At 34.1% G+C, this 567491-nt stretch overlaps 5 protein-coding genes and 2 non-coding genes across 15 annotated transcripts; 2 read left to right on the top strand and 5 right to left on the bottom strand.

The window, feature by feature from the left end:
- Positions 1 to 25379: 25379 nt before the first annotated feature.
- LOC124353951 (transmembrane protein 178B) lies at positions 25380 to 101971 on the bottom strand. 2 transcript variants are annotated; one of them, XM_046804036.1, is made up of 7 exons: positions 101704 to 101971; positions 59319 to 59442; positions 41624 to 41734; positions 36696 to 36833; positions 36061 to 36158; positions 34325 to 34490; positions 25380 to 26704 (listed from the first exon to the last, which is right to left on the bottom strand). In XM_046804036.1, exons 1-7 carry the CDS (start codon positions 101827 to 101829, stop codon positions 26601 to 26603), a joined length of 867 nt encoding a protein of 288 aa, XP_046659992.1. In that variant the 5' UTR covers positions 101830 to 101971; the 3' UTR covers positions 25380 to 26600. The 2 variants fall into 2 exon arrangements, with proteins under 2 accessions (XP_046659992.1, XP_046659991.1); XM_046804035.1 differs by lacking the exon at positions 34325 to 34490 and adding an exon at positions 32518 to 32683 and having other exon boundaries at positions 101704 to 101970.
- A 4618-nt stretch (positions 101972 to 106589) lies between these two features.
- LOC124353950 (peptidyl-tRNA hydrolase ICT1, mitochondrial) lies at positions 106590 to 129461 on the bottom strand. Its single transcript, XM_046804033.1, has 6 exons — positions 129331 to 129461; positions 119459 to 119756; positions 112073 to 112118; positions 109493 to 109635; positions 107321 to 107490; positions 106590 to 106750 (listed from the first exon to the last, which is right to left on the bottom strand). Exons 2-6 carry the CDS (start codon positions 119633 to 119635, stop codon positions 106666 to 106668), a joined length of 621 nt encoding a protein of 206 aa, XP_046659989.1. The 5' UTR covers positions 119636 to 119756; positions 129331 to 129461; the 3' UTR covers positions 106590 to 106665.
- Positions 129462 to 131764: 2303 nt separating this feature from the next.
- LOC124353949 (tetratricopeptide repeat protein 39C-like) lies at positions 131765 to 166533 on the top strand. The gene is made up of 13 exons (XM_046804032.1): positions 131765 to 131840; positions 132545 to 132738; positions 136855 to 136986; positions 141632 to 141845; positions 142787 to 142973; positions 143914 to 144117; positions 146355 to 146523; positions 148652 to 148738; positions 150880 to 150991; positions 152395 to 152652; positions 155295 to 155512; positions 157424 to 157545; positions 165684 to 166533. Exons 2-12 carry the CDS (start codon positions 132565 to 132567, stop codon positions 157538 to 157540), a joined length of 1872 nt encoding a protein of 623 aa, XP_046659988.1. The 5' UTR covers positions 131765 to 131840; positions 132545 to 132564; the 3' UTR covers positions 157541 to 157545; positions 165684 to 166533.
- Positions 166534 to 176958: 10425 nt separating this feature from the next.
- On the bottom strand, positions 176959 to 482557 carry LOC124353947 (caskin-1-like). Of its 6 annotated transcripts, none has more exons than XM_046804029.1 (14): positions 366270 to 366389; positions 364841 to 365063; positions 214317 to 214481; positions 206305 to 206396; positions 201830 to 201919; positions 199620 to 199811; positions 195962 to 196174; positions 191407 to 191649; positions 183732 to 183857; positions 181202 to 181461; positions 180270 to 180453; positions 179968 to 180055; positions 179754 to 179814; positions 176959 to 178459 (listed from the first exon to the last, which is right to left on the bottom strand). In XM_046804029.1, exons 2-14 carry the CDS (start codon positions 364929 to 364931, stop codon positions 178339 to 178341), a joined length of 1926 nt encoding a protein of 641 aa, XP_046659985.1. In that variant the 5' UTR covers positions 364932 to 365063; positions 366270 to 366389; the 3' UTR covers positions 176959 to 178338. The 6 variants fall into 6 exon arrangements, with proteins under 6 accessions (XP_046659985.1, XP_046659986.1, XP_046659982.1 ...); XM_046804030.1 differs by having other exon boundaries at positions 366265 to 366380; XM_046804026.1 differs by lacking the exons at positions 364841 to 365063; positions 366270 to 366389 and adding exons at positions 278279 to 278777; positions 284607 to 284884.
- Positions 424098 to 424168, bottom strand: Trnag-ccc. The gene has a single exon. It is a non-coding gene; the product is annotated as a tRNA-Gly (tRNA).
- A 2352-nt stretch (positions 482558 to 484909) lies between the features above and the next one.
- On the bottom strand, positions 484910 to 484981 carry Trnad-guc. Its single transcript has one exon. It is a non-coding gene; the product is annotated as a tRNA-Asp (tRNA).
- Positions 484982 to 537832: 52851 nt separating this feature from the next.
- Positions 537833 to 562358, top strand: LOC124353946 (RNA-binding protein lark-like). Of its 3 annotated transcripts, none has more exons than XM_046804023.1 (8): positions 537833 to 537970; positions 544560 to 544956; positions 546697 to 546836; positions 548641 to 548685; positions 550634 to 550739; positions 553515 to 553762; positions 554593 to 554637; positions 561728 to 562357. In XM_046804023.1, the coding sequence occupies exons 2-8, from the start codon at positions 544576 to 544578 to the stop codon at positions 561864 to 561866; spliced, it is 1104 nt and encodes a 367-aa protein (XP_046659979.1). In that variant the 5' UTR covers positions 537833 to 537970; positions 544560 to 544575; the 3' UTR covers positions 561867 to 562357. The 3 variants fall into 3 exon arrangements, with proteins under 3 accessions (XP_046659979.1, XP_046659981.1, XP_046659980.1); XM_046804025.1 differs by lacking the exon at positions 561728 to 562357 and adding an exon at positions 559564 to 559963; XM_046804024.1 differs by lacking the exon at positions 548641 to 548685 and having other exon boundaries at positions 561728 to 562358.
- Positions 562359 to 567491: the final 5133 nt, after the last annotated feature.

Genomic DNA, 567491 nt, shown 5'->3' with positions numbered 1-567491 from the left:
TTATAAATTGTTACTGGCAAGTTAAAGCCACAGCCAAAGACCAACTGTATGATCTATGATGCTGTGACGTCATATGGGGTGATTAGTTTGAATAAATGCCATTGGCTGTTCTCATCACGCCACCAGATCACACCACCTACCACTTCCAGTGTCCTGCTCTTCTCTCTCGCTCTGTTACCCTCCAACCTTAACCGAGCACAGTCGATGATGTAAACTAATTCAGTCTTTTATTCCGATTCCCCGTAACCCGTACACAACAATTGGCGACGAGGTATTAATGCGATCCCGCGAGTGCAATGCAACCTGTTCGATTGTGCGTAAATAATTTCTCCGAAAATTATAGTGGGAGGAAGTGTGTCTGTAGTTTGGCGTCACGTGGACTCAAAATCGGTACATTTTGATGTTGGAAGACAAGGTCGTAAATTAGAACATTTCGTCTTTATTTAGTGAAACAGTAAAAATGGCGGGAATTATTGGCGGAATCGGTGACTTCGACAACAGTGCAGAAACTTGGAATTCGTATGTTGAACGATTTGAATTATTCGTTGACTGTAACAGTATTAGTGACGACAAAAAGGTTAGTACGTTACTAACAGTCGTGGGTGTGAAAACGTACAGTTTGTTACGAGATTTATGTACGCCGGAAAAACCTTCAGTGAAAAAGTTTGATGAATTAGTGAAGTTAATTCAGGACCATTTGTACCCGAAGCCATCATTCATAGCTGAAAGGTACAAATTCAGCAAAAGGAATCAACAGGAAGGAGAATCAGTCGCAGAGTACATCGCCAGCCTCAAGAAATTGTCTGCATACTGCGAGTTTGGCGCATCCCTCAACGACTATCTCAGAGACAGACTGGTGAGCGGCATCAGGAGTGAGTCGACCAAGCAGAGGCTGTTGGGAGAGACCACCCTAACCTTCGACCAGGCTGTGAAAATCGTCTGCTCAGTGGAAGCGGCGGAGAAGAATGCGGCGGCATTGACAGTGAACGGCGGCAGCCGGGTCCAACGGATGGCAGCGCATCACCACCCACATGTGAGAGTCGGCGGCAGCGGTGGCAGCGCGAGCTACAACGCAAGGCACGAAGTCAAGGTGCAGTGTACGTGCTGTGGGCAGTGTGGTCACTATAGGAAGCAGTGCAAATTGTTTGGTGTTGTGTGTCACAAATGTGGTAAAAGAAATCACATATCTAAGGTATGTCGATCTACTGAAATTAGTAAGTTACCAGACAATCAGCTTTCGAAAGTTAAGAAAGGTATATCTTATCAGTCTAATTTTTAAAACAAGAAAAACAAAGATTATAAGAAACATAATTTTGTAAATGATAGTTCAGAACTGTCGGATTCAAATAATTCTAAGAATTATGTTCAGAGTGATGAAAATCTTGAGAGTTATGTCGAGGACATACAGAATTTATTTAAAGTAAATGAAACTCACCGTAAAAGAATTAGAGTTGACCCAATTAAGATTAAAGTCCTAGTGCAAGGTCGAGAAACCATATTTGAAGTTGATACTGGAGCTAGTGTCACAGTGTGTAGTGAGGATTTTTATGAAAATAATTTTAGTTCTTGTAAATTGTTAGAAAACGACCTAACTTTGAGTTCGTACACTAATGAACCTATTATACCTGTGGGCAAAGTTAATGTTGATGTTTGCTATGAGAAAATACATAAATGCTTAGATTTGTATGTGATTAGAGGAGGTTCACATCCTTTAATGGGTCTTGATTGGCTTAAAGTACTGGGAGTTGACATTTCGTTTAAAAATAACTTGTGTGTTATAAACAGACCTATAGATAACAAGGCTAATTTCGAGACAATGACGTCCGAGCTAACTAATCAATTTCCAGAAGTGTTCACTGAGAAACTAGGTCAGTATACAGGCGAACCAGTAAAACTAAATCTAAAAGAAAATGCTAGACCTAGGTATTTTAAGCCAAGACCGATACCATTCTCATTGAAAAGTAAGGTAGAAAAAGAACTACAACGCTTAGTTGACGAACAAGTGTTAATTCCAGTAAGCAGCTCGGAATGGGGAACGCCCATTGTACCAGAGTAGATATGAATATGCCGGTTCTAGACCACTTTTGGGACAGACAGAAAATCAATGTAAAATACTGTCCATTGAACCATAAACAAATCTAATAAAATCTAACAGGAAAGCACGAATGTTAAATAACCGAATCTTTAGCTGTTTTACTGTTCAATGTTTGCTTCTACATTTATAAGCTGTTTTAATGAAAAAATCAAAAAATCTTAATAAAAAATCTTTATTCTACAAAGTTAATTGTAACACAGTCTTTATCTTTAATAGTCTTCTTTCCAGTAACAACCAAGTGTAATTTTTCATTTTTGTTTAATTCTTTAATCTTTTTCTCATCCAAAACAGTCAAAAATCTGTTCGGCAAGTGTACTTTACAATCTTCCAACTCGGCAATTATTGTAAACCCGAATTTATCTTTCATTTTCTCCAAATTCAAGATTCTATATCTCTTTTTTTCTTCCAATTCCACTAATTTCTTATATTCTTTGAATCTTAGTTCACCAACCTTATTCAACTCTTGTAACAGCGCTGCCATTTGTTATAGAAAAATCTTTTAACTAAATTTAGTTAAAAGATTTTTCTATAACAAATAGAACAATCTGAAAACATTTGACCAGAAATTGTGCTGATTTGTGTCAAAAATCACTACTTCTCAAAATTTAATTTTACAAATTTTTGCTCTTTAAATAGAACAATCTGAAAACATTTGACCAGAAATTGTGCTGATTTGTGTCAAAAATCACTACTTCTCAAAATTTTAGTTTACAAATTTTTGCTCTTTAAATATGGAGCGGAAAAAGATAGAGTGCCCATACTGCAAAAAAGACATTTTTGAACATCACTATACTCGTCATTACAATTCGAAAAATCATTTGAAGAACAAAGAAATTTATAATAAAGAACTAAATTATTTGAGGACTTGGGCTAAAGAGAATCAAATCGATGGTCACGAAAAGATGTACAATATAGAAAAATTGCGTGAATTAAAGAAAAGCTTTAAGGAAGATAAAAAAGATCTCAATCTATTTAATGATGAAAAAATTCAATCAATCGCTGAAAAATTGTCCTTAGAAACAAACGATAAAACTAAGTCTGAAATGATCGAAGAAATTGATAAAACTCTTAAAGTAAAATCCGAAAATATCATTGATGTAGAAGTTTTATCCTCAATACACGGTCTTTTCAAGCAATACATTTTAACAAACTTGAACGACAATTCCATGTCAATTTACAAATATCTTTCAATTATGCGGTCAGAAATTAAAAGTTTAATCGAGAAATTTCAAGAAAATGTTAAAAATATGAAGGGCTATCTCTCTTTGGAATGTGAATACGAACGAACTTTAGTGAATGGTGAACCGCAAACATGTCTAATGTATTTTACTATCAAAGCAGACGAAATCTTTGACGTAAACGACTTTATTACTAAGCAATTTAATAAATTAACACATCGAGAACAAACGAATAATCCAAATAAAGGTTCCGGATGGACATTTAAAAGTTGTAAACAACTAGTTTTGAGCCTTAATAAACATGAATTTATGAACGCAGGATCATATATCGATTTACCAAAGGAAATCAAAGATAAAAAAGCTTGTGTAAATATCAAAAATAAAGATGATTATTGCTTTATTTACTCTATCCGATGCGCTATTGAAAAACCCGAGACTCATGTTGACAGAGCAAAACAATACGAAAAATTCGTGAACGATGAGATATTTTCTGGATTCGACTATCCTATGTCTTTAAAAGATATACAATTATTTGAAAAACGAAGCAGCAAAGCAAAGTACAAGTATCCGAAAATGTCTGTAAATGTCTATACTTTTGATGAAAAACTACACATAGTACCGTTGCAAATTTCAGAAGTTTATGACGCCAAGTTAGAAGTTGATTTATTGTATGTTAAACAAGATGATAAATCCCATTATGTTTTGATAACAGATTTAAGTAGATTAGCGAGTTCACAGATATCAAAAAATGCTCACAAGACGTTCTTGTGTCGAAGATGTTTAAGCCATTTCTACAAATATAGTGCTTTATCAGATCATTTAGAAATTTGTAAGCAACATGAAGTTTGCAAGCCAATTATGCCGTTTCCGGGTCAAACAACTAAATTTACCAATTACCAAAAGAAATTTAGCCATCCGTACGTTATTTATATGGATTTTGAAAGCATATTAGAGAAGATTCCCACATGCAAAAACAATCCGCAAAAATCGACTACAACCAAGATTCAGAAGCATATTCCTTATGGTTTTACTCTATATTTAGTGTCTAATGTGACCAATCGTATGTACAAGCCGATATGTTATCGAGCAAAAAATGAAGAAGAGTTGCCGAACGTTCCTACAAAATTGTTTGAAGAGCTCAATAAATTATCGAAGTACATAGCTAAAAAATATAATTCAAAGAACATGAAGCCCATGAAATTGACTGACGAAGAAGAAATTTCGTATCAAAATTCAAATCTTTGCCACATTTGTGAAGAAATATCGTATCAAGACACTGAAAAAACTTTAGGGTTTTTACCAGATAATTGGAGTTCTGCTTATGATGCATTCAAAAAATGCAGAGATCACTGTCATTTGACTGGAAAATTTCGAGGTGCAGCTCATAGAATTTGTAATCTGAATTTGAAATTTCCTCAGAATATTCCCGTTTTCTGTCACAATATGTCTAATTACGATACGCATTTGTACATAAAAGAATTGGCAAAACAATACGGTAATGTTGATTTGATTGCAAACACCGATGAACGATATATAAATTACTCTGTAAATTCTGGATACGGGTATGAATTTGATGGTGACAAACCTAGAAAGTTCATAAAATTCTCTTTCGTAGACACGTTTAGATTCATGGCCTCGTCTATAGAAAAGTTAGCTAAAAATCTAAAGAGAGAAGACTTCAAACATACAAATCATTTTATACAAGATGGAAGAATATTGAATGAGATAATAGAAAGACAACCAAATGACGACGACGAGATTTTTAAAATTCTATCTGGGAAAGGTATATTTCCTTACGAATTTATCGATAGTATTGAAAAACTTGATTACACAGAAGAGCTGAAAATTCAAGATTTCTATTCACTTTTGACAGATGAGAGCATATCTGAGAAAGATTTTCAACACTACTTAAATGTTTGGAACAAATTAAAAGAGAAAAATCTTGGAAATTACTCTGATTTGTACAATATCCAAGATGTTTTATTGCTTGCTGATATATTCGAAAATTTCAGAAACATTTGCCTTAATTGTTATAAACTCGATCCGGCACACTATCTAACAGCTCCCAGTCTCGCATGGGACGCAATGTTAAAATTAACGAAAATTGAGCTTCAGCTAATTAACGATTATAATATGTATTTGATGATTGAAAAAGGCATTCGCGGGGGCATTTCTCAGTGTATTAAACGATATGTGAAAGCAAATAACAAATATTTAAAAGATTTTTGATAAGACAAAGCCCGAAAACTATTTACTCTATCTCGATGCAAACAACCTTTATGGGTATGGTCTTATGCAAAATTTACCATATGGCGATATCAAGTGGATGGATCCTAAAACGTATACAACAGCAGAATGGCAAGAAACAATTTTGGAACTCACTGGCGACGAAGATTATGGCTATATTCTCGAAGTTGATCTTGGATATCCAACAAATTTACACGAACATCACAAGGATTTACCTCTTGCTCCAGAACATTTTAAAAACAAACTTTGCACAACTCTACTGGATAAAACTGAATACGTTGTTCATTCGAGAAATTTGAAGTTCTATTTGGAACAAGGTATGATTTTGAAACATGTGAATAGAGTTATTGCATTCGATCAGAAGCCTTTTATGAAAGAGTACATTGATTTTAATACTAATATGAGGACCAAAGCTACAAGTGACTTTGAGAAGGATTTTTATAAGCTGATGAACAACTCAGTTTTTGGAAAAAGTATGGAAAATGTGCGAAATAGATGCGATATTAGACTAGGAAATGAAGAATTTTCAATGAAACAGGCCAAGAAAACGAACTTCAAAAGCTTCACTATCTTTGACGACAACTGTATAGCGAGTCACATGTACAAACAAAAGGTTAAATTTAACAAACCGATTTACATAGGATTTTCAGTTCTTGACCTCTCAAAATTGCTAATGTACGAGTTTTATTACAACAAATTAAAGAAGTTTGATCCAGATTTGAATCTGTGTTACATGGATACAGACAGTTATTTTCTAGAATTGAAACGAGATCCTTTTAAAATTATTAAAGAAAATATAGATGACTTTGATACGAGCGATTATCCAAAAGATCATGAATGTTTCACTACTAAAAATAAGAAGGTAATAGGGAAATTCAAAGACGAATTGAACGGCGAGATATTAGAAGAATTTTGTGGTTTAAGATCAAAGATGTACTCGTACAAATATCTAGACAAAAATCCAGTTAGGTGTAAAGGAATTAAGAGAAGCGTTGTAAATAAAACAATAAATATCGAAAACTTGAAGAGATGTTTGTTCGAAGATAAAGAAGAATTTAGGGAGATGACTGTAATAAAAAGCTATAAACATGAATTGTACACAGTTACCATAAACAAGCTGGCACTGAACGCTAAAGATGATAAGAGAATCGTTCTAGAAAATAAGATCGATACAGTACCTTATGGCTATAAAAATGAAGCAAAATCTGATATATTAGATGAGTTAAATAAACTTGGAAACTTTGACATGTAAATGGAAGATGATTTGATTCACTGCCACAAATGCAAGAAAAAAACGAAAAATATAGATTCTAAAATCGTTCAAACTCAAAACGGGTTGTATAGAATTGCAGCAAAATGTTCAAAATGTAAGACAAATAAGAGTAAATTTATAAAGAATCCAAATCCAAAACCTGTTAAGCAAGAATTGAAGACTAAAGATGAGATAGAGATTGAAGCTCGAGAAATTCATGCACCGGTACGAAAGAAGTTTAAAAAGAGAAAAATTATAACATTAGGAATTGACGATTTATGGGCAGCAGATTTAGTTATAATGTCTAACTATTCGGATCAAAATGATGGATTTAAGTATATGTTAAATGTTATTGATACTTTCTCAAAATATGCTTGGTCAAGAGCTATCAAAAGAAAAAACGGCAAGGATATTTCAAAAGCTTTCGAAGATATAGTAAAAGATGCCATAAGGATCAATCACAAACCACCAAATCTACTTCATACAGATAAGGGTTTAGAGTTTAAAAATAAAGAATTTAACGAAGTTTTGAGAAAATACAACATTAAGATTTATCATACTGAAAACGAAGAGAAATCAAGTATTGTAGAGAGATATAACAGAACTCAAAATGAGAGAATGAAAGTAATTTTTGAGATTAATAAAAACTTTAAATGGATCGATATTCTTCAAAAAATCGTAAAGAAATATAACGATACTGTTCATAGCACAATCAAAATGAAGCCTAAAGACGTAGATAAAGATGCAGAAAAAGAGTTATTAGAGTCGGTTTTTAAGTATGTTCCACCAGAAATTCACACGAAAACTAAATTTAAAGTCAATGATCATGTAAGAATTGTTAGTAAAAAACAAACATTTTCGAACAAATATAAGAACAATTGGTCAAGAGAAATCTTTGTGATTTATCAAATTAATAACACAGATCCTGTAACTTATAGTATAAAAGATTTAAATAATGAAGAAATAACCGGAAAGTTTTATGAATATGAATTGAGAAAGTCAAAGATTTTTTCTATATAAATGGAGGCCCAAAAGAAATGTTCAATGTGCAAAGAATTAAAAGGTTTTGAAGAATTTTATAAAGATAAGAGTAGAAAAGATGGAATTATTTATAATTGTAAAGATTGTTATAGGAAGTATCATAAAGAGCTGTATGATAAAATAGAAAAATTAACTTTGGAAGAGAAAGAATGTCTTAAATGTAAAGAAACTAAAAAAATTTCAGAGTTTAATAGTGATCACTATAGTAGAGATAAGAAAGACTCATATTGTAAAGATTGTGTAAAGAAGAATCACCATAGATTATATTATGAAGATACTCAATGTGAATGTGGAAGAACTATAAAATGGTTAAATAATTATCAAAAAACATTTACAAACAAAATATCATAATTCAAGAGTTTAACATTTCCATCGTGTAATAATTTGTTCTATATAAATGGAGTCTCAAAAGAAATGTACAAAGTGTCAAGAAGAGAATAGAAAAGACTGTTATTGTAAGGAATTATACGTTAAAATGAACAAATTAACTTTAGAAGAGAAAAAGTGTTACTTTTGTAAAGAAATTAAAAATATTTCTGAATTTAATAACTGGCAGTATAGTAAAGATAGAAAAGATGCTTTTTGCAAAGATTGTGCTAAAAAAATTTTCAGCGAAAGTTATAAAAACGAAATGCCTTGTGAATATGAAAAAAGAATTCTACAATGGTTACCTAGTTATGCTAAACATTTACAGACAAAATATCATAATTCGAGAGTTTAACATTTTCATCGTGTAATTTAGATATTCTATAAATCAGTCGAGATTCTGCCATATTTGTAGTAAAATGATTTCCGTTGTATAAAATATTCAAAGATTCTTTCATTTGGTTGTAGAGATTTATACTATTTGGATCTCCTTGTCTTAATAAAATTTCCATTTCTGGGTAATCAATTTCAAGTTCTTTCAATCTTTTCGGTATTTCTCTCTTTTGAGCTCTGATAACGTAATAAGGATATTCCCACATGTGATTCTTCTTAATTAATACAAAAACATGGTGTTTTTTTCTTAGCAAAATCTTTACAAACAAGGTCTGGTTTCATTAAGTCAATTTTTACACTTTGTTTTGCGATTATTTCCGTTTTTATTTCATCTTTAATTTGCAAGTGCTTAACTTTGTCCTCTAAATATTTAATCTTGTTTTCAAGTTTGTACACACCAAATTTACGAATGCTTGGTAAAACATCTCTCGTAACCCATTGTTGAAAGCTTTTTGCTTCTATTTTATGAGATCTTAAAATTAACGAATAAAGTCCTGATTCATTAATGAAAATAGTATCTTTGTGAATATTTGCGAGGTGGCCCTCGAGGGCTACCTTATCTTTTAGATAAAAGTATTGAGATTTGTCACCTTCATCGACATTATTTCTAATCGCTTTTTCTGTATTGTTATATTCCAATATTTCTGCAACATCTTTAGCCTTAAACCAAAATTCATTATTTTCGTCAACAATTGTTAAAATTTCTTTATTATTGAATTTTAGTTGATTATTTCTTAGATCTATGACTGACTCCATTTAGATAGAAAAAATTTAACAAGCAATTTTTATTTTGAGAGACCTGGTTCATTAATAAAAACAGTACAGGGACGAAGATTGTTAAGGGGCCATTCGAATAGACCCTTGTTTTTTAAGTAAAAATATTGAATTTTGTCATCATCATCAACGTTTAATATGATTGCTTGTCTAGTGTTTTCATATTCTAATATTTCTGCAACATCTTTCGCTTTAAACCAGATCACATTGTTTTCGTCTACAATAGTTAAGATATTCGTGTTATCGAATGTAAGTTGGTTATTGAGCAGATCCACAACTGACTCCATTTAGAAAGAAAAAATTTAACAAGCAATTATTTGAGTGTAAAGTCCAGATTCATTAATAAAAATTGAACTAGGATGTAATGTTTGTAAGAGTCGCGATTCGATACCCTTGTCAGAACGTATGTTTTTGAATATTTTCTCGGGGTCTATGGGATAGACTCCAGTGATTTATACATTTAAGGGCTATTTTCTCGTCATTATCGTCATTTTAATCTAATCGCCTCTCATCAATCTTAAATAAATTGTTGTTTTACTCTCATTATTTAATAAATTTCCCTCAGAGTCTTGTATAGTTAGAACGATTTTTTGAATTCTTTTCATATTTTTTCTAATTGGAATATAATCGATTTCATTCGGTTTTTCACTGATTTTTGATCCATAAGCAACATTTGGGAAAAAAGTGTACAAAATTTCAGATTCTTTGTGTAAATGTTCGGTATGATTTTCAAAACTAGGTTCAACGAGATTGCAGTGCACTTCAATTACATCGAACGGTCTAAATTTTGGCGTTTTATTTCCTAAATATACCTGATTTGGCTCAATAGTTTCTTGAACAAACCCTAACAAATCTACAATAATTGCTGAAAACATTATTCTTACTGGTGATTTTATTTGAATTTTATTAGAGAGATAATTTTTTTGCATTTCAAACTTGTTTTCGTCAAAGTTTAAAGATTTATCTGATTGTTTGAATGTTTTCAGATAATTTTTAAGGGAATTTTTAATTTGATCGAAAGTATAATATCCTTTGTTTAAACCATAATATTTTGTTATGTTCTTCTCACTAAATCCTATACAATAAGGAGAACTTTCACTAATATTTATTACAAAATTGTCAGAATAAAAACCGCTTAAACCGATAAAATAATTTGATTCTTCCTCTAAGTGTATAGGATGTTCCAAGTTTAAAAATAATTGAGAGCTTTCTGAAGTCAACTTGAACAGCTTCATTTTCGCAAGCGTTGCTTCAAGATGAAAATCTTCTATTTAAATGGAGAAATTTTTAAAGCAAAAAGATCAGATAAAACTTCAAACGTTTGAAGAAAATAAGAAAGATCAACCAATCAGATTGTTAATTGTTGGTTCAAGTGGATGTGGAAAAACAACTTTATTATTGAATTTTATCTACAATAGGTTGATTCCTTATTCCAATTTGTATGTTTTTAGTAAATCTTTAGAACAAGACGCATATAAAAAATTACAAGAAAGATTTGAAAATATTGAGAAAAACTTAAACAAAAAAATATCACATTTTTATAATGCTTCTGAGGACATAGTTCCGTTAAGCGAATGTAAACCCAATTCGTTAATCGTTTTTGATGATTGTATTTTGGAAAATCAGGACGTTATTAAGGAATATTTCGTAATGTCCCGTCACAAAAACATATCTTGTATCTATCTTTCCCAATGCTTTTCAAAGGTTGATAAACAAGTTATAAGAAATAACCTGAATATGTTGTGTATTTTTAAGCAAGATGATCACTATTCGAGAAAAATTTATAACAATTATGTGGGATCTGATATGAGTTTTAAACCACTTTATTGAGTTATGTGATAAAATTTGGAAGGAAGACTACGGATTTTTAACTATTAATCTAACTTTGAAGCCTAAAAGTGGTAAATATTTGAATAAATTTTCCAATATAAACGTGTGATAATCTAGTTGTTTTCATGTTTTTACGTTCACGTTTACGTTTCGTGTTCTCGTTTTTACGTTCCACGTTCACGTTCCACGTTCACGTTCATGTTTCACGTTCATGTTTCACGTTCATGTTTCACGTTTTTACGTTCCACGTTCCACGTTCACGTTTTACGTTCCGTGTTCACGTTCCGTGTTCACGTTCACGTTTTACGTTCCGTGTTCACGTTTCGTGTTCACGTTTCCACGTTCCACGTTTCAAAATTTTCCTAAATAAATGGCGAACGTAACTTCTGAAGAAGCGAAAAAACTTGATCAAATCGAAAAGAAATTAATCAAAGAATTTAAAGAACAGATTCGAATTGATGAAAAAGAACAAGAATTTATTCAAAAAATTAATCAACCTGTAACATCTGCAATAAAAAATGTTGAGGGCAAAATTGAAAATGTTTTAAGCGATAATCAAAATTTGATGAATTTGGTTCCAGTTGTACGACAATTTGCTGATATTTCGATACCAGAATCTGAGTTTGAATTGCCAAAATTACCATCTTCAACACCATTTAGACCTCGAATCATTGAAGACTCTACCATAGTTGAACCAATAAGTCCTGGAACAACGGATATAATAATTGGTGAAATTGGTAAAAAATTTCTTCCTAGAGCAAAGGATGATAAATTTGGTTTGTATTGGGACAGAAAAAAGAAAAGTTTTATGATTGGAAATTTGCCCGTGAATTTTGAGCATAATGATATCATTATTAATGAAAAAACATATGAAGGAACTCAAGGTTTATGGAGATTATTAACAGGCACTGATGTTCCAAAAGACGGTTTATATTCTGAAGAAGACTTGAAAAAGTATACTGAAATTTTATGGAAATCTGATTCAATTTACAAAAATAATGATCCATCAACTAAGAAACCAAAGTCAAGTAAAGGTAAAAAATATCTCAATTTGATTAAACCAATTTGGGAAAAAAGAATCGAAGGATCAGGTGTGAGAAAATACAGTGATAATAAGATTGAATACAGATATATCGACGATTTGACAAAACTCGATGGAATTATTAATTATATTTATGCTCAAGAAAAGGCTGGAAACAACAATTTTTTGAACGAAAAGAAAGCGATTAAAGATTTTATTTCGAACAAACTTGATGAAATGATTGAAAAACCTGATGGAATTAAATATTTAAAACGAGTTTTGCCGGCAATAAGTTCATCTATGATTGAGGGTAGCGGACTTTTGAATGATTTTATCAACAATTTACCTTTTGAATTACACGTACCAACTTATCAGTATCTGGGGCCTGGCACAAAACTCGAAAAAAGACTAAAAAGAGGAGGAGATCCTGGTATAAATAAATTAGATCAAGCTGCTATGGAACACGATATTTTTTATGCAAAACATAGAGACACAAATTCCAGACATATCGCAGATAAAGTTTTGCAAGATAAGGCAATGGATAGATTTTTATCAAAAGATGCTAGTTTAGGTGAAAGATTTGTTGCGCTTCCAACAGCTGGAGCAATGTTTTTGAAGAGAAAACTAGGAATGGGAATCGAAGAGAACTTGAAATTTTAACTATATAAATGGAGGTGAACGTAAACTTCAGCAAAAATCAGAAAGAAAAAATAAAATCCGCTTTTAAGAAGAAAATACCCGTTAGTATTCAATTTAAAATAGATCAACTAAAAAATGGCGAAGATAAGATATTTTTAACAAATAGACAATACAATAAACTCGAAAAACATAAGAAAAACAATAAAGGAACCAGAATAGAATTTTCTTATAATCAGTTGAAAGAACTCAAAAATGGTGGACTTTTGAAAGATTTATTAGATTTTGGAGAAAATATTCCAGTTGTTAAAAATGTTGTTCCTTATGTTCGTAAAGCTGCTCCAATCGTTAAAAAGGATGTGATTCCTATTGTTCGAAACATTTTAAATTGGTTAGATAAAGAGTTGGAAGATGTTACAGGATCTGGATTAGATGAAAAAACTTTGAATTACGTGAAATCAAACATTGAAAAAAAAATTTAAACCTTTAACATTCGGGGAATTGGAAGAAATCTGTAAAAATATTAAACATTTTAGAGGAATCTTCATGAGAGATACATTACCTGAAAAAGTTAAGAAATTTGAATGTGGAATTGTGAATTTAGACTCGATTATGGGAAGTGGAACACATTGGATTTGCTATTATAAAAATGATAAGATTGCGTTTTATTTTGATTCGTATGGAAGAATTGAGGACAAACCACCTATAGAATTGATTAAATATTTGAAAAAATCAAGCGTTTACTACAATGATTCTCAGATTCAAGACTATAAAGATCCCCCAATTTGTGGTCATTTATGTGTTTTTGTGTTGAATGAACTGAGTGATGGTAAAGATTTTAAAGAAGTTGTTAACAAATTATTGCTTAATAAATATGGATTCACAAAATATTTTTGACGTGTTTGGAACACAAATTATTCAAAATGTAGATAATAGTTTGAATTTTGATAGTTTGAGAAATGAGTTTGATAACAAGTTAGAAAATGTATTACAAAACCTTCCAGATTCAGATATGTTTGCTGTCGAGATTGAAGATTTTAAAGCAGAATATGATAACAAACTTGCAAATTTCATGAGTTCAAATGAAGTTGCTGATAAAATAAAAACATTGGAAAAAGAAGTTGATGATGGTGTAAAAAAATTATTTACCAATTTAATGTCTCACATCGAAAAAGCTGATGAAATTACTGAAGCAATCAAAGTTGAAAAGAATTATGTTAGTTTGGCTAATAAGAAAAGAATTGTCGGTGTTCGACCTGGTATTGACAAACATGATGTTGTTGTTAAAGAACAAATTTTAAAACCTCTAAAATTATCAGAAAACATCGATATTGTTGATTTACATGATCCGAATGTTAAAAATGCCTTAGATTTTAAAGGAAAAAGAATTAGCGGTGTTAGTAAAGGAATTAATCCATTTGATGTTGTTGTAATGATTCAATTAGAAGATCCTATTAAAATGTTTAATGAACTAAAACAAAATTATGAGAATCATAAACAGCATGTTAAAGATTTTACAACAGAAGTCTATGAAAAACTTGAAGCGAGAAGTAAAAGATCAGTAGACGATGTTGGTGAATTACTTGATAAAGTAAATAAGCTAGAAGAAAACTTTAATACATATAAAAATAGTGTTAATGTATTAGTTGGTGAAGTAATTAACAAAATTCTGGAAGATTTTGATACACATTTCAATGAGAAAATAAACATTTTTGAAAATTTTGGTACACGTTTAAATGAGCAAATAACACATAATAATGAATTACTTAAAAGAATAGAAGATCGATACTCTTTATATCTCGATAAAGTAAATAAACTAGAAGAAAACTTTAATAAATTTAAAGAAGATGTCGATAAAACTTTTGAAAACATCGACAACAGATTTAATGGAGTAGGCGGCTATGATGACTAATTTTCCTTATATAAATGGCGCTCATATACTGTGTGAGGTGCAAAGAGAAAACTGCCACAAACGATATAAAATACTATGCAAACATTAACGGAGTTAAGAGAATTTCTGGAAAATGTGCTGAATGTAACTCAAAAAAGAGCCAATTTATAAAAACTTGATTTGAAATTTTTTCTTAATAAATAGAGATGGCGGGACATTACAGTGCTTTCGATCTTTTTATCATGCAACACGAAAGAGATTTGAAAAAAGAACATTGGGATGACATTTCTCAAAAATATGAATTATCCGAAGATATGATGAGATTATACGTAAACAAATTGAATTGGTATAACATTGCTAAATATCAAACTTTATCATCAGAGTTCATTCAAGAAAATATACATTATCAATTAAAAGATCATATGTCTGTTCTTTGTCTCTATCAACACTTGAGTATAAAGTTTTTGGATGAAAATAAAGATACAGTTGATTGGAACAATATTATAGATAGCGGTTACTATCCTGTGCAAATTTTATTGAAATATGTGACCGAGATCGCAAAATTTAAGGAAGAGAATCCTGAATATGACGAAGTAGATCATTAAAAAATGACTCTAATCTTTTTAATTATTTTACTAAAATTTATATCTTTTCTTATAAAAACGTACATTAGATCGATGAAAAAATGATACATGATGTTTAAAATTTCTAAATTTTCTCTTATTAAATGGCGGACTACAGAAAATATGCTAGTGATATTGAAAGGGCGGAGTTTAAAAATTTCTATCCAATTAGTAAACAACATTTGAATGAACCGAATAAAAGAACTGAGTTTAATATTGATTTTGGAGATAACTTTTGCTCGTCTAACTTCCAGTTTTATATTTCTGGAACTTTAACAAAACAAGATGGTCAAGCGTATCTTGGAACTGATAATGTTAGATTAATCGATAATTTTATACCGTTTTTATTTTCTAAGATTGAAGTAAGAAAACACAATAAATTGATAGAAGAAGTCGAAAACTGTGGCCAATTAAGCACAATTAAAGGAACTATTTCGTATTCAAAAAGTGATGTTATTTCTCAAACTTCTAATGGCTTTGAATCAGATTTTAAATTTGGTGTTTTTGAAGCAGCTGGAAATTTATCTCATTTTGGATTAGGATTTTTTGAAAATGTTACTATTCCGATCTATAAAGGAGGATTTTATCTAAGTTTTATAAGAGCAGAAGACGATGATGCGATTCTGAAGACTGCAACTGGAAATGTTATGCCTGTTGATGGAAAAATAACAATTACAGATTTTTTTATTAGAGTTCCAATGATTGATTATAAAATCACGAGTAAAATAAGGTTGATTGATGAAATTACAAAAAGTCAAAACATTATGTTTAATTTTCTAGATTGGCAGTGTATTGAACAAAAAGGTATTTCCGGAACAACTTATTCGTTCGATATTACAAACATTTATAGAAATATCTTCAATCCCAAGTTCGTTATTATAGGTTTTCAAACAGGTAGACAGAATAATCAAGAAAAAAATCCTTCAAAGTTTGATAGTTTGGATGTAAAAAATATCAGAGTAAAATTGAACGGTTCTTATTATCCAGATGAATTACAAAATTTAAACATTTCAGGAGGTCTTTTCAGAATCATGTATCAGATGTATCAAGATTTTAAGAAAGTTTACTGTAATAATAAGGAAATGTATTACAATCCTAAAGAATTTTTAGCGAATAGACCTATTTATGTCATTGATACAACAAAGAGTTTGACAAATATTTCTGGTTCAAAGAACGATATAATTATCAACATGGATTTTCAAAAAGCTGTTACAAACGCGATTTGTTATGTGGTTGTGGTTTCTGAGAAATTTTTAGCCTATGATGTGATTAAGAACGATATTAGAGAAATTCAGTAGTTAATGATGTTCATATTATTCTCTTTCATTCCCTCTAAAACTTCAAAAATATACTCTTTCGCTGATGAAAAATCTCGATTTCTTCCGGAATAATCTTTGTAATCATAGACAAAATATCCTAAATAGTTGTACAATAGAATGAAATTATTTCTATTTATCTCTGTTGTAGAAATGTAAACACAAACATTTGCGCTGAAAAATTTATATCTCGGCAGACTTAGTTCCATAATCTCCATTTAAACAAAAAATCTTTCTGTTTAAATGGAAGAGTATAATGCCAACTGTTACAAGTGTTCTAATAGAGGAGAAATTATCGATAAAAGATATTTAGTTTGTAGAGGTTGTAATTTAATTTTGTACGAAAGACCTAAACCTAAGAAATTTCGAAATAAACTAACACATTTGAATAATCTGCTTATGAAATTACAATACGGAGACAAGAAGCAAACAAAATTTGTTACAGAATTTAGAAAACAGAATAAAAATTTTTACTTATCTCTTGGAACCATTGACAAAATTATTTTCCTTTTCAAAGAATACATTAGGTTTGTTGGTTTAAATACACACGTTTATTATGAAAAGATATTACCTGTATTTTTTTATTATCTAGATGTAGAATTTGTTTATGATTTTGAACCAGAAATCCTCGATGATTTTATAGTACATTTGGAGAAATTAAACGAAGAACCTCGTGAAAAGAATGCGGTTTTACTCACATTCTCCCCGACTTCTCGAGTGATTGTTAGCAAATTTCATTTTTTCCGTCTTTAAATTTTTTCTATTTAAATGGAGTGCTTGAAAGAGTTAAATGATATTGGAGAATGTAAGTTTAAAGAGTATAAGAAGTTAAATGAATTGGAAGAAAGGAAGAAACATAGAATCTTGAATTTGGAGAAAATGAAAGATAAATTCGGGTTTACAATAATTGCCGAGTTGGAAGATTGTAAAGTACACTTGCCGAACAGATTTTTGACTGTTTTGGATGAGAAAAAGATTAAAGAATTAAACAAAAATGAAAAATTACACTTGATTGTTACTGGAAAGAAGACTATTAAAGATAAAGACTGTGTTACAATTAACTTTGTAGAATAAAGATTTTTTATTAAGATTTTTTTATTTTTTCATTAAAACAGCTTATAAATGTAGAAGCAAACATTGAACAGTAAAACAGCTAAAGATTCGGTTATTTAACATTCGTGCTTTCCTGTTAGATTTTATTAGATTTGTTTATGGTTCAATGGACAGTATTTTACATTGATTTTCTGTCTGTCCCAAAAGTGGTCTAGAACCGGCATATTCATATCTACTTACCAGTATTAAAAAAGAACGGTGAAATTAGGCTATGTGGAGACTTTAAAGTTACTCTAAATCAGTATCTAGAAGTAGACAAGTACCCTATACCTAGAATAGAAGATTTATTTGCAAATTTACAGCATGGAGAACGTTTCTCTAAAATAGATCTTAGTCAAGCCTATATGCAATTAAAGTTAGATAGTGAGTCACAAAAATTATGTACAATTAGCACGCATAAGGGTCTTTTCTCATATTGTAGAATGCCTTATGGAATCTCATCAGCCCCAGGCATATTTCAAAGAGTTATTGAACAATCTTTGCATAATTTAGAAGGCATATCAGTGTTCATGGATGATATTCTTATCACCGCACCTAATAACGAAACTCATGTAAGTAGGTTGCAAGAGGTTTGTAAACGCCTGAGTGAAAAAGGATTTACCGTAAAGAAAGATAAATGTACATTCTTTGTAGACAAAATCGAGTATCTTGGTTTTAGTATCGATAAAGATGGACTGCATACCTCTGAATCTAAAATTAAAGCTATAAATCAAGCACCTGTACCTAAATCTGTCACTCAAGTCAAAGCTTTTATTGGCTTGGTAAATTATTATGGAAAGTTTATCAAAAATTTGTCAACAATCTTGAGTCCGTTGTACAACTTGTTAAAAAAGGACGTGCCATTTGATTTTGATGAAAAATGTCTCAAGTCATTTAGCCATGTCAAGGATGTTTTGACTAAAGCACCAGTTTTGGCGCATTATGATTCAAAGTTGCCTGTAAAACTAGCAGTAGACGCAAGCTCGACAGGGCTGGGCTGCGTACTTAGTATCATAACCCCTGAAGGCGTTGAGAAACCTATTGCATACCACTCTCGTACTTTATCACCAGCAGAATGTCAATATTCACAAATAGATAAGGAAGCTTTAGCAGTAGTATATGGAGTAAGGAAATTTCATCAATATTTGTATGGCCGAAAATTCACATTGTGTACTGATCACAAACCTTTAATTAGCATATTTGGACCGAAAAAGGGTTTACCTGTTTTCGCAGCAAGCCGATTACAAAGATACGCATTATTTTTAAGTGGATACAATTTTGATGTACAGTATGTAAGGTCAGAAAAGCATGGTAACGCAGACGCATTATCACGCTTACCATTAAGCACTAAACACGTTGTAAATAATAACAATGAACCAAGGTGGAAAGGTACCTATTTACACTGTATCGCTGAAAGTTCAGTACCTTTAACTTTTGAAGATGTAAAAGCTGAAACCCAAAATGATCCTATTATAAAACAAATACATAACTATGTGATGTACGGATGGCCAAATTTTTTGTCAGGAGAGAATAGGGAATTGTTACCTTATTTCCAAAGGAAGGACGAGCTAACAGTTGAGCATGGCATTGTTATGTGGGGATATAGAATTGTTGTTCCTAACAAGTTGCGTAGCTACATATTAAATGAGTTACACGCGAGTCACTTGGGAATTGTAAAAATGAAGTCAGTAGCAAGATCCTATATTTGGTGGCCAAATATAGATGAAAACATTGAAAGCCTAGCGAACAATTGCTCTTCCTGTCTTATGGAACGTTCTAGTCCTAGTAAGAGTAATCTACATGTTTGGCACTATCCATCTATGCCATGGGAAAGATTGCATATTGATTACTTGGGTCCTTTCAAAGATAAGACCTACTTGGTAGTAATTGATGCTTTTTTTTTTTTTTTTTTTTTTTTTTTTCCTTTGGGATATTGGGGTGGATTCCTAGATCCTCACACGTCAACCTGAGCTTATTGTGTGCCCCTTTGATGTTAGAGGGGTAAGCCTATCTTCGTGCCCTTAATTAGGCTAAGAAGCTTTTCCCCGATACTAGCATCTGGTTCGTCGCCTGGTTGTTTATCACCGAAAAGAGCCCTTCTCCTTGCTCCCAGTCTCTCACAGTCCAGTATTATGTGTTTTGCAGTCTCTTCAGACTTATTGCAGAGTCTACACTTCGAGTCCTCATTTCGTAAACCTAGAGTGTTTAGGTGTTTCCTGAAGTGGCCGTGTCCAGTGATCAAGGCAATCACTTGCTTAACCCGATCCCTCCCCAGCCCCATCAGCCATCTGGTGAATCCGGAGCTAGAATCGGCAAGCAGTCTTTTGCCGAGTGCTTGTCCTTGGTGACTCTGCCACCGCAAGCGGTGTGTCTTCCTGGACCATTTGTTTATACTTTGATAAGCGGCTGACTTGCTTATACCACAACTCGGTTCTGGACCGGTGTATGGCATGCTTGCTCCGCTTTTGGCAAGCCTGTCGGCGCATTCGTTGCCACCTATGCCTGTGTGGCCCGGTACCCAACCAAGACGCACACAGTTGCGTGATCCAAGCTTGCAGAGAGTGTTAAAGCACTCCCACACAAGCTTGGATGAAATGCTGTTGGAGTCAAGAGCTTTAAGAGCTGCCTGACTGTCTGACATTATACAGATGTTCATTTCCTGGTACCTTCTGGTGAGGCCTAGGTTGGCACAGGCTAGGATACCATAGATTTCGGCTTGAAATATGGAGCAGTTCCGACCCAAACTGCCGCTAAGGGCAGTTCTAGGGGATTGACTAAACACTCCATATCCAGTTCTACCCTTAATAAGCGAGCCATCCGTGTACCAGACAAAGCTCTTTCTTATTGTTGGGATGTTATCTTGCGATTTCCACTCATCTCTGGAGTAGAAGTCAACAGAGAATGGCTTATTGAATACGAACTCCGTTCTCATTGTGTCGGAGACCATTTCGAGAATAGCGCTTGGGTTTACAGCTTCAGTGATGGCGCCATGGCTCGCGTTAGACGCGCCATTCCTCCACAAGCCAGCAACCATCAGCCGATAAGCTGACTTACGCGCTTCAGCTTTTATATGAACATCAAGAGGTAGAAGTCCTAAAGCCACCTCGAGGGTCGCTGAGGGACTGCTCCTGAATGCTCCGGTTACAAAGATTGTGCCAAGCCTTTGTAAGCTTTCAAGCTTGGCTTTGGCAGTTACCTGATTCACCTTTGTCCACCAGACTAATGAACCATAAGTGATTTGAGGCCTTACAACTGCTTTGTAAAGCCATAGTGCTATATGGGGTTTTACGCCCCATGAGATTCCTGCAAGTCTCCTGGACGTCATGAGCGCCCACTTTGCTTTGTGCAGGATATTATTAAGATGATCATTCCACGTAAGCTTATGGTCTAGAGTCAGTCCTAAATATTTGACTGTCTTTGACCACTCCAGCTGAGTGGATGCGAGTTTCAGCCTAGAAAGAGACTCTAGGTTCTTTTTTCTAGTGAATGGTACAACTACTGTCTTAGAGGGATTTACTTTCAGTCCCTCTCCCTGACACCAGTTGTGTACATGTTGAAGGTTGGTATTCATGATATCAACAACAACATTTGTGTACTTTCCCTGTACCATAAGGACTATGTCGTCTGCATATCCTTGGACATAGATTCCGTTGTTAGTAAGGTCCTCAAGTAGACCATCTACTACTAGATTCCACAGTAGAGGTGACAGGATGCCTCCTTGAGGACATCCCCTTGTGGGTGCGATCACAAGCGATACTTCATTGAGATCGGCCCTGATCCGTCTGGAGCACAGCATGGCCCTAAGCCACCGGCACAGATCTGGCTCGAGGCCACGTCGCTGTGCTCCACTTACCATTGCAGTGAATTTGGCATTGTCGAAAGCTCCTTCAATGTCTATGAAGGTGCACAATGCCAATTCCTTGGCGGACAGGCTATCCTCAATCCTACTGACTAATTGGTGCAGTGCTGATTCACAGGATTTGCCTTGCTAGTATGCATGTTGGTTGCGATGAAGGGGAGTGTCTGAGAGAACTCCCTTTCTCAGGTGCCTCTCCACCAGTCTTTCTAATGTTTTTCAGTAGAAACGAAGATAAACTGATGGGACGAAAAGATTTAGGGACAGAGTAGTCCGCTCTCCCTTTTTTAGGGATGAAGACCACCCTGTTGAGACGCCAGACTTGTGGTATGTACCCATAGGCTAGGCTCGCCCTGAATAGTTCACATAGAAGGGTAAGGAGATTCTCCGGCCCTTGTTGAAGCAGGGCCGGAAAGATTCCATCCCCTCCTGCAGATTTGAAAGGGGCAAATTTAGAAATTGCCCATTTGGCTTTAGAGAGAGTGACAATCCTTCTGGCAATGGCCCAGCTACCACGACAAGCTCTTGGCCGTGAGCCTGCCTCGTGATTACCAGACGTTCCAGTGTCGTCATTCTCAAAGATACAATCAGGGAAGTGAGTCTCAAGGAGAAGTTTGAGGCTATCACTAGACCCGGAAGTGTGTTGACCTCCCTGGGACCTTAAAGATCCCAAGTGACCGGTTGGACTTGAGGCTAGCAAGCGTTGCAGTCTAGCTGCCGCGCTTAACTCATTTACCTTCTGTGTAAACTGCCTCCAGGAACTTTGTTTTGCTTTTTTAATTGCTAGGCTGTATTCTGTTAGAGCTCTATGATAGGACTCCCAGATACGGCTCCTTTTGCATTGATTGTACAGCTTCCTGACATTAGCCCTTTTGCGAGCGAGGTCTGCAGTCCACCACTTACTATTGGTTCGACTCTTCCCCCGTCGCAATGGGCAATTGTCATGGAAGCTATTGATTATAGCATTCTGCAGGTCAGAAGCTATCTGATCTATGTCTGTGAAGCATCGCACCCTTCCGCCTACCGATCCCAACTGTGACTGAAGGTCAGACTTATATCCCAACCAGTCAGTCCTCCTGGGATTACGATAGAGGACCTCTGCAGCCTCATCTTGCAAGTTGAAGAGGATATACCTGTGATCCGATAATGAGGCCTCTTCGCTTACGTGCCACTTATCAACCATTCCAAGTATTCCTTGTGTGCAGATTGTTATGTCAATAACTTCTTGTCTAATTCGTGTTGCGAACGTAGGGCGGTTACCTTTATTACATATAAATAGGTCCCTACTTAGAAGAAATTGTAAAAGTGCCTCACCTCTAGGGTTAGTGTTGGTGCTGCCCCATCCAGCAGAGTGATGGGCGTTGGCGTCACAACCTAGAAGAATTGATGCTTACACTAAGTGGTTGGAAGTATTTGAAGTAGGCTCTACTTCAGCTAAGCTAGCTATAGAAAAGTTAAGAGAACTATTTTCTAGATTTGGATTACCTGTCACTATCCATAGTGATAATGGACCACCATTTACCTCAGTTGAATTTAAAAATTTCATGCAACTTAATGGTATAAGACATACATTTTCACCAGCTTATCATCCTCAGTCTAATGGTCAGGCTGAGAACTCAGTTAAGTATGCTAAACGTAAAATAAGATTGGCTTTTCAAGAAAATATTGATACTAAAGTAGCCTTGAATAGGATGTTATTTGATTACAGAAACTCCGTTCATAGCACTACTAACGAGACACCTGCCAAATTAATGTTTAATAGACCACTAAGATGCAGGCTAGATTTACTCAGACCTAATATAGCCAGAACTGTGCAATTAAAACAGGACAAACAAAAAGAATATTTTAGCGGTAGAAAAACGAGAATTCTATTTCCTAATCAATCTGTATTAGTGAGAGATTATCGCTCTAAAGACAAATGGATAGAGGGCATTGTAATAAAACAGTTAAATAATGTAATGTATTCTGTTATGACAAAAACTGGTCTAATTTGGAGTAGACATATTGATCAGCTGATAGGACTACACAGTAGTATTGTTGACAGTGACAGTCAAATTCCACCATCTCAGGACCGTACAGTTGCGGAGCGTGAGACAGGCGCTCAGTGTCCGCCAACTCCAAGCCCAGTCAGAATTAGTAACACTGACCTCACTAGATCAGCTGGTCTCTCCCCCTCCTCACCGCATCATACCTCTCCATGTCACATCACTACCCCTCATTCTAGACCACGTCTTTCTCTACCCTCAGCTGTTCCTTCTCCTGTCACTAGAACAGCTGATCATACAAACAGATACCCAACTCGTATTAGGAAACTTGTAGAGAAATTAAACTTGTAAATAACTTACAGTACTTAAGGATGACATTTAATAATGATATGTGTTATTTATATTTATATGTGTTTATTATATATTTATTATTACACTTGTATTGTTTAATTTATCTATGACTTGTGTGAATTCAATTTATTTTGAAATTTGGAAGGGAGGAAATGTAATGTATTGAATTACAATAATAATTATAATAATAATTATTATACATATTATAAATTGTTACTGGCAAGTTAAAGCCACAGACAAAGACCAACTGTATGATCTATGATGCTGTGACGTCATATGGGGTGATTAGTTTGAATAAATGCCATTGGCTGTTCTCATCACGCCACCAGATCACACCACCTACCACTTCCAGTGTCCTGCCCTTCTCTCTCGCTCTGTTACCCTCCAACCTTAACCGAGCACAGTCGATGATGTAAACTAATTCAGTCTTTTATTCCGATTCCCCGTAACCCGTACACAACATTTATGACAATAAATTTTCACTATTCATTTATCTTTCCCAGCTTGTGAACGTCTTTCCTTAGTAATTTTTTAGGTAATTCAACAAGATGAGGGGACCGTGTAAAAATCCGATTACTTCCAATCAGGTCATACGGTTTCATTTTTGGGTGGTTCATATTGTGTATATAATATGAGTTATCAGTAACATTTGTATAGTATGGACAAAGATCTTTTTGTCCCAGCGGATTGATTTTGCTCAAATGTGTGGAGCCATCATCTGATCAGCACGATCAACCCCACTTATATGAGTGTCAAATTTCATGATTGGGAGAGGGTTTTCTTGGTATAACCTCGTTTGTCAACACATTTGATCAGGTGATTTTCATATTTCATGGACGAGTATGACAGTTCTCTTATCTCTCCATAACCGATCTTGATCTTCTCAGATTATCTTAAAGATTTTCTCACCTTTCAACGTCTGTCGAGATGAAACAAAAACATAAAATCAGCTTTCGCTATTCAGACTAATAACTGTTATTCCTTTTGACCTGTCCCAAGACATATGAAGGTGTAATAGTTAAGTGGTGTATACACTAACTCAGCCATATCATGTGGTGGCTGTTTTTGATGAATGCCAAAAAAAAAGTGTGAAGTAATCGATTTGGATTTGGTGTGCCAAACCCATTAGCAAACAGGAAATGCTTCAGCAATGACCAGGCAGGAGGTTATAACCCTCCGCAGATAGCATAAGCTACTGGTGTTATGCATGTATCAACACAATGCATTTGTTGACATTGGTACAAATCTAATGTTCTTGTACGAGTCCTATGGATACTGAATGAATACATGTCAAGAATCAATCATTTATCTAAGTAGTTAGTCCTAGTCTTACACATTTCATTAATCCTTAGATACATCTAGCCTTAGTCCTAGAGATATACTACTGCAAGGTACTGGTTTGATATTCGTTACTGGAAAAAGTAAAACAACAAAATAAAAAACTAATTTATTTGTATCCAGTTTACAATCGTTGTTTTTAAATATTTTCTGGGTTGAAAATAACAATAATAAAGAATAACAATTAATTCAGATTTTTGTGATGTAAAAGAATTACTTGTTATTATTTGGTCTCTGTACACAATGTTACATATAAAAGCACTTATACTTATAATAAACAGAACAGTAGATAAATAATCTATAGATAAAAATACTGCTTCTTCATGAGTGAGCAAATAGTTTCAAGAGATACTCGTCTGTACACTAGCTAAAAATACACTAAAGTTACTTAACACTAATGTTATAATATGGTACAAAATAAATAGATAGCTGAAAACAACTATTTTCAGAAAATATATCAGCTCAGTTATTTATTTCAGAAGTAAATATCTTTACTCAACATTCAAGGTAATTTGTATCTTTTTTTGTATATTTCTTATTTATATTTCTTTGTATATTAATTTCTTCATCACAGTTATTTAATATCAACATTATTGCTTACTTCAGATTTATTGAAAGAAATACATTTAGTTTTAAATACATTACACTCTTGAAAATTGGTTCAATTATTAGGATGGAATCTAATGAAATTTAAAGTAACAATTTATATTTCATGAATGTTGATAGCTTAAATTAGTACTTCTTTATTTTTGTAATAATTCATAACCACATATAGTTTACATCAAATCTAATAAAACTTACATACTATAGCGTAGTACTTAATTTATACATTATTTAATTTAAAATCTAATTTATGTTTGAAAATTATTCAAATTTTAGTTTGAAGTTACAATATCCGTTATGATTCACAAGTTGTATTTTTGTATGCCTGTTACACACCAAGAAAATATCAATTCTTGAAACTTTATATTAAATTTAAAAAAAGTTTTATATTATTTGATTTTATTAAATAGCAAGTAAACCCATTATTCACAGAATGATGAGTAGTTTTCCTGTTAATACAACATTAAATAAATTAACTATCCAAATTCATTTTTTCCAAAAATGGTTTGCATAGTAATGATACAAAAATCACAATGACAGGATATTATGTCCAAATCAAAAATGTGTTATGTATAATTTTAAATTAACACAAAATGCTTTTCCTAATTAAATATAATATATGATGTGTCCAAAGGCAGCTCTGAGATACAATCAGTTGTTCACATTCAGTAGCTTTGGAGCACAGTTCTCGGAACCCATAAGTGTCTCGTTTTCAGTAGTTGTAGGGGCCATACTGTGAGCCATGGTAGTAAGGTCCTGGGTACGCGGTGGGTGCAGGATAGCCGGCGTATGCGTACTGCTGCTTCTGAGGGTAAACTGGAACATGAAACATTCGTTACACAAGCTTCATAGTAGACAAAGATAATTTTTAGAAGTAATTTGATTAATAAGTCATTGAACTTTAAAGTTCACTGTTTATGATTAATCTGTAAAGTTCATCTCTGTTAAAATTGATCAAAATCTTTCTTTATAAAACTTATTGTTATAATTTTACCTTTACGCACGAACGCACATGTGTGCGTGCAGACACATACACATACACATGGTTTTTTCCAGTATGATGTGAAACATTTGGTTATGTTTGTATGTTAAATAGTATTTTACATATTACCCATTACCCTATCTAATCTAAAGCATTTGTTATAAAAAGGTGTTACATAGGTATGATTTATTGGGTGAATATTATTTTTATTATAATTTATAATAACAAACTTAAAGATTACATTTTAAAATAAAGAAAATGAATTACAAAACATATGATAATCACTCTTTGGAAAATATACTTACAATAAGTATAATCTCATAGCTGAGTCTTAGTTTTGAATGGTACACAACACTTAACATGGGTGGGAAGGGTTGATTCAATACGAATATTGAATTTCAGCCACTGCACTAAGTGAAAGGTGAAATGGAGCTAAACTCAATATTCACTATAATAGCTAGCTCAATATATTGGAGCTAAACATTTGTTAACCCTGCGTTAGTCGCGTTCCGCCTGGAACGTCGTTGCTCGCGCACGGTCTGTGAGACCGTGTTCGAGTAATCCATAGAAAACACTGGTTAAAATTGAAAATAGCTCATAAATTATAAAAACATTTATTTATAATGTACCGTATTTAGAAAACAAATAAGTGAATAATTTATAAGTAGTTTAAATGTTCTTATATAAATGTAATTGAAATTGATGTGTACTTCAACTTACATTACAAAATTAAAATTTCTATATCCTATATACATAAAATACTAAAAAAATATTATTTAAAAATACTAATAGACCTTAATAAATAAAACATAATAATAGAATGTTTAAGAATACTGAGTACAGTAAAAATATTTTTTATAGGCTTAGGTAAGTTCAGTGAAGTAAATATAAAATTTGGAAACTACAAGATTCTGATTTAATCTGATTCGTTAGTGTCCTTGTTTTCTGGTCTATCTAATGGCCGGTTTAGACACAGTCTTAGGTATGTATGCTCGCCGCAGATGTAGATTCTACAACGTGCACTTCTTACTCCTGTTTTCCTATTTTGTTTCCACCTACATAGCGAACATCGTCCATGACTTGTTCCTTCCTCCGGAGCTTCTCCTAGACGAGGAGCTGGCACCCCGGCAAGGGCTTTAACTTGTGTCTGAAGTTGGCAAGAAAGGTTGGTCAATGTCGTTCTGACTTTCAAGACGTCCATACACAACTCCCGGCTGAGAGTTTTGAGATAAGATCTTCTTGTTACTTCATTCCGCGTATTTGATCTCCAAATGATGAAACTATTGACTCCTTCAATGTTCAGCATTGCAAAGAAAACAACGAGAGGCCACCGATTAGTCATTCTACCCACTGAATAAGTTGCTTTCATTTCATAGAGGGTATCTACACCTCCCTTCGTAGTGTTATAGAGCGTCAATATTTCTGGCATTTGGGCATCCCCAGATGATTCATCGATTCTATCATCAAAATGCATGGACAACTGAAGGAAATCATTTCTATTCTTTTTTTGGTACATATGATACAAGTGTCATGTCGTCGCCAAAGGCAAACAGGCTTGTCTGATGAGGCCTTTGCTTAGTTTCTACAAATAAAGATGGTACCTCTCTCTTATTTTTCCTTAAAGCACCGACAAGTGATAATCTATGCTGATTCTTCAGTTTCCTTCCTAAAGGAATGGAAGTGAACCAGTTGTCCACAGTGACATGTCTTTCTGTCCCGAGATAGGTTGAATTAAACGAAGAACCAATTCAGATGGTGAATTGTTAACTTGATATGGCCCTGGAGGCTGTTTGGCCCCATAGATCTCCATATTTAGAGCATAGCAAACTCTAGTGTCTGCCAAGGCAAATATCTTGATACCATATCTGGCTGGCTTCGACTAAAATCGCCACCAATAAAGTCATTTTCACTTGGAACTTCACGCAGAAGTTGGAGAATTCGTTCTTCTTCTTTCGGATCCATTTTCAAAAATTTAGATGCACAAAATATTTGTTTATCCGCAAACAATTACAGTCACGCACTGTCCACAAGTCCGGGAACACACAAACACAAACAGTCGCGCACGGTCTCGAGTACCGGGGTAGCGGCTACACAGATAGGCGCGCCGGAATGGCAGACCAGGACGTAAACAAAACCCCTCTGTTGCCTACAATGTAACACCAAACACTGCTTTTACGGCATGAAGTGGGGGAGGGGATTCTAGAACTCAGCTAGACAAAAGCACGTTGCATGTTACCAACTCCAACAAGAATAGCATAACAAATTCTCGCGTAGCGGAATCTAGGACCGTGCGCGACCAACGCAGGGTTAAATACTTAAACTTTTACCTGTACCAAAATGAAAATACTGAAATACTGTATTAACATAATGGTTAGAACATCTACACATTAACCTATGCAGCATGTTTTATTTCAAGTGACCGGTAAAATTTCTTTGAATTGTAAATACCTTTTTTGATAGTTTAATTCACTATAAATACACAAGTAACATAATTGTCTGTGTTAATATTTAGACTGATTGTTTAATATGTGATAAAAACAAACGTAACACCAGTGATTGTAGTCAGTGGACGGTAGGCAGGTAAAAAAGATATGAATAAATAATTTTAACTCCATATTTATTTAACAGAACCCTTGATGATAGAATTATAGTTAAATACTCTTGATACTGCTTATTATGTACTGTATGTGTATTGTAGTAAGAATAAACAAAAAATTATGAGTTATGAAATTAAAAAAACTCATTACACATAGGTCATTGGAATTAAATCTTGATGTCACGATAGTGATGACTAAAAAAAACATTACGTATTGAAGGATAAGGGCATGAGACACCAATCTTAACAGTCAAGACAAGGGATGCATTCAGATTAGAGGTGGGCCGAAAAAAAAACAATTTAAGTAAACAGTTTAGTTGTACATTATTTTTGAAAAAGAGTTTTTTTAAAGTTTAGGAGAAAACGTTTTAAGACGCTGAAATCAAATCTGTCTGACACAAAACAATTTCCAACTCAACAGTTAAGTACTAAGCAACTTAGCAGACAGCAGCTTATGAGCTAAACTGTTTACTTTTGCCTGCCTGTTTGCAAAACCAGAACTTGAGTTAATTTCAATATTTTGAATTGAGTTACTCATTTAATTTTTTTCAACACTGTGTTTTAGTTTTTGTGTATTTCAGTTCTCTTTTTCTGTTGGTCATTTAATTATGTTTAACCTTATGTTTACCCATCACCTGTTACAATTTTGTTTTAAAAAATCCTCAATGTCATCTAACTTTTTGGAAATCGTCAAATAGCGTTTCATAGTGAAATGTTCTCTTGGAATTTTTCATCAACTGCCCTTACCAGATCATCGGTGATGAGAGAAGGGTGACCGCTCCGATTCTTATCATGCACATTTACTATTTGTTCAACTGCCATTGAACATTCTAACCCACTTTCTCACCATTCCTTCACTCATCACGTCTTCCCCGAAAACATCTCGAAGTTGACAATAAATTTCAGACGGTTTCACATTCCTTGCGTTCAAAAGTCTTATTACAAAATGAATTTCACAATCGCCGGGATCACTAATTATCTTAAACATAAAACTGAAAACACAACGTAGAACAACTAAAATGGCATGAGTCGATAGCCAGTGAACAAGGACAACTAGTGTGCATGCGCAGAACACCGATTGCAGTACTACGGCAGCAGTAGAATGAAAAGGTAATTACTTTCTGAACACGCCTCTTACTAGTAAATAGTTACTTTTGTGTCATCTGGAAGACAAATGATTTCTTGGAGTAAATAAAGAGAATACTTTACATGATACAATGTAATGAAATCTTCTTTTATGTGTCTAAAATGTAATGTAATGTGGATCTTGAAAGATTTTGGAACATGTAACCGTTGCTATAAAGTGGCTGAATGAAATAAAGAAAAATAATATAAAGAGACATTTGTTTATATTTACTACACAACAGTATATCATTTTGTTACTTATAATGGATAAAACAAAACATTTTTTTTGCTCTTTTATTACACTATAACAAAATATTAAATTACAGATTGTTACCACACTACATTTTGAAAGCAAATGCAAAACTGACTTTTTTGCCCTTGACATGACCAGTAAAATCTCTTTATTGCGACCTCTAGGAATGTTTTGAGTCTATTGTTTAAACTAATTATTTAATAATACATTAACATTGTACACAAGAAGCAGAATTATCATTCTTTGGGGATAATCAAATTCAGTACTTTAATTAATCTAAGAAGTAACTAACATTGAAGCAATGCTACATAGAAAAGTAAAAGTGTAATCGTTACCCACTTCCAAATTTTATATAAGTCTAAATCTATATACAGAAGTGAATTTTTTGAGATGAGTCCCCATCTCCCTGATTGACAAATCTTGTGTCTACTTTTGAGTGAAATTTTCAAGTGGAGCAAATCTGGACCCACTTTTTGGGGTTGTACAATTAATAATGACAAAAGATGAACCAGTAGACAATCATGCTCCTCAAGATTCAAGAGAAAAAATGTCACAAACACTTCATCCATTTATATTGTAAAGATAAAAGCACTGGTATTACGTAAACATTTCTGGTAAAAAACTACATCACAATGATAATTGTTTACTGAGTATTGTTAGATTTATCAACACCATTATCATAAAAGGTTATTATTTTATTTTGGTTATTTGATTAGCAGATGTTATTAAAAGTTTAAGTGCTACAAGCACTGTTAATTCAGAATAGTATGTTATTTGTACACATTTTTTATCTTAACACATAAGGTTACCCATCATCGAGCAGCCTTTAAAATCTCCTAATTTTTCGACTCCTTACAAATGAGTCATCAAAATTTGGATTAGTTGGAATACCCCTAGATTACACACTGAGAGGAAATGTTGAAATTTTATGGAACTCACTTCAAGGCCAGTAAAGTTATCTACAGGAATAAATATTCTTGAACATAGTTCTGCATGAATTAATTAATTTATTACTTTGATCTCTATCAAAACTGCCTTACCAAACTTAAACATTCAAATTTCCTATCACACTTGGAGATTGGATATTTAAGGATTGTTTTTTTTGTGTTTTGGATGTTGAAAAGGTGATATTTAGCAATGGAAACTGTATTCCAGCAGCCTACCAAAACAGCGAAAACCGGAATCTTTGGTTCAGATTCCATATAAAACAGAAGAACTTCCTTAAACCACTGGTCATTAGACAGTAATTAATGGCATTTGATATGAAATAGTCAATATAGGCATGTAACAGGGTAAAACCCTATTTATAAATTAGATTCATCATCAGAATGGAAAAATTGAATTTAGCATGCAAATATATATTAGAATGTTGTTATAAACTGGAAACTGACCCTGAGTACCTACCAAATTGAAAATGTAAGACTTGTCTCTTGACTAATTTTTTTTTATATTTTACGTCCTCTTAAAAAATGTCACAACTGAATTAATTATGAAAATTGCTCTTCCCTTCAGTATTGAATATGTAAAAGATAGTTTTCATTATCTAAAAATCTTTTCCAAGATTGAGACATAACCATTATAAAACAGAATAAAGTTGTTTAACTTTACTATAGAAAAGATTTTGATACCGGTACTCATTCTCCACCAGAACCTTGTGGAGCCTATGTGCTTACCAGGCATCAGGTACTGCATGTTGATAGTCTCCTCTTGCTCTTTCTCTCCTCGCAGGCAGATGGCCGCCCCAGAGAACAGTATGGCTGACACTAGCGACAGGCCCACCCCCGTCCAAGCCAGAAAGAAAGACCAGTCGTACCCTTGATATGTCGAGTCTCTAAGCACCTACCCAGACAGAGGGAGAAGATTGTTACCTCCTCGTTGGTGTTACCTCGCACAGCGTTAGGATCCTTACAAGCCACGCCACATCAGGAATGATCTCTCAATTACACTGTGAATCCTTTCTGTTACGTAACATTTGTTATTTCTATCTTCTCTCCCATTCATAGTAAATTACAAGAGAGAGTAGTATAATAGCTCAACACAAAATGTTGGTGTTTTGTAGAAAAATATTTATTTATAAAATATCACTTTAAAAAACATTGTGTGTGTAAGTGTATGTAAAAGTATTACAAGTGATGAAACAGATAGAATTAATTTTTAATCTAATTAACCATGCTTTGATATAAGAAATCAAAACATTTAAAGGATATAAGTGTCTATTAAAACGTTATAATTGTCTACTTTTTACTTTAGAGATTTACACCAGAAAATAGAACTGTAGTAACCAATTTTTATTATGCAATTATAACCAGTTTTACTGATACATAGAATATCACGTTGTGTAATCATTTATTTTGAACCAAATTTTTTTAATTTACAGAGGATTTGATAATTAATTCAATAATTTATTACTTATTAAAAGTTAATAGATTATATATAAGCTTGGAAATATCTGATAATTTAAATATAGCATTATAAATTAATAATTTTAAAATTATATTTATTTTCAATATAATTTAATGCTAATGCAGTTTTGCATCTTTATGGATTTATAATGATAGAAAAATGTCTATTAATCCTTTTATTTCAATTACACATATATTAGTTTTAACCTCAACTTCTGAAAAATCAAAGAGATATGCATAAACGTGTTCACAACATACTGAAAATGGTGGTCCTTACCAAACTGTGTCAATTTTCACCCAAAAATTGAAAAAACTTCATATTTTTCCTGAAAAAACTGTCAAAATGGTTGACAAATACATTCCTTGCCCAACATTTTTGGTGAAATGTAACTTACACTCTTTTTTATAGATACAAATGTACTACCAGTAGCTTACTAAGCACTCCAGTTACATAATCACAATTATGGTTGTGAGCCACTGGTGTATAAATCCTGTTTTTCCGCAGTCTACCGCTAACAAACTAAGTTGTTATCCTTTTATATAATCCTAAAAATGGGTGGGTAAGCGATTTTTAATAACAAAAGCCTTCTGAAATGCCTCAACCAAATTTTGAATCCTCTAACAATAATACCTTTTTACAGAATAAATAGAAATAGCAGTTTTATATGTAATGGCGGTAGTACTCCACACAGTTTAGAAAATGTGAAGTGTACCACCAATGTCTAATTACTGTAATTTTTCCTTGGGTATTAGTTTTAAGAGCATTGTTTTATAGAGTATGGTGAAGTGTAAAAATTATAATGTATGTCTCATATATTATCTAATTTCAAATAAAACTATTTTTCAAACAGAAAGAACTCACAGTGTAGGCCGAAAAATCCTCCCTTGGATTGAAAGAAGGATCTGGTAAGGTCAGAAGCCCTGAGGAGTCCAATTTAAAAATATCAGCAATGTAATTCAGTACTTGGTTTCAAAACATTTACAAGGAGTCTCAGGGCTCCTGAGCTAAGCACAGAAGGGAGGGGAGGAAACAGCAAAGCATTATGTGAACATGCGGCATGACTGTAAGGACGACAACCTGGCATGATATACTGCACGTTCTTGGCAGCCTCCTGCCGGCGCTCTGAGCGCATGCAGTATGCGGCACAGAAGAACATCACTGAGGAGATGAAGGTGAGAGCGACGCTGGTCCAGGCCATCACGTAGGACCAGTCATGGGTTTGTCTGGTCTCGGCACGCAGCACCTGTAGGTCGGCTCAACATACAGCAAGTGGAAGAAGAGGGGAACATTGAGCACTTAGGTATTCACAATACATATTTCTTTCTGACTTTAAGAGAGTAATACAGTTGACAAAGAATTTAATTGCTTTTTCTGTTGTTATTATTAAGGAAATTAACCATATCTAAGAGATGAATTTAAACACATGTACTTTTGACTGTGTTTTTCACTAAAGAGGATCTTGGAATGAAAATGAAACCACCATGAGAATTCATACTCTTTCCATTTTTTACTGGAATTCATAATTGTCTAATAATGTCAGATTTCAGCCAACAATCACCATTGCTGAAATAAAATACAATTTCAATTTTCTGTGGAAGTATTTTTTGTAATATATGATTGTAATAACAAATATTTATAAAATATATAATATTACAGTATATTTCAAGACGAATTAACTTTTGCAATTTCAAGTCCATTATGATACAATCTTAACTTGTATTAGCAAATGAATTACAAATGACATGACAAGCAAACTATCTACAGTCTAGTGGAGAAACTATGTAGTCTTAAGCAGCTAAGAGCCTCTTCGCCTTCAATGTTTTAACCCTTTGAGTGCAGCAACAAAATATTTCTTGTGGAACTTTCCACCACATATGTTATGTTTATTATTGTATGAAATGTCAGACCTGGTAATGTCACTTTTTGTTGGAACTTCTTAAAGATTTTTTATAGATTTATTTAAATAGAAACTTAACATGCTGATTAACAAATATGATTTTTGTTTGAGGTATTATGTTATTATTAAAACTACTCATACTAACAGTGTGTTATATAAATTGGTTTTTTTTTAACAAAAGTACACTTTTTTATGGCCGTATTTATAAATTTAAGAAACATTTTTATCGATGGAATAGCTTTATTTTCATAGGAAACATTACTAATATCAAAATAAAATAAATCACCAAAATTTCCATGTGTTATATTTATAACTAAAGGTACCTAAAAAATATTATGAGCTGAAACCATTAGAAAAAATACACATATACCACTAATATACTTTTATAATGCATAGTTTATATACAAACTTGTTAAATGTACTCACAGTACAGTATTTTGTGAGTCCCAAGAACTAAAAATGAAGCTGCAGTAAAACATTCTCACTAATATACCGTACATATATTATATAAAACTTGTTTGCCTACACTTTATTTGCATTACATTTGTATTTCAGAAAGCAGATCCCATGACAGCTTTCTCCACAGCTGATACTTAACTATACCGTAGCCTACTTATTATTATTATTACCTATTAAAAAAAAATAATCCTAGTAAGAACATTGGACATTTTTTGTTCTTTTATTTTTCCAGATTTAATTATTCCAAACACCATGAATGTTACAGGAAAATTATTAGGAATACAAGTTGTATCGAAACAGCAAGAAATACAAACAAAGGATCCTGATATAGATAGTGTTAAATACTTGTCACTGGCATTTCTTGCATATGCAGTGTTAAAAATTCACCAATGGCACTCAAAGGGTTAAATCTCAGTTATGATACGTAATTCTGTTGGAGTGCCTATACACAACTCACGTTATTCCACTGTTGGTAGAATTCTTCTCCCACTACCCTCTCTCTCTCATAGTATTCCACTCCGTGCCACAACCCCATGGCTCCAGCACTCAGCAAACCTGTAGTTACACAAAGTCTGTTTATATTTTGGGACAACCAAATAAAAGATACAAGTATTTGTAAACTTGATATTCCATTCTGCTTACTCAATGAAATTGATAAGAATTATTTTATAAAAATTTTAAAATATAAAATTGAGTAATTATTACTAAAAAAAGGGCAGGCAAACATTCTGTCTAACAATAAATTTGGTTTCAGATTTCCAAATTCATATTATATTTTGCTTTCAGTTATGTAATTTTTAATCCAAGAGTGCTCCAACACTTCAAAATTTAATTGCTAAGTTGTTTAATATTAATTCTTCGTAACATAAAAATAATTGGTGTTGAATTTATCCTGTTTATAGTAAATTATGGAGTCATGAGTAATCATTGCTTATACTTTATATTTCCCATCATCATACTTCAAGATGCTTTATTAACAGTTTAATTTAATAGTCAATGTGTTCTACTTTCATATAAAATCTACTTGCTGATAGTGCAATTGAGAAATATGAATCTCATGAATTAATATAATCTTGAAATCACAATACTCACATGCCAGCAGGATAAGGATGGCGGTTGCAGTTATGTTGCCTGGACTGCGTCGCCAACATCCCGTGATGCCTGTCCAGAAAGCCACGAAAATTGAAAAGAAGGCCACGATGAAGAGAGCGATTGCTGCTCGCCCCATATCTGTAAAAATAATAGTGTTGATGACAAAGTTACCCAATGGCTTCTTTGAACAAAAAGCTACCAAAACTTCCAGTACCTGAAATGGAACGTAAAACCACTTTAAATTATATTCTAGTTGATGTTTTTGAAGGATGAACTATAATATACATAAATAAACGAATAATGGATGTATAGTGACAAGTTTAAACAAGCAAACAAAAAGTTAAACAACTATATCAGCAAACAAAGATATAAATTAATTTGAATTCCATCAGTTAAAACTACAGGTAAACATGTGATCTAGAATAAATTTAAACATAACTTTCTTATTTTTAACAGAAAATATAACGTGACAATGTTTTCTATTTCTTAATACAATGAACTAATTTTGACTAAATTCTTGTTAATTAATTGTCAGAACTGTATGTTTACTTATATGGTCCAACTACTACTACCAACAAATAAAATTACAAACTGTGTTTTGCAATACAAAATAGGAGTTTCCCAGATCCTTAATCAAATAAAATTAAATATGGATACTTAACATTATTGACTACTAAATTATGGAAAAGTTAAACAGAAATAATTGAAATTGTATATTTAAAAATCTAATATATTTGATCACCCACATAAATACACATTTTCGTGAGTGATTGCTGTATTTAAAAATTAACAGTATGATCAATGTGGGACTTGTAAAATAGTACTGTTGAATAAAATTATAATCTGAACTTACTCATAAGCTGCTAGTCATTTCTAGGGTTTAACAGTTAATTAGTGGTAACATTAATTTCTTGAAATATCAGCAATTACAACACCCAGCTGATGGTATAATTCAACAGCAACCTATCAATATTGTCAAATAATATATTATTAATTTATCCTTAACAATCCAAAAAAGACCACTCAATAAGGAATTGAATAAATCCGTTTGCCAAATTACTATAAGACTCAATAAATTCAACAATTAAAAGTAGCAACAAATAAAGATAAACTTTGCTTGAAATTATTTTAGTATTTTATCATAGTATAACTACTTGTAAATCTATAGTAAGATTGAAGACAAGCATTAAATGCCCTTTTAGATATAAAAGATGAAATATTTTAAATCAATTCAATTAAGAACCAGTGGATTTAAAAGTGAACGTTAAATTTCAACCATCCAAAAATGAAAGTGTGCACTTTCTGAACAACATTCCAGGTTTTCAGAAGACCAGTGACCCAGAGACGGTGACCAATAGGCAGCCTTGTTGAACTCTGACCTCCCAAGTGCGCCAGTAATCCAGGACACCGACATTCTTCCACTTGTTTTCTCTTCAACCTCCTCTCCTCTCTTCTCTTCCTGGCTGGTAATTAATATCTGTCTAGATTTGTCCAACTAATTCCTTAGCAAAATACAGAATACAGAATACAGAAAGCTTTATTCATGATCATCAAGAACAGAATAGTTGTCAATCAATAATAAAAATAATAAGTTATGAAACATAACATTGAAAGGAAAGAACAAAAATTAACAACAAAAACATTACAAGTCAGGAGTTGAGAATATCATAAAACTCATCGAGACTGTAGATAGAGTTCTTCACCAGCCACTTGTGTAGTCTTCTTTTTAGAGTTTTAGCGTTTCCGGTCTTGATGGCATCAGGAAGGGAGTTCAGAAGCTTGATTCCAGCAAATGATGGTTTTTTGGTGAAGAGCGTTGTTCTATGAGCTGGTAGACGGTGAGTTACCGATGCGTATCTCAGTGCTCTCAATAATGCAGGTTGATTTATCAATTTTATTGTTGCGTGTAATCCAAAACTTTTTTTAATAATTGCAAAGGTTTTGTATTTTCTGTCATTTTTAAGAATGTTTTGAAGTTAAAATTACCAGATAGAATAACTCGGTTTGATATAGTTGTCAGATTGTCCAGCCAAACACATAAGTTAAAAAATTGACCTAAATTACTATCATCAGGACAATACACATCTGTCAGTAAAGTAAGACTTTACTTACAATTAAGTGATATTTTAATACACATATTAGAAAATTTGCTTTTCTAATTATTTACTATTATTTTTAATAATTATTATTTATTATTTGTATGTATTTATTTATTTCCTTGGCTGATTAACTCTAAACTGTCTTTACCATGCACCCCAAATGCTCGTACATCATCTACATAACAAACTTCCGCTTTTTCTGTAATCCTTTTAAGTACATCTTTTTCAAAGTTTTTCATATATAACTTTTCCAATACAGGTGACAATGTAATCTTATTGCTTCATCATCAGTTTTCTTGAGAAATAAAAGTTAAAAGAAATAAGTTTACTAAATATATATTCCAGCCAATTCTCTATTCCTTGAACTTTTATTTCTATAATTATATAAACAAAGTGATAAAAATAGTTTTAGAACCATACATTCTTCATTAGTTAGGTTAACTATAATGTTCTCAAATTAGGTTTATCTCTTTATTCTTGTTATACCTTCTTCTATTCTGCTGAAGTTTCTAGAATTGTATTTTATGCTGTCAGCTTGTGAACCAAGTCTCTCCTTTGGTTCAAATTTATTTACAATTTCTGTTTGTAATACCTTGAGACTTTCCACGATGAGGCCAAATAGTTTTATTGAGACACATTAAGATTTTTATGTGTTGGCAATGTTTTCAATCGGTTTGATTTAAAAATATAGAATTGTAATCAAGAAAATGGCCACTTAAGCTCAAGAAATAAGATTTATTTTTCAGGTTTAAAATGTTAAATACTTTCTTTTAAAACCTAATTAAAACTAACTCTTCAGTAATATTGATTCAAATATTTATAACAAATAATGTTATTTAAATTAATAATAACCCATTTATATGTGATATGTAAGCACTATTACAGTAAATAACAAGTATTAAAGTATACAAAAATAATATTCTCCACTTCCTCCCTGTTTCAAAAAAATAATATGTAAGGAAGTGGTATGTGGATGTATAACTTATAGAGAATATAATTTCAAACCTAATGTGTGTGTGTGTATATTTATATGTATATATATACATAAAAGAAACAATGGTATGGTTGATAAGCGTCCAAATTTTCACTATGAGGATGTTGAGGTTATGTTATATAAAGTAGAAGATGGTTCTGGGTAAGAACAGGTGACCTTTACCTGCGACAGCTGGGACTTCGATGGATGAGCTGATGCAACCTACCAGAGAGCGTGATCACAACATAACCTATACAGTTTAGAGAAAGGAAATAGTATTTCAGCCAAAGACAATGCATCTTGCTCTAGGTACAAGACTGCTTCCTATGAAACATTCTTCATTTGTCCTTTTGATAACTGCTTGCATTTTAACCCACGGGCAAGAGAACTTAATATGGCTAGCATCTTTAGTGTTAACAGCATATTCTTAACATTGAAGCTGTTGATAATTTGTGAAAGATCTATAAAATTACTGATATGTTTTTAGTATTTGAAAATGTATTACAATTGTCAAAAATATTTGTTTCATATTTTTTGTATCATTTAAGACAATTTTGTATGAATATAGTGTATGATAACATTCTTTGCCTTAAAATTGAGGTGAAATTTTCGTGCACTTTCCCTTAAATAAAGGGTGTGATGATTGACACTTGAAATTAAGGTTTTGATGGTATGAATCCTTCCCTTTATAAGACTCCAATATCTGACCCCTGATTATGCTTGCTATTTATTTTTTCTATTAAGAAAAGTGGCAACTCTAACTTTATTTATATACTTTATTATGTGACATTGAAATTCAAGTTATTTCAATAGGTGTGACAGAACCATCAAGTACCAAGATTATTTCTGAATTTTAAGGAAAATCATCCAAAATAGTGGCAGAATCTGGGAACTTATTTTTGTATAAATAATGGTTTGAAAACAGTTTACAAATGTCACTCAAGTGAACAGACTAAATTAAATGTATAGATCATTATGCAAGGTCGTGTGACTTAAGTTACAATCTATCTGTTTCAAAAATTGTATACTGAAAATTAAATGAAATTGTCAATATTTAAGCAATTCCCTTTTTTTTGGAGAAAGTTAAAGAAATTGAATGTGCTATTTTCTTTAATTGCTATAGCACAAATTCCTGTACCCATATCAAATTGTTGAATTTTGAATTTAGTCTGGAAATTTTGATGGAGGGTATCAATAAGTGGTATTAAGTAATCAGCAATGAATCGACTAGCAATTCTTATAATTTGGTTGTAATAAGACATCTACACTTGGGCATATAATAATTTTACTTTGTTTCTGATTTGTATTTGTTTAGATCGCCATTTATTTGTGACCTTGGATTTATATTTTCTAGTTTGTAAAATGTAGTATTTTTAGTGGTTAATGTTGTGAATGTTGTTTTAGTGGTTTAAATTTAAAAATGTGAATTAAAAAAGGTTTTTAGTATTATTATTAACCTGAAAGGTAATATGAAAACGACTATAGAAGCCATTAATTACCTTACTGGCAGAGTGGCTATTTATTACTGTATAAGGTGATATAATAAAATGAAAGTTATGGACAGTATTAATGTATAAATTAAGCCGAAATTCAAGAAACACTTATGTTAGTTCAATGCAAAAGGTGTGTGTGCATCCACATTATTTCTATCAAATATGAATCAAACTTTTTATTTTTATTGATTTGACTAGTTTTTTGTGGTAACAAATAATATCTGACTACTGTTGTCTAAAAATAAAATACTTTAACAATTTAACTTAAAAATTAACACTTGTTTCAATGGATTTCTTTAAATCACTCGCAATGTTACCTCTGAAAGTAATAATAGTAATCACTGATAGAACTGAGATACTCACGTAGCCTGGTCATCGCATCCTCGGAGAAGCCTTTGGTTTGGTTGTCTACATCTGCCAGGAAGTACTCTATGTTGATACAGTGTGTCTCCACAGGGCTCAGGTAGGTCTCAACTGTAACATAAGAAGATTCTGTGATTATTGTGACCTCTTGTAGTTATTAATTTTAAAAAAATTTTGTGTATTAGTACTGTAATGGTTCCTGCAGTACTAGGCCTTTAGTATTAAGTATTTTGGTATTAAACCAATGTCTACATGTATAGTACTATCTAATTATAAAGCCTGGTACCAAATCTGTATTATTACATTGGTAGTTTTTTTTATCTTATTTACTATTGCCAATTAATTTTATACTATTTTGACCTTTTTATTTCAGTTTTTGATACTGAAATGAATCCCACTACCAGTCAAATATTGTAAACATAATCAGTGTTTGTTAGTATAAGTTGATCTGTTACTGATAAACACAAATAAAAAAAATTGCAATCTAGTGTAGTACATGATTACGCATAAGTGTTGACTAGTGTATTCTTTTTTACATGAATGTTTATATTGAATTGAACTACCATTTCATTTCTGACAATGACTGAATAATATTACAGCATCTACAACAAGCTGTATTTTGATTTGCCCACACATTTCGGGTCATTATTTCGGCTATTGACCAAATTAAGTTTTGAGCACAACTTTGTACCTTACAGCCAGTGTCTGTTACATGATTAAGAACAACCATTTTGATTGTTGGCAGTTTTTGGCATATTCATTGTTTATTATAGTCTGATCATCCATTGTACTCATTTAAGTAGGCTTTCAGCCTTTCTATGTATGATTGTATATATGGTCAAAACTACACAATATTGAAATTGATAAGCATATAATTTTGATTCTTTTCGTTATTAGTGCCATACAGGACAAACGCATTTGTGGTTTTAATAGAACAATATTTTTTAGTGTATTTTGAAAAAGATGTTATGTGCTTACACTAAAATCTGAAATTCAATAACAATGGCATGACCTGTACAATTTTCAATATAAACAGAACCTGCTAAGATTTCAAACATTCATCGATAACATATCTTAGAAATCTGGCATGAATTCTTATCACTGCAGACTACTACAATCACAAAATAGTGAGTGAGAAGTAGTGTCCATATAATTACACTAGGAACACGATTGTCCGTTGTGGGTTATCCGAAATACATTACAAGAATTAAGTTTTGTGTAATCCATATGTTATTGGTATGAATCCATTTTAAAACATAAAGTTACTAAACTTTTATTGATTGTTTTATATACTACTACAACATAAAAATCACTAACAAACTTCAAAATGTCTCGTGACTGCTACGGTAGTGAACAAGTGACGGTTAGTGACTGTTTACTTGCACACGCCACGCCGGAATATTGTTACGTTTCAACAAGTAAATGTGTGTTCTTGTATATATTTATCTACTTAATAAAATTATATTTAGTGTCGTATATAGTATTATATAAAAATAGTTTCATTTAATTTTGGAACTCATTACACTCTAAGGCTATAATTAACAAAACGACAACTCTCTTTGTAGACACTGTAGTGCATGATGTCGCTTTTCAGTTTTTTTCTTATCAATAACAACAGGAAGCAAGATTCTAATAGCGGCAGGCCCCGATTTCAGGTAGCTGGGCACTCAATATTACACATGTATTAAAATACACTTGCGTAACTAGAGTTTTTTTTTTTTTTTTTACTTTTGTAGCAACTAACCGCCGCCCCATCCGCTATAGCCTTTCAGTTTCCCCCAAATAAAAGAATGTGTTTACAAATTAACATTACATATTCTGGACTATTAGTTTTAAAACAGCATATTATGCAAATAAAGTTAATTCTCTCAGAGAATCATATGATTTGAAATTGTATTTGATAAATACTGGCACCAGTTTGATAGTTTTCTGTATGTATAAATTATTTTAAAAACTTAAAATATAAATAAATTATTTATTATGATTTATTTTTATAAAATTTAAAAATACAAATATTTATGTAGCAATCAAGATTTTGGACATATAGGTAATTAAAGTTATACTTAAGACAGGATTAAAGAATAATGTTATTTGTAAACATAAAAAATCCACTTTTTCATCTTAGCTGTAAATACAAAAATTAATATTGGATTTTGTGAACTAATTTAAATTTTGTAAGAGTTCACAGAAATACAAATATGTGGTACTAAACACTTGTTTCAAAGTTTCTTTATATATGTATTTGCACTAATATTCTCTACACAAAAGATTCTTCCCTTGATTTTTTTATAGTAAACTCTTGTACAATCCCTGAAATGTTAGTTTCCATCTAAAGTTCCATCTTTGTACACATGAGTACTAATGAGTAGGAGTTGCTCTCCTACCAGTTTTTTACTCTATTTAAAACTGAAACATTCCTTTCTGCAGTACAATTGGTTACAGGTAAAGTAGACGTTAATTAGTAAGTTAGAAACGCGGATAAAAAGTGTTCCGATAATCGAGAGTCTACTACCCGGACACGAGAATAAGTGCATGGTTCCAGATCCTGATTGCCTGGTTACCGATGTTTGTCAGGCCAGATTCCTCACCAAGGCCGTCCCGTTGCAAGAGGTGAGGTATGCTAACACAGACAGCATAGACAATAATAGACGACCGTTATGCGGCACTGGAGGTGAAGTGAGAACTCCAGACATTCCAGTGGCACTCAAGGTAACCGTGTGCCTTTCACTGACGGTGGACAGCTGATTGGGAACAATGGCGTTTCAGTAGTGAATGGCTTTATTTTTCCGCCGAGTTTACTACTCTGCACAGGTTACAGTTTTTATGGGGTGTAAATGCTGCCCCCCTTTTGGACGTACTAGAGGAGATGTATTCTGCTCCTTATCCTTCCTTGTTTTATGAAAATCATAAATAGTGTCTTATTAATATCCCAATTAGGATTTAACTAAGTTATCTATGAGTATGTAACATATTTTTGATATGTAAACACCATGAATTTTTAAATATGCGGACAAATTATAAAAATTCTTAGTGGACTATATAAAAGAAATGTTATTTCATCAATATCTTAATGAAGCAAACATTGGACAAAATGGTTACTACATTCTACAATCAAACTATCCGGATACAGAGAAAGAGAAATATAGGCTAATTATATGTAAAAACTCTTACTAGACATTTTATAATTTATAAATGGGATCAAACACGTTACACTCCAATAGGCTTCTATAGTAATGAAAAATAATGGCTTAGAGACAAAATACCCTATTCTGTGGAGCATCTCCAGTATTGTTGGTCATGACATTCTACGTAGGCCTATTTAAGTTAATAAGCAGGGTTGGTAAACTTTAATCACATTATAAAACCCTAAACTACAAAAAATCAGAGGTCTGGATCGACGAGATTTCACATAATAATGACTTTATGTAAAATGCACGAAGAGCAGTAAATAATATGTCCCACAACACTTCTTTGAGACAAATCTAACCTAAGAGATTCGTTCCATCAATCACCTACTGCAGGCTCTCTTGCAGATAAACAGATCTTAGCTGTTGTGTAGAATATGAGCCATGCGACCTCCGGTGTTTGCAATCTTGCCTGACAACTCTAATCTCGTTCTCCCGTGCTAGCTAAAGCTGCAGCAACCGTGTCGTGTTAGTTTACAGACGCGGCAGTTCCTATTACCTAGCAAGAGTATGTGGTTGGGTGCCTAAACGGCTTCACCTTACCGTAGATACTCGTGACGGGTAGAGTCCGGTTCTGTCAAATTCCAAATACGTGTATTTGTATTGTATTTTGTAAAACATTACGAAAATATAGATCGTTAAGAACGTAATTCATGCACCCAAAGACCAACTGAACTGTTGAGAAGAGCTGCGCCTATGGTAGGGTTCACGAGGATCGCAGGTGGAGACGCAGACCAACCCAAGCCTCAGAAGGAATGCCAACGCCGCAGGCGGCTGTTAGTATGCATAGCGGTCTCTCAGGCCCGGTCCCGCCAGTTTTGGACATTGGCAGGCTAACTGTAGACCTTCCGGCGGTGCGATGCTACTGCCGCCTACCTCCCCCCCCCCACAAGGTAGCACAGTAACAAACGGTACCTGACATTGGTGCCTCCCAAGGCTAAGGTTCACAGCCTATCTCAAAGAAATCATTCCAACACGGTAGTAATTATTCTAAGAATGTAAAAAAATACGGCGAACCCTCTCCGCCAAGGGGCTCTTGCATGCGCTCTCACATCGATCACAATCGGGCTGCCCTTTCATTCATCGCTTGTGTTCCCAATATTCATTGACCATTTCTGTTAATTCTGATTTCATTCAGTTAGTTTTAGTACATACAGTATATTATTTTTTTTTAAATCAAAGACGAATCCAAATACATTTTAATTATTGAATAACAAAAAATAAACTTAGCATTTAAATGCATTTGGTTATATTAAAACAACGCAGTAGTACGTAACACCAACGTGTCGCGTAACAGGCTTTGCTCAGGGTTCATGCAAAATTTCAAGTCTTATAGATTATATCTCACTCCATTCTTGAGACGTCCTGCGGACAAATAAAGTTCTCTGTCAAATACAGTAAATTAATTTTTACATCCTCCCGGCAGTCAAAAGAAGATTGAGTCAATGACGTCCAGCCTAATTACATGGTTGAACATGCATCTTTATAGAACTCACGTTTTTCTATCTAGAAGTGAAGTTTCATGTAAAGTTTAACGCCTACGGATGAAATCTTTCTCAATATGTCTCGCCACATGATTTACAATTTTGTTCGTTAAGCTACGTTAAGTGTTTTATAGCTACGTTAAAAGTTTACAATCTTTTATTTTTACTCTATGCTACCACCAAGTTACCTAAGATTGTGTTGTAGTGATGGGAAATTAGGCTACATGTAGCATATATCAAATGTCACATCCAGTTTGTTTATACAAATTTGTTTATTTTTCTATTTTCTCGTTGCTATCATAGTTACCCATAAGATCAATGTAAAATTGTTCGCTAAGCTCAGCCAAATGTCATCGAACTCAGTGTTGCCTATATACTCGTAGAAATGAAGCTTCATGAAAAATTTTAAGTCTTCGGTCAGTTCTTTTTCGATATATCGGCGGACAGAAAGACAAAAATTAAATTCTCCCTCAAGTGATAGGCTTCGTTAACGCTTAGCCACGTAGAATTCTATTATTATAGCATATCACATTTTTATCGTTTTAAACCGAATCTCTTTAATTTTTTCCGTTGAGATAATACATTTCATAAAATTATTTAAATAAACTAGAAAGTTTGTAAAAGTAGGTAGTTTCTGTATTCCTTGTCACCAGTTCATGATTCACAGCAGGCAGGAAGTAAGGTTACAGTGATGGTAGTATGTGTGTACCACCATCACTTACCAGGTCCTTTAAAGGTCGTGGCTTTCAGGAACTCGTCCATGGAGTAAAAAATTCACTAGTTATTAAATGTTATTTCAACAATTTTTTTATTTAAATTAATTGTCAATGGATTTGATTTGTTCTGGATGAATTATAATAAATCTGACACCGAAATGGGATGCGATTTGGCTGTGTTGAAGCAACTCTGTCTCGTTTCTTCGGTTCTTCTATAATACCATGAGCATCTTTGCCTTGCAGAAGCACGCACTGAAACGACAGAACATTGTTGTCTCGAGTACACACAGTGCAAGCAATGTAAATCAGTGCCTTAAAGATTGTATACTCGACTGTTAAGAAGTTAAGTTATTGATGATGTTAATTGAATTCTTTTTTTATAAAGTTCATCTTTGAAAATATGATTTCGCATATCAACCCAAAAGTATAATTTCATGAGATATGTGTGGGGAAATTAGTCCATATTATTTTCAATAAGGGCATAGGACAATGTTTGATCAAGCCGAACGAAACGGTGGAAATGTGTCTTTTAAGGATTGCACTATGTAGTGTGGAACCCACTCACAGCGTGCGACTAAGCGGGCGGACTCCGAACTGCGGGGTTCGAGGCTTGGACGGACAATTCCACGCTAACAATCTATGATGATTTGAACGATGCTTTACGACCTCCACCGTAAGGATTGTAGGGGCATTTGACAAACATCTTACTTGCAAAGGCATGATCTGACGAGGAAGCTACAGAGATAGCAGTAAAAAAATGCTATTGGGATTTTGTCTATTGACAAAGTCCACTCCCAGTATTAAAGTTGAGCATTTAGTAATGTTACTTCCTAATAACGACTGTGTATATCATCCATTTTTTCTAAATTCAAAAAAAAAACAATTCCCGTTCTTGACAAATACAAAATGAAAATGGCATCCGTGCACTATAGCGTTTCATACAATCTATTGATGTATAGGAATAATAGGAAATATTTTTCAAAAACAGATTTAAAGTTAATTTCAACTGTGGTGAATTTTTCTTCCAAACAGTATTGTAATGTAAATAAAAAGACGGAAATTGCTACTGAACTTTGTTTTATAAACCTGTGTCCATTGTATCTTCGTCCAGAGAAAACGAATCAGTCAACTTCTAGGCGGGCCCAAACGTCTTCACCGTCACTGGTGATAGTTCAAGAAGGAGAGGACATCAGCAGGAAACGCCTATCGAGCTGCCAGAAGACAATACAAACCTTCAAGACCGCCTGGGCCGCACCACCTTCCTGACAACTGCTGGAATATTGGGTAACTCCTACAAGGCCGGCCTGGCGGTTGTGTACCGTTGGTCTGCTTGAGCAATCTACTGCTGTTTTGCCTATATTTACTTACTGCTGATGATAGTTCGTGGTGGCAGCTGGAATAAACGCGTAGCAGAGTTAAACTCATCACAAAATTACATCCTAAAACTGCGAATCCGTTATTCCATTCAACAATGGCCCAAAACCAAGAATTACATTAAATATACATTAAATATATTACAAAATTAGACAAGATGAATGAGAACATAAAGTTATAATAAAAAAAAAACAACTTCTATTCCACATTTTAGCGATTCCAAATGCATGGTCATAGCCCAATCAGCAAGCACTGCAAAGTTTTATGGCACAGTGCCGGAATAAAGTAATGTCGAATAGGCCTAATAGTGTTTGTGATAATATTTACACGAGACAGTAGCAGGGCGACACATCTTTTGTATGTTATGTTTTATGGTTAACAAACAAAACTGATCGGGGATGTTAAAATATTTTGACATATAACTTGATTTGCGTCACCATGAAATATTTCGTAGTTAATGTGAACATTCGTGTATGGAATCTTGCACCTTAGGAAAAAAAACATTGTGTGCAAAATATGAAACATAACATAGATACATAACATAACAAAGATATCATTATTTCACAAAATCGCATTATAATGATTTATTCACGAGATGTGCACAAATATTGATATTCTTTGAATTATGTATTTTAAATCATAACAATCCTCCTTTCTAGCTTTTCTATGTAGTCCATTTCCAAAATTAATTGCTCAACTCAGGAATCTGCACTTGTACTTTATTACAATAAATTCCAAAACCTTATGAAAAGGTTTTTTCAATCTGTAAACAGAGATGTGGTTTTAAGATTTAAGATGTGGTCTTTTAGCTTAGATTAGGAGATAAGATGCATATTGCAATAGTCAGATTTAATCAACATAAAATACGCAGCCCTTGATGTACGTGAATTACGAACCGAAACTCGCATTTTAAACAGATACAGCTCACTTATATAAACATGAAACGCAAGCACAAATGAACATGGATAAGGCAAATAATTTTAAATTATAAACCAAGAAATGTGTAAAATTTTCTGAACTAGCTGAATCAATCACATTTAACACTTATTAAACCAAGAATTTCTAAGAACTTCTAAATATGGTGGTTTTTGTTCCTCATACAATTTTTTAATTATTTTAAGAGTCTCATAAAATAGTGTCCAATGAGTTTAATCATTCAATAATAAGTATCAAGTGATTATTCATTAAACACGAATTAAAATATGTATCAATAAATGTCTATATTTTTAAAAATATGCCTGTTACTACGGGGGGGGGATGTCCCAACAAAGCGACTCTTAACAACGTTATAAATCCTCTTTAGTTTTCCACACACAGTGATTGTGATTCAGCGATCGAGATACCTTCTACGTGATATAGACATATTATCCGGTGGTTAGATCTATAAATGTAGTTAATCTATAGAAGTTTATTACCAAAATTTGATTTATTATTAATTTCGATATCGTGTTTGCATCAGCTGCATACACAATTAATCCGCTTCAAGGCTAACCAGCCGACACAGTTCGTGGAACAATAGCGATGACATCATCGACTCGGACAACACTGTTATAAATGGGCAACCTGCCACCGCACACGCCACTGGCGACATGTGCATGTTGCACCACGAGCTGGATTCTGAACTTCACTTTCCGTAGTTAATTTACGATATTTTTGCAGAAAATCATTTGTCATGGAGTTCATATATTTAAAAAAAAATCAAGACGCGCTTTATATACGATTCATTTATACACGAGAGAGTATTTTAAACATGTCTTTGACGGAATCGGATTCCAGAGAAGAATAGTTTCTAAATTCAATTAGATGCTAGAAACATAACTATAGTATCAAGATGATTTTTATAGTACATTTTTTTGAAATTTTAGGTGAAAGTTAACTAACTGACTAATTCATCTACGCCCAGCAAAAACCATGAAGGCTAGACACGAACTTTGATGTATAGGTTATAACTCTGTACATTATTATTTCAGAAGAATCAAACAACCCATATGATTTCTATCACGGATTTCAACTGTATGTATAAAAAATTCAATCCGTTTAAACTTTTAAAACAGGATTTTTTATAGAAATCAAATTGCTACAATTTTAATAAACTTTAACAATTCGGCAGCATCGTTTTTAGTAAGTTTTGTAGAAAAGGTATCTTTCTGTACAGAATTTAATAATGGCAAATAAATACATGAATAAAAATTATGGTATTCACAAACTTATAGCTGCAAGAAAAGTTCGGTAAAAATCGGTTAGTTTGTTTAGCCGGAACGTTTGACGGATACAAATTCATGCTCTGTTAATAAAACGAGCACAAACTCACATACGTAAGAGAGTTAGGTAAAAAAAGTATACATATTTACAATAATAGCCAAAATTATGCGAGACTTAATAAAGTAAAACTGATTGGAAACGCTCAAGGAAAGTCAAAGGCGGAATAAAACAACCGTTCTACGACTTATTCACGCCTTGCGTGGAACGCTTTGCATGGTACCCAGGCGACGACAGGACGGGATTATGTGAGATAGTGAGATTGAGTGAGAGAGTACACTAATTATATGTGTGGCAACCACGGCAGCGGCAGCACCTCCTTTCGCGGTTTACATAACCTCATCTGCCGTAGTAGGCACGACCTCGTGGCTGAACCAGCGCCAACAACCGAAATTCTACCTACAGTTGGTCACTGAATGTCCTCGGTTTCAGTTGGTTTTAACGAATTCCGGCGACATATGTCAAGACTTTTAACGTAGTTGTATAGTGGGAAATCGCCATTTTAACTTCTTTAAGGAAGGCAAGAATAATTGAGTAGCATTTGAATGAGGTCCTAGTTGAATATCCTCCATTGTAGTAAGAATAAGGACAACAAAAATTTAACAGCACTCCATCTATTGCTGGAAGTACAAAATTTAATATAACAGCTTCCATTAATATAAGTTAAGAATTGAATACCGTGGCTTTTGTTGTAGGGAGCTAAGGGTTGAAAACCATATCGGCCTTTGTGGGAAATCGGGGAATTAATTCACAAACTTTCGCTGTGGAAGATATAGTGTACAACCCCGGCTATGTATAAATTTACTACAGAAATAAAACATTATTAAAATTGACAGTCGGAATAGTAGTAATATGCGTCCACTGCAGTCAACGTCTTATAATATAATCCAGAAGAGGTGGGAAATTCTAGGTAGGCACGACCAGTTCAGTTGATCAGAATTTCAAGTAAATTGAATTTTTGAAATTCTCTGAATGATATGGACTTGTTCTTCTTTGCATAAACTTGCAGGTGATTCATTAGTAAATAGAATTTTTATAAAGGTTGGCGATTATTTTGGTGAAACAACAGTTGAAATTTCTTAGAGTACGGTAATTATATTAAGATGTTAAAAGTCAACGACCAGTATATTTTACTGTAAAGGGTAAAATTATACTATCTTAAAACATGTAATTGGTTCATACCTGCGATATACAGGTTCCTACCAGCCTTTATGTAAAACTTTGATTCCGTTGCAAACAATCAAGAATTCAATAAAGTAAATGTCAGTTGAAGTAATTTCAGGATTTAATAGCAACAACGTTGCAAAAATTAAAATTATTTAAAACAGGAGCTGTTTAGAGATCCAACGTAAATGGACTTTTAGAGACTAAAGAAAACAGAAATTCAAATACAACACATTATAACCTCAGGAATTTCGATTAATGAATATCGGGGCTATTTGCAATTTCATCTGGCATTGAGGTGTTGATAACAAAATGTTTTTGCCAAACAATATAGAAATTTAAAAAAATACGAGTTTTAGTAACATTTCATGTGAAAAGGCAAAATATATCAAACTAAAGAATAATTTAATAATAATAATAATTCTTTTATTGCATTTTGGCAATAATACATTGCATTGCAAAAGTCAGGTTTAAGTATTTGTAAAAAACCCTACTATACACATTCATACTTACAATACTCATTCAAACATACATCTCTTGTCCTTTCACGCCAACATTCATTCAACATGAGACTCGGGGCTCTACTAATTAATTTTTATGTAAATTTTGATTCTGTAAATTTTTATTCTAATTCTCCCAGCAGCCAGCCATGAACTCTTCGACAGAATAAAACGCATTCGACACCAGTAGGCGCTTCAGAAGAGCTTTAAACTGGTTTAAATTATCCGATTGTATAAGACCCTCAGGGAGCCGATTGAGAATTTTGATTCCAGCCTGTGACGGCAAGCGTTCGAAAGCCACCGTCCTATGCTGTTCTGCACGGTAACTCTCCCTGCCTCTAGTTTCGTAAGAGTGAATGTCACTACCCCGAATAAGAACACATTTCGATCGACAATACAGGGCAACCTCCAATATATAGAGGCAGGGCAGAGTCAGCAATCCGAGCTCCCTGAAAGCATCCCTGCACGACTCTCTGATGTTTAATTGGAAAATTATTCTGACAGCTTTTTTTGTAGTCTGAATACTCTTACTAGATTGTATTTGGCACAGCTGCCCCAAAGTCTTAAACCATATGTCAGGTATGGATAAACCAGGCCAAAATAAGCCATTCTTAAGACTTTTTGTGAACAATAGTTGGCAAGGTTACGCAGGGCGTAGATACCTGAAGTAACACGAGCATATATACCGGGGAAAATAATGAACTATATTCCATTTTGTTCAGTTATTTTCTGATGGGTTGTTTCTTCGTTTCATGTGTAAGACTTAATTTTTATATGATTACGTTGTTAATGCAGTTTTCAACTAACCAAATTAAGAACTCCGGCAATACAGTCTAACTGAGAGAATGATTTTTAAGGCGATCCAACACGTAACAATTGTCGAGGATTGTCAGAAACCTCAAACTCTTGTGGTTTGGCAAACCCGATGAAAGCGCAAGAGCTGAATGGATCGAACCGAAAAGTTCCCATAGTTTCTACAGAGAGAGCATCACAGTAGGTCACGACTCAGAAGACACACGGGCTGAGCGATTCTCGTGGGCTTTAATGTGCCATTGTCCCTTATCTGGAGCCCGGGTCTGCGGCTGCGGCTGGTGTGGTGTACGGCGTATTGTTCTTCCAAGAGTGACGAACGTTGACAAGTTCATCTTTCCAGAGCCACTTTACAGAAGCTGAATCTTTATATATGTATGCATAAAAACAAGGTTAAAGTCGATGCATACTCGTGTAATAATAGTCTATGTACAGTTGTTACATAGTAGTGTTACAACTTAATTCAGTGGTTTGTAAACTGAACGAATATAAATCATAGCTATGCTTTAAATAACTTTTAAAAATTTTGTGACTCTAATTAGGTATAAATCCTATTTTGGCACCTTCTAAAAATAAATAGCACGGTTATCAATCTACTAATAATAAACTGACTATGGTTTTGTATGAGATTTAAAAATCCTCTACAAGAATTATAAAGAAGATCGCTGTGAGACCAGTTTGTGGAGGTTTTTGTCTAATTATTGCAACCATTCATAAAATCCAAACTGTTGACAGATTTGTGAAATACAAATACAGTACAATCAGGTCCGTACTCAGACCGGGGTTTTCGGTCAATTTTACCAGGAATCCACCACATTTTACGGAGACGGGTGGGGGAACATAACGAGGCTCGGCCGAATATCTTTTCCGGGGTCCGCCAAATCTGAGTACAGCCCTGAGTTAAATAATAGTGGAATTTGGCCAAATTGTTGGAAAAGAAATTTGTTAAAACTTAAGATGAGTGAAACAATCGTACTTCAGTAACTCTCATCTCGTTATTACAATTACTGAGGTACTGAGGCAGCCACATTGTCTATAAACCAGTCGGAACCTCTGACCAGTGGTTGATTATTTTGAAGATCAATGACACTGAAAAAACCTCTCCTAGATCAGGCTGCGAGATGTAGAGCATTTGATAACCTCTGGTGCTATAATACCAACGCCTGCAAGCATTTGCAGATGCAGTAAACGGGAAGAATTATAAAAGTACTTATACTAAAAAATTACCAAAAACATCTCATTATTTTCGTACTATAATAAAGTGCTCCTCGTCATCTCAGTGCGCAATCTGATGGGAGAAAGAATGTTCAACTGTTACAAGCAAAGACATTGAGTAACGCGTTTGTCACGGATGAGACATAACAGACATGTAGTACTGTACTGTCATAATACGTCTCCGCTTGGGACATTTATTCCCGTTCGGATTGCTGTAAAAACTGTAGAATCAATGATCTACCTAGTTAGAATTTCCAAACCCGATCGCTACGTAACGGCTAGCACGGATGTCCGTTATAAACAATGGATAAAATCTGGTACATGTTGTGAGAACATATCTAGGTTTCTCATTGGGTTATACTTGTTCAACTACAACGAAGGCTACAACAATATCAGTCAATAATTGATTGTACGCAACCCATATTAAACATGCCCATAATTCTCATAAATAAATTACCTACAATATGCACTTATTTACTTCATTACATTTATAGTAGTCCTCGGATTTGATAAATTCTCATTTCTTGACAACAAACATGAAGCTAACTTAAATAATCACAGACAGTTATAGACACGGCAGTAAAGGAATTTAAATGAATCTCTGACTGTTAAAAATATCTACATTTTAGTCAGCGTATGTGTGATATCGGTTCCAAAAAATGTTACAGCCCAAAAGGTTCCTATGTTGAAAGCAAGTTGGTGCAATGTATTTTTAAGCTTGAAAATTATTTTTATGTTAAATTCATAGCCCTTTAAATAAACTTTCTTGAGTACACAAAGTACAAATACTACTTTTTAAACACTCCACGTGATATTACAGGCATTTAAAGTAGAATATTTTTTCTTATTTGTAACAGAAGAAATGGTTTAAATATTGTTTCTTAACGATTTTAAAATATAATATAAAAATCGGAGTTTTTTTATTTGTATCAGACAACTGTGTGAATTTCCTATTTTAAATGCCTGTTATTTCATGTATAGTAATCAAAATAGGGGTATTCTATGTTTTATTTATTTCCTTGTAAAATATCTTTTTATGTAACTTTATAGCTCTTTAAAATAAATTCCCTAAGTTATCTTGAAAGGCTATGAATCTAAAATAAAAAAGATATTTCCCAAATCCAAGATCAATCGCGCCACATCAATTCAGCAAAAAGTAAAGTGGAGTCACTAAAGATGGATTTCTAAAAAAGCACCAGTACCATATAAACTAAAAATTATAAATAGTACAACTATTAAGTTGTAGATTCGATAGACTATTCAGGAAAATAATATTTTATGTCCTGTCGATTCACCTTAAGTCCTGTTGAATAAGTCCAGTTGAGGCCTTAAAATAGGCGAAAACAGCGACGGCAGACTGAAAAGTTAGGACTAAAAAGGCGGCTTGGCGTTTTTTTTTCGAGGCGAAGAGAGATTCCTATCAATGGTAGAGAGAGAGGTTCGCTTACTCAACAAAATACTACAGGTAAGGACAGATGGTGAGGTCAGTTATTTAGGTAAAGGCCAAAGCTAGGTGTTAATGGTCATAGACGTAATGAAGACGTGAATGAATAATAAATGGCCCCATCATATGTTGCATCTCTCACTTCAAGTTCAAATCATAACCTTCACTTCTAACTTTCGCTGTGTGTAACCGAAAGTGTTGGGCAACAACAAAAGAAAGGTAACTGTGTGGAACGATGTCACTGGAATAATATTGTGTAATTCCAGTCACGGGGCTGGAGCTGGAGGCGGAGAGAGGTAGCATGATAACTTCCGAGAAGGAACAGCGATGATTACTTCAATATTAGGGATAAGCTATTGACAAAGAGAAACAGGCTTGGCAAAAAATTAACTATTACAAGTAATCCACAAACCTCATCTTTTAACCTCCCCTACTGATAAATTGATGTGTTGTCATTTATATCAACAATGCATATTCACGAAACTGCAACTAACGCATTAACAATAATAAAACGCGATATATTTCAAGAGCCTAAACTTGAATTTTTACTGTTTATATTGATCCTCTGAATATAAAGTCGTTGTCATGTAGGCTAATACGACTACGCTGTGGATCCGTGTGACCTCGAATGGCCATAAGTGCCAAAATACCAAAATCGAGGCTACTTTAGTCATTCTCTCGAATTCGTGACGTGATTGGGCTGATTGGTCTAACCAAACCAACCGCAAATTCGGGTTGAGAAGGTCAAGACTTACAGAAATGTAGTTGCGGTATTCTTTAATTGTACGTATACTGTACTTATTAATTTTACTTTTTTTGTCACTGATAATGGCAAACTGTTGAAACCAATCACAAGATGACGATAGAAAGAATTTCAATATTAAAAACGAAACTGAAAATATATTCAAGAATTAACATATTGGCTTAACCCTTTATGAATAATCTCCGGTAAATCTCACTTCGTTTTGGTCGAACTGGTTTTCATGTTTTAGGGTTCACAATCAAACAAGATTTCTGGCCTATTTTTTGTTATATTATTGTAATTGGTTTTTACATAGTTAAAAACTACTTCGCCATAATATAATGAGTAAAATGAGAAATGTCGTGTGTAACCCATCTAAATAAAATGAAATAAAAAATATATAAATAGCCTTATTGTAAATGTGTCTAGCCTGGCACCGTTTGACAAATTTTATCGGGCTAGGCCCTTTACTGCCAACATATTAGAAGTGCTCCGCCAAGCATTACAGTTTCTGGCTCAAACCACTTCTTCAAAGGCGATTAAGATCGATCCTTATAGCCATAATGATAGACTCTAGCCATAACTGCTTGACTCTAATATGCTACTCGTAACTATGCATTCTTTGAATACGTATCCTTCCATTGATGCATTTTTGCTACTATGATCTCGAAGTAGAGATCAGCGCGTATCCACTTTTTACACGTGAAAAAGTAAGAAGGAAATTTCTTATCTACATAGGAATTACAAACACTAGGCAGATGGCGTCCTTCCGATCTTGTGTAGGTTAGACCGGAAGTACTTGTGGCCACTTAAGAGTTAAGTCACGTAAAACACAACCTCGCCGTGCATCCAATTCAGCCACGGCTCAATGTCTGAGATGAGAGCCGTGATCTATCGGGATCTTGACTCCTCATTCCATAACTCTCTTGGAGGTTCGGAACTTCGCCTACTGGAGGTTCGACTTCCCTATTATTTTAAGAAACATAGATTACCATTTTTTTACCAGGGGACCGATCGTGATGACTCATCAATTACGAAAACTAGCGATGGATCAGCTAGGTGCGGTGGGCAGAAGCACATCTCAATACTCCAAGGTGTGGACTTATGCAAGCTTTTAAAAGCCTTTCTTAAGACACAAGAAAACGTGTCTTAAGAAAGGCTCTTAAGCCACTTCTTTTTGTTAAATAAAAATAAAAAAATAAAGGACTTCGCATTGACACATGAAGAATAACTAATTGAACAGGACACATCAATTCAGTTTACTTCAACAATGATCATCAAAATTAGGTTGGAGCTTTGTTAGTTACTACCTGGAATCTTGGAAATGGTCAATTGTAACAGGGAGTTCTACTTCTACATGGAGTACGGATGCTGTAGTCTTGCTATATTAGTAGGTTGCTGTAACAGTTTATAATATAAATCCCACATGATCAGTACTCAGATGTGAATTGAACATCTTTAAAGGGCCCAGTGTCAATGAACATAAACCTCTAATTAGATGGAGTTACCGTCACACCCCGTACGGCAGACCGTAAATCTGATTCCAAAACGTACTGTCTCCAAACCATCCTTAAATTTCGACCTCCGGATACCTGAATTAACGATCTCTCCACCAAACCCCAGTCTAAGATTCCAGCCGACCAGACCCTTGTCAATGTTACACGAACGACACATGCATCAAGTTGAACTCCATGAGAAATCAATCGTCAGAGGTCAAGTGAAGAGTAAAACGTGTCAGTGTGTCACACTCTAGTGCTTCTCGAGAAGTGGCGGGAGAAAGCGACTGGCCGGAAGTTGGTACAAGTGCACCGGAACTTGACCTTACCTGTGTCAGGCTTCCTGTACTGAGTAGTGATAATTTTGTGTCGTTAAAATGTGTCGAATTCTTACGTTGATTAATAACCATGAAACTTTTCCATTACGCGGGAATTTATATCGAGGACAATCTGCTCCCCAATTAGTAATGATATGTGGGTAATTAGTTTGTCCCTTAAACACCAAGAGGCAAATTGATGAATATTCAATTAAGGCTCATAATTACGCTGTTGTCGGAAGGAAAAAAATCTTAACTATGGTGTTATTTCGTTATTGAAATACCGATTTGCATATTTATCTCAAAATCATCTTGAACTTTTGAGAGCCAAAAGGTTGATAAAAATTTCAAACATTTCCGTCAATCAAAATGTATAAGAATTTGTAAATAGTGTTTTTTATACGATCTTAGTAAAATAAATGGGAATGAAACGGCTTATAGCGATGATTTGTTAAGATAATATTTTCGTACTTTAAATCAATCCTAAAAAAGTTATATTCGAAATTTAAATAAAAAAGCTCATTAACATTATCACTAAAATCAGAAACATCACAATAATAGTTGAAATGTTACTTTTTATTTAATGAACAAGTAAATAATAAAGTCCCAACAAAACTCTAGATCGTAGACATGATTTCGCCTGGGATACATAGAAATCTCATTTTTCAGCCTGCACCAAAATGTGGCCTCAATTTTTGCATCTTACTAAATCCTTTAATCTTCGAGATTTATAATAAAGGAACGAAGGTTTGACATCGATTATATCATGATTAGAATATTTATGTACTAAAAATAAAAGTCTCTTAGACAGGTTACAAACAGTTATGAATAGTTGTTTTGTTTTTGGTGAGCAAATTTTAGTGACATTTTTACATTATGGTTGCAGCGAAACAAACTGGAAAATAAGTATGAGCGTTGTTTATTTTGGTTAAAGTTGCATTCTTGGAAGTTACCAAAGAAGATTTACTTGCTAAAAAAAGATGACTTACTGGTAGCAGGTCGCTCCTTAGGGAAGCATGTCCTGAAGAGTCCTTTGGTCCTGGTGTAGTAGTAGTACTTTGTGTTCATACTTTCTAGCAGCGCCTCCTGCCCTCCCCTCTTGGCCGCATACGCCTGGAACATCAGAATTGTGGTATTAACAAGATTGTCCGATGAGACCACAAGCTTGATGGAATAATTGGAACTTTCCCAAATCAAACTAGATCAGCAGTGAAAGAATGATAAATAAGTCCCAGCTGAACTTTAGCAACAGAGTTCTGTGTCTCGACTCGATGAGATTTGGCACTATAGTGAAGACACTACAGTAACACTACCATTGGCAGGAAATCTCTGACGTACAAAAATTGCTTTAATGGACTAAAATTCTAAAGCTGAAACGTAGTTTGTAGAGTACAAATTAAAACTGCGCATTAAATCCAAACGTATTCTTCCAGTCTCCCCTAATTATTGGGTTCTGGTTCTGCTACTGAATATCACCTTCCATGTCCGGGACCTGGTGCGTCCCGTTACCAGAACTGAGTTGCGTGGATATACCGCTAAACATCCATTAGCCTGTGGTCAGGGTCAGGCACCGTGAAGTCCAAACTGTGAATTATGCATCTGAAGGCAGATGTACATTTGACAACTTGCCGACGTATACAACGTTCTTGAGTTCGTGTAAACTACCTACTCATATCAGTCAGCCTATTCAGGTGCTTAAATATCTTAATAAAATTAACTTTAATGAATAGTAACATGGTAACTGTATATTATTGATTATAAGAATGTCTGATAATTTAGTAACAAAAATGGTCCCAAGACGGGACCTTGAAGGTTGCACACTGAGAAATGCAAATATGGCTGAAAAGTAATAAGAGATTGAAAAAAATCTAGAATTGCGCAACTAGAATTTGAAAGGGTCTTTTCATCAAGAACAGATAAACGAGGTACATATTATATAGGTACACCAGAGATAAACACAAATCAAGGTTCCAAATATTTTTAAAAGTTTTCCCTAGGCTGGGATAAAAATATTTTACAAATACTATGTAAAGACTTTTTCGCTGACATGAAATATTTGTTTATTTTACATCAAATTACATCTGATAATTATTTAGAATTAATTTTTACTGAAAAATATTGGCGAGGAATTAATAAAACTTATTTACAAGAGCAAAGAATTTTAGTACGTTAGTTTTAATTAAGTTATTTTCACGCTCATGTCAAAGTGTAATTTTGAAATAAAATATAAAATATTCAAAATGACGTGACAAAGTAGTGTAACACTTCCCTCATAAACGAATTGTAATCATCAGTTTGATATAAAACGCCAATGGATTATGCAAAATGTCGGGAATCACCAAACTATCATACCGAATTGATAAATCGTTCCGGATCTACAATTATGTTGTGATAATTATTAATTACGAGTGAGTCCATGAGAAGGGAAATGTACTAGCTTATGTCGTCAGCCACATTAACTTACGCCCACATGAGTAAGCGCACTTATCACATGTATGACTTCAAGGTGAATGTCAAGGTTGACGTAAGAATGTATGCGATTTATTATTCTAAATTTAGCAGTGAACTGTTGTGAGCATTTAGAACTTAGAGATGTGTTAATTGCAGTATCTGTCATTCTGGTAAAGTTTTCATATCTGGCGCTTTATGCCATGTTCTTAACCATAATAAACCCTTTAACCGTTTTTAATAAACCCTTCTTTTTTGAGAAATCGGTCTGACATTTTCCAACAATTATAAAACTATAATGAGGGTTAAATCCTCACCTAGAGATGAAATTAAAATTTTGGCCAAACAATAGTGAGTTCTAAGAAAGCCGTTATATACATCAGAGCAAACCTGTTAATAAATAAATGTTTGTAGACATAAACCATATATAACTTCTCAAGAAAGAAAATAAACTAATCCATTTTAAGAGGAACATTGGATGGTTTAAAACAGTTTATATAGTTTCAAAGCAACAGACTTCTCCAGCCTCGGGGTGAAAGACAATTCAAACCTGGATCAGTCTAAATAATTTGCAAGTGGCAGTTTCTACGTATGACCAAAAACCACGAAAAGTTATTCGAAACATAACTTTTGTGAAATCCAAAAGAAAAAGTGCAATAAACAGACACTTTCTAAAATTGTATTGTAACTCAAATAGGTAATGTTTTAGGCCTACTCATAGTAAAGGTATAACGAAGAAGCATCTCTGAAAAATCGTTCACAGCGCGATCCGATTGGTTGACCTAGATACTACTATTAGCGAAACGGCGCATTACTAGCGAATCCTCTAGACACCAGTCTTAATGAGACGTCTGGGTTAGAATTGTCTTTGGCTCAACTTACAAAGTTCCTTTAACTCCAAAAAAACGTTATTTGAAAGCAAATCACTATTTTTTTAACATATAGTTATATTTATAGGTTATTATGGAGATCGAAAGGGATATACTTAATACAGCCAATTAATTATTTTAAAAGTTGTTACTCTATGCTCGTAAAATGTTCAAGAAATTCCCACTATTAAGCTTATTGTAATTTTAAGTTTTGAAAAAGAAAATCCCTAGAAACATTTAAGGAATATTCAATATCCATAACCAATGCAAGCTATAAATCATATATTTAACTGTGTCACTTAGATACACTGGTTCAGTGTCTGACCATCAATTTCTACAGCTTTTCGTGGTATAACTTGTTTAAATGTTTGTTATGAACATATATTTTAATGATAAAATAACTACGTAAACATTTCTTGTGGCCAATGATGGAGTCTAAGGGTACAGCAGTTATCGCTTGTCAAGCAACGCCGGGCGTGAATACAGTGACTGTGACCACTGAACAATCCTGTGCTTTCAAGTAGTCCAGCCATTGGTGGTGGTTCGGAATCACTTTTAAGCTGTTGGTCCCCACGATAAGCGTTAGAGAGTGCTTCGTTAGATAAAATAAGACCCTTTTTAAAGTACTGGTTTCATAAGTAAAACAACGAATATTTTCTTATCGATGCATTTTCCTCTCTAATGCGATTTTAATTCCATCAAAGACCTCTTCACCTTCGCACTGATGGTTCGATACCGGCACGATGCAGTGAGTGGTATTTACCTGAAGATGGCTCAGACCCCTAGCATTATGAGCGAAAAGTCAAGGTTGGCTCAATCACGAATCCTCGCCTTCAGGCGTGTTGGGCGCTTCAATTCCATAGCCATTTTGCCATTTTACTGCTGTCATGCTTTTATCATTTGAATGTAACTTTGTTTGATATTTGAAGTGAAATAATTAATAACGTCAGTTATCCTAAATATAATAATATAGATATTTTTAAATAAGTTATTATCTATAAAGGACAGCTTGCTTGAGGTACGGCGAAGATATTGTCATCAACGTCATCCAAACATTCCAGAGCGTTCCTCGTACAACTCTCTCTAAGTCGCGAAAGTGTGATTCATCGTAGACTCATAGATGACACATCACATGGACAATGTTGAAGCATGCCCAAGAATAATCTCTGGAAGAAGGCTGTGGCTGGGACATTTGAGCTTCTAGAGTTTAAAAGTAACGATCCATGTAAGAAATGAGGCGTGTGTTAATTGGATCATAATATAAAACCTAGTTCAAAATGATCTAAGGCGAAATTTTAAAATTACTCTCTTATGCTTTTGTAAATTTTGTTGTTACATTTTAATTTTTCCAGATACTTAATGTTTTTCTTTCACTAAATGACGAAGATTTTTAGCATACATACACAACTCAGTAGGTGTTGTGAAACATAAACAGTACATGTTTGTTAAGTATCACCTATTAACTTCCATTCCAGAGTATTTGAGTTCCAAGAAAGACCAAATCATCTGATGCCGTTGTTCTGTGACATTAGTGTACCTTAAGAACGGGTGCGAATGTTATTAATTTTAGGGTGAGAAAATTGACGGTTCACACGAGATTTTTATTTAATTTTAAGTTTACAATCAATATTTGTATATTGTTCTATAAGTCTTATTTTTATATTTAAATTTTGTTAGCTAATTATATGCCCAACTTTGCCTCAAACAGGTTTTTTTATTACATTTCATTTTAGAAAGGAAAGCTCTACATAGACGTTCTAGCGTTAGTGCACTAAAACATAGACTTTACCCCCTCCATAAGCGTAACCTCAACGCCTGGTATTACAGGTCGCTCGCTGTCTAACATGTCGACCAGTCTAAAGCATGCTTATTTTGAGTGTCTGTCCTAAAATAAGGAACTCACATTCCTCATACATTATATTGGTTTGTAAAGTATTATTTCACGTAAAACGGTTTAGCAGTAATATTATTATTTGGGGGAATTTATAGTATAATTACTAAACATCCAAACTGTTTTAAAATTATGGTAATGGTAAAATTAGTTATTCAGAAAGCTTAACTGTTTTAATTTCGTTATTTAAAATTTAAAGTTATATAGATAACAAGGCACTCTCAGAAGCATTTGTATAAACATTAATTACTAAATTACTACATTAAATAATACACCCTCCATAATAGCCCAACAATCAAAAGTAGGGCTATTAAAGCGTTGAACCAAAAAGTATTGGATATTTATATGGCAAAAAGTTCTTGCCAAGAAAAAACTCGTCCCTTCAAACAGTCACAATCACTTCGTTTTACGTCAATGTTGTCTCGAGCTTTAAAAAAGGGGGTTTATTACTTATAATCGTCTATACGTCTGTGAATTTCTAAGTTTTTACAATTTTTCTTCTCCTCCTCGGTATAAGTACTATGAATCGCCTGACTAAGTATTGGAAATATACTTACTTTATCTTAGAATAAGTTTTTAATTTTATTCAATAATGTTACAAATAACATATACATTAGACTTTTAAACAAACAAATATTTAATACAATGCGATTCGTACTTTAAATTATATATATAAATCCAATGTCAGATTTTAAGTATGGTTTGAGACTGAGACGCATTGGAATTTGATTATATACGTCATTTACTCTAATCCTTCAACAACATGGAGAATTGTACTGAAATTTGTATCTCAGCCGCGTAACATAATAATAACACAACAGAATCTCTGCGGCTCGAATTTTACATAAACCTATTAAGATTAGTTCAGTTTTTTTATTAATGTGCTATTGATTTAGTGTACTTGCTAAGGATAGGACGATTGTGGCTACTGCAGGAGAGTCACGAGATGACCCGTTGTCTCTTTGCATACCAGCAAATTGAAGGCACTAATACCCTCTCTTGAAGTTCTAACTACAATCGTGTGCACTACAAGTGCCTGCAAAACAAGGTGATACCAATACAATACACTGATGCACCGTGTACAGATGAAATAATTAGTCTGGGCGCGCGGCCGGTCGGTGGTAGGCTATGGCGCGGGGGGAAGAGGGGTGTGTGAATCGGTCATTCCTGAAAACATCACGGTGGCGGACTTCAAGGTCGGGCCAGCCGGAAGGGCTTGGCTGACTTGTGACTCATCTTTCCCTCCTGCAAACCTTCCCTCCAAACAATATAATACCAGTGTGACATCTGCTGTCATAGAGTGAGCATCGTTAAACTTCAGTATTAACAGTGAGTTGTTCTAAGCTGTGTGTATTTACTGTGTGCAGTTAACTGTGAATAATTATTACGTTCAGTGTTTTTGTATTGTGTTATTTTGTTTTAGTAAGAAGCTTATTTCATAAGCAACATGTGTGACCGCGTGAAATTAAAAACGGAAGGGTAGAGTTTTGCACAGTCAAAGTCGTGAAATTGTCAGTAATGTATATACATTCATGAAAAAGGAGGCTGATAAAAAAACTTTAAGTATTCCCTTGGCAAAGGCCCGTGTCCCGAACAGCAGTAGCTACAGGCGTCTCAGAACGTGAAAATCTCAAGAATTAATAAAGAGCTTAAACATTTAACCGTTAATAATGACAATGGTGAAAGTAGCTTTCTCACCCCAAACAAATTGAAAAGGAATCGTAAAAAGCCTATTACAGGATTGGATGACTTTGACAAAGCTCTGATAAGGCGAGTTGTGTACGAGTTCCATCTTCTAAAAAACAAGCTACCAACTGTATCTTTGTTACATGAAGAATTGAAACAACGGATCGACTTTAAAGGATCAAAATCAAGCCTCAACAACATTCTTAAAGAACTTGGTTTTCGATGGAGAAGGACACAAAATAACCGCAAGCTCATGATCGAGACTAATGAAATAAGAGAAAAAAAGAATTGGCTTTCTAAACATCAGATACCTTTTTCGGATGATTTGCTAGTCCCGGAGCTTGTAACAGGGTTATTCTCCTAAATAAACCGAGATTTGTTAGGTATGAGCTTGATGGATCTAGTGACCAGCAGTGGAGGGACATGTTGTGCTTCGGCTCCCACCATAACCACCCGGACTTAAACCCTATTGAACTCATTTGGGCTGAAGTGAAAAACTACGTAGCCAGTAGAAAATATTCAGTGCAGTTTTTCAAGTATTAAGTCTGTAGCGGAAGATAAGTTTTCCACTTATAGGTGCAAAGGAATGGGCCAGAAAGTGCGAACACGTGAAAAAAATTGAAAAAAAATTGGAAGAATGATTATGCTTCAGCTGAGCCCCAAATCGACAATCTCGTGGAATCAATTATCATTTCACTCGGCAGCAGTGACAGTGAAAGCAGTGAAAACGCGCCAAATGATTTGAGCGGCATTGAAGACTTGGGTGATTTGAGCGGCATTGAAGATTTGGATTGAAGCGTATGTATTAACTTTGTACATATTTTATTATTATTTATTAACATGTTTAAAAATTACTTCTGTCATTAAAAAAACTGTGGAGAATGTTGAATACAACACTGTTCTGTTCTATTCTATTATGTAAGGATCTAGCTTTATATTTAAGCCATTTAAAGACAGTTTAAGATTTAAAATGTTAAAACTGAACTTTTATCCTTATTTTATCCTAGAAAATATATTAGGTGAGGTTTATAGGTAAGCCAAAATGTCATTGCTTTCACGCTAAAAGAACTGAAGGACCGTACTGAGACTGGGAGAAGCTCGCGCGCCGAGTGTTTATAAAATATTAAGATAACGCTTAATTTCCCCCGGAATGAGGGGTCGTAGAAAAAAGTTTGTTAGACAAAAAATGCAGTTTAATCGATTTTCTAAAACTTTTCCACGGGAAAGTTTGATACTGACAGAATAATAAAAAACTTCCTCGCAGAGCGAAAATTTCATGTCATAAAAATTAACCAAACTAAAACTGTACTTGGTTTTTACTAATTTAGACATTATTATTTTAGAATTGACATTTTTTATACGTATTGGTTGTGTTCTTTAATTTGATATAACTTTTATTACGATAAAGTAATGGCAAAATGCTCATTTCATGTGTTAAATGGAATGAGTTTTGTGAAACGTTGCGCGTGACAGCGAAATAGAACCTCGAGCGAGCCGAACCTTAGTTGAACGGCTAGTAGTGCCAGAGCCGCGAGCCCAGACTAATTATTTCATCTGTACTAGGCCAGGGGTCGTCTCGTCGCCTACAATAGTAACAAAGCTACACCTCGTCCATGTATACAATAATCTTTTCTTCATATTCGCCTTAAATATTTACTTGGGTATATCACCCGCAAATGATAATATAAATTAGCACACTCATTTATTGCCTATGTTATAAACTCATCAGCCTGTCATTTAAAATGTTCTTACAGTTTTCACTTAAAGGATTGCAACGTTTAAGTGGCGACGTAAAACAGAGATGAAAACGAGGCAACGATTTTCCCACCGATACTTCCCATTGCACAACTAAACTGCACCGGTTTGAACATTCGATCCGGTGTTCTTTTCTCCTCCAGGTTACACCATCCGGTGTCCGGGCGAGACGGATTGTCCGTCCGTCCGTCTGTCCAATAGCCTTTTGTTATCTCATTGTTGCTTTATGTCCCAGAGAAGAAGTGAGGGAAGTGAAGTCCACGTCCTAGCTACACAGCTCACAGTGGCTCAGCCAGGATCCCCAAAAATTGGAGGGGGATGGGTTACTGAGAGTTTATACGCAATGGATTAACGCAATAAAGACCAATGACCAATTTAGTCAATACTGTTTTATTGCTATAATCGTGCGGTTTATTATTTTCAATGTGTTTTTTTTTTTTTTTTTTTTTTTTTTTTTGCAGAATATGATTGAATGTCATATGAGAACTAACGGTTGGAGGGTTTATAACCAACATAACTCCTTCTGGATACTCAATTGACTGATAGTTATCAAGCTACATCCTTTGATATAAATACAATTCGTACTTAAAACTGGTAGAAATGTTAGAAGACATTCATGTTTAAAACAGAATCAATTAATATTTCTTCGAAAGTATTTTATTATTACGAGTACTTCATGTCTAATATTTTCCACATAAGTATTATATCGAACTACATAAATGAGACTCTTATATGGGATTTTATAAGTAGAATATTTTTATTTGTCAAACTTTGTATTGGCACGTTTAACCTGAACTAAAAGTTAAACAAACAGTATGCAGTATGTATACAATAATATTTTAATCCCGAAAATTCGATTTAATTAAATCCGATTTATTTTAATCTGATTATTTATTTTTTATTGTTTACCCATTATCAAACATATATAGGTACTGGAAATGTGTCACACGCCAATTCTCGTGTTACATGTTTTATCTTTCATTTCAAAACAAGCAAGACGTGACAGCGCTCTCGCGACAATTTCCCTAGCTACTGGACTGAAGCGTTACGCATGCTCAGTGTGTGAGAACGGAGTGCGTAGCGCCAGCGCTTTCTACGCGCGATAAGGCAGCAGCCAGACCACGTCCGAGAAAGTGACTCCATTTCCCCAACCTCGGCGTCGCGTTGTAGATAAAACCGGCATCTGTCACCGGACACGAACAGTCAGGAGATAATAAGAACTGCACAGTCGTGTCGCAGAGTCGCAGACCGAGCTATCAGTCTCGTTTGCGTAAAAAAGTTGGCCTCAGGACGTAAGTATTCGTGTTCAGGGGTCTTCAGTTGTAACGGTCTGAAGAAGCTATTGTCAGTTTGGGTTCTCTCAAATCTTTAAAAGTGATAATGTTTTTTTATGGTAAATAAAATTTACAGATAAAACATTGTTTTTATCTAATTATACTGTCGTTTACTGTCAACATTACAATTTGATTCCTCCGCCATGTTCCAGAATCAAAGTTTGAGCTTTTATATTTCATTTGTTACTTAGCTTTGCATTCAGTTGCATTATAATTGTAATATGTACAAATATTGTCCGTAACATACGGTTTTAAACACTGTGACCAATTTTAAAGGTTTTTTTCGTCGAAAAGAATGTTTTGTCTCTGTATAGGATCTTAATCCCCTTAGAGACGCATCAGTTGTTAAGTACAAGTTACTGCCTGTCATCGTCAACAACCTTAGAATACCTGTAGAATTGGATTTTATTAAAGCTACCAACAATCTTGAGGGACGGAGACGATTTTGTTAGCTCTTTCTCAATCATATGTTTATCTGTAAACATCAGCAACATGTTAACGTTATTGTATACATTATTGTATTTGCTCTGTTAAAATAATGTCTATCTCAGATGGAACTGGTGACGTTATATTTTTTGCCGTGCTAGGCCTTTGAAGCGGTCTCTGGTCGTCTTAGAGCGTCTAGTTCTAGGCACCTTCCGATCTCAAGTCTCAGTTGTTAGGGAGCATCATGGACAGGGGTTTACCAAGAACAAAAGTACGTAAAAGTAAATTAATACAGAGATGCAGATGCAAGATTTATCCGTTCGTGTGGGAAAAAAAATAGCATTTTAGTACATGTATCCTCCGTGTGTCTGCTAAAATATTAATCTGGTACTAAAAATGTTTTTGTGTATTAAACAATAAAAAAGTTCATATACAATATCCGAGAGTAATAGCAGAACAAAACCAATGTCGGAGATCTCTTTTTGTATAAGCACACACACATGTCAAAATTATGGTTTATAAGAAACTAAATTTTGTTGGATTCCAAAATGAATTTTAAACCCGACTTGTAAAAAATGTAGTGCACTAAAATAACATTTCCCCTATGCATTGTCTGAAGCACCACGTGCGAGCCAGACTTATTTTTCTGTTATTATAGATTGATGACTTTCTACGACTGCTTTAGATAGCAAAAGAATTTATCATTATTCGGATAATGGAATAATCACATTAAAGTATCCCAATAATGGGAATTGGAAAACCATATTCAATACTCTTATTCCACGTTAAAGCCGTAAAATAAATCCAACGTATACAGGTAACATTTCGTGAATAGCTTTCTCTTCGTTTACTTACCACGAAAATTGACCCAATTATCTGCTTCGTTCTCCCCACCTCTCAGTGACGAATTGTACATCCTGTCGTCCGCGCAGGAGAAACCAACCAGACTTGCAAACAAGGAATGGCTGTAATTAATCAGAGAGAGAGAGGGATGCGAGACGAACGAGCGTAGCGAACAAATCATAGCCTATGGTCGGTTTGGTCGCTTCAACCAAACTATATATTAGCAGAAGTATTGCAGGTTTACGTTCACTAGTGCTTTGCTTTCTTGGTTTAATATAATTCGTATTTTAATGTTAACTTCCATAAAATTAGTACTTTTGAAACGGTGCAGGTAGGTGTTTTGAGTTATAAACTAAAATTTATTTGGTGGAATGTACTTTTGTTTACTCCTTGATACAATTATAATTTTGGATTGGTAAATTCAGCCTAAATTTTAATTACATTTATTCACTTAATTAATATGTTGGTTTGAAAGAGGCTGATTGCTTAGTCGCAATCCATATCTTTAAACAAACATACACATCAGAAGTATCTAAGTAGTTTATAAATACAATTTTTTTATAGTACAAACTCACATTACTTTTGTATGCTTTTGAAAATATATCGCGAAAAAATAACAACATCTAATAGTCCATTTTACGAGCTTATGTAGGTGTAGAACAAGTACAAACTATTGGAATATGTAAGTAATTTTTAACCTGTAGATAAGCTTGTTTTGATCGAATGTTTAGAAAAGAACTTCATAACCAATGTTTATTGGCTGGAATTTAAGTGATAATCAGAGTAACACCACTTCAAGCTCTTTCAATATTCATAATTTACTAAACAAATATTTTTCATAAATAATTACACAATAAATTTATAAAATAAATTAATGCTTTTAATGAATGACTGTTGAAATTGAGAGATAGAATCTTAGTATGAATTGTAGCGTCTATCTTCCCAAATTCCACTTTAGCCACTGGTGCTCATTGGCTATCAAAGATCGGAATCAAGGTCCGGCTAGTTTACGACACACAATAATTATAACATTCCATACTGACACACCCGGTTGGCAACACTGGAAGCGTCTTGGCAACATCGCAGGTCCTTGAACTCGGCGCTCAGCTGGAGCAGTGGCTTTCTTCTTCTTCTCCACTGATCCAGCTGCCTCCAGTGGTGCTGCCACCTCTATCTCTTCTTCTCATAACAGGTTGATGTGTTTGTAGGTCTCCTATTAGAGCTCTAGACTCATGTTTCGACCTTCTTGGGACTATCTGGCACTTGGTGCGGCCGACAGAATGTCCATAGATTTATGACTGGGGCTGATTCAACATTTTCCTGTAATATGTAGCCTTACAAAACTCAATTTCAGAGTACCTAGGTACTTCAGAGTGGGCTTTAAAGAGATTTTAATGCTATCTATGTTATTTTACGTTCACATCATTAAATATTTAGAAGACATTATTTCATATTTAGATTACACAAATATAATAGAAATCAGAAAATCATTTGGTGACAAAGAGATTAATGGAAATTTGGTTTTAATTACACACAAAAGACTTCGAAACGCCCTCGTCCATTATCTAGTAATAAATTGATAGATACCTGTGACATCTACAAATATCACGAAACCAAATAAGCGGTGAAAACCAGGATTACATTAGATACGTGACTTTTGGATGTTCCATGAAATACCATGTCCAGTGTAGGAAGAAGATGGGTCAGCTCGTGCATAGAGAGTGGTTAATGTACTATAATGGATGAGGAAATGCGGCATCAGGAGATAATAACGAACAACCTTTGGCCCATTATACCAACGGGCAGATTATGGTAATGTGCAACCCAAGAGGGTTATCTAATAATACAGGATTCCATCCTTTCCTTCAGGCTCGTTCCTTTCATTCGCAAATCGCAAGATATTCCTGAAATTAGATTCTGCTGAAGAGATGAAGATATACTTCAATAACTCGTATCTACCTTAGAATACTTTATAGGAATACAGTATAATTGGGTGCATATCTGAGACTGTCGCGATTGTAATATGGATGTAGATAGTTTGAAGTCAGAGTGGATTTAGAAATGCATTTAAACCGACATCTATCCGTAATACCTGATTGCCGTAATACCTGATTGAATAAAATAAACACTTTTGAAAATGGTCTATCCACCTTTTGCCTATGAATAAATCAAATTTCGAATTGGAAATGGATGTTGAGAACCTATTAATATACTAAATATACCTCAATGTCCGTGATTCACTGTACAGTTAAAACTGTAGAGTTATCTTGGTTGACTTTGGATATTGAGATATTACAGGAAACTTGATAATAAAATGTTTTTTTATATTATAATGCAAGGCTAGGTTCACAAATTGCATCCATACCTAGTGCATCCATACTTCAAAGCTGTTACCCAAACCAATCTAATCTTATTCAGCCAACAAATATTTTAGAATCCCAAGAACACTGGAGGCCTAGACATAAAAGAGACTGGTTATTTGTGTTGTTTATTCCTATTGTTTAAATTTCACACTCCAGATTTGCCTGGTTGCTGTATTTATATTCAACTGTATTTTAAAAACTGAACTATCTGCAGTCCTCTATCAAATCAGTTTGTCAAATTAATATACAAAATAGGACGATTCTTTTTTAAATGTACTACAGTATATTTCAATCAGAAGAAAATTGTTTATTATTTACTTGAAAATCAAATTGAAAGGTAGAGAATAAAAAGTATCAGATCTTAACAAATTAGATAGCGATATACTGTCGAGATTTATAATGCGATCGAATCAGACCAGAAGTGTGATGGCTTATGTTTGTACAATAGGACAAGAACGATCATAGTAACAATCGAAAGATTGTTGGAATCGATTATGTCAGAGATCTTGCCGGAAACCGTATAATGGCTACGGTTTGTACGACAGGACTAGATCTAACATACCAGTAATCGATAGTCAGTGAGGATCGATTATGTGCCAGAGATCAGGCCAGAGGAGGTGTGATAGCTGCGGTTTGCAAAACTTTCTCGCAAATTGGTCAAGGAAGAAAGCGAAGCGTGCGGTCGCGGCCGCCCGAACTACATTACATTGTCCGGTCACCGCTTATGCTCATTACCGACGTAATCTAACAGCTTCTGATCAGAACAATATTGCTTATTGGATTTTAATTATTCATCTATTTGAAAATCAAACACCCCAATAGTAAAAATGTTTGTGTTAAGCCTTCCGTTTTCCAGGAAAGCATCATCAGATCAACATTAACTAACAGCTATTATAGCTTACAGCAATAATAATGTTTAATCGTATGTGTACTTTAATAAAAACACATGCCATTAAATACAAGGAGGAAATACTTTAAATTTTCAAAATTAAAGTATGTCTAAAGTAGTTAGATTGTTGTGGGAAACATATCCATTTTCATGTTCTTTACATTTGCTTTGACAGAGTTTTTCTAGAATTCCTTCAATAATTTTCTTTTTCTTTTTTATCATATTGTCAATTATTTAAGTTTTATAGCAATTCAATAGTGCAATTCCTTTAAATCTATTGACTTTTTCACAATTTCTGGTTGATAGAGGAGTATGTACGTGATAAGCCTATTGAAACTGTGAAACTCTGCCCATTTTGTTAAGGTGAAAGAAATGAATTAAACGGAATAAATCTGTAATTTTATGTTGATATTCTTTATATATTAAATTCAAAATGGCAAATTGTATTTTTTTATAACTAATGCATCTAGAAATGAGAGTCGATTGTTCTTCTGATATTTTCAATATTTCAAACCCAGTTAAATTAAACCTGTAAATATTGACAAAGTTTTAACTTTAATCGGCTCGAGTTCCGAAAAGTTAAATTTTGAGAATGGGTTTGAGGCCAAGGTTTATTGGGTTCGATATTGTTGTACACTTGGCAACCAAAATAACCACCTGTAACATTGTAAAGGTGTTAGGGATGAAATTCAGTATACAATTCTTACTAAATTTGTTCACGTACTTAAATTGATTGATTAGTAAATTAAGCTAATTGAATTTTTAATTAAGGGATTAGTCATAACGTGTAGACCTTTGATGATGATTAAAGAATTAACGTTAGCTTTAATATTTGTTGTAACTATGCATATTAGCAACGTTTCTCTTTAATTGGTCTAATGTAAATTTGTGGGGTTCCTTGGCTTTGTTGGATTGTGACTTCAGGAATCGTGACTGTGTACAACTACGAACTATCAATGATCCACTATCTGCTCTCCTGTAGATTATCGAATAATCTTATTTGTTTACCCTTGTGATAAAGCGTAAGAGATTGGATAAGAGGGATTTAAAACATTTGCGTTTCTGAACGGATAAGATTTAATTTTGAAACAGCTTTGATAAGAAATTTATAAATGCTAAATGTTGCTTTTGTAACGTACCTTTTACCAAATGTTAAAAATGATCTGTTGACATGTGGCCTTTATGTACACTTTTCTAGCTGATGAGACGAATTGAAGACAGAACGTATAGAGTATTTCGAGAGTTACTGCTGTTACGGTGAGATTGCAACACCAGGTCTGAGTGATCCAAAGACACCTTTGCAACAAAGTTTGCTACGGCTACTCGCTATATCATCCGATTTTCCTTGGGTGAGTAACGTGCAAAATCGGAGAATATCTTACACCCAGTTCGCAAATCTCCAGTTTCGCAGTGCTGAATTCTCATCAGTATGTCATCGTTAGTTGTGGAACGACAAATTTTATATTAAGCAGTACCGCAAGTATTGCCATTAAGAGATGATAAAACATTCTCGGTTTGCTTAAATACACAGTTTAAGGCTTATACGCGCAGTTACATCATGATTTATTATTAGTTATAGACATAACTATATCTGCCTAAAATGAGACATTACGGAGAAATGAGAACTGACGGAGAAACAAAGAATCCAGTAAAAATATAATTAATTATGTATCAACGTTTAATATCTTAGCCGATGGTGGAGAACTCGCTTAGTTCAAAAACACAGTCTCGATGATTCACTGGATAAAAATTATAATGAAAACAAGTCTTCCTCGAGCGCATGAAACAGAGGTTTCCAAAAGCACGCGAATGTCTTAATAAATGCTTCAACTCGTGAAAGAGCAACAAGGAACATCAGAATGAGATAGAAAGACAATTTATGTAGGTGTCTATGATTTCATATGAAGAGAACGACATTCGCTTATGGTAGTGGATGGAAAAACTTCAAATGGTATTGTTATTTAAAATCAAAACTAATTACAGATGAAACTGATTTATTTTATTTACTTATTTATTAAAACCAAGATAAAAACTTATACAAGTGCTGTTCTGGACAAAACACATCGGCATCAAATTACAGGTTCATAGTATATGCTTATAAATGAGTTTTTTCATCGACCACCGATAATACTTGTAACATCATTTTATCTGTCCATTTCAAGAGATTATCTAGAACTGTAAGCTGCGTATACAACAGTGGGGTAACGAGGTTGTATTATCCCGGTTTCTGTATGAAGAAGTAAACCACCTGTATTTTCCGTGTCCCACTTAACTGCTAGACAGCAGTTCATTTCAGATGTAATTACATCCACGGGCATTCTCACAATATCTAGTACAGAAGAGAATGATCCTATATGATTAACTCACGATGTCTCGTAGCCTACTATCGCTGGCTCCCAATCTCAGTACCCTCGTGATGGTAGTGCGATCAAGGATATAGAAATAAGACGCCAATTACTAAGTAATATTGCCAGCAATATCCTGCTGTTTCGATGTTATAGGATATCTTCAGATAACTACAGGAGTCCATTCTATGACAGTGACATATTACAGGCGGACAGATTACGCTTGTTTTGCAACAGTTTTGTAACTCCAATTATTATTGTTCGGTCATAAAAACACTAAAGTTAATTAACTCACATCTCATGTATTCAAACAGCATCTCAGAACGTGGTGTAGGCTTAGGGTTAATTTATTTAACGATTACACTCATCAGTATCTTTGACCTACTTATTGCGTAACAAAGAAGAAACAATAGTTTGTGTGGGCCGAGTGATGAGCATTGTTAGCACATTGCTTAAGTAGGCTTTAAATACCCGTCATTATGAATGAATGGTAAGTGCCGTCTGCCGACATCCAGCCGCTAACCATCAACTCCAACTTGCCATGTTGACGTTTGTAGCGAGGTTATGTTATTTAGCAATAAGGAATGAGGGAGGGGTGTAGGACGCGGCAAGGCTGCGGTGGCAGTAGATAGATAGTGACGTCACAGTCAGCTGGCAACTCGCCCGCCATTGCCCACTATATGTCCTCCGCATTGAACGCTTCACGGACATCATACTGTATGCAGTTACACTATATTATGGCAAGATTGCGACTGGACTCCCACTTACACCCGAGGTGGAGTGTTTTGTTGCGCACGTAACGTAATTTTCGGAATTGCGGAAAGGAAATTGTGCAAATAACAGGTTAGAGAGTAAGTCTTTGAAAATTGTGATTGCATTCTGATATCACCTCAATCCATGCAATAACACTGTTCTTAAACATATAAAGAAAATCAATCTGCTTACAAATATTGTGAAATCGAATTTATTGTACACTGAAATCAACCCAATATTATATTATACAAACATTGTTATTCTATTTCAAGCATTTTCTGGAAATTAAACCTAGAACTAGCATAAACCGCCATTTTCCACCATCTAGCCTTTTAGCTTCGTAATTAGCCTTCGTAAATTTTTGCTCGTCGCCTCCATGATAACTGATGTAAGCCCTGATGAGTGGGATGCAATTTTATGTTGTCTGGTTTATGTGAGATTATTCTTCTTTGCTGGGTACATAACCTACATGTTGTGTTTCTTGACTATCTCTAGTTACAACGGTTTGAAACAATTTGTTTGACCTTTTATGCGATCTTGTTATTCGTTCAACTGAAGAAATAGAGATCGGATTAGAATTCCCAAAACGTGGATAGTGTACTAAACTACTAGACTGGACAACCAGTACCACCTATATCTGAGGTGGAAAGTTTTGTTGCGCACGTAAAAAATTTATGGAACCGTGGGAAGGAAGTTGTGAAAATGACAGGTTGTAGAATAAGACTCTGAAATTGTGGTTGGCATTCAGTTATCATCTCAATCCATCTAAAACACGATTCTTCAAAAATATAAGGAATAGATCAATTCCCTTAAAAATTATTAAAACCGAAATGGAAATCAGTTGCTTGTAAAGTGTAAAAGAGACACGTTGCGTATCGGTATTAATACCTAACATTGGCATTAAAAGATAGCAATCTAAGGATGTGTGAGGACGAAGGAGGTCAAGAGATATTATCTTGCTGTATCAGAAGCCATAAATATCAAAGAGAAAGGATTGAATCGCGAGCTTGCATCACGGACCGTCCGGCAGCCTACAGCACGTTATCTTTAGATCTCGCACATCCTCGAGGTAGGCTAATTAACCAATGTTTTAATTGAAACCAGTGGCGAATATAATTGAGGGGCCCGCTTCTTCCTCCCCACAAAATCTACAATACATACCAACCAATCTTTAATTTGCTCTAAACAAAATATGTTGGCTTTTGTAGAGTAATTGGAAAACTCGTAATCTTAATTCGTTAAGAGCCGGCAATAGTGAAATAACATTACGTTAAATTAAGAATATTGTTAAACATCAAAACCTTTAATGTCCTTACTTTTAGTCAATCAATCGTGTGCGATATATCATTAAAACAAGATTATTATGCATCAAAATGCGTCTGAGTTTTAGTTTAAATGTATTTTTTTTATTTTGTAACTATGAAGATTTGTTCTAAATAACAACATTGAAAAACCTAAAACAGTTGACCATATAGTTTCATAATTAAAATTAGCCATTTTCTACCGAGTTAAAACAGAAAGGCTGTGCTGGTACTGCCGGGTCTTTACATGGCTCACGGAATTTATGTACTGCCCAATAGTAATTATCAATAGACATTTGGGTTTACTTTGAAGTAATTGTAATACAAAAGAAATTGAGGATGGGTACTTCAATATAATTAATTTCTGAACTGTTTAGTTGAGATCCTTATAACCGGACATCAAACATTTCCAGCCAAGCCGAGAGTCCCCACTCCCTCCCACTGACTTGCGAGGCACTCCTAAATCCCATATATTTTGGCCCCCACTCGAAATTTAAAATTGATTGATAAACAACAACCATTTAGTCAGAAAAATTGAGTCACCGTTTTGTACCAGGTGTAGGTTACAACATTTAAATTGATCCTGTCATCATTTTATATTTACCTAAAAAACCTCAAACGTAATAAAATACGTATGTATAAACGTAGTTTTACACAAGAAAACACTACTGGTTCGTACTGAATATTTTACTTACGCCAGGAAACAACCATACCTAAAACAAAATACAGTATTAGCTAAGACAGTATTACTATATCACGAGGACAATAAACGTTACCAATCTAGAAAAACCGACAGACATATACAAATGTTTTAAAGCGAAAACGAATACATGAATTTCACAAAATTTAAACTCATTGAAGATGGTACAAAATAGTTGGGAGGGAGAAGCATTGTTTACAAGACTTATAAATATTAGTAACTTTTTTATATTCACAATTATGCGTTACAATAAATAAAGAATACTCATTTAAAACCTTTACAAATATAATTATAGATGAAGATGCATTTTTAAGCATTTTTATGACGACGCCTTTCAGAATCAAGGATTCCATCGTCAGGCAACTTCACAAATGAGGTCTCGCAAAATTAAATTAATTATTGGAATAGTGTTGTTTTTCACTAGTGGTATTAAATTAAAATATTTCCAACGCTCTAAGAACATTCATTCAACAAAAAGATTATTTTATTTCATAATCTTTCCTTCTTATTAAACACATTCTTTAAACACTTTAACGTAAATTTCATGTGAATTTAAATAAAATTGTGAAAAAGAAACTTGTCAAGTTTATTGCTACGGCTTTTAATAGTCTTAACTCTAAAGTTATAACACGACGTCAATAATTAAATGTACAATTATTATCGCAAGAAGTGTATTATCTTATGAGTTCATTATGTTATACATTACTATTCAATAATAACATAAGCAGTATTTTGCTCATTTCTATAAATATTTAAAATTAAATAAATCAAATACATTGAAAGCAAAGTAGTAGAATTATTTAATAATGAAGGTCTTCGTGTGATTTTATCATATAATTGACTAATTTGTACAATACTTAAAAAAGTACTTTTTTTTAAAGGGGTACACCTTATTATGTTTATGGTGGCACACAGTATTGATGGCGATGGTAATATTTTCGCCATTGGTTTGGATGAGAATGGGTTAGATCTCAAGTCTAATTCTACCGTGTATAATACAGTCGTGACTCAAAAGGAATTTCCCTTCAGTACGCATTGTTTAAATGTAAACAAATTTCACAAGCGGGCCAGAGCTTTAGAATGACGTCACGTTTACTAATGCACACAAGGATTTAGTCTCTCCAAGAAAAGAAAACTCTCAAGGTGATAAACGATTAGCGTTAATGGTGGATAATCACTCCCACCATTTAGGGAATTGTTCACCCCAGGGAGGGTTTGATCACCATAATACAATTGCAAGATGCATCCAGTATAAGAAAATACTGCGACCAAAGGAGACAAGAAGAGAGATCTAACTGGACAGACGACTGACAGATTGAAAACAGTAATGGTAGCCTCAAGAGACTGACTTGTGGATTTAAGATCTGGCTGGCCTTGTTCATCAACCTTGACAACTTCCTAGCGCAGCCAACTACATGAATGCCGTTCCAACTGTATCTAGGGTACAGGCACTTGTTGTGTAGATACGTAACATCACCAACACAGTGGTCTGGTTAGCACTTTTCCACAACATTAAGAATTGTTTTTGGATCAGTGAATAAAAAGGCAATAACTGCTGTCCTGACAGTGTTTCCAAGTAGTGTAGTTACAGTTGGAACGAGTGTACTGTAACAGCAGACTCACGTCTATGGACTCCGATAGAAAGTGATATCTCGTCATGGGAAGGGCGCGAGCGCGGGAAAGCTAAATCGACAGCAGTAAACAAAGGAAGAAAGCCGACTTTATGTATAGGACACAATGGTATAATAGAGTTAGGAACACAATGGTATAGAGGTACAATACGACGAGGCGGGTACAGTTGAGTCTGCGTGGCGAGATGGCCCCTCGCTGTCTTTCGGGATCTATTAGTCATGGGAAATGTGTAAATTGTTATGTGCAACCAGGGATACCAATCTATACAAACTACTATGACGTATTTGTTTAAAGAACCAACTAATTTTGATCTTTCCTATTTCATTCCTATATTTTCTGATAATTTCCTTTACACAAATAAAGGAAAATTATATTTATTGAGTGAGTGTTTGTTATTTATCAATAAATACTTACACAATCACAGTTAGCAGGATAAAGTCCAAAGTTAGTCACTTCTTACTCAGGGTTTGCTCAGGGAACAACCGACTCAAATAATTGTCGAAAGAGTGTTTACTCTTCAAATAAAAATGTGTGGAGTTCCTCAAGGATCTGCGTTTGATCTTTTAATCTTATATATACGAGCTATACAAACTAGTCGAACACAAGTACTTTGCTACGAGATCAAAACATAAACTAGTTTCACTTAGTTTGTTATGTGCCAACTATTACTGTGTATTAAATTTTATGATAAATAAGTCAAATATTAATAGTTGAAATTTTATCGTCTTAAAAATTCCTTATAAACGAAAGTTTTTTGGCAACCCTTGCGTTGTAGAATCACCAGTGTGAAGAGGCCATATAACAGCTGGCCGTGGGTGAAATACAGGCTCTTTAAATCCACTCTAGCTATTTTGAACTACTGCCCTTGAGTTTAGTTCACTGTCATGGAAAAACAGAGCTTGACTGGGAACTACAGCCTTTGTTGGCAGAGCTGAAATGATAATCTGAAGGAATAATGGGCCTGCGGGGCATAAAGATTGTTTTACAGCCAGTGGATCACAGTGAATATGGTCACCTATGATATTATTCGGTGCAAGGTTTGAACTTAAAATCTTGTGTCACAGCATAGTTAGGAGGAATAGGTTTCCGTACCAACATCATTAAAGATCTAGCATTCAAACTCAAGATTGTGAGGAGAAATCCCTGTCGTTGCAGAATCGTTTTTAGAAATACGGATCGCTTATTAAGCCAAGATGTTTCTTTGGAACACCAGCAACATTCATCCCACTAGTCGACTGCGGTTACTATGATCTTATTTTACTTAGGCTTGTGACCAATAAATTAATTAAATATTAGTAACCATTTTCTCAAACGTAATTGTGAGAATGAATACGTTTTTCAGATTAAAGTACACTATTACATATACGCCAAATATAAATATCTACCATTAGGCAACAGGAAACAAATTCTGATGGGAGCTACTGTTCTTGTAAACCCCGCATTTTTCTTTTTTTATTAATTTATTTATTCTTTGAAATGACAACAATTACAAATCATTTTACTCTTAAATGCAAAAACCCTATTGGGTTTGTCTGCATTTCACTAAATATACTAATTACTTATTTTATGTTTTAAATTAATTTGTGGTCAAGTCCATGCAGTTTTATTACTAGAGTAAACACCTCACCAATCTTGGGTCATCGAAGTGAATTATTTACTACACATCTCAAAAAATACAAAAGTAGTATAATTCATAATAAATTTTCAATAAATTAATAGAGGACATTTTTGTAGTGACGAATGAGTTTGCAATTATGACCTTTAAATACTAATTGTAGAAAGTTTCAACATCCTAGGTAGTGCTAGGCTTAGAGATACTGTGAAGAATGCTCGGTAGCTCCTTTGTCGATCCTAAGTAGGCAACATTCACAACATCAACTTAGTTTTTAATATTTTACATACTTACAGGCTGAATTTTCCCAACATTCTTTCTTAGTACATGCCTAGAGGTTATACAGAATATTTGTGATTATTTCATAGTCCAAGCCTTATAGATTTTTAGAAAATGTGATCAGTCAAGTCAATGGTGTTTTGCTTGTATATACATAAACGGGCTGGCATAGTTTTTTGGCCGCATAATCATGTGATTTAATACAGTTTACCTGGGATAATAATTATGATCGCAAGGGCAAAGAGCGATCGAGAGAAAACAAACAGAAGTCAGCAAGCCCCTTCATGAAATTGAGGTAGGCAATACGCACAACATCAACTTAACTTTAAATATTTAAAGTACTTACGGCCTAGATTTACAAAAATCCTTTCTTAGTATCCATCTAAAGCATTTAAAGAATATTTGTACCAGGTTTTATGGCCGAAAGCCTTGTAGTTTTCTGGGAAAATGTGAGTAGTCAGTCAATGGTTTTGGCTTTTGTATGTATACATAACTAAATCAAACTAATCATACTAAATTTAATTAAAATGTATTTTAGATGTTTTTAAAGTCACAATATTTAAAATAACACAACATTTACTTGTTAATTTATCAATACGTCATTAAAGAAAATATAAGTGTAATGTATGGATAATATTCATTATTTCATTTCATTATTCTGATTTATAGCTCAAATAACAGGCCTACATTCCAGAGCTCGTCAAGCTAAAATAGAGGAACAATATAGGAAACAAAGAAAGTATATTATACAACTGCGAGAATCCCGAAAAGTATTATATACGCCTGACTATCGCATTCTCTTGTTAATAAAACTGTTTATTAAGACATGGATGTAAGAAATCTTAGAATATCAATACAGCAATACGGTTTAAAAGACTTATTATTTGGCTGTGTGTATTCGTTAAAAAGGAAATATAATGAAAGTAAAGAAACCCATTGATTTTCGAAGTGGAAGACAAGTGAGTGCAGTAAACAGAATTTAGTACGGCAAATCCTACTGCACCCTCCCACACTTTCCTCCTAGAATGTCATTAAACTTAGATCGTTGTAAGAAAATTCACAGTTGTTCCTTCAGCCTCCACCATTGTGAGACGACATCACGTACTGGCCGTGAAAGAATACAACAATAACTTATATTATCAGTAGCGGAAGACGTCAAAGTGAAAATATAACAGCCTATCGGAAGAAAATTAGAAATTAAGCCTTTGTGCACTAACAAAGGACACCGACGGCGGCTTTTTGGGCACTGCATCGCGCTCTTGTTGTAGAGGAGAATACGAACTAGAGAGAGCTTTATTTGTATTGAAACGATAACCTTTCTAATAAGACACACCTATCACATAAACACAATAAATTTTGATGGATAAATAGTGACATTTGTACATATTTGTATAACTGAAAACTTTTATATAAATTGAAAACCAAAATACAAGTTTTTCTTTAGAAAACTGTACAAGAATAGCCTGATTTAATAAAAAAATATTATACCTTTATATTATTTGTAGCATGTTATGTTAAAAAATATTTTTTATTATAAAACCTCAAACACAGGTAACACATTTATTTTAAACCTATAAACCATTAAACACTAGTACTTGCAAAACCTTCTGACGTTTACAACGGGAGTCTGGAAATTCATAATTTTTTTTAATGTGCAAACTGGATTGAAATTTGTATTTATTTCAGAAATCAATAGAAGATAATGCCCCCAATCTAAATAGAACTTTAGCCTAAATGTTTAAGTAGTCAGAAAATATCAACTCTTAAAAATAAATTACTGTAATATAGAAATGAAATTTCTGTATGTAAAATTATATTAAATTAAAACAAAAAAATTATAGAAAAACAGTTTCCAGTAATAATTATTGTAAGATAAATGCAATAGGATATACAGATCGCCATCCTATCAAACGCGTAACAGTCACTCCCTTATTCTTTACCTGAAGAAATACAGAAGCCTTAGCGTTAGAGGTCTAAACTTGGAAGTAGATTCCAAATTGTACGAAGAGCGAGTCCATGGTATGATTTGGTGGTGAACGCATACAGTGAATAGCTACAGTTAGTCGACAGAAGCTCGTAATCAAGGAAATCGCCACAGATATCAAACTAAAAAAATTTTCGGACGGTTAGCTCGGAGAGTCTTTTTCTCGAAAAATAGTAGTAACTTGATAGTGCATAACGAAAGCACCTAAATGTTTTTTATTAATTGATTACAATAACATTATCTGAGCACAAGGTTTGTTATTTCAAATTGTAAAAATGCAAGACTTGAAAAATCAAACATAGGGATCGAATGACAGCCGAGGACTTTCTAAAGGTCTTTTGTGACCTTAAATTCGTCCGGAAGGCCCAAAACTGCGGTCGGTGCCGGTACAAGGCCGACTACATCTCCATGTGCGTTCACAAGTGGCGACACACGTGGCGGTCCTGGAGACTTGAACTACCGGTTTGACAGAGTTCCATTTGAACACCCGCAACAGGTGGGAGTCAGGGGAATTTAATCATGTTTGAAGTATACGGTCAACAAATTCCCCAAATTTAGAATCTAGGAACCCTGATGATATTCTCAGGGAGCGTCGCGTTTATCCAGAGATAGTAAAATTGGGGTGTTTAATTAAAGTCGTCCATTGATTATCATGTTCTATAAAAAGTGCGTAAGTTATGTAACTAAGCTCGAAAAATTTAAATTAACGGGACAAGAACGTTTATATTTAATTGTAAATACACATTCATGTTTATTGTTCATGTAACGTGTGTAATATTTTTCTGATTCTAAAGCGTGCACACTGTACCAAGGTATTTTTTACTAGAAGCCCAAACTATACCAAATATATCGAAGCTAGGTTATTGGAATAAGTGACAAATACACACCTAACCAAATTGATGCACAATTTGGTGGTTTGGTATGTTTCAACATATATATTATGTACACTGAAATATACAAGAGGGACGTACATATTCTCGCTGAGAAGAAATGGAGCAAAATCGGGCCAAAATATCGACCTCTGTTTTCTCAGTAAGTTATGCCTGTGTGTGTAGGCTACAGCGAAATTTCTCAGATACATTCAACTAGTAATTCAATTTTGTAACCAATACTAGAAGGTGTTGAAGACAATCCACCGGTTGCTCTAAACCAGAAGTTGACAGCTGTGACTACTTCCGCAACCGCAGTAGTCGGGTTACTGTTAGCTTATCTATTCAAATATAGGTCCCGTTGCAAGATAATGGAGCGAGCGAGCGGTTCCGTCTACAGCTACTTTATTCAGTGGTCAGCACCTTGAGTAGCTAGTCGTTCCACCTCATAAAACTCGTGTCAAATGTCTAAACAAGTAAAATGTTGCATACCTCTATACAGGTACATCTGTTGGGTTTTTTTAAATGAAATGAATCCTAATAAAATGAAAATGTATACATTTTTGCAATTACAACTTTAACCATCAATTTTTACATATAAAGAGATGCCATTATTATTATTATGTCCTCATCATTATGTTTTTTTAATTTGTCGTGTATTAGAAAAAACTTTTTAAAATCATTTGTGAAATTGTTATGGTTACGTAACAATAATAACTGTTTTCAACTTATATTTTTGTCTTTAGTTACTTGATTTTTCAATTAGTACCTTGAATTGTTCTAGGTATCCAATTTTACTTGATGCCTAAAGAATTCAAACAGCATTGCTAGTTTGCCAGAAGTTACAATTTCATTTAAAAGCGCCATTATTTAAATTGCAAAGTCTATAGGATATACTACTGATAGTATACGAGTATTTATGTAATAAATGTACTTTATGCCATCGTAGTTCGTAGAACAATTCCTAATATTTTGAATGTAGGATTATTGCCTTATGTTCAGGAAGTGTTCAAACAACAATAGTAAGTTTAGAGAGCTACGTTATTCAGAATTACTGGTCAGGAAGTATAACAGTCTGTGTGGTGCAGTAAATAGATATTTTTGAACGCTATGACATTGGTAAGATTAACTTCGGTATAAAAAGTAATTGAAGAACTCTAGTGGAATGAGAGAAATACATATCAAATAAAGAATATATTTTAATAAGTATATAATTAAAATGAAAGACCTATTTTAAATTAAAAGGTGTTCGCCTGTGGGAGCGGCAGCTGCTGTTATCACTGCCCAGACGGAAGAATGCCACTTGCTAGAAAGCTGTAGAAAGCCAGTTCTGGCCGAGCCACTACATCCACACTTGAGGACATAGTCTGTTATTACTCGGACTGGTCTGGTACAGTTTAATCGCTGACCGTGCTTCCGCGTGGGGAAAGTGTCTTTTGATCAATTTCACACGGAACGAGAGTAAGGCTTTCCAGATTCACAAGTAATGGTTTGGGGAGCAATTGATCGTGGCAGTTGAATAGTTTGGTAACTACTCGCTTAAATTATTTCACCAAAGGAACTGCGACTATTCCAGAGAAAATTACAACTCTCTCCGTCTTATTAGTCCAAGAAGATTTTCGTAGGGAAATGAGTTGTGGTCATCCTCGTAGTAACATAATGGTAACTCGTAACTCCTTGAAGTAGTAACCAAAGAGGAAGTTAGTTGTGTACTGATTATATCTTCTATAACACATTTTGTATACGTAGACTCGCAGTTTATAAAAATATGTTTCTCCTTTATTAAAAAAGTAAAATTTGTTTAGACCTTAAGAGTCTTTCTAACAGTCTAGTAACCGGGAGCTAATTTGCACTGCACAATTGAACAACCTGTTTTTTTTTGTTTGTTTTTTTTTTAATTGACAAAGAAATTTACTCCAAAAGATAAACCGGTAGTGCTAGTTTAGGTGGAGGTTGAAATGGGAAGTACAAGAAGGGTAAAATGTAAGAAATTATATTTTCTCAGATAGTATCCTTATTAGCTTGACACATAAAAACCAACCATTAGGTACATAAAAGGTGAGATCAGCGTCAGGTAACTATTAGAGACACATAAAGTGGCGACTTTCAGTCTTTTTATCTAGTTGTCTGACAGTAATATAACCTGACCATTATTTATGCGTCAGGCGGTAGGTTTTAAGTATCATCAAGTTAGGAATAAGGTAAACTGAGAAAATATAGTTTTATATTTTTCACCCTTTTGATGAACTCCCATTTCAACTTCCACCAAAACTAACTTAGCAAACGATTTATTTCTTTCCTAAGAAACATTTCTTATTCTTATTCCAAGGAAACCAGGTTATGTGTTTACAAAGTGCAAATCGCATATAGGATTCTACACTATAACTTTAATAGTTCTTCAGAAAATTGAAAGTGGGTTAGACTGAATGCCTTGCGGAGTTTCAGTAATTCGATATCAATAAAAATGCATCAACTATTAACAAATAGTTAATTCCATTATAACTCGAAAGGCTGCTCACGATTCACAAATCTGACTATTACAAGGTAACCTTTCTACTCTCCGGCGGTCTCTGCCAAGGCCCAATAGATGATGACATTGATATTGGAGGCTACACACAGGCAGTCCCAAACAAGTTTGCCCTCGTTCGCACTTTTTGTCGCCTTCGAAACCCGGTTATGAGTGTGATTGAGTAACGTAGTGTTCAAGTTCAGGCTTTTGTTTATTAAAAGGGATTACGAATTGTACGTGTTGCAATGACTGATCTGTACAGAATGATGATAGTGAAGTATGTTACTTATGTGCTAGCATTACGTATTAGGATTACGAGTTAGAGTAATTGAGGGACAATAGGATTATTTTATCATATCAATCAAAATGATTATATGGGTAAGGTGATTTGTTGCATTGTTTCCCAACTTTTGTAGAATTTTCATAAATTGTTAAGTACGCAATCGATCTGAAAGAATTTTCAAGACGGAAGCTGTTCGCGTAAGAAGTTGCAGGTTCTCTTTATTACGGCTGTAGATAAAAAATGACCTTGCATGTAATGGACAAAGTTAAATCAATTACTCGTGACTGCCGCTTGCAACAGCATTTATTAATTTAATTCTCAAATGCTTACGGACACATCTCTACAGTATGTTAACACCAGGAAGACTAGCCAACTTTACAGATTAAATGTAATAATGACATAATTCATTATTTAGATTGAAAATTCTAAATGGGAACATAAAAGCTTGATGTAGTACAAGGAAATCTGTTTTACATTATAATACCTGTATTACCTATATCCACTTAAAGTCGGGTAGAATTCTAAGGCATTTAATTCAAATTTAAGACAAATATTATATTACCACATTCATTGAAAAGTCTGTAAAAAAACTTGTATGTTCATTTTTTACCTTTCAATGTACTCTCATATTCTTGATATCATAAAATTCCTTCAGTGTTGCCCCAATTTTCAAACTCTTCTGAGTATAGGGCTGGTTAAGGCCTATAAAGTGAGAATGAATTCGTTTACCCAAACCTGTTTGGCCAAAATTTCTTCCTGCCCTAAATATTTTCATATTTACGGTTAAGTAATTGGTATAGAGAGATAGCCAAATGTGGATGGTAACGGATACTTGAATTGTGTTGAAACATTTTATCTCCCAATTCTTTTGTCGCAATTCTAAAGAAATTAGCTATTTTGTTCTGCGAAGGAAAGGAACTTGGAGACCAGCGGCTGCCTAGGTGAGCCTTTTCCTTCCTACGCTTTTCAAAATTAGCTAATTAATAATGCTTAGTATAATACACCTTAATTGTTTTCTTTCTTAAAACTAGAAGACCGTACTTCATAGAAACTGCCAAAAACAACTACAAAACCTCGGTTGAACCAATAAACTTTAACTTTGTAAGCAATAGTCATTTTCACTTTAACTGCTCTTTGGTTTCATGCGAATAGCAGCACGTTCTTGCAGAGACGAAAGTTCTCTGGGTTCCACTGAAATTCATCATGTTATAAGAAATTCAATCAAAACCTGTTTAATACTTAGAAGTAAATTAAATCACAATTCAGGTGTATCGTCTTCTTTCTTAGTCATAGAAGTGTTGTAGCCTAGAAAACGCATCTTTATTTTTTCTTTCAATACGACAATAGACTCACAGATTTACGCACAGACAGAAAAAAGTGAAAGCAACTATGACTCTACCACAGTCCTTTGAAAAACCGTCGATTTGGCAATAACCAGAGTTACAGCTTCGCGGTCTATTTATTTTACCTATAAACATGTCACAGTCTCTGGCAGCGATAACTAAAATAACCTCACGAGTAACGTTTGTCGCTGGTCAACTACATTTTTGAACTGAATCACTGTATCAGCGAAAGCTCTACGTGTTGATTAGACTTGTAAGGGTATCTTAGATGATAAACCCAGCGCATGACGCTATCTGCAGGCGTATTATAAACGCCACCTGTGATTGTGTAGTTGACATGAACACGATACGACTACAGTAGTACAGGTACTCTCCGTGACGTGTTCTAAGTTTCAATCTTGTAAGTCTATAGCAAAATCCACAGTCAACAAGAACATTTCGCTACTACCTTTAAGGACCCATTTCAACTACACATTTTATAAATGTTCCCAGAAACTCATATCAAAAGTAAATTTTAGTTGCAGTAAAACAAAATGGTTAACTTTAAAATAATAAATAAAACCGTCTTAGTTCATTTATCTTAAAACTCAAAGAATTATAAACTAAACAGAAGCTCCTTCTCGTAATACGCGAGGAGCCTAATTTCAATCAAGTTCCTTAAAAGGTTTTTTAGATTTAATGAGTTTGATGTAATTTTTTAGCATCTACAGTCATTTATTTCTCATAATAGCCTGGACCAGAGATAATCTAAATATGTTTTTACAAACAAGTTTAATATTTGTTTTATATGTAATGCGACTGACATCATGTTGAATCAAAGTGACGTTCCAACTATTGTGGACTGAAAATCTGAAATGTAATGTCTATGTAAAGGAAAAGATTTGACGTATTTTATTACAGTTTATTACTATTTTAGTAATAAATGTTATTGTGATTCACCTCTTCAAAGACAACACTCGCAGCTACATCTTTAGACGGCCGAGTGATCCATAATGTACAGTACTAAGGAAACATGCCAAGGCTGCCAGAGTTGAGTTGGGATAATTGCTGCCATCTTGCTGATAACACCTACTCACTAATCAGGAGAAGAATGGCTGGAAGCACCTCTCCAGATTAGCTTTCGTGTTGGAAGTCTTAGAAAGCGTGAAACCTTGGAAGTGTGAGCGATGCAGAAACGTTGTATCTTGTTTCTGTAAACGATTTTCATATATCGTATAGAATCGTATTTTTCATTTAGCTATCATTAGACTACATTTAACGGGGAGAGAAAAAGATTATTTTGTATTTGAAGGCGAAGATAAAATAATAGAGATACAATCAAGAATAGTATTTTCTTCGGAAGAAAATAATTAATTGACAGTCAATCAAATTAAGACAATCAGCTCATTTTATACGATATACACTTTATCCTGGAGAGCTAAAGAACAACTAACATGTTGCCTTTAGAAATGCTAGATACGATACTGGAGATCTAATTTGCTAAACTCGTGTAAAACGGTTTCATATTTATGATGCTTAAACATTTTTTTAATTTTAAGTGTCGCAGCCCTGTATTTACGCTATTCAGGTGTTGCATATTGAGGTAGTTTGAGGTAGGTATCAACATGAAAGTTAGAGAATAATAGCTACTCTCTTTTTCGGTTAACCTAAAACGTAGGACTGACATGCTAAAATTTTGCTAAATGTTTACAAGTCCCACTTCGCACGATCTGTTGGGTTTTTAAATGGAAAGTACGTAAAACGTGTTAAGGATAGCAGTAAATAAACGTTTAGTATACAGGAATACAAGATATTATACAATCCTGTACAAGAAAATTAAGGATGTGAGCAGAAACTTGGTCTGATGGCGCGACTAACTTGGTTTACTGAATTTTAAACAATAATTAACGAAAACACAGGGACCAGAACGAAAATTGTATCCTGCAGGAAGCAATAATGGTAAAAGTGAAAATAATTACATAACACTTAGTAACCCAGAGAGGATATCCTAATGTTTCACATCCTGCAACATGTAGACAAATACATCGTGACGTGCAGCCTATATTCTGTGATTGCATTTGCAACATTAAAACGTTACAAGGTTAACTATCTTTCTTTGACTCAATGTTTTATGGACTTTGTTTAGTTTAAATATATATACGTATTTGGGATTTGAGGCATAGAGTAGAACTATATTGTTTTAAGGAGTTTCTCATGGTCTATGTATGGGGCAGACCATATGTTATTTTTATAATTGTGTTTAAGCATCAAAGGCTGCTTCAATATTAGGCGAGGCCCTGTTTCTCGTGACAGTTAAAATCTCATAATGACCAGCCGCCTTCGGTGACTGTAGTAACTCTATGATCAGCGAAAATTAAATTAACCTACAGTTTTACCTAGCGTTGTAGTCTCCCAAACTATTACACAGTACATATGTATAAATGAATTACACCACCTAATGACGTTTATTTGTGTAATATGTATCAATATTATTATTACTATGACAAGTAAAATAAAGCTCACACTAACTGTTGTTAAAATACACACTCTAAAAGAAATGTTTATTATGTAAGTCATCAGTCATGTATTAAGGTCACAGGTTTCTAAAGTTTTACCATCCCTGCCATTCCTAAAGGGTCTAAACAGTATAAGAAACCATCCGTTTTTCTACTGTACTTTTTTAACTGTACAGGCTACATAAATCACACAAAATTATGAATTTCACCTGGGTAAAAAGCAATAAACCCCGAGCTTATAGTAAAAGTATAAGTAAAATTATAGTATTTTTAGGAAGAGTATATATAACTATAACATATATGATTAAAATAATTATGTTTTCTAATTAATTGAAATTGGAAAAGATTACCGTGTTTCAAATTTGGGTAACTAAGTATTTAACACAAAACAAAGTATATAAATCCGATATAGTGCCTCATATTAGCATATTCTCTGATGAAAAACAATACTTTATTATTTACAAGGGGCCATAAATACTACCACAAAGTAACCCTGTTAAAGGTGTTATTCTAAATCGGAAAAATATGAATATTAATGTTATTGCTATTGTTAAACCTGATATCTTTAAGTACATAATTATATATTGTTCTTATAAAATTTTTTCACAGCTTCCAGGGTAGTTTAGGTTGTTTCCTGATGTTGTTGCAGCTATCTCTGTTTTCAAGTTTCTAGAATTTAAAATTTTGAAAACAGCAACTTTTATTTAAGACTGTATTAAACTTCCAGGCCAAAGTATTTTATTACTTTTAGCAGACGGTTGGAGACCACTACACTGGTTAGAAGCAAAGACTGCGGAATAACAGTCACATTTGAGGTGTGACAAATCGCATGTCCACGGTGTGCGGCCCAGAGATGTCACCCATTCCTCCGGTTCTGTCGTCGCCGAAAGAATTCACACGCACCAATGGCTTCGACAGTGAACGAGACAGCAGAGTTTTTGTGATATAGTCGTAGCCATCGGTTTACTTTCTCAAGCCCACAGCCGATTCCATTAGCAATATCACTGATGAAAAAACTTTAAGTCGATTTTATATTCATCTTCTTCGCCTTATTTTTCTGCTTTCTCAACGCGTTCTGTGCACAACAGCTACAAATATCAACGACGGATAAGTAGTTAATGTTTTAATATGAAAGGCGCTTGCATTGCGACATTAAAACTTTTAAACTTTTTCCCCACATACTTATGTGGAATATGTTAATCTGAATATTTATTCTAAATCGACTTGGTGGTGTTGTAGCTATTTATTTTTGCAAACAATATCGGTTTATTAGGTTAGTGGTTTGGGTTCCACGTTAATTTATACATTTTATCCACTTTTCCTTTACGTATTTGGTTTTTGGTCTATAACTAAAAAAACTTTTGAGTTATATAACTGACGCTTTTTTTTAATAATCCAAGAGTTTTTAATTTTTAGAGCTGGGAAACCATCTAATATTATTTTAAAATGGTTCAATTGTATTAATACCGGGTATTTTGGTCGAAAAATCCGTAAGAAAACATTAGAAATGTAAAAATGGAATAAATAATGTTATGCTGGTTTTGTTATAACCTATAAAGGTAAATGGTACACAACAGAAAGAACTATTATATCTAACAAGTGATGGATAATATCCTACTATTCCAACACTTTGCTGGTTAGAATGTAAAATTGATTCACTTCTAACTCAAACTCGTATAGCGACAATAATACACCTCCCTTGGGAACAGAGTGTGAATTTCACCAAGATCATAGTTGTCGACCTTTGTGGGTCTACTTCGTCAGGTGAATGTAAGTGCTCCTAAGATGGAACAGACTCATCTACGAGATTCTACAGGCCAAAACTGGCGTATTGGTGCTGCTACAGTATTGTTGATATATCACAATGGGGTATCAAAAAATCTATCATTTCGCACTATGTGAATTAATTTAATTACAAAAAACATAAATTTATATAATGATACAAACATTAAAGAGAAGCAACGAAAATCGTACATTTCACTACTAGTCTCTAAAGTGGCATCACACAATAGAGAGCTTTCGAGACGAGCATTGAGTAATAATTTTCATCGCGATGCAAAAAAGCATACAAAATCTTTTAAAAGATTATATTTTATAGTTTCGCAATTATTCTTCGGCGAAGATACATTAGTTTTAATTGTTTACACCGGGAAAGAGATGTTTGCACAGGGAAATAATTGTTTACAAAGGGAAATTAATGTTTGGAAGAGGGAAAATCCGCTGCTTAGCTGCGAGGGAAACTAAGACTTTCGCAGGTCTCGGCTGTACTGGAAAGTGTATCCCATTATCGTATAGAGTGATGAAAAATAAATTTAGATCTATATATTTGTTATGAATTAGTTTGGAAGAGAAATCGTATATAAAAGTATATACATGTACTGCGTTTTTCAACGTTTATTGTGAAGTGTGAGACTAGTAAGCCATTTTAATAACGAAACAGTGCAATTTGAATATATTTCTCGTTCCTTGTAGAAAGTGAGAAAATCGGTTAATTTCGTAATGATGCGACAAAACCAGCGGCGCCGGAAGGCACACATCAGTTACACGCGGCTCGTGGACATGAGCGCATTTCCATAGAAACGTTTAGCACCCTTGCGAGCTGAGCATGGAGGAATGTGGCACATTCACATTCTTGTACTACACGAGTACCGTTGAGTTGACAAGTACCGGAGGGCTTGCAGTGTTACCACTCTACAATATTTGAAGGTATCTCGTCTCTGAAAGAAATGCCAATTCCACCATATAAACTGACAATATTCGTATTTTTTCACGACTAACTAAGGAACTTTTAGTGTATATGTTGGAAACACAAGTTTATACCACATAAATTATATAAATTATGAAATAATAAGATAATAAGTAGTTTATAAGGTTTATTTAAGAATCAATTTCTTTTGCAATAATTTGTATTACTGTAAAGGGCACTTCGAAATACCGGTAATTATTTAAAACTAAAACCTGTTAATGTTAATCCTTTCCATTAGTATTTTTGCAATAAATGAATAATGGTGATGTTTCTCGCGCTGTATTTTAATTTTTACTTTGTTCTTTTATTTTATATTTCTTTATGATGCATTTGAGTTACTTGGTACAATAATTGCTTGTTTTATTTTATTATATATGAAAGTAGTTATAAACCTTATGAAATCGCATGAAATATCAGAGAGGATGAAATGTCGGCAAAGAAGATTTAACTGCCATTTAATTGAATAGTATTCGAATTAGTTCTCGTGTGTAAAATTGTATCGAGAGAAACAAGAGTCTGGACCTAAATGGCTATGATTTGAACAGATTGAGAAAAACATAGAACCTAACATCAAACTCGAATAAGTACTGCACGTGCTAGCGAGTCCATTTTGCAAATTACCTCGTTTTCAAGAAAGTTAAAAAGGTATAACTAAGTTCTGTCAACCTCGGAACAACATTGAATATATTCAACTGTTTATGTGGTGTTCCATTAAACATTTGCAGGAATGTTATGCATCACTATAAATTACAATAGTGCTTTTAAGCTTTGTTTTTTTTTTGTTGTTGTACAATATTGATCTTCGAAATTCAAAAATTATGTAATGTTATAAAACTTAAAGATAATAGCTATATGGATCCTCTTTCGGTTGAAAGCACAACATGGCAATGCATTTCAGAACTAAACCTTGGAACCCCGTTATTGCCTAGTAATTATATATAAAAAAACTCTTCACCAAGTTTTAATTCTTCATTCTTAGACAATTACCATTACGTATCATATAGCTTTATTCAAACAAACAAATCGGCTTTCGAATACGTGACACTCAAAGACTATAAAAATGAGAATCAAGAAAATGTCACTACTTTCTAAACGACTCGAAAACTGCCGTAAAACTAAACGTGTCCTCTAATGTTGCCAAATTAGACATGGGCTTGGTGCGAGTACGCAATACGCAGATTAATTTGGCGCAGACACCCGAGTATAACGCATGCGTTTCTCCTCGACGTGAAAGTGACCAGAGTTGGTGAAACCGTGATTAAATTTGTATTAATTCCCTCTGACAATCGTTTATATCTGTCCAAGTAGTCGAGTGTCCACCAGTGTTTAGAATTGGTAATTACCTACAAAAAGAGAAATCAAATTGACTACTGTTTTACTGAGCTCGAAACACAAAAATGATTTATTGATTATTTATACACGATTTTAAATTCTAATGAATTCACCCTAAACATGACTTTATAGTCCAAGGATAATGATTCAATTAGTTCAAGAAATGCGAAGGAGGAGAGCGAGACTTAAAAAGATTCCATCAGAGTTATAAAACCTGCAATATATATATATATATATATATATATATATATATATATATATATATATATATATATATATTAAAAGAAACACTAACATACTTCATATTACGTAGTTAGTTGAAGGTCAGTTTTGTTTTAAATTTAAGTCTGTACCGTTCTGCTCTATGACCATCGCTGGAAACAAATGCACTTTCCAACATCAGCGGCGTCTTTGATCACAATCTACAAGTCCACAATACATTCCCTTTCACTCATACTGTTGGTGGAGGCAAGAGGTACATAAGTTTTTTTGTGAGGGTGCGGTGAAGCGAGGACTTGAGAGGCTGTGAAAAGACGAGCAAGAAGGACAAGCGAGAAGATAGAAGAGGGGGAAGGGGGAAGCGGTCGACCAGACAATGGCAAAATGGCGGCCATCTTAAAGCCTCAGGCAGACGTGGACAATTACAGCCAGCCTGGAGCACCTCTTCCTTTGGGGCGAAGACAACTGGAGAATCCTTCAGATTGTCTCTCCGTATTTTGTCCTTGGTCGAACACTCCAGTTTCCCAGGACTTGCCAGTATGAGTCCTTTACCATTAGAAGTCTTGTCGGAGAACTAATCCCACACTGATCAGGAATCGGTTAAGTTTTTGCTTTTGTACCGACAAAACAGAAAATTTGCACCATCGCAATACCTTAGTGGATTTTGATTTGAATTTAGTAAGTGTATTGAGTAGTAAAAAAGCCTTTCTTAAGACTTTGCTATCAAATCTTTATTTCCGACACTAACAAAGCAAGTTTACTATCATATCACATTCTGATAAGTTGCACCACCATCATCACAAATTTCAGTCTGAGAGAAAGAGACGTTTGACGTTTGCCACGTTTCGGTGTAGTTTTTGCTTGGATTTGTTAAATTATTTATTTAAAGTTACATGAACTTTAAGTTAAGCTAGGATGTTAGTGTTTGGATTGTAAAAAGCTTTAAAAGTAGGGTTTACAATAGTTGTCTTGATAGTGCTGTTCTTTCTTTATTGAAAGAATGGTTGGTCCTGTATTCTGTTCTCGAGTCACGTACACTGTTTAACGATGGTTAGTTGAAGTGTAGGTCTATATCAAACCGAAGTACTCTCGAGAGTACATTAGTTTCTCTTGAAGCTATTTCTGTAATTGAGTCTAGGTTACTCAGTTTCAGCTGCTTTGAGTTGTACAAGCTGACCCTAGCATGATGTGGCTTCTTCTCAAAGCATGAAACGATTGGTGTAATGTGAAGAAGAAAAAACTACAGCTTCTCCAGCAGTATTATGGCTGTGAACGGATTGTTCTTTTGCATACATATAGCTTCTTGGATATAGAGAGTGTATTATTGGTTTAATGTTGCTCAGTTTACTTAAACCACAGAAATTTTGCATTCCTATCAAACCTAGTATCATTTGTTTAACAAATGAAGACCGGTAGGTGAAATTAAAGGCACAGAACGTCAGATCTAGCAGACCACGAGCGCGGTGAGACAACCTTGCTATAATGATCGGGAGGATGAGTTCACCATCATATTTGCCATTTAAAACTGCAAGTCACGATTCAACCTCTGTTAATCATTCAGCTCAATGTTGTGTGTTAAGGTGTTGTGACACTAGGAAAAATTGAACTCTAAGAAGAGTTCTAGTAATGTATTGTTTGTAAAATATTAAAAAAAGTAGTATTCCATAGGTACTGATCTTTAACCCTATATTATTTATAATTTATGTTAATTATTTCAGGCTGCCCTTTAGTTTGTTTTTATGTCATTATATAAATGTTGTTAGTTAATGTTAAAATGTAGTTTACGTTGTTTATATAAATAACTGCTTTGTGGGTCCATTAAATTTGTTTTAACGTGAGCTTCCACTAGCCTTTTCTCTGTGAACATATTATAAATAATATTGAACACATTGCCTACTACTACTATTACTGTATTTATCGACTAATATAGTACACAAAAGTCTCATTGGAACATAGTTCACAGCGCGATCTCACGGCCAGGCCTAGAAACTTTCGTTTTCTGAACATTCTGTATACTGGTAATATTACCAATCTCATTGATTGTCATATTTGTATTGTCTTTAAGCAATTGTATGGATAGACAACAAAAATGATGACATCATGAAAAACGAACACCATAGTCTTTTAAATCAAACTTAAATATTGCCATTATAAAAGTTAGAAACGGGATAAATATACATAAGCACATTTGACATGGGCACACTTTTGACACAATTATGTAAACCAAATGAAATACTTCTCAATCAATAATAAAATATTTACAAATGTATCTAAAACCTTCAAATGATATACTATTTATTCGACCTTATTTAAGCTCAATATCGCAACGTGTTTACTTTGATGTTTTGATTATATTTTAGTTCATAAGTAATGCAAGGCCCGTACGTTTGTGCTAGTATATTCATAAAATTTATATATGTTCCAAAGATGTATTTCACACTATTCCTAACTAATGTTTTGAGGATTCTTTCTATAATCTAGAACGTAGTTGTTTATTTTCAGCCTGTTGAAAACTGTTTGCCTCTTTTCAAGAATTTAATAAAAGATTAAGCTTTAATCAAGATGTGATAGTTAAGTCTTTGACATATTGAAACTTCTTTATTGAACATTTTATTGTTAAGCAATTATATTAAGTACTTATGCATAACTTATATTCCTTCATAACAAATACCACAACAACAAAATACAGTGTTACAAAATAAATTGCCATATAATGCATTCTTGTTAGACAAACCATTAATCCTAACCTCGTTGAATAATCCTCTGAAAGGCCAAGTAAATGTTGCTCTCAGATGAGTGTTTTCGAATATAGTGAATTGGGTTTTATCACTTATTAAATTTATTTATGAACTGACAATACTGTTCACAAAAACACAGCCCAGTTTACAACCTTGTTTCTCATTAAAAACTTTTACGAAATCATTAATTTAAGTTTCAACTTTACGTAAACAAATATTTTTATTGAAATATGTAGTATCGGTTAATTTGAATTTATTGAAAACACTTGAATTTTTATTAAAACAACTAACTTTCTGTAAGATTCGACTTCTTAAACGGGAATAATCCATCAAACACTGAATTAAGTCACTGATAGCATCGTAGGTGCTGTAGTAGATGCACTTTCCCGGCTACTGCATATTGACCAACTTTTCAATATTTTAGAAAGTACATCTCTATCTTCTCCGATCATCACTCACCGTTTGCTGTGCACGCCGTTGTCCTCCACTAGTCACTGTGACTAAGCCAAATTTTTTAAGTCCGCCTTTACGACTGCATGCAGAGTCGCTAAATTCCAGTGGGACTTTCCAAAGATTAGTATTCAATTTACTACCCCATAAACGTAATAATTACCTATTGATCATTTAGTCTTTACGAGGGAAAACGGGTTGTATACACGTATAAGTGTCGCTATCATCTCGGTTCAGACCAGCCAACCGCGCCGCACGAACAATCGCAGTCAGCTGTGACCTGGTTCACAACTAGTTAGTGAATTATGTTGCATTGTTGGGTAGGAATTCCTTTGTTGTTGGTTGGCCAACTATACGAGTTCACCCGAACATGTTTATTCGGCATTCTGATACTGATCGTTACAATCACTGAGCGAACCTTTAATAATTGTAACCCTTCATTGGTGATAAATCCATAAATAGTAGAGTTTAGCTAGAATTCACATTCCAATATAGTCCAAATACAATAAATATCATTAAAATCATTTCGATAAAATATATATACAAGGTGTAACATAACTTTCTATAGAAACTTTATGATAATGTTTCACGGACAAAGAGGAGCTAAAAACTAAATACATCCAATTGTATATCTCTTTTCGTTTACCGTCTGCCTATGCATATGTTTGACCAATGTAGGCTGTTCAGATCCACATATATGTAATAATTCACATATGTCATCTCTTCTACGGGAAACTGATGTTTGACTAATGTTGGCTGTTTAGATCCACATATGTGTATTTATTATTGAATAGGACATAAGAGGACTGAACTATCACACCGGAATTATGTTGGAAATGTCCAGGGATGCCAAACTAGAAGTAAACGATTTCTAAGAAAAAACGTTTTCAATGGTTTTATTAATTTCATAAGTGTAACTGTCATCAATTTGGGTTTTAGGAACGTTATAAAATTGAAATTATTACACCTGCTAGATGTCACTGGTATTTTATCTCTATTTCATCATGACCGTCTCTGGCAGTGGTCACCGTCTCAGCTCATCACTTCAAGTATCCGGGTTCGAATTTCGATTAGGGTACATTTTCGCCCTTTAACTAGTCTTAACCTAAGTCTACTCTGAAGTAATGTGATAAACTGTCAATGCTAGAACTTCCAATCATCAATTTAATAAAAGTGTTTAATAATCATTGTAATATAGAATAAAACAAGACATAATTAAAAATTGTCATATTAAAAATAATCAAAACTTCACCGATGCTTTTCTAATACGGTATATATCTAATACATGCTACTATACTATTTAAATCAGACAGGATGTAAATAAATACATGGAAAAGGTCGCCCTTACACGGGAATGTAACTAGGTAGGATAGGACCGGAGCCAGGCACCATCTGCCCTCTGGCCAATACACAAAAAACACATTCCATCCGCCCCTCAGTGACAAGAACCTTTTCCACCTTCTATTTTGTGGTGCCAGCACAATTGCCCTGCCTCTATCTTCAGCCCCAACCTGTCGCAGTCAGCTGATAAATATTTCAAGGTCGTGTCCTCTACGGGAGCCCATACATTGGATTAGAAAGGGAAAAGATACCAAGAAAACAACACGGCAGGTGTCCGCGAAATATAACAAGGCGAAATTGTTTGATCTCTATACGCGTTTACTCCGGAGTTGACAACACTAATGCACGTACTGTAAATGTTCTCGACATTTTGTTGCCAAAAATATTTTCAGGTCCAGTATGAAAACTTACAAGTTATCGTTTTTAATTTTACTTCTAAAATATATAAACTTTGTGGACTCTTAAACAAAATACAGATGCAATAAGGGTTGCTAATCTCTTCAAAGACTATGTTAACAGCGTTACTTTATAATTAATAAATGTACGTAAACCATAAATTTAGATGAGCAGAAAAACTTGTATCTTCTTAAAATATAGCTTGACTGTTCGTTATAAGTATGAAGTAATAGCCTTCTAAATAAAATTCCACATGAAACCCCAAAATTGTGAAGCACATGTTTAAACGCCAACAGAAACCATTACTTTATAATAGTTAAACATTCATCATTGAGAGATTTGATATCATGTAATGGTGGAGATATCATATCTCCATTTTTCACTTCCAAACGAGTTTTCACAGTTGAAAGGGTAATTCTTTGGTGGAAATGAATACGCTTGCTCTAGCTCATGTTCCCCAAAAAGGGTGAATAATTAGTTCATTATTGCAGAAGTTAATGCAGAATTCGAAGATAATTTTCTCATTGAGCTCCTAATAAATTATTACCTAGAGTGGAACGGATACCAAGAGAAACAGCGTTATATAATAACGAGCAAAGTGCATGCCTTGATTATGGATCCTCAGAAGGATACATAGCTTTTTTTTATTATTTCTTATTGTAATTCAAGTAAAAAATTAGTCTGATTACCAAGATTTCAATTATACGAATAACGTAAAATTATCACCACCTTAACCCTGCTGCCAGTGCCACCTGTATTACCCTACACCCCACTGCAGCAGGAAGCGACCGCAGGGCAGTGCCATTGTTATACAGCCCCTCGCCCCCTCTCGCATAGTTTACAATCACCACCTGTTCTACACAGACGAGAGGGCTTCAGAAGCAAGAATGCGCTCAGCTGTTTCCCCAGGAAATCATTGTTTTTGTACACTCATTGTTGAGAGAACTGTGAATGGAATACGGAAGTTGGAACGCAGGTAGTATAATTAAACATAGTATGCGCGTTCTGTCTCTATTGATAACAGTTTGAGAGGTTGCGGAAAATAATTTTTTAGTTGTATCAATTCTCTACAAAATTAAATATCATTCATGTAAGCAAATGCAGGAATATCTGAATACTGTCTTTTCGTCTGGAATGTCAACTAAAACGTTAATCATCAATGAAGTTTACTATAGAGCATATATCATATTGAGTTGTAAAACTACATAAAAGAAATCCCTTCAGAAGTAAAGGCTACTCGTATATTACATCTTTTCAGTGAAGTTTGGCTTTCGTTCAAGAATAGACAACATAATATTTCTTTAATAAACTTGAAGAAGTTCTAGAATGTTTTGAAAAAGAGAACACAGTGGTTGATGGTTTTTTAGGACCAAAAAATCTTCTGGGCATTGTCTCTTATTTCTTCATTAAATCGTAGATTATTATAGCCTTCTATGGAACAACTAAGACGTTATGAAGTTTAACAAGCTCAATCTCACCAATTACAACGTACAGTATACCACAGGGATCAGCTTTAAGACCGTCGCTATTATTATCGACTTACCTTGATATTGGAACGCTTCACATCTATGTGCACCCAGTTGTCGGTGCTGAACGCGATGGCCAGCAAGGCAGTAGCCACTATAGCTGTGATGGTAGCGAGGGACAGGGTAACGGCTGAGCACGGCATCGTGGTAACCGATAACACAGGGGGTGAGGTAAACTACAAGAGAACTACGGCGGATTGAGAAACGTTCACTACACTATCATGGCGTACTTCCTAACAACTCGACACTCACTCACAGACTGGCCGAGGGGAGGAACTCTCTCCTTCTCGTTCCCCCTCCTCCGACTCATTTCTACTGCATACCTGAGCGACGGGACGCGGTGAAGGAGAGGCTACCTGTTGAGGAGAAGGAGGGGAATGCGACTTCAATTTCAGATGCCCCTGAAAATACTAGGCAATAACCGCAAGGCAGCTGATGTACTATATTGCGTTGTAAAAATTAAAGGCGTTTAAGTTTTAATTGCGGCTAACAATACGTTTATATTATTTTCAGTTTACTTTCTTTTCTTCCAAAACAGCAGTTATTTATTTTTAACAACAGCTATGGTAAACAACATTATTATTTAATAGTTTGAGGTTTGAACAAGTGCTTAAAATAATTAACAGATACTTTTACTTAAATACATTTTCAAAACTAACATTTTTTAGATAAATTTCTTTTCCTACAACAGAGAATATATTTTACAGGGGAGAAATCGGTGTTTTCAGATAAAGAATGTGAGCATGTTAGATATAAGATTTACGTCAGATTTTCCTTATTACAAAAAGTATGTGTGAAATAATTATATTTAAACCATTACGTAGGATCGATATTTAGCTTGAATTTTGGTATTTATTCTGGTCTGCTAATATTCCCAAATGTTAGTACATCTATTGGTTTTTATAGATTGTTGAATGATCATGCCAACAAACTATGTATTTGTGTTTTTACTAAATTCAAATGAATCAAGTCTTATACGATTTGGTTGTTTTTAAAATTCCTAATTAGCTAGATAGCAAACAATATAGTGCTGGCTGAAAATCTGTTTTAATCCCTGTATACACAATACACGTTAAAATTTTAACGTTAATTTTGGATGAAATATGAAATTTAAACAATGGAAGAGAAAAACAGATAGTTTGATCATCTTAACTTGACCACTTTAAAACAGGCTTTAAAACTTAACAAGTATATCACATACTACTAAAAAGTTTGTTTGTATAAAATCTAAGGTTTATTAAAACTATACTAACAACTGGTTATGCAATATCAACATTTATAAAATATCAAATGGTTAAAAAGTGACACATAGTGCATTTTCGTTAAAAAAAAAAAAAAAAAAAAAAAAAAAAAAAAAAAAAAAAAAAAACAGCAGCAGTCGTGGGACTGCCGATAGAAGTGAAAACGGAACTATTAAGTTGAGAGTAATTAACAATACGTTATAGTAGCAGTACATCTGTAATTGTAAATGTGACGCGTTTTTAATTTTCCAATTTTAAAATCCACGAAAAAATATTATCAAATAACTAGAAATCTATTTTACCACGCTAGTAAGATAAATCTTATACCGTAATAATACTCATTTCATGATGAAGAGGTTAAATATTAAAAACATAATTAAAATGAATAATGCTAAATTTTAAATACAAATATTCGTACAAATATTAAAAATGTTTAAAAATATATTCGTTGTTTTCATTATTCATTTATCTGTATAAAAATATGTTGTAATTGCTCAATATTAATAGTTAGTTAAACATAGAATACAAGTGAGTAAACACCGAGTGAACAACAGTGAGTTGATCACCGTTGTAAATAATACAGTTATTGCTACGGATAAAGTATATAATTGCAATAACAATTAAAACCACAATATTTTTAAAACTAATAAATTAGTTAAATTAACTTGGTTCTTTCGTAAAGGTATTTTTATTGCACAATAAACTAATTTATTGACTTAATACGGTATCAGTGAGCCAATGCGCCAACTACAGTTCCGGCAGAAACGTTCACTCATCACTTCATACGCTACTACAGGCTAAACTAAACTTCCAATAAAAAAATGATAAATTACAAAAAAAATATTCATCTATTTTCACACAACTTTCTCGCTGACAAATTTTGTCTGACCAAAAAATAAAAAAAATCCTCGCTTACTACTTTTTTCTTGTCATTGTAAACGTTATGTAAAATGTAAACAATAATCAAAATTATTTCGAATTTTTTTTAATATTTAAAAATGTAACCAATAGATTGCCAATATTAAGAGCTTTAATTTGACACATCTTACAGAATTGTACGACATTGGCTTCACTTTTAAAGCCGTAAAGGTCACTGATTTTCGCAGTCTGTTTTCATACTCCGCCGGGACAGTTTTAACACAGCGAGACTGACTTTTTCATGCAGGTTAGTAGTCCGCGGCCAAGTCTACGGTTAAAAAACACAGCGAGACTGACTTTTTCATGCAGGTTAGTATCATTAGCATGTCGGTGACGCGAACCGAGGATTTTACCCTCTACCAAAACGCTCAACGCGCCTAAAGAAGTTTTCACTTCAAAAATTAAATTTTGATTTTATATAACATTGCTATTGAAACGATAACTAAAATATACAGTAGAGGTCGCAAGGCAGATGCGCAGTAGACGTGTGACGTCACTGGACAAAAGCCACGTCTGCCTCGCACTGCCATCACAGTAGTAGAAGATTTATCACATTGTTGCTTAACTTTTAAGTGATTTCTACAGCAATGTAAATAAACAATGCAAATGTCCCCGACCGTGTATTTTAGTAACCGCGATTGAATCCATGGGCATCTGAATGATGAGTTAAATACTACAGACTTTCCAGTAGTTTCTGACTTGTGTGATGACGGGATACAATTTTTATTCCAACTTGGCTAATCTTTTCCGATTTTTTTAAAATCAACGGCAATGTTCAATGTGTATTTAATAATGAATAAGCTTTCAGCTGCCTACTACAGTAGTATGCAAGTGGCACACAATGATTATACTCCATCCTACCAACTCTTTCCATTAATCCTTTATGACATTTCGACAGTTCTTTTTTTAAATCCTGTCTTTGTCTCTCTGTCCGTTTGAGCAATAACGCTTGATATAAAGATCCTAAAATTGTGAAACTTAGTAAATAGAAAGAATTCTATTATTTTTAGATCAAAAGTTACTCAGTTGAATCTTACAATACTCTGTTGTAATGGTAATTCCTATGTAATTAGACAACTATCAGGCTCAGCTTAATTATGGTTTATTACTAAACAATTGGATATCACTCAGCCTAATTATGGTTTATTACTATACAATTGGATATCACTCAGCCTAATTATGGTTTATTACTATACAATTGTATATCACTCAGCCTAATTATGGTTTATTATTATACAATTGGATATCACTCAGCCTAATTATGGTTTATTACTATACAATTGGATATCACTCAGCCAATTATGGTTTATTACTATACAATTGGATATCACTCTCAGCCTAATTATGCTTTATTACTTTGCAAGTGGATATCAGGTCAGCTTAGTTGGCCCTTTGTACCAGAAAAGACACGATGGCTTCTTCTATAGCTCATAAAAAGGTACTATACCTTCATAGTTTGAAGAGCCATCCATTCACAAGGCTTACACTACTTTCGCACCTTGTTTATTGACAAACGCATTTCCAACTCCAGCACTGGTAATTATTGTAACAAAAGAGGTTGAGTTGATACTAATATTTATTAACGCTTAGAGTGCTGGACATAACTTTCTGTACTTTTTCTAGCGTACAGTTAGCTTAAAAAAAGTAATGCTAATTTGATTAAATTAAAACTTATAACAGTTATAGAAAGTACAAAATTTAAACACACATTAAAAAAAAGATTTTTTATATTTTTTTATCAAAAACAAAACATCAAATTTGCCAATTCACTAAAGACAGAAAAAAGCAATTATAATTATGAAGAAACAAAATTAAAATCCCAATTAAAGTGATCCTACAGCTATAAAGAATGTTCAGATGTGACATATCACAAACAATTCTGATATAGGAATAGACCTTGTACGCAGATTTCAAGAATTATAGTGTCATCCTCCTCATATGAGAAAAAGCTGTCTGTCATATGGACAAGTGTACAGTGCAAATTAGCATTTGGTTCCTATGACAACCAGTCTCGGATTGACAACAGGGAGCCGAGAGAAAAATAATAGAACAGCAGTTATTTTACATTCATTTAACATTCTAATGCATTTTATCATGAGTTTTATGAAGTTCATAATGGAGGACAAATCTTTGCTGTGACATTCGCCGTCATACATGTGTGGAATCTTTTTACCACATGGAATTTTCCATAATATACATAAGAAGAGTTAAACATATGCATATACTCGTATAAACTATTACTTATTTTCTCCAAATCATGGTACTCTACGATTTTTAGAATGTCTATTATTTGATCATAGTGTAGACCATCTGGAATATAATATGTTATCTTAACCAGGACAAATTTAATTAATATATACTTGATTAATAAATGCAATTCTGAAATGTGTCTTTAATGCTTCTCTGAATTAGTTTACATATTTGCTTGTGAGAACATTTTTCAGCATATAAGGAGAGAGCACAGATAGGAGATATTTGATAAAGAGACAAACACAGAGTCACTAGAAGAGAGAAGAGGGCAGTCAAGCCTAGAACTGTGATTCTATGATCTGTGTAAAACACAACTAATATTTGTGGCTTGTTGAGATATGCTGACATCTTAACAAGACGCTAAGAGCACAAAATTTAAGACTGCCTTTTCTTTAATTATTGATGCTTATCAGAATCCACATAAAAATGCAATAACAATGAATTTATGGTCCGTATAATTTATTAACTAATGTCACAAGGAAAAATAAGTAAAGTAATGAGTCAACCGTTTATTTCACTACACAGAAATATACAAACATTCAATACTGTATTAAAAAACAAGATATATATCTAAAATGTTGGTGCTTGGCGACTGGCCTTTAATTGAGATCTGCTTCTCTTCTCTATCAACCGTTGCTGATTAGCTTTCTCTTTCCTGGAAAATGTTGACCATTTATTATTATAATAGAAATTTCAATAATCTCCAACATTTCTGCTTGTAACATTGTTTTTATTTCTACCAGATTTAACATGCTACATATTTTACAATAAACTTTTGAGCAATGGCCTTGACAACTAGATGGTATTGAGACTAATTTCATCATGGAACAACTAGAGAGCATAAATATCAACAATAAAACTACAGTAGTATTCAATATAAATCAACAACTTTAAAAAAATCAGCAGTTACTATTCATAGATTCTAGCTCTCATTTTTCATCTGTCAAAAATTAAAGTATCTGACAGTAACCAATGCAGTATAGAATAAAATCGGTTACCTTAAAAATGTGCTTAAAAATATGAGTTTTCTCTTTTAAAGCAAACCAGCTCTTTATAAGCAAACTATTATGCAACAGAAAATTTAGAGTCAGAACTGTTTTAAGGTAACACAATCAATTTTAGGTTGTTTTCTAAAAAGTTTTCTATCTAAGTAAACAGAACAAGTTTGTTAAAACATGCTTTCAGATACCAAGTATTTCAAAAACAACAAAGACAAGCATCAAACCTTCGCCTGATCTGTTCCTGAGTCTCTGGCGAAGGCTCTGGAGGATTGTATTCTGCTTCCCGTATCATAACTCTCAGGATCTCCATACAGTCTGCCAGATTGAGCTGCTGGGATCTAGTCTTGTCCGATCTCACTATCAGGAAACCATCCTTTGAGATCTTTGTCTTGTGCTGTCAAAAATAAGTCCCCTATCAAGAGTTTCAATGTCACTCAATAAAGGTATAGCAATGATTTTGGAAGAACATGAATAAATAAAATTCATACAGAAGAAATTATGCTATTCATTCATAATGTCAACTAAACATTGTTGTAAGTGGTTAGTAGTACATGTAGCATTTTTTGCATTAGAGGTGTTAAACAGAGAACATGAGTTGAGTTGTCATAAACTTCTTTAAATTATTTTACACAATTGTTGTAATAGAAGAATTCTTAATGTAAAAAATGGGACGATGAAGTAGTTATAAATTTAACTAAAATACTCCCCAACCAGTCGTTTTGTAGACACTTGCATTAAAGAATCTAAAACAAGAAATGCCAGATGAACTGATGGTAATTAATAACTGGTTGCTCAGATGTATTTTTACTACACGAAATGAGTGCAAATTCAGTAGCATTGAGAAATTTTACTATATAAAGTCTGGTAAAAAATAACCGGACTGATGTTCTGGGCAGATAACAAATTATATGGAATTTTTTAACATGGGGAGTTCATTACAGTGGCCCATTTTACATAAAAGAATTGCAGAGTGATGAAGGTCTGTCATGTACTCAAATTTTTTAGTAGTTTTAAGTTGTTCAAAGAAGGACGAGAAGAGTTTTAGGATGACTCGCATCCAGAGCAACCCATAATGTCAATAACATACAAATCACATTGAAAGGTTTGAAATATCATAAAAAACTTGTTTCTTGAGAATATCATAATAAGATATTCTCAATTAAGAGCTATAAGATTGTAAGAATGAACAAAGAAACAGTTTGATGGATTTCTATGAACATTTAACATGAGGAAAGTTTGTTCAAAATGGTACCCAAGAATTTCTATAGGATGACACTCCCCGAAACCTATAGAAATAACACTACATTTTTTTAAGCAATAAAATGTGATGAATTGTAGTTTTTTTACTTATGATCAGAAAACTAAGGACTTAATCCATGTGTTGGAAGAGTCCTAGTTTACCAAGAATAAAAAAAGTTTCAACATCAAAATCCAAACTCAAAGCAATTATTGTTTTGTTTTCATATACATTTCATCTTTGCATAATTTTGGACCTGATGGGACAATAAAACTACCACTTCAATTTATGCGTGTCACTGATGTCAAAACAATGTAAAGATTCATTCTGAGTTTCTTTGGATCTCTTCAGACGAATATGACTCCAGATTCAAATCTGAGACAACATCAGATACCAGATGCTGCAATAAAAGGAAGGTGAACTGAAGCTAAATTAACATTAAAATTTCATCTTTTATGTGAATTGGGTGCCTGAAGGTCAAATAGTGAACTAGGACTATTATCATGGTCTTATGTATGCTCTGTGGATGAGTAAAAAGAAAGCAACATCTGCACTTGGTCTGTGGAAAAGTGAGCTATAGTTCCTACAGCACTATACCCCAGCCCATACTGCACTGGTTGTTAGGTCAATTTCTGTTAAGCATGGCATCGCTGTGTTGGAATCCACTCACCTTCCAGACCTTGTTTCCTACGACTTTTCTCTTCCTGAAAGTAACTTCTACATTGAAAGGAACAAACTATGGGACAGTTGAAGTCATGAAAGAAAAAGGGATGGACACCATGAATATGCTTTTAGAAGAAGACTTTGCACGGTTTAAACATTAATTTTTACTAACATTAACTTATTCATGGAAAATCTATATAGAGTAGTATAAGGATCATGGAGGGTGTATATTGAGGGGAATAATTTTAAAAGTTGTGAAGAATAAAAAATAAAAATTGTCTGATCTGATAAAAGTCCTAATCTGATTATTTTTCATCCACACACTACAAAAATATAAATTATAGCGTAAATATAGCTTTAATTTTTTGTGCATAACTACAGTGTAAATTAATAAATATTTAAAAACAAAATTCTAAATAGAAAAAAATTCTATTTTCTTAACTTATCAGTGAATCTTAATTTCATGTTATGAATTGATTCAGGTATATAGACTTACAACATCTGCTATCTTGGCACGAGTGTTGGGGGAGAGCCACTCAGCCTTGTCGACTTGGAAACGAACATCAACCTTGGTGTTGACAGTGTTAACATTCTGGCCTCCTGGCCCTGAGCTGCGACTATACGTGATGGTCAGGGACTCTGTGTAGTAGAACAACCATTAACAACAAACAACTTAGTTGCATAATTTGGTGGAGAAGGTCAAACAATTTTTCATCTAAGGTATAAAGAAATCCTGATGATATATTAAGATGATTTCTTATATTATTACTTCAATCATAGAACCCAACTCCAATACTAACCTCTTTAATTCAGCCTGAATTATGTTTACTGAAATTACAAGATCCAATTGAGTTTAGCTGAATAGCAAGATGTAGTCTTAAAGTGTATGGTGAGAAATGTCTTTCTAAAACGATAATTGGTTTTTTTAATGAATTTAAACATAGGTTTGTTATGGTTCTTTGAGAGTTGTGGGCTTGTGAGGGGAATCTTTCATGTGGAAACTCATCATTATTATAAATAACGATATTAAGAAAAGGAGGGTTAAGAAAGAGAGAGATAAATACTTGAAATGCACTGTCCTAATGAAAAAATCTACATATGGGTGAAATAACTAACTGCTTCTGAGGCCTCTAGAGTCTTAGGAGGCCAAGAACCAACAGTAGCTTCCTCTCTAGCCTTAGTTTCTTTCTAATTTGACTTTTTCTTATGGAACAATCTCACTACTTTCACTAGAAGCGAGAGATACTAATTAATTTTTCTTTAAAGTAGAACATTTATCTTATGATCTTCTGATGATTGGTAGGATATGCCAACTTCTCTGCCTCCTCAGTTCAATGCTGTAATCTAATTAACAATACCACCACCTATGGTGTAATACAGTTGCGAAATCCAACAATCAGCTAAAAAGTTACAGCAATTTGTACCTTACTGGACCCAAAATCTTTCAATTGTACACCATAGAACTACAAAAGACCTCACTGAGAAAAACATAGATGAAATCATGAAAGAGTAATCAAGGAGTTATTCAACTGAGAACAGATACCTGTCCTGAAGCCCTCATCAGAGACAACTGGTGGAGAAATACTACTGAAACCAATATACATCAGAGTAGTATATCTTATGCCAGAACATTCACAATAATTCATGACTTTCTAAGTATCCCTAAAGTTTTTTGCAGGGTAGATTCTTCATAAGCTTTCCAATATTTTGTCCCATTTTATCATCTTCATCTCAGATTCTTTTGCCGTTCTATGAAAATAATAACCATACTTTGTGTTGAAACGAAACATAGCTATACCACTTTGATTTATAAACCAAGCAGAAGTCCATATGTATGACATAAGAATCTTTGCCATCATAACATTTCAGAATGTAAGGACCATTAAAAAGTTATGGTTACAGATTTCTCAACTTGACAAGGAAAAGACAATAACAGAAGATACTGGATGCTGAGTTTCTCTACAAATTAAGGCAGGCCATAATAGAGAAGAGATGAAAAATGATAATTATATGAGACTATCAATCAGTCATTTCTCCATCAGTCTTACACGTGCAGACTGCTCTTCAGAAGTACAGTTTAGAGCAACTACACTACTCTAGCATCTATAGTTCACACCTGGTTCTTATTTTTTGTTCTTGTTTCACAACTGAAAAATTTCTTATAGCCCTTTTAAGAATAAAGAGTACCTTAAAGAATAACTATTCTTCATAGTGTATTCAAATATGTAGAGAAAAAGAATGTCACTCCTGGAATATACGTGTAATGTTCAAATAAAATCTTGCTATAGTTAATGCACTGGTTTAAATTCTGCTTATACAGCATACTGAATTCTTTAGGAACTGGTTGTAATAACAACTAAAAACACATATTTACCAATCTCTCTCTCTCAATCATTAAAATTTTTTTTAATAAAATTGACATTTCTTACATCAGTTAACTTGTTTACCTAATTCTAACAAATCAGGCCTTTAGGATTTTTGAACATTAATAGTTTTTTAACATTTTTATTTTCCGCATATCTTTTATGATATTTAGTCTTCAATTTTAAAACAGCTTCCATTTTGAGGTCAGTGGGTTTATTAGTTTATGAAAAGATACACTTATTGGTTTTAGCCCTATATTAAGTATCAATAAAGCCAAGTAAAATTACGTAAGTAAAAACAACTAAAACCTTCATGATTATGATTGATTTTAAAAATACAAGCGCATACAGACTAACTGAAACTTTTCAGAAAACTGTGTTTATAGCCTGTATGCCTAGTATTTTCACATATCTAGACCTGAGAAAAAATTTTCTACAATATCATAGGCTAACACCTTTTTAATTGACAGATTGTCTCTTCGAGTTTAATTTTATAACAAAAGAGAGTTGAATTGGTTTTCCAGCTAAACTGCAATGTAAATAAGAGCACTGCATAAATTATTTAATAGCTCATTAATATATAAAGTAGCAAATTTCCCATTTAAAATTCTGAACCTAAATCACATCAAATATGTTTCTACACTAATCCGATAGACACATTGTACAGTCCTACTTCAAGTACATAAATTATAATAACTTAAATAATTAATTACCAACAGGAATGTATCCATTGAATTTTCCATCTGGTCTTTCTGGTACCTGAAAAATAAAATGTTATTTTACTTGATTTATAAATGATAATTTAATTGAACCATAGAAATTAAAATATAAATTAAAGAATTTTTAAAATGCTATTTTTTTAACAAGTAACATTTACCAACTTAGAGATTCAAATAAAAAGTGATTATAATTAAGAAGTAACATGTAAGGGGTACTACTAATTAAGTGTGTGTGTAATAGTTCTAAGCAGAATCAAGGTGCAAACATTAAAATTATGTTCTTAAAAGTAAAACAACGTCTAAAACATTAAACATAAAAACAAATTTAATATTAAAGGAATTTAAGTAAGATCATATATACAGGGTGCGGCAGCATAACTTCCTTTTTTCAAAACTCAATAAAAACTATTGCATCAGAAAATATTTATTTATTTTTTATAATGTAGGTACATGTCTAAAGTTTTTATTTACATTGTTTTGAAGATCAAATCTGTTAGGTGACGTCCCCCATTCTCCATACATTGCGTAAGCCGATTTCTGGCGTTTGCCATGACTGTTGTTAGCGTAGCAGGTGTTATGTTGGCAATTTCTTCTTGGATGTTGGTCTTCAAATCTTGTAAAGTTCTTGGACGGTTCACATAAACACAGGATTTCAAAATACCCCATAGAAAAAAATCACAAGGTGACAGATCGGGAGAGCGTGCCGGCCATTCCAAATCGCCTCTAATTGAGATAAGGCGCTTTGGAAAGTTTTCCCTCAAAACAGCCATCGATGCTCTCGAAGTGTGTGCTGTTGCACCGTCTTGTTGGAACCAAGTGTCCCCCAAATCCAAATCTTCTAGCCGTGGGAAAAAAAAATTCTGTAGCATGTTTACATACCGGTCCGAAGTCACTGTCACTGTAACCTGATTTTCCTCAAAAAACCAGGGACCAATAATTCCAGCTGAGGAAATTGCACACCACACTGTGACTTTCAGTGAATGCAAAGGCTTTTGATGCAATTCTCGAGGGTTGGTGTCAGCCCAGTAGCGCATGTTTTGTTTGTTATCCGACCCACACAAATGAAAATGGGCTTCATCGCTAAAAAAAAACAATGGCACCCTCGGGAACGAAATTAAGAAGAAGCTCACACGCGTTCATCCGAGAATTGAAGCCACGTTCTGAAAGTTCCTGCACTATCGCCATCTTATAGGGATGAAAATGAAGATCATCACGAAGAATTCTTCTCACAAAACGATCGGATAGTCCAAGGGCAGATGCGTGTTTGCGCGCAGAACGCCGTGATGATCACAACATTGACGCTCTCACTGCTTCAATGTTCTCAGGTGATCTAACGGGCCGAGGGACTCCAGTTCTTCGTTTTATCGCACTTGCAGTTTGTCTGAATGTAGTGACCCATGTAACAATTGATTTGCAGTCTGGGACGGGAGCCAACGGGGCTAAATTAAAGCGATTCCGAAATGCACGCTGTGTTGTAATAACCGAACATCCGCTTGAAAAGTAGGCCTCAACGGCAAAGGCATGCTCCTCACTATTCCAACGCATGATGGCTACTAGGGATGTTGCGATATTATCGATATCAATATATATCGATATTATCGTTTCGATATTTCCTATATTGATAGGGATATAAGTTATCCGATATTATCGTGATATCGGAAGAAATATACAAATATCGGGGTTTTGATATCATATTTAATGAAAAGTTGTAATTATTTATTATTTTGGCTTTATTAGTTTTACAAAAGCAAAATTCAAACAACTTGCTTTGTTCAATTGTTAAATGCAACGCCAGCAAAGAAATTTACTTTGTAGATTAAGTAAATTAAGTTCAACGCTTGAACCGTTCACTGTCACTACCCAAACCCCTCAGGTAACGTTAGGTTACACCATTCTTTGCGAGAGCATTGCAGTAGGTGTTTCAATATCACTGTGTGTGAAAAGTTGCAGTAGTATTGTGTGTGAACAGTTGCAATATTATTGTGTGTGAACAGTTGCAGTATTATTGTGGTTCTAGTTGTGTGCAGTGAAACGCTCCTAACAGCAAAGAAATGGCTCCACCAGTAAGTAAACTTTGGAACTTCTTTAGAAAAAGAGGTCAGAAAACCGCTACTTGCAAAAATTGTTTTAGAGATGTAAAGTACAGTGGGAATACCACAAATTTAGCGTCACATTTGAAAAAAATCATCCTTCTGTTTATAAAACATTAACAAATGCAAATGTGGAGACACCTATAAGGGTGGTTCCTGATAACCAACCTTCTACTTCTACAGCTACTTGTAGTAGGCCCACCATTGTGAAGCAAGAACAAAATTCGCAAGCCGAGCTTAATTTAGTTTCTCCCATTTCAGAAGCATTTAACAGGGCTAGAGAATACTCTGAAGGCGGTTTACGCCATTCAAGAATTGTAAACTGTTTGTTGTATTTTATTTGCAAAGACAAACACCCCTTCTACGTTACTGAAGGTAAAGGATTTAAACTACTAATGAAGAAATTGGCTCCTACATTTAGAATTCCTTCTATTTCATTTATGAAGAAACAGCTTGATTTAAAGTATGATGCTGTGGCATCCCATATTAAACAAAAATTACAAAAAGTACCCCATGTTTCGTTTACCATGGACGTATGGACTGAAACAATGTCAGAAAAAGCTTTTTTTGGCATACCAGCTCACTTCATTGAAAATACTGACTTTCAGTCAATTGATATAAGGATTGTGCAGCTACAATCTAATCATACAGCTGGGTTGCTTGAAGAAACTATGTTAAAAGTGTTCAAACAATGGAATATTACTAAGGAAAAGATTGTAGGTATTACAACAGACAATGGAGCTAATATGGTTGCTGCAGTGAAGAGGTCTTTTGAGCCACAGCATATTCACTGCTTTGCCCATACTCTAATCCTAGTGAGTGAAGCTGCTCTTTCCAATGAAAACATTGTTCCTATTATTACAAAGGTTCGAGCTATTGTCAAATACATAAAAAATAGTGTTAATATGTCCGACAAACTAAGGAAGGTACAAATAAAGAATAATGTCGCTATAGGAAGTGTAAAGAAGCTGGTATTGTATGTAAAAACAAGGTGGAATTCTACATACTATATGATCGAAAGATTTCTTGAGATTTTAAAAGTAGTAAGTCAAATTTTAATTGATGACGCCTCGAGCCCTGAGATGCCGAGTGCAAGTGAAGTTGAGACATTGAGAAATCTTGAAAGTCTATTAAAACTATTCGAGTTTGCTACTACTGAAATATCAGGGGAGAAATATGTAACTATTTCTAAAATAATTCCAATGGTAAACTGTATAACAAAGAGATTAGAAGATTTCAAATCAAATGATACCAAAATTTTAGCTGTTAAGGAATGATTGTTGTCTGCAGTTAATAAGAGATTTGGATTGGCTGAGCAAAACTCTAAAATAGCCATGTCCACTATACTAGACCCACGTTTTAAAACCCTTCATTTTAAGAATCCAATTGCGTGCTCTAGAGCAATAGCAAAATTAAAAACACTGTGTGCTGCTGAACAATCTTCAGAAGAATCAGAGGAAGATTTGTCCTCATCTGAAACTGACATTTGATTTTTGGCAAACCCACAAGGAATTAGCACATGGAAAAAGGAAGAAGAAACAAGGTTATAGTAGAGATTCTTCGGAAATTACCATGTACTTAGTTAATCCAGTCAGCCCCTTAAAGTCAAATCCGATTGAACAATGGGACGAAATGAAAAATGTTTTCCCTAGCCTCTACAAACAAGCTCAACAGCAATTATTAAACATGGCAACATCTGTACCATGTGAAAGGCTGTTTCCAAAAGCTGATGCTACACAAGACAGAAACCGCCTTTCTGGAAATTATTTGCAAAAACTTGTGTTTTGGGGTAGTGTACCAGATGATGCTTGGTTCAGTTAAGCATATATTATAATATAGTTGCTTTTTAAAATGGAATTGTTCTTAAAAGTCAATTTAGATTTTTATAGATTTATATTGAAATGTAAAATTGTAATTTTTATTCTTACTTTTACAATTGTTTTTTAATAATTGTACTTCAAATAGTTCTTAGTTCAAAAATGTTAAATAGAATAATTTAAAGAATTTCTTTTTATCTTTAAATAATGGTTTATTTTTTAATGTTTTAAGTTGTACTTGTATTAAAAACATTATTTTGGAAATGAACTCGTAAGTTTTATCTTTCATTATTCTAGTTACACACACTCATACAATCAAAGGTCGTATACACCAATTTAATCATTCCCCTTTCTCTTATTTATCGATACCGGTCGATATTAAGGATATCGATATTTGGATTCGATAATATCAGTATATCGATGTCCAAGATCGATATTGATATCGATAACAAATATCGGAACTAGCCTCATATTGCAACAACCCTAATGGCGACTGAACCGTGTCGGGACAAAACTTTACAGTACCCCCTCTTGAATGAGACCACTAGTGCTCCGCTATGACATCAACTAACTGAATGGCGTGCATTTTAAAAAAGGAAGTTATGCGGCCGCACCCAGTAGAACAAACACTATGTTCCATTTCTTGCAAGTTTTTGAACTAAAAATACATGTTATGGCTACTTACACTTATATAACCAGAAAGAAACATGAAGAGGTCTATTTGAAACTAAGAGGTTATATTGACTCAAACTTGTTTATTAATCAGCAAAAATATAGATAGGCTGTAGGTTGAATAAATTAACTGGAAATGTGCTTAGAAGGAGAGAAATGTAGTGCAAGAAAGATTCTGTCTCATGTATTTGTAAGGCATTATCTGTATAGACTCAATATTGCAAATAACATTTTTTTATGTATTTATCCAATGCCACTTAAAATCGTTATACTACATGGCTTAGGGGAGTAAATAAGATCTTCTTGTAGTGGCAGTGAAACATTTTTTGGTCGCACATGTGCATTAGCTCCTTCATATTTCTGTTCATTTAACAGTTTCTTAATTCAACTCAGACTGTGTCTTGTCTTATGAAACCTGGCAATAAACTGGAATGCTTTTTAGTTTTAATTAAGAAATACATTATTCAGGGCTAAACCAATTCCACATTTTAAATTAATTGTTCATATACTTGAGCTTCACCCCAGATCGTCCAAATTTTCCGCTGTCAGATCCTGTTGGCTGATCTGGCACATGATCTAAAGTTGGGAAATTAATAATAAAAAATGCCCCTAGCCATCAATGCAGGCTTTGGTGGCACCTTCCACCCCATACTTATGATGAAAAAAGAAAAACATCCCTCGAGATAGTACCTAAATTCAACCTCAGTTCACGTGAGTGTACATAGCTTGTAAAGGCTATGTTTAACTTTGGTGCTACTAGTAAGATATTTAATGTTAATAAAGTAAACATTAAGTAAAAATTAAGCTATATTCCTCCAGCCATCAGAGCAAATAGCACCAAAGCAATAAATATGGTTTGCAACAGTTTTGCAGATGGAGGGTTAAATATGAAGAGCCCATTAGGAGATAATTTAATATTACAGATCATCTTTAGATAAAATGTTCTTAACCCTTTGGAGACCAGTCTATATTACAAGAAGTAAACCAGAAATACTAGGCTAATTTTTTTGAGAATTGCAGAATTACGGAGAAAGGGCTAGATTTAAGGAACCACAAATCCTTTACCTGATTTTTTTATATTGTATATTATACAATGGGCTACCAGAATATGTGTCATTTACTTGCAAAATTCATATTAGTATGAATTTTTAATACTTATGATAATAGTATTGTTTGAAATTTTAGAAAAAAATAGTTTCAAACCACTCTTTGCCAGTGATAAAAAAATGTTGAGGCATAAAGCCATATGCACTCTAGCAGTGAATAAGTCTATATATATATATAATTACAAAAAGTATTACTCTCAAGAAAATGTTCAGTTAGGAATATTATATATTTATATAAATTTTAAACACAATCCTAAATACTGCTTTTCCAACACTCATGTGAACTAAACCTAATGTTTACCAGAAAGGCATACTCTAATTCAGTACAGTGACTCATTGTTCTTCACGTAAATCACAAGTAAACCATAGAAACAAGTAACACAGTGTAAATAATGCTATTTACAATGTAAACATATCTTAGCAGCTGTCTGGGTACTTTAGTATTATCTGGAGGCCATTTTTTTTGGGCGGATCTTCCTTATCAAGCACCAAAATGAACTTCATTATATGTTACTAGTACTTTCCTTCTTTCATAATGAATGAAGGCCCAAATATTACCCTTTCAACAAATAAACGCTACCTGTGTGGCGGGTTACGTTTACGTGCTATCCGCTGAGATGAAGGCGCAACAATCTCTTTAATGACTTTAAACTCACAATTTCGATTTGCAGATTAGTATTGACAAATATGTTACTTTCAAAAACACAAAAACACGTTAAACAACACTATAACAACAGAAAAACAAGGATAAGTCCTATTATTGCTATTATTTGGTATTCTTGTATTATTTAATTCCACCACAATCAGCACTGTCACAAAACAGACTGATTTTAGCAAGTGTGATGAGTTATTTAGGCCAATACGATTCCTGAAAGGAGGGTTTCACCCACGAGTCACAGGAAATGTTTTCTGGACACTGCGCATAATGCTACCCCGCCACCCCTCCCACCAATCACCACACACTCAAGGTCACACGCACAGCTAAAGTCCTCGAACTGTAGGCCTAGACGAGCAACCCTTCAAGTAGGCCTAGACATATACGAATCACCGGTCACTTTCGAATAAATAATTGTTATTCTTTCAGTTTTTGTTTTCACTGATTGCTTGATTAATTTATGTTGGTGTATCTTCATCTCTGGGATTTACCTCGAACTGAAGAGGAGTGTTTTTATTGGCAACGATGCATTCAACTCAATTCTCGCTGACTTAGCTTTCTTTAGGGAGGCAGAATACAATAAACGTTCATCGTAATGACTTGTACATGCCTGTTCTTTTTAATATTGTAATTATTATGGTCCCTGATAAAGAAAACTCATCCATATATAACTTAGTGGCCTTCGGATGATACCAAAGTACTAGTCTACTGTCGGTTTACTCCTGAGAAGCAGCGACTGGCACGTATTAAAATACTATTTACAAAACCATTATATTTTCTTACTTTGGTTATCTATTTAGGCTTTTTAACAAAATATCAATTGAAATGTGTCACTGAATTATATGAAAAACATTTACTACAAAACTTTCGATATATCAGAAGTTTGTTGTATTCGCTATTACTGAATTCCGATATATCGGAAGTTGATCTTCACAGGGTTAAATCCCTTACTTTCTAGTTCTAATTCTGGTTTGCAGGAATGAAAACAGTGCAATTCAATGATATCCTGTTGTTTTAAATTGAATATTGAACAGACCTACCTGCTTTGGAGTTGTTAAGTGTAGGGAACTTGATGGATATAAACTCTTTAAACTAATAGAACTTTGATAATTTGATTCAGATCTTAGAGTATTAATATTGGAATATAGGCATGATCTGAAATTATTCTGGGAAATGAGAATTGCACTTAATCTTTTCAAACCAATATAAAAACTCATATTACAGGCTATTTGCTGTTTATTCAGCAATATATCGTGAACAATATACACAATGTTATATAAATATGATTTAAAAATACGCCACCATATTAGGTACACGTATAATGCAATACACTCTTAACCTCTTCCCGCATAGCGGCTAGTGATGGGAGAATCGAATACAGAATCGAATAGTATTCGAATACAGCCAGAGTATTCACGTATTCGAATACATCAAAATGGATTCGAATACTTTTGAAATGAATACAATTTCTCTGGAAGAATTGAATTCAAACCTGGAGTATTCGTTTATTCCGACAAATAGTATTCAAATAAAATATCCAAGAGCTGTATTCGTATTCATATGAGGTTTAAAATGAATACATATATGGAGACTTTGAAATGAATAATTTTGGGGAGATTCATAATTTGAAAAAATAATTACAAATTTTAATACTTTAAAAAAAGTATAATTAATTGTATGATTATTAAATTTAAAAATACATATTATATTATATATCATATATATATATATATATATATAATATATATATATATATATATATATATATATATATATATATTATAACTGAGTTACAGTTCTAAGCAATAAAAACAAATATGAATATTTATTTTATATAGTTGTGTAAAAACAAAATATTATTGAGGTTTTCTGGCTTCAGTCTATTTCTACGGTAATTAGTAACAGGACCTGCTGTGGGAAATAGTCTTTCAGACGGAACTGAAGTAGCAGGTAAATAAAGATATTTCTTCTGAAGTTCGTATATCATGGGTATGACTTGTTTATACGAGGCACCAAAAGCCAAAGTATTCGAATACATATTCGAATACAGTGATGAATTCGTGACAAACAAGTAAGACAGGTCCAGACCTGTCTGTTAGAAACGCTCAGCTGAGCAAAAGTATTCGAATACAAGTATTCGAATACATATTCGAATACAGGGGTGAATTCGAATTCATTGTATTCGATTCTTTAAAGTATTCGATTCTCCCATCACTAATAGCGGCACCATACGGTGCCACATGTTTTAGTTATCATTATATCTAGGTTTTACACAAAAAAGTCTCCTTAAATGCATGGTGGCATCAGTTGGTGCCACTAGAACAGTTTACAAACAATCAGCTGACTAAAAGTCTGCTTTTAGATCTTACTTTTTTTTTTGCCTCCATGGAAACACTGTTTACCATATTGTTGGAAGTTGTCAAGTTTTAACTGATGTTTATGACTCTTGGATGGTGTCTATAGGTAAGTAAAAAATACTTTTCTTATGTAATGGAATGTGTAGTTTAAGATTTTATAAGTTACTTGAACTGTTTGAAATTAGTTTGGTATGTATAAGCTAAAATGTAAGTGGCACCATATGGTGCCACTATGCATTAGGGGATGTCTTTTCTTTTGAGGTTATGTTTTAAAACTTTCTCGTTTTTTGTAAAAACACTATTTTTAACTGATTTTTATACTCCTAAATCGTTTATTTTGTTAAAATTAGTGGTTAGTTTATTATAACCATACTAATTGGCTAAAAAAAACTTGGCAACAAAAAATGCCTCCGCTACTTCAACCTGCCTTATAGACTTTTTATTAGCTGATGTGTGAATTGACTATGTATTTTTTAATTTACTCCAATTCATAAAAAATACAGCAAACAATTTGTAAAAAATTCTTATCTTCATTCAAAATCCTAACATTCTAATTAGAAACTTTCATATGCCTAATGTTTCATTGTTCAAAATTTCTGTTTGGTTAAGCCATTGTTTATTTTAACATTTCCTTACTGTGGTTGCATTTTTTTATATTGTTTTATTTTTTATATTTTATTTTATATTTTTTATATTGTTTTATTATATGTTTTATACCAAACCCAAGATGGCTGACTGACTACAGTCAAAGTGAAGTGGCTCCCAGTTAAAAGTGTATTTAAGTGTGTATTTTAACAACAAATATTTACTCACTTGTGCAGCAATTTACCTGGAACTACTGTAAGTCCATTTTCACCATAAAACTTCAAGAAAACTAAACTACTCAAGAATCTAAGACAATTATAACAATCTCACTGTAACACAAGAACTAATCTGTAATCAAATCTCAAGCACTTTTTAAAATAAAACAACTTTATCACTAATGAAATTATAATAACAAGCTTATAAACACTAAAAGTCAAAAATTGTATTTACACAATCAAGAATACTTTACTTAAAATCACCGAATAAACTCAAGCCATATGGTGACAACTGAAAACAGTGCTGACTGTGCTGACAACATCACATTCCACACCTGACCTAGTGACAGCAGCTTATTTGTATACACAGCCGTCAACAATCAACAGACCTGCTTCCCACCTGACCTTGATTTTCTAAACAATCTGCCGCATGAAAAAATTTAACCACGAGGAGGCTGCCAAACCTCGTTATAAAAAACAGTTTTCCATTTTGACATTTAAAAAACATTAACCACGAGGAGTCTGCCAAACCTCGTTATAAAAAACAGTTTTCCATTTTTGACATTCAAAAACATTAACTATGAGGAGTCTGTCAAACCTCGTTATAAAAAACAGTTTTCCATTTTGACATTTAAAAAACATTAACCACGAGGAGTCTGTCAAACCTCGTTATTAAAAACAGTTTTCCATTTTGACATTTAAAAAACATTAACCACGAGGAGTCTGTCAAACCTCATTATAAAAAACAGTTTTTTATTTTTTACATTTAAAACATATATTCATTTTTGAACAATAAAATGGCCACGGACACAAATGCTCTATATGAAGTAGGAGTTATGGTATTTGCAAAGGTAAAAGGCTATCCCTACTGGCCGGCAGTGATAAAAGGGGTTACAAAAACTGACAGAACTACCAAATACAATGTCACATTCTTTGGAGATGAAAACACTGCAAATGTCAAACAAAATGACATGTGTCTGTATTCAGAATACAAATTAATTCATGGAAAACCAAAAACAGACAATTTCAAAAACAAAAAATTTAATGAGGCATTGAAAGAAGCTGAGACATTTTTTAAAAACCCATCTTGTAATAAGTCTCTAACAGAGAGCAACTCCAATAAAACCCTAAAAGGCTATATTAGTCAAGACTCAATATTAGAAAGTACACTACCAGAGCTAGAAGAAAGCTTAATTGAAAGTGAACTGCAAAATGGGGAAGACAGTCTAATCATGGCAGCAAAATTGGGAAAAGCACTGCTTAAAGAAAACGAGGCCCTCAAAGAAGACAATCGAAGGTTAAACTTCTTGCTAAACAGTATGGAGGCTAAAATTGAAAATTACAGCGGAGAGGAAGAAACTTATCTCTCAAGAGTAGAAAATTTTCAACAAAAAATTTCTGATATGGATAGGCAACTTGGAAAAGAAAAGCAACTACTTATTGATACACAACAAATCTTTGAAGACCACGATAGACGACAAGCACAAGTTCTAAATGACTATGAACAAAAGATTAAAGAGCTATCTAAAGAAATATTAATTTTAAAAAAACGTTTAAAAACCCAAGAAAATATGTCCCAAGAAAAGGTTCTTGAAGAAGCTGGTACACAAACAGACTCCCCACAATTTTCAGTAGCTGAATCAACCCCACTGGTAACAGAGATTGTTCAACTAAAAAATAATCACTATCTTCTAGAGCAAAAACTTAACCGTTTAAACCTAGATAGTCAAAACCGTGCAGAAAATCTAACAAATCAAAAGAAAAGGGAAGCTGTAAACCAATCTCATAACTCTTTAAAAAAACAAAAGATTAATGGGAATTCCAAAAATAAATTTAGTATCTCTTTACAAGTACAAAAAATTAAAGAGCAAACAACCTACCCCAAAGAACCTTACAACAACCCAGTCCTAACCATATCAGATAAACAGCGACCAATTCCCACATGCATACCAAGGGACAAAGGAGACTTTGAAGTGATCGAAGTAGAAGCCATGTTTCACAGAGAAAATATTTGTACAATGCCGGAGTCTAAAGATTACAAAAAACCAGCTCAGAAATCTAATAAGTCACCACCTTGTACAGCTAAACTTAAAGCACCCAATGAAACATACCAGGACTTTTTCGACAAGTATATTGAGCACTATAAGGCAACACAAGAACTTACCACTACTAACGAAAAGTCTCTATCACCCCATCTGACGACAGTAACTGAAAATACAAGCCAAAAAAACAACCACCATTTTTTAGACCAAACCCAACAGAAAAAGATCAAATTCAAAAACAGGTATATTATAAACTCAAATCTAAAACAAACCTAAGTAACCTAAAAATACTACACCAAAACATCCGTGGACTAGACAAAAAATTAGACAGACTTAACCACCTTCTTAATGACATTGACCCCAATATACTAGTGCTTACTGAACATGGCCTGAAAAAAATAGAAATAGAGAGTACAAAAATTGAAGGGTACTTTCTCATAGCAGAATACTGCAGAGAAAATCATAAGCTTGGTGGTGTTGCCATATATGCCAAAGAAACCCTCAAAAACTGCACAACAGCAACTGACATATCCCACCTCTGCCAAGAATTTAACTGTGAAGCAGCCATGGCAGTAATTGAATCCATGGGTAAATACATACACATTCTTGGGGTATATCGATCTCCCAAAGAGAATGTACGAGCCGGTGTAAATGCCTTATCCAACATCTTAGAATATACTCAAGCACACAGTAAATCAATCATGCTTGCTGGAGACATAAACATCGACAGGATGAAAACAACCCTAGACAACACTATCCTAGAAGATGAACTACACACCCATAACATCCGAAGACTGCCACTTCCTGCAACACGTATCACACATAGCACTGCCACCTCAATTGACTTCATATGCACAAACATAATCGAGGACAACATTGGCACAGCCATACTTGAAACTGGACTTTCTGACCATACTGCTCAAATTATAAAAATATATGACTGGAGAGTAAACATCCCTCCACAGATCATTCTCAAGAGAAACTTTTGTTATTCTAATACAGACCAGATAAAATCTCTCCTAATGAATAAAAACTGGAATGCTGTCTATATGGCCCCAGATGCAGAGCAAGCATACAACATCTTTCATAGAACTCTCCAAGCAACGCTAGACATTGCCTGTCCTACTAAAAAATGTAGTCAAAAACACAAAAGGAAACATGTGTATTATGACAACGAGGCCAAAGACCTTAAAAATGACTTTCTAAAAGCCCTGCACAAATTTGAGACCACAGGAAATACCCAAGACAAAGAAGATATGGTGGTAAAAAAGAAAAATTATGATAAAAAACTTAGAGAAATAAGAAAAAATGCTAATGCTGACTTCATCAACTCAGCTGACAACAAAAGTAAAGCTCTTTGGAATGTCATAAACAATGAAAGAAGAGGAAAACATCAACTACAGCCAAACATATGTCTCTCAGTGAATGGGAAACATGTGGACAACCCCACACAAACTGCAGACCACTTTAACACCTTCTTCACAGAAGTAGCAGAATTGACGCTGAAACAGAATAACTGCTCCCCAGGGGACGCAGATGATAATGAAAATTACGAAACTCCCCTTAACTATGTTGATAAATCTCTATATCTAACCCCAACATGCATCAATGAAGTACGGAACATCATAAATGCCCTAAAATCAAAATCTTCAAGTGGAGTGGATGAATATTCTTCTAAAATTGTGAAACACTGCTCTGAAGAGCTAATGCCGCCTTTAGTCAGCATAATTAATAAGTCCTTCAGCCTTGGTGAGTTCCCTACAGCCCTTAAGCTCTCTAAAGTATACCCCAAACATAAAAAAGGTTCAACACTGGAAGTCCAAAATTACCGTCCCATCTCTCTAATCTCAACATTCTCAAAAATCATAGAAAAAATAGCTCTACACAGACTCATGGCTCACCTAAAACAAGAAAATCTGATAACCGAAAAGCAACATGGATTTTTGAAAGGAAAATCAACCAGCTCTGCCATCATCAGCCTTGTTGAACATGTTATTGACCAAATAGACAAAGAACAATACGTATCTGCACTCTTTCTTGACTACAGCAAGGCGTTTGATTGCCTGGGCCACGACATCATCTCAAAGAAATTAACATCATTAGGAATCAGAAACACAGCTAACAAATGGTTTGTAAGTTACCTCACAGGCCGATCTCAAATAGTCGAGCTGCAAACTACCATTTATGGTGTAACTACTTCACATCAATCCAATCCACTACCTGTTACCCGTGGAGTACCGCAAGGATCTGTTTTGGGCCCAGTTCTCTTTGTCTTATTTGTGAATGACTTCCCAGCTTATATACGTGATCACAATACCACTTGTGTGATGTATGCAGACGATACAACATTGTTGATTAAGAATGACTCTGCTGAAGGAGTGTACGAAAGTGCCACAAGCTCTCTCAGTAAAGCCCTCAATTACTGCAGAAGGAATGATCTAGCCATGAATCCATCGAAGACAGTTCACATCAACTTCAGCAAGAGGAAGGACCATATCCCTAACCCACTTGATGTATCAAGAAAAGACCATATCAAATTCCTTGGCGTAACTATTGACCACAAACTTACGTGGACTGAGCATGTAAACCAGGTTTGCAAAAAAATCAGCACTGGTATATATGTAGTACGCCGAATAAAATGTATCGGCAACTTGGAGGCAGCAAAAACAGCTTACTATGCTTTGGTGGAAACTCATGTGAGGTATGGACTTGCTGTTTGGGGTGGATCCTCTGCAGGAAACCTGAACAGAGTACTACTCCTGCAGAAAAAAGCTATCCGAACCCTAGCGGAACTCGAACACCAACAAAGCTGCCGACAAGCATTTAAAACCTTGGGAATTATGACAATTACTGCACTCTACATACAAGAAGTAATTTTGCACGTTGACCAACTGCATGTACAAACAGGAAAAACCCTTCATACACATAACACACGCCATGCAGGAAATTACACACTACCACTACATCGGACATCACTTTTCGAGGAAAAACCATCCTACATTGGTAGGAAGCTGAGGAACCTCCTGCCACAAGCTGTGAAAAACCTCAAGGGAGCTGCCTTGAAAAGATGTCTTCACAACTTCCTGGTGGACCACCCAATATACACCATCGAAGAATTCACAGAAGTAAACAAGGAAGATTGGAGGCTCTGACATCTTGTATTGATTATTTATTAATATCAATTATGTAATTTGTTAACATTGTGACTCTATTACTGTTCTTGAAGAATATGTTAATAAAGAAATATGACTATGACTATGACTATGACTATATGACTATGACTATGACTATATCTTATAGCCTTTCTTATATACGATTTGTTTTTCAGTGGTGTTTCAAAATGGATAGAAGAGTGCGAGACGAGGATATTGCTTTATTACTCGAAGCAGCTGCGAGCGAAATTGAAATACCATCTGACTCCGAATTGAGTTATATTGGAAGTGGAGATGAAGATGATGACGGGATGACTGACAAAGAAAGAGTGGAGCTTGCAGAGTTCTTATCTGAGGAAGCAGGTATTCTTGAAAACACTGAAGATGCAGGTAGGCCAGATTACAATGACTTTGATTTGTTTGGAGTAGCAGAGAAGCAACCAGAACCAGAGAGGCCTGATGGTTTTGAAAGTGAAAAAAGTGTAGGCTTACTAATAAATTTAGAGTCAACTACTGGTAGCCCTATACCTAGTACTTCGTCAAGGCTGTCACATTCAACTACCAGTAGGCCTACCCCTAAGTTACAAAGTAATGATCACTTGTACTGTTTGGAAGAAAACAGAATATTAGATAATACCATACAAAAAACTAAGGCAGTGTCAAACAAAGCTTGTGGTCGCTTAGCCAAGGAAAGAGGCCTAAGTAAAAAAGAAAAGGTTAAAACGAATACGTTCAAAAATAAGAAACTTCCATTTTTTGGACCATCCATTGAGTGGGAGGCTGGAAAGGACAATGAGTTCACCTACAAACATCCTCCTTTCAAAGGTCAGGTTTCTGTCAACATTGATGGGGAATCGCCCATTGACTTTTTTAGTAAACTGTTTCCTGACTCATTGTTTGATCTAATTTTAAATGAAACAATTAGATATGCTTTTCAACAAGGAAAGATGAACTTTAAGCTGTCAATGCAAGAACTCAAAACCTTTTTTGGTATCAATATTATGATGACGTATATCCGATATCCAGAAAGCAGGATGTACTGGTCATCCATCTCAGGTCTACGAATGGAGTTTATTGCTAACACAATGTCCTTGTAACCGTTTTGAAGAAATAAAAAGATATCTTCATTTTTCCAACAATGATGATGAAGAAACTTTAAAAAATGACAAATTTTGGAAAATTAGGCCTGTGGTAGAAAAGTTACACACAACGTTCCATAGTGCTAAATCTGTAGATGAAAACCAATCCATTGATGAAATGGTTATTCCTTTTAAGGGGCGCAGCCACTTGAAACAATACATAAAAAACAAGCCCAAAAAATGGGGTTTAAAGTTTGGGTACGTTCCAGTTCCACAGGCTATGTGAATTGTTTTGAGTTGTATTCAGGCAAAGAAAACTTACCAAGAACATATTTAGGCCCAGTTGGAGATATGGTACTGCGTCTTTGTCATGGCATTCAAAACTTAAACATTAAACTTTTTATGGATAATTTTTTTGTTTCAATTCCTCTTGTTAGAGAACTGAAGACACAAGAAATATTTGTTATTGGCACAGTCAGGCTTGACAGGATCCCAAATGAAGCAAAACAGTGCTTAGTAGCTCCAGAACTACTTAGTAGAGGTCAAATGTCGATTGTCACATCATCAGACAATGTTACTCTTTTGAGATGGATGGACACAAAAGCAGTTCACACAATTTCCACATATGCTGGGTCTCAACCAGAAGACACAGTAAGTCGTTGGGATAGGTCGAAGAAAGATACCATTGAAGTAAGTCGTCCTTATGCAATTCAACAATATAATATGTTCATGGGCGGAGTTGATCTTGTAGATCGGATGATTGCACACTACCCCCATGGGTTCAAGAACAAGAAGTGGTATTTAAGAATAGTCTTTCATTTCATAAATATTACAATTGTGAATGCTTGGCTCTTGTTCAAGGTCAGGACCAAACAACCTACTTATCCACTTTTGAAATTTAAAGCTGCCATAGCCACATCCCTAATGGCTCAAGCCTTCGCTTCCAAAAAACGGGGAAGACCTTCAACTGACTGTCAAGAACCGGTGAAGAAGAAACAAGCTCCACCTAAGATGGCTGTTGAGGTTCGGTATGATGGAGTTGGCCACTACCCGAAAAAAATTGATACCGTTCATCCGCCAAGATGTCACGACAGAAGCTGCAAAAGCCGAACACGATTTTTATGTGGAAAATGCGATGAACCAGTGTGTCCCACATGCATGGAAAAATTCCACAGAAAGTGAAGATGATTGAGTATTGCTTGTAATACAAAATAAATGCAATTTAACCTCAAAAATTGTTTAATTAAACTTTTACCTAATTACTTCAATTATTGTTATACTATGTGGCACCGCACGGTGCCAGTTTTCACAGGTCCCACGAGGCATGGTGGCACCATTTGGTGCCAGATAAAAATAATAGTTGTAATGAAATATTTTTTTGAAAAAAATATTTGTTTATAACTAGAAAACATGTAATTAAAAAATTATTACCATAGGATTTTTTTTTGGAGCCCTAGAGAAATTCATGCGTGAAGAGGTTAAGAACTTGAAGGTTATGTACAAGAAACCAAACAACAATAATTCTAACCTAACTAGTAAACCACTAACCAAACAGAGAACATACGATATAAAAAAAATCGTACAGTACACTACATGAACTCGCTCAACTCCACTAAGAAACAGTCTCTCCAGTGGTAACTGAAAAAAAAATTAGTCTCCAATTTTATACAGAATGTCTAGAATAAACACCTTCATTTACGTATATTGTTTGATATTTATATTTATAATTTAAGTAGATAAAGCATTTTAGGAAAATTAAATATCTTTTAAACTAATCCTATTGAATTACAGACCTATCTTTATCCTACCTGTAATCGCTAAGATCTACGAAAGCATTGACCTGGACCACTCATTTTAATTTTACGTAAGTACATATATACACAGCTACTTAATGAGTTGTAATTTATCAGAAACACGGCTCTGATCCATATGTATTATTACACCTTGGATGACTGTGTATAGTCCCGGATCGATAAGGTGAAGGAAGATCCCTCTATTAGCCCTCTGGAGCACATCATACTATGAGAGCCTTCACACTAATTTTATTGAATTTATATGCAGATGCTCTAGGAACTCATCTCATCCCTTAACTTTGTTGCTCTTTATAAGTCCTCTGTACGCCCCTTGCTGAAGTACGGGTCAATTGTATAGTCATTCTATCACCGCAACCACATTACCCTTTTGCAACAGACTCAGAACTTCTTCGGGTCAGAATTCTGGGCCCTAGACTTGGTTTTACTTACCGTGATGTTCCTGTTGGTGGTGTGACGTATTTCCTTAATATGCCTCCTCTACATCCGAGGTGCCAACGTGCTGTTCCTATTCAATTTAGTGAATGGCTGCATCAATTGTCCAGAGCTCCAAGATTCCATTTAATTCTCCATCCCGCGAGGAACTAGATCCAGAACAATCTTCCGGAGGCTGTATTCAGGTTGGGTTCAGTTGGTCACAGAGTATTTTTATTCGTATTTACTGCTACACATTTAAGTCATCACTGTTATTATATTTTATTTATTTTTATTTTAAGTATTTGTAGGTAATCCTACCATTTTGTGATTGTTTCTTTTGTAATGACAAATTATTGTGAAAAGGTGTAATCCCTAAAGAATAAACAGATTCCGTAAAGACAAACTGTATGTATAAATTCTCTTTAAATTGTGTTTAAAAGTGTTTACTGCCTGATACACAAATAAGTGAATTCATAGCTCAGTAGATCTGTTTGTATGCTCTAACAGTTCTCACAAAATTTTATCCTGACATAAGTTATGGTATTAATATGTTTCAAATTGGTTTTACTTGGCAAATAAACACAAAGAAGAAGTACACCAAATTAAATAACCACTAGTTTTTAAATTTGCAATAATGCAATAAAATTAGTAAGTATAACAAAGTAATAGTCCTCCTCCGTAGAATAATGGTTATAGTCTCGGCTCTCTAACCGAGAGATCACGGGTTCAAATCCCGGGGAGGTCCAATCAGGCATAGACACGATTCATAGTGTACTTTGTAAATAAATACTTAGACACGATTGATAGTGTACTTTGTAAATAAAAAATACCAGTGTAATAAAATATCAGTGTACATCGAAGCCAGCATAGCTTAAAGCTGAGGCTTAAAAAAGAATAAAGAAAAAAATAAATAACAAAGTAATAAAATTTGTAATCAAAATTTGTATTACAAAGATTCACAATATTATTAAAAGCAATTCTAATCACATTTTTATTGTATTTTCTGAATTCAGACAGCTTTCATAATTTCAGTTCAGACTAAGCAATTACATTCTTATTTTGTGATCTAAGAGCAGACTAAGGAGGATGTATCTCTGCGACCTGAAGACTCCGCTCATAGACTACGGTTTTGTAGTCTATGGCTCCGCCACACTAGCCTCCGAAATTGCGGAAATTTGCGGTTATTAATTGAAAGACCCTGTTAATGTAACCAAGTTCTATGTGAACATGGTAATATTATGACACCACAACTACGTGTATTATAATTCAACTACCAATTAAAATTTGTTTGCTTTATGATAGTCTTGAAGGTATATATAGCTATATATATATATATAGCTATTTCTCAGCACCAATAGTCAATGGTAATAAATATCTTAATTTTAAAACTGGTATCAAATGTATCTTAAATTGTATACTTCGTGTATTAGTACTCTGAAATATGAAGTTATCGGGTTTATTAATTCAAAGTTAAAGTTGCTGTTGATATCCTTTAATTTAACGAGAATTAGGTCAGTTATCTTCTTATTTATTATGCTTAACTAATTTCAACTAAGTATTTACTGGATTAAAGAAAACTAATTTCCTTTTCGTCTTTTGTTATATAGCCACTACTAATGAATATCATATTTTCATCAAGTGTTGTTGGTCATCCTGATATTTAAAATTTGTTTATATTTGAATTCAGAGAGAACGTGATGTCGTCTGCCAAGACTGGAGATCGAACGTCAGCTGTCAGACGAGACCTATGAGTGTGTTAATTTGGTAAGGGCAATTAGTTCAGGATTTAGTGTCTCATTAGTATTACAAGCTTCACTAACGTTTAGTATACAATATTTTTCCATTTGTATTAATTTTACAATCAAATTATATTAAATCAATTTATTTTGCCGTCGTTGGAATCACACCCATTTTGCAATTGACAACCCTATAATAATAACCTTAATCTTATTAGTGAATATAGTAATAAATTATAAAACTAAGACCCCTTTGACAGTCGTTATTGGATGAATATTAAATCTACAGTGTATAAAACCATTCATCATACATACAATTTGACTAGTGTATACTTAATATTTAACCTGCTCAAAACATTACATTTTAACTCAATGAAATCATTAGTCTATTCACAACTTTATGATGAGATTTTAATAAATGGAATAAAAACAATTATATTGTATACTAAAATTATTAACTTTTGTAAAGTTAGAGTTGTGTGTTCAAGCTTTTGTAATTTTGAGTTAGTATTATATCAAAATAACTGTTTTTTTTATCAAAGTAAAACCTATTAGCATATTACAATAAAACAGCACTAAAGACTTAATGAAGTCACAATTGAATTCTGTTTAATGATTTTAGATATGTATGTCTTATATGAAAATTTCTACTTATAATTCAATAAAAATGTATAGTTCATGTGTATTAAAAGATAAATAATGTGATGTGATTAAGCTTGCTGACACTTTCAGAGGATGCCACATTAGTGAAGATGCTTGAAGAGGAAGAATTTCACGATGCTAGGAGTGAGGAGGAGGAATGGGTGCTTGCCAGGAGGGGCATCACACTGGTGTTAAACAATCAGTATGATGAGGCGCAAAAACTGTTCACTGACCGTAAAGATTCCATCCAACTTGCTGCCGGCCATTGCTTTATTGTTTTCATGGTAAACTTGTAGAGCATATTTTCCAACTCTACAGATTGGTCATAATTAAGGGTAGGGTACGATAAGCGGACCCGGTTTTTTATATCGAAATAGGCAAACGATAGTACTTGATCATAACCATCAATATAATCAATCGATAATGATTGAACAATTAACTTAAACAACAGCTGTAAACACTTTCAAATAATACACGTAGGGTAATATTTCAATTTTAGATAAGTAATATTTGATTATTAAAAATGACAGTCAATTAAAAAAAACTACACGGCATTGCTTTGAAAGATGATAAGACATGTTTTTCGTGGCTTCAACATGTTGGACTCGTACCAAAAAACCCATTATGTGAAATTTGTGGGAAAGAAACAACTGTAACTGAGAGAGGAGCAAGTATGGTCGTCTTCAGTTTTCTTAATTTTGGTTATAATACTTTGTTTGATCACTGTAAATATTAAATTTATATTTTAATTTAAAACATACAATTGTTATTGAAGACTATAGAGACTTTTATATCGATTGATAGTCTAGGATTTAAGATGTGAATATTAGGTATCGATGATTACATTCTTCGATATAAAAAACCGGGTCCGCTTATCGTACCCTACCCATAATTAATACAATGCAATCTATGCTTAATAATATTTAGATTTAAATGTTGTGACTATTTAGACACAACTCTGCAATATGTGTGTGAAAATCCTTCTCAAAATTAGTTTTAAAATTGCAGATTAAAAAACAGACATAGTACGATAAATGAACTATGTTTTTTTAATGCTTAGCTTTAATCATCAATACTTAATATATTGAATAACAGAATTATCAATAAATATCAACAAATATAAACAATTAAATAAAAATAATGTGTTTTCAAATTAAAATTAATTTATAATATAACATAATCCTACAAGTATTAACGAAAACATAAACATTAAACAAACAACTAGAATAAGAAATAGGAAAAATTTCACAATATATTAATTATTTAAAAAAACTAGAATAGGAAATAGGAAAGATTTATGGAACCATTTATATATTACAGGATCCTATTTAGCATCATGCCGCCTAAGATTTGCCACCCTCCCTTCCATCTCACGCACATACAGTTAGGCCTATTTATAAACGTAGCAAAAACAATGTTATTTCATAAAATGATCACAATTTAAGGAAAGAAATGAATTCAATCGCTTTTCCTATTTTGGTGAATTGATTTTATGTGAAGTTAGAGGCATCTTTGATTATTATTATATCATTTACATAAATGTAAAACAAAAGCTAAGAAGGGCTAAAGAAATTATTCTACTAGTTTTTGGCTTATTTTGGTTAGTTGGTGCTACTAGCTATCAATCAGTGCCCACTCTTTCTTTAATATTTCAAATACATGAATGTCAAACAAACTTTAAAAATAGTGAAACAAAAGTTAAACAAATGATTCCCCTAATTTTAGGCATATTTTGGGGAAGCAAATTGCATGTGAAGTTAAAGGCTCCCCCTTGTTTTTATTATATCTCAATGGATTACAAAGAAATGCTAAAAATAGCTAAACTAACGAGTCCAGTAATTTCTGGTGAATGGGCGTCCAATTACTATCTAGCAGCATCCTTTTTTGTATATTTTGCACATTATGAGTGCCAAACATATACTAAAAATATCCAAAAAAAATTGCAGTTTGTTTCAAAGTAATTTTTTATTAAATAGGGTGCTTGCAGCACAATATAACTAGATGAGTGTCAGATGCACGTACTGTAAGCACCAAGTATTGGAACAATGGGTATGCACATGTGTAGTACAGACTCAGAGTTTATGTATTTGCAGACACTGCCGAGCCTTTTACTACCATGTTGTTGTGTCCTGCTTAGGCCCTGCTGTAGTACTTTAGCAGATAACGAATGAAGGTTTGCTATGCTCAATAAGACGGTCACCACTAATACAAAGTTGCCACTCTAGGCATGGGCCTAGTCAGCTTTATTAGAAATATGAAACTGGTATGTTTCCTCCTAGACAGCTATGCCAAAGTTTATTTCTTTGTAATTGTCATTTTTATTTAAATGATAACACATCAAATGTCATGTTTACAAATGAAAATCTGTTCGCAATTAATGCAGATGATTAACTGTTCTAATTCATCAGTATTAGTTGATTATATAGCAATGGTTGTAATTAAGCAATATTGTTTGTTAATATAAATATAAATTGGCTTCACTTATCGCACTACATCCTAAAAACTAACTTTAATTATATTTTATCATATACCCACATAAGTTATAATAACTTTTACAAATGTAAATAATTGTGTATCTAATGCTCTACTGGTGGGCACACCCAACTAAAACAACCTTATGTCGACTATGAAGATCTTTATATGACATGGCTGTACGTCTACCATGATATGTCTGCATACAGACACGGGTAGATTTAGACAAGCTAGGTAGTTCATTGCAAGTAGTCCTGATTCACTTCAATGAACTCTTGACCTGAAATTTAGCTTTGAAGTTCAGATTTAAGTATTTCAAAAAATTTGAGATTGCTGGTTGAATTATACGGATGTTGGGAATTTTTTACTGGTATTAGAACAATTTTTAAATGCTAATATTTAGACATTTATTAAAACTCAATTAAACTAAATATATATAATATTTTAAATAGGCATAACAATATTTTTATTCAATTTTTATTGGCAATCAGTTTTACCAAAAGTTTTACAGTTTTACCAAAAGCTTAAATATTGTTAGTTACTATGTGTACCACCGTAAAAGAGACTTTCATATTCTGAAAATACATAATTCTTAGATGTCATTGTTGACAATAAACTGAACTATAGAGTTTATATTTATGAAACATAAAAACAATTATCAGATCTCGCTTTGTAATTCTGATTATTTTTTATGCCAATACTTAAATTGTGGTATATTCTGCTTATAACTATTTTATTTGAATTTTGAACTTATTACTGTCTGCCATTCATATTAAAAGTAGAGAATGTAATAAAGGTAAAGGCACATTATCAAAACTGTTTAAACTCTTAGACCTAAAGAATCATGCATTTTTGAATGTTGAGTGAAGCTTTAGTTCTGATGTCAATATAATGCAAAGAGTTCGTTTTGATTCTTCATCACATGCTTTTTTTTATCTCTTCAGATGAACATGACCCCAGATTTCAGGAGTCAAGTCTTGACAGTGTCAGATTTCAGATACTACACCAATATGGATGTGAACTGGATCTTAACTCAACATTCACATTGAATCAACCCTTCGCACCATACCTATATTATGATTAGAATTATACATGTTAACGTACAAAGAGAAAAAGATTTTCTTCCCTTAAATTTACATTGATATACTCGTAGTATTAAATTTTCAAAACTCTTTGTCAAGACAGCTATTAAGCATTCTTATCACATCAGAAATATAAACAATTTATAATACTGCAGTTTATAAAATAGTTCTCATGATTTGGCTCAAGACTTTTCAATCATCTTTCAACCAAAATCAAAAACAAAAATTAAAGCTTGCATTGTTTGAATTTATAATGATAATTGTTTATATATATATATATACAAAACCAAAAGCCCCATGCTACACTGGAATGTTTCCTAAAGAACAAACTTTTGAAAATTTTTTGAAATAAACATATACTTTGAAAATATTACTGTAGTTACATTTTTGAAATTAAATGAGTGATTCAAAATGCTAAGGTGTACCTTGTTTTTAAATTCAAACTGATATATAGAAAGCCTGAGTGCAGGTAAAGGTAGGGTAAAAATTTATCTTTTCTGAAACTTAATACATTATTGTATTTTATACTCAAAATAGATGCAGTTTTCCGCTGCTTATAAAAAAGTTGTAAAACTGTTATATACTTATTTACCAGTTATACTTATTTAGAAGATAGTTTGAGTATAAAATTTGGATTCAATAATATAAAAACACCAATAATGTGAGGTTCAAGGGGAAAGATTATAATAAATGTTTGCCACTGCGGTGCTTTTTTCACTTATCATAAGCAAAATAATACTGAAATTTTATTTATAGGACCTTAATTATACATAAAATTCATGTTTTAAAAATAATCTGAATGTAATTACCAAAGAGATAAAGTGTTTAAAATTGAACATGATGCAGAATGCGCTGATGTCATTTGAAGAAGAGATGTTGACTGAGGCACAGACAGTGTTGAGGAACGTGGAGCGGAGATGTGCACAGGACATCGGTTGGCTAAAGTCTATGAGGAACAAGGTGTTTGGCTCTTTTAAGGTGAGAAATGCTGAATTTCAAGCTAATACAATCAAATCAATCATTTTATTTTCATAACACTTTCACACAGAAACTGCAATGGTAGTAAACAAGACTTAGAAAAGTATACTAACATGACTTATTTGTGACATACCGGTTCCCAATGTGGACAAGCATCTCGAATTTTTTATTTACAATCTCAATCCATTGGCCCGACATTAGCTATCTGTGACGGGTCAGGAGTACTTTCTTTTGAGATGACACACCCTATCAGTCTATTTTTTTTTAGTTCAGTTTTTGCAAGGAGGCCTACTGTAAAGCACATAACATGTATAACTTTGGAATATTGTGGAAAAACCACAAATGGTACACGAAATGCTAAATTTGTTACTATGGTACGATTATTTTAAAAACTTTACAAAAAATATAATTATTACACCAAATGTTTCCAAAATATACAAAAATTTAGATAATTATATTAACAATAAACCAATAAATAAATTAATAACCAATTTCTTTGTTTTTTTATATTTTAAAAGTGGTGAAATATACCTAAATTTGTTACTACGGGTATGATCAAATTTTCAAAAATTAAAATTAAAAGGAAATATTGATATTGAAATATTTTATTGGTTACATTAATTTTATAGTAAGTAAATACTAAACTTGAACTTTTGCTCAAATATTGGCTTAGTTTGGGGTTCCAGAAAGCATAAAGTGAAACTTAGAGTGAAATCATTGCCAAGGCCTAAAAGTTGTTTGAATCTGACTGGTCAACAAGTTCTCTAATGTCAAAAATCAGCAACATTTTAGGACATTATTAAAACGAGACCTTAAAAAAAGCAGTAAGAAGCTATAAACCAACATAATAAACCATACCCATGATATATCATTGATATCGTAGCTCACAAACATTTTCACTGCACTGCACAATAGCCTAGATTGACCTAGGCGTACTAATTACAATATATCACTTATAAAATCATGAAATTACTAACAAAAACACTGCATATTGATTTAAAACATAATAAACTCATTTATAAGTAATTAACACTATCTCACAAAATAAATACCTTTTGTGAATAATTCTAAAGACCAAAACAGACAACACCTGTTATAAAACGGCTAGATGAAAACGATCGTTCTGGAACGTTCATGAAATCACTGTAAAATTACTGTTGGTAAAACAGCAAAACAAATTTCAACATTGAAATCAATAATTCTTTCTGTTTGAAGTAGTATATAAATAGTTGTAGTACTGTTGACTTATGTACTGTATAAACTGTCAAAACGGGTGCGTGTCAGATCGACATCATAATGTCCATTGCCACTTGAGTGAGAATCAAAGAATTTTATCACCAGTTCCAGGGTTAAATCAGATGTAGCAAATCAGATGATGTCCAGTTTTTTGTTTTATTAAGCGGCCTACTATGTTTGGAAAAAAATATATATATATATATATATATATATATATATATATATATATATATATTATAATTAATAATATAAAGTATTACAGTACACAAAACAACCAAACTTGTCTTGGACATTTGAGCTATTAATATAACACCAACTTTCTTTTAATATAATTTCTAAAAGTAGTTTATCATTATCTAAATAATTCTTTTTGTAAAAAAATACATTTTTATTATCATTAGAAGACACGTCTGCATCATTTTCAAGAAGTTGAGCATCATATAGTCTGACAAATTTGTAAGTACAGATTTAAAGTTAGATTTTTCTTGGGTATGTTGCTGAGGACATTATCAATAAACATCTCAGTTCCAAGACTTCAAACTTGTTGGGAAAATATATCATACATCTGGTTCCATGATAATATATTTAGATTTCTAGTTTATTTAGTACAGTGCAAGACATTTATATTAAATTCATCACCAGTTTTCATTATGCTATTACATTAATTTATTCATTATTCTTCATATTGAAATGTTAAAATTTTTCTAACATTTTAAATGTATTGGAACTGGGTTAATAGTATACTACTATTAAAATTAATTTATGAGAACCAAATAAAAATTTTGAAACACAGAAGTCAAGAATCTGATCATTAAACAAATCATCAGCGTCAGGTAGAACCAGCTACTCACAACTTAGCAAAAATCATGACCCCTCTCTTATAACCATATTTTGTGTAAGAATAAAATTATTGTTTTAATCACTTAAACATATAAAAAAAATACATATAAACATACATCTCTTTAAATCAGTTAATTTTTAGCTAAAGACTACCATTTGTTTTGAATGAATAAATTGTTAAAAACATTGGGACCAATAAAATAAAAGTTTAACCCCAAGAAAATTAGATTCAATAAATCCAATGGGTATTTTTATGAATAGAAAAAAAACATGATATAGTTTGATTGTAATTTGATCCAGGAATTTTGGTTTCCTGTGTCTTGTGGTCTACCATATGAGCTATCTATCATCTATGTTGATACGTTGTTTGATTAGATTATCTCTGGCTCTATTACTACATACAGATAATAGTTCTGAATGCACTGAAAATCCAAATAACATGCCTTATCTTAGTCCTATGTTTTGAAAACAAATTTTTCAAAATCAGCAGATGTTTGTTTACAACTCTAATGTCATAACTTTGTCATTGTCGAAATACTTTTTGTAGAAGATTGTATTAACCCTTGAAGTGGCATACAAAACTGTAAAGGCACAGTGTTTTAGGATAAATTTTAATGTATTTTTGTAAATCTTATTCTAACTACAACCTATGCCCTCTATATAACATGTTATACATACTTTTTCTCATAAATGAATATGAAAACATGATTTGTTTTTTTAATCCCAAATTTTATTTTATGTCTAATTTGGAGGATGTGAAAGAACAATTCTAAAATATACATTTGACCCCAAATTTTATGCTGTGTTCAGAAATGTATAATTTTTATGACTAACATTACTTATTGTAATGAAAATTTGTGTGTAAATACAAGATTATGCCAAAATTAACCCCTTGACACAGTAACTTTCATGATTCAATTTTTTTTTATTTAGTGAAGACAAAAAAACAAAACAGGTATTTTGGGTTTGCTAGTGCACTTATACAAAAATACACTGATCCCGGCAACTTCCATTCAAGCCAACCACCATTTATTTAACACGAGCCTTCCCCCCAGCTGTATCACAGACCAGTGACTTTAATACAAGTGTATATCAGATTGCAAAAATTCCTAATGTTAGGTGCAGGAATCAAACTACAGGTGACTACAAGACCAACTCTCCCACGTCCGAGAGTAGCGCCATAGACCACGCAACTATCCTGACTTGTTCTTGCATGTGCAGATAGCTCACTATACCATAACTTCGTCAATAATTTCATTATACCAATACAGGGATCGGATAATATTTACTGCTTCAAAAATTACGTAATACAGTAGTCCTGCTAATCCGAACTAATTGGGGCTGAATACAGTTCGGATTCGTGGGAATTTGGAATAGATAGATTTAATTAATAATATCAACATATCAGTGTTTATCAGATCATGAACAAGTGAAGGTCGGAAGGTAGGGGTAGTGACCTTTGGTGACTCATACGTTCATCCTTCAACACCTACCTATCTCTCCCTCTCTCACATTCCAAACACATGATTCATTATTCGTATTTACGTTAGTATTGTTTGATGAACTGTGTAGGCTTATAACAAGTTTATTGTAAAGATTTGTTCCCTGAGGGTTCAGTTACTTTACTGAGTGACTGTGTTTTTTTTACTTATGTTCTTAGTCCTTGATGTCAACTGTTAAACATTAAATATGGCAAGTAAATGAAGTCGTTCTTCGTGTACTATACAACAAAAAACTTGGAAGTGTTAAAAAGACTGAAAAAAGGAGAAAGTGCTACTAAATTATCCGTCAAATATGGTGTCGGGGAAGCAAAGATTAGTGACTGGAAAAAGAATTGTGTTAAAATTGAGCAGTTTTGTTCTGCTACGAGTGAAAAAACTCTTGAAAAATAGCAATTTACAACTGTGTCTTCTTATGAAAAACTTGATGAGTCTTTATTCTTGTAGTTCACTCAACAGAGACAGAAAGGAATAAATGTTGGTCCTTTGGTAAAAGAAAAGGTGTTTCAACTAAAGAACATTATGGATGGTGATCCTTCATTTACAGCTAGCTGTGGTTTTTTGGATTGTTGGAAGAAAAAGTACGAAATTAAACAGCTCACGATTCCTGGGGAGAAGCTGTCAGCTGACAACAAAACAGCTGCAAATTATCTAAAGGAATATAAGGCGCTTACTCCTTCTCAAAATTGCTTGCCGCAGCAAGTTTATAACGTGGATGAAACTGGACTGAATTTAAAGGCTCTGTCTATCAAAAGTCTTGCTCCTCAAGAGGAGAAATCTGCCCCTGATTTTAAAATAGACAAACAATGTCTAAATGTGTTAGCTTGAAGCAACGCCTCGGCAATAAACAAACTTTCGCTTATGGTAGTAGGCAAATCGGCGAAACCATGAGTATGCTCATTTAATTAGTAATCACACAGATATTTTTCATGTTTTAGAACTTAATTTTTTGGTTTTGTACTTCAGGTTTTTTTTTTCAAAACAGTACATTGTGTGATAATTTTTGTAACTGTTTTCACTAGCCATCCAGTTGAACACAAACTCTACCTATTGTTTCTGTGTTTGAACAGGAGAAAAGTGGGGAGGCTGGCAGGTTGGAACAGCAAGTGATCCTGGCTGACACGCAAGTGTGTCTGGCGTTGCTCACCTTCCTGCAGCAGGACATGAGTGGCTGTGTACGTGGGGGCTGGCTACTGCGCAAGGCCTGGCGTGTCTACCAGCACACATACAATCAGATACTGACCCTCTATCGTCAGACTTTTGGCTCAGAACTCACTGTTCCAGGTTAGATTCACAATTAATGTGTCTAATTTTATCATTAGTACTATTGACTAGGTTTCATTCTCATGCAAAAACAATTTTACTAGTGGCATTCAAAATTTATTTTGGGATTATCCTAATATAAAATATTATTTTGGTAAAATTTATCATGCACATATGGACTGCTAATATACCAGATAACTTATTTTTCTTAAAATTTGTTTTTTGCTCTTTAGCAACATTTTTTTATTACAAAAAACTGTTTATTTAAGAACTTTTTAAACTTTAAAAATTGCAAATGTCTGATTACATTATTTTACCTTCACAAAATCTGTATCATAAAAAATAAATTTCTTTTTGAAGAATTCCTTTTTCTCCTTTTGCTATAATATGTCAGTTGATAATTTCAATTAAACCCCAATGTATGTGTGTATGTATGTAAGCTTAAATTATTGTCGATTTTTTATGCGATCCTGTTCAGTTTGTGTCTGTTTAATATAAATATATAACCAAATGGATTTTAATATTTACCACACAGATTACTGTATATAATAATAATTATTTTTTCATTTTAAAATGTAATTGTGATGATGCACCAACTTATTATTTTATGCCATCTGTATACGGGTGTTATGTGCAATAAATCATTTGAATTTGAATTTAAACAACTTCCACATATGGGAATTGTGTCAAAATTATTAAATTACCTATATAGGTACAAAGATGTTTTTCACTTAAAAATCGGAAATATAAAAAAATCTTGTAACTTTCAAACAAGAGATATAACATAAGAAATTAAAGATTATAGTTCATCTTGAATAGCAGCTTTTAAATGGTGCCAGTAAAGTGACTAAAACCTCAAGATAAAATATATTTTGGATACTTAAACAGTTTCTTTTGTAGTTTGAAAAGAATATAAGACAAATCTGTAAGAAGTGTCCATTAAAATAGCATGATGTTTGCAGGGTCGGACTTTGCCTCATGGCGTGTGGTGACCCAGGGCCCTGGGATGGTGGAATCACCTAGTTGTGACTGGTCAGCCCCCACTTCCCCCCACACTACTCCTCTCTCTCCCTCCACTCCTTCCGGTTACCTCAATGGCTACAAGAGCTCCTTTGCCAGTCTCCTCAACGCTTTCAGCCCAGCACCTCAGTGGGTACCTCAGTAGTTGTACAAACCAATGCATGCTCCTATAGTATACAAATCAAAGGCGTTATCTGATTTTAGAGAGGAAGTGATAAGGCTAATTTTTTTACCAGTGGGCTTGTTTACTTAATTAGTGCCCTAAAAAGCTATTTCCAATTCTTTTTTGTTTGTTTTTTTTGTTCTGCATATTGTTTTTCTGCCATACTAAACCTTAGTAAAGTGGGATAATTGATAATAAATTATATTGTAGTTTGATGTATTAGGTTGCTGTATAAAATATTAATTGGTATGGTATTTCAAAAGTGCTAGATCAGTAGTGTAATCCAGATAAGAAATACAAAGTTAATATCTAACTTTTATTCCAGATTGCATTAGTGACAAATTAAAAACATCTAATATTATTTAAACAACATTATAAAACCAACCTTGATGAACAAAGTTCTGAATGTTTTCTCATACGGTACTCCAAACTGGTGGGCTTGTTTGACTTTGTGATATGGCATTTTAAAAGTGGCTTAAGAAAAAACAGAGAAATGTAGTCTAAAAGGGATTTATTTATTTATATTTTTGATCGACGAAACTAGCCAGACTCAGGTGTGGTGTTGGAAATTTTATTAATTTGATCCAGAAATGCTCCTACACGCGCAAAAAAAAGATATAAAGGTCTAATTAAAATTTGAAATTCTACTTGTGTTTGAAAAATTTCATAGGAATCCATCATATTACATCATAAGTGTTTTTACTAAGTATTATAAGGACTTAGATTTTGAAAATTGTGTGTTAAGCCACGGGTAACAGCTAGTAAAGAATAATAAAGCTAATTTTTCATAACTATATATATATATATATATATATATATACATTATTGATTATCATGTGAGGGCTACTTTGGATATGCCAAAGCCTTTATGTCAGCCTTGTATAAAGTGAAATTGTGTTCCTGCAGGAATGAAATGGAGCCAGAAGAGATCTCAAGGTTGATGTCTGCTGTTAGTTTTGGCTATGGGGTTTTCCAGCTGTGTGTATCACTACTGCCTCCTTCACTACTCAAACTGATCCAGCTGTTGGGGTTTGGGGCGGACCGAGCGGCAGGGCTCGAGGCCCTCACCTTCTCCCGACGAGGCTGCGACATGCGGGCTCCCCTCGCCACGTGAGTCCACTGATTCAAGATCTTTACCATTTTATTCAAGATTGTGAATTAAAACACAAGTTTGAATATGTTTAACTCTTTTAACTCAAAAAAATAGACAGTGCCTAATAGCTGTTCTTTTGAGTGATACCTATCACTTTTGTTTTAAGAATTATATTTCCCAAATACAAAATTGGTGAACAAGTGACCTTAGGCTTGATACAACAGTCCAGTTTGCCACTGGTAAAAAATTACGAAAGGCATGTCAGTCTTTGTCACTCAGACAGTTAATCCAAGTTTTGATTGACCTGGCCGATTTTAGTCATGGTTCAGTTCAATAAATTGAAATTATCTTTATGAATAAGACTGTAAATATAAGTTAGTTTAGATCTACAGTATAAACATTTAAAATTTGCAAGTTATTTCTTAATAACATAGAGCATTAAATGCTTTATTTAAATTCAGGAAAATGTTTTGTACTCATGCCTCCTTATTCCGTTTTATGAGCTTCTTTATACCGTACATGCCTGCGGATCATAGAGATGCGCAAAATGAGAAAAAAGAAAACCCTTCTCCTGTAAAAGAAATGAAAATAAAAGATATTTCAATAGGAATTTGAGGATTCATTTATTAGCTGGTAGTAATTGCAGATTACATCTACTGTTTAGATGGCAAAATTTTTCCTGAAGATGGGATAAGGTCTGATTAGTTTGTACTTTATTTATAAATTTTAATACAGAGATTGGGATCACATTAGTCAAATTCATATAGCCTAATTAATATTAAACTCAAAGTAAGTATAGGAACTTGTACTCATATTATCTCTTTTAGTAAAGTTCAGAGTAAGTCTATGACTGTGTTCAGTCAACCAGGATATCAGTGTGCATTTCACCGCTTCATTTGTCAGTAGCTGAAATCATTGTGAGGTGTTTGTAGAATTTACATCCATTGAGTGTTGATTGTTTACAAAGAAAGAGTTATTATATCATAAAGTCAGTCCTACCTTTATCTTGCCTACAGTTGTCGTAGATGTTTCTCTGACGTCATGACTGCGTGTTCTTGATACTTATGGTAGTTCTAATCCATGTACGTTTACTACATATTCCAGCAATATCAATCACAGTTATAATTTTAATTAATTTAAAAATTTTATCTGCAGATGACTTGCATATTTTAATTTAAAACGGATCTTACGCTAGACTTACTATGATGAGAACTAAGTTTAGTTCGTGTGCTACTATCCCCAAACTAATACTAAAGACTTTGACTATATCTCAAGTAATCTGACAGAACATAATACAGCACTTTTTGCTGCATCTAGTATATCCAAGCATAGACAAGAATTTTTACCATAGAAAGTTTAGTTTATAATGGGAGAAGTAGGCCGAAACATTCTGTTGATTTCAATTTTTATTCTCGACTTCCCACCTTAATTTTTATTTTCACCAATCCACAAAACTATCTTAATAAAAAAACCATCAGTTACATAACAATACACATTTTAATTTTTGTATAGGGTTTTCTAACCTGTAATTTGGTTTCTCACGACAGTCATGCTTGACGAACTGGCAGGTCTGCCACGGGTTCACTTGACTGTCCTGCTACAGTATATACCACAAGTCTGTGACATTTAGTCTGTGCTAGGTAAATATTTCGTGTTCTCACTAGGAAGAGGATACATAATCACGATTTTTTTAACACCTTTTTCATTTAACTGTTTATTCTTTAAATCAGCTGATCATTTCAACATTCCATTTTTTATTACCAACCGTTTGCAATTACATTGTGTTTTACAATATATTTAGTTACATTTTATACCTTAAAATAGAATGGCGATGGTCAGTTTTAAAAGTACAGGTTCTATTCTAAATATTATTTTACTATACAACATGTGCAAAATAGTTTGTCACAAATATTGCAGTAGAATGTTTTTAGTAGGCTTAATATAAATATGAAACACTTTTTGTTACTTGTATAATGGGAACAATTTACTATTGAGTTCAGAGTTCCTACTATTTTGGAATTACGCTCCTCTGAGCAGTTGTTCCAGCTGAGTAATCAGCGTAAAAACGATACAAATCAATAAAAACGATGAAAAGTGTAAAATTTCCATTATTATACAAGTAATGCGAAGAGTAGTTAGCTAATTTTGGACTGTATTTTAAAAAGTAGGCTGGTAAAAATGGGAACTTGCAGGCTTACGAAATAACCCACATTGAAAGATCATTAATAAGTTTTCATTTATGTCAATGTTGCAGCCTAGCTCTGCTGTGGTACCATACTATAGTTCGCCCTTTCTTTGCGCTCGATGGTTCAAACGTCCAAGCTGGTATAGACACTGCCTCACAGCTGATACGTGAGAGTCAACCGGAGTTCACCAACTCTGCTCTCTTCCTGTTCTTTACTGGCAGAATACACAGGCTAAAGGTCAGAACATAAAGTTTAAATTGTGGTTAGGTACTCATAAGAATCATAAAGATTTAGTAGTAGATTTATTATTTATTTATTTAAATCCAAATTTCCACTACAAGTGGAAAATGTTTTTTTTATAGTGAGACAAAATCAATTTACAGTAACCTTGCACTAATAAGTACTAATAGGGGTCTAAAGTTTCTCAAATGTTTTGTAGAAAACTATAACTTCAACTGCAAATATAGTTTAGCAGGAGCATCATAGGCAACCATTTTAATCAGTATTCCAAGTATTCTTGATTTGCGTTGGAAGAAATTTTATTACCATAACCAACTCCAAATCTTATAAAATTAAAACCTGAACCCTGAAATTACACCACAGATTTGTTTAGTTTAGAGCACATATGATGTAACATGAATGCAAATGTCACGTTGTTATACCTTGAGGCCAGTGGAACATAGCTTTGTAACCCATAACGTAACATGAATGTCTATGCAAAACTTCAATACATTTGTTTCGCTATTTTTTAAGAATTAATTTGTTTATCATTTTAAATCGTAGTCAGACAGATCTCAGTGATAGAATAATAATTTCTTGTGAGGAATTTTCCAACTTTGAAAGAAAATTCCAGAATATTAGTTTTATTACATGGTTGACTAAGCCTACAAAGGACTGGGTAGTTCTAAAGGTTATAGGTAAAACATTAATAAAATTAAAAGAACTATGGGTAGGTTGGGATATGAATGTTTTTGTTTTTAGGTTCTTGATTCACTTCATACAAATACACTGTGAATCAAGTTCACTACCAACTGAAACTGTAATCACTGTTACAACCTAAAGGGAAATGTGGGAGGGGACAGAAGCAGGCCAACTGCCCCAGCACTGCACCTAACCGTCCAGTCTTTGGCGAATCTTCAGGTGCACAATCCCCTCAGGTTCTCTGCTCCCCTTCAGAACAATGGTACGCTCCTAGCAAACATAATGTACTAAGTTCCAGGCTTACAACAAATTAATTCCTAAGTGGTGATTAAATTCTTGTGTAAAGAGGTTTTTATTCCTGGAAAATTGCCAGCATATTCTATCTATTTTCCAAATTGAAATCTGATCTTCGTGGGAAGAGATTTAACATAGATGAAGACGTCCAAGCAGTTGTGGAATAAGGAGAAGATTGCAGTGAACAAACAGTTAGCAGATAAGGAGAAAAAATATTTTTCTAGATATGGAAGTATTACCTAAACATCACCTGAAATGTGTAAAACTTAAAGGAGAATGTATTGAAAACAATAGACTTATTTTTTAACTTACAGACCGTACCCTATACTTTAGAACAAAGTTTTGGAAAATTTCAACTCTGGACATAAAAAAAGAACTGGGTCAGAATACATTTAAAAAATAACTAAATATTTTTCTATTGAATAATCTGTATTATTCCCTCAATAAGTTTTAGGTCGGTTTATTGAGACTAAGAACTTTATATTTTGTAATGTAATGATCTTTATTAATATAATGCTATTTGTACATGATGTGTGCAGAGTAAACAAAGAAATATTGACTTTAACAGTCTTTTTAAGAAGGTCATTACTACCTGTTAGTAATGTGTATGTGTGTATTCACATTTTTAAAATTTTCCATTTTATGTACATTATTTTTACCCTTTGCAATTATTACAGGATTCATTAATTTCTGTAGATAACGTGTATTGATTATTGTAATTGCCATTCATTCATCAGGTTATATTGACAGATATCAACACAACCATACCTTACCATCTCCTCTTATATTTTCTGGTGTTAACTCCCATACTTCTTCTGTCATTTACTTGACCTATTGATCTTTTCTCCAAACTCCTGACTCTATCTTCTTGATCTACCTTGGTCATCCTCCCTCTGTCTTATCATAACATCTTCTTTCAAAAATGCTACTTCTCAATCCATTCTCATCACTTTCTTTGTTGTCTTATAGTTAATAATTCATGTAATCTAATTTTTATTTTCTGATTCCCTACTCCGTCTCTTGCTTCCATTGTGCTTCCCTGGAGTTTCATATCACTTGTTGCATTGACATAGTTTCTTTAGCTTTCATGGTGAAAGTCTCTTTTCCATGTAATTACGTCAGTCTTAAATATAAATGTTGTTTTATGCAGAGTGAAGTTCCTGCAGCGTTGGAAGCATATTTGTCCGCCGTTGAAAAATCACCACAGCGAGAAGTTCAACTTTTGTGCCTACACGAGGTTAGTTGGTTTTAAAAAAAGATCTATTAAAAATATTTTACATCATTAAAAGAAAAATCATAGTAAATGCCGCAGTGATAAACACAGCCTGATGCTATTTTGTTTACAGCAGAACAAGACAGCAGAACATTAGGTTCTGCCAAATGTGACATTTGTTCAGTTATAAGGATGATACTGCTAAAAACTCAATGGTGCTGACTTTCATCAGGAAATTTGTATTGTTTACAGACCAAATAAGGTGTGTCACACTGACTACACTGTATCAGTGGTTTGTTTGTTTAAGGGTGATTGGATAAATGTCCATTCATGATGACAACTGAAATGACCATCCATCGTGGTCATCAATGAAGTAGTTCAGAAAATTAAAGAAAAGTTCATAAACTGATTTTCTTAATATCTGAACTCTCAGAAAAACATTTTCACTGGTTTCTAGGGTTGTGTCCCATAAAGTTGTGTCAAAAATTGTTACTAAGGACCACAAAACGCAGTGAATAATTGTGCTTCTCTTGATTTTATTTTTCATTGGTAATGATGCTGCTGGACAATTTCTACTGTACACAATTTTTAATGGCAACTAGATTTGAGTATTCTACATTAATTTTGAGTCAATAGAGCAGTTGATTCTAGGGACAATACTACCTTGCCATATAAATTGAAGAAGTCAATCAAACTCATTTGACAGAAACATCATACTGATTTTAGGTTGGAAATATAATTTTCCCTTTGGAGATTATGCTTCATCTAATGACTATCATTTATAGATCCTACAGAGAGTCATTGAACAACCTCAAACAAAAAAGAATTGTAAACACATATTCAAATGGGATATAATATTCTGTCCAGAGACCAAAAATTCATGAAAAATCACAAAGTTATTAAAGGTGTGGAAGCATGCTGCAGGGATTGTGGGAAATATGGCCTGGTATTGTTGTTAAAAAATTGGTAGAGATATCGCAATTATGTGTTGAAAAGAAGGGTGGTTACTTTGAAAAAGAAGATGTAAATGAGAAAGGTTTTATAATTTCTTTCCTGTAGAGCTTTTCTATCATTACTTTTGAACATCCCTTGTGTTAAAACTGGCCATCTATTTTTCCTGTTCGCCTTTTTTGGCAGGATTTCAAAAGATGACCCTTCTATTAGATTCTAGACAATGGGCAGTTGGGGGGTTTAAACAACAGTGAATTCTTACCATTGAACTTGGCTAATAAGAATTCAGAGTTATTTTCAAGTCACTACATATACTCCAAGGGAAGGTACATTAAAATAAACCTTATTCTTGATTCATGAAAATTTCCAAGACAATCTATCCTAATAAGTTTATATTCTTCTCCAGCATAATAAACTATTTGGAACGTTGCCTCATTTGATTTATTTAATTGTAATATAAATTAATCTTAAAGTTTCTGTGTAGCTGAAGTTTTTAGTAAATCAATACTGAAATTATTTCTTGGTAACAAAATCATTTCAAAATCTAATTTTCTCTTGTTTCATGCATTGCATGTTTATTATGTATCAAAACAATAAAGCATATTGACATGAAGAAATACTCAAATTTAAATTATAATTAATAACATTTTACTTTAGTTTGTTTGCTGAAGAGAAGTCTTTTGATTTTCGAGTCAAAAGGTCAAAATTAAAGATACAAATAAAATTCATCTTCTTGTACTGGTCATATGGGTAACTATGATAGAAATGCGAAAATCACAGAATAAATGAAATAGAGTACACTCATAAGAAGTAACATATTAACACATGTGATGAAGTTACTTTTTTAGATTTGTTGATAAATATTTTAGAAGTTCTGCCAGGTCCATCATTATATCAGTTTATTAGTTAACAATTTGATTTTAATTTTGTATTAATTGTACAAAATTTAATACAATAGGGTTTTTATTTGAGATTTTAAAATTTTTGATAATTGTCTAATACATAAGTGGGGAAGAACATAAAAGTATATAGACACAAAATGATTGTATATATAGGAAATGAAGTAATAAATTCTTTAAAAACTTGTGCAAGTACATCTGTTATTATCAAACAACATTTTTATCCTAAAACTATCTAGGAATAAAATGACTGTTGTCCAATCGTTGAGGATGGCAAAATGAATATAAATTCAGAATAATGTGTTTTTATTACAGGTTAGCTGGTGCTATTTAATACAACTGGATTGGGCTAAAGCGTACAAGTCTTTCATGACCTTGAAAATAAGGTCTAGATGGTCCAAGATATTCTACACTTATTTAGCTGCAGGTACGGTAGCCTTAAATATCTTAGCATATTGTGTGTAAGCGATATTTTGACAAGATGTCCCAAAATATTTTACAAAATGTTTTGTCTTATTTATCAACACTGCATTTTATATCTCGTCTTTGTGTAAGTGATCTGGACTTTTTCAAGTGCTGAAAAAGGGCCAATCTCTGTGCACCATATGATAAAATATTATTCAACCGGAGAGGATAAAAAATATTATAAAAAGCTATAGCATGTTCTATTTGACAAGTTGAAGATACAGCTAAGTAAGTCTCTAAACTTGATTACTGACTGTTCTGAAGTAACATAGAGTTCCCTTTCATAAAAAAATAACATAAAAAGTAAAATCCATTTTATTGCTGTCAAATTTATAAAAATTATAGACCATATTTACAGCTAGATACAGCCAAATCTGTCTTTTAAAAGACTAGCTAAAAATGTTAATAAAATTAATTCTTCAGAATATAAATTTAAATTGTACTACTATTTTATACAATTATCTGGAAGGTGGTTTTTGTTTTTTATAATTTTTTATTATAAGATTTTATGAAATATAAGACTATTTTCTGTATACATAAAATTTCAAGTATTTTGATTGTTTCAAAACAAGAATAAAAACCGTATATTAGTTTAAAATTTATAAAAACTCTCTCAAATTTAGATTTTTATGAAATTTTTGACTAAAGGACATACATGGAATTTTTGGTAACTTTTATTTTTATATATTACTAGCACATGCCCGTAGCTTCGCTCGTGATTTCTTTGCAACACCGAAGTTCATAGCTTCCTTAGTGAAAGCACTTGTGAGGTGATATGCTATTTTAAAAATGGAATTAGCCATTTATCATGCATAAGGGACCCATTTTTCAGTGTTCATGATTAAGAGGGCCAAAGGTTAAGAAGAATTGCAAGTAATTTATGTTTCAGGTTTTGCACTTCCAGTTCTAATATATGTGTGTGTGTGTGTGTGTGCGCGCGCGCGCGCACGCGTGTGTGTGTGTGTGTTAGTTAAAGCGAATGGTTTTCTGAATTAAGCTAATGCCCAGTCTCTCCGATTTTACTTTAGTTACTGTGAATATACTGCCCCACAATGTGTAAGGAAACCAAATTCAATAACCTTACATATTCACATTCACAATTTAGTTCTATAAGTAAAATAAATTAATTGGTTTGTCATGTTATCACGGTGTTGAAAGGAGGTCTTTGTAATTTTGTTAGGCTTTTATTCTCTAAATTTAATGTAAACAAATTTAAAATAGTACTTAAATTAATGAAACATATGATCGTGCTATCATTATACAATTTTTACACGGAATAGTTGCCGTCGAGCTGCTTAGCTACCCTGCACCACTTCACCCCCTGATCCCTCATATTTCCAGAGTAGTTAATCCTCTGTGTGACAGTGTGTGCAGGAGCGAGTGACAAGCTGTCGGAGGCTGCCAGATTGTCCAGGGAGATTTCAGAGTCACTGCAGAACTGTGGTCAGCCTGGAGCACCGTCCGCTCTCACGCAGCTGGAAGATTTTATTTGCCGTCGAGCTGCCTTGCTGTCCTGCACCACCTCACCCCCTGATCCCTCATATTGCCGTCTGCTCGCTTACGAGATGCTGTTCCTCTGGAATGCTCTGCCGTCCACACAGTACAACAACATTATTACCAGAGGTAATGTAAATTGGCTTAAATTAGTTTCTTATTTTCATACTTGTACATTAAAATTTTGCTAATACAAACTAATTAAGTCTGTACCTTGTTAGATTACTGAGTTTTAGATGAAGTGAAAAATCCAGCTAAGTAATGCTGTAAAACTGATTAATCAAAGCGTGCTGATAATTTGTAATGACTGCATAACTCTGCACATCAGAATGAGAACAAAATTCTATTGGAAGTGTATTGAAACACTTTGTTTTACCCCTTACTCACAATTTTTATTTTCTTCAAATATACTTTCTATATCAAGAATGGTTTAATTTAAGACAATTATATAAATTTAATTTGTTAGGATTTGAACTGGATTTTTCAACGAAATTATTAATTTTTTCTGATGGTTATAAAATTGTGGCCTGTTGTAAGCTTTTATGACCAATAACCAAAAATCCCATTTCATGTATAAAGATTGTACAAGTATGTATAGAATGTCCAAACTTTATGTTAAAACTAATAATACTCTATTTAAATCGCACAACATATCGGAATGTTGTAAAATTTTTCTTAAAACTATAAAGTTTGATATAGTTTTGCTTAACTTAATCGAAATAGATTTAACTAATATATAGAACATTTATCAACAGTTCCATCTTGCTTATTGTGAAAATACTGCAAGGTTTACAAAAATACTTGGTTTTCTTTTTTAAAGACTCAAACATTTATGAAACCCAAATCTTAAACTAGTCTAGATACTTCAGACTAGAAATAAATAACCAAGAAGTTAGTGTTCTCGTTTATATTAACTATTCAGTTCTTTTATTTTATTTTATAAATTTTACACAATGATTAAAAAAGATGAATTACAATCAGGAGGTTCTTTCATAAAATTGTTAGAATATTTTGGGATAAAATATTATATTGAATAAATAATTAATATGAACTAATTAAAATAATCTTCCAAAGTAGTTTTGGCAGCATGAATGGTAGGGACATGGAGTTCTACACTAGAGAATAGATGCGGGCTATTTTAGGATTACAGAAATTATGGAAAGTTCATTGATAAATAACATTTAGATTTATTTATTTAAAATATATTTTCCAAATGAAATTTGGAATTAAATTAAATAATAAATTAATTTTTTTCATTATGAATTTTTATTTTCTACACATTTTTAATGAAGATGGTTCTAATATGAGGGTTATTGTTCACATCTCAGTAATAATCAATTTTCTTCACCACAGACTTTAAAGTTGAAAAATGGGGAAAAGCTGCAGTTATTAAGAAGGCTATCTTGTAAATATATTACATTAACACAACTATTCAGCAAATCTCTTGTCTCCTCACTCTTTTTCATTTTTTAACCCTCCAGCTGGTATGAAACGAATTTTCGTCACCAAAGTAGACATGTACAGTTATTGAAATTTTAGGCAATTAAGGTCATATAAATGATTTTTAGTTGATACATTCTGGAAGAGCATAAACTAAAGTACCGATTTACTGTTCTTACTTCGATTATTGTCTTCTTTGTTTACCGTAAAACATCGTTCTCTATGGACAGCTGACGTGAATGTAGTACGGGTCAACCACATTGTTATTAAACTGTAAACAAGTGCCGGGTTTTGTGTTTTAGGTTACGAATCCAATAGTGTGTTTAGTGTTGTTATTATGGTTTTTTTAGCTTTCTTAGCTTATAGTTTTAGTTGTTCAGTATGGGTGAAAACTTTAGAGACCGATCAAATAATCTTAGAGAGCTCGCAGGGGGGGATTTAATGACACTGAGTGAAAAATGAAACTTTGTATATATCGTACATATGTAAATAAGGTAAGATTAAAATTTATTATTATTATTTTATTTTTGTTTTATCTTTCATACTTATATAATCATAAATGCAGTCATGGATAATATTTACCCACGAACAATAATATTTATTTAGAAATCTACGCATTTTTGAAAATAAGTAAATACGCATGCTTTTTTGGGTTAGTAAAGTTAACAAAGTTTTGGTTAATGTAACAAAATACACTGATGAGCTTTTTGAGTTTAACTTTACTAACCCAAAACTGTTTACAATTTAATGAGTTATTCAAATGACCCTCAAACACCTCAAGAAACACCTCATGTCCATTTTTTAATGTTAGGAAAGTTAAATTCAAAAATCTCATCAGTGTATTTTGTTACATTGACCTAAGTTGCAAACTCTAGCCATCTTTGAAAGGCTGTCATTTTTGACTCGGTCATCCGTTTGAGGTCGGGTTTGCGGCTTTGTACTCTACTAATAAAGACCTTTAATTTGATATGCATATCAACCTATGCTTACATTTAAGATTTTCTTCTGACTCCTAGCGGGCCGCCCCCCTGAGGAAGTAGCGGATGACTGAATATGTGATAAAATAGATTTTTATGTCCAGTAACTTTGTGTAAGGTTTTTTTAGCTCTATTTTTAAATATTTTGAAAAATATTCAACCGACCCAGGACTTTTTGGACACCCTGTATAATAGTTTATATTTGGACTAACAGTTATGAAATGTGATACATTATAAGAAACGTCAGCGAGGCTGTTAAAATAGAGCCGCCAGTACAGAGTGACACCATTGCCAGTTCTAGGGTTAAATGCCAATTTCAGCTGTTTAATTTTGATTTAAAAAAATGTGTTGTAGACTGTGAGAGCAGCATTGGGAAAGAGCCGATGGTGGGGCTGCGTAGTCTAATATTGGGCACAGTACAAGGCTGTCTAGGTCTGCATACAGAGGCCAAGGCCAGTCTACGAGCTGCCCTGTCTGCACGACAGAACATCCCTGATTCTGCACGGGATAGTCATGTCACTGCATTCGCCCTCTACGAGTTAGCCAGACTCCTCATACAGGAGACCTATGAGGTAGGCATCATACTAACTATAGAGACAGTCATGTGTTTACCAGTCCTGTCACACTGCATTCGCCCTCTATGAGTTAGCCAGACTCCTCATACAGGAGACCTATGAGGTAGGCATCATACTAACTATAGAGACAGTCATGTGTTTACCAGTCCTGTCACACTGCATTCGCCCTCTATGAGTTAGCCAGACTCCTCATACAGGAGACCTATGAGGTAGGCATCATACTAACTATAGAGACAGTCATGTGTGTTTACCAGTCCTGTCATTCCCAATCCTCCCACCTTTTATAGAAACATAAATATATGAAATTATTCAATTTTGTCTGTTATCTTACACACTATTTTATCCTCATCAAGGTTTGTAATTATACTATCTAAACATGATTCATTTCTTGTTTATTGTTCATTTAAACGGTTTAATTTAAAAGAGCACAATAAGTTAAGTAACACTTTACATTCAGCAGATAAATTATTAATATTTCCAGTTAAATTCTCTAGTTAAAATAAATTTTAAATTTAAAAATTTTCCACAAAAAAATTCAAAAAACAATCTAAACTATATAATAACCTATTAACATTTGAATATTGGGTGTGGTAGATAGCTACAATGATTGCATTTACTTTTGTTTAAATTATAGCTGACACCTCAAAAGAATTATCAACACACAAACTTGCAATCTCTAACCCTTTAAAGTTAATACAATTCTTAAAAAATAATCTTCCACCTCTGCTAAATGATCAACTTCTGTAAATAGTGGCTCAGGTGTAATCTGTTGGTATATTATTGATTCTTCCTTACATAGCCAGCGTTCACTTAATATCAATATATCAAACGGCTATCTGTCCAGCCATAATTCTAATGCTATCTTATTTCTAATCAATTTTATGTTTAAATGGTATACAGTTAAGTCTGTGGAACAAGATAGATGTTAGTCTATCAGTTGTGGGTTGGTGCCTTGGGAGGCGAGTTTTCCGCTGATTGTGTGCTGTCCTTGGATGCTGGAGTACTGTTCTCCGTTGATGTTACAAAGATTTCAGCTACTGTGCTGCTTCTCAGGGCTGGCTCCTGCTCCTGTTTGTTACCCAGGACTTTTACACAGGACCATTCTACCCAGTTATCTCGTATATCCACTAGAACCACTTTGGAACCAGTACAAGTATTTTTGTGTAAAAATGCTTCTGTGTTCTTTACAGCTTCTTGTGCATTACTATCACATCATTATAGCCACATAGAATCACCTGAATGTCTTTATCTCCCAAATTTTTCTCCTCAATGTCGTGCCTATTCAGAACCTGACCCAAACATTCACCTGGTCGAACAAAACTCACAGCTTCATAAGTTCACTGAATTTTATTTAAAGCACACTGAATTTTAAGACTATTAGCCCAAATGAGGAGTTTTTTGTTTTCCTTTTTATTTGTTTGATTAACTTTCCAACTATTTTATATGCTATATTTTGTTCTTCTTTCTCTTCCTGTACTGATAGAACCTCATACCGGTTTTCGAAAACTAAATTTAAATCTTTGTTTTGGAAATCTTGAAATCTTGAATCTTGAATCTTGTGTATTAGCTTTATTTTTTTCTTTTCTTAATAACTGTAAATTAAATATCTTGATCATTTTTGAACTCAAACATTTGTTTTTCTTTGTAATACTGCTGGTAGATGATAATAGATTTACCACTATCTGACAGGTGTTTGTTACACTTCACCAAACATTTGTCTTTTCTCAGTAGTTCTACCTAGATCCACCTTTTTTCTAAGTTTGAAGTTACTAGCTTGTTAAGTGCCTAAACATGTAACAGTGAATGAGTGAGTGGTGTGCACTTTCTATGATATATCTTATAATATAAGATGTAGTTTATTTTGTTGTGCTGTTTTCTTAATAAGAGTGTGTATTATCATTTTGGCAGTATCGAGAAGAAGCAAGGCATTTGCTTGAAAGAGCCCAGCGGGATTTTAAAGGCTACGATTTTGAGAGTCGTCTCAACGTGCGCATACATGCTGCTCTGCGTTCCCTCGGACAATGATGCAGGTTTGTGACTTTTTATTCTTTATTAATTTATTTCATATTCAATCATACAAGTAAAAATGCTCTCACCCACTTGGGAAGTTTAGATTGCTCTAGAAAAGGATATACTAAATCATTTTTAAACTTAATCGCCTGCACCCTATACAGGGTGATTCATGAAGTTCTCCCCCCACTTCTACAGCACATTGTACTAGTAAAAATAATGAAAAAAATGTAATATAAACATAGGTCCGAAAACGCTTCGTTAGCGAGTTACAGCTAGCGAAAGATTTCGCCTGAATTCCTGGGTAAAGAGTAAAATAAAGCCATACTGAACTTTTGGAAAGGTTAATTAAGTAAGAAATATCGTGGATTCTTATGTATTTTTTACCTGATAAAGCTAATAAAATAGGTTTCAGAACTGTACCTATAGTAGTTTTTGAGGGATTCAGGGTTAAATACAAAAAATTGGGGCACGAAACAATGTTTTTTTAAGTTTGATGTACAATAACTTTGTTAAATTGGTAATAAATACATAAAATGAACAAACATTAATTGTAGAGAATTTAATTCTGAGAAAATTGATATAATCAAAGTCTAAAATAAAACAGAAATAAGTACCAAAAAATCGATTTTATTCAGTATAATACATTATTAGCTGTAAAGAAATACCGTACGGTATTTAGTTAAAATAAAACAAAAACAAAATGTTTGTTCCTTAATGATGAGATAAATTGAGAAAACAAGATTAACTGTTAAATAAATTTGTTTGTAAATAAAAATATCATGTTTTATTACGTTGTATTTTTTTAAAATAAACATTTACATCAAATGTTCGAAACTAAATGAAGCAAACATTTTCCCATTATTGTTTACTAATCATCGAAATGCAGTTTTTTTGTTTTATTAATTTCTAAGTTGGTAACGCACGAATAACAGCTGATCAACAATGGTATTCTGTACTGTTACGTTAGAACTGTGTATTAGTGGTGTTTTGCAAGCTACAGCAGGAGATCGGGTTCTGTGAATCGTGTTATTAAATGTAATTTTTTCTGTGAGTTATAATTCGATTGTTTATTCAGCGAAAAAATGCCTTACTTATTTACATCAGAGGAATACGCTGATATGGTTTTTTATTTTGGGTTACTGTAACGGTAATGCTAGAGCTGCTGTAGAAGAATATGAACTACGTTACCCTAATAGGAGGATTCCAGATACCAAATCAATTTCAGGAACTTTTCGTACTCTTCGGGAAACAGGATCACTACCAAGTACTAGAACCAATTATGAACGAGCTGTCCAACTTGATGATGATATTGTTATTAATGCTGTTCATCGCAGTCCAGGTGTAAGTACACGACGTATTTCTAGGCGGATAGGAGTTTCGCAGTCAACGGTGTGGAGGTCACTTAATCGAAACAAATTTTATCCGTTTCATAAACAAAAGGTTCAACATCTACAGCTAGGGGATGGTCCGCTCGCTTGGAGTTTTGCAACTTTTTTAATATTAATAATCAACTCTACAAGCGTATTTTGTTTACGGATGAGGCACAATTCACTCGGGATGGTGTCAATAACTTGCACAATGAACACTCATGGGCAGAAGAAAATCCACATTAGGTAGTGGAACAGAACTTTCAACACCGATTTAGCGTCAATGTCTGGTGTGGCCTTTTGCACAATCGGCTGATTGGACCTTTCATATTACCTGGACGACTAAATGCTGAGTTCTATTTGCATTTCCTTCAAGAAGAGTTGCCGCAGCTGTTAGAGAATGTTCCTTTACATCTCAGACAAAATTTGTACTTCCAGCATGACGGAGCACCTCCCACTTTTCACGTGCCGTTTCTGCTTACTTAAATCATCAATTTCCTGGACACTGGATTGGTCGTGGAGGGCCTCACCCTTGGCCAACAAGATCGCCAGATCTATCTCCATTGGATTATTGCATCTGGGGATGGATGAAAGACATTGTATACAAGACAAAAGTGAATTCTCGTGATGAATTAATTGCCCGTATTATGGGTTCGGCTGTGCAGATACAGGGAAGTCCTGAAAAATTAAGAAACGCAACAAAAGCAATACACAAACGTGCTGCAAAATGTATTGATAATGATGGCCTCATTTTCGAACATTATTATAAAAAGGTGCGTACGGTTGGCCCAACCTGATTAATTTTGCTTAAAACTAGTAATGTATTATACTGAATAAAATCGATTTTTTGGTACTTATTTCTGTTTTATTTTAGACTTTGATTATATCAATTTTCTCAGAATTAAATTCTCTACAATTAATGTTTGTTCATTTTATGTATTTATTACCAATTTAACAAAGTTATTGTACATCAAACTTAAAAAAACATTGTTTCGTGCCCCAATTTTTTGTATTTAACCCTGAATCCCTCAAAAACTACTATAGGTACAGTTCTGAAACCTATTTTATTAGCTTTATCAGGTAAAAATACATAAGAATCCACGATATTTCTTACTTAATTAACCTTTCCAAAAGTTTAGTATGGCTTTATTTTACTCTTTACCTAGGAGAATTCAGGCGAAATCTTTCGCTAGCTGTAACTCGCTAACGAAGCGTTTTCGGACCTATGTTTATATAACATTTTTTCATTATTTTTACTAGTACAATGTGCTGTAGAAGTGGGGGGAGAACTTCATGAATCACCCTGTATAACAATTAAATAAGCATTTAACTAACTTTTTTAAGACTCTTGGAGCAATTGGACAAATTTAATTTTAGTAGTTATTAAAAAATAAAACACTTTTCCAATATTATTTATATTTTGACGAGGCCTTTTGAAACCAAAGGTTCATCGTCAGGTGACTCCACAAATAAATATTTAGATTGAATGAATGATGTATACAGAAATTTACTAAATGAACTTTTGAAACAATAGAAAAATAATTTTATTTTCATATTATGTATAGTAATATATAAATAAGCACGTGGTTCTTTCTATAAAAAAAATGTTGCTTATCCAATCCGTGAGAACAAATTTATTTGTTTTACCTGATAATGTCTCCGGACACATTCAGGATGTAAAAACTTCTAACCTAATACGTCTAATTTTACTCCGGTAATGTCTGTATTTACATTAAAATATTAAAAAAAATTATTTTGACCATTTTTTATCATTAAATGTACTATTGATATTAAATTATCTATATTGCAAATGCTCTAAAATTGCTTCGAAGTTTACAATTCAATTGCTGCATCTACTGTTGAGCTAATCACGATAATTGGGGTTAATAATTATTCTCTCAGGGGTTTTCGTCCCAGTCTTGGGTTGAGTGGAAGAAACCATTTTACATCTATCACTCCTAAATTAATGTCTATCTATTTATATGAGTTGCAATTTTATTTATTACTAAGGTTATTACATGCCAATAATATTTTACATGTTTATAATTCTCTTAATAAAAGTGTATTTTTTATTTAATGTGAATTTGTCAAGTAATATAGAATTAATTTGTGTATAGACATTTTTGAACATATAAAGAATAACTATTGCATGAATAAAATACTTCCTCACAAATAATAATTTAATATATTTCAATAATAATAATATATTGGAAATATTTTACATAATGATTAAAATAAGTAACTAAATTAAATTTTAGCAAATTTGCTGCAAACACGGACAAAATAGTGTTTACATTTTTACTAGATTCCTCAAAAATTTGAAGATAATTAATTTTGGTAGGCATATTTAAACATTCTGAAGGGTTAAAGAACTTTTTCAAAATTCTGTATTTTTTAAATTGTTGCCGATTTAAAACAACTTCAGAAAGTTCATGTCTGGATAGTCTATGTTTCTTCTAAATTTTACATGGCAAAAACTGATCACATTGAAAGGTATATTATCAGCTTAATACATGTTGGATAAGACAGTGTTGAATCTTGAAAATTTGAAAAAATTTAAACTTAACAATAATTATTAAAATGCAAAGTAACTTTATGCTAGCTACTTAGTTAAAATTTTCATGCTAATAAAAAATTAATGTTGTAGACAGAAGGTTTTTTTATTTTTTTAAATCCTAATTCACTGAATACTAAAACATGGCTTTAAACCCCAGCAAAATATTACAGACCTAGGCAACGTGGTCCGGGGGTTGGACTGATTGAGTTTGTATGATCTCAATGGACAAGGAAAGTATCTCCCAATTGTAAATAATTTTAATTATATTTTTTTAATTGTACTGTGTAAAGATATACCATGGATATTGTTAGTTTGGCTTATTTTCCAAACACTAGTATCTTTAATATATAATACCCGAAAACAAAAGAGGCCAATTTGTTAAATTTTACATGAAATATGAGGTAATAAGTTATATAATATAGTGCTCACTTAACAATAACTTATGTGGTAGTTATTTACTGCTAATTGACATAGACAACCAAGTGAGTTGTGCCACACTGATTATAGCATTTATATGGCCAGTAATCATATATATGTATATACATAAATGTATGTTTGTTTATATGTCCTTTATAGAATCGTAAAGTATTTGACCGATCATTATGAAAATTTGTATGTATATGTATTTTTCCACGGAGAAGGTTTATATTCTATACTCATTGATGTAACTCGCCACCAGGTAGCAGTGCAAAAGATAAAAGTTTTCAAAGCACCTGCGCACTATAAACTGCTATTACGAGACAGTTACAAATATTAAATAACCAAACACTACTTGAATACGCTAAGTTGTGATGTATATTTGTCTTTAAGATAAATTTCTAGTTGAACTTAAAGGTTGAGTGTTAGACCACTTTATAATAAAGTACATTTACGTGTACGTACAATGACTATAAACATACACAGATTTTCTTGATCATGGCAACAAGGCAAACTTTACATCAGCATTGGAAACATAATTCACTTGCACCAGAAGTGCACATACACGGGCAAAGCTTACGAAAAGCAGGTGAAGCCGCGGGAAACAGCTAGTGTGCTATATAAAATACATAACACTGAATTAGAAAAAACGGCTCTTTGTGATTTCTTCAGTATAAGTTTATTAGTAAAATTTGATTACAAACTATATTTTGGTTTAATGGGACACTTGAGTGTTATGCAAGTATTTTCACATTTGTGCGTATTGTCCGAGTTAGCGAAAAATAACAGGAGGTCCCGGAAGCGCGCCCCTCCCAAACTCGGAGCAAATCATAAAAAAAAAAAAACAATCACATGCCACTAGTGGGAAGAGAGACAAAGAGAGACAAGAATTCGAGTAAATGATATATAATTAAATGAGGTGGCAACATTTTCATGCAAAATACAATTACTGCAGCACCACGGTGCACCGTGTAACTTAAGAACTAAATAACAACAGATAAAATTCCAATAATGACAATAACATAATAAATAGAAACAATACACATAATAAATAAATAATATAATATACTAAATAACATAATATCAGGTACGGCAGTAGTAAAATTTTAACTGGTAATTTTATGAACTGAGGGGAGGGAAAAGGTTGTAGAATTTTCTAGGCCCACTATTTTAGAAAAGTAATTTTGTTTTTCAAGTTTGTAGCCGAAAATTAAAAAAATATATATTTAAAGCCAATTTTCGAAGGAGGCGGGGGCTTAGTTGCCTCCACGAATCCGAATAAAGATGAAATCCTCCCCTTCAGGTCATGTAACTAACTAAATAAATACTGGCTAGGTACTGGCCCTCCTCCAGATCTAACATCTGGCAGCGCTCCCTGCACCCCAGTCCTCGCAAGTTCAGTATAAAAGGTAAAAAAAAACATTTTTGATCCAACCTTGTTCCAGATGAAAATGGAATAGGAGCACATACACTCCGGTTGGATGCCGGTACAGAAGCGCTGGCAGGGCGAGGGCATTCAATTTTTCAGTTTGTTCGGGCAGACTCGCCGCACCAGTCCCGCTAACGGCACTCACGGGGACCCTATTAAATCCCAACATAACCAGTAGATATTTAGAAAAATTTTATTGTAACCTGAGAAATAATAATAACTTAATCATGTTTGCCACAAAAGTATATATAAATTTTTTTTTAATTTAACAATTAAAAATAACGATCTGTAACTAACAGTACCTTTTTAAGTATTGAAAACTGTTTCCTAAAAATAACTCAAGACACCAAGTATTTTAAGATACACTACTTGGTGACAAGATTAAATATTACATAGGCTAGAACAGCCATACTAAATGATTAAGCGTGATGACATTTACTTGTAACTATAATTCGCTGGATTTTAATCATTCTATTATAATATTATAATAATTTACATTTTATTATTAAATATTAATTGTAAGGTAGGCCTAATAATAATTATATAATTTACAAATAATAATAACCGTACATTATTTCCCAAATAACAATAATTAAATTATAATCTGTTCACGCTACTCTAAGGCAAATAATTAATCTATATATATAAAAATGAATGTTTGTGTATGTTTGTCCTTTATGGAATCGTGAACTATTGGACCGATCATGATGAAAATTTGTACGTATATGTATTTTTCCACGGAGAAGGTTTATAAGCTATGCCCATCCCTTTCCCGATTCAGGATTCCGCCCCACTGGTTACAGAAATACCCATAAGAAATGCATTGCAGCAAACATATGTTAACGTCTTTTCAAATTTTTAATCAGCTGTTCTTTGTAAACATATATTACACTTATAGTTTTAAAGCATAGAGTAAGCTTAAGAGAAAACGACAAATTTTGTTTAAACTGTTTTTGCAATCACTGTTAAACATAGACTTTACTATCCAGATAATACAATTCAAAATTTGACGTAAAAATTCACCTTTAACTGCAATATTTATTTAATATAAACCATGCTCATGCTTGATCAGAAGAGTAATGCAGATATCATAATTACTATATTACGTTGGCTACAAATATAAAGAATGTTATAAAATCAACCTTAGTTGTTTTTTTTTGACAGAAGTATGGTTCTCAAAACTCCGTGTGTACATATTCTCTCGATCGAGACAACAAAGCAAGCTCAATCGTGGCATCGGAGATATAACTAATTTAATCTAAAATTTATTATAGTAAAAAAAAAATTTACTAAGTAATATAAGGGACTTCGGTTCTTAAGATTTGCGTGCGAAGCCGTGGGTAACAGCTAGATAGAGAGGCAGGAATATGGTACATACCTTCATAATACGCCCAAGAGGCTCACGATGGAACGACTATCAATTATCTCAGCAATGTTTAGAATGTGATAGAAAAAGAATAAGTGAATATAGTGTACTGTTTTTCAAACGGGAAATTGCGTGCGAAGCCGCGGGCAACTTTTGCAAAAAATTATTGAAATGCGCAGCAAAGCGCGCCGGGCCCGCTAGTTAAGCAATAAAAAGAAAATCATTAATGTTGCCACCCAAATTTTGCACGCAACACAAAACTCGAGGTAACAGAATTTGCAAAGTCTGTACCGTCTCGCTTACACTAAATAAAGACAAAGTGTGTACACGGAATAAATAATTTCCGTTCGCCGAACGGATCAGTTAGAAAGCACGGCGCAAAAATATAAACTTAACTGGCATAGTGAATAAACTAACAAAATTTTAGAAGTACGAAAGACAGGAACGAACACTTAGCGACACGAACACGTACACGAGGAACACAAGTTACAAAATAATATATATATAAACTACTTATAACTAATCTACGATAATATATGTCTGGGTGGGAGAGAAAAAACCGCCAACTAATTAAGTAAAGAGAGTGAAAAAGACAATTACCTGCCGAAAGTCGGTGAATTAGCCAGCCAAGTGGAACGGGACGAGCAGTGAACAGACAGCAACGCAGTAGCTTCATCCGAACGTGTCTGACCGCTCCTGAACAGTAGCCGGTGCCGGGTGCCGGTGAACAGCTGGTCGGTAAACTAGTCAAGGTCAACCAGCTGACCTCAACCAATCAGTCCAACCAGGCAGAAAATCAATACTTGACGGAGTGACTCCCCCACCGACTTGTTAAGAGTGGCCGAGGTGGGAAAAATAATAGACAAAAATAAATTGTCCAAACTGAGCCCCGGCTCAGTATAATCAATTAAATCAAAAGGATTTAATATACTCTGTGCATTTTTTAATTATATAATTTTAAATATTATACCTGTATTGTCAAAATTGTAAAAAAAATCATGAATTTTGATTTGTTACAGAATATTGCAGAAGTTGGCCAGTATTTATTTCCAATATCAGTGGTTCCTTTTCTGCATTTTTATTTTGTTAAGTATAAGTTGTTCACTAGTATTCTGCTTCTCACCATTGGACGTATTCCTTCCATTAAGTCTTTATTCGTGTTCATTTGATGTTTAATGTTGTTTATAGTTCTGTCGTTATCTTTGAATGGATACAGAATGGAGAAATTACAGTTTTATAAAATTCCAAAGAAATGTGTATGCTAACCTCTCTAATTTAATTAAAGACAGGTGGTTCTGAAAATTGACAAATAAAGCAAACATTCCATCCATTAGAACATACACAATGTGTTTTTGCAGATATTGCACTAACAGAGACAGTAAGAATTATACTTGTAAATAAAGGTTAACAATACATTATGTGTTCTGAGTTTACAGCTGTGTATTGATTTATGTAGTATTAAAATCACACACTTCAGTTCTCCATTTAAAAGTATCCACTTCAGATTAGTTAACTCTCCAATGTATTAGGTACCACCCTTCTTATGTGATATTATTCTTGAATTTAATTTATGAGTACTAATAAAATAATAATCTGAGTCTGTTTGTTTAGTACATGTAATTTAAATGTTATTTAGTATTTCATCCCTAGAAGAGAGAATATGAACATAACATACTAGTATTTAAGTTAAAAAATGTATTGTTTCTTTGTTTATTTATTGTTTATTATTTCTGGATTTAAAACTCCAAAGATTTAGATAGACTTTAAATTGTTACTAATAGTGTTGTATTATTTTTAATTTATTGAAAAACCTGTAAAGTTATAATTAAGTCAGTATTTAATGATTAAATCATTAACTTTATAATGGTCCTACACAGTTTTATTTTCCATAAAAATATATAAGGGCAAATTTTTCATTTTTCGGAATACAGGGTCTATGAAAGCTCCGGGAACAGCATTTTATTTTTTGAACTGTTGCGGATTAAGCAACAAAACTTTACACATAAGTGCTATACCTAAAAATCTACTTTAATAAGCAAATATAAAGTTTTCCATCATACTGGGGATGGTCCACAAGGATGCTAGTCAAGATGTTTTCAGAAAGTGTATGTGCTTAAAATAGTAGATTGTTAGGTATTGTATTTATGTGCAAAGTTTTGTTGCTTTATCTGCAATAGTTCCAAAAATAAAATGTCGTAGACCCTGTTTAAAAAAAGATAATATTTTTGGAGTAATTTCCCTCCTATAGGTTATACTGTTACATAGTAAAATGTTGTCAGTAAAAGTTTAAATACAAATTCTAACGATGTAGATTTAGTGAAGTGTTATGTCTTTTGCAATGCAATGGTAATATTTATAATATTAATACTGTACATTGTTTTCTGGATTCCTTTGACGGTTTGATATCTGTTTTGTTTACTAAAACTCTGTACTTTAGTTTTAACACGTTAATTGTGGACTTGTGTCCATAGCAATCGGGATATTATGGTTGTGGTGCTGTAGTATATTGTTTGCTGTATACTGATATTATTGGGAAATCTCTAAAACTTTTCAGCATTCTTTAAATGAACTAGAATACTCTGCTGTTCATTCTCCATAGCAGTCACAGCGTCATTGTTTAGTTTATGCCTTTTTTGTGCTACTATCTGATGGATTAATTTCAAAACTCGTTTTTTGTGTTAATCTGCTGTCTGTTAGAGTAACTGTTTCATTGTTATTAAACTTAGTTTGTAGCACATGAGAAGTACGATATACTGTGTTGAAGAATCAAACTGTGTGTTTATACACTATGTGCATATAACTGTTTTGGTAACAATGATGTCTGAAGAAAAAAATTTGACTTCCGAGTCATATCAAAATTGTATGACTCTGTTACAGATCACCTGGCAATATAGGTTATTAAATATGTCAAACAAAGTTAGTATTCAAAGATGTATAGCCCTAGCTGTGGATGTTTTATTGATTCAAGTTGAGTAAATGCATGATTTCATATCATACTAATTTAGGAATTCTTTTTAACAACAATACCAAACAAATAAAATTTTCATAGTTAAAAATTTTGCTGTAATTGGAAACACTTTATACATTAGCCACTGTGGAAAGACTTTGGCCACTGTGGTTGGGTTGAGAATTATAAACCACTGTTTTTAGACATATTCATTAAGTAAGGGCCTTTTGGTCATTTAAAAGATAAACTTATGTGGTAAAGTTTTCGTTTATTTGTTATATTTCTACTTTACTTATCCACATAATCGCCTTTAAATTCTAAAAAGTTTTTAAAATGTCCCTGTTTCTTTTTTACTCTTTGAAAATGAACAACCCAGTTAACAACTGCATTCTTGAGTCTCCCGTCACGTATAAACTGTTTTCTACCATTAATTTCTTGAAGGTATTCATGTGAAAAATCAGTGTCAAACCTTGAATTTAAACACAGGGCAAGTTTTTTTAATAATTTTTAGCCATTATGAGGACAAGAATAATAATAATAATTAAATTAAATCGGAACAACCGTAATAAAAGTAGAAACCATTTAAACTTTTTAAATATTTCATACTAGTCAAGACAATAATTGTGTACTTATGTTTCACTAAAATCAGATTTAAAATGTTTATAACATGTGAGATTTTAATAACACTTATTCTATTAATGAGATCGACTCAGGGTAAAAAATACGTACTTTTTAGTGTAAATAATGACATGTTTAAAATAATATTACAAGAACAGTAATTGTTATACTGTTTATTACGGGCAACATATATAGAGACTCAAGTCACGTAATCATTACTTTTTTTTAAGAATTACTTTCATGAAAGTAAAATTCTTCGTTTCAACGTAAATTTTAAAAAATTGTTATTTCACAAGTAACTTTCACTTCAGGGCAATGAAGTACTTCAAGTCTCTTGAAGCAATTTTATTTTTTGCACAAGGCCTTGTCCAAAAAATAAAGTAATATTGGAAAAATGTTGTTTTAACTACTAGTGTTAATGAAGTAATGTTTAAATATTTTCACAGATGTAGAATAATGAGAAAATGGAATTTAAAATGTACCTTAAAATAAATGGCTGCCACTTAAAAATATTTGAGCTCTTAGCTATATTTTACAAACTAGACTAATATATTTTATTTTGGAGTGAGGGGACCATATGTTGAGGTGTAAGAGGAGTAGGTTTGCTTAATGGTTAATTAAATTATTTTGTTTGTACTACTTTTTTTATTATACTCAATGATATTAATAATACCAAAGTAACATTTATTAGTATTGATTAGCTATATATAATAGTTACAATAAATAAAATAGAGTTAATAGTTTAGTTAATATTTAGAGGTTAAGTGCTCACGTACATCTTCACTTGCTCACAACTAGTAAATGCCATCACTATATTACATTTGCAAAACATAAATTTGTAAGACACACAGAAATTAGAAAGATAAGATAGTAGAATATTATTAAGTTAAAACTATAGTAAAATTTAGAATTAGTTATAATAATTAGTTATTGGTTCTTCATATTTTGTATGTTCTTATTTCTAATAAGAACATACAAAATAATTTTTAAGTTAATTATTGAATTGTGTGTAAACTATACCTTTGAGGTGATTCGATATTTGATCTGAAATCATTTTAAATGAACGTTTATCATAAGGTTGTGAGAGAAATCTTGAATGCAATTCTCATTTATCCCTACAGTTCACTTTGCAACACATCACATATTTTGCCAAGTACTAATTCTATTACTGGAGCAGGTTTTGAACGGTCCCTTTTTTAAACCGCAGAAACTTTGTTTACCACATTTTAATGTGTCTCCCCAACATCTTGATATCTGACCCTTTTCATTTAATATTTTAACATGTTAAAAATCTATGAGAATAACAGAAACAAAAAGACAGTGATTGTACTGAATATTGTTAGTAAACAGAGACAAGGACAATTTTTATTTTACTGAAATATAAATACTGTAAAGAGAACAAGGAATTTTGCTGTAACTAGTAGTTTTAAAATTAGAACAAGAATATTTTACTCTCAATCTAAGCTTTTGTGAAATTGGTTTTTATTTGAGCTTAAAATATATTTATGTTGACTAGAAAGGGTTTATGGTGATGCTGGTATATTCTCAGTACTACCTTGAGGCTGTTGAGGTAGGAATCCCAGAGAAGGTTATTTTATTTACCAACTACTGACATGAAACTGTTGGGATGGGATTTCTGGTGAATTACCAAGTACTAACATTTAGTTGTCTAGATAGGGTTTATGGTGATGCTGGTGTATTGTCAGTACTGCCTTGAGGCTATTGAAGTAGAAATTCATAATCATGGCATGATGGCATCTATGGAATTAATAGGTCATACAATATAGTCTGTGAAGCTCTAGATATCCACTTCGCCAAGTCAAGCCTAGCAATGAGTCTCGTTAGCAATTTATCGAAAAATACATCAATTATACAGTGCCTTGTCTGCAGATTGTGAAGATTGAGCTCAGATCGGAGTGATAATAAGGTACTTCTCTGCAAGGTAGTATCTGTCAGACACTAACACAAAATCTCCAATGATTGGATTCCAGCCTCGTTTTTTGAACAAGCATGTAAAATAAACAAACAATGCTAGCAAGGAGCTGATGGACAAGGAAGCAATTCATAGGCTTCAGTGCTGAGGGACTATGTAAACCATGAATGGATTTGGAGTTGAAGCAACAACATATTTGTTCAACTATAAAGATTGTCAATGTGGTCATCACAAATAGATTGCTAGAAAATAAAATTTGAAGACCCTTTACAGTCTACATCCTCTCCAGAGGTTACTCATCTGTCAGAGCCCGCATCCTTGGTTATACTCAGCCACCCTAAGATCTTGAAGATTTTTAAAGTTGAGAAACATTTACATTACAAAGTATAAACACATCAAGGACGTAGCCAGTCCAATGGGTCTGGATCCCCCAAATTTTCAATTTTTTCAATTACTTGTTTAGTAAACGATTATTATTATCATTATTATTTAAATAATTCTGTATTACTGAAATGTACTGCTGAAAGATTGTTCTCAACAAAGAAAGTGGTCAAGAACTTTTTAAGAAATAAAATGGGGCCTTACTCTCTGTTCACTACAGGAAAAATGTCAGTTGTCTGGACCCACCCCAAATTTTTTTCCTGGCTACATTCTTGAAATACATCAATAAAAAATGGGATGTAGTAACACAGGATATAATGAGATCAAAGAGAAGAAGATGCAAGTCAGTTGTCACTTTTGCCTTTAAATGAGACCCTGTTTATAATCATTATAGAAGGCAATGTTAATATGCTTCTAGAGGAAAAACATACCAGAAATCTGGTTGATTAGGATACCTGGTGAAGGTTGTGTGTTCCAAAATCCTGACATGGGACTGGGAAAATCGGGATTCCAAGCAAATGATTTCCAATCTTAACATGAGACTGTTGTTATCACTCATCTTAGTCTTGAATTAGTTTGATTAACTTAAATAAAATTTATATTCACTGTATTTAAAGAATAACAGTAGTCTTGTTTAAATTTGACGTTATCAATTTTGTTTGACTGATATTTATGTCAACAATCAAGGTATATTTTCTGAAGAGCATATACACTTCCAATATTAAATTAAATACAGTATATGCTATTAATACCTTTCACACTTCTACATTGTTTTTCACTTGTATTTATTAATAAATAATTATTTATTGAATTTGTTTTGATATTTTTATAGCTCCAGGTTGAAAAATATTTCTTAAATATGACTGCATAAAAATGTGTGTAACAACATAAAATATAATTTTCTTAATCCGAAATTCTATTGAAAGGTACACTTGTTTGGTTTTATCTATGTATCTTTATAATTTGCCCTACTAAATATAACATTCCGTGTCCAATTTCCTAATCAAACACATTTGCGTCCATAAAATTGTTGTACAGTAGCAGAGTCTATTTTGACCATAGTAGAGTTTTGTATTGAATATGTTATAGCTTTATCACTATGTAGCTCTTTATGTAGCACTCAACTAATATCATCATGTTATAGGTTAAGTTAAATGTTATCTTGGCTATAAGTAACAATACGGGTGTAACACTCTACTGTCATTTTTTAGTGTTGTATGAATCTTTGTGTAGACTGTTATATTTTAACAATTAATTGTAAAGACAGTTGAATAGAATTTTTTCATTACATTTATTGTTAGTATAACATTCATATAAATATATTATTGTTAGTTTAAAAATAATTATGGCATTCAGAAACAAAATGTTTTAAATTTTCCCTAAGTATGTGTTACGTTATAAAATACTTAGTCCTCCCAAAAGAAATCTTTGAAATAAAAATTGTTAAATTTATGTTTGTATTATTTTTTAATTTTAACTTTTTTTTAATTGTTTATTATAAGGTTCTTTGTATTTATAATATTGTATTAACTAAAACTTGTATATTTAATAATGATCATTATTACAATACAATATTATTTTTAACTTGAATATGTTTCTAACCTATGTCTGAATTTGAATCAATATTTTTCTTTACGTAATAAAACTAGAATTAATAATCACTCATCAATATTTGAAATACTTTGATACATAATCACTGAGGTAAGAAAAAGGGTTGAGAGGAATTAGTGACCAATACTTAAAAGGATGGTAATCTTTTGTTATTGCCATTTGCATATGTCGCTCTTCATTTGTTTTTTTATGTTTGAAATTTCAAATATTAAAAAGAAAGAACTAAATAAAAATTGAAAAAATGAAGTTTAGGCACCTTTCTGGATTATAGTGTTTTTTTTTAGATATTTAGATTTAGACCTACTGATCACATTATGTAAGATTTTATACATGTTAAAACGTTATTTGTGTGTGTAAACATGCAATTGGATAATTCTATGCAAAATCAGTGAGGCATAGTATGGGAAAGACAGATTTCTTAGTAAAGCCAATTTATTCTAACATGAGGTATCACTTGGAGGAATCTGTATTGTATTGTTACTCTGTGTGTGAGTTATTTCCAAAAAAAGAACCATTCCAAAACAATATCAATCTTAAAGAATGATTTGATTTTGATGTTGTTCAGTGGAATTCAAAGAACTTGCATTCATTAATTCCTAACCCCTTAACATGACATTCGTTACTACATGCTTTAAAAAATTTAACAGTCCGTACAATAGATTACCAGGGTAGAGTACTCTCAATTATGGTGCACACTATTTCTTCGATCAAGAAGGTTGATTTGGAAGTCCAAAATATAATCCTTAAATATTTGGATAAGAGTAATGTTAAAAATATGTAATTTGCATTGTTGAAAGAACAACAGGATTTTTCGGACATTATTGTCATCAATAGGCAATAAATAGAATAGGTCCATCATTTTATGTTTCAAAAATGAACAGAACACACATTGGTATTGATTTTAGAAGATTTTGCCAAAGAGTGTTTGGGTTCTAATGTTGTATTTCTTCTACATACTCTTAGAATTTTCTCTTATAATTCCAGCACATATAGGATTGACGTTTACAAATGTTTCTTCGGCTATGTTTTCTGATACAGGATGTTTCCCATTGTCTATTTTGGATTTATTTTCTACAAACCAAGAGCATTTTTTATCAGGCCCAATTCAATTTTTCTCATTTCTCCTTTTAGTTCACATTTGTCTGATGAGCACAAATTCTGTTCTGTCAAACAGAGTATGCAATTCCTTCTTTGACAAATTCTGATGGGTCGATTGAGTGTGTTTTCTTTTGATAAAGTCTTCTTAAGGGAGTCCTTATGTAGTGATATGACATCACATGTGTTGTGTGTGTGTGTGTTTTGTTACCTGAATAAAAGGATAGATTACAAACCTCAAAATGTTGTCCTATTTTGTAACATATAATGATGGAAAAATTAAGGAAAACCTGTTTGTCCTTTCAAATTATCCATCATCAGAAATAAATTTTAATTACATGTATTATAGATAAACAGTTATCATACAGTAGTTTCTTTCCAAAAATAGTAAAAGATTGTTATGCACATTTGAAGAGTAATTAATTAAATATATTACATCGTAGTGTACTATGGAGAATCAACTGTATTTGTTTTTTTGGAATTTATGTATGAAAATTAACGTAAAAGCCAGTTTGTAAATGGGAAGATACAATTAACTTACCCGCTGACTACCAAAACAAATTTAAATTAATTTCCTGTTTACTCATTTAGTCAGTTTTTCGTATTTGCAACATTTAACACCTCAGCAAGATAGACCAAACCTAGAGAGAATAGACACATAGAAACATCAATCTTCACGATTTTTCTTTAATTATACAAATAAAAGCTATAATGTCCAAAAGGAAGTGTGTGTAAATGGGCTATAGTTTACTCATTAACACATGTTGCCCCAAGTATTTTTTTTCCATTCTTGTTGCACTTAACTGGTATAACGGTCTTCTTGTGTTTTAACAGAAAAGAATAAATGAAGTTAATGAGTAGAAAAGCATAATAGATTTAAAAAATAGGTAACTCTTTTTCTTCCTTCATTGGTATCTAAAATCCTCAGTACTATTGTAAGTTAATTATGTAACCGTACTGTGTATTATAAGTCAATTTTGAACCACTACTACTTCAGCAGCAGTCTGTATCATTGAACTCACAAACTGCCAGCACCAGAGTTAATTACTAAACTTTTCTCTTAAAAATTGGCTACATAAAACATTTTTAAACTTTAAGAGAAATATAACAATCAATAATCATACTGTATTGTTGCTGCACTCAAACTGAATAGATTTTACGTGTTTTCTGAATTCTATATTATATTGTTTTTAAGATATTTTAATCCTTTCAGAGTAACCCACAGAAGGGTTCATTTGTTCAATTTTGAGAATGCATACTTGTTTTTTTGTTACACAAGTCATGATCTCAGAGTAATAAATAGGTTTGAATTATTATATAGGGCTGAAAGCCAGGAATTGTTACGAGTTGATAGGCAAATTAGCAGACTTACCTTGAAAACTATCTTCTAGGGTTCACTGATTGAAAAATCTTTACATGTAATTCGAAATTTTCAACTGCATCTTCCTCAACCAGTAGAGAACATTCTACTTGTCTGTTCACTTTGGGTTGCAGAGTCAATGTGGGAAGCAATGTTGCCAATTCACTTTTTATAGACACTGTTATCACTATATAACTGTTTACAATGTATCGAGTACTATATTAAATATTAGTATTCGATAAACAGTTGTACAGTGATAAGTGTACAACAAATTTAGAAAATAACTTAAAAATAAATCTTTTAGTGGTACAATACTATGAGTGATCCAAATGGTTTAATCCACACCAAAATTCATGGTAGTTTTATATTTATTTAAATAAAGTGTCAATATCATCAACGATAACTTGTGAAATGGTACTGAGGAAGGAGATTTTGGAGTCCAAGAAATCTTCTGACATAATTTATCTGTATGTCTGAATGACCATCCAGCAAACAAAATTCTAAAACCTTTGTTTCCAGATGTGGGAAATTTCGAAACTGAACGCTGCTTAAGTATTAGTATTACTTAAGAAATACTATGTTAAATAATCATTGCTTGGAAATGGACACTAATTCATTGACTCAGTTACTTTTTAAGTGTGAATTTATGCAGCTTCTCACAGGGCAATTGTATAAAACGTGAAAACTATAAATAAATGATAAGATTTTATACAAAGAATAAAATTGTAAATACACATTACTGTGTGAAATATTTGTCGTGCCTCCTTTTAAAATTCTAAAATCTCCATTATTTATTTTAAACCTAAGCATCCTGATTTATAAAAACAATGTAGTTCTAATTATATGAGGTTGTTTTTATGTACCAACTAAGGTTGTGCTCGACTATAATATAAAATTTAATGAAATGTCCATTTTATAATAAATATAATGTAATAAAACTGGTTATTATATTTTGATGTCTTTAAATTTACAGGGAAGCTTTCTTAGCATCCCTTAGTGCCCTTACGTCATGCTTAGGAGGTGCTTATTTAGTACATGGAAATGGTCATGGCATTAAACTAGCACCCTCGCCCCCCCCCCCCCAACCGCTTCAAGAAGGTACTTGATCAGCACATGAACATAATCTTGGTGCTGAATAAGCATCTGCTCATTGTTGCCAGACTAACAACTTTTGCAATGAATACAGTTGTAGAACGGCATTTATCACTGTGCCACCTTTCATTGTATTTATTATAAAATACAATGCACAGTATACTGTGAAAACTAATACAATCAAAGCTACTACAGTCTTGTCAAGACTATTTCTTCTGGCCGAGGTGTTCTGACTATAATTGACAAATCCTGAACCTCCCAATGTTAAACCCATTTAAAAAGATGCCTATGACGTTGTTATTCAATATGAAATCGCTTGCAAAGCCATGGGAAACAGTCACTAAATAATAAAATAATTTTTATATTTCTACATTTATATATTATAAATTTTAGAGTCTTAAAAGACAATTTTAAACTGTTTAGCATTCATGTTATCAAAGTAGTCCACACTGAAAGTAGTCTTGGACCAACAACCCCAATTCTTTTGCTGGACCAACATGTCAAATTATTAATCTTCTACCTTTGCCAGCAGGAATCCTTAGTTTGCCAGACTGTCATACCCTGCAATATTTACTGTCGGCTGTTATGTTCAATATTCTTTTCTTTCACTTATAAAAGAAACTTAATATCAGTTTTCCAAAATCTTAGAAAAAGAGAGCTAACTGACAAAAATTTTTTGATCTATTAGTAGACAAGTTGTCCTTATATTTTCTAACATTTTGTAATTTAGAAATAATAATATATATTTAGTAATACTATTGAGCAAATAAAAAATATTTAGCTATTTTAGAAAGTGTTATAGTAGATTATACTTTACAGTATAAAAACTTTGAGACACAAAGTTCAGCCTTTTTTTAACTAACTTTATTACATTATATTTACATCTTATACTATAATAATAAAAAATTATTCACTGCCTTTTCTTAAATAAGAAATAGCATATAAATGCGCTACTGGATCATATGTTGGCCAGCCAACAAAATCTTGAGTTGAGGCTTGTTAGTGAGAGGTTGGACTACCTTTAATTCTGTAATTGAATTGTCCTCTCAAAAATTGTAGCAAAATAATTTGTTATCTACAGAGATATACTTTTTTACTGAAAAACAAGTTTGAACATTGCACCACCCTTGTTGGCTGCTCCAAGGTCACTTGCCAAGTAGGCTCTGATTTCTGTGGAATAATTGAGTTAAAAAAAATTAATTACATAAGACATAGTAAACGACAAATTAGTTGTGGAAGGATAAGAAAACAAATCAGTTATAATCACTATTTTTATTTGTATTAATTCATCATAATTACTTAGTTACAATAGGAATGATACAGTAGTTCTTGAGAACTTACAAATCAAACGTTTGTTAATGCGTTTGCCGCCAGTCTTGCCAACCATTCGCTTTCTATACACAAAATATACCACCAAATATCGGTCTGTGAAACACAATGTCACATTCTGATGGCATTGATGATCAACGTAAGTCACTTTCCGTAACGAAACAACAAAAATAAAATAAAGTAAAACACTCAACATGTTTTATATAGGCTAATCATCCAACAACTTATGTACATTTTTATTTATTCATTTGAGGAACATAAATAATAATAACAAGTAATGCAAAATCTGTTACGATTTGGCAGTGACAAATCGTAAACAAACTCGTTGCGTTCTCAACTACTAGATAAATACAGAACAAAAACGTTTTTATCAAAACTACGCAGTTCTACGGTGACTAAGCCTGGCCTCCGGACGGAAACGATCCAGTGTCGACTAAAATAATATAAAAAATAACTTCTGTACAGAGAACAGTAATGTTCCGCAGGCTATAGGACAACGCACTACGTTACTTCAATGGAAATTCATATCATAATTAAAATGCAACAGACAACATTCCCTCTCGTATTTACATACATACACACGTGAAAAGAACTTTGGTCATTTTTAGCCAATAGGTATATAATAAAATATTGAATTATTTTTTAAATTAAAACCACCACTAGGATCTAATATATTTGAGCTTTTTTAATTGTTTCAGTAAGTAAAACATGTAAAAAACACAATTTAATTAATTATAGCTACCAATGGTATAAAAGTATTGAAAATTACTGATTCTGTTCACCACAAAAACTTCATATTTAAAAAAATCTACAACCAATTAATATCCAAAAACGTATTCATTACAAAAATGCAAATTTAAACTTTTATTTGCACTTCATTCATGACTAAACTTTCTTTTACATACTTAGAAACTATATCAGTGCCCTTTATTTACTAAATAATATTCTTTTCAATACACAACAATTTACACAAAACTAAACTAAAGCCTACCTAGGACAATCACAGGTTAGTTGAATTCTGTATCAAAACTCAGCTCTATAAAACACTGTTCTCCATTTACTTCAACAGCTGACCAACTTCATAGAAAGAACAATTTACAATAATTTTCAAAATTTTGTTTCAAAGGCAGAGCGAAATTGTGAATATGAACGTAGCAACAGCGATTGTTTCACTGCAAACAGCTTAACCAATGTAAGGATGTTTACTGTCTTGAGGTTTTTCCTTATGTGTCCCATCAGAAACGACACAAGTCAACAAAGTATTGCCGTCGATATTGCTTCACGCCATGAGGTAGTGTGCACTCAATGTTACTCGTCGGTGAGCCCCTGCCTCTTCTCCTCCAGTAGCATCGCGTCCAACTCATCTGTTAGGTTGGCAAGCATGTTGCCAATGTCATTCAGTACATCTGCTGGCTCCTGATCCACTTTCCTGCAAAGAAACAATAAATTAGTATCAATAGTTCTCTTCAGCTGATTTTACAATAGTCAAATACAGAATTTCTCTATAGACACCACAAAACAAATTTCTTCAAATTTATAAAAATGATATTAGCAACACAGACCAATAACATAAGTAAACTGGTGATTTTACGTATTTTTGGTGAGAACAGTGCGACTATAGTGCACTCTAGCAGATCTATTCTGTAAATAAGCTGTGGAGTGAAGATGGGACTAAAGAGCAAGGCAGGGGAGGGGAGGCGAGGGATGGGGAAGTGTAGGGTAAAGGGAACGCCACAGCGCAACACCACCTAGAGTGGGCTGTCAAAAGTACAACTTGGCTGAGACTGAGTCAGCCTATTTCTCCTGTATGGATCAGCAGTTGACTTCTACTATTCGTCTCAGGTAGCAACCATTCTCAAGGACATGTGCTACTAAATACAGTTTACAGGTTTTGCTAAAGGTTTGATTTTTGGACATAAAAAGCCATGTACGAAATTTAATGGATATGTGCATGTCAGGCATGGGAGAATTGCTATATCTTATGTATTATTAATAAAGGCATGAAAGAATTGTTATATCTTATGTACTATTATTAACTTAATAGGAGCACTTTCAAAAAGACCTTCAGGGCAATCTTCCCTGGCTTAGAATTGCTCGCTAGATTGTCTCAGTGGGTTAATAAGAGAACTATGGTTGTATCACAAGCTGCTGGAGTGTTGCAATTTCAACTATGGGATATGTAGGTGTTTCTTATGCATGGTCTCCATATACAGTGTTTCAGGACTCTTTTCAGTTATTTTAGATTATTCCTATGGTTATATTAAATTAACATTTAAATATAGTTAGATTTTAAGTTATTTTAGTTTTCGGTATCTGTCTGTATGTACGTTTTATATTAAACACATACAGTATTTTTCTGTAAAAATCTTAAAACAAACATTAACTAAATTTTGTCTGAATGTTAACATAAATAATTTTTTATGTACAAATGTTTACTTGTACAAATTTATAGTAACAATGTTCAATCTATCCATTTCAAGATGGCATCCGTTATAAATCTTTTACTTAAATTAACTAAAACCACAACCAGGCAAAGATAACAAATATTTAACAAAAATAATTGAATTATATAGGTCTCTTAGTCTAAAGTCTATATACAATTACCCACCGATTGGTAGCATGACCTTGAGTGTCTGACCCAACAAGATGAAATGCATTGTTTATTTCTATCCACGGGGATTACTAGAGAACTTTATATGTAACAAAAACACAGCACAACTAACCTGACAATGGAGCGGTTATTTTCACTTGGAGGTGGCTGTACCCTTATAGGTGGCACATAATCTGTAATACAATAACAACACTATAAATACAAGAATTTACATGATTCATTGTAACTTAAAACAATGAACATCTTCCACACAATTTATGTTGTTTATACATAAAATGATATTGACACAGTGTTTTCAATCTTTAAGTGATGGTAAGAGAACACACCTGTCACGTTTCTTACTGCCCGCTGCTTTATAGTTCCGGCATTCTCGTTAGCAAATGGCAAAGAATCAGACTCTGTACTCGAACTTGACTGAAAAGTATAAAGAAAAACATTAAATCAACTACAATGCAACCAATCAAATACACATAATGTTTCAAAGACGAACAGTTACATACTAACAAACCTTGTCTTGAAATCAACAGTAAAACTTGTTTAACAAGATTACATTACAGTGTTACATTTAAAATTACTTAGTTTTTTCAATCAATGAACCGAAGATTAACCAAGTCAGTAAAATACATACCTTAAAGCTGGCATCCGAGCCATTAGTGTGCAGGCCAGACCAGTTCGTGGTAGGTGGGGCCACTGGGGCTGGGGCGGGAGGGGATGGGCAGTGCAAGTCTGCCACCACCGTCACACACTCACTCTGTCTCTTGGGCGGAGAAGGGGGCAGTCGCTTCAGAGTCCCCACATTCATCATAACATCCCTGCGCATTTTCATGTATATAAAACTCAGATAAAATACTGAATTAGACCTATTCTAACATGATTAATGTGCAATCCAAATTTTCAATAACATTGATGACATAGTTATTTCAAAACCAATTTATATAAGGTGAAGCAACATATGACGCCAATGGTTTCGTAAATAAGCATAATCAAAGTAGGATTTGGCCGTCTCAGCACCAAAAACAACCAAAAGTGATGGTATGGAACATATTAATACAAGAATATGTTGGATTATTATTTTTTGTTAAGCAAACAAAAGAGGTAAACTTTATTCTACCATGTTAGAGCACGATAGTTTAAAATAAATTTAACTGGAGCCTTCAGAAAGTCCAGACTGACCCCAAAGATATTTTTTTCTATGGATGTTTTAAAAACATGAGTATAAGTGAGAAAATTGTGATTTGTATCATCTAAAAAACAGTTTATTGCTATCACTGCTCAAAATGAACCAGTGCAGATGCCAAAGTTAACAAAGCTACCGATACCGATCTTAAGGTGGCTTGACATGAACAGAACAACAGTGTTTATATTAAAACATACTAAGGCATAAAAAAGCTATTGATGACTGTGATCAACAGAACAAAAAATTGGTTTTACTCTTTAGTAAGTAGTTATTTAACGTGATATTTTGAAATATGTTCAACCTTTTTTGATGAGCCTGTATAATCCTATACAAGAAAATAAAACAAATTATACTAATTTATATTACAGTAAATTTATACTTACTCAGGTCGGTAAGCAGGGCAGAAGGTAGCAGGAATCTTAGCCACCGGCCTTGGCCTGACAAGCCCTCGTGGTCGGGGCAGCGTGCCTCCGCCCTCGTGGAGGGGCAGGGCCTCGTTGGTGGGTGTGATGTCTCCATCGTCGTAAGAGCGGGGTCGCCAGCCCGGGGGCGGAGGGGTTGAGGGAGCAAAACTGCTGGTGCCCCCGCCTCCCGCCATTCCTTCCTCCAGAGATTCCAATGATTTGCCTCGTCCTCCCCGGATCTGAGAAAGTTTGAGGGTCAGAAATATTACAATACCATTTCAAAATTTTGTAATAGGAATAGCAAATATGGTAGAAATGTTTTTTCCTGCTTGTAATACAGAATTATAAATGATTTATGACTATCTTGATTATGAGGTGTGCCTAAAAAAAAAAAACAGACTATATAAGTTTTGTTAATTATCTATAATTCATATTCACCTTAGCTAAAATACTCTCTTTCCTGTGCTTACACTACTTCAGTTGAAAGTTTACTGTGCTAGAGCATAGCTGGCAGTCATTTTTTATACATAAATTCATAACCTTATAATCCCAAGCGCCTGACCAAACCTGACAAATAAAATATTGTTAGTCAAACCATTAGTTGAAAATTTGTTTATAAATAAACTGTGGATCCACTCACATAATTTTATCATATTTTTAGTTTACTGTCTAAACTCAAATTGTTGTTATGATTAAACAATAATCTTACCAAATAATATAACTATCCACATGCAAGAAAACTCATAAAAATTTTATTTGCTACTTATATTTAAACATAATCATATACTACTTGAATAAAAGAGCAAATTATACAAGTAAAAAGAGAACACTTTTAACACGCTACGTTCAATGGCCTTTTCATTTCACAAAAATTAAACATTTATAAGAATTAAATAGTGATTTACTTGTGTCCTTGACAATAATTTAAATATTATCTTCAATCCATAATGAATAAATTGAATTCCATAAAAACTAAATATACAAAACTATATGTATCTTTTTTGTCAAAAATATACATACATTTAGGAAATTCGTTATAAAAAATACAAATTACTAAATATTTAATGTTATACATACTACATACATTTGTCTAATGCTGTAAAATAAAGAAAAGGCTCTATGATATGAGTTTCGGAATATTACCAAAATGTATGCAATTATCAATAAATTAATAAAATTTTTAGCTTTAGTGTAAGCATACAACTTCATTTTAGTAAAAAAAATCATTGTTTACTTTTTCCAGCTATGAGCTTGTTTGTTATTGTACATATTACAAGTGTGGCCGAACGTATTTTGTTCACCGTTTTCTTAGCTTTAAACTAATATTCAACAAACATTTTGTTAATGTAAAATTTTTTATTAAACTTCATTAACACAGCATCAAATAAAATATTACCACTCTGTAACAATGTCTGTGATCATATGTTCCAAATTGATGATTGTTAACAATATGTAAATGTTAATGTATGAATATGGAAATGGTAGTTTAAATGATTATCTGTACATTCAGCAGTTTTCACATTGTTTTAGCACGTTAAATTACACTTGCAAATAAAGAGACTTTTGACCGGAAATATAAAGCAAAGCAGAGTGTCAATTACTTTTTTCAGTTACTAATAACAGGACTGAGTGAGTTGGGAAGATAAATTTCTAGTGGTAGATGGAGACCCAGCTTCCAGATACTTAGCATTGTGTACACTGCTATGTTATAGAATCAGTACAGTTATGTTTTAGCTTTACACTACAAAAAACAAATTAAAGTTTTGTAAACAACCGTGAAAGAGAGAGCAAAATGAATATTTAATACAGTTTTCATAAAAGATTAAGTCATTTTAATTTATTAAAGATATCCTTATCTTGTTTATCTATATAACGTTCAGTTTGGGATCTATTAAGACCGAGCATGTTTCTAATGGCAACTTGTTATAGAAGTTAGAGTTCAATTTTTCCAGTTGAAGCAAAATCAGTTTAATTAAGAAAATAATACTAATTACTTCTTTCGCTTTAATTTTAATGCAAAAACCATTTTTGTTTATGAGTAGCAAACAATATTTTGGTGTAATATAATAATTGCTCAGATTGCAAAAGGAAATATTTCCATTATTTCACATACGCCTCTTAGGAATATTTTAAATAGTTACTTTGTGATCTGTGCTCTAATATTAGTTTCTAAGTAATCACGAATTATATTACAGTTGTTATATATTAAAAAATGACAAAATACAGTCTGTTATCACTCCCAATAACTAAAAATGAAATAATATACAAATTTATCCCGAAAAAAGCATCTTTCATTGATAAAGGAGGTTTTGTGGTATTCAAAATATCATTTTTCTTGAGTAATTAAAAAAACAAGTATATTGAATTCAAATTATTTTTATCAAGAAAAAAAGCACAAAAATCATTTATTTTATTGTATTAATAGAAGTTGAGGTATTTTATCTTGATTAAGGTATCGAGCACTAAAACAAATCTTTATAGTGTTTAATTTCTCTTTATGTGATTGTACCTTGATGGGGACGATATCAGTGGTGTAGAAGAATTGTCTGGAAGCTTCTATCTCCCAAGGCTGGTGGAAACTCTTGATGGTGGCGTGAATGCGTGGACACTCACACTCGGGTTCGAGGGCTGCGGGCTACATGCAACATGCGCATTAGCTCGGGGCTACACACTCAGTGCATGTTTTACTGCCGGGTCAAGTCACAATCGATTTACCAATAAAGAAACGTTTTATTGAAACAATCTTAAGGCAAAGAGCCGGCTGTAATAAAATGATCTTAAGTTTTACTCTTTATATAAACAAAGCTTAACATCAAACTCTTTTGTACTTTTTTTGGTGCAGAATTAATATGGATCCAGATGTTTTTTTACTTGGTAAAGTGTAAAAGTTTTTGATGTTAGAACAATGAAATACAAAAAAGTTCGAGATCATTTTCTGAATATCTAATAAAAGTATTTAAAAAATTTAAATGTAACTAAAATGAGACACCTCCCATAATTCTGTGACTAAAAAAGATATTAAAAGTGTTTAAAGTATAACATTGATTTTATGGGACTACAACAAATCGTGATGGTCCCTTATATAGTCGACTCTTATGAGAAATGCTCTGTTAAAGCCGAAATCTTTTGAATTCAATATTGAAGTAGACAAAATTATTGTCAAAGTCTGTGGAATAATTATAACAAATGTATGTGATTTAAATGTAAATTTAAATATATACTTAGTTTAATAAAAATGATTTTATTACAAATCAGATGTAAACTGAGTCAAATTGTGACTTAACCCTAGAAGCTGACAAAGGTAAAATTCAATATTGATTCAAGTGTTCAAGGTGAAATACAGGTTTTAGTCTATTCTTAGTGCAACACAAATCGGTCTGGCAGGGTTGTTACATTTAAAGTGGTTAGTGGTCAGTAAAAAAATATGCAAAATCAAAACTATCATAAAAATCAGCTTAAATTACCCTACTAAAGTAATTCCTAGAGTTATTTTAATGAAAAGCCAAGAAAGATTAATAAATAACAAATGCCACAAAATCTTAAGAGCAAATAAGATATGCATAAATATTTCAGTAATAAAATAACCCATTATTTTAAATCAACCGTTTTAAATATATAATTTAACTACAGGATTTTTTTCATGATTACAAAAACTGCTTATAGCAGTATTATTGTTTACATTTTTTTAATATTACATTATAACAATAAGACTGACAAATTTTAGTACACAAGAGACCTATAAAATTTCCAATTATTAAAAACAAAGGAAAGTAGGACTTATTATCATGTTTCAAATAACATTGTAAGCAAGTTAAAGAAGTGTGATACAAAATTATTGATTGAAAAACATGTCACTGTTGTTAATCTTTTTAATAGGCAATATTTTTCATTTACAAGTCATGGAGAATTATAAAAACCTCATTAAACTAATAATAAAATTGATATTTACAAAGTTTATATTGGTCTTCAGTTCTCATCATACCCTTCAATAGTGAACAAGGTATTTTGTAGCAGCCACTTCTTTATTTCATTCTTGAAACTTTTCCATGACATTTTACACTTCATGAGTTCTTCTGGTAATTGTTCCACAGCTTTATTCCCATGTATGAGAGCTTCCCCTCAATCATAGCTGGTCAGTCCAAAACAAAATGGAAGTTTGCTGCACCTCGAGTGTTGTAGTGACGAATGCTGGAACCTCTAGGTAGTCTACTTTCATTAACAAATGTTACAGCCTTCAGAACATTACAACCGTTAGTATTGATTAAAAGTCGATAAAAAAAATTATGGTTGCCTGTAAAGTCGGTTTTACGGGCGAAGATTTTACATGACAACGTCTTTTTATCGGTAGAATATTTATTGATATGAATATTATTAAATTGCACAATAGGAACAAGGAATTGAATGAAAATAAGAATTGCACAAATTTTAACTATAGAAATATATTTTGTTTACTAAAACATTGTACATAATTTGAAATTAATTAAAATTTGTTATTGTAAATGGTAAAGTTGAATAAAACATTTACTAAAATTGGAATTTGAAATTCTTGCTAAACACAGTTAAATTCTAACTCCGCGCGTGGTGATTGGTCGGTTTAGTTCGTTTGTTTGGTCGCACTGTTATGACAGGTTAGAGGTTATAATTTGTTATTTTAAATGTTTGACTAGCAATATGCGCTGTTTCTTCTCAATCGACTGAATTACAATTGATTGCAGAGTGATTTAAACTAATAATTTACTTAACACTTATCAACATTTGTCAATAGTATGACATAACCTATAAACTCAGTTTCTCAACTTTTGTGTCAATCTAACAATTAATCAATCAATCATAGTTTACGATAATGAAATATCAGTGTACAATTATTTACCTTTATTGTTGTAGTTGTTGTAAATGACGAATCTAAGCACTCCACATTTTCACGAATAAACATAGTTATCTGCTTTATCCCGTGCGGCGGACCCACAGTTATCTGCTTTATCCCGTGCGGAGGACCCACTGGACGGGCATCGTAACGTTACCGGGCGTTACACTTTTTCATGAGTGACTCCGAGCCGCAACCTAATTTAAGACGTTGTCACATCAAAAAATAGGCAACAGCTCTGTCTTGGTTGCAAGCCACCAAGTGTCCTCACTGCCCTCTTCTGAATCACTAAAATGCGATGTAAGTTGAGTTGCCTGTTGAGGATTTTCCCCACACTAAGAGACCGTAGCGGATATGAGGTTCAAACAGCGCACGGTATACTGATTTAGCAATGGCTGGGTGTTGCGATATTGGCAATACTAGACAGCCATGTTCATAGCAATATGACAGGCACTCTAGTTGTTCAGCAGAATTTTGGTATCATTGGCGTACATTAAGGTTGTGACAATTCTTCCAGATGCTTAGGGAGATTGTTAATAAAAAGTGTTGAAAGAACAGTCCCCAGGACAGATCCCTGTGGAACAAAGAATTGGCAAAGGGCAGTATCCAATTTGCTGGACTTTATTATGTTGCTAATTTCAACCACATGCTATCTATTGGTCAAGTAGCTCCTAAACCATTCTGCTGCGGTGCTGTGTACTCCAAAGGAAGATAGTTTTGTAAAGAATTGCTCATGGTCAAGACTGTTTAAATTCCAATACTATTGCAGTAGTTGTTTTTTTCTTTCTAATTGGTCAATGATGTGTTAAATAAAGATAACCATTGCAGTCAATGTACATTTGTTCTTAATGAATCCATGTTGGAAGGTTATTATTGTTGTGACATTTAACAATGTGGCCTTTGGTCAGTAGATGCCAATTATGTATGTATATTGATTGTTAGTCTTCATTCACACCATAACTACTTCACTCACAAGCTCTTATATAAATATAGCTTCCACATGAGGACTTAAGTATTCCTCACAGTAAATAGTAACACCTCCTTTCAGATGGTTTCCCCTACTGTATTCTGTTACAAGGCAATAGTTGTCTTTACAAGGCAATTAGGGTTAATAATGCAGTAATCCATGTTCTGTAAGCATAACTATGTGAGAGTCAATGATTGGTGGATAAAAATGTCAATTTTATTTCCATATCTGTCAAAATTTGTTTGGAAGACTGTTGAACAGCTCAGATAAATTGTCTGCAGCAGCATGAGAAGTTATTTTCTTTATTTGTCTTCTATTTTTTGCTTTGTTGCATTGTTGTAGCCTAAAAAAGAATGACAATGTACATCAGATTGTTCTGCAATTTGTTCTGATGGAAAAGAAGGTGATTCAGGTGGCAAAGAAACATCATTGATGGTAATGTCAGTTGATGCAAAATTTTAAGTCATTACAGACTGCTTTACCCTTAATGCTTTTACACGTACTTTCTTGTAGAAGACTCTGGAAAAAATGTCCATAACTTTATCTCTTGCCTTTATTTTTGCATTCAAGGGTGGAGTTCTTGATTTTTTATGTACAGCTTCTATTAGTTGCGTGATCACAGACATGCATTTTTGACAACTGTATTTTTTTACTTGTAATGAGACACTGAACATTTTTCTTTTTTATCAGTGCTCTTTCTTCTGTGTCTAGCATATTTGTTGTACTCAAGATAATCACAATATATTTTATTTAGAGTAGAAATACATAGATCTGCAGGCTGTTTAGATTTTACCATTTTTTTTTTTTTTTTTTTTTTTTTTTTTTGTGTACTGACATATTTGGCTTCCAGTGTCTGAAACCTTTCATCAAAACAACTAACTTTTTCATCTAACCAATTTATATTACAAGTGAGGAGGTATTTGTAGCACTGGAATTTAAAGTAGAGTCAGTTCGTGTTTCACAATGCTTAACATCTTGTTTGCAATTTTTTATTATGGAGTTTTTTTTCATGTAACTTTCATTGGAGTGTTGAAAGTTCCTTCTCCTGCTCCTTGATTTTAATTTCTTGTTCTTTTAGTTTTTGAGCGAGTTTTTCATCGTGGTCTTCAAATATATTTTTAATGTCTAGATAATGGTTGTTTCTAGTTTCTTTGTTTTTCAATATCAATATTTGTTTGAAGGAGTAGCTCTACACATTTTTTTAATATTAACTATTTTTTAAATATCTTATTTTACTATTCTAAATATTAATAAAAATTGTAACAATTTGACCTGATTCAATATAAAAAATATTGAATATCAATGTTTTGTAATATTATATTTACAAAATTAAAATAAGATCATATAAATTTTAAGAAACATTTTAAAATTATTAAAATCTTATTTTTATCTAAATCATTATCAAAATTTGTACTTTAATTTATATTGTTTAATTTTATTATTAATACAAGTATTCTACATTATTAATGTAACTGATAAAAATTATATTGCTTGTTGTACAAAGCATAAAGACAAGATTTGAAGGAATAGTTTCAAGACTGATGATAGCATTTAAAACATATGACAAGACTACTTATTCAATAACTACTTCGTAATTGTAATACAAAATAAATAAAATAATTATATAGGTAGGTATCAAAATTTATTAAATGAACAAAAAATAATTATACGCTCTTTGTAAGCATTGAGGAAGTGCGTACAATATCATGCAAAACTAAGCTAAATTCAGAAAAATATTTGTTACGAATATTATTCAGGGATACTTACTAGTAATAGCCTAAAATCAATTTCAATAACTAAAGCTGGTATATGTGTAATGCTTGACAGTTGTCTAATTTTATTTATAGGACTTTTACCACTGTTGTTCATACATGTTTTGGTGAATACAATTACTGAATATCATGTTTTTTTCATATTGAAAAAATACAAATATACTGCTATTTTAAACTAACAATATAAAATAAACTTTACTGAATTACTGAATCTTAAAATTAATCGTCATAAGCATAAAATCTGGTTTAAACTTGTACTTAAGAATAATGCAAATCACAAGTACAGATTAGCACTCAATCAACTGCAAAATATTTAGTTCACTTAATTTTGTAAAATCAATCAAACCCCATGCTTGTGAGTATGAATTAATTGACTGAAACTGCATGCCTAATTAATTGGTTATTTTCACTAAAAACAAAATAACAATCTTTTTAAAGTATAAAAGCATTTTCAAAACACAAAACGAATTGACTCAAAAGACAAGAGCTCAAAAGACATTTCAGATTTAAGGAAATTAATTTAAAAATAGGCTTTTGATTGCCAAATTCTTTATGGAGACACATAAGCATTCATGAATAGTTTGTGGGTGCAGGGAGGTTAGGCTTCACATATTATGTAATAATTCATACAATGTTTCATACCTTGCAATTGAATTTTGTTAGTAAAATACATTAATCTTAGTATCTTCCATAAGAATAAGAAGTCAACACATTACATTTTTACTTAAGTAAAAATATCTGTCCATACAAAGCGTGTATTTATCAGGGTGTTTTCTATCTCGTATCAGGTTTATAGAGTTACATAAAAAAATAAAATATTTTTATTACACATACATTTTTATTTAGTCCCCTGCAGTGATATACTAATAGCATCTTTCTCAAAATTAATATTCAAAATGTATGAAACATTGAATTTTCATTTTGGTTGCAATGAAACTAGTAATAAATATCATATGAATTGCCTGATTTACTAAAAATAATTTATGAATAACTCCAAAGAAAATATTATGAAAATGTCGTGCTTTAAATAATTGTTTCATTAGGTAGATTTCATGTAGATTGTTTTGCATATTTCTGATGTTGTCTGGGTTTAAGCAATAAGATGTGAACTTGTGAACACAATATCTGCTTAAATATCAGTAGATTTAGCCTAAACTTGGTACAGAGACAGCATTTGCAGATGTCTTGAATGAGTTGCTTAGCGAGTCCCAAGCAATATAAATTTTCAAGATGATAAACATTTGTGTAAAATATAAATATCAAGTACTATACAATGTGAACCTAAAGTGACACACTTTTTAGAAATTTGAAGCAACTTTTAAAGCACTAGTTATTCTATATGTCTTCTTAAGGTTTGTTTTAAGATCGCAGATTGTCTTATAATTCTCAGGTAATTTACAACAATGTTTGACGTTACATGTTTATGATATCTCAAAACGTTTCAAAACAGCAGCCTTATAAAGTTTTGAGAAGTATAAAATAACTATTCGACACATACAATCATTATTAGTGAATGTATTTACTAATAAATTAAAGCTGTTTTCTAACTATACCAAGACTGCACTTTTAGAAACCAATTAATTTTTGTATTACAAGTATATAACATGCCTACCATCAGATTCAACATGCCATCAGTGTTGAAAAAACGAATCTTCTAAACTAATAATGTATCTCCAGTTTGTTATTTTAACATTACAGCCACACGTGAAGTTGATCTTTTTTCAACTAAGCCAGTTTCTCATAAAAGGTTTCATATAACATTATAATTCAAATTATGATATTAAAATAATTTTTTTAAACTTTACTGTTGCTACTATAATGTCTAATATCAAAAAAGTGTTTGTACTTCAGTTTAGTTATACTTTCAACTAATATAGTTAATAGTATTAATCTAGTTTAGTTAAAAATGATAATTTCTTTACAAACTTTATTACAATATTTTAAATTTAATCTTATAATTAAGGGAAGTAATGCAGCTATCATATTATCAAATTCTAAGTTATGAACTAATTTTTTTTAACAATTATGTTATAATTGTGTTAAAGATTTTCATTTGGCAATTACATTTTTCAAAACCTCCTTACAACATAAAATTAGTTGCAAGGTATGAAACATTCCAAGAGCTGACACATAGGGAAACACTGATAACAACTTACCTGTGAGGTAGAAACAGGGATACCAACTATAAGGTTACATAGAATGAACACAGTAGCCCAGGTAAGGTTAAAGAACTGACTTTGCAAAGCACTGTTTTCGTTTTAACAAGTCAATGACAAATTATCTTGAATGTTAAGTCATTTAATACTTTAATAGTATCACATCTAAGTACTGTAAGTTTATGTATAAATACGTAAAAGAATATATAAATATCAAAGTTAATTTATAATTCTTTATTCTATCTATAAACTTTTTTTCATCGTTATTTAAGATTTAACAAACTGAAAGAAGGAATACACAAACACCAATTAAAGTATCCAACTTTTGTACTAAAAACTTAATTAACTTTTCAATAACAGTGACTTTACAGTCAGTTCCTTACCTGACCACATTGCAGTGTTCAACCATTTAATGTGAGACCCACCTGGTTGTGCGGCATCAGCACCGGTGTGTGTGGTGGTGGGAATACCTTGCCGGCCCGCAGATCCTTCACTCTCTTGATAGCTAACAGGATCCGCTTCTGGTGGCCCAACTTGACGATACCAATGTCCTCAAGGTCTTCCCAAGTCAGCTGCGTCACATCTTGTATCGTAGAATAGCCTTGGCAGCCCAATGCTGCACCATACTCCTCCAGTCTCAATAGTCTCAGCCACTCATCAAGTGAACCCTACAACATCACAATCTCTAGAGCTTCTGGTGATCAAACTTGTGCCATTGTCTCTGAGATCTTTCCAGATCCACTGCATAAAATCACAGAATAGCGATTGGAGCCCAATGCTTTCAGTAGCAAACACTCATCAAGTGAACCCTACAACATCACAATCTCTAGAGCTTCTGGTGATCAAACTTGTGCCATTGTCTCTGAGGTCTTTCCAGATCCACTGCATAAAATCACAGAATAGCGATTGGAGCCCAATGCTTTCAGTAGCAAACACTCAACAAGTGAACCCTACAACATCACAATCTCTAGAGCTTCTGGTGATCAAACTTGTGCCATTGTCTCTGAGGTCTTCCAGATCCACTGCATAAAATCACAGAATAGCGATTGGAGCCCAATGCTTTCAGTAGCAAACACTCAACAAGTGAACCCTACGAGCTTCTGGTGATCAAACTTGTGCCATTGTCTCTGAGGTCTTTCCAGATCCACTGCATAAAATCACAGAATAGCGATTGGAGCCCAATGCTTTCAGTAGCAAACACTCAACAAGTGAACCCTACAACATCACAATCTCTAGAGCTTCTGGTGATCAAACTTGTGCCATTGTCTCTGAGGTCTTTCCAGATCCACTGCATAAAATCACAGAATAGCGATTGGAGCCCAATGCTTTCAGTATCAAACACTCAACAAGTGAACCCTACAACATCACAATCTCTAGAGCTTCTGGTGATCAAACTTGTGCCATTGTCTCTGAGGTCTTTCCAGATCCACTGCATAAAATCACAGAATAGCGATTGGAGCCCAATGCTTTCAGTAGCAAACACTCAACAAGTGAACCCTACAACATCACAATCTCTAGAGCTTCTGGTGATCAAACTTGTGCCATTGTCTCTGAGGTCTTTCCAGATCCACTGCATAAAATCACAGAATAGCGATTGGAGCCCAATGCTTTCAGTAGCAAACACTCAACAAGTGAACCCTACAACATCACAATCTCTAGAGCTTCTGGTGATCAAACTTGTGCCATTGTCTCTGAGGTCTTTCCAGATCCACTGCATAAAATCACAGAATAGCGATTGGAGCCCAATGCTTTCAGTAGCAAACACTCAACAAGTGAACCCTACAACATCACAATCTCTAGAGCTTCTGGTGATCAAACTTGTGCCATTGTCTCTGAGGTCTTTCCAGATCCACTGCATAAAATCACAGAATAGCGATTGGAGCCCAATGCTTTCAGTAGCAAACACTCAACAAGTGAACCCTACAACATCACAATCTCTAGAGCTTCTGGTGATCAAACTTGTGCCATTGTCTCTGAGGTCTTTCCAGATCCACTGCATAAAATCACAGAATAGCGATTGGAGCCCAATGCTTTCAGTATCAAACACTCAACAAGTGAACTCTACCACACCACAATATCCACAACTTCTGATGACTCAATTTGATCATTACTAAGTACTTAAGATCTTTTCTGGTCAGATAAGTGGCATCTTGTTCTGTATAATAAACCCTGGCAGCATCTTATTCCTCCAGCCCATGTTGCCTAAACCATTCATTTATGAACCCTAAAATAAGAGATGTTCCACTTGATACAATTAGGATTATCATCATTTAAAGAAACTGGGAAAAAGGAATGAAAGGAAATGTGAAGTTGTAAACTAAATCAGATTGTGTTCCAACTACCAGCTTTCAGGATTTTTTTTGTCAGTACCAAATATGGCGGGATAATAATCTTAGGTTTACTCCATTTATATTGAACAATTAATTCCAGTGGTAAGACTGATAAGGAAGTGAATGACGATCATGTGAGACAATAAAGAGGCTTTATGAAAGTAATAAAATGTATAGCAAGGAACAAGAATGTGACATTGAGATATAACAAATATATAAAACTTAAATGTTAAAACAAATCAGATTACAAGCATGTAAGATAATGTAGGGAGCCAGCACTAGATTGACTTGAAAACATAGGATAAGGAATAAAGTCACTCAAAGAAGAATAAAGAAAATGAGTAACGTTAGAAAGGATAAAAAGAAAATAGTTTTCTTAGATCGTACTGTTATGTGTAAAGGATTGATTGTCTAAGGGTTGAACATGGAATGCCTATAAAGATCACAAAAGTTTAGAAAGGAAAACAGGGAAACAAGAAGGCCTAAAAGAGGGTTTGAGAGAAGTAGAGGAGAGGACTGGCTGAAAGTAAACATGGAAAGTACAAGGCATTGGCAGGATGTTGAAAACCCGCTGAAGGTGAAAAGGCAGGATGGTAACAAACTTCATATGGGAGAAATGCTTACAAAATTTCTGGTATATATTGTAGCGTGTAAAGGAGATTGGTTTTAAGGTTAAATAATATAAACTGTATACAATAACATTTTTTAAAGATAAAATAAATTATCAGTTTATCATTTCTGCGACTCTGTAAAAAAACAACCAATCATCATAGAATGTGTTACTGATGATATAATAAGAATTTCAACATTAACCTTTAAACTTGATTACAAACATCAACAAAATTAATTGGCTGTATCAAAAAGAACATAACCTCTCACCTCACGTTTTCTTACTGCATTAAAGACTAATCATATGAGAAATTCACACAAAGAAAACTAAAATATGAATATAAATTGTTACAATACACTATGGTGCTAAAGAAAGTTTAAAAGAATCAGTTTAAAATATCACCATGATTGGTTAGAACTTCAAAATTTTCTGATCTCTTTAAGGCCTGGATATAAATTTCTGTATTTCCTCCTAGCATGCTGTGATTAAGCTTTTAAAAATGTATGTGAATTTGGTTAACATACAATTTTAATTAATATTTCTGAAGTTATAAGAAATATAAAATAATAATTGAATATTTGTAATTTTAAAAGTTATTTTTTATAAATAAATAAATGTATAGATAACAAAACATAACATTTTCCAATTTACTGACAGCAGAAAAAACCTGATAAAAACCACAACATTTAAATTACAATTAAAGTCATCCTCCAGTCACTGTAAACAATTTTCAGATGTAACAAGTAGCACGCAATTCGACATAGGAACAGAGCTTGAGCGCAGATCTAAAGAATTGTACTGTCATCCTCCCCATACAGAAAAAGCTGCCAAATGTGCCAGCATAGGCAAAAATGTCGTTCGGTTGCTACAATAACCAGTTTTGGATTGACATCAGGTGGCAGAGAATTATGAGTAGAGCTTATCATTATTTGATGTTCATTTAACATTGTAAAACATTTTACCACCAGTTTTATGAACTACAGTTAGCGAGAATGAAAACTTTAATAGCGAGATATGCCGTCATAGTCGTGTGGGATTCATCTTTAACGTATGGGATTTCCCATAATACGCATAGGAAGAGTTAAGATACCTAAATTAAGTTTGACATATTTGGTAAGGTAATTTAATGTATGCACTACTGATTACTGGTTTAGGTAATTTTTGAACTAGTAGGAACTTAAAATTTCTCGACATTTAGTTATAATTTCAATTTTAAATGTATTTTAGACATAAAATTTATTAAGTCTAATCCAGATCGTACATATAGTTTTGTTCTAACCTTGGCGATATTTATGCATGGGCCAGAAAGAGCATTGTATGGTAAGTTTTGACCAAATCTAGGCATATGCATGAAAGAAAAGTATGATGATAAAAAAGTTGTGACTAGATATTGTACATGTATGCATGAAAGAGAGCTGTGATCAGATGAACGCAAATAAAAGAAAGACAATTGACAATAGAAGAATTGTGACTAGTTGTAAAGAGCTGATATAATCTGAGACTTTTACTTTAACAAGGGAATTTTTCCCAAATAGTGGGGAAACTCAAGAGAAAGTACTACCTAATACTTAGAAATGGCAATGGTAATCTAAATTGGTGATTTCCTATCTTAGATCATTCTGTGCAAATCCCACTGAAAAGTGTATATAAGATTGTACAGCACTCCACATTGTTGCTACCAAACCTCTCAAAGATCAATACAATTAGGAACCAAAGAAAATGAACATGAGAAGAGAAAATTGGTAATAATACGCATGAGAACAATGCAACAATGTGTTGAGTAAAAGTGGCAAAACATATTAAACTATATTTAATCAACATGAGGTTAAACATGTGTGATATTTTAATGCTAATTAAACTAAAATTTGAATAATAATGAATCTTAGTGGCTTGAAACAAAATAATTAAATAAATGAGGCAAAGAATTTGAAATTTATTCAACAGAATAATTTAAAGACTTGTTTGGTTTATTTTATATTAATGATATTTTTGTTATATCCTCAATTCGGCCCCCCATTTGGCATATTACGCTGGACTTACAGGAATATAGTCAGGCAGCCCATCGCTAATGTTAAGTTGTGCTATCTCTGCCTTCAGCTTCTTCCGATGATTGGGCTTCTTGATGCCGATGGCAGTGAGATCTTCAGGGGTCATTCTGGAGATGGTGTACATGTCGTAGCCAGCAGAGATGAACAAGGGAAAATACTCCTCGAAATGAATGTCCATCAGCCAAGCATGCAGCACATCCTGGTCCTGTTTCAGTGAGAGAAGGATTAAGATAAATACTACAGAGTACAGAATAATTGATAAAATCAAATTTTACTGTTACAGATACTTGGCTGAGATATGTTAAAAATGTCTAAAACTAAATTGTTCTTCAACTGATCCACCTATAATTACTTATTACAGAGGAAAGTAATCAAGGAGTTTGTTCATAAATCAAGAAGTTCTTACTTTTGCAGGTATTCTTCCTAGTAAATAAACTTTATTTAACACATTGAATGCGGCTGGCACCGCACGGTGCCGCGCTTCGGGTGTCCTCGGGTGCGTTTCGGCACCGGACGGTGTCACGCCACCTTCTAGATTTCACAACGTCAGTGCTGTTTCAGCTTCTGCGTGAGGAAGGTATATTTCGCGCCGCGTGTAGAGTACCCTTGTTTGTTGTTCCACGTGGTTCGGGTTGAGTTCATCGGCTAATCTGTGTGTTTGGTGTATTGTTATAGTTTGTAGGGGGCTGTGTGAACTTCGTTGTGAACAATGGATGGTCCTAGTTCTAGCCAAATAAGACACTATTTGAGTGAGAGTGATGTGGAAAGTAGTTCTGACGATTCTGTGGCGTCTGCCGGCCCGGAGAGTGACATTGACCAAGCCCAGCTTGACGCGCCGCCTATTGTCAATGTGGTGGCGCCTGTGGACATCGAGGATGAGGACACGGATGACCAGGAAGCTGATCAAGTGATTTCTGACCCAATATGGTCACTTCGTACTGCAGGTATGCGAAGAATTCCCTTCACAAAAGAAAACAAATTGCTTGTACCTGCCCCCGGAACAAACGATCCTATCGATTGGTTTTTTTTACTACTTGATGATACCTTGTTGGAAAAAATTGTGTCTGCCACTAACAAAAATGCCTGGGAAATATTATTTTCCCCTAACCTCAAAATAAAATCAAGAATAAATAATTGGCAGGAACTGACAGTGGCTGAACTGAAAAAATTTTTCGGGCTAATCTTTCACATGGGAACTGTAAAAAATCAATCGTCTAAACGATTACTGGAAAACTGATCGTATGGTTTAATTTTGGATTCGTGAGATCCCAAAATGAGCAGAGACAGATTTCTCCTGATCCTAAGATGTTTAAATTTTTATGAAAGTGACGAAGAGACTGTACCTGATGATCGCCTCTACAAAGTCAGGCTTTTGATTGACTATTTCAATCAAAAGATGAAAACCATCTACTACCCAAAGTCGAGAGTTGTCGATTGATGAAGGAATGGTGCTATGGAGAGGACGTCTGCACTTTCGACAATACATTCAAGGAAAGCGCCATAAATATGGTATCAAGGATTTACTCGTTATGTGAAACCGGATGGACTTTGTGTAAGTTTCACTGTGTATTCTGGGAAGGGAGGTGAAACTTGGAGGAAAAGGTCATGCTAGCAAAGTAGTCAAGTATTTGATGAGGGGAATGCTTGGGGTGGGCCATTCATTGTATATGGATAATTATTATATCAGTTACCCCCTTGCAACCGAGTTACTGAGTGAGAAAACCTACTGCACCGGCAACAATGCGCTCAGACCCGAAAGCAATGTTCCGCTAGATCTCAAGACAGCTCGTCTTGCCAGAGGAGAAAAGGCAGAACGGTACGCCAATGGTGTTTTTGATAGCAAAATGGTGCGACAAGCGTCAGGTCAGGTGTTGTACCTATCCACAGAGTTTGAGAATGATTGGGCAATCTCAATGAATAGGTATAACCAACCTCGCCAAAAGCCTCTGCCCATAATACAGTACAACGCCCATATGAAGGGTGTGGACCGAAATGATCAGCTTATGAGCTATTATGCCTCCATCGAACACAAATCAATTCGCTGGTACAAAAAGATCTCGTCCATTTCCTTCAGACGTTGTTGGTGAACTCCTTCAAACTTTATTTACAAACCAACCCAAGGAAAAGAATCGCTGTACCACTTTAGATTGTCCATCATCAACATGCTTTTGCCTGCAGCAAACGCAATCACACCTCCACTCCGGCCTAGACAACAAACAACTGTCAGACACGTATTGTCAAAAATGGACACACCTGACAACACAGGAGAAAGGATGAAGAGGAAAACGATGCAGAGAATGCTCAAAGACAAAGAAAAGAACCATGACCCTTTTCTTTTGTGCCCAGTGCCCTGGCGAACCTGGCCTATGTGCACTGAGATGCTTCGACAAGTATCATGAGTAGGAAAGAAAATGAGGCAGGAAAAAGTGGAAATATTGTAAATATTGTATATAATTGTGTGTATGACGGTTACAAATGAATGAATACTGTAAACAATTTGAACAGTGAAAAGTGTTGTGCGTGGAAAGTGACGGACGCGACTGACACCGTCGGGTGTCCAATGGCATCTGACCTGCCGAGTGCGGCCGGCACCTTCCGGTGCCGCTACTATATTGTTGCTGTATATATGTATATATGGACATATACACATCATTGATGGTGCATATGAAGTCTCCACATAATAATGGTAAGTAAAACCTAAAAAAAAAATATTTTCAGCATGGGCTTGTATTTTACGTATTTTCTGGCAGCAGTGAATGTGTTAAAAGAAAGTCTAGCCAGATCAGCTATTCTTCTTTGACACAAACCAACTTTAACTTATAAGTTTCCCAATTTACACCAAATCATAAAATTGACCAAACAATAATGCTATCTTGAAATATTCCCGGTAAATACACTTTATTTAAAAGAAAATCTAGCCAGGTCTTCTATTCTTCTATGACACAAACTAACATTGACTTATAAGTTTCCCAATTTACACCATATCATAACATTGATAAAACAATAATACTATCTTGAGATATTTGGATCGCACTGTGAAGAGCAATCTTTAATCAAACAATGCTAAACTGATAGTCATGACATTTATTAATGTGGTAACTTTTTCTTATGGACAAATAAAGGAAAATATGTGTGTGTTTTTTATAGGCAATGTTACTGCACTCAAGTGCTACTTTGATCTCGTCATAATTTTGACTAGACCAGTTTGACCAAAAACTAAATTTAAAAAAGATTTTAGTTAATTTTTAAATGCCACAAATTTACTCATGTGTGCTCATCATGTACACTTAAAGGAAATGATCCTACAGACAACATTTATATGTAACACCATTAATTATAATTCTACTGTTCTATGAAGCAAAAAAGTGCATACATTTGAAACATGAAACTTATGTAAGCCCTAGATTTGTAGATTCTAAACATTTTACTATGGATAATGGATTGCTATTCATTTATACATTTCGCTAGAAATAAGCTCAAAATCTCTCATAACAAATTTGCCAATCCTTGATAGTTTGATAGTAATCCTTGACTTCATGTTGTTCAACTACTAACAATTAGCAACTACTGTACAAGTCTTTAAAATTGATATATGAATTCTTATAAGTTAAAAGAACATTCCAACATAATTTGGGTTGTGCAAGACTCACCGGTACACCTTGCAGCAGTAGCCTTTCGACCCTGGCAGGGGCAGAGTGGTCTGACCCTACCGAAGAAGAGCTAAGGGAGCAGCGGGGATGTGGCGGCCCCAGATGACACCCACTGGCCCGTCCAGAATCCAGGGAGGCAGTGGAGTGACGTGATCCAGATCCTGAGGAACCAGGACTATCACGACCAGGACTCTAAAACAGTCACAAGGTTAGTCACAGCAGAGTCACAGCACTGTGGAGAAGGATTTTGATAAATCAAATGCAACTCTTCTGTTAGTCAGAATGTTTCTCAATATAGGTAATTCCATCATAAAGAACAATAGTCTTTAAATTATTCTGGGGTTTCAAAAGCATTAAAACCTTAGAATCCAAATTCCATTAATAAAATTAACATAAATGGTATACAACAATAGATTTAGTACCAGTTTTATCAATAAAAAATATTCAATTTTTTATTTTGCATTTAATCAATGAAATCTAAATCCATTTAACAGTTATGCTTTTAATTTTGTATTGTAGTTTATGCTATATATATATATAAATTATAAATTAAAACTATTAATTATGATTCATGAAATTATTATTAAAACCACTAATATAGACTATTTTATGGAACAGAAGAGTTTTCTCATATAGATTTTCAAATAAACTAAGGTTGAATTAATTTAGGACATTCCAGATTTTGTACAAATTTTGTGGATTACCTTTATAGTCTGTGTTTGCCAGTAAGGTCAACATAGACTGTCTTATGTTATGTTGCTCCTGGATAAATGTTGTATTAGATCCTGTGCTTGTAGCAAAGGGACACTTGTGATAAAACACTTTGAGATGGTAAGGTATTATAATCAGTCACTTTGCCGACCAGAACTGCTGCAGGATTTGGGTTAGTTTATGATAATGTTCATTTACAAGGGAGAGAATGGCAGCTATGGTTGAGACAAACCACATTTAAAATTGTATGGTAGTGGTAAAATTGTATACATATATTTACTATTTATTTTTCTTTAGGCTATTGCATAGTATTATACAACTATTTTCTATGAAGAAAGTGCCTTTTTAACTCTAAAACGATTATTTATTTGTTGAAGAGCACTGGAAAACTGAATATAAAAAGATTGAAGGCACTGGTGGGAACTTATGCAAACATAATAAAGTTGGACACTGCAAATGTCAAAAGATGAACATTCAAATCCATAATAAGTTATATTAAAATAACAAACAAACAAACCAAAAGTTTCAGAAGATTTAACAAAATAAACCAATGTGAAAAATAAAAATATCTGATAGATAAAATAATTAATGTGTATCATTTTCCTCTAGTTCATTACCAAAAAAATTAATATAAACCTACTCTCATATATTTATTTATTTTGCTGAGTAGTTCACCTTTAAAGTTGTCGAAATTGCTGATGAACTCATTGTGATCATATCCCTCTTCCCTCTAGATTTAATACATAGATCTGTTTAAATAATAACGATAAGAAGACCATAGCAAACAAAACTGAACTATCCACTACATTAAACCATATGTGACAAACCTAAGACACAAAATACTGTAATCATTAAAATTAATTTAAGAGCTATTTTGTGAACAATTTTTACAATTTAAAGGAGTATATAAATATATTTCTAAATAAAGTATTTTGTATCTTTATATATTTTTTTCATTGCACTATTTATTGTTGTTTCATGGCTTGCATTTCATATCTGTTTTATTTATGTTCACTGCTAAATTATTTTTTCCTATCATTTATTAAATTTATTACAAGTATAAATTTTTTACACCATATCATATTTGTCTATTTGTCATAAAAGATGTTATAACCAATCAGCTGATTCAAGTTCTAACCAACTCGAATTGATATTAACTCCCTGAGCAACATAGCAACTGTTTTAAACTAAACAGAAATACTGTAATTGGATTAACACTGGAACTTTGGAAGCCAGTGGGATAAAACCCTATGACATTTCAAATCCATAAATGGAACTTCTAAAGTATACAAGCTTGGAATTGATAATGTTGAATATGAATATAAAATGATGATGAATTTTACATACCTAAAAGCACAGAACAAAAATCAATACATTCTTTTAATAACATAGATATTTAGATTTAAACACAATTAATTAATGACTCAAGGTTTCAAGGTGTGATGTTTCACTCCATGGTAATGTATGGTATAACACAAGACAAATATTTCAAGGTGTACCTGAGTCATGTCGATTCCCTGATCCTCCTGCAGAGAGAGTTGGTGGTGGTAGTACATGGCTGACTTGGTTGTCCCCTGGACCTGAGTGTACTGAAACAGAACACACTCAGTCAATACATACTCAGTAATACAAGGTAAGAATACACCACACCATGTGTCGTGTAAAAGGCATCACTAAAATTGCACGTAAAATTTCAAATCTATAAGGCCATTTCATTCGTTAGATGTCCTGGAGAAAAATAGACAGGCATAAAGAAAAGAAATAGACTTCAGAGAGGCTCAGCCAAATTCTGTGGTTGGATATGCACCATAAGAATCTCGAGACATCTTGCCACATGATACATTCACATGTTTCAGTAAGTTTAATTTTACAACAGTGTTCAAATAATTAAAGTTCCGTTAAGCTAATAAGAGTACCACAACCATGAGTGGACTGAAATAAAATATTCTCACTGACTTTTAACATGACTATTGTGTTATATTTGCTTTTTAATCTGTGAATTAAAGTGTCACTTGTTAAAATGTCATATGATTGTACACAGTTTGTTTACAAATTTACTCATTCCTAAGTGGTACCCATATCAGACCATCATAAAAATATTCGCCAACAGTACAGAGAAAGAATTAAACATTTATCCTTAATCTGTGCTCAGCCAATTCCCATGGGGTGACATGTACTGTCGTCCAACCATCTTTGCTCATATATAAACAAAGCTCCATTCACTATTTCAAATCTATAGGCCACTTCGTTTTCGAGATATCGTCTGGACAGACAGATAGAAATGAGATTTTTCCATGGCCACGAGTTATAAGCTTCGCTAAAACTCAGCCAACAGTCGTATATTTGTTGAATTCTTAGTGGTGCACAACAATTTAATGAATCTATGGCTATAAAATATGTATGACAGTAATGTATTATACCAGCATACTGTTATATAGTTAAGTTATTCTACACGTGTTTATCTGTTTTCTAAGTGAAGAGTCAACACTTGCTCTGTCTCCTGTAGATATCTCAGACAGATTTAGACGACTGACAGCCTCTGAGATAACGCTGCAGTCAGCACATCTGATGGATTGGTCTGTTGCCTAACAAACAGTTTCGTCTCCTAATCTCTCTGAATACTGATATTCTCAAACAAAGTACAGGAAGGAGTATTGTGATTGTTTATAAAATCTAATTAGTCTTTTTTGCAAGCAAAGTACAAAGTACTGAATCAACTGATTTCAGCAATAATTATCGTACGTAAACATCAAATGTCACAAAATAATCACCACGATTTATTGTGGATACAACAAATGCCTAGTTTAACATGCAGGTGTTGGTACAAAGTACTGAATCAACTGATTTCAGCAATAATTATCGTACGTAAACATCAAATGTCACAAAATAAACACCACGAATTATTGTGGATACAACAAATGCCTAGTTTAACATGCAGGTGTTGGTACAAAGTACTGAATCAACTGATTTCACCAATAATTATCGTACGTAAACATCAAATGTCACAAAATAATCACCACGATTTATTGTGGATACAACAAATGCCTAGTTTAACATGCACGTGTTGGTACAAAGTACTGAATCAACTGATTTCACCAATAATTATCGTATGTAAACATCAAATGTCACAAAATAAACACCACGATTTATTGTGGATACAACAAATGCCTAGTTTAACATGCACGTGTTGGTACAAAGTACTGAATCAACTGATTTCAGCAATAATTATCGTACGTAAACATCAAATGTCACAAAATAATCACCACGATTTATTGTGGATACAACAAATGCCTAGTTTAACATGCAGGTGTTGGTGAATACCCAAAACGTTTTTTCATATGAAAGGTTTTTACTATATCAACGGTATCAAATATAAGAATTATTATTAAATTATTATCGTTTATACCCCTTAAAATAGCTAATAAACATTTATTAAATACTTAACGAAATAGCACAAATGCACATATAAAAAAATACATTTTTAAAGATATACTTAAAATTTAATTTTTTATACAATAAAGTTTATAAACCACCACAAAAATCCTATGGGTGGTCGGTCTTATGGTTTTATAAATTTGGCATGTAACTCTAATTATTTATTAGGACCTTCAAAGAACTTAATCAGTCCGTATTAATTACTCTTGATTTTTTTTAACATCAATATTTTATATTTAATTTTTAAATCGCACTTTAAAAACTTTAAGTTTTTAAAGTTGTAAACCCGTACTTTCACTATTTGAACTGTCAAACGATTATCTCACTCATTGTGAGGATCTTCCTATAATATTTACGCAAGGCACATAGCACTAGGAACGCGTAACTGGGGAGATAAATCGAGCTACTGAGCAGAAAGCCATTTGCAAGGCGATGTGAAGTCGTCCAATTTGTTACTGTTTACTGTGTGATTACCGCCTTTGTGTAGCAGAGCGCGGCGCGGCGCGGCTTCTGTCTTCGTTTCCCTGCCACGTGTATACGGTCGAGGTCGAGCAGTACGCATTTGTGTGGTGTACAATCGTGATGTGTTGTGACTGACCCCGTCTTATACAGCCGAATATATATAACCTATCGGAATATGCCTTTGTGGGTACAAAACACATCTGTTTCTAATAACGAAAAAAGGATCGCATCATATTAACTGATCATTTTTGTGAAGGTTAGGAAAATACTGTCAAACGATCTGGGACAAATAATAAAAACATAGCGATCTATGGTAAAAAATAAAAGTTAACATATAAACGTAAGTTAAGAATATAAACGTATGTGATCTACCATTTGACTAACAAGACACCACATCGGGGGGTAAGCAGGTGATAAAAATCGAATAGAACTTCTAAACTGGTGTTTATATGGATAATTAAAGCAAGAAGGAGCTACTAAAGTAGTGTTCCCCGAGGGCCGGTAGTAAACTTCCCCAGTAGGGGAGGGTGTGCAGTTTAATCTAAAGTTGCAGCAGATAGATGGAGGTGCGAGGGGAAATGAGGGGAAGTATGCTGATGACCCAACGAAACACTGCAATACCTACCACCACCACCACCACCACCACGCTGCGACTCCATTCTTACTGTTGTCGATTATAACCTAACTTTTCCATCTTTACAGCATACCGGGATATGATGTCTCGCCTCTCACAGAACTATTCTTTCATAACCACCATCCGTCTTCAAGTATTGTACTCACACTCTTCACGATTAATATTGTGACTATTAAACTTTTAGGGCAAAATTTTTGATCAGAACAAGTACTACCATACGAGATTATAGGAACGAGAAAGTTGGTCAAGCAAGGGAGAACACGTTTAGTGCGTCGTGTTTCTGAACGCATTCATTTAATCTAATAGTGTAATAAATGCCTATAAGTATTTGAATAAAAATGAATATTATTTTCTAAACATTATGTATGACATTTCATTATTATGTAAAATTAGAAGTTACATACAGACTGTTAAAAATTAAAATTTCACATAATCGTTTAATTAGACTTAATGTAATTTAATTCATATATATACCTAATTCATGAATAGTGTATACCTAATTGAAATCCAAACTCTTATTTTTTTTCTGGCCAAAAATACTAAATTCAGATCATGTGAAGTGTTGTGTGTTTAAAGACGAGGTTTCAAACATTTTATGCGAATAAATTCTTATTGGTTTTAAAAATTGTAGAATTTTATTTCATACTCTATAATACAAATAGGTAGAAACAAATATTAATTTGGCAAATTTAAGTGATAGTATATTATTGAACTGTTTATTTACAGATAACCAATAGAAATCCATAGCATGAAAAAGCATTAAGCTTCTACAGTTCAACATGGAAGAAGCCTATTAGCCAGTAAGTAATAACGTATAAGCTGGATAAAGTCCATCATTGCTAGGGAATCCTCCCCCAACAAATGATCTTGGATAGCAATAAATCCCTGACATTATGAGGGTTAAAGGGGGGAGGGGGTAGCACAGCCCATCTCAGCTGTTATGTGTGCCTCTGTATTGTGAGTTACCTCGACCTGAACTGTTTACATTTTTGTCATCTCCACAGATATTTGAGTTTGTTCTTACACTGTAGGCAACTAGCGCTACATTGCTTGAATGCACACACTAACATTTTACTGTCGAGGGTAGTAGAGCAAGTTCAGAATGTCAAAAAAAAGGAAATGTTTATTTTAATTCTTAAGGAAAATATACGATATTTCATTCATGCCCCACTCGACGACTATGTGTAAAATACACGTAATTTAGTTCTCTTGAAAATTATCCGAACGTTTTTGAAAACTTGAATGGGAGGGTATTACTTTGATATTAAAAAAAGTTTGCCTAAAGTGCAACATAAAAATGGCATATAATTGAGTTGCTCATGTACCAGCTATCGCCTAAACTAAGCGAAATGTTTTTAAAACTCACAGCCATCCAAAATTTTTATTAATGGTTTTGAAGGATGATTTGTTGTGATATATTGAGTGGAATGTTTATAGTTTTACCTGAGGTCCTGGGAAAGTGAAGGCGGGGTAGTTGAACTGTCCTCCTGGAGATTTGCCTGCCATCCCGTACACGTCTCCCATCTCATAGCCATCTAGAGACATAGGCAGATTACAGATTATAGATTTGTCCGGTTTACTGCAGTGGAGAACAATATTAAATTGACAATGGGATGTTTGGAAAACAAGGCAGGAAAATGAACACAAACAAATGGATGGGAAGACAACACGACAGAACAACGAAAATGGATGAAGATAAAAAGTAATTTATTGCTACATGGTTTATTTTTAACTTTCTATTTCTTGTTTTGGTTGAGCTCTACAGAACCATATAACATTATTAATTGTCATCCAAATAGCAGAACTAAAAGGAGTACATTGTCCTTTTGTTTGATTTAATTACAATATTCTACAACAAAATAAATTTATACCTACTTATAAAATTGTAATAGTGTGCCTGTATTTTGTTTCAAATATCGGTCTATTTATCGTTACATATAAAAGCTGCTATGAGTAAACACTATTCTGCCTAACCACATTTTAAGATCACAGTTAAATTTAAACTGAACACAAAAATCCATAGATCACTTTTTGCATGTACCATACATTACATTATTCTATTATAATGACAAATATTAACCAGTATTTTAAAATCATAAACTATAGTCTGTATTGTTTGAAATGTAACGTTTTTTCTGTTGCAAGGAATTTAAATGTTTGGGCGACTTCCCCAGAGTATCAATGCAAATAAGCGCTAAGCATAGTGTGTTGGATAACATTTTACTTATACTCAATGTAACCATGGTGGAAATGGTTGAGTTTAATATGAATGTTGAGTTCAGCTCCAGTTCACCTTCCTCACAGGCTTGACTCCTGGAGTATGGAGCTATGTTCGTCTGAAGAGATCGAAAAAAGTGGACGACGATGAAGCTCAAAAATGAAGAATTTAGATCCTTTCGACATCAGAGATACCTAGAATACAAAATATAAAATATTGTGTAATCTAAATGAATTGGCATTCTCATTATCTCACCCCCCCCCCAATTCACCTGAATTACACTATAATTTATATTTTGTAATTTTGGTATCTCCGATGTCGAAACTATATAAATTCTTCATTTTTGAGCTTCTTCGTCGTCCACTTTTTTCGATCTCTTCAGACGAACGTAGGTCCAGATTCCAGGAGTCAGGTCTGTGGCAACATCAGATTCCAGACGCTGCATTAAGAGGAAGGTGAACTGGAGCTGAACTCAACATTCATATTACACTTTTTATGTCGTTGTGCGACCCGCCGTTCTGCCCGAGACAAAGAATCGGTTAGGCTGGCTGTACCGGTGCCCCAGCCGGTGTTTAGTCTACAGTCTCCAGGGAGCGAACAGGCTGGGGCCCTGGTGCGTGCTCAATGATACAATACAATATTGTCAATAGCCGATCGAAATCGCAACGGACGCTATAGGGGGGGGGGGGAATAGCAGATAATTACATAGCAGATTACCCTAACCACAAAACATAAATAAGTTATATATTAAGTTAACACCAAATCAGGGATACAAAAAACGGTTCCAAATATAAAATAAAGCGAATAGTAAAAGTGTTTATTTATTTTAACCTGCCACTAGTCGTAACTACGTAAAAACGTAACTTACAACCACACGTATTCATTCTAATATATACTTTATGTCCTAGAATATCTGTAAAAATTGTAGTTTTATGTTATGTTTAGCACTTTTAAAAGTTAGCTCTATCATAAGGCTCTGAAAAAACAATTCGGTTTAATAATTGGTATTAATGTTTAAAGTTTAAAATAAGTCGTGTTGGTAATGCATTAAATGGATATGTAGTACAATCATTTTATAGTTTTGTTTTGTGTTGTATTTTGTCTTTTTTTCAATTCATTCGTCCTTGCAACAAATGGATGAAATCATATTAACGTTGATTAATAATGTAATGAAATGTCAAACGCAATTTAAAAACAATACAAAATCATACGTACAGTTAGTCAGGTATAAAAAATAAATGCTCACAATGAGGACACGCGACTAATCGGGTGTAGAAGTTCCTCCTAGTGGCGTTATCTTCTACGCTCTCCACTATAGTACCTTTCATCAGCAACTCAAGTGAGCAAAGAATGTATTTTCGCGACTACAGTTCTCTTCGTATACTGGTCCACGAATGGTTGTAATAATTTCCCCCACTTGCCGCTAGATCGCATTTGGCATTCAAAAACTGAAAACGTGAGAAATTCTCACTACTCGACAAATGGCGGGTTAAAAAGATAACCTAGGTTCAAGTAGGTTATCACACAAAAAACTGTAAATCGAATAATGTAACAAAAAGCAATCTAAAACAGAACCATTTCTCAAATTAAGCAAATTGCTTACGATGTTATCACGATGGTTACCAATACAGCGGAGACCACTTTAAGTTACAAATCGATCTGAATGTATCGTAAAATCGATCCATGAATTTGACATCGCGTCGCTTTCAAGTGACAGTTTAATCTCCCGGAGACCGTCTCACCTCCTACACGATTTTCTCGAATGATACTCATTCGGTCGAAGTAGACTTATGAGATGTTAAAAACATCGATGGTAAGATATATCGTTCTTAATCGATAGCATCATTTCATTGATGTTTTTCACGCACAAAAAACCACATACTTAGAAGAGGGGACACATTAAAAATAAAATAAATTTAAATACCAGTTAACACATGAAAAAAATAACTTTTGTGTGATTTTGAAATGAACGTTTTTACGTATATTACAACGGTTCACTCTAATAAAAGGACGTATTTGCAGTGTGTTGACTTAGGTTCAAACAAAAAAGGTTTCAACCGTTACAGCGAGTCAGTTGTCTTCTGTGTTCCAGCCGGAGCTGTTTTAAAACTGATTGTCATACAATTGTATATAGCCCGACACGAGAAAACCGTGAGACACTAGATTCAAATTTCCTACTCGATTCGACATGGCGTCAAAAACATTTGAATAATTCTAACATGACAAAAACATAGATGTTCGAATAACATCGATCTCCCGTTCTCGACTCTAACCGAGAGTTTACAATCGGGAAGTGTTAAGGAACCGATGTGTCTCAAGGTCGTTTACACGAGTGCTAGTATGTTAATCTCTCATCAGTCAAACGGTGATTTGTAGCCGATTTAAGTGGTTCGCCCACACCGTGTCGATCGGCTACACGGTGGTTGGCGCCGCGTCGCTCTCCTGCAAGGTTGCAAAGCTACAGCATACTGTCCACTGCCGATTTGCAACCGTCTGCTGGAACAATACGAGGAGTTGTAGGCCCCTAATCGTTCCCACGACAAAAAAGTAAGCGTTGGTTTAGAATCGATGATGTGGGAAAGATTTACAAATCTTCTAAATTGGGCGGAAAACAGTAAAAGGAAGTTTTATCAGCTTCTACCATCTTATTCCTTACCGTAATCTACATTCTCGGGGTTTGTACGGATATGATTCTGAAAGCAGAAATGGTGAACTCATCAAAGAGTAAATTTAAACTTATTTTAAAGCATACGGTGTACTTTTTCAAGATCTTTCGTCCAAAGAGTGCACCAGTAAAAGATAAATCACTGGAAAAATAGGATGTTAGTTAAAGGTAATTAGATCTAGAAACTTTTATTCACGTCAAGAACTGTTTTGTCCACATTCCTTTTTCCACTTGTGTAAAACTTGTGTTTTGTAGATTCTTGTACAGATAACCATATGCTGTCCCACCCAGCTCAACACATCAACTAACTTGTTTTGCCAATCTACTTGTTACCATCTTCATTCCTTTCCTCTCACTCAAAATCCTGTCTAATTTCCCAGATCTGCATATTGAGAAGAATGTCAACTGCCCTGTATCAGCAAAGTGTTCAAATCAAATCCCTTACAATCCAGAGAAATGAGAATACACAAATCCCATCCCTAACCAAATCATAAGTAATAACCAGCTCTTTGTATAATTACCGTACCGTTTTGTACACGGTTAAAATATTTTAACAATATACTAGTAATAAATGTACAAAGATGTACACTATTTTGGTAGAGCTTCTAGATAGCTAAATTAAGTTCGACACCTCCTTCAGAAAAAGACTGCCAAAGAAATCCTTCACAACGCGTGTCATTGAGTGGATGGCCGTTCCACAAAGTACGAGTAGTTGTCATTACTCTGATTAGTTACAGATAGATTTCTCTCGCATAAACACTATTTAATCGGGGACGTGTCCATTACTATTTGTTACGGAACATCAAGATACCGGTGTATATCGTTAAAGGAAACACCCGGAAAATAAAACAATCAAATTGATCAGAAACTCTTTAGAGAAGCCTACTTCACCGAAGCTGTTGAAAGTTAAATTAAAAAAGTTCTTCCCTTAGGTCTTCCAAGTAAGAAAAAATAATTAATGTCAAGAATCGTGAAGGCCTATTACAGTCTTGCAGTTTAATTGGTTCCCGATGTAATGGTCTTCCAGTTGTATAACAGGGGCAGTACGGAGTTAAACACCCACACATTCAGTTTACGACCTCTAATCGTAATTGGGAAAAAAGAATCGTTACAACAGAATCAAACTGATGTTATATTATATAATACTCAAAGCTTCTGTCTTGGAGACCTTATTAGAAGGATGTTTCCCTCCTGGAAAGCACGTTTTCCATAGAGTACTATCGAAAGAATTACACCCAAATACATCTTAACTCATTGAACCTTTTCTTGTACATCTAAGTGATGTATTACTTAAAATATTAATATTTAAATCAGTAAACTGAAAAATTTAACGGCGATTACTAAATTATTAAGACTCTTTGGAATCTATACAATTCCAAATTGTAGGGTATTAAGGCAAAGCAAAGTAAGCTGACAGTAATAATTCTCATTTCGTTATTAATTTAAAATACGAAGTACGAAATAATTATCTCACCTCAGTTCTTTAAATAAATTATCAAAACAATGCAAAATTGTGACAAATGTGACACAACACATATCGTGTCACTTCACCCAACTACTACTGACTTTCTGTAACTGATGAATATTTTACGCGAGCAATATCAATATGTGAAATTGACCATTCCCAGTCATTCAATCACTTTGTCATAAAACAAACCGTATTGAATCGCTTTATTGTGCTTGATTAAATGTTGACACAATCTCCTTCGAATGTACAATTTCATTCAATTTACATTTGCGATTTCATGTTTTGAAACCAAAATAAACATGTAAGCAGGCATACCAAGGAATTAAAATGTAAAAATCTACAATTACTGTAAGAAAAACAAAAACTATTACATGTAGGCTTATTTAAGAAAAGTATGGATGGTTAATAAATAATTATTCGAAAACTAAAGCTCTTTACTGTGTTCTCCATCTAAATTACACAAGTCTAAAATATTGAATTTTCCGAGTGCCCAAACATGCCCAATCTTGCAAGCGTGTGCACATGTATAGCATCGTTCAAACTAAAAAACAAGATTTAACAAAAGTATTTTGATCATTATATTTTTGAAAATTAACTATTTATTAAGAATTTAACCCTAATACTCAGGTTTTGAAAGCTTTTAAAAACCCATGCTTGTAAATATATTAATACAATTATCATTATTTATAGCTTAATAAAAATAATCAAGGAAATACTAATTGTATCTTTCCAACACCATTCGTTTCAACACAAAAGGCAAAATTCTAATATGGATCACAATGTAATAGAAACCATGATGGGCCGTCGCATGGGATAGACGGAGAGATTTTTGTTTCAATCCGGCTTCTAAATTTAATTTAATTTACCATCTTCATAAATCTATCTTTATAAACATTGTTAAACGTAAACAAAAAACTCAAAACACACAATTCCTTATTATTTACGTAAAAAGATTATGATTTTGGCCTATCGACAATAGCAATATTGATTATTTTAAACATCTTTAGTAAATTATACAAAAACTAGCAGTTACCCACGCCTATGCACATGTACGAGCACTTCTGGATCGAGTGAATTGTATTTCCGTCGCCAATGTTGAGATTGTCTTTTTTGTCACGATCAAGAAAATGTGTCAAAGTGAATATATATTGACATTCTAATTTACTCCGATCTTAATATTTTATGTGCCATTGTTGATTTTCCTAGTTACCCCAATCAAGAAAATATATACTGACATATACAGGTTTGAGAAGTCTACTTCTGACAAAAGACACCTTAAATGGATTTAACAATAGTCTTTAGAGTTATAGTGGTATTTAGTCAGTAACTTTGTCTTTGATATCTGCCATACAGTACTCAGAACTGCATACTTAATATGTGCTAAAATGTACAGTTAAAAGAACATTTTTACTCAAACTTAATTTTGTCATATGGATACTTTATTACTTAACAGCGGTTGCAGAAAAGGTTTAAATAAGAAGTGTTGATATTATCAACCTTGTTCTATTCTTTCAAATTATTGTATATTGTATATTATAGTATAAACAAATTTAAAATAGTGGTTAAATTAATTAAATATATGGTTGTGTCATAACACAATGTTTACCAAGAACAGTTGATTACATTTAACAGGCTCTTTTTATTAACATTTGTTTACTATGATCCAAATTTGTAAACCAGGATGGAATTTTTCGTATCCTTAGAGACCAGTGCGCCGTAGCCCGGAAGGATTTTAGGAATAGGAATATGTCCATATGTTAACCAGGGACCTTAAGAATGTCCATGTAAAATGTCAGTAAAATCGGTCCAGTAGTTTTTAAATGACTGAGTGAAAAAAAAAACACAAACCCATGCACGGTTTTTACTAATCATTTTTCAATCTACTGTCCATCTTACCACTTCCTTGCCACCAGCATATCTACCACTCGTGTCACTTCCACGGTGCCACTGGCATGCCAAATAAAGTCGTGTATGTGTTTTATGTAATCATATATGAAAAAGTAATTGTTTTGAAAATATTTAATTTTGTGTAAAATGCAACTCAAACCATGAGGACAGCCTAAGTTACCTCTAGATCAGAATATTCAAGAGCTCTCTCGTAAATTGGCACTACGAGATACAGTGTTTATTGGGTAAATGTGAAAGGTTTCGTAGGGTATTTCCACTTTGGGTCGTGAAGTAGAACATGACGAAATTGTGGACAGTCTTCAGTAGAAGTGTTTATTGTTACTTTAGCACCGGAGGAGGGATGTGCGGTGTCACAGCCGCAGGAGATCGGAGTCTGACCACAGTGACAACCGCATCTCGGCCTCCACGTGACATGTCTGGTAACTGTAATCTACCGGTCCTGGTCAGCGGGAGCACGGCAAGAAAGTCTCCACTCGAATTCACGGGATGTACTAGTCACTTAATTCTAAATGCTTTCACGGAATACAAACAGGGATTCACATCGCCTACCATAACCTGAAAACCGTGGTGAAAAGATAAAAACCGTGTCTAACTATGTTCCTTGCTGTACACCGCATATTCATTTACGTTTCTATTATCTTTCTTTAGATTTGGTTTTAGATAATGGGTTAGAAACACAATTTGTATATTGCGAAGACTGACATAATGTGTGGTGGGAAGTGTTATTCCAAACCTTTTTGTTTCTTGAAAGATTACTCTTGTCTTATTAGGAATTTTCTGTCTGAAGAATAAATCAGACATCATTATAGAAAGTTCTGTTTTCTTAACATTTCAAAGGCACATGGATGTTACTATCACGTCGCCCGTTTAAATAAAATACGTTGCCATCTTTCAGAATATAATTCACATTGATGTTCTGTCTGTAATTTACAAAACATAGTAGTTACTATATAACAACAAATACATTAAGAGTCATGAGTACAACTTCACCATACTAACAGCATGCACTAATTAAAAATATATATAAGAAATCAAATTGTTTAAATATACTAATACTTCAAAGTTGTGTGAGTGAAACCTAGTCGGTTTAAAATGTGTTTAATCTACGAAATCTACAAATATTTTTTAAATTATATTATGAAACCGTTATTCTATGTAGGAAAGTTTAGCTAGTCGTGCAGGGTACCCACTCTTACCTCTAGTGTGATCGTGGAAGCCATGGTCCTCCCCCGCACTGCTGTAACCCGCTGAACCGAAGCTGCTGCCAGAATGTCGGAACCCCGCCTGGGAGTCTGGAACGGCCGGGGGCGCTACCTTCTTGACCTGCACCACCGGCTTGGGCGGCCGACTCATGCCCCCCACTGAAACAACAAAAATTTGCAAAGTGTTAAACATTTCTTTCTACACATCAGCATCGAAAAGGAAAATCGGAAAAATTAAAGGGCGAGTACACATCCTTAATGCATCTCCGGGTAATACAGCTAACATCAGAAACCCTCACACGTTAATATCAGAATATTGCAAAAGCAGAAAGTCAGAAAATTGATAAAACAGTTTAAAATTGCACTACCTGTAGTATATTTTGTTTGACACATTTTATTAATTTCATCCGTTTTCAAGAACTAATGGACATAATCGGCCGTTCTTTTTGTACTGCAAAGAATATACGTAGATTCGTGTTTCATCATTTTGTGATCGGTACAAATAAAGAAATGTAAAACTGATTGAATTTACAATATTAAGACAGAAAGACTCAAATGCTTCAAATTAAACAACATAATTTATTTCAAAGTAAATTATTGTTAACTGAGAACAAACAGAATCCGCAACAATAAACAATAAGGTATTTGTTTTTGTTCTCAAAGAGAGAGCGCTAAAATTAAAAACTGAGCCGGGGAGTACCGTTGTTTGACGTTCAAGTGCACATAGCTGATAGACGCGGGGAGGTCGGGGGAGGGGGTTGCAATTAATTAAAATTCAGTTACAGCGCTTAATGGGAGTTAGGATTAGCATAGCTGCAGCCTGCGACTGTTACAGTGTGTAGTGCGTCTCTGACTACAGCCTGCGGGGCTGGCGTTTATGGCGCATTCCGTTTTACTACTACTCGGCTTCACTTCCACATTACGTTATAACTTCACAATTCATTAATGTGTTTCAATGGATTTCGTAACTCGTCACTGTAAATCCATCCAACTAGTTTACTGTTAAATTAAGCCACTTTAACAAGTACAAAGAGATAGTAATTCACACTTTCATGTGGAAATAAAATTATATGAAAGATATCCAATCTAATAAGTTTCGCATTTATTGAAATTCAGACGGAAAATGTACTTTACACAAACTCACAAAGTACTGACCAAGAATACTAAAATGTATATAATTTTATTTAATAATTTAATTTTTTTAAGGAACATATAGGCGTACTGTACATGTTCCTATTGAGTATGAATTGACATTTAAATTTATTTATTTTAAATTAAATTATATACAAAGGTCTATGTGAGGTTTTAGACATTTGTTTTCACTCAATATACAAATGTGTTTTGGAGCATTCTCAAAAGAAAAGATAGATGTTAGAAATTCTTTTCCTCAGTAAAACTCAAAAATTATACAGACATCGCAGAAATATCTGAAAATCCATAAATACCATAATAATTCTGACATAAAACCAACTAATTGTTTTACATTCTACGCTGAAAGCTATGACAAAATAATTGTTAAACGTACTAGCATGAAAAAAATCACAATATCCGTTTTCGTAGTAAATTCTGAATAGATATTTTACTTGTACGCAAATTGTTACTTATAATTTGTTAACAAAAGAAGGACATTGATATGACTGACTGCTTCTCTAAAATATCTTTATATATAGAACCTTTTAAAAGTAAAACACCTTTAAACATAACGACTGGTAGTTCCTCTCATGTACATTAATAACACGTGCAATTCATTTTGTCAATTGGATTAAAGTCTCAACCTCGAGAAAGTGAATTTTACCATCCAATGCATTTGGAAATATTCTAAAATGCTGCAATACAAAAACGACGCAACAACATAGCGGATCTAGTAGTGAGCTGAAATGAGATCTGCTGCAATCACTCGCCAATTTATTACAAACAAGTGTAACTAAAATAACAAGGCTCGTTAACGTTAGTCCGATACTTGTTAGTTCCTCGATTGTAAAACATTTCAATTAGGGCTAATTGCTGGACTGGCCTCATCAATTAACAAACAGGAAGCGGCGTGACTCCCCACTTGTCTCACTATGAAGGTCTAAAGAGCTGGATGACTCAATCGAGTTTAGTATATATTTTATCTACGGGAGTATCCCAAAATTCGCGCCTCTCCCACTACCATTGCGTTCAAGATTAATAATTTTCTATCCTTCTTTGGGAAAATAACATTCCCACATGATGTTATAGATGTACTTCAAAAATTCCCCTTTGACAACGCGGTCTGGGAGAAAGTAAAAAACTTAATATAGTTATGACCCATGAAGTCGTTCGTATCCAATTAAAAAAAATCTAATTGGTATAGAATCTAACACGATGATGACATCAAATCCTAATGTTAAACACTATGTTCAAAATAGGTACCGATTTTTGAAGATAAATTTTCAACTTCAACGATGCTATGTTGGATGTAGTGAACTTAGAGATATCAAACTTTTACCATTCTTCTTGGTTTATCAAAACTTTTAAATTAGTTCTCAAACAATGGTATCACTGTTAAAATTGTTACTAACCACTACAAATCCAAATTTTTGACGATGAACACAAGCTTTTTATTCTTGGTGTTTAGAATAATTGATTATGAATGACATAAGTAGTCTTCTGAATATTCAATTGATCCAGAGTAAGAAATTAATTAGCGGATTAGTACAGTTTTATATAGGCACCGAATCACACAAGTATTGACTAATTGATGACTCCGCTCATCTCACTATTATTAAGTTTGCTCTATTATCCCCGACGATACTCTAACCACAACATAAGTTTCTTTCCTGTATGTTTCCGAATAAACTGAGGATGGTTAAATGATATTTTATTCATGTAAGGAATCCTACGATATAAACATGTTAAGATTTAAATCAGAAACAAACCGCCACGGCGCAGGTGACGTCTGATGTGATCGCAAATAAGTGTAAAAAGGCGGGAAACAATGCCGTCGACAATACTGATGGCTGTGGCGAGTCTGCAGCAATCAGCTGTTCGCAGCAAACAGCTGTTGACAACTGCAAACAGATGTTACTGCGCGGGGTTTGTTCATTACATCTGTCCAGCTCTCCACTGCCGCTGCTGACTCGAGTACTCGAGTTGACATCTACTATACTACAGTCATGTACACCACTCATACCTGTCATGGACGTGTTTTGGCAGTGTAGTGTGACGGCTCTAAGTGCTCTTTAGTTTTATCAGGCGTTAGGACAAAACATGCCCTGATCACCAAGCTCTATAGACCAGTATTTCATCTGATTAAATCGTAATAACAACGTGATGTTAGTGGTCAAATTCTAGTTACAGAATTTCCAGTGTTTACGATCTCACCAAGAACGTACTATACAAAGAAGAAAATAATGTTTTCCTAGAAATTATAAAACGTTATACATCGAGTTAAATTTATTTTAGAACACCAAAAAAGTGTTTAAAAAAACTTTGGATGCACGTGGCTGTAAAATAAATCTAAAGGGCTTAAACCACAGGAAAATGCGTACAGTATGCTAATATCCAATACATATTTAAGTTTTTTTTACATTTTATCGTTGTTTTGAACACAAGTCTGAAGTTTCTCAAACGCTGTTGTAAGCACTTTTACTAAATTCTCAACACTTTAGTCAAAAGAGATACGAAACAAAATAACAACTTTCTCAGGCCCTCTAAAAATTCTCGTACAAAAAGAGTAATATATTAAATATTTATTTTGGTAAAAATGTCATTATAACCATAACAGACAGTTTAACCAAATTTGGCAGGTTGATTGAATTTATAAATATATATCTACAAAAACTGCTCCTTTTACTACTTTTTACATTTTTAGGTTTCTTTATTCCCATAATTCTCTGGACAAGAAAGTTTTTTTAACAAAAGCACTCACAGTTATGATTTTCTACATGTAACAAATAGTTTTAAAATTTCAACAAACTCTATCTTCATAAAAATGCAAATACAAAAAAGATAATTTTTATTTCCTTGACCTTAATTTATGACCTTGAAGCCTGAACAACGATCAAGACTAATCTATACTTTTCAGTAATCTTATGTACTACCTACAGGAAAACGGCTCTAGTATATTTACTATGTAAAGGAATAAAGAATATTCCGCATGTTGGTACGGATTTTTAGGAAGAATTTGTTTTTTTTCTTATATGACGATACCACCAAATCTTGTAGGCTGAATAAATGTGAACAACAAAAATACATTTTTTTTAACAAGGGAAAATGAAGCGATGGATAACAGTGTAAAAGCAGAAAGATATCACGAATACTAAATTTTTGTTGTTTTCTAAATAGTTTCAAAATACTTTGTTAAAATATACGTAAATTATAATATTTACATACTAAATAGTGTATTATCACTACCAACCACTATCACTTGAGACAACGTGTCAATCGCAGGAATGATTGGCACACATCCTTGATGTCCTCGTGGTCCACTGTATAATAGATGACTTCCTTATCTAGGGTCAGAGACCACGGCAATATCTCTGTTAGCGCACAGTTGTGTGGTGGGACCACGACAACATATTATTGTACTAGTTACAGTTTCTACAGTAGATACATTATTGTCTAGTGTAAAAATGATAGTCACGCATCCTTCATCTTCGTGGTCTACTGTATAATAGATGACTTCCTTATCTAGGGTCAGAGACCACGGCAATATCTCTGTTAGCGCACAGTTGTGTGGTGGGACCACGACAACATATTATTGTACTTATTACAGTTGCTACAGTAGATACATTATTGTCTAGTGTAAAAATGATCGCATCCTTCATCTCACTGCTCGCAGGTTCAAACACATTTAAAAAAATGATCAGTTGAAAAGTCATACCTTATATTTCAGTATCCTTTTCTGGAAATATCTTTTATATGCTTTACCAAACACATTGAAGTTGTTAAAGCAACTAAATAAGGGAGACTTAGGCGTTTAAGCTAAATTCCAAAAAGAGTGTAACATTTCAATCACAGGGCCAAGCATTCCGATGAAGTGGTCGGTCTTTATCACGTGTTATAATATCCGTATTTCATAATGATACGCCGCGACCGTGCGTAAATCCGTAAAATCAAGTCTGCTTCAGCACGGCGTAGTGACAGCACGAGGAATAAGCTTATCCTCGCACATCATTGTACTCCACTTACCTTCGCACCGTCCAACATAGGAATTTCCTGTCCACAGCCTCGCTGGTACAGGGAACACCGGTCACCGGTCAGACAACAAGGCGATACTCAATGTTACTGGCTGTCTGATGTATATTTACAACACCGGAAAAGGGTTTTTGTTTTGCTTTTTCAAAATCAATATTCATTGAGAAATGTATTCTTCATTATAACATATTGCAACTCTGAAAACGACATCAGACAATTTACGTATTATTCTCATTTTAACAAAATCAATATTCAATAAGAAGATACTATCTTGAAACAAGTCATTATTTTTTAAATGTAATGAGTTTTACATTTTATACAACAAAGATGGTTGAGATTGAAGTTTTAGGTGGATTCAAATCAGTACCGCATTTCCCTATAGGCCCACTAGGCCCAGGCCTAGGGCGCAAAATTTTAGGGGGCGCATAAATTTTAAAGTACAGAAAAGAAAAAAGTTGCGGCGGCGGGTGGTGTTGGCGCTCGGCGGGGCGGGTGGCCAAGGTCAACTAGGTCCGGGGTGCGACGTTGACTCATTCATTGGTTCATTGCTTTTATTTATTCAAAACACTCCTATATATATATAGATACTATTGTAATTATCTTTCATCAAAATTACGTAATTAAGAAATTTACTGGATTTCTACGTCAGTGTAATCAGAGTCCTCTGGGGGGGGGCGCTCTTTGGTCTGTAGGCCTAGGGGCGCCGAATTTGTAAATGCGGCCCTGATTCAAATATAGAAACACTATAAAACTGATCATATTCAACGTAATTGTAATAATTAACTCTGATCTCGGACTCTGTACCAGCGAAGTTAATCCAATACCAGTTAACATCAACATAAACAAACCCTAACGCGACAATAACGGTTGGCATAATGTCTACCATTGTAATACACAGTATATTATCATATCAAAGCGTCGGACACTAACGCCACCTTTCCTACAGGTAACGTGGCTTAGGAGCAGCTAACTCATGTTGTAATTAACGCAAACTCAAAGAGCAAATTCCTCCATCCCCAAAATTAGTACAGAACCTTTGTCCAGGGCTGAAATCTGTATTAATTAAACAACTCGCTAGCCTCTATGCCTGCCAAATATCGTAAGTTAACATAACCCTTTTCTTATAACTTTTCATTTTGCACAGTTTTTGCATGTTTGTGATAAACTTTTAGTTCCATTTAAAAACTTCTTATTACGAATAGAGAAAGTATATCATTGTTGAATATCATATCAACACTTTCCACACGTATCTAACATGGTCTTTCAAATATGTGAATATTATTTTATTCAATTACAGTACATAAAAATTGTCTGATCGTTACTGAAGCCTATCACTCGAGAAACTGTAAAATTCCCTACATGTATGTCTGTCTCGATATCAAGAAAACACGAATCCGCGTGTTAATCCATAGGATTTGGTTCGACGTTAGCGATCCTTTTTACATTGATTTTATGGGTAACCACGATGGTAACGGGAAAATTGCAGAATGTACACAAACTGAGCACAATTATACGAGACGTTAACACGTAACAAACATACGTAGCCTAACTAGCCCAATACATACTACATCATCTTTTGGTAATTTGGTGAGTAGATTTCTATTATTTAAACATTGCTATGAAACCTAACTTAATGAACAATGATGTGGATGTATCATATCTCGATAAAGATTACATTTTTGAACTGTAAATGTTCCATGAAACTTCATTTCTACATAGACAACAACGAATTCTATGACGGTTTATATCCAATCGTGGAATTTGACTGATGGAAATTCGCGTGCAACTTCATCGAAGCCTTCTTAAGCGACACTTGGTGTGACGTACTCCTACATTGATTAGAAGCACTTAAGGTACATCTTATGTAAAAAATAAATAATCCTACAGTAAATTTTACATCTTTACATGTTTTATGTATTTGAATATATTTTAATAGATAAAATATTTTGCATTTAAGTAAAACTCCTGTTTTCTGGTAATTTAGGTAAAGTACCTGGTTCCTACCAGGTACCAAAGAGAATTTCGTATTAAGTTAAATATTTGTGAACAATGATTCACTGAAGGAACACAAATTTCAAAATTTGTTTTCAACAAATACTTTTAATTTTTTACAACGGTTACAGATTAAAATCAGGTGGTCAGAATTGAAAATGTTATTGCATTTGTCTCTACTGAACAATGTTCTGGCTACATCAGTGATGATGAGACAAGCAATTCATCGTGGCTTGCCATTTTAGGCCTAATAGTGCTTATGACCAATGAGATATGATCTCACGTCTCCATCTCCCAGAGATTCTCCAAACAGCTTTTGCAAGAACCATTGAACTAAGATAACTATTATAGTTGCACGACATAATGTACGTAATATTGTAGTAACCGCTGAGTTATCCGGTGACTTCACACTGGAGTCACGTGACCTGACCCACCCTTGTCTGTTCACCGCCTATCCTTGCAGCTGGGGAAAGGTTAAAAAGGATTCATTGTGTATTGTGCTTCTCCATTACAGGCGGTGATTGCAGACTTTAGAGACCATTACATCCGCGTTGTGGTCTAGCACAGCGAATCCTTCAAAACTCTAGAAAGCACTATGAGCTTTTCATCCCACACACACTTAAATAATTGTATAGAATTACGATTAGTACTTGTTATAATTTTGAATGTTACAAATATTTTATAAATAAATATATGTATATAAATTTTAACAAAATACCATCCAAGATCAAACTGAAGGAAGTGTATATCACTGATTTATACGGGTACACGAGTGAAGTATCCTGTTACCTGATTAAAATCCTAAGTAAGTTTATGACATTTCATACAATTTTCTTGAAATATCCAATTTCTCAAAAGATCAAGAACATTAAAAAATAGTTTCCACGATAAAATTCTCCCACTAACAACAAACAAATAACTTTTGACTACCGCCTTCTCTAGACTATGAGGATCGAGAAATCATATTTTATTCACTTATTTAACATATAACTCTAGTTCTGACCCTAAGTCAAAAAGGACAAGTTCCTGACACAAAATCAGTGATCTTGATGAGACACCTCAAAGAGCGCGAAACATTCTTTATGGGTTCAATAGGTTCAATAAAGAAGTCGCAAATTCAAGCGAGCACCATATAGGGTACTTCCTCAGATTCACCTGTACAATATCGGCTCACACCGAAATGAGGACTAAGGAGAACGTGTGCCAAACGCAGGACACGTATCCCACGTAAGGACACCCAGAGGACGCTCCCCTCCTCCACATCGCCAAGAAATATTTGCAGCCCGCGAACAGATCCGGAGAGCTGTTAAAAGTTTTTGAGTAACGCGGCGTCGAACCGCGACTGCTTTATCGATCTACAGATTAACGCGTCTATGGTGGCTCCCACTGGGCACGAGGTGGGAACAGACAGGTTTGTTCGTGGGAATACAAAATCAATACCACTAATTCGTTTTTTGTGAAACACTTTCATTGTTTTTAGGCATATATGCGAAAAGAAATTTCAGTCTAAAAAAAATGTGGCTAAACTGCACACATACTATGAAATCTATAAAATACTAGAATAAAGTCTTTGAAATAATATTGTTTTTTTTTTTGTTTTTTTTTTTTAATTAAATCAGTAAATAATTTATCAATACAGTTTATGGGTATGTAGCAGGTAACACCGAACCTTTAGATCTACTCCGGTCGATTGTGCGGAGAGATGGCTCTCGTACGGGCCACACGAGTCGCGGTGATGTGGCAGCTAAAGCAATTCACCAATCAGCTCTTACGACCGGAAGTAAGGGCGATTTCCGCCGACCGCTAACCGCCGCCGTCCAGTCTGACGATGCATCTCCGACAGACCTGTCCTCGGTACCACTGCCTGACTCGGCATTACATCTTCTTAATCCCCGTGGTCATCGACTCCCAAGACGGGTGAATGTAATATTATAAAACGCATACTTTCCATTCATTCAGTCGCATCTCAATAGTGACGGAACTGAGTTTACACATATGCCGATTGAACTGTGGAATTATAGTGTCAGATAATGATTTTATAGAAAACTATAAGAACTGTACGATCTATAAGTATAACAAGCAAAGATACATTTATAATAGAATATCTAACCTTTACGCCGCGAATTACTTAAATGTGTCAACATAATAAACCATCACTGGAGATGCTTGGAAAATGCATTTGAGATAACAAACTTGCTTTTTTCAAAATACGATCTTTGACACGTCCATAATGCAGCACAAAATCTGTAAGTTTCCGGTAGGTACTGAATATTAACTTATTTTCTTACCATCCGAGATTACTGAATATTAACTTATTGTCTTAACATCCGAGATTACTGAATATTAACTTATTGTCTTAACATCCGAGATTTTCAAAAGACTAAAGCTAGTTTACTCCTGTTAATCATGATACATCAGACCCGTAGGTAATCCACAAGGTCTTGTACCGGGTAGCAACTTATTTGCAGAAGTAGAGCGAATTTATTTTGAAATTGTATTAGCGCCTAACATATCTCGCTTACCAGCCTTTCTCCATTGTATTTCATGTCACCTATTTCTTTTGTAGAACAAAGATTGTATCGTTTAATGACTCCCTCGTCACAGTCCACAAGTCAACCGTTTGCGTCATCGTGTGTTACGTACGCAGGTGCGTCACACGAGGACATGACTCACAGTCATCGATGCGTAACCGGAGTATGACGGTGAGGTACAGCCGACCTACCTGCGCCGTCAAGGTCATCAGCGGTAGGCGCGGAGGCGGTTCTTGGAGATACCACTGATTATATTAACCTCAAGTATATTTTACCTAAACCCTTTCTTCCAAGAAAAAGGTGAATTGAACGTTACTCGGAAATGATGTAACTTAGTTTATTACGAACAGGTTAATGTCAGGTGTTGGAACGAGCATTTCCGTACAGCCTCGTATCTGCACTGACTACAACAATTGTAACGATATTGACTTTATAACATAAGGTGTAGGTACTTGCACATGAAACGATTGGGGAATCTTTCACATTTCTTATTCGGCCACTCTTTTTCGATACTTTCTAGAATATGCAGTTCTATTTGACTGCACGTGTGAAGATAAATAATGTTTCTTTCAATGTTTGGTTTAACAACTTTCATTCTGGATTACTTTGCAACGCAACATTTTTTTAAATAAATGTCCTTACAAATTTTCCAAGAGTTTAATTTTAATTTTGAACGATTGTGGCTAATTGACTCAAATTTACGTAGATAAAACTATTTGTTTTAAAGAAATGTTTAGATGGTGCTTAAAACACATCTGAATTGTAAAAATACTGCTATTGTAGCTAGTGGAAACATGCAAATACAAGTGTTGTTCGGTTTGTAAAGACGAATAACATTACGTCGGTGGCTTACGTCACAATTTGCAAATTTCTATACATGATATATTTTATTTTTTTTTAGTTGGACCCCAACATTAGGATAATTAAAATTCCGTACTTGAAAATTCAGGAAAATGTTTTGTAACTTTTCTCAAAGATTGACTGGAGCAGAATTGTTGAGTTCATTATTCTTTGATAATCTGATCTCGCACAATCGATTTGAGACACCTAGATGAAACATACTGATAGTCGGACCGAAGGCCCATTGAGCCCACTGAAAATCTAGAGAACATTTTGTTTTAATTTAAACTCCTAATCCACGAACCGTTTTCCCAAGGCGAACACAATGTATAGGTTTTAATACTGAACGCTGCCATTTAAATTATGAATGTGCCTAAAAGAATTATTACTCACAAAAATATTATGATGATATAGAGCACCTCCACCAGGGAAACATGGAAATAAGGGAAACATTCAAAGGAAATATGGGAAGCGGGCGATATGGACTAAAATACAATAGGCTAGGCTAACTAATTCTAGGATACGTCAATTGCTCCAACGTTACCGGAACTAAGGATCTTCAGATTAATCAGATATATTAGGAGCAAAATCGTTAACGGTACTGTGTAGGACAGCAATACTCGTATACTAAAATTTAATAGTTTTAAAATAGTTTAATTGATGGGAAAATTCCACTGCGTCGATTCCGCTATTTAAACCTAAGCAGAATCGTTGCTATTAAAGCAGGGACCGTACACCAGTGGGGTTCATACATTCTTGGTACGGCCCTGGTCGGAGCTGCACCTTGCTCATTGTGTTCTCAGTTCACGCCTCTGCTCTGTATGGCCTTGGATTCAGATCAGGATGGACCTGTGCAGTTGCTTTGACAAAACCTCACTGAAAATGAAGAATAGTCGTGGGATCCAATATCCTGAAAAAAAAGATTCAATCGTCCTTTGTAGCCGTTGAACAGAGTAGTATCAGGTACTGCACAGGGATGACAGTGAGATCGAGACACAAAGAGGCGACCCAACATTCCTCGTGCTGTAATTATTCTTCGTACACTTCCCACAAAAATGGTGCAGTAGAAAATTTCAAAATGCATATTGAACATTTACATTACATAAATATACATAGATTACATTGAACATATATATATATATATATATATATATATATATATATATATATATATATATATATATATATATATATACAGAAGTAATTTTCTACCAGCTAGCATTCCTACATAGCGAGTGAAGTTTTAGGGCGTACTGTTTGCTGGAAGTGTATGGAATACTTGTGACAACTTCTAGACATTTTTCAGTCATCAACTATTCCATAATCGCTTTGCTTTAGGGTCGAGGAATGCCTTTGGTAACTCTAGAAGTATGCGAGTTGTTTATGTTCTTTGGTTACAAAGGGTTCTCTTTAAACTGCAAACACTACGAGCGGAAATAAAAGTGTTTCTAAATCGATCCCTGGGGAATGACAACTCACACTTACAGATTTCCTATACTTTGGAGTAAACTTCATGCCAAATTAATATTGATTCCTTGAAAATGATAAACAAAACCCTAATTCGGGTACCCCCTTACGCACACATCTAGACTATACTTCATGCAATGGTAATTTAAATCTGGCGTATACAAATGTTCCTAAAATCCCTGAGATATAATGGACTAAACATTTTCGTATAACAAAAAGCTTTGGAAGCTTAAGCTGACTATTCCAATAGCCCATTTTCCTAGTTACAAAACGTGCTCTTAAAATCGATCTTTAGGAATGACTAGCAAAACACAACCAAGGAAATAACACACTTCAGATATAGTACATCCACCGCTAATTACTTCTTCAAATAGTTTTCTGACCAATACCACCGAACACACCTTTAAATACTTCTTTACTTCTGGAGTAGAGGTGGATACTTGAAACTTCTTACGAATAAACAATAAGATGCCTTATCGAATTATTATTTCTAACCCGTGTTACATTAAGATATCTGGATATGACATCGGAACCCAAGAGGATGATTCAGTGCAGTTTGATTTCCGGTTCCTGTCACAGTCAGAAACTGCCACATTTGGCGGATCGCCAAGCTTTCGGCTCGCTCCACTGGAGCAATTAAGCTTTGGGGGGCGGGGGAGGGACGCGTTCTGGAGAGGCCGATTAGTTGGACTCTCTTAATATCAGAAGAAAATTTAAGTCTTAAAATAATATATATTGCACATAAATCTGTATGTTTTCAACATACACTTCATGGGGTCAGAGGTCCTAATATACACTGTACCTTGTCGAGGGTTATTTATATTCTCATATAGCCAAACATTTATATATAGCGGAACAATATAGTTTGGTAATTTTGTATTTCAGACCAAAAACTAAATTATAGGATTCCCTCAGCCCTTATAGATTTGTTTTAGAGCTCTTAATTATTGGTCGTTGTTGGGACACAGTCGAACGTTAGCAACACGCCACTTGCACCCACTACAATCATCCCCCATACACATTTAATTTACGTGTACTTTTAAGAGGCGTACGACTGAAAACAACAACTTTGGAACGGAATCAGGTGAAAATCTTCTGTAAACAGTTCCTTTCGGCTTACAATAATTGTCTAGACTTAAACAGTATGTCTATGAAATACAAAATAAATTCCTATGCTTTTAACAGAAATATCTGTGATTACGTCTTCCTCAAATGAAAAAAATAATTAATATTAAAGTTGCTATTAAAGAGGAAACTGCTTCAATTTGAATTTGATATTCCAAAGTAAACAACTGATCGTCAGTGTTGCTGTCAGATCAAGAAGCGGAATAGCCCCATAACGGATTCCATATTAATCTAAGAATCAAAGTACGAAATGTATTCAACTGTAAACAATAGTATTCCAAGAAAGCACCAGATAACATTGCATAATAAACGCCGAATCTGTTACATTAAACAGAAGATCTCTAAGATCTGTTTACAGAGAAGACAAGAAACTGTGTTCGGAATTAATGCAAGAGAATTTTGCTATCTACAATATTACAGATGCTGCGCATTTACGCGGTTGCTACCTCCCTAGAACAATAACTTGGGGCTTTCTGAGTCTGTTTATTACCGTGAGTAATTACCATTGAAATGGTTGAACTGTTTACTTACATAACGAGATATCCTAACAAAGAGTACTGGTTCTAAAGCTAGACCTTGCGGTAACCTTACAAGAGATTTCAAAATACTTACACTTTGATTTCTTTTGAATGTTTACTAATGTAAAGATGGATAAGGATTCAAAATGCTGACATCATTTGTAGGAACATCCCCGAAAACCGTCAAAGGGCAATCGCAACAGGAGCGCTAATATTTGCGCACGCGCGGCGTGTAAACATACGGCGCGGCCTTCACATTGCGCAATAGTGAAATGGTGCATATGTCTTGCCTCCACACCACAGGTTCGGCAACCTTGTGGCTGAGGCGCAGGGGAATCTGTGCCTGGGCTCCGGGTATGGGGGCAGAAGGAGGTCCGTACTTGACTGAGGGATGGGTCATTCCACGGGGCACCGCGGGGACAAACAGGGCCCCACTACAGCCACGGCCAGGGCCCTTAGAGGCCCCAGACCTCACAGGTGCATGTGGCATGGTAGGTGTCGGTAACGTAGACAGGTTACCTAAAGACCGTCCACTGGAGGAGGGACAACAAGGTGCTATGGCGCCACCATACCTTCCAATTGTTACATTTGAGTGTATGCCACAGTGAGGACAGTTTAATAGTTCAGAAATTTTACTAAATCGTGGCAATATTATACATTTATTTATTTTAAAGCGTACTTTCTATAAATTGTGTATACACATAAGTACTTATATAATGTAAGTATTCATATATAGAGAGGGAAGTAGAAATACTGTTTCAAGAAATGAGGAATTCAGAAACACATGAACATAATTTATGAGAGAATATTAATGGTTTAAAAACAGAAAAAAATATTAATTACCAGCAATTACAATTTTACAGTGAATTTAATTTGATTACACGCCTAATGAGCCACAATCAAACGACGTAACGCGAGTCAAGTAATTTAGTAGGCATGTGGATGTGACCAGACATGAGAGGCGTACACGAAATAACCTCGGCCCATTGCTCAATACTACTGTATACTGCCACTGCCGTAACCCAGATCGGACACTACTTAAAAACAAGGCAACTTACAACCGAGGGCGGCCGCTCCGTCAGCAACATACTCACCTGTACACACAGAGAACTCATTAGAACATGAATACTGTACATATAACACACAGGGTAATGTTAGTATTTATGAAAACTTATCTTATTATGTCCCTCCACAGCCGGGGATATCGTGTATAGGGTAGTGTGCACAAACTCTAGTTAGGACAAGAAAAAGTGTAAATATAATTAGAACTACAGTAATAATACTAATTCTGAATCTCAATTGTTTATAAGTGGCTGAAATTTAAGTTCACAATAAAGCGGTATTAATGTTTATAAACTACGAGTATTGAAAAAACTGAATACCTAAAAAGTATTGACATAATGTATATTGACAATACATTGTTGAGCGTATTACAACTTACGATTTTAATCCCTTAAAAACTGTGCGACAGAGAACTTGTTATACGAAAAAAATCATCTTTGCATAAATATTCTTACTTTTTAGACACTCTCCAATAATTTATAGTTCGTGTTCTATTATGTTTACTTGGAGTTTCCTCGGTCTATGTTTGGAGAAGTAACCCAAAATTGTAAATTTTGTTAATTTATTGCATTTTGTTAATGCAATAAAACATTAGTACAATGACTATATATATTTTCATTTAATTTGCGAACTATTATCAATTATATGATAAACAAATACACAAGGACACGTGTATAATAAAGCAACAGAGATAATGGTAGGATTCAGGTTTAGTTAGAATGGATCGTGCAATATCGATGTAAGGAAGTGATTATTTTCTTAAAATTTTACGGGGGGAAGGGGGCAATTGCTTCCCACACTCCAAATCTCAACCGGCGATCAAACTTTTATACAGGTATCATGTCGACCAATTTGGAGCACAACTTTCTTGATACACAAATATAATCATTCCTTGTTTACAAAAAACTGCAGAATAATAAAAGAATATTATTTTGTTTTTGAACATTCTGAAACGGAATATGGTAAAATATGTTACTCACTATTTAACACTTCTGTACACCATTCGGGTTTAGATGCAGTAACAAGTCTTCCTCTAGTTGCGCAACTTTTGGCATCGTGTTCAGTAGAGAGGGGGCTTTGCACAACTTGTTCGGTAAATGGCTATGACATTTTTAGTCACCAACTGAATGGTTAATTTATTTACTATCCTAAAGTCTAATATTATATAGAGAAGCTTTCTTTTTTTTACATCTTAAACATTTATCGCATTGAACTGCAGGATTGGACAAATGGCTGTGACAGCGTGTTTTACTCACGTAAGCCAACCGGTTATTGAAATTTCCCACAAAAAGGGATATATACCAAACGACGTCACACTCAACCATTTTCTTTCCGTGGCCATGATTAAAGCCTTTACTCTCAAACCAATTTCCGACTGCAAACGCTTCTCTGATGAAGTATCAGAGCATAAATGTTATTTATAGCTTATGTTAATTATTTATCAGCCCTTAACTAACTCCTTATTAGTGTTTAATACCCGTTAAGGCAACGGGCAACTAACGGGATAAATGTTTTGAATGTAAAGTTATAATTTATTCTTTAATATTCCCCAACCTACTGCTTTTTAACGTCTATAAAGCAAATTAGATCATTATTTATAATATTTCTCACGTTAGTCTCATTATGAAATACTGCATTTTTTGCAATGTTTCAAGAAAATGCCACCTCATCTTTTCCTTATATCGTTCTTCAAAGTAATATGGAAAAGTTAAATATATTTATAATATTCGTATAAAGATTTATTCCAAACGCGTTTTCATACATCGAGTACGAGTTTTAAATTGTGTACACTAACAAGTAAATAAAAGGAATTTAACGAAATCCTTACACTTAGACTTCCCAAATCAATAAGAATACGGAAGAAACACTCAGTGAATAAGAATAAACATTAGATGGCTGGATATTGTTTTAAAGTGCACACTAACAGCACGTTTCTCTTCTCCAAGGAGTTTTGTAAAAAGAGTATTATCATATTTTAATGGGAAGAGAATATTCAATGGAACTTCACTATCACGTAATCCTATAATTTCCACCTGGTGGAGACAAATTAAGAGGGAGCAGTGAAGCGAGAGTGATGTGGAGGGGGAGGGGCGATTCGAGTTTTCTTATCAGAAACAAAGGCGTGGAAAGTGAGTAAGGCGCTTAGTGCTATTTAGAAGAATCGATGGGATAATACGCTCAGCTGATGGCGTCATTTGGCCCGGGGTCGTTCACAAAGGGTGTTTTCTTTACATTCCGGACTGGGTATTATTGTATTCCTGCTGCTTAGGGGTCGGGACAAAGAGCCCCGGCGATCAAGAGGAACCATCGTGTTTCGTATTAAATATCGATCTTACGACCAATTATTGTCATTTCTGTTCAAATCACTTTGTCTTAGAAACGCCCGACTGAGGGATGAACGAAGCGGGATCAAACTACCAACGACTATCAGCGCTCTCTTTGGCAATAAACAAACTCAAATCTCAATTTCCGACCACCCTTATCCTTTTATTATTAATTCAGAATTTTTGGAACTCTAGCACTGATATGTTCTTAACGTGAGTGAATAAGTCCAATATGTACACTATAGTATCTTCATAGCTCTACAGCATACTTAAATATCTTATCAACATTTCATGTTTATGTTTATTTTTGTAAATTGTATTACATACAGTTTTTCGTAGCTTGTTTGACTTTATATTCCTATAAAAAGAAGTAAATTATTATTCTCTACAGCTGGAAATTAAGTTTTTGATAATTGTGCCAAAGCCACTATTCCTGAGTGCATAGGCTATTTTTAATGTTTCGTGTAATGGACTGTGTATTTTCAAGGTATCAAAACCTCGATGTTCTGAGGTACTTGTGCATCACTAACCCCTGAGGGACTCGCCATCTATCGGGTGTTTGGTAAAAGATCGGCGAGCGTGGGCGGCCTTCTTTTTCAATTTCGTCCCTCCGTAATCTCACCCCCAGACGACCCCCCCCTCCATCAACAAGCAACAGAACACATCCAACAGCCGGGAGAGAACGTATTGAGCCAGTCTATCAAACTGTAAAATATGCTTGTTTGGCGATAACCACTTGGTTCTAATTTAATTTTTTCCCCTAGGTGATCCAAAAAGAAGATAATGAGTAGTTTAGTAATGGCATATTTCTATTTTACATGAGCCGTGAGTAACATTTAAACCCCCATACGTGATCAAAGAGGTACACGCATTCGGATACTAGTATGGGACTAAGAAGGCTTTAAACAAGAAGGGGGATGTGGAATAAATTCCTTTATGTGGAAAATCGTGTAGCCTATAACAGGTAAGCACACAAAATTGTTTAAGAGCATCAAAGAGAGTTTTTTAAAATGGAATATGAATTACTAAAACAGCGAGTATGTTTCAAGCACCCGAACATTTAACATTCTCATACATAAAAATAAGAATAATTGCGTTATAAGATTTTAAACCTAATATCGGGTAACATGTAAGTAAAAGGCAAATGGCTCTAAATACCACACGATAGTGTGACCGTTATATTCTTGTAAGTAGTTAATAGACTAATCGCTATTTTACATTATTGAAGTATTCTTAACATTATTTTATCCCATTGTTACATCGTAATGTTTTAATTATTTATCACAAGAAGGGCCAGGGAGCTTCATTTTAATTATTTAATTCTGTATTAACACCAAGTATTCACTATAAATATGGATAATTTATTGTGTGTACATTGTTTTATTCCTCAGGAACAACACAGTCGTCCAAAGTCCGTCACATCTCCAGTGTTCCCCCTGATGACACATAATACATCCCGCGCCACCCCCAACACCACCCTCCCCTCTTATCACCACCCGTGTCTCCCCAGACGTCACAGATATAGCGGTACGACTGTCTACCGGAAATAAAAGATAACAGCGCTTTCAACTGCGAGGGTGAGTTTGATGATACAAGCGACACAGTAACTTCAGGGAGGAAAATTTCTGTTAGCAAATATACGAAAATCTATTTTCCCCTAGAACGCAAAACTTATCTAATAAATGAATACTGTTAGCACATTGTTAAAGGTGCCAACATAAAGTCATTAGAAAATTCGTTAAAATCCAAATATTAATAACCATGAACAAAACTTTTTTTATGAACCAGTGTATATATTAACCTTTGTTTTAAATAAATAGTCTCGTAAAGTCTGAAAAGAATGTGTAATGAAAGTTATAATAGTACATCTAAATGTACATAATTTTGGGTTCCTCGCGTAACTGGAGAAGTACTTTGTCTATAAAACCGTTCCCTGACCTCCCCGACACATTTCAAATTTGTAATTAATTAGTAAGAGGATGAAGAATTAAGTAATCCGGATGAAATTTCCTTCAAATCATTCATAAAAATATCGGTTGACCTCACAGGCCAAAACCAAATCCTGCTTTATATAAAAACTTCCTGTATTTATCCTGTATATTTTCTGTCTAACTGGTACAATTTAAAACATCCGATTTATTTGTTTACACTTGATGGAAGCTTCGGATGCTCTAGTTCCACCTTTAGCTCTAGAAGATTGTCACTCATACGGTGAGGCGTAAAAGCTCTAATTGGCAAAGTTTTACTCTGACCAATTTGAATAATTGAGTTATAGTTGCGGGACTGGAACGCGGACGTGACTTCTCCTCCTGAGCGTAAGTGACACTAATTTAAACAAATTCGTGGCCGACCATCGATCACGGCTGCCAGCCTGTGGTATTTCCAGGCGGCTGAGGTAATCATTTATATTGCAGGGGGAGGAGGATCGTCGCACCGCGCCTTCATGGGGAAGAAAAACTGGGGGGAAGGGGGGCATGTGACTGATATTCACCACAAAGGTGCAAGACGAAGTACCGGAATAAATACTTTGGAAGTGAAATGTCATCCCTCAACCGCCCCCCCCCCCCACCGATACAACCCGCGGGGCCCACCCGCATCCTCATTAACAGACATGCAGATCGAAGAGAGGGCCGCCTGCCGGCGTTTGGCTTGGAACCGCTAAGTTGGCGAAGTATCTTCCGTTTTATCTACAACTGTTTGACAACGTTTGTGTTTGACATCATTATAAAATATTAACCATCTGGACGCCACGTGCCCTATTTTTTCTTTATGTACTTTTAGATGTTTAATGTATTTTATATGAATAGAGTTGTATTTATGTCCATTTTATGTTTAAAAACAATTATGATTTACATTAACATTTAATACTTTCTTGATTGGTGTAGTTGTAAGGATGAAAAGTTTTGCAAAGAGACCAGTTGGAAACATCAGACCATTGCATTTACATATTATTGTGTGTGTTGAGGACATTGATTTGTTAGTTGCTCTAAAAATATCCTGTAATTTCTTTATCGAGGCCAGTTAGTCATTGCTGTCTACACTCTAGTCCCCATCTTCCATTAGGTTCGTGCCCTTAGCAGCTATCTTCCTGAAGAAGAGATAGGCTACTATAGAAGGCTATAAAATAAATATTCCAGTTGCATAAATTCTGAAAACCACTTAATCTTAAGAGTCTCGTATACTTTATAGAGATGTTGGCTACTCGTAGATGTTAGCATTTTTCATGTATAATGTAGTTTTTTTTATTTGTTCTGTGCCTTCGGCCAATTTGAAATTCCACAAACTAACTCTACCACATAATGAAGATTGGTCCAGGGCCTTCACCTGACTAGTCCTCCAGTCTTGCCGCAGGTCCTGAGTCCTGGTACTCCCACATTCTACCCGCAGACAGGATGTGGTGCGCCCACGGGTCTCTGGTCTGGTCGACTCGGCCGGGGAAATGAGGACTTCCACACCTCACAGTGAACATGTCATGGTCGTCCTGCCCTAACCCGGCCGGTCAACCAGGACAACCGCTCAATGAAAATAAAAAATCACCTCCTGTGTATAAAGAAAGCTAAAACGTATCCTGACCTAAAATCTCCAAAGCGATTCATGAAAGGAAAAGAGAAGACTTGACCTTGTTATAGACTTAACGCAAAAATATTCGCTTTACTCGATTACGAATACATAATTTTCAAATATACCATAAGATATGATATGTTTTACATTTTTTTATATCTCTGGGCTCTGGTGGCTTAAGGAGATAATTATAACACCGAATATACAATCGTGTCTACAACTAAAATAGGAAGGAGTTGGATGACATGGAAAGAGAGAATAAGTGGGAATATGAAAAAACCAGTGAAAGAGATAGTATCGACTTTTTACTACTCAAACTGACCTTTATGCAGTGTTGCTCTGTAATTGCAGAATCTGGAGGTAAAGTTATAACGCCTGCAGCATAATGGTCCAGTTACTTTCTCGTCTAGGGTGTGTTCAGACCGAAATGTGAATCTTCACATTAACTTACTTGACTTGATATAAACCCATTATCCCATCATGATATAAACTCGGATCGCCGAAATTCCGTGAAAGATACGCTTTGGATATCTCGTTCTTGAATATTAAAAATAATAAAACAAAAACGTAGCCACTTCTTCAGCACCTGGCCGGTCAGGTGATTCCGTCTGGCCACAACATTCCTACTGTATCGCATGTACGGAGACCGCGCGGTAGCGGGACTCTTGTCATACATAGATATGCCGCTCTAGAGTTACAGGCGGACCACACAGTTCACATACAAGAAGCAACTGATCGCTTCGTGTTTGCGTTTAGTACAAGACCTTGTCTCATCTACAGCACTTCCTGTCGTTAATCAAAACGGACCAGCAATCATTTCTAGAATTGCGAGCCCTCATTCACCTTCTCGTGTCAATTTTAAGTGAATGGTTCGCTTAGCTAATCTTTAAGATGAGGTTTGCATACCAAAACGTGACAATTAGAGGATTAATCATGACCTCTTTTTGGTGAATACAAACAATTAACGGAATTATCTACCGAGAGGAATAACCGCTTCCTAGTCAACTTCCTTTTATAGTAACCTTTTATTAAAGGGTTTACTCTGCTAATCTTTAACATATTAAAATCAGAAACATAAAGATTTATTCACAACAATGGACGAATTAAACTAAACCTCTGGCGTGTTCAAGTTTTGTTAAATTGCCTACAGATGGAAAAGGAGTCACCACAAAACTAATATGTTTAAATAGCAAATTCCGTTGAATCGTATCAAATGATAATTTATCGGCTAGTTTTGGCAATAGTAAACAGTAAATTAATTTTCAAACACGAAAAATTCATATTATTGAATAAACATCTAAAATGTATGATTTTATTATAAACAGTCTAAATTACTTATACTTATTAAAAGGATTTGTTTGTACATCTAAACCCCGTTGAATATTTAGTAGGAAACTGAACTCGTATAGTTGTTGGTGTTTTACTCCGTTACTATTTTGATATCTTCAAATTGTACATTTAATTGTTCGTAACACAATCAGAAATTTCTTCAATTTTTTGTGTTTGTAAGGAGACGGGAGACCCTAATTTCTTCAAATATTTCGTCTGTTGGGTCCAGATAATATGCCATAGAACCTCAAGCACCTAAGTCATTTTTCAGAGCATAACGAAAATTAGCTTCAATATTACGTCGACATAACCTTACTAGTAATCTAGTCAGGTAGCAATAATTTCTTTTTGAAACCCTCTTAAAACACCAACTGTAATCAAACTTGTTGACAAGTATCAATCAAAATCGTCACTGGATATAAACAGCCAGAGGATGTTCCGTAGAAAGCGGTCCACACGACCACTTGCCCAGTTTTAATCGTCAGGTTAGTGGACCCAGTCACATTTTTGGCGCCGTGAATATCGTACAAGTTGCTGCGTTTAGCAGGTGAGACGTAGGCGCGGTAGTAGTTCGCCCGGCGGCCGCTCGGACACGGAGCGTTGGCGTATGCTAAATACTAACGACCGGCGCCGTACCCAGGCCTCTAGTCCTCAATCCCACAACAATTAAGTAAACCGTCTTAATCGCGGCTTTTATCTCCGATACTGGCGACCAGGCTAAATATTATCTCTTGCTGGCCATCCCTCTCAAGACCCACTACCCACACGCGGCATCAGGCGGTACGGCGAACCACTATCGAGCCATATCGTTGATAGTGTTAGCTCTTCTCTTTCATCTGAGTTAATAAATTTCAAATAAGCCATGTTCTATAACTCTGCTTCCAAAAATAAACATAAAAATATTTGAGGTTTAACATTGTCCTTCATGGGACTGAAATTCAGGTAGCTGCCACCGGTTCTTAATTTTTTTCTGGGGAAGAAGAAGAAAATTAAAATAGTTAATAATAAGAAGAAAACATACGAGTAATTGATAAAAATTAACAAGAGATTACGTTTAATATTTTCTTATTTTTTCAATGATCTCAGAATATGGTGGACATATAATTTTACCTGTTATAATGTACCTAATGAAGTGAGTACAGTCCAATTAGTCACACAGAGGCCTACCTTGCACTTATATTTCTGTATATCCATAACACGAATAGTAATACACGAAATCTCTTCTAAATCTGTTTGAGAAAATGCGCAGAGCAAGTTATGTATCATTGTATCCTGTAAAGAATGCTGCAGCTCTCAGGTTCTTACAAAGATTGAAAGGCGATAAAAATGTTCACGTATTAACTACGTTAAGCCAAGCTTCTTCTCAGCAGAAACTTCATATAAATTACAACAGGAGAGTGTCGATAGCGAGCGGTCTAAGACGTCGGACTTAGGGTCTGAATTAGAGACAGCGCGGGTTAAAATCCTGACTGTGACCGAAGCACTTTTATGAGTACTATCGAAGTTGTCCTGTATCGAGTCTCCCCCTTATTCTGTTTTATAAGACCCTTCCTTGCACTGGCACCCGGCCTATGAAAACGGGCAGAAATAAGGCTTAAAAGTAGATCGGCCTCTATTTTAAAATTAAACAATTGTAGACATTTTATCGTGTTCTCTTAGATGGAATTTAATATAAAATCAATTTAAAGTTTTAAGCGCTCAGACTCACAAAACCAAGCCAAAAGTTCAAAATTTACTCTAAACATGGGGAAGTTTTCGGCTACACTCTAAATAAAAAAAACAATACGTAAGTTGCCGATCACATTAGGAGACGCCATCTTGTATACGTGGGAAGAAGAGACCGATGCCCACGCCCAAGTGTATAAGAGCCCTTCAATGCATCTCTGTACGAGAGGATGAAATTCAATAATTAGAGGTGAACCTCCAACGATCTGTATAAGAGAAATGCACCTTTAAGTTTATGTAGGTTTTCATACTTAAATAGTAAAAGCAGAGAGAAACTATAGACGTCATTTCAATTAGTGGTTTTGAATGTAGCAATTTTAAGTATAAGTAACATAAAATCTGTTAATACGGTTTGTAAAAAACATAATCTAACATTTTCCTAGACTTTGATGTAGTATTTCATAGCTATCTTTCAGGATATATATTTTTTTCATAAAGGTTAAAATTGTTTGTCTTAAGTTTATTATTAACGGGGATTTAAAAGGATAAAAGAATATTTTCGACATTTGTCATGACGTCAGTGTTATAAAAACGATGTTTGTAACATAACCATCTCAGTTTAGAAAACAGAACATTATTTTCAAGAATTGGAATCTATCCTCGTGTTCGGGAGTCTATGATACTTTTATCCACTATGAGGTCTCAGGTTTATGATTAAGTTTTTTATGCGTACAACTTGTTCTATTGTCAACTTTACCTAAGCAATATCCATAATTTATTTGTTGGTTTTGAACTTTTGTCTATGCTTAAAATTATGTCTAAAGATTTTTGTCACCGGAAGAACAGAGCAGAGTCCAATCTTCGAAATTAATGTTGTATTTTTATAATATTTAACTATGGCAAATGTCCAAAAATCTGTTATCCAGTTAAATTATATTTACATTAAAAATATTTTTCAACTTCTTTCTTACCAGAATATCTAAACATATACTTAATGTTGTATTATTTTTTAAATCTTTCTGAACATGATCCCTCATAATCTTACATCCATTCTCAGCCTACACATTGCGGAAATATTAAGGAACCCACCACTGTAAAAACGTTTTTTTTAAATTCTTATTTAAATTAAAAATAAGTGACAAAAATGGCGAACAACATCAAAAATTAAAATTTAGACATTAAAGACCGTAATTCAAAGAAAAGCGTTCCTTGTTTATTGGTCAGTAATCCACACAAACAGAAATATTTATATAAGTTGGGACTACATTTCAACCACTTCAAAACTTCTGGAGAGGTTTCAAAATAGAAAACACAGGATTGGGATAAGACAAGGATTGTCCGTCAACATCCTTAGCAATAAACACTGGGAACAGCTGGTTAGATACAATCCTGGCTGGAATTTACAGTTTCCCAATACCGATAAATCCTGAGTGTTTCTTCCGGTTTTACTGTGTAAGAGGAGATCAACAATTCCTTCTTTGGATAGAATCTAAAATCGAGTTTCATTTGAGTTTTAACCTCAGTAATTTTGGCGGATAGAAGGCCTGACAAAAAATTTCAAGAGTACTTTTTAAGCGGCAAAAACAGATGTAGTTTTTGCGTTTTAGGTCAGTTGGCAAGTGTTTTTGCCGCATGTGTTCAACATATGGGACAGAAAGGTCGGCCATCTTTGCACTTTGCGGGGGATCTTCGCCCAACCTTTTACCACTCACTATTTCTATTACCCTGAAAATTTAGTTCTTTTCTCACCATATAGATAAGTGTCCGCATAGTTGTCTTACCCTAATCTTGCTAGTAAAGCTAGTGAAATGCAAAAAAGTTATATTTTCGATTTTACTAATTAACTTTTAGTTTACTTTCACCATCTAAACACTATAAGTACTATCAATAACAAATTTTATACTTTCCATCATCACTACAGTAGTACTATAGTACTAGATCACACTACAGTTAGGACACCAGTATAACTTTAACTCGACTTACTAAACTGAGTAAACAAATCGCTTACAACATTGCGACCGACTTGTTATAATTACTGACAGTCGATATTGACTGCAGTCAGACCACAATAAAGCTGTCGCGAAGACAACATGAGTTCGATTCAACGTACTAAACTGAGTAAACAAATAGTTTATAACAATGCGACCGACTTGTTATAATTACTGACAGTCGATATTGACTGCAGTCAGACCACAATAAAGCTGTCACGAAGACAACATGAGTTCGATTCAACGTACTATACTGAGTAAACAAATCGCTTACAACATTGCGACCGACTTGTTATAATTACTGACAGTCGATATTGACTGCAGTCAGACCACAATAAAGCTGTCACGAAGGCAACATGAGTTCGATTCAACGTACTATACTGAGTAAACACATCGCTTACAACATTGCGACCGACTTGTTATAATTACTGACAGTCAATATTGACAGCAGTCAGACCACAATAAAGCTGTCACGAAGGCAACATGAGTTCGATTCAACGTACTAAACTGAGTAAACAAATCGCTTACAACATTGCGACCGACTTGTTATAATTACTGACAGTCGATTTGACTGCAGTCAGACCACAATAAAGCTGTCACGAAGACAACATGAGTTCGATTCAACGTACTAAACTTAGTGAACAAATCGCTTATAACAATGCGACCGACTTGTTATAATTATTGACAGTCGATATTGACTGCAGTCAGACCATAATAAGCTATCGCGAAGACAACATGAGTTCAATTTGACGTACTAAACTTAGTGAACAAATCGCTTATACCAATGCGACCGACTTGTTATAATTACTGACAGTCGATTTGACTGCAGTCAGACCACAATAAAGCTGTCACGAAGACAACATGAGTTCGATTCGACGTACTAAACTGAGTAAACAAATCGTTTATAACAATGCGACCGACTTGTTATAATTACTAACAGTCGATATTGACTGCAGTCAGACCACAATAAAGCTGTCACGAAGACAACATGAGTTCGATTCAACGTACTAAACTTAGTGAACAAATCGCTTATAACAATGCGACCGACTTGTTATAATTATTGACAGTCGATATTGACTGCAGTCAGACCATAATAAGCTATCGCGAAGACAACATGAGTTCAATTTGACGTACTAAACTTAGTGAACAAATCGCTTATACCAATGCGACCGACTTGTTATAATTACTGACAGTCGATTTGACTGCAGTCAGACCACAATAAAGCTGTCACGAAGACAACATGAGTTCGATTCGACGTACTAAACTGAGTAAACAAATCGTTTATAACAATGCGACCGACTTGTTATAATTACTGACAGTCGATATTGACTGCAGTCAGACCACAATAAAGCTGTCACGAAGACAACATGAGTTCGATTCAACGTACTAAACTTAGTGAACAAATCGCTTATATTTGTGAACAATGCGACCGACTTGTTATAATTATTGACAGTCGATATTGACTGCAGTCAGACCATAATAAGCTATCGCGAAGACAACATGAGTTCAATTTGACGTACTAAACTTAGTGAACAAATCGCTTATACCAATGCGACCGACTTGTTATAATTATTGACAGTCGATATTGACTGCAGTCAGACCACAATAAAGCTGTCACGAAGACAACATGAGTTCGATTCGACGTACTAAACTTAGTAAACAAATCGTTTATAACAATGCGACCGACTTGTTATAATTACTGACAGTCGATATTGACTGCAGTCAGACCACAGCACGGCGGAGGCTATAATGGCAGCTTTGACAAGGTGTTAATTAAACAACCGGCTATCTCGGGCGCCTAAATGGCTGCAGGGTGTGTGCGTGCGTGTGGGTGAGTGCGTGGCGACCAGAGAACATGTACATGGACAACCGTGGTTTGAGGGTAGAGGGTGAGGGGAGGGTATGGGTCGGTCATCCCCCTACGAGCACTGTCTGCCTGTATACACACTCGTACGTGAAGGAAGAAATGTTGATGTTTTTTATCCCTTGGATTATGAGCTGCCCAAAAAACAAAATTAAATATATAATTACAATTCTTTAATCAGCAGGCTAAGTATAAGGGCCACTTGGCCGTCTATTAAAATTAACTATCATGTCATCAAAATTAATAAAGTATGTAATAATTAAAAATAAGTTTACAACGTCTTTACATTATGATAAGAACACGTAAGTTTTACTTCTTAGAAAAACATAACACGTTACTCAATCACTAACACATTCACACTATGTACGCTTCAGTCCGGTAACTGCTTTCAACGCGTACTAAACAAGAAGGAAAAGGAATTCAACAGGCGGCATGCGAAACTAAGAAAGATTAGTCAAAAACTGCAGTTCTGTGGGGAGACCATTGATACAGGAATGTTGGCTGAGCTACAGATTTAGAGCCGATATTCTGGGTTGGAGCCTGTTTTGCAAGCGGAAAAGCACTATGATACATACGATGGATGTGCCTTAATGTTATTCAACCATGTATTGTATTTCACAATGTAGCAATCGTAATTTCTGACAATCGCCGATATCTTAAAATCACCAAGTAAGTATCCGAGTGTAAGAATCGAACCTTGGCAACTTGAAAAGTAGACCGATCAGTAATCAGGATCAGGATTTTCAGAATTGCATTAGTTTAGATACTTTCCATCACAAAACATTTTACGGCATCTTATAAATGAATTACAATTCTTAATCAAATACGCATCAGTGCTTTATTCAGCAAGTTGTCTGAAAATTCACGATATATAAAATAACGAATATACAAACTTTTACAATAATCAAAATTAATGACTCATAAAAAAGTATTGTTTTTGTTGTTCGTCATTAGAATAAGATAATATTGGAAGGAATACGTTTAGTATAACGGATACGGCGGCGGCCTGAGATTGACTCACGGAAGGCGACTCTGAAGTTGCAATCGTTGTAGTGGCGACATGTCGGTCGCGTTGCCGTGTTCTTTCTCAAGTGGTTAACCTTGCTACTGGTGTTAAGTGCTACACGTGTTCAGTGTATACAGCAATTATTATCATATTACTAGTTAAACACACAATGAGATAGTCATTTATTAATTGAATAAAATTCAGAGGATAGTTACAATATAGGTTAGTAAATATTAGTTTTAATGGTCAGCCAAATGGTACAAACGTGTTGATTTAAAGCAATTTTATGTAGACGATAAATAATACTCTACATGATTTTGTATCTAAAGCCTTAGGAATCATATAATATGTTTGACATTAATATATTGTACCCCCCCCCCCAAATGTGTGTTTCGACGTTAGAACGCCATCCACAGACTTTCGTCAAATAACAAGTCAATGAGTGAGGTGACTTCGTCGTTAAAATCATGCACATAAACACAACACAATAAGATACAATAATCAATAACAACAATAATTTAGATAAATTTGGACGCTAACCTTGTGCGGTTCTTGTTAACTTTACAATATGGTAGATTTAAATATGATTTGTGTTTATGACATCTAATTGTATGGAGTTCCGTATATGTAATTGTAAGAATGAAACATCAATTTTAATTTTTTTATTATGTATAAAATGTCAAAATTTACCATTTGCCAAACATTCTTGAACTACACGCCTGGTTTCAACAAACGACAACCCACCTAGGTTAAACCTGACTTAACTCGTATCAAACGATGAGTCACAAAGCCTAATAAGTCGTTTCCTCCTTGTGAACGAAATCAGGAAGTACAATAATCGCTGCCAACTTGCAAAATGTCAGCTCGACACGTCTCTTCGATATCTTGGAAATTGCCTGACAAGAAATTCACAGCAGGTTATATAAAAATGTAAGGACTGAAGAATTAAGAATCTACCGCGCTGTTGTATTTCAAAACCAAACAGTGGACCAATTACAGGCTTCTTTTGACGCCAATAAAAATAACAAAGTTGAATATTTTTAAAGAAAACTGTCCAAAATGTTTAATGATCTCCCCGGGGTTCGAACCTGTCACAGTTAATGAGTCGGATCATTACCCCTAGGCAATCTTGAAAGGTAAATATTTGTAATTACAGGATTTTTAATGACTAAGTGACACCGGGGCTACGTTCTCTATTGACTCTATTGAGTAACATAAAGAAATCAATTTGCCACAATGAGAGATTGACTAGTTTATTTATTTCTCGGTTATGTGTCAATGGACTCGATGTGACGATGGCGAGGTGAACTTTTGAAAGGTCGGGAGGGAGTCGGATAATGAGCCAATTAAGTGTGGAGGGGGGAGGGAGATGAAAACATCGCAACCCCTGTCCCAGACATGTGGGGGGGGGGACTGACTGACACGGGGCCGTTAAATTATACGGGGTAATTACCTGAGCGTACATGATTGGACATATATTGTCGAACACAGGACATTTACACGCGCCAACCCCCCTTCATCCCCCACTCCAACCGCGCGAATGTAACATAAAAATAAAGTAATTGCTACAAATAGCAAAACAACTACTAATATAATGGTTTGCATTAAAAAGGAAATTATTATAAAACTACAATTTTAGAATGAAACAAAAATTTGAATCTAAAACAATATTACTGTTTCATTTAAGGATTAAAAAAAATCATTTAATTACAATTGAAAAAGAACACATCGAAGACATTCTTTGTATGTCGTTGTTCAGAGATGAAATAAAAGCTTCTGTATTTCGCAGCGGTGCTGTGCGCAGTCCGTCGAGCGGGAAAGAGGCCGGACGGGAGTGACCAGGTCGTGATGACCCAGTTCTTTGGTAAAGAAAACAAAACAAAAAAGTGGAGTGGGCCTCCGGACCCATATAGGCATAGAGCGAGGACCGGTGCAGTACCGTAGCCAGACATATACAGGCCCTGGGCCAAGCTTAGAACTACTGGGCAATCGTCCACTTATCCTGGGTTTGCTATTCGTGTGTACATCTATAACATAAATAGTCAACTAACAGCAGAAAAAGTTTCAACAACTGATGTTTCTGTCCCTATTTAACATACATCTTAAGGTGGTTGATCGGGCAGTGCAGACCTATTGTGACCTGTATTCTTTAGCTCAGTTTTAATAATTAGTGTTTGGTTTTAATTAAGCGCATGTTTTAGCGTTATTGTGCATGGAGTTGACACACATCATGGTTATTTTTATTCCTGACTTATGCGTGTCACAACGGTATGATTTGTTTATTTTAACCTAGATTGTAGTTATGTGTTTGGTTAGTTATCCACCTTAGAGAGAGAGAGAGAGAGAGAGAGAGAGAGAGAGAGACAGAGACAGAGAGAGACAGAGATCGGATTGCAAATCACCAAATGTAATTTTACTGATATTTTATCACTCAACGATTGTAAATGTCCGGAAAATGACCTTCACAATTCTCCAATCGTCAAAAACAAACTTTTATACAAAGTACCAACATACAATTTTAGATAGTGTACAGTTCAATACTACAGGAGTGTATTTGGAATTCCAAATTGACAAAAAGACATGCGCCCACTTGTCACCATTTCGAGATGGAATAGTATAAATAGAGGGCAACAGTTCACTAATACGGTATAAATGTGAACTAATATATTCATTTGACATCTTCCGACATCATCGACCGGTAATACAGCACCGTCTAAGAGACGTGGCTTACATTTTTACACGGACCCTTTCTTTGCGGTACGTTGACGATACTAAGTAGATTTCTACTGAGTCACTTATTAACCCCTTCTGGCCCCGAGTCTACGTCTCTGGCTGGGTGTCAAAATCTCCCTCCTTCTCAGAAGATGAGAGACCATATGGCGGGCGACCTTCCCGGCGAGTGACCGACAGCACAGCGGCGGGTGGTGGCGAGGCCTACTACTACAACTGCTACTCCGGTACCGTGATTGCCCGTTATGTCATCGACGCTAAAATGGGAAACCGAGGTCACCCGTCCCCGGAGTTTCACCTCTGTCGATGTATGCGAGTTTACTCGCCCCTGTTTACAATCAATTTTCTCGTAATCGTCAACAACATTCAGTAGCTTCCTTACTACTGTAGAAGTCAGTGAAGTCATCGACACATCCAACTCTGAAGTTGTGAGGATACGTAGGACAAAAAAATTAACGATATAGGTATTTTTAATCCGCTATTTCTGTCTGATGTATCTGTACGGTGTTCAAAACTGTATTTCTATATATTTTTTTTGTTTTTCTTTAAAAAAGGACAAAAACAACTCAATATAGGTCTATTGATTAATAGTAAATGAGGTGACACTTAAGTGATAAGAAATAGTGGATATGCACTCCATTAAAATGTTAAGTTGTGAATTTTATCATTTCATAATTAGAAATATGATATTTATTTAAGTGAATGATCCGCTTTTGGTGAAATTACCCTCGCAGTATGCGTACTAAAACAGTTGTTTATGACTCTGAGCAGCCTCTGCAGCTCTGGTGGTCATTATATATATATATATATATATATATATATATATATATATATATATATATATACAGATAGCTTGAAGGGCCTGCCTCAGCCAAACTCACAAAGAACTCCGATCTATGACAACAAAATGTCGCACAAAGTGATCAAAGCGACTGATAATTTTAATTCTTGTCCACTTTCGATAAATGAAAACTACTCAACACTGAAACACCATTTACCACTGAGTGTTCATGAAAAATAGGCCCTCACCTCTTCACAGACCGCATCGTGTTTACGGCATAATTATCAGTGTCGATAAAGTGCTCCTTTGCACAGCTCAACCGGAACCGACATAACGTTTGAGCCACTACCACGCTCCACCTGGGAGCAATAGTCTTACACGGCTCTAACCATCTGAATATCGGCTTTCTCGTGAAAACGCTGTTGACTTTTCATAACGGTTGGCCAAGCCGTGAAGTACTCTAGTTCATCACTTCTCTAGAGGCTCAACAATTCACTATGCACACTAGGAATACAACATCGATATTTATAATTGTGGTTACTACTAAATAAATAAGAACTTTATGATCCATTACTCCCGGTATTATGAAACCCACAGAGACAAAAAACTAGTCCAACGTCGTAAATGGCCGCGTAGAATCAAATCAAATCAAATGGATTTGATTTGTAGAAAACTCCTGTAGTTATATCAATTGGTAGATAAAATCACTTAAGCACTTAAAGAGTGACCAATCGTTTTCAACATTTCCAACGCTGCTTTATCAAATAAAAAACTGTGATAAATGCATGGACTGGAAAAATAGCGCCAACTCGACCTTGGCGTTTTCACAGAGGTGACGCCACTTCCCAGAGGCAGACTTTTGCGGAACAAACCCATCTAAGGAAATGTGGGCAAGAGACAAAATGGTTCACTTTACCGGACTTAAGATTAACTATGCTGACGCCATTGCCTAATCCAAACGATCCAAAGTTGTCGATTTTACACGCAACGACAATATGGTCAGAAAAAGACAAAACATTAATCCTTTTCCTTTTCATCTCAAGGACATCTTCGAAACATCTGCTACGAGCGATCGCAAAAGCGAAGACAGCGATCGCTCTCTCGCCTCTACGCCACACAGTTCACACGATAAATCCGCGACCAGTCAAACATCGTCAGGTTCCTTTCATAGAGATTTCTGAAACCCAATCTATTCATCTATTCTCTTTAACTCTTACAAAAGGTTGCTTGCAGCACTGATGAAATAGTTCATACTGCCAATCGCTACTAGTACAAATTCTTTGCCCGATATTTTATAGTACAGCACTGTTATTTTTCTTTCATTATCCTGTATAATAATTTTACAGTTACGCCTTCCATCTTAACGACGCCAACGCGGAATCTGAATCAGAATCCCGCCTTCGTTTGATCCCGAGGCAGAGGCCTCGATAACCAATGTATCGCTCACTAACACGAGACATAAACCATTCACGGCTGCGACGGTCGACATATAAGAACGTCAAGCATAACATGGATCAGTGTTTGGTACCCAGTAGCGATGTGATCTAAAAAGCTTTGAACTTTACGATCGATGTGAGATGTACGATATTTAGTACCACTGATTCTTTGCACATAAAGCGTACGGTCATAAAATCGTTCGAGAAAATGAAATAAAGAGAAATAAATTGCAATGTCACGCACTTTGCCGATGAGTATCGATAGTCGGGAAGGAACAACAGCGGCTCCAAGAGGTAACCCTGAGGTGTACCCACATGTCTTGTAACGGGTGAGTGGGCTGACTATGTAGTAAGTACTGCACGTAGCGAGAGGTGTGACAAGCGATTCTGAGAAATGTCCCAATCACGCACGGGCGGAGAGGCGTTGGCAAGGAATCTTGTCGACGTCTACAAAATGAGTAAGGAATTCCGATAAAACGTGGTATGACGGTTCTGAGTAAAATGTATCTTTTGACATACAGATTTTAGTTGTATATAAACACTTCCACCCCCATCAAACAGCTAGAATGCACTTTGTGTTCAGATAAGGATAAACTGTACAGGTAAAAATGTTTTCATGATCATTTTCAATGCTCAAACCTTAAAAGCACCCATCCATTTGTAAAATGTCTAAACGTTCTTACAAATGTGCAATTTAAAATCAATTGTATTTGGGATGTTGTGCTTATGAATTACATTAAATGAGGTTCCTTACTGAAAACATCCGAGTTCAAAAAGAGGTTTTGGCAAAATTTGTTTTAAAAACATTTCAAATAGTTTGTTTCTCGAGAATATATTTTTCTAGGTTCCTTCAAGGCTAAAAATAGAAAACGTTAGCACTTATCTGTCTAACTGAAATTACAAAAGTTACACCTAAGTCCGAACGGATATGGTCAAAATGCAACAATTAACTAAAATATTTGTAGTTTTTAAATCAATTTGACTATTTTATTTTTGTTGTGATTAAGAGACAATCAAAGCAACAACTGGGAAGCTTTATTCACACGATAATTATTAATGGAGTTGTTGATAAAACCACCTGTTTAAAGTAGAAATTTTATAATATTGTTACATGCTAAAATAAAATACAGTATAACAAAAGTGTTATTCAGATATTCATTATGTACCTCAAAGATGCATACTAATATGCCCTCCAATTTCCACGCACAACTGACTGTAAGTATATTAGTTGTAATCATTCAATCAAATGCCATGGAACTTTGCATAAACATGCATCACAATAGCTCATCCAGACAATTCATCGTAGTATATCCTTATGAATATATTTGGACGAAGTAGACATTTTTGTATTAATTATTTCAATACAACACAATTATATTCTGAAACGACACTCGGAATAACAACTTGACATTAATCTCAATCAAACTACTTTTTTCGTTCCTTTTCGGCAAAGGTGTGAACCTGTTATCCCGGGCCGCGGGGGGCGTTTACCGAATATCGACCCAGGGAGTGTGGAATTCTCGTATAATAGAACCCAAGGTCGTGTACCGCCCCCAGACTACGCTTCTAAATCACTTTAAATCACCGCTCTACCCGGCTACAACTAGGGGCAACACCTGTGGGATCCATGCTACAGTCTTTCGGGCGACCTTCTGATCGTGTCCAGCGATTATTGTAATAACCGATTTTACACCAGTTTTCTGTTCGTTGATCGTCTTGTTACATTCGATTTTATTACGCCGCATCAGGATACAAGCCAAGTTGCTATTAAAATTTTAATCCAAAATTTTCCATCAAGGTTTTATCATACCTATTACTTTAATCCTGTTAAGAACTTTCTAGTCCAAAAAGTTGTTAGTTTCTCTATATGCAATAAACTTTACTTTGATATAGGAATAGCATCAAATATGAAAGCAATGGTGATGTTAAAGTACCGTATTTTGTTGTTTTATTGTCTTGTCGATATTTACAAACTTTGACAACGTCTTGGAAACGTATACAAACATACAGCATTGTTTTATATCTCGGCGTCGAAAGCGTATTAATGGATTAATCATCACTGCGGCAAATGAGTCGGATAGTAGGGAAGAATAGGCTCCGGGAGATCTATAACTAAAGTGTGTAGCAATATGTAGGCGCCTCTCTGGTGAGGAGTAGGTGAACGGAAATGCCACGGGTGCCGGAGCGGCGCCACCAGACCAGCACCTGGGGCAAGGACGAGTGCGGCCCTCTCTAGTTGTTGCGAATAACTTTGCATACGATAAAGTGAAACTACCGGCCGCGTATGATAATACCAATAAAAGTGCCTCCAGGCGCACCTCGCTGGTACAAGTTCCAGGATTATATCGAGAACTCGGTAAAATAACACCTCTGCCACTGATACCAGCAAGGCATTACATCTTAAGTACTATACATCTAGAGTTATGACGCCCAGTCAAATTTCAAATCACAAATCGGCAAAAATAAGCCAGTAAGTGATAACACCATTGTGTTGAACAGAGGACTAATATCCAATGAGTAGAAAGCACTTAAGGACGAGATCGCCTACTGGCTAGACCTCTATTATAAAGTAGTTAACGACTTTACTTTAAAATTGTCAATTTCAGAATTTTTCACATTATTATGTAAGATCGGACAGTCCTAACTTGATCAATTTAAAAAAATTGTAACTATATGTTTCAGTGTAAAGATTAGATATTATAAACGTTACAAATCACCATTAAATTGAAAAAGAAGCATATTGCTGTATTAAAACAATTGTTTCAATTTAACAAGCTTTATTGGCTTTAAATAAAAAAAACTCGGATTATTCTGAATGTTCACATACTTTTTTAGACAGTTTCTTTATAGATGCAAGGATGGAAAATAGGATAGAAGAATCCAAGCTAAGTCCCACAATCACTTGAGTGTATTAAAAAGGCGGTAATGTACCATTTGGCTAATTGTAAATTTTCAAATCGTGAATCTCACGGTTATAATTTATATTTATATAATCAAAAGTTTACAAACAAGATCTGTTTTGCACGTTCTTCTCATCCCCGATAGTTCACGAATAGGGTTTTAGCAAGATGCCAAAGATCACTGGAGGACTGAGCTGAATGAACCTCCAGCTACTGTAGAGCGACGCGACGTGGTTTGAGTTTCTGGGAAGAACGAGAGAAGACTTCCTTGGTGGCGACCTCTACTCGCAATGCGCATCGGTCTCAGACGCATTCCGCCTGGCCTGAGGACTTATATAGAAGCTTGTCCTGCTGTGGTGGCTGCTGGCGCGCGCAACGAACGGGATCAGTGCAAGACAACGACTGGTCCGGCCTCGTGATGGATTTGTTCTTGCCTTACTGGGAGAGGAGAAGGATTGCGACGTTGCCACCACGTTCAGATCAAACACACAACTCGTCAGGTCCATCGAGTACCCACAATAATAAACATCATTAGTTTAAAACCGAAACTCCGTAATACTTAGATAAGACAGATCAAGTAAGGGATTATCTTTCACTTGAAACCCTCAAACTCTGTATTCGTAAAATAATATACTCTACATTTGTATCAAAAGTTCCAAAAAAGATGTATGTAAAATTGCATGAAAATGTGCTGCATGTCCGTTGAGCTTGATTGAAATCCCACGGTATGTTATAGCAGAACTTTTCAAACATCAAAACTATTGAATTTGACGGAAGAACTTGGATCTTTAAAATTCAATAACGCACTTAAAAAAGTATCTTAGACACCTTAAGGCACCAAATACGTTGGTGTTGGGCATTCGGGGCAGTATAATTTAACATTTTGATTTACAAATTTAAAAAAAACTCGTAACTCTAAACCTTACCTTGTAAAAAAAGGCATGCTTGAGAAGAAAATTAATATGATCCTTCGGAGTATTTACAAATGCAGAAGAAATCGGTGGCTCAATGATTTTAAGAACTGCTAACAGCTGGTCGCCGAAAAGAGTGTGATAAGAATGCGGTCAAGGACAAGAAATCCTGAGAAAGACAAACACAAAGGTCTGTGAGACACCGGAGTCAAGTTATGCACACAGATAGCGGTAGCGGTAACTCCGCACTCTGTATGGTAACACTATCGGCTGATAATGATCGCCTTGCACGGAGAGTCGGAGATAGTCATTGCTGATGTTACTTACATATTCTCGAGTGTCGGGCATTAACCACCAATTTCGATAAAAATGGTTTTCAGCCTCATGTCCTTTTGCCATTCCTTAATAGACATAGGGATTCCTTTTCCGTAAAGCCGTAACGTCTCCAAGTTCCTTAAAAGTAGAGTTATTAATTTGGTTAATCCTCGTTTTAAATTAAATGCAAGATTCTTAGCTTGTTAAATCTAGTTATCAAGTAAAAATTGAGGGTTTCATGTTCCATTCGAGCCCTCCCCCTACAGGTTAGCTCCTGTTTGATGGTAAGTTATAGCACCGTTACAAAAAAAAATATATTGAATTTGAAGTCTCTTCCCACGAAACATCTATAATTCGATCGTCAAAGAAAGCGATGTGGAGGTACCGATTGTCGTCACAATCGTGGGGTGGGAGAGGAGGAGGGGGTAAAGTAATACTAGAGGGCAAGTGGAAAATTGAAAGAATCGCGAAGACTTGGCGGCGGCGGGTGTCTTGTTTTGTTTACCTAGTAAATAATTCCCCGCTATGCGTTGCCATGTCGGTTGCCACGGAAACTGAGGCACTCGCTTTCCTTGAGTGACACATTCTGTCACCACTCCGGAGCTATAAATTTGCGTATTACTTCACCAGTCTCGTAATACTACTATTGCAGGCATAGACAATAGTGAAACAAATGTATGTACAGTAATTGCAATATAACCTACAACATTGATTAAAACATTTGCAAATAAAGTAAAAGAATATAAAAGTTGCTTTGTTAATTGTTGCTTGAACATTGTGTATCCCTAAAATCTAAATTTCAAATAATGTACTTCATTAACAAAAGTAGCGATAAAAAACAAGATTTTAACGCCACGATACGAATTAAGGTAAGTAAATTTTATGATTATTAATTACCCCAACTTTGGAGAAACAAGTCCCACTTGGATACGCGTACGCCCTCGGATACGTGCACGCAATCGATTTTTAAGTACAGGCTCACTAATAATTGCAACACATTTGCACGCTCTGGAAGTAACCAAACAACTTAACGGAAAAAAACCTTACGAAATATTTTAATAAGTTTGATTTTCAACAAACTTTATATTTAGCCAATAAAATATATTTGGTTTACGTACACAGACAATATAAACGTTTTATCTATATAAAATGTACAAGGTTATTAAAATAAACAAGAAAAAGGAAACCGAATACGAGATTACCCTCGTAGATCCATTTAAAAACATCCATAATATACAGTAGTTTAATTCATATATGTTCTGTTTCATATATATAGACAATATGAATAGTCAATCATATAAGAAAAGAGTCAGGTATAAATAACATATCGAACAATAATAAAACATAGCTGACGATATATTCTTATAAGATTACGCGGAAATGTAATTTTTGTGCTCAAGAAACCAGACAATGCCGGGAATTTGAAAGGCAGACGTAGGTGATGCAGCTTGCAGAGATTCATCCCCATTACCATCACCCCCTCACTCCACGACATAGAGGTAACATATTCAGCGAGGGTTGTATGTAAAACTGCTAAATTATTAGCAATACGTGTGTCTGTCTACCTCTATGTTTCCACGACAACATGCCTCCCCCCAGCCTAATGTGTCCCCACCTCTAGGCAAGCCACAGGGGGAGCGAGATTTACGGAGTCCCGCGGTCTCTACCGGCTTAAACCCGCTTCCAGCAACACCGCAGACTTTCGTGAAATGTTTTTGGCGGTTTTATCCGAGGTTCGAGTAGATACTCACTGGGTGTTCACATTCACCAAGTAAAAAGTGAGGAATCTGTCAACACCATCATTAACAAAACAACGTTAACTCTTGAGCTGATCAAGCCTTATCAGAGTACTGTCCACAGCATCATGTTATAATCCTTTTTATTTAGACCAGTTTATTACTCTTCATTGACTTATACTATGATCTGACATTTTGTCATAAATCATGTTATGAAATAAACATTACCAATAATAATTATGTTTATTAAAAACAAGAATTATAACATATAATTTCTAAACTCTGTATTGAGACTTCAAGGAAGGAGGGACATTTATATAGGTACAAACTAATCAAAACTTATAGGTATAATTGACGTTAACACAAATTATCAACTATACCTCTAAAAATTGTTATACACTTAGATTATCTGAAAATGAAATTTTTCCATTCATAATTTATCATAACCATGAGAAGATTTAAGAATTATATTTTGTAAATACATCAAATAGTGTACCAGACGATATTACTAAATTTACTACAGATATAATGCAACAAATCCTAACTGCTACGTTCATTATACATATTCGTAATAGTTCGTATTTACAATTCTGACAGATGCAGACGTGTCATGCGAAATATTAATCTCAGCGAAATTAAAGTAAATGAAGAGAGAAATATCCGAGAAGTAAGACAGACCGCCTCCGAGGATTAGAGGCAGTTTGAAATCCATAAACCGTCAAATGAGCACGATAACGGAGTTAATAAAATAAGAGGATAGACAAATGTTTACAGAGATGGCGTTCTTATCGCACAACGTAGTCGGGAGGCGAGGAGGAGGGGGGAGGGGGGAGATAACCCTTCCAGCATTGGGAGACGGTGAATGACTCCTTATAACAATAACACTTACACTGACTGAGACGTTGACGCAGAGAGTTCAGTTGAAATGTCTCATACTCCCACAGATTGCGGGCGCTTAGTGGAGTTCCACTCAATCGGGATTTAAGGACTACCATAAGGATCGATATTTGTCTCTTTCCTATTTAAGTTTTATTCCTGTAGAGTGGAATTTTGAAAACATTTCAGCTACGATAACAGTTAAACTATTTACTAGGGACATTTTGCTAGTTATATCGTACTAATACTGAATCTGATATCCACGGAAGAATTCTTTATCCTAAACCTTGAAAAACTGTTTCTTGCAAAAATCTATTTTTTGTAAGTTATAACTACAACAGAATTTGATTAAACGGGGTACGAACTGTAAAAAATACATTTCAAGGAGGACAGTGAAAATTGGATGAGTTGAATTATGAAAACAAAATGGAAGACAGAGCGTTAAATATATAGCAAAGCAAAGATAATAAAGAAAGGAATAACCCAGTCTTGATGAAGGAATAAGGCAAGATGATTTCAGGAAGTACTTTCGAGAACCTCATTACAAACTCCTACTTTATTTGTCCGAGTCAACAATAAGAAGCTTTATGGCTTCCTAAAGAAAATACGAGTTAGATCCCTTCTGAAAAGTAGCTAAATCACAATATTGAAGATCAGTTAGTTACTCTGGTACAACACTAGGCTGGCAAATGCCGAGTCAGCAGATCCCTAAGTACCGTACTGAGGCCACACCACCACGTGGAAAGAGACAGCCTCGTCAGCAGAGGCAGAACCCACAAAACTGCTGCTTCTTGCCGAGCTTTCTACATTCTCCCTTGCTCAATGTTCTTGTGACCTCCGAAACATTCTGCTGTAGGAGAGTCATTATGACTACTCTTTAGGAATGAGAGTACTCATCTCTCCTTAAACACTAACCAAACTTTATGTAACGTGGCTACACGTTATTTGATTCACACATGAATTCTATCTTCTGTTCGTATCTCCGATAGTTTGTCAAAGAAGATAGTTAATTTTATTTTTGGCCCCCTGAGGTTTTTAAATAGACTAAGTTCTTGCTATGTGCAACAATACAAATTCATACATATATAGCGAAGACATCCTGGATATATACATATACTATATATATATATATATATATATATATATATATATATATATATATATATATATATATATATATATATATATATATTACAATAAAACATTTATTTAGGATTGCTAATAAATCCTTGAGTTTTTTTATTGAAACAGAGCACAAAATCGAATTTATAAATTATGGGTTAACTGTACTTAACACAGAAGGTTTACAATCAAACTGGCGCATGGTGGTGGGAATATTGAACATAGCTTATTCAATATTGGACTGAAAGTGTTTAGCAGCAGAAATTACTCTTATTGTGTACTCTGTTCTGATATAAACAACTACTTTTGATCTTAAATTCATATATGTTATAGAAGTACAAAAGAAGTGATACTCTTTAAAAAAAGAACATTGCAGTGTACGATTACCAAAGATAAGACCAATATAATTATTTCACCAATTGTAATCACAGTTTATCAGTGTCATAGATCCTGCACCGAGATATATCTCTATCCCATACCAAGTTTTAGTCAATGTTCATCCTGTCGCACTCATGATAAAATTTTGAAAAACAAAGAATAGAAGAATAACAATTTCAAATTTTAAAAATAACATAGATTTTTGATGATATTCAGACGAATTTCTTGTGAACTAAAAGAGGCATTAGCCAATATAGCTGACAGATTGAATGATTCTAGAATACACTTTTTAACACCTTTATGTATAATTTCACGACAAAACTTTTAAAACATAAATATTTTGAACAAAGATGCTATGTACGACTTTGCCAGTTAGTATTTTGTAGACGATATTGTTGTATCATTAGCTCACAATACAACCCTGACAGGGCAGAAGATGCTGATCAGGGCATATGACATAAAAAAAGGAATGCAAGGATGGATTCCTATTGCACGCCATCGGCAAACAGCAAAAGTCCTGAATACAATACTCATTATATCACCACTAAGAATACTAATAAATTGCCCCCTGCTCTGGAGGAAAACTGAAAAAAGGAGCTGATTATTCTCAGTTTACATTATAATTTACTTAGTAGGGTAGGTCAGAAGCACAACTGAAGGTGTTCTCTAGTAACCCCTCTGTCTACGGTGAGAATATAATGCCGGATGACGTGACGTTGGCCACGCTGTACCAGGAAGAGTATCGGACCCAGCACAGAGCCCTGAGGCAATCCCGACCACTGACCTAGCGGAGTGGGGCAGACGTGCGGGCGTTACAAGAACGTGAACAGAGCAACTGACCGAGATACGTCAACATCTGAACATCAGTCAACTCAAATATTATTTTATATTAAATCGGATCCACTATGACCAAATATTTGAAGAACGTGCTTAGACGGATCTTACACAAATACTTTTAAAATGATTGGTTAATAAAAAATTTTTATGACACAAATGGTTTATACATACCATTAACATATTTTGTTTTGTTCAAAATGTTGTGTGTTTGAGTTCATGTGTAAACCTAACAAAATTTATTCCGTACACTCATCGTCCTAGTTTAACCGCGGCATTCGTGTTAGGAAATTAATGCAATAAAATCTGTGAATTAACAGCTACAGCTTAGAACCTTAATGAGTTAAAAGCCACAGGCTTTCTTCAGGCAATACACGTGAACGATCATCTGAAGAAAGTCATCTGAGTTTCTTAGCCATAGGAGACGCATAGCACGGAAATTATTAAAGCATAAAAAGTATCTATGCTTTTTTATTTCTATCTCAAATTGTTTATCAATTAAGTGCAGCTCTGTTACTTCTGAACTCATTTCTGATGATGGTCTATGAAAACATGACTCCATTACCAGTAAGAATGCCTTGCCATAGAATGTCCTAAGATTTTTTTAATAATACCGACATTTTAATTGCATACTAGAAAGTAATTTTATATAGAAGTAAACGCTGTGCTGTACAAGTAACATTAATGCTGTGCGATCGAGTAGTAAGCATTGATACCCATAATGGTGGGCTACTTCAAAACATTTGTGAGCTTAAGAATGCATTTTCATACACGAGGTTATTGGCACATAACAACTTCCATTATTGAAGGTTTCGTTCTGCGAGTGGTCTCACTGTAATTATAGCCTGCTTGTATTGTTTTGTTGTATCAATTGTTTGCGAAATGTATCTGTTAACACTTAAATCTGTTCGTGTTTCTTTAGCGTGCATCTAGTTTTCCTGAATTAAGAGCAAAATTGCAATATTGGATTTTTGTATAAATAATTTAACCATTTACAATAATTTTATCTTATAATAATTTTAATTTATACTTAAGGAGTATTTTACCGTTATGTTGACAATTGTTCTTAAAGACCTAAATATACCCAAACTGGCTAATTAATATAAATGGCACAATGTTTGACCATTCTTTTGGAGATAATTAGTTTGTACTATCTTGTCAAGCGATAGTTTATCGACGACTTATTTATCTTAAGACCTTAACACAGGAGTATCAGGTAACCAAACGACGGAAAGGAAAACTGTAACAACTTCCGCGTTAACCTCACACCTCGGATAATGTGGCTGAACTTTCTACTGGATTTGCAACCGAGCGCGTTACGTCAGTTTTAATTGTGCAGGAGTTCCCAACTTTGCAAATCCTCAGCTCCGTAGGCAATTAGCCGGAGTGGTCAGTGGAGAGAGAGAGAGGCCATCGACCTGTCCGTCTGTGGGCACTGGGCAGACCTGATAGACTAGTTCCACCGATAATTGGACAATTTGTAGATGAGATAGACATCACGCGAGGGTTGTGTCAACCGGAGGACGGCTCTCCTGCTCCTGCCATCGCTCACCAGATACAGGCATCGAGTTCAGAAAACATTTTTCTCTCATTTACTCAGACGAAACGAGCTTTCCATTGTAAAACCTCGGTGAATACACAATACATTGTAATCATCTATGCAAATTTTAAATCTCAGTTTGTTCTAAATCATAAAAAAGGCTTTATTTGAGCCGAACTTATTGAAACAACCAATTTTTATCGAGTATATTCTATTACTTGTATGGGTAAAGTTTTGGATTACTCTGTTGAACAATCCAAACCAGCCAGTTTCATTAACATTTTACCTCAAAATAATAGCCTTAACCAGAACAGTCACCTTAAAAAGACCGGCACGTATTCTGTTCATTCAAAATTGGTTACTAAGATTCTCTATTTACTTTCGGATTTCCTGATGATGACGTATTATTGATAGGACGCAGTACCACTCGAATAACTTGAGTTTGGTCCCATATATCCAATACGGTCGTCTTAACCTTATTTTTGATCGGATTTGTTCGGGTTTTACACAATGTTACTCGTTAAATCACTGTCTTGTGAACACAGTGGTACTTTTTCAAAAACCAACACCGAAAATGTGATTGTGTTCTTTTGTTAAGTTTATTTAAAATTACGTAATTATAACATAACAATTTTGATCACTGGATTCCCGTTTTACGTACAACCCAAAATACCTTTCGTATCAAGTAGGTATCTACTTTATGTCAGGAGGATCGTTAGAAAATATCATTGGATATATGGGATTACACTCACGGATACTGAGCTCTCTTAATGACGCTGTCTCTCTTATATACACCTTCATCCCATAACTCGTACACAACGTCTTCGTAAACACTTTCATTCCGCTGGAATTAAATATTCTTTGCTCGTATATTTCACTTCAAAAGGAACTTAAAAGAAAAACTCATTGGATTGGACCGTTGTTACAACATTAACACACAGTTTCGATTATATTTACTGTAAACATTAAAATCCCAAGAAAATGGTGTAATAAATCAAAATAATTAGGAGCATCCGCGATAGAGGCGGTGTATCTGGGGTCGAGAGAGAGAATCAATAACAACCCCGTCTGTCCGTCCGTCTATCTGTCCGTCGACGATCGGGCCAACTGTTGACATGGCGTGCGTGACTCAGCCTTGGCAATCCGTCAAGTCCCGCTACAATCCTTCCCTCAGGGCGCTCTTACCTCAGTCCTTCTGATATAACATGGAGCATTGCCACAGAATAAACTACAGAGTTTATATATCGGTCCCGAGCCGAAGGTCGATTGCCACAATTGTTCAGAGATCTAATTGTTTCCTTTAATCCAATGTAAAAAGTTGTTTGCAAAAACTTTACAATTAAGTCACCGACAATAACTTTATTATGTTTTATCGGGGTTTCATAAAATATCTTGATATTATAACAATAGAATTCAATCAGTAATTTATATTAATAAAAACAAATAACTTTTAGAAAAACACGACCTTATAAAAGGACGGTCCTTCCTGCGGCCGTTATCAACCGTAATTTACGTCATCTGACGTTTAGTTCATAGATAAATATATCATAAATTCCATCTTTAAACAATAATACATGCCCACAGTTATCAGTGTTTCAACTGTCTTTATTATTGTCCTTTCTGTGGGCATATCCAACTGTTACTAAACTCTATTGTAGCGAAGCAGTTATCATTTTTTAAGTGTTATCATGGAAAGACTAAGTGTTATCATGGAAGGACTATCTCATTTATATCAACGTCACTTTACTTCTGGTCTCCCATTAATTTATTCTGATCTCCCATTGAAAAACTAGAAATAAAAAATTATTATTGTTACTATTTAATTATTGTCCTTTCTGTGGGCATATCCAACTGATGCTAAACTCTACTGGAGCGAAGCAGTTCTCATATTTAAGTGTTATCAGGGAAAGACTATCTCATTTATTTTAACGTCACTTTACTCCTTGTCTCCCTTTATTTTATTCTGACCTTCCATTTTTTCCGAAAAAAAAAAACTAGAAATGATGATTGTATAAAGAATGCAACATATCGTCAGTGTGATATATGGTGTTACAGTAAATACGAACAAAGGAATGAGTTATTCTTAGAGATCTGTTATTGATTATCTGTCAGGCTTTCAATCGCACAGGGATATCCAGTACAGGGCGCTCAGCTCCGCTGGTTTGTCTGCGATCTACCAAAGTTATTGTTATTGTGCAGGATGATGATTGTAAGGGTTTTATTCAAAATCGCTGATTATGAGATTTTTCAGCATAAATTTTAAACTATCAGTTCAGAGAAACCTTTACGTCACATTTACACCTCTCGAAATTTCTTTCTATAGGAAAGTAGGCTAAACATAGTTGATTATGAAATCACTCTTTCCATGCTGTTTATGTAACTGAACTTGATAGAATAATGATTGATAAGAACAACAAAAACATGCACATATAAGAACAAACATGAGAAAGATATTACATATGCTAAGTACTTACAAACTTATCTTCCATGAGATGGAGAAACTTACCTGGAAACAAAACAAGAAATGAGTTGACGAAATAAACAAAAAATGCTAAAAATCAAACATGGAATTTTAATTTAATTTTTAAATTAAAACTGGGCAATTACTTATACAGTATGATTCGCTCGAAATGAGAGACTAAAAATACGTCATTACACGATTAAAAATACCATAATAGATTATTTAACTCTATATTACATTATGTGTGCAAGATTATAACTTTTACTTTTAAAATGTTATTTTTTATAATATATTGCGTTAGTGTCATTTACATTTACACGCTAAATTTATTATAAGTTTTAAAGTTAATAACTTGTACAATAAGCTCACTTCAACGCCCTCTCCGTGCTTCCCTACTACCTAGATTTTGAAGATTGAAAGACATAAAAAGAGCAAGGGAAGGCGACCCTACGCTAACCACACCCGTTGCGTACACAGGCCGTAGTCACTGCACCGTAACAATAGTTTATCTGATGGTGTTTTAAGATCCATGCAACAAAGTTTCCTTTTCGTTTGAAACTGCAGTAAAATTCAAGCTAAGCATCGGGTAATTCAAAAGTTAAATTCTGAAATAAAATATTCAACTATTGGAGGAATCCAAAATTTTATAGTTTAGCCTCTATTGAAAATAGAGCCTAACCATGACTTTTCTGTTGCGATGTTATTATATTATAATAGTATTCAATTACACTAATAATATTTAACATCAAGCCTGATTAATGAATGAGTACTACTGAGATCCTAAGTACGAGAGTAGTTCGCAGTTATTAAAATCCAATTATGCGACTAGAATTCTAACTAGCTAGAATCAGACGAGAGCTAGTTAAGGCAAACGAAACGTCGTTTGAGTTCAATGTTAATTAGGTAGCGAGGCTGTGTAAAGACGCACCAGTGTAAAGTAGAGCCGGCAGCCCTTTGATGATGAAGAACCCAACTACTGAGCTGCAGGGCCGCCCTTCCTCTTTAAACAATGACCCTTTAATTGCTTCTGACTCCAACCAATCGCTCACTTCCAGAGCGGCTTGAGCTGGAGTCTTCAACGTGAAACTTGCGCGAGATACTCTGCTCCACACTGATGTGTTCGTTTATCTCGTCAAAACATTACAACTTCACTAATCTCTAATTTTATATAAATAATGAAAATTTTAAAAAATGAACATAATAATCTATTATTTATGCACATAAAATGATCAAAATAACGACAATAGATACTGAGAAGAGAGAAAGGAATTAGTGGGAACAACAAACTACACTTCTTGTTATAGATAGAGAATATAATGGCAGTAAATTATACAAAAAACTAATTTAAGGGAGAATTCCCATTATCAATGATCAGTACAATACTTCATAATAGTAAGGTGAAAGTTTGTAAAGTTCAAACTACATCTAAAGAGTAACCTAGAGAGTAAACGGGGCAGTCTCGTACAATGCACGTACCCATAGTACTAACGGATAGGACAGCAATAGTCAACGGAAAGTACGTCTAAGTTGATAACACACAGTGACACATGCCCCATTTAGCACCTGCAGCTTAAGAGTACATCTTGCTCTAAATCTCAATCACTAACAACCCGAGGAACAAAGACATGTGTAGGAAAAGAGGGCCTGTGCAGATAGATACGTTAATGTTGTGAAAGTCTCTTGAACAAGCAAAATTGTTGTTGAACACGGGAAAACGATGATATTGTAGTATCTGCTAGCTACTTCAATGCAAACTTCAACCGAGAAATGTGGACGGTTCATTCTATGTACGACACATAACAATCCATGTTATTATTTTATATTTTAAGAAAGTCCAGTCAATCTTACTTCGTTCACTAAAGGCTATAGAATTGTTAGAGGCTCTTATCAAACGAAGTAAGGATAGTCGGTACAGCACGAGATGGACAGTAATGATAAGAAACACTCCGGTCTAGACGGGATTTTAAACTACATACCGAAAGTTAAAAATCTATTGCTGATCATCAACTGAAGGAAAACATAGCCGATAAGAAAGATATTTAGTGAGTATGTATATTTAAAAACCGGAAAAATATCTTGTAATTGTGGGAAAGTGCTGAGCGTTTTATTTCCATGGAGTGGTAAACACTGTAAGCTCATATCTTTCTTTGTATTGTCGGCTTGGAGAGAGAATGACTTAAGGTCAGGATAAACATCAACACGTTTTGTGTACTTCCAAAAGTCCACGCGAATCCTTTGGGTGGTACAAAAGATATATTAATTGATAATATAAACATACTCGTTCTTTTACTGCTTTAATGAACTTTCAAAGCTTATGGGTCCTTGACATTACGTGGTGACATATTAACAACCTTCCTTATACAGACCCCTGGACAGTTCCGCAGGGGAACAAATGTCGAAAGGGGTTTAGAAAGTACAGCTTTGCAAGGAAACAGTCCTTTTAATCTGCTATTGTTCTATAGCTGTATTCGAACACTTTAAGACTCGTATTTACAGTCGAGTCCAGTCCCCTCGCACAACCAAAATTAGCTTTGTAACAATCCCCGGGCTCTACTGTATTATGGGACCCGTCCGCCCTCGACACCTGGCAACGCTTGATCGGCCAAATCGGCCGGGAAGCACGGCGCTGGCCCTTTGTCCAGGGCTATAACTCCCACCCAACCGGGGACGTAAAACTGAATGGTTTATTGGTGTAGTCTCAAGGTTAACTCGCTATGTGTTGATGAAACAGAAGCAAGTTTTTAAAACAGACGAAAAATAATGTTATTTACTCAGCTGCGCGCGACAAATATATCCAGTCAGTATAATAAAGGGACTGCTGATTTGGTACAATACGAGACGATGCAGGTCAGGAGGACGATTTGAAAATGAAACGACCCATCGTATCAATAATAATGAATTAAGACCACAGTGGTTAAATAGTTTATTATATCCGCGTGTTCTGGAGTGCATATTTCAATTATTGATTATTTATCTTCTAACAATGGTCCAGTCCCTAAATTAATTTATTAAAAACTGACAGGAATAACAGAGGTTAGTCAATTTCAAAATTCTTTTAGTTTTTATAAATGCAAAACGACAAGGACCTCACTCTAGCTAATAACCCAACCATCATCGATGCAACAATACAAAACGGATCGGGACATTATAGCGCCGAAATTTTTGGATCTCTTCAAAGGGAACGTAATTCCAGATTCTAGGGGTCAAGTCTGTGACAGCGTCAGATTCCAGACGCTGCACAAAAGAAAGGTAAACTGGAGCTAAACTCAACATTCACGTGTACACGTGTATATTATTCAAGAATATTCTTCTGGACTTTAAAGCTAAATTCACACGGGATTGGAGGTGCAGTAAGAATAAGTCTAATGTAAACCTCATGATGCAATCAATCAAACAGGAAATTCTAAGAGTTCTGCGCTACTTATAGGTTGGGATTATTGACGAGGTTCTCGTCAACTGATGTATTCCACTTACCAAGGTCGGTAGGATGATATTGAGGATAAAATGAAATGTCATCAAGTTATTTGTATGATAAGTAAATTTACAGTGAATCAAAATGTCATGCTTGGCGTTTAAGGGATAGATGTTGAACATTGGAAGTTGACCATCAGTTTTTGTTTTAAGTTTGGAATCCCTAAGATTCAGGCACCACATAAAATTATATGACTCTCTGTAAGTTACTAATTAATAAACCAGGCACTTACACTGCCTATACTTTGATGGAGAATGGTGGCCACTATATTATTAACCGAGTTACCTCAATCATCCATTATGGATATAGCTTACAAATAGGTCATAAATAGGTTTTTTTAATCTCTGATTTGATGTTACAAATCGACTATAAACCAATCTAAAACAATCATTGATTATAAATGTATCGACTTTGTCCAAATGGAAAAGGACTCACGTTGTAAAAGTAAATTCAAAATTTTGCAATAATGAAAAAATAAAGACCATTATTATTTATTGGCAAGGCGAGAGTAGGCATATGTGGTCAGCGCGTATAACGCGACATCACTTGCGAGCATTGGTTAAACAATCCAAGTTCACGATTTTTGTTTTTTATGCGTTTTTTCTCTTAGCGGTACTCCAAAACTACTCAAATAATTTGTATTACAATAAGATTATTAAATCGTAATTCTGTGATCAAATGTTCACATTTTTGAGGTGGATACAATCTTAATCTACATGCGAATACAGCCGGTTTAGTGATTAATAAAAGTAAAAATACATTTAATAAGGGAGCGCTTGATCCATATACCAAATAGGGTTATTTTGGACAATTTTGTGATCACTGAATAAAAACGAAGGATAGGCCTACCTACGCATGTAACGTATATTGGACTGTTGTGAGTGCTTTCACAGCGGGCTGGAATAATAGAGCTGTCTATTAGCGAAGACACAACCCTCCCTCTCCTCTCGTCTCGCCCATACGTCATCAATCATACAGAGTAACAAAAGGCAGGTCGTCTTTGTTCCAGGATGAGGAAAATTGATCGCCTCGTTCAAACTCTGTTTCCCTCCTCGTCAAGTCGCCGTTTGATGGGTACACTGAAGCCGCTGAAGTGCTGCTTTCAGTTTGAGCGTTCACTGCCGGAAATTATCACTGTTTGTATACCGGACATTAGATTACTCACTGACAGGTCCGTAATTGTAAGTACGGAATATCAAGAGAACTAATTATGAATAAGGGTTGAAATCTACAACTCAAATAAACATTTGACAGAAAATACTTTTAATCTACATTTACATCTGTGGCTGCACTTTAGTTTTCACATTAACGCTCCATCATTCATGGGTAGCTTTAAACATCCATAAGCAGTGTTGTGTTGAAATAATTTTATTAAAAACACAACTACACAATATCATATATATGTTGCAATATATGTTTTTAGTTTCAATACTTTAAAATCCTTTATAAGTTTACATGTAACTTCTGTTCCAAGCAATATCATTTAAAAACATGTGTTTCTCAACATTCTTATACGATTTTCACCCATGAATTTCAGGGGTTCCTACTCAAAAACGTTGATATGGGGGTTGCTGCCATAATATTTTGAGTCGACTACAAGAAATACGTCACTTTCACTAAAAAGAACATTTCTAATATCCCGGATCAACAAAAAATTAAAAACATATGTTGATTACATAAATAGCAATTAAAAAAATATGATAGATTAGTTGAAGATAGGTGGATTAAAAGACGAAGAGGAGTCATTGATGACTTTCATCGAAATTTAGTCAATCATATCTTGCTTACATCATAGGTGAAAATGCTTAACGATTCCGTGCAACGTATATAAAACCAAGGTCATCTATTTATTTTTCCTTATTTATTTCAGACAGCTGTCACAAAGAACTGTACCCGACTCAGATATTGAAGGTGGCTAGATGATCGTGATTTCTCGTTAAGACGTTTAGATCTTGTAATATTGTAGCTGTATTCTCTGGGTGAGTATAGTGAAACGAAATTCTCTCTAGAAATCTTCAAGTTACGAACCAACTTCTATCGTCCTTTGCACTCTGAGGTGGCCAGATACATCATTAGATGAGTGTTCGCGACAAAAGCCATATCACTGAATTTTACAATTCAATTTTAGAAGCTTGCTAGTATAACGTGAGCTATTAGCTCTCATGAAATTAGAATATTTGCTGTAATCTCAAATATGTAACGAAATGCACATTTACAAATTTCCTCTCTCCTTAAAGTAAGTGTTGTAAATTTAAGGAATGAGCACAAAGAGATCAAATTTTCTTTTGAAAGAAGAAAAGGAACACTAGAGTGTTAATCCAGCGTGTTGTGTATGATCACTCCAAGAGAAAACGCTGATTCCGAGTCGGGTCCGGCCAATAAAGTATGTACTGCGAGAGGCTGGAAGGTGCAAGAAGGCGAGGCAAGGGACACGAGAAGTAAACAAAGAAAGCTCCAGCTCCAGCTGGAGACTCCCGCGGCCTACGTGCCGAGGGCGCGCCGCTGGAGTAGGTGTCCGGTGGGCGCACCAGATGTGTCAAAGTCACCTGTTTTCCGCGGATACCGTCAGTTCACCGCAATTAAAACTCGTTATTCCCACCAAGAGCAGTGGGAGAACCACTGATCCGAGTCTGGTGCCGGATTACACGAAAAAATTCCGAGAAATAGTTCAAGTTTCAGAGCGCAGCCTTGGGAAACACCGTAATGCTTGACCTCGATATTTAAAAAATCTGCATTTCTGGACTTAAAAGTCCGAATATATTAACACCCACGAAACAATAAATCAGTTTTCTTTTCTCCTCTATTTTGTAAGAGGTTAGTTAATATTTAAAAGTTTCCATTTTATTTCCAGCCTTTTAACAAAGTGACACGACGCAATGTCTTCCCACACTCGTCACAAGGTAAGGTCGAAAGAAACTGTAGTATAAACTAAGACTCATTACCTTCGAACTTGTCGATAACGGATATTTCTATTATAACTTTAACTCGAATAAGAGTGCTATGATTCAATGAGATAAAACAATTAATTTCCTTTGTCGACACAGCCAGAATAATACTAACAATTCATGTTCTTTGATTTCATGTTGAGATCACTGTATACGATACATGCAATGGAGGGACTGAGTAATAAAAAGTAGAAGAGAAATAAACATTTATTATTATATTTCTGAATCAAAAATAGAAATAACTAACATTTTATACACTTTTTCTAATTTGTAAATAACTTGTATTGAATTTTATTTCAGTATAGATTATATTATAAAATCCACAGTTTTGCTGAATTAAAGTTACCAAAAAAATCCTCAACAAGATGTGAAAGTGTAACGTGCAGCCATGTTGTCAAGAGTAGATAGATGCATGTGGCTGCACGTTTGTTCCAACTGTACCAGGGTTTGCGAGGCTGGTGTGTCGGGCAAGTTTCACGTACAATATCCGGGTCTTAAACAAAAACGGCGCGGCGTTTAGTAAAAGCTCTTTGCTTCTGGTCCAACCGTAAAAAGAGACCAAGTTCCAAAGGTATAGTACAAGACTGAATTACAAGACAGAACTACAAGTTGCAATCCACAAGAAAATAATTAAGTTATGAAGTGCCTTTGTGGATTAGCGTATGGATAAAGCACAGTAAGAAAGGTTATTTTGTATTACTTAATGAAACTAAGAAACAACCCTCAGTAGAGTAACAAAATAGTGCAGTGAGTCATTAAGTTTTATTTACTCTAATGGAAATACCATAGAGACCATATTATTTTGCTAGTTCCTAAGGGTAGCTAATTGTAGTAGTAAACAGGGTGTGAGAGAGAAGGTTGAGTACAAGGTTAACTATATTAAAACCTCTCTAAAGTGCAATAGGAAACCTGTGCTTTCACTAACCAAAACAAGTCCAGCGCCGTACTTCTTGACGCCGTTCCATTTTATGGATAGATTCGTATAACTTTAATATGCAATGGTAACATATTTAATTCATGTTTTAAGATAATACTTTGTAAATAGTAAAACGAGCGAAATATTGCTTAAAACTAGGCGAGAAGCGTAGGAGCCCGAGATGAAAATAAGACGAAGAAAATAAAAGAAGGATCTGAAAGAAGGTGTCTTGAAGTTTTAAATTATTTTCTATCTTGCAATTCTGCGTACAGTACGAATTTTATCGTACAGAAATTATTGAATTATAATATATTTAGCAACTTGCAGTTTAGTCTCCGGACAAAGAAGACAAGACATCGCTGTTTTAAAATATAAAAAATCGTGCAGAAATTCCAAATTTAATGTCTGGTTAGTACCAAAATAATAAAACAATTTATATCTCGTATAAAAATACAGATTGATTGCATACACTGGGACATGAAGTAAAAATATCACATTAAAATTCTATATTTCCGAGAAATTTGGTCATTCGTAGGTACTTTACTTTAACTTTTCGAAAACATAACAACTTTTGATACGTTACTTTGAATTCAATACATACAAAATTCAATATTTGTGCTATACTGTTAAAACAAGATCATTTGCAAGCATTACGTGTCGAAGGATTGGCCAAGTAAGAACATAGGTACCTACTATAATGCAATTAAATTGGCGATAAGAGTATTGTATCCACTTAAACCTCAGTATTGTAAATGTGCGTCTATAACAATTCTATCCATACGCAAACCAGTACTACAGGGAGGGGCGGTAGCCAGAGACAGAGACGCGTGCTCTGAACCTTGCCGTTGCGTGTTTACGCGTGTCTCGGACGGCTGATAGCTTATCGGCCAAAACGCTGCTGTCACTCACTGACTCACGGCCAGGCAACACTTTACGTCCAAAGATCACGGTCCCACCATTGTGCAATGTGTTTCGCTTGTACAGACAGCCTTTTCTTTATAACCACCGGTATGTAGTATTCCCCCTGAGTCTTCCATATGCATATACATCAACGTCAGCCTAAGTAGAACATGCCTATGTGTAAAGAACTCTTTTTACGCATCTGAGGATTTTGTTGCGAGGCCGATTCTATATGAAGATACCAACATCGACATATTTGGATTATCTTTTAGACCAGACAATTGCAATATTTAAGACAATGGCCGCATCCGATGACTAGTACACGTTTCGTTGATGTTTGTTTGAGGATAATCAGAATCAAAATGAACATTAAAAATGGAATTTCACAAACTCTTCCTTGAAAAGCCCTTTAAAAACAAAATATATTCGTGTCAAAGTGCTTAAGAACACTGGATGTTGATGGTTTTATAATAAATCCGCTGTATATCAAAATTGTATCCAATATTACGTTACAAATTACGTGTATCAAATTATCTATTGAACGTTACAGATATTCCTGGGTGGAGGAAGGATTTAGGTGGTGTGTAAGAACCGGTGAGGGATTCAAAACAATCACATTAACCATCTTTGCAATTTTGAAGTGTAATATAACAAAATAATATCCTTAAAAACCCCTAAAAATTAAATTTAAAGCTCTTAAAACCTGTCAATATTTAAATCACTGCTGGGTCATGAAAATGAATCTTAGCACCCTGACGGCTGGCTTGCTGTATTTACAACGTCACCAGTCTAGATTCTTACTGGAGATCGACCAGTTAATGAGATAGAAACAGATTGGGGGAGGGATTGAAAGTGCTGAAGGGTCTGACTGACGTCACTGCAGTGTTGCCAAATAGTGCAATCTCAGGAGGTTAAGTCACAAGGACGATTAATCCTGCAGAACCATTGAGAGTTAATCATTCCCACCCTTAAATTCCTTCTAGCTACACCTCTGCAGATTACACCGTATAGTTCCGTTAGTTTTACCGTAATAATGCCATAAAGAAACACCCATTAAAGCTACAGAATTGCGCCATAAAGTACTTGCCATACAGTGCAGCGACGAACAATAGTCTCTATACGTGTTAATTTATTATTATATAATTTAGTTACGATACCAACAAAAGCTCTATGAATCAAACTTAAAAGTGTTTTGAAATTAATGATGACCGAAAATGTTCTCTCAGAGTCACAGGTTCACACACCTACACCCTCACCCTAGGGGGCGTAAACTACCTCGTTACAGGCGAACTGTACAGAGGGTGAGTGAAGTGGCACACTCAAAGGCATTGGGAATTGTTCTCAGATTTTCAGTTTCATGCAACGATTTTTCACACACGTCCCAATTGTCTTCTTCAAGTTGCTTCAAGCGCAGCTTTACGGTTATATCCGCTTCTGTCCCTGCGTAGGCTACTTCTAGACTGGGGGACTTCTGTATTCCTGATACTTCGGTGAAGTTTCAATGAAACCATCGTACGGGTTTGATAATGTTAGAACCTAATCAAGAAAACACGAACGAAAGCGGAAGTTATCCGTTGTTCTTTCCAAAAATTGAGATTGTAATTTATTTGATGTTCTCCAAGTTATACAACATAAGCCCAAATTGTTGTCCTTTTCTCTAGAAGATTCTTAAAGCGGTCTATCACAACGTAAGCAAATCTATTTTACACACCGTCAATCATTCATAGCTGGCGAAAGCCAGACGCGAATCTAATCCGTCCAGCAAAAACAAACCACACACTCCCGAAGAGGATAAGAGTCATAGAGCTCTGAGTGAGCGGCTGACGGCATGAGTGACATGTGTTAGTGTTTTTATTGCCAGTTCTCAATTAGACCATCAGACAGACAGACAGACGGACATGTGAGAAGTCATGGGAAGCTCCAATTGTCACACATGTCGCATGTTGCAACAGTATCTGCTAATACTACTTTTTCGTTGTGTACAAGCGATTTGTGATGGATAGGTTTATGACTGCAGTATGTATGGAATTAATGGTATTTTAGATTCCGTGATTCTGTTATTCTCAACTATCTTTTGTAAATCCGTTTCTTATTCCCAACACTACGTCGAGTGACTAACATTTTTATTTTAAATGTTTTGATTTTTTACGAACACACCCATAACGTTCCTATAATTACATCAAATTCCAAACCTTACATCAAAATTTAGACTGTAACTTTCATAATTCCCAGGATAAAACATTGCACGTTTCCTGCATAAAATACCAGTAATGTGTTATCTACCAAGAATCTTTGTCATTGTAAGTAGGTACTGAAAGATGATAATTTTCAAAGATCCATCTAACTCCGTTACCTCTGCATGAGAGACTTGGGAAGAGTCGCACAGTCAGATTTCTGTTGCGGACAAAAGATGAGTACCGAGGAAAATTTCCTAAAAACGAACAAAGCGACACGATAAATCGGACCAAGGAATTTGTACTAAAAATCTTCAATGATTTCAGTACCACAAGACTACTAACGTAATTAATGGCAGAAATGTTTTGCTTCTGCCACAACCTGCAGGCATGTTTGTCGTCAGTTGCCGTAGGTTCCGGGAAGTGCAGCAGCGGCGCCAGCAGAGAGACTCGACCGGTCAGACTAGCATTGTTCCCGCGTCTACTCCTGGCTCCTGCACTCCTGGTACCTTCCACCAGTCCTTCGCCTGGCAGGACCTTCCGCCGACCTGCTCGCTCAGTCCATGTCCCGCCCTAGCCCCTTTTCAGCCCAACGTGCTCTCCGCTACATCTGTAGAAACCCCTTTATGATGATAACATCATTAAAATATGGATTATTTCCACGGTGGTCAAAGAGACTGCAATGCTAAAAAAAGAACTTCCTTTAAAAATCTCATAACTTAAACAAAATGGCAAGATCTGTTTTTATTATTAGTACTTATCTACGAAACATCAGGAATTTTTAATTTCTATTCAATTACGAAACACGCTGATAACATACTTAGTTGTATGGAGTGAAAATAAAAAAAAATATACTTACATCGCCTACCACTGAAAAATGATTACCCCCACTACCAAAAGGAAAGGTTGGCTAACCATATAACCATTGGTTTATCTACACCACGTCATTAGAGCTTCTAGATTATTAATATGTTTAATACATATAATTTACAGTTGTAAATGGATGTTTCCATTGGACTCAAGAATTAAAAGATGAACAATTAACAAAATACACTTGAGATTTGTGTAGGTTCAGTTCCTGTCTTTATCTCGAGTATTGTTTATCACTTCTGACCCATGATACTCTAATATCGACCTTACCCTTCGTTTAGTAACTGTATCCACAAATATTGGGTACGGAAACAAATTATACTACCACATATTTTTACTTGTATTTTTTTTACTTCAGTACAAGAATGTCATATTACATAATTAAGTCTATGTTTTTAAATACAACTATAACATATGAAGTATATTATTATTTTATTTTTGTAAATACGATACAAAATCAATAATGAATATATAGTGAATTACGAAATGGAAGATTGCGATTTGTGGACCACAATGTTGCACGATGTATTTTTACTGGCCCAGACTACCCTCGCGTAGCGTGAGGTCCACCAGCAGAGAACACGAGTGTACCACCCCTCCCACGCCAAAGCCTGTGTTTAACTGCAGTCCGCGCGACCATCCCCGTCACCTAGCCATTGTAAACTGCCCTCGGCTCTCCCCGGAAACGCGGGCTTTCCCGGTTTTCAGTAATTAATTACTAGGGACTGGACTGTCAGATAAATCTGCACCGATCCGGGGGTAGTTGTGTTCTCATCTTTTTAACTCCAAATAAACGGTCATCCATGATTCTGTGGCCATTGCTTTAGTGGGGAAGTCTGATAATGAACTCACCCTCGATTGCACAAATTGAAACTAAATAGTTTTATATTTTACAGGTTCGTGAAAGATTATGTATTCGTCACAATAAGATAAACATACTAATCTACATTTATTCCCCAATAACATTGTAAAATCCTTCACTTAACAATGGGTTCTGAAAAACAGGTGAATAGTCTTCATTTAAATTAACACGTTTCAACACAGCAGGGAAGATCTGGGTTTAAAATACATTTTTACTTAGTATAAAAGAAGGACACAAGGTGACCTTGCTATTGGCCGGCACTGATGAGTTAGTGGTGTCTGGGAGATCTGCGAAGAAAAGATTTGACTATGATGGCCTAGTAGAGGTTACCGGATGATATTCTTGGACAGTTTGAATATATCTCCAGAAGTACGACGTATCAAGGCTGAAGAGAGAATCATTTAAAGACTAGCTGCTTGCTGGGTTATTAATTAAAGGATATCTCTCAGAAGATATAAAGGGGATTGTATTCCGACCTTCAATACTAACACAAGGAAAACGGATAAGAATACACATTCTACACAATATTGATTGAATAGAATAGTTTGGACAAATTTCGGGCCAAAAATGTTTTTGAAATAAAAATAACTCAAAAAAGGTTACTTGGTTTAATGAATTTTTAAAATAATTATGTGCGTTCATGATAAAAGGTGGAGCAGTGTAACGGACAGGTGATATCCGTACAACAGGTAGTATTGTATAAGCGACGGGGAAAGGCTGGCGGGCACCACAAAGATTTACACCGGCCATTACCGACACTGGCCGTCACTCGTCCCGTCACACAGTATACTGTACTAACAAGCTAGAGCAGTGTAACAGACGCACTCCAACTCTCAGTACAACAGGTAGTATTGTATAAGCGACGGAGAAAGGTTGGCGGGCGCCACACAGATTTACACCGGCCATTACCGACACTGGCCGTCACTCGTCCCGTCACACAGTATACTGTACTAACAAGCTAGAGCAGTGTAACAGACGCACTCCAACTCTCAGTACAACAGTTAGTATTGTATAAGCGACGGAGAAAGGTTGGCGGGCGCCACACAGATTTACACCGGCCATTACCGACACTGGCCGTCACTCGTCCCGTCACACAGTATACTGTACTAACAAGCTAGAGCAGTGTAACAGACGCACTCCAACTCTCAGTACAACAGGTAGTATTGTATAAGCGACGGAGAAAGGTTGGCGGGCGCCACACAGATTTACACCGGCCATTACCGACACTGGCCGTCACTCGTCCCGTCACACAGTATACTGTACTAACAAGCTAGAGCAGTGTAACAGACGCACTCCAACTCTCAGTACAACAGGTAGTATTGTATAAGCGACGGAGAAAGGTTGGCGGGCGCCACACAGATTTACACCGGCCATTACCGACACTGGCCGTCACTCGTCCCGTCACATAGTATACTGTACTAACAAGCTAGAGCAGTGTAACAGACGCACTCCAACTCTCAGTACAACAGGTAGTATTGTATAAGCGACGGAGAAAGGTTGGCGGGCGCCACACAGATTTACACCGGCCATTACCGACACTGGCCGTCACTCGTCCCGTCACACAGTATACTGTACTAACAAGCTAGAGCAGTGTAACAGACGGACACCAACTCTCAGTACAACAGGTAGTATTGTATAAGCGACGGGGAAAGGCTGGCGGGCGCCACACAGATTTACACCGGCCATTACCGACACTGGCCGTCACTCGTCCCGTCACACAGTATACTGTACTAACAAGCTAGAGCAGTGTAACAGACGGACTCCACACTCTCAGTACAACAGGTAGTATTGTATAAGCGACGGGAAAAGGCTGGCGGGCGCCACACAGATTTACACCGGCCATTACCGACACTGGCCGTCACTCGTCCCGTCACACAGTATACTGTACTAACAAGCTAGAGCAGTGTAACAGACGGACACCACACTCTCAGTACAACAGGTAGTATTGTATAAGCGACGGGGAAAGGCTGGCGGGCGCCACAAAGATTTACACCGGCCATTACCGACACTGGCCGTCACTCGTCCCGTCACGTAGTATACTGTACTAACAAGCTGGAGCAGTGTAACAGACGCACTCCAACTCTCAGTACAACAGGTAGTATTGTATAAGCGACGGAGAAAGGTTGGCGGGCGCCACACAGATTTACACCGGCCATTACCGACACTGGCCGTCACTCGTCCCGTCTCACAGTATACTGTACTAACAAGCTAGAGCAGTGTAACAGACGAACTCTACTCTTCGTACAACAGGTAGTATTGTATAAGCGACGGGGAAAGGCTGGCGGGCGCCACAAAGATTTACACCGGTCATTACCGACACTGGCCGTCACTCGTCCCGTCACACAGTATACTGTACTAACAAGCTAGAGCAGTGTAACAGACGAACTCTACTCTCCGTACAACAGGTAGTATTGTATAAGCGACGGGGAAAGGCTGGCGGGCGCCACAAAGATTTACACCGGCCATTACCGACACTGGCCGTCACTCGTCCCGTCACACAGTATACTGTACTAACAGATGACGGACAAGGGCAGGCATTATAGAGCAATAATTATAACATACACACGGCGCTGTTTGTTGTACAACAATTTAAAACTTTTGAACAAAGTACACACATACTTGACATTTGGTTTTCACACATTCAGGGTAACAATATATATATATATATATATATATATATATATATATATATATATATATATATATACACACACACACAATTCCCTTTATACACCCTTCCCCTTTACTTTCCACCACACTATGAGTAACGAAGTAATAGCGACATTTAAATAATTCCTTAAAATTCCAAAGGTGCGTTATTAACCATAAGGTAGTTAAATAGTAATTTATATAAAAATGCAACTCGTTATTACGTCCAAGTGTATACACCACATTGAAGTTAGTTTTATCAGTATAATTTGCTAGCGTTTCGTCAACACTAACTGTATAATGCCATAGAACACAGTTCTGCAAAGTATGTCATGTTCGAAATGTGTCTGCCTGTTTATTGAAATGGTTGTCTCGTCTATTGGATATTTGATTGGGTATATCACGCCTAAAACAATAAAACATATAAAAACAACTTGTATCGAACGTCAAAGATGTGAACAGGGCATAAAGTATTGGCTTATAAATGAAATAATTGATTCATAAACGATTTAGAAGGAAGTGATTGATACAGAAACGTAACTTTGAACAGTCAGGGGCACAACTCCCTACTGCCCCACACTATCACCCCAACAACCGAGGCGAATGAAGGTCGAAATATCAACAGCCAAATCAAATATTTCGACCGCACCAGCCTCGCGTCCACCCGTGGGATTCGGGTTTCTAATTCTGTTACATTCTGTAATAACTGCGCTTGTTCCGCGGTAGACCCACAGCACTTTTATTGGGGTCAGAACAATGTTTCAATCCCACGGGACAAATGTTAAAGTACAAATAAAAATTTTGGATGGCAATATGGTAATGTAAAAACCCTTAGAATTCAGTAAAATATTAAGTTCTACCTTCATTTGGTTCATTGAAGATGTACAAATGACGTAGGGCGACCTGTACGTACCATTAGCCACTTGTATGGCATAGAACCTTGTAAATATATCAAGGTTACTCTTCGGTGGTGAAGGGATGACGTTTGTTACTCGAAATTGGACCGATGCTTCATAAAGCCAAGACTAAAATGCTTCTGGATGGAATTCTATGTCAAACTTGCAGCTATTACCGGTGGTTGGGATGTTATTAAATAATATCTTTTTATCGTATCTAACATGAAGGCCATGTGTCACTCGTACATAACACTTATTATAAGACGCAGACCAATACAATACCATAGGGAATCTAAACCAAATCTATACATAAAAGTTCCACACGCGCTTTAGGTAGGTTTGTTTAATAGAAATGTGGCCATTGCAATCGCCCTCATGGCGGAATTATCCAGGAAACCTGTTATATTTTTTACGTCTATGATCCTCAGAACTTAGCAAGTTCGTTAACGCGATAACTGCCGTACATTTTAATAGATCCCGGCTAAACTTATCACAGATAGAATATTTGCACATAGTTTGGATATTGGACGAGTTCCTTAGCCAGTATTAACTAATAAAACTTTTCAAGATGGCAGAATTCGTGAAAAATTTTAACTCGGTTATTATTTAAATATTACGTACTCACAAACTTATTGTTGTAAAGTTATACCTTTTTAGCATCTTTTAGGTTTCAAGATGCCGGTCGTTCAAAGTTTGGAAAAATAATGATTATAGTCGTGTTGGTATGCTTCGTACGTAAAACGTGTACATACATAAAGACAGTATTTACACATATATTAAATTATGTACGTTCCTAGATGATGTTTTCTGAAAACAAATTTTACTTTGATTTTTTCTTATAATTTATTATTGTATATATGATGATCACGAATGTGGATAATTAGGGTTACAACCGTTATGGATAATGTCATTTTCGCCTCGTCTTACATGAGAAAACGAATCACAACGTACAACATAAACGTTACATGTAACAACAAATGGCAGTAATAGTCTATCTAAACTGGGACATAATCAAAACTTTATTCCTTTCTCTCAACCGAATGAGGCTATCATGGATCATATTACATTAACCTGTATGTAATTCACTGACCTTACACAACAAAGGCGGTGGATAAAGCCACCAAAAGTTATAGTAGGGCCGCGGTCGTGAGAACTAATTGCCTAAGGCCGACAAAGCGCAAGGGTCCGCAGGTGGACTGGAACAAGTCTAAGAAGAAGAAGGATGTCGGACAAGAATTTGGGGTTAGACGGCGGAGGGCTGGGGTCTCGGGTTACGCTGACCGCGTCACTGGAGCGCTGGAGTCTAGAAAAACGCTGAAACCGCACGCAAAACGGGACTACGAGCTTTTGCACTTTTTGCCAAACTGGAGAAGCCGTAGAAGCCCGCCTTTGCTCGCTTCCCACCCATCATCAACAATCACCACCATACAAGAGTCGACTTTGATTTGTAACATGATCTGAAATATCAAATATGCTACCTTGATTATATACTACGACGTTGGAAAATAACTGAAGATGTGGTAGATACACCTTTACTCAGTAATGTGTCTAGTATTCTTAAGATTACGTTCTTAGGAAAATACGTACGATCAACTTCCTTTTTCTGAAAAAAGGTACATTGTACCCTTGATAATGAAACCTTCTGAAGGTTTCATTATCAAGACTTTTACGAGAAATTCAGTATTTGATAAAAACAGGTAATATCAAATTTTGGATTACTCACGATTAGTATCTTCCAGGATTAATAATATAAACTTTACTTGACAATTCATAGGTGCACAATCATGAAAATGCAACTGTAAAACTAAAAAGGTACTTACGTTGAAAGAGGTTTTTCCATGAGCCGCTGAGAACTTTGAGGCACTTATTGAGAGCTCCGGAACCCAGTGGCGGGAGGGAGAGGTCGTGCACGGGATGATCATCCGCCAATATCGCCAAGTTCCCCTCCGAGTGACTTCTGGACAGTGTCAACTTGCTGGCAGACAAAGGTCTGGTCAGAGAGTTAGTGTTGTATTTAGACGACGATAATTTCTTCTTCCGCTTCTCTTTCTCCTTCTCCTGGATCGGCTTCACTTCCAGATCTTCTGAGGCCAGGACGATAATCTCGTCCTCCTCCACGGGATCACGAAACGACCGGTATGTGGAGGACATCTGCGGCTCCACGCTGGCCACTCTCTTCTCCTTCTTGGAGGGCTTCTTGCTAGGCGTCGGTTCTATTGTCACAACCACCCTCTTTTTATTAGAGGGCGGCAGAGGCGGCGGTCCGAAACATGTGGTCGCCATCTTGGCCAATCAGTCACTTCACGCGATCTTGATGCACTGTGGGGACATAACAATGTGGGTGGTTTCTTGTCGCAAATATACGTAGAGATGTCAAACAGTACGGAGAAATTATAAAGTAGAAAGTGTTTAATAAATTGTGACGAACTACACAACTGTGAGTATTCTTCGTATACTCTCTGATAGCGATACTGTATGTTTACAAGTCATCTATATTAAACAATATTAAAATACAAAACGCTTCTAATGTAACTTATCTGCCAAGCCGAACCCTGACAACCACAGTTAGTGTTTTCTTTTTAAATTATAATTATAATTCAAATAAAGACAGTGAACGGAAACATATCTATTCCAAATGGGATCACTGATCATGAATCACGAGTAGAACAAGAAGTAACTACATTGAAGAATATTTAGTATAGATTACAAAATAGTTGTTCGTTTACCTTTGCTGTAATAAAAACTCAGTAAATTTCGCCCTACTCAAAATTACATGCTTTGTCCCCCTAAATTCAAGGGTATAATAAACCTAACAACGATCAAGGCTTTATTTTCGGGAACTGTCATTGGGTTGTCAACAGAGGAGTCTTGGGTTACATTATTGTTTGTTTTCCAGTTGCAAGTGTATAATATGCAGATTAACTATTAATTAAATACAAACCATTCATGTAGTTTTCGTACTAAAACTGAATATATCGATAAACAATATTCGGTTGTTGGCAACATACCTGAATGGCAGTTGCCGTGTGGGTTATTAATTATATAACACTTTCCCCTAACAAGCTCCGGGGTCTCTCCACTACTCAAAATACTCTTATAAGGGTTAATAAATCCACTTATACGCGAACCCTGCCAGGGGATGGGTTGCGATGCACTGTTGTGAGCGACCGCGAGAAGCCAACAAATAAATTTACAGCTTATTACCATTCGTGGGGATGTAATTAAATAAGGGCGGGGGGAGTGGGTGGGGGGCTCGTGTCGACACGTGGAGGAGGGGGGAGGTGAAAAATGATGGTAGGGTTTCAAAATAAGGCTCGTGTCATCTGCCGAGGAATGGGGGAGAGTAACCCTTCTGGTGTGATATTTCACCCCGTCTTAAATTATGGGTTTATAAAAATACAAAAAAGTAATAACAGAGGGGGAGACTAAGTCTTTATAATAGTAAAAAGTTATAAAAAAATATGGACGGAATTTACTTATGGACTATAGAGCCTTTGGACTATAACTTTCCGTCGTTTAAAAAACATTCAAGATCTTTGGAATATTATTTGAAAGTAATTCTAAGAATTGAACAGACATTACAATAGACACTAAGAATTTTAATAGACATTGAATAAACTATAAAAATATTGAGTGTCAGGCTAAGTTAATATGTTTTCCGAAAATGTCGAAACAGAAAATTTATTCTTCAAGTAAGAAATCTCACAATTGGCAGTTTGGAGAAAAATAATGGTCTCACTACCAAGGTCAGGAATGAAGGAAAAACATATGATTGAAAAAGGTGGGTTGAAATCGAGTACAAATACCAATTTTAACATCACATTAAGTAATAAAACGGACGTTACAGATAATCAGAATGTCATCTTTCAAAATACTAACAGTAATATTACCCGCGTTGTAAGACGCGGCGATAACAGATTAAAGAACATGACAAGAGACTAAAATCAATAAAACGTCCAGTTCACAAGGAAAGTCAGTATGATATGTTATCTAGATTACGCTTTAGTCTTTTGTTTACCATGAAATTAAAAAAAAAACTAATAACAAGTTAGAAAACTAATTGGATTGATAGGGAATCAGATAGGAAATGAGAAAAATGTTACTTTATGTTTTCCAACTGAACCGGAAGATAAACCATCGCAAATATTACTCTAATACATTTAGATATTACAATATTCATGATGGATCACAGTGTGTGATGTGTACCTGAACTGATTTGTGGCAATTGTCAGTCAGACTGACATTCTGAATACTGACAATAGGGTCGAGTCCGATAAAGATGTTCGGCCACCCCGCCAGATTCTAGCGATTCGTTTAAAATTGTTTGGCCTCCATCTCTGCGGGCACGCTCGGAACGCCCGATTTATCCGATTTCAGCTGTATTTGTTTACATTATCAAGGCAGATGCATTAACGGATGGTTTCATTCGGGCCGGGACACGGACGGGCATCCCCCTTCCATGGAAGTCAAACACACAAACAAACAAACTCCGGTGTTTGTTTAGCTCAGTCCGTCTGTCTCCCAGCCACACCTGTTGTAGAAGTGAACATGTCGCATGTTCCCGTCACGGGGGCCACATGTCGTTCAAAAAACCCTGGCAGACGGTACGGCGCCGTCATCCGATATTCCGCTTTACGTGTGAAGACCGACAGGTATCATCTATATAGGGGTGAAGTGTAACTCCGACATCGATTATACACTTGAAACTGGGTATTGATACAACACGAAAATTTACAACCTAGTTCATCATCTACCACAAACTATAATCTAACTGCATAAATATCGTAAAAATATAGTAAATATTTGTATGGACCCTTTCACTATCATAATACCAAATAGCAAATAGTAACCGTAATGATAGAATACGGACATCTAAGAATGTCCCAACAAGAGTTTATATATATATATATATATATATATATATATATATATATATATGTGTGTGTGTGTGTGTGTGTGTGTGTGTGTGTGTGTGTGTATATAAACATTATTTTAAGTTCAATATCGTGTACTTCAACTCTAATACAAGGAAGATGGGGAGTTCGGGAGTTGTCGGAACCCATCTAGTTATGCCCCTGAAGTTGGAATATAACAATATATCGACATATAATGGGCTACCAATATGAATGCTGTTCCATAACAACCCTGCAAAACCTTTATATCCTGTAGTATAGTATAGTCAATACAGTTTTCCACATTTTTTAATTGGCTATTCTACAAAATCTCAAAGTTTGTTTCCTTAAAACGATGTATTATGGAGGAATGAGTGAATCACACTACAATATGGGATAGGCTCAAAAACATTAGTTTAGTACGAGTCATTCTTTCATTATTTTACGGCGAGACTCCTACAATACCTTTTTCAGCCTTAATAATTCAGTTATACGAATAAATACTAGAATAACAAATTATCATATACTCGCTTTGGTGTTCTTATAACGCGAAATACTGTTCACTATTTCTTTCTACTACATCAAATGATGTACAAATCTGCCCTGGTACGACTTACTTTACTTTATGAATCGAAAGTAATTCCTTTCATTGCCACAGCCAGAACACAAAACTCAATATCCAATATCAATTAATAAAAATGGCAGCTGACTTGATTTCTGCTGGAGTAAAATAGGAACATCTCTTTTCTCAATACCGTTTCTCCCCAATTTTCGAAGGGTCTCGCTTTTCCTAAAGGGCTTGTTTATGCTTACTGGTATCACGTGACAGGGCGAGGCTATATTGTTCCTTTGTTCCGCTCACAGATGTCTTAGAATACGGAACAGCTAAATGACAATATGACATTAGATCTGATCCATCCCTTCGCCACAGGCCTACTTGGCATTTCCTCTCCTATCTAACAATCAAGCAATCCTAGACAGACATTGTCATTACTTGTAGATTTACACTACTGATAATAGTATGCATTTCATTTGATGAGTTGAAAAACGTTATCTTACAAATTATGATCAGTAACCGATCCTTAGCGATACATTAATCTTTTTGGATAATATGCCAAAATTAGAAGTATTGTAAATATTTTACAAAAAAATAAACAAAGTGACGTTATATACTAGTAGTTTTAAAATTTGATTTGATGGTGTGTTAATAGTCCCTTCAGTTTTTACTGGATATCCTTAGACTGGTACATACATGATTCTGTTGCAACGCAAATACATGGAAACGCCTTTTTGTAAGATACGCGAATCATTCTAAATAATAATCACTGCAGTGTAAGATTTTATTTTACATATAACTACTATGAAACGAAAACAATGTTACTAAAACTGAATAGTATATAACACTTGTTATATTACTTCTAAGGAGAGGTCTCTTTTTATATAGAATTGCTTATGTTTCTCTAATTTCAAACATTTGTTTACACATTTTTTAAATCTACTTTAAAATATCCACAGTTTTGAACATTGTTTTAGGTTTATGACCCTCTCAGAATCGAGTAAAATAAAAAGGCATAACAAGTTTGTACAATATAACAAAACAGTATAGTTTACGAGTGGGCGATTAAGGAAATTATACAAACATTCATAAAACGCATAACAAAGCAAAATATGACATTATATTGATAAAAATATTTTTCTAGTTTTCTTATATGCAGCACCACACGAAACATGTCGGTAAAATTCCAAGGACATTGAGTACACAGTTACGTAAAGCCCTCAACAGCAGCTAAGTACAATGTTGTGGAGGGAATTAATTATTGTCGCTCCACTGGCGACTTGTGGTGGGTCACAATTACCCATCAATTAACTGCATTACTCTCACCAGCTGAGATCAGGGCTACCAACCTAAATTGGAGTGGGGAAACAAGGAATCCTTTTATTAATGACGTCCGTCTCTCGTTTAAATAGAATGTGGGTTTGTGCCATATAGCCCACTAAAATGTAATAGACAACGCGGTCTGTTTACACAGAATTTAACTTTATATTTTACAAACCTTACTAATTGAATTTCCTAATTCTTTTTTGCCTGATAAAAACCAAAAGAGAATTGAATTACAGTCCATTTATTTTTGGTAAAACTCAATTTGTATTTTTAATACCCTACTGTCAACAATAAATTATGACCATATCCTCGTCCTTCGTTTAGGGTGGGAGGTGTGAAAGCCCTTGAGAGTTTCAAGTTTTCTGGGAAGGTTCCGTGGAATACAATGCGAATAAGATTTAAGGGTATTTATGGGTCTGTGTCCTTTCTTCTAGAAATCTTTTTGAAACACAACTGAAATGTTTACTAAGTACATCGGCAGAGTGAGGGGATCACTTAAACGATTAGTAGATTGCTCATTTAATATAATTGGAAATATAAACCACTACACTCTTTATAACACAACCAAAACTTCGGTAGTGTAGGTTTGTTCTCCTACTTTTATTATATATTATACTTATTATATATTATATATATTATTTGTAAAAATCCTTTTTCAATAAGAGAGAGAAAACTTTGGTTAATTATAGTTTTACTACAAGAGTTTATAATAATAAATATAGTGTTTGACCTATCCGTTCCATTTGTTTTGTCAACGTCCAAAAACACTATTTTTCAAACAGTGGCGATCCATTTTCGTTATTATCTACTGATTTTCAAAACTTCAAAAAAATATCATTTTTACATACTATTTGAAGCTAAATTAAACTGCGAGGTGCCTAAAACAACGTTTGATTCAATGTGACAACCAATTCACAATTAATTAAATAGATAAATAAATAAATGCTAATTATTGTAATAATAAAATAAAAACAACAAAATCCCACACAACTCCTAAAAACACATTTTTTTCAATTTTTACAGCAAAAATTAAAAATATTTACGAATGAACGGCGTTTTCCTATGGAATTTGTGAGCAGTCGTGAGTGCAATTTACCTGAAAGGAATGCTTAAAAATATTATGAAACATTATTCCTTGGCGAAAAGATTACAACACTTTACTTGAACATATATATACTTATGGTATGTTTTAGTTTCTAAATACAGTGTTAACTGCAAATCTGGATTCCGGCAATTTTTAACTGAGCAGACAACCTATGATACACAACTACAATATTGTAGGTACAATATGGAGCTATTTTAACAACCAAACCTACTACTATTCCCTAGTCCTTTTCTCTTTGAAGGATGTGATTTCTGTGTAAGTAAACAAACCTGAGAAAACACCTGCACTTTCAAGAAACCACCCACAACAAATGCTGCACACAAACGCGTTCGTCAACACAGATTCTTTCACACATCGGCGAAACTGTTCGAAACCGGCAAACAACGAGATCGAATTGTCGTAAAACGTAAACAGATGTCGGTCCTGATCGAGGTTATGGCTGCAACCAGTGCCACCTCGATCTGTTCACTGCGCGCGTCACCGCCACACTACACTAACTCAGACATAACCTCAAACTGGAGGCAGTGCACTCGCCGCCACAGCCACAGCCACTGCCACTGCCTGCTGCATCGTGAGCAGGACATCGACCAATCAGGCGGCGGCCTGGCAACAATGGCAAGGACTTTTAAAACTAGTTTACTCTCACATAAGACCACCTGATGGCGAATTTATCTACAGGTCCGTGGCTCACGAGATTATTCGCAACCTGGCTGGCAGCTTTTATTTATTTTCTTGCAGAAAACGCCTACCTATGGTTTTCACATAAATGTACGCGCTGTCCACCTCTGCACTAGAAAATTTATCGCTCACAATAGTGTATTAGCTAGGAATTAAACATTGTTAATTTCAGTGTACTGGTACTATTATTGAAATCAAAAAAATATCCAATAAAGTCATAAATACATGTGCATGTATACATTAGTTGTTACAATAGTTACGATGGCGATAAATATAACGTATGAGTTTCAAGTAAACTAACTAATGGCAAACTTGGCAGGTTCTACCTTTGAATTTATTACTTACTTGGTTCAATCAAATGGTTTCCCTAGGAGCTTATAATAGTTATGTATAGTACATTATTTCACCCACCCGTGTATAAAGGAATTGAATATTGCATATTTGCAGTGTTGAATATTTTCTAGCCTATCACTAACTGAATATCAATATTCTGAACTATCACTTATTACAAGATGCGGTAAGCAATAGTAAACTATTTGAAAGGTGTTAAACGCTTTTACGAAAATATTTACAGGCCTCGAAACACAATTTCAACTAATCTAACTAGTTAAATGTTTCCATCCATCAATCATGTAACAGAACCTACTATAGCCACACTATAGAGTTTAGTACTCTAATAAGGTCATAAAGTTTGGTTCCGTTTTGATCAGCAACTAACTCACTGTCAATGGCCAGATTATAATAAAATACACTTACAGTTTTCAATCAATTGTAATTAAATTAATACTTGAGAATACGTGAGATAGTTGCTTTTAATTATGAATTATGGTTGTACAATACCTTGTTGGGTGCAAGCTATACAAAAATGTAACAATTAATAGATTTTGGTTTCATATAGTTATGTATATAGTATTTCTTGACACGGGATGTATTATTTAATAGTACGTAATTATTTTTTCAAACCGAACTGATCTGTATTAGTGTAATAATTGTACTTATTTAGATATAAATCTAATGATACCGTAAATAAATTCGAAATATAGGCTAATAACAAATCAAAAGTTGTAGGTACTTTCATTTCAATGTTACAATTTAAATATATTTTCACTTTTAAAACAACCTCAGCAAGTCGGCAGAAACAAACTTCGCATACAGGTTATAATGGTTATAATGGTTTAAATATAATAGCTTTATTCCTAGGTTGTTAAATAGATTACACAAGTTAAGTAGATACGGTTCTCAGATAGACGACATCAACCTCCAATCAGACGATTGGCGGCGGTTTCCACACAACAATGATCACGGTCTGCCCAGGCCTGAGAGGGAAAGCGCGGAAAATCAGGCGAAACGGAGCAAAACCGGAGAAGAAAAGGCTGAAATCGTAGCCACTGTCCGCGGCTTTTACGGGTCAATGAGGAAGCGAGAGCTAGATCAGAGCGACAGCCACGGCCGGAGTTTATATTGAGAGATTTTCATGATATGATCAAAAGAATATTGAATATTATAATACTTAAGTTCTTAATAGTATGAGAACTATATTTTTAAAATACACAATCATTTTACGCTTTACCAGTTGACCTCCTGTATAAATTCTGTATAAAACCTTGATGATCCATACAGCAGGATATACAATAATTATGTTTGAACAGCCATGATTATACTCGCGCATTGAACAGCCAAAGTTTTTGCGCATTGGATGCTGGATACGTCATATATTTTACATTGAAGGTTAATTAAAAAACAAGGTCAAAAATTAATTTAGAATGAATTGAGTTATAAAAGATGCGTTACAAGTGGATGATACTTCAAAAATATTACACACCCCTTGCTGGAAAGAAGAAAGTTGGCAGGATTAAATAATATAGATTTACGAAAACCTCACTTGAATCTCAACAAATCGTCTACTACAGCAAATGTTTCGCAAGTTATGTACTACTTCACAAGTTAATTTCTAACCCTAGTTGATGTGCAAAGATCCATATCCCCAAAATTCGTATCAGTTTCTCTAGAGATTTTAATACAGTAAAAGAATTAACTACACATAAAATTATACGCGATAATAGGATTAAACATTAGTCCTACTAAATGTACCATTGGCCACTCGGGCTTGTTTCCATGGGTACCACATTTCATATTTTGTGTGTGTGTGTGTGTGTGTGTGTGTGTGTGTGTGTTTTTGTTACCGCGTAAGAATTGCATAATTAGTTTTACAAAACTCCTTAGCTGAAATAACAAAATCTCTACTCAAACAGTTGATCTCTACCACCAGCATTCTAACAGTACACGTGCTTTATTCAGCTAAGCCTACTAAAGCAAGAATTTATTCATGGGTAACTCAGGAGTTATGATTATTCGTCTATTTCGGGCCATTACGTAGGCTTTAGACTCAAATTTTTTATAAGCTTAAATCAACTATGTGCGCGATATTTAATGTCAAAGGTACGGTTTATACACGCAGCTTGGCGACATTTTTTATTTACGTTTTAAATCTTAAGACATTATATTTGGAATTTTGTAAATTAAAAGAATTAATGTTAATACAACTTTAAAACGCAAAAAGCATTTGTATAAACCGTATATCTATAAGATTTGGCATACAAAAACATTTCCGCATATATGGGCGAAAATTCATTATACCCCCCATAATTCGTTCTACTATTTATTATATTATGAAATTATTTTTCATGAAATATCAACTTCCTTGACATTTTTTCACTTTTTGTATGAGGATGTTGGAAAGAAGAATGGTAAATACTACCATTATCCACTGTCGGGTAAGTAGTTACCTAAAAAAAATCAGGATTAAGGGAAAATACAAGCAGAAGAGCAAAGTTGAAATCACTGGAATGCACTGAGATTGGAGCGGGATTGTGCACCCACATTTGGCGTCCGACGTGTTGTACTGAGACAAGTGGCTATGGTGGGGGGAGTACACCCCCTCACCAGGACAATAGGCCCCCAACTACCTGCCGACTGTCTGCCCCTATATCTTGACTGTACAGTCCTGCCAACTCCATTGGTTGCAGAAACAAAAACGGGTCTGTTTTAGACATTATAATGAGTTGCGCGCACGTTCCTGCGCAAGAAGGAAGGGTAAAGAAAATTTCAACATTTTAAACCGCGTTTAAAACTAACCAAGAAGACTGAAAACAGAAAACGATATTTGCTAATTTTATTATTAAATACTTATTAGCAACGTATTAATTTATTATTACCTTTTCAGTGGTGTTCTTCAAAAATCACTAATTTTATTTGGTTATAAAACACTAAGAATATTATACATAGATAAAGAGCACACAAACTTGTTATGATTTTCGGTTCAATTTCGATGTTAACGTGATTAAAAACCATGAATAAAAGACACATTTCTCTCAATTTAAGTATGGTTTACATGTCAGCATTACCTTTATTTTGTGCTATCTGGAAAAGGTGCGGGAAACTATAATGAAATAAGTACCTATTTCATCAGTAGTCATCAGTATTTTATATACACACGTTTATTGGGTGTTACGACAAAATCCTGAATAATCAGTAGTTGTAAAATGATTGATTGGGCGCTAGCCCACCTATCTCTTAAATAAAAAAACCACATAGGCTCTGAAACGAACAATTAAAAAAAAAACTATTTATAGCCTTGTAGGGAATGTAACTTAGTTCAATTTTGATTCTTTCTGGTTCTGAGTTTAAGTTCAGAAAATAAGACTCTCGTGACCCTGTGTCCACTGATCACGACAAAGTAGTTTGGTCAGTCAGATGAAGATATTCGTACTCAGGTGGACTCGCGTCTACAGTCGAGTGAGCACAAAGGCTATGCAAGGTGAATATTAATCCGTAGGTGTGTAGGACCGGGCTATCCCACTGATTGTCTATTGTTATTGTTATTGTTGTTGAGTGCTGTTATTGTTCTCTTGTTTGGTCTGTTATTGTCTCTGTCCCCTCATTCGGCATCATTATAGAATAGTTTGCTGTCATCGTCTCCTCCCCGTGCCATCCAGCTTTGGTCCGTTCGGTACGTGGAAACTTAACCTAGACGTCACATTTTAGTGCGATATCAATCTTGTCCGTATTTTTAAAGTTTTGCATAATTCGTTATAGCGTACTCAAAACTTCATAACAAGCACAATTTATGAAAATTAAAACGTAAATTGCTTGTTAAGTCATACTGTGCGAATATTATAAACAAGACAAATTACTTGTCGGTTACACCGGTTAGAAATTGAGGTTATGTTGTGTCTGGTGCGCAAATCGGCGCGAACCGTCATATCCGCTGTTGACAGATCAGCTGTTGCTAATCACCAGCCGAGCGACGAAAGTGGATGTCGCCAGATAACCATACAGGGACAAGACCGGGCGCTGGGCCAACACAATAATGTCTGATGCTGGTCGACGCGGTGGTTTGGCTTGTGTAACGGGTCGCGGCGCGGGTGGCGTAACTGCGACTATCGTTTATTGCGGCCAAAGTGAGGGGCACTCACTATTGCTGCCCAATCTGACCAGATACGACGTGCAGGTAAGTCCAAAAAGGACGAAAATAATTATATAGCGTAGATAAAATAAAACACATGAGTGAAACTAAAACGAATTAACGTAGCTATGGTGGGAAGGCTTGCTTCAGTATGAATGTTGTTGACTTTAGCTCCAGTTCACCTTCCTTTTAGTGCAGCGTCTGGAATCTGACCCAGTCACATACTTGACTCGTGGAATGTGGAATCATGTCTGTCTGAAAAGATTTTTTTCAAGTAGGCGACGAAGAACCTCAAAAAAGAACTATTTATATTGTTTCAACATCAAATTCACCCAGACTACAAAATATAAAAATAAAGTGTAATTTAGGTGAAGAGATCTGAAGTCGAAACGAAATGAAGAGTTTTTGAGAGTTTCTTCGTCGCCGAAGGAGTCAAGGCTGTGACAGCGTTAGATTTCAAACGCTAGAAAGGATATAATTTTTTAAAATTCCTTCAATACAGTTTTAATTACAGTATATTACACTTCTATGATACATCGGCTTCAATGAGCCAACTTTACAATAGAAGAACAGGATGCGAAATAGCCCCTTAACTCCTACAAATAAAAGAGAAATCCTGATACCTCCCCCACTCCCACCACTGAAAAGATTAATTATAAGTTTATGGATTTAAGAGAAATGTTTTAATTTTTTCGGTAATAAGTGTAGGAAAATCATCTCTTTAGAACAATAATTAAAGTAAAATTGTTATCTATTAAAATATTATACAAAAATAAATAGACAATTCACGAGAGTTAGATATCAAACGACATTAGAGAACACTATTAAAATATTAAAAACTCGAGAAACTTGTAGAGAAACAATACTCATGGTTAATCCAACACTACTGTACAATAATATAGAATTGTCTAGTTCCAGAACCTTTTAGATCGAAATCAGCTACACAAACCGCTACGGTACATCGAATAAGGACATAAGGTGTTTATTGTACCGTTTTGTAGTTTCACCTGATAGACAAAACTACACAAACAAAACAGGAATGTTATACAAATTTCAACTTTATGTTCCAAGTGCGTCATATATTACATGTGTTTTATTCGCTCGTCTACTAAAGTGAGGCTCAGTGGACTGAATGAAACAGCAGAACGCCGCCGAGCGCCAGCTGACAGATTAGCTGATGAGAGAAATGCGGGTACTGGATACAAGTAGACTAATATATTAAAAGATACCGTGATGCCCTTATGGAGTTACGGAATGATGGGCACCAAACTATTTACTCAGGTTGCGTACCACATATTCCGTAACAGGCTTCGCGGAAGTCAGATATAGATCGTTTCTTTATTGAAATATCCTGAGGACTGACACACAGTCATAGAGGAAAGACACTTTCAAAGTCTCCAGGCAAGCGGAAGAGAACATGTGCCTGCCTACTGAGTTAGGCTTCAACGACACATAGCCGAATTTCATGAATGGATATCGATCGATATGAACTCATTCTTGCCTATGTAGAGACGAAATTGTATTAAACATTTAAAGTCTACAGATGAAATATTCCCCAAGATGCCTTAAGAACAGTCAGGTTACACGTGTTACCATGTCACACGTTCGGATATCACGTGACTATACCGAGTTTGTTAATTCTACGATTTTCTCGTTACAAATATGATTTATCACAAGACTGCATAAAAATATTTGCCAACGCTCAGGTAAATATCAGGGAAAGACAACACGCATCTTCTTCGAACACAATATTACCTATATAGTTGTGCAATCTTCCAAGTATATGAGTCAGCGCGTTCCTATGATATCGAGACGATGTTCGATTAATCGAAGCGGAATAACTAGGATTCGCAAACATTTGTATGCTGATGAGGACAGTGATTTCAGATTTATAACTACTTAACTGGACGCCTCGATACGCTGCCGGCTGCGCATTTGAGGGTCCGCTTATAACGAGGAGCTATATAGTTTAAAACTTCCTTACGAATGGAAACTTATTTTAGTGTCTCAATGGTAATGAACTGTCAAAAATACAGAATAACTAAAGAATAATTAGAATAATTAAAGACATATTTAAAGAATAATATTTATATTCGATTTATGATTTCCAAAAGAAACTATAGCTTACACGTAGTAATAGTACCGTGCTCTTCATCCTTTAACAAAGCAGCCACATCGGCAGACGAGAACTTATCGTCCAATCGATCAAGTGATACAATACATGTAGTATCAATTAATAATACAATAACCAACATTTAAAATTATAAACTTTCGATTCAATATCCGATGTTGCGCGTTTGATTTAATGATGGAATCGATGTTTTGTATCTTCCCGTATCATAGTCACCTGAGGAGACTTATAACTCGAGAAGTGGGTTGTACCGACCCGGTTAAACCCAAGTCTCCGATAAAAGAGACTGTTGGTTAGACCGAGCTTCCAATGACGAACATTTATTGGAGTTTCGATAAGTTTCCAATAGCGCAGCGTCTCAAGTTAAGTCTGGTATATTTGTATCAGGTGGAAAGCATTAGGTTTACGGACGAAAAATACAGGAAAAAGTGTTAAACGTCAGAACCAATTTAAAGACGCTATGCGCCGGGTGGCAGATGGAGGATTTACGACTCGGAGATCGGCGGACATCCTACACACCGAGACACCAGGCGCCTGTACTCCCACAAGAACAGGTTGGTAAGGTCCTTGGTATACCGGCAGCGATACTGGGAGGTGTGGTGTCCGATATAGGGAGATTACACGAGCTCTACTTGCAGGTGACTCGACTTACTTACAGGAACTTCCTCCTGGACGAAATGTTATTTTGTCATACCACTGAATGGTCGGTCGAGTACTGACATTAATGCTTACATTGTACTACAGATAGAGTATTAGTAAAATCACAATAACATTGAATATAATTACTCACAAGTCAGAACATACGCCAGGACATACAGGACATAGCTAGCTAGTACTATTTTAATGTTCAGGATTGGGCTGCATATTGAGTTCTTATGCTTAGAACACGGAATGTACAGCACAAGAAGTACTTAAGAGATCTAGATTAATTACAATGTGCTAAAGATGGTTTTAGTTTTATTTCACAGCTTAAAATGACAAAAATAAGCTATTAGGTAAGTATATTCTGGTACACCTCCTGGCTCTTTCCTATAAAAGTCAGATATTCAAAATTAGGAAAATTAATGGGTTGGTGCAAATCACAGGGAAAATATCGAAAATTCAAATTTTGTTAGGATTAAGGGCCGGATGTAGTGAAATGACATTGAGTTGCCCTCTATAAGAACTGTGTTAAACCTCATGCACATGTACACCACTGTTTATAATCGTACAGTCATGGAGGATTTGTCATTTTAAAGATATAATTAATACACATGCATACGATTTTTAGTAAAAAAAAACTAAAAAAGTAAGTGTACAGGAAAGTGTATAGCCTACGTTTTTAATATTTTAAAGATGAATTAAGAAAAATCACATTTCTCAAATAACCCATAAAACATACGTACTAAAAAACCGTTTTAGTCCAAATTTATGTATGACATATTTAATAACATACATCTCCCATTATTGTACGCTTCAAAATAAGGTCATAAAAGTTCACGAGATTTGACATTACTCTTATAGGGCTAATATCAAAATGCCCTCCAGGACAGTCGGGGTCGGAAACAGTGCAGGTGTAATGCGCATATTGCAGCGAAGATCGAAGTGGGTTGGAGTAGTAGATTGCGTAAAGTATCATTTGGCCATATATCAGTCGAGTGCAATATCAAATTAAACATATTACTATATCAGAATTAGCATTCCAAATATTTCAAAGGTACTCACTACGTAGTAATATACAAGTAAAGTGATTATCTTCAAATGGACGACATATGGCACATCTTGAGTTCGAAAGTCGAGAAGCAAGCAAGTCGGTCACAGCACAAGCCTACCTGCCGACGACGATGAATAAAAGAGGAACTCAGTTTTGGCAGTGGCAAGAGTTGTCGTTGAGCCAGCGTTGGTCGCGAAGCAGTTTCCCCTCGCAGTATCATATGATCTGTGGAAGGACCAACCCGTGGCCATGTGCCCTGGGGTGGACATGGCGCCGGCTCTAACACCCACGGCCGACCTGAGCGTGTTCTTCCACTCTTGTAGTGTGTCCGCACATCTCGCAGTCGGCTAACACAAATTGATATTTATCGTCTGTGTGGGACGGCGATACCGTCGCGTGTCTGTACACCGGTTAACAAGTGCTTAGGTTTCTGACCCCCCCTTCCTCCCCTCATCAACCACGATTTCATTACAAGAGATTAAGAATGAGGTTTAATAATGCACCCAATTGGTATATAGGGTACAACAATAGTCAAATGAAGTTTCAGCCCAAAAAGAGGTGTGTTCTATTTTAATTTGGTAAGTAAATCTCTAAGCCACAATTGCTGCCAGACTTATTGGCCAATCATCACAATGTTAGGGCGAATATTATTGAATTCATTCAGAAGCCAATATATATAATTTACTTATCTACCTATACCTCTTGAAAATGTCTTAAGACGAAATATATATCTTCAATAAGAATAGAAAAAAAGAACATACAAATTCTCTATATTTCGTCTTAAGACATTATATATATTAGCAGTAGGTTTTTTTATCCTGTTGATAAAAAGCTCAATTATTCTCCCTTGAGATCCCAAAACGTTATGAACGTGCCAGAACATATTTGAAGAAAACCTACTAATTAAGTTTATTGCATAAAAAATTGTGGATGATAAATTCTACCCTTGTTAATTATTACAACGTCCAGGCAGGATCGAACCCGGGGATAAATTCTCTAGCTCAGTGATATATAATGCTTTGCTATTCGAAATCTCTGGACATTTCTACCATTCTCACACACGAGAAAGCAGCCGCATGAAAAATATCATTTTCAAATAAGAATTCTTATTTTTTGATATACCACAGAGTAGACACGTAAGAAAAAGACAGATTTAGGCGGAAATTGAGAAAGTTTATTTCAAACTATTTTCCAGATATTTAATACCAAAAATTAAATGAAAACAGCATTCCAGAAGAAACCATAAATTCAAAATATTCAAATATAATAATACAGTAATTTAATCATCCACTTTTAATGACAAGTCTGAAAAGATTTGGTTGCTGTTATTCTGAAATAAAACAACAAATGTGTAGCAAGGATAATACAGACCATCCGGTTGTAACAGTCTGTTGAAGGTTAAAACCCCCCTCTAGGGGATTGTTTCAATGTTTATTCTGTTTTTATACGAAAGCACTTGTTTACAACGCTGAGCGTTTATTATTACCCGCCCTTAGTTTATCCATATCCAACTTTCACACGCAATTAAACATTTTAATATAACTATTTTTTATGTTCGAATGTCTAAAAAATAAACGTAAACTAATAAAGAGTAGTATAAAACTATCTTAATATATTAAAATCTCGTGTCACGACGTTCTTTACGCTAGTCCCCGAAACCACTGAACCTACTTAAATGAAAGTTTGTATTATTATGTATTATTGTTGTATGTATTGTTTGGTACAACCTTGATCTGATAATGAATCAACTGATCAACTAAGTTGTTTGCTTTCTGTTCTTCACCAGTGTAAAGATCCAAATCCTTTACACTAAACGAAATAATAATAATGCATATAAATGCACTAAATGCATATAACATCGAATGCCCCACGCACTCTTTGGATTTTGTACCATTCTATATCGGTCTGCAACTCTCGCGTTTTTTTCTCACTTGCCAAACGTCAGCCTGGCTATGTTTCATGCATGTTTCGGCCCTATTCAAACGTTAATACTGCAAGGGTATGACTGCACTTTAATGGCGTTCATTACTCTGAAGGCCCTTACATTAAAATGCTAAATCGCCAAATCCAAGACTCCATCGCATCGTCACGTATCATTCATGAATAAATCAATAGTTCGAGTCCCAAGAGATACTTAAATCCTTCAAACAGTGCTTTACTTTAATAGTTGACACGAATAGTTACATGGAAATTCTCTTGACTTAATTACATCTTCTTAATTTACTTCGATTTTACATTACACGACTGAGTGCCAGATACAAATTTTGAATTTCCGCTAGTTTTTATAGAACTGAATCTAAGCATAGACGATAAAAAAATTAGGTGGGGAAACGTATACCCATTCAGCTATCAGAGGCAACTTTTGGAAACTCGTGCTTCAGCTTTAACCTATTCTCATGTTTTCGTAACACAATAATAAAACACAATTTTCCCTGAATACGAACTTGCAAATCTCTAAACTTTTACTGTTTTAAGGTATGGAGAACCTGTGAACAGATAACCCATGTAATTCTAAAACGATCGGGAACTTTGAAAATTTGAAATTTCTCTCAATGTTGTAAAACATTTCTTTTATCTTGATTGATCTTGACAACGTTCTCAATATCTAGAGGAATGCAGGATCAAGAATTAGCGATGAATTGCCATTGTTTATACATTTAAAACACTTGTGAATATTAATTACAAAATGGATGTTTAATAAACATTAATCAACACGATAGTTATTTTTATACATTTGACAAAATTATAAACATGATTTGTAAATGATAAAATAACACCAAACTTTCATTATTATTATAAAATAATTGTGTAATTTAGGTGCTAGTAAAACAAACACACTGCCGGTACCTCGCTAAGCGTTGCGCTGTGCAACTTTGCTCTGAATGGCGAATTATTAAGCAGCTTCAATAATGTAGTATGGCTCTCTATTTCCGTCATATGAGGGTTAAAAAAGTGCAATTATGAGTCGAAATAATGGGCATACAATATTATCTCACTGGATATATCCAAAGAGCGGTTGTTTCTTTTGACAATAACTGAGTTTTATACACAAAATAGCGATTACGACTACCTTAACACAGGTTAATTGGTTTACCCTTCGTCCCTTGAGTCCTTAGCCACACGCACAAACCCTTGTCAATAATTATGGAAATTGTGGCCATATTTCATAATTCAAACTGGTTCATTCTTAGAATGCAGTATAATTTGCTTCATATAGTCAATTAATATAATTTCAAGCCCTCATAATGTTTGAGCGCATGTTTTATATGGTGCTTGTTTACTGAGGCACTCAACTTCACAATGAGAGAGAGTTTATATTTTACTCTTTTATGAAACATAACCTAAGCTTGAAGGTCAAGCAAGCTCTTCTGAAAAAGTGATACACTTCATCTCATGGCATGAGGTAAGCACTTATTATTACGTACAACCAATTAACATTACGTACCACTGTGCAAACTTTTAGAATAATAAAAAAATAAGTAAAAACCCTGCAGCATAGTTTATGGTATTTTTTGTACGATCTTTAGAAATCAATACTAAAACTAGCTTGAATTAACTAATTTTTGGAGTAATAAGCGAAGAAATATGGCACAATAGATTAATGAGCTCAGCGCAACAGATAACATATTATTAATAATTAATGAAAAATCTGCCTGCACCAGATAATTAAAAACATCTTAATAACTTGCGCAATTTTAAGACAAAAATCTCGTACATTGTAACACATTTTTTACTACATGAAACTAAAAAAAATATATAACCAAGTAAAGGTTGTATTAGCCTACGCACAGGCTGCTTGCCCATGTAATTTCCAAACGCTATGTATAATATTTGTAGTTATTTATTGTACATATATTAATTACCAACTCATATATTAATACTAATTGTAATAGTATTGTAATTATAACGGAAACAAACTTTCTCTCATTTCATATGAACAAATTGGAAATGAATAGAATATGAAACATAATTAACTTTAATTATCTACGTTTTTCGTTGACTAGAAAAATTACCCACCGCACAAAAGTTGTTAAACAAATTTACAACATTATTTTTAGTAGTACATATTCAAAGTATAATTGGCATAAGACACAAGTGAAAATACCGTGGCCGAAAACGCTTCACTTACTGACGCATAATTAAAGATATCTAAGCACTTCGCTACGTTTTTCGATTTTTTCAAAACAGTATTAATAGGTCATGCCTTATCTTGACAACGGTAGTGTTGACAATCGTACATTGAATATCCAGTTTGAACATGACAACTGGTCAGCTAGAGAGATAAATGTCCAATAATTGTGCTGCGAAAAGCAAACGTTATATTATTAAATGGATTAAAATACTGTATCGATATAAATCTTATTCATTAGGCAACATCCATTACGGACGGTTTATAAAGAACCAATAAAACTTACGTTACATTTGGAACTCCTCCAAGAATTATGATACTCACCTGAAACACACAAATTATTGATTGATTAACAGCGAAAAGCAAGGAGTTAGTTTCCATTATTAAATTTAAAGGACATTACCAGGTACAAACTATTTTACCTACAAAACAGAACATAAAACAGAGAAATGTCAACTTAATAGCGCCATCCTACGGCCAGACCTAGTATCTACCATTTACTGCACACAACGTAACAGTCGCGAATTCTGCAACAGTACAGTAGTTCTATTACAAACCTCAGTAAGGCGCCAATGTTTGAACTGTTTTTATGTATTAATTCATGAAGGATTGAAATAGTAATAAATAAAATTTGAATTGTTACATGTTAGAATAGAAATTATAACTGTAAAGATTCCATTACAGGTTTCAACATCCCAACCTTTTAAAACCGATTTTCTTGAAATACTACACAACTGATTAGCTTAATAACATTATCAAATAAACTTATATTATATATAGCACCAACAAGTTATGGAGTTTTATCATGAATAAATAGCAAACTACTAATAAAAGCATGTTAACTATTCAAACGAGCGTCAATATTTTGTATTTATCTTAAATATGTTTCCTATAACGGTTTTTTTTTGTTTTTTATTTATAGTGTGCATTGTAATATCTATTTGCTTGCACACTACAATCTCCTACCATACGTATACTAACACAACTGTGAAAGTATACAGATTAAACTTCCATAACATTAAATCATAATTCATGAACGATTTCGGACACTCTTAATTCATTTTTATGTGATGAACCCAAATAAAATAATATTACACAACAGTACGTTCATGATACACCATTTGCAGTTCCAAAGGCAACAGTCCACGCAACACAGAGGAGTCTAGAGTTCAGTTATCAATCTTGAGATAATAAGTGCGTAATAACCGGTGACCTTGTTCGTTATAAACTTTAAACCGTTCATTGTTTGATTATTCCTCACTCGGCTTGGAATGGTTGACGGGATAGATCACACGTACTGTACAGACTGATCGTCGTATCTCAGTGATAATAATGATGTTAGCATACGTGAAGTTAAGCATACTGATCCGTCTCATATAGAACACGAAGCAATTTTAAGACACTGATTCATAAAAAAGTAGTTTTGTTTTATTTCAATTGTTAATTTTCACTTTATAGTCACTTTTCACAGGACAAAAGTACATTGTACATGAAATATAACTTAATTTTTATTTGAAGCTATTCTGGTTTTCTATAGTTTTACTACAGCAACTCCACAACGAGGACCAAGTATTTCAAGAGTTATTTGACTCTTTTTACAATATATACCATTCAGTATGGACAAGTGTATGTGTGAAAAAGATCATTATTTGTGTCTTTTAAATTAAATTAGTGGCAGCTGCATGACCTCATTTTATGTCGTTAAACAATGTAGTAGCTTCAAAAACCACCTTTTACTACTGTGATTTAATCTGTTATCAACTCTTCACGAGGTTTTCTCAAAAACTAAAAGAAAACATTTATATATCTACCCGTTGGAAATGAAAATGCTCAGAAACAACCCAAATGAAGGCGTTAAGATACATGTTAATGTATCGTTTTCTTTCGTTGCTCATATAACGATTTAATACAGTAGTGGCATCAAGTTCTATAACAACTTTTTGCGTACTAAGCGTACTGAATTTAAAGATACCGGTACAGTATTATTTAGCTCGCAGTTATGTATATCAGTTCAGAAAGTGAGAGACAATTTACATTGTAGAAATAAACAATCTAGCATTCAGTAAAAACGTTATAAGAATGTCTTCTGAAAAAGAATCTATGATCGGTTGCGATAACTTTTGTAGGGAGTGTACACGTTAGAATTGGAATCTTCTATCGTTTTAATTCGTTTTCGGGGGAGGAGGGAAGGTTAATGACAAAGAGCAGATAGAACATGCCTACTGATAAGGTCCAAGGTCAAAGGTCGTTCACTCATATCAGGGGAAGATCAGTTCAGCCCAGTCACAGCTCAAAACAGCAGTTTACCTTCCCCCTCGTCCAGATCGACTTTAGCTTGTACAACATCTAGTTAGGCACTTGCCACTTTTTGTTATACTTTGAACACTGTTTGCTCCATATCTATGAATGAACTGTTATCTAATAACTATTCCACGTCCATATTGAATACTGGCAGCCTGAATTGACTCACTGACTTTTGTCTATACGTGAAAGAGATATCCTATCAGTCGCTTACATTAGCTGGACTTCAATTTCACGCGTGCATTATAAGGACAGTTGGTATAGCTTGATAGATTTGAGTCATATACCTAATATATGGTGTTCCTGACTCTCGTATCTTTATTTATTATTTGTACAGTGTATGGTTTCAACAGTGTCTTTCCATAGGATACATAAAAATAACAAATATATTTTTTTAAAGTTACCCTTTTGAAATTATGGCTTTGTCAATATTAAATGCCGATTAACTAAAACACAATATTGTTTATATCCGAGGGTGAGTACGGCGAGGCAGTATTTATGTAACGCCAAGATAAAATAAGTCGGATCTGTAGCGGAATATTGTTGTTGGGTTCCCGCATTGCGGCCTTGCAGTACAGACAGCTTGATTGTTTGATATGATGAAATATAATATGTACGTGTGACTTGCAAGTGGAAAACAAAACCAAATTAGGACTATCATTTTTTTAATTTGTTCTGCTAGTCTTATCTATAACTATTCTGTTCAGAAACGACTGATTACAGAATATTTGCTGTTTGAAACTCCAGGTTACAATTAGTTCACATTTATGGGGGAGTCGATGACAAGTGTTGCTTTGATAATATTGAATCTTGAGAAAATATATTAATAGTGTGCAACTCAATTCTGGACAGAATACATTGTATTCGTAATACCCAGTTGTTGTCTTGCTAATGTCAAGATTATCTCCATTTCACCTTCAGCTTAGTACAGCGTCTGACATGTTCCACTGTCACATGCTTGTTTCCAAGGATCTGGAGTCCACGATCATCTAAAGAAATCCTGAAAAATCGATGACGAAGAAGCTCAAAACTAACTACTTGTATAGGTTTGCCATCACAGACACATGACTACAAAATAAAGTGTAATATAGATAAAGAGGTGGTCTCATAATATCATCAGGTTCACAATTGAGTGTACTACGATGTTTTCTAAACGAACTGAAAGCAAATGGAGCTAAACTTAGCAATCGTCCACCTCCAGAATGAACCTCTCCCACCAGAGATAAGTTATATGTAGAAAACTCGGGTGCTCCGTGATTCCAGCGACAGCGTCAGATTTCAGACGCTGCACTAAGTGAAAGGTGAAATGGAGCTAATCAATTCGATGGACTCAACCCTTCTCACCATAGCTACGTTATTTTCACTAATTGACTATAATAACCCTTGACTACTAACCACTCGCAAATTACGCTGCCTAAACCCCACCACGTTATTAAATTGAAGACAAAATATGAGTTTTTAGCGGGTGGTGTGTCACAAGATAATTCTGTTGCCGCTTGTGACAACTAAAGCTTACAAAAACGAAGCTGTGGTGACTGGAACTTACGATGTGTCGTATCTTGGCCAGTTACCTCGCAGATCCAAATCTCAAGGCTTCTTTGTCTTTATGGGAGTTCAATGAGAGAGAGTTTTAAAGATCCTTAACAATGACGTCACAGAGAAGGGGTGTATATCTTTCTCTGTGGCATAAAGCCTCCCACATTTGCAAACTGTATATGCAAACCACCGGCCGATAGTTTTAGTATTCAGTAGGCGACAGTCTGCTGGCTGTCTGCCGACAGTCTGTGATACATGTATCCTACCTGTCTTGCGTCCAGTGTGCGTCGAAATGGCGAATGAAGAGAACGCGGCTTCAGCTTATTTTTGCTTTATTTTGAACCATGTGGCAAAAGTGAAATCATCTTTTTGTTACTGAGGAAGAGGCGATGGCAGAACCGAAAGTTTCTTGAAAAAATGTTCGTACTATGGTATAATACACTTACCATCAGACCTCAGATAGAAGATGCTACATGTTTCAGAATCATTGCAAAAAAGGCCCTTAAATATTTTGAGGTCTAGTAAAAGTTTTTGGACCCAAAGTAACTAAGGAATGTACGCGCTACAGATCATCCATTTCAACCACAATTCGACTTGCTGTAACTTGAGATACCTGGAAAGTGGCGATTCTTCAACCAGTTTGTAATAAACATTCAAAACAGATCATTTAACTTACAATTGCGCAGAACACTTACGGCTTGTATTCCTTCTCTTGTCAAAAACACGTCCACATATGCAAACTTGAAACAAAACACTTGTATCTTATCTCCGTGTTTTCTGCTTGGTTGAGAAATATAAAAAATGTATTTTGTTTCCAGAAACACGCAGACTTATATTCGAGTAGTCGTAAGATTAGCTGGTAACATCACAAGATGCCAGAGAACATCTGGACGAGGTTTAAAACCACAAGAGTACTGACAGAATTGTCCTTGATTCGTGAAAATAAAGGACACTGTGGATCATCCGAGTGATCGCTATCAATAAAGCATCATTTGAGTATTTTATATTTAGCCTACAGACAAAACATTCTTCCAGTAGATGTTCAAGGCAGGGGTTAACACTATGTAAGCATAATGGTTTTGAAATATTGCCACGTTGATCTTTTAACACGTGACATTGGGTTCCCTTTGAGCATTAAGGAATTAGTGTTACTTTATTGCAACAGTTGTCAAATGTTACGGCAATCCATTCGGACCGTCTCTAGTGGCGTTCGACGCTTTGCAGTCTGCAGCGAAAACGTTTATTTACTAAAGTTAACTTTATTAAACTCAAGTGAAAGTCTTTCTTCGTGTGTCTACAATTAGGAATAAATTAATTTCAACACTAAAATATTATGGTGTAAAAAAAGTAAACACTACGTAAAACATTTTACCAAAAATTTTAAAAGTAACAAGTATAAATGGCGACTAGCAACTAAACTGAGAGGAATTTCAAAATACTGGTAGCAGTCCAACATTATGTTAAAACTTTTATATACGTCTACGGATATATTGTCGCTAACAAAATAATTGAGCAAATAATTGATAAAAAGCTCTGGATTTAACAGAAACATACAAAAAGGTAGCCTTTTTTACAAAAGGTCAGCAAATATCTACCATTTATTAGAAATTTAAATCTTAACTAAAGTTTTGAACAAATTTTATGAGCGTGACGTTATTTTTAACTGAAAAAAAAACAACATAACTTATCAAAATCACTTAAAAAAACAAATACGATTTACTAAAATACGTAACATTTATGACAACCCCTCCTTCTTCCCTGTTGTCTTTCACATTTAAATGGCGCACGACTGAAACGTAGCGACCATATGGCAGTAAAGCAAGGTCACCACCACAGCAAGTGTAGGTAGTAGACCAGGCGCCCACATACCCCACCTGCCTACTGCCCACACCGGCGCACTATACTTACATACTTACTATCTATACATTCATACTGGCTGTCGGAATCCATCTCTCCAACCGGACGGAATGCTAGGCTTGGGAGGCGGCTGCTCGCGTCCGCATCTGACAAAGGTGAATGAACACCTGCGAATGGAACTATTTAGAGCCGGAATGTAATTGAAAACATTGGTTACATTCAGTGCTGTAACGAGAGAAGGGGAGGGGGTTATTTCGAGATTTAGTACCAAATTTACTAGAAGCAACATTAAAAACTAACGTTTTGACATCTGGAAATTTTGTGACCCAGAACTCCCCAGGTGTTGTAAAACATTCCTACTTCCTGGAAGAGAAGGTTTTATAATCCCTTATGGGTTTATTGTGTGGACAATTTCCCACAACATACTGTCACAACACACCGTCTAATCGGATTGCTCATAAAACTTTTTAACCCACCAAAAAAATGTTGCAGTTTCTTCTCTTTCACCTAACTAACAAAGGTTTCACTTGCTAACTCAAGCATATCTTACTAAACACAGATCCATCATCACTGTACATTTCGTACACTAGACGTGTTCCGCACAGCTGGAGGAAGCTGCTGATGTGTCATATTGTAGTCAGGTGGACAGGCGTCATTTTACGAGCTGTAAAATTCTTAATTGGCAGTCGCTCACGTGTGGCTCGTGGCAAATGTGTGCTTATCGTAAACTGCGAAGAAAACACGGAGCTCCTACAAAACATGGATTTTGGCGACGCGACTGTCATACATACCAATGTTTGTATTCATTGTACATACTGAGAAAGCGATTCACTTCAGCCAGTACAAAATATATTACCAAGTATGTGTATATCTGAGATAATTCTTCGATGTAGTGAGGGGTATGATGTGCCCAATGTCGTCTACTGGGAAGTATAAAACATATAAACTTTATTTTGCTCCAACAAAAGCTGAACATACAACATAGAGCAATATTTTCCAGGAGATACACATTGTTAATTAATTAATCAGTTATATTTCGTTAGTAATTTGAAAAGTAGCATACATCTGCAATTATTTTTAGCATTATATTATAACTAAGCATTATGGACATTAAACTTTCATTTTTGCAAATAAAGAATTGTTAGTATATTTACTAACTACATATGTATATTTCAAAACTATTTAATGATTCGGTATAAATAACAAAACAGATTAAAAGTAAAGTAGCTGTTATTGTATGTAGTAAATATAAATTATAGGAGACCGGTTGGACTAGAGAGTATAAACCAACATATCTACACCGATAATGTCTTATTGATTACACATTTAAAAAATCTCAAATTAATTAATTACGTTTTAATTAAATTCTTCGTAAACTGATATAAATTATTAAACAAAAAAGCAAACCTCCAAAAATATTCAAAGGACATCATACTAAGGATTACAAATTAACATTACGTGCAGAATAATTTAACTCACTCAAATTAGTTTTACTGTTTCTAGCTTAGTCACGTTAAACTGTTTGTAACTTTACTGATCAGATTCAATTAGATTTTGAAGGATAGCGTTTGAGATATGATGAAAATCTACAACACTGTTTGGTGACTAAAGACCAACTCACGATCTCTACAGGTTCGGGCGTGAAGACAAGGCGGGAGAAAGGCGGAAGAAATGGACAACAAGGATTAGGGATGACACATCCCCAGCTGACAATAAACTGTGTAGGAACAGAAGCGGCGGGAAAATGTGTATTGATCACAGGATCTGCCTCAGACCCCTAATAACACAAGTGTTGCTTTTCTTATTTATACTAGTTATATTGTATTGCTGGAGGAACATATTTAATTCAAAACCATTTTAAAACAAAATTTTGCTATTGTTCTAACTTGTTGTACACAAGGACATTCTTCCATCTTTAACGTTTAATGTGTTTATTTCACTGATCCTCAAACTAAACATTTGAATAAAATTTTCATAAATAGGCTATAATTTAATTGAAAATCACAATTAACTATAGATAACACTTTTACACTTAACTCATCGTTGGGCATGTCGACGTCCAAGGCTGTCTTAGTGATTTAAGTATATAAAATATTTTTAATGGAAAATAAATTTTTCATACTTCCACATTAAATTTATTTAAAAAGCGCTTTCGCGAAATATCAAACTGATGATGCCTTAACCGGCGAAAGCGCTTTTTAAATAAATTTATTGTGGAAGTATGAAAAATGTCTTTTCTATTAAAACCTACTCACTTCCATCAAGAATACAAAGCAAAATATTTTTAAAACAGAAAAGATATAGAAGATGTATTTAATGTTAGTATTAATCTCACTGTACGTGTATAGCTTGATTTTTAGAATACAGTAAAGAACTAATCCTGAATTATACCATGTTAAACCTATATGCATTTTTATGTCTGAATCTATGTGAAATGATTACGTCTTGTATGATTAATCTTTTCGTGTCCCATGAATTTTTAATTTTAGTTTTATAATCACGTTGCATTTAATATATTCTTGACTCATTTCGATAGTCTTCATCACCTTTTAGACTTTTAATTATATTTTTCAATTTGTCTTATGTTGTGTGTGAAGTTTGGGTAATATACTTTTTTTTTTTTTTTTAAATTGTCCATATAGTGCAAATCGAAATGTGTGGTAGTTCCTATAGTTTACAATATAAGACAGTATTGCTGTCTAACGCCCTCACGACATAAAAAAGGTGTTAAGAGATTCGGAAAAAATAGGTGATAATTTACAAAATAAGAAACCAATATAAGCTCCATCTTCAATATTATGCGTTCTCATTACAATCGAATGGATACCAATTACTGGCAGAACAATTACTATATTGATAAAGTAAAATATAACTAACTGGCATCTACATGCTTAGCAAAAGAGACCTGATGTCGCCTTCATTTCTGTGACGGCAAACACCACACATCAGTTGTGAGTCTAATTTGCGTTCTCAATGTTTTGTAGGCGTTCAGTTGTCTTGTTAATTCCAATGCAGTTTTTTGAATTTCCAATGCTTTTCAAAAATACTAAAAAGCAAATTATGAATGAAGAATTAAAAAAAATGATTTAATTATGGTATTAAAAAAACAAAAATCACATTATATATCTAGTTTCATCAATTTTCATCCAGTGAAGTTAGTTTAATTAAGGCTTTTGTGTTTGCGTACTTTCAGAACAAGTCTAGAAGACGCTTATCACTTAAAACTAACCCAATCTTGGCAAGGATTCTACAGACAGAAAACGATAACCAGAGACCGTCTACAGGGGAAGGTAATCACATTATAGCGCATAAACAGCCAGTAGCTGGTGCTGTCTGCACGCACATACTACACTACACTACTTAGTGTATTAGTCGCCGCTTGTAATACAGCTAACGCCCTGGCCTTCATAGAGCCTATGTAGGGTAAGTCATTTAATATTTTCAGTATATCAGAACATTACATACACGCTATGTTAGCAGTTATTTGAACACCTACCCTCAAAGTGTAAATTTTAAAAATCCTTCACTAATTAAGTAATATAGCATATAAGCGATTACAAGGTCATTGGCGATTCTGAGCTAATAATTAATTATACATTTCCTAAAAATTGGTATTAAAGATATTCCACTCAATATTTATTTATCAAACAATTTTTCTATTTCTCTATCTCAGTTATATCGTGTGGGTGAAACTCGAAAACCAACTCTACAAACAATTTAAGCGATTGTAGTGGATAAAAATCATGGAGCTTTAAGGGTTGTAAACCTTCCGTCTAAATGTTGACTTAATTAAAAACGTAGGAGGAGTAAATTTTATCAGAATATCAAAAAAGATTGCTGTACTCAACCCTTTCACACCATTTGACGGCTACGGAACTGTTAAAAAGAATAATCGTTCTGGAGAATCGACCAACAAGAAGAAAATTGAAGGTCGGCCAGCGGGCAGCTAAACACGTTAACACAAGGGCTGTTCATCATCCGGCCCGGTTTTGCTCCGTCTTCCACCTTCCAGCACCACTACCATTTCCACTTCCACTTCCACTAAACTGATCCCGTAACTGCTATTGAGATTTATGATCTCCACGCAAGGCTGCCAACTTATCCTTGACTTCTGTTCTGATACTCTGAGGTACAAATTGAATCACATGGTCGTATTTGTATGTAATTAATGCAAGATGTGCACTTGATATGATTTACAAACCAAACAGCAAAAAATGTTAAGATTTTTGGCCTGAACACATCGCATATTGTTTAATGAGGTTATTTTTTTTATTTTCACAGTTTCAAACACGTTTTGTCACCATAACAACGGTGATGAAATCTGCCGCCCTAGTCAGCAGGAGCAGCTGAATCTGCTGGTCGGCTCTGACCTTACTCTGGGCATTTGATACTGATCAACTAATCGAAGGAATAATAATAAGTGTTAATATACGGGCTCATGGCCGCACAAGTGCAAAAATTCAGATACATACCTGACAGATCTGCTAAAATATAAAATGAAATCAATGTCCGTATTCAATGTTTAACGAGTTTAAAGAGATAGTTTACAAATCACTTTAGTTTCAATAACATTTGCAAAGCGTACCATGTCAGGTGGTCACAGAGCACGTTTGACTAAATATTTAGCATATTAATATTAAATTGCCTAACCTAAAATTGGAAATTATTTTACAGTGTTGGTAAAATAGCACTGTCTGTTTTCTTGTTTGATATTCATCTACCGTGGGGCTTTGATATATTTTGAACAATCTATGATTCCTCTTGTGTAACCGATTTCAACTTAACTCGTTACATTCAAACGTCATTAGTTGATACAATTTTTTAATTATATCTACATTTTATTGACATATCCCGCATTTAGACGATCTATATTCTATGTGCTGTCAATATGTCGGGATTTAATCGTATGGCAATCATAAAGACGTAATCCACTTTTGGCAGTAAAGTAACATATACTCACATTGATACTCCAATATAATCCAATATAACTCTATAGTCTGTAAACGTTTCAGTTTTTAAATTTACAAAGTTTATCTGTTTATTTTATTTGCAGCATAGAACTAATTTTTTATGTTTAAATCTTTCATTTTCCTGTTTATAGATCTGTAAAGATTACTCGTAATTTTTTCCACGAAAGTTAAAGAAGAAAACCCGGAGCCAGTTTCCTCCCCTGTGCACCCCAAGCCGGCTGAAGCAGTATTTATGTCTTCTGCCGATGACAGAGCGACTGCAGCACTCCCTGGTAGTGACGTGAGCAATTATTACTCCCCCTACCTATTACCTCATAACTGATCTCCGGTTACCTTTGCACTATTGTACCACTGATTCTTCCTGGATATTTCCTCTAACCGAATCATTTGTTCTATAATTACTTTTTTATCGATTTTGCAACGTGTAATTTAATTTAATTCAACAATACTTTTATTATTTTTATTGAAAACTTAAGTGAGTACTCGATGTACATTATAGCCCATGAAAAGTTGAAAAGTCTACGTTAAATTTGTACTCGTTTGAAATACGTGTACAATTGTAACTTAAATACCTTATCAGGAATGTGATAGTAATTTTATGAAAATAAATGGATTTTCCTCAAATCTCTGACGTTTGTAGAGTATCTGTGAACACACGCACTATCACATTACCGGAGTAGACTAATGTGATTGCTGAACCATTCCTATATAGCAGCACTTAGCACAAGTATCATACTGAAAAATGGTATAAGAAACCTCATGAGATAATCTTACAAATAATATAATATAGTATAGAACAATATTGAACTAATTGAAAGGGCATCAATGAAACAGAAAAAGGGTGAACATCTTGAACTTAAGAGTGGGCAGAGGTGCAGGAAAGTCGGGGACACGCGAAACGAGGAACGGAAGAAATAATCCGACCCAGGACCGGAAATCCGGGTTGGGTTAAGCCTTTGGATTTATCACTTCAGAGGTTCAGCATGGAATATACAAAACACCACTAGGAGCGGCGAGGGGAGGAGAGGGTGGCGCTTTCCCTTTCTCCCTCCCTCAGTTCTGAACAGAGAACTGAATTCATCGTCTCGGCATTCTGTTTGCTTTTGCTCCGCTGAGGAGGTGTGAAAATGCTATTAGAATCCACTTCGAAAGTCACTGAATTTAAGTAAGTCTGAAAGTTCATAAAACTAGAAGTGTGGTTAAACCTTAAACTATTGAAACTGTTCTGTATCTGAGTCTATTGGAGAAAAGCCACGGTCATATTACACAGATAAAACGAGGGCTATTGCTTTTATATATTATAACCGAAATAATACTCTCTATTCGCAGCTGGCGACTTCAAAAGATTCAAAATGTTACAGTCTACAATAGCACTAAACCGTAATGTGTCTCTTAATTTTCGTGCCCGGCACTATTGTACGGGAATATTAAAAATATTTTTAATAAAAACCTTTTATTGAAATATGAAATATTTTTCTAATTCTGAATCAATTCATGACTAATTAAACAAAAATGTTCTGTTAACGCTCAAATCATTGTGGAAGATAAACAAACAGAATTTCATTTACCTGTAATGAATAATTTTCGAGAAAATCGAGTTCAAAGATAGAATTTTTCAGTTCTAACTTTCCCCGTCCAGACCAAATTGCCAGCTTAATTGCCCATGTGGAAAGATAAGGGGAAAGTGCAGAGTTTCCCCAATTAGGAAATGTGTAGGAAGCCCTAATTTGGAATAATTTCATGGTATAGCGTACCCTGTTGTAACAGAAACATTATTTATCCTCTTAAACTTGAGACCTATGACCTTGAAAGATAATAAATTTTAACCTCTATACTAGAAGTTTTGTAGTTTGAATCAGACACGTTCTGAGAGCCTAGAAATGTTGACGATAATTTGTAATGCATTTTCGTGAAAGATGATCAAAGATGATGAACAAAGATTACATAGTTAAGGTTAAAACTGAAAGGTCGACAGCTTCTATCATGATCTATCAGGATTCCCGTGACTTTTAGTGAAAGTAATAATAAGACTTCCAAAGGTACAGGTGCATGCTCCAAGAGCTGTCGAAATCAAGTAGTGAACAACAATATTAATTTTTATTGTTTATTGTACTTCAAAACATATCGAATGACTTAAAATAGACAGTATGCTCCCTTCTAATACTCATCCTCTCTCTTCATTTAAACAATTATAATGTTTTCATATCTATTTCTAGGTAAAACTAAACAGAAATTTAATAAAACAACTGTAAATAAAAGGTGGAAACCACAAGAGATAGAAATTAATTGAATTAACTCAACTATTAGGTCGAATCAAAACTAAGCATTTTAAGACATCAACAGGTGACGAAAATACATTACGGTTGAGAAACATTTACGGAAGTGAACAACATTTCACGTGATGCATTAAATTGTACCTACATTGTGATTTTTTAGTACACGCGCTCATGTGTATCAAAATTCCTAACTTTCAGTATTTGAATTTGAGTCAAATACTTCCTTCAAAATATAGGAAAATGCTATACCATACCACTAGGCATGTGTGTCTAATAACCATATACGTACGTGTGCGAGAGTTTTTAATAATGTAATATAATGAACAATAGTAACTTAATATAACCATTCAATATTGTACTTGTTCATATAAAGGAAAAATTAAAGTTATCGATGCTATCATTGTCGTAATACAATATTTAGGCCATTGAGTATTACATTAAAACACATGTAAAATTCAAAGTGAAAATATTGTTTTACTCACGAGTATGCAAGAAAGCATAATCTTACCTGAAACAAAACAATTCATAGTTAATATCCAAACTTTAACACAACTATAACATGTGCTGTATATAACATGTGCCATACTACTTCGTTACGGATAATATACAGTACTATAGATATCTTGGAGAATATGGATAACTACTCATTGTGGCTTTTATTTATGCATATTTAAAAATTTGAAATGATATCCTATTAAATAGGATTTTGTGGTTTGAGAGACACCCCTACCCAATAAAAAAAGTCGAAATACATGACCATGTTTTTTATACATTATGGAAGAGGCAAGAACAACATTGTTTCTCAAATATGAAGTCTTTATCCTTGTTATATGAACAGGGAACAGGTCAAGATTTCAATTTTTCAAATTTTAAATATATTCTAAGCGCTTTATATACTTTTGGAGAACAAAATAAAAGGTACGAGATATTATTATTGTATTCCTCTTCACCTTTATTACAACATATTTTTAATTCTAGGTGTCTCTGATGTCGAAGGATGTAAAGAATTTATTTTACATTCTTCATTGCCAATTTCCTTCAGTTTTTTTCAAACGAACACGACTCCAAATGCCAGGAGCCAAGTCAGATTTAAGACGCTGATGTAAGAGGAAGGTAAACGAGCTAAACTTAACATTCACATTTAAGTCTTATAAAAGTACAGGACAATCACTTGTTAAGAATCTTTATTCCCAACAAATTCACACAAATCAAATTTATGTCACTTTTGGGAATTTAAAATTCTCATTGGACGTTTGTCGTGTCATTTTTATGTAAACAAAACATATTTCAACGCCGCGCCGGGCGCGTTGTAATCGTAGCTTGGTTTTGTGTACACTTTTTTACGTTTCAAATAGAAATTTTTATCTTTTACATCTATAAAATAATACAGACTTCGTTTTGCTGCACATAGTCCTCGGAACATGTATCACTATAGTTCATGTAATATGTAACGTAACTGAACAAAGGTCCATGAATTTCCTCAAATTGTATACACGAAAGAAAAAGAACCCATTGGTTAAAATATACTATCTATGTCTTCTTAGTTCACGTGCCGGTAATGGCATTCCTTCCTAATAGGGAGGGGAGAGTAGACTTGATAGTACTGATGAAAAGATAAATTGTTCAGTGAAAGATAACTGTTTTACTTTGGGTGAACATAACTTGAAAAATTGTGCAAATTTGGAAATAAGAAAAATGAATACGTAACAGTTATATTACACTTTCCATTTGCATTGCATTTTACGGCGATAATCTACTGAAATGTTAGATCAGTGGTTGAACTTAGATATCACAAGACATCTCAGAAGCAGTAAAACCTCCACACTTGTTCGCGAGACTCTGCCCTTCACGAAATACAACATTGGCTGTTTGTTCCTCGCTAACAATGGTCAAGATGGAAGGAGGCGGAATGTCGGAATGCGGACCGGAAAGAGTCGAGATTCTTTCGGGCCGGACAGAATTTCCGGACCTCGCACCGAGATGGGAATAATCAGGCTAGTTAGGGTGGCAAGATATTGTAGCCGATTGTGAACTGGTTCTTGTACATATCACCGCCATAATACACGAACAGTAGAATTGAAATAAAAATAAAGTTGTGCGTTTTATACGATATCATTCATCATAAAATGTACCATGAAAGAACGTACTTAACGTTTTCTAATATTTAAGATTAGCATGTAATTAGAGTTTGATAGAATGGTCAGGTGGCAATATCAAGTACAACTAGATAAGGACGTTTTGTATAGATGCAATTACGTTCTGTGTTTGTAAACACCAGCATGTAAATATATTGCAAAATTTAGTAAATAATTAATACGTTTTTCTTAAAGTACTAATTTTTAAAAGAATTAGTGAAAACGGAATTCTAGAAATAATTATTAAGTGACCCCAATATTGTTCATCACACGATGTTAATGCGTACTTTAGTAATTTGTTAAAAAAAAGATTTCGTGCAAAATGTAGTTAAATTAATGTTAGCTAATGGCGACAATTGAAACCGAGAGAAATCACATATTAATTAATTTAAAATCACAAATAATTAAAGGTACTCGTATATAGTACTTTTTGACATTCATTGATATATTTCATTATTAGTGCTATTATTCTAAAGAAAACAATAATAATAAACTGGTATGTATTTACAAGCAGTACTATTCTTTATTCCGCAGAACCAAAAATGACCGGAAGAAACATTAAGTTAACATACAGGATCAGTATTCATAAATAGTCGAACTAAAAGATTAGTTTTAATAACCTCAATAAAATAATATAAATAAATATGATTTTTAAATAATAATCAGTTGAAAAAACTCAACCATTTTTGCCACATTTAGTATTATTTCACGCATAACGAATAAAATACAACACGAGCCAAAACGGCAAAATCAGCTGACCAATGTGTTGGCGGTGGGAAGGGAGCAGGGGGCGCGACGCCAGACAAGTTATAGCTTCAATACGCGTTGCCCTTCACTAAACAATTCCATCTATTTACACCCTGTGACGCCCACGCAGCCCTTATCTGTCCGTTTGTGCTATTTTAACACTTGTGCTCATATTGCGGGTGATAAATCCTGCCACGAGTCTAAATTCACTGTTTAGTTTTTAATGCACGCCATTAATGTACCGTATGCAGGAAATTAATAAACATTCGAATAATCGTATATAGAAACAATGCATTTTTCTGAACAAACAAAATATTATGATTTCTGATTTTCACAATCAAAATGAGGAAGTTAAAATGTTTACATAAAAGCCCTAGATTGTCTGCTACTATTTTTTGGGGTTCAAGCGATTGAACTAAAGTGTATTTCAGTCGTTCACAATTTAAAAAAAGATAAACATACGGATAGATGATTCCGTTAAAACCTTCACTGCGACACCGGTCATATACGGCCTTTAGGGTGACCGGGGTAGAAGCATACTGAGTCTGCCACAATCAATGTGTTAAAAAAAACATTCAATTCGCGGATAAAATGAATAGTTTGTGTCGTTTACAAGTATAAATACTTCACAACAAACTATTATTTAACCCTTACGAAAACTTCAGTATATCTCAATTACATCATTAACATGTTTATTAAATTTTAAAAGTATAATAATTAACAATACATTATGTACTAACCTTACATTTTAGTATAAAAATACTTATTTAGTTTGTAAACCAAAACGTCGTTAACGTTTGAAAATTAATGTTTGCATTTTAATTGTTGTGTTGGACTATGCGGTGCAACGCTAACAATAAATTAATTGTTTTTTCAGTTGGAACTAGGTAACGCCTGCAGTACTGCAGTAGGCAATGACCGCAACACTGCACTGCCATCATATTGCGTTCATCCTAGTACGGCGTTCTCCATCATCACGGTGGCTAATATGTTGCAACGATATTAGTAAGCTCAGTATAATATGTCAATATTGAGTCATAACAATTCTTGTGAGCAATAAAAATCACTTCAAGGTCTTATTATTAACTTTAAAATGTACTGCCATAAAGCACTTCTATCAGCAAGATGAATATAAATTTTTATGTTTATCATATTAAGGGTACTTTTCTGTTCATTATGGGAATATCAGTAATATGCTACTGTTTAATAATAAGGAGAAATAATTATTTACGAAATACAAAAGTATTAGGCTACTAAATACACGCATAACACGGCCTAGTACACCGCTTATTAATTATTAATACCTTATTAATTAAATCATTAAATTAAAAACTGAAATAGTATTTTTTACAAGTAAATGTCTATCACTGCTAACCACTCATAAATATACAAATACAGGTACTTAATTACTGAAATGTTTTTAAAGGTCAAATTTAGGTTCTATAAATAGGCTTGTTTCTCACCTCTCAGAGCAAGGGGCTCATAGTCCATATCCAGTAAGAGTAAACAAAAATAGCGTATAACAATAAAACCGAGAACTTCAAGGTCAGTTAGATATAGATAATACGCGGAGAAAAATGATCTTAATCTACAAGTGTTCCGAAAAGGAAATGTAATTTACATAGGCCTACTAACACTGCATTTTATTACTAAGGGAACGCTACTCGACGTCAAATTCTGAGCATTCTTTCTCGGTGTTTTTAGCGTAACTGGAATTTCGCAGAGAAGCCGGCGAGAATCCACAGAGTGGATCGTCGTCTTACATTGGTACAAGAATTTCAAAATGGGGGAATTCATGTACTTAATCATGTACAGTGCTAAAGAAGATTCTATTATAATATACAACTTAACGATAGGTTAAGTAAAGTAATATTGAATATCATGAATCATAGAAGGAAAGGTCAACTAGTAACTTTGGTTTATTTTGATTTTATTAAATGTAACACAAAATGTATGTGTTTACGCATTATTTTAGCTTCGCATTATGTACAAAAATATCCATTTAACAACAACATGTACAGTTAGTTATTAAAACGTATTTTCAAAAGAACGTTAAAAACGTTTTTAGTAACACAGTTGTAAAGTATTTTCTATTTGATGTTCTACTTTCCCCTAATTTTGGGCTTACCTTGTTTTTATAGTGGTATTTAGAATGTTTTGATGAATGTATGTCATCTCTTCTTGTGTACTCAATTTGTTTCTTGCCATGTTTTATAGAGTCATCAAAATCTTATTTTTGAACTCGTACAATCGTGCACACTGAACAATCTAACCTCTGGCTTAACAATAATAATTTCTTCATTGCATTTAACAATATCTGACGTTGCATCGTAATCGTCAACTTGTATCACTTTGAAAATTTCATGTACACGTTTTGTTGTAGGCAGACATACATTTTATAAACTCATACAAACACATCGATTCAAACATCAGATCCAGCGTTTTTAGTCTTGATTTCTAAATTTCCCAGCGGATGGCTCATCAAGAATTCTTCAACAGAGTAAAACGCTTTAGACTCCAAAAGGCGTTTGAGACAAGTTTTAAAATGATTTTGGGTGTTTTCATTTGTTAAACTTTTAGGGACCATGTTGATTAGTCTAACACCAACTTGTAGAGACGTCAGTACGTGTTACTGTGTTCTGAAGTTGTCCCTGCCTATGGTTTCCTATTGGTGAATGTCCCCGCTACGAACCAACGCAGTACATGATCACCTCAGAAATATAAAAGATCCCTTATACGTACAACTCTCCAAAATTCAACTTCCCAATTACTGTAACAGCTTTTTTTTAGAGTTTGAAAACTTATCCTTTTTTGTTTTTTTTAACAACCACCCCAGAATCTTATTCCAAAAGCTAAGTTTGCATGGATAATACCGTAATAAGCCATATTTAAACTTTTTGAGGAACACAACATTGCTAGTTTCCGCAATCCAAATATGCCTGAGGAAATTCTACCACATACGCCATCTACATAAGAGTTCTATGTCAGTCGTCTATCAAGGATAATTCCCGAAAACTGACATGGCTTAGATGGATATCGAGAAATCGTGCGGTCACAGACACGTAAAGACATATGTTTAAGCTGCAGCCTATCAATTTTACCTATAGTATATAACTGCTAGTAAGGTATAAATCCAAATGGCGGTGATAATTATGATACGGGTGTGATATTAAAGAAAAATATCATTATTAAAAGATATCTAATGGGAAGAAACTCTGTGACTACTTTATCTGCAAGGTAATTTCACACGTGATAACAGTTCGCACAGTTCTATTGATGGGTAGTGATAGCGATCGATAGAGGTGTGCCAGGAGGCCGGGTCTAACGAACGCCGCGGCGCGTCGCACCAGGGGGCCTAATTACCCGGTAGAACAGAACAGTGCAGGGACAGCAGTGACGGTAGAGTCGAGAGCACTTCACTAGAGAGGGTAGAGTACAGTTGTGAGTGTCACTGTCTTTGTTAGTGATACGTACCGTGGGGCGCAGGCGCCCGCTCAGATCGTGTTCAGGTGTATCGTTCGTAGCTCAGGAGAATGCTTCAGGTGAATGAATTTTCTACACCTATTGTTATAAAAATACAAACACACACGAGGAGAAGTGAATACATCGCTCTCTACCACAAATGTTCAAAGGTATCCGTCCCGACAAGCTGGAAGCCTAAAACTACTGAGAAAAACCAACAGTTTTCTATTTAGGACGCTAATTTGAGTCGGAAAGGGTTTCGATGCAATTCGTATATTGCAGCGAAGAATAGAAGGCGCTGGAGCAGAAGCGAGATCCCGTGATAAGGGGTTCCTATCTGTAGTACATTCCTGGGAGCAAGTTCCATCTCGTTTCATTTGGCATTCTAAGATTAATATTGAGTATTGTTATTTCACCATCAAACACAAAGGCTAAACAGCTTTCAAATTCGTAATATTAAAAAAAACTATTGAAAAGGTACATACAATATTTTCATTACATCTACCCAAAACTACTAACCATTAACAACTGTGACAAGTTTTATACTTGACAAATGTTCTCAGAAAACATATCTTTTTAATAGAAGTGGCAGTCAAAATTAGAATTGTTAGAACAATAATCCCAACCACATTACATACAGTACAATAGATATTATTCACTTTTAATTTGAAATGTACCGTGTATAATTAAACTATAACACTTATCTTTTGGAATAACTTAACCAACGTCTGTTAAATCACTAAACGTGTTACAGTAATTATGATAATTTAAACATTCTACAGTGTTTAACACTTTAATTGGTCGTTGATAACCGAACTGATTGTTTGATGCGATACTCGTGTTGTATTGTTTTCAGTTACATCAAACAATCGAGCTGTGCGTGTCTCCAGCCCGCATTGCGGGAACTCACACAACTGGATATTCCGCTGCCGCTGCTGCTGCCATATCGCGGCATGTCTTCTTTCTCTTGGCGGTACATAAATACTATCTCGCATATATTTCCGTCTCTACGCGCACACTTATATATCTGCTTTGTGTTTTAACGGCGTTACAGTATTGCAGATAATTTCAGTTTTTTGAACTAAAAACAAATTGTCAATGGACTAAACGGTTTTATTTCAAGGTAAGAATTGCGTTAAAAATTACTTGTTAAATTTGGTTGACGATTAATTGATAGGAGACAATTTCGAATTACTCGTTATAACTAAATTGGATTCATTATAGACTGTCAGAAACTATATACTTTCCATTATATACAAATAATATTGGGAAATTTCTGAAAATCGGTTCCCATCTTCCTTTAATGTAAAATACAGGAATCATTTACCACAAGGATTTATGATATTAGCATAGACGTCTTATATCTAATTTCGATTTACGTTTATTGGTAGACTGTTGAGGTATACGTTTTATCAGAATGTCTTTAATTAAATGTTGGAATTAATTTTCCTTTAAAGCACGCGGAGCATTTTCCATTTGGATCTATTGGTAGATTCCAGAACTGCAGTTTTCACAGGTTCTTGCCTGGGGTTCGTAAATTGTATACCCGGTTCATCAATCTTTTAATAAGTTGATGGATTCCAGCGTGTACGGTGTGCCGGTATGGTACATGGCTATATATAATCCTGTTCCTATTCCACTGCTCTCATCTTCTATAGATTTATCCAGAATCCTTGTATTCTTGTTCATTTTAACTTCATTCAGAAGTTTATTTTTACTCAAAGATATAAATTAAAGGAGAAGTTCAACAATACAATAATTTGCGCTTGCTATAGTAGACAGAGAAGATGGTTTTAAGGAATCAAATCACCCTTATTGTAAGAGATTAAATTAAAAACACCTGCAAAGCTTCAATAACAGAACAGTGTCAACGACAACCCGGTCCGGTCCTAAAGGCAAATCCAGTATTGTACAAGGCCAGAGTGGAAGCAGCGAGGCGCTATAAACCGCAGGGATCTGATTCAAGGCCGGGGAGACGCGCGTGCGTACAACACACCAGCTGTGGCCGGTTATCGGACATCTGTAGAGTGTAGTGGTCGTGCAGACGGACAGACAGACAGACAGACAGACGCAGTGCAGCCGTCTACAGCTATAACCTGGCTAGCTCTGGGCAACTTTTAAAATTGAACAACTCGACGACTAAGAAGTAATGCTCGGTACTATTACTTTTTTAGCTCTTCGGCAGTTAAAAATGCATCCGTCTAGCTTACGCCAAGTAACAGCTGTTAAAATGTCAGCTGCCCCTGTGCCCGTTAAGAGGGATACACGTACGATTGATATTAATACTTCGAGTAATATTAGCTAGTACCGTAGAAGCTAAACCTAGATTTGAAAGCGGGAATGAATGTAATTGCCTAAATTACAACTATGTAATCAGCAGCGTATTTTCGAACATTGTAAAAATCTATTTCAATTCTACCATGAAAAGTATAAACCTTACAATTTTATTATTATTTTCAACGATTTCCACATTTTATTTACCTTTTCTGGCTGCTCAGTTTAAGTTTAAATGACCCAACTTTTCCCAGTTTCCAGAGCAAGCGAGAGCCACGCAGTAAACACCGTGTTTTGACAACCAGTTTGACACGTTAGTTACGAAAGTATGACGCCCACACCGGGGAGGCGGGGTAAGGTTATATCACGTACAGTATAGTAGGATGTCGAGTACACTTCACACCACTTGATACCCACCACACAGGCACCGGCAGAGATTTGCGTTGTCGTTACCATGGCAACCGATCAGTTCTTCCACTTACGTTGTCACCGATTAATATCAATCGTTTAATGTGTGGAAATACCGGTGACTGCCACTCGCGTTTGACACCTGCCTGAAAAGTGACAGACAGCGGATATCGACATCGAATAACCGGAACCTTAACATTCCGATGGTTTTGGATTTTACTTTCACAACCGCATCCTGAAATGGGATTCAAATCCTATCGAGTTTTTATTGGACCAAATTTCATAATCTTTGAATTTTGACGTAATGCGATTTGTATAACGATTAAATGATGGAATGGTTCGGAAGCAAACCCGAGTACCGAACAGATTATTAATTAAACCACATTTAAAAAATGTTATTAAATTAAAGAAATAACGGTCAAATGCACGACTTAAATGTTCATTTATCAAAACTGTATAATTATTTGAACTGTGCCTATTAGTTTTTTATCCATCCAATTTTAATACGTTCATATTAAATTTAAATTTTCAATATGAAAAGGTACTTTCTTTAAAGTTTGTTCTTGTTACAGAGAAGAAGAGGGTTCAAATCCTCTATAGGTTGAAAACCCTCTTCTTTCCCTTCTTCTCTTCTTTCTGTTCTTTATTGGTGTATGTAATACCTCCCCCACCTGACGAAGAGGATAGATTCCAATCATCGAACCGTTGTGTTATACCTTTTATAACATATAACGATGGCAAATGTCCGAAATCCTGTTACCTTGGTATGGTATGTAGACCTATACTGATTTTTAACACAACCAAAACTAAGATACAGATTTTAAATCTCTGAAATAACATGTTTTGTACAATAGTGTGAGCTAGTCAAAAGCTGTTTCTGTCAGTTAGCTGGCTCTGATTTGTTTCGAGATTAGAATTTTTTTTATCTAAAGAGATTTTGTCCCTTTGCCATTGAAGCTTATCCACCAATTTTAGCCATTTTTTAGGTATGGTTTAAGGATAACACCTTAAGGATACTTCCATACCACCATTGAAGAGACAGAAGAGCTGCTTGGTGTTAGGAGGGGAAGGGGAAGAGAATTGCATAGCTATTACTAATCCAAAGAACATCCCGGCGGTCGGCTTGACGTGGGCTACTTTATGATAGCCTCATGTATCTATTACAGCAGTCTGTTAGAGGAGACGTACCATTTATGGTGGGCATTGCTCAGTGAATCTCGATCGACTAAATCTTGGTTGGCAAGTCATAGGTGTACATTATACAATTAGACAGCCTACTATATTTATTTGAAACCATTTAATCTTACTTCGAAAAATTTACTTAATGTGTTGGTCTAATCCAAAAATCTGTAGATACCGTAATGTAAGATAGTATGTAACAAGACTACGAGTATACAATCAGCCTAAATATCTCTCGCATCATTACTTCACCTGACAGACTACCAATAACCATTCGAAGACAGAGAAGGAAGATGGGCCGACAAACGGTGACTTATGTTAAACCGAACTCAGAGATAGTTCCGACACCGAGGTCAACAACCTCCACACAATGTTCTCCAGTGTCTCCAGTAATGTATTCCAGGGGCGTCCCCGGCTCCAGGAGTGTCAATGTGGCGACTGGACAACTCCGACCCTACCCTGGAGTACACGAGTATTTACACAACGGAGAGAAAACGTACTGATACAAGCAAACTAAAGGAAATATATAAAGGAATAATAATTGGATTAGTCAAAAGGAAAATAAAGGTCGAATAAAGTTTTAATCATAAAATAAAAGATTCTAAATTACACTAAAAACGAATAACGAAAAGATTTAACAACAACTCGTGATTTGTAAACTTAGATACCACTTCTGTTTGTTTGTACCATCTTTTTCAATAACCAGAATTAAATCAACAGTTTTGAACATTTTACTGTTGGGCACGTTTCTTCTATTTTTTCCAAACTTTTGAGTAAGAGGTAATTCGTGTTTAGAAGCCCACATTATATTGCACAAGCTCGTACACATGTATGTAATACTTTTGGGTTCTGAGGGTTACGATCGGCGAAAATGCATAAATGTCCCGGATATTTAATTATAAAAATAAGTTCAAATTGTAGTTGATTTCTATTAAATTTAAGTGAAAATAATTAAAAAAAACGTTAAGTAGTTATAATATTCTTCTAGTTAAGATAAACTGTGTTTTGTAACACACTTTTGTTATACACACTTTGTAACACAGAGACCCACAAACCCATAACACACGCGCAGGTAACGGTTTTTAAGAGTTTTTTGTCGTATTTCTTATTTTACAGGTCACAGAATCCATTTAAAAATGTTGCGTTATTCTTATTAGCTCTCTACTCCCAATAAGTTTATTAGTTTATAACTTATAACTGTTTGTTAAAATGTAAGGACATACACGTATTTTGTGTTGTAATAATTTTGAGGAGGTTAGCAACTGAGAAGAAGTAAAAGAAACTCACTCATAAAAGCCACTGAACCTAAACGCTAGCATAGAAACGGGCGAGCTCCTCCTTAATTCGAGGATCATACAAGATTAAGGCTCCGACAACATGTTCAGGAATTCAGTACATGAGGAAATGAATTCTTAGATTAAGGAAATATTAAATCCACAAAGACTCATTTCTAATGTATTTTTCGCCTTGAAATACCCTCATACGAAATAAAACTTTACTTACGAACGTGGCTTATCGCCAAAGCTGCAGATGCTGCACGAGATAGAGCTCTTTGACACTCGGTACCTGTATCGCTGTGAATGTGAAAGAGTGTCACGATAGCGGACAGATCGGTAGTAAGTGGGAAAATATGGAATGGATGTCAACATCATAAAAATTGTTGAGTATTTTCATGTGGTTTATATTCTCAGAAAAGGCCATCTATAGCAGATGAGGGCTGGAGATTCATCTGGAATTCCAGCCCTGAATATTTCTGGGTTAAGCGTTGTGACGTGTACACATCAACAATATCGTTAGCATGATATAGCCACCTTGTATTTTTGTCGTCCAGTGATCATTCCTCAAGATCGTTCCTTCATTTACGTTTTAATATTTTCACATCATAAATAATCAAACAGTATAAAACCAAACAGCAATTGTTAGTTGAAGCTTTAAAGAAATCGCTGTAACTACAGTTTTTTAATGGTTTCTTAAAACCTGGACACGATAAAGTACACTGTTCTTTCTCAGGTCATATTTATGTAACTAGCAGATTACAAAAATGTATTCTTAATTAAGTATGTCTTGATTACATAAAAATTACTCATTCAAAACAAAATGTCATATTGAAAGTTTTCTTTTTTCTCGTGTGTTTAATTAGTTTAAGGAGTATCTAACGTACACAAATAACAATTTCATGACATTTCGAACAGGGTTTAAGTGGAAAATCGGAAACAACAGTTTTTTTTTTACCAAAAATCTATCTGGCTGAAAATGCAATCCGGGCGTGACGCCGGAGCCAGAATATCGTGTTTTGGTGTAAACAATACAACTGTATAACTGCCTCAATGTTGGAGGTGAACTGGAGGGGGGAGGGATTGTCACGTACTGAAATTGTATCGTGTGTCTATATTCAAAACACATCGGCCATCAATATCCAATGGGGAAGGGAGATTCCGGTCGCCCACTCCACAGTTAGTATCATTAAACAAGTTACTGCAACTAGAAATGTATTATGGATTATTCTATGCTTATAATACGTTATAATAAAGCGGTTCAATTCGACCACCAACATTCGGTGTTTATGTTTCTTAAAATACAGTGTTTACGTTCGTGTTTGCGCGCGCGTTTTGTCATTATATAGTTGACGTAAATAAGTTTTAATTCTATGACAACCGATTCCATGTATTTGAAGTTCTGTGTCTCACAATATTAAATTCTTTCTACAAGGAGATTGCAGGTAAGGTGCCTTTCGCAAAGCAAGGAAAGTGGGTAGTATAGTATTTTTTTAAAACTATTATTCCAATAGAATGTCAATGGTGAGGGAGAATACCCTGATTTTTTTGGCAATTTCCAAATAAACTTAGAGAATTTAATAAAAAAAAAAAATAGAATTGTTTCAACAACATAATAATACTGTTTAATGGTCTGATAAAAATAAAACCTATGTAGAACATAATTCTGAAATCCATCCGCAAATTTGATATTAGGTCTGAAGGAGAGAGACCAGCTGTTGGGGGAAAGTAAAGCCACGCCACGGTGCAAACAACGGTCAGCTGATTACACAACAGCTGATGGCGCGGCGCGGCATGGCGGGTAAAGTGCTGTATTGAGTTGCGTTGCACGCTGGGAGTGTACCTCACGGGAGAGGTCAACAGTTACGGCAACTATCGACTAATAGAGATTTCATTCCCTTTCCCAAAAATTAAATCCAACAACAAAATTTTACATCAAGTAACGAAAGCAGATTTTTGAGTTAACAAATATTCAAAAACACATTGACATGGCATACAATAATGTTTTTAAAAGGACAGAGAATAGGAGACAATAGCTTTGAAAATTGTTATAGCTCCATGTTTCCTTTTACATATGTTTACTACTATATTGTATGTTATATTATATGTAAAAACGTTTAGACTACAATTTAGAACTTCAGCTGTGGTATTGTATAGCACAGAAACGAGATGTTTAGGCGGCTTGATGCTCTAGAGACGGCACTCAGAGACATGGCAGCTCGCCAATGGTGTAAACCATTCCACTATTGTACTTTAGTAACGGACTATTCTGGTTGTCTTTCATTCTCCCGCAGATGTCAAAAACAATAGAATTGAAAATTAGTATAAAATTATACTGCTAACACAATGTCATGTCACTGATGTTTGGATATTTATTGCTCACGAAACATCAGACACCAACAGTAAGAAAAGCAGTAAACGTATTATCCGTAAGAAATAATGACGTACTGTTTCGTGTTGGTCAGCAACGCAACAACTCGGATAAAGAATTTTCGCGTGGTAAATATTCAATAAGAATTGATATTAAAATAACCCGGTAATATTAACAAACTTCATTTACTTCACTCTGAAGCATGATATCATTCTGTGGTTATTTTAAACTATGAATACCTGACAACTTGTTAAAATAATCTCCTTTTATGACAACAAAAACAGCTATTTAACAATCCAACAGTGATAGTAGAGAGATTGGCACACGACCACGGAAACATACCCCCAAGGGGTGACAACACAAGGTGGTTGTAGGAGGGGGCCCCATGGCACAGCACATTGGCAGCTAATGTTTATTCAATGGCCCGCCCGTATCAATAACAAATACTGTACTGTCTATTTCCGCCGTACCCTACCACTTGGGATTGGGAATGTGCGTATGTTTGCGAGCAGTCGAGGCGTAATGTCACAGAATGGGATTTGATTGCGTTTGTCTCTCAACGTTGGTTTGCGAAAGCAGAATGTTCCAGATCTCTTGGGAGAAGGGTTAAAAACTTATGTGAGAAAATTAAGAATGAAAAATTGTTAGTACAAAATTCCAGCATGGAGCAAGCAATTGGTCCACTTTACTTAAAAAAAATAATAATTTGTAAATTTTTAACTAGCAATTAGTTTACTTTCGTATTTTCTGATTTGCTTAAAATCAAATCTCCTATTCTAAAAAATTATTCAACCACTTTTACATCTCTCGATTTTAATAATACTGTAAACAATATTGCACTGTGTAATAAATTTGTTTCCAATATTTTGTAACATAGTTGCACTATCCATAAAGGATGATCTCTCAATATTCCTAAATGGTTAGGATGTACATTTTGCCGCATCTCCTATCAGATAAGACAGCAGGAGGCATGCTTGAGTTTGAGGTATCCACATACGATATATGTACTTTGTAATTTTTTGAAGGATGGATAAAAATTTACCTATTACAATCTAATTGACCCACTACGGTTTCCATTTGGATGGTTTCAGTCATTAATCATTTCTGAAAAAGAAACAACAAACTAACGAAGAAGAAGAAGGAGAAGCAGGAAATAAAAGCACTCTAGGAGTATTAAGTCACGATTATTGAGCAATTTAAAACTCGTGACATCAGACTCCTGACCGATGATGTATCAAGGACGCATACAATCTCGCTGGTCAGTCGAAGGACACGATGCTGAGAATAGGCGCTCGAGATCTATCTAAGCTTCGCGACTAATTAGTCCTAAACAATGGCGAACTGTGAAAAGTTGGTTTTAACATTTACTACAATTTATAAGTGTGGACAGTCCTTGTAATGAAACGAAAGTTTTTACAATCTGACAAGACCAACTTTTCCACCACATTCACATTATTATGGGTAAATAACTCTCGTAATAGCAGCACACTTTCCTCGTATAAAGACAGGAACATCTGAACAAACCAGTGTGAGACTGTAAGTCTGTCTATTGGTGTAGAACCAGCCCAGAAACACCATTATGTAGAGAAGTATTGTACAAGTAGGGGCACACCTACAATAAATAAAGACAATATTTCCCTGCATATAGAGACTTTTACCATATTATCCTTTCCTTGTCTAGAGAGACACAGTCAACATATGTAAACAACGTTTTCCCTGAATAGAGACGCAATTTTGGAACTCACAAAGGAACACAAGACACAAATAGTGCAATAAAATACAATACTAAACGTCATTAAAATTTCCAAAATCAAATTCACGTAACATAGAAGGCTATACAGAGGTGAAGTAACAGGTAATAATGTAAATGGCATCCTAATCTCGAATTTTGTGTTTTTTATACAGAAGACAAATTTAAAATAACAGTTAAAAACATTCCAAGATTAATTTATGAAATAAAATATATGGGCTAAAAGATGGAAAGGATAACGTTCAATTAATAAATAATGGAAATAATACATGTTAACATAATAAATAAACAATTCTGAGCCAAAAGATGCAGGGTGAAAAAAATTAATAAAATTAACTTTAATAATAAAACTTCACAAATAGTTTAAGGAAATGTTCAAAATTGTTCACACTATTATACAACAAACAAGAGCCTCTCCAGGATCATTGTAAAAAAATCATCCACACAACAGAGTTGATCTAGATAACGAGCTCACGAAGCATCCTTCTAAAATGTTGATTGATGGCTAACATTGCATAGATAATGGAAGCTTATTAATAACAGCTTACTTCCCATGAATAATGGAGTTTGTCCATATGAATATGTTTTATGGCGTAGTAAGATGATATTGTTTGAGTAAATATTGTCAAGGAAAACAATTTGGAAACTCGTTAATTTTTATCAAATATTTATTTTCTCTTTAGAGTGCTGCCAACTCCAGGATCACCTGTGCCCCAGTCAGAAATCTGCTGAGAAGTCTATACTCAGGGTTATTGAGTTCGGTCGTAAACTGATCCATAGTAACTTAGTCTTGTGTATAGTCTGGTCCGGAAGAGTACTGTCTGCAACGGGTAGAAAGAAATGCTCACTTTGCTACAAAAGCCTAAGTACATCGACAGCCTTGAGTAGCCATCTGTCAGTATAGGTCACCATTACTCCCTGTAGGAGTGTACGAGTATAATGACTGCGGTACCATTCGCTCTCCTCGTGCGCAGCCAATGTGCATGTGTACAGTCTGGTCGGGCAGAGTACAGTCTGCATCGGGTTGAAAGAACTGCTCACTTTGCTAACTATAAGTACTTAGACAGCCTTGAGTAGCAAGCTGTCAGTATAGTTCGCCATTACTCCCTGTAGGAGTGTACGAGTATAATGACTGCGGTACCATTCGCTCTCCTCGTGCGCAGCCAATGTGCATATGTACAGTCTGGTCGGGCAGAGTACAGTCTGCATCGGGTTGAAAGAACTGCTCACTTTGCTACTATAAGTACTTAGACAGCCTTGAGTAGCAAGCTGTCAGTAGAGGCCGCCGTTACTCCCTGTAGAAGTGTACGAGTATACGGACTGCAGTACAGTCCGATCTCCTTGTGCGCAGCCAATGTGCAAGAGTACAGTCTCAACCACAAGGACCACAATTTGTAACAAGAGTGGGCGACACAAGGTCATGAGCTTCAAATCCAACAACACATCAAGTATCACTTAAAAAGTTTCGTGAAGATTCTACAGCTCAAATCGTTCTACATATACTTGAACTTCGTGAACAATTAGGTTTTGCTAACGTAAAACCAAACCACAAGGAGGGACATGCACCATCGACCTTAATCTTGTATATTTATAAATGAAGTTTCTTGAAAGGTTTTAATCCATATTGTATATGTGATATTGGTCTCGAGATATTCTGCGAAAAAAGATAAATTCAGATAGAAGAAGAATATTCTCACCTCCCCAAGTGATGGTGAAATATGTAACATTTCAATTCGTTCTCGATATATATTGAGGACACTAACATTTCTCTAATGTTAAGAAATCTTAAGAAGAGGAACATGCACAATAATTGAACGAGATATTCCCTATACAGGATTTAAACTATATTTAATATTTAAACTAAACACAGACCAATCTGTTCTTGAGATGTGCGGACTGACGGATGAGAAACTTTTCCAATACTCTGAGTGATAAACATCGCTAAGGCTAACCCAAGTTTAGTTGTTCGTATACTAAATCTATGACAGGTCATATAGACAAGGCTTGGTTATTTCTTGTTATTCTCATGATTTTGTTTACTGCGAATAATTAGTTTTCAAGTAAAATAACACTAATATAAGAGGGTAATTTTCAAGATCATTAGGACGCCATCGAATCAGATAGAATAACAAAAATAAGATCCCTAAAGCAGTAGAACCCCTGTATAGATTAAAGGAAAACTATCCCCATTTCTGCCCACCTTGTTCATTTCCTCTGCGCATATGTCTTCAAGAAGTTGGCAGAGTGAAGAGACTTCTCCTCAAGTGAGGAACGTCTTCTAAAAAATGTTTTTCTTCAGAGAAGCATATTAATAACTATATCATTTTAAAATTGTAAATATGAACTTTTAGTACGGTACTATAAAAGAACGCAAATTTACTAAGTCATTTTATAATGGACATTCTCATTGTACTCGTAGTTAAGTGTGTCTAGGAGCAAATGTCACCACTAAATAGAGAAAAGTCATGTTTGATATTGACTCATGACAAAAACTGTAGATTTATAAGCACAAAACTGTAGAAATTAACACTAACTAAAACTTACGACTCATTCGACACAATTTGCTCATACCGACTGCAAGAAAAGATCTCACAGAGGCAGATAGCAGAATAAATGACGGATATTTGACCCCCAACAAGGTATCAACATATCACCTATACGTTGTTCCACAGAAGGGCGCAAGTCTATCCCGTCGGAAATTGAACTCTGATGATGCCGCTATTGTGCTATGATAAAGCACCATCATGAGCATATATATCCAACCCCAGGCAAGAAGCGTACACAGAATTTCATTTCTTAGGATTCAAAATGTACAGATTATATGTCTGAACACATGCGCCAAGCTTGTATAAAACGCTATTAGATCCCCAAAAAGAATTATTGCGAAAGTAAGATATGTAATTTTTTTCTTGAAAAATTCGATGCTTTCTTAGTGAAAGCAATTTAAAGTTTGACATAATTAATCATATATGTTTAATGCCAGCTCGGAACTGTAATAAATAGTAAATTATTTTCTTTCTTAAGAAAATTATTCAATTGCCTTTATAATTGGCAATATTTTATGCTGTTGGGAAGTTCAGACACACCCAAGGTTAAACGAGTTAGAAACAGTTATATATACTGTGTTTACTACGATTACCATATTGGTTTTGAGGGGTAACCTACCTCACGTATATTTAGTCCAGATGGGAATATATTTAAAGAAAAATTTACATGACATACAATTTGTTATTAGCTTGTAAACTACATTCCATGTAAGTTTTTCGCTTGGTATGAATGGACACTTTGAGCCAAGCGTTAATTTATAAACTGTGTGCAATTATTTCTCAATGTATTAAAAGGTAAAATTGTTTTCGTGATTACACTTTCCACAACCCCCTTGGTAGATACGCTCCTGGCCCACATCAATGATTCAACTGGTAGGGTACGAGTCAAGTGAGAACATGTGGGTTTTGTATCATGATACTGTAATTTTATCCTGATGGCAGCTTCATTAGACCAACAAGTGCATAAGGGTCTGTACAGTGTCTTGTCTAGGGGAGAGGCTCCAAGGGGTGCGGAGGGGAGAGTCGATGTTGAGGGAGGCTCATTAATTGTCTCCTGTGTTACGTCAAATTATTATAAATCCAGTATTGTTCAATTTAATAGTAAAAGTGTACGTATCAAAATGTAACGTATACACAAATTACAGACCAATTTCTAGATCTACCAACTTCGAACTCGGGAACAAAACTTTAAGAGTTCTACTTCGAAAAGAATCAACTGGAATGAGATAACCTTGGGCCTAGACAATAAGAAGAGTGTTGATTCTTAATCATATGTAAGCTTTTTTATCGTACAATGTTCCAAATTGTATCGAATTGTTTTTTTTTCTTTTTTTTACTTAAACACTAAATATGTTGAAATTTAATTTTGTCTACACTACTAATAAACAGAAAACTAAAAAACAAACAAAACGAATTGGATAAATACAAATCATGATGTTTTTGATTTGGCAAATGAGATATTTTGTCTAAAAAACTCTACGGCCAAAAATAAGACAGAAAACGATTCGTTTTTTTTACAACAAAGGTACAGTTTTGTCTTAGAGTACAAAAATCAAGATGGCTGCCATTACACTCGGCTATAGATAGGGAGCAGTAGTATACATAACATTTTCTATAGATACGTGGCAGGAGTATACATAACATTTTCTATAGATACGTGGCAGGAGTATACATAACATTTTTCAATATATACGGGACAGTAGTATAAATAACATTTTTCAATATGTACGGGACAGTAGTATACATAACATTTTTCAATATGTACGGGACAGTAGTATACATAACATTTTTCAATATATACGGGACAGTAGTATAAATAACATTTTTCAATATGTACGGGACAGTAGTATACATAACATTTTTCAATATATACGGGACAGTAGTATACATAACATTTTTCAATATGTACGGGACAGTAGTATACATAACATTTTTCAATATGTACGGGACAGTAGTATACATAACATTTTTCAATATATACGGGACAGTAGTATACATAACATTTTTCAATATATACGGGACAGTAGTATACATAACATTTTTCAATATATACGGGACAGTAGTATACATAACATTTTTCAATATGTACGGGACAGTAGTATACATAACATTTTTCAATATGTACGGGACAGTAGTATACATAACATTTTTCAATATGTACGGGACAGTAGTATACATAACATTTTTCGATATATACGGGACAGTAGTATACATAACATTTTTCAATATATACGGGACAGTAGTATACATAACATTTTTCAATATATACGGGACAGTAGTATACATAACATTTTTCAATATATACGGGACAGTAGTATACATAACATTTTTCAATATATACGGGACAGTAGTATACATAACATTTTTCAATATATACGGGACAGTAGTATACATAACATTTTTCAATATATACGGGACAGTAGTATACATAACATTTTTCAATATGTACGGGACAGTAGTATACATAACATTTTTCAATATATACGGGACAGTAGTATACATAACATTTTTCAATATATACGGGACAGTAGTATAGGCCTACATAACATTTTTCAATATATACGGGACAGTAGTATACATAACATTTTTCAATATGTACGGGACAGTAGTATACATAACATTTTTCAATATATACGGGACAGTAGTATACATAACATTTTTCAATATATACGGGACAGTAGTATACATAACATTTTTCAATATATACGGGACAGTAGTATACATCACATTTGTCTATAGATACGGGGCAGTATACATAATATTGTTCTAAGTTCTGTTTTCAACCATTAAAGCGTGAAGCGGACATATTAACCTTTTCTCTATAATCATAAATATATGAATTGTGTGTACAAATAATTCCTGTACGATATTCTTTTAATTCCATTAATTTATAGAGTTTGGGAACAATTGTGAAAATTTAAGACATGTAAAATTTTGCTTCATATGTTTATAATAAACGGTAGCGTCGGAAACAGGGAGTGCGAGATAAGTGTCTCTAAACACGCACAAAGAGAAAGTGGGCTACCGCTCTGGCCGTTGGGGAGATAAATTCTTAATTTTATAGATTAGTTGCGAGATAAAGAAACAGTAATTGGAACATAACAGTAACATGAAAATAATAAAAGCCTATATGGACCTCACCCCACCATCATTACGATACATAACGGTTTAGACAGGGTATTGTGACATAAATGACGGTTTATGTACAGTTATGATGTAGTGATGATTATACCCCGCGTATATTGATATTTACTGCAGGTAATTGAAATCTTAATCACAAACAAGCTGTACCCACCGATATGTAATAACTGTTGAAACATGGCAGTAAGCGTACTCTGTACTACATTGTTGAAACGACTTTCCTTCCATGGTAGACATTGATAATACCAGGAAATTGAAATCTTAATCACAAACAAGCTGTACCCACCGATATGTAATAACTGTTGAAACATGGCAGTAAGCGTACTCTGTACTACATTGTTGAAACGACTTTCCTTCCATGGCAGACATTGATAATACCAGGAAAATGAAATCTTAATCACAAACAAGCTGTACCCACCGATATGTAATAACTGTTGAAACATGGCAGTAAGCGTACTCTGTACTACATTGTTGAAACGACTTTCCTTCCATGGCAGACATTGATAATACCAGGAAATTGAAATCTTAATCACAAACAAGCTGTACCCACCGATATGTAATAACTGTTGAAACATGGCAGTAAGCGTACTCTGTACTACATTGTTGAAACGACTTTCCTTCCATGGCAGACATTGATAATACCAGGAAATTGAAATCTTAATCACAAACAAGCTGTACCCACCGATATGTAATAACTGTTGAAACATGGCAGTAAGCGTACTCTGTACTACATTGTTGAAACGACTTTCCTTCCATGGCAGACATTGATAATACCAGGAAATTGAAATCTTAATCACAAACAAGCTGTACCCACCGATATGTAATAACTGTTGAAACATGGCAGTAAGCGTACTCTGTACTACATTGTTGAAACGACTTTCCTTCCATGGCAGACATTGATAATACCAGGAAATTGAAATCTTAATCACAAACAAGCTGTACCCACCGATATGTAATAACTGTTGAAACATGGCAGTAAGCGTACTCTGTACTACATTGTTGAAACGACTTTCCTTCCATGGCAGACATTGATAATACCAGGTAATTGAAATCTTAATCACAAACAAGCTGTACCCACCGATATGTAATAACTGTTGAAACATGGCAGTAAGCGTACTCTGTACTACATTGTTGAAACGACTTTCCTTCCATGGCAGACATTGATAATACCAGGAAATTGAAATCTTAATCACAAACAAGCTGTACCCACCGATATGTAATAACTGTTGAAACATGGCAGTAAGCGTACTCTGTACTACATTGTTGAAACGACTTTCCTTCCATGGCAGACATTGATAATACCAGGAAATTGAAATCTTAATCACAAACAAGCTGTACCCACCGATATGTAATAACTGTTGAAACATGGCAGTAAGCGTACTCTGTACTACATTGTTGAAACGACTTTCCTTCCATGGCAGACATTGATAATACCAGGAAATTGAAATCTTAATCACAAACAAGCTGTACCCACCGATATGTAATAACTGTTGAAACATGGCAGTAAGCGTACTCTGTACTACATTGTTGAAACGACTTTCCTTCCATGGCAGACATTGATAATACCAGGAAATTGAAATCTTAATCACAAACAAGCTGTACCCACCGATATGTAATAACTGTTGAAACATGGCAGTAAGCGTACTCTGTACTACATTGTTGAAACGACTTTCCTTCCATGGCAGACATTGATAATACCAGGAAATTATCAATGTATCGTTGCATTATGTGGTTTAGCGTGGTAATATAATTTTGATCTATGACATGTTTGTGTAGTTTAATACCTTTAATATCTCATAAAAATATTTAAAACATAATTACTACTACATTCAAGGTTGGATTTCCGATCTAATTTTGCTCTACGAGAACACATTTAAATTTCAGTACTTATAACAACCTGGCATTATTTTTAAATGTTTAATATCATCACAGTAAAATTAAATATGGCTCAGGGGAAATTATTTTATAATTTAATAGACGACGAATTTTTTGTTTCATATATATTTTTGGTTCGTATTTGCTTTTCTGTTTGATTATTTAAACAAATTAATATATGTTTCAATTCCAATTTGGCAGTAAACTTTGCAACTAAGCATTTCCGATGGAAAGACGTTGAGTAATACGAGTATATGGACTTCGATAACAAACTACCGATATGTGTGTGAGAACCTGAACTTCCCGACGGGTTTTATATTTCCATCCATAGGCGGCTTACTCCAAATACAGTAACTGGCTAGTAAACCTCCGATCAGCACCAAAACGGAGATGGTAGGTTAGGACTATTTTTGCAACATTGACTTAATCATGCAATAGTTATTACATCAATGGTTGTATCCCGTTTCCTTCATTTACATTGTTGTATATTTGAAAGGTATTCAGGCAGTCAACAATTAAAAAAATATTCAAAAGGATTAGATTTTTGAGATGTATACACCCCTACCTTCCAGCATGCTAGAACGGAGGTTTGAACAAGTACATTATTTACTTGTACAGACCGTTAGAAGGATACGAGACAATAAACTGAAAATCATAATTTCTACAATATCTCTGTAGTAAGCGTTATCTTTAAAAATGAACGAGGATGGGTGAAGATAGATGACTTAAAAGGTCAAATTTATTAATCAAAAGAGATATGTAAAATTTCACTTTCAAAGCAAACAGAGCTATTTGCTAATCTTGCTGTTATTGCATGTAGCTCAGCTATGTTTGTATCAGATGACAAATGGTATTATTCTGACAAGCCATGCATTACTCGTGTTCATTCTCTTACTCTTACTAATCTCGCTCACTTAAATATTAAACTTCACAGCACTTTTTTAAAGGGTTTTATTTTCGATGGATGATTAGAAAGAATATTTAGGAATATTTTGCTCACAATACACGAACAAAAACCATATCTACTTTAACAATTTCAAAAAAGTGTAAACTATATTTTATTTCTCAGAGGTAAAATACTGCGGTTTTGTCTATTTAGAGTCATGGAAATTTTGTATCTACAGTGACGGTACGAGTTAATTGTGGAACTATCAAACTTGATCAAACTACCGCATCGCTGTTAAGGGCTCAACATATATCTACTAGACTCGCCCTAAAAACCAATTTTATTTGGGTTAATCTAAGCTTAACACAATTTGTGACAAAATGAAGTCGAAGTCGAAGTTTCATGAGAAAAGTGTAAGTGACAGTGTAGCTTTCCATTTAGAAACAGTGGCCATATAAGTACAGTGTTCATTTCTACACATTTCTTGTATTGTATTAATGTGGATCTTCACAATTAGATGTACTGAAAAGGGATAGAGAAGTCCGTATTATGTAACCAGGATGGCAACGAAAATAAGAGGGAATTACACTTGCTACGGATCTTATTTTAAACATGACGTTCAAAAAGCAAGCAGGAAATTATTAGTTACTGACGAAAGTTTTGAATTATTTTGTGAAGAGGAGGAAACGCCCTGGAAATCAAAACATTTACATCATATCCATAGATAGGGGCCATCATACCCGCATAGAACACTTCTAGTAGGCAAAACAATTGGAAGCCGATTGCTAATAAACACGCAAATACATATCAAACGTTACCTAGCCTCAACTTGCTCTAAAAATATGACCTACGAGTAATTGGATAACAGAAGCACTTCACCAGTTCCAATTGAACATGAATATATCTGAACAGTTGGAGTTGGAGATATATAAAGAGAAAAAAGGATGAAAGAGAGAAAAATACACGGTATCTTTGGAGTCCTGGATATTGAGAAAGACGAAGGAGTATGAAAAGTTAAGGAAGCTTATAATATAGAAGATCACGTATTCTTTCTTGGACTGGCACACGAAGTTGGTAAGAGCATGAAACGGACGGAGAGAAGCAAGTGGCCAAAGGCAGACGAAGATGTGGGAGGATGACCTTGCAAGGTGAATGCCAAGGTCGAGAGATTCCCACCGTCTACACCTCGGTCTACACCGCTAGCTTGTCACTAGCAGGCACTGACCTCCAATCTTTTTTGAGAAACGATGTAGTTCCAGCCCGTATCGAATTAAGTTTTATTGTCGAGGATCTCTGAAAACATGTTTCGTACTTACAGTTGTTAACTACTTACATTGGAATAAATGTATTGATATTCTTATTTAGTATATGGTCTATATTATAAAATAAATGTTTCAAAAGAGTAAAAACCTTTCACTTTTAACTCTTTTCAACAATGCATCTATTGAAAATCCCACAACAAACATTGTTCCAAGAACTTTATTTGAATTACATTCATACATATAGCTCTATACTACTTCAGTAGGCCTACTAGTTTAGCTCTTTAGAAACTTTTTAATGTTGTGTTAGTTTTTAAACTCGTTTGTTGGCTGTCGTGGGGAGTGTTTTGACGGTTGTTCCTTGTCAGATATTGGCAGGTCAGGCAGTTATTTTAAATTTGGCTCCTATTACCAAGATGACTCAAACCATCAATATTACCAGTGGGTCACACTTCAACAGACCGAGTACGATTTCAATATTAGTTCTTTATTAGGACTTAAGGCTTTATGATTGATATAACAGAAAATATAAAAACCTTAACGGTCGATGCGTTTTTAGACCCCAAACCCAAAATATTGGGTTCGCATCGAAAATTGCTAAAATACATTGCAGTAATAAAATATATGGATTGAAACCTTTTAATCAAAGCACAAGAATGTAAATGTTACTCTTCTCACACTATACTTGGCATATAACCATAGGCGAATATTTTGTGAACGAATATATCATATATCAGTTTCGTCATGCATAGAATGCCAATAATCATGATCAGTTGATTTCATGGTGATTCTGAAACGTAAAAATGTAATAGATAAGTTACTGAAGTAAATCAACCCTGTCAATCACACTGTGAGGTACGGATTCACGTAATCATTATAAAATTTAAAACTTCTAATGTATCCCATTTTGTAACTTAACTCATACATTAAGTTAGTTAGTTATAACTGACAATAACAGATATCTTTATCTTGTAAAAAAAGCGATTTGATATTCCAAAACTGAACAAGTATGACCTTATGACTAACATATTACGACATTGAATTTAATATAGAGTTAAATCAAAACCTTTGCTACATTAACTCGTGACAAACGTGCCGGCGTACCCAAGTATGTATTTCAGGCGTGACTGAATGAAGTAGTATCTTTGCTGTTACTTAATTAAGAGCCACTATTACTTTGCAATTAAATTCATTTATAACTAGTTCAACAACACAAGGTATTCGAGAGAATCCCAAAGTCCCAGACGGAATGTGTGCCATGGGAATACCGGCCTGGACTAGTTAGTAGATCGCTTAAATCCAGATTCAAGCCTCCATGTCATCCATAGGATTAGTGCAGACGTCAGTAAGCCTGTCTCCAATACATCCTACCATCCTACACATCCATCCTCTCGCTAACAATTACAGACACAAACCACTAGTTTTGGTAAATTTATTTCTGAGGTTAACTCTGGAATGTCCGTCGTTGAGCGTAATAGTACAAAAATGTATTACCGGGACAACTAAACTGCAATCATTTGCTGAAACTTCAGAATCTGCAATAAGTTACATTGAACAGCAGCCCATACTTAAATAATGATGTTTTTATATTAAAATCACCACCTTCAAGATCATTTATACAAGTGCAAAGTTGTAGTCTTCTCCATCTTTTGTAAAATGTACAAAAAGCTATTTAGTAATGCACATGTTGTAGAACAATATCTAATTAAGGTATTTTTTAGTAAATTTTACGTGAACCCTTTTCCAAGAAAGGCTTATTACTTGTTACTTTTAAATTCAAAATTAATGACCTTACAAATTTACACAGTACAAAATCCTTTTTAAATTATGAAGATTAAGTAGCAATTTGTTTTTAAAATATACGAAAATCGTCTTTTTGATCAGAGATTTGTATGATGTCTCTTATTTCTAGTAATACAATAAGGTGATAACCTGCTTGACCACGTATTATAAATCCGTGCGGCACCTACTGAACAGACAAATGCTAGGTCTAGGTCAGGAGCGTTTTTCTTCCTCCTAAAACTAATCCGGCCATTACAAATGACCTCACGTGCTCCTCGGTCCCGACTGTTTTGACTTTGACAAATCATAATAGCCCGCATCCACATCTGCATTTCAACTCCCCCTCATGTATTCCGGATCCCGCATCAGTCCTTGGTAAACCATCGTTTTAACAGTTAAAGTAACATCAAGCTCAAGTATTAAACCTCAACGAAAATGTTCAAATTACAAAATGATTTAATTAGTTTGATTTTCCCAGAACTCTAACCAAATGAAATTAAATAAATATTTTAATATTTAGCATCTAATGCAATGCTATTCTAGATAGACATTTGACATAGATGCACCAAATAAAACAATGTCTAATGCAGTATAATACAGTATTACAGAACTATATAATTATTGTTTCATCTATTAAAATGTTTCAAAATCAGGCTTAACATATAGCGAATATACTTTCATATGATTTCTAAACTCGCAATTTGTGTCAATGTTTACACAATATATACATTATTTTATTATTACTATTAATGTTCTTTCATCTCTTAATGCAGCTTGGAGTATGAATAAATATAGACCAATACTTATACTGCCTCATCCAATATAAAAACACTGTCTGGTATAAGGTTCATATTTGCTCTTGAATTACAAAAAGTGATATGATAACCAGAGGCTAACATCAGTAAGCAGACGAAGGGTCGCCGCAGGAAGCAGTTCTCGTATCCGTGTCCTGTTCCTGCCATTGTAGCGGAGTCGGGGCCTTTCATCTCGACCTGCATGAAGGTTTAGTCACAGCCGCGTGTTCCATCAGAGTACAGAATCTTTGCCACATTAGAATTCCTTGAGCCTCAGTACGGCTGTTCGGAAAGCACTCATGAATTACAACACGCAGTTGTATCGGCGGTTCGCCATAGCACCTCTGAAATATGCACTCCACTGGATATTGCCCTCTGGAATATACACTCTACTGGATATCGCACCTGTGAAATATACACTCTACTGTATATCACCTTCTGCAATATACACTCTACTGGATATCGCACCTCTGAAATATGCACTCCACTGGATATTGCCCTCTGGAATATACACTCTACTGGATATCGCACCTCTGAAATATACACTCTACTGGATATCACCTTCTGGAATATACACTCTACTGGATATCGCACCTCTGATATATACACTCTACGAGATATCGCCCTCTGGAATATGCACTCCACTGGATATTGCCCTCTGGAATATACATTCTACTGGATATCGCACCTCTGAAATATACACTCTACTGGATATTGCCCTCTGGAATATACACTCCACTGGATATCGCCCTCTGAAATATACACTCCACTGGATATCACACTTTGATCTAATGAATTAAACTTAAAGTTAAAAGCTATAAAAACTAATTTCGAATCCACAAACTTACATACCAGGTCCTGAATAAATTACGATATATTGAAGATTATCCTATTCTTGATAACTGATCACGTTGGTGAAATTCATTATATTTTTATTACATGCTTTCAGATTTGCCTTGCTATACTTGTCTTGATATTTATTTGTATCTTCAAAAACGAAACCTTCTTACTTAGGTTACTATATTATGAAAGTAAAATGATCTTCTACGACGCATAAATGGAATATTTCTTTTTACGATATTTAATGTCTCCCTATACGCCACTTGTACATCTATGTTTAAGTACGCAAAGCTAATTTGTAATACTTCAGAATCAGTGTTAGAAACGACATTCATGTCACTTCTCCATCTTCATTCGACCTTTCATACAATATAATGAAATTGTAAAATCAGGAAATCTACAATTAAATGGAGGGAGTATTTCAATATTTGGAACGCGTATTTAAGTTAATCCTCGAGGCGGGATCATTAATTTCTCGCACGTCTGTTTTCGACTTAAGCAGTGAACTAGGGGGTCGCTTTAAGTAGATTTAGGGAGTGAATCGATATAGACGCAGCTTCTGTGCACCGTATACGGCTCTAGCCTATCTTATGTAGCAAATCTCTCGTATGTTTGTTCTTGTTTAAACATATAGTGGTTTTTTGCAAAAACAAAATACTTTTAAACCTCTGAGATGGGTTATCCTCCAGTTTATAATACTTATAAATAACGTAGTTCGGCCTCAATATTTCTAGGTTTAAATTAAGCTAAACTTATTTAGATAAAGCACTAGGTATTCACATATACTAACCCCAAATGCGAGTGTATATAGTTTTGGCGGCTGGAAATGTTGGAAAAGTATGCAAACGAAGAAGCTTTATATAATAATTAAATAATAATTTCTGCATAGCATCCTCCTGTCTATGTATTTGAATCAAGTCTTCATGCCGAAAATTATATGCCAGATTTATTCATCCCATTTATTCGCATCCATTAACACACATACAAACTTTCAATGTTCACAAGGATCGGCCTAAGTTAAGAGTGTAAAGTTTGTAATTGTATTACACCGATCGATGCCGTAATTGGCTTGGAGCGTATCGAGTCCCTCCACAATTGGGGACGTAATAGCTTCTGTTGGGTCATATCGATACCTCGTCTGTTACCGAGCCCAACTGATTTATAACGTTTGATTTACGGTTCGGAAATAAACTGTTTAGAATCCCGAAATGGATTATGGTTTACATTTAGATCGGGTTACGGAATTCTGTGGCGTCTCAGATTTGATTGTGTGACTGAACTAACGGTACGACAACCGACAGGGCGAATATGTAGCACAGTGTATACAATAACAGATTGCCTGATTCATAGATTAAACTCCCCTCGTAGTTAAGCCCAGACTATAGCGTCGATATCGGTGAGTTAAGGGAAACAAATCTTGTGTGCGGAACCCACGGTGTAACATGATTTAGAGGTGTCTATCGATGGTATTCTGTTAAGAAACTTTCCTCCTCTATAAAAATTACAATTGTTCATTGATTAAATGATTAAATAATAGTAATTCAATTTCAATCATTAATATAAATTCCAAACAGAATAGTAAATACAGCATTTTCCAAGAATCTTTCATCGGTTCCATGGAAACATTAAGATTACCTTAATTCGGTTTATAATTAATTATTCAATGTGAGAAGCAGTGCATCGTAGAAACGTTATTATACCTCATTCTTCCATTTAAATTATCCTTTTGTTAACATAAAGCATATCTGATTAAATTTTGTTTTGTTTTGAAAAGTATTGGAAACACTGATTTAATAAAATGCAAGATTCATTTTGTAGAAATTTGCTTTTGAAAAAATTGCTAATTAACTAAAAAACACTTAAAAAAATGTTAACATACTCAGAAAAACTTAAAACCGTGTCTATTACCTAAACAGGATTGAACTATGGTAAACGTAATACACACAAGTGTATCCCTTACTCAATTCGCGGGTATGTAATAAACAAGGTGGAAGCCTGACTGATGTATCCGTAAAATTGACTGGGAAGCCACACATTTCTATAGACTCCCTCACCCTCCCCCTACCAGCGAGAGGGAAGACCTTCAACAATAATACTGTTTTTATTTCCCCCCTATCAGTGTCCAAGTCTATTAGTCCGTGTAACTTATGTAAGGTGCTGAGGACAAGAGGGGAGGAGGGAGCTCCAAGTTACGTAAATCTCTGAGTGATTTAAGGGGATTCGTACATGAAAATGCCTTTAAAATTCTCATGTTACTTTATTTTATTGCTTTTGTGTAAATAACGTGTAAAATAATTTTGTTGCCTCTTTCAGAAAAAAAGTTACTTATTTATATTTTTGCTTCACTGTATTTAACATTCTGATAACAAAAAAATATATTTTTTCACGTAAATTACAAAATCTGATTATACCATTATTAATCACTAGAACAGTTCTTTTATACTCCATTATGGGTTTAAAACTATGAAACAGCACCTTTTTTGCAACTACGCATTTATTCCACAGGAGTTTAGAAAAATTCGTTTCTAGAAATAAAGGCCTAGCTACCGTATCTTAATAAACTTTTGAGAAGTAATCGTTATAAGTATTACAAGTATTTGTTATGTTGACACGTATTCGTTGTAAGTATTTGTCTACACCAAACAAATACTTAAAACACCTTAAACAAGTATTTTACACATTTACTTATGGTTATTAATTTAAAACGGTTTACATATAATTTGACTATTTTTATTTTCATGGAGATTATGAATCTCACTTTAAAACCGAAATAAAAAGCAGAAGAGAAAACGGTTCAAATTTAAAAAAACACACACACAAATATAAAAACTAAAAATTGAAGAGATTAACAAATTAATAGTGATTGTCAAAAACAATATATATATATATATATATATATATATATATATATATATATATATATAAAATAGACATATGAGTATATCAAAAAGTATCTAAAGAATACGTACAATTGTTAATAACTGTACTATAGCACGAGACATATCATTACAAGCCTGGGTTGTGACAAATAAACTCTTATTTATTACACTTGAACCTGTGATATATGGTTTAATCTTCGCATGAGTATAGATTAGTTTATTGCAACAACACTTGGATTACAATATTAATTAAGTTCTCTTAATTAAGTCTAACGTCCACGCTTGCAATGATATTACCGTACTGTATTAGATATTACATAACACTATTGTGATGTAGTAACAATTTATGAAAAAGAATACAATACATAATATATTAGAATGATATGAGAGATCCTCACAATATATATAAACACCATGGTAAAGTGAGAAACAATCCAATATACATATGTATAACTAATTTCGAAACTAAATATAAATATATAACTTCAATAATGTTCCTAAATCTAAAATACGTTTGGAAATGCCAGTAACTTTTCATTACCCTTTAGTATAATTGACAGTTAATCCATTTTGTGATTTTTTATGGGCGTTTTTTGAAACCGTAAGGGATTATTTTCAATTTCAACAGAAAAAAAAGGCAAACTCTGGTTCTGTTAAGAATATTTATTTGGAAAACCGTAAAAAAATTCAAACTAGTGAATAACAAAGTACATCCCTGATCGAGAACTAGTGGACAAATAAAACCTCCTTACTCGCATCATTAATCCCTCGCAGAAAGGTCTGCAGTGGGGGTGGATCCCTTCGTTTCCGGCCATTTATTTAAATATCCCGGCCGCGGTCGCCGAAGAAAGGGCAGTGTTTTATAGGCGACCGTACATACATCCCGGTGTAGTGCTACACTGCTACACATATCCGCTATCCGGTACATTGGCCAGAATTGCTGTAATGAATTAAAGATAACAGTACAGTTTTATCTCTGCCTGTAGCTTTTATTGGGTGGGGAGGCGGTTAGAAACGAGAGCCGGATGTCTTAAAATCGCTTCCCTGGCCTTAAAGCCATCTCACGATTGGGTGGATTGAATCGTTAAATCGGACCAGTCGATAAGGCGTTTTAAACAAGAGTTGTCAGGTGTTGTAGGCATCGTGACGTTTCTCGTCCCATTCTAAAATCCTTAAGGAAGACTGAGAAGAGGATTGTGCACCAAAACAGACATTACTTTGCGTTTTATTTTATGTTAGCTCTATAAAAATTATATTGAAACTCAAAACCTCAATTAATTTACGTCCTTTTTTCTGTTATAAAGTTATGGGAGATATCTTATTTTAAAGTTATAATTAATACGCATCAAAACTCTTTCGATATTATTGTTATTCACGACTCAGAAAAATATCTTATGTACTACTTCATCCCTTGTATTTTACAAAGTATAACACTAATTTTAGGAAAAACTTCAAGGCATTTGGATACGTATTTATATTATAAGACCAAAAATAAAGGATCGTTTCACGTTTCTCTACAGCCTGCTCTGAGGGGACGCTCGCTGTATATGACAACCCCCGACATAATGCCCTCACAGTCCCTTCAGGAGATTACTGATTAGTTTCGGCTTTAGAGATTAACTACTTTTTACATTTCTATCAATAAAATTCTTTAAAACAGTTAATTTAAAAACAAAAAAAAATGTATTCGACAATTAGGGATTAAAATGCTATATCCTGAAACAAACTCATGTATTACGGTGTAGTCGAGTTCAGTTCGGAAATACGATTAAACGTCAAAGATCATTTTCGTTTTTCGTTCCATTTGGTGAAAACATGTTGACTGCAGTACCGTATTAGGACAACAAAACGATCGACTAACATTGTTAAACTAAAACTATAGGTATATCGACTGTTATCTATCTACAAAAAGTATTAAAACTAATTCGATATTGTTGTTATTCACGATTCACAAAAATATCTAATGTACTACTTCATCCCTTGTATTTTACAAAGTATAATACTCATAAGGAAAAACTTCAAAGCATTTGGATAAGTATTTATATTATAAGACCAAAAATAAGGGATCGTTTCACGTTTATTAGGACAACAATACGATCGACTAACATTGTTAAACTAAAACTATAGGTATATCGACTGTTATCTATCTACAAAAAGTATTAAACGTATCATTTAGTATCAAACGCATCAAAACTGTTCGATATTATTGTTATTCACGATTCAGAAAAATATCTAATGTACTACTTCATCCCTTGCATTTTACAAAGTATAATACTAGCTTTATCTAAAAAAAAAAAAAAATGAAAAACAATATAAAAATATTTAGTTTCATTACAATAAAACATACAATGAATTATATCGATTTACATTCCCGTTGACTTCTGGATACAAATTTTTACCCTTTAAGAAAACAACAAAAAACAAGTTACGTATGAATTATCCTTCCGGCTCAGTAAGAAGTAGGTAGCTTTGTGATAGCAGAAATATTATTAATTTATTTCTTATGACATATAAATTCATTCAGCAATTCGAAAACGAGATACAAAATAGATGGTAACTACCAAATTTTAGAAAATGGCATAAACACCCCACAATACTTTTGACTTTATTTACATCTTTAAATAAATAAGCTGTGAATTTTTTGAAGTTTTAACGTTCACCATATTAAAATTAAATACCGGTATTATAATTTTTATAACAAATGGCTAACGGATTTAGCGGAGATATTTACAAATTTTGTACTAAGTTTGGGCTGTTTCAGCATTTCTTTCGCCGGTTCTTGGTGATCGAGAAATTCTTATGCGACACTACTGCATTTGTTCAAGGAGAGAGATTTCACGGAGGAATCCAGTGCAATAGTTCTACCTTCATAGGTGACGTTCACATGATCAGTTGATAAAACAATATAGGAGAACACAAAGTGAATTAAAATAAAACAGCTTTAATGAAATTGGGCGTCATTGGAATGTAAACAGAAGAAATTATAGTAAATAACTATCAGTTGCCCGCGGCTTCACACACAATTTCGTAGGCTTTGCCCGTGTACACTTCTGGTTTGAATGAATATTTCCGTTGCCAATATTGAGTATGCCTTGGTCCACCATAAAAAATCGACCAAAAAGTGTATATACTTTATAAAAGTGTAAATATTTTATGGCCATTGTAATTAATTCCGGTCTTAGTAGTTTTTGTTCCATTGTTGATTCTGTCTTGTTTCCCGATCAAGAAAATATAAATACAGGTCTGAGAACCCTTCTTCTGACAAAAGACAACTAAGATAGGTATTATAACAGTCTTTTAATTTATATTTATAGTAACTTTGCCTTTTGTATATGCATATGAGTACTATAAGGAAGCACTGCATACTTAATATTTACTACTGTTAAAAAGATTTTTAGTAACACTTTTTTTAAGGATATTTTATTACTTTGAGCTCAACAGCGGTTGCAGAAAAGGTTAAAATAAGAAGTTCAACTGAAACCAAGATGGAATTTGTAACTGCTTCAGAGAACAGTGGGGCGTTGCCCGGAGAGATTTTCGAAATAGAAATAGGCCTATATTCATCTCAGATAGCCAATGAATGTCCATGTAAAATTTCAATACAATTTGTTAGGTACATAGTTTATGCGTGAAAGCAAAACAATCAAAAAAAGGTACTTTCGAATTTGTAATATTAATTAGGATGTAATTTAACTACTCTTAAAATAATCTATAAAAATATTAAGTACATGCAACTCACGAAACAGCTGTTGGCTGCAAGAGTAGAGATTATTCCTTACCTGGAACAAAATTCAGTTTGATTAGTAAACTTAGATGGAAATGATATTATGATTGATCCATACCTATAATTACGTACAAAACATGTACGTAAATGTGTACACGTGAAGTGTACATATATATTTGTACCTAATCTTTCTTTCCTTTTGTAGATCCTTTAAACTCTCCCGCTATTGGTCGGATCCGGACCGGCCTTAATGGATTTACATTTAGCATAGTCGGTTTGTTTGGAGTGGACTAAGAGGTCCACTTAACCTTGTAACCGTTGATAGGTTAGTGATAGCACTAACACGGTTCCGAAAACAATCATCGAATGTTGCAATAACGCAAGAAGGTTTTCGACTTGGTAACTTATTTACAATCCGCCACGAGATGTTACTCAAGAATTAGAAAATATGCACGATAGGAAACTTTACAAAACTTATTTCTTATGGTTCTTTATTCTTGTGATATTTTTGTACATGGCGAAAAACTTGACAAGATTTACATATAAGGTAAAAAAACTTGCTATCATAAAAAGAATACGTTGAGTAACAAGTAGTCCTCGCCACGTCCTTGGTGTATTAGGATTTCAGAAAAGAGTAATATAACAAAATTCAATAATCCGTTAATTTATTATTTAAAACGCTACGTATAAAGTTGTCACGAGCACATGTCTTGATATTCAGCATCTAGGTTAACAATTTGGATTCATTGAAAAATAAACGATCTTGTTTAAAGATTTGGAGATAGCTTCTACTTAAACAGTGGAATGTTAGATAATCTTCATATAATGAAATTGTATGCGTTGCAAACAGAAATAAAAAATAGACTTTGAAACTATCTTAAAAGGGGGTTTAATTTCCCAACGTCAATTTAAAATTCAATTTCTTCTTGATATATGTTTAGTGTAAGCTCACTTCAGCCCCAGTAGAAACACAGTGGGCTGAGAGAGCTACTATGGTGATAATAAATTTACTGACCATATACAGATTGAAAAACATTTAGGTTTTAGGAATATGGGGATAATTATATGTTTATTGTAAGCTCACTTCAGCCCCAGTAGAACCACAGTGGTCTGAGAGAGCTGAAAGCTACTATGGCGATAATAAATTTACTGACCATATACAAATTAAAAAACATTTAGGTTTTAGGAATATGGGGATAATTATATTTTTATTCAATTTAAGTATCAAATCATGCTTCTACGTATTGGTTTCATTGCCTCTATATTATTATTATTATTATTACGTTTGATATGTATTGTAAGTTTTTAAGTTTAATTATGTCATTTTGTTGATGGTTATTACATAGCATTTTGTTATAAAAAATTTACTATTTACATTTACTACGTCCTTAAAACAAAACGTATATCACGCGTTAGGTTACATGTACTGTACTATCCCGGTCCATATCACATTATATTCTATTCAAAGTTTGAAATTTATTGAATTATGTGATAAATGATGGAATGAATAAAATTATACCTTTATACGACACGGCATTGAAACATAACAGTAAAATATAAAACAGTACATTAAATATTCACTGTTTTAGGCATACTTGATTCTAATTGGTATAAATGAATAATGTTAACGTTAATAAGTTGAGTGAACTGCCGCAATAAGACTGCCCTTTCTCATGACCGCTACTGTACTAATTTCCCGAGGAGACGCTACCCACTTTAACAAATCTAAAGGTATAAAAACTAGACAACTGTGGGCGAACCGTGGTACTGCAGACTGTATTGTCTGAGATGCTTTCTCCCGGCCATTTTAACGGTTGTCAGCGGTTTAAAATAATATCAGTCCGAGTAACGGGGAGGGCGTTACCCGGTGGTATTGTTATACTTTCCAAGGTCGTGGGTCAAGGTCGTTTGGGCACGATTGTATCGCTAACAATGTAACAATAGGTAGTTGTGATACCGATCACCTATCTAGCTACCTGGGGAGCAGTTTTGATAGGGTTAATAACAAGAACGCAACGATCGCGTCATCGCAGTTTATACAATATTTGTGGCAGATCAGTGCACCGCTAACCTCCACCTGCCAACTGTTTAACATTTTAGTCAAAATCCAATACTTTTAGAATGTCTAAAAACTATAAGCGGTTAATATTTTTAGTGTTACAGATTGTGCAACTGAAATTAACTTACTCCTCTTGTATTTTAAATCTTATATAATTTTAAATACAAATTAATACACAAAAAAGTAGTTTATCAACAGGAGACGGGGACGTTCCTATACCGCCGGTTAAATGGTTAAATTTTTTGATACCATTTGTACGAAATGTATTATAGATACAGTTTTGATTGTGTGCTTACTTATTATAGATACCTTTAGTGATCAAAAACGTTGGAGTAATATATTTATTATGATTGGTTTTTAATAACGTTTTCAAAACCTTTTAAATAATCCAATTTTTTCGCTATTTAATTGTATGCATTATTTTTTCATATCGTGAAATAACTTAATATTATTATTTTCTAACATACTAACTAAGAACACACTGAAAAAATAGAGGTGTTTAGTTTAGTAGCTTTTGAGAAAAGTGCATAGAAAGTACAAAAATAAACTTACTGAAAGTTAAAATATTTTCTTTGATACATTGACAGCTTATAACTTATATTTAAATGTCTTACAGGCCCATAATCTGGATAAACACTTCTTCTTAATTAATTCTCAAGAAGCCTTCTCTTCTTATTTATTCTATATAATGAATGTTTTTCTTTGAAGCGCTTTACTTCAAAGAAACAAGTAGACCACAACTATCGACTGTTGAGTTGTGAAACAATGGGCAATCAGGTTGTCTCACCCAAGAATTCTCAAATTAGACCCAACAAGTAAGTTAATTGTTGTTTACTATAAGAAGTATCCCGAACGATTCAGTTTTGTAAGATATCTCATAGACATTATTTATTCACTATACAAAATTAAAATTGAATATATATTTGGTAACATTTTATTCAGGAACTATCAGAGAATGAAACACTAAAGAAATTGGAAAAATATCCAATTGTTTGATGTCCCTGTCTCCTTACACGAGTAGAAAATTAAGTAAAATTAAATAAATAAAATTTTTTAAGGGTAAATACTCAAAACTTAAGTAAAACCAAAACTTTAGAACCATTAAATTACTGATGATTATAAAATTTACCTATCGACCATATACAGGAAATTACTAGCTAGTCCCGGTAAAGGAATGGGGAATGATTAAAAATGTTATATTCCGCATTATTGGTTACAAAGTAAGCTGCACCAATTTGAAAAGTAAGACATCTGATTCATGTGTTTTACACAAACAATATTATTGCAATGGACATTTCAGATACATTTACTCTAATTGAGATTTCAAGGTACATTAAAAATATATGGTCGTTTTAAGAGATATATTCAAATTAAAAGTTTAAACGGCAAGGGGCAAATAAAAATGCCATAACCCTTAAAAAGATAAGTAGTTTTAAAAATATTATTATTATTGTGTACTTATGTATCATTATGTTAAGGGCTTTTTTGTTAAAACTCGAATGAATAGAGACGTTTATTTTTTTTTTTATTTAACGTTAATTTATTTTTCTTAATTTATTAGCAAAAGATTCAATTTTATTACTATTGAGAGAATAAATAGTAACAAATAGAATTGAAATAATATGATTAGGAAATACAATGTTCTTTTTATAAGAATTTAAGTATGTTTAAATAACAGGTACATTTTAGAAACGGTGCATGACAATAATTGAAGAATATAATATGATTTGTTTCGGAAAATTGTAGGGTTCTAATTTTATTTACCTGGAAGCAGTATTATTTATAATTTAATATTATCAAACAATGAGTACTGAAAAGAACGATGAAGATTATTAACATTGCAATACCAGAGTCTATTGGTGGTTCTAGTGAGGCTATGAGTTTAGCTGATAATGTAGTTTGGGATAAATAATACGGATAAAAACTGTAAGGAGAGCCCCATTATAAAACCAATAATGACATCATATGTTGTCTACACATATTATCTAACATATTTATAATGCCACATAAAACACCCACGAGATAAGAAATAATGCCAAATTAATAACAACTGAAAACTATAAATGCTTTATTATAAAAGTGTTATGTAAATTTAAGGATCTTATTTTTGGACCATTCATTTTAAATGAGTCACCAACAACCGTCAGAAGAATAAGACATTCTAAAAAAGAGCTCTTCTTTATGAAGTGGACACAAAAAAATGATCTAGGTGCATTCAAACCTTCCATTCCTAATCCCCATATCTCACTGGTGCAGAGCTGCGGCCTAATCCGTCCGGCCTGAAGGACCATAATGTAATACTTTACAGTGGGGTGATGACCCTTACAGCTCTGTCGGATTCTCTAGCCTTCCTTTACGTGAGAAGGGTATTTTATAGGTTTCCGTTTATCTAAACTTCCACAGTCCTGTGGGCAACATCGAGGGCAGTTCTACAATTAATTGCTTTTATTACAGAAAATGTGTCTTAGCTACTTCGTCTGACAAAGTATATCTATATAATTATTTTTTAACATAATAAAAAAAGATAAGCAAGTAACATCGTAAACTACATAATTTATCTAGTAAAAATAGTTAAATTAATAGAATTTCTCAATATTAAATTCGCAAACTTAAGTCAAACACTAGAGTCATTTAAAAGATTTAGTTATATCAAACAATTCGAAAATTCTTACAACCATGAAAAATTAATTAATAATAATTAATCTCTTTAATAACTAATATTGACTATTAGGTGCTAAAATAAAGCATCTATTTAATTAGTAAATTATTCATTATTTGCACAATGTTTGTATACTGCATATTACGAATGTATCGGCAAGCTATATCGTAATTATAAGAGAAAACTATTTCATTTTACAATAATATTTTCAGCTCTGGATGAGAAAGAATCTAATATTTTTTGGTAAAATTGAAATAAAATAAACTCATATCTAAGCTATTGTTTTTTAATATCGAGTTTACAGTATGCAAAACTTTTAACAGACATATAGTCTCGCATAGAAATGTAAGTTTGAGGCAACTGAAATGTCTGATGACAAAATATAAATAACATAGTAATATATACAACATAATTACAATATATAATTAGCATAAACCTAGGAACACATTTTTCAGCGAGTAGATGAATCAACTAAACATAGCAGGTGATTGAAAAAGTTATAATTTAGACTTAATAATTGATCAAAACATCTGAAAAAATTAAATTAATTAAAATAACAAATGTTAACAATTTAAAAATACTTTTACAAATCAAAGTATATAATTTATTACCACATGTTTGAGTTATCTAACATACTTACTTGTAGACCTAAATAAATGTCAAAAAGGATTTCAAGGTATTATAATAACACATGTTTTTTACTAAACAGTATGGCAATAAAATATTATTAAGACGCCAATGAGAAAAATGTTATACGCTTAAGTTATTTACTTACAAAAATAAGCCTTTCTGAAGGAACAAGGTTTTTCTAAACATCAAATATCGGTGGTAAATGTTGATCTTATAACCGATGTTCAGCGTCGGTGTTATCTGAATCTCGTCTCTCATTCTATGCCTTGTTTGGAATGTAACTAAATACTCTGTAGTAAACACTTGCAGGTCGTTGCTACCTCGTTAAACCGGAGCGCCGGATAATGACAGTTTACCATAACCGTACATGAGCTGCACTGTCCGTTATATGGGACAAGGTATCATGTCGTGGTCGACCTTAAACGACTCAACATTGTTTGAACCGACAAATATTCCAATAGAAATTCTCAGCCGAAGATTTGAAAGAAATAAATTATGTGTCCATTGACTACTCTAGTGTTCCAGAGTGTTTGTTACGATCTGAGAGATTGAGTCATTCTTTGAAATTATACTTCACTAAATATCCTAATGACCCTGAAAAGGAAAAAGCCTGAAGTATAATGTAGATTTCAAACCAACCACTTAGTTGTTGATTCGTCTAATTGTCAATGACCATACGATACTGAATTCTACCTACATTCACTCACGCCACACTAAACTATCTCTTGACTAGGTACGCCCTCAAAAAAGTTTCCAAAACGAAGTCTCTTTAAGATCGCTAGAATCTATGACATGTTTACGACAAATTATAGTTAAAAGTCGATACAATGCGTTAAGCGAGTCCGTGAGGAGTTGAATGGCGGTCACGTATTTGTAATCGGTGACCTAAAACGTCAAGGATTAAATCACCAACAGAACGGAGAATCAGAGTTGAAAGAAAATACGTTGAAAAAGTTGAAAATACGCTTAAACTATACACACAGAGCCACCGCTGCGTATCAGAGGAACAAATACATTGAGATTCGTCCTCAATGTCCTCAGCCAATTGGACAATTACTAACTGTGGTGGCACTGAACTACAAGATTAGCAGGATCCTGCAGCCATCGAGATCCGTATCGCGTGCAGTTTACGAAGGTACAATTGACTACGATATTTTTGAAAATTTAACGGGCTTTTAAACAGTTCTGGCGGGAAATACTAGATTGTAATCTTGGATATTTACCGATCCATCATTTATAGAAAATGAATTTACAGAAATATGAAAAGTAAGCGATGAGTTTATGGACTCGAGGATTTGAAACATGGCTTTCAAAATCGTTGTGGGTTCGATGTAACGGCTCTCTTTTCATCGAAACGTTTAAATTAATATATAATTTGAAAGTTATTTTTCACTTTAAATTGAGAATTATTGACTCAAAGCAATAAAGACCTGGAGAGGTATAAGCCGCGCAAGGGGAGTACCATTATGTCACATTGAGACTGTAATTTAACTTGTTTTAAACAGTTTATACGCCGCTGTCACCGTGAGTTTACTTGGCCAAACTTCGGCAACGAGGTGCAATTTAAAAGCCCCCTCACCCCCTCATACTGCCACTCCCACCCTCGCAGTTTCGTGTGGCAGATGTGTCGCCCCGTAATGCACGCATGTAAACTCTTCTCCTCCCTCCGCTAAATATTCTCCCCGCGAGTGAAAATGGTGCCTGATTAATACTTACCTAACATGTTATTTAATAACCCCTACAGTATCTGCAGGGCAATGTGTTAGCTACAATATTAACATAACTATTCTCAAGTTTCCAAACTTAAAGTTACCTTAGAAGATAGTGGCTACCACACTAAACAATACTTGAGGCTTTAGTAATAAGATAAGGTAATTAAGTACTGAGTGTGTCGATTTATGACGAGTGTAATAGTTGTAGTAATCGTAGTAGCAGTAATGGTAATAGTGTAATCGCATACTAATCTTACTAGATTACACACTTTTATAGTTGCTGAAAATATTATTCGCTATTCCAGCAGATACACGTCACGTTACGTAACTTCGTCATTTCGTAACTGATAAGACAGGATGAGCTCATACGTGGATTGAGATACACATATTCATAAATTACAACTAAACATTAAGCTCAAAAACAGATAATCTCTATAATCTCCAAACTGTATTTTACCCATAGTAAAAACCAGTCAACATTGAAGTCTCTATAAGTTTATATTTTATGGAATACTTGTGTGGGTGATATTAAAAGGCAAGATCAATGGTAAAGATCGAACACCGACTTTGCCGTTTTCGAATCATTTTAAATGTTAGACAAACATTTTATTCAACGGTAGCAAATCAGAAACAACTGTTAAAATGTTGGGATACAGGCAGTACAGGATTTGTGAATGTATCCTCAAAAACTACATCATGTAATTTGCAACGAAATCACCCTTAATACATATAACATTACTAATACGTATACGTTGATAACACTGTTCCTAAAACACTATTTTTGTACAAAAACATAAAAACCCAACTGAAACTTAAAAGTTATTGAAGGAGGAGCTTTTCTTATTGGAAAAACTATTTTTTTATAATTTTCAATGGAAAAACTCACAACTGTCCAATAATTTTAATTTTCTCACACGGAGCCTTCCGACATCTAAGACCCCAGCGTCAGGTGTTAAAAGTTATTGTTTATGAAAGGAAAAGTTAAATAACTACAAAGTAAAACTTGTTAAGTATATTAACACAACTTTTCAAGTAAATTTAAGGCGGGGAAAACGCAATCATTACGAAGCTTGCACTAAGTTTGAAATTGCTTCCATATTTATTTATTTTAACCCTCTTATTAAACTTTACATGTAATGCGTTCTCTCAAATACAAAACCAACATGCCTATAGGTAAAAACAGATTACAGTTTATTAATATATGCGGAAATCAATTGCAAGTATATTACACTAGTCAAATGTTGGTTGTACTGTAAAGATCAACAATAAACTTATATGTTAAACCAATGTAGATCTGCGATATCATCTACTGCCAGACACAGACGATAATGTCAATAACCTTCCAGTAACAAAGATCCGATCAAAGTACCATAGAAATGCTAATGAAAAAGAGCAGCTGCCTTAATCACGAACAAAATTGAGTGCGATGAACGGTTCGTGCCGACAGCCTTGCGGCGGTTACGATTGAAAAATGCTTTTAATTAACTGCTGATTGGTGATTGCTTTATTGCATTTTCCCCTTTCCATCAATGTCTTGGAGACTTTGTTATTTAATTTTATTCGCCCAAGCGTGAGAGATACAAATTGTTGGTTTTTTTTTTCTGTCCTTTATTTTACACCAGTTGATTTTATTCTCCAAACCTTTTATAGCACTTATTTTTTTTTAAGTAAATTCTATTTAAAAATATCTTTGGCATTTGATTTTTAAGATTTCTTTTAAAGCTCCGAGACATCAAAGAGACACTAATATGAAGATTTCACCAGTTACCATACCTGGAAACTCTTTAAATTTTTTGATAGTTTATTTTAACGCTACTTTTTTATTATTAAATCCAATATTTATCAAAGAATAGAGTGGATAGTTACATATTTCATAAAATTTTAACATACGGTTACACATATATACACGCTATATACAAAATATTGTACTGTACATATACAAAATCAGAGAAAAAAAATTATGCAAAATTATACTTTGATAAGAGGCCACAAGGATTACCTACTTTCGCAAAATTGGTAAGGTTTCTTATAAGTTATTGCCATTTCCGATAGAAATTATTATTTTCTTTACTTCTTAGAAGATTTAAAACTCGACAAATTATGATAAAAATACTTATTCTGTTTACATTAAAACAATTGACACACTTTATTCATTAAATAGTCAAAACGTACTTGCAACGCATTAGGTATTTGAAAAGTAAAATATTTATTGTTTGGAAGAAATTAAAAAAAATAACTCTAGGCTCATTTGTGTTTAAAATATATAAACACTGTAACACCGCAATTAAATACTAGTTAATAATGTGATTATTTTAATATAAATTCACGATATGTACATACGCATATATGTACCTAAACTATACGTGCAAGCAAAAACCCGACTCCAATGTCCACGTGTGGAAGCCATACTATCGGTCTGACCGCCAGCAACTCGCCATCACTACAAAGATCCATTGCCTCGAGCCGATCATATCAAGGACATACATAACTATCCACGCACGCTACAAATACTTGGATGTAAATTAGAAAGTATTATTATTTTGTAATTAGAACTTAATTATGGTACAGAGTGTTGTTTCAAAGCAATGTACATCAAGCATTATATTATACATCCAAACTTACAGTAGGACTGCGATTGTAAACCAACAAATTTATCAGGATAGATACTTTTGAGAATTAAAAGTGTTAATTATTTACAAAATAATAATAAATTATGATAATTTTTGTATTAAATTCAAATTAACAAAATCATTTTATAACCGTTCTCTTATTCGATTCAATAATAAGTTCCCGGCGAAGCCAGTACTTTTTGTGACTCAACCTTTATATATATATATATTTATATATATATTTATATTATAATAGCCTTAGTAAAATAGTTTAGTATTATTCAAACATTGTTATTGGCGTTATTAATCACAGCCCCTCTGTAGTCAATACCCTTTTGTCCCCACAAAGTCCAAATTTCCCGAAACAGGTGACTTTTAATGTAACATAATAATATTCTTTTAATATTACCGTTGGCATGTTGTCATTGGCAGTTTAAAGAACAGTAATAAGGAGCATAAATTATTTTTAAATAAATAGATATATGAACTATATTAAATATCCATAATAAAGATATCGTATTTGCCTTTGAACAAAATATACTTTTGTAGCATCACACAAACCCGCAAAATATAAACGTTAAATATGACATACGATTTTCATTACGAACAATTAATATGATCTGATCATACAAACCGATAAATAATTTATCATGGGCTAGATACTTACAAGTATATTCTAGTCTAGACCAGAATATGTAAGAAAATCGCTCCTTGTTTGTGTTTAAAAAAACTACTTATTTATATTGAAATTGTAAAACATAAAATAACAGTGAATAGACACGACACCAACACTGAAAAAATTACACAAAAAACACACAAGACATAAAATACTCGTATATGATCGTTCTAAAGATAAGTAACAACTGACGTGTTGCCATAACCAACCATAAACTCTATAAAAACGTATCTTAATTATATATTATCATGAAACTACAGCACACTGTCACGCTCTGTGTGCACTACGTACGCCAGACTGATGTAGCGCTATCTGTAGGTCTGTGCCAGTTTTTATTTGGCAGGGCCCGCTATAGAGTCCTTGCCGCTGCGGTAGGAATCAATACAATACGTTGTATGCTCACTTCGTAGCAGTGGCGTATACAGCTTTAAGTTTCAGGGGGGGGGCATATAGACTATGGGCATATAGACTATCTTTCAATAGGATGGGAAATGTTTTGACAAAGTTTTTAAGATTAAGAATTAAAAATTTTGATTCCAATTACGTTTCCTGTACAGTATATATTTTTAGAGGTTAAACCTCACAAAAAATTTCTGTAAAGTACTTAAAATCAACAGCCATAATAATCAATATGTAAACATTAGTTACAACGGAATTAATGAATGACTACAATATAGAACACAGTCGAAGAAACTGATTTATTTTACTTGCTTTCGAAATAGTTGATTTACACTTTTTAGCCAATACGAAGCTTACAAAAAAAAAAAACTGGTAAATTTGGCAAAGTTATTAAATAGATTTAAGATTATAATATACCCAGTGGTTTTAAACTTGGGCGAAATGGGGAGTCGAGTGAAGTCAGAAAGTGTCCGTTAATGAATTTTGTTCCAAAACAGTTGAGATAAGTTTCCCCGGACAGTTCTCGTATAACGTGCGGAGTTGTGTTGGACACGCGAGCATGCGAGGCGCACAGTTTCGGTGGATAAATTACTACACTGGCGGAGATACAGGTACAGTAAGTACAGTACTAAAAACCAGAAGTAATTGTTAGAAATCTTCAATTTGTAACTAACTCGGGATAGTAGCTAATACATGTGAGTCCGTGCAATCTACCTTGGAGTTTCGGCCGTAACAAATATATGTTCTGAAATTGCCACACGCAGCAGCAGTTATTGATTGCAAGTTATCATTATAAGGCTACGGCCACACTCACCGTTTTTGTCGCTGCGTCAGAATCGCATGCGACGATGACGTTGCGTCAGAATCGCAGACATGGGCCACACTCGCCGTCAAAAACGCAGATCTCAGTGGCAAAGATGTCTTCTCTAAGTGAAGCAGACTTATTACTAGTGTTAGCTGTTAGATCTTATTTGAAAAAGAAAAGAAAGAGAAGATTTGGTATTCATCCAATGAACACAGTGCGTTTGAGCCAAGGCCAGTTTTATACATTAATGAGTTTTTTGCGTAATGATAATGAAAAGTTCTCTTCTCTTATTTTCGAATGAGTGCCACATCGTTTGATGAACTATTAGCTCTAGTGAGAGATGATCTGTCAAAACCAAGACACCAGACTACGTCTGAGTATACCAGCAGAGGAACGCTTAGCTGTAACTTTGAGGTACGTAACAAAATGTGACAATTACTCTGATATTATAATAACATTTGACAAAATATATTAAATGCTTCAACGTTATCAATTATTCCACGTTCCTACTTTTATATTGAAATGGAAAAAGAAAATTTAAGGAGGCGAAGTTCAGTCGTCTCTACCACTTAAAACCTCAGAACAAATTTCATGTTATTATAATTTTAAATCCATTACTTTAATAGTTTATTTGTAATAGATTATAATTGTATTTGTTGTTGTAGGTAAATGAGATAGCAAAATATCAAATCAAACAAGTAAATATTTGTAATGCAAGAGGTTATGTAATCTTACATTTAAATAATGCAGTAAAAATAAATTAACACTTTTGCAATGAAGGTGTCCAGTCCAATTACAATTCTTCAAAAACACTAAACACATCCGAATTATTGTTACTAAGCGATTCAGAGGGTGTAGGGGACTGAATGTTAGCCTGGCGCTCTCTTGGAGAAGCATCCGTCCCAATTAGGGTAGTTATATTGGGGATGAAGATTAGGGACGTTTGGTAGCTGCTGCCACTGGTGACTTGAGTGGGCAAAAAATGCAGGGGGAGGGTTATAGCGTTCTACTGCCAAGGCTTGCTGCATAACTTCCGTAAATTTCATCCGAACCCACAATTTTTTGTCAACAGGAAGGTTTTTTAACATAGGCAAAAAGGATAGTAGAAAGTGCTTATCAGCTTCTTCTTCTTCATCCCGTTGGCTTGCTTGCATTTGTCAAATGTTTAAGTACGGCCATTTCAAAGGGGAGTCTGTCGATATTTTTTGTTGAAACGGTTTAGGCGCTGCTTGGTTGGGCGCTACTTGGTTAGGTGTTTGCTGGTTCTGAAGCAACTACCTCAGTCAAATCTTCGTTGTTTTCTTCAGTAGCCGCATTTTCGTTTCCAATGTCGGGTTGCTCATCAGGAACATTGGTGGTTGTCCTGCAAGAAAAATAGCTCTTCACCATTGAGTTCAGGATAAAAGTTAAACTCTCAAATTTTTTACCTACAACAAGTTAAACCTGTTAAAAAAAACAAGTTGAAAAAGGTTAGGTTAGGTTAGGTTAGGTTAGGTTAACAGATTTGCTAATATTTTCTTATTAATTCTTACCTCCTGTCAGTGTTGTTCGCAGTGAGGAACAGCAGTTGATCGAAGTACACATACTTTTTCTTCTTCTTTTGGCTACTGCCACTAGGTAATTTTCAAGTTTTTCATCTCCCTCGCAAAACAATCTCGTAGTGATCTCCATTTTTTTTTGCAATTCCTTTACTGTAATAAAGACAGTTTTATGCAATTATATACTTTATCAAGGATACATGTTAGTAATGTAAATTACATTAACCAACCAGAAAAGTCCAAAAAGTTAGATTTGTTTCGTTTCAGGTGGGGGGGGGGGGGTTGGGTTTTATGTTCAAGTCCCCAATAATAAACTTGAACAACTAACACAGTGTCTTATTACTGTGAGATAAAATATATATCTACAGATTTTGTTATTTGTTTCAGGTTTATTGCTACAGGAAACACGTTCAGATCTCTCGCGTTTGAATACCGAATTGGTAGATCGACTATAAGTAAACTCATCAGAGAAACTTGCACGGTTTTTATGGGCTACTATGAAAGAAAAGTTTATGAAACTGCCAAATTACCGAAGAATGGGAAGAAGAAATTTGCCAATGGCTTCAATACTCGTGCAAATTTTCCAAACTGCATAGGAGCCTTGGACGGAAAACATAATCCGAATAGTGAATCCTCAAGGAAGTGGCTCGGAGTATTTCAACTACAAACAATTTTTTTCTGTTGTGTTGCTTGCTTTGGTTGATTCAAACTATTGTTTTACTGCAATTGATATTGGTAGTTACGGAAAAAAATAGTGATTCTAATATTTTTAGACAGTCTGCCTTGCACAATCTGCTAGTTAAGGGAAAACTTAGTATACCAAATGATCAAAGATTGCCTGATTCTGAAGATGACACCCCAATGCCTTTCGTCATTGTAGCAGATGAAGCTTTCTCAATGACTCAACATGTTCTTAGGCCATATGCTAAAAGAAATGTAACCACACAAAAAATATTGTTTTAACTATCGGCTTTCACGAGCTCGTCGATTTGTTGAATGCACTTTCGGTTTACTTGCTAACAAATGGCGAGTTTTTCATGGTGCTATTTGTTTGGACTCAGAATTTGTTGTAGAGGTTGTTCAAGCCGCATGTGTTTTACACAACTTTGTACGTGTAAGAGACGTTTTCAGTTTGAAGACACCCTGTCTTGTCCTTTAGAAGACATACCCGTGTTGGGCACTGGCGGCGCCCTTTGACTGCAAAAGCAATCCGCGATAGATTCGCCAATTATTTCACATCCCCCGCTGGGAAGCGTTCCTTGGCAATTTGACATGATTTAAATAACTTACTCTTAAGTATGCCATTAATAATATAGGAAAGTTTTGTTAAATGAGCTTGATAAAAGTGTACATTACTGCTTTATAAAACTGAAACTCCCTTAGATATGAACACATCATATTTATATTATTTTTTATTTATAATATTCAATGCTGTTCAGTTTCATGTAATGTGTGCATAACATTGATAGTTTTAGTAATTGTTGTGCTAAAATTATAGTAAATTTCTGTAAAACCTTACAGTCCTACATTTTATTTTGTACGCTACAGGGAGCGATTACGATTTTTCACGGAAGACTGGAGTAAATTTTTTTAAGCAGTTAAATATTCTCTCTACTTGCACAATTACTGGAAAATGTGGTTAGGTTTAGTTTTTTCAGTCATTGCTTATTTTTTGTAAATGGTCTTGTTTTTATGAAAATAAATTCATTATTATTTCAAGTACTAAAATTTTACTCTCACCTTCTTTATTTTTTTCCTCATTAGTCATCTGCTCCCAGTTCGAAAGCACTATCCTGGCCACCTCAATCCATAGCTTAGATTTTAAATCACGGCTACTGTAGTCCTTTAATTTAAGATCCCAAGTGGAGGACGGATGCTCACCTCGTTAATAAATAGTTCGGTGTCAAACATTTTAACTAATAGAATTATTACAACAAAGAAGACACTTGTCAAAGAGGTCACAAATAGAGTGAGGTGACTGAAATGGTATAGGAAGTAAGAAGAGTGGGGAGGGACAAGTTGCGACAGAACGGCGAGTGTGGCCACCTTCATTTGATAACATAAGCTGCGTTTTCGTCGCAGCGACCGAAAAAACGCTACATGTTGCGTTCGAATCGCTGCCGTCGTCGCAGGACGGCCAGTGTGGCCGGCTCCCATTTAACTCCATTCTAAACAGAGATTCTCCTATCGTTGCGATTCTGACGCAGCGACAAAACGGTGAGTGTGGCCGTAGCCTAAACGTTACAAGGATGCTGTGCACGATTGACACAGAAAATCCTTCAAAAATGTTAAAGAGTAATTCAAAGTCAAATTTTCCATAATAACGGAATACGCCTGATATATCAAATTATTGTGGCTACGTCGCGACCCAGGGTGCTATTTTCGAGAAAACCTAATCCGACTGCGGGTGCCTCCACGTTCTACTTCTCGGCCGCAAATTGGCGACGTAATTACCGATACAGAGAGGTGCCAAACTCGGCTGGGGGGGGAGCCACAGTATAGTTGTACGACACGATTCTACACATTTGACTGACACGGATTAGTCTATTGAAATGTCATATGTTGTATAATAGCATAATGTCGTTCATTTTGACTTACTGTTACCCTGTTTCTAATCCTATTGATTTGGTATGTTCTTTCTGGGCCATATATACAACACACAGCGATCTCTCAAAGAGAATGTAATTGACCGTGTGTGTGATAAATGTTAAACCGTTACATACTGAAAACACATCCTTCAACGACGAATATTTTTCTGGATTACATTAGAGATCACGTTTTTTAAGCCGGACTAAATACACTCGACAAAACACAAATAAATTTACGTTGGCGGTGTTAAACTGAAGTGCAAAGACTAAGTAGTTGTAACGTCTGCAAAAGGAATAATAAAGTTGGCTTTTCAAAGAAATCGCTTATTACGATAGAATACTATAGTTAAAGCTACCACCGAACCATTTAACTGTGCGATAGCGTACAAATGGGCTCAATTAAACAATATAAGTGGATATTAGGTTAGGTCCGGTTGGCGGGGTTTGCTCAGTAATCAACCAATCAGGGAGCAGCACCGTTAAACAGCTGATGGACATATCACGTGGTCACTGAACCTCGCCTGGCCAGCTGTTCAGATCAGGCGCGCACAATACATAGCATAGCAGTGCACAAGTTCATTCATTGATCGCTGAAAATGCTGAGTTCGCGGATGGACAAAACAATAATGCTGAGTATAATTAATGTCTGTTCGTTCACCCTGCTTCGACTAGCTCGCATCACTAGATAAACCCCCGAGCTTGGAGCCGAGCTTTCCTTAGAGAATAGAAATTAATTGTATTGAGTAAAAATTAAATTCTGTTTGTTTGTCCTGCACGAATAAAACTAAATTAACATTTTCTGTCTGTAATAGAAAATTTAAATTACCAAGTGGTCATGTGGTAGAAAATTATAGTTATTATATATAGATAATTTAAACAATAATTAGTGACATTTTGTAAATTGTTGGAAATTAACTTTTAGATCGCTGGATTCGATTTCCTGGATTCCGTTCGACTTCCAAAAGAAACGTAGTAGGCCTATATCTTAAGGACACAGTAAAGTAATGACATAATGAGTCATGAATGGGGTAGAAAACATCCTCAGTTAAGTTAATTCAATTTTCTAAACTGATGAAACAAAGATTCATTGAAACCAGAGCAATAGCAAAACGTAAATCGTAAAGGTTAATCAGGCAGATGGCCAGTCTCTATCTCCATTACTACCCTGTACACGTCAGCGTGATGGTGGGGTGGGTGGGGGGAGGGAGTATCACGCGATGCTCGTGTCGACAGGTGTTCAATAAACGTTATCTTATCACGCTGATAACAGTAACTGCAGGTAATCCCACCTAATTCCTTTACAATAGACGGCAGGCCAGGTTTCGGTTCAGTGGCTCACTTCACCAGGATGTACCAGTATAGTTCGTAAAAAATATAGTACTAAGACCATGAAAATGATCAAGGATTCGTACTGAATTCGTCATCATCATAAAGCTATAATCAACAAAAATTCATTAGTTTTAGAACTTACATATTATGTTCTCGCTATGTGAGATAACATCTAACATTATGTAACATTAATTATGTAAAAAACATATGTAGTAACTTAGTTTGAAACATATTTAATATTCTGACAGGCACTTGTTCTTTTTAAATTATACACCAGAATACGTCAAAAACGTAACTTTCCAGAAAAGAAAACATTGCGTTATCAATTACAACTGAAAATTATATTATTGTAAAACGTATTCCCATAACATTTTAGAGTACGATTCTTTACACATTAAAAACAAAATTGGAAATTACCAGTGAAAGTTTAATTTAAAATATTTTTCTTAAGATGCCTTTATTTGCAGACGTATTGCAAATTCAATTATATTTTTAGATGTGCTCGTACAAATTAAGATTTACAATTATGATTTAACACAAACAAAGGAACTAAACATGTTTAGACGGAATCCAATTTGAAATGGACGGTCATAAAGCTAACGCTTGTTTGAAATAAAAAAAAACCATTCCGCAGAGATCAGACGATGAAATGAATAGGCATGTTTTTGAATTTAAATCACACATACGAGGACAACACTGGATTCTTGCAGTGACTGAAAACGAGAGGTTTGTTGAGAACGGATTTCATCTACCTCCGTCACCTGCTATAAGGAGAGGTGAAAACACCTTCACGTTGAGACAGGATATGAGATGACTGACCTGATGACCTTGACTGACCTTGCGTGACGTCACTTACATGTCTGTCTGTTCTTCCCGTTACCTGTTATGAATCCACTCGCTACAAGAAGACAAAGGTACTGGACACGTAAAACATGAATACTTTTTTTATAAAACACTGAAGCAATTAAAATAGTTAAATTTCTTATACATTAGATTACTGGGAAGCAATTGATAAAACTAATTCTAATTATCAATTAGACATGTCCATGAATTTTAATAAATAAAGTATTATATGAAATTAATCTGTTTTAAAAATCAGATTAAGAAACTCCTTATTGTAACCTTACTTTTAGAAGAATCCAGGATTACAATGACTATTTAAAAACAAGGTTAGATCAATAGTGTGGCATAATTATAAACTTCTCCTTGGCGGTAATCTTCTTAATTAGAAAACAGGATTAATGTGTACTTGCAATAGTTCATATCTATCATGGTCTATTTTAAAAATGGTTTGAATAAAAACGTCAACTGATAAATTACATTGATTAGATTTACTTTCATATATAAAAAACTCCATACTTGTGCTTACGTCCTAAATACTATATACCGTGCTTAACGTGTCAAACAATCTAGAAGTGACTGATTTTCAGGTTTTCAACGAAAAGAATCGAAACTCTGTATATGAGGCCTAAAATACTACTTCTAGGATATCATCTGCGAATCTTCACCACCTGCTTCGGCCTGTGATAAATTACGTGCGCCATTATTGGTTCTGTGGGATGAGAAGAGATTATGAGGAAAAAGGATTATAGCATATATTATAACACTGGAATGGCTACTTAAACCTTATGAATAGTTAAATTCATGTTTTGATTTATTTTGATAAATCCCGTAATAAGTATTTTGAATTATTTAATATAAATTATATAATGCAGCTATTAAAGGCTGTTTCATGCATTGAAATGGCCTTAAAACGCCATGCAGATTGACTGCTTAAGGGATCCTTCCTGAGAAAATGAAGAGCCATTGCAGATTTAGGTTTTCATTTTATCGACCTAGGCCGTTTGCAGTCTGGCTTGGAATCCGTATTTAATTCAGACGTACAAATGCTCTAATTTTGTACAATAATAATGAGGCTAAAAAGTAAAACCAGCTTGCCTTCCAGCCTTGGCGGGGGGCGGAGGGGTAGCCTCGTCTATTGTTGCTACATCAGTCTATTCATCATTTATAATTCAATTGTATACAATCAGAACAAACAAAGTAACACGCATCACTGTCAACCCTTGTCAATGGTAACAGAGAACGGCAACACCCACAAAGTGAACTGACATGACATAACTCTAAAGATGGCAGATACCTCGTTTGTTCCGGCGTTGACGGAAGATGTCAGCGAAGCAACAGGTGACGGCCGCCATGACGAGGAGGATGGCGGAAGTCGAATGTAACATCCGGTGGAGGATCGATCGCGAACAATACCGCTGTCGGGGTTGGCGGGTGTCGGATGACAATGTGACGACAGAGGTGGAGTGGGTACTTGTCTAGGTATAAGTATAACAACTTCCAAGTCAATCACAATACCACTACAAACAGCACAGCGACAATGTTAAAATGTGATGATAATAGGAAAAACCTATTATCATATAAAAACTATCTGATTTAAATTTAAAAAATTGAATTGATTCATTTCATACAATAATATTTGTTTTATCAAGTAATTAATTTTTTTTCTGCCTGATGCATAAGTAGCCTACGTAAGATATATAGCATAAACTGACAAAAAGTACGTGAAACTTTATAATACGTGAAAGTATTAACGTATTATAAAGTATTAATAAGTGTTAGATTATGAATTAAATCGACATGAAAGGCTGTGGAATGTCACAAAAAAAGTAAGCAAATCAATTACTTTATTTCCATCTAACGAGTTAAAATAAAATAATACATGAGCCATAAAACATTTCACCAAACTACAAACACAAACGTAAACCTGCTGCTCTACGTACTGACTCCCCTTAAATACGGTTCCAACTTTACGATAAGAAATCAATGCGGTTTTTGTAATTTGGTGGAGGATTTCACAATTTTATACTGGCGAATTCGGCACAAAAGGACTTAATCTTTCTACTTTCCACCATTATTACATTAGACCAAAGAATAATAAAAATTAGACTTTTTATTAAACATCAAAATTTACACCGTAACTATAAACACAAGTCACACAATTTTCAGCAATACAAAGTTGGAAAGTTCCTTTCCATCATGGTTGCCCATTATCACGTTATGAGCGTTATTATCATAATAATGAATCATAAAAATGAACTTCTGGGAGCAAATTGGCGCAATAAGGCAGAAAGGAAACGGCCAGTGAGGCGACTTGAGGCGGAATTTATTGGCCTTATGTAAATCAGCGTGTGAAACGAGCGGGATCCGCGTTTGAACAAAGGCCAAGAGTGGACGTGGGCGCTCCAACGCATCCCAAGCACTCTCCCACATTACCGCAACGCATACCGCGGGCCAGGTTCAGCGGAATTACGTTTAGGAGCGATAGGAGAGGAATCAGAGGCGGCTATGATGATATACGAACCAAAAACTTACACCACTTTCAACACTCAACGAAATATTGAAAAATGTTAACGTTAACGGCTAGGGGTATAAACAAAGAGTGCGTCTACAAGTGCAATTATAAACCCCGATGCCATATCACATCCGGAGCATAATATTTAACAAAGCTATGAAACAGTAACCAACACAACATTACAAGCAATCAAACCCATTAGCAACCTTACAACAAACACAAATTTGGTGGACAACTATTGGCGAAATATAGCACTGAATAAACGACAAATTATGATCGCAAGAGAACTAGGAAATATCCTTGACTGAACATACACGCCGACCTGTACACCACTTACTGTACACTGTCTTCGTCGGCAAGTTGGCAATAGTGGGAGTGAGTGTCCACGTGATGAGCTAATCTTCTCTCATTGCTGCCAACTGTCGTAACTACTCACTGTCACTCTTTGAAGTGGTGGAAAATCCTCTGGATCAAACGTGAAGGGGCTAACAACACCATACTGTTGACCCATCTTTTTGGCGAAGTAGCCTATTTAAGAATCAGTTGTGAAGTAACATTACAGACTAACACGACGATTTGCAAAGAAAAAGAAAAAAACCATCTTAAGATTGTAACGTATTTAGGAATTCTTAAATAGACATAAAAGTGGCTCTTGTCGATGATCTTGTGAGAACTTATACAGTTTGATTAATGTATTCCTCTTAAAACTAAAATACCCAAGAGTAAATCTTGTAACTTTATTTTTCAATTTGTATATTAATCCTATATCCCAAAATGTATACAGCAGCATTTAATTATTCCTTTTTGTTTTATAAATCGGTAATTATGGTATAACTCGCTGACAATTCACGAAAAATTTCACGAATAAGGACCGATTATTGAATGTGAAATGATGCGATTTTAAAGATAATTATACTAAAATACATTGTTTTTATTATTAATTTTTACAATGCACATTCTTATTTTTATTACGCTTTACTTGGTTAATTATAAAATAACACTAATTGGATAAGACTACATATTTCTTATTTTCAGTCCAGGCGTCAATGTCACCTTACAGTACGTGTAAATCTCATTAGCTATTTATTGCTATTTAAATATAGCACAATATATTTTGAAAACACACAATCATTTATGTATTGAATAGACATATATTATAAAGTAATTAATTTGTATTCTAGTATAGTAATGTATTGAACCGTTTTTTTATTATAAATTTACATTTTTGTGTGAATAATATACGCATGTTATTAACGAATGAACAAACAGAATACAATATCAATCTGAATAAAGTATACAATACATTGAAAAACTATCAAAGGCTGAACTAAAGCCAACAATACCATATTACTGTACTTCAAACGTGAGTACACGAATAAACAATGTGCCAGGGATGACCAGACCCATACGTATCAGCGGTATAATGAGCAAAATACCAAACAGACTGAATTCCCATCGCAAGTTTTCAGTGTACTCGATCATCCAACTGCAGGATTTCACGAGGAAAGAGGTTCAGAAAGTAGTGCTCGGGACCTGCGGTCGACATATGATATGGATATCATGATGTGCGATAGAAACTGCAGTTGAGGAGCTTTCTACCTGTGGTTTCTGATGATAGTTCAATCGTGTTCTAAAATTAGCGTGTGCAGGAAAAATAGTCACGAAAGCTTATATTTATACACTTTAAATTAAATAAGAACTATTTAATTCCTATCAATATTTGTAATTTTCCACTTCGTGGGATAATTGTAATGAGAACCCCAATTTATTAAGAGAATAGTGTACTGAAACACTGTACACAACTGATGAACTCCCATAAACATTTTTGTCCTTAGCGTCCGATGTATACCAATTATAATATGTAATTTTTTGATAAAACATACTGAAAGTTTCTGACGTTTGTTTATATGTAGCTGAGGTAAACTCTCACTTCCGGTATAATTGTGGTGATACCAGTTTGACAAATTGGCTACCCAAGAAGAAAGATTCCCGCAAGAGCTGTGTGTAAGACTTAATTTTGTGTATAACAATAGTTACTAAACCGAAAACGTGTTGTAAATATTAATCTTAATGAATAATAAAGTAAATATTAGGAGTAACTCAGTTAATATCTTTTGATAATTAAACCCTGTAGTGAAGTTACACATGTGAAACCCTTCTGGTGGAGCTAATTAGTTTGGGCTTCTCTTGGACGGGTCGTTTACGTCAAGTTTCGTGGTGGACACATTCCCTGGTGGTCGTCTCTTCGTGGTTATCAACTTTCGTGGTCATCAGAATGTGTGGTTCCAAGATTCATGATCCAGTTAAAAGGGAAATATTTTTCTGTGGAAACATTTCGGCAAGTTTGCGATGTTAGAAAATTGGTGTAGGATTATACATATTAGCGCTATGCGCTATACATCCGTCCTAGGCAGAATGTCAGTATCCCGTATAGCCCCGTCAAGCCCTAAAGGACTAACATCTATTATTAGTGTACATTCCTTTGTGTACTACGGTGTGCATAACCATTGAGGGATAACTACAACAGAGGATATTCTACAGAGTTTTTATAAATTTCTATCTACCCGAGATTGTACTTTATTTCCTATTTAATAGGTAGCATCGTTAGTTTTCAAGTTTTATTTCCGTTTAAAAATAAAGATAGTAGTTTTATTGACGTCTGAGTTTTCGTGTATGCACCAATTCATAATATAAATTATTATTGATTTTGTATGTTGAGGCCTTCTTTCTATCGGCTCAATCCTGCTTGTCCCCGAATCACAGATCTGTACGAAGATCTTATCAGGCACAATAAGGGAGATATTCTATGGCACTAACAGTGCATGACACTTCTAATACTCAATTATACAATGTATTTGTAAGTTTGGCCTACCATCAAGGATTTTAATACAATATTGGAGAGCCTGTAGTATGAGCTAGGTTCTCTGCCGTCAAGACTAATATAAATGTACTATTAAGTTGACCTTTTTATGTATACTAAAATTAGTGTTGTGGATGGCTGGTTAACAGAAAAAACTATGTTAACAGAATCGCTTTAAGTTATACCTTATCAATTACCAATTTAAGCCCTGCTTTTCAATGCTTGCCTCTGCATGGCCGCCCACACGAAAGTACGAGGCAGCGCCAACTGTTCTTATCTTGCACTACCATCAGATTGGCGATATTTACTTTGAACGCAATATGAACACGCCGATCGACCTAACCGTATGGTTACCGACAGTAACGACAGGGTCCGATTGAATTAAAAGAGTCGTTTTGGCCGGCTAATGTCGGGATATTATAGTTAACGATTGCGCCAACCTTGAGTATACTGTCTCTCAAGCAAGGGCCATGATGTTGTATAGTACAAATACTTATTTTTACACGTTAAATAAATTTTAAATGTACGAGGAAAACCAGATATAGTGGCGTACTTACGGGATGAAAAATGATGTTGGACAAAATTAATGTTTTATTTGGTGGAATAAATTGTTGGCCTTTAAGGTTGGAATAGTAAGTGTTTTAATCTTACTTTACTCGTGTTTTATTTAACATAGAAGACTAAGAAAATAAAAATGTGGTGACAGACTGCTTCACATGTGGTCAATAGCAGCACCAATTAAACGGCAAGTCTTAAGAACGGATTAACCGGCACTGGATATCGTTGAGTAGACGTCTCATCACTGATATGATCCACGAATCGTTTGTAAGAATTTCCTGAAATACGTCAACCTCTTCCATATGTCAGAGATGTTAATCTCTTTTTATAAAAAAGAGCACCGTGATAGTGACCGGTTGTGACTCGGCGCGCCGAAATCCCGGGAATTCCCCCAGACCACGTGATTGTTCAGTTTCTCTCCCCGTTAGTGATCCCAGTGGCTCGCTGCTCTGAGGCGATTGCTCTCAATTCTCGTTGAATCCGGTATGGAGATATATTTTTTGTTATTGGAGTTTTAATTTTCACAGAATCTGCGGTGGTATAAGCACGCGGAACGGTTCATTTCAAGGAACTTTTACTACCATTTCCCCTATGCACTTCCCCTGTTAACATTTTCGTTTTTGGCAATACCACGTTTTATTACCAGAAGAAAAATCAAAGTAACAGAACTCCAATTATATATGTAGAAATTCGTTGAATGATTATACATCCGTTAGAATGAGCGTGATGGATTCAGCAACACGACATTGTCAGACTTCTTCAACTTTATATAGTTTGAGGGAAGCTGTAGAGAGACTGTCAAAGTCCACTCAGAGAAAATTGGGTGTGTAGGACTCCAAGGGAAGTCTAGATTAACCTTAAGGAGAAAGAAAAGCCTGAGAAGGAGGACCAAACTGGAGAAATTGGATAGAGGAACCGTAGACTTCTTGGTCTCCAAAATGCTACGAAGACGCCCATATCAGTAATTGTGTCACAACGATGGCTCTACACAACATTATATGGATAAGAAAAGTGTAGTCAGAGACAAGTTTTTTTCTTCTTATCTCTACAGGATTTATTTCCATTCTTTCGGGGTACACAGATGACAATTTAACGCAACGTGTGTCAGGTTTTTATATGGAAGAGATCTGCTACTTTTAAAGATAGAAATATAAACAAAACATACTTTACATAGATTTCTTTCGCTTGAACATATGAAATTATTTTCTCCTAATATGCCACTATTTATCAATCTTGTATCATGGAAACGCGTACGAGAGACACGAAGGGCTGCACAAGAATATTCTTGAAGGCTAATATTGCGTGTAATGTCTACCACTACTACTGTATTGAGATGAGTGTTCGCATTATTGAACGGTTATTAAATTATTTAATATTTTATTAATATATTTATAAAAAAATAATTCACTAGTCAGTAAAAAGGGTTAACAGGTATAACATGACTAACAGGTATAAAAGGGTTAACAGGTATAAAACGAAAGATCGAACTTTTACTTTAACACCAGTAAACACACTTCTCGGTATTTTGTGGTCGACGTTATTAAATAAGGTATTGATAAACTCAGGAGAGGCAAACAAAATTACAAACGAAATCAATTTATTAAATCTAAAATCTCGTCAATAAAGCGCAGTGTTACACAACGCCACAAGTGCTTAATTGAACTGAAAGTGTTAACTGCGTCACAGAGTGCGGCGAGAACAACATATGTCGGGTTGTACTTCTCTTATCAGCGCTTATCCGTGAGTGACAGCTGTGACAGATCACTCATTACCTTGCCACTGTTATCAGCGCGGCGATAAGAACGGATTAACCGACACTGGATATAACCGGCCACTCCATCACATCACACTGAAGTCACGTCGGCGGCGGGAGCAGCCACTTTACCTGTTCACATATTGTTTAACCGCGGGTTTAGCATTAAATACAGCGAAAAATAAGAACAATTTACAAATAATAATTTGTAATTTTATGAAGACGAAAGGAAATTTTTATAAAATTATAACACTTATTAATGTAAGTTGGGATAGTACTACTTCAAGTGAATTCAATGTTATAACGCTTATACATCTTGCCCGTGAATAAAATCAGTACAAATTATTGCTCTTGGCGATAAATGAAATATTAATACTACGCACCGCAAGTGTACATGGTGGATTTTTAAATGGGCCATCATTGTGATCTTGGAAATTATAAATCTGACAAGACACTTTAAATGGGAAACCTTCCCTTCTTCAATTCTAGTGGTGTAGCCTCGAAAATTGTTCACTACAATTAAGATGAATAAATCACATTCATAACACTTTATAGGTTTTTACTAGTACTATGAACATTTTAAATTCAAAGAATTCATCTTCATGTAAGTTAAGATAAATAAAATAAAAGGAAACAGATAATTGAACCACATTAAGATCTGCGTTTTACTGTTATTTAATTTACCTTAACCTACAGTAGTAACTGAAGATGGATTGTTTTACTTTGAAATGTACATAGAGCAAATAAAAACCTATAGTGTTATAAAGGTGATATATTATTCTTACATTCCTGGTTTTCAGAGATTTTTAAAAATATGTATTTCATGTTTTAGAAATTGCTGCCATTTTCCAATATGGCGGACAACTCTGATGAGACAAAGTTAGTATGTATTCTCATGGAGTAATGAATTGTACGGTTACACTTTACGTTATAACTACATAGTCATACAACAAATATTATACGTTTACAAGTAAATAGATGTGCTAATCTAAGCGTATAACGAGTACAATACTCATCCACATCGATAGTAATGTTGTTATCTCTGTTCCGCCTGATAGTTACATTAGTGTTGACAAAACACGAATTGTGTCGTATTCATTTTCAAAAACAGCAGTCACGTTGCAGACAAAGTAGCTGATCTCTTCGTACGTTTGATTATGTTCATTTCTTTCATTACAAAATCTGTAAGTAATAGTCAAATAAGGGTGACTATTACTTTACGTATTAGAGGAGACATTGCCTTTTAAAATATCAGTTGAGACAGTGTGAAATCAACTTAACACTTTAGAATTACTCTATTTTTTACAACTAACTATTGTTAAAAAAACTCTGACAACTTAAGCGTAAATAAGCTAATATATGATTGACCGTGTCATATGATTTAATTCGTCCTTCATATATAAGCATTCCAATTCGCATATATACGAAGGTGAATGGAGTGTAAGGAACTACTGTAACCTTGTAACAAGACAAGACCGAATGTGCCTTACAGAGTATTATTCATTAGTACCTCCATTGTCAGTGCCAACCAAGAGATTCATAATTGGATGTTTGATGTGGCATCAGATACTAACAAGTCTATGCTAATTAGTGGGCTGCTAAAATCCGGTTCAATACCGAATTCCGACCCTTCACCACCCAATGTCTGACCTTGACATACTTCTAAAGCCCATGCCACGCTATGGGTCAGGTGACATAGGAGTCCCGATTACAATATTCTCTAACCGGTACCACCCTTCCACCCGCACCGTCTGTCTATCTACTAGCCTAAACCACAAATGGAAAGCGACAATATAACCGTGAAATTCTACTGTTACAATCATGCAGTACCTTTATCTTAACTAATTTGCATTAACTGTGTAATTACTTACGAAATTGAAGCCATTATTAATCTATGGACCCAAACACATACTTGAAAGCAGAAACACATAAATGATACAATTTACAATAAAATTACCAGAAAAACGAACAACACTATTGTGGCATACCTTGACAAGAACAATTTATATTTATGTGTTACTTTAAAGTATTTAAATATAACTACATTTTCATAAAAGTTATATTTAAGGATAGGGAAATAAAGAATGACATTATAGACCATGTGGCTTGGTCGGGGATTGTGTAATAAAAGTGAGGACAACGACCTTGAGTTGATTAGGGCTACAGGATGTTTGTAAAAAACCACTTCACGTTAATCACATCCTGCGTGTCTTCTTTTAGAATGAGTCTGCATGTAGCTTTATGTTTTAAAATTCATGATTAAAATAAAACATTTACAACTTACTTTGCACGATTACTCTTTTTATAAAAACCCAACTTCAAAATTTGAGACAACAATTTATTGAATTCAAGAATGGCAACGTCACACAAAAGAACACAGAAGTACAATGAAAAATGTATGGAACTACATCTCATTGAAAAGTAGTTTAATGCCAACTACAATAGCATTCTACACAATAACGAGAATAGAGTTTACATTTCAACTATGAACATTTAAGAGTAACAAATTTCAACTCGCAGTTGTAACTGTTTCATCTTGGGGCAGTGGCACCCTGGAGTCCTCCGTCCATCCTGCAGGAAGACGGAGTCGAGACGGTTTTGCTGGATAGTGAGTGACATATACCTTTCTAAAGCCAATAAATGAATGCACATACATTAGGAATTATTCGACCAAATATGTCAAAAAACGGAGGAAGGTCGTTATTAGGGTTATTAGGGACGGACCGACCGGTTTTGAAGCCAATCCACTGTTCCCACGCGGCTTAACCTAATCCGTGACAAGCTATCTGCTGGTGTAATCGCTTTATAGTCGCGACATGTCGCTGAGCGGCACTGCAACACGTAGTGCAGTACTAGCGTTGCTTGCATTGCTGAGAAGTGTTATCTGGATACACTGGGGTATGTAAGGAATAGAAAAAAGGGCACTAGGTGCTAATTTTTCAACATTTTGCAGATGAAGGAATCTGAAAATATTCCTAGGCGAACAGGACACTATTATGTACGATAGGTACTACTTTAATTAAATAATCCTGAAAGGGAAACTACTACACCCAATATACTCCAATTTTAAAACCCTTAGTGACACGTCTCTGGAAAAGAAATACCAAACAAGGAATTTGACGAGTGTTTCAATTTTTAATTCTTTGAAAAAGTTTGAAATTTTTAAAATTAATTTCACATAGTACATAATATGCATATATAGCAAGCACATTCATATTTTAGTATCCCTTCTGCAATCGTCCAAAAATTAAAAGGAAGCGGCTGGCATAGTTACCCTTTATAGTGTGTGTATGTACCGCAGTGGCAAGGAAATAAAGTATAAATAAATAGAAAAATTGAAATAATAAACTCAATTTCGGATTTTACACTATTCCTTGAACTATTGAACGGAAAATGTACCGTAAGCAAGAATAGCGAACCGGGGTTGACCGATATTGCGGGGAGGGGTGGTCTGTATTGGGACAGTATTCGGTATCTGGCATGTAAGAAACTGAAACATCCATTTCTAGTAATAAACACAGAAATTCTTGTGCCTCAAGAATACAAAAGTTAGTTTAAAAAGGAATTAATTTGTTAGTTCTCGTTTTCTTTTGTAGTTAACCTCTACTATTCTCAAAGTTTTCCCAACTGAAAAATCAGTCCTAGATTGTACGGCAGACAGACATTACACTAAACTTGTCACACTAAAGATTCCACAATGATAAAACCAAAGTTACAATACAGAAAGCACTGTCGCAAGTTATGGGCGGAGATTATACCTTGCACGAGGTTCGGTTTGTCCCACTTATGTCTTTTATATTTATGAGAGTGTCTTTAGCTTGCTCTGACTCCGAGTTTATCTGCGACAAGAGTGTTCATTCACAAGTATATAACGCGGAGTTGTGTTCTCTGTTTGATGGTAATTGTTATTCGTTTTAAGAAAACTAATCTATTATTTCTAACAGAGTTACGTACATTATTATTTATTACCACAGAAACAAGGCGTTTCGAGGAAGCGTCTAATATCTTCTTCAGTTATCAAATGCTAAAAAGAGTATGTATAACTTTAGACCCATTGGGAAGGATACGCCGTCTACATAAGTTGAGAAGAAAACAATGTACATCAAATAAACAGATACTTAACAACCAGTCACACGTCAGAATAATTATAAAAAAACGACAAAACAAGCGCACTTCTGGAACAAATAAGCACATACCGCAGCCGGCAAGCTGGTAATATATTTCTTTTACACAATTTATTAATTATTTTCTCTAAAATAGTGGTCAAAAAGCAATCTATACACGATTCGGGGTTACGAATTTGCCACGTAAAACTACCGCCAACATCGATTGCACGTGAATACAATAAGCAAAATATTTTATTTAAGAGTTTCAACAAAAAGGCGTTCTATACATGTGAGTTGCGAAATCAGTTTTGTAACAGACAGCTCGTGCTGTGTCGGTCGGCCCATTCCCTGTCCTGTCACAAGGCCAGCAGCACGAGGGGCACGCAGGGGTGGCGTTGACGTCTGATAAACCAATTACTGATAAGAGCAAATTGTCGAAGGCACGGACCCACCATTACACACGCCCACGGCGGTAGTTAACAATTAAAGGTTAATTGATAGACCTCTTGGTTAGAGGCTACAACCGCCTTTTCAAACCAATCGATTTTGTCGTGACTTGGACCAATTTTCATCAAACATTTTACAAGTAAGGTGACAAGGTATTTATTGTTAATGTCTTGATTGCAAGGTTTTTATCTAATGCTTTCTAAATTTTAATTTCCATTAAACTTCATTGTTGTTTGTGTGCCAGTACACTGTATTATCCATCTCTCCATACAGATTGAAATATTTTATGCCATTATTATATCTATCTCAAACAGTTTTCTATTATCTGTATAATCAGCGATGCGACAGTTAATCATTTACTTCTTTATAATCTTCCTTGCATACCTCTTCCTCCCAGCTTCGTCATGCATAACAACAAATGCCATATCATTCTCGGTAACCCTAAATAATTTTGCCATTTTTTTCTTAAATGTGAATCTCCATCTCAGATCAATCTCTGTATCTTTCACTTATGAACCTGAAGTAATTCCTCATTGCACATTCAGTCCTACAAGCAGAGATCCCTTGGGGGATTGTGGGCTTTAACGCCACCTTGGGAGAAAGAGAAGGTTCTGGGTCCAATCTCTTCCAAACAAAGCCGGTTAGGAGACATTATAGTGACTACTTCTTTTGGCGGGCTATGACGTATATTTTGCACGGGAGAAAATCTTTCGTTTCGCGTCACGTAACATCACGTCACGCATGTTCACTCAATAAATAGATCCACCCAGCAATAGCAGTTAGGGGCGGATATAATTTTTCTTATTATTTCTGAAATACAAGATTGTAGTGAAAATGATACTGACAAAAGAATGGAAATGCAGAAATAATTACTAAATTCCATTGCCCTTATATCCTAAAATTAAACTGTGGGTTTATAATAACTGAAGTAAGAAATAAACATTCTAGAACATAACCTTGTTGTTCCATATCTAGTTGTACTTGTGCTTTGTATCGTTTAACATTGCTAAATTTAATTTATGTTTTTAAAATTTAATTAATGGTTTTTGAAGTTTCCTCAGCAAAATTTGTATCAATATCTATGTTTACATAATTTATTTTGTAAGTGAATGTAACGCATTGGGTCTGTAATTGAGTACAGGTTATAATTATAATCAATTAATCAACAGAAAGATTAATTTTCTTCCAGGATTAAATTACAATACAGCTTTGTTAGCTAGAAAAGATCTAATCAATTTATTGTTATTCCTTTTTTTAATCTCGTCAGGATGAAACTAGTTGTGAACTGTAATAGGAATTAATATTAACCGTGCTGAAGTTCAATTTATAATCCGAAGAGCTTTAAATACTACTATTAAATGCTAATAAGTTAATCAATTTTACGTTGGATTCATTAAATAAATAAATGAATAGTTCATAGATTCACTCAATCCAGTATATTACTATGTATTTTAGTCTGTGTTTGATTTTATTCACGGCCCGTTATAAGAAGTAGTCACTTCTGTCGTTCAGTCCCGCTACCGCTACCGCTAATACTAAGCGGCCTGTATCGACTACAACAGTCACTCCCTGCAAACTAAGGCGTACATATTTATCAATCTTTTTACCCCAATTTGTTGATATCACTAATTAAAGTGATACCAGAAGTATGTGCCACTCTTGGACATCCATGGGGTAGCTCAAATATAAGTTATACATCAGTTTTTTCTGCACCCAGTGTAGATTCAATTGGAAGCTACAAGTTTTAGGGCTCCAATGTCGAGTTGCAGCAAGGAAGTGGATACTCATGGCCTTCATTTACAATTTGTGGTCTTTATTGACAGAAGTTTTAGGGCTCCAATGTCGAGTTGCAGCAAGGAAGTGGACACTCATATGGTATGGGCTTCATTTACAATTTGTGGTCTTTATTGACAGAAGTTTTAGGGCTGCAATGTCGAGTTGCAGGAAGGAAGTGGATACTCATATGATATGGCCTTCATTTACAATTTGTGGTCTTTATTGACAGAAGTTTTAGGGCTCCAATGTCGAGTTGCAGCAAGGAAGTGGACACTCATATGGTATGGCCTTCATTTACAATTTGTGGTCTTTATTGACAGAAGTTTTAGGGCTCCAATGTCGAGTTGCAGCAAAGAAGTGGATACTCATGGCCTTCATTTACAATTTGTGGTCTTTATTGACAGAAGTTTTAGAACTCCAATGTCGAGTTGCAGCAAGGAAGTGGATACTCATATGATATGGCCTTCATTTACAATTTGTGGTCTTTATTGACAGAAGTTTTAGGGCTCCAATGTCGAGTTGCAGCAAGGAAGTGGATACTCATATGATATGGCCTTCATTTACAATTTGTGGTCTTTATTGACAGAAGTTTTAGGGCTCCAATGTCGAGTTGCAGCAAGGAAGTGGATACTCATATGGTATGGCCTTCATTTACAATTTGTGGTCCTTATTGACAGAAGTTTTAGGGCTCCAATGTCGAGTTGCAGCAAGGAAGTGGATACTCATATGGTATGGCCTTCATTTACAATTTGCGGTCCTTATTGACAGAAGTTTTAGGGCTCCAATGCGAGTTGCAGCAAGGAAGTGGATGCTCATATGATATGGCCTTCATTTACAATTTGTGATCTTTATTGATATCAGAATAGTTATAGGAGAACAGTCTAAGAATTGAAAACTACTTGCACTGTACTTGTAATTAGACATCCTTCTAAACACTTCCTCCTATAACAACGAAAACATTTTAAACAGAGGCCTTATAATATCCACTCCCAGTAATATCACCCAGATATCAATAGCGGGCAGCAAACCTAACAACGCTAAATATACCGGAACTGGGATTTATGTTTCCTGTTTGCATTCCAGTGTTGCCACCCCATCACACAAACAGAACAGAGATGGATTATTTCTAGCGCGGTGGTGGCAATACTGTTGTAGCAGTGTGAACGCTATGAATGGGTAACCGGCGATACAGTTATTGCATGTTTGTTTATACTGTCGACCGCGAAGGGTTTATCCACTCAACACAGCGCCACAACGGGCGCTAATGTTTTATTGCCCCTTTAACCGCTTAGCTCTATTAATAGATGTTCTTGATAGAAACTGGTATCTCTATTTATAATAATGTACACGGTGTTTATTTATGTTTTAAATTTTCCAATTTTAAACATTATTAAAGAACCTTGTAAACCAAGAGAGATAGAAACAGGGCTTAATGAGGGTATTTATAAAACAATTTAAAAAAACCCGTTATTAGACTGTAAAGTTTTCCTTTAGAACTTTGGAATATACTCGTATTTTGTTTTGACTAAGAAATAATGGATACATTTCATATAAATTTTTACTCGGATATGAAATTATGTATCTACACGAATACTTTTATTAATTAATTGTATTTTGTGATGAAAATTGACTAAATTAAATCATATGTTTCAATCGCCTCAATAAATGGAAAGCATGAAACTTTCAAAAAGTAGCTATCAGTTGTAAAGTTGTAAACCAATCGTATTTGAGATAGTGAAAACCTGATGTAATAACCACTAATAGGAACTACTGCAATAGAATTAGCGTGTATTTTATCTGTGATTTAAAAGAATGCAATTAAAAAATAAATATATAATTATAATTAAACACAATCCATAATTTTGGAACCGTAATCATTTTCCTTGTACTTTAATAACTTGTGTGCAAGCTTAATAAAATCTCCTTTACCGTGCTAGACCTCCGTAATCACATTTTTCCACAATGTGTGTGAGGGATTAATAGTGATTTCTACACAAACAGGGAATTACTTCAGCGATTCTTATACCTCCATGAAAATTATTACACAGTAGATTCTTAACATTCCTTACAACTCCATCGTTATTTAATGTAATTGACTTTTAAATAGTAACGACACTACGCAGAATACCCACACTCAATGTCCACTCATTCAATTAATGATTCGCCCATAAACTGCTCGTAGTCTAAAGAAAGACTGCAGAATAAAGAGCGAACAGAGTGAAAAGCGCAGGATGTGCAACGCTGTGCATTGTTGTGCTCGCCTTTCGACCTTTCCGGACTCGGCGTCTATGTTATCAGTAGACCTTGACTGTGTCTATTTACCGATGAAGGAGATGTAGAATGTCGAGTCTACCGGCAGATTACGGTCTATTAGACGCGTCCATTACAGTGGACAAGGCTTCTAGTGTCCTTGGGCCGTCAAGTATCACAACGGACATTGTGGGAACAATAACGAAGGCAATAATGTTGAAACAAGAGCTCCGGTAATGAATGTAATAAAAGGTGAGTGGGAGGTTTAAGTTCATTATATACAGTACCGGGATGAACAAGCATTGCTTGGGTGACGTCTTTTTCTATAACATTGTAAAAAATTCTTTTAAAGATAGCCTTGTGTTTTGTTCGTAAACTTCTATATCACGGTCAACTTTAGATACGCGCCTGAGCTTTTGCTTCTACAAGGCGATTTTATTAAGTTCAGGAAATGTGATCACTTTCTATATTAGTCTCTAGGAACAACTGACACGAACGTTTAGTCATATTGGATTATTACTACCCTGAGTTTATCAATTATTTCAAACATGCACGTCGAAAAATAAAACTAATAGTTTGCTCTACAATTTCATCTTGGTTATATGTAACAGTTTTCAGGCCAGCAATCAATGTTTTGTTACAGACACAGAAGATCCTCTATGGAAATCACGTTGGTTTCATACATTTTTCCATAACTCCCTAGCAATTAGATCAAGTATTTTAGTAGTGGAAAATGAACAATTTGTAGTACCCTATATACATGTCTTCCACCCTCAATCCTATAATGGAAAATATATATCTCTGATTTCCTCGCACTTTGGAAGTGATTAATGATTGTCCTCAGACAATTCCAAGATCACTGTCCGTCCACCTTTCCAGCCGGAGATACAGTTATTGTTTGTTTTAGAGCACAATTATGCCACTGAAATAGCTGAAAACCGTTCTCGGAACACGTCATAAAGATTTTAGGGAATGATTTAATTTTCTTGGAAATCACTTCTTGCAAAAATTCAAACTAGTAATAACACTTTAATTATCATGTACAAGATACACCATTCTGACAGTGACTACTCTTAGTGCTACAATGACATTCCTTCAGGCATATTTTAGAATGCAGCATAAGTGTGATAAGATAGTTTAAAGCCATGGTGAGCTCAAATATTGGTAGTTTATTAATTCGATATCTATCTTCGTTACATTCAAATTCACTTTTCAATACTAAATTTGTAACACCCTTCACCCCCAAAAAATACCAGATCTCCTTCAAGATATCATTTTTTTTTTAAATCGAATTACGGGAAATATCGAATCACCGTACATTGATTGATCTATTATGATTTTTAACTTTAAGGACCAACCACTCAAGTTACAATCGTGATGAATCGACCTACGATGAAATATCGATTCACTAAGGTGCTGTAGTTGAATCGCCCTTACATCAAACCCCACAGGTTCTTTTTTGTTATTGTTTATAACGATTTAGGATGTCATTATCGAATAATTGAAATGTTTGTTCAAGCATTTATAACGCTCCACTAACGAAAGGAATATCGAACCTGACAGGAATCTCATCATAGAGTAAAACACACAAATGTATATTTCTTCACAATTTAATTAACTCCTACTATACTGACCGCAAAGTAGCCAGACTGCAGAATTACTTTACGAATTTCCGTTAAAAATCTCCGCTTCCGTTGGAGGAGAGCTAGCTAGACAACACTCCCTGAGGAAAGTTTAATTTTAAATCCGCCAAAGAAGAAACTAATACAGACGACGTTACTGTTCTGTTTACGGAAACTGCGGGAACTGAATGGTGGAAGAGAGGTAATTTATAAACGTGTTCTCTGCCGACACGTCAACATAGTAGAATACAACAAACAGGCAGTGGTAAACAGAGCTGTCCGTGTTGAAAACAGAATGCAAGCTTCGCGTCGCGTCTTGTACACAGCTCGTCGTCTCCATGCTAAATATTCACAATACACATACCTGAAAAACCGTGCAACCAACTCTGGGATTTGTTATAGACATCAAAATAACACTGATTTCTATTAAATGTACTTTTCAAATCCCAACAAAGTTACAACCTTCCAAAAAGTGCTTGGTTTTTGTGAAATGCTGATCAATGTTCAATAAAAGAACACCTTTTCGTTTGTAGTTTATTTTTTATGATGGCGGGATCGTGACGTTTTCGCAAATCTGCCATTGTCCAGTGATACAAAACACGCAGCAACACTACGTTTCGAGATCTACAATCTGATCTCTTCCTCGGATAAATAACTAACATAGCATATAACTACAATGTAGGTTAAAAAAAACTAAATCAGACCAGAGCGTTGTGACACGTATAAGCTATCACAACAACCATGTTCTTTGTCAAGCCCATACACACTATTTTTAAAACATCCACTTAATAAAACTAAAAAACAAAGCATTAAAATTGAAATAATGAATACAGGTCACAACATGCTTGGATTAAAAGACTAACCACTGAGACCAATAATAAATGGCGATCGTTACGGCAGAAGCCAAGATGGCAAAAAAAAAGGAATCGGGAGATCTCGATATGTAGTGTTATTCATTTTATGTATCGCATGACAACACAGTATATCCGGACAACACAGTTTCCTTCAAAATAGCTTGCTTGCTTTTATATTTCAACTTGCTTGTTACATAAGGCCAAGATTCAGACAAAAAGTAAAAATGGCTGTAAAGGAAGACTTTATTAGGAACGACCGAACTCTAGAGTTTAGCTTTATATTGACGTATATCTTCGAGTGCCGTGAGTTGTGAATTTAAATAAGACAAGACAATTTGTCTTGAAATATCCCTTTGGAGAAGGAACGCGAAGAGACTATAATTTTAGTACATCGCTGGTAGCCAACATTAATCGAACCCAGGAACTCAGGAAGAAAACTAAATTCCTACGGAAGTTGTAATAATCACGAACAACACGCCACATGCGAATAGTTAACGGTTATATCACTAACTACCAGGTCCCATGGTGGTAGAATGTCCAGCTCACTCCAGCAGTCCTCTAGCGTGATCCGAGTGATTCATACACAGGATCATTCATAGTTACGGAATCCCCCATAAGAGCAGAACTTGTCTTTAGTTGCTAAAAGCACAAGGGATTTTAATAAGGAATTAGCAGAAATATAACAGTACTCACCACTCTATTCCTAGTTACGCATAAAACCTCATCTTTAGTATCGAGTTTTTCGTTCGAGAAAACATTTTAAACCAAATTTAGAAATACAAGTTCGTTTAGTTTTCTTGCACAATTTGATAGCAAAATCAAATTACATAATTATTACTCAAATTAAATTTATTCCGTGGCTTAAATTATTGTCTACTTTCTGACAGAATATCGTTCAACATATTACAAAAAATTTTTTTGTTGTGACCAAAAATTAATAAGAAACTCTCTCCTTTCAGATGTCTCACAAAATTGCGTGACCCTAATCCTGAAACGTTATTGTTCAAAAGTTCGTATCTGAATGAGAATTAAACGATAATTATTAAATTTGTTGTTCTAACCTGAAGCTTCATTGGCAAGGACAATTAACTTATAGTATTACAACTTTACGATAAATTGACATAAAATACTGCACGTCATAACTTAGTTTATACATGCATATTGTAGGTTGCAACTGCGTCCGTTACATTTTCTCACAAGTTATTTGAAACCACAAGAGAATACCTGATAGCGAACACAGATACGCTCTATACATAACGCCGCGAAGAAAGGAACCCTCAAGGGAAGAGTCTTGGACAAAAAAACGAAGAGGTTTAAGTGAAAAGGGAGTTGACTAATGAGGTGGTTTTTATTCTGCAGCAGCAAATTCATTAGTGCAATAAACGATAATTATTAAATTTGTTGTTCTAACCTGAAGCTTGATTGGCAAGGACAATTACCTTATAGTATTACAACTTTACGATAAATTGACATAAAATACTGCACGTCATAACTTAGTTTATACATGCACACTGTAGGTTGCAACTGCGTCCGTTACATTTTCTCACAAGTTATTTGAAACCACACGAGAATACCTGAGAGCGAACACAGATACGCTCTATACATAACGCCGCGAAGAAAGGAACCCTCAAGGGAAGAGTCTTGGACAAAAAAACGAAGAGGTTTAAGTGAAAAGGGAGTTGACTAATGAGGTGGTTTTTATTCTGCAGCAGCAAATTCATTAGTGCAAGTTAGTTTATTTACATTTGATGGACCTAATTAATATACCATGGGCTTGTAAGGTATGAGAACAGTTTCTAACTGTGATAAACATATCTAAATTCAAGTAATGTGTATGAATTGTGCAACTGTTTTAATTAAATAATCAGACGTTTACGGAGCTATATCTTCACCGACAGAGTTAGATTGAGCATTACCTTAAATAGCTCCTATGTTACGGATTCACTTCCTCTACAGACGTTCACCAACATGGATTTCCCATCGCTATTTGCCCTTGTGGGTGAGACACAGTCCAGTTCTGCTGCTAGATCCAATCTTGTGTGTGTCATACTTAGGGTAATTCACTTGCACACAAGTTTCCCGCGTTAAGCTATTCGGAAGGCTAAACGTGTTATATAGATATTAATTTAAACAAACAATTCAATAATATAAGTTTTTATTTTTGAGAGGCTTTTCGTACTCAATGAGAACATCTTCGGACCGACACAACTGAATAAGAAATAAGAATAGAGTTTCAAGAATGTTATATAAAATTATATCTCCAATTCATTTTTGAGACAACTTCGAGAAACCAAGGTAAGAAAGATAATTCGGTCGACATATGAAGCTATTAAAAGAAACAGACGTCATCAAAGTTTTCCGCCTCATTTGTTAGCAATGTTTCGACCCGGCGCGACCGAAATATTTAGATAACAATATATGCCTTTATTACTTTCTCCATCTAATTCCGATCCAAATATTTTCCACAAGTAGTTTTCTCAAAGTGCTCTGATTTCCATTTTAACGTTTTCAAGAACGTAATTGTGGTAACAATATTTCGATGCGATTACAGCAGGGAAAACTGCGCCTAATAACTAAGTAATGAGTGTGTTCAGAAATTTAAATAAAAAGTTTGTTTGGCTATCTTACAATTTTAAATTTAACCCTAATTGCTAAGGAATAATAATACTACGGTCTTTTATTTGTTTTTTGACAGGATATGGCAAATTTATTTTTACTATTGAGGTCTTTATCTGCGTGTACTCCTCTACGCAATGCAATTAGTCTGTTTCTTCAAGTCTTGGTTAAAAACATTGATTTTTTCTTTAAAAACCATTTTCTATACTGCATTCATCTTTCACTTTCAGCAGTTAGGACGTGAGTAGGACTGTAGTAGTCCTACAACAATATGGTGGATACGAATGCGACGTCGAAGTTTGGGTCCTTAAATCCTTACAGCAGTAGGCTTAATATAGAAACCCACGACACTAAGGAATTCCTATCCTACTTAGAAAGGCCTGTAAAGCAGCTTATGTCCGCCACAGAGAGGGTGGATGGAAATAGATGTAAAATTCTACCTGGTAAAGGTCAAGAGACTCTGAAACCTTTTGACAATACCGTGCACTCAAATAGTCATCCGGGCTACACACATCTGTGAAGAAAATCCCAAAACTGATATCAGTATGGTTCCTTAGCATGTACACACAATAAATCTAAAAACCGTACGGTATTTTTTTAATTTATTTTTTATTGTAATAACATCTTATTCAAATAAAACGTTGCATTTATAATGTATATAGACCAGCTGGTGTTCTAGTACAAGCATTAAGTTTTCAAAGTACATATACGATTAAAACAACACATGATTAGGCTACTTATGAACTGTTTTTCAAAACCGCACATTGTACAGTCAAACGCACAATCCACAACAAATCTTTTTTTTTACATTCCGAATATTGTAGTAGAAACACAAAGTAAAAATAGCTACTTTGTGAGTAAATACTCGTACCAGAAGACTTCAGTGCCTGACTTTTATTCCTTGTATATTCCTTGCAACATTTCTCTATAAGATCTCTCGTTGTTATCTTTCACATTTTTTAACTTTAAATTATGATAATTCTGTCGTGTTCCACCATGTATCTTCACTGTCTACGTTGTGCTGACTCAAAGCCAGCCAGCTCTTGTGTATTATACCTGTAAGAGGAACTTATGATTCGTAATCTTAGACTTATCGGTATTCATCCTTTCAACATTCTCTTTTTGAAATTCTTTCCTAGTTCAACCGCCATTCCACACAACATAACTATTCCAAACTTTCAGGAAAACCTGTCATATCACCCGACCTTCCCAACTTCCCGATAACCTTCTGCAGGTCGAAGATAATGTACGGTAACGGTAATGACCCCACATTCCGTGAGGGACTGGGAAGAAGGCAGCCTCACTTCACCCGCCGGTGGCTGCCCCGGGATCAGCGACATTCCAGCGACAAGGCCGGACAGCCTCCTTCATTGTGGAGAACAAAAACCGCGGTGATCCTGGAATACAGAAACTGACCGGTAGAGGAATTCCCGGAACAGCGAGCCGCTTGTCCTTGCCGTTCCTCCATCCGGTTGATAATTTGTCCATCGGACGTCTCGCGGTTGCGCTTGCACGCTGACAGATCACTGACGTGACGTGAGTAGCAAGCCTATATTACAACACGACCCCGACGCGTTTCCAGCATAACCGGAACTATTACTGGGAAAATATTGCTACTTCAGCTTCTTATGGAACCGTCTACAAAGCCAATGAAAACGCGTGAAAGAATTTTGAGTTTTTAGATGGAGTTTCTGAGCAAGTTTACAAGTGAATAGTTGCTGCTAAACTTTTTTTAAATCATGTTAATCTGAAGTATTGAGATAGTCACTGGGATTTGCGTTACATCCGGAAGTCCTAACTAACCCCATGACTGTTTAAGTAATCCGCGTCATATACGGTAAAAGTGCATACCGGTACAATTAAAACATATAGTAATGTATGAATTACACACAATGCGGGTATACGGTAGGTACAGCATTTAGGAATGGCAAACTAATTTTATATTGTAAACATAGTCAGCAGTTTCTCTGAGATCATGATAAAATCCCATACGCGACTGTTCACCTCAATAAGGGGAGGAGGGTTGCGAGAAGTCCATATATAGCCGATAACCTTTAGTGTGAACACGATATCAGTGAAATATGGGTAGTGGTAATAATGGAAGGCATTTCGGGTTTGTGAATATTGGGTCATATATTTTGCATTCTTTTACACTAAATGTAACATACAAAACTTAAAATATTATAGGATACAATTTTTAAAACATCAATAACATAGGATAACGTAAGAAGGGCTGCCAAATATTTTTGGCAGGAAGGGGTCTGATGCCACACAACAGAGTTAGATGATTCTACTTTAGACACATCACGTTTATCTACGTATTTTTGTATTTTAAATTCATGTTTTTCTTATTATCCTTTGAAATAGCCTATTCGCATAAGCATTTAGCAGTAAAAGACCTTCAATGTCCACCATCTTCTAAAACTGTTCAAAGTTTCATTTGAATACGTTAAACATGTACTAAGCCATTCTCACACCCTGAACAATATCATGAACGATCGAGTAGCATGTACACGAGTAGCCATGGTATTTACATAGTAAAACGCGGCAGTCAAAACTTGAATATATATCTACAAACGATGTCAAACGATCAATGAACACTAATGCTGGTTTGTCCTCGATCCATCGGAACAAGTGACATTCTCGTACTAATAAGCTTACACATTTATATTTGTTTTCTTAATTTTCTAAATACTCGTTCTAAAAACTATTCCTGATAAAAAGGCAGGCGGTTGCGAGTGTCATTTTTCCACTGCTGTTGATATGTATCAATTACTAAATCACAAATTAGTTTTATTAATATGAAAACTAATATCTTTAAAAACTCAAACATTTTTATCCCCGCATTTTTTTATTACAATTTTAAATCATGCAAAATCAAAGTGTCTATGGTCCGGCCTCAGAGGCGGCCAGGACCTGGACCCCCAAGGGTAAGGACCTGTAGCGGCGATACGCTTATTTCTCCCAGTATGTAAATCTAGATACTGATGCTTGTAATTAATGACACGGGCGAGCGGCTCGACGTGCGCTATAACCTGGCTCCGACCTGATAGCAGGAGACAAATAGACTCCATTAGCCGAGACAAACCGGGGAAACAGTCCTTTCGTGTAGCCGGCTGAAACCCAATATTCACCATCTACTATAGTCTAGTACTTTCAGGGCGTTCAGAACACACGAGAACGATTTATTAACACATTGTTTATACTATAAGAGCGAACCATTCCACATAAACGCAGTATATTTATGTCAGCGGTTACTCTTGCTCTTCAGAGGATCATTCCGCAGACACGAGAAGTAGGTAGGAAATCTTAAATTGGTGCAATGGGTTTTTGATGGGGTTAATTTCTTCTTTGAACATAATTGACCTTGATAAGATAACTTTAAAAAGACAATACAATTACAAAATTAAGAATTTTGGGGTTTTACGGAACGAAGAGTTCATTATTTTTTCTCTTAAATAAACAAATTGATTTTCAGTACAATGCTTGAGTAGTTAATCGATAAATCGAAAATCTACTCCTATGCCAGAAGACCTACGTAGTGTTGGCTGTAGTTGAAGCGATGTTAATGAATTTGTAAAGGTAATGAGACCGACTTTGAATTCATTCATTTTACGTTCGAAATAGTCCCAGAAAATGTTACCCACGTTCAAAGGGAAACGTCGACCGCCAACAGGAGAAAACAATTACCGACTACAATACTACAAACAGGGCAAGGACTCCTCTGTCTGTACTGTCTCCGTCGTTAGAATTTCTAATGATTGTTTCCGAACCGGTTCCGGGCAGAGGCCGCCCGAGACCGATGCTGTGGTGATTGACAGTGGAGAGGTCTCGTCTGGTGTCCCTCAGAGAACATTTCTAGGACCTATTTTCTTTCTTCTTTTACACTATTCAGCAATAATATTGAATTATCCGCTGCATTTTTCGATCCAATGATTTACCAACATGGTGTTTACAGGGTTTAAAAAATATAGTAAACGTATGGACATTTCATGCATTTAAAATCATTATCCGAGAAGATAAAGAATTCATTACGTGTAACTCATTATCCACAAACAATAAACTTTTATCTCGTGCACACTCATTGTCTTGGAGATAATTTGAGCTGTAGAAGGAGGTTAATTACTGAAAGTAATAGTTGTAAATCAGTTATGATGGTTTATAAATTATGAGTTGTCATATTTACTACATACATTTTTCATGTTCGGATGAAGTTAGATGATCTAAGCTTCAAATTTCCGAAGCAACGTTAAAACATGTATTATAATTATTACATTCTAAATGTTCCCATTCATACTAGATCCTCGATTAAACCAGAGTGCAACAAAGAAGACTGTCGAGGGCGTGGCCCGTACGGTCCGCAGTGGACTCAGTCAAACAACCATATGCTGCATTGCTAAACTGTTCGTCCGCGGAACAGACCTTCAGAGCTTTACTCAAGGACGTATTTATAATCTTTACCATTGGCGCGCCAAAAAAATGTGAGAACTACTTATTATCAGATTCTATATAAACAAGTAGACTGAAAAGACTGTACAGAGGATACGTTATAGTACGATACAAAAACCTTTATCTACTATACTGCGAAATCATCTTCGGACAAGTAGAATGTGAGAGGGCAGACACTGCGCATGCGTGTCACGCAGGTCAACGCCAATTGGCCCGAACTGTCACGTGATCGACTGCACCAGCTCTGATTTGCACACTAAATCACGTGACGGCATCGGCGGCCTCTATGATAAAAACACGTCGTTAACCAGATTGGCTGGTTCCTTGACCACTCGCAACACCGGGACGTGAGGGAACTTAAGTTACTATTGTAGCTGACTATTGTGCCGCCATTTATTATAATTAATACTACAGGCGACTAAAATACGATTTGAATGTAACATCCACATGATATGGAAAAATGTGCTTGTTGCTTAACGTACCCCAGTAATGTAATGGTCACAACCAAAATATGTTGTACTTAGTTAAAACAAATATTAAATAATGCTACTAAATTTTACTTTACACAGGTGTCTAACACTATATGGAAATTTGAAATAAAAAACCCAACACTTCACAAGCAACGGAAACAAAAAATATGTATACTCCTGTAATGCCAGAACTTTTAAAAGGCATAAATACTGCAAGTGACTACACAAAACACGAACTATTATACGGTGGTTTTGTAACATTTATAAATTCTATATATCACATACACAGACTACTCAACTATGGAAGATACAAATCATTTGCGACTAGTTCTTATAGTTATTTTAACCAATTAATAAATGTTCAAGTATATATTTATTTATTAAAAGTCATATCACTAACAGATTTCTATATGGTAAAGGAGCTTTATTATAAACCAAATCGTCCTACAAAGATGATTTAATAACGACTTTTGTTTAGTGTTAAGATATCTCACAATCAGTAAGGGGGAAACAAAAGGAACTCCGACCATGATGTCTCATTACGCTCGGCCCACGTCAGATATAAATCTGGCGGGAGAAATATTAGCGGCGCTCGCCAATCTGTTCCTCACTGCCCTCCGCGGCGCGGCGTGACGTCATGTGTAACACAGCTCGCAGTTGTGTTACAACAATTGTTTGTGGTAACACAACATACAGAAATAATCAATTACAATAAATAAGTTAGTAATGCGTTTTACAGTAATTTTATTAATAATTTATAACTGTACATTTAAAGTATAATACATTTACATAAGACTGATTGGTTAAAAAACTGCCTACGAAGTTTTGTTGAAAATTTTTGGGTCTGTATATAAAAAAATGCATAAGATTTATACGAAATAACTGAAACACTTTTATATAGGTATTAAAAAATAATGTTTTAATTCGTAACAGCGAATACTTCTAAGAAATTGCGCAAATTTAATGCATATTCAAAATGTTCACACTTTTTGTTTCACAAATATTCACATGCAATTTTATTTCAAATTGGAATGTAATATTCCGTATATGTGCGTGTATGTTGGTTTACAAATGCTCACGGGCTGGTATCACATCATCTGTCTCAAATATTCCGTATATTCCTGATGGTTAAGTATGTTTATACAACTCCTAGTAAAGTACTTGTACATAATAAAGTGTACAGTACTAATTACAATTAATGTTTATGTTTGCTTATTATGTGTACAGTTAACTTATAAATTAATTCTGGCATTTTTATAGTCAAGTAGTAATAGTGGCATATTTTAATACCTTACGATTGGAAAATGTGGAAATAAAATTATAACATTTAGTCTTCTCAAGAATGATTCATTCTCCATCACAACAACATTTATTTCAAACGTACGGTAGTTTCATAAATATTTATCACGCAATAAAGGAGATAATACGTTCATAAATATTGAGTAACATTCGTATTCAGACATTGTAAAAGTTGAAAGTTACAAGTAGTAATAAAACTTACGACATTTCTTTGGGAAATGAAACTGGCAGATGTTAGTGCTATTAGTTATTATTTACTGCAAACCATTTGTGGTTAGTGCAGAAGAGATAAATTAAAATGAAAACGTTGACTAAAAGATACAAAATTGAACGTAAAGATGTTGAAGTTAAGAGGCATTCTTTTATTAAAACCATTTATGTAAATGTTTACAGAATATATATATTGCAATATAATACATAACGGACGTAGGACGATGATCTCTTTGTTTGTCCCTGACCTCTGACAGGGACACCAGTCCTAGACAAACGATATTCCCCTCTCGCAGATCACGTGTCTACCAGCAGCGCCGCGCGCCCTCTCTCTCTTAAGCGACTGCGGGTGTGCGCATTCCTCGCAACATGTTCTCCTCTGGATATCGTCCTTTCCAAATGTAGTTCATTTAGCAAATAAGTTGACTTCAAGATTTTCCAATTAAAAATGTTTAAACTTATCTTAAGAGTATTCTACATATATTTTTAATACACCAGTAAAACAGAGTTTTGTGACAATAACTTCCTTCAAGCTCACACAATCCTTTCAGTGCCAATATCCGGACAAGCGGTCGTTTAAAGAACATGTGAATATGTGGTCCGGGAGACCCGATATTTTAAAAACCTGCATACAATTCCTAAGTCTGATTTCCCGGACGTTTAGAAAAGATATGACAAAATTATAACAATATTTACTTATATGATATATTATTAATTTACAAAATAAACTGTTCTGTTAATTATATTACATACTGCACAAATACAATTCATCAATCAGTACCAGAGACGATAGTCAAAGATCACAATGGCCGATCATAACTTTTTAAACTGTTCAATACTTTTATATTTGGATAGTTTGATAAAATATTTAAAATAAAGTGTAATAACTTTCTTAGATTGTGGGAATACTTTTAGTGTTTCTTTCAGTGTCGTGTAAAAATACGGTAATGTTTTATTTGTTGTGGGTTTTTATACTTCTTATTTATAGACAATTTTTGTGTGTGTATTTTTTGAGAGAAACAGTACGTCACTCTGGACCGTTGGCCACCTCTCTTACCAGTAACAGTAGGCACATGGTGACCACCTTTCTCACCAATAACAGTAAGTACATAGTTGACCACCTCGCTTCTCAGTAACAGTAAGTACATAGTTGACCACTTTTCTCACCAGTAACAGTAGGCACATATCTTAACAGTAGGCTCATAGTTTACCCTCTCTCTCTATCGGTAATAGTTGACCACCTCTCTTGCCAGTAACAGTAAGCACATCACGGGCCACCTCTATTACCCAGTCAGTTGGCACAGTTTTCGTTTCCGTACAGATATTGGAGCTCATCAACATCAAACATTTACAGTGTTTGTTATCCCCCTCTTCATCTACAGGAGACGTCATCAGTTACAACAAAAACGTCCGATACCAAAACAAACGGCTGTCCGTAAACGAGGTTTCCTTGTACGTCTGCATAACAACTGATCTGTTTTCGTCGTCATCTTTCACCGGAATGCCTGCCCAGGTGGTCTCTCTCTACCTGCACGTCTCAGCTAGCAATATACCTGACGCCTGCTAACCCTACACCCCACATGTCGCGAAGAAATGTCAGCCAAACAATCGGCGTTGGAGCTTATATTCAATGCAATCAGCGAAACCATTAAATAGTTAATTTTTTAATTGTTAACTACTATGATAAGATCATTTTCACAGAAATGAGGGTGCGGAGAATTTTTACAAAACTCTATATGTGTAACAATATTCGTAAAACTGAAAAAATTAAAATTGCACTGGCCTCTTTCCTTCTCAACTGAAATAAAGAATTATCAAATCAACATAATGCGTAGTTTAATGATACAACCGATATTAGTGGAACGCCTAACAAATTACATCGGTCTATATTATCTAGTTATTTTAATATAAATGATTTTCTTTACTGGAACCCATTAAAATATTGGTACAATATAAAAAGTAATGAAATATATCATATATGAGTGCTTTTTTTCTGGGTATGTCGTATTGATACGATCAAACCTCTTATTCTTCATGATTCTCTTATAAATACAATGAAGATTGGTATACATAAGTAATAAGAACATTATTTATTCACGATGTAACTACTTACAAAATATATAAAGCTTTTGTACATTTAAATATCACTATTATAATACGGCACATACATGTGGGTATAATTTGTTACTTAAGTTATTTTCATGGAGATTAACTTATAATTCTTTCCATATTAGTAAAAAATAGTAATATTGTAACAAGATAGGCACAAAAAGTAAGTGTACAAACAGAAATGTTAATATATGTTGAAACAAAATCAACCTATAGTTCATAACATTATTCTATGTACACTTCTGTAATGTTCATTACATTTGCGTGTCGGAATGAGAAAGCAACTTTTTACTCAGCAGTAGTCACGTACTGACGCGCAAGACTTGTCGGGAAAGCTTTTATGCGGATGTTAAACATATTTATAGCGACATTAACGCTCAGGTTGAAGGACGGCGTGCATTAGTTTTAGTTGTCTCCAGTGGTCATAGTGGTCCTCATTTACAACACATAGAACATAATAGAATATCTTGATGATTTATTTGTGATACGCACAATAATCGTGGAAAACAGTCAACGATGAATAAGAATGTACATTTTTTTAATACAGCACTACGAAATTTTGTCTGGTGGTAAAAAATAATATTTTCTGTACACAACTGTCAGGACTACATATTTACTATCGTATATTAGGCCTAATATATAAAATAATAAAAGTTATTTTATTTATTATTCTTTAAACTGTAAAACACACCAAAAGAGCAGTTAATTGGGTGTTAATGATATATAAAGTTGGTTTCACATAACCTAGCTATGGTGGGAAGGGTTGATTCGGAGGAATCACTAAAAGGAAAGTGCACTAGCTAAACTCAACATACGCATAAAGTTGGTTAAACATTTTTTTTATTTATGTACAACATAAGTTTAAAAAAATATACAATATGGGATGTGGAATAAAACATTCTGTTCATTAATGGTGTATTGTACTTTATACCGAGTATAATTATAAAAACCGTGGGTTAAAAACAAAAATTGCGACTAAATACTCAAGATTCATGTTTCTCTCACCGAATAAAACTAACCTCTGTGATTCATTTTAACCCTAAAATTAATTTTAAAGAATTGCAAGACTCTTTCCAGATTTGCATCTGCGGCAGTTACTCCGGAAAACGAGTCTCTACATGAGTGCGAATGGAATGAAATTGCCTAGAGAAATTGCCGTGTTGTCTGGGTGGTACGGCGGGTTGTGTGTTCAAACTCGCAAGTGCCGCGCGCAGTAAGTAGTGAAACACTACTAAATGAAATCCGTGTTAAAAATTTAACATTTTATAAGCTAGTTAAAACAACTTATACGCATAAGATAAAACATTTAAGTGCCGTAGCAAGACTAATGCAGAATGTTTTAAGCCACATGGTCAAGAAAAAAAATTAAGTTGGGAATTTGATAATACTTTTTTTAATTTTAAAATGTTATACTAAAGTCCAGTACAATTATACGTACTATTTGGTCTTAATAGGATCACAAGATTCCGAGTTATGAATTTTCAAAGTGCAGTTTGGTTGAAAGCGCCCAAAACAGGTACCTTCTTTCGTACTTACCTCTCGATAAGAACGGTAGTTTTTATCTCTAAAAACTGGAAGTTATTGTTTGTAAATATTTTGTCTTAGATGTCTCTACACAGAACTAAATAAATTAAATTTTAATGTAACGCTCGTTATTGTAGCTTTACTATTTAGTTTGTGGTTATCATTCAAACGTAAGAATTTTTTTTTTTACCTAAGAGTAGTTTCAAATTAGTTTTCAATTAAAATGAAAATATTTATAAAGATACATTTTAAAAGAATTACATAGTTTAAATTAAAGTTTTATAATGAAAAGAATATGTAAATAATACTTATGAAACATTCTAGTACATTATAAAAGAAAAAACTGTAAACGCTACGTTCAGATAGTCGGAGGCGGCGGCGTGTTTCTATCTAATACCAACCAGAGGAAATTAAGAATACGTTAAGAATATCTGTGGCACACAGCATTCCTTACAACTGTAACAGAGCATGTACGCCACGCGCCGTCCATTTATGTTTACTCCGTGTGTTTACACGGCGTGCCCCAAGGCTCAAGTCTGGACCCACTGTTATTTCTTGCTCTCGACACTCGGTTATTGTTGATTTAGCGGTCCTGGCCTCCACTCCGTATCCGGCATTCCTTGGGGAGACGAACCTTACCTTTTTAGAGAGGGAATTGTAGACGAAAAGTGAACGTAAAGGTTGTATTTTACGGGCTATTCGATCTCGAAGGATGATATATCCTCATATCACTTACTGGGATTCCAATTTTACTCGACAAAGATATTTTCCTTCCAAATATTGCCTTATAAGTTAGGCATTTCAAGATATTCGTCATCGCAGTAGTGTTTATAAAAAGTATTACTATAGCTAAAAATATCCAGTGTTATGTTTATACTTTGAACTACTAATATAAATACTAGTATGAATTTATCTAGCGTAACTTAAAATACATTCAAAATATTTAACATTGGAAGTTTTTTAATTATTTCACCTACTACAAGCAGCTTTTTATTATTAGAAAATTATATTAAATAAGGACATATTATATAAGGAAAACTTAATTTTAACTATATTTAGTGAAATAAAACATACAACTTATCTACTCACACTACATTTTTGTCACCCGTTTCCGACTGAGACATACCTGAAAAAACAAAGCTTCGTTAAATTTAACATATTAAAACCATTTAAAAAATAAATTTTCTTTAGGAGGTTTTCACCTCAAAAGGCCAACCTGCATTGGTGCCGTGAATATGACTAAAGACGAGAACCTAGTCTAACTTCCACATTTTCTCTCCACTCTGTGGCATAGTTAATAACATAAAAATTATCATCCTCAAAATATTACAGCCCTCTTTGAAAATAGCAACATTTTAAAACTTGGCCTTCTTTAGACGTACAATAATTCTCAAACTTTCAATGTTATTAATTCCAACATAAGTTTTGCAAATAGCAATACAACTATTGAGTCATTATTTTATCTTCTACTCAAAAAATTAATCAACTGAGCACAGACGAAAGCCGAGTTGTTCATGGAAAGCTGACGTGAAACTTGAAGTATCAGGAGTTGAGCATGTGAGAATAGCGAATGACGTCAGCACGGTTACAGCTGCTGTGGAGACTCAGCACCTAACCATGACGTCACATTCACCTCTAGCGAGTAGGGCGAGGAGAAAGACTCTTCTCGTGAACCCTCAGAGCAGTAAGAGTGTGTGGTTATCAAATTTGTCAAATTAATCTCCTTATTTACACTTTGTAACAAAATTCAACATCAGGACTTAACTAAAATATTCCGTTTCGATAACTACTATTTGATCTATTAAAATATAAAGTTAAGAACGTCATAACGATACTTGACTGCAAATAAGTTTTTCAAAACTGAATATGGACCAGATATCTAGATATAAAATCAAGAGAATCACACAGAAAAGTTTTATTCAGTCTAGGCAACCAACAAGATTATTTAAAGTACGAAGAAATTACATTACATTAGTTTAGAAATAATTGATAAATGTTTACTTCAACTTATCAGCTCTAAAACAGATTTAAAATGTCAGTCTACGAGAGGCAGAGTGCAAAACATGATTCATCGTTTGATCATCATCGACCAACTTATTTTCCATCGCATCCGGCAGCTGGGATAAACAGCCAAGGTGTTGACAGGAAGGGGTGGTGTGAGTGGGGTGGGGCAATAGGTGTTAATATCAATACGATTTATTTAAAAGGTGCGGACGTGCTATAGAACAGCTGCTATAGCTTCCGGTTGCCACTGAAACACTGGGTGCTGCACAACGTGTAGCACAGCCTTCTGAAGAGCATTGCCGCCTCCACAACGAGTAGCACGGCGCGTGTCAACAAAGCTCCACAACAAGTAATGCAGCTTGTTCATTTGCATCATAATGCACATCGCAGTGTCACACAACGACGTTGGAGCTACGCAGGCTAAATACAGGCTCATGCTCAGTATCATAAAGCATTCATACAGTAAATAAATTTCCCTTACAAAGACCTATAAACGAACAATATTATCGTTTAAGTGTGTAAACGTAAAAGTTATGTGTCATTTTGTTCAATTGTACGTTGCAGCTGACACATTTAGAAGAGCGCAGTAACCAAGCAATGTACAGTATATATAACGGTTACAGTGTATTCATGGTACAATATCTTTTAGACACGTATTGCTTAAATGGATATAATAGCATTATATTAAAAACTTGTATTTTGTATGTTTAATACCTTACTTTGTATATTAAAAAAAAGCTAAATGTATTTTTCAGACTACACAAAGTAGTAGTAGTGCTCTTGTCATATTTATTTATAATCTCAATATTATGAGTAATAAAAGCTTATTTATTACACTGTATTTAATTGATTGATATTGTATTTCCATCTTATTATGTTTTACTACTACTGCGTAGTTAATGCTTCTAAGTTCTCCTTCACACCCATATTCCGGCTTTATATATGATATTTTTACATAGCCAAAGCACTTGTCATTCATGTTGTCTACTGCAAACATAACACATTGATTACCTCATATCACAGACTTTTACAGGTTGTCGTTTGTGGAGTGTATAATCTTCAATTTTGTAATCTTTAATGTCAATTATAATGTAATCATCTAATAGCTCTAAAAAGTGCATTCAAAAAACTATATTTTAAAACTCCTTGAAAGTATTATATATGAATCACAAAATATAAAAATAAATTCTACTAACGTCATATTAATTAGTAATATAAACACCTATAATTGCAATACAAATTTCACTGACACAAAATATTTATTGTAGTTACAAATTATTAGGATAACAAAATTGTGTAGTGAGTTCTACAACTGTTATATATATATGTGACTTTCCTTTATTTTCAAGTGAATTATGTTTTTATTAGATAATACATGTTTGACTGTTTTTGTTCTTTGTAAATGGTATGTGTGTAAATTATGTCAAATTCTACAGTAGTTTTCAATTGTTGTTGAATAACATATTATACAGTCTTTGTATAGGCCTATATTCTCTAAGTACAAAAACACACATTTTTTGTTTTTATTTTTTATGCTTTTTAAAAAATGTATTATTACAAAAAAGTGCAAATTCTAATTGTAGATTACGATTTTAGACAATACGGAATTATAATATTGTTGGCTTCAGGGGGTGCACACAACAAAACCGATGTAGCCCGCATGTACAGTGCCGCAGTATTGTGTAATACTGCACGACAAAATTGTATAACCTTGTTGGAAATAACCATCAGCATACATTAAACATGTATGGAGTATGTCGTCTCGGAAACGAGGCGGGAGAAGAGGTCTTGAGATGAGATGTTTTACCCGCACTCTCAGACAAGCTGACAGCAATAATTGAGTATGGAGTATAAGATTCTGAACGGTTGTTAAACACTACTGGCATCCGTTTCTTATATAAAATAATGCTTTATTACGGCACTTCTTAAAATCTTGTCTTTACCTCTCTCTACGTCTATACTCATGACAGGAATTTCCTAGAAGCTTGAAACATGGCATGTAGGTACTAGGAAGAGTCCTATTGATTTTGGGGTCAAAAGGTCAAAACTCAATTCTTCTGTCTGTCCGCCTCTTCGATAACTCAAGATACTTGGTACATAGGTTTATCTTGATCTGAGAAATTATTTATTTATTTTGGAGTCAACAAATCAAATGACAATCCGTCCATCAGTGCGATAGATTTTTCGTTATGTTCTATCGATTCATCGATACTATGTCGTATCGGTTTATTTGAAAATAGGATTTAATCAACTATATACAATAAGCTACTGATTATATGCAGATCTTATGTTTATAATACGTTCAGTGATTTACAATGGCGAGTACGCCGGAAGATATTACTGAGGGTAACGATAGCGATCCTATGGAAGTTTTACATGTTATTACTTTTATTTATTTGTTATTTGTTAGTACATATTGTGCAACCCTGTATATCTACGTTCCGTGGTAGACAATCCTTGGTTCAAAAACTGTGTATTTCTGTTTATGATTTGATACGATGTATCTTTAGCCTGTGACAACTAATGTAGTACATGTTCACTTTTAACTTAAGCGGTGACAAGAGAGAGTTCAACAGCTAGCGCATGACGAATGTGGGTGGAGACCGAGTGACGCATGCGATAGGTATGTTTTTCCAAGAAATCAAGTCATTTCGATCACATGGTACGAATCAGGAGACTGGACAATATAGCTTGCTACGAGTATCTTTTGCAAGTAGTTTAGCGGGAAAAACTATATTTATATTGCTGACGATCGTCCAAGATAATGACAGAAGGACTTCAACTTTTTTCTTTTAAATAGAATTAATGAATGAACTCCGCAAGGACGTTGTTTACCTCAACAGTCACTAAACGTACTCGTACATTAACTATAGTTAACTACAAGTTACCAAAAGATAGCCAAATACTTAGCAGAGGCAAACATATGAAAGTATTTAACCCTCCTACATAAATCAAAATCAATCAACTTTGTCACCAGTGAAATGATTTTGACAGTAGGAACACTCTAACCTATTATTAATTAACCCATTGTTAATTAACTTATGTTAGGTGTTCTAAAGGTGCTTTTTTCCGCGTAATGTTAAAAAACACTCGCCTACGCGTATTTTGCCTCATACTCGTTACAAAGTGGAACGCTTCTCACAGCTGCGTTTTCGAAAACTGCCCGCCCTTCTCCAACAACCTACATAACTTGGACAGTTGCCCTTATAGCGACAACTAGCCATTGCAATTATAAAAATCAATGCTCAACAATTCTTGAGGCATTGTCTTTTACAAGCAAAGATTGATATAAACTATAAAAAAAGCAATCCTCATATAGCTTGGGTCTACCTTGCCTACCACAAGCCTGGAGCAAACTTACACCAATTCTGGAAGTACAAGTCTGCCAATTTCTCTCCAATAGGCAGGGAAAGCCGGTTACAGAGGTAATTACTAACGTTACCACGGCAAGCTAGCATACATTACCGTCTTATGTAACCGACTGACGAACCTGGAGTGACCGGCTGGCAGCTGATCGATCGAAGAGTTAAACGGTTTTACATAATATCGACTGATCACCATCTACCCACTTACCGAGCCATTGGGCCATACGGGATACAATATACCTTACTGGTCACAATTTCGTATCGTTTGTAGAAGATTAACTTTACACTATGACCATCTGTACCTTACTGTCTACAAATAGTAGAGAGGAGGGCCGAACTGTACTGTGAATCTAGATTAGAGACCTGTACCCAAAATGTACCCTCATATGGTAACGTCAATCCTCCACTTGTTCAGCTTGTTAAAATCACCCCACAGGTATGTAGCCTTTGGGGGAAGAGCAAATAAAGTAAACATAATGATAATAAATATAACACTTAATTTACTAATTAACACAAATTATAAATACTATATGTACAATCGGAGCTGATATTAATATACAATAATACAACAAAAATAGTTTACAGAATCATGTTCCACAAATTACGTTAGTTCCTTAGAACCACGAATAAATTAATGCTAATTTTCAAATAAAAATCTACATTATATTGCAAATTATATTGCCTCATGCCCATAGTATTTACGACAACTAATTGCAACATTATAAAAAACTTCCCTTCTCCAATTTAATTTCATTCCAGAGCAGTTATATTTTGAAATTATTATAAATATGTATAAGTATTTAAACCGTAACTGTAACTACAAAAGGGACAAAACAAAATCCGTTTTTCCACAGATGTCGACGTCGGTGATGGTGTTCCACAAGGATCGTAACTACAGCCGAAGCTGTTCCCTCGCAAAGTGGGCGGTTAAAGCCGTATTTCTCGTATTGGGTGTAACAGCTGCTTTTACGACATAAAGGGCTGCAACAACCACTAAGGGGTGGCAAACATGGGCTCCGTGTAATGGTAAGACTTTCATAAAAATTGAAACTAGAATCTATAAGTTGTCAAAGACAGCTGAAAACTCTAAAATCGGATAATACATACTAAGACAGAATAAATTAAATTCTTCTTTATTTATTGATTAAAATCAATACACAGCGCTAATATAAAAAAATAATCTGCTTTTGACTACTCGTTTTAGTCAACCAATAATCTTTAACGTAAATTTTTGGAGGCCGTTCAACAATAATCGAAAATTCCAAAATGGGAACTCGAATCGCGTAGCTACAGATATGGTATTGTCCCTTACTTTTCATTCACTTTGCAATCCAAATTAAGTAATAAAAAAGTATATGTGCGAGATAGAGAACGAGTGTGACGTATGACCTTGTCACACTATCTTAGTTAGAGTACAACATAGAAGTTCTTAGTTACGTCGAAGAAACTGAAATAACTACTTTTCAACATAGTTGTATTAGGCTAAATGAAACTCTCATTTCTCACACTATCCTGGTTCCGATTGACGTCCAACTTTCAATCTAGAATAACTAAACTTCTCCTTTAGTGTCCGTGTTCACTTAGAACGAAATGCAAACATATAAGACAACATAAAAATGTCGAATAAAACTTAGTCACTAAATACCGCAGGGTAGTTGGATTAAAGTACGAAGAGTGCTACGCTAAAATATAAAGCATTCGTACTATGATGTGAAGAAATATATCCAGATACAATTTTTTCAATAGGTGGGGAAAGAAATTATTTCAAAATTCCCAGAAGAACGAGTGATGTGTGCAGGACGTGTTCGATAACAGACAAAGTGAAGAGGGGCCTGGCTCAGTTTTTGCAGCGAAGCCAGTGTTAAGTGGCAGCCGCCTCCGCACATATAAATATATCGTAAAACAGTTGATTACAAACATACTGACATGATGTAAAGTGGACTTGGGCAACCGTCTTTGTTCTAGCGAATAAATTAAGAAATCGTTGAGCTATTTAAAAACATCGTGCATTTTGGATGCATATGGTGTTACGAAATCTACCAACACCTCTCTATCTATTCCTTAGAAATATTCAACACTTTATTTATATTATTTTATTTTATTTTATAAAAGCATATTGCAGTAGTATTTATGTTGTAAGAATTGAATCTGATTTGCTATATAATTCTGATAATATTAACAAGATGTTTGACTTGAGAAGAAAAGATTAAAGAAAATATTGGAAGACGGACTAATAAACAATATATCACCTTCAGCACTTAACTATTTTTCATTAAAATTCCTCATTAATTATATATTTTACATCTATTCGAAATTTTTTTGGGAATTATTTATGTTAGGACGGCCAAACGGGTTTATCTTATCACTACACGAGTTAGTATGTCCTTAAGAGTATTTTGTATATATGACGGTATGTAGCAGAATGTGTTGCTTTATTACTCGTAATATACGAGTCTTTTGACAATTAATTAACACTTACATTGTGTTTAATACACACCATGTCCGCGTTACTTGCTTCATTCACGTTTATCACCAGAAGGGGGTAGACAGAAAATTTTGATTTTAAATCAATGCTTTTCATTATTTTACAGTATATACCTGAATTGAGACGGACATTTTAAGTTTTCTTCTAGCAGACTACATAGGTACGTGTTTTTTTTAAATGAAAGCTAGCTAATTCGATCACGATCAGCTAGATTATTCTAGACTCCCAGTTTGTTACGTATCTCCATGACTATCCTAAATATTTCCGTATCTCTTAGATAGATTATCCTAGACTCCCAGTTGTAGGTATTACGTATCTCCATGACTATCCTAATTATATTTCCGTATCTCTTAGATAGATTATCCTAGACTCCCAGTTGTATTACGTATCTCCATGACTATCCTAAATATTTCCGTATCTTTTAGATAGATTATCCTAGACTCGCAGTTGTAGGTATTACGTATCTCCATGACTATCCTAAATATTTCCGTATCTTTTAGATAGATTATCCTAGACTCGCAGTTGTAGGTATTACGTATCTCCATGACTATCCTAATTATTTCCGTATCTCCAAGCTAGATTATCCTAGACTCCTAGTTGTATTACGTATCTCCATGACTATCGTAAATGTGTTCGTACCGCATAGCTAGATCATCTTAGACTCTTAGTCGTATTACGTATGTCCAAGATTATCCTTACTGTTTCCGTACCTTCTAGCGAGAATACCGTAGATTCCTAATTAATTGTATTAATCATCTCCATGACTATCCTAATTATTTCCGTATCTCCAAGCTAGATTATCCTAGACTCCTAGTTGTATTACGTATCTCCATGACTATCGTAAATGTGTTCGTACCGCATAGCTAGATCATCTTAGACTCTTAGTCGTATTACGTATGTCCAAGATTATCCTTACTGTTTCCGTACCTTCTAGCGAGAATACCGTGGATTCCTAATTAATTGTATTACGTATCTCCATGACTATCCTAAATTATTTCCGTATCTCCAAGCTAGATTATCCTAGACTCCTAGTTGTATTACGTATCTCCATGACTATCGTAAATGTGTTCGTACCGCATAGCTAGATTATCTTAGACTCTTAGTTGTATTACGTATGTCCATGACTATCCTTACTGTTTCCGTACCTCTCTAGCGAGAATACCGTGGATTCCTAATTAATTGTATTACGTATCTCCATGACTATCCTAATTATTTCCGTATCTCCAAGCTAGATTATCCTAGACTCCTAGTTGTATTACGTATCTCCATGACTATCGTAAATGTGTTCGTACCGCATAGCTAGATCATCTTAGACTCTTAGTCGTATTACGTATGTCCAAGATTATCCTTACCGTTTCCGTACCTTCTAGCGAGAATACCGTAGATTCCTAATTAATTGTATTAATCATCTCCATGACTACCCTAATTGATTCCGTGCTAGCTAGATTGACGTGTCAGTTAGTTAAGTCTTTTTTAACCTCTAGGAGATGTTCTTGGCGTGAGTGAAGAAAACGCCGTTTATCTAAGAGGGAACATATTATATCTTATCTAGGCTCATTATACCACAGAAACGTGTTACTTGCTATCAGTTAGATTCCTTTCATAAATTCTACAACCACAATACGAAATTTGTATTCGTTATATGTTACAGCACATGGCACAAAATACCTACTGAAAATTATTCATTCGTTTAAAAATACCTTTCAGTTGGACGTATGACCTTTTAATATGTTAAGATTCAGTATAAACAAAGGATGGGTTATCTTTAAATCGTTAAAAAATTATAATATATAATTAGAAGTGTATTTGAATTTCTTTGGTACAAATTAGTTTTAAATAACAGTCACAAAAAGCGTATTCACTCCTCCACGGAAATATGATAAAACACTAACTAGCTTGTTACACAAAAACAGCACAACTGGCCGCAAAAATGTTTCTGGAATAATGTCCCACGAGTTAAGTCAGACGCAGTCAGCACTTCTTTATCTGTTGGACTCGGCTACGGCGCTCATCACAGAACCTCGTAGATTGCCCGCTTTTTGGTCTCCCTAATCCCACCCGTGGGGGGCGTCTAATTAAAATATCTCTTCTCAGCTCCTCGCGGCGTAGCTGCCAGATCCTTCTCGGGGATTCTATTTTCAGGAGGGGAGATGATGAGGGGGAGAGAGAAAAACGAGTTTGCACGAAGAAGAAAATACATATATAAAATAAAAAGTAAAGAAATGCAGATACTTTGTATTTTCTAATAATTAAAATGTACTTGCTCGATCAATAATTACGAGTAATGGCACCCATGATGTTGTTACGATTCAAGTTTCCTATCTTTGTGGTCAGTTTGTGGAATGCAGTTTCCTTCTAACCAACGATAACTTATATTTCCTCAAGTAGGCTGTCCAAATATTACATTAACATCCACTTTTGTTGCCGTCGTGCGTTGGTACATTCAGTAAGTCCCACACGGCTGATGGTCGGTTAACTACCCGACCTTGAACTGTTCCCTCAGACGTGCCTGGTGGTCATAAGTACAATATAACTGTTTCATTGAACCTGAGCCGAGACGTAAGGTTCAGACTGACAATACTCTCTCTAGAGAACTATGGCCACACCGACTACCTAGTTTTTAACCGTTATTGTACTGAAATAATGTTATAAAACAAATTGTCTCCATCAAAAACTAAAGAAAACTTGTTTAAATACGTCATACATGTAATATGTTCAAGTGATGGTAATGTAAATCCCACTAACTAGCAATGACGTATACGGTAGTAAGCGGACGTTTCGGAAATCGGTTATTTGTTGTGTATTGTCCATATTGCTGTCTTAAGTTGCTGTAAATCGAGTTCAAGAACGCGAAATGGTTTGAAAGCATTCTATCAGAACAAATAAATATCCATATGCAAGGAACACGTGGTATTCATCTACGATTTTGGTTAGGGCGTGAACTGAAACTATCCATGTTTAAACTTCACCCGAGCTAGTAAATTCCTAATAGTGGCTGTCAAATATTGCAAGCTCCACTTTGTCCACTACAGCAGTGGACAAGAGGGTGTTGATGGAGGGGGGTTGAAGAGGGGTATAATTAATACCTGTCACGTGACCACCACGTGACCGTCGATCAATCATTCACAGCTGACTGTAAGAGTCGCCCGGCTCCATGTCAGCTGATCGTAGGGTGAGGAGTGGGACCGTTTGATTAATACCACCCCAGGTCCATGGTACAGGGTGGTTCTCTGACAACCAAAAGTTTAGAAATTCTAAGATCCTGCGATTGCATATTTTGTTTATACATTATTAATTTCTTATAACGTTTAGAAGGGATAGACTTTGACATTAAAGCTGAATACAGGATACATCTCGACAGCATACCAATACAGCCGGGACCTAAATATCCATGGTACTACCATTGGTGTCTATACTATTGATATACTAGCTGAAATCGTCAATAACAAAACAAATACTCAGTCAAACATCACAACTGAACACTCATATTCGCATTACAATATTAAGTAATACAAACTTTCAACCAACCAACCAATTGTAGATTTAATTAATAAATACCCAACCCTAAATAATGAAAATATCCATCATATTAAAAATAAATCATATAACACGCACGCGCGCGCGCGCGCGCGCACACACACACAAACACACACACACACACACACACACACACACACACACACACACACACACACACACACACAATTATTAAGAGTTATCAAAGAATTAACTTGCTCCAACTGAAACTCCCAAAAGGCTACATTTTATCTTCGAATCTTCAGGAAAAAAATATCTATATAACCTTCAAAAGTTATAAAACATTAGTTTACCTTTATATGACACATAATTCACCTCAAACAGAGTTCTTTATAACGTTATAGGCTAAAACGTCTATAACTTTGGCATCATATAGAACCAAGACCAAAGAATCAATATTTTCAGTTGAAAACTCATTGTTTTAAAGAGATTTTCAGGATTTAAAGCTACAAAAGACAAAAGAGAGAGTGATTTGTTTGTTTTCCTCACGAAAACAAATGGCCGCCCTTGCCCGTTTCGGATACAGCGATTTGATATTTGTCCTTCGGTTAAATTCCGTTATACGCCCCTAATTCTTTATAGGTGTCTTGTTGAAGTGACGCCAGAAAGAAAAAGTAAAAGGCGTAAGTGATGTAATTATGGTATAGTCTTACTACTCCCATTTTTACAGGGGGCAAAATAAATCTGTTTGGATGTTTTAAACCAATTGTTAAAAGAGTTTATATGGAAATAATTTTGGAGGCCTTCAAGTTAAAATACCATTTACAAAAATGTAAGTTTTTAATGAAATTAACAAATTGGCATCGATTAAATATCATAGGGATTTAGTTTACTCCCGTTGTGTCTGAATTGTTTGCCCAAAATATCACATTATTAAAATTTTTAATTTAACTATTTCTGTAAAATGCTCATGGTATAAAGCATATTAGATGCCAGAATTACACATTTGCACATTCCTAACATTAAACCCACGCTCAACAGTTATAATACACTTAATTGTTATATATGTAAAATACTCACGGTTTAAAGCTTATTAGATGCTAGAACTACACATCTGCATATACCTAACAGTAAAACCCACGCACAAGAGTTATATATAATACACTTAATTGTTATATATGTAAAATACTCACGGTTTAAAGCTTATTAGATGCTAGAACTACACATCTGCATATACCTAACAGTAAAACCCACGCACAAGAGTTATATATAATACACTTAATTGTTATATATGTAAAATGCTCACGGTTTAAAGGATATTTGACACCAGAACTGTACATCTGCACAGTAAAATCCACGATCAACAGTTATAACAAACTTTGTCTGCCACCACAGTACGGCTGATTTTGAAAAAACTCAAAAAACTGTATGGATAATATCTCCATATATTGAATTTTAAGATTTTAAAATTCTTGGACCTCACTGAATCATCATTTTGAATGTAGTTCTAAAATCACGTACCTGCCAAATGTTGCAATAGTTGCCAAAGCATACGAAAATTCTCTTTCAAAGTTTTATTTTGACAAAGAACCTATAGCAACATTTGTACCACAAACTACATTAAAGATGTCGGAGTCAGTGTCGGATATGTGAAATGCAGTTTCTAGCATGAAATGGAAAATTAAGCTCTCTGTATACTACAGTAGTGTTATGAGATGTTTGATAACGCCCTCATAATAGCCCTCATACCTAGCCAATCGCGTAGGTAGGTGGGGGCGTATACTTTACTCTGAAGACCTAACACACTCGTACCATACATGTAATATGTATGAGAAGGCTGTAGAGTGGCCAGAAAGTACGTACGGGAGCGTATACTTTACTCTGAAGACCTAACACACTCGTACCGTACATGTAATATGTATGAGAAGGCTGTAGAGTGGCCAGAAAGTACGTACGGGAGCGTATACTTTACTCTGAAGACCTAACACACTCGCACCGTACATGTAATATGTATGAGAAGGCTGTAGAGTGGCCAGAAAGTACGTACGGGAGCGTATACTTTACTCTGAAGACCTAACACACTCGTACCGTACATGTAATATGTATGAGAAGGCTGTAGAGTGGCCAGAAAGTACGTACGGGAGCGTATACTTTACTCTGAAGACCTAACACACTCGTACCGTACATGTAATATGTATGAGAAGGCTGTAGAGTGGCCAGAAAGTACGTACGGGAGCGTATACTTTACTCTGAAGACCTAACACACTCGTACCGTACATGTAATATGTATGAGAAGGCTGTAGAGTGGCCAGAAAGTACGTACGGGAGCGTATACTTTACTCTGAAGACCTAACACACTCGCACCGTACATGTAATATTGTATGAGAAGGCTGTAGAGTGGCCAGAAAGTACGTACGGGAGCGTATACTTTACTCTGAAGACCTAACACACTCGTACCGTACATGAAATATGTATGAGAAGGCTGTAGAGTGGCCAGACAGTACGTACGGGGGCGTATACTTTACTCTGAACACCTAACACACTCGTACCGTACATGAAATATGTATGAGAAGGCTGTAGAGTGACCAGACAGTACGTACGGGGGCGTATACTTTACTCTGAAGACCTAACACACTCGTACCGTACATGAAATATGTATGAGAAGGCTGTAGAGTGGCCAGACAGTACGGACGTAGCCTTCACGCTCGATCGGCTCGACCTTGGCAGGACTGTCGCTACTGTGCCGGGAGTGTCAGCCTCTCCCTGGCTCGCCCGAGGTCGCCCTGCCACTGTCCGCTAAACCAACACCGTAATATATGACGTGTTTTACCCCACCCCATGTTTCAGTAAAATTTGTCCAATTCCAAGAGCCACGTAACTGTTAATATTATTGACAAGCGCGATCGCTTTGGGGACAAAGTTAGGGCCTTTTTGCTCCAGGAGTGCGGTTGGTGGTTCCTGTATGTTTGTCTATCTTCTGCAGGATATTCCGAGGACAAAGTGAGTTCGATGTTTTTTTTAACTATGCATGAACTTTTATTTCTACACAGGCAACATCTATTTTGATTAGGGTAAATGACCACCCCTGGATGTCGACAACTGGTCTGGCGCATTCCTACGTTGTTTTATTTACTCGAACAGTATTGTAGGGTCGTTAAATTTAATGAACGGTTCAAACTGAATATAACAATAAAACAAATTTACCATAAGCTCAGAGATGTGTTAGGGATGATGTGGGGAAGACGGCATAAGACATACAGTAGGTATAGCGACACTTGGGAAGGCATAAAATCTCAGCTGTAGATTGCCGCTGGCAGGAAGCATAAATTATGCCCTCAATATCTTTTGTCGAGAGAATGTGGGAGGCTGGGGAGGGAGGAAGTATGAGGAGCCTATGTCGGGTAAGATCTCCTATACCGGAGCCATTCTAACTATACTTTATACACTGTACACTTGGCAACACTGCAGGGATGTGTCAGCGACTTTACCTTTCACTGGATAAAGTCTATTTCTAAAATACTGAATTATTATGTTTGTCATTATGCCTTCCAGACAGCAGCGGCTACAAGTAAAGTCAGAAGGGTTCAGTCTAGTGCAAACTGGTGCAGACATAAATCATTCGCTGATAACATAATTAGACGTATAGGCGGATTTTTAATCGCCACATTCGGCACTTCCACCAAGCCAATCTTTCCTCACGAACTTCTATTCTTTATATAACATCTTAAAACAAACGTAATAACATTTTTCATCAAGCATTCAAGAAACAAATAAAGGTTCAATTTGAGCCTATCTGTAAACATTTTAGTTTTTTTCACGGTTATACAAAAGCTATAAAAGGGCAGTAGCACTCAATAATTAAAAATGCTGATAAAACAAAACAGTTTATTCCGCCACATAAATATCTAGCCTTTATTGTTTTATGCATTTATATAAAAACTATACTCTTCATAACAGATTTTTGGTTTGACGCACGAACGGATTACTTTGAGAATACGCACAGCAACAAAATTGGCCGCATGATGGTTGTAAAAGAAAAATGTGCATATGCTAAAAATTGGATCTGCCCAAACTACACAACATGGAATTTTGATCTATGGCAGTTGAGGGGACCTTAGCCACCAACTTCAAATATATACTTTTATGCATTTTAGAGTATTTTGATGTAAACTCATAATTCTTGTAGCACATAAAAATATTACTTCATTTTTAATAAATATTCTTGATTTTGTATTCCACCCAACTGTATTGTCTACAATAATATTTACTCTATTATAAAGCAGTAAAATCATCTGTTGGATTGGAATTAATTTAAAATTCTATAATGAAATACTTAGTGAACATCTCGGCAGTATATATTCGCCGACTGCTGAACGCCCTGCCGCCCGGTGTGCGCCGCGCCGCCCCGGGGTCAATATACCGCACAGCTGTGCGTGGTTATGACAACAAAAACACCCCATCCCTCCTCCTACCCTTCCGACAGCTGTCAAAATGTTCTCCAATCCCAACAAATCTCAAAGTTTTCACAGATTTTTCAATTTCTTAATAGAAATTCACGACTCAAGTAAGCATGGAGGATTTGATGAATACCCAAAAGAAACTATTCCGATTATGAGTTCTGGATTTAATTATTATTATTAATATACATTAACACTCATATCTTTCAGATCATAAAAAAACATAATTTTGCCAGAGTAAACTCTGACATTATTATGTTAACATCTTAATGTAAAATTATTGTTTAACAAAGTATTCATGTCCTAAATATTGTCGTGTTTAATTAGTGATACTGTACAGCGTACAGAGAGAGAGAGAGTTGAAATGATTGTATAACATTTATATTTAATGTAAGTCTACATTATTACTGTAGCGTCTTTTATTAGTTGTGTAGCATTATTGAAACTTCAGTTTTAGTGACTAAACTGAAAAAGTTTAGTGTATCACACACTGAACTTTTTATATGTTCTGAAAAACATCCAAGACTTATCTTCTACCGAGGATATGAACCCTTAAGTGCTGTGTACTTTACATCACGTTCTCCAAATCTACTACACTCAGTTCATATTCCTGTTGCAATTAATTTAGAAATCGTATTAAGTTAATCGTGTTTATTGTCGTTACTAGGTCATATTTACACGGCTATATTTTCTTTAACAGATAACCGTTTAATTTCACTTCACTTTCCCATAGCTCACTAGTTAATTTAATTTATCCACAACCTAAAACTGAACATACAGACGAAGAGACTCTGGAATAAACGCTTAAATTATTTAAGCAATTTTATATATTTGGATTATATTGGTTATTCAGCTCACTCTGTTACTCCGACCAATGAACCCCGTAGAATTATCTGCTGTTAGTGAAGTCTATCTGGGAGAAGTTTCATTTCTGTATGTCTGTCTACCTACATGATATCTCAAAAACGAACCGAATTAAAGAATTGAAATTTTGCACGAAGCTTCATTTATGCATTGACAACTCTGATTTCGATAATGGTGCATCTCACTCCATGGAATTTAGAAAAGCAAATTCAAAATCTTATCAAAATCATTATAAGTATCTACAACGCCTATTGGTTCTCAGTCTCTAGTATGACAAGAACGGGAAGAAAGCCCCTAGGGATTACTTGTGTCGGATAAGAATATATAAAGGATATGACTTGGAGGGATTAATTTGGGAATGAATAGTGAATAGTGGAATGAAGAAAATTAAGGAGGGGCGACTTAAAATTCGTCACACTTTCACGGAACACTGTGAAAAATTGGCATGAAATTTCACAGCTGAGTGAAGGGCCATAGATATCACGCAGGCAGTGATTACCTAGAGTTTCTAAAGAACGCGTTACAACACAAAATGCCACAGCTACTCCGATAGTTTTGTTTTGCCATAGAATCCCCAGCAGTTTTTAGCAGGAGTAGGCTATGTAATTGTGATTTATTAAAATTTCGAAATTAACTCAAATATATATATATAAATATAAATATATATATATATATATATATATATATATATATATATATAAATATATATATATATATATATATAAATAAATATATATATATATATATACATTAAATTGTATAAATGGCAATAGCCTTATTTAATTTCGATAAACATGCTCCCGGCGGAGCAAGTACTTTTTGCGATTCAATGTTTATCGAAATTATATATATATATATATATATATATATATATATATATATATATATATAATTCCTTACTTCTCATCAACACTTTATACTTTATCTCGCCAGCTTAACATCGAAGAAACATCACAAGTTCAGTCATAATAATCCAAGGTGCCCAAAGACCTGATAAGTCAACATAGAACACGATCTCTATAAAATAGCAGCTATGATGTTTCATTATACTAATAGGGTGTTTATTTTATAATTGAGATTAAACTTGCCAAATCTTAACTAACAAACGAACATCACCAAAACAGCTAAATCATCGTGAATTATTGAGTGGCGCTTTCCTGAAAAAGTTATTGTATTATAAAATGGTGTTTCCTTAATTTTTAGTTTTTTACCCACCACTTATTAACACTTCAAAAATTAGAAAAAAAGAATACTTTTTGAAAATTTAAATTTATAAGTAGGTAATTTTAAAATAAAATATAACTTGAATTAAGCATACGCGTAAATTTTAAATTTCCGATTCTTTTTGAGGAGGTGAAAGTTCGTCGTCAAACACGATGTTCACTTTTAGATCGTAAACTGATGTACACAGTTCCATTTCAATAAGTTGAACTATTAAACAAGTTATTACATCAGTCCCATACATGTCACGTAATTGTGATTACATTCAGACAAACTTCAGCACATTTCACATTGCTAGGCCAGCATAAACGTGATTTATTATTACAAAGATAAATGAGTGTTGCACGTGTTCAGTGAGTACAGTCAATCTGAAATCGGAGTTTGCCGAAATTCATTACTCAATGGCCAGATGTAAATGAGGCTTAGTAAATCTTAACCATTAGGCCCACATGTGGACAATGGAAATGGAATTACATACTGAGTAATGGATTTATATTCAATACTGATAAATAAATATAAAAACATCCTATTAATTTATGTAAATACCATATATTAACATTGTGTAAATAACTACATTTATAGAAAGTAGTAGAAATGTAACTCACAATATTGTTTTTGACGTGACAACGTCTTAAATTAGGTTGCGGCTCGGAGTCACTCATGAAAAAGTGTAACGCCCGGTAACGTTACGATGCCCGTCCAGTGGGTCCGCCGCACGGGATCCGCACGGGATAAAGCAGATAACTGTGGGTCCGCCGCACGGGATAAAGCAGATAACTATGTTTATTCGTGAAAATGTGGAGTGCTTAGATTCGTCATTTACAACAACTACAACAATAAAGGTAAATAATTGTACACTGATATTTCATTATCGTAAACTATGATTGATTGATTAATTGTTAGATTGACACAAAAGTTGAGAAACTGAGTTTATAGGTTATGTCATACTATTGACAAATGTTGATAGTGTTAAGTAAATTATTAGTTTAAATCACTCTGCAATCAATCGTAATTCAGTCGATTGAGAAGAAACAGCGCGTATTGCTAGTCAAACATTTAAAATAACAAATTATAACCTCTAACCTGTCATAACAGTGCGACCAAACAAACGAACTAAACCGACCAATCACCACGCGCGGAGTTAGAATTTAACTGTGTTTAGCAAGAATTTCAAATTCCAATTTTAGTAAATGTTTTATTCAACTTTACCATTTACAATAACAAATTTTAATTAATTTCAAATTATGTACAATGTTTTAGTAAACAAAATATATTTCTATAGTTAAAATTTGTGCAATTCTTATTTTCATTCAATTCCTTGTTCCTATTGTGCAATTTAATAATATTCATATCAATAAATATTCTACCGAGAAAAAGACGTTGTCACGTAAAATCTTCGCCCGTAAAACCGACTTTACAGGCAACCATAGTTTTTTTAAATTATTTACTTATATTACGCGAAATTAAAATTTGCTAATAACTGGTTTGTACAAAATGGGCATACCAAGCAACAAAACTTACAACATTACAATAATGGGCAGACTGTAAACGAGTTATTACATAACGAATTTAGTTATATTTAGTCTATGTAAATAATTCTATAATAATAGGATTTATTGTTTATAATTCTATTTCTATACTTTATTATTCAACCAATACTCTGAAATGAGAGATTCAATAATAGTATTAATTTATGTAGATACCGTATCCTGTATATTTTTATACGACATTATTCTTGAGCTTGACAATTAATTGCAGAACAATTTATTATTAAACAAACAAACTGATTATTAATAATGATGATGTTACATTACACTTTAACCACGTAAATGTTTATTTCTTTTGTTTACTTCATTTGCATGAAAATAATGTCCATGAAAAACAGCTGTACACATTGTGCTAATAAACTAAACATACCACTCTGTCAATGACAACATCCCGTATAATTATAACAAATGTATAATTTTAATTTAATATTAACAGCCATCAGCTAACGAGTAATGTAATGCTACTTTACTGGAGATACAGCGCGAGGAGTGAGTTGCGTAAAGAGATGATGCCGATTTACAATAATCACCCGAGCCCGAAGGCTGTGTAGAAATCTTGGATCGTGTGCAAAGAATAATATTATATCTACCTCCGTTTTCCATGTTACACTGTCCAAGAAGCGGAGGAAATCTTTTAATATACAATATGTCATTCATTGACGAAGGTTATGGTATAATAGTATCGTGAGTGGTGACGTAATACTTTGCACCACGTTGTAACTGCATTTTGTAGTCACCGGTATCGGTACCGGAATTTAAAACAACGGTTGAGGTTATATGAAGAAGGTACATATTAACTATCTCTGACAACCATAGGCATTATTCAGCTTATTAGAGCATTATATAATGATACCATACTGATTCATTATAGCACTAGTGTGGTTATAACTATCATTACGTGACTGTTGGGTGTTCGCTTTAACAGTAGCTGTGGTTTCTAAACACAACAAACAGAGGACTGCGAGGACAAATGTGATATTATTTTAAGGAACACTGAGTCAATCTTTAGGATTTCTGAGTTTAAATTAAAAATATTCATTTCACGTAAGTTAGTCTAAGACGTAAGTCCCTCATTTCTGATTCTTTGTATGTATTAACTCAAACTTACTAATTACTAGTAGGGTTTACAATTATATAAACGAAAGAAGCAAATAAGACACTCAATAGATCATCGAATTTATTAAATTATTTTATCAAAACGAGTACATATATTTAATCCCCAACACTTTAAGGCGACTCAAAAACTAAAATTATTATAACCTCTACACATCAAATTAATTTGCGTAAGAATCACAGTGTTTTACATGTACTGTATCGTATAGATTTTATATTTGTTCCCAATAATTCGGATGATAAACCTACCAACAACTATATTACATTTTTTTCTCGTGTTTACTTTATTGCTGTAAAAGAAATACACATTCTCTAATAGTCTTTCATCATCCAAGATGCCATCGTTAGGTGTGAATTCAAACAACAAAAAACATATTTACTTATTTAAATGTGTATGTTACTTTTAATTAATGTTGTACTTAATATTCCGTGATATTCAACAAAATTTGCAATAAACTTATATACAACTATACAGATAAAATACTATGCCTCAATCACAAATTTGGTTGGAAAGTAGTTTTACTTCACTTTTTCAACTATATTTCACCGATTTAGTTTAAGTGATAATTAGGGTAAAAACTTAAGTTAAAATGCGGAAGCATTTTACACTTGGTAAGTTTCTTTCAATATTTCACTCAAAACACAATGTCAATTCGGACGTATGTGCAAAACTTAAGTGAAACACGAAATGTTTACTATAAAAATGCCATTACAATATTGGACGCGTCCTTTGTGAAATTCAGCGAACGGAGCTGAAGCCACTGCATTGACGAGCTGAACGCTGATTAACTCGTACATTAACAAGCGTAAGTTCACAGTCGACACAAGCCTTTGACGAGGCGAGGTCCTGTACATCCTTTGAGGGAGGAAAGATACAGACCGCGGGTAGTGTCGTGCCCCGGGGAGTTTTATTACACAGAAGAAAATTATAAATTGCATTCTTGTAATTCTTTCAACGTCGTATCAAAAGTACATATAGAAGGTTTTATGCCATAAAATTTATAACAATTTAATAGAAATTGGAGTTTGATTAGTGGTATACATTAGTTTGGACTAGTTGAAAATTAGTGGATTAGACCAAGTGTTATACATTGTTATATTTTTACAACACAACTTAACATATTTAAAACTAATATACACCACATAATTGAGTAATAATTCATGTTTTTTGTTGCTTCTCGTGTTTGGAACCTCCGCCGTACTTGCTTTAAGACGACGTAATCTCTTTTCGGTTGCGTCAAATGTTTTAATAATAAAATATGTAAATCTATTTTATTATTTTATGAATTATTGTTTTTATTAACAGTGCTAATTGGATATTGGTCACCTTCAAATGAGAGAAACATAAGTGTTATTTTTTTTAATTATAACATTTTATAAACTTTATATGATAATGAGAAAAAGTATTTGTGTATTGAAAAATGTTATTTTCTTCAATCTAGTTCTTTAAAAACATGTGATTAAAAATTATATTAAAGTAAATGTGTCGTTTTCTTCAGCTATTAATCATTTAAAAAAACAAGTTAACCCCTAAAATAATAATTTATCTGTATATTTTGTAAATAATTGTAAATCCTCGTTTTCACCCGTTTTGAAGCGTTTTCATCGATTAATAAGTAGTTTTACAGATTGAGATACTCCCAAGGACACGCCTCAGGATATCGTTACACTAAAGAATGCGGACAACTAGTAAATTTTGTCAGAAGTGTAAGAGTAACGGTTTACTCTCGGATTCTTATTTTGAAAGTGCCCTTAAAGGGAAACCCCGAGTAAGAGAGATGGGAAAGAACGCGGAGGGGCTGATAAGGACCATTGGTGTGAGGGGGAGGGGAAATATTGACTTGAGCGGATAAAGAAGTGACACCGATTTAATTTTCAAACGAGAACACTGATTTGCGACCGGCTAATCTTCTGAAGAACCCCCTCCCTCCCCCCGGCCACTCCAAGTTTGAGTGTGGAGAAGGGGAGAAATTACAAGCGAAGGAGCCCCAGGCCTACAGGCTTGAGGAGTCAAGCTCAGATCTTCGTTATGTTTTCACTGCGGCTTAAATTGTTAATTTCCAGCGTAAAGTAGATGTAAGACTTCCAATTCTTCGTCTAAATGTTTTGGAAGAGAAACATTTTCTTTAGGGAAGCACTACGTGCTCTTTCACGCTATTAAAATAATGGTTTAAACAAGTACAAACACAGTATTTTTTTTAAATTTATTGTTTAAATAGAGTTTAAGATAAAAAAAAATGTTTACTCTGAATTAGAATATGAATACAGACAATAAACGACAGTTGATTGTATTACGAGTGCACTATACCGACACTACCTTTGAGTTTAGTCCCAGAAGAACAATGTTAAATATTTAACTCTTTTCGCTCTTAGGAGTATTTGCAGTCATGAAAACACTGTTTCATTGCCAAAGTATGGCTCATACATGTTCAAAAGCGTTCGTCTCAACTGCTAAAAAAACATTATTTGACTGAGCATCGGCGAAGCCGATGAGTTTTTCACTCAACGCAGACAAAAACTTAACTGGAAAAACTTCATTTTTATATAGGCAACATCGAGTTCAATGACGGTCCAAGTCAACCCCTGTGGTTTGTCTGTACGTTAGCGGACATTTCTACATTGGTATTATGGTCAATAATCCTAAAATGTGACATAGTGGCATAATATGTAATGAGGTAATGAGACTTATTGCGTTCTGTTGAGTTCCTGAAATATTCAGTTGTATCGGTTAATTTTTGCACGCAACTTCAGTGAAGTCTGTTCCGCAGAATACTGTTATGTAGCCTTGTAATATTAGATAAAAATAAAATATTAGTGTAACTTTACATAAGTTGTGTGCATTTTAATTGCTTAATTGCTGATTGTTAATTGCTAGAAAATTTAAATTATACAAAAACATTGCGCTTTATGAGTTACGAGATTCTCAACGGAGTACTTATTCAAAACAAAATGCTAAATGAGACTATTAACATTAAAAACAACACTTTGCTGAAATATTACACCTTGTAGAAATGAAATAATATTTTATAATGATGTTTAATTCATCTAAAAGGTGTAATAAAACAAAATATGATATAACCAATTAAATACATTGTTATCAAATTTAAAATAGAATATAATGTAACATAATTATAAGCTTAATGATACAATCTAGTTATCCCAAAAGTAGCCTACACGATGAAAGGAACATTATGGGTCTTTCACAATTATTAGTCGATTGAATGAACATCAATCACAACATTGAAATAATGTTATTTTAATATGACACTAAATACAATATTGACACAAATGTAGTAAACAGGGATGATAAATATGTCGAAAATTAATGCCTTTGAGCAATCAAAAACAAGAGATCAAATCCTTTAAACAAAATAGCGCGGAACAGCGGGAAGATATCCCGGACGCCGGGTGGGGAAGAGGAAATGACAAATGCTTCACAAATATTAAAGAGCTTTGTGCAAATGACGAAAGGAGAAAGAGTGGTGAGGGGGGAGGGGCGTGGGATGAAGACTGTTTTTCACCGAAAGTGAGCAACTCGAGATGGGTGAAAGTAATTCCAAAACATATTTAGCATTTAAAGTGGGCCAAACTTAGGGGCGCCAATATGTATGGAAATTAATTTCTGAGCTTCTGTCGCGTACCATAACAACTTGCATAATAAGGGCCGCCATTTTTGTATCAAGGTGACTGTCTTATCAGTGACTGTGTAGTGACCTAGGTTTTATGGCGAGATATGGACTAACAATTTTCATAATGAGTTTATGTCTGCCGCCATCTTGGAGTCAGGTGACGTTTTATCAGTAACTGTGTAGTAACAAGATTGTCGGGAGATATGTACATATTTGTAGTTTAGACACACCAACATGCTGTACTAACTTAGACATGTATCTACATACTAATGTATATAAAAACTTATTTGTATAATATAAAAGTATTCTTGTTTATGGTTATACATATAGTCACGTTCTAGCAGTTATATAAAACAGACCGCAACTTAATAATTGTATACTATTTATTAAAAATGTCTCATTTTGTCAGATAGTAGTTTAGCCTGGATTTAACACACAACAAATATTGCTGTCTTTATGTATAAGAATAGTGGATGGAAAGTCTTTGAGAAAGTACCAGTAACACTCTTGATTGTACAGTGTTTGCCGCAAAGAAGTTATTACAAAAGTAAAATACGATTTCTTGAAAGAGCACGGCACAATTCTAGAGGGTGTTGTTAGTGTCAAATTTTACGCCCTACAAAGAATATAAAACTTCTCAAAGGCACGATTGTAAAAGTCCGGAATTTCGCAATCTGTCCCAAATTGTGCTCCTCAAAGGGCGCGAACCCTTTGGCCGGGAAGGAGTTCGCGAGTTGAAAAATCATCCCTTTAACAGAAGGGTGTAAAGAGATTCCCTTTAGAGGTCCCAAGAGGTCCTCCCCTCCACCCCCTCTTCTATTGCTCACGACCCACGTTTCCACACCACGTCTTGAACATGTACGATGTATTTTTCTCCATCCACTCCACCACCTCTGCTTTATTGATCTGCATTTGTCTTTGGTGACGACGCTGTTGCCACCTATTCTGTCACTCCAGGTTGGAATCGTATGTGGTATATTTATGAATAAATAGTGGCACACTTTAGCACGAAAATGTTTTTTGACCAAGTAGACATAGTATTTTCGAGTCGCGACGTTCCAAAAACCTCCATAATTTTATAGCAATTTTACATAGAACTAAAGGTTAAATTAATTAGATCCATATAATTATCGGAACACTTCTTTCTGAGATGAGTTATTTTGTAAATTAATCAAAAACGATTATTCGTTTTGAAACAAAGATTTAGAAAACTATGCACTATTTAAAAAAATCGGTCTACAATCGTTATGTACCGACAATAAGTGCAGTTCAGTAAGTCACCAATTATAAGACAAATTGGATCACCTGCTTCGGTTACGGTTCCGGTTCCAAGCGCTGGCGCCACCCTTTTAATAGCTCTTTCAAGATATTCATGAAATTAAGTTTATATGAACAATTTATCTATATGAAGAATCTTGGAGCATTGGAAAAAAGTTAATACTGGTAAAATTACTCTCTACTCAAACTACTCCCACGGTATTATTCGTAACAGAAAATTTAATATTATAACAACAACAAAATAATTAATTAACTCTTGCCATTTTTGGAACTTGATTTTCATCGTTCGACCAACATATAATGGAGCTAAACGTTGCAACAACTAATTAATATATATTGCTACAATCGATTTTGTAAAGTTGTTATTGTTTTTTTAAAGTAAAAGTTAATCAAAAAGTAAATTCAAATTTAATATTACAAAGACAAAATGTAGACAATTTGTGAAAATTCTATTGATTTAACCTTTCGGAAGTATGATAGTGTAATCATGGTGCACGGAGAGACAGGTGCTGGAAGAGTTTGTGGCTATGGGGTTTCACCTTAGATCTGTTCACAGTTTAGCTAGACATTCCTCATATAACTCTTCAATTATGAGAATTGCACCGCAAGTGACAATGTACTTTAAGTTGAATATGAATGACACGCGTGACAAGTGAGAGAGACCCAACCATGTGCTACGTACGACTTGTACGACCCTTGCATTGCATTACTGTTAACTTCTAAAGCGTCACTACAGTGGTCAGATGTGTGAACTCTGGTCTTGAATATATATAGAATGCTGATGTTTACTGTCTCACCACACTCAATCTTTCTGCAGCCTTAGGACCAGGAGACCTTAAGAAATGTGCCTTTTCGTCCATGGAGTTAGAACAACTAAGAATTGGATCATAGAGGTCATGTGAACATTCCAACTTTACAGCATCCTCAAAACAACACCTAAAAATCTGAATATACGTAGAATCATGTCCACATTATGTCTATACTGTTCGTAAGGTATAAAAGTGTCAATAAAATCTAATAAACATAAAAGTATAATGTAATGTTGTCATTAATACAATCACTCTAATACCTACGGTGTTCGAACTTTATGGAACCGTCATTCTGTAGCATATATATATATATATATATATATATATATATATATATATATATATAGCAAATGAACTGTTCAAGGCAGGAAGCAAAACTTCAAAATCACGAAAATATGTGCGATCATAATTTTGTATCAAACAATATGTTTAATGATATAAAATAACAAATAAGTAATGTATTAAATATTGCAAAGAGCATAATTTTAGGATCCAGAAGAGTACTATTCAAATTATTCAATTAAAAATAAAGAGGCTCTTCTTGGATTCCATTACCTTTGGCTACAACAAAATAAATCTTTCTCCGTCAATTGTTTCTCACATCTAAGTTGATAAATTCTCTTTCTGAAGTAAATAATAAGTTTTATTAAAAACTTACATGATACTCAGTCACAATACAGCACCATAATAAACAGCACACTCACCTGTAACAAAAATACAATTATTGTAAAACTTTAACTTGAATGCTGCTGACGCAAAAATAATATTTATATACTCCAACGTACAAAATTACTATTCTTTCAAACTATTCCACACATTCCCGTATTGATGTTACCTTTACGAAACTTTAAGAAGTAACCACCAATTACCGACCCAAATCACTTCTACCTACAGTCCCAAACAATACATAAGAAGTTCCTTGTAGTCAAGTACCTTCAGAAATCACATACATGTCACGACCCACTTGACTGAGTATTACCTTAAGGGAAGAAAAGGGCGGAAATATTTCTTAAGGGCGGACCATGAAGAAGTGGGCCCTCGATTGAATGCAGAAATAATCTCTAAGGACTCCATGACCCTTGAGATGCAGGGGTGAAGCACTTCTAGCCCCTAAATGGGGTTGAACAAAGGCTTTAGAGTATTTAAGAGGCCGTATATTAAATCTAGTTGTATACCAAGTGAATGTAACTGGTTCTGCGGTTACACTAATAAAAAGGAGACTCTTCCTCAGAACTTAACATATGAATCAAAAAATCTTTCATCGGTTTCCAATTTAAGGCAGGCTAGTTGTAAAGAGGGAGTAAGTAGACTCAGAACTGGACATCAGAAAGTACTAATAGTTTTTTTTTTTTTTTTTTTTTTTTTTTTTTTTTTTAGATCGTAGTGTTATTACAATATTGAAGAGACACATAAATATTCCTCAATTATTAAATGTACAATTATGCGGCAAAGAAAAAAGATTTAGTATTAAAAGTGGACTTCGTACCTTTGGATCCAGATGTACTGAATGACTTTACATGTGCGATTTGCCCAATAAGAACAATGCTGTGAAACACGCGGCTATGCTCTTTTTAGTCGCAGAATATGGGTGATGATTTTAAGTGTATTCTTTAATATTTTTATGTAGGCTAAACAATAAAATAAAAACATGTTTTAAATGGCTGTTTATTTGGTAATAAACACTTATTTAGTAGCACTTGCGACAGTTACGGGAAGGCTGAAGGGGAGGATGAGGCACAAATACAGGTCTCGAGTGAGGAAGTGGGCTCTTGACTGTAGTAGTAGAGCCAGGAATATGCTCCAGAGCGCTGCTGAGATACAAGATCTGAAGTACGAGGATCGACGCTAACTACCAGCCATCATAGACGGGATATAGTTAGCTGCAGAGAACATCGTGTGTCAGTGAAACGACACAGTATCATATGGTCCTGTTATACTATACTCCTCCCCCCCCCCTATTATATTAGTCCCTAATCTTGTTACAGTGTGAAGAACCGTTCTGCTGATTAAACTATTTTCATCCGTGGCATTAACTGACAAGCTATATTAATATTTCCATATTAAGCGTATAATAACAACTGAAAAATTAATATTACTTCTTTAGATCTTGTATTAAATTCAATGTACAACTATTGTCTCCGGTGACATCATAGCAAGCCTGGGTTGTGGCAAAAAACAGTTGGGTAATGCTAAAATATATTGCTAAAACTTCGCATGAGTATAGAAGGTTAGTTTATAGCGATAGTACTAGTGTTACAATTGTTACTTGATATAAATTAACATTATTATGTTACTTGATATAAATTAACATTATTAATAAACATTAAAGCCAAATGGCCAAGCTTGCAATTACATGTCTTGTACAATAGTTTTTCTTTATTTTGTATTTTTAAATTATGGAAGCATTTTCGGATTGATATTTGTTTCCAATGCTTCTAAATTAGAGACTAATTTATCGCGTATATGTTGTCAGTTAACAATATTTTTGTCCTGATATTATATTGTCTGCTATTAGTAAGTTAAGGAAGGGAGGTACACTATTACTATGCATTTATAATTATGACATTACTATTGTATAAATGCAATATTAATTTATTATAAAATGTTATTTTTTCTGGGAATGAATTAATATACAAAGTTACAGTATTTTTTTTTTAAAAACATATTGCATTTTAATGAAATTTTTTGTAAGTTATCATGAAAGTAAAAAATGTGAATAAAAAACAAAATATATTTTCTTAGTACAAGGTAATATACGAATATTAATTTTGCACTGATACAGTACTTATAACGAAATTTAACAAATTAATTAATTATTAAGATAAAAATGTTTTAATTTAATATATTTCCGTTGCAAAAAAATACATTAGCGACGCAAAAAATAATATGCACCGCCCGGGAATCGAACCCGGCTCGCAAGAATGGGAATCTTGCATGATACCACTACACCAGCGGTGCTGTTGATAAGGGAACAAAGCTATAAATAGACTACGAAATTTACGATAATGCTTATCAGTAAAACTGGAGCAATGTCATTTACTACCACTACAATAAAATATTTAACAAAGTTCAGACCTCAGCTAGCTCCAGAGATTTAAGAGCGTGTTTTAACGAATAAATACAATGGAGGGTCAATAATTAAGTGTTTCGAATCCCACGTTAAAACACATTTGCCTTCTTTTGTGATTGATGTGATAGTATTCCAATTTTTGGGGCAGGAGAATAAAAATTAGAAACAATTCTCCATATCACTTAGGCCTTTAAAGCCTCGTAAAATGGAAATTCGTGAAATAGTAAAATATTGGACTTTTCTTGATATTGTATTGATTAGCCTACTATCCTTTCTTACTACAATAATTTGCTAACTAAAATAGGAGAAGTATTATTTTTTTAACTCACAAAAATGAGAATGTATAAGGATTATCAAATTCTTTAGTACAATATCTTCTTTACCCAACACGCGGCGATCGACCCCGTAAAAAGTGATGAACAATTTCAGTGAGTGACACAACGGGTGCTGTATTAACAGGTCTATCGGAAAAATTACATAAGGTATTTTAAATTTTTAACGACATCTAACTTTTTTCTAATTCGATTACTCAGGATTATTTGTGGGTTTAAGCACTTAGGCTGGATTTTGGAAATTTGACTTGGGCGATCTCATTGCAAAATATTGATTAGAGCTTGTTTAACCTACCTACACGTACTGGCAACACATAACGGTGACAAATATCAACACCCTCCTTATCCTTTCAAATAATATAACCGTCAATAATAAGTTTTAATCAAAGTACTGATGCTTAAATCAACGAATAAATGATAACATTTGTATAAATACTGATGATAGTTATTCTGCAAATGTTAGCCTATAGATACCAATAATACTCTATTTCACTGATCTTAATTGATTATAATTTAAATTAATGTAGATTAAAATTTGCTAATCTAAAAGGTGATTCGTTTTCAACACGTTAATAAGGCAAACAATGCTTAATTATTACTGGGACACTTTTCATGTTTTCTGACAAGTAAGTGATTTAATGCTCCGAATTGCAGTTTGAAAACTGTCACCATTTTGAAACCAATGCAACTATTTTTTACAACATTATGATACACATATTGCGCACGTGTAGGGTGGTCGCCACCCTGAGACTGTCACATAATGCAATAAACATTACAAAATATGTGCATCTCACTTTGTTAAACGGCCACACCCCTTTTCATATGAATTATCTGTGCGTCACAAGGTACACTGTTTCGAATGTGAACATGTACATAACATTTTTGAAGACACTAAAAATATTCTTTAGTTCAAAACGTAAACCCAATTTACACTATTGATAGATGGTTACACGATACGGACACGTAGACGGACCGAAAAGAAAATTGTCGACAAAACACGAAATTAAGAATGAAAGGCGGGCGAGTATCGGATGGACAATTAGAGCCGCTTGTTAACATCGACACCGACAGGGACGCCGCGGCTGCCACATGCGTCGGGCTCAAGGTGACACTACTTGGCAATCACCTGTGAATAATGACACGGCTCAGGCACATAAATTAGCACTCTTTCTTATAGGCGCCAACACGACCTTCTTGTCTCCTAGTCGTATAATCCGCTCGCCAAAACTGACATTCGCTGCTCCGATCCCACATGCTTTTCCCAACCTTTACGTCTTTTAATCTTAGAATCTTCTCTCCACATGTATTACGCATTGCACAGTCTGATATTGAAGGCCAAAATCTCTGCGTTTCGGACTACTAACGAAACTTGTAATGAATCACTAAGCCTGCATCGTGTCAGTGCTGTTATTGGACATCAACAATGACAATATCGCATTTTCTTCATCCTCCCTCCAATACTTATAGGTTTTACGTTAAATTTATTCAAACACCGTATAACAGAGTAAGTTTAGATTCTTAATAATTTATAAATGAAATAAATATGTTGACCTTTATCTTCGTTACAAAGATATGACACTTAAAATAATAGTTTTCTAATCTTTGCCATGCCAAAGGCGGAGAAAACACAACGATAGAGAGACACAACGCAGATAGGAGTGGTGCTTATGTATAAATGTTGAAATGGACCATATGGTCGTGTTTAGATATCCAGTAAAATTGAAGTCCGGTAAATTCGTTACCAATGACACCTGCAAGGCAGAATAACAGCACTAGTACTTTATTCTTGTTCATATAAAATATTGATTTTGTATGGTATGTCTCCGAAGTATAGTTATAACGATGCCTGTATAGTTGGCAACAGAGAATAAAAAATGTGTTTTTTTTAGCTTGGTTCGTATTTTGACTGTTCGAATCGTGTCAACAATGTTCAATGTATCATGAACACGTGGTATAAGAATGAGACAGCGCGTTTAGAAAGCTATTGGTAGGATGGTGGGGAGACAGGTAATGCTGTTACACGTGGTGTAAGAATGAGTCAAGGCGGCTAGAAAATAGAAATAGAAATAGATGGTGGAAATCTATTGGTAGGATGATGGTGGGAGGACCTGTAACGCTGTTACGCTTGTTGTAAGAATGAGACAGGACGGCTAGAAAACTATTGGTGGATGCTGGTGAGACCTGTAACGTTGTTACACGTGGTGTAAGAATGAGACAGCGCGGCTAGAAAACTATTGGTAGGATGGCGAGGAGACCTGTAACGCTGTTACAAGTGGTGTAAGAATGAGACAGCGCGGCTAGAAAGCTAATGGTAGGATGGCGAGGAGACCTGTAACGTTGTTACACGTGGTGTAAGAATGAGACAGCGCGGCTAGAAAGCTAATGGTAGGATGGCGAGGAGACCTGTAACGTTGTTACACGTGGTGTAAGAATGAGACAGCGCGGCTAGAAAGCTAATGGTAGGATGGCGAGGAGACCTGTAACGTTGTTACACGTGGTGTAAGAATGAGACAGCGCGGCTAGAAAGCTAATGGTAGGATGGCGAGGAGACCTGTAACGTTGTTACACGTGGTGTAAGAATGAGACAGCGTGGCTAGAAAGCTAATGGTAGGATGGCGAGGAGACCTGTAACGTTGTTACACGTGGTGTAAGAATGAGACAGCGTGGCTAGAAAGCTAATGGTAGGATGGCGAGGAGACCTGTAACGCTGTTACACGTGGTGTAAGAATGAGACAGCGTGGCTAGAAAGCTAATGGTAGGATGGCGAGGAGACCTGTAACACTGTTACACGTGGTGTAAGAATGAGACAGCGTGGCTAGAAAGCTAATGGTAGGATGGCGAGGAGACCTGTAACGCTGTTACACGTGGTGTAAGAATGAGACAGCGTGGCTAGAAAGCTAATGGTAGGATGGCGAGGAGACCTGTAACGCTGTTACACGTGGTGTAAGAATGAGACAGCGCGGCTAGAAAGCTATTGGTAGGATGGCGGGGAAGGCGGTGCGACCTGTAATGCTGTTTGTTTACTAGGAGACCTGTTATCAGTGAGGAGTTGACGTTATCAGTACGGGTCACCGTCTGGCACTGATAACGTAAGACAACAAACCGCTTGCCGGGGCTTGAGCTGAGACTAGTGCTGGACACTGGAAGCCTGGGAACACCTTGATTAAAGGGCTTCTAAAAGAGACTCGAACACATTCCTGAGGCGCATGAAAGATAAACAGTTATGCTTTTAAGGAAGGCGTAGAAACTCCTAGTTCTCAAGCCTGTATCTATCGATCTCTTTATATACACAATATTTTATTAATTAAAAATTAAAATCTTGGAAGATTTGTTTACACAGGAGCAGTAAATTTAGTTATTGCGGACAGCAAAATTCCAGCCCGATTCTTTTTGAAAATAGTGATATTATGTGGATTTTTCAACAAATATTACAATCAGTATACTAAAGGAATCTAATCGTTTGGTTTCGTTTCAAATCTTTATTGTTTGCCTTGGTGAGATACAAACTAAATACTAAAATTAAGTTTTTCTGCCAAAGTAAAAAATAGAAAAATAAAGGCATACACGAAAAAGCCAAAAGTAACACAACTGTATATTTAGTTACTACTAAAACGACTCATTCACTGAAACTTATACCACTTAGAATAATGCAAACGCGTCCTTGACAAGTACGTTAATAAAAGAAGAAAGGAAAAATTGTAGTCTGCAAAAGAATAACTCAAAACGAAAGTATGAAAAAGATTGTTAAGCCCGATGTCAAGTGTTTTACGTGGGCCTTAACCTCATTAGGGGTGGGTTCCCCCCTCCCGCACCCCCACCCACACTTTCTCACCCTCCCGGCAATAATCCAGACAAATCCTGGAGTCTGCCGCTGTACTCTCTCCGTCACATCTAAACTTGCGGCAACGTTGGAAACAATCCTTTGCATTTCATTATGCGACTTTCTCTTCACTGTTGACCCAAGCACAAAGCACACGTTTGCAGTGCAAACCTCATACATTTTTCTTTCTGTAAACATTCCCTTACTATGTTTAAACTCTCACACACGCTTAATTTAGAAAGTCAACTTTATCAAGTCTTTTTAATGATAGGTAAACAATTACAACCTTTGTTGTCTACGAAGAATAGGGAAATAAATAATACCCGTATTTAATTGATTTACGGTATGTAATGTATTTAATCGTCACGAATGATACTATATTGATGGTTAAATAATGAACAGGTAACAAAAACCGGGTCATTTTCGTTTAAGGGCCAGTACAAAAGACCTTAGCTTGCCTATTCAAAACTCAGATCACGCGATGCCTGCCCGCTGCGCAGTGCTTTGCGCTGCTTGCTCTTTTAGAAAAAAAATTAACTCGAGCTTGCAAAGTCCAAGCCCAGATCAACAACGCCATGACTGCTTACTCACACAAAACTCATACAGAACTAACGCAGGTTTCATTACAGGCAAAAGATAAGCGGCGCGCGTTTATCACTGATGAGATAAGACGAGTTTATACTAGAAGTAGTACCTGGACTACTGCCCTACGAACTAATAACACACAAAAAAAGGATTAAATGCACTGTCAGTCAGGTATAGTATGTTTGTAAGGTGCTGGCCCTTAAACGAAAAAGACCCCAAAAACCTTATTCTTATTCTGGATTTGAATAGGTATATACTTGACACATAGCAGAGAATAAATTTAATGCGATTTTTTCATTTTCAATTTTCATTCTAAGGGGGCAGATCCTAATAGTTCTATGAGCGATTCGCAGATAACGTTACCATGCCAAATGTGTTTTGTTGTAATCTATTAGAATCTTCCAATAATTCATTTCAAAAATTAAATTAAATGTTGGTATTTTTGTTATTGCCACCGTTTACTCAATATATGTTTAATATATTTTTGTAATATATTTATCATCGCTGATTCCTTCGTTTATTGCTAGACAGCGCGCAGTACACGTTTCAAATGGCTAAACCTTGGATAAAACAAATACTAATTACATAATCCGTCATCAAATATAGAAGGTTTTAAAGAATTCTTAACCCTACCTGAAGAGTGAGTAATCTGAGATAGTAATATTTGTATTGCGCGTGATAAACATATAAATTAAGCCTCAACTCTTTGTTGAATGAAGTTGACGTAAAAGGATTGCCTTATATTTTTTTACTTCTCACCAAGTACAGTGGGCCGGGATATGTGCGAATTGCCTTGTTTATTTGACTGTGTGTATGTTTTGTGTGTATGTGTGCGAAAAAGTTTTAAAATTGGTAAACGCACTACTTTCAAGTGGACAAAATCATAAACCCAATATTACAGGAGGAAGAAAATATAATTTATAAATTATGTTCTATATTGTGTCACAGCTTTCCCATATCACTAAACTAACCTGAACGATACCATGTTTACTTACTCTACTATTACAGATAGAGTAGGACAACCAGTGGTCCTCTCCAGGAAAACACCAGAATCTGTTTCTAGACATCTACTAAAAGACTAGACTGAGACGTATCCAAGATAATAATAAACCGAGCATTTGCTTCGATTCGAGTTACAAAACATATAATATGTTAATTACCGCGCTCATAGTAAGAAAAGTATTATATAGGGTGTGCCGGTAACGTTCTGGACAAAGGTATACCTCGTTTTTTCTCAGGTCAACACAAACATGTTTCGCCATATGAACACAGGTCTCTGAAGTTTAGTTTTCCATCTGTCTGTCTATATGTGTTATATAAAAAAATTAATATCTTAAAAACTAATAATCAAATTAATTAAAATAATTAAAAAAATTTGACTCACATTTTTATGATAACAAGACCAGTTACTGAAAAGAATATGACAAAATTGTCTTTTATTATTTCAAAAATGGCGTCCATTAAAACTTTTAAACTTGGAATATCTTAAAACTATAAATTTTCTGAATTACAAAAATAATAGTTTTGGAGGGTTTTATAACAAATCTAATTACTAAAATTATTTAAATCGAATAATAAATAACTGACTTAGAGCAGCAGATTTGCTGTGACAAGACATGGCCCACAGTGTGAGCTGCCGTTTATTCAGTGTTTGTATTGTTGCCTATTCGCTGAGAACACATACACACAGACGGATGAAATACTAAGTATCGGAGATGTTCTGAGAACACATACACACAGACGGATGAGATACTAAATATCGGAGATGTTCTGAGAACACACACACACACACACACACACACACACACACACACACACACACACACACACACAGATGAGATACTAAGTATCGGAGATGTTCTGAGAACACACACACACACACACAGACAGATGAGATACTAAGTATCGGAGATGTTCTGAGAACACGTACACACAGACAGATGAGATACTAAGTATCGGAGATGTTCTGAGAACACATACATACAGACAGATGAGATACTAAGTATCGGAGATGTTCTGAGAACACGTACACACAGACAGATGAGATACTAAGTATCGGAGATGTTCTGAGAACACATACAGACAGACAGATGAGATACTAAGTATCGGAGATGTTCTGAGAACACACACACACAGACAGATGAGATACTAAGTATCGGAGATGTTCTGAGAACACATACAGACAGACAGATGAGATACTAAGTATCGGAGATGTTCTGAGAACACATACACACAGACAGATGAAATACTAAGTATCGGAGATGTTCTGAGAACACACACACACAGACAGATGATATACTAAGTATCGGAGATGTTCTGAGAACACATACAGACAGACAGATGAGATACTAAGTATCGGAGATGTTCTGAGAACACATACACACAGACAGATGAGATACTAAGTATCGGAGATGTTCTGAGAACACATACAGACAGACAGATGAGATACTAAGTATCGGAGAGGTTCTGAGAACACATACACACAGACAGATGAGATATTAAGTATCGGAGATGTTCTGAGAAAACATACACACAGACAGATGAGATACTAAGTATCGGAGATGTTCTGAGAACACATACACACAGACAGATGAGATACTAAGTATCGGAGATGTTCTGAGAACACATACACACAGACAGATGAGATACTAAGTATCGGAGATGTTCTGAGAACACATACACACAGACAGATGAGATACTAAGTATCGGAGATGTTCTGAGAACACATACACACAGACAGATGAGATACTAAGTATCGGAGATGTTCTGAGAACACATACACACAGACAGATGAGATACTAAGTATCGGAGATGTTCTGAGAACACATACACACAGACAGATGAGATACTAAGTATCGGAGAGGTTCTGAGATCACATACACACAGACAGATGAGATACTAAGTATCGGAGATGTTCTGAGAACACACACACACAGACAGATGAGATACTAAGTATCGGAGATGTTCTGAGAACACATACAGACAGACAGATGAGATACTAAGTATCGGAGAGGTTCTGAGATCACATACACACAGACAGATGAGATACTAAGTATCGGAGATGTTCAAATGGTAAAATATGTTTGTCTTGACCTGAGCACTAACGTGGTATACTTTTGTCCACAGAGTTCCGGGACATTCTGTATGATTATGAACAATTAAGTTGCAAGTTACAGAGTTCAAATTACGGTTACATGACACGAGTATGACCTTATTTGATTGTAGTTTTAAACTTAAATTGCATATAATATGAATGATGTAACTATTGTCTGAAACGTTCGAATGCTTGTTCCCTTGTGTTGTCAAGGCTGTTAGGAAAAATGGCAGGCGAACACCGATTACGTACACCAAAATAAGATTAGACTCTCAGTGTGGATATAAATGAAATAAATACTTCCCCTTGCAGATTGCACAATATAAAACTAATTGTACATAAAGATTCAGTAGTGATTTAGCCACGAGTCTCGTTTCAGCTAACCTCGATCGCTATCTTATCTCGTATGTCGAGATGCAGTCTCGAACAGCGATAAGACCATTAAACTAGCTGACACAACACGGCATTGCCGAAACTGCCGCAGTTCGCTATTGCGACTACAGTTAGTTTATTATATAACACTTGTTATATATGGCTTACTGCCGAGCCAACTGCACTGACGGCCCATCTTGGTCTTAGTTCCATAGGAACAATTTTATATCAAATCCGATACCGTACTAATTTGCTATTCAGAAAAATACTTAAACTTTGTTCAGTATATCGTTTAAATTATAAAAAATTATACATTTTATAAGATGAAAATTTAGAGTTAGAGTTAAACAGTAAAAATTTAAAACTATTGTGATTGATTTCTTCCACGTTTACAAAATTTTTAACGTGTGCTACTAGTTTTACAAAAGTGTTGATACTTTTTTACAATGTTTTAGGAACATATCAACAAAGAGTGTTGTTTTGGAATGTTTTAAATTTAAGATTGCTAGATTACTATTTTACATGATTTTAATCAATAATAAAAAGTAAAATTTGTGATTTGTGTCCGACGAAAAACACGGCAACAATCCCAACAACCGACAAAGTGGAAACTACCAAATTTTCGTGGTCGACAAAATCGAATACAATCTATTTTAAACACTAAACATGGATACTTCTGAAAGTATAAAAAAAAGTACAGCGATAATCAAGAAACGTTATTTTTTAATCCAATAAGAAGTATGTATATAATTATAAACCTTTTAACACTTTTAAAATGTTTTATTTTCATGCTATGTACATTTCGAATTCTGGGAATTCATCTTCAGGTACTCTATATATAAGTATATAAAAAGGTTTATTATTATATACTTTTTAAACACCTTTCGAGGCTACATCTCTAATACCAATAAGAAGCTTTTTCCGTAAGAATTCAAATGCCTCGCGATTGACACTTCTGAATACTTTAGTTATTCCGGCAGAACCTAAAACAGGGTCAGATTTTAACTCAGCCTGATGAGTAAACCTTTTCCTATCTGTGAGAAAGATACTATTTACATTAAACCTAGTGAGTGCCGCATAACGACAGTGAGGCCAGCGACCACAGTCTTCTTCCATGTTTAAATCGACTGTCCGCCATGTTTCATGAACAATCAGCGGTCAACACAAGTAGGGTTCGTACACAACAGTGACAAAATCCCGGGCTGTTGTGACGTAATGTCGCGAATATTGTTATTTCAACATACAACCGAACAAACTGTATAACGAAAGCCGGGTGATTTGTAATGTACGTACACAAGAATATCGCTGGTTTAAAGCGATTAAGAGTGATAATTTTACCTCGGTGCGAATCGGACAAAGCTGGATAAAGTATCCACGTTTCTTTATATCCGAGAATGTCACAGTCCGATGAATAATGTCTGTGTAAGGGAGCGTACAATATCGCAACGTTACAGCTTTCAAATGATCAAAGGATATCGACCGCAGGATTCGCAGGAAATCAAAACATCGAGAAAGAACATAGAGAAGTTCCTCTCCCTCCGGCTGAGAGGTTGGCGACAGGAAGGAGAGGGACGGAAGTGAAAAAATGGGGTAGAAAATAATGCGTTTGGTGTGTCAGGGCGGGGCCAGGTGGTAGCGGAACACCCTGTAATATCCATTAGCAGACCTACCCTACATCGCACTAACAACCCTGGCTGTAGAGGGAGGCACGCTCGCTGGTGTAACCCGCTGAACGATCACGTCTGCATGTGAAGATCTATTCACTAGAAACGGAGTGATTTACACCAGCTTCATATAGGGGTTGGGATCTATTGTTACCATTAATGGGTCTTTCCCTGAACCGGGTGCACAGGAAGACTCAAATCCCGATGCAATAGAGACATCCCAACACAGAAAATTTATGTTGCAAATCTGATTAACTTAAAAGAAATAGAATGATGTATACGAGTATGTTCTGATAGACTAGTATCATGTGATTAGCGTCATCATCAGTCATTTCGGTGAGCAGTTAGGAGTTACGCACTACAACTGGATTGGTGAGCATTGAGATGTCTAACCTTTACATGAAAAATAAAATATATTCATCATACATAAGCTGAATTTTGCACACATAGAATATGTTAATATACTATATAATGCTGAGTTAAATTAGCCTGCATGGATAGGAAAAGAGTTTATTATTGCCAGGCACGGCGTGGATTTCCAAAAATGTATGGAAAAGGTCAAAATAAATCCAATTCTTAAACAATACCATAGGTATTTTACGGTACTGCTTGCTATTGTATTTTAAAATGGTTAGCTTACCACTCGAAGATTTTTCAAAAATAGTTTTTTATATAAGGACTTCTTGTTGATATGAGTAGTCCGAACATGACAACTTACAAATAATTGAAAATTTACACTTCTTTAAGAGGCAAACATGTTTAATTGGAAAATAATACATTTTATTTGATAGGTTCACACGGACAATTAGGTCAATGCATATACACATAACGAAAAAAGTTTACATAAAATTTCACTAACACAATTTGTAATATAGCTTTGACGCTAATTTTGTAGCTATACAAATACACGATTTTATAAATTTGTAATAATACACAGAACGGTAGTATGTGAACACTTCTCCTCGTAGGCATGTCTCCTCTTTATCTAGAAATTACCAGATGTCATTAAAAATGCACCAACGCCCAATGCATTAAATACGTATCAAACATTTTTAGAGTAAAAGGCATTCTTTAGCGTCGGCGAGTTTTGTGACAATCCCTTACCTCTGCTGACCTACAAGTGGCGGGTAACAGTTAAGATATAAATGCATTACTGCTTCAAATTAATACATATTTAATATTTTTATTTTACAAGATAGCCATATTTTTGAGGTAGTTAAACCCGTATTTTTGAGGTAGTTAAAAATATTAACTTTACTTAAACCCACCAATAGTTAGTGAATAAGAACTCCACAACCACCATCTGAAAGTTTTACAGATTACCAAGCATAAAGCATCCATAAATAAAGATCCCAACAAGGACTCAGACTTTATTTGTACAGAATACGAATTGTATATTGCAAATTATAAAGTCTATAATTTATAAATTATCATAACCAACTGTAGACCATGATGAGATTTCACAGTGAAGTAACAAAGTGAGCCTGGCGTTATAAACAGAGAAGAAATTCAACTACGGTGAGGCGACGCCTACAAGGGCGGTTTGCTTTACTGCTGTACGTAAGACTAAAGACGTTTTAACCCTGTAAATATGTTGAACACAACATCCGCAGGCTTCTTAACAGATTTATGAAGGAAGTATAGGCGAGTCTTTTTGAGTGAGATAAGATTTTATAAACCTTCAATTTGCTTATCCATTTCAGGGTTATGTTCAAGTTATGGATTATAGGAATAAATACCAATTTTCAATAAAAACAAAATTTATTAAATTCCGCAAATACTCTTAAAATGGGGTTTTGTAAAAACACTATGGAAATACAAGAGCTATGGATGGATATTACAGCATGACAACATCTAAAGTATATTATATAAAATGTACATAAATATTTTTTACACAAATGTCCAATTTTTAAAATTAATTTTCAGAATCTTGTGCTTCTTTTGAGCCATTGCTAATCAATATTGAGCCAGACATCAATACATAATTTACCATAGTGAAGTTAATATATCATAAGTGGTGTAATGTATTTTGTATACACTCTTTACAACTTTTCTAAATGTTCTAATTTATTATGTTACATGTATAATGATTCCATACTTTATTAAACGCACTTTTATTCAAGCATTATTTTATTTAACGTGCATTAAATATAACTATTGATTATAATGCTACAGTATGCTACTTTAGAAAATGTCCAACTTCCTAATGTCTAAAAGGAACGTTAAAAACGAATGTACAATGTAACAGGGAAATTGTAATAGAATATACTAAATAAAATTTCTTGGCTGGGAAAAATAACAATTCCATGATAGATATTCATTAAGTTTCATTAGAAAACACTAGCGAATCATAGTGGCCGAGATTACTGCTATTAGATTACTGATAGCAATAGCACCACACAACCCTTTGCCATATGACAGTCATGTAGGCAATCTGCTGTCGCTACCGGCCATGTAGTTACCGGTAGACCGTGTAGGCAAGCAGCTTCGGTCCGTAGATTGGCCAGATTACTGCTATTGGATTACTGATAGCAATAGCACCACACACCCCTTTGCCATCTGACAGTCATGTAGGCAATCTGCTGTCACTATCGGCCATGTAGTTACCGGTAGACCGTGTAGGCAAGCAGCTTCGGTCCGTAGATTGGCCGGATTACTGCTATTGGATTACTGAGAGCAATAGCACCACACACCCCTTTGCCATCTGACAGTCATGTAGGCAATCTGCTGTCGCTATCGGCCATGTAGTTACCGGTAGACCGTGTAGGCAAGCAGCTTCCGTCCGTAGATTGGCCGGATTTTCCCCCTCACCCTCCACCATCACTGTTGTCAAATTTGATTTAAATCAAATTTGTAACAATCCGGACACCCCTTCCACGGGGAAGCTCTGCTCCAATTGGACAAATTGCAATTAATAGTCCGATAACTGAAGACTACTTAACACCCCTAGTGAGACCCTGCAGGCAATCATCTGCCAATCAAGATGTAATGTAACTATACACACTCACATTTAGTCTACTTATCTCAATACCACTCACTAACTCAATCATTGAATATCGAAACAACAACGTTCATAAATATTTGGTATGATGATCTCTCATAGAAATACATCATTGTTATGTAGATTTGAAATAATACTAAATATTATTTTATACTATACTATATAATGTATTATTATTATACAGGTGTAAAAAAGTCCCACACGAGCTTGATAGCGATACCTAACGATTACAGGGAAAGCAATAAAACTTAGTACAGCATTGCTGTACCTATAAATCTACTTTTTTATCATGTCAGGGAGATGACCTGCAAGGAGTCAGAAGTAAATCTCAAATTAGAGGATAGGTCGAGCAGTACATCAAATTAAAGATCTCTATTAGTAGAGTACAATGCCGCAAATCCGATCTGGAAAGGTTCACTCTTTAAAAAATTAAGCTTGTTTAAAGTTTCAAACATTTGCAATGTAGATCCTGTTCTAGGCGGTTTAATATTCTTGTCTCGTCTCAAGTTGTAAAGTTAAGCTTAGTCAATGAATACTGGACTTAAGAAATAGTTTTTAACGTAGTTACTGACTCTTCAAATACAATGGAGGATGGTCTAACAATTTTAATATAATGTAAACCTTGAGCTATGGTTACGTTTAATTCCCCCTTCCCCACCACCTTGTAGGCCATCCACTGTGTTGAAAATTATGATTTTATAGTTCTGGTCCTCTTTCCGTAGAAAAAACTGAGACGAGGATTTTCTAAATGTATTTTATTTTCTTATGTATTACCATTATTTTGTGCTGAGCCAAATCAAATATTTATGAGCTAACTTTTAAAAATATAATCCTAATAGCTTATAAATCTTAGTTCTTTATGACTTTGATGCAGTTAAATGTCAACAATATATTTCATGAAACTACTAGGAAAATAAAGTCATATGTTACATCCTTATAAACTGTGGAATTTAAATCACAACTTAATTGCGTATTAAGGTTTAAAATCTGGTACGTTATTTACTGCCCTTGGGTTGTAAGTGTTCGCTAAAACACTAATTCCAAAATCTCGCACCACCTTCAAAAGTTTGGTCCATCACAACTGTTTGAACACATTTCGTCGTCCTGCAGAGTCTTTCGTTAATCTGTACAGACTGTAATACTGTGTCCAGTACTTGGTGACTGTGGCGTTGTTAATATATCAGTGCGAAGAAGCCTATTTTGGAGCGTTTCTTTGTATTACTCAAATCTACACTAGGCTACTATGCACTCAAATACTACCCCCATTTCACTCCATTTACTTGTATATGCTCGAAGGATAAAGGACTACTTATCTTGCTACATTTTATTCGGCATCATTTTTATTCATTTTTAGAAATACCCCAACAATTACCCTACAAACATTCTAAAAAAAGCATTTACGGTTCCAGTGTTAATATTAAACGAGATTTTTGTAGTTTAAAACAGCTGATTTTTTTCTCTGTTAGTTTTTTTTCAATCCAGCACCTAATTTAATATCAGAATATTTCTTGAGTATCATATCAGGACTAATCTTCATTTTCACAACTAAGGAGTGATTTGGTGCAATAAAATACAGGATTAACACGACTTTGTACAGGGCAACACGCTTTGATTTGATTACAATGTCATGAAGCAGACTTTTTCCAGTATTAATATTGCCATTTTTTACAGTTACCGTTCTTGAAAAAAATAAAAATTGAATTTAAAAACCTCCTCTCCAGCGAGTACAGTAGTGATACACATGATAAGGACTAGAAGGAGGAAGCAAACCACTAACAAGTATTTTTAGCCGAAAATTTATAAGTGGTTAAGAAAAAGGATTTTTTTAATTTTAAGAATATTTTTGTAGTATAAACATCCATATCCTGCACATGAAAGTATTCTCGGATACCAAAATACATAATGTTGCATTAATTATATTAAGTAAATAATGATTAATACAATAAATATGCAATATTTAAAATTCAACATTGAAAATCTGGAAATTTCAAAGGAGGCATTCGTGCTCACGGGAAGAAATGCTATTTTCCTAACTAGACTACGTTTCCTTGACATTTGACAGAGGATCACAAGAACACACCTTGCGATATTTATATTGACCATATCGGGGACTGTCGATAATGTTTTCTGCCAGAAAGAACAGCGGTGGAAGAAACTGGCCGGATATCCGGAATAACAATCAAGTGTGGGGGTTCGCTGGACCGTGGCACCCCCTCGACCATGATATTGGCCGGGGCAGGCAGGCACTCGCTTGGTTACACCCTCCGTGGTGGGTCGAAATAACAAGAGTCGTTTTGTTCTATGTTTTAACGATGCTGCTGGGTTTTATCTGTTTTACAGGTAACACGTTGCAATTTGTAGGGACGTGTTTGTAACAGACTTGAGAATAATGTTTAAAATTTTAAACAATTTTTTTGTAAGTGATAGACTGTCGTATATTCACTCGTTGTGATGACAGTGGTATATTACACTAACTTGTATTCATGAAAAAGCCGGGCGCTCAACCGTCTGAGGAAATTAATAAAACCATCCCGAGTGTATATTTGTAACTGTAGTATTAAATAAAAGTATTAAAACTGTAATACTGAATTTATAAATCAAAGTATTACAAAAACGTTTATAAGAAGAGATGAATTTACAATAGTTACTTTGCTCGGACTTCGCCAAATCGATCACAACCAAAGTGCACAAAATTAAGATATTAGGAGACAGCCTCCATAGTTACTAAATTTATAACTCGTTTGACATAAAATAGGTCAATTTTTAGTGCAAAACTTATTACGTATGACTAGTTGACTATTCTTGGATCATTTTTTCTTGGAGCCCGCACCCAATTCATTCAGATTCATAGAGGGCTAATGGTCAAAACACACAGACGATACGAGTTTCTCATTTAGAGGCAAATCAAGTATCGAGTTAAACTAACATGCTTTAAATAAAACAGTTGTGTGTTAAACAACCGTGATTTTTAAAGATAAGTGAATCATTGCAGTACATATTTTGTGTGATAATTGATTAAGTGGTCCCGACCCACAATTGACCTGAAAGTAACGAAGCTCCTGACAATATAGGCAGAGATTTTTATAATTTCTAATACGCTTTGAAAAAAAGTTCTATTTGTGAAAAACCATGTGGGCAGTATTCATGCAAACTTCTGCATATACTTCCCCGTTTTTGGTGAACTAGAGCAAGCTGGTACCAAGTGCGATACTCACGGTTACTTACTATCCCATGAACTCGAGGAATCGAGAAACTGTCAGATCTTCTAAATACGTATATATAAAATAAATGAATGTGTCTCATTCTGGGTAGTAGGTTGCTCAGCGAGTGTCCTGACAAAGTAATGTAAATATATCGTAACAAGTCATCTAAATATACTTAACACATAGGATCATGCTGATTTCATAGCGTGGTAGAATCCATAGACCATCTCACTGTCATCGTAAATCATGTACATTATTGAAATTTCGTTTAAATCAAAAATTTTTTAAATGTATTATTGTTATTTATGCTTTTATTGTTTCATTGATAAACATTATTATTGGACAAAAATAAAATGTATATTATTACAATGTAAATATAGATCTGTAGTCTAATTTTTAGAGTAGAATATTATGACGCATTCTGTACAATGTATAAAATGTCTGTCCGAATAAACTGATTCTGGTGCCGTGCGGTGGCCTATCATTGGCCACGTGATACACGACCATGGCCGGATTAATATTCGCCTACTGAGATTGTGGAACGAACTTCAGATTACACACAGAACCACTAGTCCAATATACTCTACAATATAACCTAATCAAAATCACCCCTCTAAGAAGCTAAATTACAGAATAACTGTATCAGACTCGATGGTCACAACTTAATTGGCCAGACCATAAAGTAAACATCTCAGTGACAAAATGAAACATCAAGGAGACGAGCGTTAACAAAGAGAGCGCTAGACTGGCCAGGCTCCTGACATAATGTGGAAAATTACGCGCAAATTATGCACTCAGAAGTGCAGCTGACTAGCTGGCAATCATTCATAACTTGGCCGTGGGGGTCACTCGACATCGTCAGTGTTGCCACCGCAATAGCAACAATAATCCCTTCCGCAAACTACGAAAATACGAGTTATAATGACTATAAAACAAGCTTTTGATTATTTCATTTACGAATACATTAAACACGTAAATGATTTAAATTTCAGGTACATACTTACGCCACCCCCGCCATACATTTTTTACCGATAAGCTGTTAAAAGTAATAATGCCTCGTCGTTTTGTTCTATGTTTTAACGATGCTGCTGGGTTTTATCTGTTTTACAGGTAACACGTTGCAATTTGTAGGGACGTGTTTGTAACAGACTTGAGAGAATAATGTTTAAAATTTTAAACAATTTTTTTGTAAGTGATAGACTGTCGTATATTCACTCGTTGTGATGACAGTGGTATATTACACTAACTTGTATTCATGAAAAAGCCGGGCGCTCATCCGTCTGAGGAAATTAATAAAACCATCCCGAGTGTATATTTGTAACTGTAGTATTAAATAAAAGTATTAAAAACTGTAATACTGAATTTATAAATCAAAGTATTACAAAAAACGTTTATAAGAAGAGATGAATTTACAATAGTTACTTTGCTCGACTTCGCCAAATCGATCACAACCAAAGTGCACAAAATTAAGATATTAGGAGACAGCCCTCCATAGTTACTAAAATTTATAACTCGTTGACATAAAATAGGTCAATTTTTAGTGCAAAACTTATTTACGTATGACTAGTTGACTATTCTTGGATCATTTTTTCTTGGAGCCCGCACACCAATTCATTCAGATTCATAGAGGGCTAATGGTCAAACACACAGACGATACGAGTTTCTCATTTAGAGGCAAAATCAAGTATCGAGTTAAACTACATGCTTTTAAATAAAACAGTTGTGTGTTAAACAACCGTGATTTTTAAAGATAAGTGAATCATTGCAGTACATATTTTGTGTGAGTGATAATTGATTAAGTGGTCCCGACCACAATTGACCTGAAAGTAACGAAGCTCCTGACAATATAGGCAGAGATTTTTATAATTTCTAATACGCTTTGAAAAAAGTTCTATTTGTGAAAACCATGTGGGCAGTATTCATGCAACTTCTGCATATACTTCCCCGTTTTTGGTGAACTAGAGCAAGCTGGTACCAAGTGCGATACTCACGGTTATACTATCCCATGAACTCGAGGAATCGAGAAACTGTCAGATCTTCTAAATACGTATATATAAAATAAATGAATGTGTTCTCATTCTGGTAGTAGGTTGCTCAGCGAGTGTCCTGACAAAGTAATGTAAAATATATCGTAAACAAGTCATCTAAATATACTTAACACATAGGATCATGCTGATTTCATAGCGTGGTAGAATCCATAGACCATCTCACTGTCATCGTATAATCATGTACATTATTGAAATTTCGTTTAAATCAAAAATTTTTTAAATGTATTATTGTTATTTATGCTTTTATTGTTTCATTGATAAACATTATTATTGGACAAAAATAAAATGGTATATTATTACAATGTAAATATAGATCTGTAGTCTAATTTTTAGAGTAGAATATTATGACGCATTCTGTACAATGTATAAAATGTCTGTCCGAATAAACTGATTCTGGTGCCGTGCGGTGGCCTATCATTGGCCACGTGATACACGACCATGGCCGGATTAATATTCGCCTACTGAGATTGTGGAACGAACTTTCAGATTACACACAGAACCACTAGTCCAATATACTCTACAAATATAACCTAATCAAAATCACCCCTCTAAGAAGCTAAATTACAGAATAACTGTATCAGACTCTCGATGGTCACAACTTAATTGGCCAGACCATAAAGTAAACATCTCAGTGACAAATGAAACATCAAGGAGACGAGCGTTAACAAACGAGCGCTAGACTGGCAGGCTCCTGACATAATGTGGAAAATTACGCGCAAATTATGCACTCAGAAGTGCAGCTGACTAGCTGGCAATCATTCATAACCTTGGCCGTGGGGTCACTCGACATCGTCAGTGTTGCCACCGCAATAGCAACAATAATCCCTTCCGCAAACTACGAAAATACGAGTATAATGACTATAAAACAAGCCTTTTGATTATTTCATTTACGAATACATTAAACACGTAAAATGATTTTAAATTTCAGGTACATACTTACGCCACCCCGCCATACATTTTTTACCGATTTAAGCTGTTAAAAGTAATAATGCCTCGTCGTTTTGTTCTATGTTTTAACGATGCTGCTGGGTTTTATCTGTTTTACAGGTAACACGTTGCAATTTGTAGGGACGTGTTTGTAACAGACTTGGAGAATAATGTTTAAAATTTTTAAACAATTTTTTTGTAAGTGATAGACTGTCGTATATTCACTCGTTGTGATGACAGTGGTATATTACACTAACTTGTATTCATGAAAAAGCCGGGCGCTCAACCGTCCTGAGGAAATTAATAAAACCATCCCGAGTGTATATTTGTAACTGTAGTATTAAATAAAAGTATTAAAACTGTAATACTGAATTTATAAATCAAGTATTACAAAAACGTTTATAAGAAGTGATGAATTTACAATAGTTACTTTGCTCGACTTCGCCAAATCGATCACAACCAAAGTGCACAAAATTAAGATATTAGGAGACAGCCTCCATAGTTACTAAATTTATAACTCGTTGACATAAAATAGGTCAATTTTTAGTGCAAAACTTATTACGTATGACTAGTTGGACTATTCTTGGATCATTTTTTTTCTTGGAGCCCGCACCCAATTCATTCAGATTCATAGAGGGCTAATGGTCAAACACACACAGACGATACGAGTTTCTCATTTAGAGGCAAATCAAAGTATCGAGTTAAACTACATGCTTTAAATAAACAGTTGTGTGTTAAAACAACCGTGATTTTTAAAGATAATGTGAATCATTGCAGTACATATTTTGTGTGTGATAATTGATTAAGTGGTCCCGACCCACAATTGACCTGAAAGTAACGAAGCTCCTGACAATATAGGCAGAGATTTTTATAATTTCTAATACGCTTTGAAAAAAGTTCTATTTGTGAAAACCATGTGGGCAGTATTCATGCAAACTTCTGCATATACTTCCCCGTTTTTTGGTGAACTAGAGCAAGCTGGTACCAAGTGCGATACTCACGGTTACTATCCCATGAACTCGAGGAATCGAGAAACTGTCAGATCTTCTAAATACGTATAATATATAAAATAAATGAATGTGTTCTCATTCTGGTAGTAGTAGGTTTGCTCAGCGAGTGTCCTGACAAAAGTAATGTAAATATATCGTAACAAGTCATCTAAATATACTTAACACATAGGATCATGCTGATTTCATAGCGGTGGGTAGAATCCATAGACCATCTCACTGTCATCGTAAATCAATGTACATTATTGAAATTTCGTTTAAATCAAAAATTTTTTTTAAATGTATTATTGTTATTTATGCTTTTATTGTTTCATTGATAAACATTATTATTGGACAAAAATAAAAATGTAATATTATTACAATGTAAATATAGATCTGTAGTCTAATTTTTAGAGTAGAATATTATGACGCATTCTGTACAATGTATAAAATGTCTGTCCGAATAAACTGATTCTGGTGCCGTGCGGTTGGCCTATCATTGGCCACGTTGATACACGACCATGGCCCGGATTAATATTCGCCTACTGAGATTGTGGAACGAACTTCAGATTACACACAGAACCACTAGTCCAATATACTCTACAATATAAACCTAATCAAATTCACCCCTCTAAGAAGCTAAATTACGAATAACTGTATCAGGACTCGATGGTCACAACTTAATTGGCCAGACCATAAAGTAAACATCTCAGTGACAAATTGAAACATCAAGGAGACGAGCGTTAACAAACGAGCGCTAGACTGGCCAGGCTCCTGACATAATGTGGAAAATTACGCGCAAATTATGCACTCAGAAGTGCAGCTGACTAGCTGGCAATCATTCATAACCTTGGCCGTGGGGTCACTCGACATCGTCAGTGTTGCCACCGCAATAGCAACAATAATCCCTTCCGCAAACTAACGAAAATACGAGTATAATGACTATAAAACAAGCTTTTGATTATTTCATTTTACGAATACATTAAACACGTAAATGATTTAAATTTCAGGTACATACTTACGCCACCCCGCCATACATTTTTTACCGATAAGCTGTTAAAAGTAATAATGCCTCGTCGTTTTGTTCTATGTTTTAACGATGCTGCTGGGTTTTTATCTGTTTTTACAGGTAAACACGTTGCAATTTGTAGGGACGTGTTTGTAACAGACTTGGAGAAATAATGTTTAAAATTTTAAAACAATTTTTTTGTAAGTGATAGACTGTCGTATATTCACTCGTTGTGATGACAGTGGTATATTACACTAACTTGTATTCATGAAAAAGCCGGGCGCTCAACCGTCTGAGGAAATTAATAAAACCATCCCGAGTGTATATTTGTAACTGTAGTATTTAAATAAAAGTATTAAAACTGTAATACTGAATTTATAAATCAAAGTATTACAAAAACGTTTATAAGAAGAGATGAATTTACAATAGTTACTTTGCTCGACTTCGCCAAATCGATCACAACCAAAGTGCACAAAATTAAGATATTAGGAGACAGCCTCCATAGTTACTAAATTTATAACTCGTTGACATAAAATAGGTCAATTTTTAGTGCAAAACTCATTATTACGTATGACTAGTTTGTTATACAAAGATCTATTCTTGGATCATTTTTTCTTGGAGCCCGCACCCAATTTAAATTCAGATTCATAGAGGGCTAATGGTCAAACACACAGACGATACGAGTTTCTCATTTAGAGGCAAATCAAGTATCGAGTTAAACTACATGCTTTAAATAAACAGTTGTGTGTTAAACAACCGTGATTTTTAAAGATAAGTGAATCATTGCAGTACATATTTTGTGTGATAATTGATTAAGTGGTCCCGACCCACAATTGACCTGAAAGTAACGAAGCTCCTGACAATATAGGCAGAGATTTTTATAATTTCTAATACGCTTTGAAAAAAGTTCTATTTGTGAAAACCATGTGGGCAGTATTCATGCAACTTCTGCATATACTTACTTCCCCGTTCTTGATGAACTAGAGCAAGCTGGTACCAAGTGCGATACTCACGGTTACTATCCCATGAACTCGAGGAATCGAGAAACTGTCAGATCTTCTAAATACGTATATATAAAATAAATGAATGTGTTCTCATTCTGGTAGTAGGTTGCTCAGCGAGTGTCCTGACAAAGTAATGTAAATATATCGTAACAAGTCATCTAAATATACTTAACACATTATAGGATCATGCTGATTTCATAGCGTGGTAGAATCCATAGACCATCTCACTGTCATCGTAAATCATGTACATTATTGAAATTTCGTTTAAATCAAAAATTTTTTAAATGTATTATTGTTATTTATGCTTTTATTGTTTCATTGATAAACATTATTATTGGACAAAAATAAAATGTATATTATTACAATGTAAATATAGATCTGTAGTCTAATTTTTAGAGTAGAATATTATGACGCATTCTGTACAATGTATAAAATGTCTGTCCGAATAAACTGATTCTGGTGCCGTGCGGTGGCCTATCATTGGCCACGTGATACACGACCATGGCCGGATTAATATTCGCCTACTGAGATTGTGGAACGAACTTCAGATTACACACAGAACCACTAGTCCAATATACTCTACAATATAACCTAATCAAAATCACCCCTCTAAGAAGCTAAATTACAGAATAACTGTATCAGACTCGATGGTCACAACTTAATTGGCCAGACCATAAAGTAAACATCTCAGTGACAAATGAAACATCAAGGAGACGAGCGTTAACAAACGAGCGCTAGACTGGCCAGGCTCCTGACATAATGTGGTAAATTACGCGCAAATTATGCACTCAGAAGTGCAGCTGACTAGCTGGCAATCATTCATAACCTTGGCCGTGGGGTCACTCGACATCGTCAGTGTTGCCACCGCAATAGCAACAATAATCCCTTCCGCAAACTACGAAAATACGAGTATAATGACTATAAAACAAGTTTTTGATTATTTCATTTACGAATACATTAAACACGTAAATGATTTAAATTTCAGGTACATACTTACGCCACCCCGCCATACATTTTTTACCGATAAGCTGTTAAAAGTAATAATGCCTCAGGATAATACCATAATTAGGTTTTCTAGATGTAAAAGCGTAGCTGAGCTATAACTACTATAACTTTATAAACTTACAACGTAATTTGATTTGATAAATTTTGATTGTGTATTATTCGGTATTTTATATAGTGATACCGTATTAACGCCACCGCACCAAACATTTTGCCAATGCCAATCTGGGGGACAGCGACAGCATCAGTTGAAATCTAACTTGAATTCTTGATCGGTCCATTTTCCATCTAAATCCTAACGAATACTTCGCTTATAAATAAAGTTTTTGCACAATGTTTTGATGTTAAATAAAGTGTTTTATTTTATATTTTGTCGCTAAAAACTTAGGTTTAGATTGTTCGTACTTGATAACCATTAAACTTTTGCTGCGGTGGCGTTAGTACGTAAGTACCAAATTCCATTATTATTTTCTTATGCAAGTCAAAATTTCAATTACACAGTTAAAATATTTAAAAATTTGAGAAAAAAGTTTTTGTGCAGAAATAACTCGCCCTAAAGAAAGAGTTTCAAAGTTCAAAATCTGACGCTCAGAATGTAACAGACATTTAGAAATGTAAGGGCACAGTAACATTAGCACTAAGGATGAGATAGAAATTTGGACATTTCTGGGCAGTAACAGTAGTAACATTAGCACTCAGAAATTTGGAAATTTCACGACAGTAACAGGAACTATGACAATCACAATGTGGCAGACATTTGGTAACATTTGGGTATTAACAGGGTTTGAGTTAAACTGAAAATGTTTCAAGCGTGGCATTGAAAATATTCAGGGGAATTACGTTTCAGCACTGTCCTGCAAGTGTAAATAACACATTCACGAGGATTCATTAATTTTATAAAAGAACACTAAATGTACGTAACCTAGCATTTACCCATTATTCCAATCATAAACTTGGGGTTTATAAACGATGCTACAATCTCGTTCCTTGATGGATAATATTTTTGCCTACATTGCCAGTGCATGAGAACAAAATATTTTTAAGTAGAATATTTTATACGTGTTAACATTAGCACGGTATAAAAACAAAATATCCACAACCACTCATATTGTAGTAGTGTTAGTGAACCAATGTGTAGTAGTATTACTGCCATGACTAATATAAAGTGAATTAAAATAAAATAAAAAATAAAAAAAATAAAGTAAATATTCTTCTAACTAAGAAAAATCTAAATTTATATAGGAAAATATTTCTTAAAATAAACTCTATCAATGTATTTGTAATCTGGCCCTTAATAATGAAATATAACGTGCACCTTGTGAAAACAGTTTTATCAAAATTAATCAGGGACTCTAAACAATAATAAAAGATAAAGCGTAAAAATTTTAATTATATATTTTATCTACTACATGGCCTTGGAATCAACAATCTGAATAGTTAGAATTTGTCCGACTAATCTGTCTGAGCCGTGTTCAATAATTTGACGCCCGACAAGCCGCAGTTCTCGCCAACATCCACATTAAACTTCTATCTGTACCGTTCCGTTCTACACTTTCTACATGTAATCGAGGTGAGGCACTTTAATTTGAATTTGCGCGGGTGAAAGCAGCTGAAAACTCAATTCCATAAAATAATTGCACTCTCGCTTCTAGATTACATTAAAAGTGGCCGAGAATTTATTGTTTGTGAGCCCGACAAAAATTATTAACCAGCTAAGAGCGCTAGTAGCTTTTACATTACATAATATTGGACTGTTCCTAAATATTATTTTCAGCGAGTGAAAGTAATTGAATCACTACGAGTACCCCACGTACTCCATATACAAAATATTCATTCCTAACAGAAGTTGTTACAGATAACACAAAAAAGCGAGTTAATAAGACAGGAAATTGCAAAAAAATTTATCCCGTAGGGCTATGCTTTTTTAAGAGTTTGGGTATATAACTGCGTATGAAGATATAAACCTATATTTAGTAATTTTTTGAGATGGGAATAAATTAGTCTTTACAATAAGTAGTTAATTTTGTTCATTTCATTATTGTCTGGATACCATTAAAACTGTTTATATACTTTAAAACAAAATAATACAAATTTACTAGATTATAACTAGTTGTTGTTGAAATTCAAAACTTCAAATCAAGTGATTATGACTTGACTCTTCTCACTTAGAGTACCCCTGCACCCCCTCTTAGTGTAGTGTCCGAAATATGACGCTGGCACAGACTTGACCCCTGGAAGTTGAAGTCCACATCCTTCTAATAGAGATCCAAAACAAATCGGCAACGAAGAAGCTCAAAAATAACATTTAGCATTGTTTTGTTAGACATAAGAGATTTCTAGACTACAAAATCAAGTATAATCTAGATGAAGAGGTGTTTCCCATCGGGTGTACAATTGGAAGCTGCACTAAGCGGAAGGAGAAAAGTAGCTGAACTCAACATTCGCATTGAATCAACCCTTCCCACCGTTCTGCGTTATGACATTCTTGATATGTGCCAATGTTGAGATTCATAAATAATAATAATTTAACAAAATGCCAACGTTGAACAAGTTAAGAAATTACGAGTCACATCTAATATGGACACAATTATCGGTAAACACAGAATAAGACAGTACGCATTGCAAAAAGCACACGCTCCTTGGTCAGTTGGTATTATTCCGGTGAGAAAGATATGAACTTTTAACTCGATACTAGACATCCGTATTCGCTTCGCAAATAATTCCGGTTCGTTCTGCTAGGTTTCTCTCCATCTTCAACATTAACGGTTTGTTACATTAAAGTTCATAACTAACCTTTAACTACTATTTAGACTATTTAGACGTACACATATGAGACGCAGAAAATTAAGTAAATTTAAATTGCTCAGTATCTGAATAAACATAGCAGTAAATTGTCATTTCTGAATAAAAAATTAATTAAAAGAGCAAAAGATAAGTTATTACAATTTTGGGGCTTTAAAAATTATTTTACCGATTCTTCATTCGACTAGATGTACTCCAGTGTTATGTTTTTTAATCTGATGAACTACAGTCCGAAACAATCTAACTTTGAGATGTTTCAGATTATTCCTTGAGGCAGTACAAAATACTCCTTACACCATAATATCATTCGCCGATGTGTCTTATATGGTTTTTATTGAAAGATTACAAGTAATACGTGGTATACATCACAGCATTGTATTTCAAAATATCACTTTTCTTATTAAGGCTTACATTTTGTTTGAAAAATACAGATAAAATGTCCATTACTTTCAAAATGACGGTAGTATTAAAATTAAACCACAAAAACTACATGAAAGAAAACAGGTACTCACGAGCAACTCAACACACAATGGTATTATACAATGTATTTATGTGTATGTATTACCCTTTATTTGTTAAATTCAGATGAGATATTAACGAAAATGTTTGGTTTTAGTACTATTTTGTAAATATTTTACTATACGTAAAGTAGTAACACTTGCTACAACTGATACTTTAAACCGCATGCAAATACTTCTTAGTAAGGTTTTCCAAAAGTAGCCTAGTAATATACTCGTAATTTTTCCAATTCTTTTTATTCTTCAAAATCTTTTTACGTACGCTATTTTAAAATTTAACATTTACATTTAACTCTTGCATCATTTTGAAAGTGGTGAAATAAATACTTTTAAAATTTAAAACAACTATTTTATCAGAAGAAAAACAGTTGTAACTAATGACATGTTTGCGTAATGAACGTTTCACTAAAATACAAACAGAACAACGTAAGAGTAAATAGATAGTGAACACACAATGCATACTGAGAAGAAACACCCAAGAACCCATTCAACAAACCATATTACGCCCACACGTATGCATAGAAAAGAAACATACAACTGAAACCAATAAGAGAGAAATCTCCAGGTTCTGTACCGATATTTACCATTCAACCATTACTGCTGCCGTATAGATCACTGTTGTTCCCCTCCCCGTACCTCACGACCAGCGCACCTCTGCGGAGAAAGTCCTCATCCAGGCCATCAAAACGCGGGCTGGCGGGCACTAGGACCGTGTTCCCGGAGTCCTTGTCCATCTGCTCGCCTCCACACATCTGGTGTACGTACTTCGCCACAAACCAGCATAAATGTGGAATAACAACCACAGATATCACAAAATACTTAGCGCAATAATGAATTCCGTGTCATACCTCACTTTCGGACCATTAAATAGGTCAAGAGCGTATTAAGTAGATTATATTTGTGTCAATGTCGATAATCAGCCGTCGAACACAGACCTGTATTCGATGGAATTAGCATCTCCGAGTTCGGAAGAACCTAAATAAAAGATGCATTGCTACCTCATGCAATTGAGTTTAAGAAATTAGGTCACATAGCCTTTTAGGACTTTATAGCATTTAAAATAAGTTTTCACAATCCCGTAACTAAACCAAAGATGCTTTCAATTGATCGAGTCAAATTTTGTAGAAACGTACGTTTTTTATGTATATCGGAACAAGGGTGTTTATTTCTTATCGAATGATTTTACTTTAAAAATCATTTAACTTAACGAATAAAATATATAATATTTATTTTAGCCACATTGTAGGGAAAGTTTGTTGAATTGTGCGTGTTGGATTTCTCTTCAACAGTAAGGGAGGGATTCTGGATAACCCTACTATCTGATAAATTAGTTTTTGTAGAGTTAATTTTTTCAAATATTTTGAAAAAACTTATTTTATGGTTCACAAAGGGATGTTAAACCGATTTGGCGTTCGGTTGGGTACGATAACGTTTCTCATGTGTCGACTTCTTAACTTTTACGAATAAAAGTGTTCCCATATGCACCGGATCCTGAAACGTTATAACGACAGAAAACCTCTAACATTCTTATATCCTGTGATGAGAGTTTCTTTGTGTTGTAGAACTGACAGTACAGACTGACCGAGTGTACAAGTAGATCACTGTTAGCCCAGAAGCCCTGAAGCTAACCCTAAGCCCTTCATGACAGTTGGTGTACTTCCTACAGTCGGTGTCATCTGCCCGCCACATGTCTGCCGCCTACGCCCTACCCCGTCTACCGTAGTACCGGACTGTCATAGGCGCAACTCTGTTTGGAAGTCGTAGTACCGGACTGTCACAGGCGCAACTCTGTTTGGAAGTAATCAAGCCGTCGGGTCAGGGCAGTAACCCTGATCTGTCGTACTGCATCAAACAGATTCGTGCAAGACAACCAATAAAACCATTTTCTAACTTACTAACACCCTTAATCTTTCAGTCCTCGTTCTCCTTATCTAATCGATAATAATAAAGTAATCTAAATTACCAAAAGTCGCGTTTCGCGAAATAAAAGAAGTTGAAAAAGAATGTATTTTGTTATTTTCTGGTAGATTTGTCTACGTTTTTGCTCAAATAACCTACAAAAGATAGCATATGGTAAAGGGTAAAGCTCTACTACCTCATCTTGGGAGAAAAACCAAAGTTCTTCATGGAAGCTACGTATTATTATTAACATCACGCAACAAATGGTTATATTATATACTCCCCTGTGTCCGCACCTCCAATTTCTCTAAATGATTTTGGAGGAACAAACCGAACGTCTTAACAGTAATTTAACGATAAAAAATCCAGTAGACACAGCAAAGGTTTCTCTAATGGCTTAACAAAACAGACACGAAATGATCCTATGATCCTACGTTCCTAGTTTCTGGACCCGTACTCGCCGCCCCTTGTGTAGCGTACACAGGACACCTAAACTCTGTACTCACCCAGCGTAACTAATGTCGCATTGTCCAAACATGCTCACAACCGCCCGTCCGTCCGCAAGCCTATCGGTCATCTGCGGAGTTTCGCCCGAGTTTCTGCCTCCTTCTTTACTTCCGCAACCACCCCAGTGTGCATTCAGCCTCATTACATTGGTACGTGTTAACACAACAGTTTTGCAGCGTTGCTGAAATCACCTTCACAACTGTACGTTTGCCCCTTGCAATAACTTAAAGTTCCGGAACCCACCTTTCGACCAATGATTAGGGTACAAAATGTCTGGCACCTACTAATCCAATACTTAAGGAAATAACCTGTTGAAGCAAATGAAACGAAATCATGGCTGATTTAAAACTGAGAAACAGTCAAAGAGCATGTAAAATGAAAGAAAATAATTATATTGCAATGATCATATTTCATGGTAGGTACCTACTTAACTTTCAATGAATTCGAAAGTAACGTACTTAAGTGCTCTATATATATTTGTGTATTTAAAGTTAACAATTATTTTAAATCTATTTTGCATTACACCACACATGCACATTTTTATAACGTCACTATTACTTTTTTGTCATCCTAATTTTACCCGACGTTGAGCAGCATAAAAAAGTAGCTGCTTCTATCAAGTAGAGATAATGAAGGTAATGGAGTTCAATAATTTAATTTTAAGTGGGCTCTTCAAATTAATTCACCATAATCCAGAAAGATTTATTAAATTTGTGGTGGTATACGGTACAGTACCATTTAAGCCAACGAGGCAATTAATTAATACAATTTTCCTTGAGTGGTAACACGGTTCATAACAGAAGTAACATGTTACTAATAATGTTTTTATTTAATTTAAGTCTGGTGGTAGAGAAAAGATGGGTTACGATGTGAGGACTCTACACATAAACAATTTATTACCACTCTGATTTAGTTTTTTGACGGGTAATATATTTGTTACATTGTTTAATTTGTGTTGGAACAATCAATAACGCTCTTCGTCTCTAGAATCGCCACCACAATCCCAAGCGAAGGCGACTACACTCCTAACCATAATGTGGACAAACACGCTGTCCACCTGCGGGTTGCGGCTGGTAAAAAACAACAGCAATGAGTCGGCACGCGGTCGCTTGCTAAGGCAAACAATAGCGAGTCCGCGAGGCCTTGATACACCACCGGACCATCCAAGGTCCCGAGGTCACCGGCGAGATACTACTACTTCTCAACTTTGTGACAAACCCCAGCTTCCCTTACTGAGGTATATATGCAATGAGTCGGCACGCGGTCGCATGCTAAGGCAAACAATAGCGAGTCCGCGAGGCCTTGATACACCACCGGACCATCCAAGGTCCCGAGGCCACCGGCGAGATACTACTACTTCTCAACTTTGTGACAAACCCCAGCTTCCATTGCTGAAGTATATATGCAATATTCTTATTCATTACTTATCGATTCGGTAAAAATAAATATATTTAGTTCTCAAATCAAATCATATCAAAATCAAATTTATTTCAAAATTTACAAACAAGCATAGTACACGTAATATGCATGAAATTAGTCCCACATGGGCCATAGAGGCTTGTGCGTGGTGACGAGTCTATTTCTAGTTGCTGTGCACAGCGGTATTATAATAGTTATCATTAATAATAATAAACTATTTTATTTTTTTTAACAATATTATTATATGTCAAATCTAAAATAATCTGTGTAATTTGTAGGCCACAGACAACATTAATTATGCCAAAATACCCAATAGTCTAATTATTAATTAGTAAATCTAAAATGCCGAATAGTTTCTTGTTGATGTTAAATTCCATAGGTCATTTTGAAACAAAGTTTGATCATTTATACTCAATTTAACTATTGATCAACTTAATATGATTACCTTATTGGCGGTACAAATCACATTTAAAGGGGAATATGCAGATCTAACGGATCACTAGTTAGTCAAAATCACCGTCTGAGTAAGTCGAAGAATGAGGATAATAATAAAACCCGTATAAAACAGAAAAGAGCTGAGGGTTGTATCACAGTGTCTGTATTGACTGGCCAGAACTCCATAGGAGAACTATGATATCAGTATATTGCAACCAAAATTCAAGTTCCCATTTTTGCTTAGAATCAATAAGATTACATTTTAATTAACTATTTTCGTCTCATCAAAACCTTAAATCGCGTAAAACCTTTCCTTCGACACTTCGCAGAGCTGCGCCCAGTGCAGAAGTGATAATATTAAAGGCGACGAGGGGCTTTGTACACTGTAACAGTTGAATTAACGAGGCTTCGCTGACGCTAAACCAAAAATCACGTCAAATGATAAAAAATCCGCTTCGAGCCAACACTCACTAGCGAATATCACAGCCATTACATCACGATCCAGATAAAATTAGTAAACAAAATAGAGTTGAATAAAAGTTTTCCACTATTCTCGGTAGTAAACTAAACAAAACAAGCGATATTGGCGGGATTGGAAGGAAAATTAAAATAAACGACATTACGACAGAAACGACGCCTATATTGGGGCACCACTAATTAATGACTTTTATAATTGTCCGCATAAATTTGACTAATTGGATCTTTAATGACGTTGGTTGCAGCGAGGTTGGCAAAACTGCTCTCAATTTATATATTTTATGTGGAATTTAATGTCATGCCATTTGAGTTGCAGACGTTTTAAAAACAAAACCCTTGACGGGATTAATTCATTAAAATTAATTTGGGAAGAAAGACGTCAGTCTTAAGAATTATAATTGGCCAACAACAATTTGGGCTGTCAATTAAAAGTGATTTAGTTAGATTTATACCCAGACCATTATAATCCACATTTAGATCACCGCTCTAGTGTTTTGATGAAGGTCCTTCCATATAAATAGAACTCTGATTAAAAGAAACAACGTAGACAGAATACATTGTTTGGCTACGTGCATAGAAAAAATTTAGTAAGATTTAAGAAAATTAGTTGGGAATCGAAAGGAAGGTAGTTGTGGAAAACGCGAAACAAAATTATGAGATCATATAGGTTTTTCTCAGAAATAACATTATATAACGTACATAAAGATCCCTTCCCCTTTTTAAAACCATAAATTAACATTTCTTTGGTAATTTTTTCATTATTAAATATGCCAAAAATGATGGATAACTTTTAAATTTACAGCCTACAATATTTGGATCTCCAAGTCAAACACACATCCCTTTCATTAAGGGAGAAGACGGGATAACAGTGTATACTTACAGTAGTTTTCTTATGTAGGCTATACCTCCATCGCAGGCGTATTAACTTTTATCACGTGGAAAAGATGATAGATTTTATTATTACCATGATAAACGCAAACAACTATAAATGCACATTAGTTAAATTTCTAAATTTCTATTTGATATTCTCCTTAAGACCTTGTTCCTTTCTCTGCAACCCTTAATTTGAATAGAGCATTCTGCCCTATGAAATGTTTCCATGATTATGTCATTGAGCGGGAAAATTCATCTTACCTACGCTAGTTCACAAATTTGTTTCGCCGAAAAAGAACGATTCAATGTTCATTTGAAGCAATTAACTCAATTTATAATAATTTTACTTTTGGCGTACTTTTCCATCATGGATACAATAATAATTTCCGTAAAATTAAAAGGGGGTGTTATTAATATGATAACAAATGCTAATGAATGTTAAAATTAATGCAAGGGGATTCAATCGTCCTTTTTGCAGGAACTAGCCAAAAACCTCATTTGAATTAGGCACATTGTGGATAGAAGGCGGATCTGGGCGTTCCTGAACGACTGTCCTTCACGCTTGTGGCCACAGACTGCATCAACATCCAACACTTCCGGTACTGGCCTCTCCCAATAGGCGACTTCCGGCTTCTACAGTTGTGTCAAAATGGGCACCGAGTACAAAATCAGAACAAACTTTTTAATATCGTTAATTCTTGGTTTCATGTAGAGCAAGTGGTACTCGTAGACAAACGTTGGCTGAGTGTGAAAAGACAATCTTTGACACTTTAAGGGTGACATGCACGTCAACCTGTGAGTACCAGTCTATATGAACAACAAAACGGAAATTATGATATTATTTTGTTATTATCAATCAAAATAGATATTGCGGTAAAATAAGAGGAAATAACTCACCTAAGTATAAAAAGAATATGTTTTAAACACGAGAAGGGATGTAATGTACCCAGATTCCATACTAAGAATATACAACACGACATCTGGAAACTGAAAGAGGCTCTTGATGAGGATTATCTTGATGAGGTCCGCCTACAGTAGAGATCGTCTTTCCAGAACGTATAACATGCTTTAAGAGGTCCTTATGTATTTCATCATTCAGTTCAAAACTGTACTCACCGCATTACAGCGTGACTTGACTGACAGACCACTCACCTACAAATAAAGAACATATAGCTATTAGGCTACAATATTGGTAATGAAATGAAATGAAAGAAAGTTTATTTCCGTTACAGTTACAAAACTACTACAATTAGTTTTAATATCTGAATTGATATATATATATATATATATATATATATATATATATATATATATATATATATATACATACACAATAAATAACTAAAAGTATTATACATAGCGTATGGAAATTAGCCTACATGGGCAAGCAGCCTGAGGCGTAAGCTAGAGTCGTATTATTAATAAATAGAACTAGCCTAAACCCGCGGCTCCGCTCGCGTGGCAGTAGAGAGGGCTACATCAATCAAGCATCGAAAAGAAATACTAATTTTATTATACGTTTTTCCAATTAATTTATTGCTCTACTAATACATCGTAGCATATCATAAAATCTATTATAAAAGTTTTTTGTTTATTTTAATGCGTTTTGGTAAACAACGTTATTAGTTGTATTATTTGGAGCATAAATATAAAGGTTCTTCGGGTTTCCGTTTCTCTTTCTTCTTGCGACAGCATCATTCTTGATGCTGATGTTCGTATTCGATTCAATTCGTTTACCTTTGCGCGCTGGTCGTTGCTTTGATTATTACGAATTCGTTTTGTTGCTATCGCACGTGCGCTGTGACGGCTTAAAGCACTTTTTTTCTTGGCGGCATTTCCAATAAAATTCGTCAAAAAACTGCTCAAAGGAATTCTGTAAAAAAAAAAATGTTGAGAAAAACATTCTTCAAAGAATATTTACATGAGAAAACAAAAATACTTGCCTATTTTTTTAAACCTTTTACTGATGGAAAATAACACTGTTCTTGGAAATTGTAAAAAAGATATCAAATCACGTTTATCAAAAATTTGACATTTGTGACACGTTGTAAATGTCAAAAAATGTTTGTTTACATAGAAACGTCAAAAATATTTATGTTTACTTAGTTACTGTCAAAAATAACAACAATTTTTTGTCGCATTATATATGTTTACAAAGAACAGCTGATTAAAAATTTGAAAAGACTCTTTCACTTAATAACATATGTTTGCTGCAATGCATTTCTTACGGGTATTTCTGTAACCAGTGGGGCGGAATCCTGAATCGGGAAAGGGATAAAAAGTATCCTATAACCTTCTACAGATCAAGACGAACAAATTAAAAAAAAAATTAGGCGAATCCGTCCAGCCGTTTGTGAGTGATGCTGTTACACACGAACAGTTTCATTTTTATATATATAGATGTATATAAAAACTAACCTCCAAGGAAGTACAATGTAATGTAAGTACAATTTATCGTAGGTAAATTGATTTTTGTTCTAAACGCTTATGAGGATTGTGCTGAGTAGGCAACCTGCAGGCCACAATAATAAAAATGATTTCCAATGAATTACAGACGTACAGAAAGCTAGTGCAAGTATATATATATATATATAATAGAATGATACTATCCATGCACAACCATTAGAATTAAATTTAATAGTTTGTATAGGTAGCAAAACTTACGTACTTAACCGTTATATGGCTACCGATAAAATTGCTGGTCCAGTAAAACACCTCTAGAAAGTAGCGTATACGAGTAGAAGTTGCAAAATAACATGGTATAGAAAACATTCGTTCATTTTAATGCAGGTCGATGGTAAGTAGTATATTGTAATTAACACTTAAATATGCTACTTTCTTGGATCCCAATCTACAAATCGTAATAAATGTATATAATTTTGTATCGAACTTAAAGCACGAAAGGAAGAAAGAGAGAAAGATTGAGATAAGGAGGACAGTTCCCTCTGTCTCTGTCGAATTAAGAACCTTTATAACCCCCCCTCGCAGCACCCCAAACCCACCTACAGGTGAAACGTCCCTAATGAGAGTATAGAAACTTCCATCTTGTACCTTAGATGTAGTGATTCCTCGGCTGGCTTTGCTAATGCAGGGGTTTCAACAGCATTATATATTATATGATAAATATACGAGAGGAAGTATTCCTATTTTATATTTATTATTCATTGTTACATATTTAAATATTACTTATTGATTCGGGATTCGAATCCATATTTCTCACAGCATGGTACCACTACAACAAATATACCACTACCTTCACTGTTTCCTTCACATGTGTTTACATAAGCAAATTAACATGAAGAATAAATACATACCAAATTACTTTGAATATTTTATTAAATTTTATTCTTTTGTGCCACCAAGGTGCAATTATATTTCAAATAGAAATCCATATTAATTAGTTTTGTTTGAAATTATTGTAGGCATACAATATTTCAACTAGTTAACGGGGTGAAGCTTGCATCAATATCGCTAGGGTCCTTTTTATACCAACATGATTTTGTTAGAGCTAATGGAATTTAAAACATTATAAAGACTGAAAAATGGAAAGGTTTCCTAAAGATATTAAAAATTTCCTCTTTGAATTAGAATCAAAATCCGTTTTAAACAAACAATTTGTTACCACTTTTTAACCGTTGTCAGGCAATTTCCATAACTGTCGATCAAAAATGTTCATAACACTGCATAGTTTATGTGTTTATTGGCATCTAATAGGCCATCAATAATATAAAATTAATCAACATCTTTGAAGCGCTTCTTTCCAAATTTTAATGTTTAGACTAAAGCCATGTTTTAAAGTAAAATATCCAAAACATCTTGGATTCCGAATCAGAAATAACAAATCCAAGAGCTCGCTAAATGCGACCGTAACAGAACTTTGATGAGAATCGTTTAATTTTTTCGTTTTGATCGGTGTTTACATACACGCACGCACACACTTCTTCACACACAAAACATCAGTTTCTCCTCAAATGTGCTATTAAGGGGATGGGATAAGAATGATTTCTTATAACAGAACAGAATAAGTTAAAAATACAACTGAAGGTTTATAATTATTACAACTATATCCAGAGTAAAACATTCATAACAAATTTTAAGTACGCAAGAACTCCCTTATAAACTGTTAAATCTGCAGTAGGCGCCCTTCATTTTTCACCTTTCTCAACCAACTTGTTTTTCCTGCAGTTTCACTCTTTTTCTACTATAACGAGTTTTGGTCACATAAATGGCCTTTCTATCGACTCACAAAAGCCCTTTTCACTCCCGAGTCGCCCTTTGGGCCCTCTAACATCCCTCCCCCCCCCTTCCCCGTCACGCAGCACCTGCTTAGGACGTACTAATGAGCCGGCAAGTCTTTCACTTCCCTGAGCTCCCCCAGTAGCGCAGAAACCATAGTTTCCAAGAGACCAGCGTTATTACAAATATCTTGTTACATATTCAACCAGATAAGTCCATCAAAGTAATAGTTTTCTACATCATCACACATAGGAGTAAGGAAACCATAGTTTCCAAGAGACCAGCGTTATTACAAATATCTTGTTTACATATTCAACCAGATAAGTCCATCAAAGTAGTGTTCTACATCATCACACATAGGAGTAAGCAAACCATAGTTTCCAAGAGACCAGCGTTATTACAAATATCTTGTTACATATTGAACCGGATAAGTCCATCAAAGTAGTGTTCTACATCATCACACATAGGAGTAAGCAAACCATAGTTTCCAAGAGACCAGCGTTATTACAAATATCTTGTTACATATTGAACCGGATAAGTCCATCAAAGTAGTGTTCTACATCATCACACATAGGAGTAAGCAAACCATAGTTTCCAAGAGACCAGCGTTATTACAAATATCTTGTTACATATTCAACCAGATAAGTCCATCAAAGTAATAGTGTTCTACATCATCACACATAGGAGTAAGCAAACCATAGTTTCCAAGAGACCAGCGTTATTACAAATATCTTGTTACATATTGAACCGGATAAGTCCATCAAAGTAGTGTTCTACATCATCACACATAGGAGTAAGCAAACCATAGTTTCCAAGAGACCAGCGTTATTACAAATATCTTGTTACATATTCAACCAGATAAGTCCATCAAAGTAGTGTTCTACATCATCACACATAGGAGTAAGCAAACCATAGTTTCCAAGAGACCAGCGTTATTACAAATATCTTGTTACATATTGAACCGGATAAGTCCATCAAAGTAGTGTTCTACATCATCACACATAGGAGTAAGCAAACCATAGTTTCCAAGAGACCAGCGTTATTACAAATATCTTGTTACATATTCAACCAGATAAGTCCATCAAAGTAGTGTTCTACATCATCACACATAGGAGTAAGCAAACACGAAAAACATATGGTATAATATTTGCAATATATGCAGGACAGAAACATATTATTTTACTACATAATCAACTTTCAAACGAGGGTTTGGTTAACTTCGAAGGACATTTTCTCGAAAATTATGTCATACATATTGATTGCCACATAAGCAATCAGATGCCAACAACCGCCGGTGTTACAGTTTAAAACTGCGTTTAAATATGAATTGGTCTCAATATACAAATGTTTTACTATAGAATCTTATTCTTTAGTGGTTCAGTGCTAATAAATTGTAAAAAAAAACACGACTATCTGTTAATACAAAAGATTCATAATTAAAATTCACTACAGAGTTTCTTATGAAAAAAGTCTGTATTTTAATAAATACAATAACAAATAGCCTTAGATAGTTGTATTTTTAACATTTAAATAGCATTAATACACTAAAATGCATGCTTCTATAGTGAAACATTTATAGATTTGAGACGGATGCCTATTCATAAAATAGCGCAAGCAGCAAGATATCAGAAGCACACAACCAATAGTAAGCGCCGACGTCGATTCAATAATTATTTTCAAATGATTACGATGACATTAAATGACTTTAGATGGTAGATAAGACTACGAAGGGAATTCGCAGTTTACAGAAATGATACCACACTATTTCAAAACTTCCATTGGCAAGAATAACAAAATAACATACAAGGCGAAGGTCACTGACTAATCTCAGAAACGCAGTCACAACAAGTTTTTTTTATAATAACGCCACGTACTTATTATAGTTTACCAGGAATCGTGTAATGTTAAATGTCTATTGATTGTCAGGCGGTCAAAGACTCCAACGTTTTAGAACTTTTAATGATATAATTAGCATTTTTTGCTTAGTAAGAATAAAACTTTTTCTTTGCAAAATAATTAACAATGAAAATATGTATTCTTATACACCACCCCTGCCATTGCTAGATATGCAAGACGTTTCGAAATTTATAAAATGTGCAGGGGTAGATTCTTGAAGGTATAACACAACTTTTGTTTTCTTGTATGCCTGTGTTGTGAAACGGAACCCATTATTTTGTAAACTATGTTGGTAAATCTAATGGTTGTTCAAAATTAATTAGGGAAATACCAAATCAATCTTTAAATTGTCTCTAAATATACAGAGTGGATTACAATGCATCATATATTTTCCTACATAGAAACATTAACACGAACACCATAGAAAGAAGTTGCAAAAAATAATTTAAAACAAAAACGTTACATTTTTATATGAAACCTTCCTTTTCATTCAAACGAAAATTGTACGATAATTCTTTCAGAAATTAATAAGTTTACATTTGAGTGGGAAGGGATGCATTTCATGATACATGCTTCAGTTTAAGACTACCATCTCAAACACTACGCTCTCAAAGTAGCTAACAACTCGAATATAAAAAAAATAAAGTGTACAATTTCTTGCAGGAAACTTTTTTTGTACTAAAACAGTTACAATATCTACTTTTATTTTTGATGTTGACTATTTAGATACGTCTTTTTAAACTATGCTGATTACATTCAGTTTTAAGATCGCTTATTGTCCATAAGTTTTAATACACAATATGGTAAATTTTGAAATTGTTAGGTTTAGGTTGTAAATGAGTTGAAACGAAAATGATAAAAATACGTTGAACTTTGCCCCTCTTCGTATACTATAGGTTCGCACGATGCGTCAAAAAATTTGTTTCCATGTTCAGTAGAATTTGCAGGGTAAATATAACTTTTCAAGTGTCCAACCCGTATCCCCAATGAGAGAGGAGGACCTTTCCACACTTTTGTATGATTCTCATCCAATATGGTGAGCCTAGTAAGACTGCGAGAGAACAACGCAGTACAGTACCAGAGCCAGCTGGCTGGACAGCCGCAGCGCGTATAAGGCCAGGCTGGGTGTCACAGATAACCTGACGTGATAAGGGTCACGCAGTCTGGCAAATGGTGCTTATCTCTACACATTACGTAATTGTTTCTGTTGTACGCACTGACATCAGTCCTGCTGTTGTCAATTATGGTGTAATCAAACTTAGTGTACGTTACGGAACAAGCAAACTTAGTGTTCCGGAAAATTTATGAAATATTCCAATACTTTAGAACTGCCAGATAATTTTAAGGGTGAGCCTCTAAGAAAAAGATAATTGTTATTATGATCGTCTTTGAGTTTCAGCAGCCATCTTAGATTTTAATTTGATATTTCAAATACGACTGAAGTCGTGTGACATATCTTTTGTAAATAGTTTTATTCATATTTAAATGGTGAAACGAAACCCGGCGTTCAATATCCTAACTCATTAAAACGTTATTAACAAAAACGCAACTTTCGAATCTTTTTTACTATCCAGAGTCAAACGATCATGCCTCAATGCTTCTGAAACATGAAACTTTTTATTATAACTTATTGGTAAGGACTTGAAGTGAGTGGGATAAATAAACGAAAGAAGCAATCATAAATAAGTCATGTTTGTTTTGTTACTCATAGAGGTGAAAGTTGACTATGATTACAAATATTCACTACAATTAGTTGTTTACTAAGAATCTCTGGTAACAGTAACTAACTCATCACTTTCCGGTTCCACGAATTATTACAGTTCTTATCCCAGAGATTATCTACCTTCAAAAGTTACGTGTTTATTAAACAATTATTGCTTCACCATAGATGAATCTAACTAAGCTGTTGTTTTACTCATACAAAGCAACTTTAAAGTAAATATGTTTCAAATGAGTTACATCTCTTAAAAATCTTTTTAACGACTTTATCCTAAACAAGGACAATTATACTTTTCTTCACAATCTGTAAATTACTACGTCCCTAAATGAACAATTGGTACTATTTAATTATTTTTATAGTTAATATGAGTAAGTTAAAAAGGGCCATTAGTTTAAAAATAATTAGCACCTTACACTTTCATAGTTCTTTTATTTTATTTAAGCGGATTAAATTTTAAAGTTGATTAAGCAACTTTCATGATTTTAGAAGCACCGTCTGTTACTTTCTGATAATAAAAATCACAGATTTAAAACTTGAATTTTTAGTAATAGCTTGTTAACGGAAGAGATAATGAACAAACTGAATTAACTATTGAACTAAGAACAAAAAATATTTCAAATGATATGTCACATGATCGTATTTTTACACTAAAGGTCAAAAATGGCCAAACTGAAAGTAATTTTTATTTTATGGACATGTATAGCTATTATACTAAACATTAACGCGTTATATTATTATGAGTTTTCATACATTTCATACTTTATATGCACACTGTATTGACGTTTTGACATGGGTATCTATAATACAAAAGTAATAAATCAGCTACATTACAGTATAGGATAGAATACCGATTAAAGAAATTAAAATTAAATGCTTTCAATATTGTTTAATTGAATCAGTGCTCACTTTGTGCTACAAATAGTTTTAAATTGATTGATTTATGTAGAGTTTACGTTTATGAATTAAATAGTTGATATTGGAAATATTTTTGAAGCTTCGTGTTATGTTTAGAATTTTGAGCTACACAACGTTTGCGTTAACAAAGGATGTGAACGCTTTTTGACTGTGGCAGCTCAGCCCAACATATGTACGTATGTACGTATGTACGTATGTATATATATATATATATATATATATATATATATATATATATATATATATATACCTGTAAATCGTATCCCAAAGATTATATTAGCAAAAGATCACTCTTTTAATTTTTGATAATGACTTATCATTAGTTTGATATTGCTTAAAATTTTGAGGGATCTTTATCTGTACATGAGACTGAACTTCATAATTATTTTGAAAATTGCTTCAACCCAGAAAGAATGTATCTTTTACAACCAAATCCTGAACCTTATATAGATTAATATCCCACATCGTCTAATTTTACAATTTATGCAACCACACGGTCTGAATATTCAGATGAATATACATTCCTCCTTTTGTAATTTTATTTTTTGTCGAAACTCACAAAATACACCTTGTCGAAAGTTACAGCTAATGGCGAATTTGTTATAATTTATTCGTTAATTTTTATTATTATTATTATTATTAGCTAACTAACTTGTTGAGATTCTAAAGAGGGGTTTGGAAACCCAAAATCTAAACTTATTCATTCACTATTATCTCTGGAGTGTTTTGTATGTCTTTTCAAAAGGATATGCCCCTGACATTAGTATTATTCTGCAGGAAATTGTGTGTGAAGCCGAGGGTAAGTAACAGCTACAAATGGCCAATTGTACGTATCTATAATCAGCTGATTTATATTATAGTTCATTCGTGTAATATACAATAATTGTCTAGCTAAATAAAAAAAACTTGCTTGATATCTATCATAATCTAGCTAAGTGTGTTACAATAATTATATACCGTAATTTTTTGTTATAAAATTATGAAGAGATACCAAAATATGATAACTCATGTAAGAAATAAAAGTATATTACATATATATATAAAATTGTTAACCATATTTAGTAATATATCGAAACTGAATTTAAAGGTAACAAAATAACACACGCCATATAGCCAAAAAATCTAAAAATCAATTTAAATATAGCAAAAAACCAATGATACCAATTTAAAAATGAATATGACGTACAGATAGCAAGGGACGACCAAAAACAGGTAAGTAACAAAAGACAATTGTTATTATTAAATAACAAATAACAAAGAAATTTATGACAAAACTTTGCTCCTTTTCGCGCGCTCTGGATCGGCCGCCCGGAAAGGAAGTGCGTTTTAATTAGGGGTTTTTATCAAGTGGGGTTTATTTGAAAAAGTTGGCCAATAAATAAATCCAGCGACACGACTCCGTAGTAATTAGAGTGAGGGAGCGGTGTTGGTGGGTGGTTGAGTGCGGGAGGGGTAAAAACAATAGCTGTACTTTAGGTGATGAGGCAAGCCGGGGGCACGGCGACGGGTACAAAGACAGGTGAAAACCTCGAGAAGGGAGACGTCGCGGCGTCAGGATTTGACATTTCATCACCTTGGCTTAACTTTAACTTAAAATCCTCATCTGAACTGCTTCTTTTTCTTATTCGAACTGGACCACGTATCTATAAATGTGCCTTATGTCGCGAGAAAGTTATGAGTACTGTATCTTCATGCTCATTCAGAATAAAGCACACGTTTTTAACGTGTTAATAAAATGTATAAGGTAAGATCCTGTTATTTCAGTCGACCATTAATACTTCAAGGTTACACATTACGACATTTCAAAGATATTTAATTAAAGTAAATTTAAATTATAGTTTCGAACCTCGGCTTAATTGCAAACAATTACTTCACCCCGCATGTCTTCTATAATAATCTATATCCTATTTAATTTTATATATGTTAAGGTAGATGCAAATTTGGATTTTATCACTTGAGACAGTATGAAAACCCGGATGTAAGACCGTAACTCAGAACTGTATTACGTGTACATTAGTAAGGGCACATAAATAACCCATGCACTTTGTACTTGGTGTTGACACTAAACACATAAATAACAGCTGCACTTGTCCTCGGCCTTAGACTAATATTACTATGCAACCAATAACCAAGTATACATTTTGATAAATATAAAAAAGGTCTATTAATAGAACATCTACATACTAGATATTGATAAAACTAGTTTACATTATCGTTAGTGATATACTGATATACTAACTTTGCATTTGTAATACGTACATTATAATGCTACCCTTAAGTTTGTATATTCGTGGAACGACCAATCCTCAGAGGGAAAGGCGATGAAGGTGTTTCGTTCATTAACTTGTATTGTTAGCCTGGCTCGATGGACATTACCTTTTATCAAAAATATTCTATTCATGATTACTGCTAGAAAGATATATTTTTATATTACAATTCATGGGCGCACACATTTATGGGAATTTAATCACTTTGAGTCAGAAAAAGTACTTGCTCCACCGGGACTCGAACCCGGATCTCTCACTTGCCGGGTAAGTGTGCTAAAACTACACCACAGAGCTCTTACTTTTTACGATTCAGTTATATTGTACCTGGCCGTTTCTGCCACATATGCGTTTAACACTAACATATGAACGGAATACCAAGTACCTATCATTAAATTTGTATAAATGGCAATAGCCGAATTTAATTTTAACATTTAATTACAAAAAAGTAGTGGTAGCACACTGACCCGGCAAGCAAGAGATCCGGGTTCGAGTCCCGGTGGAGCAAGTACTTTTTGTGATTCAATCCTTTAACTACCTTTATTTTTCCCCATTTCACTTGAAGAAAAGTTTATTCCAGAAAACTAAAATTCAAGACACAACAATAAACAATAACAATGCAGATGACAGTGGACAGCTGATATCTAATGAACTAATACTTGTACATGTGTAGGCCAAAGAGTATACCGAAATCAATGTTAATAAAGTTATGAACTATAATAAATGTACAATCATTGGTGTAATATGCACCAGAGACGTCGCTTCATAGTACTACAAGAAATGTGCGAACATCATTGTACTATTTTTAACGTAATTTCGTTATAAAATGAGATATTTTCGTTCAAATTTCACTCAATTATTCACAAAGCAGAGGAACAAAAAATAACGGTTAAACAATGAATTTTCTTAACATGTTTAGTGTATTGGTCGTTACTATTTATGTCGTTTCACTAACTGCTATGTCCAAAAATTACCGAACATTTTACCAGCTGACGTTTCCATGAGTGAAGAAGTCATCAACAGCTGGTCGTTGAGCGAGTGGGAAAAAGTGAAGGGAAGCGACCGTACCCACATGCGCTATACGGAGATAACATAACCTCACTTTTTGTGCGCGTCATACACTCGCGGTCGACGAGAACAAACAAACAAATCTGGCAGCAGACGGTGGTTCCGGGTCGGCTGAGGTTGATTTTAACCCCCGGTACAAAAGTTTCTCTATTTACCGAGGATGGGTTTACATTACCGGATCACTGGAGCGACCAACGCTACGACTGAATGGATATCCAATATTAATATTATTACAGGCAAGGCGAGTAGAATCCTTTTCATTGTGTAATACTCAATGTGTTATCTACATGTCCCAGGCACCCACTTCCTCTATCATAAAATTATATTCATTGAAGAGGGGGATTTTTATTTCTTAAAAGTTGGACACGTGACTTTAAGTTTACATTTTGTAAAGTAAATGTGGTCATGATATTAGAAATAGTGGCGTAAATGGATATTACATGACATATAATTTTGAGCGTAAACCATCCATCACTCAAGTGACTTTAATTAATAAGGAAATAGGCAGGTAAATAGTGAAAAGTTACCTGTCTAGATTCTCTTCACCAGTTTTTATTCTCGAACTCATTTTATACTCTTAATCATAGTAAAGAATTTAATTAATAAAACTCATTTTTAATAAAAAATTTTACAGTCTCACTAATGTAATCAGATGTAATTGTTGTTTTCAGTAAGATTTTCTAGTGTTGTGAGCCACAGGATAAATTTGCCTTGTTGTATTATTCATCAACCAACATTGTTAACTACCACAATTTCCCACAGCAATCAATTTTTGTTTGTTTGATACTTACCATCCAATTACATATTTTTTACAATGATTGATTTTTTTATTATTAAAGATAGGTAAATAATCTGCCCGATGTTTCAAATGTGATATAAAATAATCTGCCCGATGTTTCAATGTGATATAAACTTTTCCCCATTTAAAATTTAGAACATCTCATTCTCCTAAACGTGGGTAGCCTAATTGTGCGTATGCGATCTTATAAAGAATTTTTCATTTCACTTGAATGACAAATCGTCTTAAACAACTATGTAAAAGTGTGTACAAATTCGATATCACAATACGATCAATATAACATAAACAAATCTCATAATTTTAAAATCGGTTTAATCAAAAAAATTAGAAAAGATCATTGACATCCACTTTGATGAAATGCCTAATAATTTTTTTTTATTCCAATAAATAAAATATAAATAACTTTTTATGGACAAAGTTATAACAATTTTTGAAGGAATATATACAATGGTTTGGTTTTTCTAAATTAATTTCTTATTTGTCAAACAAATTTAAATGACAAGAGTTTTGATTTACAATATGAAATTTAACTAACAGTTTTTCAATCCCTCAACTTTTACAAAAGTATTTAATCGTACAACTAGGTATTTAATGCATATAAAGTACACAGCATTCTTATTTTCTACTATTCTATAGCCCAATCTAATCAAAATCTATAGTTGAGAGAGACAGTTCGAGTATGCAGATACTATAACATGAGAAAACACGATCTCCGGGGTTCCCCTTGTGTAGAAAGTAGGTTACTTGCCCTGTAATCTCGTATACGATGCGATGTTTAAAATCGAAGACTTCCGGATCCGGCAGAGGCGAGACTGACTTCCGCCGGTAGCCATCTGTCTGTCTACGGCATATTTACCATGATGGAAGACGTACGACTTACACGCCGCGACGCTCTAGAAATATTCTTTCTTGTAGTAACATAAGAACACAACAGTGTATAATTATTACACTTTTACGAGTTTATTACATTTTTTAGTACATTTTTCACGTTTTATTGACCCGAACAATAATTGAATACAACTTTTATAAGAGAGTGTACAGGTGGTTTCTGATTAGCAGGAGCGAACTTTCTCTTTCGAGACCTGAGTGAAAACGTTCAAGCAATTATAACTCAAGTAAATTACAATAATATTTTGCGTTAAATCAGGAACACAATGACGTACAGTATATAAAATTGGACTAAACACGCACTAAGTACGATAAAATACGTGAGATTCTAGCGTAATGTATATAAAAACGAATGTTATAACAAAATCTACACCTTTAGCTCAGTATATTTAATAAAAGATAACCACCTCCTTTAGAAATTATATCTGAGATAAATTAAAATATAATTAAACAATATTGTAAAGATAAAAGATCATCATAAATGTGATTCGTAGCGTTATTTGGTTATAATCTCACTCAACCTTCTGTAAATACAGGGTGAGCGAAAGTTCAGCCTTACCATAATAATATTTGAATCATAACATATATAAAATATTTCTTCCACCGCAGTCGAAATAAAGCTATATTTCATATATAGCTATGATGTTGTAATATCAGATTCAAGATGCATATTATTTTTTAAGGTTAATCGTCAACGATAGTATGACGATTCTTTAGTAGTTGGGACGTTAGTATGCTTTAAAAAGAGTTGGAAACTAGTGCAATAATTTATCCAACCTTCGCCCGAAAACCTAAATTTAACTAACTTTGCGATGGATAATATACTCTAATTAAACATTGTTATTTTATTTACTCTAATACATTAGTGGTGGTATTGTCAAGAAAAACAAGCACAGACCAGACAGAATAGAACTATCTTAAAACAATTACTGCAACGTCTTAATCTATTCCCATAGTTATAATATATTGTGGATACCCCAGAATAGTTTATGACTAGAAGTTATTCACTAACTGTCATGTGTATTTACTCTAATACATTAGTGGTGTGGTATTGTCAAGAAAAACAAGCACAGACCAGACAGAATAGAACAATTACTGCAACGTCTTAATCTATTCCCATAGTTATAATATATTGTGGATACCCCAGAATAGTTTATGACTAGAAGTTATTCACTAACTGTCATGTGTATTTACTCTAATACATTAGTGGTGGTATTGTCAAGAAAAACAAGCACAGACCAGACAGAATAGAGAACTATCTTAAAACAATTACTGCAACGTCTTAATCTATTCCCATAGTTACAATATATTGTGGATACCCCAGAATAGTTTTTATGACTAGAAGTTATTCACTAACTGTCATGTGTATTTACTCTAATACATTAGTGGTGGTATTGTCAAGAAAAACAAGCACAGACCAGACAGAATAGAACAATTACTGCAACGTCTTAATCTATTCCCATAGTTACAATATATTGTGGATACCCCAGAATAGTTTATGACTAGAAGTTATTCACTAACTGTCATTTGTATTTACGGTGTCACGTTTCGAAGGTCTTTTATGCCTTCATCATTAGTCGTGGTGGCAATAGCTTCATCACATACAGCACAGGCACAAGAAAATAAATATAAGTACAAAATAATGTCTAAAATATCTAGAACTTATTTTAATTGATTTCCAATATTTTTACTACCATGTTCATGATGAATATAAAGAAGTTCTGGTTGAGTAGTTAAATGAACGAGTCTAAAATACGACTGTTCTGATATTCCTTCCAAAATGTATTGGGGCCGTCTCTGACCAGCCTGAAACTCGGGTTGGATGGAAGAACGCAATTCCAAAATAAATAGAGTTTTTATTTGAATTAGTAAAATATGTGTAGTGCATTAAATGTTCAATTACATGTCATACATAAAAAGAACACACCTCGTAGAAAATTTTCTAGTTCTTTTATTAGTAAATGTGTTGTATCCTTGACAGAGGATTTCATTATTTTTCTTACATACAGACGAACAGTACGGTATTTATTTTTTATTTAAATAGTTTGGGGGGGCCTTGAACATACGATGGTTGTTAACATAATGAAATCCGACCGGATGAACCACAGAGCAGAGTAACTGTATATCAACAGCGTGTAGGTGGATTAGGTTTACAAGAAAGGCGGGGGGAGGGGGGAGGATGGCAGGAATTGTATGTAAATTGTCCACACGTGTCATCCACGTGCAGTGGTCGACTAACTGAATTAGCATCAGAATAACCTCATGAGTTTCCAGCGGTTTTTCACCGATCGCTCACTCACTCACTCCGGTCGCTACAGCCAAGAAGTCGCTACTCGAAGTGTTAACATCAGAAGTAATTATGTTTCACAAACTGTAAACAAATTTTACTTTCATTCTTATGTAAATCTTTTATTTAGGACGACTGTATAGTAATTAATGGGACCTTAAATATTCGAACGAAAATCATTATTTATGACTTCAGTACACAGTTATCGTTTAAAAACACCATGTCACTGAGGTGCTTTTCAGGCAATATAACCGCTATTTCAAGCCAATCATTGCAACCATTAGTAAAGGTCTAAGTTTTCCAAATATTATATATGATTAATTATAACGCTAACTATATTTAGTTTAATATTTTAAAAAATATTTGGTTCCCTAAAATTTGCCCTCACTATCTTACCTCCAGACCTCGAAAACTGAAGATAATCAAAATAACTCTAACTAACCTTACATTAATTTTATTGATAAACAGAAAACTGACTTTTACATGGAATCCATTTTTGGTTAATATTACTTTGCAGAATCTTCATTTCTGGTGGTAATCATTTTACTAAAGCACTAAATTCATCCAAGAGGGAAATTCAGTGCAGGAGGTTGGCAGCGCGTGGCGACGCATTATTAATAACATGTCGCGAAGGTTAAGTTGCACAATTGCCTTATCCATTAATCAAACCAGGAATTGCTTAGATAATCTTGCCTTGAACCAGCGCAACAGATATTGGGATCAGTCGCTATAGCCTGAAGGCTGCTTCCCTGAAGCGGTTCAATTTTCTCTAGTCTTGTAATAAAACGAGGTTTCAAGCTAGTTATCGGTAGTGCGTACAATCAACATGGCGATATACAGTGTTTACTAACTCTACAGGGAAACATTGTGGAAATATTCCTTAGGTTGAAATAGGCAAAACGAGGTTCCTGTAAAATACTTACTTAATTTCGCTTCACCTACTAGTTCTATTTACGGGGTATCTATATATATAAAAATGAAACTGTTCGTGTGTAACAGCATCACTCACAAACGGCTGGACGGATTCGCCTAATTTTTTTTTTAAATTTGTTCGTCTTGATCTGTAGAAGGTTATAGGATACTTTTTATCCCTTTCCCGATTCAGGATTCCGCCCCACTGGTTACAGAAATACCCGTAAGAAATGCATTGCAGCAAACATATGTTATTAAGTGAAAGAGTCTTTTCAAATTTTTAATCAGCTGTTCTTTGTAAACATATATAATGCGACAAAAAATATATTTATATATAAATTTCTTTACACTTATAGTTTTAAAGCATAGAGTAAGCTTAAGAGAAACGACAAATTTTGTTTAAACTGTTTCTGCAATCATAATATATAAAAATGAATGTTTGTGTGTTTGTCCTTTATAGACTCAGAAACTATTGGACCGATCACTATGAAAATTTGTATTTTTCTATGTAGAAGGTTTATACGCAATGCCCATTGATGTAACTAACTCACCAGGCTGTACTGCAAGATATAAAAGTTATCAAAGCGCCTGCACATTATAAACTGCAATTACAACACAGTAGTTACGTATATTAAAATATCCAAACACTATTTGAAGGCAAAGAAATATACGGGCAAAGCTTAAGAGACGCGTGCGAAGCCGCGGGAAACAGCTAGTATAAAATATATGTAAAGACAAAATATTTTTTGAGCCGAAGTAGATCACATTTACAATCTTTACACTGGATATCTTACGCATTTTTTTTAATACAGGAATGAGTCGAAAGAAGTGTCAAGGAAATCTTAAATGCAAGCCTAAGTCAATATGGATATAATTGTAATAATAGTTGAATATAGAACTCTTAACGGCCGCCATTTCGTATAAGATAAATATTTTACTAAATACCCTATTGAAAAAAGAGCACTGTTGAGTATAAAAAGAACTGAAAGTTGAATGTTGGACATAAACACGAATGTTTAGGAAAGCACCAAGGATACTCACCACATGACGTTCCTCCAATGTAGGCGTTATCGCGTAAATAAGTAGTTAAGATAGACGTATACGATTGTGCAAAGTTGGTACATTTTTTCTGCTATGGGTTTCAATATATTCAAGGGTTTCCACACATTTTACACACCCATATACGTTTCTTTGTTACACAGTTCACAGATTAAAAACTTGTTTTACAGTAACAGAATTGTAATTGCACAAAGTTATTTGTTTTAGACGGATCTACCTTAATTAAAGTAGGAAATATTTATGTTTATCGCCGGTTCAAAGCTGAAAAACTGCGTTCAAGCGAAAAACCTCAAGCTACATAAACATTAACATAAGTACAACTGATACAGAACCTTGGTAAATTCCACATTATCTTTTTGCTCATGAACAGTTTTTCAGTTTTCTTAGCTAATGTTTATCCGATCCTAACAAACAACATTCGAGTACCAAAAGTGTTTTCCGAATATAATTAGTCACTTAATAATTTAACCGACACATTTGTGAAATTTTATATAACAATCGTTTCAATTCAGCCGCGATTTCTAAACCACTTAGGCTCTAATAAAAAAATGTCCACCCAAAATCCATAAAAATTACAGCAGAGTCAGCTGTCAGGGTACCCTAAATCTTATACAGGGAATTTATTTAAAATTCTATCAAATTTAAAAAAAAGACTGTTCAAATATTTAATAAGGTACGGACATGAATTTAATTTTTACGCCATTTGTGTTTGTAAAAAAGAAAACGAATCCTTTAAAACATAAACACCTTAAAAATGCGCCATTTCGAACACTGGATTGTGGATACAGTTTAAAAAAACACAAGTTAACCGTTCCTCAAACATTTTGCACATTTTTGTGAGTGAAGTTGTTTTATAAAACCGCCTTCTTAATACATTACTAGCAGGTCTCTAATTTTTCCAAATTCGTTTATGACGTAGTGATGTGGTCTGTTTTGTTCACAAACGTTTTTTAATGTTAAGGTTCACCACTTTTTATATCCTTATAAGACATTAATAATGGTTTACCTTCAAACCATATGTAACTTGGATAATGCTGTCATATCAGATCGTACAACGAGGCGCAGTGGGACGTCGTCCTGAGGAGGTGAGGATTCGCCGATTACACAAACTTTACAAAAGTAAAACCACCCAGGACTACTTTAACAACCAATTATCGACGTGTGTAGTATTTGATTAAAAGGAATCGAACAGTAGGCCTACCAACTGAAGAAAAACAAATTAACGCTTTAAACGCGTTATGGGCTACAAAATTACATTCTCTATGAAGTTTGTGCTGAAGAAGAAGTCTTCTAAAGACAATGGAAGTAAGGAGGAGTTAGCTTGTCAAAGAGAACAAAGGACGGTTCAAACAAAAGGCCAAGAAGTGGCGTGAGGAGAGGAGGAGAAGGGGTTGAGTGAAGACTTCGAGTTAACTTGATCACTATATGGATCAAATAAGTCAAATGTAAACAAAACTTCGCCGGCTACAATTTTCTTTTTATCCCGATCTGCCATCAGGGAATACAGACAAACAAGAGAGGTTACCAAACACGAGCAACCTCTGCGAGACCTACATGGCATGTATTCTTTTATTGTATCAAAGTAATTAGTTATTTGTAAACGTTTGACTTATGTGCTGATGTAAACGTTTAACTGTGATATAGACAGTACTGTACGTGTTGACATGCCGTTACGGAATAGGTACTGTAGGTGTTGACATGCCGCTAGGGAATAAGGTACTGTAGGTGTTGACATGCCACTACGGAACAAGTACTGTACGTGTTGACATGCCGCTAGGGAATAGGTACTGTAGGTGTTGCCAAGCCACTACGGAATAGGTACTGTAGGTGTTGACATGCCGCTACGGAATAGGTACTGTAGGTGTTGACATGCCGCTACGGAATAGGTACTGTAGGTGTTGACATGCCGCTACGGAATAGGTACTGTAGGGTGTTGACATGCCGCTACGGAATAGGTACTGTAGGTGTTGACATGCCGCTACGAAATAGGTACTGTAGGTGTTGACATGCCGCTACGGAATAGGTACTGTAGGTGTTGTCATGCCGCTACGGAATAGGTACTGTAGGTGTTGACATGCCGCTACGGAATAGGTACTGTAGGTGTTGCCAAGCCACTACGGAATAGGTACTGTAGGTGTTGACATGCCGCTACGGAATAGGTACTGTAGGTGTTGCCAAGCCACTACGGAATAGGTACTGTAGGTGTTGACATGCCGCTACGGAATAGGTACTGTAGGTGTTGACATGCCGCTACGAAATAGGTACTGTAGGTGTTGACATGCCGCTACGGAATAGGTACTGTAGGTGTTGCCAAGCCACTACGGCATAGGTACTGTAGGTGTTGACATGCCGCTACGGAATAGGTACTGTAGGTGTTGACATGCCGCTACGAAATAGGTACTGTAGGTGTTGCCAAGCCACTACGGAATAGGTACTGTAGGTGTTGACATGCCGCTACGAAATAGGTACTGTAGGTGTTGACATGTACGAAATAGGTACTGTAGGTGTTGACATGCCGCTACGAAATAGGTACTGCAGGTGTTGACATGCCGCTACGAAATAGGTACTGTAGGTGTTGACATGCCGCTACGAATAGGTACTGTAGGTGTTGACATGCCGCTACGGTGTACTGACATGCCGCTACGGAATAGGTACTGTAGGTGTTGACATGCCGCTACGAAATAGGTACTGTAGGTGTTGACATGCCGCTACGGAATAGGTACTGTAGGTGTTGACATGCCGCTACGGAATAGGTACTGTAGGTGTTGGCATGCCGCTACGGAATAGGTACTGTAGGTGTTGACATGCCGCTACGCAATAGGTACTGTAGGTGTTGACATGCCGCTACGAAATAGGTACTGTAGGTGTTGACATGCCGCTACGGAATAGGTACTGTAGGTGTTGCCAAGCCACTACGGCATAGGTACTGTAGGTGTTGACATGCCGCTACGGAATAGGTACTGTAGGTGTTGACATGCCGCTACGAAATAGGTACTGTAGGTGTTGACATGCCGCTACGGAATAGGTACTGTAGGTGTTGCCAAGCCACTACGGCATAGGTACTGTAGGTGTTGACATGCCGCTACGGAATAGGTACTGTAGGTGTTGACATGCCGCTACGAAATAGGTACTGTAGGTGTTGCCAAGCCACTACGGAATAGGTACTGTAGGTGTTGGCATGTAGGGTATTACGAATATTTCTTGATTCTAAGGTAGAAGACATGGGCGATGTGACGCGCCGTATTTTAGTATTTTAAGGTGTTTTTTTCATTTGGTGTTCGTGTGCGATAATTATTTTAATAATGTAATAACTTTTTTATCGGCAACTCATTAGAAATTCCGTCCCATCACAACATTTAATATTACTAATAATTTGTCAAATGGCCTCACACGCTTTTTTAGTCCTAATATTAAAAAATATATACATATTTACACACAAATGGCTGACACAATTTAATTCTCACTAGGATTTGATCTCATTTTTTGATTTCCATCAATCTGTTTTTGCTTTCCTAGAAACCTAAACATTATACAAGTTTAAGTATCATTGCCGGAGATCCCCTTAATAGTAAACGCTCATTATATTCTAATTCACAAAGTTTTATCAATATCAGTGATATTGATTACTGAAGTTTTTAGCTTCTAAAATACTCAGTAATCATATTTCACGAACATTATACTTAAGTAAACAAGACCTAGATATCCGTACCTCGCTGAATTCTCATAACGGTATAGGAAGCCATTTTGTATTAAATGTTTACTTTTTTGTGTAATGTAATGACATTTGAGTATGGAAAATAGTCGCCTAAGATAACTTCCCTGAATACAAAAAAATTATATATTGTTTTTCATCACTGCTTAAAATTATAGGTATTTGAAGAATGATATTTAAGCCATTTTATAATGAGGCCCAAATAAAAATGATTACGAATAAAGATGAGAATTTAACAAAATTTCCTTTAATCATAAATGAATGCAAACAAATATTGATATTTTAAAGAACATAATAAACCAAACTTAGATAAATTAGTGTACACATATTTGTAAGTAACATATCCACCGACATATATTACCAAACTTGTAAGAGATGATGGACTACAGTAACAACCAAGCATTACAACACATAACATTCTACTAATCTAGAAGTAAAGATTTGCGGAAGGATTTTTACGGTTTTTTCAAGCTTCAATACAAGTTTACACGACTTAAATGTTTTAAAATGTTTCAACTGTTACATTTACTTTGTTCTTAATCCAAATTAATTCAGCATACATTCCGGTTCCTTGGCTTAATTCTATTACGTTGTGTGATATAAACAAATGCCTTTATTTTTAACAAAACCACTCGCTTATGGTATAAAATATTTATAGTTGTTTTACTAGAAACCTTGATTTTACTGTGCAAGTAGAACAAACGTAAAGGTACATTACACCTTTACACTGGTGATTTTAAAAACAAACTTTTAGAAAAACGCGATTCACCAAGGGAACTTCACACAATAGATTTTCTTAATAGTCAAAATACATGTTTTGCTTCAAACTGTCAATATTTAAAACATTTTATAAATTCTGTATAAGCATATTTAAAATAACAAAACTTATTAAAAAAACTAAGTTACTATGAGTGCAATGTAACCTATTAAACAAATTCATAAAATTTTGTGTATTCATTCTGAATTTTTGTTTGTTTACTCGTTTGTTCAAAGCGTTTCAAGCTGTTCGGCATTCTATTTTTTTTTTTTTTTTTTTTTCAAAAGCATATTTCCTGTTACTCATATATTTTTATACAAATTGAGAGAAACTACGCTCTAATTACTTTAAACAAAACTTTGATCGAGGAAATATTCAACTTAGTTGTCGGTGATAATGCAGTAAGTTATTCGTGATTATGCATAAAAACAAGGACCATTTATTACCGTTACATATTATGTACAAAAAATACAAAGTTTCGTGGACTAATGTTTACTTTTCTGTATGCTAAAAACCTTTTGTTTTAGAATATGACACTGAAGACTAGAAAAGATGCAAACCCTCAAGACTTAATAATGGAACATTTCGAACTCCTATTCCTTAAATACGATTGAATTATGATTTTGTTGCTCTTGTAAAAACATCACGACATAAAACACATGGACACTTAAGTAACAGCTTAGGTGCGATTAGTAATGTGGAATTTGTGCTTTTTGTGAAAATGGTTCCAGATTTTGAATTATAGCTTACATCAGAAATATAATCTACAAATCTCAATAACGGAGAAGCCATCTTAGAATTGAATGTCAAGGAATCGACGAGTAACAGACTCTGAACTATCTCTTGATGTATACCTCTTCTGTCCCTCCCAGCTTGGGAGATCACACAGCACAAAAAGCCGCCTAGCCCAGCGGGGCCCAAACGTTCAATTTGGCCACCGGATTAACCCCCCTCCCCACACCACGTCGTCAGCCACCACCCACTCACCCAACACGTCAACATTTGGTTTACATTTCCCTTCACAACGAGCTCCATACATACCTTTTTTAACAGCACGAATCACTTGGGTTATACTTCCTGTTTCCAAAAGTCTTTACCTCATCACATACAAAACTTCAAACTCATTTTTTACCTTTCAATCTCTGAATTTGAGTGGTCTACCGACAAAATACAAAAACTATATTTTTACTAGATTTTTAAAGAATAAATTTCTTTTTTTAAGATGTAATATCTACTAACGTAATTTTAACACAGAGCCCCGGCATGCTCCGTATAAATATTCTTATTTCTGTATACAACAAAGATAAGATACGTAAGCGTCTGACACAAGTTCTAGTTTTACAAAAATACTGATACATTAGTGATGACCGGATGATTTACTGTAATTTGTGTTATATATAAACCCATTGAAAATGTTACCATTTAGATTTTTGTATCATAATATTACAACTGATATTAAATAGAAAAATTACGTTTTTTTTAACAATCTCACAATACAAGCAAAGGGCATAAGCTTTTAGTAAATACAGTAAAAAAGAAAATAATTTTTTCTACGAATAAGGTTCGTTTAATAGACTAGTAGAATAATTAGCTATTCACATTATAGTCGCCCTCTCTGACATTGAGCCGTCAATAACAAGTCCACGTAGGTTACCTGTCAGCTGATTGTGTTCACATTCGACAAAGCATGCTCGAGGACAAAGCATGCTCGAGGCCGTTGCGCAACTTTATCTTTCTTATCACAAACCTTGCTACGCGCCTACGTGTCTGAAACTTACGTGTGATTTCCGTTTCACTCATGGTTCGTGGAATCCTACCTGGTTAAGACTTAAGCGCTTCTGAAAAACACAAGGTTTGATTGTGTCAGTTCCACTCCTTGATACGTAATACGCGGTATGATGTCACAGTTGCAAACGTTTAAAGCTTATCATTATTATTAATGATATATGATTTGAAATGAGAACAGAATTTTAGATATATCGTTAGACGTTAAAAACCTGAATTTACCGCCATTTAAACAAGCGATTTTGTAAGATTTATATGAATTCACACTTATAATAGCAGCTATAACATTTAATGTGGATTTCCCCAAGGCTGGGTACTAGAGACGAAAATGTTTAGTACTTACATAAATGAGTTGTACTTTAGTCCATTTAAGGGTAAAATCACTGTTTTTGCCGATGATATTGCCTAGGCATATATTACTTCCTTATTTAAATGCTACATGACGAGAGGGTTCTTGCGCCATATATACCACTTTTCTGCAGTTCATTATTGCCCTCTGATATAAGGGAATCTGTTATGGAAACAGCAATAAAACCATCCTTGCAAATGAATCTTCAAGTCACAAATCGATTATTCATTATAATTCACAATGCTGTAAAAAGCTTATACAATAACTCAATGAAAACAGGCATAATAAAATTCTAAGTCTCCAGATGTTTCACGAGTCAACAGAATGTGACACGTTATTTAATCCTCCAACTCGTGATTTGAATAATATAAATTTTCACTTGCTGTTTATTTGACCTAGGAAACTAATTTCGTACAATTATTTATTAATGGTATCTGGTCAAACATATTTCACGGAGTTATTTCATAATCATTTTTAATTGATTTTGTTATTTTTAGGAATAATCTTTCATATTATACAAATGATTATACTTATATATACTCATGATTTCTCAAGAAACTGCAATCTATTCTTCTTCTCTTTAAATTTATAGTAATCCTTTTTACACTACTGATTTTAAACCAACACATTTCAGGTTGTTGTTTAAATTTATTTTGTTTATCGTAATTACTTTTGGGTTAATTATAATTAAAACTTTTTTAACGTAATTTTTTGCATAATTTCATTTTCCAAAGTTTTCCTTTAAATATTCCTTTTGAAACAATACACAATAAGTACACTAGGTTCAGTTAGTTGCATTTTTGCTAATTAATAAAATAGTAGTTAAGGTATTTTCAAGTACGTAATATGTAAAAACCTAACGTAACAAATGGAGATTTACAGGAGACAGCCGGCCAACAAAAGATTCGACCACGAAGCGAGTTTCACAAACAACAATAAGTGGACTACAATGGAGAAGAAAAAGAAAGCGGGTCCACGAACGGAACAGATGTACAGCTGATTTTGATTATTGTTAACATAGTTCTAGGAATCTTAGCGATAACCTGTAATACACGGGCCTACTTAACCTCAATCCACAAAAGGAAATCCAGGTACCGTTCCGAGCCATGCACCTTGCAATCTGCAATCGCACTGACGTAGCGTAGGTGCCGGCTGGGTCTTATTTCACACTAAACTTATCTTAGTGTGCAATAAGACTTAAAATAAATAGGTACAATTAAAGTACTTTGTATAAATAGTGACTCTAACTAAATTAAGTGTCAATAATACCAGATGGACAAATCTCTCACCACTTATTCTGCGCATCCTATCAGAAAATCGACCAAAAACTTGAAAATTCTCCTATGGATTGAGAAGACTCCAAATCAATTACAAATAAACACCAAAAACACAAAAATCACTCATGGTAAACACAAAAACACATAGTAAACACTGAAAATATCACGATGTTGAGTTAAACATTATCCACACAGGTTAAAACGTATATTTTATTAGTCTTCGACATAAAATAACTATACATAAATCACACAATGAATTTTACTACGGTTTTAATTTAAAAAACCGCAATGTAAACAAAATGAGCGTGACTTTGCCGCGAGGGCGAACTTCACTTGACACCGCACTCTTGGCAACAACTGCAACTGTGAACTACACTGCTCTCTGGCGTTGGCATCTACAACCATCATGTGGAGGGGGGAGGAGGACGAGTCCATTCCTACAACAGGGGAGGAACCACAGGATTAACAGGAACTGTTGTACAACTTCCGCCCGAATGGCGGGAATAACAGCAACATCTGATTTCCGTGCAAATTTAATATTTCTATAATTGGGCAATCCGAAACACAATAAACAAACACCACAACATGCTGTGATTAGCGCTGTGTTTCGCTGGTAATTCTGTTGGCTGGAATCAATTGGATTGATATATTGGATTTGACAGTGTTATTGGATTCTTTCAGTTAATTCCAACTACGGCAAAACAATTCAGCCACTGCTGGTTTGAGATTAATTGGAACACCAGACAATTGTAATGTTCGAGCATATATTTTAATAATTCTACATTTAATTCCATTATTTTGTTATCTATAGATGCGTATTTAGAGTATGAAAAGGCATTAACGATTCACAAAATTTCAACCTATGCCGTATGTGAGTACTTGTGTACTCCAACTATAATAGAATATTTACGTTTTTTTAATTAAATTTACAGATAACAAAATAAAGAAATTAAATAGATGATGATTAAAATATCAAACATTCACAAGAGTGTTTACTAAATCACGTAAAAATTACTGGACTGATTGTACTGAAATTTTACATGGACGTTCTTAAGGTTAACATATAGGTCTACTCCTATTTCAACAATCCCTCAGGGTTACAACTCACTGTTCTCTAAAGTTGCGAATGATTATCTTGGTCTGTAAGTTACATTACAGTAAGCAAATGTTATTAATTGAAAGAGCCTGTTAAATGTAGTCAACTGTTGTGTAAACATTGTTTTATGACATCACAACTACACGTTTAATTAATTTAACCACTATTTTACATTAGTTGGCATTTATTATCTTGAAAGTATAGAAGTGCACATACACTCGCAAAGCCGGCAAAACTGTGTGTGAAGCCGCGGGCAACTGCTAGTTTAAGTTTAGGACAGTAAGACACCAATTATAGAAAGCTTACCTCACTTTAAGTATTGTCTGTTGAGTTCCTATTCACTGTGTAAGCATTTCAATTTGAAAAATCAACAAATAATGTGAAGTGAAAAAGTAAATATTTAACACAGATATTAAAAATTTAATCATCACTTTACCACGTTAAAAACTGTAAATGTTTGTTGTTTATATTAAAAAGTCAAACACACATCTCAAATTGTGACAGAATATAATTCTGTGTGTAGTTACTACAGTACCACGATTTAAATAACACTTTACCTAAAATTAATATTCAATTGCTTACAATTTTTAAAAGAGACTTTTATGTAAGAAAGTTGTTTTGCTGTGAACCATTTTGTATAGCATTTGATTGACTATTTATTTGCATACCTAATCACTCGAATATTTACTTTTTTAATAATGTTTGTTTCTTATTACCTGTACAAAGAGGTTATTCAAAATATTAAGATTTTCACTTAATCAATATTTATACTAAATTTAATAATTAATACGCAAAATATTTCTTTTCACTCAGAGAATATTTTCATTGAAAAGTGATGTAAAATAGTGTGTTCCATTACAATGATTCCAGTACTTAATGGAGGAGAAAGAAGTAAAAAGCCAAACAATACATTAATAATTATGTAATAACTTGTTTTTCCTTCGAATTGGTAAACGTAAGAATATGAATAATTATTTTACTAATAGAATAAAATACGATTTCAAAGGCGTACAGTGACAAAACAGCTTCTTCCTTATCATAATCGTAAAATGTCAAAATAATAAAAACAATAAATGTTGTAGTTGTAAAAAATTGCAGTATCATATTCCTGTAGTATAGCATATAGTTCTTTCCCTAAATGAAACGGCAAGCTGGTATGTGTTCCTGCTGTAATTATAATATCCTGCTACAAGTCAGTATCCCGATTTTTTCATATTTGTATTAATAGTAAAATAAAACATTTACAGATATTAATAATATACACCAAACTTTAACTGCATAAACACGTTGAAATCACATTGGGAGTCTTTATCAGCTTTACTAAAAGCGATATTGAGTTGAGAACTGAATTAACACTAATAATCAATTAATTTGTGGACTTTGCAATATTTACAGCATCTGCAGAAATATATTGAAGATAGAATATCCAAGGTTATTTTTATTGAATTTCCTAGGCCTACAACATTAGAATTATACCCATACCATACTGCAAACGGATGTATTTTGTTTAATGCTACTTTAAAAATATTAAAAAAAACTCAATACCTATAATATATTGCTAATCAACCTCTAAAAATAGTAATTGATACATGGAGGATAAGAAACTGTTTATAACCAGATGCAAAAATAAACCTCCCCGGCGGGGAATCGAACCCCGGTCTCCCGCGTGACAGGCGGGGATACTGACCACTATACTACCGAGGACTACATATTGGACGAGTGGCAAAGTATCTGGAGAGATTAACCCATACTATGAAGCATTTACAGATATTTAAATTGAATTTTGTACTTTCTTTTAACTTAGTTGTGATAAGTTAAATACCTACTGAGCGGTAATTAAAAGGTAATATAAATAAAAATGTGTGCCAAGCCAATCACTATTTTTTATTGTTTACGGAACTCAGGAAAATGTTTTTATTCATTTAAATCCATAGCCTATCTAGACACAACATATAAATCGTGCAACATTTATAGAACATACAAAATTGCAATTTTTTTAGAGTAAAGCTAATTGTATGCGTAGCCTATATAGGACATGTCTATAAAAAGGTATTTTATTTGTTACTTTGTTGTACTATTTGAGTACGCACATTTAATGTTTTTACGATATAAGTGGGAATAAATCCAAGCATCATAGAATCATATTACAGTAATTTTAATTTTGTGCACTGGACGTATAGTAATTTTTAATGATTTACATTTGTTTACGTTACATGGCAGTGCCGGAAATATTTTGCGAGTTGTATATATGCCAATTCAAATTATGGTACAAGCCATGCCTAAAAGGTGCATATCTCGAATTTTGAAAAATGTTACCGTACTATTTTCATTGTGGGCAATCATTTTCTTTTAATGCAGAAACCGATTTGTGTTTTTTTTTCTCTCAATCAATTGTGATGACAGTTCTTACCAGAGTTATAGCCTATACGTGTTAATAATCTAGAAGTCGAGATCTAATTCGTATGTTTATATAAGTGTACAACCTGTTTTTTTTTTAAATAGTCAGAGAAAAATCCCCTAAAAATGAAATTGATCGTCTGCCACTCACTTAAATCTTTGTGGATATCAAATTAGGAGTGTATCAATGTGTATTAAAATTATAAACTCTTACACAAAGTTTATAAATTAGTTTAAGAATATCTTTCAACATCTCTAATTCGCTTAAACAAAACCCGTCTCAAACTTACAATGGGAACGTGTCTCGTCTAGAAATGCATTCGATTAAATAAAATCCTAAAACATTTTATGAAAAGTGCTTTTTACTGAATTTTACATTATGTAAAACATATAGCCTATAGATATATCACTGCATGCAGTACTCATTCTTTCTGGTAGAGAAACTTTACTTTATGATATTTAATGGAATTGGGAGATAAACTACGAATCTTGAATTATAACACATAAACATCTATAATTATTTTATAAAAGATTTCAATCATTTTTGTCAATTAATTCAAATTATTAAATTATTATTATTATTACTATTTAATTATTAAATCATTATTTACTTGGCCTTTTCCATTATATTGCACTCTTAATTGGCTGACCGTTCAGCGAAGCTTCTCCCATCAGTTGCTAATGAACGAAATTACATTTCTGTCTGTCTGTACGCACGATACGTATCGGACGAGCAATTCTAAAGGGTTGAAACTTGGTATGAAATTGTATGGGATCACTATGTCATTGTTTAACAGGGTAAACATCGGGCCATTGGAAGTGCTGATTGGGCTGTCAAAAAGTTACTCTCATGTGGTAACGAAAAAACAGAATAATAAATTAGCATAGTGTAATATAAAGATTAATCGCATAACATTTTTTAGCACCGGTAACTTATTAACACAACATTGTATAAAGTTAGCCTACTTTATTGGTTTGGTTGGTTTCATAGACAGCATACACTTTTTAGCTTAACGACATTTTCATAACAAACTAAAATGAAAACTGAGATGAACGAGCATGGTCTCACACGTGTTAGCATCTATTAACTCACTTCCTTGTCGGTCTGTTATGTACAGACAATATTTTATCGATTTTAACCATCTTTGCGAAGACTCAGATTCTTTTAATCTGAGACACGGCTAAGAAACGGATCCAGATCAATAATATCCAGTTTACTGATTTACATGTTAACTCACACACACTCACCTTTACACGACTTACGAATGTTTGTATATTCGTAGGATAGTATCTTTGAAACAAAGGGAATACCTTCTTCCATCTGACAACCAATGCAGTTTTTATTAATTTCGTGATTTTGAAGACATAAATTAACGCGATTGTGTATACATGTACACGGCAATAAATTCAGTAATTATAAAATCTAGAGTTGTGCCCTCGAGGCGGATTCATGGAGTTAAAATTAGCCACCACGAGGTTTATGGGTTGAGTGTTTAAGCGCAGTCTGGCATGAATTGTTGAAAAAATCAGATTTCTGTGCTTTTGTGGCCATCTATATTGTATAAACAATACCTTTCGGACAAAGACGTAGCCAGCGAGGGGGTCCAAAGGGTCCAGACCCAACATATTTTTTCAACTGTTTCAATCACTTTTTTTAGTAAACGAGTATTATTATTTACTCGTATTATTATTTACGAGTATTATTATATTTAAGTAATTCAGTATTACTGCAATGTACCGCTGAAAGATCGTTCTCACTCATATCTCGTGTACACAGATACAAGATCTTTTTAAGGAACAAAATGGAGCCTTACTTTCTGTCCATTTTGGGAAAAATATCAGTTGTCTTAACCCCCAATAATATTTACTGGCTACGTTCTTGCTTTCGAATGAGTTAACTTGGTGTCCTTAAGAATAGATTTTCTGAAATATTATGAGTCGAGAACGTCTAATCCCAAGTAATCGAATGTATTAAGCAAATGAAGTAAACATGATCTCATCTTTTATATTTTGTAACAAAGCGGAGTAGTTATGGTTAACGATTGTTACAGATCGCGCCAGCAAGCGTGAAGCATAGTTTGGGTGGGGGGAGGGGGGGGGTGATACGGTTCCCCAACTCCCGCAAGTAGCCTACCCCTCTCGTAACTCGACCAAGTTACAGCTAGGTCCAAAGTCCATGCGCTACTGATAATATACCAATACTGAAGTCAAAGCGTACTGGAGAGAGGAGGACAGCCGCTTTTACGCATGCGCTAGCTGCGGTTCGTGGTAGATGGTTCGGTCTGTACTGACAATGTGTGATTAAAGATTATAAATGGATGGTTTGATGTATGAACAATACTAAATCTTAGGCGCTTATCACTCCTTTGTTTTAGAAAAAGTGTAACGTATTCTAGATGTCTCATTTTAAATGAGCATCCTAGTCTCTTGTTAAGTTTCCCAATTGCTTTGCTAGTAAGTGTAAAATCTTTAGTTTTAAAAGTTATGACACTTAAATACAAAAGAAACTATATAAATTTTATAAAACAAGGATATTTCGATGTTATGTTATTTAACTTAGTTTTTATAACAATTGGTGAGAAGGAGGGTCCCAACGAGACGTCTGAGTTTAGACTGTCGTCTTTAATCCTATCATTAACATATGGTTCTAATGAATTTTACCCACATGGTGGTAATAATAACGTTGCCATACTTCTGATGAACAAGTTTAGACTTGAAGATAAATTTCAAATAAAACAACTACCGTTGGATGTAAAACCACTGTTTTATTTTTCAGCAAACAAATAACGAGTAATACATTTCCAATGGTTTAACCTGAGTTTTTATAAAGGTTTGATTGACAAAAACGATTCTTCACTTAAACTTTGAATTTTAGTACGATTAAGCAATTATTGGTAATATATACTGTATCTTTAAAACATTAAGTTTTCTGTAGTTGTAACTTTATGAAAGGGAAAAATTGCCATATAGCAATTTAGACTCAAAATACATGACATAATGGGTTTTCACAATTAAAGATGTTTAAATAATCCCTGAAAATGTAGTCAAAATATTCTGTATTATAATAATTCGTAATAACATATAATGCCTTGTTACTTCAATGCCTTACAGGGCTTTCATGTAAACGGGTTACCGGATGTAGGAATAATCTGTGTTGTCGTTAAATTTACGAGTTTTAGTCAAGGAGAAATACTCCAAAAGACTGTTTGAAATACTCTAAAAATAAATCTCTTTGAGAAGAGAACAAATGCCGCGGATAGCAAGGCTACTTCTGTTTTGTATTTAAAACAATACAACACGCGAGTTGAAAATACGGGTTATGTTCAGCCACTTATATATATATATATATATATATATATATATATATATATATATATATATATATATCAATATGTATTCTCTTCATGCAAAAATCAAAATAAAAAAACCAAATATAGGTAAACTCTTTATGAATTTTCGTATGTCTTTAGCGTACTTCTTCAGATAATAAAGATTGTATAAATATTTACAAAATTTAATAATTAAACTAAATATAAACAAGAGAAATAACTGAAATAGAATAATAAACAGGGGGAAATACCTCACAGCCGATGTTTTATCAGAAATACCAAAAGAGTACAAAAATAATTTTTGAAATTAACGAATGTTGAAACCTAAAGGAAATTTTGATTTTAAACCAAGTTCATGAGCAGTTCGCCCCTTCTCAAATTAAACCTATTTATATTTTTGTTGGCATGCAAAGGAACATTATTGATGCCTTTTAATTTATAACAGTTTTCAATTTTGTCCTGATTATGGAATGTACACAACTGTCTATATATATATATATATATATATATATATATATATATATATATATATATATAAGTATATAGTATACCGAATTATAGTCGATAAACACTAGGAACGTTCACTTACGCTAAGTTGTATGTAAATAAGAATTTTTACTTTAGGGACATAAACGATAAAACTTAGTACCTGTAATTTTATGGTTGCAGTATATATAACAGATAAATAATTGATGTAAATATAGATTATTTTGAAAGGGATTACTTTACCGTTGTGATTTATTTAATCACTATAAAATTGTTGAACTTTAACAGTTGTAAGGGCAACATTTTAATTTTGAACTCAAATCAGACCAACTGTGAATAAATTAAAATATAATTTGCAAATTTTATGAAATAAATAACATAAATAAAACTATTAAACAACTGAATGTCGAAAGACCCTACAGAACGTAACGAAAGTCTTTACCAAACTGACAGTAACTCTATCCCAAATTAGTGAAATTTTATGATAGATTACCATTTCACATTTTTAGTGAAAACTTTGCTACATTTTGACCCTAATATCCCAAAACTAATATAGTTTCCTTGAGCAAGAAGAACCTAAGTACAAAGTTTCAAGTCTCTAAGATTTTTCTATGCACGGACAGACAACACGATTACAAGAAGAACCTGCTGAGTCCTTATTAGATACAACATTTTGTAACTGTTTAATGCGAGACATGTAAATAATATTAATACATCTCCAAAATTAATTAATAACGATACATTTAATCACTATTACTGTTAATCGTTAGAAGCTGACAATTATAAGGCGGGTTATTAACTAACATCAATATTGTCAAATTATGTTTATGCAATTACATCTTGAATTATAGAATTATTGTTTCAAAATTTTTTTAAAACGTGCAACAACCTCTCCAGTACATTCTAAAATTGGAGTTTTTGTTATTGTCAAGGAATGCGTACAAGAAAGTGGTAGGGCTGTGGTTGCAGTACTTTCTTTCATTTAAATATGGCCCTTCATCGATTTTCCCATTACCAGTACCACCAGCGGAGCGCAGCCTATAATAACCTTTAGCGGCGTTGTGGGCCAGGTGGGGGAGGGGGACGAATGACAAAAAGCCAATAAACTGGCAGTAATAACTTATCTCCCTTATCAGTTCACAGCTGACCGCCCCCATCGATTCTCTCCGCTCCGCCGCGATTTTCTGGATTAAATCGGATCCGAAAGATGACGTCTAGACGTCTAAGACTTTCTTCGTCCTTTGCAAATTTGGGAGTTTAGTTTTACTAAACAATGCGAGCATTACTCTTATAAAAGTTCCAAATCCAACTAAAAGTTTGAAGCTTTATATGACGTCAATAAGACCACGGTCGTTGGTACTACAACCGTCCTTGGAAACCAGAATGATTTATTATAAATATAACTGATTTATTTATTGAATGAATCCACTCTGTATTAACTAACAAGCCATCGACCATTTTCTGGAGTTCTCTATTGCTCCAACATTGAAACTGTGTGCAGATATGTGTTAAAATAACTGAGTGTAACTCATATAAACCCACGATATAATTTTACAGGATTTTACAAGCCGCCGACAATTTTCCGCAGTTTCCAACTGCCGCCAATAATAAATCTATAGGCACACATGAACTTACTAAGATTACGAGATGAAGAATTTATCGGCTTCCTTCATGCAAAATCAACTGATATTTCAAATCACCATGCTTTTCATTCTAATTTATCTCCTTCCTCGTTCTTGCGTCTCCATTAACTCTCACTTCCAGGCATAAGAATCATCGGGCATACCCCTGTGTTCCCAAGCTGCGCGGAGTTCCGAAGTCCACGGGGTCCAAATTATTCACATCTCAGTTCCTTTGACAGTTGGACGTACTAATACTGATAATGGTATGATTCGGGTTTGAAGGCCTTCCATTCTTCGGATTATGACTTTTGGTCACTTGTTTTCAGTTTTGGTCTTTTGGTTTCTTGTTACCTCTTGGCCCAACAATCTTCAGTTTCTTCTGGTCTTATGTTTCTGGACGTTAGTTAGTTTGAGAATACCTCTGTTACCGATTCTGGGTTCTTGTTATCTAGAAATCTTTACCGACCTTTGACTGAATTTGTTGACTTCCACAAACTAATAAGTTTTAACTTTAGAGAGTAAATCGCTTTGCTCCACTCGCTTCGAATTATTTAATTTACTCTAGTGTTCTCGGAAAAGTTTCACCGTTTAAATTATCGGTAGCGTCGTCCTGGCTTGTATCTATTTTTTCAGCATCGTTATGGTTTTTATCTTAATAATAAATTCCAAAACTATACTTTTAATACTTGAACATTTTAAATATAATCTCATTATGTGCGTGAAGTATTTTATGCTTAATATGAATACTTAATTTATAGCTTAATATGAGTACTAAACTACTGATGTTATTGATCATCTCATGCCCACATCCATATTCAAAACTACTATATTTTTTTTCTTTTCCAATTCCATTAGGGCTTAAACATTACTTTTCCCAACCTGATTTTTCTAGGTAAACATGAATTCGACAAAGATATTTCCAATTACCATTTTAAAGAAAGACAATCGGAAAGGTTCAGCAGTTCAATGTGGAGTCCGAGCTTCCCAATCTTGCGTTCTTAGGTATAGAGGTCTATAGGTCAACTCCTGAAATTCAATATACGTTGAAAGCTTTTTGTATACACCCATACACTTTCCCGTCTTAGTTTGAATATAACCACGAAAATCAACACTCAATTTGTCCACTGCATTTATTTAACATTTGATAACACAAATAAATTGCCTCGGTAGGTTTTGAAACAATTACATTTGACAAATCCAACGGACTTCTTAAAACTGATATCGCCTGAACAAAAATAGGTGAGATTTACGGTTGAATCAGTCAATGGGTTGGGTGACACTGTGACAAAGGGCCCAGCTTCCAATATGTGGTGTGGTGGAGGAGACCACAAAATATTATATGAGCCGCCCGTCACAAAAACAACCTCCACCCACAAGGCCGCTTTCACTTCCCCTCTTTTATTGGTTACACCTCGACACCGAAAATACTATACAGTGGCCTGTTCTGACCAGAGAATACTGATGTCTTTGCCTGAGCGCAAGCGAAGATTCACCAGCATGTCGTACATTTTGCTTAAATCCACACACATCCGGACAGATTGACCTTTTCACAAAGAAACACAGAACTATTATAATGTAAAAGAAGATCTATTTTCAGGAATATATAAATGTGTTTTGGAGCCGCCAATGGAGATCCTTTTTAAGTCAAGATTTAAATAAATATTCCTATATATTTTTTTCTGTTGAAAATAATCACTAATTGTGTTATATGTTTTCTAATAAGTGAAATGAAATGAAAATGAAATTAAATGAAATGAAAAATGACTTTATTTACAGAGGCGAAGTTAGGACTTAAAAGTCCTCTCTACCACTTAACCTCCTAGGTAACTAGGTCTACTTAAGTGCTGTAAGTAGAGCAGATAACATTTTTGCTTTTAGTAAAAATAACTTTTTAAATTAATAATACTTTTGAAAATATTAAGTAAATAAATTTGAGCAGATATAACTAAGCAGAGAATAAATAAGTATAGGACTACTACTAAAGCGTAATTGAACATGATTGTGGTAGTCAATTTGTCCCAAAGCTGAAAGGGAAAAAAATGTTAGTTTCAATGCGAAAACCAAATCTTAATCCTAAGCTTCGCATGTTGATAGTTGTAACACTGTCATTAATTCACTAATAAATGTAGATCAAAATTAAAATCCTTGTATCAAAATGCTATTGAGGTACATTTATTAGACAAAAGTAGTATGTTACAATATTCACTGTTATTATATGATACGTACAAAATGATCCAAGATACCGAACATGGTCAATCCTATGAAAAGATTATATAATCTTTTATCTTTAAATCGGTAAGTCTTTAATTTATTATTTCTATCTCTATTTATTATTAAATACACGTAAATGTAAGGAATGTATTTAGAACTAGGAATGAATACGCGTTTCAAATAGAAATTTGGTGATATATGTTGAAAAATAATACTTTAATATTATTATTAATAATGATTTTTAGTCAAGTTATTACAGAATAGACCAATTTAACATATAAACGCATTTCTGAATATTTTACTACATGTTTGCAGCCTGCTTTTAGAAAACGGCAAATATTTATACACTACAATGGTATAGAATTTGCCTATATAATTTTTGAAGTCACTAGTACATTTTTAATGTGCCACAAGCCTAACAAATACATCTTCATCAGACAATATTCTTTAAATTTGTCAAAGATTGATAGTATGTTTATATATTGATAATATATACAGGGTGTATATTATGTCTGGAAACAACCCAAATATATCCTTTAATAATTTAAATATAAATTTGAAACCTCTTACAATCGTGATAGAGATTGGGCATCTACTTTTTGGAACTAATGTTTTGTTTATGTCACACAACGGGGGACGTCCTGCCGAGGGTATCGTGAATATTCTTAATGGAAGCCTATACCTTGTGATACATAATTTTAAAGGTAATAGCTTACTGAATTGAATGCCACAAACCGCATCTCAAAGGAATTCTTCTATCAGAAAATAGAGAATTTTTAGTATTGAAAATTTACTGATGTTCAACAATGTAATTTTAAACATGGTTCTTGCCACAAAATGTGTTACACTAATTTTTTAGCATTTTTTTTAATGTTCAATTAAATAAAACAAAAATTTCATTTTAAGCTGGTTCTATTAGCACAAATTTGCCAGTTTTTATTACAGTACAATTATGGAAATACTTATGTTATTGATTTCTTATTACAAATAAAAAATAATGTATGCTGTTAGAAAAGTTCTTACAACAAACGTTTTACCTGCATTTGGTGTCAAAGCAATTGTTCGAACTGTGTTCCTTCTACGGTTTTGACAATGAGCCAATCTTGTGTAAAATGATTTCGACAGAGTTGCCTAAACATTTCTTCAGTTATCAAAAGCAATCTCCTCTATAATCCTGTTTCTTAGGTCTTCCAAATTATGAGGCTTTCTTTCTATAAACATTGGATTTTAAAATGACCCCATAGGAACAATAATCGATTGGTGACAAATCCGGAGATCTTGGAGGCCATTCGATTTCTCCTCTTCGGCCAATCCATTTATGAGGAAAACCTTAAATCCAAATACTCTCTTACCTGTCTCCCCATAATGGGGTGGAGCACACATCCTGCTGAAACCATACATTATCAAAGTATTCTCCTGATGCAATTTGAATAGCTGGGATTATTTCATTTTGGCAGCATATTGTAGTAAAAGTTCGGCATTTAAATTTCCATTGATGAAACAAGGGTCCAACAATTTTTGTTACCTAAAATTTCCACACCATACGTTCAGTTTTTGTGGGTAGCTGTGAATGGGGGACTCAGTAATCCAATGTGGGGTTTTCACTAGCCATTGGAAACTTAGCCACGGCAATTGTGCCTGTTAAACTCATTGCCATTTAGGAAAAAAGTTGCCTCATCAGAAATTAGTATGTTGGGTTCTTCTTTTTCTAGGAAACGTTTTTTTCTTTCTCTTTCTTTCAGAAAATGCTTTCTTCTCCTTTTTTTCTCTTTTCAGTAATCTCTTTAATGTGGGTCTTTCACTCAGAATCTTGGAAAATTCTAGCCACGGCAATTTGTGTGTTAGAATCTCCACTTCTCTTGCTTTATTTGTCTTCTAAAAAAAGTTCTTTTTCTCAGAGTCCTCACGTCAGAAATTTAGTATCGTCTTCAGAAAATCTATTGTCATCACATTTGCGCATCACAAGTTCACAAAACTCACTCTCTTCTGTCGTAATCATCCTCACTTAATGTTGGACTAAATGAACTTTAAATGGTTTGCATTTATTAATTTTCAAAATCTTACTCACGAGACATAGGGTGCATATCATGTTGCTGTGCAGTCTTTCTCAGAGCGATGTATGTGGGTCTTCAATAAATGTTTGCAAAACCATCTAGGTGCATGTTCTTCATCTGTTGCAGATTGTATCCTACCCGACTTTGGCCGATTACGTACACTCCCTGTCATTTCAAAACGCTCATAGTTTTTTGATATTGTTGAAACCTTATGGGATTCCTTTCTGGGAAAGTGTCATTAAAACAATTACAAACTTCCCGATAAGATCTTTGACGATCGCCATATCTCGCATCATCAACAGAGTAATTCGTTCTCTTTCAGACAATTCCATTAAAAAATGCCAAATAAAAAACTGAACTACTGTAATTAGATAACTTGTCTGACAGCAATGCTTCAGAGGACACTGATTAAACTCGACAGGAATGATTATGGACCTTTGTCCATTTGTAATTTCCCAAGCTTAGACCTGTCTAGTGAAAGCTCCATGCTCAACAAAACTGAAAACTGTAGACCAGATGATTAATAACACAATAATGTTTCTCACTAGGCTAGTGACCTTTTGTCTCTTTAATTAAACCATTCTGCTGACTGGGAAAACACCAAGTACAGATTCCCATAAGTAATCAGAGAAAAGTGAACTTCATAAGTTTTATTCATTGTAATAAAAACTGGTAAATTTGTACTAATGATGAAACCAGCTTAAAAATAAAATTGTTTATTTTTTTTTTAATTGAACATTTAAAAAATGCTAAAAAATTAGTGTAAACAACATTTTGTGGCAAGATCCATGTTAAAATTACATTGTTGAACATCAGTAAATTTTCAATAACTAAACAATGCTCTATTTTTCTGATAGAATATATTCCTTTGAGATGCGGTTTGTGGCATTCAATTCAGTAAGCTATTACCTTTAAAATTATGTATCACAAGGTATAGGCTTCCATTAAGAATATTCACGATACCCTCGGCAGGACGTCCCCCGTTGGTGTGACATAAAACAAAACATTGTTCCAAAAAAAGTAGGATGCCCAATCTCTATCACGATTGTAAGAGGTTTCAAATTTATATTTAAATTATTCAAAGGATATATTTGGGTGTTTCCAGACATAATATACACCCTGTATATATTTATATATATATATATAATATATATATATATATATATATATATATTTGTGGGCAAACACAATTGATAGAATTTAAGTTTATAACATTAAAAACAAAGTTAATAATTAGCAGTTATTGTTAATATCTAATATAATACAACTTTAAATAGTATAACTAGTTAAAATATTCCAACGGCGGTCGAGTTCATATAAATATACAAATAATATACGGGTAATTATGAAGTTGGGTTCTACCTTTCTATCTTTCAATGAATAAACAATATATATAAATAAATACAAGTAATTGTTTAATTGTTATGGTAATATCTTAAATGTATTATAACAAAGGTAGTATGAATTTAATGCATTTATATCTGTTTTATAATCTTTTATTAATGACAAAAAAAAAAAACCATATATTTGGGATGACTTGATGGTGTTAAATAGTCTGACTTTAAATATTTATGCTGAGTTTAAAATCTCACATGACTTTTAAAATGTAACCACTATCCATTTAAATCACTCGTTAAAAAAAATACAATTTAGGAACACACAAATTTGCCACAGCATAAATTTAAAACAATCCATATGATATGTAATTTACGAATAAGTGTGATTTGACTAGTTATTCATGCCTATTTGAACAATTAATTGTAAGACGTTAAAAAACTATTTTTGAAGGGGTGAGTAAGAAAATTGTGATACAATTAGAAGGTTGGGAGGTGAGAACGAAAAGAGCAATCACGCCTCGAAAGTAGGCGTTAATGAATCAGTAAGAGTTTGACGTGACAAGGTAGCTGTCAATGGCCGTACAACTGGTAGTAAACCGCACTGTGAGCCGGTACGGTACCATCTTACCAGCATCACTTCGAGATAAAACCTGCCAAAGATAAATAAATCAGGACCACTAAACAGGGCGGGGAGGGCGCGACGCTTACCCTGGAGATATAATAAACGTCCTATCTTACCTTAATTTGTCCCACAGACGAATCAGCGACTTGGCTATCTCTCTCGCAGACTGTTATCAGATGTGCATCAATACAGACAACTCACACTATACACAATTCCGATAATGAATCACATGATCCAATCGAGGTGACGCGGTTACTGTAACAAATTACGAGCTGTTTTTAGGTTAGTCGTAGCGGACGACACCGGCCGACGCCATCTTTGCCAGCTGACAGACATTATATCGATTGTCCGCCCCCTCGCCCCCTTTCGTCCACACAGGGTGTTTACCACCCAACGCTACCTTGATTCATTCTCATTCATCGGTGTTACTTCACGTATCGAGCATCGCGACCACGAGAACAATCGATGATTGAATAGATATTATCACTAGCTTTCTCCATTTAGCGGGCAAAACACGCTAACAGTAAGCAATACATGCCAAACTCAAACTCAAATTGATAATTTCTATCTAAAGTACCTACTATCTATAGAATGTATATTACACACTTATTGAAATGAAGAACATAAATTTAATAACAGTATATGAGATGAAATTTGAAAAAGTAAACATTTATGTTAAATGTAAACAAGTGAGTAATTAGATTTAAGAATTACCAAATGGGCTTGGGATGTTTAACTGTAATCTATTTAAAATGTTTTCTGTATAAAGAAAACCTTTATTCACTCCTTTAAGTCCATAACATTGTACAATGTTGTCTTTTTGTTCTCAGAAGCATGTTTTGCCTCTCAATGAAATATATTATATCGAATCTGTGCCCTATTATTCTAACTATTCTGACGCAGAAGGCAGTGTTTTTGGATGTGGGCATACGGCACCTTCATTGATAAGTTTGCCCATTTTTTTATTTTTGGAATATTCCTGCATCTCCTTCTTTGCCATAAGCACCAACATCCACCATAAGGAACTTACAGTTTGCATCGACTAATGCAAAAAGAACCGTTGAAAAGAAATTTTTAAAGTTGTAAAAAAGGCTACCGGAAGAATTAGGTGATACTACTCTCACATTTGGGGATTTCACCTCAGCAGTTAAGGCATTTTTCACACGATTAGAAGGCTGCACGGTTACATCTTCACGTATGAGGTCAGTATTGTGTGAAAACTGTCCACGCGTAAGTCTAAAATATTCTTTAAATTTAACGTCATCAGTAAGCAAATGTCTTTTAACTAAAATAGTGTATGCTCCCTCGTAATCTCTTTCTTTGAACATTTCTCTGCATGATTCTCTGCTAGATATTAACGTATGTAAAACTGCACAGTCTAATTCCATGTCTATAGTGGCTTCTTAAAGAAGAAGTAAAGCTGCGGCACGCACATGTATATAGTCCGACATGACTTGAGGTTGGGACCAGGCTGCTGCACTGCGCCCCGATATTGCGCGTCTAGGAAGACACTTAATTCCCGCGATCACAGAATGTCGACAACGCATTTAGATGCGTGGCGCAGGAAAATACGCAGCGTTGTATAATGCGCGTCTAGGAAAACGTAGCTTAAGATGATTGGATGTTTGCCCAGTGGAATGCTTATTAAAAAATTACAATTTGCTTCACAAATTACATTCGTACAGTTACAAACTACTTTATCAATGATGGGATATGTTACCCATTACGGTACTTTTGAATTGTATATATTATTCATCATTTTGCAGGCACCTAAATATATATCTAAATATTCTAAACTTTAAAAAGACAGATAACACATGTTTTAAATGTACCTAAAACTCCATTCTATTGAACTTTCTAACCCGGGTGTATCTTGTGATTCCACTCATATTTCTGTTTTGTTATTATATACTTCGAAATATTTTGTCTTAATAGCTAAGATGTAATCATTCCCTTGGTATTGTCTGTGATTTAAAAGGAAATTTACTTTTATGTTTATTATGCAATAACCGTAAATGCATAATACACTGTAAAAATTAGAACAAATGTTCATTGCTACCAAACTTAGAAAATTATATACCATATTGATAGGAATCAGTTAGAACTTAGGGATTTTTCATATTCACATATACTGCTGCTGTCTCAGAGAATGCCTCATAAGACTTTAAGACCCCCACCCCCCGCTTGTAACATTACGAAATATGAACAAATATAAGATATTTTATATATATATACATGTATATATATATATATATATATATATATATATATATATATATATATATATATATATATATTAATATCAGATTATTAGCACCAGATTCAAACTCGACTAAAACATCTGTTACTGTTTACGAATTTCTAATTTGTTGATGAATCCTTGATGTGCTATTGGAGAAACGTTGTGGCATTGACTGATGTTGAAAGAATACGAAATTGAATTAATGGATAGTGGGATTACTTGTGTTTACCTGACTTAAAATATTGACTAGTACGATGTAATTGTACTGTTGTTTTCACGCAATAATTGGCATAGCCTCTCCCCTCTGTAACGATATAACGAGTTGCCCTAGAGGGTTGAAATTCGGGGAGAAACTCTGCCCTTACTTTCTCGGTATTGAAATTTGTACACATCGGTCCATTGGGAGTCTCAACATTTCTATCTGTCAAAATGTGATTCACATGGCTTTTACGGGTAGTATGTCACCTTCTGGAAAATACTGAAAATACAAATTAGTAAACAGAGTATAATTGTGGGTAATCACATGACATTTGGTTGATTACATTGCTTTGAGCTTTGTTGGTTGAACCATTTCGAAAATTTTAGCTTAGCCTGCAATGTCGTCTTTGTAATAAACTAAAATGGTATAGGGATTTTGTCTGTGTTCTGTTGACTGGGATTACTGATGAAAAATGTGATGGACATGAATCTCATGTATAATACCAGTTTCTACTGTCTCATTTTTCTGTTTGTATTTTAAATACAAATATTTTATCAATTTAAAACTAACTATGCGAATAGCTAGTGTCTTGAAATTTCGAACTCAGTCAAAACTGGAAACTGGTTCTATAATATTAAATTTAACGATTTAAATAGTAAATACTTCTATTTAGACTATTACTAAACCTATTTAGATTATTTACTTTTATTATACGAGTATTTGTATAAGTAGGTCCCTGTAATGTTCAAGGATAGTGCCCTTGAACAATAATGGAATTTTATTTTTTTATGATTTTGGAGGCACAAGTAAACTTGGGTTGTGTCCACTCGACTACTAAAGGTCTACAAGTGAATGTTTAATAAATTTATTGAATTAAAGTCTGCTTTAAAGCATGCTTTAATACAGACATTATATTTATTTTAAAATAATATTATACCCTATAGCAAACGTATAGCAGACTATTTTTAACTAATATACAATACTATCATAGTAAATAGTTTCTGGTCAGAATATTCTGTCATAAATTATAGCTCCAATGTAATTCGCTTACAGTCATGTCAGCTTTCAAAGCTTTATATTGACCTTCCGTAGCTCTAACTGTACTGTACTCGGCAGTAACAATCCTATCCTCGATAGTTTCTAAAAGACTGCAGATAGGAGGAAAGGAAACTTAATATTTCATAATAATTGAGGTTCTACGTTTAAGCCTTATAACTGAAAAGATAACAAAAACATTGTGCGGCTCAAAACAAAATTTCTATCTTAGTTTTATGACCACACAAGATAAAAATTTTAATTATACTCGTTATAAGATTCATATAATATTTAAAGTTTCATTAAAGGTTATAAGGATATGGCCTTCGTAAATTAGTTGTCAATCTTTTAAAGATCGATCGTTCATATCGAGATATTTTCATCATCGATAAAATCGAGAAATCAAGTTCGATTGTCTCCACGCGACGCGAGTGGCGACAGAGACAGACATCTCTTAGTTTTATTATGATCGTTGCCACCCTACGTTATTTATGTCGTCCGTTATACACGGGAGGAAATGCTCTGTATAATTTACACCATGAAATTGCTAGTCTTTTGTTAGTATAATTTTAGTTGCTTTTTAAATTACAAGTCAGATGGGACATTTTAGTTAGTTCTACTTTTTGTAGTTGTAAACAACACACTTACCGCAGTATTATAGATTGAACATGTTTGATTTACGTTTACATTGAAACATCTATTTGCAAGTCTTATATTATATGGCGTTCGACATAACAATGTTGAGAACATTGGACATATAACAGGTTTTCGAAACAAAGTCATTTTATTTTATTTATGTTTATTTACTCTGCAGTGTTGTACTTCTCTATGTACTTTAGTTTCGTTCAATAAAACCTGGTTTTATTTTGTAAGGTTCATTACAATTTATTGAGCATATTTTGGTAATCAATTTGAAAATCCTATCCAAGCAGAATAGGTAATACTTGTCACATTTTAATTGCGACTCAAATACTCAAAAGGCATCATGTGAATATAATTACTCAATAATGACATTTAAACACTTTTTATCTTCTGTTGAAAATGTAATTGTTGAAGGAAAGCTGGTTATACATTACGTAAGTCACAATGTAGGTTATATGTCGAATTCATAGATCAAATCCTACGAAGAAGCTGTGAAACTGCTACGGAAATTGTACGTAAAATCTGAGAATTAAGTCTATTCAAGACCTACGCTAACGACCTGTAAACAACAGCCTGGAGAATCTATTGACCAGTTCTTGCAAAAAATTAAACACTCGATTAAAGATTTTCAAGATGTCACAACAGAGAAAAATTGAAATTACTTAATTCGAGAACCATTCATTACTAGATTATTATCACCACAGATACATCAAAGATTACTTGAAGACAATACTGTGAAAAAAGACACGGCGAATCAAGGCAAAAGCTCTAAAATCAGCGCAAAAACATTTATATACTTCAAGAACAAACAACTGAAGTTTGTCAGCACTATGGCACAGCATGAAATGAAGTACTTTAACAGAAGTCCTCAAAAGAGATGATCTTTGTAGCTTCAGGGATAATGAAATGCTACTTCCGTGGGAAAAGCAAAAATCCATTATGTGCTTATCCTGCTACGAATGCTGACTGTCGAAGTTGTGGAATAAAGGAGAATTTTTTATCGTTTGTCGACGTAAAAAAGCAGTAAACCATTAATCTTTCAGCTATGAAGAACCTCTTTTCAGAATCGGGACTGCTGTCAGTTGCTCCACAATGTTTATCTAAGTCTGTAGTTAAAGTAAAAGTTATCAAACACAATAAAACGATATCATTACTGATGCTCTTATACACAGGTAGCTGTGAAACATTTATCAGTAACACTTTTGAGCACTATTGATCTAAAAAGTGCTTATAATCTAATCCGTGGTCGTGAAAATATTAAGAATTAAGACGGTTTTGAAGCTGGAGGTAAATTATATCATTTCAACAGAATTCCGTATGGATTTACAGATGGAGTCACCTGTTGCCAGCGTGCGACTAACAGTACTATCAGTAAAGAGAAACCCAAATGTGTTTTTGCATATATTAATGAATTATATGGTTCGAATCAAGAAGATAATGAAGAAAATATTACAAATTTCATCACAGCAGATAAAAAGAACAATCTTATACCCTGAATTAAGAAAATTCCTTCTACTCAAAAATATTCATAAAACTTCCGGAATGTCTCATTGAGAACAATAAATATTATACCAGTTCCTGAGATTTGAGGCATTGAGGCAGTGCATAGCAATTCTGACTTGCTAAACTGAGCAGACGGTATGCGCATTATTCTAGATGGGTGACTTGCTTTCAGAAAAATAGAAAAACTAGTTAGATACAAAACATTACCAGTATTTCCAGATGTTGCTTCATACTACAAAAAACTTAAACGTGAGGTTGCTCAGTCTGTATAGAGTAGTTTGAGGATTTTGCCTTATTAAGGATCATGACCCCCAGATCTCAAAAACCACTATAATCATAAAATGTGCACACGTTTGTAGCCTTGCGGACGCGGCTCTGTAATTGCGATAACTGTAACAATTTCTATATGATTCAACTTACAATTCACAACTTACATTTACTGTATTTACACATACGTAAATAAATGTAGCCTACGTTCGTTAGCCAACGAATAAAAAATTACAAGGTGGCCATTCGTGTTAATACAAACAATGTATCTGAATTATTTACACCATAGATACAGTTGTAATAGACGAAATTGTAAGCAATTCAAAAATATTGTGCTTGTACATTGTACACAATGTACGTATAAGGAACCACTTTATACGGTTATAAACATGTAAGTGATGTAAAGCTTGTAAACATAATGGTGTTTCTAAACTTTTGAAAGTAAGTATTATAAAAAACGTCTATCATCAAGCCGACCATCACAATGTCGTAATACAATCAGTTATGAGCGAATTATCATTAAATAATATATTTTCAATTTGATATTTAGAGACGGTAGTACGGATGAAATCTACCTTTCTTCCAATGAACTGGAAGGGATATACAAATACTTATTCCTGCATTAAATACAGAAATTAAAACAGTGTCAAAATAGATACATACATAGATAATTTACATGTAATTATTAAGCGAAGGCCTAATTTAATCTTATTCACAACCCACACCCTGCCTCACTCTAAACATGAAGGCTATAAGAATCCATTCACAGAGATATTAACCAAATAAATAAAACAATTATTATAAAAAGAGACAAGATTGGAAAAATAGGAAGCAATGAGTTTTCAATCCGTTCCAACTAAATCTTGGGCAAGTCCTGCCCTTGTTCTCTGTTAAATGTAACGTGTCTCAGGATGAGTATTATAAAGATGAAAAGTAAAGGATGTCTAACTTTATCAGGTAAGGTTAATACTTAACTTGATACACTTAACTTGGGCACATATCGGCATAGAGTATAATAAGGGAAAGAAAAATAACATAACGGCACATAATCAATGTGTATAGTTTCCTTAGGTTGGTCATACCTTTTGGTAATTTGTCACAATGAAGTCTAAACAGTGAGTGAAATCTAAGCGTTTCGTGAATGTAATTATTATGAATGAACACTCAAATAATCATAGTACTACGAAATATGTGGTACCCTCCAGATAGGGCAGGAGAGAGACGAAGGCAAATGAATGCCTGATTATGGTTTTGTAAAATAATACGCAAGAAGCAGATTTTAATGTCGGTTATTGTTTATCAAAGTGGATTAATTTTGCGAGACGTACACAGGCTTTGGTTAACTTCTTTATAATATGAAAGTTTAAAATTGTTTTTTATCACTCCAAACACTCAAGTATATCACTGACTTATCATCATAATTTCACGACAAAAACGTACCATTAATTTGAATTTCTTTAGGCAATACATGCTTTTGAAGGGAAATGGTCTCTTACACATTGTTAAGTTGTGTAAACCACCAATTAAAAAAGATTGTAAGCAACGTACTTTTCTACAACCGTCCAAGGGTTCTGTTTATGGCAGCAGTGAAGTTTTTATATAACACTATATCGAGTAGTATAGTACGTCTGATTTATAATTATGTTTATTATAATAACGGGCAAGTCTGTCAGAAGCTGAAATAATTATACCTTAATCTATATATATATATATATATATATATATATATATATATATATATATATATATATAAATGAATGTTTGTGTTTGTCCTTTATGGAATCGTACACTATTTGACCGATCATTATGAAAATTTGAATGTATATGTACTTTTCGACAGAGAAGGTTTATAGGTGGCGCTGCAAAATGTAAGTTTTCAAAGCGCCTGCACATTATAAACTGCAATTACGAGACAGTTACGTATATTAATTTGCCAAAGACTATTTGAAGGCACTAAGTTAGGATATATTTATGATAAATATATGGTTGAACTTAAAGCTTGACTAAAAAAAGCAACAACAAACGACCTTTGTTGGTTGTGTTTTGACCGCTTTATAATAAAATACATGTACGTGTATAATGGCTATAAGCATACACAGATTTTCTTCATCGTGGCAACAAGGCAAACTCTACATAGGCGTTGGAAATATTATTCACTTGAACCAGAAGTGCAAGTACATGGCCAAGGTTTACGGAAAGCGAGCGAAGCCGCGGGAAACAGCTAGTCATTTATAAATTGTAGAAGACTATTTCCATTTGTATTAATTTATCACTAGCTCAAAAATTAACGTGCACAGTTCAAGTCTGCAACTACAGTAAGGTAATCTTAAAAAAACCCTGTATATCTTTGTAGTAAAAGTCATTGTTTTAATTAATATTACCCCTTCGTTAATTTTATTCCATATTTTTATGATTAGGTAAAAATATGTGTAGCCGTCTAAAGTACTTCGTAAAAAATCTCAACACCACTTGTTTTTGGATTTGGCCAGCCTTTTCTCTTCACTCAATGTTTATTCATTGTAATATGTTCACTTCATTCTTATGGCTTCCAGATCACTATTAACACAACATAAAAGCTCATTTATATGGTATCACATCGATCGATCCTTTATGCACTAATTCCTGGTTGTGTAATTGACGTGCTCCATATATCTTTATAAATTTCAAGTCAAACTATAAACATGTTTTATCAAGAGCCCGAGAGGTTCTTATTAGAATCGTAACGTTGATTGCCCGTCTGTGCGATAGTTATTGATAGAAAATATCTTAGAGGCTTGATACTTGATGAGTGAGATGTGTCTTAAAAAGGCGCTTAAATAAGTGTATACTGGATAATCTTTTATAATTTCTTGGTGGTTGTTAACATAAGATAGATGGGAATTATATTTTGCGTATGAATTCATGGTTGGTTACCAACTGTGGTATTGTTCTATACATCACTTACAATCGTACGTATGGTCAGAAAGTACTATAAATTAACTGAGTTATTAAACTGAGTCACGCAAAAAACAGCGATTTTGTTTGAGAAACTAAACCCGCTGTAAGTTTTCGTTTGTCGCGAAAACACAATTGTCATCAGACTCACGTAGGTTCTCATAGGGCTTACCGAGTGTTTCAAACATAGTGCGTAGCTTCACAGTACGGTCTTAACTTCCTTCGTTGGCTACATGCGTTAACATTCGACGAATTGAGATGCTTTGTAGGTTACTTTTCTTATTAAAAAAAAGAATTATTATGAGGCATTACATAATAAATATAAAAACAAAAAAACCGTATTAAAATACTTCATCGTTAAAATAGGAACTATAATTCTGATTAAAATTAGATGGTAAATAAATGAATACAACAACGTTGAAACTGCCAATGATTCTCGGAGAAAATTACAGAAGTACTCACACAAACCACTATAAGATAAATATTTCTGTTTCGTTGATGTTCAATAAATGAGTAGGAGAGGTGTATGTCGTAAATAAACAGGGATTAAAGAAATTAAATTGCAGTCCTTTGTGTACAATGACTAAGTTTAACTTTTTGACTTTAATACAACAAACCAAACGGGGAACAAGCTATATTTTTTATTTAATTTTTGAACAGACAACATCCAAATTTTCATAACTTATAATATTATTGGTAAGATGCTGAATTAAATGAACGCGTTATTTTTAAAACAGATTTGAAACCATATGTTGTTAGCAAAGCTTTAACTTAAAGAGATATTTCGTGAATGAATTGATCTATAAGTTTGGAATGTTGTATATTTTGTTATCGCTATGGATTCTGGAAAATGTTTTCTTCTATCTGTCTATCTAATTGTTTATGGTTCAACTGGATATCTCAAGAATTAAGCTTTCAAATTGAAATTTTCAAGGTCAAGGCCAAACAAAATTTTACCAGAAATTAATTATAAGAAACCATGTGTGTAAATTTCTTTCTACCTAAGCAAAATCTTGTTTGATGTTGGGCATATCCCTACTTGGGTGCTTTACTATCCGCAACATATCTCAAGAGAGATTTTCTTTGCTGGCTTTAAATTTTGAACGAAAAAAAAATGAATTCGATGATGGTACATGTCCTTCTTTGGGCTTGGCGTTATTGAAGTCTATGCTGGTATAATGTTTATTCTATACTAGCGGGCCCGGCGCGCTTTGCTGCGCATTTCAATAATTTTTTGCAAAAGTTGCCCGCGGCTTCGCACGCAATTTCCCGTTGAAAACAGTACACTATATTCACTTATTCTTTTTCTATCACATTCTAAACATTGCTGAGATAATTGATAGTCGTTCCATCGTGAGCCTCTTGGGCGTATTATGAAGGTATGTACCATATTCCTGCCTCTATCTAGCTGTTACCCACGGCTTCGCACGCAAATCTTAAGAACCGAAGTCCTTATATTACTTAGTAATTTTTTTTTTTTTTACTATAATAAATTTTAGATTAAATTAGTTATATCTCCGATGCCACGATTGAGCTTGCTTTGTTGTCTCGATCGAGAGAATATGTACACACGGAGTTTTGAGAACCATACTTCTTTAAAAAAAAACAACTAAGGTTGATTTTATAACATTCTTTATATTTGTAGCCAACGTAAGATAGTAATTATGATATCTGCATTACTCTTCTGATCAAGCATGAGCATGGTTTATATTAAATAAATATTGCAGTTAAAGGTGAATTTTTACGTCAAATTTGAATTGTATTATCTGGATAGTAAAGTCTATGTTTAACAGTGATTGCAAAAACAGTTTAAACAAAATTTGTCGTTTCTCTTAAGCTTACTCTATGCTTTAAAACTATAAGTGTAATATATGTTTACAAAGAACAGCTGATTAAAAATTTGAAAAGACGTTAACATATGTTTGCTGCAATGCATTTCTTATGGGTATTTCTGTAACCAGTGGGGCGGAATCCTGAATCGGGAAAGGGATGGGCATAGCTTATAACCTTCTCCGTGGAAAAATACATATACGTACAAATTTTCATCATGATCGGTCCAATAGTTCACGATTCCATAAAGGACAAACATACAAACATTCATTTTTATATATATAGAAGATTTCAGGAGCTTGTAATAATTTCTTATCTGTCTGGCCGCAGGATATCTCAAAATGAGATGAGCTATAGACTTGCTTGCAATTTTATCTAAACCTATTACGGTACATGTCATCTGACAGACTCCTGCCTTGGAAATTAATATTACACAGGTCAATTGTAATTTTGATTTATTGTTTACTACTGTTACTGTTAAGCAGTTTTGCGATATGTGCATAGATAGAAGCTTGTGTTAACTTCTTGTTTACATGAAAATTCCAAGTTAGTGTTTTGTCAATCCTAGACGCTGATATAGTTTACTACCCGGTCATCGGGATTCCATTGCAAAACGTCCCATAGATACGGGACGTCTCTTGAGATATCATGCGATTTTTTAAGGATCATATTTTCGTCTCACATTTTGTTAAGTCACATTTAAACTCCATTGACAAAACCAGTCAAATTAGACTTCTATGGAAGATTTTGGCTATATATGTATCACGGGATGTGCGGCTCATAAATATCAACTTGCTGATACAAGATATCAGTGCCATCCCTGTAAATAGCAATTAAAGCTTTGTCTGGAAAAGTAATGTCAGCCATATACAATTAATTAAAGAGTACAGGAGCCAGTACGGATCATTTAAGTACACCAACCTCCAATAAATCGAGCGGTCGAGAGAGAGAAATTTATCTTGGAAAGGTCGCTTATGTAGGAACGATTTAAAAATATTTATTGTCTATAATGTGAAGCCTAAGATTATTACTTTGAGATGCAGTCCATCGTACCATACTGCGATTAATGCCTGAGAAACATCAAGAAAAGTACAATATTAATATTGCCTGCAATCGTATGTTCTTTTCTTTCTACCCGTTTTATATTATTCCGTTTTTATTCATAGAATTTGATGAAGAGTTGAATGCTTTGGTTGAAATAAAAATGGATGTAGTGTAATTATATTTACAGATTTAATGTGCCACAGAATTCTTTGTAGAATTATTGATTTCATTCAGACTTTACCTTTGTAAGTGCTAAAAGTAAATTTATGGATCTGTAACGTGATGGAAAACAGTTGGGTTTATGGAATGTAGCAATTTCCGCAAATATTAGAATTTATTCAACTCGCCTTTATTGATCACAAATTAGGGTTTCTCAACTAAACCAAACAAAATTCCAAATGCCTAAAGCAGGGTTATAATTTATTATTAGTATATTGTTTGTTCATTTATTAATATTCAATTACATTTTACTCTACTTTTACTTTTAAAAGTTTTGGAGTGGTTGATTTTATCCACACATTTTATTATTAAGTATCGTGGTAATAAATCAATGCGATATAATATACGTATATTACAGCAGTATTGAAGAATATATTACAAACAGTAATGCATTATTGCTTACATCTTATTGCTTATGTTAAACTACTATACAATAACTGTTTAGTTATATTACAAATACACCTTCACTGCGGCTCTTTACTGATCATGGTATTTATTCCACATTTAAAAACACAATATCAAATTCAAAACAATTAGGAACTTACACTGGCATGTATTTACAAGTACAGCCATGGTAGTGCGATTAGATAATATAATACTGTAATTGAGTCCAGTCGTTATATCGATGTAAGGCCTATCTGTGTCGTTCGTATGTTATGATGACATAATATTTAAAATGATCTTATAGTTATATCTTATATAATTATTAAACTTTAAAACTGTTGCCTGAAAGTGTTTAATCTAAGTCTATTAAATTACGTTATTTAAAACTCAACACTTTCAGCTTAAAGTTAGTACTATTTATATTTCCAAAGGCAACTGATTCAAGTATTTAGGAACAACATAATCAAAAAGTCGTCTTAATAATGTTTTGTTAATAGTAGGTGTGCGAAAGGTACTATGACTTATCAGCCTAGGATTATAAACCAGGTTGTTTGTTCCCGTTTCTTGTATAAAATATTTTTAACACTTACTTTGCAGCATCTGGAATCTAATGCTGTTGCAGTCTTGACTCCTGAAATCTCGAAGAGGAAGGTGAATTGAAGCTAGGCTCAACATTCACATTGAATTAACCATTCCCACCATGGCTGCGTTGTGTTAGAAGACTTGATTGCTCCACCGTGCTTTGGGGTCGTCATCATAGTGCACTCAACTAAGCACCTGGAGATGCAGTGAGAGTGCCTTTTCGCCTGGATTGCACTGATTTTTTAATCTGGGTATCTCTGATGTCATGGTGATACGAGGGGGTTTCGTTTGGAGCTTCTTCGTTCTCGTTCTTCGTCGCCGACTGTTTTTGGATCCCTTCAGACGAACAAGACTTCAGATTTCAGGAGTCAAGTCTGCAACAGCATCAGATTTCAGATGCTGCACGTAAGAGGAAGGTGAACTGGAGCCGTTAAGTAATTTTACTTTCTCAACGCATTTCTTTGCATCCCGATGATAATCTATTAATAACCTTCCCTTGCATTACCGAATAGCCTTGACATGTTTCAATTTGCTTGGAGTAAAATTTATTCTTTGTTTCGTTAATTTAAAGATTTAGTCTATTACAAAAATGGGTAAACTTTTTCTTGAATCGTAAATAGTTTTATAGATTCTATAAACTTTATTTTTTTATATAATTGTCTCAAAAGTTTTTAGTTTATTCAGGGACTAATTTAAACAACTTTACGTAATCAATATTGCTAATAGAGACAAATTCACATCATTTTCCCAATTCAAATATGTCCAATCAATATATTTTAGCTTGTCATTTAACATATCATAATCAATTCCAATAGATTCTATAGGAGTAGATTTTGAATTATAGTTTTTTGAACTTATATAATAAAGGGTCTAAGTTTAGCCCTAGTAAACAATGGTCCGTGAAATTGACATCAAATCGTTCTTCGCTCTTAAAATTATTTATGCATCTATTTCTGATAAAAATGTGATAAATACTATCTATAATGTATATCGATAATAATATCATACACGTTTCAGATATACCAGTAATTCGTGAAGGCCTAAACTCATCCATAAACTGAGCAAAACTCTCACTGTGTAAAATGTTTAAGTAACTATGAACTATTTGACTTTTACTAAACAAATTTACATTTACATTGTGATGCCATATAACATAAATGCCACACACACACACCATTGTGTTGTGTGGCAGATTTGATATGAAATCATTTAATTCGGTCACAAAAATGTTTTTAGAGATACTTTGCAGCATATAAAAAAAGGAAATGCATGGTTTACCTTTGAAAGAAGGGTGCCTGCGCTGACAAAATTAACGTCTAATTCTTTAGCATTTATATCTTGTAATATGTGGCACTACACACATCCAGCTCTTAAGTGTCATTGTAGTTAAAAGATGTTATATTTTAGAACTAGCTGACCCAGCGAACTTTGTTCCGCTTTAAAGGCAATATCACATGATCACATTTTGTACTTTTTAAATTAGGATAATTGTAAATAAAAAAATATAATTATTCAATGATTCTTTATTTGCCATTTTATTGTAGCACCTTGTGATAAAACCATTTTTTGTTTTTTTTTTTATTAGGCGCGAAAAAAATAACGCGGAAGGTCTTCCGACCTGTGAACATGCCACATATAATGGACCATGGGAAAAACATGGATGTTCGAGATTAAGACCACAAACTTTTAACGATTGGCCTTGTGACTTATTTACAGTCATTGGCGAATGCAAGACGGATCAGAAATTGAAGTCGTTTAAATTGAAATGGCATGTCGGTTGGGATCATCGGGATACTCGGAATGACAACTTCCTCACCTTTGAATTTTCCTTTGAGTATTGTGGCGTAAATAAAATTGTTCATCAATTTACTTACCACCCAAATGTGTTCCGTTGCACAGTTTTGGCTGGTTTAAGTTTTTAAGCATGATTACAACAACCAAACTTTAGTTGTAAAATTGTGCTGTGGTAAGCCAGGTACATCCAAGGAGTTTAAAAATTCAATTGGATAGTTGGTGGCATCACCTTCATTTGCTACACAGTCAATAGATTTGATAGAATGCAGTGTACCAATGATCTCATTCTGAATTATGTAGTTTAAGTCATCTACATCTTTATTCTTAGCTACCAAAATTGCTCGCTCACTCAACCATTCATTATTTTTGAGGTTATTAATGATGTTTGGGAATACTTTGTTAATGAGTTCGTCTTTCGATGAGGAACAAAGTTATAGAAATTCGGAGGAAATGAAATCAATCCGCTCGATTCGTCGACAGGTACTCGACGATTACCGATAGTCAGCAATTGCTCAGAGAAATCTTCAGCAGATGTATCGTTCAACAATGCAACTCTCATGTTTGTTGTCAGCTGAAGTTTCTTAACATAGATTCGATGATTTGAGGCAAGCGTTTATCTCGTCGGCAGCAGTCGATCTGGGAAATTACTGGCAATGTTTGGCGGAAATCGCCAGCCAGGCAGTAAAATCATTGAGCCTCCAAAACATCTCGTGTCATTACGTAGATCTTGCAATGTTCGGTAGAGTGCTTCCAATGCACGTTTACGCGCGATTGTGCATTCGTCCCAGATGATGATCTTCGATTCTGATAAAACTTTGGCCATAGCGGAGTGCCATATTGCATGTTGGTTTTTTCAATATATTCCAGATTTAACGGCAATTTTAATGCAGAATGTGTCGTACGACATCCTTTTAGTAATGTGGCTGCTATTCCAGAAGAAGCAACTGCAACCGCAGTGTTGGATCTTGCACGAACAGTGGCTAAAATTACTGACATGAGGAATGTCTTACCAGTTCCACCAGGGGCATCCAGGAAATAGAAACCACCATTTCCATCATCAGTTGCCTTCATTAATGTATCATAAACTTCCATTTGTTGGGGATTCATCAGGGGTACATTCGTTTTGAACTTCTAAATCTAATTCCTGGTGATCATATTTACGTTTTCCGTTCCAATTCTCGATTAAATGAGTCATTCATTTCACAATTTTGGCACTGGCATTCCTAACCTGACTAATAAACTACCGCATATGAGATAGCACATGTCTTCAATCAAAAGCAAGGCCCTATTATGTATCTCCTAATTCATTTCAAGATTGGGATTTCTTGAATTGACACGAATTTGATGTAAAATATCTTCTGCCATATTATCCTTGTATTTGTGCCATAGGTTAGGTGGGTTCGATGGAAAGCATGTCGAAATGATGATAGCAAATAATGTAATCTGACTTGGAGATGCAGAGATAATTGCTTTCAATTGTAAAAAAATTAAAATTTGAATTGTATTATCTGGATAGTAAAGTCTTTGTTTAACAGTGATTGCAGAAACAGTTTGAAACAAAATTTGCTGTTTCTCTTAACCTTACTCTATGCTTTCAAACTATAAGTGTAAAGAAATGTAAAATAGTAATTAAATGATATAAACATATGTTTCTTTTGTCGCATTATACATGTTTACAAAGAACAGCTGATTAAATTTGAAAAGGCTCTTTCACTTAATAACATATGTTTGCTGCAATGCATTTCTTACGGGTATTTCTGTAACTTTTAGAGACCAGTGGGGCGGAATCCTGAATCGGGAACGGGATAAAAAGTATCCTATGTTCTTATCCCAGTTCTTAGCTACCTCCCTACCAATTTTCAGCCAAATCGGATCAGGCGTTCTTGACTTATAAATAGTGTAACTAACACGACTTTCTTTTATATATATAGATTTTTAAAAAGTTTGTTTAATCATTATTTGTTCAGACTTCACTTAGAGCAATAATGCTAATATTTTTATTTTATTTCTCTAAGTTCTAAGAGAAAAGAAAAGAAGAAAAATTAGGGAAAGTTCTTCCTTAATCTCCTAACATTGGCATATAATATAATCTTATTACTCTCATTTGAGAAAAATACATATTTAAGTTGTCTGTAAAATTCATTCTTTGTTATGTGGTGTGTTACAGTAAAAATAATTTTACTGTAAAAAATAATTTTAATTTTAGCTTCATACGAGAAATTATAAATGAATACCGTTTATTGAATTAGTGTTGTCAATTTTAACCAACCTTACATCTACTTTGGTTTTTCATATCTTCCTTACCCGTTCTTTTGAGGCTGTAGATGTCAATGTATTAGTTTCACAGCTCTTGAGCAGTCAAACGCCTCACCAGCAGGAACCTCAAGATGAACGACATCTTCAAGAAAATTGGACAGAAAGCTTTTAGAGGTGCTTAGTAGACAGGGAAGATACTCAATTCTCCAAATGTCGGATCGGCGCCGAAGAAGGCCCCTACTCCTACAAAAGATCTTTTTGAGGATCACCAAGCCACATCTACTCCTGTTACTGCTGATCTGAAATCCACCCCCCGGATTCCAGCACTATTACAAGTTACGAGAAGGGAGTCAAATGAAGAATTCATTCATACAGCGGATAACAAGTGTAAGGCTGCTTGGACTATTGTGAATCGTGAAACCGGCAGAGATAGACCATCACATCATGTGCAACCCGATGCTGAGGACTTCAGTAAGTACTGTATCAGTGCTGTGGACGAGATTCGACAGAACCTCTCTCTTCCATCATCTTCTGCTGTCGATCTGCTGCAACGCAGTACCCCGGCGGCCCCTTCCCGGCTCTTCAATTGGCGTCCAGTGACTGGTGGTGAAGTGAGTCGTTTGGTTTCAGGGTTTAATTCCTCGGGAAGCTGTGACGTATATGGCATATCGTCAGTAATTGTGAAAGGTGTAATCGATGCAATAGCTCATCCTCTGGCTAAATGTATAAATGCTTGTCTACTGGAGGAAAGTTTTCCCGCTAAGTTAAAAATGTCTAAGTTAGTACCTATTTTTAAGAAAGGTAACTACGGTGAAATAAACAGCTACAGAGCGATCTCTCTGGTCCCCTGTTTTTCCAAAGTGTTTGAAACCGTCCTAAAAACTCAATTAACTTCATTTTTCGAAATTAACAGTCTTTTCAGTAAGAGTAAGTTCGGATTTAGGTGTGGAATGTCCACGATCGACGCGGTCGAGGGACTTGTGTCCCACATACTTTCCAAGTTTAAGCTAGGTTTACCTACAGGAGCCACATTATGTGATATTTCTAGGGCGTTTGACTGCGTCAACCGGGGAATTTTGTAGAAAAAGTTAGAATATTATGGAATAATTTGTATTGAAAATTCCCTTTTTAATTTCTCTCTCAGTAATCGTTTTCAAACAGTATTCAGCAATAATACCTACTCTAATTATGCTGAGGTTTGTCATGGGGTACCACAGGGATCTGTTCTGGGCCCACTTTTGTTTTTAGTCTTAGTTAATGATTTAGATGTTAATGTCAATTTCAGATCAGTTATGTTTGCTGATGACGTTACTTTTTTACAACTCAACCTTCATTAGACTTAATTTTTAATGATTTTAAAATTATTTTAAATCAAGCCGATAACTAGTATAAAGCCAATATGTTATTTATGAACACAAAGAAGACCCAACACTTGGTATTTACTCTTATAGAGCGGTTCATCTCCATCTCTGTCAGTTGCTTCTTTGCACGATACTTATTCAGCAATTCATTCCTTGTACCTTCGCTGTTGAAAATAAATGATTAACGAAGGCTTCCGTCATTTCTTGTAGGACGATACGCGGTGCATTTGGTGCGCTCACAGCAATCTTCTTTGTCGTCATTCTGATGACTGCACTTTTTCGATCACCAAGTCTATCACACTTTCTCCTCGTGTTGCTGGAACTTTGCTGACTTCCCCGTTATTTTTGAAAGCTACTCGAGATTCCTCAGCTTCTCACGCAGCTCGACAACTTCGCCACTTATTACATCATTCTTTAGGAGCAGTCCTTCATTTTGTTTTTGTAAAAGACAAAAACGCTTCTTAATTTTTTCCATCATGCTGTTGGATGTATCAAATTTATCTGATATAAACAGTAATCATTTTAAAAATGTATGCATTTCGTTTCTAAATTGTTCAAACTTAGTAAAAACGGATTTTTTGAAATCTTCCGTTATATTATTATAAATATCATTAGGAATCAGATTGCACGCTTACACTCCGGACTTGATACTACCTGAGGATTCGTATCGCTGGACCGGATGCTGCGTTAGACCTAATACTCTCCCTACTACTCTGTGTCTACCGCAGTCAACGTGTGATGTTTTATAATGCATTTTAATTCATTTGTTTTTTCCTCAGACAATAGCAGCGAAAGAGTTTCTCCGAAAATGATGTATTAAACAATATTAAAATGGAAAATTTGACAAGAAATAATCTGTTAAGATCATTTTTATGTAGATACATTTTTAAAACATATTCTACTGTGAACATTTATACAAAATACATTTATTTTTTGTCCTACATAAATGCGGCATAGTAGAATAACAAATGTTTTTCTATTACTTTGTTGCCAATGTTTTCATAATACTTGTACATTTTTGCAGTTACAATAGTTATCATGAAATTCGACAATAATTCTAATTGTGCTACTCGTAGTATTCTGAATATATCAATCAATCAAGTTATTTATTGACTGTAGATATATACTATAGTACATTGCCACCGTCAAGTTGAGATAAAATTTAGCCGTTTATTCACAATATCACATTTAGACGTAAAAAACAACAATTCACCCATGCTTATTCATAATTTAATTGATTCCCACTCGTCATCCTGCTGTTTCTAGTTCTAGCGGTCTCCCAGTTAAATGCCAAAAACCCGCCAGCACTATAAAATGCTTGAGATGCTGAAAAGCATTTCAACCAAGTTTTTAATCACTTTGAGCGATGGAGCAATCTTATGGTATTATGCAAACTGTTAACGAAATGAACTCCTGTCTGTGACTGCAGGTATTCATAAACTACTGTCCTGTGTCTCCCAGTACGACAATTGTCCCTGCTTCTAGTTCCATATTCGTGCACATCACTCCCTCTTGTCTAAGCACATTTAGAGGGACAGTATAAAGGTAAAGTAGAGTCGACAGTTGAATTCTATGATACGCCGTCATCAATATGTTAGAAGGGCAGTATTTATCCATCTTTCTCAAGACATAAATACCTGAGGATAATTTTGAGCACACATCATTGATATGAACATCACAGGTCAAACTTTCATCAAGGTGTATTCCTATGAATTTAGTTGAATGAACTTCCTCGGTCATAGTGAGATCCAACATGACAGCTGCTCCTCAATCATCGTCTTCAGAGCCCAGAGAAAAACTGATAGCTTGTTTTTGGATTGTTGTTTTTTAGATTGATAATGTACTGGATGATTTAAAAAAATAATCTAAATCTTTGAATTTATATAATATAAAAATTAAAATACAATTTACTAGCAACAGTTACGTACATTAGTAACCATTTTTTGCATGTCCAAAAAACAGTCATCAAGAATTAACAATTCTAAATACGAGTTATTTTCAAATAATAACGTAAATTTAGTGAACGCATTTTTGATGAGGGCTCAAATTGCCCGTCCTAAATAATGTTGTACCGTATACTGTTATAAATCACTATATATATAAGTAGATATGAATATGAGGGTTCTAGGACACTTTTGGGACAGACAGAAAATCAAGGGAAAATACTGTTTAAAGGACAATAAACGAATCTGTAAAATCAAACAGTTATGGCGGTTCTAGCTCACTTTTGGGACAGACAGAAAATCAAGGGAAAATACTGTTTAAAGGACAATAAACGAATCTGTAAAATCAAAACAGTATGGCGGTTCTGGACCACTTTTGGGACAGCCCAAAAAATCAATACAAATACTGTTCAATACACCATAAATATGTAAAATCAAGATAATAATATGGCGGTTCTGGACCACTTTTGGGACAGCCCAAAAATCAATACAAATACTGTTCAATACACCATAAATATGTAAAAACAATTCACAATACAATTTACTTAAATAAACTATGGTAAACTGTATTCAAGCAATTTTTCATGACAGTATGACAACATAAATTGTGGAATTTATAATACTCGAATGTTGAATAACCGAATCTATAGCTGTTTTACTGTTCATTGTTAGGCTTCTAATTTCTAAGCTGTTTTAATGAAAAAATCCAGAAATCTTCGAAATCTTTATTCCACGAAGTTAATTGTAACACAGTCTTTATCTTTAATAGTCTTCTTTCCAGTAACAACCAAGTGTAATTTTTCATTTTTGTTCAATTCTTTAATCTTTTTTTCATCCAAAAACAGTCAAAAATCTGTTCGGTAAGTGTACTTTATAATCTTCCAACTCGGCAATTATTGTAAACCCGAATTTATCTTTCATTTTCTCCAAATTCAAGATTCTATATCTCTTTTTTTCTTCCAATTCCACTAATTTCTTATATTCTTTGAATCTTAGTTCACCAACCTTATTCAACTCTTGTAACAGCGCCGCCATTTATTATAGAAAAATCTTTTAACTAAATTTTAGTTAAAAGATTTTTGCTCTTTAAATAGAACAATCTGAAAACATTTGACCAGAAATTGTGCTGATTTGTGTCAAGTGTCACAAAAATCACCACTTCTCAAAATTTTTAGTTTACAAATTTTTGCTCTTTAAATATGGAGCGGAAAAAGATAGAGTGCCCATACTGCAAAAAAGACATTTTTGAGCATCACTATACTCGTCATTACAATTCGAAAAATCATTTGAAGAACAAAGAAATTTATAATAAAGAATTGAATTATTTAAGACAATGGGCTAAGGAGGAGAATCAGATCGATGGTCACGAGAATATGTACAATATAGAAAAAATTGCGTGAATTAAAGAAAAACTTTAAGGAAGATAAAAAAGATCTCAATCTATTTAATGATGAAAAAATTCAATCAATCGCTGAAAAAATTGTCCATAGAAACAACGATAAAACTAAGTCTGAAATGATCGAAGAAATTGATAAAACTCTTAACGAAAGACCTGAAAATATCATAGATGTAGAAGTTTTTATCCTCTATACATGGTCTTTTCAAACAATACATTTTAACAAATTTGAACGACAATTTCATGTCAATTTACAAATATCTTTCTATTTTGCGCCCAGAAATTAAAAGTTTAATCGAAAAATTTCAAGAAACTGTGAAAAATAGTAAAGGATATCTCTCTTTAGAATGCGAATACGAACAAACTTTAGTGAACGGTGAAACACAAACTTGTCCAATGTACTTTACTATAAAAGGCAGACGAGATCTTTGATGTAAACGACTTTATTACTAAGCAATTTAATAAATTTAACACATCGAGAACAGACAAATCATCCAATCGAGGTTCTGGATGGGACATTAAAACGCTGTAAACAACTGATTTTTGAGCCTTAATAAACACGAATTTATGAACGCAGGATCATATATCGATTTACCACAAGAGATCAAGGTAAAGAAAGCTTGTGTAAATATCAAAAATGAAGATGACTATTGCTTTATTTACTCTATCCGATGTGCAATTGAAAAATCAAAATTTCATCCTGAACGTGTAAAACAATATGAAAAATTTGTAAATGACGAGATATTTTCTGGGTTCGACTATCCTATGTCTTTAAAAGATATACAATTATTTGAGAAACGAAGCAGTAAAGCAAAGTATAATTATCCGAAAATGTCTGTAAATGTCTATAGTTTTGATGAAAAACTCAATATTGTTCCGTTGCAAATTTCAGAAGTTATATGACGCCAAATTAGAAATCAATTTATTGTATGTAAAACAAGATGAAAAAATCTCATTATGTTTTGATAACAGATTTAAACAAACTTGTATTTTCTCAGTTATCTAAGTGTAAAAATAAAAAATTTCTATGCAGAAGATGTTTAAGCCATTTCTACAAATCTGGAGATTTAACAGATCATTTAGAAATTTGCAAGCAACATGAAGTTTGTAAGCCAATTATGCCGTTTCCAGGTCAAACAACAACATTTACTAATTATCAAAAGAAATTTTCTCATCCTTACGTTATTTATATGGATTTTGAAAGCATATTAGAGAAGATTCCCACATGCAAAAACAATCCGCAAAAATCGACTACAACCAAGATTCAGAAGCATATTCCTTATGGTTTTACTCTATATTTAGTGTCTAATGTGACCAATCGTATGTACAAGCCGATATGTTATCGAGCAAAAAATGAAGAAGAGTTGCCGAACGTTCCTACAAAAATTGTTTGAAGAGCTCAATAAATTATCGAAGTACATAGCTAAAAAAATATAATTCAAAAGAACATGAAAGCCCATGAAATTGACTGACGAAGAAGAAATTTCGTATCAAAATTCAAATCTTTGCCACATTTGTGAAGAAATATCGTATCAAGACACTGAAAAAACTTTAGGGTTTTTACCAGATAATTGGAGTTCTGCTTATGATGCATTCAAAAAAATGCAGAGATCACTGTCATTTGACTGGAAAATTTCGAGGTGCAGCTCATAGAATTTGTAATCTGAATTTGAAATTTCCTCAGAATATTCCCGTTTTCTGTCACAATATGTCTAATTACGATACGCATTTGTACATAAAAGAATTGGCAAAACAATACGGTAATGTTGATTTGATTGCAAACACCGATGAACGATATATAAATTACTCTGTAAATTTCTGGATACGGGTATGAATTTGATGGTGACAAACCTAGAAAGTTCATAAAATTCTCTTTCGTAGACACGTTTAGATTCATGGCGTCATCTATCGAAAAAATTAGCGAAAAATTTAAAGAAAGAAGACTTCAAACATACAAATCATTTTATACAGGATGGAAGAATATTGAATGAAATTATAGAAAGGACAGCCAAATGACGAAGAAGAAATCTTTAAAATTCTATCTGGAAAAGGCATATTTCCTTACGAATTTATCGATAGTATTGAAAAACTTGATTACACAGAACAGCTGAAAATTCAAGATTTCTATTCACTTTTGACAGACGAGAGCATATCTGAGAAAGATTATCAACACTACTTGAGCGTTTGGAACAAATTAAAAGAGAAAAATCTTGGAAATTACTCTGATCTCTATAACATTCAAGATGTTCTATTGCTCGCTGATATCTTTGAAAATTTTAGGAATATTTGCTTTAAAATGTTATAAACTCGATCCGGCACACTATCTAACAGCTCCCAGTCTTGCATGGGACGCTATGTTAAAATTAACGAAGATAGAATTACAATTAATTAACGATTATAACATGTATTTAATGATCGAAAAAGGTATTCGCGGAGGCATTTCTCAATGTATTAAACGATATGTTAAAGCAAATAACAAATATTTGAAAGATTTCGATAAGACAAAACCAGAAAGCTATCTGTTGTACGTCGATGCAAACAACCTTTATGGGTATGGGGCTTATGCAAAATTTACCATATAACGATATCAAGTGGATGGATCCTAAAACGTATACAACAGCAGAATGGCAAGAAACAATTTTGGAACTCACTGGCGACGAAGATTATGGCTATATTCTTGAAGTCGATCTAGAATATCCAACAAATTTACACGAACATCACAAGGATTTACCTCTTGCTCCAGAACATTTTAAAAAACAAAACTTTGCACAACTCTACTGGATAAAACTGAATACGTTGTTCATTCGAGAAATTTGAAGTTCTATTTGGAACAAGGTATGATTTTGAAACATGTGAATAGAGTTATTGCATTCGATCAGAAGCCTTTTATGAAAGAATACATTGATTTTAACACAAACATGAGAACCAAAGCTACAAGCGACTTTGAAAAGGACTTTTATAAGCTGATGAACAACTCAGTTTTTGGAAAATCTATGGAAAATGTGAGAAACAGATGTGATATTAAGCTTGGAAATGAAGAATTTTCAATTGAAACAAGCTAAGAAAACAAATTTCAAATGCTTTAACATCTTTGACGACAACTGTATAGCGAGTCACATGTACAAACAAAAGGTTAAATTTAACAAACGATTTACATAGGATTTTCAGTTCTCGACCTCTCAAAATTGCTAATGTACGAGTTTTATTACAACAAATTAAAGAAGTTTGATCCAGATTTGAATCTGTGTTACATGGATACAGACAGTTATTTTCTAGAATTGAAACGAGATCCTTTTAAAATTATTAAAGAAAATATAGATGACTTTGATACGAGCGATTATCCAAAAGATCATGAATGTTTCACTACTAAAAATAAGAAGGTAATAGGGAAATTCAAAGACGAATTGAACGGCGAGATATTAGAAGAATTTTGTGGTTTAAGATCAAAGATGTACTCGTACAAATATCTAGACAAAAAAATCCAGTTAGGTGTAAAGGAATTAAGAGAAGCGTTGTAAATAAAACAATAAATATCGAAAACTTGAAGAGATGTTTGTTTCGAAGATAAAGAAGAATTTAGGGAGATGACTGTAATAAAAAGCTATAAACATGAATTGTACACAGTTACCATAAACAAGCTGGCACTGAACGCTAAAGATGATAAGAGAATCGTTCTAGAAAATAAGATCGATACAGTACCTTATGGCTATAAAAATGAAGCAAAATCTGATATATTAGATGAGTTTAATAAACTTGGAAACTTTGACATGTAAATGGAAGATGATTTGATTCACTGCCACAAATGCAAGAAAAAAAACGAAAAATATAGATTCTAAAATCGTTCAAACTCAAAACGGGTTTGTATAGAATTGCAGCAAAATGTTCAAAATGTAAGACAAATAAGAGTAAATTTATAAAGAATCCAAATGAAAAACAAGTAAAGAAAGAATCTAAGAATAAGGAAGAAATCGAGATTGAAGCTAGAGAAATTCATGCAAACCAGTACGAAAGAAGTTTAAAAAGAGAAAAAATTATAACATTAGGAATTGACGATTTATGGGCAGCAGATTTAGTTATAATGTCTAACTATTCAGATCAAAATGATGGATTTAAGTATATGTTAAATGTTATTGATACTTTCTCAAAATATGCTTGGTCAAGAGCTATCAAAAGAAAAAAACGGCAAGGATATTTCAAAAGCTTTCGAAGATATAGTAAAAGATGCCATAAGGATCAATCACAAACCTCCAAACTTACTTCATACAGATAAGGGTTTAGAGTTTAAAAATAAAAGAATTTAAACGATGTTTTGAGAAAATACAACATTAAGATTTATCATACTGAAAACGAAGAGAAATCAAGTATTGTAGAGAGATATAACAGAACTCAAAATGAGAGAATGAAAAAGTAATTTTTGAGATTAATAAAAACTTTAAATGGATCGATATTCTTCAAAAAATCGTAAAGAAATATAACGATACTGTTCATAGCACAATCAAAATGAAGCCTAAAGACGTAGATAAAGATGCAGAAAAAAAAGAGTTATTAGAGTCGGTTTTTAAGTATGTTCCACCAGAAATTCACACGAAAACTAAATTTAAAGTCAATGATCATGTAAGAATTGTTAGTAAAAAACAAACATTTTCGAACAAATATAAGAACAATTGGTCAAGAGAAATCTTTGTGATTTATCAAATTAATAACACAGATCCTGTAACTTATAGTATAAAAGATTTAAATAATGAAGAAATAACCGGAAAAAGTTTTATGAATATGAATTGAGAAAGTCAAAGATTTTTTCTATATAAATGGAGGCCCAAAAGAAATGTTCAATGTGCAAAGAATTAAAAGGTTTTGAAGAATTTTATAAAGATAAGAGTAGAAAAGATGGAATTATTTATAATTGTAAAGATTGTTATAGGAAGTATCATAAAGAGCTGTATGATAAAATAGAAAAATTAACTTTGGAAGAGAAAGAATGTCTTAAATGTAAAGAAACTAAAAAAATTTCAGAGTTTAATAGTGATCACTATAGTAGAGAAGAAAAGACTCATATTGTAAAGATTGTGTAAAGAAGAATCACCATAGATTATATTATGAAGATACTCAATGTGAATGTGGAAGAACTATAAAATGGTTAAATAATTATCAAAAAACATTTACAAACAAAATATCATAATTCAAGAGTTTTAACATTTTCATCGTGTAATAATTTTTTCTATATAAATGGAGTCTCAAAAGAAATGTACAAAGTGTCAAGAAGAGAAATAGAAAAGACTGTTATTGTAAGGAATTATACGATAAAATGAACAAATTAACTTTAGAAGAGAAAAAAGTGTTACTTTTGTAAAGAAATTAAAAAATATTTCTGAATTTAATAACTGGCAGTATAGTAAAGATAGAAAAGATGCTTTTTGTAAAGATTGTGCTAAAAAAATTTTCAGCGAAAGTTATAAAACGAAATGCCTTGTGAATATGAAAAAAATATTTTACAATGGTTACCTAGTTATGCTAAACATTTACAAACAAAATATAATAAATCGAGAGTTTTTAGTAAAATTTAGAAACATTTTCATCGTGTAATTTAGATATTCTATAAATCAGTCGAGATTCTGCCATATTTGTAGTAAAATGATTTCCGTTGTATAAAATATTCAAAGATTCTTTCATTTGGTTGTAGAGATTTATACTATTTGGATCTCCATGTCTTAATAAAATTTCAATTTCTGGGTAATCAATTTCAAGTTCTTTCAATCTTTTCGGTATTTCTCTCTTTTGAGCTCTGATAACGTAATAAGGGCCATTCCCCACATGTGATTCTTCTTAATTAACACAAAAACATGATGTTTTTTCTTATCAAAATCTTTACATACCATATCTCTCTTCATTAATTCCATTCGCAATTCTTGATTCTCTATTTTCAATGATTTCATTTCATCTTTAATTTGTAACTGTTTTATTTTCATCTTTTAACTGCTTATTTTCGTTTTCAAGTTTGTACTCGCCATATTTTTCTAATACTCGGTAAAACTTCTTTCGTAACCCAATTTTTAAACAATTTTCGCTTCTGGTTTATGCGATCTCAAATTAAAGAATAAAGTCCAGATTCATTAACGAAAACAGTGTTATTTTGGAAGTTTGAAGGTAGGCTATTTATAGCCCCCCTTATATTTAGATTAAAATAGAAGTTTTTTATCATCTTCGTCAACGTTTATTCTGATCGTTTGCATAGTATTTTCATATTCTAGAATTTTTGCTACGTCTTTAGCCTTAAACCAGATCACATTGTTTTCGTCAACAATCGTAAAGATATGTTTGTTATTGAATTTTAGTTGATTATTGAGTAGGTCTACAACTGACTCCATTTAGATAGAAATAAAATTTAACTAGTAATTTTTATTTCGAGAATAAAGTCCAGATTCATTGATAAAAAACAGGGTCAGGATGAAGATTGTTAAGGGGCCATTCGAATAGCCCCTTGTTTTTTAAGTAAAAATATTGAATTTTGTCATCATCATCAACTCATTTTTATTCCTTTTTCAATCTTAAATATATTGTTGTTTTACTCTCATTATTTAATTAATTAAATTTCCCTCAGAGTCTTGAATAGTCAGAACGATTTTTTGAATTCTTTTAATATTTTTTCTAATTGGAATATAGTCTATTTCATTCGGTTTTTCACTAATTTTTGGATCCATAAGCAACATTTGGGAAAAAAAAGTGTACAAAATTTTCAGATTCTTTGTGTAAATGTTCGGTATTGATTTTCAAAACTAGGTTCAACGAGATTTACAATGTACTTCAATTACATCGAACGGTCTAAATTTTGGCGTTTTATTTCCTAAATATACCTGGATTTGGCTCAATAGTTTCTTGAACAAACCCTAATAAATCTACTATAATTGCTGAAAACATTATTCTTAATGGTGATTTTATTTGAATTTTATTAGAGAGATAATTTTTTTGCATTTCAAACTTGTTTTCGTCAAAGTTTAAAGATTTATCTGATTGTTTGAATGTTTTCAGATAATTTTTTAAGGGAATTTTTAATTTGATCGAAAGTATAATATCCTTTGTTTTAAACCCATAATATTTTGTTATGTTCTTCTCACTAAATCCTATACAATAAGGAGAACTTTCACTAATATTTATTACAAAATTGTCAGAATAAAAAACCGCTTAAACCGATAAAATAATTTGATTCTTCCTCTAAGTGTATAGGATGTTCCAAGTTTAAAACTAATTTAGAGCTTTCTGAAGTCAACTTGAACAGCTTCATTTTCGCAAGCGTTGCTTCAAGATGAAAATCTTCTATTTAAATGGAGAAATTTTTAAAGCAAAAAGATCAGATAAACTTCAAACGTTTGAAGAAAATAAGAAAGATCAACCAATCAGATTGTTAATTGTTGGTTCAAGTGGATGTGGAAAAAAAAACAACTTTATTATTGAATTTTATCTACAATAGGTTGATTCCTTATTCCAATTTGTATGTTTTTAGTAAATCTTTAGAACAAGACGCCTATAAAAAATTACAAGAAAGATTTGAAAATATTGAGAAAAAACTTAAACAAAAAAAAATATCACATTTTTATAATGCTTCTGAGGACATAGTTCCGATAAGCGAATTGTAAACCGAATTCTTTTAATCGTTTTTGATGATTGTATTTTAGAAAAGCAAGGACGTTATTAAGGAATATTTCGTAATGTCTCGTCACAAAAATATCTCTTGTATCTATCTTTTCCCAATGCTTTTCAAAGGTTGATAAACAAGTTATTAGAAATAACCTGAATATGTTGTGTATTTTTTAAGCAAGATGATCACTATTCGAGAAAGATTTTATAACAATTATGTGGGATCTGATATGAGTTTTTAACCACTTTAATGAGTTGTGTGATAAAATTTGGAAGGAAGACTACGGATTTTTTAACTATTAATCTAACTTTGAAGCCTAAAAATGGTAAATATTTGAATAAATTTTCTAATACAAACGTGTGATAATCTAGTTGTTTTCATGTTTTTACGTTTCACGTTTACGTTTCGTGTTCTCGTTTTTACGTTCCACGTTCACGTTTTACGTTTTCACGTTCCACGTTCACGTTCCACGTTCACGTTCATGTTTCACGTTCATGTTTCACGTTCATGTTTCACATTCGTGTTTACGTTTCACGTTCATGTTTTACGTTCGTGTTTACGTTTCACGTTCGTGTTTCACGTTCGTGTTTCACGTTCCACGTTCACGTTTTACGTTCCGTGTTCACGTTTCGTGTTCACGTTTTTACGTTCCACGTTTCAAAATTTTCCTAAATAAATGGCGAACGTAACTTCAGAAGAAGCAAAAAAAAACTTGATCAAATAGAAAAGAAATTAATCAAAAGAATTTAAAGAACAGATTCGAATTGATGAAAAAGAACAAGAATTTATTCAAAAAAATTAATCAACCTGTAACTTCTGCAATAAAAAATGTGAGGGCAAAATTGAAAATGTTTTAAGCGATAATCAAAATTTAATGAATTTGGTTCCAGTTGTACGACAATTTGCTGATATTTCGATTCCAGAATCTGAGTTTGAATTGCCAAAATTACCATCTTCAAACACCATTTAGACCTCGAATCATTGAAGACTCTACCATAGTTGAACCAATAAGTCCTGGAACAACGGATATAATAATTGGTGAAATTGGTAAAAAATTTCTTCCTAGAGCAAAGGATGATAAATTTGGTTTTGTATTGGGACAGAAAAAAGAAAAGTTTTATGAATTGGAAATTTGCCCGTGAATTTGAACATAATGATATCATTATTAATGAAAAAAACATATGAAGGAACTCAAGGTTTATGGAGATTATTAACAGGCACTGATGTTCCAAAAGACGGTTTATATTCTGAAGAAGACTTGAAAAAGTATACAGAAAATTTTATGGAAATCTGATTCAATTTACAAAAATAATGATCCATCTACTAAGAAACCAAAGTCAAGTAAAGGTAAAAAATATCTCAATTTGATTAAAAACCAATTTGGGAAAAAAAAAACGAATCGAAGGATCTGGTATAAGAAAATACAGTGATAATAAGATTGAGTACAGATATATCGACGATTTGACAAAACTCGATGGAATTATTAATTATATTTATGCTCAAGAGAAGGCTGGAAACAACAATTTTTTGAACGAAAAGAAAGCGATTTAAAGATTTTATTTCGAAACAAACTTGATGAAATGATTGAAAAAACCTGATGGAATTAAATATTTAAAACGAGTTTTGCCGGCAATAAGTTCATCTATGATTGAGGGTAGTGGACTTTTGAATGATTTTATCAACAATTTACCTTTTGAATTACACGTACCAACTTATCAGTATCTGGGGCCTGGCACAAAACTCGAAAAAAGACTAAAAAGAGGAGATCCTGGTATAAATAAATTAGATCAAGCTGCTTATGGAACACGATTATTTTTTATGCAAAACATAGAGACACAAATTCCAGACATATCGCAGATAAAGTTTTGCAAGATAAGGCAATGGATAGATTTTTATCAAAAGATGCTAGTTTAGGTGAAAGATTTGTTGCGCTTCCAACAGCTGGAGCAATGTTTTTGAAGAGAAAACTAGGAATGGGAATCGAAGAGAACTTGAAATTTTAACTATATAAATGGAGGTGAACGTAAACTTCAGCAAAAATCAGAAAGAAAAAATAAAATCCGCTTTTAAGAAGAAAATACCCGTTAGTATTCAATTTAAAATAGATCAACTAAAAAAATGGCGAAGATAAGATATTTTTAACAAATAGACAATACAATAAACTCGAAAAACATAAGAAAAACAATAAAGGAACCAGAATAGAATTTTCTTATAATCAGTTGAAAGAACTCAAAAAATGGTGGACTTTTGAAAGATTTATTAGATTTTGGAGAAATATTCCAGTTGTTAAAAATGTTGTTCCTTATGTTCGTAAAGCTGCTCCAATCGTTAAAAAGGATGTGATTCCTATTGTTCGAAACATTTTAAATTGGTTAGATAAAGAGTTGGAAGATGTTACAGGATCTGGATTAGATGAAAAAACTTTGAATTACGTGAAATCAAACATTGAAAAAAAAAATTTAAACCTTTAACATTCGGGGAATTGGAAGAAATCTGCAAAAAAATATTAAACATTTTAGAGGAATCTTCATGAGAGATACATTACCTGAAAAAGTTAAGAAATTTGAATGTGGAATTGTGAATTTAGACTCGATTATGGGAAGTGGAACACATTGGATTTGTTATTATAAAAATGATAAGAATGCATATTATTTTGATTCGTATGGAAGAATTGAGGACAAACCGCCGATAGAATTGATCAAATATTTGAAAAAATCAAGCGTCTACTACAATGACTCTCAGATTCAAGACTATAACGATCCCCCAATTTGTGGACATTTGTGTATTTTTGTTTTGAATGAACTGAGTAATGGTAAAGATTTTAAAGAAGTTGTTAAACAAATTATTGCTTAATAAATATGGATTCACAAAATATTTTTGACGTATTTGGTACACAAATTATTCAAAATGTAGATAATAGTTTCAATTTTGATAGTTTGGAGAAATGAGTTTGATAACAAGTTAGAAAATGTATTACAAAACCTTCCAGATTCAGATATGTTTTGCTGTCGAGATTGAAGATTTTAAAGCAGAATATGATAACAAACTTGCAAATTTCATGAGTTCAAATGAAGTTGCTGATAAAATAAAAGCATTGGAAAAAAGAATTTGAAGATGGTGCAAAAAAAAATATTTACCAATTTAATGTCTCATATCGAAAAAGCTGATGAAATTACTGAAGTGATCAAAAGTTGAAAAGAATTATGTTAGTTTGGCTAATAAAAAAAAGAATTGTCGGTGTTCGATCCTGGTATTGACAAACATGATGTTGTTGTTAAAGAACAAATTTTAAAAACCTCTAAAATTATCAGAAAACATCGATATTGTTGATTTACATGATCCGAATGTTAAAAATGCCTTAGATTTTAAAGGAAAAAGAATTAGCGGTGTTAGTAAAGGAATTAATCCATTTGATGTTGTTGTAATGATTCAATTAGAAGATCCTATTAAAATGTTTAATGAACTAAAACAAAATTATGAGAATCATAAACAGCATGTTAAAGATTTTACAACAGAAGTCTATGAAAAACTTGATGAAAGAAGTAAAAGATCAGTAGACGATGTTGGTGAATTATTGATAAAGTAAATAAACTAGAAGAAAACTTTAATACATATAAAAATGATGTTAATGTATTAGTTGGTGAAGTAATTAACAAAATTCTGGAAGATTTTGATACACATTTCAATGAGAAAGTAAACTTTTTTGAAAATTTTGGTACACGTTTCAATGAGAAAGTAAACACATAATAATGAATTACTTAAAAGAATAGATGATCGATACTCTTTATATCTCGATAAAGTAAATAAACTAGAAGAAAACTTTAATAAATTTAAAGAAGATGTTAATAAATCTTTTGAAAACATTGATAACAGATTTAATGGATTAGGCGGCTATGATGACTAATTTTCCATTATATAAATGGCGCTCATATATTGTGTGAGATGTAAAGAAAAAACCTGCAACAAATGATATAAAATACTATGCAAACATCAATGGAGTTAAGAGAATATCTGGAAAATGTGCTGAATGTAACACTAAAAAGAGCCAATTTATAAAAACTTGATTTTGAAATTTTTTCTTAATAAATAGAGATGGCGGGGACATTACAGTGCTTTCGATCTTTTTATAATGAACACGAAAGAGATTTGAAAAAAAGAACATTGGGATGACATTTCTCAAAAATATGAATTATCCGAAGATATGATGAGATTATACGTAAACAAATTGAATTGGTATAACATTGCTAAATATCAAACTTTATCATCAGAGTTCATTCAAGAAAATATACATTATCAATTAAAAGATCATATGTCTGTTCTTTGTCTCTATCAACACTTGAGTATAAAAGTTTTTGGGATGAAAATAAAGATACAGTTGATTGGAAACAATATTATAGATAGCGGTTACTATCCTGTGCAGATTTTATTGAAATATGTGACCGAGATCGCAAAATTTAAGGAAGAGAATCCTGAATATGACGAAGTAGATCATTAAAAATGACTCTAATCTTTTTAATTATTTTACTAAAATTTATATCTTTTTCTTATAAAAACGTACATTAGATCGATGAAAAAAATGATACATGATGTTTAAAATTTCTAAATTTTCTCTTATTAAATGGCGGACTACAGAAAATATGCTAGTGATATTGAAAGGGCGGAGTTTAAAAATTTCTATCCAATTAGTAAACAACATTTGAATGAACCGAATAAAAGAAACTGAGTTTAATATTGATTTTTGGAGATAACTTTTGCTCGTCTAACTTCCAGTTTTTATATTTCTGGAACTTTAACACAAAACAAGATGGTCAAGCATATCTTGGAACTGATAATGTTAGATTAATCGATAATTTTATACCGTTTTTATTTTCTAAGATTGAAGTAAGAAAACACAATAAATTGATAGAAGAAGTCGAAAACTGTGGCCAAATTAAGCACAATTAAAGGAAACTATTTCGTATTCAAAAAGTGATGTTATTTCTCAAACTTCTAATGGCTTTGAATCAGATTTTAAATTTGGTGTTTTTGAAGCAGCTGGAAATTTATCTCATTTTGGATTAGGATTTTTTGAAAATGTTACTATTCCGATCTATAAAGGAGGATTTTATCTAAGTTTTATAAGAGCAGAAGACGATGATGTGATTCTGAAGACTGCAACTGGAAATGTTATGCCTGTTGATGGAAAAATAACAATTACAGATTTTTTTATTAGAGTTCCAATGATTGATTATAAAAATCACGAGTAAAATAAGGTTGATTGATGAAATTACAAAAAGTCAAAACATTATGTTTAAATTTCTAGATTGGCAATGTATTGAACAAAAAGGTATTTCCGGAACAACTTATTCGTTCGATATCACAAATATTTATAGAAATATCTTCAATCCCAAGTTCGTTATACATAGGTTTTCAAACAGATAGACAGAATAATCAAGAAAAAATCCTTCAAAGTTTGATAGTTTGGATGTAAAAAATATCAGAGTAAAATTGAACGGTTCTTATTATCCAGATGAATTACAAAATTTAAACATTTCGGAGGGTCTTTTCAGAATCATTGTATCAGATGTATCAAGATTTTAAGAAAGTTTACTGTAATAATAAGGAAATGTATTACAATCCTAAAGAATTTTTAGCGAATAGACCTATTTATGTCATTGATACAACAAAGAGTTTGACAAATATTTCTGGTTCAAAGAACGATATAATTATCAATATGGATTTTCAAAAAGCTGTTTACAAACGCGATTTGTTATGTGGTTGTGGTTTCTGAGAAATTTTTAGCCTATGATGTGATTAAGAACGATATTAGAGAAATTCAGTAAAAATCACGTTATTTTCACTATTATTCATCGGATAATTTTAAAACTTTACAGAATTGTTAAAGACATTGATATAAGTATTCATTTTTAATTTCAAAAGAATATCTTAAAAAATGGGATGATATTAACAAAAAACTATTCCAAGGTCATCTTAAGGGTTGGACCGGAAGTTATGATTTTAAAAAATACTTTAATATTTATGATCCTATATACCAAATTTCAGCAAAAAAAGCTCCAATAGTTCTCGAGATATAAGAGTTTTAAGATAAGGGATGATTGGGGTTAGTTTTTGAAAATTTTGTTATTTTCATGAAATTTTAAGTTGAACTCGCTTGTTTTTGAAGTTTCAGATTTTTCTGATAATTTTTTTTATTTTTTTATGAATATTAAGAAATAGGGGATGATTTCACCCTTATGGATAAGTTAAGTCGAAAGAGTTAAGTATTTACTATATGTGTACCAAATTTCATTAAAATCGGTTGAGTGGTTTTTTGAAATATAAAATTATTAATAAACTTGTAAACTAGCACTCCTAATTGAACAACTTATATAGCAGAGATATAGCTTATAACTTTCGAGACTCTCCGTAGCTCAGTTGGTAAAGACGCTTGCCTTCAAAGCCTGAGGTTCTGGGTTCAAATCCCAGAGCTTCAGGCGCGCTTTTTTATTGAGGAAGACATGGTTGTCGTTCAGTGGTTGGGGACAAGTCTTTACACGAGTGGCCATAGTGTAATGACTATAGAACAAGCCGAGTAATGACAACTGTGGTTGGCGCGCCATTTGCTTCCTCACCTTTCCACTTTCATTCCTTAATTCCTTCTCTTCCTTAATTCGTTCATTACATTCATCATTCACATCGTTCATTAATACAACATTACACTTACAAAACACCCGACACAAATTCCCTAATTGAATCTCTCCATCAACTTTCTACACAGTAGTTACCAAAGAAAAAAATGAGACTTGGGAACAAAAAAATTCCAGAGTCTAAGACCCGAATTACAGCTCCTAGCCATTAACTTGGTTGGACAGTAGCAGTGCAGGCCAAGTCTCTAAACAATAGACACCGTAGAAGTTGAATGTGATGTGATTCCCATAGCGCAAACACGCACACTAACAACACTACACCAAAGACACAATCATTCATTTTGTATTTTACAATAATTGATGATGTTCATATTATTCTCTTTCATTCCTTCTAAAACTTCAAAAATATACTCTTTCGCTGATGAAAAATCTCGATTTTCTTCCGGAATAATCTTTGTAATCATAGACAAAATATCCTAAATAGTTGAATAATAAAAATAAAATGATTTCTATTTATCTCTGTTGTAGAAATGTAAACACAAACATTTGCGCTGAAAAATTTATATCTCGGCAGAGTTAGTTTCCATAATCTCCATTTATAAAAAAATCTTTTTGTTTAAATGGAAGAGTATAATGCCAACTGTTACAAGTGATATAATAGAGGAGAAATTATTGATAAAAAATATTTAGTTTGTAGAGATTGTAATTTAATTTTGTACGAAAGACCTAAACCTAAGAAATTTCGAAATAAACTACACATTTGAATAATCTGCTTACAAAATTGCAATATGGAGACAAGAAGCAAACAAAATTTGTTACAGAATTTAGAAAACAGAATAAAAGTTTTTACTTATCTCTTGGAACCATTGACAAAATTATTTTCCTTTTCAAAGAATACATTAGGTTTGTAGGTATCGATACACACGTTTATTATGAAAAGATATTACCTGTATTTTTTTCATTTATCTGGATGTTGAATTTGTCTACGATTTTAAGCCAGAAATCCTCGATGATTTTATAGTACATTTGGAGAAAGTAAAATGAAGAACCTCGTCAAACAATGAAGATGTTGGCAATTCCCTCGACTTCTCGAGTGATTGTTAGCAAATTTCATTTTTTCCGTCTTTAAATTTTTTTCTATTTAAATGGAGTTCTTGAAAGAGTTAAATGATATTGGAGAATGGTATGTTTAAAGTGTATAAGAAGTTAAATGAATTGGAAGAAAGGAAGAAGAAACATAGAATCTTGAATTTTGGAGAAAATGAAAGATAAATTCGGGTTTACAATAATTGCCGAGTTGGAAGATTGTAAAGTACACTTGCCGAACAGATTTTTGACTGTTTTGGATGAGAAAAAGATTAAAGAATTAAACAAAAATGAAAAATTACACTTGGTTGTTACTGGAAAGAAGACTATTAAAGATAAAGACTGTGTTTACTATCAATTTTGTAGAGTAGAAGATTTTTCGTCGTAGCAGACATTTCAAAATAGATTGATTTGACAGCTCAAGAAAGTAGAAGCAAACAGCTATAGATTCGGTAATTTTTCATTCGTGAGTTACAGATTCGTTTATTGTCCTTTAAACAGTATTTTTCATTGATTTACCGTCTGTCCCAAAAGTGAGCTAGAACCGCCTTACTGTTTGATTTTACAGATTCGTTTATTGTCCTTTAAACAGTATTTTCCCTTGATTTTCTGTCTGTCCCAAAAGTGCGCTAGAACCGCCATACTGTTTGATTTTACAGATTCGTTTTATTGTCCTTTAAACAGTATTTTCCCTTGATTTTCTGTCTGTCCCAAAAGTGTCCTAGAACCCTCATATTCATATCTACTTATATATATATATATATATATACAGGGTGTACATAAAGTCCTGCACGGGTATAATATTTTCTGAACGATAACAGATAAATCAACAAGATTTGGTACATCAATACTACACCTAAAAATCTACTTTTTGAAGGAACTATCAGTTTTCTGTAATATCATGGGGACGTCCCGCAAGGAGTCGGAAGGAAATCTTAAATAGGAGCATAGGTCAATATGCACATCATTTTAAAGGGCTTATCTAGCAGAGTTTAATGCCGCAAACCGCACTCAAAAAGATTGATCCAGTACAAAATGGCGGCTGTTCAAAGGTTTTACTTGGTTACATTTTATTAGTAGCCATAACCCCAGTACAACAAAACTGCAACCAAACGAATACTGCAGCTAACTACTACATTATGCTTGTCAGTTGTACAGAAGTGAATTATGACGTTAGTTGTCCTCAAGGGTTACAAATTTTGTCCTAATATATTGATAACGGGGAAAACCTGATAACAGTAACAATTAGAAATCTGTTATCTTTGGGTCGCAGTTAGGACTTTCCTATTAGCCAGTCTATTCCTGGTAGGCTATTCTAGTTTTCTTGTTTTAGTAGTGCTGTCCATCCCGCATAGGTCAATATGGACATCATTCCAAGGGCTTATCTAGCAGAGTTTAATGCCGCAAACCGCACTCAAAAAGATTGATCCAGTACGAAATGGCGGCTGTTCAAATGTTTTATTTAAAAAATATGTTTACTTACCGAATGTTTTCAGAGTAAATGTTCGGCTGCCTCTCGTGAAAGTAGTCATTAAATAAATGGCATGCTTCCTCGTGTGATCGTCTGTTATTTCCCCAACCAACCATCATAAGAAGTGTTATACGTTCACGTTCGTCAAGCGACATAGTGTAGTTGAAGAACTACAAGCAATACGACAAACTCTTTTGTACTAAAGCGCACTGATAGAAAGGATGGACAGCACTACTAAAACAAGAAAACTAGAATAGCCTACTATGAGTAGACTGGCTAATAGGAAAGTCCTAACTGCGACCCAAAGATAACAGATTTCTAATTCTTACTGTTATCAGGTTTTCCCCGTTATCAATATATTAGGACCAAATTTGTAACCCTTGAAGATAACTAACGTCATAATTCACTTCTGTACAACTGACAAGCATAATGTAGTAGTTAGCTGCAGTATTCGTTTGGTTGCAGTTTTGTTTTACTGGGGTTATGGCTACTAATAAAATGTAACCAAGTAAAACCTTTGAACAGCCGCCATTTTGTACTGGATCAATCTTTTTGAGTGCGGTTTGCGGCATTAAACTCTGATACATAAGTCCTTTAAAATGATGTGCATATTGACCTATGCTCCTATTTAAGATTTCCTTCCGACTCCTTGCGGGACGTCCCCATGATATTACAGAAAACTCATAGTTCCTTCAAAAAGTAGATTTTTAAGTGTAGTATTGATGTACCAAATCTTGTTGATTTATCTGTTATCGTTCAGAAAATATTATACCCGTGCAGGACTTTATGTACACCCTGTATACCGTATACACTTACAAAGAATATATGAAAAGCAATTCGGAAACATAAAGAACATATATTCTTATAATGACAGATAATACATCTATTGACATTCCTCAGCATAGGTCAGTCGTCACTGTAAATCTGTTTAAACTTACTGCAATTAATTTTTAAATATGATGTTTATAATTACTATTTTTATATATTCCATATTGGTATTTATTTACAATACCGTGACCATGAAAAATGGACTTTTTTTCATGGGTTGGGCATTTATAGCCAAGTGTTATTATCACAGGTGCATATAAACTGGGGGGAAAGTATATCATTGTATTATATTGATGCCTTTCGGGCATTATTGCATTAAAGATGGAAAATAACCGACAAAATTTTGTCGAACAACACTTGAAGGGTTAAGGATCAGGGGCATCACGTGATCTGGGATTCGACTTTTGCAAGCTCGAGTTAATTTTTTTTCTAAAAGAGCAAGCAGTGCGCAGCACTGCGCAGCGGGCAGGCATCGTTGACAGGATTAACGTCATCATTTCAGTAAAATTGCCAGAGGTACTGTCAAAAACAGAGTTTTCAGAGGATTTCAAAAAATCGTAACTCCTTTGATTTTCGTTGCCGACGAATTTTTTCTTCACTATTGTTTTCAGGAAAAATTGTAGTTTTCAGGAAAAAAAAATGAACATACCTTTCCATGGTCACGATTTTGTAAATTGATACCTCCATATTAAATCATACATGCAAATTTCTCGATACCATAACATTTTATAACTTGTTTAAACTATTATCAGGCGATGTCCACACTTTCCTGTTGTTAGTATTTTATTATTTCTATCAAATGTATTTCGATTTTAATCATGTACTCGTTCGTATTAGACATTTTAATTTAAATATATTGTCATGGCGATGCCTATTTCTGTACGATCAGTGACAAATAAAGTTCTTCGATACCTTTTGAACGCTAACATCAAAATAAATTATTGTAATTGTAGAAAAAATAACGACAGAATTCAACATTTTGAATCAGTAATTCGATTCTTTTTATTTGTTAAATACGGTAACGGAAGCAAACACAAAAACAACGACATTCTTTATCAATATTGGAGAAGGGTTTTGCTCTCGCTTAGTACAAAACCTACATATAATGTAAGAAAAGTTATTTGAGTATGTAGCCTATATTTGTATAAACACTTTTTTATATGGTAAACATTATCACTAGATTCTGTCTACTTGTGTTCTTCTTGTAACTTCCGCTTGGATCCACCAGCAGGCAGCAGCTAATTGGCTACGGCACGGCATACCAAACCAAACTAAACCTTTCCACTTCCTTCCATATTTCGTGGCTTCTGATTCACATTCTTCCTGTCGCCATTTTTCGGCGTTATCCGTAGCGTCTTTGGTAAGTGAATAGGCTTTAATATTTTTATTATTTTGTATTTAAGCTACATAGATAAATAAATCACAACGTTAACATCCTTAATTCGCGTAGATAGATTATAATAAGCTTATATTTTTTGTAGACAATAGGCGTGGGCATCTTATAACGATTAGGCTATTGTCATTCAGTGAGGTGAAATCGGTTGGATGCAGTTTTATTTGTTCAAGATTCAAAACTTTATAATAATTAAATAACATAGGTTAGTTTTAATGAGTTTTGGATGTACGTTTTTGGTTTTTGTGTCATTCTAATAGTCAAGTACAGTATATTATGGGTTTTGTCTATAGTCTATTTATCCAACTAGGTTAGCCTTAGAATAGCCCAACATGGAAGTAAGAGTCAAATTTATTACCCTGGGTTGTGAAGCTGCTGGTAGCTTATAAATACTTGTTTAGTAGCTTAAATCTTTTGACGAAGTTTATTTCAAGGATGGATTTCCTACTAACCATGTAACTAGGAGTGGGTACTCTCTAAGGGGGGACAACCTGACAGTGTAATGAACTGGGTGAGTAATTGTGAAGTTAACGGCTGGATCAGCAAAATATTAACATATTGCAATTTTCCCTCTGAATGAAACAATTGAAACAATGTATGGTTTCAAAGGGTGGAAATGACAAATAACAAAGTTATAGGACATTAAAACTGGAATTACTTTTCTTGTACGGAGTAATATATTCATTGCTCACGTGCGTCACATGGTCTTTTAAGTCAACTTTCGAGTAGGGTACGATAAGCAGACCTGATTTTTTATATCGAAGAATGTAATCATCGCGATACCTAAATTAATATTCGCATCTCAAATCCTAGGCTATCAATCGATATAAAATATCTATAGTTCACAATAACAATCATATGTTTTAAATTAAAGTATGAATCTAATATTTACAGTGATCAAACAAATTATTATATAATAAAAATTTGTAAAACTGAAGACGACCATATTTGCTCCTCTCACAGTTAAGTTAGTTTCTTTCCCACAAATTTCACATAATGGGTTTTTCCGCTCGAGTCCAACTTGTTGAAGTCATGAAAAACATGTCTTATCATCTTCCAAAGCAATGTCGCATAGTTTTATAAAATTGACTCATTTTAAATAATCAAATGTTAATAAAATTGAAATATTACATTAAGAGAATTACATGAAAGTGTTTACAGCTATTGATATAGATTATTTAATTAATCGTTAAAATAATTAATTAGTATCGATTGATTATATCGATGGCTATGGTTAAGTAATATCGTTTGCCAATTTCGATATAAAAAACTGGGTCCGCTTATCATACCCTACCCCAACTTTCTATTGGTTGCCGGTGTAGTTAGCTATTATGTCACCTTTGAATTTGTAAAAAAACGATGTTGAAATCAGGGGAATTTGACCCAAATAAAAGACGGTTTTTTTTCATTTACTCAGAAGAACAAAAGTTCCATAGCAGTGTGACACAAGTGCCTCCGGCCTTCAGCATAGGCTAGTACCTATATCTCTAAAAAATAAAATTCTTGATGGTCAATCACGAATGCCTCCGGCAATTACTGTTTTGTAGGAAATTCAACTTAAAATGACGAACAAATAGCCTACTGTATATTTTAACTAACCATAACTTCCTACTTACTACCTTGCAAGAAAAGAAGTTCAACTTTTAATGTTTTAAAATTTATTATATCATTTTTCCCTAAATCTATATATTGTCAAGTTCAGTAGGATGATATCAATAGGTTTATCCTGCAGCTGGCTTTAAGGGATTATTGACTCATTAAGTACATTTTTAAGTAGCACTAAGTCATTAATTATGTTGGAATATGATCTCTCACAGCAAGTCTATTTTTTAATTTGAAGCAAAACGTGCAAAAATTTAAAGATAAAGATCCAAGCTTTCATATTTTACCATAAAACATTCTACATTACCTTTTTCGAATAAAACATTTTAACTTATCCTGTATCTTGAAAAATAAATGATCAGTGATTAAAATAAATAAAACCCTTTCAAAATCGCAAAAAGTGCCTGCCATTTTGGGAAAAATGATTGTCAGTTCCAGAGTTAATAAACGTGAATATGGTTTCCAGATAGATAAAAATAAATTTGTAATTAAAGTATTGCATACAAATTAAATTAAACTTTGAACAAACCAATAAATAGTGTAAAAAAAACAAACAAATTTAATAAATAAGCTAAACTAACATAACCATAACTTTTTATGTACGTACTAAGTATTCACTTATCACGTCTTAACTTCTGATCACATAAAAATAGCTTTTCGTGATTTAAGGGGACTGGGATATCCCTATACTTACAATTTTAATTTGTTAACTTTATGTACCTATTTCTAAGTAACCATAAATGATATACAGTACTTACTCTTTGTTTTATTTTGAAGATAGTACTATTCTAATCAAATTAAGTAGAAATTTGTTATATTTATGTATTTTTTAACCCCTTAAGGGTTTCTTTTTTTCAACCTAACCGATCCAAAAATGCTTTTTTTTTTTAAATGTATAATATTGTTGGGCTTAGGCTCTTAAATATCTCTAAAAGTCTCAAAACCACAAAAAATTTATTTTAAACTAAATAAATAGAGTTTTACATACGTGTGTTCATTTTTTGAAGAATTCCAGCATCTTGGCCCAGAGTACGGCTGAGTGATTTTGTAGTAACCCTTTTGGAAACTAATAATACATTTGCAATGTATATATACACTTTATACACTATATACATGGGCTCACTCCAATTAAAAGTTCTTCTGAGTGTGGTAAGCCTGGAAGCACGGCACCACATACAACCCGACTCCCCCCCAAGCACACTGGTAGCGGGATTCCTTGCGAACTTGTCGTTTCGCGCACACAGCACATTTTTTCATGGCATTTTGCCTTTTCTCATTTGATGGTACCAAATCAGGGAAGTGGCGTTCAATCAACCGAAGAGTGTCAGCTTCATTTGATGGCCTGCCCTTTTTCACTTTCCGCTGATCATCTAGGTGATGGTACACAATTTGTTTGACAAGTTTTTCCTAAACTGAAGGGAAATCATTTTTCCACCAAGCTTTTGATGAAGAACGTGTGCATTGAATATACATATTCAATAGATGGCGGAATTCCTTCTTATACCAGACTTTCTGCCTTTTCCTTTCAAGTGGATAGGCAGAAAGCATCTGATCAACACGATCTACTCCACCCATAAGTTTGTTGTAGTCGTCAACAATAGAGGGTACTATTGCCGGTTTTCCTTTCCTTCTCACTTCTGTGTACGAAACTTCATGCCACGTAGACAACAGGCTAACCTCTCTCACTCTAGCAGGAATTCTAGGAACTACGGCGAGCTAGCGGGACAAACAACGAGAAAACATGAATTACTTATAACCGCGCGTACACGTGACAGCGGTACTTTTTCTGCACTTGGCTCTTGACGCGTACACGCGACAAAAACTCTTTAAGGGGTTAAATTATTTATAATTTTTTTATAAAATGCTTCATATTTAATAAAAAATGTCCAAAACACTAATAGGAACAAAACAAACAAAAAATTATATTGATATCTCCTATAGTTCTCGAAAAAAAGGCACATGAGTAGTAAAAAACAAGTTTTTTCTGGAATTTAAAAATTTAACAATATGGAAAGCAGCAGTTTTCATTACCTTAGTATATTCCTGCAACATAAGCTGATTGATCTGGGTCACCCTATGCTTCATTATCATCCTCCAACTTCCTTTTGGCCAACTGCCGCTTCTGACGACACTTTATTTGGATTTCTTCCATCGCTTTTTCAGCTTCCGCAATTCGTTTTTCATCAATAGCTTTCATGACTTTTTGTACAGTTACTTCCAGGATTTATTCCCAATCCTTCTAATAGTCTACATCTTATTATGTTCCCATTGTTCTTCATACACATTTAATTGAAGGGTAGATCTTATCACAAAGTTGGATTTCGGTATTCTGGTCCAGACTACACTGTTCAGGCTCTCGCAAGGGTTTTGGGTTCCACCATGGAGACTCATTTTTCTTTCAACAGTTCGGGATTCAAGAGGTCTCTGAATATTGATTTTATGTGATCCATAACAACTGTGGGGAAGTGTGTGTGATCATCATGGTTGTACTGTTTATTGCTATTTTTAAAATGTTGGGGATGAATTGTCAGACTTTGCTTAGCGTAGCTGAGAAGTTCATGAAAATGCTCATGCATGTTATTACTAAAGTGTCAATAACTTTTTTAATATTACTCAGATAATCATAATTTTTACATATAAATAAACAGGAAAATACACAGATAATGTAAAAAACAAAAATTGAAAATTTTCACCCTTAGGGTCATTCCAGTCCCCTTAAACATAACATGATCATACAACAAACTTATAATTCGCATTCTGAATAAAAAAAAACACAATAACAATTCAAAAGAATAAACTAATTTTCTAATATTTAAACTGGTCACATCATCTGCAATTAAACATTTAAATAATTTTCAAAACTAATTATGTGTGATAGAATTAATGTGATTCTATAAATGTCATCGAAGATGCTGTCAAAGGTACTACAAGAGCTTATTGATGTTACTTAACTAAGGTGTTCTAGGGGTGTATAGTTGCAGCATGGCGGTATTGATGGAGATATAAATTCATGATTTGATCTTTTAGTGCTGCTGTAGCATCTTGATTTATATGAGCATGTTTGTTGTCTGGATACAATTTTTTTTCGTGTAAGTAAATTGCTCCAAAGTATTTTACTGCATTTTACATGTTTTAATGCTCCTTAGTAAATAGTTGCAAATAAATACTGTTATACATCATTATTAGCTCACACATTTTTTTATGGAATGCCTCGTATTAATTTTTGTTGTAACCCTAAATCTAGTTTTTTTGTTATTGTGTGTTTTTCAACATTGCTGCCAGTACGGTGGTATACGGTTTGCAGCGTGTGTGCGGGCAGTGTGGGAATTGTACTTAAATTTACTGTATTTGGGAAACATGCGGGACATGTACAGGAATTTTGAGCAAAATGCTAAAAAGTTAAAAATAAACGAAGTATGCCAAACGCTGATTTTTGTTGGTGATAAAGTTCAAGGATATTGGACAGTCCTATCTTTGTGAAGGAGAGGGTAGAGGGTTGTGCATGGCAATAGGCTGCCCCATAGAAGAAGAGTGTTGTGAGATTAGTTTTCAGTTAAGTAAATTTGCCACCAGTGAGTGTCGGGCATCCCACACCAGTGAATCAGTTGAGACCGATCATAGTAAGGAAAAGTTGCGAATTTTAATGAGGGTTTCAGGTAAATTGCAATATGTCAAAGACAAATTTTGAAATTTCAAGAAAGATTGAGGTCTGAAAATCGATTGACGGGATTTGACAATAGAATCTGGAGAGACTCACTGTGTCATTAATTATCGGCTGAAAGTCAGTATACGAATTATCCATTAAAAAATGATTTTGCCATATTTTGTGTTTGACAAATCGTAAAAAGATGATTTTATCAATGAATAGTCTGTTTTTTAAATCGTATTTTGCTTATAGTTAGTATTAGATTTATGTTCGTAGATCGCTGCAAGTCTGCTACGGATCTACCCGGATGATTAACATTACGTAAATCACTGGTCACGAAAATGTGACTTAAATTTGTGTATGAATAACCGTAGATAACTGATCTAATCAACATATTATCCTAATTCAGTAAACCATATTTTGCTTGTAGATCTGTAATATTGTACATGCATCGCCGCGATTCTGCTGCGTATATTTGTGGACGACAGTGATCGGCAGTACACACAGTACCTGTCACTAAGACGTGTTCATTGTTGTACCTTGTATATGATAAAGTCAGGGAATTTGTTCAATCCAACACCCTGTTGGAGTCTAGTTTGTAGTGGTTTATAGCAGTCATTGGTTGCCATTATTTGTTATTACCTTTGAAAGGTACAAACAACTCGTGTTTCTTTTACTACTATAACTAGCTCTTCTATTTTAATTTATGGAATATAATACATTTGCTATATTGTATTTATGCTAGTAAAATGTGTTACAGGACAGTTCATTTACTTCTCAAATCCCTCACTTATTCAAAATAAATTAATATTGACACAAATAGTCTAATTGTGACATAATGTTTAAGCCTAAATACTTTTTTTTACATCAAAATTAGGTACAACATTTATAATAAAAAAAAAAACATTTTAATGTATCAGATATATTTTTAAGGCAGTGACTAAACATTATACAGCCTTGGAATAAACTTGCAAGGACTACAATTTTTTGTTCGATCATTCTGGAATTTTCAAGATATGTACTACTTGAAAAATGCAGGAATTGTACAGGAATTTCCTGAGTGAAGTTTGCTGGACAGCCTGTGGTAGTAAATCGTGTCCTCATAAATAGTACATGTGATTTAATTTGATCGTTCAATTTTCCAATGTAAATTTGTATTTTGTGTGTGGCATTTCTAAATTAACTATTATAACCAATTTAAGCAGGTTTTATTGCATTTTTTACAAATTAGATTTGGTGTTGTGGTGATGCAATTAATTTTCTCAATGAATTTATTCGTAATAGTTATATGTTTATTTCTGTTTCTAGGATATAAGAATTCAAGATGCCAGGTTTCAGCAGCGTTGGAACCTTTAAAATCTTTGTCGGCAACTTGGCAGAGAAGACAGTCTCTGCCGATATCAAGCCCTTGTTCGAGAAGTATGGAAAGGTGGTAGAATGCGATGTGGTGAAGGACTTTGGCTTTGTACACATGGAAAACGAAGAGTCTGGACGGGATGCTATACAGAATCTGAATGGCTATCTTGTTCATGGGTCGGCCATGAAAGTAGAGGCAGCCACTAGTCGCAAGGGACCAAACACACCAACCACGAAGATATTTGTGGGGAATCTCTCTGATAATACACGAGCACCACAGGTTCGGCTCCTCTTCGCCAAGTATGGCACTGTTGTCGAATGTGACATTGTCCGCAATTATGGCTTTGTGGTGAGTAACCTAACCTAACTGTATTCACTTTATTTTCTTTTTAACCCATTGCGGATCGTGAAAACAGCGCGCGCGCGGGCCTTAGAGTACGAATTAATCCGTATTACAACGCAGCACCCGCAGTGGTTGCACGCCTACCTGCCTGCTTAGCGCGCTCGCTAATTATACATGTTTTGTTTGTTTATGTTGTTATTTATGTTATATAAACATTATACAGATCATATTAAACAAGTATATTATACTAAAAAAATGTAAAAATACAGGTACATAACATTTTTACTAACGTTTTTTGCGTGTTGTAGCTGCTTGATATAGGACGGATCAAATGTTTTACACTATAAAAAAATGTTGTAATAAAAACTGTCACTTCAAGAAACAACTAATCTAATATTTACACTGTATTGAGACTGTCTTTTGTCTTAGTAGTGGATTTTAGTGTGATAGCCCGCTCGTCACTGTCAACATTAGTATCCGCGTAATTATGAAAACGTGGACAAATACGCGTGATAGAACCGTCTCCATCCTCAATAACACTATCGATATCACTTTCATCACTTCCAATTTCTAATAATAGTCTATCTAATTCAGATGATCGTAAATTGTCACCCATTTTATTTACGTACACGCACACGAGGCAAAGGAAAATCGAACGCCACGACTGTACGCCTTAGACAAACTATTTGTCGCAAATAATAACGTTATTGACCGATAACGAGGGGAGTATTTGTGGACGAGTACCAGAGATAAGATAGGAAGTCAGTCCAGGAAAACAGACTATAAATATCTCCGAGGCATATAACAGCGATAAGCGTTCAAAACAAATGAGTCATCCGTACCACGTCATCCACGTGAGGGTCACGTCATTGTGCTTTTGGTCCACGCCTCGCTTCGCGTCACCCTCACGTCGTTGATCCGCAATGGGTTAACAACTTTTTGGTCCAATTTGTTTGTGAACATAATGTTGCATGTTTCTCACCCATTATATTTGTGTTAGTGAAAAATGTAAAATGTATTTAAAAAAGATTTTTAATACAAAAGTTTAATAATAGGATTTAAATAGTTAGCATTACTGTAACCATTTATTTTGAGTTTTAATTGAAGAAAAGATTAAATGAATGCCATAAGTAACTGTTGAAACAAATTTATGTTTAAACAAGTAGTCAATAGCAGTATGATATTAAAATTGATCATGACCTACTGCAATCAGATAATGACAGGAATTTTATGATTAGATTTTCCAATGTTTAATGGTATTTAACAAAGGATAGAAAAAGGTTAGAATTTATGTTTTAAATCACAGGTTTTTTATGCTTAGGTTTGCTCTTTTTTAAAGTTAATTAAAACCTTAACCTTTTTTTAATTGTGAAAAGTAAAATTATGAATTAGATTTTTTGAGTAAGAATAAACTTTAACACTTGAAAATTTACATCACTAAAAAGACCAACATTAGCTTTATAATTTTGAGCAGTATTTGGTTAGAAATCTCAAACCGTTTCCTATAGTAAAAATTATCAAATTATTTCACAAAAAAATTATAATAAAAATTTTTAAGCTTTTATATGTATTTTTATTAAAAAATTCTTTGCAGTTTTTACAGTGTTAAAAATATTTATTTTGGGATTAATGAATTTTGTTGTTTATAATATTGTAATGCATTAAAAAAAACTGACCTTTATGAGAATTGTAAATTTGAGTCTTGTTACACAACTGGTACTTGATATGGTGGTTGTCGTGTTATAGCACATTGATTGTCCGGACGTGAACAAGATGGTGGAGGAGCTGAATGGCTCTATGGTGGATGGACAGCCAATGAAGGTTCAGATATCTACCAGCAAGGTGCGCCAGCGGCCAGGAATGGGCAATCCTGAACAGTGCTACAGGTAGGCCTCGGACTTTGACATGTTAAAAGACAAGTTTAATCAATTATATGGGAAACACAAATGTGGTGGATTTGCATAAGGCTTATGCCCATTCCTTTTGTTAAGTCTGTCTTGTTAAGTTAAGTAATTATGTGTTCTCTATAGTTAAATAATTTTATGGTATGTTTATGTAGTAGGTAATATGACTATTTCACCAAACTGAAGACAATTTTCAATAATTTGAAATATAGTACATAAAACCAAAATTTCCACATAAAATTATGTAATAAAATATCACTTTATAGACATCACTTTATTATAAATGGAATGCTACAATAAAAAACAATTAGTAAAAATTGAGTTCTGATTATCTAGACGAAGTAGTCTATATACGTATAAGTTGTATCTGATTCTTCAAACCTTACCACAAAAATTGAGTTCTGATTATCTAGACGAAGTAGTCTATATACGGATAAGTTGTATCTGATTCTTCAAACCTTACGACAAAAATTGGACTTGTATAAACTGTCTTTTTATTGAAAAAAGGTTATGATTAAACATTTTCAGATTCAGTTTCGTTTAATTTGAAAATGTTTATAATTACGACTACATTATAATTAACTTTTAAAGTACTTAAGTATTTATTTTAAGTTTAGAGACTTAAAAAATTTCGTAACTGCCGTAGTTAATTTCATTTTCTGTTTCTTGGTTTAAGATAAAATTAACAAAAACATGTTCAAAAAGTTTACTGATACTGATGGCTGCATGCTGTACCACATTTCATCAAATTAAACGACAATAAAAGAATAGCACTGGTTATTAATTTATTTTGGCACTTTATGCATTCCAGTTTGCTTCCTGATGGTAATAAAATCAATAAATTTACGCATTCCTACACATTCACAACACTAGTGGCTTGTTTGTAATGTACATAATAAACTACTTTAAGACAATATGGATATCACCATAAAATGCCACATTTTAAAGGTAAACATATTTTACATGTCCCTAAGATCAGGGCAATTTATTTTAGTGGACATATATGAGAGCCCAAATTGTTTATGCATTATATTTTTTGTAAATTTGTATAATACTGAAGAACCAATAGTCTGATATTGGCATGATACTGTTTGGTCAGTCTGAAACCCAACAGTTTGCATCACATTGCAGGCTGATATATGCCTTGTGAAGTTGCACAATTATTCAATAAAAACAAATGTTGCTTAGTTGCAATAATAATCTGAATAAAGTGAGAAATGCTTGCGGTACTATAAGCTATACATTCTCATTTTTAAGTAAAGGAGTCTTAAATGTGTTTTGGATTATCTACCTTTTAAAATTTTATAATCAATGACTTTAAATATGTGTTTTATTGTTTAATTTAAAGTACACAAAATGGAATTCTCAGACATTGTTGAATTTACATGGTTTGGAAAGTATACAATATATATAGTATATTAGAGTTTTGTATTTGAAAATAAGAATATAATGAGAAGATCATTCTATATGCTTATTTCAGACAGCTTTATTTGTTAGTTATCAAGTTAGTAAATAAGATTTTGAAAGATATGTTTAATACTTTTTTGAGTTCGACCTGAGGTTAAAAATAATTGTGAAATTCTAGTCTATTAAAATGTTGTATTCCAGTAAAATTAAAAAATCAACTGAGATATTTTATAACGTTGGATTCAGTTTCTTTTCGTGTCCTATATAGTGAAATCGTTATAAATGGCATTGCTGTGGTATGAGAGGGATAACACCTGGGTGGAGGAGGAAAGCAACAAATAGCAAACTTGACGAAACTAACGTGTGTCGTGTTGAACAGGTGCGGCCGCGGAGGTCATTGGTCCAAGGAGTGTCCCAAAACCGGGTAAGCGTTACGAATTTGAACTCATGCTTCAAACGGTAATTGCAAGTTTTATGCCCCGTTTCACGCATTGAGAGTGATTTTGCGGTTTGAGCTTTAAGGTTGTGTTAATTTATTATAGTGATTGGTAGCAATGGTGTACCTAAGGTACTATATTTCTGCCGTAGGTTACTTTAATCTTACTGATATAGTTTTTGTTACTTAAGTAACCAATTTTTGAGCTTGTTTACAGACCATCCCATGGTTACAAGGCTTATTTCAACGGTTTTTTTTATATTTTAATAGCACAAACAAAACCTTAATTATTTCAGTAATTAAAAACTGTGTATATTGATACAAGATATGCATATTTGAAATACAATAATGTGAGCCTCAAGATAAATATAGTTTTAAAGATACAGTGAGAATAGCAACTTAAAAAAAATGCAATATAACTTAGAAAGTATTAAGTAATTACAATAAAAAAAGAACTAACAATTATTAAAATAATTTAGCTCTAGTAACAATTCAAATTGAAACCTTACTTTGGAAATTCTAGCTGACTGGTAATTTGAATTCTTTCACATATTTGCAGATAATAGTCATCATTGTTTTCTTTGCTCAGAAGCCTTGTGAAATAAACAGAGTAACATTGACTTAACTATTTTATAACAATGGATTAATCCAACAATACAAAATAACCCTTGTATTGTATACTGTACATAAGGGTAAATTTGTCTCTCTTTGTTTCTCACTAGTTTAAAACTGTAAGTAGTGTTATTTCCCAAAATCGAAATTGTTAAAGAATTAGGTGTTTCGTGGATGATTTACAGCCGTTTTGGTAGAGGAATCCATCAGAAGATGAAGGCATGGATTTGCTACTACGTATCTGGACCCAACAGAACAGTTTAAATAATGGGTTACCAGATAGGAATATGTGACAAAATTGGCAAATGTTTCTGCAATTGAAAAGGGTACAAAACGTTTCTTCCGGAGGAAAGGAATAACTTTTTATCACAATCGGGTATTGCGTTTTATATCTAACGTAACATTAATGAGAATATTGTATGGCAACCATAGTCTAGAAAATAATTAATTATAATAAGATTTTATTGATATATATTTATACATTAAGAGTGGGCCCTAATACGTGCCTCTTTATATAAAACATTAGGCGTTTTAGTGATTTGTCCGAAAATTGTTAGCAAAGTAATATTACACTATTAGTAGATCCATAATACTACTACGCAAAAATCTATTGTTTTCACTCAGTGCTGTGTGCTTGTATGTGTTATTCAATAATGTAAACACTACTGGGCCGATTGTACTGAAATTTTACATGAGCATTATTAGGGCACCTGGTTAACATATAGACCTATTCCTATTTTGAAAACCCTCTGGGCTTCAACCCACTGGGTCTTGAAAACTCCCTTTTGACTAAATCAGCAGATAGTAAATGTGTTTAATTCACCTGTAAATTTCAAGAAATACACCTTTTCAGTATTCAATTTTCTCAAACCACTTCCTGTCTCTGATCATAAAAATGGCTGGCAAAAGTTAAATTTGAAAAAGGATGAAATTCCAAAATGAAAACGTACTCTTAAAATAATATAAATTATAGATTTTCAATTTGAAGTCTTAGTGCAAACTAACTAAAAATATAGAAAAGCAAGTTTTACAAGTGAGTTTGTTTGGCTCTGTATTCACACAGTGTATGCGCTAATAACCTTGAAACGCAACAGTGTTTCTATCTATCTGATTTTCATAGTCTTATGGAATTCTTCTTGTAACTCATCTCAATTAATATTTAGATTTCCTCAAAGGTCGAACTCTAAGTCTTGCATAATTTTAAAAGTCAATGTTTAGGTTTTATTTTGTACAATTTATTGAATGACAGAGTTTCTATAGCAGTGATTAGGTGTAATTTAGTTGTTTATCCTTCCAATCCAAGCATGAAATATTTATTTTTTAGAATGGGCCCAGATCGTTTCCGCGGGAGGATGTTTGGACGGGACCCATACCCTCCACCACCACCCCCACCATTTCTCAGAGACAGAATGACTGGTGGATTTGGAAAGGTGAGAAATTAAGGTGTCTTAGAAATCTTCTGGGCACTTCGAAAGGGATGCCAACTCTGGTGATGTTTTGGGGACCAACATTATTGTAAAACTATGGGTTAAAAATGTCTTTTTACACTCTTATTTTTGCATGAAAATACGTAAATCACAAATAATTTTAGTTACATAATAAATTTTGTTTGGCTGGTTGCATTTTGAGGATGTCATTTAAAACCAAAAATTAAAGTAGTATTTTCAGAAATGCCAAAATTTTGACTATTATTAAATTTTAGTGTTAAAATATGAATCAAAATTATATGAATAAAAATTTTTATTTCATTATAAAATACTTGGTCAATGCTGTTAAATATTCTTTAAGTAATGCACATTAACCCTGCAACTGGCTTTAAACGATTATCAACGCATTAACTACAGTTTCAAAATGGCACTAAGCTATTTTCAACGCATTAACTATGTCGTAATATGGTCTCTCTCAGCAAGTCTATTTTTACTTTGTTCGAAGTAAAACTTATGTAAATCTAAAGATAAAGATCCAAGGTTTCACATTATATCATAAAATGTTCTATAGTTACGTTATATCTTTCATTAGAAAATTCTAAACTTGGATATTCATATTTCCGATTGCCATTTGTTTTCATAATTTCCGAACACGCTAAAATTGCTGTATGTTTGTCAAAATTCCCTATTGCGAGTATACGTTCAACACGATCGTAAGTGTCGTCATTGAAAACAGTGTATTCTTGGCTTTCAGAAACATGTCTTCAGTAGCCAGTAGGAAAATAAATGTTTATAAAATAAGTGTTTGAAAAGCTTGTAAAATCCCAAAATGCCTAATGTTTCGAAAATAGCTTCATTAAATTTTTTTTTTTTACTTTATCGATGTCTGAAAATAGTGAAAATTATATCAAAACAAAGAAGAAGAACTGTTATAAGCAACAGTATCGTCAACTATGACTATGAACTAGTATTTTATTTTTATTCTGTTGGCACAATCACCGACTCAGCAGCCAGTCAGCCAGTGGAGAAGAACAATGCATCGCTTGGTTGCCATGTTGATTTCTCTATTGTTATTGTCATTGCCGGTATTAGTGTATTGTTTGATATTTATTTGGATATTTTAGACTTTTCATTATTCAGTTTGTATAAATAAAAAGTTTGTTACTGTCTCTTTTTTTTTAAATGTAGAGGTTAGGTTAGTGAATTGGTTGGATTGTTGTGAAATCGCTTGTTTTATAAAAAAAAAAATAATAAAGATAAAAATAGATTGCTGTACATTTTTGTAAACTTCAATAAATTTAGTATTCAAATAAATAATTTTTGGATGAAAGAAATTGTTATCAAAAAACGTTAGGTATTTATTTCACAATTTTGACTTTTGTAAAAATTATAAAAAAGTTTGTTGCCATAGAAAAATATCTTATACAATGTAAACTTCAATAAATATCATATTTTTCTCTTCTACACATATATTTATTTGTTAGAAAAAAAATATTTGTTCATCCAATAGATTCCAAAGTGTCACAGTGGTATACATAATAAATAGTGTTATACAACATTGTTTTAAGTTTTGTAGTTTTTATAGATATATTATTCAAAAGTACCAATAAACTTCTTTCACCCAAATATTTTTTTGTAATATGTAATTCAGATATATAAGCAAACTTTTGTATAATTTAGATCTATTAAAAAAATTTCATATTACCTGAGGGGGTGCTATACATTTGAGAAAAATGTATTTACTAATATTTTTATGTTAATCAGTAATTTAAAAAAAACTACATTGAATTGATTCAATATTTAATAATTTTTTTTGTAAACTACATTTATTTCTAAAGACATTGATGTTTTTAAAATGTTTGTATTTTAACAAATAGATGAGCAGTGATTAAAATACAAAACCCTTACAAAATCACCAAAAAGTGCCTGCAATTTTGAGAATAATTATGGCCAGTTTCAGGGTTAACTGTTATCTACTAATATATAGAACGCAATAAAAGTAATACATAAGCTGATATTGAGTTGTCAAGAGGACGTTAAACCATAGAACCAGTCATAATACTTATGAACCCTGGAATATTATTAGTTTGATGAACAAAACAAGTTAAACATTAACTGGACATGTTCCTATTTTGCAAAGAATTCACTAGAGAGTGAATTTAGTAAAGAAAGAATAATAAATGATTTAAAGTACAAAAGCTATTAATTTAAATTCATTAGAAAGATGCCTACCGTCGATATATTTCACATATAAATATTATAACGAAATTTTATTTTAAGAACCATTTGGATTTTAGAAAGTGAGTTGTGTTTGGAGACAAAAAGTTCTCTGCAGTTTTTTCTTTGTTTAAAAACAGTAAAAAAGTTGTATTACTGTTATTTTTTAGTAATATAGGTTTTGTGGGCACAATTATAAACCATTGATAATTTTAAACCTAGTAAGTTTTAATCCCCCTAGAGGGGATCGTAAAATTTGAACCACTGTACTGTAAAGGTTATAAAAATGAGGATTAAACCCTATTTTTCTAATGTCTCGTATTATTTTTATTACATCTATGATGGTTATAATAATTCTGTTCTTTTTTCTTGCATATAATTGTTTAAATGTCTTAATTGATTTAAATGTTTTTGAAAGATAACTGTAACGTTTTTGTTTAATTAACAGTGAAAGGTTCTTTATTTATTTATTTATTTATTTTTTAAATTACTATAAGGTTTTAATCTGGTTTTGTGTATAATCAAGTAGCCTTATTATAGTAACCAACTTTTGTGTTCCAGGACAGCTACTATGACCGTTATTATGACCGCCCAGCTGGACGGTTCGATGACAGAGATTCATTTGACAGGAGATTACCCCCTCTGCCTCCTCGTGATCTGGGTCCCCGTCGGGACTTTCCTCCTCCTATTCCTCCGCGAGACCCCTTGCCTCCCCTCAGCATGAGAGGCCCTCCCGCCCCAATGCGTGACTCCTTCGAGAGGTCCATGTTCAGCCGACGCTCACCTCCCCCGCCTTCTGCAAGATTTAGGTGAGTGTTCGTCCATTTGGAGATTTCCTGTATTTGTACTTGTTTTGGTCTATATGTCATCAAGTTCTCTTAAAGTGACATCTTTATTTTCATACATTAATCACAAAATAATTAAGAACTATTATTTCCAAGTACAGAAAATTGAACATTGTTCCAAATAATATGTAAATAAATCCAATAGTGTAATAAAAGAATCAGTTTTCCTTATATTTATGCTTGAATATAAAATTATACTTGATCAATCATGCAAGTTGCTTTTTATTTATAAATGAATAATTACTTCAAATTTTCAGGATAAGTTGAAAATAATTTTTACTTTCAAGATGAACTATAAATAATGCAAAATATATTTTACTAAACTTTTTTTAGATGTTATAATATAGAATATATTGTGTGTTTGTATTAGATTTATTTTCTGATAATAGATCTCACAAGTCAGGAAACAACACAAATTCTTACCTCTTGTTTTTTCTTGGGAGATGTTTTAGTAAAAATATTGAATAAATTCTAGTTTTTTACGATGAGCAGAATTTATTATGTCATATTTACTTTTGTTTCTATATATGAGGGGATCCCCTCCAAAACAAACACGACTACTTTTTATAAAAATAATAAGAAATTAAAACTATTGAAGCGGCAATTTGCAATTAATGTAAAAATAGAATGTCTTTCTATTTTAGTAATGATAAAATGAAATATCAATATCTTCCGTAGTTGGGTCAATAATTTTCTCTTCTGCAATAGTAACATAATTCCAAATTAGTCTATTTAACCTTTATTAAAAAATGTGAAGAACTAGAGTGACTAACAGACAATATCAATTGTTTTAGCCGGATGTACGAGGACTATGCTCGGGACTCCTACGATGACCGCAGGTAAGTAAGAGTGTAACATGTACTAACTGTTTGTTTACACTGCACTAGGCAGAGGTAGCTCAGAGCAATTTGAAAGAGGGTTGTCAGGTGATGGGTTAGTTGCTAATAGTTCAGAGAGGAACATTAGGTGACGGATGGAATCTTATCACAAATGCCAGTAGGGCCAAGGGTTTATTTAAGCAGTGACCTATCGCTGATGTAACAAACCAATTCGTGCCAGTAGAACTTAACAAGGTCTGCACAGGGCGGTTTCTAAAAGAGGAGTCACTGATGGATGTAATCTGTCATGGAATGCCAGAAGAACATTAGGTGGAATAGTCTGAAGTACTTTCAGACTTGTACTGCAGGTGGATGGAACCAGTTATGATGGGGATAGAATATTAGCCTGAGAATTATAAAATAGTTTCAGACAGTGGTAACACTGATGGATGCTAACTGCATGAATGCAATTATAATGTTAGCTAGGGATAGCCGGAAAAGTTTTAGAGTGTGGCATAGCTGATGAATGTACTCTGCCATGAATGCGAGTATGCGAATGTTCGTAGCCAGGAATAAGCCCAGAGTGGAGGAGCCTGGGACGGTCTCTGAGGGTGGTATTGTTAGTGGGTGTAGCACTCCATGAATGCCAGTATACTGTTAGCCAGGAATAGCTTGGGGCAGTTTCAGAGAGTGGCATTGTTGTTGGATGTGACCTTCCATGAATGCCAGTCCGCCAGGAATAGCCTGAGACGGTTTCAGAGAGTGGCATTTTTGTTGGATGTGACCTTCCATGAATGCCAGTCCACCAGGAATAGCCTGAGACGGTTTCAGAGAGTGGCATTGTTGTTGGATGTGACCTTCCATGAATGCCAGTCCGCCAGGTATAGCCTGAGACGGTTTCAGAGAGTGGCATTGTTGTTGGATGTGACCTTCCATGAATGCCAGTCCGCCAGGTATAGCCTGAGACGGTTTCAGAGAGTGGCATTGTTGTTGGATGTGACCTTCCATGAATGCCAGTCCACCAGAAATAACCTGGGACGGTTTCAGAGAGTGGCATTGTTGTTGGATGTGACCTTCCATGAATGACAGTCCACCAGGAATAACCTGGGACAGTTTCAGAGAGTGGCAATGTTGTTGGATATAACCTGTTATGAATGTTAATGTAATAATTGTATTACTTATGTGGCAGCCCAGGAACTTTACAAAGTATTGGTGATGGATACTTCTAGATTGTTGATAGACGTTTTCCAACTAAATTAAGCCTCTGAGTGTGGAACAAATACAAGCTAGAATATTAATTTAAATTAAAAATTTAATGTTGTTAAAAGTTACATCTTGTATTTATTAACTTCTACTTTTTGAAGACGTTTATATCCCAAATGCATTGATAAGTAAAGTGTATATCCCATGATTATGAAAATTTGAATTTTTATACTGCCAAGTTCATGTATTCTTGACATTATTCCTAAGCGTGGTTTTATATTTCTTAAATGAAATTATTGATTTTTAATAACTAAGTAAGGTATATTTGTAAATTAAAACATTTTCCCACAAAAAGAGCATCTTATTTTCTGTAATTCCTTACTTTCCAAAACCATCTATTGCAAGTCAATTTTTCTAATCATTGTGTACTCATTATAATAATTCTTGATTGTATTTTATCCACTCTCTTAATTATTTTTATCAGGTGGTCATTTAGTGTGTTTTGCTTCATGTTTTAACACCAAATCTGAAATGGTCTTAATTGGCAGACATTTTGTACAGTTATGCTTGCTTGTAAATATAATGTTTAAAATGTGTTTACTATACCAACTTGGTTGTATACCATGTGTATCAAAACTCCCTACACAAACTGAAGGATATTGTTTCTTCGGTGAAAAGAGTAAAAAAATCAATTACAACCAATGGTCTATCTCTTTCTGTTTAGCATATGTCTGCTTGTCAGTGTTTTTTCTTTTTTTTTGTAATAAAAAGAAGTTATATTTCAAAATCAATCAACCAGTTAAAATATAAATATATTATATAGGTTTTATATATATATATATATATATATATATATAAATATATATTGTTTTATATAATTATTGTATATATAATGTTAATTATATATAATATATAAAACAATATATATACAAATATAAAATCCTTAAGTTTTAATGTAAACAATTTTCTTTCAGTTTTGTGCAAAATTCAGAGATGCATAAGTTCATTAATTTTTTTTTTTAGATTAAAACATACTGTGAAATAAACATAATATTTTATATCACAGTACCATACCACTCACTGAATTCGTTTCTAATTCTTAATTGTCTGGATTCAGGTTTTGGATTGCTTCCAATGTTTTAATATTCTTAATAACAGTTTTATGGATTTAAACTCAATTTAAACTAAATACTCATATGTGTATTGGTTCCTATATATAGTCAGCTTTTAACCCCACTGATTTTCAGTAGTGAGAGGGGGAGGACTGAACCTGTGTAGAATTTCAGTTTTTCTGTCTTAACCAAATATCATTCATAGCAAGTAACACTCTTAAGAGAAAACCAATTAAAACTATGTTCATTTCTTAACTTGTCTTTGTCATATAATGATGAAGCCATTGCTAAATAGAGAAATATCCGTGTCTATTGTGCCTATTTTCATTATGACAGTCCCATAGGAGTGATTAGCTGTTTCTTTAATTTTTTGTTTTTCTAGTTATAAATCTTTCCCTTCTGAGTGTTTTAAAACCCTATAAGATACATATAGAAAAACCTGTTTCTTATCTTAAAAAAAGAGATAAAGAGAGAGAAAAATTGCCTGTTTTAGGGTTAAAATCGTTAATACAAAATTATTAGACTCTTAATCATTTTAAAGAAACCTTCACTAAATAATCTTAACTGTAAATTGATTATTTCATTTGCAGTATTTTTTACAGTAGATTATAATTTTTGTAATGTATTAAAAGTTTCTTTATAAATGAACGTTGTCTATGGTTTTAAATTTTCAATCTTGTCAGCTTGATTTTCTTAAATAAAATGTTTTGTTACATTCAAATCAAGTATTTAATATTAATAATACTTTTCATTACAATGTTTGCATTATTACAAATCTAGTTAGGATTTGGAAAATGAACTAGAGAATGTTTTATTATAAAAATAATGTAAAAAGTTTAAACTTTTATTTTATTTACTTATTTCATTCAAGTAATATTTCATCTACAATTAAATTACATTGTTTCACAGCAACAGTATCAAGAGATTAATTCAAAATATGGAGAACGTGTGTTGTGTATGGTTTTGATAAAAGTTTTTTTTTTTCATTAATATCAGTCTTGTAGTTTTAGTAAATATTATATTTTAAATGTTGAATTGTAATTTTTACATGGCCTATCATAGAATGATGACTAATAACCCATTTGCCTACTAGAGCTTTGTAACAAAATTACACACCTCACAGTTAACAATTTTCTCACAAGATTCCTTTATGTTTTCTACGAAATAATGCCAATAGAATCGTTTTACTTTTGAGTTTGGCAATACTGCTGTTAGGCAACAACATAAACAGATTGGTTCATTGCTATCTGATTCAAGTAAAGTACTACTAAAGTAGAGCTTGATCTTGAAGCTTAATTGATCGAACACAACTACTAGTGTGTAAAACGCCGTTTTCATTTAGAAACTAACAAAAACTTTAATAAAAATAACAACATAGTATAAAATAACTAATATGATACTTTCTTAAGAAACATAATTAAAATAATTTATTAAAATAACTAAACAAAAAATATATTGTTTATACCAAATATATAATTTTCGTATTTAAATAAACATAAAGTACCAAAATTAACAGTGAGATTTTTAGTTTTATACGTTTTCATCATGAATATAGTTTAAGATAGATAACCTACATGTATTAAAACTCAAGTTTTATTTAAATTTAAAAAGCACAATTCAAGTAGTAACATAAATTGTTATAGTTGGATTTACTGTGCTGTTCAGAGGTTTTATAAATAACTAGTAGGCCAATGGGTTAATATTCTATAGCAAGATATTTGATTATTGTTAGCCAAGGAGTTTTTTTTATCATTTAACCTGTGAAAGACTTTATTGCAGTTTTATATGATTTAAGGCGAAAGGAAAGCAAAACTGAGGTTTAGCTTGGAAAGTAATGTTAAATATTTAAGTTAATTTTTCACATATTTTGAGAAGTGCTTTTCATTGTAACTTTTGTAAAACTTTAGGAGACATTTAATTATTTTATTTGCTGCAAATCTTTTAATAATAAATATTACACAAATAGTTTTAAAATAATTTGTTTAATGTATGTTAGCAATATTTGAAGGAAACATATTCTCAGTCTAATTAAAATTAAGTATAGATTTTTAATATTGTATAAGCCCATATTTTTGTAATTTAAAAAAGTTAATTGTCTGCTGATGCTGATTGAGGGTGTTCATTTGTAGAGTTTTGGTTAGTTTATGAAAAAAATGTTACACTTTAAAGTAGTGTTTCCGATGATGGACTAGTGATAATCACTGCAGGAAAACTTAATGTTTATAGTCAACATATGTTTTTATCTAACCTAAATTTGTACATAAAATACAAAATTGTGTTACAACTGTTGAGAGAAATACATTGACCTCTAATTAAAGTTTATTTATAGCATAATTAAAAATCTCAACTTAAAATTTATTGCTACTTAAAAGTGTTGTAGGTGTAACTTGGACACAAGTTATGTAAGTTTGTACAATAATTGATAGAACATTAAAACTATTGTCAGGGGGTATGAATTATTTATGTGGGTGAAGGTGACAAACTATGATTATTATCCAAAGTTGTTGCATTTATCAAATCAATCCCTAACATAACAAAGCCTGCTTATGCCTAGATGTAAGCTATTGATTAACCAGCATGTGATCTGATGATGTATGATATTTAGTAACGTTGTGACTGTATGTTGTGTCAGAGTTGGGCTGCGAGGGGCGTCACCGCGCCGTTACACGCCGTATTAACCAATTACTCGCTCGTCTCGCTCGCTCGGATAACGAATGGTGAGCGGTAAGAACGATCGGAGGATGCGTCTCGTCGCCGTACAACCTCATTATATTAAGTGATAACTGACGTTTCAGTGGTGACTTTACACCACGGTACCTCTTATTTTGTTCTCTTTTATTCTGTAGAAGATACTGTGTAATGTAGTTCTTTTTCGTACATTAAGTAAAGAAAGTCCGTGCGGCTTGCTGAAAATTGAAAGTCGTTCTCGGATAAGTGATGTATGTTTTTTAAGATCAATGTTTTTATATGTATTAACCGAGCAAATGCTTTTGCTTTCCACTGTCTGAACAAATAAATAAACCAACAGTGTACGGCATGTGTTTCAATAATGTACCTTATCGCCGGAAGATGTCGGTGTTTGATGCTATGTGACCGATACGAAGGACAAGAATTCAGCGTCGTTGACTAAGGTAGGACTTGCATTATTACAAAAGTACTGCCGCAAACCACGGTAAAGTACGTTCCTGCTTTTTATCAGCTTTCTTCAAAACTAACGAAGCCAATATTTTAATGCTCTGCGAATGACCTGAACAACTCGATTTTTAATCTTTCAAAATTAGCCGTTTCATACTTGTTATAAGGACCAAACTGAATTTTTTTTAACAGTTTATTTATGCTTTTATTTTAACTATCCCTTCAATTCACCTTTTGAAGTATCTGATGATTTTGTACAGATTTGTAAATAGTCCAGTTGTTTATATTTCAGTTCTTTATGTGGTTGTATTGTGTTAGTTATTAAGAGTTAAACATTTTTCCATTCATATTGGTAGTAGAAGAAAGTATCATAATTTGAATAAAGTTTATGCTTTTGGAAATTAACTTAAAGGTTTACAGGACTTTCAATATTTTCCATAAAAAATGTTAAAAAAAAAGGAACACACATTTTGGGGATTGGAATCAACATCTTCTTCAAGTGTCAAAAACTCATAAAAGGACACACTTGTGAGCTGTCAGCTGCACATCTGAGGCTCTGGTTTTAACATTGGGTTAAAGTTTAAAACTGTATTTTAAATAGGAATTTAACTCAAATCATTAAATGTTTCAGTATAGAAACTTACTCTTTAGCGTCGGCATTATAAATAAGAATTTATCTCAAATCATTAAATGTTTCGTATAGAAACTTAGACTTAGTGTCAGCATTATAAATAAGAATTTATCTCAAATCAATAAATGTTTCACTATAGAAACTTAGACTTTAGTGTCAAGTATTTGTTAAAAATATTACTATCTCTTAAACCATTGGTTTATCTGTTTATATTCAATATGGTTTCTTATGAGGAAAATGTATGAATGTAAATATAAACAATGAGTATTAATAATTAATCGTATTTTTCACAATTCATTAGGATTCAGACACTAAAAACTAAGTTATGTATCTGTGGATTGAAATTAATTTATATTTATAATGCAGTTTTTAACTTCAGCCCCATCTTAGAAGTGGAGCCTAAGATGTGTGAACTAGCATTTCCTCTTAACGTTAAAGCATACACCTAATTAACTTCATGCAAATGTTTTTTTAACCCTTTTAGTAAAATTGTTGTTATGACACCTGAAGAGGATAGATTCCAATCCTTGAAATATAGTATTCTTTTTTATGTTATGTAAATATGGCAAATGCCTTAACTTTGTTATCATTTTGAAGTATACAATGTCAATAACAAACTTTAAAATTAAAACTAATATCTATCTACAATATTAATTTAAATTGACTTCATCTAATTAAGAAACACAAAACATCAGCTTTCTACAGTTTGACTTTTTATGTTAAAGTATATAACATTAAATTAATTACTTTCTTAGAATTATACAAATATTAACTTTCAGCAATAGGGGTTCATTAAATGATTAAAATACTACCTTTTATACATCTAAGTATGATAATTGTTAGAATTCTGCAGTTTGACTTTATATGCTACAGCATGTAACATTAAATTAATTACTTATGATTCCAAAGATTTTTGCTATGTTTGGAAAAATGTTGGATATTTTCTTTATGATTATATTTTAAATTTCATTTTATTCACAATATAAATTAGAAATCCTCAACTCTTAGTATTATTTAATCTTTCATTTAGATCTTACTGGAAAACTGGTGATTTGGGAAAGGTTTATCAAGATAGTTCAAGCAGTTTAGTGTTAACAGTGCAAATACAGAAGCATACACTTTTCTTTTCAAGAAAATTCAACAATTATGATTTTATTACGACTTGGTAGAACTGTTATCAGTGAATTCATATGGTGTAAATACGTTTCATTCATAGTGTCCTAAATATTTAGTGTAATTATAATTTATTAATGGTATTTCTTCATTCTATTTACTAGTAAGTTATATAACCACGTTTTGTATTTTCTTTGAACATAAATATATTGTTTGTTTATATCCTTTAACATCTCATATATGTTGTGCAAAATTTATTCCTATAATAGATCATAGAGTTTATATCAAATGAGTAGAATAAATATTAGTGTAAATATTGGGGTTAAACTTCAAGTGAAAATTTGAATAAACTCACTGTAAATTAGTAACAACAAGTAACATCAAAACGACATTTTGCTGCTTGCTCTCTACAACCTGCAGGGATTTCTTCTAGACTTCTTTCTCTAACACATCACTTTCAACACCACCACACTTTTCTTTCAATTTTAAAGAATTTTTGTAGATTTGTACAATAAAAACTGTTAAAAAAATTGCATTTCTGTGACTAGAATTACCCTATTCCTATAATTTAAATAAAACTGTTTTATATATATATATATATATATATTTCAAACTTGATTCAAATAAACATTTCATATAATAATTCAGCATTAAATTTGTGTATTGTGTGAAGTTTTAGAGTTAAGCTCCATTTAAACTTTTACTAAACGCAACAGCGTCTCACTCACAGACTTGACTCCTGGAATATTGAGTTCATGTCTATCTGAATAGATCAAGAAATAGTTGTTGATGAGATGTTCAAAACAACAAAACTCTGATTTACCCAGCAACCATTTAGATGAAGAGGTGTTCTCATTGTCTCATCTAGTGCAGAGTTGAGTGCACTATGATGTTTTAGACTCCATCCCATGATGTTTTTGACTAGGATTTTTACAATACATAGCAATTAAACGAGCAATCCTTGATTGTTTTTTAGATTCATTCTTCCTTTGTCCTTCCGAATTATTACTTATTTTGAAGTGTTTAGTGAACTAGATACACATCAAATTTAAGAAATTAACATGCAGTTGTAATCAAAATGAATTGAGGTTTAACCCTCTGCACATATTATTTTCTACACTGGCCATTTTGGACGGCTTGTGATTTTTTCTGGAACTGTTTTAAAACGTACATGCTTTATGCAGCAGTATACTCATTATATAGCTTTACAAAATCATACAGAGTTAAAATATTTGCAGAAAAAAATTATCTTGCAAAAAACACAAATATCAATCTAGTTCCCTGCATTGTACAAAAGGAATTTTCTGAAAAACAATTATAACCCTAGACACAGTTTTTACCACAGATCCAGAAATTTGGCCTTACAGGTATTGATTGCATGTTTAGGGCATAATTTAGAAAAAAATTTGGTATATGGAGTGTTCATTTTATTTAGTACATGTTGAAAAGCTGTTCAGGAGGCTATTAATAAAACCTTTTTGAGATCAATTTTAACCTTGTGATGTCATATCTATAAGTATTACACATCCAGAAATAAACAAAGTTATCTACATGTTAAGTGCATATGGATGGTAAACTCCCTTTTAAATGACAATATACACACAATAACAAAATATAAAAAAAAACTGTGTGAAAACATATATGATGTTCTTACTACTGTATAGTTACACATACAAAAAAAGTAGCAAACTGATAAAAAATGCATAGGTGTTTTGATAAATCAGTTTCAAATATTGCTCAACATACAAATAGTAATACTGGAGATAACAATATTATATTTACTATATGTACATGAGTTATAACTTCAAATGTAACATGTTTTTTTAATAATTTATGACATGAAGGAAACAATTATTGTAATAAAATAATATTTAATGCAATATTCTAAAATTCACTTCATTTGCACTACCTTTAATCCTGGATCCAGAATGGAAGTGGAGGAAGTTAGGTGGATAAATGAAGTGCAATAAATTGAAGAAATTATGTTACATCAGCAGATACCATTGTAAGCAACAAAATACTACTTGGGTGTGAGTGATTGGTGTTCCAACACAGTCGACTTCAAGGGGGGTTAACCGTTATGCTCAAGGCTTTCTTATGGCATAGGATTTCCCCAGAGGAAAGTTCCAAACAATATGTGTGAGTGTTTTAATGCTTTTTAGTTTTTTAAGAGGAATATAACTTAATACAGCCGACACAGAATACAGAGAGCATCTGTATGGTATCTCCAGGTAAGTTAAGTTAATTCCAAGAAGCTTGACTAAATGAATTACAGGACTGGTACCATTATCTTAGGCTAAAGATAATGGTTTCTGTTTTATCATTCACACATATATATATTGGCAGTAAACAAGAGGTTGGACCTTTCTCTCACATAATTTCAATAAGTAAGATGGAGCACATCAACAAGTGTCATAGTACACTTTTATTAGGCACTAAATTTGGGAATTTATTGATGAAGACCGTTAATAAGATTGAACTCAGGACGGAACCTTGGGGGACACCGCCTAAGACCCAAAAAATGTTCGCCTATTATAACAAACTGGTACCATTTGTATTTGTAAGAAATGCTAGAGATCATTTGTTTAACTTGTCTCCATAATCAATTTTTTTATACCAGTTCTTGATGGGGCATAATATCAAAGGCCTTGCTAAGTCTATAGCAAAGCACTAACTTCTTTGTTTTCAAAACTATGAATGGTAGCTTTTATATTATATTTTATATTACAGATCTATTAATTAAGGGGAGTTGAACCGTGATTTTTTGAAAAAAATCAATTTTGTTTTATTCTAATTTGTTTTTATAGAGTTTCCTGTATAATGAAATATATACTGTAATACATGATATAAATCTTGTTATAGTATATACAGGGGTGCTGAAAAGTCCCGGGACGGTCTAATAACTTTTGAACTAATTACAATATAACAACCAAAATTTACATCAAGCTTTTGCTCATATAAAACTATTATTTTATGTATTTCACCATGATATCCTGCTTATGGGGGACGTCCCGCTAGGGGTTGGTGAAAATTCTTAAATAGAAGCATAGGTCGAGTCGTACATCAAATTAAAGCTCTTTTAATTAGAAACATTTTGGTGAAAATCTGACGTAAAACAGTTGACGCATTACAAAATGGCGGACACTCAAAGATTATAAAATACAGAATTTTTCAAATGCAAACATTCTGGTTGTTAGAGAAAACTGAGACACTTAATCTTTTATTTTACTTCTTTTACTTCAAATCACTTACCAAAACAGTTATAACAAATGTTCAAAGTGTTTGCCTTCAGTTTGCTGACAATATCCCAATCGATTGTAGAACGCTGATATCTCATTGTTTATCTGGAAATTTCTTATCAGCAGGTAAGATTATTACCTTCCTTATCTGGAAGGTAATCAGCTAGAGCAAACAAGACCAAAAAGACAACAATGAAATTGCCACCTGACAGATACAGTTGTTTTATCAACTCAGTCACTTAGAAGTCTTCAAGCCCTAATTTTGCAAGTAGTTTCAGTAGTGCTAGTTTATTTTGCTATGGCGCTTTCCGAGAGAGAAAGAATAACTTTATTAATGATGCGCGGGTTTGGTGACCGTATTAGATCATGTGATGAGGTAAGGCATCTGTTTAATGAAAATATCTGGTTTCAGCAAGATGGAGCCCCTCCACATTATGGCGTACATGTAAGACATTTTTTAGACAATGTCTTTCCACATAAGTGGATTGGTAGAAGGGGAACAATAGAATGGCCTGCCCGTTCTCCAGATTTGTCCCCTTTAGACTACTTCTTTTGGGGCTACCTCAAAGAAAAAGTGTTTAAAACAAAACCTCAAAATTTGGATGAGTTGAGAAACCGTATTGTAAGAGAAGCTCAGGGTGTTCCTGTCCAAGCTTTAAACAATGCGATGTCAGCGTTCTACAATCGATTGGGATATTGTCAGCAAACTGAAGGCAAACACTTTGAACATTTGTTATAACTGTTTTGGTAAGTGATTTGAAGTAAAAGAAGTAAAATAAAAGATTAAGTGTCTCAGTTTTCTCTAACAACCAGAATGTTTGCATTTGAAAAATTCTGTATTTTATAATCTTTGAGTGTCCGCCATTTTGTAATGCGTCAACTGTTTTACGTCAGATTTTCGCCAAAATGTTTCTAGTTAAAAGAGCTTTAATTCGATGTACGACTCGACCTATGCTTCTATTTAAGAATTTTCACCAACCCCTAGCGGGACGTCCCCCATAAGCAGGATATCATGGTGAAATACATAAAATAATAGTTTTATATGAGCAAAAGCTTGATGTAAATTTTGGTTCTTATATTGTAATTAGTTCAAAAGTTATTAGACCGTCCCGGGACTTTTCAGCACCCCTGTATATATATATACTTATTTGTTTATTATATATATATTTTTTTTTTGAAAGTTTGCATTCAAATACTTTTTGCAACTATTTTATGCTTACTCATCAACTTTGCCTTCCAACCCCAGAAACATGGTGCAAATATAGAAAGGATCCAGAAGCCTACAACGTAAGAAGTCAATTCCAGAACCTGCAGTGTGTGAAATAAAGCATGTGTACAAAGATTTAATTAGAAAGGATTTGCTGAAAAAATGTTTGCATGGATGTACTCAAAACGTCAATGAATCGTTCAATAAAATTGTTTGGAGCAGAATCCAGAAAAAACAATTATGTAGGCATAAAAACTTGAGTTAGGAGTTTAAGATGCAATCATGTCTTTTATTGATAGAATTTTTGTTAAGGATAAGAGTTTTAGAGGAAATAGATGTTCAAGATTTAGGCAAAAATACAATTTTAGTTATCTCTTCAAAAGTTTGACAAGGTTAGACTCAAAAAAGTGGATAGGGCTTTAAAAGAGATGACCAAGGAAGCCCGAGTGAAAAAATTAGACTAAAGAAGAACTAAATGATGACGACTACTGCCCAAGGATTTTTTAACTATGTACCTTATATCGTTTCATTTTTCATATTAAATGTGTCTTCTGCTCGTTTTCATGAAAATTTACTATTTGGACATAAAGGCCAATTTCTCAAAAACTTAATGGTACAGGTATGAAATTTGCACACAATTTATAATGCGGGTTTATAAATATGTGGAACTAAGATAATAGCAATATGATAATAAATACACCTGGAATTAAATAATATATCCAAAAAAATTATTTTAGAGATATTTAAAATAATTAATATAATTTTTGTTTATTTAGTTACAAGCATACAGTACTCCTAGTTCAGTGGACTCGAGTAATATAAAACCTGTAGCAATTTCAAAGTGATACCTGTAATAGGTTTGAGATAATGGGTCAAACATTTTGTACATTTTACATGGTCTCTTGTGGGCCATTCAACTCTCCTTAAGAGAAGTTAATATGCATTATATAGTAAATTTTACAGCTAGAGTCACTCTAGAATGTAAAAGTGCTATTGAAGTGTTTGACTAACGTGCCAAAATCATAACTAAAAACTCATAGAATAATAACAAATATTTCTGACCATAATTGACAATATTTGGAAATAATGATCACTGGCAATAAAATATTAAACCAATGTAGCAGAAAATTTACCAAATAGTGTTTTAAATTCCCCTTTAGTGGTTGAGTATGATGTTTTCCATAGTATTTTTATTTGGCTTTCCCGTGTTTTAAAGCAGTAAAATGAATAACACC

This window comes from Homalodisca vitripennis, chromosome 2, assembly GCF_021130785.1.
Source record: "Homalodisca vitripennis isolate AUS2020 chromosome 2, UT_GWSS_2.1, whole genome shotgun sequence".
In the NCBI taxonomy this organism is placed as follows: Eukaryota; Metazoa; Arthropoda; class Insecta; order Hemiptera; family Cicadellidae; genus Homalodisca; species Homalodisca vitripennis.
The sequence above is the reverse complement of the archived record's forward strand: the minus strand, read 5'-3'. Positions and strand labels throughout refer to the sequence as shown.

Bases quoted from the DNA above. Each gene is read 5' to 3' on its own strand.
- LOC124353946 (XM_046804023.1), top strand. From the start codon at position 544,576: ATGCCAGGTTTCAGCAGCGTTGGAACCTTTAAAATCTTTGTCGGCAAC. The intron at 548,686-550,633 runs GTAAGCGTTACG...TTTATTTTTTAG, and splicing joins AAGGAGTGTCCCAAAACCGG to AATGGGCCCAGATCGTTTCC. The intron at 550,740-553,514 runs GTGAGAAATTAA...TTTGTGTTCCAG, and splicing joins TGACTGGTGGATTTGGAAAG to GACAGCTACTATGACCGTTA.
- LOC124353950 (XM_046804033.1), bottom strand. From the start codon at position 119,635: ATGAGTTTTTATATTGGTTTGAAAAGATTAAGTGCAATTCTCATTTCC. The intron at 107,491-109,492 runs GTAAGTCTATAT...TATTTTTGACAG, and splicing joins GTGCCAAGATAGCAGATGTT to CACAAGACAAAGATCTCAAA. The intron at 106,751-107,320 runs GTTTGATGCTTG...AACATTTTCCAG, and splicing joins CAGGAACAGATCAGGCGAAG to GAAAGAGAAAGCTAATCAGC.
- LOC124353949 (XM_046804032.1), top strand. From the start codon at position 132,565: ATGCTTGAAGAGGAAGAATTTCACGATGCTAGGAGTGAGGAGGAGGAA. The intron at 144,118-146,354 runs GTGAGTCCACTG...TCAATGTTGCAG, and splicing joins ATGCGGGCTCCCCTCGCCAC to CCTAGCTCTGCTGTGGTACC. The intron at 155,513-157,423 runs GTAGGCATCATA...TCATTTTGGCAG, and splicing joins TCATACAGGAGACCTATGAG to TATCGAGAAGAAGCAAGGCA.
- LOC124353947 (XM_046804026.1), bottom strand. From the start codon at position 278,741: ATGGCGACCACATGTTTCGGACCGCCGCCTCTGCCGCCCTCTAATAAA. The intron at 214,482-278,278 runs GTAAGTACCTTT...TTGTTGTTTCAG, and splicing joins ATGGAAAAACCTCTTTCAAC to TGGGGGGCATGAGTCGGCCG. The intron at 196,175-199,619 runs GTGAGTCTTGCA...TCACTGAAACAG, and splicing joins TACTGCTGCAAGGTGTACCG to GACCAGGATGTGCTGCATGC.
- LOC124353951 (XM_046804036.1), bottom strand. From the start codon at position 101,829: ATGCCGTGCTCAGCCGTTACCCTGTCCCTCGCTACCATCACAGCTATA. The intron at 36,834-41,623 runs GTGAGTATCTCA...TTATTTTTACAG, and splicing joins GGATGCGATGACCAGGCTAC to ATATGGGGCGAGCAGCAATC. The intron at 34,491-36,060 runs GTGAGTTGTGTA...GCCGACCTACAG, and splicing joins TCTACCAACAGTGGAATAAC to GTGCTGCGTGCCGAGACCAG.